Genomic DNA, 576,716 nt, shown 5'->3' on the forward strand with positions numbered 1-576,716 from the left:
TAGTCCCCCACCTTGCCATGGAGGCAGCTGAGTTTGTCAAGGCTTAGAGCTAAGTCGGCCTCACCCAGGGATACTCTGTTACCCCTGAGCCTATCCTAATCCACCCAGTCAGGACACGTTGCCTCTACTGGGCCATCCAACCCAGCTCTGCCCTTCCCAGCCTGGTTACTCCCTCATCCCCGTACCCCTAGGGAGAGGACGGCATGTACACAGCACGGGGGAATTGCACGGACTTTAGGTCAGGCCGATTCTAGTATAAATCACGGCTCAGTCATTTTTGGCTGAAAAACTCAGCAAGTTACTTAACCCCTCTGTGTCTGACACTGTAATAGGAGGATAATAACACCTACCTCACTGGCATTCTATTGGGTTGGCCAAAAAGCTCGTTTGGGGTTTTCCGTAAGATGTTAACTTAAGTGCCCAGAATAGTGCCTGACAAAGTAGGAACTCAATACATGTATGCTGGGTGAATGAATAGGATCTTTGAAAGGACACCAACAAATAACTTATGTAAAGAGTCTGACTGGGGAGTAGATGCTCAGTGAATGGGAGTAGTGATTACTGTCAATTTGATGACGTTGCTGAGTATAATAGAGAGTAAAAGGCCCCGAGCCTGGCTTTTACAAATTCATGGGGTGCTGGGCTTGAACGTTAAGGGCTATTCTCCACCAGGCCCTCAGCTCCCGATGAAAGGTGCTTTTTTCACATCCTCCCATGCAGTTGTTGGAGACTTTGCCCTGCTCTCCTGCTTGGCCTGGCCTGTGCTCTTCCTACCTCTGGCCCAGCTCTGACCCAAGCCTGACCCCAAAGCCTCTGCAGGACAACAGAGCTGCCATCTGGCTGCCACGGGGACAGCTGTCTCATCTTCATGTAAAAGTCAGGACTTTCCTCTCCTTCCCCTCTTCTTGGCTCCTTCATTTGGCACCTGGACCACTATTCATTAGCCAGTCCTACTCAAAGGCCACGGCTCCTTCTTGGAAACTGCACAGATCTGAAAACAAGGGCCCCAAACCTCTCTGCCAACAGGGACATTGCACAATGCCAGCACTGTGTTCCGGGTGAAGGGAACCCAGTTTCAGAGAGGAGGGCAGGTACTCTCCCCTACGCTTGGGGAGACCGCCTGGACGTTTAAGTGCCTCTCGTTCAAAGGGACAGATTTGGTTTTGAAAACCTAAGTGTCCATCAACAGATGAATGGATAAAGAAGATGTGGCACATATATACAATGGGATATTACTCAGACATAGGAAGAAACGAAATTGAGTTACTTGTAGTGAGGTGAATGGACCTAGAGTCTGTCACACAGAGTGAAGTAAGTCAGAAAGAGAAAAACAAATACCATATGCTAACACATATATGTGGAACTTAAAAAAATGGTTCTGAAGAACCTAGGGGCAGGACAGGAATAAAAACTCAGATGTAGAGAATGGACTTAAGGACACAGGGAGGGGGAAGGGTAAGCTGAGACAAAGTGAAAGAGTGGCACGGACATATATACACTACCAAATGTAAAATAGATAGCTAGTGGGAAGCAGCTGCATAGCACAGGGAGATCAACCCAGTGCTTTGTGACCACCTAGAGGGGTGGGATACGGAGGGTGGGAGGGAAACACAACAAACAAGAGGGAAGGGATATGGGGTATAAGTATACATATAGCTGATTCACTTTGTTATACATCAGAAAGTAACACAACAATGTAAAGCAATTATACTCCAATAAAAATGTTAAAAATAAAATAAAATAAAATAAATGAGAGTGTATTCAACATAAAAAAAAAAAAAAAGAATGTCAGACAACCCTGGCTTCAGCCTGGACATGCCTCTCCATGCCCACCGTCACCACACCCAAAAGGACAATCTTTTTTCAGGAGATAATAGGTGGTTGCCATATTTGTATAATATGAACAATGTCAGGAAGGAACCCACCCCAGAAATATGACCTCCCTGGATGCCTGGGATTCCACTATTAGTGATTCACTCCTTTGGGTTGAGCACCACCCACTCTCTGGCTGTGCTGGAAAACACAAATTCTCCTGGGAGGGAGTAACACATTAAGTACCTAACACATGGAGTGAATAACTTCATTCGACATTTTATTTCCTCCTGATAGGAGAGATATGAGGATGCTGGGCCCATTAGCCCATAGGATGCTGAGTCAGGGTGGGTATTATAGGGATCAGAGAGGAGGGAAAGATTTTTCAGTCAAACTTCATTAGCATCACCTAGAGCTAGGCCCACTTGCTCCACCAGAAAGCAGCTGGCTCTGGAGCTTTTGATTTTCATGAGTTACTTGCCAAAGGATTCAAAGAGACAACATACAAAGGATTAACTCCGTAACCCCATATGAAATCGGTATTTGACAAATTATTTCACCCTTCCCGTGAATGGAAAGATATATTTGCTTTGGGGGAGAGGGCTGGTCTGTGCCTGTCCCTCGTCTTCTGGGAAAGACAGGTCAAAGAAATCAGGTTTCTCCTCTACTCCTTATTAGAGCATGGGCCCTCCTCTGCCCAACCAATGCACTGGGCCCATGGGTCCTTCACCACTGCTGTGGATGAGAAAGAGAGGACTGAGTACAGGTGTTTGAGAACTGCTCAATAGGGACCTGCTTTCTTCATCCCGAGGCTGTGAGAGTTTGAAGAGCCTGCTCTGCTTCCCAGCTCTGTAAATCCTCTCTTGTAGACCAGGCCCTGCTCTGGGCCTCAAGAGGCTGACCTCTAGGGACTGCATTACCAGCCTCCTTTGCCCTCTGCCTTCAAGATACACTCATCCAGTGGGAGGTGCTAAGAGGAGACTGGGAAGTAGAAGAGAGAGGCACACGATTTATTTCCCCCACTCCCTCCCTACTGGCCAGGGTTGTGGCAGTAGCTGAATCCCCTGAGCTATGGTCACATCCTGTAAGGCAGCCCCTCTCCCATGGCTCCAGTGCCCACAGGGGTCATCTATCCAGGAGTGGAAAAGACTGCTCATTCTTGCTAGTCCCTGGGTGCACTGCCAACTCTTACTGGACATCATCCCTTTACTTCCCCTCCACCAGCATGCTTGTAAGGACCAAATGGGATTCCAGATGCAGTTTCTTCACCAATACTTGCTGAAAGATGAAATGCCCATGAGAAGAAGCTCCCCTTTGGGAGAAGCCATGTAGATCAGAATCAAAATCAACCTATGCTCAGCCAGTCCATTCCCAAGACACCTGGGCTCACCCTGGATGTCCAGATTCACTTTCTCTATCAGCAGAAACACTTCCTCCTTCTGGAGCAGGTATTTTGAGGACGATTTCTTCTCCTTTGATTTCTTATGGTCATTTTCATCACTTCTTTGATCAGTGGGAATTTCCGCTGTTAGTCCTCATGTTGGCCGAGCCAAGGAGTAGTCAATCAAAGATAGTACACTTTCTCAAAGAAGAACAAAAAAATACACAGAAGCAGGTTTGTCCTCTTTAGCCTCTTTCTTTATTGAAATTATCCAATTCACACTTTAAACCAGAATGTTGTTTGTTCCCCAGTCCTGGAACCTCCACATGACCAAAAAAAAAATGTTTGTAAGAGCTGAGAGGGCCCATAAACTTCAACATGGAGGACAGCAAGTCCCCCATTTCCAAAAGTTGGAAGGGATCTGCCCAAGGTTACATCAGTGACAGAGCCTGGGCCAAAACCCCGAGATTCCTAGCACTCAGGATCAGCAGCCTTCCTGCCAGTCCACGGACTTGGGCAGCCCACCGACCCAATCAGATCTCTTAGACTACTGAATTCACTTAACTGTTTCCCCTACAAGCCTGTGAGCTCTGTGACCCAACTAGAGCCCTCGTCCAACTGAATTTACTTACCTGTTTCCCCTAAAGGACTGAACAAGCTCAATGAGGAAGGATCCAAGCCATGCTCACTATTTTACCCGCAGCCCCTCGTTCCTTGTCCAGAACATTAATTCGTTCTTGAATGAATGAAGATTCTGTGTGCAGATCTCTGTGCTTTCAGGCATCAGACGTTTTCAAACACTTACTTCCCCAAGTCCTCACCAGTGAGCATCGATTAAGGGTTCATTCAAAGTCACAAGCCCTTTATAGAAACCCCTCAAGGTCATCCTTGGGCAGACACCGCGGTGGGGTTCCTCACTCCTGAGATTTGTGTACAGGAGAAATCTGGGTCAAATGAACAGCCAGAGAAGCCTTGGAAATAAATAAAGGGCAGAGATGGCTCCAAAGAGCGTGGTGAGTCTGTTTTCACAGAAGGCAGCCCACTGTTCAGTGATTACTGGTTATTAGTAGCTGCCATTATTGTTTACTACCTACCAGGCCCAATTTGCATCTCCATACATCATCTCAATTGATCCTTATAACTGTCCTACAAGTAAAGTGTTACGTTCCCTGATTTTTAGGTGAGGAAATCTGGCTCAGAGAGGCTAAGCCACTCACCGAAGATCACACCACTTCCACATCTGTGTCCATCCCTCTTGATAATGATGCTTCTTCCAAGAGGACCCTGGATTTTCTTAAAGCATCAGTTCATAACGTCACCTGACTTCCCCTCTCCCTTATTCACCACAATCCAGTTTCAAAGTTGAAATTAGGGTAGAGGTGGGGATGTTGACGAAGTGCAGGGTTCAAGACAATCAGTCTGGTTTGCTCTAACTGAGAAGTGGCTTTGAGCGAATAGAGGAGCTGGGGTTCAGGGGGCAGTTTGCAAGGAATGGAACAAGTCCAGCCCTCAGAATTGTCCTTTTCCTCTTTCTACGCCCTTGTCTGTAGACTACTGTCTGGGCTCATCATAACAGATCATACAAAAGGCTTTCAATTCATTATATCATTTGAGCTGCTCAACAACCCTGAGGTAAGAAAAGATTACTATCACCATTTTAAGATGAGGAAATATCACCTCAGGGAGGTTAAGTTACTTGTCCAAGTTCCCACAGCTAGTAAGAGGAGGAGACAAACTCCCAAGCCTTCTCGTATCAGGATCAGTTCTCCTTCCCCTGCACTGAGCCTTGTGGAGAGAAATGTGAAGGATATGGACTAGATGAAGCCGAAGTAGCCTTGGCATTGACCCAGCCTGCTCCAAGCCACAACCTCAGCCTCCACCACTGAGTTCCGTGGATGACTTAATTACTCTTTGTTAACACCAGCCAAGATGGCTGCCAAGTTCAAGACGGAGCAGGTCGTTTTCTGCTTCTGACCGCACAGGGGCATCCTGGGAGTGGTAGCCAGGCTTTGGTGGTGGGGTCTGGAAGGAGAGTAGAGCTCCCTTCTGACCACAGAAAGCTGTAAGGCACATGGCCTGGCCACAGGATACAGTTGGGACAACACTATGCTAACTCGGGGAGCTTACAGTGTGGTGACCAACACCATAAAATCCCACCCATGCTATGGGTCCAGAGGACACAAAGGGAGAAAAAAAGAGAGGGAAATGGAGGTGACGGGTAAATTCCATTTTACAACTCCTTTAGTACTTAGCCTGGTTAATATAAAGGGTGGTGTTTTGGTTCAAATCCCAGCAGCATCATTTTCCGGCTCTTACCTGAATCTGTTTCCACATCTTCATAGGGTTGTGGGCAGACCTGAGATGTTGTATGTGGACATATCTTTGAGCACTATATTCCAGGTACTTAGTACTATGTATTGATTGCCTCCTTTAATCTTAAGGGCTCTGTGAAGTAGAAGCTGTTCTATCTCTATTTTACGATGAAGACAGTGTCTCAGCGAAGGTAATTTGCCCAAAGCACACAGCCAAAAAGTGCTGGAACTGGGATGATGAATGTCAGCTGATAGTAACAATTCTAATTCTAGCCTGCGAGCCCCTTGAAAGCCGACATCAAAACTTGGGTTTAGGGCTTCCCTGGTGGTGCAGTGGTTGAGAGTCCGCCTGCCGACACATGGGACCCGGGTTTGCGCCCCGGTCCAGGGGGATCCCACATGCCGCGGAGTGGCTGGGCCCGTGAGCCATGGCCCCTGAGCCTGCGCGTCCGGAGCCTGTGCTCCGCAACGGGAGAGGCCCGCGTACTGCAAAAAAAAAAAAAAAAAAAAAAAAAAAAAGAATTGGGTTTAGTTTTTTTAATTATGAAATATTTCAAGCAGAGAAAAGTGTATAATATGACAAATGCTTGGGTAGCAAACACTTAGCCTAAGAAATAAAATGTTAAAATTAAAGTCTCTGCACATCTCCCCAATCCTTTACCTCCTCACCCTCCCCAGAGAGAATGAGTCATTCATTCATTCAACAGTGTTTATTAACTACCCACTCCACCCCATGAGTGGCTTCTAGATGCTGAATTGTTTTAAGCATTTTCCTGGATGGAGAGTTCATCATTTACATCCCTGTTCTATACTTTTACCATATATTCAGATATTCATGAGCAATATTTGATATTTGTTTCATGGTTTGAAACTTTGTATAAACAGTAAAACATTTCTAAATCCTTCTGAAATATCATGTCTTGATAATCTTTTTTCTCTTTGAGAAAAAGAGAGACAGAGAGAGACCATCCATATATTACATTAGTCATAGCAGTAACAATAAATGCATGAAGTTGAAGTGAAAAAACATATTCCTTCTTAAGAAAAGAAAAATTAGGAGCTTCTCACTTTATCCTGAACCATCTCACTTCAAATGAGCTTATCAATAATTTGGTGAAGGTATGGGTGTTATGGGAGCTGATACTGCAACCTGTTCTAACTAAAATCCAAACTAAGATCACATTGGAAAATGACAGTGATAATAACACAGCATCACATTTGTATAGTGTGTTGTCATTTTTAAGGCATTCTCAGAAACATTGCTCTCAGGATCATAATATGTTAGAGGGAAGAGATTGCAGCAATCACCCAGTCCAGAGGGTTTCAGAGTTCATTTTACCAGCAGCATATATTTTTTCCAAACTAAATCTTACCTAGAACATCTCTGCTTTAAATGAGTGGAGAGTCCAGAGGCTTTTCCCCAACTCAGCTTTCTGCTCACGTCCTCTGATCCTTGAGACAACTGTGGAGACCTAAGGCTCCAGAGAAAGTTCTTGTTTACACACTTTATTTTATGAATAGAGAAACCAAGGTGACCAAAAGGGGGAACAGAGCTTGCATCCACTGGTTCTCTACTTTGTGTCCAACATGCATTTCTCATTTAATCCTGCCAGCAGAGGTACAAAAACATAACTAGCCCAAGATCATACAGTTGTATTTTAAAAGTCCACAGGACTGCCAATAAGTACAAGGCAGAGTTAAGATTTAAAATCAATCTTGGGACTCCAAGCCCAGCAGCTCAAAACTTGGAGTCAGACACCCCACTGCAGCTTCACTTGTCTTCACTAGAGTCTAGCTGGACAGATCTTTCTGAGTTTATCTTTCAAAAGTAGGCTCAGTCCAAAGAGACATTTGTGACCTTATTGGATGCAGTTGGGTGACAATGTGGCTGCCCTGGAGAACAAAATAGGTCAGGCCCTTGGCAAAGATGTGATATGGATAATCTGCCTAAAGCCCCCTTCTCCCCTTCCTTGGGCAGCCCCCTCCACTCCCTTCCAGCCTCCTGCCCTACATCCCCAAGACCCTATTGCTGATCTATAGGATCCACGGACACCAGTTTTCCTCTCCTTTCCCCAGTGGGTGGCACCAGTCCAATCCTCCCGCACCTTGATCCCCGCTCACTGAAAGAGCTCCAGTGTAATACGAGATTACTTATTGCCTTAACTTATGTTAAATATGCATATCATTAAAGTAGCACACAAAGAGTAGTATTACTGGTGGAAATTTTAGGTGCCAGATTAGATCAGTGAGAGAGATATTTATGGAGAAGGAAGTATTTTTCTGATTCCCCAATAATGCCACACAGATAACTAGATTATAGTTCCAAATCCTTTCATATGCACTGTGTTCATATTGGCATTTGAGGAGCCCTGGAATCTTTCTTTTAGGGCCTTTCACAGAGGGAAAGGGAGATTGGGAGGCAGGCTCACCCTGACTTCGAAGACAAGTACCTCCTCTTTCTACCATGAGTGATAGCATGCATTCATCAAATATTCCATGTGCTCCCGTATATTTCCCAGTCTGCCTTCCAGCTAGGTTGGGGCCCTGTGACTAGCTCTGGCCACCGACCGTGGGCCTAATTGACATGTGCCACTCCTGAGCTAAAGCAGTTAATGGCTGATATGCCTCTTCCATCTCTCTCTTCCCCTGCCTCAATGTCTTGAAGGTCATTTGTTCTAGATGGTGCATCTATAAGAAAGAGAAGGGCTAACCAGGCTGCACCAGACATTTGATGAGTGAGAAATTAATGTTTATTATATTGTCATTGAAATGTTTGGAATGTTTACTACTGCAGCATAGCAGAGCCTATCCTGATGAATACACCATGTAAAATGACATTTGAACAGTGCTCGTGCTGAATAGGATTGTTGGCTCTAGTTCCCCATTCCCTGTAACTCAGGAACTAGAAAAGAAAAATCAGCATTTCCCAGACACCCTTGAAGGTATGGTTCTAGAAGCAAATTAGTTTTCCCCAATAATGCCCTTGTGTGAAGTAGCAATATGATTGAAACATGAGTGTTTAGAGGCATTTCAGCCACTGGACTCCTTATTCCAGGGTCCAATCGTCAGCTTCATGGATGGCAGAGGCACTTGTGGTGAAAACAGCTGGGGCATCAGCTTTCTAATCTCTGGATCATAGGCTGACTTTGAGATAGTGTAGTGGTACCCACCGGACTTCCACTCCTCCAGATCTTACAACAGTTCTGTAAGCTCTTAATCCCCTGAATTGAATCCATTTCTGCTTAAAATACTCAGTCTGTTTCCTCAAATGAACTCTCACTGAATCCATGTTACTTTAAAAAGTTTGAATCCCTTTGGGAAAAGATAATATAGCAACAATGAAGATGATGCAGAGCATTCCAAAGGCTCAAACTGGGGAAAAGGCAGATTCTTCAAGATCTCAGAAGTTTGGAGAAAAAAATATAGTAAGATGAATTTTCACAAAACCATGAGGTCATTTTAAAAACATACCTTCAAATGATTTAATGCAAATTCTTCACTTTATAATTGAAAATGCAAAGGATGCCCAGAGAAACTAAGTACCTTCTCCAAGGTGGCACAGCCAGTAAAGGCAGAACTGTGGTTCAAATTGAGGTCCCCTGAATGCAGATCCTACTAACCACTTTCCAGACTCCATCAGGAGGCCCATCCACCAGCCTAAATAGCAAAAGCAATCTTAAGAAAGAAAAAGAAAGCTGAAGGCATCACACTTCCTGATTTCAAATTATATTACAAGCTATAGTAATCAAAACAGTATAGTAATCAAAACAGTAATCAAAACAGGTACTGGTATAAAAACAGATACATATACCAGTGGAACACAACACAAAGCCCAAATATACACCCACGCATATATAGTCAACTAATCTTTGATCAGGGCACAAAAAATACACAATGGGGACAGGATGGTCTCTTCAGTACATGGTACTGGGAAAACTGGATACCCACATGCAAAAGAATGAAAATGGTCCCCTGTCATACACCATTCACAAAAATTAACTCAAAATAGATTAAAGTCTTGAACGTAAGACCTGAAATCATAAAACCCTATATGAAGCCATAGGGCAAAACTACTTAACACTGGCATTGACAATGATTTCTTGGATAGGATATCAAATGTTCAGGCAACAAAGGCAAAAATAAACAAGTGGGACTACATCAAACTAAAAAGTTTCTGCACAGTAAAAAAAAAAAATCAACAAAATGAAAAGGCAACATATGGAATTGGAGAAAATATTTGCAAACCATGTATCTAATACAAGTTGATATCCAAAATATATACGAACTCCTACCACTCAATAGGGGAAAAAAAAACAGAACAAAACAACAACGACAACAAATCTCACGCACACCCACAATACTCTGATTTTAAAAATGCACAAAGGATCTGAAGGGACATTTTTCCAAAGAAGACATGGCTAACAGGTACATAACATCACTAATTATCAGGGAAATGCAAATCAAAACCACAATGATCTATCAACTGTTAGAAGGCTTTTATCAAAAAGACAAAAAGTAAGTGTTAGAAAGGACGTGGGGAAAAGGAAACCCTTGTGCACTGTTGGTGAAGATGTTAACTGGTAGAGCCATTATGAAAAAAATTTGGAGGTTCTTCAAAAAATTAAAAATAGAACTACCATATGATCCAGGACTCCCACTTCTGGGGATATATCTAAAGGAAATGAAATCAGTATCTCAAAAAAGTATCTGCACTCCTGTGTTCATTGTAGCTTTACTCACAATAGCCAAGATAAGGAAACAATGTAAGTGTCTGTCAATGGATGCATGGATAAAAAAGATATGTTCTGTATATACAATGCAATATTATTCAGTCATGAGAAAGAAGGAAATCCTGCCATTTGCAACAAAATGGATTTACCTAGAGGACATTATGCAAAGTGAAATTAGCCATATAGAGAAAAATAATGTATGATCTCACTTATATATGGAACCTTAAAAAAATAAGTCAAACTCATAGAAACACACAGTAGAGTGGTGGTTACCAGGGACATGGTAGGGGTGGGCACAGATGGGAAGAGGCTGGTCAAAGGTTACAAGCCTTCAGTTATACAATGAATAAGCTCTGGAGAGCTAATATACAGCATGGTAACTCTAGTTAGTAACACTGTGTTGCGTACTTGAAGTTTGCTAAGAAAGTGGACCTCAAGTGTTCTCACCACAAAAAAATAGTTACTATGTGAGGTAATGGATATGTAAATAAACAGAATTGTGGTAATCATTTCACAAAGTATATATATGTCAAATCATCACGTTGTACACTTTAAACACATACAATTTTATTTGTCAGTTATACCTCATTAAGCTGAAAATTTTTGAGGTCCCCTGAGACTCTGACCACAGTTCCTTCTGTCGTATAAGGCCAGCTTTGAGTCCTTTGCCGTTGGGGACCCACCTGAGTGTTATAGAGGACCAGGTGTGCAATTGACACCTGCCCAGAGCAGAGGAGAGTCTGCCACATGCTCACAGCATTTAAGATTGTGAAAGACATGCTTGAAATGAAATCTAAAGATTGGTATTCGTTCCCATGGCAGGGTTTAAAAATATATACAGTCCTCATAAAGAGTAGCCATTGCAAACCAAAAGCCTGTCAAGTGCCTGGAGATTTTATTTCAGAGCTAACAACCTGAGTTCCTCAGGTGTCTCCAGTAACGACACCCCGCGTGACCTTGGGCCTCTAAGCTTAAACATCTTGTGCCTCATTTTCTCTGTCTGTAAAAGGGAGATAATGACACTAGCTGTTGGATCATATTGGAGATTCCCAGATCAAAGGGGCTTTGCCTGGACCAAACAAGAGCATGACGGTGCTTACCATCACTAGTGTTGTTATTATTATTGTTGTTTGGGGTGGCCGTGTTGCAGCCCAGGAAGTAGGCATGACTCCCAAAGCTGATTCAACTCCAGGCCAGAATGAGGAGGCATTTTAGCGCTGCAGAAGCCATTGACAGAGAGACAGCCCACTTTGTCGGCATCCCATGATAGCATATTCCTAGGCTCCCCACGTGGTGACCCCATGTGGTACCTTGAAGCTGAACCACACCTAGAACATCTCCAAGCGGTAAATACTTGTCTTTGGAGAAGGAAGCCAGTGAGGAAGACCCCATCATTTCTTGTGTTATATTGTCCCCGTCATCACACAGCCAGCTAAAGAGCCCTGGGATCATACCCAGGAGGCTTTAGATTGAGTCCCAGTTCCACCAACTAGAACAGAGTGGCTTTGAACATGAGCCAGAATTTCTCAAGGTATTCATTCCCTGATTATAAAATAAGGATGTTAAACTAAAGTAATCCCTTGGTCTCTTACTTCTGATATTTAGTAACCCTGAAAATCATGACAGAGGAGTCTGCCCATATAAGGCCTTGCCTGGCACATTTCTCCAGAGGTTGTTGGTCCCTTGCCCACACTCATGCAGTCATGGTCTAAGTCTGGGGCAAGGAAATATACTGAACTTGTTCTGAAATTTACCAGCACACTGAGGACTCAAAATAGAAAGCTAAATTCTATGTATTGGTAGACATTTATTGTGATTTTCAAAGTATGTACTACCATGGCCTGCCTTTAAGTGACCTATGTACAAAAGGTGCCCCATTTGGGTGGATGAATTTGAAAAACACCTCCTCAGGGTGAATGCTGCTCTGTGGACACATGGCTTATAACCAGACTATACTTTGTGCAAAGAGAAAGGTATCCCTATCCCCAGGTGGGTACAGTGCTGTGCAAGATCCCAAGTCTTGATGAGTAGAACATGAGCTGGATATCAACTCCCAAGTGCCTTGGCTAACACTTCTGTGCAGTATACACACTACACAACTGTACATGGCAGTCGCAGATCTGTTGACTCCTCAGGGTTCCCTGAGCCCTCTCACGAACCTCAGAGGGTTGATGGGAAACATCTTCCCCATCCCACCAACTGCTTGTACTTGCTTTACATGATATGGGCCATCCTTGAAATTTTTTATCTGAACAAAATGGGACTTTAAAAAGCCTGATAGTCACTATGAATATATAACAAAGAAATAAATGAAAGGAGCTTTTCTTGGAGATATGCAAAGGCTCAAATCTAGAAAAAATATTTTCTTAGGCCATGATGATTTAGAGAAGTTTGTATAGTTGGTAAGAATTTTCAGGCAACATGAACTCAGGACTGCAAAATTCTTTTCTTTTTTTCCCCCTCTTTCTCTAATTGGATGTACTTTCTGCCTGGGATCTCTATTCTGGTCAATGTAGAATTATTAGTCTAGTTACTTTAAAATAAACTAAGTCAAAATCAGTGGTTTTTAACAACCATTTCAGCTCAGTGTGTGTGTGCACGTGTGTGTGTGATAGGAAATCACCCTTTGTACAGTGTAAGAAGGAAGTTACCTCACTGTCTGCATCTGCTTGGTCCCATGCTGGCCTCTGGCTTCAAATGTAACACCTCTCACTTGGTCCTTACTCACGTCCCATGCTGGCAAATTTTCTGAGATGTAACTGTGTCCTCATCAGAGGCCTGAAGCATCACCCACCCTCCATCCTCTGCCAGGGGGTCCACACGCATTCGGGCAAGGACCACTTGTAGGTCTCCCAGCTCTCATTTTTTGTTTTCTCTCTCTTCTTCTCCCCTCCCATTCTTTCTCCTCCCCTTCCCTCCCCTGCCCTCCCTACCCTCCCTCACCCTCTCTCCTTCTTTCTCTTCCCCTTCCATACACCAGCTTGATGCCATTGGGACATTCAGATGCCCAACCCTCAGCACTCTGAGGCTTTGGGAAAATTGGAAGGCTGCCTCTACACCTTTTTTCTCCACACTAGATACTACCATTTCTACTCTATGGCAGTCTTTCTATGATGAACAGAGAACTTACCTTAAGCTTGTAAACTCCCCAGACTGCTCATTGGGAATCTTGACACAGGTCCTCTTGACTTCAAGGCATGTCCTATCATGCCCGCCCTCACCAAGATTCATCTCACAGGGTGGCGAGAGGCACAAGGTAGGGCCACTTACACTCACGTCTAAACCTCTGGCTTCACTTCTACCACTCTTCTTCCCCAAAGATCAGAGGCCAGTAGTGAGGGAAGGAATTGGCTGATTACATCAACTTCCCGAATCTTCCATCTGAACTCAGCACTAGAACTTTAAATATGTGCCACCTTTGTTTGGGAGTTCCACCATGCCTTGAATGGAAAAACGTCCTCAAGATGTGAACAAGTTGAATATGGAGGGTGTCACAACACATGCATTAATGTGTCATATGTTATCCTGCTACAAGATAGCACTAGTGGGGTGGAGGGGTGGCTGAAGCTGGGACACCCTTAGTGCACTACAAATGAGAAAACTCTAGAGCAGAATGAGAGCCAAGCAATGGCAGTTGGATGACAAGCAGGAAGGGAAGGCACTGTAAAGATATTTATCAAAAGTACTTTTTAAAAAAACATGTGTCCCCTACAGCCCAGCAATTGCATCTCTAGGGGGTTAGCTTAAGGTAACTAGACAAGTGCACAATGATTATCTACAAAGATGTTCCATGCAGATTTGTTTACAATGAAAAAATTTGGAAATCATCAGCATGATTAGGAAACTAATCGGCATGATTAGGAAACAGATATGTAAATAACCATGCTCTTGCAAAAGAATATTATGTAACCATTAAAAAGTGATGACCTAAACTCTATTTTTTGGAGTGGAAAGATATTAAAGTATCTGAAAAAGCAGATTACTAAGCAAAATTGACAGTACCATCTCATTTTTAAAATATATATATTCTAGTGTGAGATGCTCTCTGTTTTACTTATATTTTCTAAATTTTCTACAAAGAACAAGTATTACTCTCTTAATAAAAGAAAGTAATGAAAAAAAAATTTTGGTTGTATTCAGAAGATGAGCTGTGTGTTTGGAGGAAACAGGGAAAACCAGTCCCGGGCAAAACAGAAAGTTGCCAATGCTGGAAACTTGTTGACAGGCCCAGTGTGCTCCCTTTGGGGGACAGCTCTTCTGTGGCCCTGCCCTTCTCAAAGAGCACTAATCAGGTTCTTCACTGCAAACAACAGAGCCCACTGGGGCCAGTTTCAGCAGAAAGGGAGTTTATTAAATGATATTGGGACTTCCACTTCTGGGAAGGTAGAGTAGATGTACTTCTTCCTATTCCTCCCACTAAGTACAACTAAAAACCATAGACGTTATATATATATAATAATCATAAGAAAATTCTGAAAGATGGGGAGAGGAAGGCAGACAGGCTGGGGACTTGGGACCCAAAGAGTGACATGGAGGTGAGTTCCCTGGGTTTTCTTTTCGTCTCATATATCCCAGAGTGGGAGCTGAAGAAACCTGTAACCCAGAAATGCAAATAAGCAGAGACATAAATAAGCCCTAATAAAAATCTCTTCTCTCTAGCCAAGAACCAGGAAAGGATAGCAAGACAGAAAACTTTTAGACAATAACTGCTCTACTCCACCCAAACATCACAGAAAAAATCATGCCTACCCGCACCCAGGCCAGCAAAGGCAAAAATGAGGAAGCCACACTTCCACCCTCGCCAGGCTGTAATGAGGATCCCCAACCCTCCTGCCCACGTGGTATCAGAGAAGACCAAGTAATGGGCTGGGGTCTTCATCGCAACAAATGGTATCAAGCACCTGATGAACCGAGTGTCAGTAGAACCCTTGTGGGCAGCCTGAACTTCCACCTCCACCTACAATTATCATGCCACCCTGTCCCCTCCCCACTGGGGTGGTATTTGAGGAGGCCTAAGGAAAAGTCAGGACTTTGTCACTACCCAGATGTAATGAGGCCACCTCCCTTGGCTTCAGTGGAAGACATGTGGTAAGAAGTAACAAGGCACTCCTACCCCTCCCAGCGAGGGTGATATCAGTGAAGGCCTAGTGGGGAACCAGAACTCCCTCTTCCACCATTGTAATGAGGAATCCCTATCCCACTCAGGTGTCAACAGAGGCCACGTGAGGACCTGGATTTCTACTCTCACCTGGCAGGAACAGGGCAGCACCTCTCCCTTCCCCTGCCAGAGCAGTGTCCAAAAACGTCAGCTACAACAGAAGATGTGAATAAAATCCAGAGTACCATGCAAAATAACAAAAATGTCCAGTTTCAGTAAACTATAACTCTTCATACTGAGAACCGAGAAAATTTCAACTTGAATGTACAACCGATAGAGGCCAACACCCAAACGATAGAGACATTAGAATTATCTGACAAGGATTTTCAAGCAGATATCATATGCACAATTCAATGTACAATTATGAACATGCTTGAACAAGTGAAAAAAATGGGAAGTTTCATCAAAGAAATAGAATGTTTCAGCAAATAAATAGAAGATATAAAAAAGAACCAAATGGAATTTTAGAACTGAAAAATATAATAACTGAAATAAAAAAGCTCAGTGGATGAGTTCAACAGTGGAATGGAGGGAACAAAGGAAAGAATCAGTGAACTTGAAGATAGAATGATAGAAATAACCCAGCATGAAAAACAGAGAAATAGACTAGAATGAGAAAATCAATAGAGCTCCGGGTGCCTGTGGAACAAAAGATTTAACATTCATGTCATCAGAGTCCCAGAAGCAGAGGAGAAAAGGGCAGGACTGGAAAAGTATTCAAAGAGATAATGGCTAAAAACGTCCCAAATTTGGCAAAAGACCTAAACCTCAGATTCAATAAGCTGAGGAGCAAGCCCCCACCAGGATAAACCCAAAGAAATCCGTTCCTGGCACATCATACTCCAACTTCTGAAAACAAAAGGCAAATTAAAAAATTTTTAAAACAGCTAAAGAGAAACAACATCCTAGCAATAAAACAAAAAACAATCTACATCACAGTGGCTTTCTCATCAAAAACTGTGGACACAAGAAGGGAGTGGCCCACATTATTCAAGTGTGGAAAGAAAAGAACTGTCCACTCAGAATCCAGCAGAAATATCCTTCAGGATTGAATGAGAAATCAAGACATTCTCAGATGAAGGAAACTAAGAGAATCTGTCACTGACAGACCTGCCCAAAAATAATGACTAAAAGAAGTTCTCTAAACAGAAAGAAAATGACAAAAGAAGGAATCTTGGGACATTAGGAAGAAAGAAAGAACATGGGGAGAGCAAAATTTGGGGTAAATACAACAGCCCTTCTGTTCTTCAGGTTTTTAAATTATGTTTGCTGGTTGAAGCAAAAATTATAACATTATCTTATGTGGTCCTAAATGTGTTTGGTGGAAATATATAAGGTGATTGTATTATAAATTGTGAAGGGTAAAGGGACTTACAGGGAGATAAGTTGCTATCCTTCATTTGAACCAATGAATGTCAATACCAGTAGACTGTGATAAGTTATGTACATATAACATAATATCTAGAGCAACCACTAAAAGAGCTATCAGAGAGACATAGTCGAAAATGTGACAGATAAGTCAAAATGCAATTCTAAAAAATATTCAAGTAACCCACAGGAAGGCAGATAAAATAAAACAGAAAAACAAACAAACATAAAACAGAGAAAAAACAGAAAAGAAGAAACAAATTGGTATACTTAAGGACTGTGATACCAATAACTACATTAAGTATAAATGGTCTAAATAGAGATTAAACAAGAAAAATCATCAGAGTGGATTAAAAACATGGCTATATGCTGTCTCATTTCAAATACCATCATATAGGTAGGTTGAAAGTAAAAAAAGCTGGGAGAGGATGTGTCATGCAAACTTTAATCAAAAGAAAGCAGGTGGCTATATTGAAATCTGATAAGTAAATTTCAGCAAAGAAAATTACCAGAGGCAGAGAAGAACATTACACAATGATTTAAAGAGTGTCAACCCACAAGAAAGACATGGCAATCCTGAAAGGGTATGTACCAATCAATGGAGCTGCAAAACACGTGAAGCAAATTGCCAATAAAACTTGAAAGGATGACTAGACAAATCCAGAGTTATAGTTGGAGACATCAGCAACCCTCTCTCAACATCAATAGAACAAGTGGACAGAATATCAAACATACAGACAAACTCAGCAACACCGTCAACCAACGGAGTCTAGTCAACATTTAGAGAACACTGCACCCAGCAACAGTAGAATGCATATTCAAGCATTCACAGGACAGGGACTTCCCTGGTGGCACAGTGGATGGGAATCCGTCCACCAGTGCAGGGCACGTGGGTTCAATCCCCGGTCTAGGAAGATCCCACATGCCGCAGAGCAACTGAGCCCGTGCACCACAGCTACTGAGCTGGAGCTCTAGAGCTCGGGAGCCACAACTACTGAGCCCGTGTGCTGCCACTAATGAGGCTGCGCTCTACAGCCCACGAGCCACGCTTACTGAAGTCCACAGGTCTAGAGCCAGTGCTCCACAACAAGAGAAGCCACCACAAGGAGAAGCCTGTGTACTGCAACGAAGAGTAGCCCCCGCTCGCCGTGACTAGAGCAAGGCCGTGCACCGCAACGAAGACCCAACGCAGCCAAAAATAAATAAAAATTAAATCTTAAAGAAAAAAAAAAAAAGCATTCACAAGACATATACTAAGATAGACCATGTCCTGGGCCATTAAGCAAACCTTAGCAAATTGAAAGGACATTGAGTAGCTCACAAATCGCCTGGAGGGTCAGAGAGTCAGACAAGCAGCTCTGCTACGAAGAACAACAAGAATACCGCTCCAGGCCCTCCGCGGGCCTGCCTCTGCAGAGATGTCTCCACCACTACCTGTACCGGCTGTAGCGACTCTGCCGAGACCCCAACCTCCGCTGCCCCTGAAAACGGATCTCTTGCAGTGCCACCTTCCTCAAGTGACCACTTTCAAGGTCAAAGTCTACTTTGGGGGTGTCTCACTGACGGCACCTAAGTCACAACTCCCCATTCAGTTGCAAGCGTCAGGGTGGGGGTGGGGAGGGGCTGAGAAGGCGGGCATCTAGCTCCCGCTCTGGGACATTAAGACTCAGAATGCAGAAACAAACCTAAGAAAGGAAGCCAAAAACTAGGAGCCAAACGTGGGAAACACCCACCACAGAACGGAGGGCTGCACCCCGCCCTCCGCTCCTGGCCCAGGATCTGGGCTCCTGGGCTCTCCTGGAGGACTTAGCTGCTTTTTTCAGCCTCCCTGGCACACAACCCCAGATCCGGACTCAATTTCTCACACACGAGAACTCTTGGGTGGAATAAGTCAGCAGTTCAAATGAACTCATTGCAAACTTCACATTATCTCACCTTCCAATCTTGCTTGAGTGAATTCTTCTTATCTTCAGGTCGGGGTTGTTTTTCACTAGAAATGAATCAGATTCAAGCACAGAACCAGCTATCTGTGAGGAGAAGCAGGTAAGGGTGGGACACACGTGTGTACATGCACATTCACACATGACAGAGCTGTTCCTATCAAGCTGGGAGAAACAAGTGACTCACTGACACTCTGCTTACACTCTGCCCCAGACGAATAGCACCAGATCTCCCTGGTCCCAGATTTAAGAAATCACAGGCACACAGTGTGGGCAGGGAGAAAATAGCAATTAGAATCGCTCCCCTTGTCACCCAGATCATCCCAAGTTCTCGCCCATCCTGAAGTGTTCGGGCTGCAGGACAAAGGGAAAGGTGGGTAAGGAGAGAAGTGGGAGGTTACATGGGCAGTGGTTAAGAATTTCAGTGTCAGGGTGACCTGGGCTCAAATCCTAGCTTGGCCACTTCTGACTGTGTGCCTTTGAGTGAATTAATCTCTGCACACTCAGATTGTTCAACCGCAAAAACAGGATAATCAGGGTTTCCTCTCAAAACTGTTAAGAGGATTAAGATGAGATGCTTTTTGTAAAGTGTTCGGCACATAGTATGTGCTCAATAAATCACTGCTGCTGATATTATTGTTAAGGCAGATTTTTTGTTGTTGTCGTTGTGTTTTAGGTAGAGAATACTGTGGGCAGAAAGAATCCTACTCTATTTGCACCTTCTTAAAAGTGGATGGACCTAGAGACTGTCATACTAAGTGAAGTAAGCCAGACAGAGAAAGACAAATCTCATATGATATCACTTATACGTGGACTCTAAAAAAATGATACAAATGAACTTATTTGCAAAACATAAATAGACTCACAGACATAGAAAACAAATTTATGATTACCAACAGGGATAGCAGGAGGTGGTGGGATGGAGATAAATTAGGAGTTTGGGCTTAACATATACACACTACTATGTATAAAATAGATAAAAAACAAAGACCTACTGTATAGCACAGGTAACTATACACAATATTTTGTAATAACCTATAAGGGAAAAGAATCTGAAAAAATATAGACATATATGTATGTATAACTGAATCACTTTGCTGTACAGCTGAAACTAACACATTGTAAATCAACTATTCTTCAATAAAAATTTTAAAAATAAAAACACTTTTTTTGGAAAGTGAAGGGATTGAATTAAAGAAAAATCCAGAGTCTCCCTTCCCTGAAACATAAGCCCCAGGGGCATAGTTGTAGATATGACACAGCATGGAGCCCCGTGCTGGAATGCTGACCCACTGCAGCCAAGCTCCCCAGGGCCAGAGTTGGGCTGGTGGCCTTGGTTGGCCAGAGACACACAAGGGTTCACCAGCCACCCAAAACAGGATCTGGGTCCAGCTCCTGGATCCAGGTCTGGTGACACAGAGGTGGCCTGCAGAGGAGGGTGTGGCTTGAAACAAGATGAAAAAGCACAGGAGGCCCACTTCCTGTAAAGGGAGCTCCCTCCCCCCTCATTAAAGGAGGGCAGGGAAGGGCTTGGTAGACCTGTGAGCCCAGCTGAGTAAGCAGGTCAGGGTAACCAAAATCAAGTCCATGGAAACCTACATGCAGAAAAGAGTAAGAGCTATTTCAAATTCACTCTGAAACTCCACACACCAGGAACAACCGTTTCCTCAAAATGAAGTGAAAAGAGAAATCATTTCCCGGTGAAAGTCCCCCCACGGAACACTTCTTGTGGCGGCTGCCAACGGGAAGCCAGGTCACGAGGCACAACATCTGCTTCCAGCAAGTTCTGCCAAGTGGCATCTGGGTCCGACTGCACGGTTCAAATCCCACCTCCACAGTGACTGGCTATGTGACCTTAGGCAAGTTGCTGAACTGATCCGTGCCAGTTTCCCATCTGCAAAGACAGGGAGTGCAATAAGCCAACCATGTAGGGGTGTTGTGAGGATTAAATGAGATTAAGGTCTGGTGAGTTCTTGCAACAGTGTCCGGAACCTATTAAGCCCTTGGAATACAATGTCAGTTTTAATTATTGTTATTATTATTAATATTAGTATCAGTGCCACTCTCCTCCCAACATGGCTGCCGAGGAAGCAGCCTAGGAAACTCCCCCTTTCTGATTGCTGCAGGACCTAGGAAATAAGGACAAAATCCATAAGTGACAGAATGAACTGAAAACACGCGGGGGACCTCATTTCTCAGAGTCAACAGGACACATTCAGGAAGGCCCAAGCAAAAACAAAGGGGCAGCTGCCTCTCAGGCCAGACAGAACTTGTTTCAAAGTCCAGTTTCAACATTTTCTCTGTGACATTGGGAATGTTGCTTAACTTCTCTGAGCTTCTGAATCCTCATTCCCAAAATAGGGATAAAAATGCATAAGACCTCCCTTGCAAATTGATTCCTGGGGACTAAATAATGCACAAATGTACCCAAGGAGGCACAGTGCCTAGCACATAATTGGTTCCTTTTCCCCTGCTCCCAGAATGAAACTCTGCAGCTTCTGGTTTAAACATCAAAAGCATGGCTATGAATACAACCTCCGAAGTATTAAAAAAAAAAGTCTTCCCTACTCTCCATGCCATCTTTTCTCTCCTCTTGTCTGAATTCTAAGCAACACCTGGTAGAATAGTAATAGCTAACCCACTATTAACCTCTCACTGTGGGAGCCCTGAGTTGAAAATCCAGCTCCTTCAATAGCTGTGTGACATCGGACTCATTTCTTTGCCTCTCTGGGCTTCGGTATCCTCATTTATAAACTAGAGATAACTGATAACTAGGTTGCTGATTTAGTGCTATGTGTTCAATTACATGTTATATATAAAAGGGACTTAACTTAGCACTTGGCACATCTGTGCAGGAGCCCCACATTTTACATCCATTATGTCATTTCATCCTCACAATAATCCCATATCCCCAGGGTTTCAGCCTGAAACTAAGGCTCAGAGAGGTTACGCCACTAACCCAAAGTCACACAGCTACCTTTCCCAGTGTAAATGGTGGTCTTCAGACTCGGGCTTTTGGTCAGGCACATAGAGAAAAGGGCGAGGCTGCCTCTGTGGAGAGCAACTCCAGGAGACCCCAGTGCAGGCTTAGAGCCCTGGCCGCAGCTCTCTCCCTGCCAGCATCAGAGCAGCTCCTGGCTCTCAGGGAGCCCCCCACACAATGAGGGGCCCCGGTTTCTCCAGGCGTCCGTGAACGTGGTTCATGTTCAGAAGCCGGTGCATGCCAGTTTCACAAGGAGATTGCTGGCAGGCCCCATGGCATCTGTTACCAGAGACTGAATTGCCGGTGAAAGAAGCCCATTGTGTGTCCTCTGAATGAAGAATACCCCATTTAGAGAAAGAATTCAACTGGTTTTTCACAGAGAAAGAAGACAGGCCTAGTGAACAGAGAGAACAATGCTGATCATTCAGCAGATTTTTACTCAACATCAAAGCCAGGTGACCAAGCAGGTGAAAGGCCACACGGCACGGAGTGGGCTCAGGCCACCCTGTGCGTGAGGAGAAAGCAGTGGTTAAGGAGAAGGGGCACAGAGGCACCAGGCCCAGCCCCTTCACTGTCCATCATGGCCAGCTTAACTCCTGACCCCTTCTAGATGAATCGGGGCGGGCGGGGGCAGGGAAGTGTGCCAGTCCAAAGTTCTGCCACAGTGGTTCCGTGGTAAGCCTTGAGCACCCTAGATGGTCTACACTCAGCTGGTTCTCCAACACGGCTGCATGGAGAGGTTTTAAAACTACTGATACTTGGTCCCATGGCCAAGGATTCTGATTTCACTGGTACAGGGCACTGCCCGGGCACTGGGGATTTTTCAAAGCTCCCCAGGGTGATTTTAAAGTACAGGCAAGACTGATTGGCTCCCTGATTGAGAACCAGTGAGCCCTAGGGGCAGAAACTGTTTTGTCCGCAGCTGTATCTGGAGCTGAGCACAGGGCCTGCGGGACACTCGGTGCCCAATAAACATCTGTGGGATGAATGGGCGCATGGGCTGCTCCAAGACATTTGAGAGAAGCCATCCAGTCCCAGCTTCATTGATGGCAGCTCTGTGTTTATCACTCTATCATCTATTGGGATTTGGCACAAGGTTCCTTTTCCAAAAAAACCCAGAAACACTGGACCATAAAATCTCTGAGACTCTTCACAACTCCAATGCACACCGGTTCCAAGACCATAAATCCCTCTTGCCCTTTGAAAGCAGTAATGTTTTTCAGATAAATGGTCAGGGTGGACGAGTCCTGGGCAGGGTCCCTCTGAAGGCTGGTCTGCATCCCATCTGCTGAAGCCGAGGACTTGGTTTTACCTTGGCAGCCCCTCGTGTCTCTCCTGCTGACCCCTTCCTCAGGTCTGTGCTCCCCAACATTCCACTCTTATTCTTCTATCACTTTATGCTCCTTCCCTGCGTGAGCTCAGCCACTCCCAAAGCTTTAACTCTCATTTGTAAGTTGGTGACTCCAGATCAGTATCTCGAGCCCTGCCCCGTCATTCTGAGCTCTGCGCTCAGCCACGCAAGTGGCTACTGAGCATCTCCACCTTGATTCCTTGAGGCACTTCAAATGTAACCCGTCCCAGAAACGAACTCATTACCTTCCCCACCCAAACCTGCTCCTCCTCCTGTCTCTCCTGTCTCGATGAACAGCATCACCTCCACCCGGTTGCCCAAACCAAGAGACTGGACTCTCCCCCTCTCTGTTGCCAGGATCACACGCCACCTCGGGAGCTGTATCTCTAAAACAGCCATTGACTTCACCCTTCTCTTCGCCTTCTAATTGCTTCATCTTCCACAGCGCTTCCAGAGTATCTTTCTAAAACCCAGATCCAAACATGTCACTAGGAACAAAGGTCTGGCTTGTTAGCAAGGTGGACAAGCTAGGAAGTGCACACCACGGTGCCAAGCCACATCCCACCTTCCCCCGCTCCCGTCGCCTCCCTCCCAGCTTTACATCCTGACCACCCTGTCTGACCTGAGACACTACTTACAATAACACATTTTCCACTTGCTGTGCCTCTCCTGTGCGTTAGGTCCAGACCAGGGGCCTGAACGTAGGATCTCTCACCCTCGTCGCCTTGCTCCTTGAATAAGTCATGGCAAACACTGTCTTATTCTTGAAGGCTCAGATAGAACTGGCTTTCAAAGCTTTGCCTCCTCCCTTGCAAGGCACGCCTGATCAAGGAGCTTCTTAAATAGAAGACAACAAACACTTGGGTAGATATGTTATATGCTAAGCAGTTTTCTAAGCACCTTACACATTTTAAACTAATTTAATTCTCATGACAGCCCAGTGAGACAGGGACTATAATTATCCCCATTTGGCCAATGAGTAAACTGAGGTACGGAGAGGTGAAGCCCAGGATCTGGGACTTGAACTCGCTCAGAGGATGCTCTTAATCACTGCCTCTTAAGAATGTCTATCTGAATACCATTTTACTTGACATAAGAAAGCCCTCACATTTTTTAGCTGATGACTCTTTTCTTCAAACAAAATCTTACACTGACACCCAACCTGTTGCACAGAAAATAGGGGGCTGAAGATGGTCAGTGGAGAGCATGTAACTCTCACGCTCCCCCATCCTAGCATCAATATTTGAGAGAATGCCGAGGAACCCCCAGGGCTCCAAAGAGAAGAGTTTGAAAAGCAATATCCCAAGACATCTTTTTTTTTTTTTTTTTCCACCGCGCCGCCCAGCATGTGGGATCTAGTTCCCCGACCAGGGATCGAAACCATGCCCGCTGCAGTGGAAGCACGGAGTCTTAACCACTGGACCGCCAGAGAAGTCCCCAAGACATCTTTTATTTACCATTCTGTTGTTTATTGGCAAGATGCCCTTCATATCCAAAAGCAGTTATGAAATTGTGGGACTGTCTCCAGACCAGCAATGAAATTTCTGTGTTAGAACATCCAAGTAGCATCTTAATGAAGAGTCCGAGGCCGTTTCCAGGTGGCTGAAGCTTATTCCATTAAAAATCCAGTTAAGGGCTTCCCTGGTGGTGCAGTGGTTGAGAGTCCGCCTGCCGATGCAGGGGACGCGGGTTTTGCCCTGGACCGGGAGGATCCCACAGGCCGCGGGGCGGCTGAGCCCGTGAGTCATGGCCGCTGAGCCTGCGCGTCGGAAGCCTGTGCTCCGCAGTGGGAGAGGCCGCGGCGGTGGGAGCCCCCCCGCCCCGCAAAAAAAAAAAAAACCCAGTTAACAGGTTTCAAAGCTTTGTTTTCTTAAGTAGAGTACGCAAAGTAAAATTTAATCTTTCAGTAACTCAGGGCATTCCTTTTGAATGTCAGGTGTTGGGCAGTGTAAATATCCTGTGTGACGTAAAGCTGCTTCCCCACACTCCACACAAGTGCATCTATGAGCACCCAGTTGTGTGTTTTGTACTTTTTCTGTTTCCATCACCATCAGAGGATCAGGTGTCATTTCTGCTTTCACATTCTTATCTCTAGCAGTTTCTTCTCCACTGCTCCTAATCCGTTGTTTCCAATAGCTATGGATTTTCTAAAAATCGAACTTGTTATAATCATGTCCATGGTAGGAACATATATCTGGAAAGAAATAGGAACTGAGAGTTTTCCTCTTAGTAAAATGAATGATCTTTAGTACAATGACTTTGCTACTTTTCTAGTGAATTCTTATGAGATCTTTTTTCATCCTCTTTATTCATTTAACATTTACTAAGCCTGTGTTATGTACCAGAAAACTGGGCTGGATGCTGAGGACAAAAAGATGGTTGAAGCATAGTCCCTGGCTTCAGGACTTGCCAGTTTAGAAAAAGAGACAAGTAAACAGAAATAATGATAACACCATGATATAAGCCCTGCAACAATGGTATCTACAAAGCTCAGAAAAGCACTTCACTCTGCGTTGGGGCGTGGCAGCAGTCAGGGAAGTCTTCCCAGAGGAGGTGGCACGTGAGCCAATTCCTGAAGCACCTATCATCAAGAGGTTGACCTATCTCACCAGCACCAAAGACAAAGAAAATAGACTGGGGAGAGGGCTTTCTGACCAAATGCAAAGGCAAGGAAGGATGAGAAAACCCAATGAGTCTTGGAGTTCCGAAGAATTCAGTCAGGCTGAAGCATGAAGGAATAAGAATGGCAGCTTAAGTAAAAAAAAAAAAGAAAAAAAGAAACATTGGTGAGTAAATTGCTCATATATTTTAAATGCTCGAAGGAAAGATAATGTAAATTTTTCAAGGCAGATTAATAATTGACTTTATCACACCCATATGTATTCAATGAGCCAAGTCAATTTGCTGCAGGGGAAAAAAAAAATACTAACATTGAGCAATTCCCATTTGCCAGACACTGCTGTAGTATTTCACATGTATAATCATTGAATTGCCCCAGCAGCCCTAGGAGGTGGGAACGAATATTACATTTACAAATGAGGAAACAAGCCAAGGAGAGATTAAGTGACTTCCCAGGGACGCAAAGTAAGAAAGCAGTAGTCTGACTGAACCCATGGAAGCCTTAGCATTTTGGTTTCCTTGGAGTTGAAGCAGGTGAGCTAATAAGGTGCAGGGCTGAGTCTGAAGAAGAGAAGGAGATGGGAGAAGGAGAGAGAGAAAGAGCTAGAGCATGACTGAGGGAGAGAGGGAGGGAGAGGAGTACAGGGGTGGAAGTGGAAGAAGAAAGGAGTTATGGCTGTCGTTCCCTGTGGGAGACCTTCTGAGCTAAGGTCTAGGACTGGAGGCCCCACTGCTCAGAAGACTCTTTGGCCCAAGCTACAGCAGCGTGGATGGATCCCAGGATTCCCATGGGTGGGGCCTGTGGGCACCAGCCATGCAGGTGAGGGAGGAGGTGGCCAGGAGCCCCAGCAGTGCGCATGGGACAAGGCTTCTACCTCCATACCCAGAAACAGTCAGAACAGATTGGACCAAAGGACCCTGGGCTGGGAGAGCCCTGGAGAGCAGCCAATGCAGACCCCTCATTTTATAGTTGATGAAACTGAGGGATGCTAAGTGATATTCCCACAGGTACCCAATGCTAGTGTGTGTGCCTTTTCTCTCTTTGCCTGCAATTACCCACCTGGTAGGGGCAGAGGTGGGACTAAAATCTGGGTCTCCTGATCTCCTAGAATTTAAACGTCCATCACTATCCCTTCCTTCCTACGGGGTCAACTGCTCAGCCAAGTTCTGAAAACTAGAGTCTCGGGGACTCACCCGAAGAAAGGGCTCCAAGGGCAGGAGCAAAGGGGGTTAGAAGACATTGTTAGCATAATAAACCTTGGCCAGCTTCCTGAGAAACAGGCATCTGTCTCTGAGTTACGTCCATGCAATACAAGGTGAATCCCAGTATTCTTTCTCATTCTTTTCTTGAAAAATATGGACTTCCTTGAGCAAAAGGAAGAGAGGCTTCTGGAAAAAAATAAGTGGGGAAAGCCTGGAAGCCAGAGAAGAACGTTTTGTAAAGAAATTTCACGATATTTGGTCAATGAATGAATAGCTACCAGGGAGTCCTGAAAAACGTTCTTGGTACTGCGCTCTACACAATAGCCACACTGATGATATTTGAAAGCATATTCTAGTATTGCCTTCCTAGCTGTTAAAATTTGTTTGACAAAGAGACACTGTCCCCTACTCTCCCTGCCTCCCTGACTCGTATTCCTGGGAGCCCCTGGACTGCCCCACGAGCCAGCAACTAAAGTTGCTCTTCCAGCAAGGGGACCACCAGACTCCCCAGGTTAAGTTCTGATTGGCCAGCACTTGTGCAAGTACTCTTTGTTAAATAACTGAATATGCCCCTTAGTTATAAAAAAAAACCTCTACAGTTCAGTTTGACTGAATTACACAAAATGAATGCTGTACTATGTAGTCTTTCCATCAACCAGGTGCATATACCTCCTGAGAATCCACTAAGGGTTAAACCCTGTCCTAAGCACCAAAAAACAACAGAGGCTAAAACCTGGCATGGATCTGTGCAGTTTTCGTGGAGCTTTTAGTCTAGGAGGAACTCAACTTCACACCATCATCAAATAAGACAGCCTACATGCTCCATTATCCAATGGTTTTCAACAGGAGATGGTACAGCCCGCCTAAGGGGATTTTGGAAAGGAGGGGAAGTATTTTCTGTTTTTGTAATAACTGGAAGTTGTAACCAGCTTTTAGCGGGAATGCAATGGACAGTCCTGCAAAAAGAATGGTTGTTCTTCCCCAAAAGCACTGAGATTTGAAAGAAAAAATTGTAAGCAATCGACCTTGAACCACTGTCAGACAGAATGGTCTGCATGTTGAACCACAGCCTGCCAGAGTTTTATATGATGCTTATCATTGAATAATTGGGCATAATATAGGGGTCAAAAAGAGTTCAAGGAGGCAAGTTCTGGTTAGAGAATCCTACTCTGTGGTGAGACAGTGTTGCATATAACCAATGATCCTCCACCCAGAGTCAGCCACTGAGTTCTGTATTTTGAACACAGTACCTGCAGGAGCAAAAAAAAAAAGAAGAAGAAAAGAAAGTGTTTACTGAAAACTATACTACCAAAGACTGTGTTTTAAATACTGAACTTCAGCCCAGTACATAAAGAGTTAAGTCCCTTGCTTGTTCCTTTTTAAAAAAAAAATGAGTAACGTACCTTCTAATCCTTGTAGTGTCATTCCTTTCCAGCCAGAAAGCACTGTCTGAACCCACACACTACTCTCTAAAGCTTTCTTTACAGCCCCTCTGTTGCAGAAACTGAAGTATTATTTTCACCCTCGGCATTCTCCTAAAGTAAAGCAAAGATCTCTTGTCCTTGACCACAGGGCTGAGGGCTGGCACAATAAATTCTAGTGGAGAAATCAGTGGTCTAGAATGCTGATCCGTTATTCAGCCAAAACTGCAGAATCTTTTCCTGGTCTTACCCCTGAGCCCCACAATGCGACTATGGGAGTGGTAGCTTATAGACAGTAGACACATAGTAGATGGGTGGGGAATATCTGCTGAGTGAATGAATAAAATGATTAAAAAAAAACATGCAGTGGGTCACAGCAAGATCTCGACACTGCTTAAAGTCACCAAGAAGTCAATTCCATTTGAGGCTCAGAGGCTGGCATCTAAAACTCTGGCCTGTCTCCTATTAGATATTCAATATATTTTTATTGATTAATAATAGTAATAACAGCTCACTTATGTACCAAGCACTGTACTAAATGCCGTCCCTGGATCATTTTATTTAATCGTCACATAAACGCTGAAAAGTAGGACTCATCGTTCTCTCCGCTGTCCAAATAAGGAGCGTAAGATAATGAGAAGTGCAACTACATGCCCAAGGTCACTCAGCTAGAAAGGGATGGAGCAGGTTACCAATCCTGGTCTCGTGTCTCAGGAGTTTAGCCGCCCGGCTCTCTGGAGGGTAAGAGGATGAGTTACTGACTTCCCGTTCGTTGGAGCCCATAGGATTCCAATATGGCCCACTGGGCAATTTTTAGAGGCTATCTCAGAGAAATAGGAGTCGAAGAAGCTGCTTCTGAAACCTGGAGCATCACCACCAAATACTTAAAGAGCACTGTGCCAGGCATTTTGCTGAAAACTCATGAACTAAAGGTGTGTATAAAGAGTTCCAGAAGCTGTAAGGCTGTAGAAACCAGACAGGCCTCAGCGAGGAAGTCGGGTCAGAGATGGATTCACGAATAAGCTGGCATTCGACAGCCTGGGAAGGAGATAGGGATTTGGAGACAGAGGAGAGACACGTAGGGAAGAACACGTCATCACTTCCCAAGAAAAGAAAGAAGAGTGATCTGCCTTGAAGGAAGAATTTGATCCTTCTGGCAACTCATTCCTGCTTTTCAGACCCAGGAGCCGGGTCTAAACACACTAAAAGTAATCATCGGCACAGCCCAGAACCAGATCTCGTGAGGAATTCTTAAGAAGGCACTTCCAGGGTGATAGGAAAAAGCCTGTGTCTGGCTGCCGTGATGAGAGGAGTTTTGCTTGTGCTAAGAACCCAAGGGGCAAGAGTGGGTGTGCACAGGGCTCGGATCAAAGGAGGCTACTCCTCGGCCCCTTTGAGTTTAGAGGATTATACAACAGAAGCCCATACATCTCTGCAGAGGTTCAGTTTTCACGGGATCCTTTAATCGTTTCAAACCGGCACCGAGTCCCATCTTATTTATTCATGTGTATACTAGAGTTTCTCACACAGTAACTCCCCTGAAGTCCCCAGGCAAACCTGGGGCTCTGCTCAAGATGAGTCACTCAGGAGCTCCAAGTGGGTTCCCTGGGTTAGGTCCGTCCTGCCCTCAGCAAGAGATGCTGGGAACAGGGGTAGGGGGTTTATCCTTGAGCTGGGACAGCCTGGGAAACTTCAGGGGTCATGGAGGGAGGAGGGAGGAAATACCCGATGAGGGTGCCTAGATCATCAAAGGGCTGGCATTTGGGGTGTGTTCATTAATAGCAACTGATGGATAAAACTTCTTAAGGACATTCTTAGGGAAGTAGGATTAGCAATATCCTTGGTTTTTTATAGCAGTGAAGAATTTTCAAAGACTAGTCTCGTAGACTGTGTGCTGCCGGGGATATTGTCCATTATATCAGTTATGACTTTTCTGATGCATGTGACAGAAACCCAACATGGACTAACTTAAAAAATAAGAAGGGGAGATTATTGGTTTACCTAACTGAAAACTCTAAAGGGAGTTCAGGCATGGCTGGATCAAGGGCTCAAACAATCATCAGGATTTGGTTTCTCTCTGTGTCAGCTCTGCTTCCTTAAGTGAGTTTCTCACTCTTGAACAGTCTCATACCACATGATGGACCCTCAGAAGCTCCAGGCTTCCACCTTCCCAGCTTCAAATCCAGGAGAAAGAAATTCTTTTCAATAGCTTCAAGAAAGATCCTGAGATTAAGTCTCTTCTCAGCCTGTTGGCTGATTTCCAAAAGCAAACATTTCAAAAAGTCACATGGTATCACTTCCACTATAGTCATGGTCCCACCTAGATTCAGCGGGAGAGAAATAGACCCCATGTCTCTATGGGAGAAATGTCAAAGTTACATTATAAAAAGTGTATGTGTGCTGAGATATCGTGTTGAGCCATCTCTAGAAAATACAGTCTGCAGGGAACCGGTAAGCACATTGAAATTTGAGAAGCCCAGCACAACACCAATTTTAGGCTCATTACTTATTTGATACTTTGCTTTCCAAAGTTCCTAGTGTATTCCTCAACCAAAGAATCAATACATTTGTATCAAAATCAAGCATTTGTATCATATACATAATAAGAAAACATAGAATATTTTCTAAGTAATGTCCTATTTTCACTCATCTGGTCACCAGTAAATAGTCATAGAGTCTCTATTATAGTCAAGGCATGGTCATAGGTGCCAGGCATAGAGTGGTAGATAGGATGACATGGGCCCTGGTTTTGTGAGGCATCCCCTTTTTCTTAAGGTGTCAAGCATCTAGAGCCTCTTCATGGCCATCCTGGAGGTCTCCCAACACAGATCCTTGGAATTCTCCAATGAATCTGAGGAGGGCTCCACTTTTCTGAAACCTCCGAAATACTTTGCAGGACTAGCCTTAGTACCTGCAGAGGATTTTGGTCAAAAAGGGACCCAAATATCTGTCAACACATGATGAAGACATCTGAGGGAAAGTCACAGGCAGAAGCAAATCCTGATGTGAGGTTGCGATGGTATCTTTCCTGTCCTCTGAGAGGACAGAGGCTGTGACAGACACCACATCCCCATCACGAGCCACCCTCTTAAATGTTCTCACCCAGGAGGTGCTTGCCCTTGGGGAAAGGCAGGCACCTGAAGACAGTGAGTAAGGCAGGACTCATCCAGATGCATATGATCAACCCCAATGCAAAATGTATAAGAAAGAAAATGTATTGGTTTTCATAACCTAAAGGTCCAAGGGCACCTAGGTTCAGGAATGCTGGATCCTGGAGCTCAAACACTGTCTCACTACCTTCAGATCGCTCTCTGTCTCTCTCTATCCATCCAGCTCCATCACTTTCCAACTCTCAGATATATTCCTGTTTGCACCTTAGCCTTTTTCCCTACCCCTAACCTGGCTTCCTCCATGTGGTCAGGAAAAATGGCGCTAAGAAGCACAGAGTTCATTGTCTTTACTGTTCCTCATCCCAAAGGAACGGAGACCCTGCCTCTCTCAGGATGCATACCTGTGCCTTGTGAGAACTCTGATTGGCCCTGATTGGGGCATATGCCCCCTCCTGGACCTGTCTCAAGGCCCAGGAAGCTGGAAACCTCCAACTGGTCAGCCTGGGGAAGGGCAGAGCCATGATTGGAGCAGGCGAGGGGCGACTTTACCAAAAGAAAACTGAGTGGCTGTTATTGAAAGAAGAGACAAGGAATGCTGGTCAGGCAAAAATAACCAGAATCCCCATATGACCCCCTGGGCCAAAGGCAAGAACCTAAGGGCTAAGTGTATGTCCTCCTGGGACCAAGATTTCATTGCAAATGGCAGTTTCATGAACCCCTCCTCCTATATCTCATCCCAATGCCCACATCCTACCCAGCTTGCCTGCCTTAATCCAAACGCCACCACCTCTGCAAGGCCTCACCTCATTTCCCCAGATCAAGAGTGGTCACCCCATCCACAATTATCAAGCACTTACGAAGTACTGTGCTAAGCACTTAGCTTATTTTATCTCACCTAACCTTCACATCTCCACGAGATAGGCACTATTATTGCCTCCATACTAGTTTGCTAGGGCTGCCATAGTAAAGTACCCCAAACTGGGTGGCTTAAACAACAGAAATGTATCGTCTCACAGTTCTGGAGGCTAGAAGTCTAAAATCAAGATGTCAGATTGGTTTCTTCTGAGGGCTGAGAGGGAGAATCTGCTCCATGCCTCTCCCCTAGCCACCGGTAGCCCCAGTATTCCTTGGCTGGTAGATGGCATTCTCCTTGTATCTCCACATTGTCTTCTCCCTGCATGTGTCTTTTTCTGTGCCCCAATTTCTCCTTTTTATAAGGATACCAGTCATACTGGATTAGGGCCCGCTGTAATAACTTCATCTTAACTTGATCATCAGCAAAGACTTTTGTTTTAAATAAGGTCACGGGCTTCCCTTGTGGTGCAGTGGTTAAGAATCCGCCTGCCAATGCAGGGGACATGGGTTCGAGCCCTGGTCCAGGATGATCCCACATGCCGCAGAGCAGCTGGGCCCGCGCGTCACGGCTGCTGGGCCTGCGCTCTGGAGCCGGCGAGGCATAACTACTGAAGCCCAAGCACCTCGAGCCCGTGCTCCGCAACGGGAGAAACCACCGCAATGAGAGGCCAGCGCACCACAACGAGGAGGGGCCCCTGCTCACCACAACTGGAGAGGGGCTGCGTGCATCAGCGAAGACCCAATAAATAATAAATTAAAAAAAAAATTATTAAATAAGGTCACATTCACAAGTACTGGGGGCTAGGACTTCAACATCTTTGGGGACCCAATTCAACCCATAAAATATACCCTTTTTTTTTTCATATGAGGAAACTGAGTCTTAGAGGATTACGTGCCAGAGTTACATACCTCTGAAGGCAACCTATATGCTAACGTCTGGGATCTGAACAACTTCACTCTGTCTCTCTACTCATCCTTCTCCAGAAATCTCATCCCTCTTTAGGACACTCAACACTGTTTACTTTGTAACCACTATTCCAGGGATTTGTGTGTAATTTTGCACCACCCTTCTAGACTCTAAGCTCCTTAAAAACAGGAGTTTAGGGCTTCCCTGGTGGTGCGGTGGTTAAGAGTCCGCCTGCCGATGCAGGGGACACGGGTTCGTGCCCCGGTCCGGGAAGATCCCACAAGCCGCGGAGCGGCTGGGCCCGTGAGCCATGGCCGCTGAGCCTGCGCGTCCGGAGCCTGTGCTCCGCAATGGGAGAGGCCACAACAGTGAGAGGCCCACGTACTGCAAAAAAAACAAAAAACATCCCAGGAGTTTATCATATTTATTTCTGTTTGCCCAGCCCACATAGCAAGGACTTAATCAATATCACGCAGAGGAATAGAGATGGACACCGAGTTCAGGGGTAAAAGTTGACCACTGTTCTTCATAGATGATTTCATTTATGAACAAGCTAAGTCCTACATAGAAGAGTTCATTGTTTAAAAACACCTTTTCATTGGTCCCTTTGGCTTCCTTCATTAACTCTTTCAACAAATTTTTAATAAGCCCCTCCTATGAGTCAGGCACAGTGATAGGCACTGAGAAAACAGATAAATCAGACAGAATCCACAGCCTCTTAGAGCTTAGAACCTGGTGGACAAGACAGATAAGTCACTAAATCACTGTAATACAACGTCTCGAAGTACAGGCTGTCTTGATGTCAGGAGTTCTCAGAAAAGTAATGAAGGGAGGCAAGATAGGACTTGCACAACTTCTAAGAAGTTGGAGAAGAGACACTGCAAGCCAGAGATCATCTTAAAATACTAAATTTTAATATAAGAGAACACAGTAAATAATCTCCCCATTCCTGCTGCTGCAGAGAGCCAGACTGAACGAACAATGTATTAGAAACTCTGCCCTAAAGCTAGCTTTGGTCTCAACCAATAAGCCGGAGAAAAACCTCACATGGGTTCCAAATCCAGGCAGACCTGGGTTTTGGTTTATTGTTTTGTTTTGTTTTTAACATCTTTATTGGAGTATAATTGCTTTACAATGGTGTGTTAGTTTCTGCTTTATAACAAAGTGAATCAGTTACACATATACATATGTTCCCATATCTCTTCCCTCTTGCGTCTCCCTCCCTCCGACCCTCCCTATCCCACCCCTCTAGGTGGTCACAAAGCACCGAGCTGAGCTCCCTGTGCTATGCGGCTGCTTCCCACTAGCTATCTATTTTACGTTTGGTAGTGTATATATGTCCATGCCACTCTCTCACTTCGCCCCAGCTTACCCTTCCCCCTCCCCGTGTCCTCAAGTCCATTCTCTACATCTGCGTCTTTATTCCTACTTCATTGTTTGTACTGACATGCCTTCTGCTCAGCGGAAAAGCATCCCATTGGATAGTGGGCTCTTGCTTTCATCCTTAGCTAAATTCAGCTTCTCTAAAATGTGTAAGAGAGCTGAGATCCAAGAGGATGGTGGTCCACATCTCCAGGCCCATGGCATTGAATGCCAGTTGAAAATCAAGATCTCTTAATTTCTGGAAATGGAGTGGTGGGGTCTAGTCCCAGGGTAAGGACTAGTTTAGGGAATGAGGTCAGGGGCCTGTCTAGCTCAGTTTCTAGCTCCTACCTTCTTTTAAAGCCATCACTGTCTTGAGCGCTAGCGTGTTACCAAGTCACTTGTCAATGTCAGAGGAGCCATGCAAAGAACCTTCGGCTCGTCGTTAACCTCATCCCAGCATGTAATTAGCCTAAAAGTCCTCCTCGCTGCCTCCCTTTAGTGTTACATGATAGAGAATAAGATATTTTCAGGACACCATGAAGACTTTAAGAGTTAATTATGGCTCACTGAAGTCCATCCCCAGGACCCCAAGATTCAAGAATTAAACCGTTTCTTTTCCAGTGTCAGACTTCCAGACGGAGTTCATGGCCACTTCCTCCAAGAAACTTGAGATTGACATTGGTTTGAAAGTAGAACCAACAGAGTGTGCAGTGACAGGTTGGAGAAGGTAGTTTGATTCGGCCCCTCCTCCTACTCTGGGCCATGTGTTTTTAGAGATACCATCTGTACAGTGTCGGAGAGAAAAGAGAACCAAGGAGAGCTGGAATTCTACTTACCCTCCTAGTTCCATGGGGCGAATCCAGCTAAAGCCATTTGTAATCTCTGAGCTGGAGAGACCAACAGTGTGTCCAGAGTTCAAAGGGAGTTCAGCCCTAATCTGGACATTACAATCTGAGCCAATCTAACCATGCAGGCTCTGAGGACATTATTATCAGTCAAGTGTAATTATAGATAAAATAGTTTTATTAATCACCTTCCTAAGGAGACTGTGTTTATCTGATGGCTGTGCATGGCATGGGGGGATCTGTGCTGTGTGTGGTGGGTCTCTGGAGAGAACAGGGTGTCTGGGGGAGAGCACGGCAGATATAGCAGCGAGTGTGTCTGGGAGCTGTGTCTAAGGGTTATGCAGGCTCTGTACACGAGGGATGGTAGAATTCTGCCTATTCTCCCCTATACCTTGGATCTGTCATAATTCTTTTCCCCCAAAAAATAGACTTTTCTATATTTGTACGTAGCTAGGGTCTATGGAGCTCCCAACTGCCAATTCCACCTGCAGGTGCCCTCTTTTTATTTAATTTTTTTAATGGGAGTATAGTTGCTTTACCATGTTTGTTAGTTTCTGTTGTAGTGAGTGAGTGAGTCAGCTATATGTATACATTTATCCCCTCCCTCTAGGACCTCCTTCCCTCCCCCCCATCCCACCCATCTATGTCATCACAGAGCACCAAGCTGAGCTCCCTGTGCTATGCCGCAGGTTCCCACTAGCTATCTAATTTACACATGCTAGTGTATATATGTCAGTCCTAATCTACCAGTTTATCCCACCCTCCCCTTCCCCCACCATGTCCACATGTCTTTTCTACGTCTGTGTCTCTATTCCTGCCCAGCAAATAGGTTCATATGTACCATTTTTCTAGATTCCACATATATGCATTAATATACGATACTTGTTTTTCTCTGTCTGACTTACTTCACTCAGTATGACAGACTCTAGGTCCATCCACATCTCTACAAAGGACCCTATTTCGTTCCTTTTTATGGCTGAGTAATATTCCACTGTATATATGTACCACATCTTTAGCTATTCATCTGCTGATGGACATTTAGGTTGGTTCCATGTCCTGGCTATTGTAAATAGTGCTGCAGTGAACATTGGGGTACACGTGTCTTTTTGTATTATGGTTTTCTCAGAGTATATGCCCAGTTCTATTTTTAGTTTTTTAATGAACATCCATACTGTTCTTGCAGATGCCCTCTTTAGCCACTAATTGTCTGCCACGTTTTCAAATCTTACCTCCAGATCTATCTTGGCTTGTCTTAAACGTCCATCACCTTAAACTAGTTTGTCAGTTGCAAGGGATCCTGATGAAGTAGTTCTCCTTCTGTTCTGAATATTGGTTGGCCTGACCAGAAGTCAACTCCACTCACCTCTGGTCAGGATAAATGAAACTCCTTTTCATTTCATGAAAAGATCCTCCAGAAAGTCTCCAGTTCTGATTTAAACTTGGTTAAACATCAGTGGTCAGGTGGGTGTCAGGTAACACTCCAAGGCTAGGTTCCCCCTACAGTGAGGGCTAAGCAACTTCCCAGAGACTGTGGGCCAGGCACGTAGCCAGCCTGGTCATCTCCGCCCTTCCCCCCAGTCTACTGGCAGCGTTAGCTATTTGGACAGCCACTCTCGGCACAGCCATGGTCTGTTGGCCAATTGTGCAACTCACCACTTGCTTTGGCTGGAATACTTGACCCAGTTGATTATTTCCTCCCTCGGAAGGCCTTGTGCAAAATCTGTCTTCTGCCTTAATGCAGAGGTGCCACCTGAACTTTGTCCCAAGTGACAGCTGCAGCCTGGGGTGGATATAACCCCCAAATCAAAAAGACCCAGCGCCTGTTTCCCTCCCATAGAGGCAGGTGGCATTCACATTCTCCTCTGGGTACTGCAGAAGGGGCGAACTTACCAAAGTCCACCCATAGGGTTTGTGCAGAAATATGTTAAACTGGGCCAGCTGGGATCTTTATGGCCAAGTGGCAGACCTGTTGGCCACTCTTCAGGGTGAGTTGCTGGGATTCCTAGGGCCTCTTTGCTCCCAGAAGGGCACACTGGAGCTCAGGGGAAAAAAAAGTTTGGTTGAGGAAATGAACATCTTATAAAAGTATTGCTCCATTTAAGATAATTAATAACTGTTGGCCAAATATGGTGGCCTTCTTCTAACTCCCAAGGTTGATCCCCTTTTGATAGATACCAGATAAGAGACTGAAAATGAACCAATGGATGGATGAATATCTACTAGGTGCCAGATGCACACACCTGTATTATTTCAATTAACCTAGTGAATAGCTAATATTACTCTCATTTTGTTGATTAGGAAATTGAGGGTTGGATAAGTTTAATAACAACAACAGCAGCAGCAATAATAATAATAATAGTAATAATATAGTAAGTAGTATAGCCATGATTTATTGAGTATTTAATAAACGCCAGGCGTTGAGCTAAGTACTTCTTGTTTCATATTATCCATTTAATCCTCACCAGAACTCTATGAAGTAACAGTGTGTTTATCCAAGCTTTTAGATGAGGAAACTGTGTCTTCAGAAGATAATTATCACTGGCTACTAAGTGATAGCACTAAGCTTTGAACCCACATATAACAGATTCAAAACCCAGTACTCTTTCTTGCACTTGTTTTTCCTTTGCTACCTTCTCATCTGGCTTTTGCTCTTAATAATACCACAGTTGTCTGTTTAGTTATTGTATCACTTGAAAATGTTCAGCCAATTTGCACAGCAAAGGAAACCAAAAACAAAATGAAAAGACCACCCACAGAATGGGAGAAAATATTTGTAAATGATGCAGCCAACAAGGGATTCATCTCCAAAATATACAAACAGCTCATGCAGCTCAATATCAAAAAACCAAAAAACCCAATCAAAAAAAGGGGTAGAAGACCTAAACAGACATTTCTCCAAAGAAGACATATAGATGGCCAAGAGGCACATGAAAAGATGTTCAACGTCACTAATTATTAGAGAAATGTAAATCAAAACTAAAATGAGGTATCACCTCACACCAGTCAGAATGGCCATCATCAAAAAGTCCACAAACAATAAATGCTGGAGAAGGTGGGGAGAAAAGGAAACACTCTTGCACTGTTGGTGGGAATGTAAATTGGTACAGCCACTATGGAGAACAGTATGGAGGTTCCTTTAAAAACTAAAAATAGAATTACCATATGATCCAGCAATCCCACTACTGGGCATATACTCAGAGAAAACCATAATTTGAAAAGATACATGTACCCCCCATGTTCATTGTCGCACTATTTACAATAGCCAAGACATGGAAGCAGCCTAAATGTCCACTGACAGAGGAATGAATAAAGAAGATGTGGTACATATATACAATGGAACATTACTCAGCCATAAAGAAGAATGGAATAATGTCATTTGCAGCAACATGGATGGACCTAGAGATTATCATACTAAGTGAAGTCAGACAGAGAAAGACAAATATCAGATGATATCACTTATATGTGAAATCTAAAAACACGATGCAAATGGACTTATTTACAAAACAGAAACAGACTCACAGACTTAAAAAATAAACCTATGGTTACCAGAGGGGAAAGGTGGAGGGGGGAGGGATAAATTAGGAGTTTGGGATTAACATATACACACTACTGTGTATAAAATAGATAACCAACAAGAACCTACAATATAGCACAGGGAACTCTACTCAACATTCTGCAATAACCTAAAGGGAAAAAGAATTTGGGGGAAAAAAATACATATATATATATATACATATATATATATAAAAAACTGTATCACTGTGCTGTACACCCGAAACTAACACAACATTGTAAATCAACTATACTCCAATATAAAATAAAAATCAAAAAAACAGAAAAGAAAATGTTCAGCCACGTCCCATATCTCACTGGTTCTTTGGAACCAGAGGGATAACTGTTGACTCAGAATGAAACTGAATCCTACTGATCTGCTTTTGTACTTTGAGAGGAATTAAAACATCATTTCATGAAAAGAGATGAGGGCAAGTGATGTCCAGGACCAAAGAAGACACCTCTTTTCTCTTTAACTCCAACAGCTCAGTGATAACTTCCCCAAATGCGGACCCCTAGACAAACACCTTGGGGGTGGCAAGTTCCACATTGGAACTTCCCTGGGTTTGCAAGTTCAAGGCACAGACAAGTCAGTGTTCATGTGGACTTCTCGATGATGCTGGGCAGCTTCCCAAATTTGAGGGCTCTCCCCTCAGATTTATAAGCGCTCATAAGTACCAGGAATTGTTGGATTTCAGTTAGGATATGATGACAAACTCTGGAATAAAACGATAAATCAGAAAAGTTCATAATAGTGAAAGACTGAATTTTTTTTAAAAAGCACAATGCCTGAGTTCTTACACTGTTCTGTGTTTATAGCCAAGACTGTTTCTCTAAATGAGTTTCCAACAAAACCAAACTCAGCAAAATCCAGTGTGTAATTTAGACCTTTGTACTTTTTAATGGCAAATTAAGTTGTGGGAGATAGTAGATTACAAGGAAACAACCAAAGAAAACAGTGTTAGTTCAAAATGAGTGGAAGAAGAAAACCCCGTAACAACCTCTGTAAGAAAGAACAGTGCAATCCTGGAAAAATACATGGGTGAAGAGTAAGAGAAAAATCAAATTTGTTGACCAAGTATCCTTGCTGACCTGCACAAATTTGCCCCTGAAGAGCAGACAAGATCTGAGGCCTCCTCAAATTTAAAGTCCTCGTCAACTAGGATCCCCCTTGTTCATAGGGGTGGGTGCGCCAGACAGCATGATTCAGACCTCCAGGGCCGCCACATGGTGGCATGTGTTAGACTCAAGCCAACCTTCCACAAGCTCCTGGTCTATCACATACACATTCTCTCCACACACCTGCAGGTTGCCTCTTCTTTGAAAGAGCCTGTCCTTCTGCTCATCCCAGACATTACAGAGCACCGTGGGCCATGTCCTAAGCTTTAAATTATGCAATCCTAGGATTGAACTCTGGCTCTGCTACTTGTTAGCTGTAGACCTTGGACAAATGACTGAAGCTCTTTGAGACTCAGTTTCCCCTTCTGTAAAATGGGGATAATAACAACCCCAGCTCCTACAGGTGTTATACTTGGCACATGATAAGCAACCATTTTTAGCAAGTCCTTCCAATTTTTCATGGCCCAGCTCAAATGCCACATCCCACAAGAAGCTTTTTCTGACTGTTCCAGCCCTTATTGTCCTCCCGCTTCCTCAGGTCCTACAGTCCCTAACTCAAAATTTGGACTTATATACTCCCTCTAAATGTTTCCTCTTGAATTTTTGCTAAAGTGTCTATTACTTGAAGGCTACAACTGGGCCTCACGTTTTTCTGTTCCTGAAAATACTGGCCTATTATATATATTTTAATTGCTATATTTACCGAGTCCACATTTTAACTTTTCTGAAATCAGGATAAGCTGTATAATCTATCTGCACGTTTAACATAATGTTTTCTCCCCACAGTGACCTAAATCAGTGTTGTATATTATAATCAACAGCATCTCAGAAATGAGATTTGGTTGACTAATGAGAGTAGATCTACGTGGACCTGCTACAAATTTCCCCCAGCATTCCTCCTCACCCTTCACCCTCCATCCTCACGGCCACCCCCGCCCACAGTCCCTTGATCAAAGACATGCTTTTGGATGACAACTGGCAGAAGTGAGGAGTTTAGTGTGGAGACATGGATATCCGTGTGGAAACACACTTTATGAAACTACATGTGTGATCACTCCCACTGACAGGCCTCAGGAAACTGAGGTTCAGATAAGTTTACCCAGTAAGTCCAATGTCAGCTCACCTACAGGAGGATTAGGTCTTCAACGACTGACTGATTGATTATCTAATGATAGCCTGTTATTAACGGGGTTCCTGAATTAACCAAGCACAGGAGCCATGGCTGCAGGGACTGGTCCATTCAATACCACACTACACCATACTCCAACCAACGCCATGGACTGGCCACAGGAGTCAGTGGTGGCATCCATTCCTCAAACTGTCACCCCCAACAATTCTCTCAGGAAGCAAGCTCTCATGCCTGCCAGGGGACTGATGTTTGGTAGGAAAGCAACTAAAGAAAATACTGTCTTGAAGAATTCTTCCTTTGAGAAGGCTTCTCTTAGCTGGGCCTCTCAGATCCATGCCTTTGTATAGCCATTATTTCTTCAGATTCATTTGCGCTAACCCAAAACAGAAAATCTGATTAGGTTGGCTTCCAGTATCTTTACAGGAAGAAGGGAGACTAAAAATACAATTGTGTCTACTGTTCCATAAACATTATCATAATTCAACCTTATAGTGACAAACTCAGTATTCTTATCTTCATTTCCATTATGCTTCTGTCAGCCATTGACTTTGCTATTGTTTAACCTCCACGACGCCTTCTGTGCTGGAAATCACAGAAAGATCCATTACTTCCATGAGGCTCATAGCCAAGGAGGGATTATCAGGGGAGCTACCTCACGGCTGCTGTCTGCTGAACTGGGGCTCCTGGCTAGGAAAATGGACGGCATGTACAGCTAAAGGATGAGTTGAATATAGGAAACTGGGGAAAGACACCCAAAGAGGAAATAAAGCAAATACAAAATCAGCCAACAAGAATTGCTGTAGCACTTATTTGTGCTTAAGTCCATGTTAGATGTTTTAGGGGACAATAGGTTTATAACCCTTGTCCTTGCTTTCGAGGATCCTGCCAGCGACCTGGGAGGCCTAAGAAAATGGATATCCCCTCAACTTAGATCCTGCCTCCTAGAGGTACCAAATGATAGCATAATGGGGAAGCTTGTGGACTCTGGTGCCATCTTCCTAGGCTCAAATCTTACCTGCAGTTCTACCAGCTGTGTGATATTGAGTAAGTTACCTGAACTTTCTATGCCTGTTTCCTCATTAGTAAATTTTAGATAATAATAATAGTACCTACCTCAGAGGAATGATGCAAAGGTTAAATGCTTTAATACACGTAGCATGCCTAGACAGTTCCTGGCACCTAGTAAATGCCAGATAAATGGTAGCCACTGTGACTATTCATTGCAGGAGGGCAATATTATCCTACTTGGTATGGTAAACTTCAAAATCCGGCGATCTCAATCAACCTCTGCGTTTCTCTCCGTAGACCATAGTCACCACTCGGTGAGAACTTACTGTGCACTGGGAATCACAGGAATACTTCCAGATGAGAAACTGAGGCCCTGAAAAGTTGTTGCTTCATCTAATGGCTCCCAGGTGGCAGGTGCCAGGAGTTGGTTATCATATACACCTACTGAAAGAAAACTTTTCATTCTTAAATATTTAAACCAGTAGAGCATAGAAAATGTAATTTCTCCAACAGACTATTTTCTAAAAAATAGTTTTAGGATAATAGAGACAGGGATACTAATCCAAAGCTCATACACTTCACCATCACCCTGAAAACCTGTCCTGCTAACGGCATCGTCTGTGAATTTACCTAAGTGTATTTTTTAACTCACTTTTGTTTTCAGCCTGTGCTGCCCCTTGGGGTGGTGGTGAGGGTAGCAGATTGGGGGAGAGAAAAATGACTAAAGAAATGTTGGCCCAGGTTAAATGGGGGTAGGATCTAGGAAAAGCGCGGAACCCATTACATCTCGTAAAAGGAATTGGGTAGGAACCTCCAGCCTTACGTCAGGTGACTTGTCTTTTAATTCACTTCTATGATACATGCACATATATTGAGCATCTTCTTTGTCCCAAGAACCATACCAGACAACAGGGAATCAATGAGGTGTCAGAATTTCTCCTCTACACTGAGAGGTAGACTATGCCAGCAACAGCCATGAGACTCAGGGATCTTGAACCAACAGAGGGGGAAGGACCCCCTCTGAGGCCAGTGCTGAAGCCAGAGCAAATGGAGAGACGCCAACTTGAGCTTCTGTGTCTATATTGTGGTTTTAACACTGGGCAGCCCTGAGTTCAACCCAGGCTTGATCACTTCCCAGCTGGGTGACACCCAGCAAGCCTGGCACCTCTGGTTCTTCATCCTAAAAAGAAGGTAGTGATAGCTACTTCCCAGGATTACTGTGAAAAATAACCAAGGTACAGCAGGTGAGCAATTTTAGCACAATGCTTGGCATATGGTAAATTCTCTACGTGTGATTCCCTCTTCCCTGTCCCCATGCAGCCACCCCAGGAGCACCTAGAGCCTGGTTAGCATGGTAGTTAAGAGAATGGGCTCTGGAGGCAGAAAATACTGCTCTGCCGCTTACTAGCTGTGTGACCATGGGCAAGTTATTTCACCTCTCTGTGTCTCAGTTCCTTTACCTGTAAAATGGGGATAATAAGTAGTACCCTCATCAGAGAGTTGTGAGAATTTAAGGCAGTGATGCACTAAAAGGTAAAAGGAAGCATATGAAATTTTTCAAGCATTCATTCGAGCAAACTTCGATTCCAGTCAGGCATTGCCAAACTGGAAGTGGTTAGGTGTTTAAGAGCGCTCCACCCACAAGAGCCACGGGAATGGTTTTTATAGTACAGACGTGGAAGCAAAGCAAGGAAATTATCTGATTGGCTATAGCTTAAGCAGCTGCTTTATTTGGGAAATCCCAGTCTGCTGCCCGTGATTGGTGGTTTTTAATTTCATTTTTTTCGGATACGAGCACATTTACAATCAACTCCGGCTTAGGTTTCGGTTTGCTTGCTTGGGTTACCCAGGCATTAAAGCCACCACAGTCAAACGGCCTCCTTGTTTAACTACTTTAACAAATGTCACGGCAGCCCATAGATAACAGAGCACACACTAGGGCTCTCACCACTTCCCAGCTTTGAACTCATTTACTTCACCCAGCACCCTATAAGGGATGCATTCTTTTCCCCTCAGTTTACAGATGAGGGAACTGGGATGTTAAGGGTAATAAATAAGCTTCCCAGACTTACCCAGCCAGAAAATGGAAAGCCAGGATTCAAACCTATGAAGTCTCCCTCCAGAATCCAGGCTTAGTCACTCTGTGGCTCTTGCAAGCCTAATTCGTGCTACCTGTTATTGCTACGTGGTTGAGACAGCAGAAGGAGGATGGGCTGGAAAGTCTAAAATACTTCATTCCTTCTTCTGCCCCCTTCTGACACTCAAATACAGGTTTTATGAGCTTAGTGTTTGATACCATCCAAGATCTCCACTCCAATCAAATTTAGGTTCAATGTAATAGTTAGACTCCATTAGAGTCAAATTCCTCTTTTATTTTGGTTTTATCTTAATCACCCCTTTTATCCACTAGTCCAGAAGCCAGTAATTCCCCACAAAGGCACCCAGATATGCAGTATTACACATTCAGGACCAACACAGTTTGTTGTCATCACATTCATTGCCAGAAACTTGAAATAGTTGCACCAAGACAGCATAGAAACAAATATAATTTCTCCAAAAGATTCTTTTCTAAAAACGATAGCAGAACAAGGTGTTTTCCATGAAAACCTCTCTGCTGAGAAGAACATATGTGTGTGGATACAAACACAAGAAGACTTTCCAAAACTACTGACAAGATGGGAAAGTACCCAATGGTGAGAAACATGGTGTGTACGACCATCCCAGTCCCCTAGATGCTGAAGAGGAAGAAGCAAATCACAGAATTTTAGAGCTCAAAGGAATCTCAATGACCACCTAATCCAGTTCTTTGCAAACTCTTTTTAAGTGCGAATTCTTTTGTTCAAGAGAAATCTTATCCTGAAGATTTGTATAAAAGCTGAGATGCTCTTACTGAATCAGGGAGGAACAGCCCAGAACCTAACCCACTCTGCTTTCATCCTCTCACCCCCAGCAGTTCTTATGAGGGCTCCAGGGAACCCTTGGGGTTCTTCAGAACACAGTTTGAAAATCACTATTCTAACCCAACCTCTTCCTTTTACCATCAGGGGAAATGAAGCCCAGAGAAGCTCCCTGACTTGCCTGAGGTTACACAGCAAGTCAGCAGCCTAGGCAATCCCCTTATCTTCCTTCAACACTTTTTCCATGATGACACCTGAGTCCTCTAATGAACTACCTTTTGTTTCTCCAGACTGTATATGTGTTTTTGTATGTTTGCACCCGTCCCCAGTGTTCCCAAGAAAACCTAACAAACCAGTCCCTGCTTTCACTCTAAAGTTTGGAGTCTGCAATTTGGACATAAGCTCTTGGCTGCCCAGGAGAGCTGGAAGCACAGGGCAGAAAGGCAGAGGGTTGGCAATGCTGTCCTGAGGCAACCAGGAGACACTCTATTTTCAGCCTGAGTTGGGTTGAGTTTCTGCTCTTACAGGGAAGCAGGTAGTTCTCAGCAAGTCACCTGAGAGCTGACATCCAAGTCAGACCCCAGCCTAGAAGCTGTGGACACCTGACTGAACCGCTAAACCTCTTCATTTCTCCATCCGTAAGGAGGAGAGGAAGGGAGAAAGCCACCACATGGCGTGTTATGTCCAAAGAGGTTAGAAGTTGAATAGCTCATGTGTCCGATGGCCGGTTATGCTTTGTGTGAAAAAGTGGAAGCAAGACCCAACATTGGTTCTACAAGCTGGCTGTTCCCTTCATCTGCTCGGAAGGCATGAGGTCGGAGGAAGTGGTGGAGAGGGGCTTTCTGATGAACGCGCTCCGTCAAAGAAAACGCTATGATCACAGCGAAACAAAGGGCTCATTCAGTACTTCACTTGCAGGACCTCATATGACCCCCAGCGCACCCAGTGGGTAGGCCCTGCTATTTGCATTAGAGCTAGTTACCTTATTAACTAGCTAGTTGAGTGGTTCAAGGTGACACGACTAGAAAATGATGCACCTAGAATTTGAATTCAAAGTCATCTAGCTGCAAAAAAAGTCATCTAGCTGCAAAAAAAAAAAAAAAAAAAGTCATCTAGCTGCAAAGTCTGTGTTCTTAACCACTGCCCCATCCTACCCTTCCACCTTGCCAAGCTGCGCGGGTGCGGGGCGGGGGGAGGATGACGGGATATCCAAATTCGCAGGACTCTGTCAGCCCAGGAGGGGGGCGGCAGACATGGGCACCACAGCTGGATTCCCAGGGTTTCCCCTCCAGCTTGCCCTAAAGAGAGTTCCCAGCAAACACAGGATCCCAGAAAGCTCCCAGAGGCAAGAATTCTCGGCTTGTTTACTGATTCCCCCGGGTTGCAGGGGGAGGGGGCGGGGTGTGTGTGAGCTGGGCACAAAGGCAGGATAAAGGTAAACTTTCTGCGTGTGAGAACCATTCCCCCCTCCAAGGAGCCGTGTCACACTGTATGTCACCGTCATCAAAGGGGCTGTGCATAAACCTGAAAAACCAAACGGACCTGTCTGTAGGTGTTACTTATATCACAAGGCTACAGGTGCCTTTATTTCCACTGTACGCCGGTGCTGGGAGCGCCCGCCTTCTCTTGCCTTGAAAACCTCCTCTTTGGACCCAGCACCGCTGTCCTCAAGTAAGCACCTTTTCTTTGCTCTTTTGGATGAATTGTAAGGGGTGTCAGGGCTTAGAGCCTCCGGCTGGGGCCTGGGTCTGTGGGTCTGTCCCCAGCTCCAGACTGCCCGCCCTCCTGCCATGTCCATCAGTCACAGTGCCTCCCGGGAGCTGTTTGAGTGGGATTTAACTGCTTACCTGAGAGAGACATTTTTGCATCCTCAGGCTGTGTAGCCAGCCACCCACCACCGCCATGGTAGCCCCCAGTGCCTCTGGATCACTTGATTAAACCAAGGGGAACTAACTAAGAGAGAATGCATACAGGCACTCTATTCTCTACCCTTCCTAAAGCTAACCTTAGGAAGGGAAGCTGGATTTTACAGCAAGAAATATTCAGCTTCAAGGAAAGCCCACCTTCTCCTGCCTAAACGCCTCCTTTTCCCATCGGCCTGCTCATGGACACCCTGCCCCCGAAACAGAGAAGATAGCTGCCTTATTACAGATTAGGGCGTTTTTCAGGAGATTGTCTTACGTAATAGCTTAAAGGAAACCCGTTCTGCCCTCTCACACCACCTCCATATAGAATGCTTCCAGAAAAGCAATGGTTAGGGTTTTTCCACTGTATTTATTCTCAGACCTCTGCAAAGACTCTGCAGTATGTGGTGTTCTTGTGCATTCGCCCCCTGCTGGCAGCCACCAGTAGCACATGCTCCCTTCTCCAGCTGGAGCTGGGGACCCACGTTCATTTGGATGTGCTAAGAATTTTACAAACTGGAAAGGTTATCAGACATCATTAGGGACAACCTCTTCGCTTTACAGATGAGGAAACTGAGGCCTAGAAAGGTAAAGTGATTGAGGGAGACAGCTTCATGTTTTAGTCTAAAGACGCAGGGAGAGGGGTTGTTTGTCCCTCTGAGTGAAAGCTTAAATCTTTTGTCCCCATGTTCTCTGTGAGAATGTTTTTCATGATTCAAGGTGCTGTTGACAAGAGTTTTCACAGATTGGTTTTCTTCTTTTCAAAGAAGTCACCTGAGTAGCAACCTTTTAGATATATTGACAATGATTGATTTTCTTTCCCCCCCGCTGGGACAGGAATGGACATACGTATTATGCCTACTCATCTACATGTATTATCTAATTTGGTTAAATCCTTGGGATATCCTGAGTATTGTGTTTCAAATCCCCATTTTAGAGATGAGGCATTTTAAAGATGAGCTCAGAGAGGGTCATGGATTTTTACATAACACACTTTGTATGAAACAAAAATAAAGAATAAAAAATACAATTTCTGCAGGCTGAGTAGTAAGAAACGTGTCCCACGTCCCTTGCCTTGTGGGTGGCAGAGGTGGGATTTAAACCCCAGTGGATTTAATCCAAACCAAAGCTGATGAACTTTGTACTGGAGCCCACAGTAAACTATACGGCGTACCTCCTATGAGTCTTTGCTGAATCTTCAGAAAAACAATGAAAAACAAACTAACTAGCAAACTCCCTACACAAGCCAAAGAAAGATGAGGAATCACTTGGCAAGACGTCAGCGAGGCAGCTCTCACAGCTGCTGTGGTTTCTCCCAGAGCAAACACTCAAGCAGCCAACCCACAATCCTTTAGTAGCAAGTATTGAAGTAGTCCAGTGGGTTTTCCTCCATGTGTCCCTTCTTAGGGAGGTCCAAAAGGTGGGAAGTGGACCCTGACCTGCCCACAGGGCTTGGGACCTGATGGACACTGGGATATCGCTGAGGCTTTAGAGGACAAAAAGCTTTATTTTTCTCAGTGAGATTGCCCAGGTGGTGGGATCAGGGAAGGCCCTCCCCGGCCCCCTTCTCCATGGTTTACACCCTCACAGCCTTGTTCTGCCCAGTGATGTATTAGCGCATAAACAGCCAATGTGTAGGTGCTTCACTGGGTGGATTTTTGGTCACATGCCCGAAGTGAAGTTGATGATCTCTGCCAGGGTCAGGAAGGAATTTTCCTCCTCTGGCTAACTGGCCAAGGCTGGGTGGTTTTCTGCTTCTGCTCTCTCTGGAAGGCTGAGCAGAGGTGCCACGGACACCACACCTGTGACTGCTGCCTCTGACTCGTGTGAGGGCAGGAAGCCCCCAGCCCTGTCTCTCTGACTGTGTGGACCCTCCCCGTGCACCTTGGTGAGTGAGCCGACTCTCAGAAGGGATAGGAAGCCTCTGCAGGCACTGGGGACCTGAGCGTCCACGCCATTCCCAAAGGTCCAGCCAGCCTTTCTCGTGCATGGAAGAGAACCCACTTGATTCCTCCCCCTTGTGTGGAATGTGCTTGACCCTTTCCTACTTATTAGGCAGCTAGAATGTGGACTACACTTTGGGGAAACTGATTCCAACTGCCGTGGGTCTGTGGATGGGCCGTGAGTGAGGGTCCAGAGTACTTAAGGTGCCTGGCTAGCCCAGGCAAAGAATGTCCAGAGTCCACAGTGGGCATAGGAGGAAAGGGAGAAGAGAAAATCGGGGGAATTTTTAGAGCTAAAAGTTGCATCTCTGTAGTGATTGAATTGTACTCCAGTTTGCACCATCCAACTATACCACCGTATATATACATGTGCGTACGCGTGCACACGTGTGGATGTGTCGTCCCACTCCAGTGGGTTCCTGCAGAAAGTCACGCAGCTGGGGCAGGTCTTGGAGTCCACCTCATCGGTGTGTCCATTTAGCAGATGAAGAACTGAGGCTCGGCGAGGAGCAAGTATATGACTCCCGGGCCAGTGCTCTTTCTGTGATGACAAACCAGCCAGCCCCTCAAAAACCAAAAATGTGTGGTTAGAACAGCGGGCCTAGGACCCTCCCTAGACATCCCTTCTTGTCCTGCTGCTGATTCGAGTTCTAACACAGTGCTTCTCAACCTTTTTTTTCATTATCACACCCTCTAAGGAGCCTTTTTAGATCACTGTTTCTTAATCGTATCCCTTCCATGAAATGCTAATATCACAGATTTACTGTTTATCATTTACGCACTATGGCCTTTTGGAGGGTCATAAAGGATTATAATGGCTAAGATTTTTCTGACCCTCAAGAACCAATTTTTTCCCTCTAGGGTCACTGTCCCCCCCACTGGGAATACATATTCTAACTTCAGGCCTGGCCTTACACATTACTGGGCACCAACGTCTTCACTGAGAAGAGGGTCCTCAAATAGCTGTTCTCTCCCACCACCCTGTTCCACCTACATTAAAGGAATCTTAAGGGCTAAAATGTTCAATTATTAAAAGGACCATAGAGAGCCTAAGAAGCTGGGCTGCGGAACACAAAGCAGCCATTATTCCCAAACTTTCACACCTAGAGCCCACTGGCTAAGTGCCCAAGGTCTTTTGTGGAGAATCCAGAGTTAATAACACCCCGTCCTCCCACTGCAATAGCAAAAAAAAAAAAAAAGCTGCTGCCTTTTATAAAACACATCTTCCACAAAGCAAAAGCTAATTACAGAAGAAAAATGCATGTTGTACACCTGAAGACAGCCCTTTAAGAAAACTTGATGGATATACTTTGCCATAGAAGAACCAGCAAAGGGAATCAGATACAGATGGTGCTGTGTACAGCCCTGGAGAGATTACAGAGCAAGCCAGTGGGCTGGTGCAAAAAGAAGAAAAAAAAGAAGTCTTTAAAGGAGGTAAATATCGTACTGGTCAAAAATATTCCTAATTTTTATATGATCAAATTCAATTTACCAAATGACTTTTGAGAGCTTTGCTAGGCAGAGATGAGGAAGAATGCACTCCTACTGTCACGTTATGTATCTGGAGGATCCCTAATTGACATCGAAGACCTGGGAACTGTTTTCTATTTTCCTCCGCTTGGAGGCCACCTCTCCTTTCTCCAAGCCCAGCAGTGAAGGTCATGTCAGAGGCCTGCCATTCTCTTCCTCCATTTTCTGAACCTCCAGCCCAGAAGGGCAGGGGGCATTTTTACCTTGAGCCCTCACTTAAGAGAACTTTTCTGGGGTCATGTCCAGAAAGAAGAAGGGGCTTTGGGCTCCAGGGGCCCTTCCCTCCTTCATAATCTCCCACCCCCATCCCTCTTCATCCAGCCACCTGCTCTGGATATAAAACCAATCAATCCGTGGGAAAATCAGAGTCCAAACCCAGGCAGCCTTGACTTCTGTTTGATATGGCTCGCAGCGGGAGATCTAAGAAGGTGATAATCTGCTGGGCGCGTTAACCCTCTCCGGGCGCCAGGAAGGAGGCTTCCTAGTGCGGTCTGGGGAACATTTGGTGACGCCCAGAGAGGGTGCCTACGTGTGAGAATTCAAACTCAGCTATTTACCTACGTCTGGAGCACAGTTCTCATGCACATCTGATAGTGATGATGATAGACAGATAGATTTGCAAACATCCCCAGAGAACTGATCTCTGGCTTTCAACCACACAATCCCTGCCCCTCTCGGTACTGAGGTCCTATTTGACGTGTAAGTGAACCTGGGATGCGTCTTTGAACAGATGAGGCTGTGAGTGTTTTTAGAAAGGGAAGCAGATGGGTTGGAAAAAAACTTAAGAATTCTGTATACCATAACGCTGTGTGACTTTGACAAAGTTACACAAATTTCCTGGGCCTTAACTTTCTCAGCTGTAAAATGGGTGCAGGGAAAGATTAGACCAACTCAGTACTTTGCAACATGCGGTACTCCGACCACTCATGTTACGTGAGATAAATCTGGTCAGGTGTAGAAAACTTTTTCTTAAAGCACTAGATAGTAAATATTTTAGGATTTGCAGGCCTAAAGGCAAAAATCAAGTACATTATGTGTGTACTTATATAACCATTTAATATGTAACCATTTAAAAATGTAAAATAATTTTTAGCTGTGGGCCATTCAAAAATAGGTAGTGGGCTAGATTGTGCCGGTAGGTTGGAGTTTGTGAACCTCTGATCTAGGCGGTGCACGGATGACTAATTTTTATTTCAATGCTTATGTCTTTATTTTTATGTATGTTAAATGAATACCGACTTTCCATTTATAGTGGTGATGTAAAGTTTTCCTTTTAAATAAATGTGGTTATGTTAAAATAAAAAGGGAAGTGATTTTTTTTAATATATTAAGGAAGTTATCATGGTGGCAGGCGAATGACTAAAGCTTGGGAAACACTGGACGAGATGATTAATAAGCTCCTGACCATCTAAAATTCCATGCACTTAATAACCTGGAATCTAGTCTTTGCTTTGACACTTCCCAGCTGTGTGATTTTTGAGCTGCTGTGTCCCTTTGCAGAAGGGAGTAGAACCACGCTATCTCATCAACATTATTGCGATAATCATAATAGAAGTTGGGTGAACAGATTTTTCTAATTCACCAAACATGAATTCATTTTTTTCTGAATTGTGGGAATATGGGAAACAGCAAAAGGAAACTTGAAAGATGAGACTGGTGGGGCAAGAATGCTTATGAGTAGAAGCCCCAGCCCGTTTTTTTCTATCCCCTTTCCAGCCTCGACCAGTCATCTTCTCCCAAAGCTTCCCACTCGCCAGCATGCGCAATTAGGTTCATGACTTCTTAAACAGACCCACCTGCGTTGTCACCCAAACTCCCAGCACCTGCCACCTGGGTGCTCTGCGGCGTGTTACCTGGAATCTCACAGCGCCCATCCCTCATCTATAAAAACAGAACCCACACCAGAAACTGTCTCAGAGTGGTTGCCCTGGGGACACCATGAATAATGAATGTAAACTGCTCAGCCCAGAGCCCTCAGTGAAGCAAGTGTGTTACAATTATCACAGGTCTTCACTCTCTTATCCAAAACCCTGAGGCGAGATGTGCTGAAGAATTCAGAGTTCTTCAGGTATTAAGAAGGTGACACAGGGTATACTGCAGAGCCCAGAATACCCCTCTCAAGGTACTGGCTGCTAGGACTGCTTAAATGCGTTAATATTTCTGTAGCGTATCATGTGAATATTCATCAAGTGGAATAAAACTGTAGCTATAGATATAAGACTACAGAGCATATCTATAGTTGTATATGTTTAATAGATGTATAGCATTTAGTTTATATACATATATAGAAGTAGAGATATAATATATATTATAATTATATATTAAAATTTTATAACATCAATTCAGGACTGTTTTTGCTGGGAAATAAGTCGGAACCACACATACACACACACACACACACACACACACAAATATACTTTCAGTTTCAGAGCTTTTGGATTTCAGAATTGTGGATTAGTGTTTGTGGGCATGTTCATTTATAATAATTCTCGCCCTGTTTTCAGAAGTATACATATATTTTTTTGGCCACGCACCATGCGGCATGCGGATCTTAGTTCCCCAACCAGGGATCAAACCCCCGCCCTCTGCAGTGGAAGCGTGGAGTCTTAACCACTGGACTGCCTGGGAAGTCCCAGAAGTATATTTTTAGACATTATAATCCAGTTCAGGGCTCAGGTGTGAGAGAATAGGAAAAGTAAAGAAAGAACATTATTATATAATAAAAGCCTTCATCCTCAAATCCCAGCTTTGCCACTTACTGGCCATGTTACCTGGACAATTGTCTCAACCCCTCTGCCTCAGTTTTCTCATCTATAAAATGGGGATATACACACAAACCTCACAGGAGGTGGCAAGGATTAAAAAATGTCACCATGGAAAGCACTTAGATGGGTGCCTGGCTCCTGGGAGACTGTATGTTTGTAAGCGTTTGCCGTCATTACTAAAAACCAAGTGTCGCCCTGCTGGGGGCTCCTACAGTGTGGCTTTCTTCCTTCATCCGCCTCCTCACAGCCTCTCCTGCCATTACAGGGTGATGTTGGACTCAGTGACACACAGCACCTTCCTGCCCAACGCGTCCTTCTGCGACCCCCTGATGTCGTGGACTGACCTGTTCAGCAATGAAGAGTATTATCCTGCCTTTGAGCATCAGACAGGTGTGTACGTCTGGAGAAGCTCATCTGAGCTGGGACAGACTGGGGCAGGAGGTGGTGCTGGCCTCAGGCGGGTGACAGTGCCATGCTGGGGGCCTGAAAACGCCAGCTCTCACCAGTGTTAAGGGCAGAGGGTCACAGGAGACCCAGGCGGGAGGAAGGGCCGCTTCTGCAGAGAGAAAAGCACTGGAATCCTCGCCCCAACCTTTTCCCAGCTCTGTGGGCTTGGGGAACTCCACTAACCTCTCTGAGCCTTATTTTGCTAATCGGTAAAAGGGAGATGATAACACCAATCTCTTGGAGTTATTATATTTAAACAATGTAATAGAAAGAAACCCTTAGCCCGAAGCCTAGTACACTGTGATTGTTTGATCATTGTGGCTTTAGCCAACATTTGCTAACTACTAGCTATGCCCCAGACTCTGTACCCAACACCTGTCTCTTCCTTATTGAAGCCCTAGGAGAAATTACTAATTATTATTCCCATTTTATAAATGAAGAAACTGAGACACAGAGAAGTTACATGACCCGCCCAAGGTCTCACAGTTAGTTAAGTTTCATGCAAGTTGACTTGAGCGTCTGCACTCTTAACTCTCTTACATGGTCATCTTATAAATGACGTAACGCTGTGATTATTGGTATTAATATTGTAGATAGTCTCTGAGCTTCTATTTCCTTATCCCTAAAGCAGGGATGATGAGAATTACTGTGAGGATTAAGGGAGCCAAACTGTGAAATATATAGCCTGACACCAAGCAAGTGCTCAGTAAACAGGAGTGTCCTTGCTGTCCCCCAGGCTGCCCTCCCCACACTTCCTCCTCTCCCAGCCCAGTTTTCTCCTCCTAAGAAGGAAGCACGGGGCCTTGTGCAAGCCCCATGCCAAAGGGAGGCCAGCTGAGCTTTGCCCCAGAAACCCTCTGTGGGCCTCTGTCCCCAGGTGCTTGGGTGACTACACATCACAGCAAGCCTGGCTGACTGCTAGCACGGCAGGTGCACACCCCGCGGAGGGTGATGCAAGCACTGGTGGAGCCCTCAGGCCTCACCACCCAGCCTTGACCCTGTGTGCTCCGGCCCAGCAGGGCCCACACTCAGGGTCAGGAGGCCAGCAGCCTCCGGAAGAGGCCAGGCCTCTGAGGACACTGTGAAATGTCCATCTCAAGGAGCCCCTGCCTCCAGGCCAGAGACCAGTGTCACACAGACAGACCTGAGACACATTCTTACAAATCGAATCCCACACCATCCCCCAACCTCACACACGACACACTTGTACGTATGACATCGCTCACTCTCACCAGTGTCCAGATAATTGCACATGGACCTGAGTCATCCAGCCGCACATTGTAATTCTCCTTCAGGCCTAAGGAGCACCTTGTTTCCAAGAAAGACAATGAGGAATGTACTCGATCTCCCCTACACTCATTATTTGGTCAAGAGGCTAAATTTGAAGGAGGAAAACGAAGGCTTTCGAGTCCCTGTCCCTTCCCTATGTGTCCCACGATGGTGGAGCCCAGCTCCTGTCCCTTCTCTCCATTCACGCATAACACAGAGCTGCCATCCTGGGAGCCTCCTCTTCCTGCCTCTTCTACCACAGGGCATCAGAGCAGGATGGGAGGGGGTGGCCTCAGCCACCTACCTCGTGCAGTGTTCCAGGAGCTTCTGTAGTTGTCAAGAGCTCGGACTTTGGCGCCGCATGCCCTAAATGTGAAGAGCGGCTCTGCGATTTAATAACTGCAACACCTTACCCTCTCGTGCCTCAGTTTTCTCATCTCTAAAGTGGACATAGCAGTAAGGCCTATCTCGCAGACTTGTGAGGGTGAAATGAGTTAATAGGTGTGAAGTGTCTGGGACATGGCAGGCACACAGCAAGCACACACAAGTGTGTAAAAATGAAGGATGAGTTTCAGTTTGGGTTGAAGAAAAAGTTCTGGAGGTGGATATTGGTGGTGTTTGCACAACAATGTGAATATACTTAATGCCACTGAACTGTGCATTTTAAAATCACGGACCCAGCTTTCTCCCGTCTGAGGCCTCTGCATTTCCATCAGTGTAATGAGGCATTGGACCAGGTCCTTGCTAGGATCCCTTCCTGAAGCGTCTCTTCCTGCATCAGGCAACATCACAGAGGTAGACTTCATCCCCCACCACCCACTGGGAGACTAGAAATTCCCACCAAGATGTGAAGACAGAATATCCTCCGCGAGTGGCCCAGCTTCCTGACATTCCCCGAGGGAGGAGCCAGGCTTTGGGCCGGCCCTCTGGCCCTCTGGACTTCAGAAGGAGCCGAGTGTCTCTGAGCTCATAAAGGTCAAGGTTGGGTGTGAAAATTTAGTCTCAAATGAGGACCCAGGCTCCCTGAGTCCCACTGGTGGGAGGAATGCCCTGCAGTGCCTTCTGTCTTTTTGTCACCCCAAGAGGTGACACATGGGTCTGAGTGTCTGCCAAAACCTTCTCTGAGAGGGATGCATCAGGGGACAGCCAGGTTCTCCTCCAGACACTGCTCTGCCATCTGTCCTAATGTCCTTGCCCACCTCCCAGGAAATTCCAGCTTGAATTCAGGGTTGTCCCAATGGCAGCTTCCTGTTTGGGTCTGAGGTCAAGGGCTGCTGCTGGCATCCACCAGCCCCATGACCTTGGGCAGGTTTTCCCGAACATCTCTGAGATATGCTCTCCTCAGCTGAAACGGCATCCACCTCCCAGCGTTGGGAGGATTGACTGAGATTCCACATATAACGTGTTTAGCAAAGCACCTGGCACTTGGCAAGCAGTCACTGTAGCCAGGACACCTCACGACTCCCAGATGGTGGATAAACAGCTTTCTCTCTGCTCGCTTCACTTTTCATATGGAACAAAAGCAGCCCGGGTCTCCATCTCAGCCTTTCCAATTCAGAATGTTGGCAGCTTAGACACTTTGAGACCAAAGGGAGAGAAAGGGAGAAAGAAATGATGTGCCCGCTGGATAAATGATGTCCGTGAGAGTGCAGGGAGGAATACGCAACCTAGCCGGGATAACCAGCTGCCTACTGCCTCTTAACTGGCTTTAGCAGAAGGCAGCTGAATCTGTGTCTGACATGTGTTAAGTGCGCAGCATCTGGCCTGTCTTAGAAGCAGCACAGCCTGCTACACGGCAGGCTGGCGAGTGAGCAGTCACAGACTGCAGAATGTTCTAGAATATCATGAGCTAACCCTGGCCTTCCCTTCAGCTTTTAAAGTAAAGAATTACAGATAGTGGAAAATTTGATCAAAGAGGGACGTAGTGGGGAAGTGCATAAATTTCACAAGCATGTGATATTTTGAAGAGATTATTTCTCCAATCAAGTTCCAGTAGCCAAGCATCTGACAAGCCATGGAATATCCTGATCTCACCCCTACTTTCTGGAACTCCATCCTGACCTTCACACACCCACACACCCCTCCCCTGATTGCCAAGGTGGCCAGGCCAACACTCAGTAGGCCTTGGCTTTCGGATCTCCCTTATACTTTGCGGCAGAGGTTTCTAGGTTGAGGCAGCTCTAGGGGTTCCCAGGAGGTCCTCGGGGACCTGCAGTGACAGCTGAGAAGGACAAGCTTGAGGTCCCCCTCTCCACCTCCCTCCCTCCCTTTGATTCGGAAGATAGTACAGCATAGTGGTTACTAAGGCTTGGCTGCAGGAACTGGAATCTGCCTACATGACCTCCTCCTCGCTCAGCCACTTCCTCGTTGTGTGACCTCAGGAAGGGATTTCACCATTCTTTGCCTTACTTTCACCATTTACTTTGTAAAATAAGCTACGTGATCTAGGACCTCATAGCATCATGTTGAGGATGCCATGAGAAAACTCAAGGAGTGTAGCATGGTAACTGGCACGTACTAAGTGCTCAACAAATATGTTAGCAATGGGAGATTTTATTTGAAGACAGAACTGTTTCTTAAAAAAGAAAACAAGGTGCAAAACCCTGATCTTGGATATTAACAACCAGAGGATCAGGAAGAGAGGCATCTGGGTCTCACAGGGGCTTTTCTTAGGCAAGACTCCGGTTCAGGGTATAGAAGTTTGAGATCAGATATGAGAGAGAGTCTAGGAACTTCTAAATCGAAACCAGATAATGAAATACAAAATCATTGGAAAGCCTAAGGTGAGCTCCATGGCGGTAGTCACACCCTAGGACACCTCCAAGGAGAGACCTCACCATCAGCCACCTCCGGCCTCTCCCACACACATCCAAGCCTTTGGGCAGCTGTGGCCCCAGGACGGCTCAGGGCTTGGTGCTCTCTGCCCCTTTCTAACCACACTCCCATGGCCTCGGCTCTTTGCTAATACCCAGCCAGCCCTTCTCATCTCTTCTCCACCCAGTTTCTTACACTGCTCCAGGCATTTTTTTTTTTTCCATCTCATGGTCTAAATCATTCCACAGGCTTGGAATAAAAGGCTAGACCAGCTCAGGAGGGAAACCTAGAAGCAATATATCATTTCATATCTCTCCTCATAAAGTCCTTCCTTTCAGTGACAAAGCCACAATCGATGGTGCCCGGCACTATCCAGTCCACTCACTGGTCTCTTCAGTGCTGCTCCAGGCAAAAGACTTTCCCAATTCCCAATGCTAATAAATCAAGCTAATCGTGGTCCAGTCCGTCTAACTCAGGCCTCCTCGGACCCAAACTGTCTGCCCCGCTCTCACTGAGTTTTGGGTTGCTTTGTTCTGCTTGTCCCTCAGCTAGAATGAGGCCCCGGTGGAGATGGCCTCATTTCCCTGAGAACAAATGTCATCCCAAAATAATAACTAATTACAAGTGACATATGGAAAGCTTCCTGTCGTTCAGATAACTGGGCTAAGTTCCTTACATACATCATTTCTCTTCCATTTCGTAGCAAACTCCCTAAGAGGTAGGCACTATTATTACTCCTGTTTTATAGATGAAGGAGGCTGCGGTCCAGAGAGGTTAGGAAACTTTGTTAGGATTGCACAGCTAACAAGTTGAGGAAACGCAATTAACATAGTGGTATGAGTAGCCCTGATATTAACAAGTATAAATGGGTGGTATTTAATGGGCACTTACTACCTGCCTGTCCTTTTCCAAGCACTTTCCAGGTATTGATTCACTTAATCTTTTTAACAGCATTATGGGGTACGTCCTAGTATTCCCATTTTGCTGAGGGAGTGAGAACAAGAAACAGATGCCCTTGGAGGGCATACAGATGCCCTTGGAGACCCTCTTAGGGTCCCTAGGAGGCAGGACCACTAAGTGTGAGATCACACACCCTTTCAGCTTTTAGGGGGAATCCAAATATCAAGAGCCCTGGTTTCAAGTTCTAGAACAGTGATGTTCAAGGAGCCTTCTGGGGCTAAGGAGGGGAAGCCATATAGTACCTTCCCCTAACTCCCAGCAAAGCAGCACTGCTTTTTTTCCAGAGAAATTTCAATTTGAAGAAAATACTATTCGACTAAAAATGTTTAAAAGCCTTAGCATGCTGGCTGTAAACAATAGTTCTGAAGGAGACAACCGTCCAGAAGCTTGTGAAGTTCTTCCTCACAAAGTCACTGCCAGGAGTGAGCCAGCCTTGGAAGAGTTTTGACTGGCCCTCGGAGCGGTTTTTAAAAATTAAATAAGTCAGCACTTAAAAATCATGAGATTTCACATAACAATCTGGGCTTGGCAACACAGGGCCCACCTTCCTGCCCGGCAACAGCCAATTGGAGCTGGGCCACCACTGTCCACTCGGCATGAACTTGCCCATTCCCACTGTCCCCATCCGGGGCCACTTTGGACATGGACATACCCTGCTGACCCTGTGGGAATCTGAGTGTGCCAGCCAGCTCCAAAACTCAAGGCCTCCCTCCAAATTTCACTGCAACCCAGGTTATAGCATCAGCTGTGAGCATTTCCCCCCCAGAATCGCTGAAAACTCCCTTTAGCCCCTTAATTCTTCTTCCCAATGCAGCTAGCCCTTAAACCAGTGTCCTGACCTACTTCCGACTTCAAAGGAGCTGGCCAAGGCTGCTGTTTAATCGTGGCCTGCGGACCTTTGGATTAAGTCTACCAGGTACAGGACATCATCCGTACCCAACTGGTAAACATAGGCAGAAGGGCCTCATAGCTCAGCTTCTCCAAAAAGTCTAAATTATTTTGTGAATAGTAGGCACATTGAGGCAAACACCTTACATTTCCAGACAATACAACCTGTTAAAGATAACATATTCTCTGGGTGTATCACCCTGTCTTGTATTTTCCCTGAGTTCGTCTCTTCCGAGTAGTGAAAGGGTCTCCATGTCATTCAAACACTGTCATCATCAGTCTCTCTATCCTTCTTCTGATTTTTCAAACCTAGATTATATACGTACATAATATATATATGTAATATATATAAATAAATACACGTAATATGTAAAATATATAACAATACATACACATACTATATAAATATCTATATAAACTATTGCATATATTTTAATATATTTATATATTTATATATATACATCTTCATCGGAAGTGTTGAGTCAGTCTTCCAGATGTGTGTCCAGTCTGGTCCTTGCCAACCAAGAAGAGTGAGGCAAAGGTGATACAAACATCCCACGTCCAAAGGTGGAAGAGTTGGTGGAGGCCTAACCCCCTTACCGACCAGCCGCGTGGCCTGAGTCACGTAACCTCTCAGAACTTCGGTTTCCTCCCTGTGAAGTGAAGATAATAAGTGGCAGTCCCCTGGCTGGTCATTTCACCTCTGGAACACCCACAGGGGGCTAGGCGGGCTCCGCCCTGCTGACTCAGGGTGAAGAGGCAGAGCTGGCCACGCCCCTGTGGGACAGCAAGCCTTCCTGACAGGGGCAGTGAGCTGGGTCTTGAGGACGAGCAGCAATTACTTAGAGGACAGGTGGGGACCGCACCCTAGGTGACCAGAGGCGCCTGTGCAAAGACCTTGAGCTGGGGGCAATGCTGCGGGAGGGCAGGGGCGGTGGTGAGGGGGGAGGCCTTCCTCACCCCTGTGGGATCAGGACCGTGGAACCACACCACAGCCAAGAGGCTTCCCTCTGTGCTGGCGCTTCGCCCTCCACCTGGCCGAGAACAGCTACTTTGCTCGCGCTCGGGAAGGACACCGCTGGCGAGGAGAGCCTGCCGTGCTCGGCCCTGGCTCTGGCCTCCCCGTGGGGCGGGCCCGAGCTGCACACGAAGCCTGCTCTGCGGGGAAGCTGCCGAGGAGAGCGAGCCGAGGGGACAGAGGCTGCGCCAGCGACACCTTCCCAGGGTCAGTGACACTTCTCCGAATCCCTTACGCCCCCGCTGGCCTCCAGAAACAACATGGCCGTGGCCATCTCCCAGGGCCAAAGAAAATGACTTGGGGGTGGAAGAGAGAGGGGAGGGGCTCGGAGACTTGGCGCACGCTCTCCATGGAAAGAAATGAAGTGTGCCCTGAAAGGGCAGCACCCCGATAGGCATCTCCGGCGGGGCTCAGCTCGGGACCCAGGGAGGAAGAATTTCAAGGCTCATAAACATCTCTCGTGGGAATACCAGGGAAGTGGAGGCCCCGGGTTTACTCCAGCCAGAACTCGGCACGTGAAAGCACAGGCCAGAAGGGGGAAGGGCTGCCAGGTGTTCCCAGGAGACCCTGGCACCCCCAGCGGCTGATGGGGGCCCCTCCTCAAACAGGAGGTAGAGGCCACAACATCAACCTCCACCATCCTGGCCGATATCAACTCTTTGACTCACACACATATAGAATTCTGATTAAAACCCTAAATTTAAACAAACCTGAGATCTGGGACGTGGGACCCTTTGTGGCAGTGCTGGCACCTGGACAAACGAGTCCTCCAACAACAAAATACCAACGAAAGACATTATGAGGGACTAAAAATAACTGCAGGTACGTGCAGTTGGGGCAAATGATGAACAATAAGATACAAAAAGGCCAAAATCCAACTGCCACTTCTGAGGCGCCAAAGCAAAAGCAGGGTCCTGTGCGGGATGCCTGCGCTCAGCTCCACCAAGGGGGTGGGCAGGCCACCAAGCCGCCCCTCCCGCCTGACCCACCAATTCGCCCCACCCTCCCCCCGTTTAAGGGACCGGGTTGACCCTCCTCGGGGATCAAGCAAGGACGTCTGTTTCTTGTGCTGCAGCACGAGTCCCAAGAAAGCCTTGCCTGAATTCCTCATCTGGCCTCTTATCAATTTCTATTGATTAAAGAGTCCAAGGACTCAGTCTACAGCAAACCTAGTGTTCAAGTTTGACCTCAATCCACTTCACGGTGGGAAAAGGGATTTCTGGAAGGCCTCTACGTTTTAGGGGGAGATCGAAAGTAGAGCTGGTGTAGATCAGGGCATATAGCAGCCTGGCCAATACACAGGGGTGCTTAGGGGCAGAGAAGCCATCTCCCGCCTGGGACTAGAAGCGCCACAGTTCCTTTGGGGACAGGGGCAGCCAATGCAGCATTTAAAGGGGGAATCATAACAGCCTCGCTGCCGTGCGCCGTGGGGTGTAACTCGTGAGACACACTTTCTGTCGTCCACACAGCCTGAGCCAGTCACCCCTGCCTGCCTCTGCTCCCTGCCTTTCTCCTCAGCCCTCCTCCTTCTCTCTGGCTCTGTGTCTACCTCCACTGTCTGATCTCTTCTCTGTGCTGACCTCTGAGGACCAGCATGATGGAACGGAAAGAGTAATGGCTTTCAAGTTCAGACTGGGGTTCACATCCCACCTCTACCCCACACTGGCTGTGGGATCTTGGGCAAGACCTCCATGACCTTCAGTCTCCTCATCTGTGACCTCCTGGGGGACAGGGACCAAACCTCCCATTCATCATGAATTCTCAGATGAAAATTTGTTGCTTCACAAATAGAAGGTATTCAGTGGTAATCTTCTAGACTCTGTTCTAAGTACCCTAAATACTTTTACATGTATTAACTCATTTAATCCACAGACCAACCCTATGATGTAGGTGCTATCATTGTCCCCATTTTACTGATGAGGAAACTGAAGCTTTTGAATGAATGAATGAGTACAATGGCAATGGCAAGAATTGTTTATGTCAAAGTACCTGACCAAGGACCTGGTACCTCACATCTTCCATAGCAGATCTGCCACCCTTTTGGTTTCTCCTGGCATTGGGACAGTCTGTTGAGCACCCATCTCTGCCCCTGGGTTAGGCACAGCCTCCTCTCAGCCTCCCAGACAGGATGGCACACACCTCTGTCTGGGACCTTCACTGAAGGAGTGAAGGGAATCTTCCCTCTGGATAGAAATTCCTCAAAACAGCACCAAAAACACAATAACAACAATACAACCAACGCTTCCACCTCCCCCTTCCCCTGGAGGAGCGTGCTCTGGTCATCCAAGGTCTGCCAGATGCTTGGGCAATATTTCAGCAGCCCAAGGCCCTCAGCACAAGATGGCCAGGGGCAGCACACAAATCTATAGCCAGTGCTGGTCAGCTTTTCATAACAGCAGAGGGAATCAGATCAGCCTTGGATGGTGCCTGGCACACACCACAGGCATTTGTTTTGGTTGACCAAAAATTTCGTTGAGGTTTTTCTGTAAGATGGTGTGGAAAAACCCGAATGAACTTTTTGGCCAATCCAATAATAAGTATTGAATTGATTGATAACTTTCTATGCACCATATAGTTTATAGGTGTTAACCACAAACTCCAGAACGGCCCTGTGAGTGGCGCATATTATCCCCATTTTACAGATGAGGAAACTGAGGCTTAAATGTCTATGGATCTTGTCCAAGTTGAAAGCAGCAGAACCAGGATTTGAACCCAGACCTGTCAGGCTCTAAAGGCTATGCTCTTGATGTCCTGTTGTCTGAAACCAAATACCTGAAGGGACTTTTTCTTTGCTTCTCCCCTAGTTTCCCCCTTTCAAGGAGCTCCCTAGCCAGGACTCTCGCCCCGTCATTCCCTCTTCTGCCAGTAAGGCCACTCGTAGGATCCAGTCCTCTCTGGTTTTCACTTCAGGACAGAAGGTGACCAGGACCCCAGCAGAACAACCCAGGGCTGGAGTCCCCTTCAACTCATTGGACAGAGGATGAGGATGTTAGTAAAACTAGAGCCTCCTTTGAGGGACTTCTAATCCTCTCCTGGCTGTCATCCCTCACTTGTCTCTTCCTGGTGCAGCCTGTGACTCCTACTGGCCGTCTGTCCACCCTGAGTACTGGACGAAGCGCCACGTCTGGGAATGGCTCCAGTTCTGCTGCGACCAGTATAAGCTGGATGCCAACTGCATCTCCTTCTGCCACTTCAACGTCAGCGGCCTGCAGCTGTGCAGTATGACACAGGAGGAGTTCATCGAGGCAGCTGGTGTCTGCGGGGAGTACCTGTACTTCATCCTCCAGAGCATGCGCTCACAAGGTCAGTGCCCAGAGGGCTGGGCTTTGAGGACAGGGACCCGGTGTTGGGACCAAATGACCTCGGAGGTCCTTCCCTACCATAGGACTCACACGGCGAAATTTTATTAGCTGCAACTCTCTGTGAAACCAAATCCCCTGCTAACCAGACCTTTCCGTACCCAGAAGCTCTAGCATGCTAGAATCAGAGATTGGAGGTAAAACGGGGTGAGTTACAAGGAAGCAAGCTGAGTACAGTTTTTTAAAAAAAGAAGAAGAAAGAAAGAAAAAGAAAACTAAAACACGTTCAAGGACCGCCCAGGAACCAGGCTGATACAACAAACTATTATGTTCATAAAGATTGTTAACCATAAAGGGTGGACAAAAAGAGGAGGCTTCTGCTTGACATTTTATTAAGCAGAAGGAGAAGAAAATTAACTAGACCCTTTCCCTTCCCTGTTTCCAGAGGAGTCCGACTAATGGCCATTTCCTTTTATCACATTCCTAGTGGTCAGGGATCGAATGGCCGCAAGGTGGCCCCAGTAGCATTATTTAACAGCAACATGCCCTGCAAGAGTAGAATGTTGCTGGACAGGTTTTTTAAAGCCGGAAGCATTTTTTTGAGAACATACAATTCTGTATCCCCGTATCACAGAGAAAGGAGCTGAGGTCCTGAATGGTTAAGTGACTTCTCCAAGGTCAACAGGGCTGATTCATGGAAAGTCAGTACAAAACAAGGACTGTGAGATCAGAAAGACCTTTGCTCCAACCCTGGCTCTCACACTTCGGAGCCGCAGGACCTCTGGCAAATGGCTTAACCTCTCTGAATCTCCACTGTCTCGCCTCTCTGGTGGGGTTATGATACACACCTCCCCGGGCTTCTTGACAGGATTCGGTGAAACATTATCTAGCACAGCAAATACGGACGCAAATACAATGAATCGCAACTGTTTTTGTCATCATGAATATAACCAAGAGGCAGAAATTTTAAAACATAAAGAAACACATCTCAGCTCAATTTTAAGAAAGACCTTTCTAAAAGTTAGCACCTTATTTTAAAAAGGCAGCTTTAGGGGACTTGCCTAGTGGTCCAGTGGTTAAAACTTCACCTTCCAATGCAGGGGGTATGGGTTCGATCCCTGGTCGGGGAGCTAGGATCCCACGTGCCTCGCAGCCAAAAAACTGAAACATAAAACAGAGGCACTATTGTAACAAATTCAATAAAAGCTTTTAAAAAATGGTCCCCATCAAAAAAAATCTTTAATTAATTAATTAATTAAAAGGCGGCTTCAAAAGATACCTAAGGTAGGAAGCTCCCCATCACTGGAGATAAGCAAGCAATCTAATAGGCCCCTGCTTGATGGCGGTGCCATGGCAGGGATTCCTATTTGGGTGGAAACCCACAGAGTACCTTCCAGCTCTATGATTCTTTGCCCTCCCCTTGATCTCCCCCATCATGGGTGCCTGAAAGCAGGAAAGCTAAGGATGGGGGCTCTCAGGCACTGCTTGGTTTCTGCCCTGGGAGCCATAGCTCCCTGGGGTGAGGAAGGGACAAACAGACGTGCTGTCCACTGTTATCCAGTCTCTGCTTGATTATCGCCAGTGACAGTGACCTGCCAGGAGCAGTGGCCTCCACTCAGCAGGCCTTCCCTGAAAGGAGGCAAGTCTGAGCAAATCACAGAGGCTCAGGGAGGAGCTGGGGGCTCCATTCAGAACCATCCCAAGGGGACAGCCTTGCACAAGAACCCCAGGGCCACAGAGATGAGTATTCCATCCTGAGAAAAGATTCAGCTTGGTACCGCCAGCCTCGGCAGAACGTCAAGTCAATCACGTTTGGTCTTCAGGCCCAGCAGTCCCTGTGCTGGGATCTCCCACCTCGGGCACTTCCATTCCTGGCAACTGTTACATCAAAAAATACCTATCCCTGGTCCCATTACCTCAAAGTCTGTGCAGAACAAATAAGCTAAAATCCAACTGTGTTTTTAAGCAGGCCACAAGTTGCCTCTTCTTATTCTAAGGAATCCCTGGAGTCACAAAGCTACCTCCAATGGTGGACTTTCAGGGACTCTATGGGCCAGGGCAGTTATCCTGTTGATCAGTAAGATGATCTACTCCATCAACCTGCTCTGTCCTCAAATTCCTCCTTTAATGTTCCTCAGGCCAGAATGTATACAGTGATTGAAATACATGTATTGTGACCAAAGTTTCCAGTGTCCCAATTTGCCCAGGACACGGTGTCTTCAACCATTATCCTGTCCTTCGTTCTCAAAAGTGTCCCTGTTTGGACAATAAATTGTATGTTAACTAGTTATTACCCAGTTTAGGCCTTATATTACCCCATAGATGAGGGCTCTGGAAGAAAATGACACAGAACAAGTTTTAGCAGGGAGAGGAGTTAAAGGGGGCTCTAGGCCCAGCGTGCTGTCTGGCTCAGCAGGTGTTGCAGTAGGATTGAAGGGCCCTGAAGCATGAAGACCCTGGTCGCTGGAAGGCGAAGTCGGCCGGAGAGGTGCAGGGCAGAGGGCAGACTCTCCCAGCACAGGAGAGGAAGATCCCCCGTCACCCGCTCCTGTTCTCGGGAGGAGGGAAGAGAGTGCGCGGCTGACCAGAACCAATCCTTCTTAGAACCGACGGCCCTAGGAATCAAGTCCCAACTCTGCTCTGTTCCTGTCTTCTCAGTAAATGGAAACTAGTCCTCACATTGGACACCAAGTTAGAAAGCAGATGTCGTTTGGCCTGTGCTGCTACGTGAAAATATGATCTGAAACTCCTGATTCGCCCCACTCTTCAGAGACCACCAAGGCCCCGACCGTCTCCAGACTCCTTTAAATCCTCATGTCGGGTTCTGCATTTCTTGCAGCCTCCCGTGTCCATTTTTCTCTTTGACCCGCATGTAACAGGCATTCAAATCCCCAAGGATTAGAGATCACATCCCAGATCATAGACTCCGAGAGCCAACAGGGAGGGCAAGGGTGTTTCTGTCACATGTTGCCAGTAAGGAACACGAGCCCGGAGACAGGGTGACTGGGCAAGTCTACACGGGGGTCAGTGATTCGGCCCAGCTCAGAACACAGGCCTCCTGATCCCAAGCCAGAACTCACTCCCAGTGCCCACTCAGAAAAGCCTAGAAGCTGCTGGGATGCGTGGCCCAGGGCTCTCTCCAGGTGGCCTTTAAAAACAAGGAGATTGAGGAATTCCTCGGTGGTCCAGTAGTTAGGACCCAGTGCTTTCACTGCCGGGGCCTGGTTCGGTCCCTGATCAGGGAACTAAGATCCCACAAGGCTCGAAGGGCAGCCAAAAATAAAATAAAATAAAATAAGGAGATTACATCTCTCAGGGGTGGCTTCAGGGTGGCCCTATAAAGGCCAGGTGGTCTCCAAGGTTCCTTCTGAAATAAAAGTACCCTGCAAAGGGCACAGTGGCTTCCCTTCTCCCCAGTACCTCCCCTCGTGGCCTGGCTGGGGAAAGCAGGATTGTATGCCATGGTTTGCGGATTTCTTTTTCTTTTCCAGGTTACTCCTTTTTTAATGACCCTGAAGAGACCAAGGCCACCATCAAAGACTGTAAGTAACTGAGGTCAAGCTGCCCGAGGCCGTGTTGAGGCTATTGTTGGGCACATGGGCTTGAATGATGCTCTTGTGGGACCACACTCAACGTCTGATGACCTGAAACAGTAAAGGCTAGAAGATGGCAGGAGAAACACGGTGGACAGAGCAAGTCTGTGGCTTCCTTAACCTCCCCCAGACTCAGTTTCCTTGTCTATAAAGTGGTGAGACACCCGCTGGGTTGTGAGGAGTTCAGGTAACAGTACATACAAAGCGCCTGGCCTGTGCCAGCAGCATAGATGCTCCAAATACTGGTGCCCTTTAGCAATAATAATCATAATTACTACCCATTAGAGGCCTTGGGGTTGATAATGTCTATAAAGAATCTGAGCTCACTAAGCAGGTCACGTTTATAATTATAAGGTAATGGAGGATCTCAAACGGCCTTGTTGATTCTGAAAATTAACACTCACGGTTTCACTTCTGCAGATGGAGAAGGTTTAAGAAAGGGAACTTTGGAGCTTTCATTTTTTAAAGATGATGATGGTGATGATTGCTCTTAGTTACTGAGACCCACGCCAAGGTCCTGGCTCCCGGGCCTGGCCAACTAGGACAAAGTAGCCTCCTGGGGCTTCAAGCAGTGTTCCCATTCATCTTAAATCACTATAAGATTCATAGCTACTGTTAGTCTTTGTGAAGCCCTTACTATGTGCCCAGCGCGGTGCCAGGCCAAGTATTCTACCTACATTAACTTATTTAATCCTCATGATAACTTTGCTAGATCGTAATATTATCCCCATTTGTATCTGAGGAAACTGGAGGTGCTGTAACTCACAAGTTACAAGTTATAAGTCCATGCCGAGCAGAGATTCCAACTCATCTTCTCAAAGTCTATGCTCTTATATGCTGTGTCCTTCACCACGTGCCCACAGGTGCACGCACACATGCACGCACGCTCCCAGACCCTGCTGTTCACTCTGCTGTCCACTCAGTTGAGACCTAAGACTCAGAACTCCTCTGGGTCTGGGCCCAGCTCCACAATGGTTCAGAGAACAGGAGATTTTCAACTTAGTACCTGCTGAAGGGGCCCAGGCCCGACAAGCTAGGAAACCATCAGAACTGGCCCAAGTGAAGTACCCCAGCCCCTCTGCACTTGACCTCTCCTCTCCACACCCTCCCCACCTCCGCCGCAGAAGCACCAGAGGACAAAGCCTACGGGCTGGCTTTGCTGCTGGGCATCTCCGGCTCCTGGCACGGGGTGCAGGCTCTATGGCTGGACTGCTAGCATCGTGGGGACGTGCGTGTGATGAGCTCGACTGAGAAACTGCCACGCCAGCCTCCACCCAGCTTCTGGAGGACAGCAGACCAGGATTTCAATCAACGACTGAGAACATATCCTTTGGCCACATTTTAACAGTCTCCAGTTTCAAGGCATCCAAACCTCTCCAAGTCCCACAGACAGCAGAGAGCCCGGGCCATGTCCCCACTCACCCTGCGGCAGGCACAGCTGCAGGGGCACATTGAAGATGAAGATCGTTGTGAGACAGGGAGCTGCCCCCCCAGAGCACCGTGGAACTCCAGAGAGAAGTTTGGGGCGGGGCTCAGGGTACTGCTGCTGCCACCACCTCAGACTGACCTTGGGGACGTTTGGATCTGGGAAGCTGCCTCAACGTGGCCACACACTGATGGCTTCAGCCCCTGTGCCCCCACTAACACCCTCACCCCACCACCCGCCAAGCAAGGCCTCCAGCCGAGCCGAGCCGTGACTACCCTCAAAGCCACCACTGAGGAGTAGGAACAGATAAAACAGGGTTATTTATCTCTGGCAAGACCCACAAGGGGAAACTCCCACCATCCCCACAGCCCTGCCTCGTGCTGACCCATCCTGTGTTCATCTCATCAAGCCAGATCTCTTCCAGCCAAAGCACGCGGAGAAAGCATCAGAATTAAAAGGGTGACTCTTCCACGTCTTGCCCCTTTGGCATGTCAGAGAAAGCTTGTTGTCTAGTCACCAGTTAATAATTCGCCTGTGTTTGTCTTGATGACTCCATTTGTTGTCTCTCTTCTTAAAAGATTAAATTAAAACAGTGGCCAGGTCTTCTCTGCAGGTGATGCCGCAGAGCGTGACATTGGATCAGATAGGAGGGCAGAACCCTTTCTCGGTCTTGATCAACCGACCGTCAGCTCTGCTCACCTGCATTCACCTCTCTCTACCTGGCGGCAACCCCACTGTCAGCTGATCTCACCTGAGCATTCACTGTGGCTTGGCCCATATGCATGGGCCCGTTTTCCCACATCAATACAATTCCAGGCTGTAATGTAGGAAAGGGTGGAGGAGAGGCCGAAGGGACCCCGAGAGTTGAAGTCACGTATTCGTGTCATTGTTTGTTCCAGAGGATGATGCGCGGCAGTTATTAGGGCTGGGGGCCCTGATGCCGGACTGTTCACATGCGATCTCAGCTCCAGCGTCGGGCAGGCACATGACCTGGATCGTGCTCCCCAGACATCGCCAGGGCTCGCTCCGTTCTGCTCAGGCATCTTCTTGTCCGAGAGCTTTGTCTGTTCACTCTTATGACAATTGCAAGATCACTCAGCCCCTTCACCATGACCTCTATTCTCCCACCCCGCTACATTCCTCTCCATGGCATTTATCACCAACTGAAATAGGCCATGTTTGTTCACTGGACATTCCTTCCCACTTGGGTGCAAGTCCCCTGAGAGGAGAGCCTGGGACCTGTTTCGTGATGTCTGCCCCGTGCCTGCTGCAGAGAGTACACTGTGTCTCAGCACTCGTGAGCCCATGAGTGAAGGACCTCCAGGGAGACACCAGCCACTCGACACCTCTGTTTTCTTATACGTAAAGTAGGAGAGTAAGAAACGTGCATCATAAGTGGGCGAGATTGGGTGTGCACCTGGTAGTAGCAAACACTCAACAAACTTTAATAATTATTCTTTAAGTATCTATTGAACACCTGCCATGAAAGACATGCTGAAGCAGAAATTGTGAACATCTGCTTTGAAACGGAACTGCTCTGGGTTCAAGTCCTGGCTCCACCTCTCTGGATGAAATTCATAAACTCTGTGGGCTTCAGTTGCTCCTCAATAAATGGAAATAGCGATTATACCACACAGGGTCGTGGCAGGTATTAAATGAGATACTGTATGTGAAGCCCTTACAAGCACTTGGCACTTAGTAAACGCTCCTTTAATATCAGCTGTTATTACACATGAACAACGGACGAGATGGACCTCTACGGTAGAGGTAGAAAGGGACCAATGCTGGAACACTGAGGAACACGCAGGTGCTATGGGACAGAGAGGGCTCTAACCCAGAGGGTGAGTTCCGAGAAGACTTCCTGATGAGGTTTTGTGAGAGTGGGTTCAGCTGGGTGGAAGTGGGGAGCGGGAAGCATGTGCAAAGGAAGAAGGAGAAAGTCAAGCCCCATTGGGACCATCTGACCCAAAGGAGGGACGATGTTGGGGAGCAGCAAGGGATAAGCCTGGAGAACTGGGTGGAGGTCCATGTGTGAAGGGCCTGACTAACGTGGCAGCCTCTGTGCGGGAGACCACAGAGTACCACTGCAGGATGTCACGCCAGGGAGTGACAAGACCCACTGGCACTGAGACAGGCCCCTCCCGGGCAGTGGTGTGGTACACAGGACACCATTCCCTCCATGGACAGCATACTTATTCTGTCATTCAGTATTTATAGCATCATGTCCCTACAGCAGGGAAGGTGAGTAGAGTGCAGCATGGTGGCCGCTCCACAATACTTACTGAGCACCTACTATATGCCCAGCACTGTGCTAGGTGCTGGGGGATACAGGTGGGAACACAGATCCCTGCCCTCTAGTGGGAAAAGTCAGCCAGTGAGCAAAATAAATAAATATATAATATGTTCCATGGTGATGAATATGACAGCAAAAAATAAAACTAGCACATGGAGTGTTGAGTAGGGTGAGCGTGTGCAATTCCAGCTCAGGCAGTCAGAGAAGGCCTCGCTGAGAAGGTGACTTTGAGCGAAGATGGAGATGAGGGCGTGAGCCCCTGGACATCCAAGGGAAGAGCACTGAGGGCAAAGGGAGCAAGTGCCCCAAGGGAGGATGTGCCCGTGAGTTTCAGAAGGAGCCGGGAGGCCAGTGTGGCTGGAGCGGGCTGAGCAAGTGATGTGGGGGCAGGGAGGGGTGATCTGGTACCACCTTTTACTTTTTAATCATATACACTTTGCAGCAATGTGAGTGTCTCAGACTTACAGTGTGATTTCTAGTTTAACTCGGCCTTGAGGTCACACCTTGCTTTCTGCTCTTCATAAGCTCTACTCTCTTTGCTTTTACCTGTGTCCCTTCTAGTCTGTTCTCCACACACTAGCCAGAGGGATCTTCTTAAGAAGTAGACCTTGTTAAAGTCCTAAGTCTTCGCTTTACTCTTTGAATAAAATCCCACGTCCTGGGCTTCCCTGGTGGCGCAGCGGTTGAGAGTCCGCCTGCCGATGCAGGGGACACGGGTTCGTGTCCCAGTCCGGGAAGATCCCACTTGCCGCGGAGCAGCTGGGCCCGTGGGCCATGGCCGCTGAGCCTGCGCGTCCAGAGCCTGTGCTCCGCAACGGGAGAGGCCACAGCAGTGAGAGGCCTGCGTACCACCAAAAAAAAAAAAAGAAAAAATCCCACATCCTTACCATGTGCCCATGTACCTGCTGGCAGCCCGGTGCCCCTACCGCCACGCCTGGGCACCCCACGGGCCTGCCTGGTCGCCACCCTTGGCTTTGCACATGCTGCTCTTTCCCTCTGGGACACCCTCCCACCTCCTGACATCAGCGTGAGTGTCTCCCGTCCAGGAGACTCGCCCTGGCCACCCCATCCACAGCAGGTGCTTTCCTCCGCCTCGTTCTCTATCTAAGGCCTCCTTCCTTCATAACACTTAACTCAATGGCGATTTGTGTTTCACTTGTGTTTTCCTTGCCCAATAGTCCTTAACCTCCAGGTGAGCAGGGACCAAGTCTGTGTTGTTCACTTTCTATCTCCAGCTCAGAGCCCGGAACTTGGCACACAGTAGGGCCCCAGTGTTGAATACAAACGCTCCTTAAACCTACTAATTATTCCCAAAGAGCCCAGCACGCTGTCTCCTACCACAAAGGTGTTCAATTAATAGTTGCCCATTTGGTGTGATTTGAGGTCGGAACGCGGCCTCCAGCTTCCTTCCTACAGCTGTAAATCACTCTGTTGCAGACGCTGTTTCCAGTTGCTTGAAAACAAGTGGCATCAAAAGTCAAGACTGTCACAGTCATAGTCGAACAAGTAAGTGTAAGAGATGCCATCTGTCATTGGTAATTTCTTAAAACCATTCATGAGACAAAGTAATCTACTTTAATAAGCTTTGAGACTCAGTGTTTGAGTGAGTCCCGTTATTTCCCAAAGAACATAGCAGAGAAATTGATGATTACCGTTATAAGTGTTATCAAAATCCAGTTTCTTTCTTTTGACTTGGAAATGGTATCAGGAGAATTAAAGTAATGTTCTAACCACGTTAAATTTCTGAATAAGGGTTTGTTTCTCCTGGTCTACTGTGAATCCTTCTCACTGAAATACTCAGAGATGATACTAAAGAAACCCCATGAGCTGGCAATTCTGTTAGCTTTCCCAGAACTAAGATCTACCCAGGACAGGGTCGAGCCTGCTGGGCTTGGTTCTAGCCATTTAACATGTATTAAATCATAATCCTCTAACCTGTGCTATGAGGTAGGTACTCTTATGTTGACTTAAAAAAATGCACAACATGGGAGTTGCGAGTTAAGTTTTTGGGGGGCAAAATGAGGACTGCAGCCCAGGAGACAGCAGTTCAGGTAACTCTGAGAAACTGCCCCAAGGAGGCGAGGGGAGGAGCCAGGAGATACAGGAGTTTTGCAGCGTCAGAAGATTATTGATTTTTCTTTTTTGTTTTTCTAACATCTTCATTGGAGTATAATTGCTTTACAATGGTGTGCTAGTTTCTGCTTTATTACTGGGCATATCCCCTGAGAAAACCAAAAGTCAAAAAGAGTCATGTACCACAATGTTCATTGCAGCTCTATTTACAATAGCCAGGACATGGAAGCAACCTAAGTGTCCATCGACAGATGAGTGGATAAAGAAGATGTGGCACATATATACAATGGAATATTACTCAGCCATAAAGAGAAACGAAATTGAGTTATTTGTAGTGAGGTGAATGGACCTAGAGTCTGTCATAAAGATTATTGTTAATTAAAGACAACCAAATGTCTCAACTTAAAGAATTCAGCGCTTTTCTAGGTATGGGAAGATGCAAGAGTCTGGGCTCAGTGTAATCATTCCTTTGATATGCACCTCAGCTATCTGGGGCCAGTATCCTGTATTTTCACATCCTGAGTTTCCTCAGGGCTCGCCTTATGGAGTGGCTGCAGTCTGATGGCTGCTAGATGGCAGGGATCCTTTTCAGCCCTGAGTCGCCTCAGGGCTCACCGGCTCACGTTGGAGGGTTGCAATCATTGATGACTGTGCCATCCTTTGTGTATTGATATGGCAGGAAATATTCCATTTATAAATATTCCATTTATCACTACTAACCCATTTTAGAGAGAAGATAACTAGAGAGATTTGGTTACAGAGCTAGAAGAGGTGAATTCAGGACCCAAACCCAGCCAGCCAGGCTCCAGAGCAAGTCTTAACTCTGATACAATGGAACAAGAGAAATACCAGTTTTTCATGCAAAACATAATGGCAGGATTAGTCCAGCCAGACAGTTGTAGCTATGGGATCTCAGTACAACCACACTGCTTTTCAGAAAGAAGAATGGAAACGTCATTCGACTGTCATTTCATTAATTCCGTAGAATTAGTTGGTAGTTCCATCGAGCAGGGAAAGTTCGTGAGCCAGTGTTGCTGGTCGATGTAAATAGGATGTCTCTGTGTGTGTGTTGTAATTACTTTAGTAGAAGAAGACATTTCACAGCTAGGTATGGTTCCAAGTAGAACGCTCGGTCATCACTTTGGGAAATAACCATGAAGGAGCATTTCTCATGGGTTCATGAGAAGTTGTACAACTCTTCAATTTTTCTGTTTTAGTTTTTAGCTAACTTTTTTTCCTTCCCTAAAGGCCTCCAGAGCTCTCACCTATGGGAATTTGTGAGAGACCTGCTTCTATCTCCTGAGGAAAACTGTGGCATTCTGGAATGGGAAGATAGGGAACAAGGTATTTTTCGGGTGGTTAAATCAGAAGCCCTGGCAAAGATGTGGGGACAAAGGAAGAGAAATGACAGAATGACGTATGAAAAGTTGAGCAGAGCTCTGAGGTAAGTGAACAGCATGAAATGCCGTGAGCCTTCAGGCAGAGTTATATAAAAAGTGTCATGTGACAACACTTCGGCTCTTAGGTACAGGTGGGATTAGGGTTTGTAAACTGACACGCTGTCCTTTCCATTCTTGGCAGTGTTCCCCGGAGATCACTCTGAAGCCAGGCTATCAGACACACACACACACACACACACACACACACACACACACACACACACACACGTTTTGAACCAGATGTGGTGAGGTTCGCTCTTCAAGATGACTGGGAAAGGTTTAAGTGTAAGTTGATAAGAGGGTGTGAAAATACCAGGGTAACCAAAGACCAGCCTGTCACCTGAGAGGAAAGAGGAACGTGTTTATGCGCTGTTGTTTTCCCAGGGTATGAACCCTCCTCACGTCCCTCTTCTGCTGTCTTTCACAGGTACTACTATAAAACAGGAATTCTGGAACGGGTCGACCGAAGATTAGTATACAAATTTGGAAAAAATGCACACGGGTGGCAGGAAGACAAGCTATGATCTCCTCCATCATCAAGCTCATTTTATGGATTTCTGTCTTTTAAAACAATAGATTGCAATAGACCTTGAAAGTTCACTCTTTTAAAAGCCTGCAAACGTGCTGATAAAATTTCTCCACATCTCAGCTTACATTTGGATTCAGAGTTGTTGTCTACTTGGGGGTGATGACAGCAACCCTTAAGAAATTCCTTTTTTTTTTTTTTTTTACCCGAGGGGAGGAGGGGATGATCTTTTGTGGTACCCGGAACAAACATCACTTCCCTAATGAAGAGTTGCAGAACCACAATGCCCTGTGCCATTGCTGCTGCTCAGAGAAAAAGGATCCAATTCTGCCATTAGAGGCTCATCCGGTGCTCCCATTCCAAAGGCTCAAAAGTTTTCACATAGTTAACTGTGGCAGCTCACAAAGCAAAAAAGAAGTGATTAGTTTGTAGTTAATATAGTAGGACGGGGTGAGATGTGGGTAAGACAAACATATTGTAGATTTTAAATTGTTAAAGTCAAATTCCATAGAAAAGTTTCTTAATTAGTAAAGGAGCTAAGCCGTCGAGCTGGTACATAATTGGACTTAGCACAGGCAAATAGCGAGTTTCTTAACCAGAACATCTTTTTAGCCACTCAGCAAAACTCCCATGGCCATCCTTCCGGAGTAACACAAAATTAGGCACATTCTTAATTCTTGCTGAGTGTATTCCCCCTCTTCTCCTAGGTGGGAGGCATCAGATGTGCAAAGAGTCGACAGACGCTTACATCAATTTCCAAATCACCTCTGTTTTATGATTCAAGTTCTCAACACAATAAAATCGTAATTCATTGATTCTGTCTGTGGGCAAGACGTTACACCTTTATAGAACTGGGAATGTCTTGATGGCTCTGTAATGGCCAATTAAATTATGAGCCTCTCGTTTTGTCTTCCCACCCGATGAGTACGCAAGCTCTAAAATGCATATTGCCTTGACAAAATTAGCGACGTTGGATATACACCAGTGAATGTTCACAAGTTAAAGTATGCACTGACATTTTCTCATCAGTCACTGGTAGGTGAGCCATTAGTGACCTCCAGCTGGGTGGACTGCCCCTAGAACTCCTTCCCCAGAGCAGGAAGCCTCATGTGACGAGGCACTGAACGACAATACAGACTGAGGGCCTCCATCTTAGAGTTTCACGTCAAAAGTAACTTGTTTTTAAAAAATGTGAATGACTGTAAAATAGTCTATTTTTTAGATTCATGTGTTTTCCAGGTGGATACAGTTTGTAAACAATGTGAATAAAATATTTAACATGTTACACTGTCTCCATATTGTCCAATTTAGCAAGGCCAACTCAACAAACATTGACAACCTATAAAACCTTTGATGACCCTTCCACTTCCTAGCATTTAGGAGATGGAGAGTCCCAGAGAGCCCCAAAAGATGCAAGGAATATATGAAGTGATCCTCCACACCACCTTTCTATCCTAAGCCAGAGGTCCCCTCACAAGATGGAAGCCATGGTCCAGTGGGTCGTACAGCTATGTTTTTGTTTTTTTGCTTGTGTTTTGAGGTTTTGTTTTGTTTCTTATTTTGAATTAGTTGCCTTATTTAAAAATCAGGAGATTTACAGACAAATCCAGATTACCAATTTCTTTTTGAAAATCCCATCTGGTACCACTAGTTTCTCAGTGCCTGTCACAGTAATTTCCTGGACCTGTGTGGAAGAGCATTTGGTCACCACTTCATGCTGTCTCACACGCTGAACTTTGTTCTTGCACTGTTGTGGTTGGTTTGAGGGTTTTCTTTGTTGTTTTCTTTTTAATACAATTTTTAAAGGTTACACTCCATTTACAGTTATTACAAACTATTGGCTATATTCCCCATACTGTACAGTACATCCTTGTGGCCTATTTTACACCCAATAGTGTGTGCCTTCCCCTCCCCCATCCCTACCTTGCCCCTCTCCAACCAGCAACCACCAGTTTGTTCTCCACATCTCTGAGTCTGCTTCTTTTTAGTTATATTCACCAGTTGGTTGTGTTTTTTAGATTCCACATATAAGGATATCATACAGTATTTGTTGTTCTCTGACTTATTTCACTAAGGATAATTACCTCCAAGTCCATTCACATGGCGGCTAATGGCAAAATTTCATTCTCTTTTATGGCTGAGCAATATTCCATTGTATATATGTACCACATATTCTTTAACCATTCATCTGTCGATGGACACTTAGGTGGCTTCCATATCTTGGCAATTGTAAATAATGCTTCTTTGAACACTGCAGTGTATGTATCTTTTTTTTAACATTTTTATTGGAGTATAATTGCTTTATGATGTTGTGTTAGTTTCTGCTGTATAACAAAGTGAATCAGCTATATACATACATATATCCCCATATACCCTCCCTCTTGCATCTCCCTCCCACCCTCCTTATCCCACCCCTCTAGGCAGTCACAAAGCACCGAACTGATCTCCCTGTGCTATGCGGCTGCTTCCTACTAGCTATCTATTTTACATTTGGTAGTGTATATATGTCCATGCCACTCTCTCACTTCATCCCAGCTTACCCTTCCCCCTACCCGTGTCCTCAAGTCCATTCTCTACGTCTGCGTTTTTATTCTTGTCCTGCCCCTAGGTTCCTCAGAACCATTTTTTTTTTTAGATTCGATATATATGTGTTAGCATACAGTATTTTTTCTCTTTCTGACTTATTTCACTCGTATGATAGGATCTAAGTCCATCCACCTCACTATAAATAACTCAATTTCGTTTTTTATTTATGGCTGAGTAATATTCCCTTGTATATATGTGCTACAACTTCTTTATCCATTCATCTGTCAATGGATACTTAGGTTGCTTCCATGTCCTGGCTATTGTAAGTAGTGCTGCAATGAACATTGTGGTACATGACTCTTTTTGAATTATGATTTCCTCAGGGTATATGCCCAGTAGTGGGATTGCTGGGTCGTATGGTAGTTCTATTTTTAGTTTTGTAAGGAACCTCCATACTGTTCTCCATAGTAGCTGTATCAATTTACATTCCCACCAACAGTGCAAGAGGGTTCCCTTTTCTCCACACCCTCTCCAGCATTCACTGATTGTAGATTTTTTGATGCTGGCCATTCTGAATGGTGTGAAGTGATACCTCATTGTAGTTTTGATTTGCATTTCTCTAATGATTAGTGATGTTGAGCATCCTTTCATGTGTTTGTTGGCAATCTGTACATCTTCTTTGGAGAAATGTCTATTTAGGTCTTCTGCCCATTTTTGGATTGGCTTGGTTTATTTTTTTGATATTGAGCTGCATGTGCTGGTTGTATAATTTGGAGATTAATCCTTTGTCAGTTGCTTCATTTGCAAATATTTTCTCTCATTCTGAGGGTTGTCTTTTGGTCTTGTTTATGGTTTCCTTTGCTGTGCAAAAGCTTTTAAATTTCATTAGGTGCCATTTGTTTATTTTTGTTTTTATTTCCATTTCTCTAGGAGGTGGGTCAAAAAGGATCTTGCTGTGATTTATGTCATAGAGTGTTCTGCCTATGTTTTCCTCTAAAAGTTTGATAGTGTCTGGCCTTACATTTGGGTCTTTAATCCTTTTTTTTTTTTTTTTTTTTTTTGCGGTACGCGGGCCTCTCACTGTTGTGGTCTCTCCCGTTGCAGAGCACAGGCTCCGGATGCGCAGGCTCAGCGGCCATGGCTCACGGGCCCAGCCACTCCGCAGCATGTAGGATCTTCCAGGACGGGGGCACGAACCCGCGTTCCCTGCATCAGCAGGCGGACCCTCCACCACTGCACCACCAGGGAAGCCCCCTTAATCCATTTTGAGTTTATTTTTGTGTATGGTGTTAGGGAGTGGTCTAATTTCATTCCTTTACGTGTAGCTGTCCAGTTTTCCCAGCACCACTTATTGAAGAGGATGTCTTTTCTCCATTGTATACTCTTGCCTTCTTTATCAAAGATAAGGTGGCCATACGTGCATGGGTTTATCTCTGGGCTTTCTATCTTGTTCCAATGAGTTATATTTCTGTTTTTGTGCCAGTACCATACTGTCTTGATCACTGTAGCTTTGTAGTATAGTCTGAAGTCAGGGTGCCTGATTCCTCCAGCTCCGTTATTCTTTCTCAAGATCACTTTGGCTATTCACAGTGTTTTGTGTTTCCACACAAATTGTGAAATTTTTGTTCTAGTTCTGTGAAAACTGAAATTTGTAGTTTGATAGGGATTGCATTGAATCTGTAGACTGCTTTGGGTAGTATAGTCATTTTTCACAATGTTGATTCTTCCAATCCAAGAATATGGTTTATCTCTCCATCTGTTTGTATCATCTTTAATTTCTTTCATCAGTGTCTTATAGTTTTCTGCATACAGGTTTTTTGTCTCCTTAGGTAAGTCTATTCCTAGGTATTTTATTTTTTTTGTTGCAATGGTAAATGGGAGTGTTTCCTTAATTTCTCTTTCAGATTTTCATCATTAGTGTATAGGAATGCAAGAGATTTCTGTACATTAATTTTGTATCCTGCTACTCTACCAAATTCATTGATTAGCTCTACTAGTTTTCTGGTAGCATCTTTAGGATTGTCTATGTATAGTATCATGTCATCTGCAAACAGTGACAATTTTATTTCTTCTTTTCCGTGTGTATTCCTTTTATTTCTTTTTCTTCTCTGATTGCTGTGGCTAAAAGTTCCAAAACTATGTTGAATAATAGTGGTGAGAGTGGGCAACCTTGTCTTGTTCCTGATCTTAGAGGAAATAGTTTCAGTTTTTCACCATTGAGAATGATGTTTGCTGTGGGTTTGTCATATATGGCTTTTATTATGTTGAGATAGGTTCCCTCTATACCTACTTTCTGGAGAATTTTTATCATAATTGAGTGTTGAATTTTGTTGAAAGCTTTTTCTGCATTTATCGAGATTATCATATGGTTTTTATCCTTCAGTTTGTTAATATGGTGTATCACATTGATTGATTTGCATATATTGAAGAATCCTTGCATTCCTGGGATAAACCCGACTTGATCATGGTGTTTGATCCTTTTAATGTGCTGTTGGATTCTGTTTGTTAGTATTTTGTTGAGGATTTTTGCATCTATGGTCATCAGTAATATTGGCCTGTAGTTTTCTTTTTTTGTGACATCTTTGTCTGGTTTTGGTATCAGGGTGATGGTGGCCTCATAGAATGAGTTTTGGAGTGTTCCTCCCTCTGTTATATTTTGGAAGAGTTTGAGAAGGATCAGTGTTAGCTTTTCTTAAATGTTTGATAGAATTCACCTGTGAAGCTACCTGGTCCTGGGCTTTTGTTTGTTGAAAGATTTTTAATCACAGTTTCAATTTCAGTGCTTGTGTTTGGTCTGTTTATATTTTCTATTTCTTCCTGGTTCAGTCTCGGAAGGTTGTACTTTTCTAAGAATTTGTCCATTTCTTCCAGGTTGTCCATATTATTGACATAGAGTTGCTTGTAATAATCTCTCATGATCCTTAGTATTTCTGCAGTGTCAGTTGTTACTTCTCCTTTTTCATTTCTAATTCTGTTGATTTGAGTCTTCTCCCTTTTTTTCTTGATGAGTCTGGCTAATGATTTATCAATTTTGTTTATCTTCTCAAAGAACCAGCTTTTAGTTTTATTGATCTTTGCTATTGTTTCCTCCATTTCTTTTTCATTTTTTTCTGATCTTATCTTTATGATTTCTTTCCTTCTGCTAACTTTGGGAATTTTTTGTTCTTCTTTCTCTAATTGCTTTAGGTGTAAGGTTAGGTTGTTTATTTGAGATGTTTCTAGTTTCTTGAGACAGGATTATATTGCTATAAATTTCCCTCTTAGAACTGCTTTTGCTGCATCCCATAGGTTTTGTGTCATCGTGTTTTCATTGTCATTTCTTTCTAGGTATTTTTTGATTTCATCTTTAATTTCTTCGGTGATCTCTTTGTTATTTAATATGTGTAGTTTAGCTTCCATGTGTTTGTATTTTTTACAGTTTTTTTTCCTGTAATTGATATCTAGTCTCATAGCGTTGTGGTCGGAAAAGATACTTGATACCATTTCAATTTTCTTAAATTTACCAAGGCTCGATTTGTGACCCAAGATATGGTCTATCCTTGAGAATGTTCCATGTGCACTTGAAAGTGTATTCTGCTGTTTTTGGATGGGATGTCCTATATATATCAATTAAGTCCATCTTGTTTAATGTGTCATCTAAAGCTTGTGTTTCCTTATTTATTTTCATTTTGGATGATTTGTCTATTGGTGAAAGTGGGGTGTTAAAGTCCCCTACTACGATTGTGTTACTGTCGATTTCCCCTTTTATGGCTGTTAGCATTTGCCTTATGTATTGAGGTGCTCCTATGTTGGGTGCATAAATATTTTCAATTGTTATATCTTCTTCTTGGATTGATCCCTTGATCATTATGTAGTGCCCTTCTTTGTCTCTTGTAATAGTCTTTATTTTAAAGTCTATTTTGTCTGATATAAGAATTGCTACTCCAGCTTTTTTTTTTAAACGTCTTTATTGGAGTATAATTGCTTTACAATGGTGTGTTAGTTTCTGCTTTATAACAAAGTGAATCAGTTATACATATACATATATCCCCATGTCTCTTCCCTCTTGCATCTCCCTCCCTATCCCACCCCTCTAGGTGGTCACAACTCCAGCTTTCTTTTGATTTCCATTTGCATAGAATAGCTTTTTCCGTCCCCTCCCTTTCAGTCTGTATGTGTCCCTAGGTCTGAAGTGGGTCTCTTGTAGACAGCATATATACAGGTCTTGTTTTTGTATCCTTTCAGCCAGTCTATGTCTTTTGGTTGGAGCATTTAATCCATTTATATTTAAGGTAATTATCAATATGTATGTAAGAAAATTACCATTTTCTTAATTGTTTTGGGTTTGTTTTTTTAGGTCTTTTCCTTCTCTTGTCTTTCCTGCCTAGAGAAGTTCCTTTAGCATTTGTTGTAAAGCTGGTTTGGTGGTGCTGAATTCTCTTAGCGTTTGCTTGTCTGAAAAGCTTTTGACTTCTCCATCGAATCTGAATGACATCTTTGCTGGGTAGAGTAATCTTGGTTGTAGGTTTTTCCCTTTCATCACTTTAAATATATCCTGCCACTCTCTTCTGGCTTGTAGAATTTCTGCTGAAAGATCAGCTGTTAACCTTATGGTTATTCCCTTGTATGTTATTTGTTCTTTTTCCCTTGCTGCTTTTAATATTTTTTCATTGAATTTAATTTTTGATAATTTGATTAATATGTGTCTTGGCATGTTTCTCCTTAGAATTTATCCTGTATGGGACTCTCTGCGCTTCCTGGACTTGACTATTTCCTTTCCCATATTAGGGAAGTTTTCAACTATAATCTTTTCAAATATTTTCTCAGTCCCTTTCTTTTTCTCTTCTTCTTCTGGGACCCCTATAATTCGAATGTTGGTGCATTTAATGTTGTTCCAGAGGTCTCTGAGACTGTCCTCAATTCTTTTTATTCTTTTTTCTTTATTTTTCTCTGTGGTAGTTATTTCCACTATTTTATCTTCCAGGTCACTTAATCGTTCTTCTGCCTCAGTTATTCTGCTATTGATTCCTTCTAGAGAATTTTAAATTTCATTTATTGTGTTGTTCATCATTGTTTGTCTGCTCTTTAGTTCTTCTAGGTCCTTGTTTCTTGTATTTTCTCCATTCTATTTCCAAGATTTTGGATCATCTTTACTATCATTACTCTGAATTCTTTTTCAGGTAAACTGCCTATTTCCTCTTCATTTGTTTGGTCTGGTGGGTTCTTACCTTGCTCCTTCATCTGCTGTGTGTTTCTCTGTCTTCTCATTTTGCTTAACTTACTGTGTTTGGGGTCTCCTTTTCATAGGCTGCAGGTTTGTAGTTTCTGTTGTTTTTGGTGTCTGCTCCCAGTGGCTAAGATTGTTTCAGTGGGTTATGTAGGCTTCCTGGTGGAGGGGACTAGTGCCTGTGTTCTGGTTTATGACGCTGGATGTTGTCTTTCTGGTATGCAGGACCGCGTCCAGTGGTGTGTTTTGGGCTGCCTGTGACCTTGTTATGATTTTAGGCAACATCCCTGCTAATGCGTGGGGTTGTGTTCCTGTCTTTCTAGTTGTTTGGCATAGGGTGTCCAACACTGTAGCTTGCTGGTCATTGAGTGGAGCTGGGTCTTAGTGTTGAGCTGGAAATCTCTGGGAGAGCTTTTGCTGTTTGATACTATGTGGAGCCAGAAGGTCTCTGGTGGACCAATGTCATGAACTTAGCTCTCCCACCTCAGAGGCACAGGCCTGACACCCTGCCAGAGCACCAAGACCCTGTCAACCACACAGCTCAGAAGAAAAGGGAGAAAAAAAGAAAAAGATAAAGGAAATAATAAAGTTATTAAAGTAAAAGTATTTTTTAAATTATTAAAAATAAAAAAATTAAAAGTAATAAAAAAAGAAAAAACAAAAACAACAAAAAACAGGCAGACAGACCCTAGGGCAAATGGTAAAAGCAAAGCTACACAGACAAAAATCACATGAAGACGCATACACATACCCACTCAGAAAAAGAGAAAAAGGAAACATACATATATATACATATATATATATACATATAAAAATACATATATATACACATATAAAAATACATATATATATATACATATAAAAAGAGGTAGATTGCCTATTTCATCTTCATTTATTGGGTCTTGTAGGTTTTTACCTTGCTCCTTTGCCTGTAACATTTTTTTTTTTGTCGTTTCATTCTTTTTTTTTTTTTTTTTTTTTGATGGGTAGGGCTGTATTCCTGTCTTACTGGTTGTTTGGCCTGAGGCATCCAGCACTGGAGTTTGCAGGCAGTTGGATAAAGCTGGGTCTTGGTGCTGAGATTAGGACCTTCAGGAGGTCTCACTCCAATTAATATTCCCTGGGGTCTGAGGTTCTCTGTTAGTCCAGCGGTTTGGACTTGGAGCTCCCACCACAGGAGTGCAGGCTCGACCTCCAGCCTGGGAACCAAGATCCTGCAATCTGTGTGGTGTGGCACAAAAAAAAAAAAAAGGAAATAAAGAAAGAAAGAAAAAGAGGAGCAGTACAATATCAAAGAAGAAAAAACAAAATAAAATTAGAAAGATAAAAAATATATTAGGAAAAATAAAAATATAATTGAAACAACTGCAACAAGGTAAAATAAAACCACAATAGAGAAAAGAAAAAAAAGGGGGGAGGGGTGCAGAGGGAACAAAAGGAGAGAACAATAACAAAGTATAAAGAATAAAATAAAATTAGAAAAATAAAGATTTATTAGGAAAAATAAAAATATAAATGAATCAACAACAATGTAAAACAGAACCCCAACGTAAAAAAGGGAAAAAAAAGCCTTGCAGGCAGAGTTTAGGTGGAAGGGGAACTTAGGCAGGGGTGGGGTTTAGGGTGGGGCGGGACCTAGGCGAGTGGGGGGTGACGTTTGAGCATGGGGCAGGGCCTCTGCTTAGGACCTGTGCAGAAGGGGAGGGGCAGCACGTGGAAAGGAGGTGCTCTGGAGTGTGGAGTTTGGAGGCGAGGCCCTGAGTGAGCGTGTGTGGTCGGGGTTAGGCCCATTGTGTTGGAGGGGGTCTCAGAGGGGGTCTCCAAGGGTAGAGATTGGGCCCTGGCCGGGGTGTGGGGTGGGGCCTGGGCTCTGCATGGCAGCAGGGAGGCTCCGAGGGCAGAGGATTAGGCCTGGGAGGCCAACTGGCTCCCCGGTGCCTAAGTGGACAGGGAAAGCCCTGGTCCTTTTCCCTTCTGTTCCTTCGTGCCCCTCCCCCACCGTCTCCCCCAGGGTCTCCCCCGTCCCTGCTGGACCCTAACTGTGGGTGGGTCCTGCTGGGTGTAGGAACTCCTCCCCTCCCCCAGCCACCCCTCAGGGATACGGTCCCGTAGGTCCGGCCTTTACTTTTGCTCCCCCTTCCCTCCCTCCCACTCCCTCAGGACCCGCGTGGCTGGAGGGGGCCTACGTGGGCAGAGCATCAGGCCCGGGATCTCAGCAGGTTCCTGGGGACCCAAGTGGGCAGGGGAAACCTGGCCGCACTCCCTTTTGATCCTCTGTCCTCCCAGTGGTCCCCAATCTCCCCCTTTGGGCGTGGAATCCCTTCCCCTCCCCAGCCGCCCTTCAGGGGCTCCATTCTCGTCCCACCTCCACTTCTCCTCCCCCTTCACTCCCCCCACGCCCCACGTCCTACGTGGTCATGGGGGTTCCTCCTGTCCCCTTAGGTGTCCGTGGTCCCCCACCGGTGCCTGGTAGGTGCCCCGCTTGTGAGGAGACGCGAATTCCGTGTCATCCTAGTATGCCACGTTGACTCCACCCTCCACGTGTATCTTTTTGAATTACTGTTTTTGTTTTTTTCATATCTATATGTAGGAGTGGAATTGCTGGGTCACATGGTAGTTCTATTTTTCGTTATTTTGGGAAACTTCCGTACTGTTTTCCACAGTGGCTGCACCAATCTACTTTCTGTTTGGGTTTTTCTGTTCTTGTTTTTCATGCATCCAGAATGCTTCTACATTTTGAAATGGGGACCCCTGTCCCGGCCAGGTGAAGAGGGAAGTACCATGTTGATGGACTGGATCAAAGCTCACAGTCCAGCTGAAAGAAGAGACTGTCCAGGAAACTGGAAATTAGCTAACAGGAGGGGAGCTGGGAGCTTTCAGGCAACGAGCTTGGCAGTGAAGAACCAGAATCAAGAAGTTCCGGGGGATGGCAGGGACTGAGGTAGGGGCAGGGCAGGCAGCGGTGGACGGTAATGAGGAGTCACTCACTACCTAAGCGAAGCTGCCCCCAACCCAGAGAGGGCCATCAGGCGATTCAGAGAACAAAAAAATGAATCCCTCTGCTACTCAAAAAGTTTTCATTTTATAAAACCATTAAACTAGCATCATCTTTCTATGAGTTTCCAGGGCTGCCCAAGTCACCAAATGTGGTGGCTTAAAACAATGGAAATTCATTCTCTCACAATTCTGGAGGCTGAGTCTAAAATCAAGGTATTCCAGGGCCATGCTCCCTCCATAGGCTCTAGGGAAGAATCCTTCCTTGCTTCTTCTAGCTTCTGGAGGCTCCAGGTGTTCCTTAGCTTGTGGCTGTAAAATTCCAATCTCTGCCTCAATCGTCATATGAGCTGCCCCTCCTCCTCCCCTTTGGTCTCTTAGAAGCACACTGATCTTTGATCATCCCAGATGATCTCATCTGGAGACACTTGCAGAAAACTTTTTTCCAAATAAAGTCAACTTCACAGCTTCCTGAGGTTAGGACATGGACATATTCTTTTAGGGACCATCATTCAACCCACTATACTCTTTAAAATGTGAGTTTTACTTAAACATATAGTTTCATAATGCAATTCATTCAAGAGCAGAAAATACAAGGACAATTTAAAATAGCATACTTTAAGCAAACAATAACAAAGCAAAACAAAAATAAAAACAACAATGCAAAATTCACTTAACAGTCAATGAGAGAATAAGTATTTCCTTTGCAAAGAGTGTCATAGTCGAGCTTTCCACATGTGATTGATTAAAATTTTCAAAAACTCAAAAGTAGGGCTTCCCTGGTGGCGCAGTGGTTGAGTCCGCCTGCCGATACGGGGACATGGGTTCGTGCCCCGGTCCGGGAAGATCCCACATGCCGCAGAGCGGCTGGGCCCATGAGCCATGGCCGCTGAGCCTGCGTGTCCGGAGCCTGTGCTCCGCAACGGGAGAGGCCACAACAGTGAGAGGCCCGCGTACCGCAAAAAAAAAAAAAAAAAAAAAGTGTACATAACTTTTTGAGTTCACCTCCACTAACCTTTCACATCTTTAAAACTCTGATAAGGATTTTAAAGCCTTCAATTTGTCTTATCAGATCACTGAAAATAGAATTTGGCCCTTTGCCTTTATCATGAACTAAGAGGCAAAGACATGGCCAAGCAGTTTGCCCATTGTTTTTCTTTCAGAATAGTAAGTGCTAAGAAATTCTTAAAACTCATTTCTGTAGCAGAGATTACAAATTAGAGTGATGCCCCTTTATATGGGAAAGGAAAAATTAATGTTTTTAAACTGAAATTCTACATTGAATTTGAAAGCAACAAGGTAATCTCTCAGTGTTTCTATAAGCCCAGACCAAGCCCTCATTTTAGAAGAATAGTAGATTTTAAAACACCAGGAGTCGATTTTTAGAGAGCGGTGTGCCAGAAGACGTGTGAAAACGCATTTTAAGAAGGTGAGGATGTGAGAAATGAAAAGACATGTCCACACAAAAACACGTACACAAATATTCATAGCAGCATTATTCACAATAGCCAAAAAAGTAGAAACAACCCAAACATCTACCAACTGATGAATGGGATCAATAAAAAAGCTTATTCATACAGTGGAATATTATTTGTCAATAAAAGGAAATGGAGTACTGATCCATGATACAACATGTAAGAATCTTGATAACATTATACTAAGTGAAAGAAGCCAGTCACAAAAGATCACATGTTGTATGATTTCATTTAAATAAAATGTGTAACGTAGGCAAATCTATAGACAGATTCGTGATGGCCGAGGTTTGCAGGGCAAGATTAAGTTGGGGGAACGATGAGTGCTGCTAATGGGTACAAGGTTTTTTGGGGGGTGACAGAGATGTTCTAAAATTTATTGTGGTGTTGATTGCACAACTCTGTGCCTATACTAAAAACCACTGAATTATACACTTTAAATGGGTGTATTTTATGGTATGTGAATTCTATCTCAAAAAAAAGCTGGGTTGTTTTTTTTTAAAAAAAGGTGCCAATGATCAAGTGTTTTAAACACTGCTAAGAGGCCAAGCAAGGTGAGTATGAGAATGGACCACTGGGCTTTGTGTGTGTGTGTGTGTGTGTGTGTGTGTGTGTGTGTGTGTGTGTGTGTGTGTGATGTGTGGTAAATTATACATAAAATTCACCACTTTAACCGTGTTTAAGTGTACAGTTCAGTGGCAAATACATTCATGCTGTTGTGCAACCATCACCACCATCCATCTCCATAATTTTTCATCTTCCCAAACTGAAACTCTGCACCCATTATATAGGAATTCCTCATTTCTCCCTCCTCCTACCCCTGGCCACCACCATTCTACCTTCTGTATTTGTGTATTTGACTATTCTAGGTACCTCATAGAAGTAGAATCATACCATAGTTGTCCTTCTGTGTCAGACTCATTTCACTTAGCATAATGTCTTCAAGGTTCATCCATGTTGTAGTGTGTGTCAAAATTTCCTTCCTTTTTAAGGCTTAATCATATTCCACTGTCTGGATATACATTTTGTTTATCCATTCATCCACCAATGGACCCTTAAGTTGTTTTCACCTTTTGGCCCTCGTGAATAATGCTACACAATGTACACATATCTCTTCAAGTGTCTGCTTCCACTCCTTTTGGGGATATACCCAGAAGTGGGATTGCTGGATGGAACCATTGGATTTTAGTGGCATGGAAGTCATTGGTGACCTTGGCAAGGGCAGTCTGCTTGTAGGTTCAAGAAAGGACAGAAGAGAGTGAAGATAGCAAGTAAAGGTAATTCTTATAAGATATTGGGGAGAAGAATAAAGGGGGCAAAGAACAAGAGAGGCCTATGAGATCAAGAGAGGATTCAGGGAGACTTACAAGAGCAAGTCATTCTGAGAAGAATGATACAGAATTCCAGAGCAGGCAGAAGGGCATGGACCAGCGCACGTATAGGGGGCTAACTTTCAATATGAACTGAACTCATCTGTGTCAACGGGAAGGAAAAAAGAGCATGTGGATGTCAGTGCTGGCAAGATGGAGGACTTCGGTGGAGGAAAAGATAAGGAAGTTATCCTATCCTTGATGAACTAGGAGCAGAGGGAGTAGGAGAGTTTACTGAGGAAGGAAAGTCAGATTTCCAGGCCTGCTGAGGGCCCACTTGAGATCATGGTCAAATTTGTAAAAGCCCACTTCGTAGGGCTGTGTTTTGCTCCTGCCACAGTCATTTCCAGTGTAAGAAATGAATAAGTGAGAGGCCTAGTTTACCAAGGCTGGGTTCTGGAGTAATTACAAAATCTAAACAGGGGAAGTAAGGACAAGAAGAGGGTGATGACCAAGGGAAGTTGCTAGCAGTGTTGAAGAACTGATGGGAGGGGAGGCCTATGGGAAATTAGGTTAATGTCCAGATATGTTCACACACACACACACACACACAATTGGCTCTGTGGGTACAGTACACTGCCTCACCCTTTGACTTGGGCTTAACCATGTGACTTGCTTTGGCCAATGAAATGTTAGTGGGCATGATATGAACAAAGGCTTGAAAACGCACTTGTGCAATTTGAATTGCAATCCCGATTTCCTGAGAAAGGAAAAACAGGTTTCCTTTTCTTGCATTCTTGCACTTTTGCCATTATTATGAGCTAGCCATCACCATGGGTCCTGTGTATCTTAATGTCACTTAAAAGTAATATCATTAGATAGTAACTCCCAGGAAGTAAAACCCAAAAGGAATAGTTAACTTCATCAGTATTTATATTTGAAAATTACAAAATAGGTCTCCAGAGTAGAACTGGGGACACTTCCATGCAGATTTTTACATATGGAAACATGTTAGATACATGTAATTTAACTACCAGCTTATTTTTAGACTACAGAATAGAACAAGCAGAAAATCAGCTCAAAAACACTGTGTTTATAATCAATATTTAAATAAATAACCTCCTTCTCATCATCAAAGTATATTAATTTTTATGACTTTATCTTATATATTTAATAAAGAGATGTAACTATATAGTAAAGTTACTATATTGAAAGTATTCACCATTGGGTACAAATGGATAAATCTGTTTTCCATGTCTACAAATATAACAGTTTCCAGGCACATTCAAACACAGGAGGGATTTAAGCAGGAGAGTTTTGACAGGAGACTAAAGGAGTTTGAGCTAAAAGATTGAGAATTTGTATCTACTAGTGTCTAATGGTTTCCTGACGCTCAAGATCTGATTCCTAAGAGTAAGCACAAACTGGTTTTGAAGATCTGAGATGAAGGGAATAAGAATTTTCAAGGAAAACAAGTTTTCAATTAGCATTCAGAACTCATTTTTAAAGTGTTCCCCTTGAGTTTCAAGCACGATAGGCAAATACGGGTTAAAAACAAATGAAAAAACGAGGTTCTGAGCCCTATTTTAAAAATTCATAATCATAAGACTACAATGAATTCAGTAAAATTGCAGGATACAAAATTAATGTTCAGAAATCTGTCGCATTTCTATGCACTAACAACAAACTGTCAGAAAGAGAAATTAAGAAAACTATCCCATTTACAGCTGTATCAAAAAGAATAAAATACCTAGGAATAAATCTAACTAAGGAGACAAAAAGCCTGTGCTTAGAAAACTATAAGACACTGATGAAAGAAACTGAAGATAACACAAACAGGTGAAAAGATATACCATATTCATGAACTGGAAGAATTAATATTGTTAAAATGACCATACTACCCAAGGCAATCTATAAATTCAATGGAATCCCTATAAAATACCAATGGCGTTCTTCACAGAACTAGGACAGATAATTCTAAAATTTGTGTGGAAACACTAAAGACCCAAAATAGCCAAAACAATCTTGAGAAAGAACAAAGCTGGAAGCACCATGCTCCCTGATTTCAAACTATACTAAGAAGCTACAGTAATCAAAACAGTATATCACAAAAACAGACATATAGATCAATGGAACAGAACAGAAGCCCAGAAATGAACCCACACCTATCCAGGTAGTTAATATACAACAAAGGAGGTAAGAACATACAATGGGGAAAACACAGCCTCTTCAATAAATGGTGTTGGGAAAATTGGACAGCTACATGTCAAAGAATCAAACTGGACTACTCTCTCACACCATGCATAAAAATAAATTCAAAATGGATTAAAGAGTTAAATGTAAGACCTGAAAGCATAAAACTTCTAGAAGAAAACAGGCAGTAAGCTCTTTGGTATTGGTTTCAGTAATATTTTTTTCGATCTGTCTCCTCAGGCAAGGGAAACAAAAACAATAATAAATAAAATGAGACTACATCAAACTAAAAAGTTTTTGCACAGCTAAGGAAACTATCAACAAAACAAAAAGGCCCTACTCAATGGGAGAAGATATTTGTAAATGATCTATCTGATAAGCAGTTAATATCCAAAATATACAAAGAACTTACATAGCTCAATGTCAAAAAAACAAACAATTTGATTTAAAAATGAGCAGAGGACCTGAATAGACATTTTTCCAAAGAAGACATACAGATGGCAATCAGGCACATGAAAAAATGCTCAACATCACTAATTATCAGGGAAATTCAAATCCAAACCACAATGAGATACACTTGTCAGCATGGCTAATGTCAAAAAGACAACAAATAACAAGTGTTGGCAAGGATGTGGAGAAAAGGGAACCTTCGTGCAGTTGATGGGAATGCAAATTGGTGCAGCCACTATGGAAAACGGTATGGAGATTCCTCAAAATTTTTTAAAAAGATTACCATATGATCCAGCAATTCCCCTCGTGTGTATTTATCTGAAGAAAATAAAAACACTAATTCAAAAAGCTATATACACCCCTATGTTAACTGCAGCATTATTTACAATAGCCAAGATATGGAAACAACCTAAATGCCCATCAACAGATGAATGGATAAAAAGATGTGATATATAATGGAATATTACTCAATCATAAAAAAGAATAACATCTTGCCATCTGCAACAGCACAGATGGACCTAGAGGGTATTATGCTAAGTGAAATAAGTCAGACAGAGAAAGACAAATTCTGCACGATTTCATTTACATGTGGCATCTAAAAACCAAAACGAACAATCATAACAAATTTCCCAGAGGAGAGGGTGGTAGGGGGAGGAAAGAAACAGGTGAGGGAGATTAAGAGGTACAAACTTCCAGTTGCAAAATAAATGAGTCATAGGTATGAAATGTACAGTGTGGGGAATATAGTCAATAACTATGTAATATTGTTGTATGGTATTATACATATCATAATCAGACTTATAGTGGTGATCATTTTTAAATGTACAGAAATACTGAATCACTATGTTGTATAACAGGAACTAAAGTCGTGTTGTAGGTTATTTATACTTCATCAACAAACTCAGAAAAAGAGATCAGGAACTTCCCTGGTGGCACAGTGGTTAAGAATCCACCTGCCAATGCAGGGGATCTGGAAAGATCCCACATGCTGCAGAGCACCTAAGCCCGTGCGCCACAGCTACTGAGCCTTCGCTCTAGAGCCCGCGAGCCACAACTGCTGAGCCCGTGTGCCACAACTACTGAAGCCCACGCGCCTAGAGCCCACGCTCCACGACAAGAGAAGCCACGGCAATGAGGAGCCCGCACACAGCAACGAAGAGTAGTCCCCACTCGCCGCAACTAGAGAAAGCCCGCATGCAGCAACAAAGACCCAACGCAGCCAAAATTAATTAATTTTTTTAAAAAAAGAAAAAGAGATCAGATTTGTGGTTACTATCAGGTGGGGGAAGGGGAGAGGGGAACTGGAAAAATGCAGTCAAAAGGTACAAATTTCGGGCTTCCCTGGTGGCGCAGTGGTTGAGAGTCCGCCTGCCGATGCAGGGGATACAGGTTCGTGCCCCGGTCCGGGAGGATCCCACATGCCGCGGAGCGGCTGGGCCCATGAGCCATGGCTGCTGAGCCTGCGCGTCCGGAGTCTGTGCTCCGCAACGGGAGAGGCCACGACAGTGAGAGGCCTGCGTACCGCAAAAAAAAAAAAAAGGTACAAATTTCTAGTTATAAGATAAATAAGTACTAGAGATGTCATGTACAATAAATATCATTAATGCTACTGTGTGTTACATATGAAAATTGTTAAGAGAGTAAATCCTAAGCGTTCTCATAACATGAAAAAAAAATTTTTTCCAGTTCTTTAATGTCGTACAGTATCTATATGAGATGATTAATGTTAACTAAACTTATTTTTTTTGTTTGGCCGCAACATGCAGCTTGCGGAATCTTAGCTCCCCAACCAGCGATCGAACCTGGGCCTCTGGCAGTGAGGGGACTGGGTCCTAAACACTGGACCACCAGGGCATTCCCATTAACTAAACTTATTGTGATAATCATTTCATGATGTATGTGAGTCAAATTTATACAGTGCTATATGCCAATTATATATCAATAAAACTGGGAAGAAAAAAAGGAAAATTTTTTTTTAATTAAAACTCATAATTAGATAAAGAAGTGAGCTAATGAACAAGAGATCTAAGCAATTTTCAAAGCTGGGAAATTTGCTGTTTTCCCAATAGAATAAAGTTCTGGTCCCCTGTATCTCAGAGGCTATGTCTAAAGGCTACTGGTTTAAACAAATAACATACTACCCTCGTGAGGTTGATATTTTCAATTATACGGGTAAGTATCTGATAACAGATGACACTCAGATTCAGAGTCTTGAGACATTCCAAGTTATATATGGAGCCTAAAGAAACCAAATACCAGTCTTCTATTTTTATTTACAGATTATTTTATTGTAAAAAGATAAGTAATTACACATCAGCCTGTTGCAAAATCAATACTATATTAGCATAAATGTAATTCCAAGTTTTAAAAACTCTGATCAGTTCCAAGCAGGAATAAACATTAAGCCATGATGGTACTGAAGTTATTTTCAAAAGACACCAAATTGTGCTTCCTATAAGGAACTTAGAAAAATTTAAATTTCTGAGTGGATTATCTTTATCTTTTCTTCTTATATAATTACAGCTATATTTTTATATAACAGGCCATGAGATGATATGTAAACATATTAATTTCACCAAGATTTTTTCTTATCAAATAAAATCGTATTTCTGTTAGAAACTTTCATTCTAGTCATTTTAAGTAAATAATCAGCTGTCAAAAGCAAATACACGTTTCTTTCAAATGATTGTTAAGCGCTAACGTTCATTTACCCCTAGGAAGATAGCATTAAAAGCCATTATTACGTTATTTGCTATAGAAACCTGGGATTATCATTTTACAGACATAAACTTGCATCTGTATGTCTGGCGCAGGAGAATCTTCCATCCAGCGATGAGTGGGCATGTGTGTCAGCATTATGCTTTGCTTCATAGGGAACGGACGACCCTCACAGATTAGCTTTCTCCCTTGCAGCCAAGTGAGACCCAGGATTTACATAGGTGTGAATCGCGCTCTGTTTCGAAAGACCAAGACCAGCAGGTTACTTAACTCACTTGGGCAGCAACTCAGTATTTATCTTAGCTTTAATCTGTGCTCATATGAAAATAAGCATTCAGAATTTGTTCACCTTCGACTGTCTTATACGGCCCAGGGCTAAAACAAGGAGCATGTGCTTTCCAGGTGAGTTCTTTATATCTCAAATGAGATTCTGAACAGCTGCTTAAGAAACGGAATAGCTGTCCCTGAGGAGAATCATCATAAAAGGAAACCCAACTACGCCCATCCACGACACACCCCCTCTGCCACAGCCAGGATGCTCTGGGCTCACCTTAGGTTTCTCAACGTTGTATTTATCCAAAAGAGCCTGGATGCGGGCCCCATAGTCAGGATGGACATCGCTGAAGTTCTTAACCTGTAACCAGGTGAAAATAATGTAAACATTAGCCTAGCCCTCACTACACCAGTCCCCAGAGTCCGCCTCACAGGGTCGACTCCAGAGGGGAGGACGGACGCTTCCACGGGAGGCAGAACCACACAGCGTTTACCAACACGGAGGAAGGCTTGCGTCCTGGACATATACTGGCTGAGCAACCTTGCCTGAGTCACTCATCTGAGCTTCAGTACCCACTCCTCATGAAATCAGTGAGATAACTAAAGCTACCTCATACAGTTCATATCCGCTCCCCAGAAAAATAAGTGGGATGATTAAATCTACCTCGTAGAGTACCGTGAGGAAAACGCGCTATGAGGCGAGCTCCATTTACAGCAGGTAAAGAGCTGACCTCGGAGGAACGCAAAAAGTTACAGCGATTTGCATTAAGCAACAGGCCCAGACACTGCCTGAATTTAAAGTGAGATGTACAAACACTGGCCCCTGCTGGGCACCTAAGCATACTTCAAGCAGGAATTCCTGACCGCGGGCTGATCCTGAGGTGGGGCATCAAGAACCCACAAGGGGCCTTGCAGCTTCAGCATACGTGAGAGGAGAAGGCCAAGGGGTCAAGCCCAGTTCTCTACTTACAAACGGTCTTATTCATTCTTATCAGTGAGATGAGAAAATACCCACCCCACCTATCTCACAGAGCGACTGTCAGGCTCTCTGCCCCAGACAGCAAGAACTATTAGCGCCCAGGGACTTAAAGGGTTATCTTTCATACACGCCCTGGTGAAACACAGTTATAGAACCTTGCCTGCAGATAGAGCACCCAGCCTGCTGGTACATATCTCCGGGCCTTAGAACACATCCCAGACAGCTGCCCCCGTGAACAGAGAAGCGGCAACCAAGAGACAAAGAAATAGCCGGGGTTCCTAAATCTGCAAGAGGCTAACTCCCCTGCGGCAGGCCGGGAGACCACAGCAGAGCACACGACACAACGAGCGACCGTCAGGAATACCCTGGTGGCTCAGCTCAAAAGTTCAGCCTGAGTCTTTGGAAGCAGCTCAGTTCTGACCCCAGAAAACGTGCAAGTTTCTAGTTTCTTCCGAAGGAGGGTCAGGCATCATAACATCAAGTAGTCAGGCTGACTTCAAATCACAAAAATGTAATCTGTATTTCTTATCACCTGAAGTCTAAGCAAAATTGTGACAGGACCCACATTTTGACATTGGACATTACTCTCTTACACAGAACTTGGCTGCAGTCAGACTGAACAGCATAGGAGACCACCCTAAACTCAACTAAATTATTATACACTGGACAAAGAGCTAAGGATCAATGGATATGGCATATATACTGGAGGTAAAACACAGAGAGAAAAGAATCAGAGGTTGATTGGGGATTCATACTAGTTTTTTTAAGTGTGCTTAGCTCAAGTGAAATAGAAATGACACTTCCATGGAAGGGTTTTCTCACACAGCTGCACTCTCTTCTCCTGCCAGCAGGTGTCACTCTTCGGCTTACAAAGTATCACTCACCGCTTTCTTCTGGATAAAAAGTTGTGCATCTTTCAGATGGCCCGCTATGTTCTCACACAGGCGTTTCCTCTGCTCCTCATTCAGTACGTTCAAATAGAAAGCCCGCACCTGCTCATTGAAAATAGAGTGCAGGGAATCAAATAACCACTTTAGCACCAACAAAACTCACCCAAACACCACTTTTGAAATGAAGATGCAAGATTTCTCATTGGTATAAGAATGAAAAAAGGTTTTAGAATTTAAGAATAATTTAAAATTATAGTTGAAACTGTCACGTGTTGAGTTCCTCACTTTTTATTTTATTTTAAGCAAAACAGGAAGATAATAGCTCATAACTTCTTTTTAATAATGTCCTTTGCAGTCACTGCTTATAAATCTCTTATAAATAGAAGGCAGTGTTGCCTACAATTAAAAATGCCACCACACCTTAATACTGACAAGTGCAGAATGTGCAAACCGTCATTAAATGTAAGCTTAACGCAATACAACCTTTGTTCAATTCACCCAGAACCAAAGGGGAGGAAAACACCCTAATTTATTAATTAGGTCTTTAGTTATTCAGAAGCCAAGATTTCTTGGAGAAAACAGATGTTAATAGTGATATTTTGCTTAGATTATTGGGTTTAACCTCTAAAATGACTATCAAGAAGTTAAAATGAAAAGTAAGAGCTTAGTATTAAGTATATGAGTCCTAACAGCCTCTGCTCATTTCTGAAATTAACCATTTCTAAGTTATGGCTATGATTCTATTCTACATTTCTTTCATGCACTCATTGAGCAAATACTTATTTCTCATGTACCTATAACGCACCAGGCACTACTCTATGTACTGTTCTACTAATGTTTATAAAGTCCAAAAATATCCAGTTATCCAAAGTAGCAAATTCATAAAATATCAAATATTCATAATTTTTCTGTTATCAAATATCAGAATATAATAATATTTCTTAAAATCTGAGCAAAGTCTAAATATAAGGGACTTCCCTGGTGGCGCAGTGGTCAAGAATCCACCTGCCAAGGCAGGGGACACGAGTTCAAGCCCTGGTCTGGGAAGATCCCACATGCCGCAGAGCAACTAAGCCCGTGTGCCAAAACTACTGAGCCTGCGCTCTAGAGCCCAAAAGCCACAACTACTGAAGCCCGCGAGCCACAACTACTGAAGCCCATGCACCTAAAGCCCGTGCTCTGCAACAAGAGAAGCCACCGCAATAAGAAGTCTGCACACCACAGCGAAGTGTGGCCCCCGCTCGCTGCAACTAGAGAAATGAGACGGGGTCTTCTCATTGTGGTGGCTTCTCTCATTACAGAGCATAGGTTCTAGGTGCTTTACCCACTCCAACACTTTTACCACAGACCTTTAAGAGCAGGACCAAATTCCTCTGAAAGGAAAAGTGACATTTTTACTAGTCTATACGAAGTTAGAGAATGATTTTTTTCTTTTTAGGTGTAACATGCCTACAGTAAAGGGTACTAAACATAAGTGTGAAGTTCAATGATTTTTCAGTGGACACAAATGTGTCACAACCACCCAGATCAAGACAGAACATCGCTCACACCCCAGAAATCCCCCTACCATACTCCCCCACCCAGTCATTATCCCCTTTCTCCAACTGCCTCCCCAAGGGTGAATTTTTTTGACTTCTAATATTATAAACGTTTTTTACTTCTCTTTCAAATGTACACAAATGGAATCATACAGTCTATATTCTTGTTCTTTTGCTCAATGTCATGTTTGTAAGGTTCATCTATGGTAATGTTTGTTGGAATACTTCTTTAATTTTCATTGCTGTACACTGTGGGAATATACTACGGTTTATTTATCCAAGCTTTTGATGAACATTGATGAACATTGGGTAATATGCATAAACAGTGCTGTACATGTCTTCTGCTGCTCATATGTACACACTTCTATTAAGAATCTATGTAAGAAAAAAAAAAAGAATCTATGTAAGAGTGCACTTACTAGGTCAAAAGACACGTACATGTTTAGCTTCAGTGGATATTGACAAACAGTTCTCCAGAACACCTGAACCAATCTACACTCAGGTAAGAGTTAGAGTTGTTTCTCATTCTCACAATACCTGGTACACAGTCTTTTTCAGTCTAGTCATTCTGGTGTGTATGTAGTGGTATCTCCTTTTAGTTTTATTTTGCATATCCCCGATGACTAGTGAGATAAACTACTCTGTGTGTTTTTCAGTCATTTGGATATTTTCTTTTGTGAAGTGCCTGTTCAAGTCTTTTGCCCATTTTTCTATTCATTTGTCTGTCGTTTTCTTATTGCTCTGCAGGAGTTCTTTACATGTACTGTATATGAGTTGTTTGTTAGTTAGAGGAACCGCAAATATATTTTCCCACTCTGTGGTTTGCCTTCTCAATCTCTAATTGGTTTCTCATAACAAAGAGACGTTCTTTTGCTCTCTCTTCATGACTGAGTCTTGATAACACCTACTGCTCTATCCGCCAATTCAGTAATCTTCTCTTCGGCCATATTTAATCTCCTTTTAAGCTCATTTACTAAATGCTTAACTTTAGTTGTTGCATTTTCCAGTTCAGTATGTCCATTCAATTCTTTTCCATTTTAATTTAATTTAATTTTATTTTATTGGCCGCATTGCACAGCATGCAGGATCTTAGTTCTCCAACTAGGGATGGAACCTGTGCCCCCTGAGTGGAAGCACAAAGTCTTAACCACTGGACCGCCAGGGAAGTCCCCTCCATTCTTTTTTGACAGATTCAAGTTCTCTTATTAAATTCTCCATGTTGTCAACTGTTTTCTGTTTTCCTGAACATATTATTTGCAGTTATTTTAAAACCTATATCTGACAATTCCACTATCTGGATCTTCAGTAGGTTTGTTTCTATTGCCAGTTGTGTTTTTTTTATCCCCCTCTTGCTTTTCAGATATAAGGTCTTATGTGTTGGGTATGCCTGATAATTTATTACTGAATGCTGGGCATTTGCATATGAAAAAATACAGAGATAATTTGAGGCTCTATTTTCCTCCAAAGCCTTATGTTTGCTTCTGGAAGAGAGGATAGAGGGAGATCATCTTAATCCAGTCTGAGATTGGACTGGTATAAAACTGAGTCTCATTTTTTGTAAAAGCAAGTTGATTTCAGGTTTGCCCTTATTTCTAGGATGGCCCTTCAGGGATCCAACTGAGTGCCTGGGATGTTAACTAGAGGCCCTCTTCCTTAGCAGGTCCTGAACTCCAATTTTTATTCCCTCCAGACCCATGAAAACGCTGTAAACTCTGCTCAGCATGTTGGCCAATACTTACAAAGTAATAAATGCCTCATGAGAAAAGAAGAACAAATATCAAACTCATATCTCTGCACTTCTTTTCTGTTCAAAATCTTGGCCCCTCAAATTCTTGCTGCTTTTATAGCTCTCCACAGCCTTTTTGTAGCTTATCTAGCTTTCCAATGTTCTCCATGAGAGGATAGGTCTGACACAAGCTTGTCTGTCATAAGCCAGAAGCATGAGTCCAAGTGAATCATTTTTAAGAGTATAAACCTGGATCTTCCTATTTATATTCCATGTGACTCTTACAGTTACAGGATTATGCTATGAAGCTATAAACAGAATCTTGAGTTCTATATAGTGATAAGAAAATCTCTCAAAATAAGAATGATCATATAGTAAATTTTAATGTGTGAGCAACAGCCTCATTATCTAAATTAATTTTTACAGAGGTTGTATTAGCTAGCTTAACACTGGAATAGACTTCAGGTAGGTAAAATTTTATGAGAAGCAGGAATTGTATTGTAATATATTGATACTTGGTAACCTACATCACCAAGAATAAGGCAGTTACTATAAAAGGCTTTTAGGAGACATTTAATTTCATCTAAAAATGGTTTATAAGGTACAATAAAGTAATTTCTTTTTTATATACATGTATACACGTAAGTGCCTTTCAAATAACGGTATCTTCATAGTGAATTAATTTATGTATTTAAGTATATTTTACTGGGAACACACATTTACAAATTGAAAAGCTAGAATAGGTCCCATTCTAATTTAAATATTGTTTAACACCAACTACCCAAGCAGAGATCTAAGACAACTATACTTTTTAACTTTATCCTTTTCTTACGTGTGGTATAAGTTGCACTGGGCACATTAATGAGGTGGCTGCTCTTCAGAGTCAAAGGGCCTCTTCCATGGCATCTACTAAAAGAACAGCCCCCAGGCAGCCATAGGTGATTAGAAAGAGGGTGGGCACTTGACCCTGGGCAGTTAACTAGAGGCTGGCCAAAGGCCAATGATGCAACCCACAGTGAAAACATTAGTCCATTCAATCCAATTTCCTCTCTCCAGAATCTGACTGTAGAAGTATTGAGAGAAGGAGTAAAAAAGGACCAAAAAAAAAAAAAAAGTAATACATGGAGAAAGAAGCCATAAAGAAGAAGAGTTAGGCCATGGTCATAGCAAAACCACAGCAATGTTAAAACACAAGCTATGAGGCAAAGAGGAGAAAAATAGGGAAGGACATGGTAAGAATGAGTAATTGGTATTGGAGAGCAACAGCAGACAGATGGAGAGTAGCTGAGTCACATGAATGGAGTGCCGTGCAGTGGAAACACCCACACCTTTGCTACTGGGCCTCCTAGTGCTATTTTGAATCCAGTTCTAGTCCCTTAAATCTGGACTGCCCTTCTCAGATTCTTAGATTCAGCTGTACTTAAGCTTTACTTGCCCATTTCTTAGATTTCCACGAGATCACTGCTTCCCCAACGGCTCCCACTTACATCCCGTCAATAAAATTTGGAGGAATTGAAATGAGTCTCCATACCTTGGACTAAAAGGGCATAGTAACACAACTCTTCAACTCCATTTAATACAGGCACTGACTTATGAATAGAGATGCTGCCCCTGAATTCAAGTTAAGGCATATTAGACACTCTAGACAGGGGAATATATGCAGACATTGACAAGAAGAATAACCAAGCAACTCGCACCGCAGACAAAGGAGCCATTACCTGAGTGACATTATCATCGCTGGCACTGTTGAAGCGCTGCACATCCCCAGAACAGTGGGTCCTGTGTTCCAGGGCAGAGAGCTGCTGCTCCGGAGCACCAAAGCTGTTGGGGTAATAATTTGGAGCTCCACCTTTAACAGAAAACCACACAGACTCACTTGGGGAGATGAAACATGAAGGAAGTCTACAAACAGCCAACAAAATAAGAAATAAATTCAAGTGACAATTATATTTATACATACGTGTATACACACACATACACATGCCATGCACATATCATTTTTAACACCCCATACTTAGCTACAGGCAGTACTTGGATTCTTAGAGAATATGCCATCTGCCAAACGCTTGCGGTGGCTGTCTCACTCTGCATCTTAATGAAGAGATCTCAAATTCCCTTTGAACACTTCAGACGGCCTCATCTCTACAATCTCCTGATGCTTTCCGGTACGAATATATTTATATGAGCTTGGTTTGGTCCCCATAGAAGAAGAGACTCAAAGACATATTTCAGGTTGGAGGGTTTCATTGGGGCTTGGGCTCAGTTCAAAAACAGAATCACAGGGCTTCCCTGGTGGCGCAGTGGTTGAGAGTACGCCTGCCGATGCAGGGGATGCGGGTTCATGCTCCGGTCCGGGAAGATCCCACATGCCACGGCGTGGCTAGGCCCGTGAGCCATGGCCGCTGAGCCTGCGTGTCCAGAGCCTGTGCTCCGCAATGAGAGAGGTCACAACAGTGAGAGGCCCGTGTAACGCAAAAAAAAAAAAAAAAAAAAAAAAAAAACAGAATCACAGAATTCTTGGGAGCAACTCAAAGTTCTAGCTCTGCTCCAGCTCTGCTCCTTCAATCGCCAGACAAATGAACGGAGCCCTGAGATGTTCACTGAGCGCTGCAGGGTGATGTGGTGGTCAGTGGTGGATCCGGGATCTGGGATTTTTGTCCTCTCCATTCCAGCACGTACTACACTCCTATCACAGGATTCTACTTCACTATTTATTTCTTAATGGTGTTTTAAGATTCTCGGGATATCTATCCTTCCTATTGACCAAGACTTTATTCAGTTCTAGTTTCACTTTCACTTCTCTCTACAGATAAATTTTTAAAAATTTTTTCTAAAATTTGGTATTTCTAGTATGTCAGCACTCATTCATCTGGAATTAGGAAAAATAATGACAATGCGATCAAAACATTTATTAAGATTTCTGGAATAAGTTTTGAGGCTCTTTTTTCCTTTTGGCATGTTCATTTTCCCAACTATACCCTGCTTCGGCTGATGTTAGCAGAAGCTTGCATTACCTGAGTACGTGCTGCCTAAACAGAAAGGATGGCCTGGAAGCCCAGTAAGTGGTTTGAACAAACCAGTCAGGAGTAGAATTTTACCCAGCTCACTGCCAGAATAGATTATTCTGGGTGGATAAGCAGGAGATGCCTGTACATCACATTGACGAAGGAGCCAAATGCATGTAGGAAGAGAGGGGGCACCCGACTACCATGGAGCCCAGTTATCCACCTAAGAAATTCATTCCAGCTCAGCCACGTCCATGCGAAAAGCAGAGTGCTCCAATAACGAGCCATCACAGTGGTTTTCTGCACTAAGAATTAGCTCTTTGAAATGTGCCAATTGAGTAATTTTAAAATTTGATTTCCAAATTATCTCTCCCTTTACTCAAAGTCGCAGCTGTCTTCAAGTCATTGATTACTGGGAACAATTAAGCTCTTTCATCAAACTGCAAGGGCACAGCCCAAATGGTCTACTTTTAAAATTAGGCAAAAGGTGTGTCAAAGTAGTGTTTTTCATACATATGCCACTATAACAGTAAACGAGAATGGTAAACACAAAGCATTTACTTATTAATGACGTTCCAAAATATACATGAACTGCTCTGATACAGCCAGTCTCAATAATGAAAGGACCGAGGGAGATTAATGAAAAAAAATCACTTTAGAATAAAAACGCAGAAGACAGACACAGAAGTATCCGTTACTTTGGGCAATAACACGCTCCATACCTTTGTAAACCTCAAAGAGCAGAAATATGGCAACAACACAATACAATCATTCAGTGAGCATGTAAACTTGCTAAATACTTGGAAAAGGCTTAATGATAATGGTAACAAAATGCAAGGCACAAAGCTATATATACAAACTAATCTTAAATGTGTAACAAGTATTCACAGAAAAGACTGGAAAGAAATACAGCAAAATGCAACAGTTCTGGCCTTTGGATACTGTGACTATATATGGGTTTTTCTTCTTTCTTCTCTTCTTTCCCTTATATTTTCCGAATTTCCTTTAAGGTACATGTATTATTTTTAGCATAGAAAAATAAACTTTGTTTGAATATAGACATCTATGGCTATAAATATAAATCATCAGTAAAATTTCTGAAGGGATCATGTGTCCTTCAGACACATGTAATATGGCATGTGTATGGCAACTCTTGGCTTTTGCACTTCCAAGAGGCTAAGTCCTGGTGACTTAAGAGTGATTTCAGGAATCGTCCACTTTGTGAAGAGTCTTTAAAACCCGCTCCCTAAGTTGGATGATACCCTACAACAGCCAGTGTGGAAAAACCTTTCTCCCTGCCTTTCATAGTCAGATGCACAGCAAGCAAAATCTGAGGAGGGAACTCTCCATAAAACATATAAAATAGATGGAAGTATGGAGAGTCCTCAGGCAGTTTAAACCTTCATTGATGGGCAACAAATAGGAGGTTGGCAGGAGCGGCTGCGGGGCCTCCACAGAGCAGCAGATGCCTGGGGCAGCCTGACGACCCCTGGGCTGGCGGGGCCTCCCGTGCCCTGCCCAGCAGTGCCCTCCACACCCGCGGGGTGAGCCACGGTCCCAGGCCTACCCTGATTGTCCAGCACGCACATGGGGCCGTCACGTTGGTAGCTGGCCACTCGAGCTCGGAAGGGACAGTTCACAGGTATCTGAAGGTAGTTGGGTCCCAGGCGGTGGCGGTGAGTGTCGGGATAGGCAAAAAGGCGGCCCTGCAGTTACAAATGAAACAGACTTTGATGGTGTGCAGTAACATACGAAAGAGGAGTGGCCCGTGAACATCACTGTAAAGTTTCAGGCACAAAGCATCACAAAGCCCTGCCTGTCCTCCCAGTAAAGAGCAAAGTCTCTTCTCTCTCATGAAATGAGTTCTCCCTAACTGAACGGTCCTTACTCTTCCACCCCTTGGGGCCAAACAGCCACATATCTTCACATCTGTTCTAGGTCATAACTCCTTTTTTCCTCAAGTAACAAGTTAGTGCCCAGGCTTGAATGATTTCCTACTCCCAAGGACACATTACATTGTGAAATAAGTTTGCTGGAACCCAACTAACTGGAATCATGAACTAATTCCACTCCTCCCTACTCTCTCACTCTAGGGGAGGGGTCAACCATTTGCTCTTAACAAAAAGAAGATTTCTACAAAACCAACCGTACGGGAAATCATTCCGAAAAAGCACCTCCCATGTTGCATTCTGGTGTATGTCAGATACACTTTGAGCTCTGAGACTTCCTAGATTTAAACAAAATACTACACAAAGAAAGCCACAGTGCAAAACGATGGCCCTACATTGCCACAAGGTCCTGAGTCAAAGATTAAATTACATATTTACCAAGGCAGGAGGTTTTGCCTCACACATATTTACCAAGGTAGGAGGTTTTGTAATTTCTTTCAGTTAGTGTTGAAACAAAAAGCTTTATGATTAACTCCCCATCAATCTTAGTATCCAATTATTTAAATATTCCCATTATTCAAAGCTCTATTACATAAGCAGAGAGAGTAGGAGTAGTTTTCTTTCATTACCTTCATTACTGGCCTTGAATCTGAATGAGTATTCTTATGTCCCTAATTCTATGGGCCAAAATACAAACCAAGTTGAACAGGACAACTGATGTGATTATTTTGTACCAAATCACGGAGGCCAACGTCCTCAATCCCGTCTCGCCATTCTGTCGATAATTTGCTCTGGGCTGAGCGACCCTGCCTCCCATAATCATTTCAGATAGCCCCTAAGGTAACGTTCAGATGACTGGTCATGCAGCCGTGCCCAAGACCACCTACACTATGGAAGCTGGTTGCCTCCTTTTACCCAAAACAGACTAACTTGTGCTCTAACTTTACCAACAGGACAGAAGATACAGCTGAGCCAAGAGCAGCTCCTGGATATAGCCTCATCATGTAATTCTGGTCTTGTGTCACCTTAGGTTTATAAGGCATCACTACCCCACCTGTAGGTGGAGACCTTCAAAGCTAAGGCTGCGAAATGGGCACAGCAAGGCCATACCCTGACCCCAACTTGAATGCAGGCCTTACCCAAGGCCCTGTGCCCAAGCTCCTTGCTGGGCCGGGGTGAGAAAGCAGAGCAAAGCTCTCTCACTCAATCAGTCAGGCCAACTTCTCCTCTCCCAGTAAACTGCAGAGTGTGGGAGTGAAGAACAGCTGCACCTGCAACACCAGGTACTCAGGGGACAGTCTCTGTGACTTGCTATTATACTACTGCCTGCTTTTCACCATGGTCTGGCTTACACTTTGGATCCCAAAGTTTTAAAAGTTAATAATCTGACCTGGTTGAAAGGCAACTGAGAACACTGTTCGTTACTGTACAACCACTACCACCTGAACATGCATTAGTTCTCATCAGGGTAATTTCCAAGCCCTCCGAACAGGCTCTCCACTTCCAATCCCTCCTCCAACGACATCCTACATATTCCTGCCGAAAGACTCCTCCTAAGGTCCCATGCGGATTCTATTACATACCTACTCAAAAAAGCTTGGACAATTCCTCACTGGTCACCAAATGGCTAAGTAAGTACAACAGTCCTTCCCTATTGTATGGCCTCCTATTTTAGCAGCCAGGACAGTCTATCAATAGATAGGTATTCAATTTATAGTAAACTAAAAACTAACATAAACTTACTTTCTATAAAAGGTTCAAATGTTCCCAATGTCAAAGCAAAAAGTTATTAGTTAAAAAACAAAGGAAACAGCTTGCCTCCATAGAGAGTGACACCTGAACTGGAATCAGACACTTACATAAGAAAACAGCTGTCAGTCACTGTGGTCTTTAAACTTTGTATCATGGTCAGTCCAAGAACATGAAAGATTGATTTACTCAATAATTATTAAGCCAGTTATTTTCCTATTAATTTCTGATCCAAATAAGAGTTTTTCTCTCTTTGTACTCCTGAAAAAGCATACTGGTGAGTGGTGAAAAAATACTGAATGCCTAGGAACATTACCAAAACAAAGGGTTACATTAACTCACTGGCTTTAATCAATGGAAACATAAATTGAGTTTGTAAAAATCATCTCTGGGGGGCTTCCCTGGTGGCGCAGTGGTTGAGACTCCGCCTGCCAATGCAGGGGACACGGGTTCGTGCCCCGGTCCGGGAAGATCCCACATGCCGTGGAGCAGCTGGGCCCGTGAGCCATGGCCGCTGAGCCTGCGCGTCCGGAGCCTGTGCTCCGCAACAGGAGAGGCCACAGCAGTGAGAGGTCCGCGTACCGCAAAAAAAAAAAAAAAAAAAAATCATCTCTGGGTCTCTTTCTACATGTGGCAAAATTCAAGCATCACCATAGAAGAGGAAATGAATAAAGTTATGCTGACCAAGTGTTACAATCAATTAGTGACAGTCCTCCATCCCACTGATTACAAATTGAAAAAGAATATTTTACCCCACAAATACCTAAGGTATTTCTACTATAACTTCTTCTAAATTAAGAGCCTAAATGTCAAAGTCTTACCATATTGAGGGACCTACAATGAAATTTGTTTTACACTGTAATGCTCATTTAAGGATGTTTCAGTCAGTCCCACAGGAACTAAGGACCCAGACAAAAGTTTAAGTGATGTTCTAGTTAATTCTTCATATAAAGGTCATGCCAAATTACACTCTGCGCGCGCACATGTGCATGCGCGCACACACTCCCGCCTCAGAACCTCTCAATCGACCAGGTTTACCTGAAGCATTTTGTCAGGGCTGGGCTCAATGCCAGGCGGCATGTTGCTTGGGTCAAAAGCCAACTGTTCAACCTCAGCAAAGTAATTAACTGGATTCCGGTTTAAGACCAGTTTACCAACTGGGATAAGAGGGTAGTCATTGTGAGGCCAAACCTAAAAATAATGCCATATTCACAATTACCAGACAACCAACAGAAGGAAATTAAAGTACCCATAAAAATATCAGCTTTCAAATACAATGAAGCCAATGATGATAAGTGAAAATAACATTTTTGAATCCAACAAAATGAGAAGAACTTAAGGTGAGTGCATTGGTTAAAACTTTCACAACAGTAAACAGTAAACATTGAGTCTTTCCCTGGGCAAAAGTACATCAGTTCATCAAAATTTGTTCCCTGCTAATAACAATATATCAGGCCACCCAGATGAACTTAGTAAACTCATCAAACAGGAACTGGAAGGGAAATGCTGGTGAGCCCTCATGCACAGGCTAGGAAACTCTTAAGTGGTACCACTGTGTTTTGTATACAACTTACGAATGCTTGACCACAATTTTTTTTAATTAGTTGCAAAGACACTTAAAAAAGAAAACAGTTTAGTTGTTAACTGACTCACCTTGGTAATATCAAATGGATTAAATGGGAAAGTTTCTGCCTGTTTAAATGTCATGACCTGGATGTAAAAAGTCCAGGAGGGGTAGTTGCCTGTGGCAATGGCATTAAAAAGATCCCGGAGGCCATAGTCAGGATCTTCCTGGGCAAGTCTTGCTGCATCTTCAACAGAAAGGTTTTTGATGCCTTGGTCAGTCTACAGAATGAAAGAAAAGAAGCTCAAACTGAAACTTATTAGCAAAGTTATCAAACTTTAATCAATAATTCATTGAAGGATTATGAGTAACACCAACCAAAGACTGGATTTTCCTCGTAACAGTAATCCTACTGTTCAAATCTGATACAAGTATGAATTTATCACTAAGAAATTCTACTTGACTATCCTGATTCTTCTCAATGTCCAGGGAATCTGTCTACACATTTTATATTTAAAATTAGTCTTTCTTTCCCTTTATGTATTCTATATTATTTGAATTTTTTAAATTGTTGACACAGTTTATTTTCAATTTTCCACTCATAGAGAATGCTACATTACTGTCTTCAGACAAGCTAAAACAATTTTTGCTATAAAATATACATAACAAAATTTATCTTTTAACCATTTTAAAGAGTCCAATTCAGTGGATTTCTTTGAGGACATATCTTAAAATGGAACTGTTGGGTCATATGGTAATTCTATGTTTAAATTCTTGAGGAATTTCAAAACTGTTTTCCAGAGCGGCTATTATTTGAATTTTTATACTCATGCTATTTTCAGATCAGAAAAAAAAATTAAAATATAATTTTTTTTTTTTTTGTCTGTGTTGGGTCTTCGTTCCTGCACGCAGGCTTTCTCTAGTTGCGTCGAGCAGGGGCTACTCTTTGTTGCGGTGCGCAGGCTTCTCGTTGCGGTGGCTTTTCTTGTTGCGGAGCATAGGCTTTAGGTGCCCAGGCTTCAGTAGTTGCAGCATGCGGGCTCAGTAGTTGTGGCTCACAGGCTCTAGGGCACGCGGGCTTCAGTAGCTGTGGCACATGGGCTCAGTAGTTGTGGCGCACAGGCTCTAGAGCACAGGCTCAGTAGTTGTGGCGCAGGGGCTTAGTTGCTCTGCGGCATGTGGGATCTTCCCAGACCAGGGATCGAACCTGTGTCCCCTGCACTGGCAGGCAGATTCTTAACCACTGCGCCACCAGGGAAGTCCAAAATATATCTTAAAAATAAGCAAATGATTAATGAAATTAAAGGACTTTCCCTTTTTTTTTGCATGAAGTAATTTTTTAAATTCCCTGTTTTATAATAGCTCAAGTCAGTTACTGAGATTGTGCTGAGCTAGTATCCCTCCACCCCAACTGTCTTCCTTTTTTCTTTTTTTTAAGAAATCACAGAGTCACAGTTTGTAGAGCTGAAAAGAACTTCAGTACAGCCACTCTAAAGCAGTTCTCTGAGTATGAGCAACCAACATCAGTTTTCTGACCTTCTAAACAAGCCATTAAGATCCAAAGAAGTTAAGTCACTTTCACAAGCGCTCCTATTATCATCCCATCCTGCTCTTCAACAGTTCCCACCGGTGTCTTATTCTGAAAGATCCCCAACAAGTCAGGCACCATGGAAATATTTCTTTAGCAAGTCAACTCTGGAAGGCTGGTCTATTTCTACCACAGAAATCCCAACTCTTTCTAGCCAGTGGGAAGGTTTAAACTCTTCTTACTATTAGATCTTCAGGATTAGAAAATGGAAGTCACCATCTGCAGATCACCCAGCTAATATGGTAAACTGTGCAATAATATTTCAATACCTTTCTGATTTTAACTGAATCCCCTGGGTTTAGAAAAGAATAATCTTAGGTCAGAATAATCCAGATTGATGAATCTATGTAGATCTCATGCTACCTCAGAGTCCTCTGCTGAACAGACCCATAAGGAATCCAATCTTTCCAGGACCACTGACAGCTGGGACTATTACCCAACTTTACTGTGGCAGAACTGGAGCTCAGAGAACTTTTTTTTTTTAAATAAATTTATTTATTTATTTTTGGCTGTGTTGGGTCTTCGTTTCTGTGCGAGGGCTTTCTCTAGTTGCGGCGAGCAGGGGCCACTCTTCATCGCGGTGCGCGGGCCTCTCACTATCGTGGCCTCTCTTGTTGCGGAGCACAGGCGCCAGACGCGCAGGCTCAGTAGTTGCGGCTCACGGGCCCAGTTGCTCTGCGGCATGTGAGATCCTCCCAGGCCAGGGCTCGAACCCATGTCCCCTGCATCGGCAGGCAGACTCTCAACCACTGCGCCACCGGGGAAGCCCCCCAGAGAACTTTTAATAACATACCAAGTCACAGTTATCTATAAGAGGGAAGATTTGAGTTCAGATTGTTTTAACTACAAAGCCACAACATGCTAGCTGTCTGAGATACAATCATTTAGTTCTGCTCTAAGTGACACTGTGCTGCTCCTTTTGGCAATTACAAGCCAATGGGTCAACTGTTTCCTGCAACCGTTCCTTGCCAAAGATTATAGATCCGAGTCATAAGTATAAAGACAGGTGACAGTTTTCCTGTTTGATATACTCACATAAGTTGTTCAGATAACAATTAAAACAGGACAGAAGAAAATAGGTCTTTGGGATATCATTAAGGGGGAGCCTATATTTGTCATGCGTCCACTTCTGTCTCTGCTTATTTTAGCAGTAGTATTTGGAAACAAGTTCTTAGGCAACCAGAGGATTTTTAATAACCTTCTAGAGTTCTCTGGCAATATTACTTATTCTAACCAATGCCAAGATCATACTAGGAGAACCCTTTAAAACACCTCAGTTAATTAAAAGATTCTCAAAACCTTCCCCAAAAGTAACTGATCTGATCTGATTGTATGAAAGCACATGAAAAAAACAAATTTGGGGCGGGAGGAAAGCAGCAGCCAGGCAGGCCAGCACACCCCTCCAACCCCCCACTGCTGCCATGATGCCCAAGAGGAAGGTCAGCTCTGCAGAGGGGTCAGGGAATGAGGAGCCCAAGAGGAGATCTGCAAGGCTGTCAGCTAAACCCGCTCCTGCAAAAGTGGATATGAAGCCCAAAAAGCCAGCAGGAAAGGATAAATCTTCAGACAAAAAGTGCAAACAAAAGGCAAAAGGGGGGTTTCCCTGGTGGCGCAGTGGTTGAGAGTCCGTCTGCCGATGCAGGGGACATGGGTTCGTGCCCTGGTCGGGAAGATCCCACATGCCGCGGAGCGGCTGGGCCCGTGAGCCATGGCCGCTGAGCCTGCGCGTCTGGAGCCTGTGCTCCGCAACGGGAGAGGCCACAACAGTGAGAGGGCCGCGTACCACAAAAAAATTAAAAATAAAAAATAAATTAAAAAAATAGAAAAGGCAAAAGGGAAGCAAAGGGAAAACAGGCCAAAGTGGCTAACCAAGAGACTAAAGATGATTTACCTGCAGGAGACGGAGAAACTAAAAACGAGGAGAGCCCAGCCTCTGATGAAGCAGGAGAGAAAGAAGCCAAGACTGATTAATATCACACACCCGGTCCTATCAGTGGTCCCTGTCTCCCTTCTTGTGCAATCCAGAGGAATATTTTTATCAACTATTTTGTAAATCCAAGTTTTTTAGTAGCTTTAGAAACAGTTTTAAGAAGGAGGAAATCCCACCTCATCCCATTTTTTTAGTGTAAATGCTTTTTTTAAGAGGTGAAATCATTTGCTGGTTGTTTATTTTTTGGTACAACCAGAAAATAGTGGGATATTGAATATGGGAGTCATTGATTGTCTCAGGTGTCAGCTTAACATTCCATAAATGGGGATAGCTTTTATATCCTATAATACAAAGCATACCAAATGGCAATTTGGAGTCAGTTGTGCATTTAAACGTCTTGAACACTTTAAATTACGTCTCTTCCCATGTTGTTTTTGGTAGAATTGTTTCCTAAAGCAAACCACTCCTTGATCTTGGCTCTCCTGGTCAGAATTTTATGCACTCTGCTACATCTTTGGTCGTGGTAGTCCAGTTTTCCTAGTAACTTCATTAACATGCTATAAACAATTGAAAATTCGAGTACATAGTGTATATATGATATTAAATCGTGAATTAGTGGGACTTATGATGTAACAGCACATCAACGTTGGAAGATATTGGTACTTGATATTCCGTTAAGGAAAATTTGCCTCCAAATTTTAAGCTGGAAAGTCACTGAAATAAGTGACTCTGTGTAGTTGTGATTTTGTTTAGAAAAGAATCACAACTACATGATTTTTGTAGATTTTTTTGTACATATGTTAAAAACTGTGTACAAATTGAAATGTCTGTGTACTGATCCTCAAAACAACCAATAAAATCTCAATTATGAAAGAAAAAACAGAATTTTTGTTTTCTGACATTTGTAACTGATTTTTCTATGTGCCTTGTTCATGATATATCCTCAATAAATCCTTAAAAATGGATGGATGGGACTTCCCCTGGTGGTGCAGTGGTTAAGAATCTGCCTGCCAATGCAGGGGACATGGGTTAGATCCCTGGTCCGGGAAGATCCCACGTGCCACAGAGCAACTAAGTTGTGTGCCACAACTACTGAGCCTGCGCTCTAGAGCCTGCAAGCCACAACTACTGAAGCCTGTGTGCCTAGAGCCCATGCTCCGCAACAAGAGAAGCCACCGCAATGAGAAGCCCACGCACCGCAAGGAAGAGTAGCCCCTGCTCGCCGCAACTAGAGAAAGCATGCGCAGCAATGAAGACCCAACACGGCCAAAAGTAAAATAAATTAGAAAAAGAATTATATAAAAAAATAAAGTTCTATTTAAAAAAATGGATGGATGAATTAAAAAGTTAGGAGAAATGTTTTTGGAAAGATAGCATCAGATGTTGAAAATGAGAGTGAGATTGGTATTACAGATAGAAATGCCCCAATTCTGTCTTAATCCCCTCCTGAACCCCAAAACCATATATGCTCAGAACAATGTACTCAGGGCTAGGAAAGGCAAAGCAATATAACACTTTAGTGTTTGCTAACACTTGACTCTAAACTCCAACAAAGAATTCTAGGCTAAACCAGGTAGGAATTTCCTTTTACCTAGCTTGGAGACCTGTATTATCTCTCTTTTTTTTTTTAAATAAATTTATTTATTTTTGGCTGCATTGGGTCTTCATTGCTGTGAGCGGGCTTTCTCTAGTTGCGGTGAGCGGGGGCTACTCTTCGTCGGGGCGCGCGGGCTTCTCATTGTCGTGGCTTCTCTTGTTGCGGAGCACGGGCTCTAGGCGCGCAGGCTTCAGTAGTTGTGGCACGTAGGCTCAGTAGTTGTGGCGCACGGGCTTAGTTGCTCCGCAGCATGTAGGATCTTCCCGGGCCAGGGCTCGAACCCGTGTCCCCTGCATTGGCAGGCGGATTCTTAACCACTGCGCCACCAGGGAAGCCCTATCTCTTTACCTTTGATCTAAAACCTTAGATCTTCCTTCTCCAGAGAGAAAATAATACCAACGTTCACCTGCCGGCACCAGAGAGAAAATAATATCAACGTGCACCTGCCGGCACCAAAAATATTAAACCAGAGAGCAAGCACAAAATGAGCACTTTCCCAAATATTTATGGCAGAGCTCCCAGGGTCCAGAAGAAGAAAGCTTGACTGCTGATAGTAGCTGTGTGCTATTATCCTCCAGCCACATGAAGAGACCAAAGAGAGACTACACACAGTTCTTCTAATTGGGCAGTATGAGTCTATTCACTCAATCTGTGGTCAACACAACATTCATGGTCCTACTCAACCAGATCAATACTTGTCATCCTTGAGGGTAGAGGTATGGCTAACGTGGGGGAGGCCTTGATTCTTGCCCAATCCTCAGAAGAAGTAAGGATACGTGCGTGGTGGGAGCCTTCCACCACCCTGCCCAAAGGCAACATGTACCTTATAATGGAATTTGCAGTAAACAGCCTTCCCATTCGCATCAACCAGTTTGAAAGTGTGCGACCCATAACCATTCATGTGCCTGTGTCCGTCTGGGATCCCTCGGTCGCTGAACAGGAAGGAAACCTAAGGAACAGAAAAGTAAAGTGTAAAATTTTTCAGTTTAAATCAAAACATCTTGTATTTTTAAGACATTCCTAAGCTTCCATAAGAATCTCCTAATGACATGGAACATACTAGCCAAGTGCCCACAGGAAAGGTTACCATTTGTAAAAGATGACAAACAGAAGAATTTTAAAGCAGAATGATACATAAATCATTAACCTCATGGCTCAAAATTCTATAAAGAAACGTTCAAACAAATCTGAAAACCAGCCTAGCTTGCTATTCAAATTTTAATTTAATAGAAAATTTGTTTGGCACTACTTTCCCCTCATTTCCCTAATACAAAGAACTTTACTCCCTACTAGAAACTTTAATCCTTAATATTGCTAAATATCAATTGATAATGATTCTAGAATCATGTAAGGTCTAGGAATGGGGAAAGATTAAGAAAATCAATCATTATAAAACTCTTCAAGGATCAAGAAATCTGAGGAAGCCTCCCAAAAAGAAAGTCAAAAACCAATTCCGATAAAATAGCCAAAACTGGAGAAAAACGTATGAGGCATAATTAAGAGTTCCATATCAGGTGATATAACATAGTGAAAAAAGAGGTGTTCCCACCTGATGCAGAGACTCAGGACGCAGGCTCCAAAAGTCCCAGACCATGTCAGGATCCTTTAGGTGCGTTTGAGGGTTTCTCTTTTGGCTGTGGATGAAGGATGGAAACTAAATGGAAAAAGAGAGAAAAAAAATCCAAAAATTAAGTTTACAGGAATTATGGTGTCTTATACATTGCTTAACGCTAGGTTTACAGATTATAATTTTGAACAATGTAATCCTAGAATTTTAAGCTGCAAAACCCTAAAATGAAATTTGCCCTCTACATGTTTCTAGGGCAAACTGCCTCTTTTTATTCATCTTCCAAGCTCTGCAAGGAAAACTGGACTATTCCCATAACATCAGTGAATCCCGAAATGCCAAACTAAGACCAATGATAACTGTTGTTATTTGACCTTATAAAAAGACATTAAATACAGAAAAAATTTTTAAAAAGGCAATCTAGCCAAACCAAATTCTCTTCTTTCTGCTTTTCCCAGGGCTCTTCCTCAAATGCCAATCTATACAGAGTATTTGAAATCAATTTAAATCAACAAATATCTGCGGAGTGCAAAATACTTCATCACCTACCAATATGGCATCCCTGATGAAGAAAATGGGGGTGTTATTTCCAACAAGATCCCAATTTCCATCCTCCGTGTAAAATTTCACTGCAAACCCTCGAGGGTCACGAACTGTGTCAGCTGAGCCCGATTCTCCAGCTAGAAGATTCAAACGAGAAAAAGGAAGCCTCCACGAGAGTACTTTGCATCCAAGAAGCCTAAAGTCATAAAGAAACACTGGGATCTATCCTTTCCAATTCATTTTCTAGAAGTAAATTAGGTATTTAAGTGCCTGGGTTATTATTTCTACTACCCACCAGCTAACTCAGACTAAAAAGTAAACAAAAGAGTTAACTGAGAGAAATGAGAGAGTGTATGTAACAACAGCTGAAAAGATTATCTACTTAACATAAAAAGATAGCTTTGTTCAAACATTTAAATTAAGGGAAGAGAATAATTATGAAGATTAAGGTAGTGAACAAAGAGAATAAGTGAGTGTCAAAATTATGAGGTTAATACTAAGAAAATGAGTCAAAACATAAATTCTTATTCTTACTTTCATTTACTTTTGCATTCCACAGTATTTTAAAAATGCACAAATTCATGCAGAAACAGAATTAATCAGGCATTGTGGTGTGTTGAGATGCAGTTTGATAGCTCTAACTCTTACTAGCTCTGTAACATGAGGAAAATCACTTACTCTCTCTGAAATAGAAAGAACCCCACCTTGCAAAGGACATCTACAGACTATAAACAATGTCAGTAAAGCACCAACCATGGACGGCATAGAGTTAATTCTCAATAAAGGGCAACTGTTATCATGGCTACTGAGTAAGATTCCCACTTCATGCAACCACTTGTAGGAAAAATTCTTTCCAAATGTCACAGAATTGCAGAGGCCGCCTCTGCATAAGTATGATTTCCTAAGACCTCAACAAACAGAATTATAAGTAACTTTCTACATGTCTTAAAATATTTTTTCTACTGTAAAACCTTGCTATCATTTGAAGAAGTGCTTGTTTTCTATTGTCTGGTAAGTTTTTTCTTGAAATTAAGTTATAAATGCCCCACATAAGATACACGGTTGAGTTAAGCAACACCAGCAATGCAAACAGACCAACTTACCAACAGTGGAGAAGCGAACTGCAATGGGCGTCCTCTTTCCAATGTGCTCAAACACCTTCGCCTTGGAGTATCTGGTAATGTCATGCGTGACCTCAAAGTAGCCAAAAGCCCCTAAGGAAAAAGACACAGAAATCCTCATCACAAGACCGTCACTCAGGCCATCAGGCCCTCAATAGGCATCTGCATGAGAGAGAAACTGGTGGTTTAGCACTGGCCTTCTGGGAGCTTCCAAGATGATGGGAGAAGGGGATATAACCAAACACAAAATGATGAGAGCAAAATGCAAAGTCCTAGGTCACTTAGTGCTAAGCTGAGTGCTACACAGCTGGAGCCAAAGAGGAGGAGGAGATGGGTGGGATCAGAAGGAACGAGCCAAGGTTGCCACAAGGACACAGGGCCTGAGAGGCCCCTGAAGTAGAGGCAGGACCTAGGAGAGAAAGAACAGGGTGGAGAGGAGGAGAAAACACAGGGAGAGAAGGATTGAGCACGTACAAAGGTTGCCACAGAGCCAAACAACAAAATGAACAGCATATCAAAATCATGAGGGAAAAGACACGCAAAAAAAGCTGGAGAAGATGGAAGAGCAAATAAAGAAATTGGGAAATCCTAACTGGGAGTCCAAGTAAGCAGCTAAAACAAAACAACTTCTTCCTTTCTATCAAGCTTTGTTTTTCCTATTGAGTTTTTAGCTTTCTTTTAAACACCACCCCCATCTTTTGTTTCTCTAATAAAAGCAAGATAAAAGCTTTACAAAAGTTTTCAACAAAAAGGAAAAATCACCACAAACCCACCACACTAACACAACCGTCATCGATTTTGCCCAGTTTATTCCAGTGTTTATCCAGTTAAGTGCACCATCTAAATCTAATTATAATTACAGTATGTCTGTGTCGGTATTTCCACATTTTTACTTCTTCACTAAACTGCAAGATGGACTAAAAGGAAGATTACTTTTATTTTCAGTAAAAAATATTTTATATATAATGTGAAATCCAGGGAAATAACCATCATTTAATTATTGACTCCTCTATTGACAGACATTTTTTCCCTTCCCCCTGGAATGGAGATTTGGCACTTCTATTAAAGGAGCTCTGATCCTTTGAGAAGTAATTTTTAACCCAGGTGTTATGAAACAGTCCTTTTACAACAAATGAACACAGTTCTCACCTGCTCCTTTGGCGTGCACGACTCTCTCAGGAATTCTCTCCCGGTCAAAGTGAGCCATTTCATCAGTGAAAACCACATCCTGAACAAGAAGGGGCCCACGGGGCCCTGCTGTAAGAATATTGAGTTTGTCTCCTATCGGATTACCCGCTCCGGTGGTCAAGACATCAGGTTTCTAAGTGAACATGAGAGGAGAAGAGTGCAAGAGAGTCAATACAATCACACACTTAATTTCTGCTATCACAGGGCACATCGTTTTGCATTTTTTATACCTTCTACCCAAACTCTTTACATTTCCTGTGTCAAAAGTACTGAAATACTTTTGAAATACAATTGCCTGAAATTTATAGTCAGGTCACAGAAATCCTAAGAAATCTGCTCTGAGCAGCAGGAAGATGGCTAAATAACTCGCCAGCTTGCTCCACCCCTGCTCCAGCTACAGCCGCTGGGCTCCACACAGGAAACCCCAGATACGGATCCTCCCAAACAGATCATATGTGCTGAACATGGAACGTCCAAACTAATAGTGAGACGATGGTCCCCACAGAAGCTATGCCTGTAAATGCTTTCCTCAATCTTATAAACTCTTCCTGACTGCTGCAGAGGTCAAGGCGGGTCAGCCTGCACAATGCATTCATTTCTCTCAAGCAGTGTGTACCAGCTATTTGCAACATCTCTTTTCAATTCCAAAAAAAAAAAAAAGTCAGTGGCTTTTGTTGTCACTGATGATAAACAATTATTGGTAAGATGGATTATAGTACTCATTTTCTTTTAAACTTCTTTTATTAATTTATTTTATTTATTTATTTTTGGCTGCATTGGGTCTTCGTTGCTGTGCGCAGGCTTTCTCTAGTTGCGGCGAGCAGGGGCTACTCTTCCTTGTGGTGTGCAGACCTCTCATTGCGGTGGCGTCTCTTGCTGCGGAGCACGGGCTCTAGGCGCACAGGCTTCACTAGTTGTGGCGCATGGGCTCAGTAGTTGTGGCTCACGGGCTCTAGAGCGCAGGCTCAGTAGTTGTGGTGCACGGGCTTAGTTGCTCCGCAGCAAGTGGGATCTTCCCGGACCAGGGCTCGAACCCGTGTACCCTGCACTGGCAGGCGGATCCTTAACCACTGCGCCACCAGGGAAGTCTCTATAGTATTAATTTTCTGAAGATGCCAAATGTCTCTGAGATGAGATAGGCTGTTTTACGGTAATAAAGAATTAGTTTTCATCCACCCAATTCTCCCATTTCCGTTACATCAGAAGCCTCCCAGCTGTCCCTTCTCTAGAGTGAGGACAGCACTTTTAAGCCTCACATGATCCTGGGCAGCTCCCAGCTGTGGTCACACTCTGCTTTTGACTACAGCCAACTGCCTCTCCCATGACCTCCCCTGGTCACTAGGAAATCAGGGGAGATGCAGAGCTAAGCCACCTCCAACTGGGTGGGTCCAACTCCCAGCCCTGCCAATTACCAGATGTGTGGCTACTAGCAAGTTACTTAGTATTTCTGAGGTTATTTTTCATCTGAAAAATGGACAAAAAATAACTACTTCCCAGGGTTAACACACGGATTAAGAGAACTGAATGTACACAAGATAAGGCCACACACCAGGCAAATACATGTTACTGCTGTACTGGCCATGAGAAAGTGACCTGATACCAGAAACAAAGCATTTCTGGCTTTATTTTTCTAGAAACCATGACAGATGTGTAGGTATCCATCTAGACTCTCTCGCCCTATCCCCTACCCATCCGGCAACAAACCCTTCCAAACTATATGAAAGTTTACGTGTCCAGTCTGTGGTTACCACCCAATCACACCACCCTCTTTTGAAGACACACATGCGCTAATAAGTGTGACACTGTATACTTGTTTAAAATCTAAACTAGAAAATGAATCAGAAAAAGAAAGAGTGAAATTGCACAACTTCACCTTTAGTTTAAACCTAAAATCTTGATTTTTCAACCTTGGCTGTCACTGGAATCACCTGGGAACTTTAAGTTTTTTTTTTTTAATTTATTTTATTTTATTTATTTTTGGCTGTGTTGGGTCTTCGTTGCTATGTGCAGGCCTTCCCTAGTTGGGGCGAGCGGGGGCTACTCTTCGTTGCGGTGCACGGGCTTCTCACTGCAGTGGCTTCTCTTGCTGCGGAGCACGGGCTCTAGGCACGCAGGCTTCAGTAGTTGTGGCACGTGGGCTCAGTAGTTGTGGCACACGGTCTTAGTTGCTCCGCAGCATGTGGGATCTTCCCAGACAAGGGCTCGAACCTGTGTCCTCTGCATTGGCAGGCAGATTCTTAACCACTGTGCCACCAGGGAAGCCCACCTGGAACTTTTTAAAGCACTCGGATGCCTGGCCATGCCCCCTAGAAATTACTGATATAATTAGTCTAGGTGAGGCCCGGGCATCACTGCTATTTTTTCGAGCTCTCCAGGTGATTCCTAAGTGAGGCCAGGATTAACCACCACTAACCTAAAGCTTTTGGATGGTCTACAATTAAAATTGTAAAAAGTCTGAGTAAACTAAGTCTGTCCACCCTTTACATGTTCTTTTCATCATATAATCAAGGAACTAAAGGAAACCTAAAAATGGCAGAGGGGGGTGGAGGGGAGGAACGTCCCATAAAGGAGAAGAGTATGAGGGAAAATACCAAGCTTGGTAAAAGGAAATGTAAACAGGTCAGAGTGTCATTTACTTTTCTGCATCCCTAATACAGGAAGGAGTTGCTGCTGAGAAACCAATGAGACCACACCACAAGACCCTTCCTCATGACCAGGTCAGTGTGATAAAGTCAAGAATAAAAACCATGCCCAAAGGAGGCAGATGCAGAGTAAGCCGGATGAGCGAATGAACGAGTGAAGAACTAAAGAATGAGATGGTTTCGCCTGGTGACACTGAATCATGGAATCTTCGCTTGGCAATGCTGGAACGTTGCCACCACTGAGCCTCCCTCCCCCCAACGCAGGAATCTCCTCCACAACACCCAGCCCCTGGAGAAATGAAAGCTGGGTTTGTAAGTTACAAATGCAGCATTTGTCATCTCTTCTTATTCCCTGGTCTAATAGATCAATTGTTCTCACTTTTAACACCTTTCCTCACACATGCTAATGGATATGTAATTTGCCTTTAAAACAAGTGTGGCAGGGAAAGCTTCAACATGGTCAGCAAGACAGAAGGGAGGCCATTGGGCAAAGACTAGGGAGGAAAAGATCCCCGACTTCAGGGGATGTTTAGGGCAACATCAGATAAGAAAAACTGACTTCAAGCACAGATAAGAGTATTTACTAGAGGAGAAGAAGGACTCAGTATGTTCGCTGAGATGGAGAGAGTTTAACGCAATGACGCTTTACTGGAAGTGAGGGTGGAGCTGGGAAACGGACCTCGAAAGCAAATTTTTAAAACTCATTTCTGAAAAAAAGCTAGCTCCATGCAGCGAGCACTGTGATCAGCCCCAGTGTAGACACAATTTGTTTTTATTTTCGTTTGAGCCAAACTTCCAGGAGTCTCAAGCATTTAGAATAATTCTGAACTTGAAGCAGAAAGCGGTGAAAATCAGCCCTCCAGGGCTGCAAGCAACGACAAAAATGTCCTGGAATGGCAAAACTTGGAAGATGATACCTGCTTATACGAGTACAGTCCGATGAAGCCACTCCCTGCACAAGCTGAGAAGGGCAGAGGTGACGGGGCGGGGGGGGGGGGGTGGATAAGGGAGAGAAGAAGAGAAAAAATGAAAAGTCTACAAACAGCAAAGGGAGCAACCATCTGGCAGCGACGATAAGAGCAACAGCGAGGCAGATTTCAGCCAGAGGCTGGGAGAGAAAGGGCTGGAGGGAAAAATAACTCAGAGCTTGTCTGCAGGTCAAGGACACAAAAAGCAGCCACAGCATACCTGGGTCACATTAGAAGTTCAACAGTCCCAAGGTGGACCCCTCTGCAGGCTGGATGGTGAGGGGGGCAGCGGCAGGGGAGCGGGGCATGTGGATTTAGAGCAAGGGCCCCTCAGGCGACTCATCTCAACACTCACTCATTCACCAGCCAGGGTCCCTGTCCTCCCCGTCGCCACAGACCACAGAGGCTGGCAAGAAGCATCTCTGTGTCCTGCACACACAATGCTATGGGTCTGCAGTCTTGGAGGAGGGTGGACAGAGGGCTCCTGAGGGCAGTGAGTGCCAGGAAAACCATAATACAACCATGTCCTGTAGCCTGCGCCCCTGTTTTTCACACGCATCAAACAAAAGAAACAATATCCCATGACGCAAGCTCTGGGCTTTCTCTAGGAATATGATGGAGTGTGGTTACTGCTGGTCCAAAGCTAATTAGAAAGGACAAACACAGAATCAATGCAGTTGACAGAACTGCATATGTTCTGTATATATTCCTCATTTCCCTCTGTAACTACCATTTCTCAAGCACCTGCCATACACAAGGCCTTATCCTAGCTACCTTCATTCAAGCCTCCCAAGAACCCAGTGAGATAAATGTCATTACTCCCATTTAATGGGTGATGCCACATGCTCAGAGAATTTAAGTAACTTTACACAGATTTCAACGTGGCAGCGCACGTTTACCTGCAACATATAACAAGTATGGAAGGGCAAAGATGTACCTGCCTACTTGCTGATTATTGGGGGTTTTTTGTTTGTTTGTTTTTTAACTCAGTGCAAGGTCACTTTACAACTAGAATTTTTTTAAGACAGAAGAGCTTTTCTGTTGCTGGACAATTCTAAGAGCTCCCTCTCTAGAAAAGCAGCATCAGTACCTGTTAATGTGTTTACATCTTTCTGGCTGCCAATTCCTCATGACATTCATACATGCTTCTCCTGGACCGCTCTTCCTGCCCCGCCCATGCCACCCCATGAGCTGGGCCAAGGGCAACTTCTTGTGCCCCACAGAATAAATATTATAATTGTCTGTGTACTTCACAGTTTTTCCTCTCTAGACAGCACACTCCTTTTGCATCTATAGCCCTGACACCTGCCACAGTGCTCGGTTAGCAACAAGTGCACAACCAATGCTGTGGATCCAACATGGGAATGAATTAAACTATGGACCAATATGAAATGGCCAAGAAGGATTATTTCTAAAAAGGAGGAGGATACAACAATAGTCTATGCCTCTCCCTGCACCTCCCCTCCAAAAACTAAAAGAGAAATATTTGAACTTATAACTTCATATTCTGATCAATCACCTTCAGACAAACTTCTTATAAAAACTGCTGCAGAAATTGGCAAAGAAGTACTTTGGCCTGGCTAAAAACTGGCACCATGATTAGAAAGAAGGACTCAAAGTTAAAGTAAGGGCTTCCCTGGTGGCGCAGTGGTTGAGAGTCCGCCTGCCGATTTAGGGGACACGGGTTCGTGCCCTGGTCCAGGAAGATGCTACATGCCGTCGTGTGGCTAGGCCCGTGCGCCATGGCCGCTGAGCCTGCGCAAAGTTAAAGTAAAATTCCACTTTGGCTTTGTTGTTTGTATTTTTTGGCTCAAACTAAGACACGGATGAAGAAATTTTCCTGGGAGGAGTCAGGTTGGCTTTCTCTGATGACATATTTTATCAACCTAGCTTCCATTGATTAGTGCCCACTGCTGACATAAGTTCCAAGAACTTGCTACCCATCTTAGTTTTCCTTTTTTAAATTGAAAAACAGTGGTCATGCAAACCATCCCCAACTTTCAATCCCAACAGAGTCATAACGACAGCTTCATTTTCCCAGAGATCAATACAGAATATACCTAGTATTTCGAGCAAATCACTGTCTATGACACACCCGTGTACAGAAAACCAAAGACAGTCCTGGTCCTCAGATTTCTTGGTGCTCCAGGCCTCTGTCCTGATCCAAACAAGAGGGGAGACTTCCCCTGATGGGGCAGTTTGCGAAAGGGACCCAGGCCTACACAGGGCTCCACTCTCTCCCCTTTGGAAACCAATGGCTGCAGGCAGCAGCCACTCCTCTGGTCATCTTCAGAGCTGCCTAAACACAAGGGGTAAATAAATTCAGCTCAGGAGAGCCATCTCAGCAGGCCCCCTTGGCCAAAACTCCTAAGCCACGTTCTCCAGTCAAGCCTCTACCGATAATAAAGGTGATTCTGGATTCCTCTCATGCCACCGACTCCCTGCTTCTCTGTCAGCTTAGGTGTGCAACGTGTACGTGAGAGGCCTAACCTACTAGACGCGCTCAAGCCTCAAAACAACAAACAGCAGCTTGCTCTGCGGGCGCTGTTCTAAACTCTTTACTCGGTGATCACATTTAATCCATCTCTCCGAGGTAAGGACTATAATAATCTCCATTACACAGAAGAGGAAACTGAGGCACCAAGAAGTTACACAACTTGCTCAAGGCCACCCACCTAGAATGGGACAGAAGCAGAATCTGAACCCAAGCAGGCTGGCTCGAGGACCCAAATCTTACCCACACGCTATAGCACCTCTCAAAACAACATAGCTAACGTCTCCTGCACATATTCTTCAGGCTGGGTAATTGACATGTATTCATCTACACGCACGTTTTAGATAAATGAATTCTCACAGCAATACTGCAAAGTAAGGAGAATTATTCTTCCATTTTCAATATGGGAAACCAGAGAGGAGGGAGGTGAGGTAACCTGGCCGGTGGTCAAGCCTCAATCTGAACCCTGTCTGACTATAAAGCCTGACCCCTCACCTGACCCCCTTAAAGTTTAAGCCACATAAACTTCGTTTACAACCACCCTAGGGAGGAGAAAGACGGACTTAAGAGACATAACCAATGTAGTGTGTGAACGTTATTTGCATCTGACTTTGAACAAAGTGTTAAAAAAAGAGAGACGGACAGTGTCAGGGGTCCCCAAGACCACCCCGGGTTCAGTGATTCCCTAGGACTCACAGAACTTAGCATCTAGGCATACTCAGGCCGTTATTTATTACAGCATTTAAGTACAAAGCAAAATAAGCAAGGAGAAAAGGCACAATGAAGTCCAGAGGAAACCAGCACAAGCTTCCAAGAATCCTCTCCCAGAGTCATGCAAGACATGCCTAATTTCCCCAGCAAGCTGTGGCAACTCCTGTGAAACGCTGTCTCACAGGGAAGCTCCTTAGAGACTTGGCACCCAGGGTTTGTACTGGGGGCTGATCATAGAGACACCCTCTGACTCCCGGAAGGAAAGCAGGTGTTCAGCATAAATCACACTGTTTGCACAAATGGCTTAGGCACTGGGAGCCACTCTTACCAGTTAGGGTGGTGGGAACCCTCCAGAAAGGCAAGGTCCAGATGCCAGCTAACCTTGCCAAGAGGCCTTTCTAAGGGCAGCAGTCTCAGGCCTGCTTGGAAACTCTTTTCTGCACAGAGACAATCTGGGAAACTGATCATGCTACTTGGAAATGTGAGGATGTGAGGTATTACTGTTCATTTTGTAGATGTGACCACAGTATTATTAAAAAAAAAGTCTTATCTTTTGGAGATATATCCTAAAATATTCACAGATAAAATGATACAGTGCCTGCTATTTGCTTCAAAAATGGGGTGGGGGGGAGTTGGTGGGATAGAAATTCATTATTGAAGCTGAGAGACAAGGCACTTGGAGGTTCGCTAAACTATCCTCCCTATTCAGTCCTGGTTTGAAATTTTCCACAATATAAAGTTTTGGGTTTGTTTGTTTGTTTTTCCATGAAGAATCAAAGAGAAATGTCTAAGAAGAGAAATGAGGGAGAAGTTGAAGCAAGGGAGAGGAATAGGGGACCGCATCATACATGAGCGGTAGCCCTGAGCAGGCAGACTCAGCACTGCACTCAAAATATACAACAGACCAGGTGATGAACGCTGGCTCCTGCCCAGACAGGGCTTACTGTCACTAGAAAAAGTGGAAAACCCTAACTTCCATGTAGGCCACTTACTCCTCAACTCTGGATTAAGTCTGATGTGCTTTTCATTTTCAGCATCAGAGAGTGACTCACCTCAATACCACATCACACTGAGGGGGTTTTCTAGCACACAATCAGTGAACTGACAACACTAGGAAATTTTTCTGACTGCCTGAAAGGCTGAAAGCTACGCTTTCTGGGCTCTAAGTGGACACTTCATCACTGGGATATACTTCATTTTGTAAGTTGACTTCATCATGGTTAAGCCACTAAGGGTCTCAGTATAAGTCAAGAACAGTTGGTCATTCTAAGCTCAAGAGGCGAGAAGGAGTTTTCATTCTACTTTACTAATTGCCTAAGTTATTCTATACCATCTGCCTGGAGAACTGCCATTCAGTAAAATACTAAGTAATACATAATGGAAAAAGTGAAATCCAATAAATGTAAGAAAAGACCAAACTGTGTTTTTCATCAAGAACCAAATGGGTCCTGTTGGTACTAAACAAAGTATACTAAAGTACCACTGAAGTGACAACAGGCCATCTCAGCAGTGTGCTAACTGGTATGGGATGCGGCCTTAGGCTGACAACAATACACTCACTGCTCAAGGAACAATAGGATCTCACAGGCGTCAGTGGCGCTGGGAAAACCGGACAGCTGCATGTAAAAGAAAGAAATTAGAACACTCCCTAACACCATACACAAAAATAAACTCAAAATGGATTAAAGTCCTAAATGTAAGACCGGACACTATAAAACTCTTAGAGGAAAACACAGAAAGAACACTCTTTGACATAAATCACAGCAAGATCTTTTTTGACTTGCCTCCTAGAGTAATGGAAATAAAAACAAAAATAAACAAATAGGACCTAATGAAACTTAAAAGCTTTTGCACAACAAAGGAAACCATAAACAAGATGAAAAGACAACCCACAGAATGGGAGAAAATATTTGCAAAAGAATGAACGGGCAAAGGATTAATCTCCAAAATATATAAACAGCTCATGAAGCTCAATATTAAAAAAAACAACCCAATCAAAAAATGGGCAGAAGATCTAAATAGACATTTCTCCAAAGAAGACATACAGATGGCCAAGAGGCACATGAAAAGATGCTCAACATCACTAATTATTAGAGGAATGCAAATCAAAATGCACTGATGCAATGAGGTATCACCTCACACCAGTTAGAATGGGCATCATCAGAAAATCTAGAAACAACAAATGCTGGAGAGGGTGTGGAGAAAAGGGAACCCTCTTGCACTGTTGGTGGGAATGTAAATTGATACAGCCACTATGGAGAACAGTATGGAGGTTCCTTAAAAAACTAAAAATAGAATTATCATATGACCCAGCAATCCCACTACTGGGCATCTATCCAGAGAAAACCATAATTCAAAAAGACACATGCACCCCAGTGTTCATTGCACCACTATTTACAATAGCCAGGTCATGGAAGCAACCTAAATGCCCATTGACAGACGAATGGATAAAGAAGATGTGGTACATATATACAGTGGAATACTCCTCAGCCACAGAAAGGAATGAAACTGGGTCATTTGTAGAGACGTGGATGGACCTAGAGACCATCATACAGAGTGAAGTAAGTCAGAAAGAGAAAAACAAATATCGTACATTAACACATATATGTGGAATCTAGAATACTCGTACAGATGAACCAGTTTGCAAGGTAGAAACAGAGACACAGATGTAGAGAACAAACGTATGAACACCAAGGGGGGAAAGTGGAGGGGGTGTGGTGAGATGAATTGGGAGATTGGGATTGACATATATACACCCATATGTATAAAATAGATAACTAATAAGAACCTGCTCTATAAAAAAATAAATAAAATTAAATAAAATAAAAAAGATCTCACAGGCAAGCAAAGAACTGCCTGTCCTTGAACTGCATGGGGGAAAGAGGAGCAAATGCCTGAAGAAAATAAAAAATTATTCCAAGGATTCCAGGGAAGAAAACTAGTGGGTAGTGTTTTTTCTTGTTTAATTAATTTATTTATTTATTTATGGTTCGTTGGGTCTTCCTTGCTGCGCACGGGCTTTCTCTAGTTGTGGCAAGCGGGGGCTACTCTTCGTTGCAGTGCACGGGCTTCTCGTTGTGGTGGCTTCTCTTGTTGTGGAGCACTGGCTCTAGGCGTGCGGGCTTCAGTAGTTGTGGTTTGCGGGCTCTGGAGCGCAGGCTCAGTAGCAGTGGCACACGGGTTTAGTTGTTCCGTGACATGTGGGATCTTCCCAGACCAGGGCTTGAACCTGTATTCCCTGCACTGGCAGGCAGATTCTTAACACTGCGCCACCAGGGAAGTCCCTAGTGGGTAGTTTATTTTGTTCTTTTCTTTTATCGGTAGATATTAATCCAATGTTATCAGTAATCACTTTTTTTAAAGTAGGTCTGGATGGACTCCATTGACTGTGGTTTTTAAAAAAAATTTTATTGAAATATAGTTGATTTATAATATTGTGTTAGTTTCAGGTATACAGCGAAGTGATTCATATATATATATATATATATATATATATATATATACAGCACCTGGCCCATACATGACTGTACTTAAAATATGGGCTATGAATTAAGGATAATAAGACAAACAATCCAATGTTTTAAAGGACAAAAGATTTGAACAGATACATCAAAGAAATATATACCAATGGTCAAATAAGCATATGAAAAGATGCTCAGCATCACTGGTCATCAGAGCAATGCAAATACCACTTCCTACCCACCAGAACGGCTTAAATTAAAAGAATGACAATACCAAAAGATGGCAGGATGTGGAGCAACTGGAACTCTCAAACTCAGTTGATGGAACTGTAAAATGGTACAACTGCATTGGAAAAAGGCTTACGAGTTTCTCACACGACATTCAATTACCTTATTCACTTACCCAGCAATTCTACTCATAGGTATGTTTTAAAAGAAATAAAAGCATATGTGTACAAAAAGATTTATATAAGATTCTTTATAGAACCTTTATTCATAACAGCCACACACTGGGAATAGCCCAGGTGCCCAGCAACCGGATAAACATGTGGTGGTCTAATCATACAATGGAATACTACTCGGCAATAAAAGAACCATGGATACATGCCATGACGTGAATGAATTCTAAAACATTTTTTTAAATCTTAAAACATATTTGCTGAAGGAAAGCAGCATTACACAAAAAGTACATAAATTGATGGTTAAAAAAGAAAATCAACATGGTTGCCTGAGGCAAGACTGCAGGGGTTGCAGGAAAAGACTGGAAACAGCATGAGGGAACATTCCAGGGTAATGAGAATCTTCTGTACCTTAATAAAGGAACCAGATGCACAGGTGTTTATATTTATCAAAAAGCAGAGAATGGTGCACTTAATATTTGTGTATTTCCTTGTATATAAATTTTGCCTTAAAAACATAAATAAGCATTGAATTCTGTTAATTTGCATGCTTACTGTTTAGGGGTCAAGTCTGCTGATGTCTACAACTTATTCTGAAATGCACCTCCAAAAAACAGGTTAAAAGATGTATGAAGGGACAGACAGATGGAATAACATGTAATAAAAAAATATACAGCAAAAAAAAATGTGGTGGATATATGGGCATACACTACACAGTTCTTCCCACTTTTCTGAATGTTTGAAAATTTTCAAAAGAAAGCACTGAAAAATTACAAAGGCCATGTGACATATGCAAAATTCCATTCAGTGGGGGGAGTCACCTCAAAGAAATAAGCAGTTTTCACTCAGAGCAGCTCAAGTAAGAAACAACAAGACATCAATGTGACTGCCAATCAGGACAATGTAAACAGTGCACTGAGATGCATGGGCAGAGGAGACAGCAGTATTTCAACTAAAAGTACCCAAATTATAGATGTGCTTTGCAAGCCAGCTGTTTCTCACATGGGTGACCAGGTAGGGTAAATCACCAGCGAGGTCATAATGACTTAAAAACAGTTAATGATTCTCCCAAACAGTGAAGAGGCAAGCTAGTCTCAGGGGAGTCCTTTAAAGAGAATAAATTTTGTTTTATGAAAAACTCACTACATTGTCCATATTTTTTTCAGTTCACCAAGTATTCATGAAAACCTCCATGTGAACAAGGATGCAGCAGCCACTGGGTATGGAGAGAGTCTTGGCTCCAAGAAGCTGAGTTCTAACCTTGACCCTGCCACTAACTAGCCACCTGTCCTTGATTAATAAGATGCTAAGTCTCTCTGGGTCACTTTGACTAAGAACTCATGAAAAACTAAATACCCTAGTAGCATATAAGGAGCAAAATGATAAATTTTCCAGGCTCTTAGAAGAGAATGGCAGCCTTCTCACAAACAGGGAACTATAAGGCAATCCATGGGAACTCAGCATTAATACTAGTTCATTAACACTAACCTGGTTTTAAGAAAGAGCGCTAGACATGACTCTAGTCCTCTCTCTGCCATTAACCAGCCACCATGGGAACTGGGCAAGTCCCTCAGACTCTCTGGGCCAATTTGACAAAAGAAGACTCAAAACAGAAGTGCAGAAACTAACACAGTATTGTGAAGCAATTATACTCCAATAAAGATCTATTAAAAAAAATAATAAATGCTCTCATCCCATCCAACCTTCTCAGAGATGCCCTCCAAGGCTCTGCACCCCAGGGCACAGGCCAGGAATGCCTGGCCCACCACCACTGGGCTGAAATCCTACTCATCTTTAAAGCACTTGTTCAGATGTCACCTGCTTTGGGAAGCCTGCCAGCCCAGTTGGTCACTCCCTGTACACTCCGCAATTAACCTATATTAGCGCCCTCACCACGTTGGATGGTAATCATTTGTTTATCTGTCTTGTCTCCCAGACTGGACTTGGAGCTTCTGTGTGGTGCAATTCTGGCCTCATTGGAATTTGTACCACTCACCCAGCACTGTTCCTAGCACATTCTGGCACTCAAAGCATATGTGTAAATAAGCGCATTAATTTATCACTAAGGTCACTTCTAGCTCTAAAATGCTAGACTTGATGTTTTTAAGTGCAAAAGAAATCATGGGTGTAAAAATCTTTTTATTTAGTTGTTTAATGCTGTGTGTACGGTGCTGCGGACGTCGACATGATAAAACACGGTTCCTGTCCCCCTGGCACCCCACAAATATGAAAGCTGGTAGTCACTGAGCAAGGGCAAAGCTAGAGCCTGTTCCGACTTCCCCCCTCACTTCCTTTCCTGCAGCTGCAGCTCTCTGTCTCTTTCCACATGAGCCTTCACTCCTGCCTCAAGCTGCGACCTCTGTCCCAGCTGGCAAAAGCGCAAAATTATAAGCCAACCACCCGCGACCTGCGGCCCACGACAAATCCTGCACACACACACACACACACACACACACACACACACACACACACACACACACACACACACACACACACACACACACACACACACACACACACGCCCGTTATCTTGGTACAGCCCTACCGAACCGCCGCGCTGGAGAAGCAGGGGCGGTTACTCGCGGACACCTAGCTTTCTGCGCGGACCGTAAGGCCGTCTCAGAGAGCGCAGGGTGTACCTGCACGGCTCGCTGCTCCTTCCAGAGCTTCATCTGGTCGCTAGCTGGATCCCGGCTGTCCGCCATTATGTCTGGCGCTGCAAAACGCTGCAGGGTACCTCTACTCTCGCGTCTCCAGCCCCGCGGCTAAAATTGGCTACTTCAGACTCCGCCCCTCAGCTCCAGCCCTTGGCCCGCCCCCCTTGGAGGGACCGCCTCCTGATTGGCCGCTCGAGCGCCAGGCGGGATGGGATTGGAAACCAAATAGGGGCGGGGCTGGAACTCGGAGGGGAGAAGTTGAGGAGAGGTTGGGGAGGGTTTGGTAAAGGTGGAGAGACCCGCGGCTCAGACCCCCTAACCTCGGGATTAAGGAACCTAGGGCCGGGGCCCCGAGTACCGGGACGTGACTCTCTCCTCGGTTTATCAGCATCCTTCAGGTTGCCCTGGGACGCAGCGGTTGGTGGACTGCCAGTTTTGTTGAGGGAAAGCTTAGGTCCTAATGGGTGCGGCTTTGAACTCTGTAAATATGCTCTCAGCTCTTAAAAAAAAAAGAAATTCTGGGTTGAGTTCATCTGTGCAAAATGAAGTTTTGTCATGTTCTAATGTTAATATTGTTTACAACTGAAGGATTGATGGAATTTGGAATAAATGCATACACTGATTCTGCATTTAAGTATGACCAGTAGTCACACTCTCAAATGTTGCATTATTTCTTCTTTGTTACAGATTATGCACAGAAAGACGTGCCTTTTTAAAAAAACACAGAAAAGCAAAATATTGGCAAGTTCTAAATGATCTTAATAGTCTAAAATACATAGGAAGAAAATTCAACCTTTTAGACTCCCTTTTTGGTTCAGAAGCTCCCCATTTTTGAGTGTCTACTATGTGCTAGCCACTGCTGATGGTTGCCAGACTCTATCACTTAATCTTCACAACAAAAAGACATTAAAGATCAATGAAGTCTCCCCACCATGACAGTATAAACAAGCATCAAGAGGTTGGCCTGCTCCTGATGTAGAATAATTAACTAAGTTAACTAAGATGCTCAAACCCACTATTTATTAGTAGAAATGCTGGCATAGAGTTTAGAAAATCTCTTCAGTAAGTTAATGGGGCTGATTTTTGAGGTGTTCGAGCAGTGCATTTTAATAAGTGAAATAGCAGAATATATTTTGTGATATTCCAGAAGAATGTTGCTCAAGAGTTCAAAGATGCAAACAAGTTCTATGACTTATTCTATGAAAATATCTTCAGTTGGTGTTTTACTCATGTCAAGATGCTTAATTAGATGAAGTGTGAAAGGAGGACTTGCTTGTCCCCAGCTAGAGAGATTGTCTACAAAGTTGGAGACAATTGTCTTGGCATAATAAAGCTAGGGAAAAAATGGGACTCCTAGACCTCAACAGAGATCTGTACTCCTACAACTTCTCATCCTGAGGCCACATCATAGATTTTTCTTCCACTCTGTGAACCTCCCACTCATAGGGCATCACACTTATTCTTCAGATCTTCCCTTCCCTCAGTTGTTTCCCATCCTCGTGTGGTCAGGGATTGCCTTATTCCAGACAGGCTGTCACTCTTTTCTTTTACTTGTGGGTTCATTTCACTTTTTATGCTTGAGCTTGTCTTTGAAATGTTAGCATACTGTTAGGACTCTAGTTCAGTCACATTTGTATGAAAAGGATTTTTGTGAATAGAACTGGAAATCTAACCACTGTTTATAACATTATTTGCATGAGAATAAGTCTTTCAAGTTTAAACTAAGTGAAAGGAGCTAGAGAGGGCTACCAAAACTTTTTACCAAGTCACATTACGATTACCAGACCTATTAGAAAACCCTAAAGTAAGAAATAAAAACACAGGGCCCGTAGACAACTTCCAAGTATTCAATAATGTACATAATTTCTCCAGTGGTTCTGTGTAAATCTCATCTCCTGTACCCACTGATGCATATGTCTCCTTATTTTAAAGGCCCTTTGTTTCCTGAGCCTCAGCTACTCAGCGGTAGGACTTTTGATTCTTTCCAGTTTTCACCATGAGTTGAATCAAATGCAATTCCCTCTCCAGATCATCGCTTAACTTATCTGCTTCTCTTGAAAAGTAGGCATTTTTTTGTTTGCCCCTCCAGATCCACTCTCCACCCTTCTCAATCCTCATCTGTACTCCAGGAATCTTGATTTTTATCATCCACTTGTCCCCATGATACCTTGCCTTCCTGTTGAGTTCAGCCAATGGTGGGCCGGCACGAGATGGGAACTTAGGAGGAGAGAGGGGCCAAAGTATTCATTACATCAGCTCCAAAGTGGGATTTACCACAAAGTTAATGAAGCTTAAATTTTAGAGTTCCTCACCTACACACGTTCCTTCCAAACTTCTGAGAGGTGTCCTCACAATGTGCTTACGTGCAATGTGTTTTCGTAAAATTAGAGTGAGATATTTAACCATGATTGAATATGACCTCAGTCTCTTCTGATTCTGAATTCCCCTCCATCACACTACCTCTCTTATCAGGTGTCATTGGAGTGACTAGTTATTTTTGGCATTCTGTTAAGGAGACATTGAGCTGGAGATTCATTTAGTTGGGTTTAGTGGAATACAATTAAGTGACTTGCAGTCTCTTCCGTGTATAGTTAGTTATTATTCATAAAGTTTCACAGGCTAGAGAGTGGCAGAGTTATGTCTGACTCTGATACCAAGTATCTGTGTGGCCTTTTCTCTGTCTGGTGAGCCTCACTGAGCCTTTGATTCCTCTGTCTAAAGGCACAGTAGTCCATCCTCAGCCTCTTGCCAACGTTTGACACTTTTCTCACCTCCAGCACACTTTGTTGTCTTGTCACTTTGTCTTTATCTCCCACCACTGCCCTATCTGTACTCCACACTCCACTAAGCTAAGATTCTTGACTTTGTTGAACCTTGCACTGCTCATGCTCTTCCCTTGGCCAGAAATGGTCTTCCCTAATCACACTTGCTTAGGTTCCTATTAATTTCTTGCTGGTTTGACATTAAAAAAATGATGGGTTTTCCCTGGTGGCGCAGTGGTTGGGTGTCCGCCTGCCGATGCAGGGGACACGGGTTCGTGCCCTGGTCCGGGAAGATCGCACATGCCGCGGAGCAGCTAGGCCCATGAGCCATGGTCGCTGAGCCTGCGCGTCCGGAGCCTGTGCTCCGCAACGGGAGGGGCCACAACAGTGAGAGGCCCGCGTATCAAAAAAAAAAAAAAAAATTTGAGAGATGTGTCAGACTGTTAATGAAATATTATGCTATTTTGGGGGGATTCTGTGATGTGTATGGTACTTATCAGATTATTCAAGTTTCTAAGTTGTGATTTCTTTTACCATTGTAAATAAAGGTTGATTTTTGTGCCTAAGTATATGTTCTTTTCCTTAAAGAAGCAGTGCAAATTATATAAGCTTTGAATCCCACAGGATCGGGATCCATTCCTACCAAGCTCACTGCCGGCCTACCCTGCCATGATTCCTTGATTTCTTGGAAGCAGCCATTTCCTACAGCTACAGGTATAATTGGTTCCAGAAACCACTCTTTTTCTTTGCCTCTTCAGACCCAAGAATTGCACAGCCTACCTGACAGTCACAGGTGCTTCACCCTTTTTGTACAGTCTCTTCATGAAAATTTCCACAATTTCCCCTTCAGAGTGTGCTATTTTTTGCAGGAATTCTGACTGATACAAATCATAAAAAGCAAAATAATGTGATGCATCTTATTTATTTATTTTTTATTGAAGTACAGTTGATTTACAATGCTGTATTAGTTTCAGGTGTATGGCAAAGTGATTCAGTTATATATATATATGTGTTATTACAAAATATTGAGTATTGTTCCATGTGCTATATAATAGGTCCTTGTTGGTTATCTATTTTTTATACAGTAGTGTATATATGTTAATCCCAAACTCCTAATCTATCACTCCCCCCCTTTCCCCTTTGGTAACCATAAGTTTGTTTTCTATGTCTGTGAGTCTACTTCTCATCTGTAAATAAATTCATTGGTATCATTTTTTTTTAGATTCCACATGTTAGCGGTATCATATATTTGTCTTTCTCTGTCTGGCTTACTTCAACGTGATGCATTTTAAAGGACACATTCTGTAGATATTACAGCACTGTGTTGGACAATACTTGTCCAACCAGCATGGTACAGGGCAGTAGTTCTCAAACTTTTGACCTTAGAACCCATTTACACTCTTAAAAATTATTGAGGACTCCCAAGAGCTTTCTTTTGTTAATGTTAGAAATTATTGAAGCATCCAAACAGAAGAACTAAGAATATTACTAATATTAAAATTCTTTAATTTGTAATTTGTTTATGAAATAAATAATAGCTGTCTTTGAGTCACTTTGGAAGTTAGCTAATGAGATGTCAGTATGGTCCACGTGAATGTTAATAGAAGCCAAGTTCCATGGTGTTGAACCTCACTTCTGAAGGCACATATCAGAAAAATAAAGAAGGAAAAAAATGACAATATATCTAACTATGACTTATTTATTGAGAAATTAATATGCATATTGGAACTCTCAATCTCAACATTGCCAAGATAGAAGGTGATTATGATGAGGCAAGCTTCCTTGGAAAATTGCAGTGGTTTCCAACTTTCCATTGGCTAGGAAATGAAAGAATTGCAAACCTCAAAGAGACTTGACATGAATATTTTGAGCTCTAAAACAGAAAATTGTGAACAAAAAAATATTATTAAATACTGAGGGCCGAAGTCCTCGTATTTTTGAGAACTGAATTTAGAAAAAACAATCCCTCTGCTGCTTACTGGCTGACCTGAACTAAGGGCAGGGATGGCTTTTGTAACTCTCCCCACCCTTTCTGGAACATGACCAGCCCATTGGGCAGTCTTATTATAGAACGCACAGTTAAACTGGCTCCCTGGGGGTGGAGCTGAGGCTGCACTTTGCCAGTCTGAGAGTAGTGTGCACCAACAACACAATCCCTGCCTTTCATTAGTTTTTCCTGGGGCTTGATCTTCTATCTGAACCCACAGAAAACTGCCACTGGCATGGGAGTGGTGATGGTGGTAGGTGCCATGGGGAAGGGGGAAGAAAAAGCGTCAGGATCCACTGGAGAAGCCAGTTATTTTTAAGTGGGACAACATTAATACAATAGACATCTGTTCCATTGAGAAAAGACCTTTGTTTAACGTATGGAGCTTTCAGTATAAATCACAAAATGATCTAACCTGTAGATGGTAGGCTGGAGTATTGGAATCCTCATGCCTTACATCAATGGGAGCTGTCATTGCAGAATTTAGTTCCCTTTGTGGTTCCCCCAAATGTGCACTAATTATTAACTTTTAGACTTATAGCTTAAGAGCTGTAAGTAGAGCTAGCTCTGAATTGAAAATCGAATGCAGCCAGCTAGTAAGCCCTCAGTTGTTCAACATTCAAAAGGTTTTTATTTGGTATCAACCTGGGCAGCCTCTAGAGTTCAACAATTCATAAATTGTTATGATCCCTGCCCTTTGGACCCTATCATCTAGTCTTTCTCAAGCTAACAAGATCACAGTTTCAGGAATTAGTCAATCAACTGTTCCCGAAGGACAATCGACTAAGCTGGAAGGAACCAACCAACCCCTACAAATTAGCAATTTAAAAATAAGGCGTTAAAATCTAAAATGCATAAGGAACGCCTACCACTCAATAGCAAACAAACAAACAACAAAAACAAACAAACAAAAGCAAATAAGCCAATTAAAAAATGGGCAAAGACCCAAATAGACATATTTTCCAAAGAAGACCTACAAATAGCCAACAGGTATAGAAAGAGCTGTTCCACATCACTAATCATCAGGGATGTGAACATCAAAACCACAATGAGGTATCACTTTATACCTTTTAGGATGGCTATTATCAAAAAGAGAAGCAATAATAAGTGTTGGAGAGGATCTGGAGAAAAGGGAACCCCTGTACACTATTGGTGGGAATGTAAATTGGTATAGCCATTATGGAAAGCAGTATGGAGGTTCCTCAAAAATTTAAAAAGAGAACTCTCATATTATCCAGCAATCCCACTTCTAGGTATATATCCAAAGGAAATGAAATTAGTATCTCCAAGAGATGTCTGCAACCCCATGTTCATTGTAGCATTATTTACAATAGCCAAGATATGGAAATAACCTAAATATCTGTTGACAGATGAGTAGATAAAGAAAATGTGGTGTATATATATACACACACACACAGTGGAATATTATCAGCTCTATGTAAACACACACACACACACACACACACAAAGGGAAATCCTGCCATTTCCAACAACATGGATGAACCTGGAGGACATTATGCTAAGTGAAACAAGTCAGACACAGAAAGACAAATACTGTCGGATCTCACTGACATGTGGAACCTAAAAAGGTCAAACTCATAGAACCACGGCATAGAATGGGGTTGCCAGGGGCTGAGGGGTGGAGGAGATGAGGAGATGTTGGCCAAAGGGTACAAACTTTCAGTTATAAGATGATTAAATTCTGGAGATCTAATGAGCATCATGGTGACTATAGTTAATAATACTGTATTATATACTCGAAGTTTGCTAAAAGAGTAGATCTTAAGTATTCTCATCATGCACGAAAAATGGCAACTATGTGAGGTGATGGATGTGTTAATTAACTTGATTGTGGTCATCATTTCACAACATACACATATATTAAATCATCTCTGTTTACACCCTAAGTATATACAATCTTTATTTGCCAATTATACCTCAATACGGCTGGAAAAAAAATAAATAACTGAGGTCCTCATAGATTATTATATCCATGCATCTGTAGTTCAAAACTAGTTAGAAACCAGGACTAGAACCCAGCTCTGCGGACTCCCAGACTTTTCCTCTTTGGCGATGTTTACTTTCCTTCCCACTTCCCCACACACAAAAAAGCCTAGTTTCACATTTTAGAATCCTTATACCAGTAAATATCTGAAGACACACACAGGAAATCAATGGCCATTGACTCCTGGCCATATTGCAAAAACAATATGTTGTTTGTCTTGTATATTTGCCAACTGCTAGAGTACAGTTGTGACATAAATTTGTTTTTCATGAAACATTCTCTATTTTTAAAACCAAAGTTCAACAGAAAGCTGATCACATGAGAAGTACGTCACATATAACTTTGGTTGATAGATGGACTTAAATGATAAATATTAAATAATGGCATTAATCTCTGCTTCAGTAAAGTCCCATCAAAGCTTACCTTTCATAAACATGTACTATTCCTTTAAGTTGGCTTTTCAGATTTCCAAAAGGATTTAGCGTAACCTTTGTCATAGTGATTTTTTTTTCTTTAAGATATATTTTTAATTAAGCAAGTAATTCATGAGTACTTTATTGTGTTAAAACAATCAAACTATACAGAGGTAACTAGTTAATGAAGTCACTTACAAGTCAGTATGTAATAGTGATTTTTTTATGTAATATTGATTTTTAAAATATGCTAGACTGAGGAAAAGTTGTGAAATATATTTAGGAGTGGAAAGGCAGAATAAAGTTCCCTGTTTCTTTCTTCTTCTTTCAGGCACCCAGTGGGTTCAATGTCCTTTACCTTAGTGTACCACGTAGAGTAGTTAACAACTGTTCATAAGAAAATTGTCAAGTAGTTAATGTTCTAGTTATCACCCCAAACAATTCATTTAAAAAAGAAGACCCAGGAAAAACACTATCAATACAAAGTACTGAATGCTTATAAGGAATTTAGGCAACACCCAGAAAGTGTATTTTGCAGGGGTAGAGGGGTTGGAGGGAGGAAAGAGAGAGAAGTGGGGAGATGGGAAAGAAGTATAGAATAAAGGGATCTACCATATGCACAGCACTGGAGTTACTTCTACAGGTTGTCAATCCAGTTGGGGAGGATACTGATAACATTCCTCAGTCATGGACAAGGAGACAAAGTTTGCATTTGTCACTTGCCCAATGTCAGATGACCAGAAGTACAAAGCCTGATCTGGTTTATATTCTCTTTATTATAAATCCCATGTGTTTTCCACTACCCTGGCATTGCTCTATCATTGTGCCAGGCGTGGCATATACAATGCTATGTTTAATTCTCACAACAACCCCATGAGATAGATATTGTTCCCAATTTCAAAATTAAGAAATTGCCTCAGAGAGGTTAAGTCATTTTGCCCAAGGGCCCACAGTAAAAGAGAGAGCATTTAGTAGATAGGTGAGTGCAAAGGTATGCCCTAGTATTTCAGTGTTTCTCAAACAGACCATGAGAGTCTGTGAACCTGTTTTCAGAGGCCTGAAGAGCCTTTTCAAGAACTTTTAAATTTTGTATTTTTGGTCTTCCCTGGTGGCACCGTGGTTAAGAATTCGCCGCCAACGCAGGGGACACAGGTTCAAGGCCTGGTCCGGGAGGATCCCACATGCCGCAGAGCAACTAAGCCCGTGCGCCACAACTACTAAGCCTGCACTCTAGACCCCTCGAGCCACAACTACTGAAGCCTGCGTACCTAGAGCCTGAGCTCCGCAACAAGAGAAGCCACTGCAATGAGAAGCCCGCGCACTGCAACGAAGAGTAGTCCCTGCTCACCGCAACTAGGGAAAGCCCGCACGCAGCAACAAAGACCCAACGCAGCCAAAAATAAATAAATAATATTTTTAATTGTATTTTTATTTTTAAGATAACATTTAAAATTTAATAGAAACATATTTTGTATAGCCAATGCAGGGGAGGAAAACTTTTCCCTTCTTCCTTCTATGTTCTTTGGCTGGCCTAATAATTAAATTGACATAAAACAGATTAACAGGAGAAAAACAAATTTAATTTCACAAGTACAGGAACCCCCCCCAAATATGTGGCTCCCCAGTAGTCTGGCAATTAAGGCTTATACGCCATCCTGAGCTAAGGAGAAGTGGGTAGGGGCCTGGCACTTGAAAGGGGAAGAATGCAATTCACAGAAAGATGGGAAGAGCAAATGTTTGGTAGCTGATGAAAAAGGTTATCTCTGCTAATAGCTCTTTCTCTGGTACAAGCCTCTTATCTAAGAGATAAAAAGAGATAAGAGATAAAAATCTCTCCTTGAGTCTCTTGAGCCTTGATCGTCTTCAGTTTGAAATCATCCACATGCCAAAGTGACAGTTTTGGGTAGCCTGCCCTGAGCCCCATCACCAAGTAATGCAATGACGTTTCAGTGCAGGCATTTATATTCATATTTATAATCATCATAACCTTTAAAGTCTTGGTAAACATGTTGAGTTGCCACTGGATTGGTGTGTCCTCATGTCCAAATGGCAACTCTCTTTCATTGGTACATAGAGTTCATTTTTTTGCAGTTATAAGACCATATTTCTTTTCTGCAGTGATAATTCATAACTGAAAAATTATTAAAACATTATCTGATATATCAAGACTGTTGCAGCTCTGCAGTTTCTATGTAGGAGAGACTTTAATGGCTCTAGTGGGTTGGAATTAGCAGCAACAAGAGTTGTCTTGAAGCTTCATTGACAAGGGAGTGATTTTCTTTTCTTTTCTATTTTTTTTAATAAATCTTTATAGGAGTATAGTTGCTTCACAATACTGTGTTAGTTTTTGTTGTACAACAGAGCACATCAGCCATATGCATACACGTGTTCCCATATCCCCTCCCTCTTAAGTCTCCCTCCCATCCTCTCTATCCCATCCCTCTAGGTCATCGCAAAGCACCGAGCTGATCTCCCTGTGCTATGGTGCTGCTTCCCACTAGCTATCTATTTTACATTCGATAGTGTATATATATTGATGCTACTCTCACTTCGTTCCAGCTTTGTCCTCCCACCCCATGTCCTCAAGTCCATTTTCTATGTCTACCTCTTTATTCCTGCCCTGCAACTAGGTTCATCAGTACCTTTTTTTTTTTTTTTTTTTAGATTCCATATATATGCGTTACATATGGTATTTCTTTTTCTCTTTCTGACTTACTTCACTCTGTATGACAGACCCTAGGTCCATCCACCTCATTACAAATAACTCGCTTTTGTTTCTTTCTATGGCTGAGTAATATTCCATTGTATATATGTGCCACATCTTCTTTATCCATTCATCTGTCAATGGACATTTAGGTTGGTTCCATGTTCTGGCTATTGTAAATAGTGCTGCAGTGAACATTGTGGTACATGTCTCTTTTTGAATTATGGCTTTCTCGGGGTATATGCCCAGTAGTGGGATTGCTAGGTCATATGGTAGTTCTATTTTTAGTTTTTTAAGGAACCTCCATACTGTTTTCTCTAGTGGTTGTATCAATTTACATTCCCACCAACAGTACAGGAGGGTTCCATTTTCACTACACCCTTTCCAGCATTTATTGTTTCTAGATTTTTTGATAATGTCATGCCGGCCATTCTGACCGGCATGACATGATACCTCATTGTTGTTTTGATTTGCATTTCTTTAATAATTAGTGATATTGAGCATATTTTCATGTGCCTCTTGGCCATCTGTATGTCTTCCTTGTTGAAATGTCTATTTAGGTCTTCTGCCTATTTTTTAACTGGATTGTTTGTTTTTTTGATGTTGAGCTCCATGAGCTGTTTGTATATTTTGGAGATTAATCCCTTATCTGTTGTTTCATTTGCAAATATTTTCTCCCATTCTTGGGGTTGTCTTTTTGTCTTGTTTGTGATTTCCTTTGAGATGCAAAAGCTTTTAAGTTTAACTGTCTCATTTTTTTATTTTGCTTTTTTTCCCATTACTCTAGGCGGTGGGTCAAAAAAATCTTGCTGTGGTTTATGTCAAAGAATGTTTTTCCTATGTTTTCCTTTAAAAGTTTTATAGTGTCTCGTCTTACATTTAAGTCTTTAATTCATTTGCAGTTTATTTTTGTTTATGGTGTTAGGTAGTGTTCTAGTTTCATTCTTTTACATGTAGCTGTCCAGTTTTCCCAGCACCACTTATTGAAGAGGCTGTCTCTTCTGCACTGTGTACTCTTGCCTCCTTTGTGGTAAATTAGGTGACCATATGTGCGTAGGTTTATCTCTGGGCATTCTATCCTGTACCATTGATCTATATTGCTGTTTTTGTGGCAGTACCATACTGTCTTGATTACTGTAGCTTTGTGGTATAGTTTAAGTCAGGGAGCTGGATTCCTCCAACTCTGTTTTTCTTTCTCAAGATTGCTTTGGCTATTCAGGGTCTTTTATGTTTCCATATGAATTGTAAAATTTTTTGCTCTAATTCTGTGAAAAAAGCTATTGGTAGTTTGATAGGGATTGCATTGAATCTATAGATTGCTTTGGGTAGTATAGTCATTTTCACAACATAGATTCTTCCAATCCGGAGCATGGTGTATTTCTCCAACAGTTTATGTCATTTTTGGTTTCTTTCCTCAGTGCTTTATAGTTTTCTGAGTACAAATTTTTCGCCTTCTTAGGCAGGTTTATTCCTATGTATTTTATTTTTTTTGTTGCAGTGGTAAATGGGAGTGTTTCCTTAATTTCTCTTTCAGATTTTTCCTCATTAGTGTATAGGAATTCAAGACATTTCTGTGCATTAATTTTGTATCTTGCAACCTTGCCAAATCCACTGATTAGTTCTAGTAGTTTTCTGGTGGCATCTTTAGGATTTTCTATATATAGTATCATGTCATTGGCAAACAGTGACAGTTTTACTTCTTCTTTTCAAATTTGTATTCCTTTTATTTCTTTTCCTTCTCTGATTGCTGTGGCCAGGACTTCCAAAACTATGTTGAATAAGAGTGATGGGAGTGGACATCCTTGCCTTGTTCCTGATCTTAGTGGAAGTGCTTTCAGTTTTTCACCATTGAGTATGATGCTTGCTATGGGTTTGTCATATATGGCCTTTAGTATGTTGAGGTAGGTTCTCTCTATGCCCATTTTCTGGAGAGTTTTTATCATAAATGGGTGTTGAATTTTGTCAAAAGCTTTTTCTGATTCTATTGAGATGATCATATGGTTTTTATCCCTTAGTTTGTTATTGTGGTGTATCACATTGATTGATTTGCATATATTGAAGAATCCTTGCATCCCTGGGATAAATCCCACTTGATCATGGTGTATGATCCTTTTAGTATGCTGTTGGATTCTGTTTGCTAGTATTTTGTTGAGGATTTTTGCATCTGTGTTCATCAGTGATATTGGTCTATAATTTTCTTTTTTTGTGATATCTTTTTCTGGTTTTGGTATCAGGGAGATGGTGGCTTTGTAGAATGAATTTGAGAGTGTTTCTCCCTCTGCAATTTTTTGGAAGAGTTTGAGAAGGATCGGTGTTAGCTCTTCTCTAAATGTTTGATAGAATTCGCCTATGAAGCCATCTGGTCCTGGACTTATGTTTTTTGGAAGATTTTTAATTGCAGCTTCAATTTCATTACTTATGATAGGTCTGTCTATATTTTCTAATTCTTCCTGGTTCAGTCTTGGAAAATTGAACTTTTCCAAGAATTTGTCCATTTCTTCATGGTTGTCCATTTTATTGGCATATAGTTGTGTGTAGTAGTCTCTTATAATCCTTTGTATTTCTGCAGTGTTAGTTGTAATTTCTCCTTTTTCATTTCTAATTTTATTGATTTGCATCCTCTCCCTTTTTTTCTTGATGAGTCTGGCTAAGGGTTTATCAATTTTGTTTATCTTCTCAAAGAACCAGCTTTTAGTTTTATTGATATTTGCAATTGCTTTCTTCTTTTCTATTTCATTTATTTCTGCTCTGATCTTTATGATTTCTTTCCTTCTACTGATTTTGGGTTTTCTTTGTTCTTCTTTCCCTAGTTGTTTTTTGGGTTTTTTTTAATAAGAAGATGTTAGGGGTAGGAGTTTATTAATTTATTTTATTTATTTTTGCTGTGTTGGGTCTTCGTTTCTGTGCGAGGGCTTTCTCTAGTTGTGGCAAGCGGGGGCCACTCTTCATTGTGGTGCACAGGCCTCTCACTACTGCGGCCTCTCTTGTTGCGGAGCACAGGCTCCAGACGCGCAGGCTCAGTAGTTGTGGCTCACGGGCCTAGTTGCTCCACGGCATGTGGGATCCTCCCAGACCAGGGCTCAAACCCATGTCCCCTGCATTAGCAGGCAGATTCTCAACCACTGCACCACCAGGGAAGCCCTCTCTAGTTGTTTTAAGTGTAGGGTTAGATTGTTTATTTGAGATTTTTCTTGTTTCTTGAGGTGAGATTGTATTGCTATAAACTTCCCTCTTAGAACTGCTTTTGCTGCATCCCAAAGGTTTTGGATCATCATGTTTTCGTTGTCATTTGTTTCTACGTATTTTTTTATTTCTCCTTTGATTTCTTCAGTGATCTCTTGGTTGTTTAGTAGCACACTGTTTAGCTTCCATGTTTTTGTGTTTTTTACAGTTTTTTTCCTGTAACTGATTTCCAATTTCACAGCGTTGTGGTCAGAAAAGATGATTGATACGATTTAAATTTTCTGAGGCTTGATGTGTGACCCAAGATTTGATCTATCCTGGAGAATGTTCCATGTGCACTTGAGAAGAAAGTGTATTCTGCCACTTTTGGGTGGAATGTTCTATAAATATCAATTAGATTTATCTGATCCATTGTGTCATTTAAAGCTTGTGTTTCCTTATTTATTTTCATTTTGAATGATCTGTCCATTGGTGTCAGTGGGGTGTTAATGTTCCCTAGTATTATTGTGTTACTGTCCATTTCTCCTTTCATGGCTATTAGCATTTGCCTTATGTATTGAGGTGCTCCTATGTTGGGTGCATAAACATTTATAATTGTTATATCTTCTTCTTGGATTGATCCTTTGATCATTATGTAGTGTCCCTCCTTATCTCTTGTAACAGTCTTTATTTGAAAGTCTATTTTATCTGATACAAGTATTTCTACTCCAGCTTTCTTTGGATTTCCATTTGCATGGAATATCTTTTTCTATCCCCTCACTTTCAGTCTGTATGTGTCCCTAGGTCTGAAGTTGGTCTCTCATAGACAGCATATATATTGGTCTTGTTTTTGTATCCATTCAGCCAGTCTGTGTCTTTTGATTGGGGCATTTAATCCATTTACATTCAAGGTTATTATCAATATGTATGTTCCTATTGCCATTTTCTTAATTGTTTTTGAGTTTGTTATTGTAGGTCTTTTCCTTCTCTTGTGTTTCCTGCCTAGAGACGTTCCTTTAGCATTTGTTGTAAAGCTGGTTTTGTGGTGCTGAATTCTCTTAGCTTTTGCTTGTCTGAAAAGCTTTTGACTTCTCCATTGAATCTGAATGAGATCCTTGCTGGGTAGAGTAATCTTGGTTGTAGGTTTTTCCCTTTCATCACTTTAAGTATATCCTGCCACTCCCTTCTGGCCTGCAGAGTTTCCACTGATAACCTTATGGGGATTCCTTTGTATGTTATTTTTTTGTTTTTCCATTGCTGCTTTTAATACTTTTTCTTTGAATTTAATTTTTGTTACTTTGATTAATATGTGTCTTGGTGTGTTTTTCCTAGGGTTTATCCTGTATAGGACTGTCTGTGCTTCCTGGATTTGATTGACTATTTCCTTTCCCATGTTAGGGAAGTTTTGAACTATAATTTCTTCAAATATTTTCTCAGACCCTTTCTTTTTCTGTTCTTCTTCTGCGACCCCTATAATTCGAATGTTGGTGCGTTTAATGTTGTCCCAGAGGTCTCTGAGATTGTCTTCAATTCTCTTCATTCTTTGTTTTTTATTCTGCTCTCAGCAGTTATTTTGTCTTGCAGCTCACTTATCCATTCTTTTGCCTCAGTTATTCTGTTATTGATGCCTTCTAGCCTATTTTTAATTTCAGTTATTGTGTTGTTCATCTCTGTTTGTTTGTTCTTTAGTTCTTCTAGATCTTTTAAAAATATTTCTTGTATTTTCTCAATCCACGCCTCCATTCTGTTTCTGAGATTCTAGATCATCTTTACTCTCATTACTCTGAATTCTTTTTCAGGTAGATTGCCTACTTCCTCTTCATTTATTTGGTCTTGTAGGTTTTCACCTTGCTCCTTAATCTGCGATATATTTTTTTGCCATCTCATTTTTTTTTTAATGAGTGGGATTGTGTTCCTGTCTTACTGGTTGTTTGGCCTGAGGCTTCCAACACTGGAGTTTGCAAGCTATTGGGTAGAGCTGGGTCTTGATGCTGAGATGAGGAACTCCATGAAACCTCACTCCAGTGAATATTTCCTGGGGTCTAAGGTTCTCTGTTAGTTCAGTGATTCAGACTCGGAGCTCCCACGGCCCGCCCCCGTGTTTGTGAACCAAGATCCCACAAGCCACCTAGGGAGGCAAAATAAATAAATAGCAAAATAAAAAATAAAATTAGACTAGGAAACTAACAGATATGTTAGGAAAAATGTAAAAATAAAAATATAGATGAATCAACAACTGGAAGGTACATTAGTACCACAATAGTAAAAAAGAGGAGGGAAAAGAAAAACAACCAAAAAAAGGGCAGGGGGGCGGTCCTTGGCTGTGGAGGGTGGAGCCTAAGCAAGGGTGAGGTTTGGGCAGTGAGTGGGGCCAATGCTCAGAATCCACAGGGCTGTGGGGGGGTGGGGGGTGGGGCTTAGGCTTAAGGAACAGAAGGGGCCCAGGTGTGCCCCCCACCCCTGGTCTCAGAGGGCAAGGGACCTCACCTGGGAGCTCAGCAGGCTTCCTGGGCTCAAGTGGGCGGAGCAAACACCCTCCTCTCCTCTCCTGCTCCTCTGGCCTGGGACGCCCCCTCCCGCCTGCCTCTCCTGATCTCCCCGGCCTCCCTCCGATGCCTCCAAGGACCCACGCGTCCTGGATGGGGCTTTGGATAGAGGGGAAGCGGCTTGGGAGCTCAGCAGGCTCCCCTGCCCGAGTGGGCCAGTGGATTGCCCTCTGCGCCTCTCCCACACTTCCCGGAGAGTCCCTCCCACCTGCGTCTCCTGATCTCCCTGGCCTCAGGGGTGCCGATCCTGTCTGGCCTCCACTTCTCCTCCCCCCTCAGTCCGCCTACGTCCTACCGGTTCACTTTGGGGTTCCTCCTTGGGCATCAAAGTCCCCCACCAGCGGCCAGCAGGCGCCCTAGTTTCGGGGTGACACTAACTCTACTCTTCCTACACTGCCATCTTGACTCCGCTTTGGGAGTGATTTTCTACAAATAAATTGAGCCCTCTACAGAGCATAGTTCTCTCCAAGAAACTCTTCTAACATTTTCATAAAATGATCATTATTCAATTACTACATGTTTTTCACTCTTGCACTTGTTTAAAATGAAGTGCCTTTCCTCCAGAGCCTTATGTAATTCCTTTGCTAGTAACTTTGTACCTTTCCTGATTGCTTAATTTAAATGTAAGAAACTCTAAAAATTCTTAACCATGGGACATGGATATAGCGCTGATCAGAGCTTTGCTCTCAGTAGTTAAATCAGCATTGAGTCTGGACTGCCAAATGGATTAGGAATAGTACAGATTTTAATGGCTAGTCACAGTTAGCTATGTAGACCTTTTGATTTCAGCACTTTAACACACAAGTTCCTCTTGTTATCCAAATTCACTCTCCAAACTCTCTGAACACAGGAACTGAATTCATTTGGATCACAAGGAATAATTTTATAATGAATAAAACATGCCCCCCAAAGTTCTTTGTCCTTATATGTCTCACCCAAGGAACCAAGAAACAATACTGACTGATGTTATTCATTCCATAAGAAAACAGAGATCAACATTTCCTCCACAGGATCTTTTTGTGCCTCTTTAACATGTCTTGAAAACAAAGAATCATTTGGCTCTGAAGTGAGAAAAGAAGACATCTATACCAATGGCATTTAAAAATAGTGTATCTAGAAATGCAATTAAAATTAAGGACTATAGCACAAAACCATGTACATATATGAGATTCAAAAGTTGAGCATATCACCAGTACAAAGAGGAGGTTTTAGCAATTAGATATATGTTTAGTGATGAATGATTGTAAGAAAAAAATATTGCAAGCTATGAAGACATCGTTAATTTGAAGAAGTCTCTACTCAGCCTTACCTAGTGGAGGGGAAAACAATTAGTATTCAAAACCTTAACTAACTGTCCTCTCTTTTGTCTGCTAAGATTGTTGTGGGGAGGCACAATCTATATCCATGAATTATAATATGAATGATTCTATCTCTATACCACACCCATGCACTTCGGACAGTAACAGGAAGGGAAACAGGAAGAGAAAACCCAGCCTAGGGTTTAGGAAAGACATCATTGAGTCCTTAGCTAAGTATTAGCATCCTGCAGCTGAGTTTGGGGCCAGTGGAGTGAGCTGCATAGTAAAGCAAAAGGGATTTTAAGTTGTTGAGGTACAGTGGTATGGGGGTCAGAAGGGAGGAGTCCTAGAAATCGCCAAGGGAATTTTGAAGAACAAGAGAATCTGATTTCGTTTTGTTATGGGCTGGATAGAACTGCAGCATAATCCTCCTTGCCCCTTTCTCCAAAACTTTATACGTCTGATTCTACAAATGACTTTTTTTTTCTTGTGGAGGATAATAGGAATCAAGAAAAACATGATTGAGTCACATGTCGAGGTCATTATTGAGGCAGAAAAGTAACAGCAAACGGCAGTATTCCCCCTAAACTTGGGCCAGATGGACCCGGCCCCAGACTCCAAGCCCCAGTCTAAAGCAGTGCTATTCACACTGCAGTGGGAATGGAGTCCCCAGTGGGGCTTGTTAGGTGTTCGGGGAGGGCTGAGATTCTACAGTTCCAACAAGCTTCTAGGTAATATTGATGCTGCTGGTCTGAGGACCACGCCACCCCCTTCCCAGACCATGCTCTGATACCCTGCCCAAAGGACCCCAGCCCATGTACAGGACTTGCACCAGCTTTATCCCTGGATCCATCCTCCTAATGACAGCCCATGTTGCTGGTGTGCCTGCCACTAGGACTAAGGTTTGCCCCAAGGAGTGGCTATTTGAGGGCAAGTGGACAGAACTTAGACATGCTGGGATGTCCACGGCTGCACATGAGACCTCTCGTGGTGTGAGATGGTGGAGGAGGGGGCACGGAAGAAAATAGGAGGGTGGAATGGGAGTGGAGGGGGTTGTTGATTGGCAGGGTCCAGTTCTCCCCACACTGCCAATTTCCAGGGGTAGACCAGAAGTCCAAGAATTCTAAATTTCAACCTGGTCTTCTACGTTGCTGAAGGCATATTTATCAAGGTAGGAGGACAGTACAAAACTTTATTTTTAATAAATTTATTTATTTTATTTATTTATTTTTGGCTGTATTGGATCTTCGTTGCTGCGCGCCAGGTTTCTCTAGTTGCAGTGAGCAGGGGCTACTCTTCGTTGTGGTGCACGGGCTTCTCATTGCAGTGGCTTCTCTTGTTGCGGAGCACGGGCTCTAGGCATGCAGGCTTCAGTATTCGTGGCTCATGGGCTCTAGAATGCAGGCTCAGTAGTTGTGGCTCACGGGCTTAGCTGCTCCGCAGCATGTGGGATCTTCCGGACCAGGGCTCGAACCCGTGTCCCCTGCATGGGCAGGCGATTCTCAACCACTGCACCACCAGGGAAGCCCCAGAGGACAGAACAAATTTTATTTAATAGTTTGTTAAATATCTAGACAACTGTTAGGTGAGCTTCCCTTCTTATTTCTGCCCTGCCCTGGGCTTTGTAAATATTAGGGGCAGGTCCCTACAAAGGTACATGCCTCAAGCCAGAACAAGAGTTGTGTGGGAGCTGGATCCAGCCAGAGTGAAACTTCACCAGAAATGTGCAGAAATCCTGCAAGGATGTGCCTTGGGAGGCTTGAGCTAACATCTGGGTTACATTTAAGTGTTTGGAAGTTATCAAAATATGATAAGGCTATCCTCGATAAAAAGTTGGCCTCATCCCCAGAAAACTTACAATAACCTTCGAGAACTTGTAAACAAAGGCAAGTAATACATTAGCCAGTTTATTTCACATGTTGAAGCATGAGAGGAGACAGTGAACAATCAAGCAAATTAATCTCTAAAACATTGAAGGTATTGTATCTTTTTTAGTTTTCCAGCTAATAGAGAAATGGCAAAAGCTAGAGAGAATTACCAAATATATTTCAGTGGTTCCATACATGAACTTTCAATGTGAAGGGTTACAATAAGATTATAAAACAACACTCACACTTCTGTGTACACAGAAGACCAGAGTGCTAATATTCTTTTCTTCACGAGGCCATAGGAAGTCCTGACCAGTCAATTCAGAAAACTTGCTTTTTTTTTTTAACTAACTTTTTAAAAAAAAATTTTTAATTTTATATTGGAGTGTAGTTGATTCACAATGTTGTGTAAGTTTCAGGTGTACAACAAAGTTATTTAGTTATACATTTTCATACATATTCATATATAGAACGCACTTGCTTTTAATACCCTTCAGATTTTCTTTCTCATTGCCTAAATTCTGTGGCTATTAGAGACCAAGATCGGCCAGGTTGGTTAGGGGCAGCATGAAGTGTAAAGAGTGTTGGCCCAGGAATCACAGATCCCTGGATTTTAGTCTCAACTCTAGCCTCTAACAAGCTGTGTGACCTGGGGAAGCCGTTAGACCTCTCTGTGACTCGTCTTTAACATAACTACGAGGGCTTCAGCACACACATTCTAGGGTATTGATGGATATAGTATCTATTTTCCCTCTTAAAGTACTGCTGTTGATGGTATTCTTTTCTACCACTGGAAGAACCAACATATCACAAAGAACGAAAGAGGAGACATACATCAAATCTCATTTTTACTGGTGAGAATACTGAGGCTAAAGTTCAAAAAGAATCTGTATCAGTTAAGGGTCACTTAAGCAGAAACAGGGAATTTCCTGACTTGCAATTATGAAGTCTGTGGCTAGGCAAGGTTTTCAGGTGGACATCTTCCCAGGTTCAAATTCAATGAAAGGAAATTGGAGGACTACTCAGTCACTCAATCTGCATTCTAGGATCTTGTTTTAATTTCCCAAGAATCCCTTGAGGTAAGTATTATTATTTTCCTTATTAAATGAAAGTATCTATTTCATGGAGCTGTGAATTTAAAAGAAAACCATGCATAAAAAAAGTCCTCTGCACAATCCCTGGCACAGAGTAAGAACAAGAAATGCCAGCGATTTCATATATATTTACTTATTTCGTATTTTACTATACATAATGGATTACATATATTTTATTATCTACACTAGAGGGTTTTAAATTGTGCTCTAAGGAAATAAAAAATTTCACTAACAATGAAATATTTGGTACCAATAATGAGAATTACTAAGTGAGGAGCTCATTTCTTGATTTTTTAAAACGTATTTTATATATTTGTATGTTCCATGTCAGACTTTGCTTGAAAAATGTGTTTCACTGCTAAAAATAGATTCAAAAACCTCTGACGTATTCCAAGCCATTAATTTTACTGATGATAAAACTGAAGCACAGAGAGCTGAAATTCTTAAATTCTCATCTTTGAACATCTTAATACATCTGTTAGGATGTACCCGGTTGCAAATATGTAACAGAAAATCCATGTTAAGCAGTCTAAGTAATAAGGGGAAACAATCAGTCACATAACTAACAGGAAGGCCCATCAAATAAGTAGGGCCTATTTCAGGGTTGATTTGATTCCACAGCTCAAGTGGTATCACCACTGTCTGCTTGTCTTACTTGCTTTTGCTTGTTGGCTTTATCTTGCACCTGGCTTCCCTCATGGACGCAAAATGGCTTCAACTGTTCCACATGTGAAGACCACCCAGGCCATTCAGAAACAGAAAGAATGTTTGCATTCCAAGTGGGAACTCTGATCTTTCACACTCATTGGACTAGTTGGGGTCATGTGACTACCTCTGACCCAATCACTATGTCCTGGGGGATTGAACATACCATTCAAGGTGCACTCTTGAAGTTGACTGGAATGCTGTTCACCTTTCTCCAAAGATGGGGCTCTCCAAAGATGGGGTATATGCTCAAACAAAAAGCTGGATACCAAGACTTCCCTGGTGGTGCAGTGGTTAAGAATCTGCCTGCCAATGCAGGGGACACAGGTTCGATCCCTGGTCCGGGAAGATCCCACATGCTGCAGAGCAGCTAAGCCTGTGCACCACAGCTGCTGAGCTCGTGTGTCACAACTACTGAAGCCTGTGCACCTAGAGCCCATGCTCTGAAACAAGAGAAGTCACCGTAATGAGAAGCCCATGCACCACAACAAAGAGTAGCTCTCTCTCACTGCAACTAGAGAAAGCCCGTGCGCAGCAACAAAGACCCAGTGCAGCCAAAAATAAATAAATTTTTTTAAAAAGAAAAATAAATGGTTTGACCAAAAAAAAAAAAAAAGACATGGATACCATTAGGAAGAGAGGAATAGGAAACAGGTGCTCAATGAGCAAGCAACAAAGTGCCTTTAACTGTGTGACTCTAAGTTACTTCCCTTCTCTCTCTCTTTTTTTTTTTTTTTTTTTCCTTTTTTGGGCCATGCTGCGAGAATTGTGGAATCTTAGTTTCCCGATCAGGGATGGAACCCGAGCTCTCTGCAGTGAAAGCTCGGAGTCCTAACCACTGTACCGCCAGGGAACTACCCCCTTTCTCTTATAAAATAAGGTGTTGGATTTGATCAGTGATCTCAAATGTTAATATGCATAAAAATAGCCCAAGTTACTCATGAAAAACTGTTAATTCAAAAATCCCATGCTAGGCAGTTCACAATTTTTAATAAGCACTGTAGATGACTGATGTGGGTGGTCCCCAGACCTCACATAGAGAGACACCAGATGAAATCAAGGCTACTCAAAGTGAGGGCCAAGGACGTGTGCCAGTTCATGAGCTATGACTGCTCTGGGATGAGATAAGAAGATTGTCCCAGAAGACAAATCAACTGAACTCAGCTGTGACACTCAGCACTCTAATTCAGCTATATTCTTTTTTTTTTTTTTGAGTACCTATTATGTGCCATAACAATTCCTGGTACTTATGGTGCATCAGTAAAAAAATAAAAATAAAAAAAGTAAAAGAAACAAACACCCCACAACAAAAACAAAAAACTATGCTCTTGCAAAGTTTGTTCTAGTAAACCTAAACTAACCCAGTTTCCCAGCATTATAGGTACAGAGAATAACAAACAATGAGTTGGAGGCAGGAAATATAGCAGAATGATGTGGAGTCTATTTTAGTTGGAGTACAGCTTTTTTTTTTTTTTTAATGTTAAGACTTTCTTGAGGAAAGAAGCAGTTCACTGATAACTGGACAGCAGTAGAATTTCATTCTCCAATTATAATGGATATCAAAGCATCTCTATAGAAGCTGACAACCAGGGAATAGAGAAGGTGTATCACACTGGGACATATAGGGATCCAATCCATGGGTGTCCACAAGGTATTAGATGCTGCGAAGTATAGCACTTCAAGAAGCAGCAGGGAAAGCATGAGTGCAGGAACATTTTACATGGCCTCAGGGACCTTTCATCCTCATTATGCCACTGTTACCAAACAGACAATGTTTCAGCTTCCTTAATGTGAAGCTCTGGGATTAAGCAGCTGATTCACAAGGAACCTAAATTCAGAAGTGGCCCCATGATATGCAACAGGTCAAGGTCGTACTAATCCTTGTTTTATTTAGCTTTCTTGTTGGCACACATCCTATGTGACAAATTGTGTATCCTTCCACTTGTATATTCCTCTGGGGCACGTTAAATTACAAAACATTATTCAGGGGTAATATTTCAAAAGTTCTGTTGAAATGAGGTAAAGGGTCTTACATCTAGAAAATTAGATTCACCAATTTCAATATCCTTATATTTTAGATTAAACATACATATTCTTTATATTAGAGAAGCAGTATAAGGAATATAAAAATCCCAGACCCTTCAGATAAATATATTTGAGTTCCAGTCCCAGCCCTGTCCCTTCAACTTTTTTTTTTTTTTATAAATGTGAGTAATATTTGTACCCACTTCCTAGGGTTATTGTGAGAACTATAGGAGTAATTCATCTAAAGCACTTAGCACAATGCCTAGCACTTAATAAATTAAATTAAATTACATAAACCAAATAAAATCAGCAAATTAAGATGTAGCAGGGTACTGGTAGCAGTAAAGATCGAGGTTAGTGTAGGAGACATACTTTTATGCTAATTCTGGTAACCGTATTCCAGTTTTTCTCAGAGGAATCACCTACATCCTGCCCTTCCCCCCATACATGCTGTAGGATGAGTTGAAGCCATCCCCAGCTCCAGGATGACACAAGACTAAAGCCTAAGCAATCAGGTCATTGTATTCCACTGGCATAGTGATGGCTTTAGGGATGGGAACATGACCCAGTCATAGCCAATGCGACACAATGACAGTTTTGCTGGGAAAGTTGAAAGAAAGAAGCCTAACCTTATTCTGTTGCACTTGAAGCTTGAAGAAGGTGCCCTATAGCTTCTGGCCATCATCTTGCCCCAGATGTGGGGGTGAGGTGGGGGTGGGGGGGTGGATAGGGGTTAGGGGGCAGGGAAGCCAACACAGAGGAAAGCAGACACAGTGATGGCAAGAAACAGTCTTTTTTTTTTTAAGAAACAGAGTCTTGATGACATAATTGGATGCCTAATTCACCTGTGCTAAAATTATGATTAAATGAGACAATAAGTTCCCTTATTGGCTTACATTATTTTTGCAGTCAAAAGAGCCTAAACTCAAATACCCAGAAATGCATATTTTAAGATATTTGTGTTGGGAAATAGACAGACAACTCATTTTCTGAGGCTAGCATATAAATAAATTAGAAAGGGGAAAAGCATAGGATCATTTCAATGGATGCAAAAAAAGGGACTTGATAAAATTCAATATCCATTAATGATTTTTTAAAAAATAATAAAGAACTCTTAAAAAACTAGGAATAGAAGAAATCTTCCTTATTCTGATAAAAGGTAGCAGGGGGGAAAAAGGCAAATAATCAACTGAGTGAATCAGTGACATCTTTCCCCTGGAGGTCGGAAACAAGACAAAGACAGTTCCTATCATAACCTCCACTTAACATTGTTGGGTATGCTGGAGGCCCTAGATGGTGCAATAAAGGAAGAAAAGAAATACAAGATACAGCAATTGAAAAAAAAGAAAGAAAATGTCATTTTCAGATTATACAATAATGGGAAAACAATCCAAAATAATCTACTTATACATTATTAGGACAGTAAGAGATTTTAGCAAGGTTGCTAGGATACAAAGTACATACAGAAAAATCAACAGCATTTCTATACCCCTCAAAAAATTAGAAAATGAAATTTGAAAAGTGATGCTATAGACAATAGCATCAATAATATTGAGTACCTAGAAATAAGTTGTTTTTAAAAAGTGTAAGACTTCTACAGGAAAAATGATAAAGTTATACTGAGGTACATTGAAGAAGACCTGATGAAATGGGAAGTTATACCATATTCATTGACTGAAACTTTCAAGAGAATTTGGGCGGTTTGTGTTGTTTTGTTTTTAGAACTTGACAAGCTAATTTTTTAAAAAATTTATTTATTTATTTTTGTCTGCGTTGGGTCTTTGTTGCTACGTGCAGGCTTCCTCTAGTTGTGGCGAGCGGGGGCTACTTTTCACTGCGGTGCATGGGCTTGTCATTGCGGTGGCTTCTCCTGTTGCAGAGCATGGGCTCTAGGCATGCAAGCTTCAGTAGCTGTGGCTCGCGGGCTCTAGAGCTCAGGCTCAGTAGTTGTGGCACATGGGCTTAGTTGCTCCATGGCATGTGGTATCTTCCGGGACCAGGGCTGGAACCCATGTCCCCTACATTGGCAGGTGGATTCTTAACCACTGCGCCACCAGGGAAGCCTTGACAAGCTAATTTTAAAACATATGTGGTGATGCAAAGGGCCAAAAATCTCCAAGACAATCTTAAATCTTAAAAATGACAGGGGATTTGCTTCAACAGATACCAAGATATTTTGATATCAAAGCTATGATAATTAAAACAGTGTGGAATTGATACAGTAATAGACAAAGAAACCAATAGATAAGAAAAGGATATCCTAAAAAATGGACCCACATATACGTGGACCTTGATTTAGACAGAAGTGGCAGTACAGGGCATGGAAAAAGGACAGTATGTTTAATAATGATGCTGAGACACCTACCTATATATGTGGGGAAAAATGAAATTGACCTGAAAGATGCTGACCTCACTGGTATGCAGAAAAATGCAATTTAAAAATCACAAGGAGGGCTTCCCTGGTGGTGCAGTGGTTGGGAGTCTTCCTGCCAGTTCCGGGGACATGGGTTCGAGCCCTGGTCCAGGAGGATCCCACATGCTGGGGAGCAACTGGGCCCATGCACCACAACTACTGAGCCTGAACTCTGGAGCCCTCGAGCCACAACTAGTGAAGCCCACACACCGCAACTACTGGAGCCCACGCACCTAGAGCCCATGCTCTGCAACGGGAGAGGCCACAGCATTGAGACATCTGTGCGCCATGACAAGGGGTGGACCCCACTTATCGCAACTAAAAACAAAACCCACAAGCAGCAACGAAGACCCAACACAGCCAAAGATAAATAAATAAATTTTAAAAAATCACAAGGAGATACTACTACCTACTCATCAGAATGTCTGACATGTAAACATCTATTATAAATACCAAGTGCTTGTAAGGGGGTGAAGTAACAGGTATTTTCCTGCACTTTGATGGGAGTGTGAATTGGTTTAATTACATTGCAAAACAGACTAGCATGATCCATTAAAGGGCAAGAAATGCACACCCTATGACCAAACCGTTCAATTCCACTCCAGGAATGTGTCTATGTTCACAAGCATCCAGCAACAGTAGAATAGATTGGGTTTTTTTAAAGTGCGACATATTCCTATAATGGAATATGATGTATCAATGACAATGAACAAACATTACCTACCTACCACACGAGTGGTGTTCGAAACAGTCAAGAAGCAAGACAACAAAAATGCATGCTGTAAAATTAGATTTTAAAGTTGAAAAGAGGCAAAACAAAACATATTGTTTAGCAGGTTTACAAAGGTGGTAAAATTATAAAGAAAAGCAAGGAAGGGATTACTATAAAAGTCAGAAGAAGCATGATGGAGAAAGTGGGGTCTGGGGATTGTCAATATTCTATTGGTTCTGTCTAGCAAGACTTCCTGGGTTGAGGGTGATTCTCTATATCTCAGCTGTCCAATACCCTAGCTATTAGTCACGTGTTGCTATTCAGCATTTGAAATGTGGCTAGTGTGACCAAGAGCTGAATTTTAATTTTATTTCATTTTAGAATTTAAATTTATTTCATTTAAAATTTAAATAGACACAAGCAGCCAGTAGTTACTCTTTTGGACAGTGAGGTATCACGTTTGCATCAAAGTTCCAATGGGAAACAGAGGGCTTACTCAAAACAAGGTAATTTGAGGAGGGCTCATTTAAAAGACAATAATTACAAAGGTGCAGGTGTAGGCGAAGCACAGGAGATCGTTTTGCAACCCAGAGCTAGTGGCATCCAGGCTGTTACCACCCCTGAGCCTGAAGGGACAAGGGGAGGGCGTGGTCTCTGGAATTGGAAGGACAGAAAATCAAGTAGATTCTGCCAAGTTAAGAGGAGTGGAAAGACCCAGCCAGCCTGAGATGACCTCACATTAGGAGTAAAACCAGAGCCATGAAATGCAACTGTGGTTTGTTTTTAAAGATGTGTGGATCAGTTAGGAATGCTTTGGCTGACGGTGAGAGACAACTGGTTAACAGTGGTTTAACAAACAGAGATTGTATTTCACACATTTAGACAAAAATCTGGACATAAGCAGCTGCTGGTGATGGTTCAGTGGCTCAGTAATTTCTGGACTGGCATCTCTGCAGTTCTTCTGGCCTTTTTCTTCCCGTCACAAATGACTGAAACAGCTCCAGGTATCATGTTGAAGGCAGTTGGTGAGGGGAAAGAGGAGGTGTTGGAGGGCACAAGCATTAACCTTTTGCTTTTATCAGAAAGGCAAAAGCTTTCTTTCCAAACCCCCAACAGACTACCACCTACATCTTATTGGCTAACGCTGTGCCACTTGGCCACCCCTGGATGGAAGGAGGCTGGGAACAGGAGTATTTAGCTTTTGCAACCTTTATAGGGAAGTTGACAGGGGATAAGGGAATTGGAAACAGCTGTTAGCTCAGCCAGCTGAGCTCTTAATACCTGAAATATGTCCCCTGCAATGTCCAAAATGCCTACCACGAGAATGAGACTTCTTTGGCTGTAGGAATAATTTCTAGATGACTTCTATTTGTACGTACACATTGCCTGGAAGGGTGACATATCATCAACATACTTGTGCCCTTTATCCTATTAGCATTACTTTGTTTCTGAAGATTTGCTAGGAGTTGCTGAGTATGCCACCAAGTGGTAAGACGCAGAAAAGTGGTCTTTAACATAGGAGAAATCTATTGGGAAAACTCTAGACACTGAGAATGGACTGTTAGTGTCAATAATCAGGTGAAGGCAGTAAATCTAGCAAGTGGGGCAAGTAGGGCAGGAGGCACTGAGAGAGAAAATTCACCCGCTGCTCTTTGCCCAGGGTCACTCTCAAAGACAACTCCCGCAGAGCAAGGCAGATTCCTCTCTAGTATGTGCCATTAAAGCTGACCCACTGCTCCCTGCAGGCTGCTGCGAATCAATGAGTCATGAAAAATGGACATCATGAATATGTGTTGACAGGGAGACACAGACCTAGATTTGTTTCTTAATGGTAGGGTGTGCATGAGGAGGGCAGACTGTAGAGCTGGGCTCCCAGGGACCAAATCTGGCTCTATTAGCTCTGTGACTTAATCATAGGGTGGGACTTCCCTGGTGGCACAGTGGTTAAGAATCCACCTGCCAATGCAGGGGACACAGGTTCGAGCCCTGGTCCGGGAAGATCCCACATGCCACAGAGCAACTAAACCTGTGCGCCACAACTACTGAGCCTGTGCTCTAGAGCCCGTGAGCCACAACTACTGAGCCTGCATGCTGCAACTACTGAAGCCCGTGTGCCTAGAGTCCATGCTCCACAAAAAGAGAAGCCACCACAGTAAGAAGCTGTGCACCGCAACGAAGAGTAGCCCCCACTTGCTGCAACTAGAGAAAGCCCGCATGCAGCAGTAAGGACCCAATACAGTCAAAAATAAATAAACTAAATAAATTTTAAAAAATCATAGGGTGGCCATGAGGATTAAACAGTTAATACATGCAACTTACTTGAAATCATACATGGTGTACAGTAAGTGCTGTATATGAGCTGGCTTCAAAAAAAATAAAGCCTTTCTCCTCTGATCCTATTGGTATGATGCTTTAATATGTGCATGTTTTTTCTAAAGTCTTTTTTCTTATTATAAGAGCAACATAGGTTTACTCCAGAGAACTCAGAAAAGACAGACAAAAAAAAGGAACTTTTGAAATCGATAATTTCCTTCCTCCAGAGAAACCACTACTAATTATATTTGATCCATCTGTATATTTTCACTTACAAAAATTAGGTCTACTTTGCATACTGCTCTGTAATGTGACTTTTTAAAAAAATGTAATGATATATTAGGAACATTTTTCCATACCTAGAAATATATTTGTACAGTATCCAGCATCTTTTTAGTTGTCATGAGATATTCTGTTAAATGGGTATTCCCTTATTATTATCCTTAACAAACCTCTGCTGTTGGGCATCGATATTGTTTATTTGGTTGATTTTTGCTATTACAGACAGCACTGTGTTGAACATCCTTAGAGCTACTTTCTTGAGCACATCCACAATAATTTCTTTTGGATAAATCCTCAGAAGTGAAATTGCTAGGTCAAAAGTTATGTTTATTTCTAAGGCTTTTGATGAGTATGCTTCAATTATCTCCAGAAAAAAATGCATTCAAGTATATATTCATTTCCTTACCCTTTTTTCTGGCTGCACTGCAAGGGGATCGAACCAGTGCCCCCTGCAGTGGAAGCATGGAGTCTTAAACACTGGACCTCCAGGGAAGTCCCTCACTTCCTTACCCTTGGAAGTACTATTATTACTGTTTGTTTGGTTTGCAGTTTTCCTGCAGTACTTTCTAAGATCCCCAAACTTGATGCTCTTTGATGTAGCACTCTTTGATGTGATTTCTATGAATTTTTTACCTTTAGCCTTTGTCCCCTCACCTTTTATCTTAACTTTGCGTCAAGGACTTCTGTGGTGAATTTGATTTTTGCCATGATATATTTACAGTTCTTTATGTCAAATTCTGATTTGGTTATTTGGGAGTAGAACTCCCAGATATTTTTGATCAGCATCTAGGTGTGAGAACCACTGCTTTTTTTCTAATCAAAGTTTGTTTTAATGTAAATAAATTCATTGACTACATTCCTAGGTTAGAGCAAGACAGATGGTGTGATTGTCATCAACATACCTTGAAACTAAAATTGAAATCTTTCAGCACTCTTCAGTGTGCTGTTTACTCAATTATTCAACATTTACTCATCACCTATCAGATTCCTGACCTACGTGCTAGGTGTATAATGATAAATAATAATAATCCCAGCTCTAAAGGAGCTTGGGCTGAAGGAGAGGCAGACAGGAAAACAGGTAAATCACAATGTAATGTGAAATATGCTGTTGAAATATTTTTGTTACATGTCAGGAGAGCACAAATTGCTATGTGGGGAAAACTGAACATTATATGATCTTTAGTTCATCTATTTACTTCCATCATACTTCCTAGAGCCAGGCCCTGACTGTACTTTTATTTTCCAAATGTATTGTTTTTATTGTAACAAAGTAATACATACTAATTTCAGAAAGATCAAAGAATATAGACGAGGCCCCCCCTCCCCAAAAAGATACTTTTAAACTGTAATTTCATCTACCTTTTTTTTTTTTTTTTTTTTTTTGCGGCACCCCGCAGCTTGCAGGATCTTAGCTCCCCGACCAGGGATGGAACCCAGGCCCCAGCAGGGAAAGTGCCAAGTCCTAACCACTGTACTGCCAGGGAATTCCCATTGCTTTAGTATTCTAAGTTGTTTTCTATTCTTTTTTAACAAAAGTAGGATCATGTTTTATAATCTATTTTTTTCTTTTAATATATGGTGAACATATTGCAAGGTAAAAGATATATTTCTACATTATTTTAAATGGTTCCATATTATTCTACTATATAGATATTCTATTATTTTAGCAATCTGCTACAGACATTTATAGTGTTTCTATCTTTTTACAATCACTAACAATACCACAATGAATTATTTTGTTGCTAAATATCTATGCTCATTCCTATTTCCTTACCACAAAATTTAAGAAGTGAAATCATGTAACATTTGAAATGCTTCACTTGTAATCAGATTTAGAGACAAATGACTACATTAGATATCTCTCAGCTCAGTTGCTTTTTGCCCTCTTGAGTTTCAGTCCTAGTTGCTGTAGATTAAACGTGATCAAAGGGGCATGTACCATGGACCAGGGTTCAGTGGCTTTTACCCCTGCAGCAGGCTGGAGGCTATCACCTTCCTATAAAACATAGGATGATGATTAGTTCTGAATGTAATGTTTTCTTGAAGCCTGATTGGCAGGTTGCCTAGGATAACTTGCAGACTACTTCCCAGATTGTTTGGTTTTTGTTTTGTTTTTTTTCCCAAGATATTTTTTTCTGATATCCATGTTTGTATCTCAAACTATCTAAATGCACTCTTGGCAAGGTTCTGCTTGGGCCACGTGTGGCTGTGGCTTGCCAAAATCATGGGTATATTTCCTGCTGCAAACTTGTACATGATCTTGGTCCACTCCAAGCTGACTGTCAGCATGTTAACTCTGCTCAAATAAAGAGCAGCTTGTTGGCAATCTGTATATCTTCTTTGGAGAAATGTCTATTTAGGTCTTCTGCCCATTTTTGGATTGGGTTGTTTGTTTTTTTGTTATTGAGCTGCATGAGCTGCTTGTAAATTTTGGAGATTAACTACCACATGACCCAACAATCCCACTACTGGGCATATACCCTGAGAAAACCATAATTCAAAAAGAGTCATGTACCAAAATGTTCATTGCAGCTCTATTTACAATAGCCAGGGGATGGAAGCAACCTAAGTGTCCATCATCAGATGAATGGATAAAGAAGATGTGGCACATATATACAAGGGAATATTACTCAGCCATAAAAAGAAACGAAATTGAGTTATTTGTAGTGAGGTGGATGGACTTAGAGTCTGTCATACAGAGTGAACTAAGTCAGAGAAAAACAAATACCGTATGCTAACATATATATACGGAATCTAAAAAAAAAAAAACCATGTCATAAAGAACCTAGGGGTAAGACGGGAATAAAGACACAGACCTACTAGAGAATGGACTTGAGGATATGGGGAAGGGGAAGGGTAAACTGTGACAAAGTAAGAGAGTGGCAAGGACATATATACACTACCAAACGTAAAATAGGTAGCTAGTGGGAAGCAACCGCATAGCACAGGGAGATCAGCTCGGTGCTTTGTGATCACCTAGAGGGGTGGGATAGGGAGGGTGGGAGGGAGGGAGACGCAAGAGGGAAGAGATATGGGAACATATGTATATGTATAACTGATTCACTTTGTTATAAAGCAGAAACTAACACACCATTGTAAAGCAATTATACTCCAATAAAGATGTAAAAAAAATTATATATATATATATATATATATATATATATATAAAAAGAGCAGCTTGCTCTCTGGGGCTTATATTTTTATTCAAAAAAAAGTGAGAAGCAGGATAATGAGGTGGGAGATTCCTTCATTGAGAAGCAATGAGCCAGGGACTCTGTGGCAGGTGCTATGTGGGCATAAGGGTACAATGATTCCACACAGCTTGCTGGCTCTTCTGGTTTCCAGGGTGCCTGGGGCATTACTAGATGGAACACAAGATCCCAGTTATGAACTATTAGAAGCAACCGAGGAGTCAGATTACAGAGAACAAAAGACACAGTCCCCAAGATTATACCCCAAGAGTTCCACTGGGTCCCCTTAGGCCACCAGTTTCCAGACTAAGTCTGAACAAGATCCAGTTTTATTCCATCTTCAACACTCTGAAAAGGCAGATGAATTTCAACTGCACAGCATTCTGGAAAAGGCAAACCTATGGAGACGATAAAAAGATCAGTGGTTGCCAGGGGCTCAGGGAGGGGGATAAAGAATGAATAGGTGGAGAACAGAGAATTTTCAGGGCAGTGAAACTATTCTGTATGATACTGTAATGGTGGATACCTGGCATTATACATTTGTCTAAACCTATAGAATGTACAACACCAAGAGTGAACTTTAATGTTAACTATGGACTCTGGGTGATGATGATGTGTCAGTGTAAGTCCATCAATTGTAGCAAATGTACCACTGTGGTGAGAGACATTGATAATGGGGGAGGCTATGTATACAGAGGGGCAGAGAGTCTACAGGAAGTCTCTGTACCTTCCTCTCAGTTTTGCTGTGAACCTAAAACAGCTCTAAAAAAAATGTCTAAAAAGAAAAAAAAAGGAGATGACAGCAAAAACAGAGTCCCTAATCAGCATTATTACATCAATCGTTCCTGAAGAATTTCAGACAGGTTGTAACAGACTCCTCTATGAGTGAATGAGTCAAATGACGTTGATTCTTGCTATTAAAATGGATGTTAAGACAGTCACAATCTGAGTCATTGCTTTGCACAATTTTCACTTTAACAATAAGCTAGAATAAAGAATATTGATTCTATTTCATCTGCTCCCTATATGTACAAATTTTGTGTGAGGTTGTAAGGTAATTGGAAGAGCTACTTCACTAAATTATTTTTCAATTGTTGACTAAGTGTTTGGGGTAACTCTTCCCAGTCACTGGCCTAAATGACATTTCTTGCTGCAAATCCTCGTTTCTTTCTAGCTAATCTATCTGATCTTAAATCTGCTTGAGAGAGAAAGCGTGTTCTAAATGTCCTACATCAGTGGTCCCCAACCTTTCTCGGCAACAGGGACCGGTTTCATGGAAGACAATTTTTCCACGGACCAGGGCGGAGATGGTTTCGGGATGATTCAAGCTCACCCCTTTTTTTTTTTTTTTGCGGTACACGGGCCTCTCACTGTTGTGGCCTCTCCCGTTGCGGAGCACAGGCTCCAGACGCGCAGGCGCAGGGCCATGGCTCACAGGCCCAGCTGCTCCGTGGCAAGTAGGATCCTCCTGGACCGAGGCATGAACCTGTGTCCCTTGCATCGGCAGGCGGACTCTCAACCACTGCGCCACCAGGGAAGCCCGCGTGCATCACATTTATTGTGCACTTTATTTCTATTATTATTACACTGTAGTATACAATGAAATAATTATACAACTCACCATAATGCAGAATCAGTGGGAGCCCTGAGCTCGTTTTCACTTCCGCTCACTTGATAGGGCTTTAATATGAGTCTGCAAGCCATTGATTTATTATGGCCTCTGTGCAGTCAAGCCTCTCTGCTAATGATAATCTGTATTTGCAGCTGCTCCCCAGCGCTGGCATCACTGCCTCGGCTCCTCCCCAGATCATCAGGCATTAGATTCTCATAAGGAGCGCACAACCTAGACCCCTCACGTGTGCAGTTCACACTAGGGTTCGCACTCCTATGAGAGTCTAATGCCACTGCTGATCTGACAGGAGGCGGAGCTCAGGTGGTAATGCGAGCCATGGGGAGTGGCTGTAAATACAGATGAAGCCTCGCTCACTCTCCTGCCACTCACCACCTGCTGTGCAGCCCAGTTCCTAACAGGCCACGGACCAGTACTCATCTATGGCCTGGGTGTTGGGGACCCCTGTCCTACATTGAAGTATTTTATGAATATTTACAAATCCTTTGGCATACCATCTTAACAAGCAAAATGTGTTAAAAGCAGATAGAACTTTCTGGTTTTGAGCAATGTGTGTTGCATAATTCAGAGTAACTCAACTGAGTTTAATGCAACAAATATTTATTGAGTGCCTATTCTGCGTTTAAACTGTGCTCTGGGGTGTGGGGGGAAGGGTATGGAGAAAGATATAAATCAGAGTTCTTATCTTCAAGAAACAGGCAATGTAGTTGGAAAGAAAAGACACACACTCAGACTTCCCTGGTGGTGCAGTGGTTGAGAATCCGTCTGCCAATGCAAGGGATATGGGTTCGATTCCTGGTCCGGGAAGATCCGACATGCCACGGAGCAACTAAGCCTGTGTGCCACAACTACTGAAGCCTATGTGACTAGAGCCCGTGCTCTGCAACAAGAGAAGCCACTGCAATGAGAAGCCCGCGCTGCAACGAAGAGTAGCCCCCGCTCACTGCAACTAGAGAAAGCGTGCACGCAGCAACGAAGACCCAAAGCAGCCAAAAATAAATACATAAATAAATTTATTTTTAACAAAAAGACACCCATGAAACAATTCAATCACATTATTGGACATACATGATAAATGTCACTCATTCATCTGTTCAGCAAAAATGTTGAATGTTTTCCATGTGCTAAGTACGAACTGGGGATACACAGTTAAACAAAATAATCTCTGCCTTCAAGGTGCTGACAGTAAAATGGAAAAACCAGACAAGTAAACAAGAGTTACACTGCTATGATGAGGGATGATTACAGCAGAAATGGGATCAAGGCATGGGTGGGGTCTGGAAGGTTATGGAAAGCTTCATGGAGGAGATGGTTCAAGAGGCCCCACTAAAAGGAACTGGAGATCTCTGGAGAAATGGCCGAGCCAGGTCTGCAGCAGGGAAAGTACGAGGTGAGCTTGGGGGTGAGGACCTAAAGTTTGTTCATTAGATATCTCTAACAAAGTACATTGTTTTAAGAACAGCCATGTATGAAACAGATAAGAGCACTAAGTGGTAAAATGGGCTAGACTACTAGGGACAGTTTCATGGAGAAGCTGGGAGTAGGAACTCTGGTCAGCCTTGGAAGATAGCTAGGAATTGAGAAAGTAGCATGTAAACTGGTATAACATTTGGGGGAAATTTTAGTGATAAATGTTTTTTTTTTTAAAAAGTAAAAGCATATCCCATGACCTGTAATCCAAGTTCTAGGAAATTTATCATATGGAAATAATTGAATAGCTAGAAAGATCTAGGTACAAGAAAGTTCATCACAGCATTGTTTGTATAGCAAGAGAAGAAATACAGAGAGACAGAAACACAGAAAAGAAGGAAAGAAAGAAAGACGGAAGGAAGGATGGGAAGAAAGAAAGACAGGAGGGGGGGAGGGAAGAAAGAAAGACAGAAAGAAAGGAGGGGAAGGAATGGAGGAAGGAAGAGAAAGGAAGAAAGAACAAGTTCTTCAATAAAGGCTAGCTGAAGAAAGTAAGGTACACCATGCAATGGAAAAATATATTACTAATTTGGAAAGTAACACCACACCCATTTATGATAAAAACCCTGCAGAAAGTAGGCATAGAGGGAACTTTCCTCAACATAATAAAGGCCATATATGACAAGCCCACAGCAAACATCATCCTCAATGGTGAAAAACTGAAAGCATTTCCACTAAGATCAGGAACAAGACAAGGTTGCCCACTCTCACCACTCTTATTCAACATAGTTTTGGAAGTTTTAGCCACAGCAATCAGAGAAGAAAAGGAAATAAAAGGAATCCAAATCGGAAAAGAAGAAGTAAAGCTGTCACTGTTTGCAGATGACATGATACTATACATAGAGAATCCTAAAGATGCTACCAGAAAACTACTAGAGCTAATCAATGAATTTGGTAAAGTAGCAGGATAAAAAATTAATGCACAGAATTCTCTGGCATTCCTATATACTAATGATGAAAAATCTGAAAGTGAAATCAAGAAAACACTCCCATTTACCATTGCAACAAAAAGAATAAAATATCTAGGAATAAACCTACCTAAGGAGACAAAAGACCTGTATGCAGAAAATTATAAGACACTGATGAAAGAAATTAAAGATGATACAAATAGATGGAGAGATATACCATGTTCTTGGATTGGAAGAATAAACATTGTGAAAATGACTCTACTACCCAAAGCAATCTATAGATTCAATGTAATCCCTATCAAACTACCACTGGCATTTTTCACACAACTAGAACAAAAAATTTCACAATTTGTATGGAAACACAAAAGACCCCAAATAGCCAAAGCAATCTTGAGAATGAAAAAAGGAGCTGGAGGAATCAGGCTCCCTGACTTCAGACTATACTACAAAGCTACAGTAATCAAGACAGTATGGTACTGGCACAAAAACAGAAAGATAGATCAATGGAACAGGATAGAAAGCCCAGAGATAAACCCATGCACATATGGACACCTTATCTTTGATAAAGGTGGCAGGAATCTACAGTGGAGAAAGGACAGCCTCTTCAATAAGTGGTGCTGGGAAAACTGGGCAGGTACATGTAAAAGTATGAGATTAGATCACTCCCTAACACCATACATAAAAATAAGCTCAAAATGGATTAAAGACCTAAATGTAAGGCCAGAAACTATCAAACTCTTAGAGGAAAACATAGGCAGAACACTCTATGACATAAATCACAGCAAGATCCTTTCTGACCCACCTCCTAGAGTAATGGAAATAAAAACAAAAATAAACAAATAGGACCTAATGAAACGTCAAAGCTTTTGCACAGCAAAGGAAACCATAAACAAGACAAAAAGACAACCCTCAGAATGGGAGAAAATATTTGCAAATGAAGCAACTGACAAAGGATTAATCTCCAAAATTTACAAGCAGCTCATGCAGCTCAATAACAAAAAAACAAACAACCCAATCCAAAAATGGGCAGAAGACCTAAATAGACATTTCTCCAAAGAAGATATACTGACTGCCAACAAACACATGAAAGAATGCTCAACATCATTAATCATTAGAGAAATACAAATCAAAACTACAATGAGATATCATCTCACACCAGTCAGAATGGCCATCATCAAAAAATCTAGAAACAATAAATGCTGGAGAGGGTGTGGAGAAAAGGGAACACTCTTGCACTGCTGGTGGGAATGTGAATTGGTTCAGCCACTATGGAGAACAGTATGGAGGTTCCTTAAAAAACTACAAATAGAACTACCATATGACCCAGAAATCCCACTACTGGGCATATACCCTGAGAAAACCAAAAGTCAAAAAGAGTCATGTACCAAAATGTTCATTGCAGTTCTATTTACAATAGCCTGGAGATGGAAACAACCTAAGTGCCCATCATCGGATGAATGGATAAAGAAGATGTGGCACATATATACAATGGCATATTACTCAGCCATAAAAAGAAACGAAATTGAGCTATTTGTAATGAGGTGGATAGACCTAGAGTCTGTCATACAGAGTGAAGTAAGTCAGAAAGAAAAAGACAAATACCGTATGCTAACACATATATGTGGAATTTAAGAAAAGAAAGAGTGTCATGAAGAGCCTAGGGGTAGGACAGGAATGGAGACGCAGACCTACTGGAGAACGGACTTGAGGTTATGGGGAGGGGGAGGGGTGAGCTGTGGCAGGGTGAGAGAGAGTCATGGACATATACACACTAACAAACGTAGTAAGGTGGATAGCTAGTGGGAAGCAGCTGCATGGCACAGGGATATTGGCTCGGTGCTTTGTGACAGCCTGGAGGGGTGGGATGGGGAGGGTGGGAGGGAGGGAGATGCAAGAGGGAAGACATATGGGAACATATGTATATGTATAACTGATTCACTTTGTTATAAAGCAGAAACGAACACACCATTGTAAAGCAATTGTACCCCAATGAAGATGTTAAAAATATATATATCTCTAACTCTTAAAAAAAAAAAAAAAGACTGCAGTAAAATATAGTACTAATTTGGAAAGATGTCCATGATATCTTTCCACATGATATCTTATAGACCTTACATATTACATAAACCCATTTCTCTGAAAAGAAAAAAAGTAGTGTGTGTGTGTGTGTGTGCGCACGCGCACGCATGCATGTGTGTAGAAAGAGATGTTTGTCTGTTAAGCTTAAGGAAAAATTCAGAACACCCAACAGTTAAGAGGCATGAGCTTGAAGGAATAAACAAAGGACTTTCATTTCCTACTTTGTATACTTTAAGTGGTGGTTTTATGGTTGTTACTTATTTTCATTTTATTTTTCCAAATACAAATTTTAAATATAGAAAATATGTTAATATTAAAAAGTTGCTATTCTAGATTCCTAATATAAACTTTTTAAAAAATATATTTATTGATTGATTTGGTTGCACTGGGTCTTAGTTGTGGCAGGTGGGCTCCTTAGTTGTGGCTCCGGGGCTTCTTAATTGTGGCTCGCCAACTCCTTAATTGCAGCACTTGGGCTCCTTAGTTGTGGCAGGCGGGGTCCTCAGTTGTGTCATGCAGGTGGGATCTAGTTCCGTGACCAGGGGTCAAACCTGGACCCCCTGCACTGGGAGAGTGGAGTCTTATCCACTGCTCAACCAGGGAAGTCCCTTAAAAGCATCTTTCTTCTAGCTTTTCTTGGGGATGGTGATGATTTAAAAACCAAAACCAATACACAGGAAAAATAATTATTAGTTACTACCTTCAATATCCTATAGACAGCCCCTTGATAAAAGTTTGGGTGTACTGGCTCCAATTCAGAAATTAAGAAAACAGAGTAACAGTAATTGTTCATACCTATACCATGGTGATTTTCAAATCAGAGGGGAAACTAATACCTAGTGAAGTGTAACCTGAACCCCATAACTTAAGTAGAGCCCACATTTACAAGTGTCTTCTTGGTATCAGGGGCTGTATTTTGTGACCCTGAGGGATATTTCTTTAAAAAAAATTATTTATTCATTTATTTTTGGCTGCATTGGGTCTTCGTTGCTGTGTGCGGGCTTTCTCTAGTTGCGGCGAGCAGGGGTTACTCTTTGTTGCGGTGCATGAGCTTCTCATTGCGGTGGCTTCTCTTGTTGCAGAGCATGGGCTCTAGGTACACGGGCTTCAGTAGGTGTGGTTTGCAGGCTCTAGAGCGCAGGCTCAGTAGTTGTGGCGCACGGGCTTTGTTGCTCCGCGGCATGTGAGATCTTCCCGGACCAGGGATCGAATCCATGTCCCCTGCATTGGCAGGCGGATTCTTAACCCACCGCGCCACCAGGGAAGTCCCTGGGGGATATTTCTTAATGTGAAACTAGCAGGACTCTTAAGATGGTCCCGTTAGCCCTGTCCAAAACCACTGAGTCAGCCCAGCAAAGACTTAGATGAGCATTACTCAGTGTCATAATATTTGAGATTTGCTTTAAAAATACTGGAGATGGGGAAGTAGGTGAGAGTGTAAACAAGGTTGACCACAAATTGATAATTATTAAAGTTGGGTAATGGGTACATGGGGGTTCATTATAAAATTCTGTCTCTTTTTTGGAATGTATTTGGAATTTTCAATAATAAAAAAGGTTTTTAAAAGTGTTTAAATAAGATCGTTCAACTAGAAGTCACAAATCTTGGTTATTAATCTTGATTATTCATCCCGTGTTTGATCCTGGTTTGCCGACCAAATTGAGGCAAGAAAACTTTATGTGCTCCAGTGTTTATCTGTAATACAGGGGTCATCCCTAACACCCAGTAATCTCTTCAATTCCAAGTTGATGTCTTACTTTGATTTGGAGTGCTTTTAAAAAGGCCTAAAATAGGGAATTCCCTGGCTGTGGTTAAGACTCAGTGCTTTCACTGCTGTGCCCTGGGTTCAGTCCCTGGTTGGGGAGCTAAGATCCTGCAAGCTGAGAAGTGCAGCTGCTCAGCTTTATTTATTAAACAAAATTTATTTTATTTAATAAAATAAAATTTAATAAATAAATTTTATTTATTAAAAAATAAATAAAATAGACTAAAATAGGGTTCAATTTTTAACTCTTTGGTATTAAATTAACACATATTCCTATCATATTTGTAGCCTTAATTGTCTTCAAATGAATTCAGTATTAAAAAGTCTAAGGAGGGCTTCCCTGGTGGCGCAGTGGTTGAGAGTCCGCCTGCCGATGCAGGGGACGCGGGTTCGTGCCCCGGTTCGGGAGGATCCCACATACCGCAGAGCGGCTGGGCCCGTGAGCCATGGCCGCTGAGCCTGCGCGTCCGGAGCCTGTGCTCTACAACGGGAGAGGCCACAACAGTGAGAGCTCTGCCCGCGTACCGCAAAAAAAAAGAAAAAAAAAAAAGTCTAAGGAGACCACAGTCTGAACTCTGAAAACTACTTACACCAGTCTCACCTGCAAATCAGCCATCCCTATGCTTGGGGGTGTCTACAATCATTCCTAATATTGAACATCCTTTTTTCAGGGCAGACAGAGACATCTTCAAACTTTGGAAGGAATTCATCAGTAGAAATAGCTGTTTGGTCCCAGATCGATCCACTAGGGAGATTTAAAACTTAAAAAAATAAATAAATAAAAATCCAGCTCATGATTTTTTTTTTTTTTTTTTTTTGGCTGTGCCGGGTCTTAGTTGCAGCATGTGGGATCTTTAGTTGTGCATGCATGCAGGATCTAGTTCCCTGACCAGGATCAAACCTGGGCCCCCTGCATTGGGAGAGTGGAGGGTTACCCACTGGACAACCAGGGAAGTCCCCCAGCTCATGATTAAAGAATTAGACTTCTTAGGTGCAAGTTTTTAGCAAAATGAACAAGAGCGCCACCTGCTGGGAACATGTGAACTTCTGAGCGTGAATACTGAAGAGCTGGTTTCCTCAGCCTCACCCATTTGAATCACCTGAGAGCCACTGGTTAAAATGGAAGGTTTATAGGCTCTAGGCCTGCTGTATTAGAATCCATGCAGGTGGGGCTCAAAGATTTATATTTTATACAAGTCTTCATGAACTTTGAAGTTTAAGAGACAAATGCCTTAGTTCCCAAAATTGCCTGATAAGAATCATCTGGGAATGCTTGTTTAAAATCCTTTTACCTGGATCACACTCCAGGCTTATGGAATCAGGACATCCACGAAAGGTCTTGATAAGAATCATCTGGGGTGGGGGGGAATGAACGCAATAGGTGAGGGAGATTAAGAGGTACAAACATCCAATTAAAAATAAATGAGTCGGGGGCTTCCCTGGTGGCACAGTGGTTGAGAGTCCACCTGCCGATGCAGGGGACACAGGTTCGTGCCCCAGTCCGGGAAGATCCCACATGCCGCGGAGCAACAAAGCCCGTGCGCCACAACTACTGAGCCTGCGCTCTAGAGCCCACGAGCCAAAACTACTGAGCGCACGTGCTTAGAGCCTGTGTTCCGCAACAAGAAAAGCCACCAGAATGGGAAGACCGCACACTGCAGTGAAGAGTGGTCCCTGCTCACTGCAACTAGAGAAAGCCCACATGCAGTGGCAAAGACCCAATGCAGCCAAACCTGAATAAATAAAATAAATACATTTTAAAAAATAAATAAATAAAAATAAATGAGTCACAGGGACGAAATATACAGCATGGGGAATATAGTCAATATTGTAATATCTTTGTATGGTAACAGATGGCAACTAGACTTATCGTGGTGATCATTTTGTAATGTATAGAAATATTGAATCACTAGGTTGTGCACTCAGGACTAATGTTGTGTTGTTGTAGGTCAATTATACTTCAATTCAAATACATGCATACATACATACATACCTACATAACGGGGAGTGGGAATCATCTGGGAATACTTGTTAAAAATACTTTTACCTGAATCACATTCCAGGCTTACTGAATCAGGACCTCCAGGAAAGGGGACTGGGACTTTAAATTTGTAATAAGAATGCCAGATGAATCTTAAAAGTTGAATGTTTAGTAAATACTGCAGAGTTAAATGTCATATTTAACTCTAGGTATTTTCCATGCCAAGATAGAAGAGCACAATTGCAGTTAATTGATAACCGGTGTATAGGACATCCAGATGTGGGGATTTGGCAATAGTCCCTGGGTTTTCTGTCTTGTAGTTTTAATTCAGCTCTGCAGCTTTAAGTTCCAGCCCATATCCCTTAAAATTCCAACCCCAGGCTCTTGAAGGCTTCATCTCTAATAATAGCTATCAAATCTATGACACCAACTGCCTAACAGGCAGAACTCCCTCTTGGAGAGACTCCTTCCTCCCCATCTTGTTTGCTTTGTGAAACTTTTTACTCGTGCCTGCACCCCTATGCACTCCACCTCCTTTTCTCCTGTGGACAAATGCCCTAGGTTTATGTTTACCTTTGGAATCATATTTGTGTCCAACAGAATCACCAAAATCCAGCTTTGGGCAGGGGTCAGATGGTGAACCTTGCCCTGTTCTGGGATTTATCTGAATTCCTTCCAAGGGTCCTGCCCTACCACCGCTGCCTGAGGAGACACATAAACAATAGAGTTGTCTTTTCTGCTTCAGGTTAAATTAAAAATCCCAGTCACTTTACAATAGGTCTGCCGGGGATGGGGAGAGTTCTCTGCCCAGTTAAGTCTGAGCTATACTAGGTCAAAAAAATACAAACAGAGTCTTAAATAAAAATATTGCATCATGAATATAGTAGAGGAAGAAACAGTGCAAAATTTCCCAAATTTAACTATTGAATCCTTTATTTTTTATTTAATTTAATTTTTTACAAGTGGAACTTTTTATTTGGAAAGTTTTGGCACTATCATGTACAGGAATGCAAAAATTTTTTAATTGAAGTATCATTGACTTACAGTGTTCTGTTAGTTTCGGGTGTACAGCAAAGTAATTCAGATATATATATATATATAGGTATATAGATAGACAGATAGATGTACTCTTTTTCAGATTCCTTTCCTTTATAGTTTATTACAAAATACTGAGTATAGTTCCCTGTGCTATACAGTAGGTCTTTGTTGGTTACCTATTTTATATATAGTAGTGTGTATATGCTAATTCCAAATGCCTAATTTATCCCTCCCCCACTTTCTCCTTTGGTAATCATAAGTTTGTTTTCTATGTCTGTGGGTCTATTTCTGTTTTGTCTGTATGTCTCTTTAGTTTTGAGGTCCAGAAAACAATACCTGTGTCAGGAATGGGCTACCTTAGGTCACGTGGAACAGAAGGATTACCTCACAGTTTCCACACCATTGGTGCTTTTTCAATAGCTGAGTGTTCTGCTTGAAATTCAGCTACAAAGCTGTTCTGCTAACCACGGCACACTCGTCTCTCTACCAGCACCTTTGTCAGCTCTCCTGGCATTCCACACAGCATTCCCTTCCTTGCAATTGTACCATTCCTCCTCTAGATGCATCAATCTGTGTGGTGAGTCAATGACCTGGCAATGGCCCTTGGTCAGTGGTTTTTGAAAAGCTCCACAAAGCATGTTTTGCAGAAGAGTTAGTCTCATATGCCCATTTCTACACATTGGCCATGCTTTTATTTATGGCAGGGAACTTGTCTAATGCACCTCTACTGTACCTAGCCCAGTTCTAGACCCAGTAGGTGTTCAATAAATGTTGCTGAAAGGATGTACCAAACATGATCCATAAACTAAATTGAAACTTGGTCACTCTCCAAAGTCAAGGTCATAATCTACCTTTCTCATAAGAGAGTTCTGTCTGTACTTAAATAGTTGGGATTATTAACCCCTTCTCTTTCAAGATAAATTCTACAGTATTTTCTTCTCTAACCTTCACATTGTTTTTGATTTTGTAAAAAACTGTATAACAAATATGAGACCTTGCCCAAGATAAAGTTTTTACCTTTTATTTCAAGCTCCTGCCTTACATAACTTTTGCATAGGCAATTCCAGATCTGGTTTTTAATTTCTCACTCCACTGGGAATTCTCCCAATATTTGCTATGGTTTCATCATGTTCTTATTAACTTGTCCAGCCACATGACAGTTGTTTTTCTTCAAAGATTACGTTTGGGCCAGGCCTGAGTTGAGAAAGTGGGTCTGCTTTCTCTTCTTCTAATCTAATTTGCATTCCTAAGGTTAAACACATTACTACCAGATTGCCTTAATTAACCACATACGTATACGTAAGAAGCCATGTCAGGACTTCCCTGGTTGCACAGTGGTTGGGAATCTGCCTGCCAATGCAGGGGACACGGGTTCCAGCCCTGGTCTGGGAAGATCCCACATGCTGCGGAGCAACTAAGCCCGTGTGCCACAACTACTGAGCCTGCTCTCTAGAGCCCGCAAGCCACAGCTACTGAGCCCCCGTACCACAACTACTGAAGCCCACATGCCTAGAGCCTGTGCTCTGCAACAAGAGAAGCCACCACAGTGAGAAGCCTGCGCATCACAACGAAGAGTAGCCCCCACTTGCCGCAACTAGAGAAAGCCCACACGCAGGAAAAAAACCCAACGCGGCCAAAAATAAATAAATAAATTCATTAAAAAAGAAACAGAAGAAGCCATGTCCATTCTTTCCTTGATCCAAAGTTTTGTACTTCATCCGGCTTGTCAAGTTCCCAAAAGATTAACTGAAATCAGTTGGTTCATGTTTAAAACGGTTCAGTGTATCTTGTCCTCTATCACTCTCTCTCTTCCTCTCTTTCTTTCTCCCCCATCACACAAAACACAAACACAAGCACACTCTGGGTTTATTTTGTACCTCCAGTCCTCAAGCAGACTATAGAACTCTTTGGGGAATATATCAAAGGCAAGAGATCTACAGTCTTAATTGTCTTTCATAACTTTCTAGCCCCTTTACCAGATGTTTCCATAAAGATTTTTCTTTCTTTTTTTCTTTTGGTACACGGGCCTCTCACTGTTGTGGCCTCTCCCATTGTAGAGCAGAGGCTCCGGACGCGCAGGCTCAGCAGCCATGGCTCACGGGCCCAGCCGCTCCGTGGCAGGGATCTTCCCGGACGGGGGCACGAACCCGTGTCCCCTGCATCAGCAAGCGGACTCTCACCACTGCGCCACCAGGGAAGCCCTTTCTTTCTTTTTTTTAATGGTGAAAATTAAAAAACACATTTCAGTATGTCTCTAAAAGATAAGAACATTTAATAAACATAACCACACTACCATTACCACATCAAAAAACTAACAATGATTTCATAATAGCAAATATTCCAATAGTTTCATAAGGTCAAATATTTATTGATTAAAAAAAAAAACCCTACAAATTCCAAATAAATTCCACACATTGTGATTGGCTGATATGTCTTCTAAGTCTTTTTCAGTGTATAGGTTTCCTCTCCATCTCTTTCTTTCCATGTAATTTACTAACGGAACTCAGTTGTTTGTGCAGTAGTGTTTCCAGCCGCTGAATTTTGCTGAACAAATCCTTTTGGTGCAATTTAACATTCACAGCATTCTGAAATTTGGCTGTAGGCATGTTTGATTATTTTTACACTTCAAGTCATCAAGTAACTTGAATATGTTAAGATAAATCCCATCTGCTCTTTTCCCCCAAGAAATATTCTAGATAGTTTCCTAGATAACCTTTCCATTCAGTAAGTCCCCTGTCCTAAATTTCCAGTTGTCATTTTCGTTACTTTTTAAGGATGCACACAACAAAATGAAAAGAAAAAGAAAAGAAACCCAAACAAAAAAACTTTGCCGATTTTTTTTCCTGTAAACATCCATTAGAGGGCGACATTTGCCTTAGTATTATATTTCCCCTAATAAATATTAAATTGCATCCGATTTTCGCATTTTCGACAAGTTGAACCTCCTTACCTACTTCGACTTCTCATCTCTTGTTCTATAAGATGTAATCACACCTTGTGTCCTCTCTTGATTTGGTCCCTGCGGACTTGTGTCGTTCGTATGAGTACGTCCGTCCTTGACGCCGTTCCCAGCCCTCACCATGAGGCGGCGGTATTGCATAAATAAAGATGCGCAGGAAGGCAAAATTAAGCCAAACTGCCAAAGAAAAAGGAGTTTCACAGGGAAAGGGCCATTAATTTAAGAAGGAAAGAGACAAACCAGACATTTCTAGTTCGTATCCAACTCACGGCTCAAGGTCAGCACCGTGTGAGATACAGCACAAAGGAGCTATTCAAGAGCGCGGGAGGAGGCTGACTTGGGGGAAACGCGTACACAATCTCCTCCTTGATTTTGAGGTTCCACTGGAGGAGGCATATGCACATTCGTGCACGTGTGTGTGAATAGTTACAGGACAGCAGCGGGACGGAGTGGGACCGCTCATGGATCTGCTGGAACCAATCGAACTTTGACCACCTCTGAACACGCGCCTGAGACAGGTTTACAAGAGTGCTGCTTGGAGGTCAGCTCTCATTTTACCCGGGAAGGAAAGCGAGTCCTGAGGGGGGCACATAACTCGCCCAAGGGCACACCGTTAGGAAGAGGTGCATTCAGCCAGGTGTTCCGAGAGCAGGCCAGTGCTAGGGACGTTTCTCACCTTCGCACACCCATTACACACGTGTGTAACAACCCCCCACCCCCCCGTACACATACACACAGTCGGACACTGGCTCCTCGGACAGGAAGGATCCAACACAGCAAGAGGTATTGTACAGTTGTAACAGCGAAGACACGGACACTTGAGAATCTGATCAGTTAGAGCCCTCTCCCCGAGTAATACTCAGACTACTGCATGTGTAATATTGCAAGTGGCGGGGTGGGGGGGACGGGGGCGGAATCGCAGGCCTCCTGGAGCCCGTCCATTTATCAGATGCCAGATTAGGGAGAGATTGTTCTGATTGGAGCTTAGAGAGCACCGTAAAGAAAACCAGACGGATCGGGGAAGAGAAGCAAACAGGGGCGTCCCTCCTCCCTCCCCAACTTCACTGGAGTTTCGCCTGGAAGAAGGGAGGGCCTTGGCAGAAAGTCTTAGTAGAGAGGTGGAGCGACTGGCTTGGGTCCCCTCCCCCATGCCGCTGTGCCCTCCCCCAGCCCCACCTCCCTTGCTCCCTACCCACACTCGACTCGCTGGCGTCGGTGTTCGGTAGCAGAGGGCTCGAAAAGGAGCTGCGAACGCCCAAAGCCTGGACGACGGGAAGGGGCAACGCACAGTGGCTTTTCCTTCACATTTTTCTTTAAGTCGTCAGCTCCCGAGCCTAACGTTTCGATCCCTCCTTTCCCAGTCTCTGCTCCCCACCTCCCAGCTCACTCACTCGCCTTCTCTTCCCCCTCCTCCGCCGTCCTCCCGTCAGCTCTACCAGACCCTCGGCCTCCAGCCCCGCCTCCGCCGCCTAGGGGTTTACCCGCGGCGGAGTGAAATCTGCATAGTGACCGCCTCTGTGGGAGATCATTGGTGCAGCCCCTGCCCATCGCGGCCGATGATTGGTGGGCTGCCCCGCGTTATTTGCATGGCGGTGGCGGCAGAGTACCTAGCCGGTGCGGGTGGCAGGCGCCGCGCAGAAGTTTGCCGAGTGCTTCCTCGCTGGTCGGTTCTGTACTCGCACAGCTCTCGGAGCCGCCTCCTTCTGCTGCCGCCGCCCTGTTCTCTCGGGATTCCTTCTCTGCGGAAGATAGACGCTTTGCTTGAGGGAAGTTGAAGTGGGCTTGGGGGAGTGCCGAGGAGGAGCGGCGGGGGGCCTTTCCAGTGACGGCTTCGAGTCCAGACGCCGGGAGCGTGGGGCTCCGGCCGCCGCGAAACTCGCCCACCTTCCCGCGGCCGCCGGGCGGGCGGGCGGGCAATGCGGCCGCCGAGGCCCGCGGCGCCGAGAGGAGAGAGGGCGCCCCGGAGAGCCTAGAGCTTGTTTCTGCCCACTGGGGGAAGGACGCATGGAGTTGTGAGCACCTCTCGCTCGGCGAGGCCGCCCCGGGCAGGCTCCCCATGGCCGGGACGTACAGCTCCACCTTGAAGACTCTGGAGGACTTGACCTTGGACTCCGGGTATGGGGCCGGGGACTCGTGCCGCTCGCTCAGCCTCTCGTCCTCCAAGTCCAACTCGCAGGCGATCAACTCTTCGGCGCAGCAACACCGCGGGGCGGCCTGGTGGTGCTACTCCGGCTCCATAAACAGCCGCCACAACAGCTGGGACACGGTGAACACGGTGCTGCCCGAGGACCCCGAAGTGGCCGACCTCTTCTCGCGCTGCCCGCGCCTCCCCGAGCTGGAGGAGTTCCCCTGGACCGAGGGAGACGTGGCCCGGGTGCTTCGCAAAGGTGCTGGCGGCCGGCGGCAGCCCCTGTTCTCCGCCGAGGCGGTTAGGCGCCTGGCGGGGCTGCTCCGCCGAGCGCTCATCCGTGTGGCCCGCGAGGCGCAGCGCCTGAGCGTGCTGCACTCCAAGTGCACCCGCTTCGAGGTGCAGAGCGCCGTGCGCCTTGTGCACAGCTGGGCGCTGGCCGAGAGCTGCTCACTGGCCGCCGTCAAGGCGCTGTCCCTGTACAGCATGAGCGCGGGCGACGGGCTGCGCCAGGGCAAGTCGGCGCGCTGCGGCCTCACCTTTTCGGTTGGCCGCTTTTTCCGCTGGATGGTGGACACCCGCATCTCCGTGCGCATCCACGAGTATGCGGCCATCTCGCTCACCGCCTGCATGGAGAATCTGGTGGAGGAGATCCGGGCCAGGGTGCTGGCCAGCCAGAGCCCCGACGGCGGAGGGGCCGGAGGCGGGGAGGTGTCCGCTGAGGCCCTGGAGATGGTCATCAACAATGACGCCGAGCTCTGGGGCGTCCTGCAGCCCTATGAGCATCTCATCTGCGGCAAGAACGCCAATGGTAAGCACGCGGGCCCCCGACCCATGGACGGGGTGGGGGAGAAGTCGGACATGGGTTACCCAGTGGGTGAATTTCCTAGGACGAAGGAAATTCAAGACCTGAGAGAAAGCTTTCGGTCTACGGGTGGAGGAGTTCATTAAAGGGTCTTTCCCGAGATTGTTCTTTCAGCGACTGACTTTTGGAGGGCAAAGTCGTGGTTGATCTTCTACTTTCTGCTCTGCGTCGTGTTGTCGCTACTGGGGGCTGTTCACTGATTGAATCTCTTGACCAAGCCATCCCTGAACCTCTCTTGGCGCGAAGCTTACTGCCCCGTCGCTCTCTGCCTTGCTTGACGGATCTATAGTTGGCATCTCTCCCCAGAGCTGGGCAGATCGACTGTGGTTCTGTCCCGGTTCTCTCCAGTCCAGTAGCAGTAGCCAGAGGGCCCAAACTCTTAAGACTTGAGCCTTGGGTAAGTGGGATGGGAGGAAGGGAGCAGGAAGCCCAGGACCTTGGTGCTGCCACCTTGGGCTTTGCTGGATTGAAGCATGCCTTTCAGGCCCTCTCCTGGAAGGTGGAGTGGTACTGGTGGGTTCTTAACTCTGTGTGCCCAGAGCGATGGAACCTGGTGACTCCTAATCCCATTCCCGGAAAGGGAACCACATCCTAGCTCCCGGGGCCTGACTTTCAAAGCTGTCACCAACCAAGTGAGCAGTTGATTAAAACCCCTGTGTTGTATTATATTAAATGCACAACCTTATGGACTTTCCCGAACGAAACCAAGACCCAGTCAGTAAACCACACTATTGGGAAGAGGAGTGGGGGGATGGGCAATGGCATGGTGTCAAGTCCGGGAAAGAAACCATTAGGTAGTTGCATTTCTCTGAAGGATGACATAGCTTCAGTGCAGAAGGTGGTGGGGAAGCGCTTGACCTTTTCCCTTGAAAGGTTACGGTGTGACATACATTCAGCAGTAAACTGCCTACCAGACTCCAACTTCAGGAGTCAGCAAACCATCAGTTATTTGGAATGGTACTTTGGCTAGACATCCTTGCAATCTGATTGGAAGGCCATTTTGGGGGCAACATTCAGTGGCAAGTAAGTTGTCAGTGGAAGAGGCCGTGTGGGTGTTGGAATGCCATAAAGGGAGTCATATTTAAATGTGGTTTAACATAATCATAATAGCTAAAATTTTAAATTAGCACTTAATAATGTGTCAGTCACTGTTCTTAGCACTTTATATGTTAACTTGAGTAATCTGTAGGTACCTATAGTATTATCCCCATTATACAGATGGGGAAACCGAGGTACCCGTCAGTTAAATAATTAACCCAAGATTACACAGATATTAAGTGACAAGGTGGAATTTGAACCCAGGCAGGCTCCAGAGTTCAAGCTTTTAGCCACTAGAGGAGAAGAAGCAGCTTTGTTTTCACTGGTCCAATTTTCAAGGAGAGTACCTGACATCCTAAGGCCTCATTTTGAAGACAGTCTGTATCTACCAGTGTGGCTGACTTTGACTTTCAAGGGTTTTGTTTTTAATTCTAGCACTGACAAAAGGAGAGGCCTGGAATGGAAGGAAGAGCATACGCCTTTTAATTTTCCTCCTCTTAGGTCAGAGTTGAGGTCAGTCCAGGATCTCAGCTGATAATGTCACAGCTGATAATTGTGTTTACCCTCCAGGTTTGTGGCATCAGCATGAGGCACACAGCCCCAGGAGAGGAAGTGGAGGGCAGGGGGATTTCCATGTGGCTGTCATAGCCCAGGGGGGAAGCGTTCTGAACTTTTGGCTGAGGGGAGGCCCAGACTGAACTCAGAGAAGTGAAGACTCCTGAGGGAAAAAACAAAGGCCTATGACCCTACAAACCAGACTAGAATGAAGGAGGATAATGGGTGACAGAGAAACAAAGCAAAACCAAAACATGCCCTTCATGCAGAACTGGTGCCCCTCAGGTGGAGGAATTTCTCAGTTTTTCTAACTGTAAACTGAGGCAATTAAGAGCAGCTGCCTCTCCAGGGTCCTCTGAAAATGTAGAGTCATGAGAAATTGCTAGAACACAGGTGTCTTCCACTAAAGGGCTATCCCAAAGGGCCCTAGATTTCTTATCTAAGGTCATCACTCCTTGGGATTTTCTTCACCGGATGGGGTTTTGACCCTATAATTTTACCTCTTCCCTCCCATCCTCCACCCCAAACAATTCTTCTTAAGCCATGCAAGACAGCAGGACTCTTTGTGACAGGCAGCACATCTCCGGGATGTTCCGAGCAAGCGTGTCCCTCCATACATTCCTTGGTCTCCAGGGAGCTCTCCCGCAAGACAGGTGACCATTCGCTTCCCCTGAGTTACACGGATGCTCATTTTTTATACATGAGAACCTGAGGGTGGCCCCAGTAAACAATAACCGGGCTGATTTATTCTCTTTAGACAAAGTGGAATGAATGTTTAGTAGAGGCACAATGAATTACTTATGCCTCAAAGCTGACTTCAGGAGGAAGCATAAACTGCTTAGGAAAGAAATGGAGAGATCCTAAACCTTCGTTGTACTAAAATAAGCCAAGGCCAGCAAGGCTACCATCTATACAGCTGAAGTCTAAGTGGGAAATGGCTACGCACGGGAGGGAGTGTGCTGGTTCGAAGTCTTGTCCTGCTGGTCTTCCCTTTATACTATATATTTATTGTTGTTATGCCTGCTAATTATACAGCATGGGCACATGCATTTGAGTCAGCTATATAGGGCTCTTAAACTTTTAATGTCTTCCAACCAGGAATTTAAGACCCCTAATCCCATCCATTACTCAGAGTGCTGGGCAAATATGGTTTCGCTCAGCCCAAGATGGATGATAAAATTTCTATGGTGTTTATAAAACATGATCTCAGCTTCGTAGAGCAGCAGGAGTTATATATTGCTTGCTCATTTGGTATCTGTGTCCCTGTTTCCAGGGTAATGTCATTAAGTGATGATATCTTCCTTGTGGGAGGTAGAGAAACCACTTTAATAGGGCAATATTTATAAACATGGATTTGGTACAAAATAGAAACTTTTCTCATCTACTTTCTCTCTCTCTCTCTCTGTTTCTCATCGTTGTACATCAGTTTGATACTGAGCATCACTTCGGGGTTTCTTCTTGGCCATTTTTCTTACTAAGCTTTCATGAATGTCCATGGCATTAGAGAAAATCCCCTTCCATTTGGAGACTCTAGGTTAAATGATAGGATTTTGGTGAGAATATTCCTGCTCCAAAGCAGTAACCAGGATGTACATGAAGGTAGCTCTATAATAATGGTAAGGAGCAAAAACTTTGGAATCACAGTGAGGATTTGAAGCGCACCTCTGCTGTTTATATGAGTGACCTGGGGCATATTTCTTTTTTTTTTTAATTAATTTATTTTGGCTGCATTGGGTCTTCGTTGCTGCGTGCGGGCCCTCTCCAGTTGCGGCGAGTGGGGGCTACTCTTCGTTGGGGTGTGCATGCTTCTCATTGTGGTGGCTTCTCTTGTGGCTGAGCACCAGCTCTAGGCATGTGGACTCGGTAGTTGTGGCTCACGGGCCCTAGAGCACAGGCTCAGTAGTTCTGGCACACGGGCTTAGTTGCTCCGCAGCATGTGGGATCTTCCCGGACCGGGGCTCAAACCCATGTCCCCTGTATTAGCAGGTGGACTCCCAACCACTGTGCCACCAGGGAAGTCCTGTGGGGCATATTTCTTAACCATTCTAAGCCTCAATTTTGTTATCTGTAAAATGGGGGTTAATAACAGCACCTAATTCTTAAGGTTGATGAGGATTAGGTGAAAGCATAGATTTAAAGATTGTAGCACATAGTAAATGCTTAATAAATAGTTGCAGTTCATTCAACAAATATTTATTGAGCACTGACCCTGCCTGCACCACAGTTAAAAGTGCTGTGGATGAAGTTGGGGGAGGGAGAGGTTCCTCCTCTCATGAAGTTTACAAGCAAATGGAGGAGACAAGGAGAAAATGAACAAATAGGGATTTACTTTTAGCAGTAAATGTTACTAACAACAACAGAAAACAGTAATAGGATAGTGTGACTGGGGCTAATTTAAGTGACAGCCAAGGGGGGCCTCTCTGAAATTTCATAAGTAGTAGGTAATATATCAATACTGCTGATGTCTAAGGATCACTCAGCAAAGAAAAAAAAAAGTGACTGAGGACCTTTCTGAATTATTCAGTTATTTATCAGCTGAGGCAGAGTCCCAACAATCTCATTTGCAGCCGAGAAATGAAAGGGCTGCATCTACAGCAGGGCTGAAAACTCTTCTAGTTGTAGGATTCATTTAACAGGGAGATTATAGGATGGATTTCCATTGAGATAATCAACTCCAGGAGCAAGGGTTAATTGAGCCGCTAGTTGCTGTTTAATCAGTTTCCACACCTGGGTAGTCTGGGCTGAGGTGGCAGCTTCCCTCCTCTTTGACTGTTTTATTGAAGCCCAGAGAGCTGGTAAAAGTGAAACAAAGCAAGCTTTGGAAATGCAAACTTTTTTTTTTCCTTGAATGCCTGAGAAATGCAAGCCAGCCTTAAGTAGTTAGAAGAACAAGGCGGGGATGTTCTGTTTCCTCCAGGAGGTTTTACCTGCCTCCGTGCGGGCTGAAGGGCCACCTCTCTGTGAATTTCCACAGCACTCAGGGCAGATTCTTGAACTGTTTCCTGTTTGTGTCTCTCCCATCACACTGTGGACTCACAGGCATCACTGTGCCTCGCATGGGGTCTGGCACACAGTAGGGGCTCCATGAATGGCAGTCAGGCAAATGATTGATCCCACAATACAAAATGTTCAATTCCAGAAACTTCATTCGAAATCCTTCAACCCCCTCAGAAGAACCTTCCCCTGTTTCTACCATGGCAGAGAATTTCAAGTTCTTGATGAATAGAGGCAGCATTTTGGAGTGTACCCAAACCACAGGGACATCATTCAAACTTTTGATCCCCTAATTTTGAGCAGGGTTCCCAAGGTCACCTGTGATAAGTAAAGGTAAATGGGAGGGATTTCAGGTTGGCGGGGGCTTCCTTCAGTGTGCAGTGCCCATAGTGGGTGTTTCACAGCAGAAGTCTGATGGGCAACAGATAGATCCACAGGAAGATTGAGTTGAAAGACAGAGGCACTCAGTTCCCCTAAGAATAGCAATACCAATCCCGCCTTGCCTGCAGAGCTGCCCTAGAGGACAATTTGTTGATGACTATTGCTCAGAAGAGGGTGCATCTGTGTTGCACCCCATCTGCCTCCAATCTGAGGAAGGCACTAAGGCAATCAACTACCGAGACATTCCTGGGTCGCACGGACAACACCTAAGGTTCTAAAGTAAGCCAGATTGTAAAGCAATTGTACTCCAATAAAGATAAAATAATAAAATAAGCCAGAGACCCCGGGCTGCGAATCCTCAGGTTGGTCCTTATCCCATTTCCCCATCACTACCTGTCCTTCCCCAAGTAGTGTAGTGGGTGAATGCTTTGGCATCTGTTTCCACACTTCTACAGCTGTAATAATAGGCGTAACCTTTGCACAGGTCCTTAAACCTTTTTATCTGGGATCTCGCCCGGTGCCCATAAAAATCCATCCATGGGATGCTCTTTCACAGAAGGGTCTCTGGGAGCCCAGGATTCACAGCTTGGTAATGGCCGGGCCGGGGCCAAGCCCCATATCGCTCAAGCCCTAGGCCTGTGCTTTTTCTGTGAAGAATCAGGGAAACAAAGGTAATGAGGACCAGGGCAGTATTTTTCCCCTGCCAGTGGAGGCAAGGGTCAGACTCACAGCAGCACCTGCTGTAGATCTTGCTTGTTAATGTCTGCTGCATCCGGGCTCTTTACATCCATTAGGCCAGAGAATCTTCACAACCAAGCTGAAGACCAGGCGTCAAGGCCCAGGTGTGGGTCTTCCTCCGAAGGATGCTGTGATAGGCTGTTTAAATGCTGCTTGCTGACGGTCCCAGAGTGTGTCCTGCAGGTGCCATCGATTTTAAGGAGCCTTTATTGCTGCTCCTGAGGGGCGGGGAACTCTGCCGCCCAGGGAGGGCCTTACAAGTGTCAGCTGCTGGGTGATCAATAAGCTCAGCTGAACGGCAAAGCTGCCACCTGCACTGTGATTGTCTTCTAACGGCGGGGAGAGCTGGCCCGGAGAAGTAGGACACGCAGGAGGAAAGAACCCAAAGGGAGCCCGTGTTTAGGCCACTGGCCTCAGGGCACTCAACTCACTTGCTCTGGAGTTGGCGGAATAGCCTTTATGAAGGGGCCTTTGATTTCCTCAGAGTCCACTACGGTTTCGGCTGAAATCTCAGTGCCAGGAGCACAGGGAGAGAAGGAATCCGCATAGCGAGCACTGAGATGCCCTGGCTTTGAAGTCTGAGTCGGGCCCCAAGTTGCCTTGCTTCTTACAAAGGCCTGGAGCAAGTTGCTTCAAGTCTCCAACTATAAAGTGAGGGGCCGGCTCTTATACACGGGTGGTTGTGCCTGCAGGCATACTCATTGCTCCCAGGATGTCAGAGCTGCCTCTGGGTTGAGCGCTGAGAACATAGCACAGGGTAGGGCTGCCCGGGTGTCATTCCTGGCGCCCTCCCTTTTGAGTTGTGTGATCCTGGGCAAGGTCAGTGCTGTGCCTTAGCTTCTTCCTCTCTAACAGGATTTCCCAGCCTGTCACTGTGGCACTTTGGACTGGATAACTTTTGTTGCAGGGCCGTCCTATGCCCTGTAGGACGCTTAGCAGCATCCCAGCCTCCACTCGCTAAATGCCAGTAACACCCTCCCTCCCCCACCTCCAGCTGCCAGTGGTGACCATCAAAAATGTCTCCAGACATTGACAGATGTCCCTTGAGGGGCAAAATCACCCCTGGTTGAGAAACACTGCTCTGTAACAGAACTGAAAAGAGTACCCAACTCGTAGGATGTTTGTGGGATTTACTAAAAGTCTCTGTAAGGCACTTTGCACTGAGCCTGGCACATAAAATATTAATTCTAATCACTGCTGTATTTTTGCAAACTTGTGTTGGTTTGCGGCCAGTCGTGTTCACTTTTGCCGAAGTGGGCATTTCTAGTGTAGGGGAGGATCGGGACCCAAATCCCAGAGTGATGAGTGTTAGTCACAAGGCTTTCCTTGGTGACTAATAGGTAGGAGGAAGTTACGGGATCTGGAAAAAGCACCTTTGCACCTTGCTCAGTTATGGCTCTGTTGCCCTCAAGATGAAGCAGGCTAGCATTGGGCATTGACATATGACCCTCCCTCCAAGCTCAAGGCTGACCCTGCCAGGATGACAGTGGTGGTGCAAACTCAACGCTCCAGGCCCTGCAAAGTCATTCTGCTATGGGACCCTGCCCATTGCCGCTGCCAAGTTCTGAGCCACAGGACAGCAGGTGTTTTGTGTTTTGCCGGCCTGTCATGTAAACATACTTTGTGATCTTCTTGCTTGTTTAAAAAAAGGCCTAAATGGTTTTGCAGCTTTGGCAGTAGGCTTGGAGCAGCTTGCGGAATTGGGAGGAGAAGCTTCAGAAACACAGCCCGAGTAAGCCTGAGGAATGCCATGCCGGCCTCGTTAATCGACTGCTTGCCGAGCGCCAGCTACATCCAGGGCCGTGGAGGAGGACGGGAATTATCTTGCCTGTCAAGAAGTTTAGAATCTAGTAGGGAAAGCAAAGCATGTCCGTGGATTCTTCCAAGGAAGTGTGGGGTCCCTGCATTCAAATGAGAGGGGTGATGCTGAAGCCTCATCTTTCTCACGGCCCACTTAGGGGTGCTTTTCATGAGCGATTTCACTTAATCCTCCCAAGGCCCTCTGTAAGGCAGATATACTGTCTACCCCTTAGATGGGGACCTTGAAGTTCTGGTGACTGGAGAGCTCAAAGGGGAGAGGTGAGCCCTGGCTGGGTGTGAGGGAGGGAGTTGGGGCTGCTTTGTGGAGGGTGTGGCATGTGAGCCAGGGGCATTTGGGCAGGTGGAGCTGGGACAGAGAAGGGAAGGTGGTGCAGAGAGCACGCAGGCTTTCAGGCAGAGGGAGTGGTGTGAGCAAAGACATGGAAGCCAGAGTGTGTGTGTTGGAAAATGGCAAGTGACCCTGTTTGGCTGGAAAGGTTCAGCTGCATGATGAGGAGAAGGGCAGATAACACAGTAAAGAAGAAAACTTTCCCACATCTTTTATCCAGATGTTAAGAAGCCTGCCAGAGTGCAGGAAGAGAGTTTTCCAAAACTCATTTTTATAATTCAGAAATGGAGTGTGTCTGCTCCCCAGTGCATCTTAACCACAGCCCCAGACCTCCCATTACCCCTCTTGTTGATTGAAAGATTGACCTCAAAAATGCCCCTGGCCTCTGTCCTAGCAGTACAAGTAATGAAAGAAGACTTTACCCGAGCAAACCTGGGCCGAGAGGGCCTGAAGAGCAAGACTGCCATCACCCCTGCTTCTCCCATGCAATTTGGCTCCTGACTCGGTGTTTCTTGCAGGGCTCCGCACGTAGCATTTCAGGCCAAAGCAATCCCAGTATGGAATGAAGGTCGAGGCTGGTACACCCGTTAAATGAGGCTGTTGGACTGACTCTTGCCAAGGCAGGATTCTCAAACACAGAGGCAGAGAGGGACAGAAAACAGGATAAGAGGGTCCCAGAACTTTGGTTATGAGTCTGGCTTGATATCTTCAGTTTACAGTTCATCATTTTGGAAAATAACAGCTCAATTCTCAAAGAGGTTTAGTCACCTTCTAATTCTTGCTAAAGTTGTTTCCAGAGCATTGATAATAAAGATTTCAATCACCACGTTAAATGTTTGATATCGTGGAACCACCTTATAGCTCAGTGCCATCTGGAATGGACTCCCTAGGGTCCAGCTGAATTCCGCTGACAGTAATAAAATGTGATAGGTCATCAATGGCTTAGCCGATAACTCAGGTATTAGACCTTTTCCTGACCCCAGTGTTATAAAGGAATTTGTCACTTGGAAAAGAGAAATCTCATGAACATTTTACAAAAGTACATATATAGTTATTTATGGTTAATGGTTTGGGACCCATCATTCGCTTTCTAAAAGTGAGCTGGGTGGGGGTTTGGGAGGGGGGTGGTCAGGCCCATGATGGAAAAATCACACAGGAAAGCTGAACTTGGAAGTACCAGAGATAAAAGGTTAGGGGTGGGGAGAGATTAAAGGGGACCACAAAGAGGGTGAAACAGGTCTTTCAGTGCATGAAAATCATCCCTAAAATTGAGGCCAAGTTTTGTTGAAATTTTAAAACTTTTTAGTCTGTACCTTTTAAGATATGAAAAGCAATATTTGCTGTGAGGAGAGCTGTTCATAAACACAAGCCGAGGTTCACGGACCAAGCAAGTCTATGTGCACAAGTGCCTGGGACAGTCCAGTCCAGAGAGTGAAGGATGTGGATCCAGAAGATGCTGGGCTGGAGCTTAGCCTCTCCGTGACCTGGACTGAATCACTCCCTCTTCTTGGCTGTTTGTTACTTTATCTGTGGTGTGAAGAGGTTGGACTAGATTCTCCAATGGCCCTTCTGTCTCCGATAATGTTTCCAGACCCCACATGGACACTGTGAAATCACTTTCCTAAGGTCGAGCCCTGTAATTATTATCCTTGGGAAAGAAGCAGCCCAGGATGGAGCTGGCCGCGCTCTTGGAAGATGGTCCAGGTAGTGGGACTAAATGCCATCCTTTTTATATTGGGATTCACTATGATTACTCTACTTAGAGTTTTCTCTTCCCCCACTTGCCTCATAAGGATGAGTTCTGTCTACTCTTGGCCAGCCCACCCCACCAGCACTCAGCAGCCGTGTCCAGGTCCTGGCAGGCCTGCTTGGTGGTGAGATTGGCCCCGAGGTGACTTCATGCAGCCGGTGTTTGCAGCCTGCCTATCTGACCTCGGATATTTATAGCAGGGAGCAGCTAGAAAAAAAAAAAATTAAATATGCTACACCCTTCTTTATACTGTGTGGGACAGACAGACATTGTGAGGAATTTAGAAGGCAGGGCAGTATAATCCAGCAAGATATTTTTAAATGCTCTTTGTTGCAGTTGGCAGGGCCGATTCTTCAAAGGCAGGGAAAGTGAGAGTAAGTGAAAATGACAGGCTGCCAGGAATTGCAAGGCTGAGACGGGGAGCTCAGCGCCCCGAGGGGTACGGGTTCTGAACCCCGATTTATTTCAGTCACAGAGTCTGAGCAGGGCTTGGGGCGGTCCCCGCCAGAGCTGGGTGAGTGGGGCAGCTTGTCCCTCTTCCCCACCAGCCCGTCCACTCTACAAACCCCCAAGTTGAAGATTATAAAATGTTCAGGAGAAAGCAGAACACGTGGCCAAAAAAGAGTGGCTTCTGTGGAAACCAGAGGCCTGGTGCTGCTTCTTTAACTCATCTCAGCAGCTGGGTAAATCACGTTGTATGTGGGGACACCATTTGGAAGCCAGTTGCTTGCAGCTGTTCTTCTGGATGTAATCTTTCCAGGAGGAGCGGGGCAGGCCAGGACTACGCTGAGACCCAATTCAGTAGCAGGTGAGAGGGCCTCTGGGGTAGAGCTGCCTCTGCAAAGGCATTACAGGGACCCCCACCTGTCCAGCGGATGCTTGTATAGTATCCTGGGTTTTCTACCATGTTGGTCTTGGAGGAGACAGACGGTGGTTACGGTGGGAGGGTCTGGGATTAGGATCCAGGGAGAGGCTAAAAGTTTTGGCTACCTCTGCTTTTTTATTCAGCATATATTTGTCGAGGACTTACTGTGCATGGTGATAGAATAGATGAATATGAGAGACACAAAGGAGGGGAGGGTGTAGGCCCAGTGGATCATGAGGAAGGGTAAGACCTGCTGGAGGAGTCACAGTGAGGCCAGCCAGGCTGGGGAAGACAACTCCGGACAGAGGGAGCAAGTGCACATTGGGCCCAAGGAGGCTGGCGGGGCAAGTGAGGGGGAGCAGGGCGCGTAGTAGGAGATGCAATTGGAGAGGGAAGGGAGGGGTGGGTAGTCAAGTAGGGCCTTGTAGGCCACTGTGTGGCACCTCGGCTTTCAATTCTGAGTCTGCTGGGAGTCATTGGAGGGGCCTAGGCCCAGGAATGATGTGATCGGATTTGCATTTTAACAAGATCACCCTCTCTGCCCTGTTGGAAATGAACAGTAGTCTCAAGCATGGAAGGAAGCAGCACGACTGCTCGGGATGCCTTTGCAGTAATCCAGGTGAGAGAGGATGGTGGCTTGGGTGTCAGCTGAAGAGGTTATGGATGTATTTTGAAGTTCAAGCCAACGGGACTTGCCAGCAGCTTAGATGTGAGAGATGATAGAGGAATCCATGTGACAACGAGGTTTATGGTCTGCGCAACTGAAAGGAGGGATTGGCCATTGATTGAAAGGGGAACAGCTATGTATGGAAGAAGAAGGAGGGCTGAGCCAGCGATCTGAGTGTGGTTTTGGTTGCTTGTCTCAAACTTTATTAGAGAGAGATTGAGCAGGAGGGTGGCCTCCAGATCTTCGTAACCGGGAGGAAAGGCCCCCCTCCTTAATCACATGATGGATTGAAACATTGCCCTCCTTTGCCTTTCCCAATGGTAGGTGCCGCACAGCAGGGCTGGATAGGGCCTCAGGCAGTGGGGATTTAATTTTCAGTCTTATAATTCTTTGGTTGATGGCCTTAAGAGCCCCCCTAAATTTTGCCTTCTAGCTTCTTCATAGACAACCAGCAGCCTTTAATGAAGATCATCAAATCCACAGTTTCCCGTCATTAGCGTGGGGTCTGTTTAATTAGTTCCAGTTGTTCTGTGGATTGCTGTGACTTCGTGCATGTGTCCTTCAGGTCTGGGAAAGCGAGTCTCCATTTCCGGGCAGCTTTGGATTCCTGGAAGTCAAGTCTGGGTCAGAAATTTAGCCAGAAAGAGAACCGTCTTGGGTGCTTTGAGAGGGCACAGAGGCCTGGAGGAGTCACAGAAAGGCATTGGGAGGCTCCAAGTGCCTGTGAAATAGTTTGACCTCTGCTCCTCAGGTAGCACAGGTGGCTAAGAGATGGAATTTGAGAGTCGGCCCTCCTGACTGAGGTCTCTGAACCTCAGTTTTCCTCTTCTGTTTAATGGGTATACCATGGTTCCGAACTTAGAGTTGTTTCAGGGGCTCTGAACCCTGGATTCACATTAGAATCACCTGGAGAGCTTAAAAAAATTAAAAAAAAAAAGTGTGTGTGTGTCTTAAGTCCCCACCTCCAGGAATTCTGATATAAATTATCTGGAGTAGGGCGCAGACCATGTGGGTAGAGTTCTTGGGAGAGTCTGGTGCTCACTGAGCACTGAGACATTAGCTGTTATTCGTGGTAAAAGAATCATTGCTCTGGAGCATTCATGTCTGCCCCACCCAGGATGGCGACTTTCCTTCACTTCATAGCCATGCTTGCTCCTCTGGTGGGATTACCAAAGAACAACCAAGAGAAGCTTGAACTGTTAGATTTGCATGAAAAGAGCAAAGTTAGATCTAGAATGGCAGTGGCACCATGTAATAATGTTACTTATCCCGCTGCTAAATGAGGGATATTAACTGCATCTTAAAGAGGAGGAAACCAAGGCTCAGAGAGGTTCAGTCACTTGCTCAAGGTCATACAGCTAATGAGAGGTGGAGATTATAATTAAACCCAGGCAGCCTTACTCTGGATTCTCCACTCAACCACATCCTGTTCCCTTCCTACCCAGAGAAGCCAGCTGTGATCCCCAGTACATACCTGCCATGTGTTGAGCCTTTACAAAGTTCCAGCCCTATGCTATGTGCTTCATGTGTATAATATCGAGTAATCTCTATAATTACCCAATGAGGTATGTATTCCTCTTAATCTCATTTGACAACTGAAGAGACTGAGGCTCAGAGAGGTCAAGGTAGCCTAGCTGGTAAATGACACAGCTGATTCAAACCACGGTCTGTTGGGCACCATTCCTCACTTGCCATGCTGCCTCTGTCCTCCCCTACTTCTGTCCTCAGCAGTCGCCTGGGTGGGGATGAAACACATGCAGTGATTTCCTGAGCAAAGAAATGAATGGGTTGGTCCAAGAGGGTGAGAGGAAAAGCATCCCTCGCAGCTTCTGAACAACCGAGCCATTTAGGTGCCTTAAAATAGTAACATTTCTCAGAGGGGTGGCCAACCTGACAGGCCTGAGGGCTGTGGTGTAGGTATTTGTTTCTTTGCGAGTTTAAAGCTATACACTGCGAAGCACGTTGCTTCTCTTCTATTGCTGTGAATGAAATAACCTCTGAGAGATTGTGTGGGTTGCTTAAAATAGTTTCAGAGAAAGAGCGTTTGGAAGCTGTTAGCTTCGTGAGTCTATTCCCTCCTGATTTATGACACCTTAGAGAATGCCGGGCTTCTTCTTGTTTACCTTCTGGTTTTTTCTTTCCACCATATTTTAGCCCTTGTGTCATCATAAGCCGAAGGAATTTGTCACCTGAAAAAGTGACAGCCTTTCCTAAGTAATTTAATCAAGGACTTTCTACGCATTTCATTTTCTTTCTTTTAAAAGGAAAAAAAAATGAGGCGAGGCCATTTGTTTTGGAATCTGTCATTTCTCTCTTCCAGCTGCAGAGGTTCCAAAATCATAGCGATGGTGTTTGCTCTGGGGCAGGAATAATTTATTTTATTCCTTCACACTGAGGCCTGCCCTGGGAAGCAGCGTTTTCTTACAGCCTTCCTGGAGTGGGAGCCCAAGACACGTGACATACTGTGAGTGAGAGAAACTGCTCTATTCAACACGCAGACACTAGCCTTGTGAGGCTATTGAAATTTAATAAAAATTCAATAAGGTTAAAACATCAGTTCCTGGTTGCACATGTGACGTTTCTAGTGCTCACTCATCATGGGAGGCTGGTGGCTACCAGATTGGACAAGGCAGATATGGACCATCTCCATCATTGCAGACAGTTCCATGGGACACTTGGCCACTAGAGCAAGTCATCGGTTGGTCACTTGGGGCCAGCTTTCTGGGTTTTCAGAGGTCTCAAAATTTTAACCATTCTCTAGCCTCTCTGAAGCCCTCTCTGCAGAAACGAGAAGATTCATGGATGTGGAGATTAAGGCCATTGATTTGTGTGGCTCTAACCTCTGGACCCTTGACACGAGGTCAGGTTTTATGATTTCCAAGCTGCATGGCCTGGAGCAAATCAGCCTCTGAAGTTGTCCCTTATCAGTGAGATGGTGATCTAAAATCCCTCACAGGGATTTTGTGAGGGTTAAACAAAATGTCAAAATATGTATAAAACACTTAGCAGGGCTCCCCTGGTGGCGCAGTGGTTGAGAGTCCGCCTGCCGATGCAGGGGACGTGGATTCGTGCCCCGGTCTGGGAAGATCCCACAAGCCGCGGAGCGGCTGGGCCGGTGAGCCATGGCCACTGAGCCTGCATGTGTGCTCCACAACGGGAGAGGCCACAACAGTGAGAGGCCCGCGTACTGCAAAACAAACAAACAAACAAACAAAACACTTAGCAGAATGCTTGACACATAGTAACAACTTACATGTGTTACAGAGTTTTTCATGGGTTTTCTCATCTGAGCCAGGCAGTAATCCTCCGGAGGTAGATATTGTTGCCATTTTCAAGACAATGAAACAGGCTTGGGGAAAAGCTATTGCTACTGTCTCTGCTACTGCTCCTACTAAGGGTAGTAGGACTTGAACTTGAGTTCTGCTTTTTTCCACCAAGGCTCTTCTTTCCTCCTGGGCTGGTTGGATGACCCCTTGTCATAAAGTCAGAGGATGTTTGTTTGAACTAGAAGCTCTTCTGAGCTCACTTTCATTCAGGAACTGCCTATTCCTCCCACCATTTGAGGGGAACTCTTTTCAGAGGTGTTTTGCCTAAAGCCAGGCTGCCACGTCCACTTGGAGAGCGGCCACCAGGAGAGCTCCTGCCAGAATCTGTGGCTCCTTGGAACTTGAAATTTACCCAAGAGATTAAGGTTTTTAGTGCTTCACATGCCCTGTGGTCCTTTTGCATCCTTTGCTGTGAGGACTGAGCCTAAGAGAACTCTCAGTGGAATCCTGGCAGAGGATGGCTTTAAAAGGAGTATCCCTTGCGAAGAGTAGGATCAAAGAGGCCTCGCTGATGTGATGGGTAGAGGGGCCTGAGAGGATGTTTGCTTACACCTGGGGCTTGGGTTCAAACCCTGACTCCACTACTCACTTGCCCAGATCATACAGCTAGTTATTTAACCTTTCTGTGTCTCAATTTTCCCATCTGTAAAATGGGGACAATATGAGAGCTTACCGGGTGTGGTGGTTGTGAGGATTAAGTGCAAAATAAAGCCCCTAGCCTAGTGCCTGGCACATGGCAACCACCAGGAGCATGCCAGTTGCTTCCAGGCAATGGCATTTGGTGCACTTTCACTTTTAGGTGCTGTTTGCATTTTCTACTTGAGGATGTACAATGTTAGCTGTCTAGTCAGAAGTGGTCTTTAAGTGAATGTTAACTCTTTAAATGAATGTCTAAGTTACATTTGTATATCGTGGGCCTCCACTTGGTCTTATTTTTCTTCTTTCCTTTCCTTCCTTCCTTCTTTCTCTCTTGACGATGGTGGGGGTGAAAAGCATGACTGTGCAGTTGTTATTTCAGTACCTCACCTGGTAACCACCAGCCTGCTTCCCTCCTGCTGGCTTGGGCTGTGCAACCAGCACCACCAGTCAAACAGTATAATCAGACAGAGCCGGATTATTTCTACAGGATTAATTTGTGGTATGAAATGCCCAGGTAGTTATGCAATTGCCACTCATTTGCCCACATCTAGAATGTGCTAAATCTGCCACTTGTAATGAAATCCAAATGGCTTGGAAGCACGTGTAGGGAATTTTGAGTAATTTTCATCACAGTTGTTACAAGAGATGGGTTTAAATCCGGGGAGTCCAAATGCTACTTAGCAATGGTGATGTCCCTGCTTTCCTTCTGTTCATGGTTCTACTGAAGGATGCACGACCCTCAATGAGATGCTTCCAAGAAAAGAAGGACAAGGGCCAGGATATTACATCATCGTGTTGACATTTGTGTAGCGTGGGCCCCGCCATGGGCCCTCCCAGGCTGACCAAGCGCCTGTCCCTTGTGAGGCTTCCCTGGCACTGACAGATCACCCGTGGTTAAAGGGTAACTTGGACTCCTCTGGGCAAATAGTTGCCTTGTTAGTTACTGTGCTGTGGTCTCTTCCATTAGCACTGGGGCCCCTCAAACCTCTAAAGAGGTTTATGTGTGTGTGTGTGTGTGTGTGCGTGCGTGTGTGTGCGTGCATGTGTGTACGTGTAGCACGAGTCCACACGTCTCCCCCTCCTTCCTAAAATACAGGAACCCCTTAAATCAGTCATTTCCAGGCCTGGCTCATTGCCGAAACACTTTAAAAAATCATACTCCGGGATCTACCTTGGATGTATTAAGTAAACACCTCTAAAAGGGGGGCCAGAATGTCTGTTTTTAAAGTGCTCCTCAGGTGATTCACATTTGTGAATCCCATCCTCTATCACTTGGATTTGGGTTTTGCCTTCGGGGCTCCTTTGAGGGTGTGCACTGGGCAAAGGTCCCCTTAGAGGTGGCATGTGAGGCTGGTCTGTGAAGTTCTCCTCTGTGAGCGGTGGGACTGCCTAGGGTCACTGCAGGAGGAGGTGAGGATGAGTGTTGCCTTGGAGAAGATAAAGGTAGCCAGCCTCTGCTGGATACTATCTTCTTTAATCCTCTCAACCAAACTGTGAGGTGGTGGAGATGAGAACACAGGCTGATACTTATTGAGTGCAGACTACGAGATAGGACAAGATTCTAAGTGATTTGCATGGATTATCTTACGGCATCCCCACAACAGCCTAGGAGGTGTATGTACTATTATTTATTCCCACTTTACAGATAAGGAAACTGAGGCCTGGAGACAGTTTAAATGACTTGTCCAAGGTCACACACAGCATGGGACAGAACTGGGATTTGAGGTTAGTGTGATCAGACTTCAAAGCCTATGACTTACTTACATTTCTGGAAGCTGGCTAGAGTTTTAATCACAATCCTTAGGTTATTGCGAGTGCACCAAATAAGAATCTTGTAAGTAGAATGTCAGAGTTTTTCCAGAAGGATCCTCTGTGCCCTTTCTTTAAGACACTGTCCTTTGGCATTTCCAGCCGTGGTTTTCAGAGCCTGGTCATTTCCCCACAAGGCCCAGGCCCCTGACCGAGACCAGCAGCCAGCCAGTTTTGCTGCTCTTCGTTGAGGATGGCTGTATTTTCTTTTTCTTTTTCTTTTTTTTTTTGCCGTACGCGGGCCTCTCACTGCTGTGGCGTCTCCCGTTGTGGAGCACAGGCTCCGGACACGCAGGCTCAGCGGCCATGGCTCACGGGCCCAGCTGCTCCGCGGCATGTGGGATCTTCCCAGACCGGGGCATGAACCCGTGTCCCCTGCATCGGCAGGCAGACTCCCAACCGCTGCGCCACCAGGGAAGCCCAAGGACGGCTGTATTTTCCTCTGCTGTTCCTCCTTCTCACTCGCTTCCTTCTTCTCTACTCAGCCCTTGCACGTAGCTCTTCTGGGACAGAGGGCTCGGGTCAGGGCCTTCCTCAATAAATAAATAGATCAGGTTGTGGGAGTGCCATACTCACCACCCAGATGCAAACTCAGCACAGGCCTCCTCTGAGCCAGCACCCGTCCTAGTCACTCGTACTCAGATGGTTGTCCTCCTCTGGAGACTGAGAGGCGTACAGCTTTGTGATTGAGGGTTTGGATGTGCAGCCGGACTGTCTGGATTCAAATCCTGGAGCCACTGCTCCCTTGACAAATTGCTTCACATCTCCGTGCCTCAGTTTACTTGTCTGTAAAATGGAAATAATACCACCTACCTCATGTGGTAGTTGTAGCGATTAAAGGAATTTACCTTCTAAAATGCCTGAAAAATGCCATATAAGTGTTCACTATGTTAGCCATTATGATGATGATGATGACTATTTGGGGTGGGAGGTCTTTGGTGACCCTTCCCATAGTGTGATGGGGGAGCCCACTCGTACGTGAACACGTCTTGAGTGTTATAGTGGAAAGATTAAGGGCTTTGGAGACAAACCTAGGTTTAATCCCAGATAAGCTGATTTTTTTTTTTTTTTAATGTGAAGCCCCTCTCCCTGTTTGTTCTATTTTTTTTTAACGTATAAAGTAGGGACGACAGTAGCTGCCTTGTGCTGTTGTAAAGGTGAAATGCAAAAATGTAAACGAAACTTCAGCTGGCAGTGAATGGATAGGAGGAAAAATAGGAGCTGAATGAACCTTAGCAACATAATACGCGAAAATAAAAATCAGTCTCAGAAGATTAGATACAACATGGTACAATTTTTACAAAGTTAAAATTTTAAAATGTACTGAAACACTTCATCACAGCCACAGTAAATACCGTGTAAAGGCGAAAGTGAAGGTTGGTAAACGCGGGTGGATGGGATGATGGTCACGTTGTGTCGGAAGAAGGAAAGGGATGAACTGCGGTGTGCGGGGCGGAGATGGTTTGCGAGGCTCTAGCTTTTGTTTTGGAGGTGAGTTCACATTATTATACCTAACCAAAAATGGTCATGAACCAAGGATTATGATACACTCAATTTGTGTGCCTGAGGCTACAAAATTAGTGGATTCTCAATAGGGGGCCATAGGCCACCATTAATACCTCCTGAGATTGCCTGTCATCTGTCAAAATACCCTGAAAACCACGCTTTTCCACCTCCAGCCACAGCGGCTTCCACATGAGAACACAGAACAGTGGGGATATTTAAGCTGCCTTATTTCTTAGGTTTGATGCAGGTCTTGGGCATGAGCTCCTGTGTGTGTCTAGAGTAGCTGGACAAAGACAGGGTTGTTTCTGCCCTTGCTGTGCTAGATATAGAGGCTTTCACTGGAATCACTTGAGCACTCACGTTAGCCAGGAGTTTTGCTTTCCGAGGGGAGGAGATGTTTGGGCTGGACCTGATGGTATTTGCCTTGGTATGATCTGAGACCTCTCTGCTTCCATTGCCACCACCAAGCATCATGACCTTTGCTGGTGGCTTTTCTGTACCTGATGCTCCTACCCTTAAGGGAAAGGGGAAGGAAGGGGGGGGCGGCTCATGAGACACCCCAGAGGTGTGCTTGTAGGTCCCTGGCCTCTGGGCATAAATGATCCTCATGTCTTACCCCTCTCCTCTGAATCTGAGAAAGTAGAGGAGATAAGAGCATAGGTTTTGGAGTTAAGGAGACCTGGTTTCAATTTTGGGATCTTCACTGTGTGATTTGAGGTAGAAGCATTATTTGTTTTCCTAATTTTAAATTAAGGTGCGTGAAGGGCAGAATCTGAAGTGTACAACTTGATGAAATCTTCGCCAGGCATATACCTGTGTGACCCATCCAGGTCGAGACCAAGATTTAAAACACTCCCGCCCCAGGGGATGCCTCATGGCCCTTCCCTGTCAGTTTCCATTCCCTTCCCCAAGTAACCATTATTCTGACTTTTGTCACCATCCATGAGTTTTACCTGTTGTTGAACTTCTGGGGGGTGGGTACCTTATCAAACCTTTCTGAGCCCCAGCTCAGTTTCTTTATTTTTAAAAGTGAAATTGTAGTTCTTGTGTTATAGCTTTGAATTGAGAGAATCAAATGAAGCAACACGTGTAGAGCCAATAGTAGAACATTTGTAAAACAGTCAGTAGTCAGGTGGAGGGACTTCCCTGGTAGTCCAGTGGCTAAGACTCCACACTCCTGACACAGGCGGCCTGGGTTCAATCCCTGGTCAGGGAACTAGATCCCACGTGCCGCAACTAAGAGTTCTCATGCCTCAACTAAAGATTCCGCATGCTGCAACTAAGACCAAACGCAGCCAAATAAATATTAAAAAAAAAAAGTCAGGTAGAGCTGGTAATTGTTGGTTATTGCGTGGTTGACTTAAGTGTTCATCTGTTCCTTACCCGGGACGCAGGCCCTTCCCTCGGTGCTCACTGCAATTCCCATGCTTCTGGTGCCCTCTGCACCCATCCACGCCCTGGGACTTCCCGAACACACTTCTGAGATTGTGCCCTCTGTGGCTTTCAGGGTTTCATACTGAAACCAGTTCTTCCCGCTTAATAAGGCAGAGGAAATGGGCAGGAAAGCGGAGTTCTGCTGCTTCTGCCTCTTTCAAAGAGGGTCTGTTTGCTCTATTAGCAAAATCAACAGAGGCGTTGCTGGTGAGGGCTGAGCTGGACGGACTTCCCTGGGTCCCCGGATGCTGGCTTGCCCAAGTGCCCAGAGTCCGTCATCGGTGAGGTTTCAGGAACAAGAGGGGGAGCTACCTCTTCCCCCTCGTCCTTAAAAAAAGAAAAACAAAAAACCCCAAACAGTCTACCCCTGTGATTGCCTGAAATTCTACAAGTAAAATTTAATTCCTTAGGTCAAGGCTGGGGGGCATGGAGGGAAGCACAGGTGTCCTGGTCTGGGGGGTGGGGGGCATGCTTTAACGAGGTATGATTCCATTTGATCTTAACCTGAATGGTTTTATTGTGTCATTTCCTGGGGGGAGGTCTTTATGAAGGAGGAGGGTTAAAACTGTGCCATCGGTGGTGGTCAGTGACGACACAAGAGGCAAAGAGAGGTTACAAAGGCTAATTCCCTGTATTTGTGGCGTGGTCTAGGTCAGTCTGCCCACAGGACCCTCTACACACATTTACAGAACACCTAAGCCACGTCAAGCGTTGTGTCAGAAGACGGGTGAAAAGTTACAGTCCCTGCCCTTCAGGGAGCAGCTTCTAGTTGGGGAGCAAAAATTAAAGAGGCATTTGTAACGCAGTCTGTTATGTGCTGTACTTGGAAGACCCCAGCCCCTAAACCAGACTGGGGGCACAGGGTTGCTGCAGTGCTAGAGATGGTGTCATTTGGGTTGAGATCTGAACGATAAATAGAAGTCAGCCCTCAGACATCTAAAACTCGTGACCCACATCAGTGTATCCTTGGGACTCTCAGGAAATACATTTTCAAGGATAACTTCTGCCCACCTGATAAATTTGATTTTATTTTTACTAAACTGTTTGGCTCTTTTGCTAGTAGCAAGACTGTTGATTTTTTTTCCCCCCAGCAACCTTGTAGCCCCTCTGTCCTGTGCAATGGAATTTTGAATCCATGGGTCTTCTGATTCTGCAAAAGATTTTCATTTTCCTGCGAGGTGGGTGAGAGAGGCTGGGTGGGGAGATCCATTTATAAACTGAAGACTTTATTAGTAAGATTTTATGAGTAAGAGAGTAACCCTGCCACAGAACCAGAAGAGAGATATGTTTGTTATGGAAGAAGATACCCACTTGGCATCCCTCAAGTGGCCAGTCCTTGCAGATGGGGCCAGCACGCCAAATTTCTCCAGTTACCATGGGACCCAGACTTAGACAGGAAATCATGGCAGGATGGGAAAGAGTCCAAAATACACACGGCGGGTATACAGGCTGCAGTTAGAAAAGAGAGCCAGGGAACAATCAATCTATTTTCCTGAACGAGTACTGCAAAATCAAATGGGGCTGTTTTTCCAAGACTCCTTACGTTTTATGGACCTGATTTTCAAGCTTTAATTTTTTCCACATTAAGCAATACTTGGGTTCTTTGAAGTGACCCTTCTGTCTGCTCGTGGTGAGCACTTCTTAGGCTTGTTTTGTGTGGTTTTTAAAGCTCCCAAACTGAAAAAGAACCAGTGTCCTTTTGGTCTGGGGGTGGGGGGGCTTCTTCTCCAACACCTGGAAGGAATATCTTTTTGGTTTTACTACAGCTGTCTCTTTTCTGCGAGCAGCCCACTGGAAACCCAGCCCTCACTCATTTTATGGGATGTGCCAGTGGAAAATAGGAGGGGTCCGCCGTGAGGCAGCACTCCCCGCGGCTGGGCTTCTTGGCAATCAGTGCTGCCAAGTCCAGCAACTGAAGTTTCTCATTCATAAAGAAGCACATTTTCATCCTGCCCATGAAGTCGTTCAAAGCAATTGAAAAATCAGGAAGGGGATCTTGTACTTTTGCAGATGTAGCTCTGGAAAAGTTCAGAATGGGCCAGAGTGTTCGTAGCTTGGGCACAGTTCCAGCCTCCAGAGGAACAATTAACAGGTCGCTATTGATCGCATTTTCCGTGAACTGCCCCGATGTATTTCTTGGGGAGTGTGCTACACTGTTGACAAAATGACAGTTATAGTATGGAGTTTGCAGCCTCATGCCGCGCTGACAACTCTCTCTCTCCCTCTCTCCCCCTCTTTGCCGGGTCGCGTATAATTTATCAGTTGAGTTCAGTTCATGGAGTTTATCGCCTTTATCCCACACTGTGACATTATAACCCACGAGCAGTTTAGGAGGGAGGAGAGGTGATGATGATAATTCCTAATATGGTTTTTATGGTTTTTACAAAGTACTTTCACGTTCTTTCACATTTGGTCTCACTGCTATTAACATTTATTGAGTCTTTACTATATACCAGGTATATTGCTAAACACTTCACAAACTTTATCTTATTTAATCCTTAGAATGACCCTATGTGATAATACTATTTCCCTTTTACAGATAAGGAAGCATCTTACCTGAGATCACCTAGTTAGTTGAGGGTGGACTAGGGATTTGAACCCCAGTCTTCCTGACTCAAAGCCCATGTTGTTAAGTACCGTGGTGCACTGGCTCCCGTTCTCCTGGTGTTAGAGGCAGGTGGCTTCATTCTCCTATGGAAAAGGCTAAGGGTTTGTTTGAGGTCACAGAGCCAAAAGCAACACAGCAAGGACCAGAAGTGAGGTTTCCCGAGGGACCAGTGCTTTGTCATTACCCAAGACCTGTTACCCTGAACAGTGTTACCCAAGTGAGGTCGTCAGCATGTCCAAGTCAGCTCCCACTCGGTCAGAAACCGCCAGTCCTGTGATCATTCTTCAGGGCAGGCAGATGGGAAGGAATTCTGAGATAATCCAGTGCATTAATAATAATAATATAATATTAATATTAATAATTCTGGGGTAATCCAGTGCATGATTCTCACATTCGAAGTAATTTAACCGATGCTAGGAAGCCATAAATTTGCTACTTATAAGTACGCTTCCATCTAAATTTCTACGTCAGGACTCTGCATGTTGCAGACACGTTTCAAACCAATTAAAGCAAAAGGACATTTATTGGCTTTTCTTTTAAGTAAATTTATTTATTTTTTATTTTTATTTTTGGCTGCGTTGGGTCTTTGTTGCTGTGCGCGGGCTTTCTCTGGTTGTGGCGAGCAGGGCTACTCCTCGTTGAGGTGAGTGGGCTTCTCATTGCGGTGGCTTCTCTTGTTGCGGAGCACAGGCTCTAGGCGTGCGGGCTTCAGTAGTTGTGGCTCGTAGGCTCTAGAGCGCAGGCTCAGTAGTTGTGGCACGTGAGCTCTAGAGCACAGGCTCAGTAGTTGTGGTGCACGGGCTTAGTTGCTCCATGGCATGTGGGATCTTCCTGGACCAGGGCTCGAACCTGTGTCCCCTGCATTGGCAGCCGGATTCTTAACCACTGTGCCACCAACGAAGCCCCTATTGGCTTTTTTAAAAGTCCTAGTGGTAAGGTTGACTACAGGGGTGTGTTGATGCAGGGGTTCAGTGGTGTCTTTGGGACCCTGTCTCCTCTTGCTTGCTGGCTCCTCTGGATTCTGCCCCTGGGTTGGCTCCATTATCCAGCAGCTTTTCTCTTGTGATTATAAACTGCCTGCAGCAGCTTCAGCTTTAAGGCCTAATAGCAAAGGGGACTAGGCAGCTTCCCTGACCGCTCAAACAAAACTCCTGCATGAGTCTCATTGGCTCTAATTGGCCTGACTTAGGTCATGTGCCCACCGTTGAACCAATCACTGTAGTCCTGTGGCCATATGCTGCTCCCATGCTGGGAGCCCTCCTGGTCTGAGAACCATAAGTGGGCGATAGAGGAGGGAAGAGTGGATGTTGTGGAAATGAGACACTGGGAGACCTGGGGGTGAAGTAGCGGGGAGATGGGCTGGGAGATCCGGAGGGAAAAGTAGAATGGAAAAACCAGTCTTGTAGAGAAAGACATCTGCCACATTAGGCTGGGAAGGGTAAATTTTTTATTTGAAGTGAGTTTCAACAGACCATTAATGAGAACAGGAAGCTCACAAGTATCTTTTTGTTGCAGATATTAGAGAAATTATTATTTATTATATCCACTGACTTCAGTGTATATTTGTTCTAGTGTAACCTTTCCTCTCTGGAAGAAAAGCACTTCTTTTGTTTTTCCTCTTTTTTTTTTTTTTTTTTTTTTGCGGTACGCGGGCCTTTCACCATTGTGGCCTCTCCCATTGCGGAGCACGGGCTCCGGACGCGCAGGCTCAGCGGCCATGGCTCACGAGCCCAGCCACTCCGCGACATGTGGGATCCTCCCGGGCCGGGGCACGAACCCGCGTCCCCTGCATCAGCAGGCGGACTCTCAACCACTGCGCCACCAGGGGAGCCCCCGAAAAGCACTTCTTAAATATTCAGATTATAGGTTTGAGGGAGAGAGCCATTTAAGTCTTGAATAGCTGGTGGCCGGGCTTCCTTCTGTCTTAACGCTATCTTAAGTCATGCCAGACGAATTGGAGTGCCACTTCTCTTCTTCAGTCTGTCTCCAATTCGATGCCACCTTGATGTGCTTCAAGTTTTAGTGAGAACGTTTGGTCTGAGCTGCATGTTGTCAAGTATTATAGACAATTTCATCTCACAGATCCTTGTTTTTAATTGGCTGCAGATGCAAATGGAAGGTGTGATAATATTAGAGACCACATGTTTTCAGAATCCTGGGTGGCTTGGTGGCTAATTTGCTTTCCATTTCAGAACTAAACCAGACAAGGAGGGGGTGTTATTAAATATTCCTTTTGAAGTACCTGCAGCTAACTAGGTCCAGATAGTGGGAATGTTTAGCCAACGAGGGTTCCTTGAATGCCTGCCCTGTGGCCGGCATCTTGTAGGCATCATGAAGGACACAGAAGGAGTGGTTTCTGTCCTGGAGGAATGAATGATCCTATTGCAGTTATAACAGGAACTGTGTATTCAGCAGTTACTCTGGGCAGGCACAGCGCTAAGGATTTTGCATACGTCATTTCTTTCAATCCTCACAACACCAATAGGAGGGCAGATGCTAAGTCCTTGGTTTGCAGAGGAAGCAACATAGGCTTGGAGAGGTTAAGCAACCAGCCCCAAGTCACACAGCAAGTGAGCGGCAAAGCCAGGCTCACACCCAGCTCTCTCCAGCTGCAAAACTCAAGTCCCTCACCCCAGTGCTGTGGATGGAGACTGTCATTGCAGGATTTCTCACAGTCAAAAGAATGAGTTCTCCCTTGATAGCAGGTTTCATCACTCGTGAGACTGCAGGCCTGGGAAGAAAGAAGATTGCCTCACGGCTGAGACCAGTGCCTTTCCAGAAAGAGGAGACTGGGTGGGCGGAGACTGGGCGGGCCTTCTGCCAGCCTGTCTGACCCACGTGATTCTTCCATCTGTCTGACTTCTGACTCTGAGCTGCTGGTCCAGCCTGTCTGCATCCTGGACAGTAGGACCAGTCTGAGCGTGAACCAAATCTTTTTTTCTGGAATTGGGCGGAATCAGAGCTGTCCAGAGCTTTGGAGTTCCCCGTAATCTCTCTGTTTTCACACATTGGACTGGATGACACATTTGAGATCGCAGGCAGCATGGGGATTGGAGGTGTTAAACAGGCTGCGAGGAGTCGGGTCTGGCAGGCCAGACGGCAGACCGAACGCATCCTATCCATGCCACACGCCGCCGGGGGCTTGTTTAAACCAACCCTGCCAAGGTCATGGAGGCAGAAAACGTAATCCAGAAACCCTTTCTCCTGGGCAGGATAAGTTGGATTTTGAAGGATTCCCCCCCCCCCCATCAAATTTCTCTTGGGAGAAATATATCTGGGAGGGGGCAGGAGTAGAAGCAAGGGAGTTTTTTTGCCCCCGATGGTTATCCATACGGATGTAGAGACCCCTGAATAGTGTGGTGCTTCAGAGTTGAGAATTTACTGCTAGGAATGAGGGTATAATCCTCGGGATGGGATGGCTTTTTCAACAAGGTCACTGACTCCTGTCACTTTGGGGGTTGCTTTCCCTCTAAAGCTAATTGAGGTTGGAAGGGAATTGGGGGTGAGTGAAGATAAGCAAATGTGCCTGAAGCCCGGGAGGGAGAGCCAATGTCTTTTCTGCTCCTGGGCCCTCAGGGAGCTGGGAGTGGACAGGAGAGTAGAGTCTCCGATGGGGAGAAGAGGGCCTTCTGCAGGGCTCCCATCTCATTCTACTAGAAACTTCATCTTCTCTGATGCTTTATATAAAAGCTAGTGTTGGTAATGTCCCTCTTTGTCTCTAATAATTGTCTTTGCTCTGTAGTCAACTTCATCTGATACTAATTATAGCTACTCCGGTTTTCTCTTGATACATGTTCACCTAATGTATTTTTCCATACACTTAATTTTACTGGTTTATGTAGTACACCAAGTGAGTTTGTGGTAAACAGCACAGAGCTGCATTTTGGTTTTTTATCTACTCTCAATCTCTTTCTTAATTGGTGCACTTAGACTCTGTATTTAATGTAACTATTGATATATTTGGATCTAGTTTCTACCATTTTTTGTTCTGTTTTTCCTCTTTTGACTATATCTTACTGTGTAGGTTTTTTTTTAAGTAGGTGCTCTTAGGTTTAACACGTATGTTTTCACAATCAACTTGGAATTAATATTTTCCTACTTCAAGTGCAATGTGGAATGCTCATCACCATATGGGTCGTTCCATATAAAATCTAGTTTTGGAGGAAACCCATCCTAACCCAGTGTAGAGAGAGGAGGCAGACCTGGAAGAAATGAAGTTTGTTTTTATCTCCATTCATTCATTCACTTAGTAACATTTATCCAGCTGGCAGTAGAATCTTCTCCCTTCTGGGTTAGGTAACCTAGTGTCTAGCTGGCCTAGTATTTAGTATTAATAATAGCATTGATGAAAAAATTACTCAGTCGATCTAAGAAAGAAATGGAAATTTGTTTTTTTGTAATTTATTTATTTAATTTATTTATTTTTGGCTGTGCTGGGTCTTCGTTGCTGTGTGCGGGCTTTTTCTAGTTGCGGTGAGAGGGGGCTACTCTTCGTTGCAGTGCGTGGGCTTCTCACTGCGGTGGCTGCTCTCGTTGTGGAACAAGAGCTCTAGGAGTGTGGGCTTCAGTAGTTGCGGCATGCGGGCTCAGTAGTTGTGGCTCACGGGCTCTAGAGCACAGGCTCAGTAGTTGTGGTGCACAGGCACGGAGTAGTTGCTCCGCGGCATGTGGGATCTTCCTGGACCAGGGCTCGAACCCGTGTCCCCTGGATTGGCAGGCAGATTCTCAACCACTGCGCCACCAGGGAAGCCCAGAAATGGAAAATTTTATTCGAGCCAAAATGAGGATTATAACCCTGGAGCAGCCTTTCAGAAAGCTCCGAGAACTGTTCTGCCCATTAGAGGTCAAAGCAGTTATATAAGTTTTTGAGACAGGGGACTGTACATTAAATGACATATTATTGACAGTTTACACAGTCCAGATCTACACTACAAAGAGTAGTGGGTCATGGCCCCTTACAAAATTAAGCAGGAAGTTTATCTCCTAAGGAGTGGTGATCCTGGATGAGATTAAGAGGGAAGGTTATCTTCTGAGGAGGTCTGGTTAATGCAGACGTACAATACACGCTAAAGGAGACGATGGAGGCCCAAATGGGCAGAGAAAAATTTTAAGTTTTTCTTGTCTTGCCATAAAATACGAATTTTATTTCATCAATAGTAATAGCTAGCTTTGAGCACTTACTGTGAGTCACCCACTGTTCTAAATAAGTTCTTTACAGGCATTACGTCACTGTCCTAACAACCGTATACTGTAGGTACTATAATTATTTGCATCTTATAAACGAGGGAGCTAGGGCATCGAGAGTTGCCCAGTTCCGGCAGACTACCCAGTAAACAGCAGACTTTGGACCATTGATTTTATCCTGTTATCAGAAGGCCTCGATGGGGGAAGAACACACTGGAAGGTATACAAGCGCCTGGTCTTTCCTGAGGATCTTATACTCCCCACCATCTTCAGATCTTCTGCTAGAGCCCACTGATGGTCCACCTCAGAGGCTCCTTTGTTTCCAAACTGATTCTCTTCCCCGTCTTTCTGTAAACTATGCCAGGGGTTATGCACATAATACCAAAGCTCTGGGAATGGACCTTGAATCTGAGGTTAGAACTGAAAGGGACTCTAAATGTGGCCTAACCAGTGCACTTTTCAGATAAGGGATCCGAGGTGGTGAAGCAGGCTGCCCGCGGGCGCGCCAGTAGAGGCAGAGCCTGGGCTGGACGTGGGCCTCCTGACTCCTGCTTTTGGTTTTTATGCCTCCGTGTACTTTCTTGGCAGGAGGGTGTGGGAAGCTGAAGAGCAGCAGAGCTGGAAATTCTGATGTGTAACTGACAGGGACAGCCAGCGGTCCCCACGGGGAGCCCTTACTTGTATGCCAAGCCTCAGAAGACTTTGGCAGCCGGGCTGTGCTATTTAATAACCTTCTGGAGGCTGATCCGGTGGTGTGGCAGTATTGCTCACCAAGGCCAAGGTTTATTTGGAGGCTTAGGTTTTGCATTTCCTGAAGAGGCAGCAATGGACCCCAGAAAGAACTACTGGAGGGGCAACTCTGTCACACTGTCACCTGCTTTTTAATAGCAAGACCTAGTGTGCGAGTGGCAAGTAGATGTCACATCATGGACCAAACCTAATCAAACGATGAACACTGCCTGGAGCCCTGTGATGAATACAGGCTCGGTGGAAAGAATCTGGGGATCTATTGGTGATGCCTGTCATGGGCCCAGGAACGGGCTGGAAGCACGTCTGTCAGGTGTGTGTCACCTTGGGTGTAGGGCTTACATAAGCCTTGGATTTTGATTGTAGCACAATATTACCTGCCCTTATAGGATTATTGTGAGGATTAAATAAGAGTATATATAAATTGCTCATTAAATGGTAATCATTCTGCTTAGCATTGGGAAGGGCTTAAAAGAAAATTCAGTTTATTCTTTCAAATATTTGAGTACCTTCTGTATGCCTGGTGCTGATTTGGCACCGGGGAAAGATTATACAAGATATATTAGGTCACTCTTCTCATGAAGATTGTTCTACATGGAAGAAATAGACAATAACTGATAAATAGACCAGTGGGGTAACTTCAAGTAGTGGTAAGAGTGTTGAACCACCACAACAACAAAATCAGACTAAGGTAGAGAAGGACTGCAGGACAGGTGAAGTCAGAAGGTGGCATGTGGACAGAGGCCTGAATGTGAGAAGGAGCCAGTACAGTCACCCCATTGATACCAGAATCCGAGATGCTCAAGTCCTTTATATATAGTGGTGCAGTATTTGCATATAACCTATGCACATCTTCCAGTGTACGTTAAATCTTCTCTAAGTGACTGTAATACCTAATACAGTGTAAATGCTGTGTAAATAGTTGTGAATACAATGTAAATGCTATGTAAATAGTTGCCAGTGTGGCAAATTCAAGTTTTGCTTTGGGAACTTTCTGGAGTTTTAATTTTTTTTTTTTTTTAAATATTTTTGATCCATGGATACTGAGGGCTGACTAATGCAAAGATCTGGGCAAACATTCCAGGAAGATGGAAGAAAAGGTGGAAAGGGTCTTGACGTGGAAGAGCTTGAAGGCTTGGTAAGCTTTCAGCAGGCGAGGTCATTACTTTTGAAATACTTTTTTTTTTTTTTTTTTTTTTGCTGTACGCGAGCCTCTCACTGTTGTGGCCTCTCCCGTTGCGGAGCACAGGCTCCGGACGTGCAGGCTCAGCGGCCATGGCTCACGGGCCCAGCTGCTTCGCGGCATGTGGGATCTTCCCAGACCGGGGCACGAACCCGTATCCCCTGCATCGGCAGGTGGACTCTCAACCACTGCGCCATCAGGGAAGCCCTGAAATACTTTAAAAATTTTTATTATGAATAATTTTCGAACATTAAAAAGAGTAGAGACTTGGGTAATGAACAACTGTATACCCATCCCTCAGAGTCAACAGTTATCACCATTTTGATGCTTTCTTCATTGATGCTTCTCTTTATTTGTCTGAAATAGGTTAAAGCAAATCCCAGACATCGTGATATTTTATCCCTAAATACTTCAGTATGCATCCTTTAAAAAATCAAGATTTGTTTATATGCTAATGTAATTTCTCATATTTAATTGTCACAGTGCCATTGTCTTAATAATAGTAATTCTTTCATATAACCTAGAACCTAATTCATATTTACCTGCTTGCCTCAGAAATATCTTTTATGAGTTAGTTAGTTTGAATCAGATTCCGAAGACGGTCTACACGTTGTAAATTGTTGTTAACCCAGATGTGTTTTCATCATGAGCACTGGGAGAAAGGTATTTAACATCAGACCTGCACTAGTGGAATGGTTTTTGCATGTCTTACTGGCTCAATATGTGGTTTAAATTGTAAGGAGCCCCAGAGGACAGTGAACTACTGTAGATGTTGTTGGATTATCTCCCAAACTGACATCAGAACCCCGTGCTCCATCCTCTGTTCTTGCTAACAGAGCTGTGGCTCTGCTTAGGCATCAGAAGACATGTGTGTTATGAGTCTGGGCTTTTCCTCTGGTCCAGATGTGAGTCCTGAATTTTTTCTTCTTTTTCTTTTTTTGGCTGCGTTGGGTCTTCGTTGCTGCAGGCAGGCTTCCTCTAGTGCGGTGAGCCGGGGGCTGCTCTTTGTTGCGGTGCGCGGGCTTCTCATTGCAGTGGCTTCTCTTGTTGCGGAGCACGGGCTCTAGGTGCGCGGGCTTCAGTAGTTGCAATGCATGGGCTCAGTAGTTGCGGCTCGCGGGCTCTAGGGTGCGCGGGCTTCAGTAGTTGTGGTGCACAGGCTTAGTTGCTCTGCGGCATGTGGGATCTTCCTGGACCAGGGATCGAACCCATGTTCCCTGCATTGGAAGCCAGACTCTTAACCAGTTTGCCACCAGGGAAGTCCGGTCCTGACTATTTTGACAGATGTGGTTCTGGTACCCTTGACAGTGACTGATTGAGGAATGGGCCTGTGTCCCAGCTCAGGCCATCGAGGGAAGTTTGCTTGGTGGGGATTCTGGGAGGGCTTTCCTCTCTTACAGGGATGACCCAAATTTGGGGTCATCTTTTCAGACCTTTGGATGTTGCATGGGGGTGTCTGGAGCTGTGGCAGCAGCCATCTAATGACTGTGCAGGGAACATTGGGTAGAACCCACCATCCTGATGCAGACCGAGGGTAAAAAGGAAATAGCATGAGTCCTTGATGACAAGGTTGAGTCACAGAACTAACTGTCCTGAAGCCACTCGACCAGAGATGTCTTTTTATGAGATAAAAATGCCACTTTTTGAGATCAGAAGCATCCCATTCACAGGCGTCTTTCTAGAAAAAGAAATATCATCCCTAATAAGTTTGAATTTTCTTTGGATCAGAATAGGGGAACTGACCTTCACACTCTATCCTTATCCTCCTGCTTAAACCTCTTTATTTTTGTGTTTTTTTTCCAAATTGGTTAGTGTTTCTCCTTTTCCTTTCAACTCCTGGCACACTGCCCTCTCTGATTTGTCCAGAAACATTTATGAAGGTTTGACTTCTGTGGGATGGGAAGTATGTACCTTCTCTCCTTGCAAAGACTTAACCCAAGGTAAAACATCTTTAAACAGTGCAAAGTAAAACTTTATGGAAGGTTTTAGCACACATGGCTGCAAGAAAGATAAAAACTGTGTTGGAGGGCTTCCCTGGTGGCGCAGTGGTTGAGAGTCTGCCTGCCGATACAGGGCACATGGGTTCGTGCCCTGGTCTGGGAAGATCCCACATGCCGCGAAGCGGCTGGGCCCGTGAGCCATGGCCGCTGAGCCTGCGCGTCTGGAGCCTGTGCTCCGCAATGGGAGAGGCCACAGCAGTGAGAGGCCCACGTACCACAAAAAAACAAAAACAAAAAACAAAACTGTGCTGGAGATTGGTTAAGCTTGCGTGTGCTGCTTGCTGATGGAGTGAGGTATCCTCAGGAGAGGGCAGGCAGTGAGCAGGGCTTGCCCAGAGGAACTAAAGTTAGAATTTGGCAACCCTCTAATGTGGACACATGGTGCTTGTGGAATAAGTACTTGGTGAAGGTAAGGTGTGTGAATGGGAAAGGCTGTCAACTCAGTCTACCAAAAATGACCCCTTGGGTTTTTAAGTTGTACTCTGCTTTGGAGAAAAGATTCTGCTGTAATGAGACATGTCCATTCAGGTGACCTGTTGTCCTAACTCTCTACACCCATGGGGAGTTGAAATGGCCCATGGCCTTTCCAGTTGGGGAATCATCAAGGGATAGTTTCTCATCATCTGCTAGAACTGCTTCAGTTACTGAGTACATTTCTAGGACCCTGTCTTCTGACACAGCTTGTCCAGGAAATGTAAAATATCTAAATGTTAGCCCAAGTTTAACATCCTTAAGAAAGAAAATCTGGGCTTCCCTGGTGACGCAGTGGTTAAGAATCCACCTGCCAACGCAGGGGACACAGGTTCAGGCCTTGGTCTGGGAAGATCCCACATGCCGTGGAGCAGCTAAGCCTGTGTGCCACAACTGCTGAGCCTGCGCTCTAGAGCCGACGAGCCGCAGCGACTGAGCCCACGTGCCTAGAGCCCATGCTCCACAATGAGAGAAGCCACCGCAATGAAAAGTCCATGCACCGCAACGAAGAGTAGCCCCCGCTCACCACAACTAAACAAAGCCCGCACGCAGCAACGAAGACCCAACGCAGCCAAAAATAAATAAATAAATTTGTTGAAAGGAAGGAAGGAAGGAAGGAAAGAAAAAAGAAAGAAAGAAGGAAAGGAAGGAAGGAAAGAAAGAAAAAGGAAGGAAGAAAGGAAGAAAATCTGCTCCTTCAAGTGAAACCATCAGTGCCTTCCAAAGCTAGAGCTAATTCCTGTTTGGGTCACCTATGCACATACATAGGGGAGATTGACATAGAATCAGGTCCAGCTCTGCTGGTAAAGATCTCAGGGGATAAGCTGTGTGTTAAGGATAAAAATAAAATCAAGTAACGTGTTAAAGGATTACTATGTTCCAAGTACTGGGCTAAATGCGTTATACCTATTAACTCATTGTAATGTACTTGCTCTCTAAGAAGGGATGGTGTCTCATTTTCCAGATGACAGAACTGAGGCTCAGAGAGGTTAAATAACGTATCACAAGGTGATGAGTGATGGTGAGGGTGTTCACGCCCAGGTCTGGCTAACTCCAGAGCCCACCTTGTTAACCACTTCCCAAAGATGGCAGCATGGCAATTCCTTGGTGTGAGTTGGCTGTTCCTTTCTTGCCCACAGCTCATCTTTGGCTTGGAGCTGTCTCGAATTTAGGTTTTCCCTGCCCCGCCTCCTAGACACTGACCAGCCCAGGCATCAGCTGGTCCTCATTGGACCTGCTCCTCGATAACAAAGTGGGAAGAAATCTCAAATGAGCCTTGCTGAGGACTCTGTGACCTTCTCCACTTGGCTGTGGAATGAGAACCTGAAGTCAGCGGGACTGTGGGAAAGAAGGCTCGAACCAAGGCTTCACTGCACTGCCTTTTCCCCTGCCATGTGCTCCTGGAGTTTGGGGTGGTCTCTACTCCAGTGCTGATCTGTTATTCTGCAAGGCTGACAAGATGTCCCCAGCTGCAGGAGCCTTTGCTGTCACTCTTGCTAAGGCACTGCTGATGTCTGGCTCTGGAACGTGAGCCTGGGAAAGAGGTGCCTTTGCCAGTAGAGCTGACGCAGGCTAGTAACTGGGGCAGTTCTTTGAGACACGTGCCAGCTTCTTTCCTTAGCCATGAGATGATACTTCTTGGTATTCCTTCATCAGAGCATCTTGTTTCTCTAAACAGTGGGTTTTATGGATTACTTGGGAAGACCTGAGAGCAACATGTTGTATCCTTATCACATTATGGGTCACCTCTCAACTCAGAACACTGAGTTCTGAATCCTCGGCTGGCACCAAATGGAAAATAGCCCCCTGGGCTCTTAGACCCTGTATTTACTTGGTGACTCACAATCTGGTAAAACCACCTCCCTTCAGACTGCCCAGAGATCTCAGTTAGGTTTTGATGACTGCTCTGTTGTGTTGTTACTGGCTGAGACTCAGCATCACGTCCTGGCTCTGCCACCAGCTGGCTGAGTGACCTCCGCCAGTCTTTTGACCCCTCAGAGCCTGTGTTTCCTTCTCGGAGACGTGTTAGGGTTTGACCTCTCTAGGTGGTCTCTGGTTGCCTTTAAAATCAGTGATGCTTTTTTTTTTTTTTTTTGTGGTACGCAGGCCTCTCACTGTTGTGGCCTCTCCTGTTGCGGAGCACAGGCTCCGGACGCGCAGGCTCAGCGGCCACGGCTCACGGGTCCAGCCGCTCCGTGGCATGTGGGATCTTCCCGGACCAGGGCACGAACCCGCGTCCCCTGCATCGGCAGGCGGACTCTCAACCACTGCGCCACCAGGGAAGCCCCAGTGATTCTATTTTAAATCTTGTCGATGAGCAGTTCTTCTTACTGTTCCTGGCTGCATTTGTTCTCCCAGTCAACCCCTCCTCATCAAGCCGCCTGTGGGCCATGTGCTGTCCTGGGAAGTAAGAACACAGTAGGCAGGAGAGGACACACGTCCCAGCTCCCTTGCCCACGGGAAGATTGTAGTCTCCAGGGTAGATGGACCTGTAAGCAACGCACTAGTGACTGTGATGACCAAGGGCAGCAGAAACAGAGGGTCGCCAAAGCTAGGGTGCGTCAAGCCGATCTAGAGTAGGAACAAAGCTCATGGGTGACATGTTTAACCTGCCCAAGAAAGGTTGTGCTTTCGTGAAACACCTGAAAATCCACTCTGCAGTACCGAGGGTTCTTCCATACATTTCTGATTGGAATTGCTCTAGCTCGGTTGATTCTGCAATTGCCTGCTAGTGGCGGAGAATCAAACAGCTCTTTACGCCTCTCCTGCCCTAAGCACCTTCTTCACAGGAATTCTGGAGTTAATGCTGTTCGGGCCCAAGTATTCTGCCCAGATCTTTCTATCCCTTGTGTCTTTCTGGGCTTCCTCCAAGGAGGTCATTAGTGTGTAGAGAGTGGGAACTGTGTCACAAACTGCTCACCTATTGCTGGGCCCACTGCTGCCGTAGGTACGCAGAGGTCCTTAGTGTACCTGTCATGCAGTCAAGTAGGCAAGCCCAGCACACCTCTATTCTTGGAAACTTTTTGTGTATGGTTTTTATTGTTATAGTTTTGTCACATTCGAGTACACACTGTATTTAAAAACTATATATATATGTATCTGTATCTATACAGAATATCTATATTCTGAAGCTCACAGATTATCTGTAAAGTTGGGTTTTAGCAGCACCAGTAGAAATAGGAACTTGGCCTTGCTATTTTCACCCCTTGACCTGGTGTGTTTGTAGTTGGTGAAATATTTGTGGCAAACACACGTTTGCCCTTGGTCACTGACTTAAGCCTGTGGGTTTTAGGGGAGCAAATGAGCAGACTGTAGGAGTTAATCCAAAGAGTCTCTTTGCTTCCCAAAAAGGATAAAAGGGAGCAGTTTGCAGCTTTTCCAATACCCAAGTGCCAAGTTGCTCCTGTGATGGGCAGAGTCTGGGCCTGACCACAGAACACAGCCTCGTGTTCGATGCCCTTGGCTGAGAGCTGACTTCACGCCCTGCCCCAGGGAACATCCTTCGTTTCCATTCTGCCGGGTCGGTAAAGCAGAGTGGCATCAACATCTGTAGCCCTGTTCTAACAAATATGGCTGCTTGGTCCCAAAGTTGGTTCTGGTCACTTCAAGTGTAGGACAAAGTAAGATTTTTTTTTCTTCCCTTTAAACTTGAATTCCACATGTTTAATTAGCAGCTGGATGTTGGTTAGAAATTACTGTGTAAGCTGGTCTGGGACAAATTATCCTATGCCACTGCAGGTCCCTTCTCTGTAAAGAGACTGACCCGCATGGGTGCCTGGGATTCTGTCTGTGTGTCAGAAGCACTGAGATCCTGCCATGAAAGATGGCCTGAACCATGAAGGATAGCTGCTCTTGTCGTTTCTAATTTGAAAAGGGAAATTGAATTTGAGGACACCTGTGCCCTTAAGAACTGAATTCATGGTGAAAAAAAGCCTCAGGGCCACGGCCAGCTAGGGAGCCCTCGCCTCTGCTGCATCTGCAGAGGCTGTGGGAGAGCTGTCTATAGGGAAAGGGAGGAGGACAGAGCAGAGGGGGCTGGATGGGGGAGAAAGGGGTGAATGGGAACCCAGAACTCATCTCTGGAATCAACCTAATTGTTTCCATTCCTCCTCGTGAATAAACTGGAGCTGTATTCCCCAAAGCGTTTTGGAGTTTATTTCAGAATTTCCTCCCGGAGATGGGTTTTTGAACCTCAGTGAGCCAAATCCCAGACCTCTTGGAGCCTGGGGTCAGGAAGGCCCTGGACACAGGTGATTTTAGATGCTCGCTTCTCTCCATCAGCAGACACCAGTCAGCCTGAGCTGGGTGTGTTTATTCAGCGAAATCCAGGAACCTCAGGCCACTGGTTTTAATCAAGACGCTCGCTCTGTGGTAGCTGGGGCTCCTCAACCAAGGATCTGGTCCCAGTTAGGTTTCTAAATGCCAGGGAAGCTTGTTTCTACAGATAGAGTGTCTGCCACTCACGTGGCCTCCTGCAAACGCAGACTGTCCAAGTGCAGGCCTCCTTTTAATGTGGAATTTTGAAGCCTTCTGGCAGGGAATTTTCCAGTCTTTGCTTTTTGAAAGGAGGGTAAGATAATACGTGGCGGCCTTTCTGGAGAAGTAGTTTGGAGAGATGGGCTGGAACTTGGCAGAATGAACTTTGGGACCATTACAGGGCTGCTTAGGCCTTGTAAACTCGGTGTTGCCCTCAGCTTCTCAGCGCCAGCCCCGAGAGGCAGGGCCAGCCATAGGGGCATACAGCCTTTGGGGTCTCATGCGGCCTGCATTCCGAGGGGCCCCATGCTTAGCTCAGTGACCTGTCGTTGCTGTCTGAATTCATAATAATTTTTGAATGAGGTTCACACATTGAGAGTGAATATCTGGGCTGAAGGCTGGGCTCTGCCACTCACCAGCCAGGAGTCTTGGGGCGAAGGAGACACTGACCTCTTGGCCTCAGTGCCCTCCTTTCAAATGAGAAACACCTGGCATCTCTCCCCTAGAGCTGCTGGGCAGAGAAGAAAAGATTATGCCCTGCAGCACTTAGCAGGGTGTGTGGCACTTAGTAGGTCCTTGAAAACACATATCTGGCTTACCTTTCTAGTAATTCCATTCTTCATGCAACAAATACTATTGAATATACATGCTGTGGCCTAAATGGTGAGCCTCTCAACCCCAATTCATATGTCGAAGCCCTAACCCTCTATGTGACTGTATCTGGAGATACGGTCTTGAGGAGGTCATTAAGGTTAAAATGAGGTCCTGAAATTAGGGCCCTCATCCAATAGGATTGGTGGCCTTATAAGAGGGAGAGAGAGAGAATATGAGAGACAGAGAGAGAGAGAGATAATGAGAGACAGATACAGAGAGAGAATGAGACAGAGGATGAGAGATCTGCCATGTAAGGACACAGCAAGAAGGCAGTTATCTGCAAGCCAGGAAGAGAGCCCTCGTCAGAAACCAAACCCTGTTGGACTTTCCAGCCTCCAGAACTGAGAGGAAATAAGTTTCTGTTGTTTAAGCCACTTGGTCTGTGGTATTCTGTTATAGCAACCCCAGCTAACTAATACAACACACTGTGTGCCAGGTATACTGGATCAGAATTGGGAGTATAGATGCTTCATTAAAGAAAACATACATGGTCCCTGCCTTCATCGAGGTTGAAGTATAAGCTCATACCCACATCTCCTTCCCTGAACAGATTGCATAAGTCTCTGTTCTGTCTCAATTTATCCAAGAACAGCTTTGGAGTCTGGTGGGACCAGCTGGTCCATGGGACCTCAGGGCATGTGGAACAGCTGTTAATCCAGCCTTCACTGGCCCTCTAGGGTGCCCTTGCTGCCTTTGGGATGCTAGATATCAAAGAATTAAGCAAAGCCACATGCATGGGAATATCCCAGGCAGTATTTTCCGTCATCAGTCTGTCACTGCATCAGCCCCTCCCCTTTGCTGTTGTAAATTTGGGGTCCTGTCTCTGTTTCCAAGTGTGTTTAGTCATTCCCCACACTGCAGGCCGTGCCCCTTACCCCATCACTGTGTCGCAACTGGTCATGCCCCCCTGATCCACCCCCAGCTTGGAGGAGAACTTCCGTAGGTGGTGCTGGGGGAAGCCCCTCTCCAAAGGCGGCAGGGGTCGAGGTTTCTACATCGTGAATCTATGAATTCTTGCTGCTTGTCCCCGGGGTAGTAATAGTAGTAATGATAGCTAGCAGTACTTAATGAATGTTAAAAAAGCACAGGCACTGTTCTGAGGGCTTTTACACGTATTAACTCATTTTGCCGTAGCGTTGCGAAGTCCTACTGTTAACCCTATTTCACAGAGGAAGAAACTGAGGCAGGTGAGTCCTCACACTGGCATCACTCCCACTTATATGGGATGGCTGATATCATCGTGTGTGTGTGTGTGCGTGTGTGTGTGCGTGTGCACGTGTGTGTGTGTGGGGGGGGTACCAGCTCCTCCTATCTCTCTGGGTGTTTGAGAGGACTTCCCCACACATCCACAAGTCAGATGCTTCTGGTTACATTGACAAGCTTGTTTAAGGCGGATGGAAGGGCCTTGACTTAACCAGGAAGCGCTGGCCCCATTGGGGCAGGAGATGAGTCTGACAGTGACGCAGGCTGCCGCTCAGGTGCTGGCTTGCCTTCTGAGCCAGGTGGCTTGCAAGGAGCTACCAGACACTTGAAAGAATGTGGTCAGACCACATCCTACCCAGGAGACAGCTGGAGTGCACAGGAGCCATCCAGTAGGATAGTCTGTCTTTGAGCCAGACCTCCGCCAGAGTGCCTGTGAAGAGCAAGTGTCCGGTCATCTTCTCACTCCCCTTCCCTGCCAGCCGCTTGCTGTCCAGATGCTGACCTCACTCCACAGAAGGCTTCAGAACCTCCTGAGCAAGAAATTGCCCATGGGCTCCTGTATACATTGCCCCAGTGACAAGGAGCTAATATTAATGCTTTCAGTCCCTGGCCCATTTCCAAATCAAGGATATAGATTTAATTTTAATGTGTGTATCTCACTAAGAAAGATTTGTTTTTTTAAGAACATGGGCTTTGGGAGTCCCTGGTAGCGCAGTGGTTAAGAATCTGCCTGCCAATACTGGGGACACGGGTTCGAGCCCTGGTCCGGGAAGGTCCCACATGCCGCAGAGTAACTAAGCCTGTGTGCCACAACTACTGAGCCTGCGCTCTAGAGCCCACGAGCCACAACTACTGAGCCCGCATGCCACAACTACTGAAGCCCATGCGCCTAGAGACTGTGCTCCGCAACAAGAGAAGCCACCGCAATGAGAAGTCCGTGTGCCACGACGAAGAGTAGCCCCTGCTCGCCGCAACTAGGGAAAGCCCACGCACCTCAACAAAGACCCAACACAGCCAAAAATAAATAAATAAATTTATAAAATAAAGAACATGGGCTTTATATTTTTTTTAATTTTTTAAATTTAGTTTTTGGCTGCGTTGGGTCTTCGTTGCGGTGTGTGGGCTTCTCATTACGGTGGCTTCTCTTGTTGCAAAGCAGGGGCTCTAAGAGCGTAGGCTTCAGTGGTTGCAGCACGTGGGCTTCAATAGTTGCAGTGCACAGGCTCTAGGGTACACGGGCTTAGTTGCTCCGCGGCATGTGGGCTCTTCCTGGACCAGGGATCGAACCCGTGTCCCCTGCACTGGCAGGCGGATTCTTAACCACTGCACCACCAGGAAAGTCCCAAGAACGTGGGTTTAGAATCACTTAGGCTTGTGTTTGAAGCTGAACTCTGCCCCTTACTAGCTCTGTAATCTAACACAACTTCTCTCTCTGAGGCTGTTTCCTCCCATAAACTGGAAATAATAGAAGCTATGAGACAGGACTGTTGAGGGGACTGAGTGTTATAATGCATGAAACACACCTCCATAGTACATGGCGATTGGTAAGTGCTCAGTGAACATTAGTTGCTGCTGCTGCAAAGCATGGTCTGAGATGAAGGGGAATATTCTTGAGGCTTATTTTTCTAGATCAGTTGAGAGAGAAAATTTTAAAAACTGAGAACTCCGAGGACTGCGTACCATCTGGGAACAGGGAACGTCTTAGAGTGGTCTTTTTTTTTTTTTCTTGCGGTACACGGGCCTCTCACTGCTGTGGCCTCTCCCGTTGCAGAGCACAGGCTCCGGACGCGCAGGCTCAGCGACCATGGCTCACGGGCCCAGCCGCTCTGCGGCATGTGGGATCTTCCCGGACCGGGGCACAAACCCACGTCCCCTGCATCGGCAGGCGGACTCTCAACCACTGCGCCACCAGGGAAGCCTAGAGTGGTCTTTTTGATCTAGAAATAATAAAGTACTGAACACTCTACTGGGAACAAAAGCCAGAGACTAGGTTCTGATGCAGCAGATGTTTGCCCAGCCCTGTACAGTGTCTGTAGCTCACAGCCTGTCTTCCTCAAGGCAAACCGCTAAGGGTAGTTACCACCCCCAGTTAGAGTTGAGAACGCTTTACCCCATTTTGCAGATTTGACCCAGAAGCTTCTGACCCCAGGGCTAGTGTTTCTCACCTCAGAGACCCTCTGGTAATGGGTGGACAGTATGGGTTCTCCTGGGATTCCAGTGTTGAACCAAATGGGTGCGTTTGGGGCCCATCTGGATGTGTTCAGTCCATTTGAAGATGCCTTTGCAGGCAGAACCACCTTTGGAGTCACTTTCTCTGAATGAACTGACAGAAATCCTGCCTCAGCAGAAGGTAGGAGTTGATTCCTCCCTTCTTTACGCTTCCTCTCAAATGGGAAATGGCATAATTACCCTGAGGCAGAACGCTAGTAACTAGGGTTATGTTTAAATAATTGCCTCTCATTGAAAATGGACACCTTATTTAAAAAAAAAATTTTTTTTTAAAAAATTTTAAAAATAGTCCTGGAGAGCAACCTCAGCTACTGTCCCTGAGAAAAATGTTCTCTTGCTTTCTCAATTAAAATATCAGTAGCAGCTCCAGAATTTCTACTTAGGTGATGTTCTCAGCCTTAATTTGGTTTTAGGGCGTGATTGCGGGATTGGTGTGAAGTTTGGGTGCATGGGGGTCTAAGGTTTTCTTTTACGGTAAATCAGTTTGGGTTGGTTTGGAGCTAAGGGGAACCATGAGGACTGAGGCCTTGTCCAGACCACTCTGGGACTTGCATGATTAACATCACCTTTGGTAATTTTAGACCTCCTGGCGGCAGATAAATTTAGAAGCACTTGCAGTGTGCCTGTCTGGGTCTGTAGCCTGGAAGTGCTGTGTTCCTGTCTAGCCTCACCTCACCGGTCGCAGCTCTCAGAGGCCCGAGGCAGCCCTTCCGGGGCCTGACAAACCAGGGTGTGCGTGAGGCCTGCCAGGATCCCCTGGAATGAGGTCCAGTGCAAGCTGGACAGGCAGAGACATAGGAAGCAGTACTTCTCACAAGACAGAGGGGAGAGATTGGGGTTGAGGGTGGCACACAGGACCAGCTTTGGGACATGCCCAGAATGGGGTATCTGTGAGATATCCAAATCTAGTTGTAAATAACAAGTTGGATCTGAAGATAAAGCCTTGAAAGTCATCAGCATTTAGATGAGCCACATTTAAAGGTACTAATTCTGGAGTGCGTCCTGGCTCTCAGCCCTCTCTGTGCCTTATCTCATTTCAGTGACAAGCATGGGACACACACTGTGCTTATCCCTCTTTTAGGAAGGAGAGTTGAGGCACAGTGCAGTGGAGGGAGGTGCCTCTCAAACCACATGGTTAATTAGTCTCAGGGTCAGACTCACACTCTTCCACGGTCAGGGGCAGTTCAGATTTTGTGAGATCTAAAGTGTATCCAGTTAAGAAAAAAAATCCAAACTTACAAAAGCAAAGGGAGGCATAAAAGGAAATATTTATTTAGAATGAGAAAAAGAGTCCAACACATTTTCAAAAGCTGATGCATGTCACAAAATCCAGAAAAATCATTTTATTAACTGTCTGGCGTACCTCGACAATACTTTTTCCCCGCATTTTTTAGCTTTGTTCACCTTTTCCGATGACAATGATTCTATACTATTTTCTGTGGAAATAATTCAGTCTTTTCATTAGAAGAGATAATCAAAAGTTTTTGTTTTTCTTTTATCACTGAGAGTTGAGAAAACTTTATTTTGACCTTGTAACTCATTATTGGTGATGTCCAGTATTTCATAGGGTTGTTGTCAGATTTGGGGACATGGCAATCACATTTCTGTCGTTTAAAGAGCAGTGAGATTTGGAAGGGTTTTTTATGGGCTAGCTTGGTTCCCTGCCTTCTGAGCTAAATTTCTTCCATTCCCCATGCACCTCTGGTGCAAGCACTGTAGCACACATTCATGTCTTGATATGACCTGTACCCTCGTGTCAGGACACGTTTGACAGTAGGAGCACTTCTGGGTGTCATGGGTGCACTGGGATGGTTAGTGATATAGTAACTGTACTCAGGAATGACTGCTTACAGTCAGCTGGGGTTAGTGGTTGTTATCTCCAACTCAGCTTCCCTTCAACCGACTCCCAGAAGTGCCCTCCTGATGCCTGGGGACATGTAAAGGAGTGTCCGTTGGAGTGGGGAGAGACAGCAGTCCTAACTGATGTGGTTAATCTTATGTTGGTCAAATTTTATGAAAACTCATGTTCACCTGAACACATGGTTGGACCCCCCCCCCCCAAGGTTCTGGAAGGGACCTCTACTAGTGGGGGCTGCCAGAAGGTGAAGCTTCCTTAGCTTTGTGATAACTCTGCCTCAGCTTGAAATCTCCACCCATCAGACCATAGGGGCGCAAGTCATCCAGGATAGCTGCACATTCGTGTCCTGTAGGTGCCCACGCTTTGTCATTACAGTAAAATTTCTTAACTGTTTAGGGCTGGAGTATTGTTTTAAGGCTCATTTTATTTTATTTTATTTTTTAATTTTTTGCCTGCGCTGCATGTGGGATCCTAGTTCCCTGACTAAGGATTGAACCCACACCCCCTGCATTGGAAGCGTAGTCTTAACCACTGGACCACCAGGGAAGTCCCAGTGCTGGAGTATTTTTGAAGCATATCACGTAGTTTTATTTTCTTAAACAGTGAGCAGAGCAGATGTGAATGTGTTCTTGATGACTCAAGGTTGTCGTATGAGTATTTGTACAGCACTGTGCTTGCTGTAAGGGAGTGATTCACCAGGAACCCCAAGATGTGACCGGGAGTTGATCCCAATACTGAATAGCCCCACACTTGGTCTTGTTTTACATTTTTACACCTGCTTTCTCTTTTTGTACATTTTTCAGCCCTTCTAAAGCTGTTAGCTATCATTTCTTGCTGCTTTGAACAAGCTGTGGTCTGAGAAACAAAACCAGCCAGCTTCCTTTCAATTAATAGACTCTTCTGAGTATCTGTTATGTGTCGGGTGGTGAGGGTCTGGGAAGTGTACATTACTAATAATGGTTAGTATAACGAGCATTCGTTGAGTGCCTGCTCTACGTCAGGTGTTCTAATCTCATCACACGTGTCCACTCAGGTAATCCTCACAATCATCTATGAGGTAGGTGCTGTCCTTATCCCCATCTTGCAGGAGAGGAGGCTGAGGCACAGAGAAGTAAAGCAGTTGCGGTCCAAGGTTACAGAGCAAGAGGTGAAGGGCTCGGATTCAGTCCCCGGTAGTCTGGCTCCAGAGCCACAGTCTTAACCACTGTGCCCCAGGGCTTCTCAGTGTGTAACCTCTTGTCTCACAACACCCTCAAAGTATATGTTTTAGACTGTATTTTAAGCATAAGGAAATCAAAACCCAGAGAAGTAAAGTAACTTGCCCAAAGACACCGATTCCACAACACCCACCTTTTTTATTCCACCACGTCGTAACTCTTAGAGATTTGTCGACTATGGGACCAGACTCATAACCATTGATAATGTAAAAATCAGACCCAGAGAGCATGATCTGTGTCCCCAAGGAAATTGCACTCTCCAACGTACGGGAAAGGAAAGAATTGTGGCGTGAGTCTGAAGAGCTTTCCTGTGAGAGCCATGAATGGGGTTCATGGCATTTCTGTTGATGGCATAGCCTCTTACATCATTTCCTGATCATACCTGAGTGCCGGATGGTGGAGATTGCTGAAGGGCTAGGTTTTGGGCACATGGGGTGTTGAGTTATCCAAGAGTTTCGGGATGTAGTGGTGATGCAGGTTATGCACACAAGGAGACCAGGGGAGACCTAAGGGTTAGTCATTTCTTGGTCCTGACCTCATGAGTGTTTTAGAGAAGTGACCTAGTTGTTCTGGACTTCTCCTGTTGGTGACCCAGTGGCAGTTACACTTTTGAAGCCCGGGCAAGCATTGGATGCTGTTGAGCAATTCTGGCAGCACCAGGAGGAAGTCTGGATGATTCGGGATGTCACTGTAAGGGTTCTTGGGGTACCAAGCTCTGAGTAAGTGAATCATTCAGGGGCGCCTGCAGGAAAGTCAGCCTCGAGTCTTGCTTGAAGTTTTGTTCTGCTTTTTCCTTTTTTAGGTCCCTTCTCATCCTCTCATGCTGTTAGCTTGTTCGCTGTCCTTCCTTGCTGTGGCTGGAAATCTAAGCAAGCAAGCTTTCATTCAGCCATCAGGCACTTCTGAGTGCTTCCTATGTGTTGAGCTCATCCAAATTCTCATGTAGCAGAAGTTTCTAAATATTATAAAGTAATATTTGTTTATAAAAAGGAAAAGACGACAACTAAAGAAAACAGCTCACCTTCCGGTCTTTCTTTCCCCCAAGCAGAAGTACTTTTTAGCTGCATGGCAAAAGGCATGAACACAAGCAAATAATGGAATGTCTTTTTAAAAACAACCTCCCACATGTGTAATGGGATCCAGGCACTTTGAGCTTATCCCCCTGTGGGGTCTACAGTGTTGAATAATGAGAAAATTAGTTTAGAATCATGCAAATATTTAATCATCGTATGAAAGTTATTTTACTCACGGCATTGTTGTACTTAGTGAGCTCTGGTACATTTTAGAGTTATTTTTCCCTCTAACAATTTAATTGAATCCAAGTTGTGTCATTTTATTTAAATGAGGTTTTACTGACTCTTAGAAGTCAATGTAATTATATAGTTATATTCCAAGTACATATATTTACCTTATAACATTAATATATTATTAATTATAATTGTATCAGAAGTAAATATAATGTAAAAATAAATATTAGATAACATTATTGTGTCAATATGCATTTTCTTGAGAATGGCAGTCTTAGATAGAAGAATGTCTCTCATCTTAGGTGATACATGCTGAATTATCAATAGAGGAAGCTGCAGTATCTGCACCTTTCAAATGTTTCAGCAAAAAAGAAAAAATAAATGTGGCAACATGTTAGCAACTGGTGAATCTAGGTGAAGGGTATGTGCTTTTCATTGTACTATCCTTTCCATTTCTTTGTAAGTTTGAACATTTTCAAAGTGAAAAGTTGGAAGGGGAAAAAAGTACAATTCCAGTCCTCTGGTCCTGTCCTTTAACTGTCTCTGAAGTCAGAAATCGTCATGAATGCAATGTACTGAGATAGCAGGTCTTTATTATAAACCTCCTATTCCTTTACTTCACTTATTTCCAGTCAAGCCTCAAAGCCACCAGTAGAATATTCATTTATATGACGTGCAAGATTATTTTTGGCCAGGAAGGCAAAAAAAAAAAAAAATCTCAGCTGCTCTGGTCACTCAGTTTTTCAGGTTGCAGGAAAAGAGGTGCATGCGGTGTTATTGCCTTCGTGGTGATGCCTTCGTGAGTATCAAATGTTTCAAACTGCAAGGTTTTATTTTTTAGAGAGAAAACAGCCATGTGTGAGAGAGAACGTGTGCACGAGTCAGCAGCTTGTCCAGTAAGGGCTTCCCCACTCACAAATCTCGGGAAAACGCCGCCAAAAATTAACGGATGGGCCCCAGAGGCCTCGAGGCTGTGTCGCTGAGTTTAGTGTGGAGGTTCAGCTTAACATTTTGATTTTCAACCTGCAGATGCAGGACCTCTCCCAGATCACCTGCACCTGTGTGGGGTCTTCATTTAGAGTGCACGTTTTCTTGAGCCTGAGATGTGTGCTCTGACGTGGCTGCTCTGCACTTATGTGTCATCCCAGACTCTGCTCCGAGGAGTCCTAACCTTACTCAGGGGTGAGCCTCTGATGTCGGTGCACACAGCAGAAACTGCACGTGGCCAACATTTCTGCCGAAAATCTCTTTAATGGCCCGTAATGTACACCATGAGAGGCACCCGGGAACTGAGCCAGCAGGGAGCACAGGTTCACGGTCCTGTCCACGTTCACTCTGGGGCCTTCACCCTTTGAGGGGAGGGCAGCGCAAACGCCAGTTGGCAGGGGCGCTGCGGCCATGTGGTTGGTTAAGAACCCTCTGCAGTTGGATTGCCTGGGTTCGAATCCTGGCCCTACCATATCCTAGCTGTGTGTCCATGGACAAGTTACTTGACCTCTATGTCTGTTTTTTTAAATCTGTGAAATGGGAATCATGCCTACCTCATAGGTTATTAGGAAGATTAACTGAATTCATTTATAAGAAGTGCTCGCAACAGTGCTGGCACATAAGTAGTTTCATGCAACTATTTATTACTAGTGTTTTTTCTTTCACGTGTGTATATTTGCGTTGTTCATGTATGTTAAATGCATGTAAAGTACAACTCCACTGTCAAGATAGAGTGTGCATTAGTGTTGGCAGTTTAAGAAGAAAACTTTTTTTCTTTTTTTTTAAGAAGAAAACATTTGATCTCTTCCTCCTCTAGACAGGAAGCTTCCACGCTGTGCCACCCGTGTCTTCCTTGCAGCTGATTCTGATGGCCTTAGATGTGAGGAGGCTGTTTCTGATCCTCTTATCATGGTGTAAAGTAACACGTGCTTGACTGGTTGATAAAAATGGTAGATGGAGTTAGAAAGGAAACCTTTGTAAGCAATTAGCGGTTGATGGTTGGCTGACTGTGGTTGGATGCCACTCCGAGGAAGTGCTCAGCACAGGAAGTGACCTCTGCACCTCTTCCTGTGGCTCTCGCTCTTGACCAGTGAAGTGAGTTGACCGCTGTCATCTTCCTAAATACCACACATCCAAGAGGATTGTGGGGAGGGGGTGATGCTAACTATGTGGTCTCTCTATCTGGGTCCCACCTGAGAAAGTATCCTGAGGCCTCTGTCTTAAATCAAGGGACGGGAATGTTGGGAATGAAACCCATCAGGAATAAATCCGCCAGAGGCAGGAAATTGAATTGGAGGTGTCTTATCAGGTGCCGATCTTAACCCTCCCGGAGAAGCACCAACCCAAGATACAGATCTACAGATAAAGTTCCTTTTACAACTGGAGACTTGACAGCTCCAGACCACTGGGTAGCTTAGAACCCCCTGGTGAATCTATAACGCCTCTGGGTAATAAACCAAACTGCCAGGAATATCCCAGCTCTCCTTCTGATGGGGGCTTTGGGTACCAGAGTTCAAGAGGTCCTGTTTCTGAGGGCTGGAGGCTCCTTAGCATTAGCTGGTCACAGAGAGCATCTTGCTTTGCTTGCTGCCCCCAGGTTTTCACAAGGACACAAACACCGGCACAAGTTGGTGACAGAGATAGCGGGCAGACCAATAGTTGATTTCAGGCCTTGGTAACACTTCTGGCTGTTGCTTGAGCCCCTCTGGGGCCTGGGGAACAAGCAGACCTTCTCTTGCCAGAGACTTTTATGCAGGAATGCCTGCTGTCAAGTTTCCCCAGTAGAATGTCCCTTGATAGGTTTGAATCTATCTGGTCATGGGTTTCAGATAGGAAGGTAAGAGTTTAATTTTAGTAAAGAAGCCAGGGAGAGATTAAAATCCTATCTATCATCTGAGAATGGTTAAATTAATCATAGCACTTGGATATGGTAAAATTTATCCAGCCATCAAAGAATACTTTTTTTTTAAACAAAATTGCATGTGTTTATTTATATAACTTGGAATGCACAGGCATCACACAAGAAACACTGCTTTTTTTGTATTTTGGTTATTGTGGTAAAATGTACATAACATAAAATTTACCATTCTAAACTTTTTCGGGTGTGCAGTTTGGTGGCATTAGTACACTCACAATGATGTATAGCCATTACCACCCTCCATTAAAGAATACATTTTTGGTGAATTCCCTGGCGGTCCAGTGGTTAGGACTCTGTGCTTTCACTGCTGGGGCCCGGTTTCGATCCCTGGTTGGGGAACTAAGATCCTGCAAGCCTCGAGGTGCTGGGAGGGAGAGAAAACGAATACATTTTTGAAGGAAATGTAATGGCATAGAAAAATGCTCCTCAAATGTCCAGGCATGGGTGGCAAGAGGACAGAGACAGGACACTATATATATGCCATGGTCCAGTTCTAGAATAACATACATAAATGTCATACGTGTGAAAATAGGCCAGAGTCTTACTAGTGATTATCTCAGGGCGGTGGAAACACACATGATTTTCATTTCTTCCCTATACTTTCTACTTTTTGCCAAATTTTATGCCCTGAGCATAAAAACATGTTGAAATGTTTTCCAATGTTAAGTGTTCTATAGTGAGGAGAAACGGAAGAGTTCTGAATCCTCAGAAGTGGCTCCCTCTTTGGATTGTTAGAAGAGGGTGATGCTGAAACAGATGCGTTTAACACATAGCAAAGCTCACAGGCCTTTCTTGCTTCTCTCCCTTTCAGCTTTGAGGCTAGGCCTTCATGCTCTGCTGGTGGTTGTGATGTACCAATTTACTCAAGCTTGTTGTTTATGCTAGGTTTTTTTGGGGGGTGGGGGGGGTTTGGATTTTTTTGAAGGGTAGTTGATGCACAATATTATATAAGTTACAGGTGTACAACGTAATGATTCACAATTTTTATATTTTATACTCCATTTATAGTTATTATAAAATATCGGTTATATTCCCTGCATTGTAAAATATATCCTCATAGCTTATTTTATTCTAGCTTTTTGATGAGCAGGAAAAGTACACATTCATTGACTTAGATTTAAAAAAATAATTGATGTGGTCAAGATGATCGTTGGAAGATTCAGTTCCGATCCACAGACCCTTTATTTGTAATCCCATTATCTGAAGAACTCTGAAAACACAATTTTTGTCTTCAGTTTATTTGATGGCATGATGGGGTAGGGTTGGGGATGTCCTTTGAACAGCAGTAACCACGGGAAAGGAGGTGTGTTTAGGAGCATGTGGGCAGCTCCCTCTAACTCTGATGTTCTTTTTGCCCACAAGTGACCCAGGTGAGCCAAGATGCTGTGAGAGGCCTTCAAGTCTGTGAGTTGCTTTTCTGTAATAGCTCTGGGGGCTGGAAGGCTAACCAGCTATAGAAATACACTGCAATTGGACACAAAGACATGAGACCACAGAGATGTAGATAAAGTTTCTTCACCCTCTCTCCTTCCCTCCTACCCCCTCATTATTGACAAAGACTGGACACAATCATCTCTACCGCTGGGATAGAATGGATTCTCCCCTCCTCCCTTCCCAACTGGGATGGCTGGATGTTTAAGTAAAGTTAACCCAACTGGAAAAGAGTTTATGATTCACATTCATTTCATGAGAAAGGAACACACAGAAAGGCAGAGCAAAGGAAGGGAAACAGAAGGGTAGAAGCACTTACAGTCCTTAAGCTGGTTTGTTGCAACTTAAAACCTCTTCTCGTTGCTTACCTTTGTTGAGTACCCAGAGTTTGAGCCCATCCCCACCCCCAATCATCTTTTGAAAGAAAGGATGAAAACGCTATGAGGAGATGTATGAGCTCTGATTATGCCCAATTACATTTGGCAAGCCCAAGACAAAAATTAATGGGACCAGATCATTCTTCTGCGTGAGATGCCGTATTGCCCAGCCTAACGATTTTAGCTCTTGCCCTGCCGTAGATCGTCAAACAAATTAATAGCATGCTAATGGGTGCCTTTCAGCCTTCTCGTTTATATTAATGAGTTCCACTGCATCCGATAACCAGTGATTTATAGCACTGGAACTTGGAGCGTGGCTATAAAGATCGTCTTTTGTCACTCTTTCTGGGGTGGGGCAGTCAGCCTAACAAGCTAAATGGTAGGGTTTTGTAATTGAATTCTAAAATGTGAAACGCCTGATGTGAGAACATTTCATTCTGATCATGGCTTGGGAAATTGAAAGGCCTTCAGTGTGTCTCCCACCACCCAAAGCTGAATGCCGTCTGATTTGGGTTTCCGCGACTTGAGAAACAAGAGTGTGACATGATTCTTAATGTAGGGGTATTCATGCTGAGCTAGCATGGCAGTTAGATTCAGCGGGCTCTATAATAGCTCCTCTAAAAGAAAACAATATATGTTTGAGAGCCATACAGGAAGCCCCTTCCTTACCTTGGAGGTGCTTGCATCCCTCACCTTCAACCTCCGCCCCTCCCTGCCCGCCCCTTGTGACTAAGAGGCAGAGAGCGCTGACTGGGTGCCAGACACTGTACCACCTACTCTGTCCTTGTCTCATTTAATCTTCCCAGTGGTTCTATGAAGTAGGTAGTAATATTATTCCCATTTTACAGAGACAGAGCTGGAACACGGAGGAGTTAATTAGCTGACCCCAGCTCTTAGAGCTGGTCAGTGGTGGAGCCGGGATGCCAACCTTGGCCACACTCTGCTGCCCCAGCCAGATGGCCCGCTTCTCTCTTCCTCTGCATGTAAGAGCAATGCAGAGTGGGAGCCCCAGATGAGCAGTCTCTCGGCATGAGGGCCCAAAGTAGCTGCTGTCAGTTTGAGCCTGGAAAAAATGCCGGTTGCACATGGAACGGCCCACCTTCCTCGGGCTCAGGCAGGGTTCCTTTGCTGGCCGAAAACTCCCATCAGGAGTGGCGGGCTGGCAGGGCCCTGGTGGAGCCGAAGCCTCGTTGGGCTTTGCCGACAACCGCCTTCATTGTTTTCCGCGAGGACTACGCTGTCACGACTTCCCAAACAAACACGCAATCCTTCTCAACCAGGGAGCCCAATACCCTCAGAGGTTTTGGTTTAAACATCACAGGACCGTCTTGCTTAAATTTTTTTTTTTTTAACATCAGTTTGGGTTCATTTTCTCTGGTCCACGGCCACCGTGTATAGCCATGTCCTAGAAACAATCCGAAGACAACTTCTTTTTCATAAGCAATAGTCTGGAAAGTTAATTGATGTGCCGTTCCTGCCTCCCAGTCCAAACCCTTGCCCAAGCCATTTTCCTTACCTGCTTTGATTTAGATTCTTCTAATTCTTCCTATTTTACAATCACCAGCCATTCCAGAGAAACATCTGCTAAAAAGATCCATCCCCTGTCGTGGGAATTAAGTACATATTTTAACTTCAGACAATTTTACTTAATGTTTTTTACATTGCATGGAGCAGAGGATTAATGCAAATGTCCCTGAGAAGCTCCTATGAAACCTTAAGCTGCGTCTTCAATCACTCAGACCATTCAAGGACCAGAATTTGAAAGAGGGTGAAGAAGCACCAAGAATATAATTAGAACAGGGATCTTTATTAACTTAAACATTTATGCAGGCCCAGCTGTATGTAAGAAACTCTAAACTCTTTTGCTTTGTTGTACCCAAGCCGAATGCTGTTTTTTATGGGAAGACGAGAAAGTAAAATGGCTTTTTAAAGTAATTGGTTTGAAAGAGAAAAGAAATGAGATTTTCCTCCCAAGTTTTTTTTTTGTTGTTGTTGTTATTTTTTTTTTTCCCCCTGTAATCTTCTGTATTTTAAAGGTAGAAATTAAGACGTGAGTTTTATGCCAAGGGTATGCCATGAGTGATTGAGTCTGGTCAATCATGTTGCAGTGAAATGTGGGCATATGTTTTGTGATGTATGTCGGAGTGGTTGGTAGCCAAGAGTCCTGGGTTCTGGTTCCGTTTTTTACACACCATGTGTGATCTTGGGTAAGTCACTTAGCCTCTCTGAGGCTGAGTGAGATAATAAAAATAGGATAAATTGTCTGTTTACACTCAGCTTGAAAATTCTCCAGTGTGCTTTTGTTTTTTCATATTAAGATCTTCTACTCTACAGCACATTAGAAAAAGTTAACCAGAATTTGGCTGGCATTTCTTGCACTACTTAAAAAATATGTAGTTGAAAAGACTGGAGAGAATGGCTTCCCTGGTGGTGCAGTGGTTGAGAGTCTGCCTGCCGATGCAGGGGACACAGGTTCGTGCCCCGGTCCAGGAAGATCCCACATGCCTCGGAGCGGCTGGGCCCGTGAGCCATGACCGCTGAGCCTGCGCGTCCGGAGCCTGTGCTCCGCAATGGGAGAGACCACAACAGTGAGAGGTCCGCGTACCATAAAAACAAACACAAAAACAAACAAACAAACAAAAGACTGGAGAGAGAGAATAAACACAAGACTCAAAGGCCTCAGAGAGGCAGGGACCTTTAAGGAAAAGCAAATTCATTCCTAAATTCACAGAGCATCTACTGTGTGCGAGGTACTAGGCTAACAAGTGAGGATATAAAATGAACATGTACATAAACGGCCAAAGCTAAATCTATCTTCCTTAGTGAAATACTTTTAAAAGGTGGGTTTTTTGTTTTGTCTTTTTGGCATGGTAAGCTGTATACACATAGCTAAATTGTATATATGAATAAAAACCTAACACTGAAAGTCTTCTTCACTCATTATGAATGGTAAATTTTTCAAGGTCTTTGAGCAAGTTATCCAGAAGTCCAGGGCTTTTTTTTTTTTTTCCTTTTCCCCCAACATTTCCTTCTCCATCTTGCTATAATTGAAATCTGCCTGAATCTGGAGGACATTATCGTCCCTACAGCCTTCTGAAGCCATGGCTGTTTACTTCTCCCACACCCTATGTACACAGGATTTTGATACAGGTCCGAACTCTCCCTTCCTCCTTACTGTCATTTGCAGACCATTTCCCCCTATTTTCTTCTAGAAAAGAAAAAAAAATACCCAGTTCCTTTGAAGCATACAGAATTTCAGGTTGTGTCGCCTGCTGTCCCTCCCTATTGCAGTCCTCTGCACATCTTCAGAGCCCCATCCGCACCTGCTTCCTGGGTGGTGTTGGCCCCTGCCTCACCGCCCCTCTCTCCCGCATAACCCCTGTCTCATTCTGGGCAGCATCAACATCCGCAGAGGACACTGGTCTCACTTCCAATGGTCTTGTCCTTTATCTAACTTCAGCCACCTCCTCCCAGGGTCAGACTCTGGGCCTTGTTATGACTAATAATAACTGCATCATCTCTGAAATCATCTTTTTAAGCTTCCTTCTCTCTGACCACCGCCTCCTGTCTTTCCAGCTTAATTCTCTTGGTCCTAACACTCAAGTGGTTCCTTCATTCCAGGGGGACCTCCAACCCATTGACTCCACTGTCCCTGAATACCCTTCATCCTTTTCTTCCCTCCTTACTCACCTTAGATTTCATGGCCCATCATTGTAATCACTGCCTTGCCTTTCACTCTATCTTACACTCTCTGGAAAATTCTGACCTTGGTTGAACCCAAGTCTGCCTTCTCCGTGCCATCACCCAAGCGGCTCAGTGTGGCTGAGAAGGACATGCTCACAACCACGCTGATTGGATTCACATTAAATTTATGGCCACATACCTGAACTGAGCCTTCTGCTTCGCGTGGCACACCTTCTACATTCCATAGTCAGTTCACTCTTTTCTTCCCCACACCTCTTCTCTCTGAAACCTTAAACACCTACTCTCTCCTTCACATTCAACTGCTGACTTTGTTATATACATCACTGAGAAAATAGAGGCCATCAGAAGGGAACCTCCTTATATCTCCTTGGCCAAATTGAATGATCTCCCTGCATCTGAATTCCCACACTCTGCCACCCCTCCAGTGGTTGACCTGTCTCTCCTCCTGTCTAGGGCCAACCTTCTTCTTGTGCATAGGCATGCCACCCCCTCTAGCCTACAGAAGAGCTTTGCTTCTGTAGTTCTCCCATCTCTGCTGGATCATTCTATCAGCAGAAAAATATACCATCTTAGAGAAGTACCGTCTTAAATTTTTTTTCACTGATCCCGAGCTCAGTGTCCCCTCCCATTTCTGTGTTCCAGTGTATAGTGAAACCTCCAGAAAGCATTGTCTATAGTTAGTGTTGTCAGTTTCTCACTTCTCGACCCATCAGCGATCAAGGTTTCATCTGTAGCACCCCAATGCAGTTGCTCTTATTAAGGTACAGCAACTTCTGCCTTGTCAGACACTGGTCCATTCTTGGTCCTCATCTTACTGGATCTCTCAGAAACATCATTTTTTTTCTTTTAACTTTTTTTTTTTTTTAAAGCTTCTAATTTTTTTTCTTCGTTTGTTTGTTTCTTTGTTTTGACTGTGCCACGCAGCTTGTGGGATCTTAGTTCCCCACCCAGGTCCCCTGCAGTGGAAGCGCCACTGGACCGCCAGGGAATTCCCTCTTTTAGCTTTTATTTTGACAAAACTTCACATGTAGAGAAAGTTGCAAGAATAGAACAAAAATATCCCCATATATCCTTCATCGAGATCTCCAACTGTTAATTAACGTTTTACCACGTTGCCGTATCCTTACTTCCACCCATCCCTCGCTGTGCGTGTGTTTGCACGCACACGCGCAGATTCCTTCCCCCACCTTTTGAGGGGGTCTCAGCAGCATTTGACACAGCTGGTCGCTCGTTCCTTCCTGGAACAGTTCCTTCACTTGGCCTCTGGGGCCCAGTGCTCCTGCCTCGCAGTCCCTTTTGTGAGTTCTTCCTCCTCCTGAGGGCTGAGGGAGCTTCCTGGCGCCCAGCCCTGAGGCCTCTTCATCTGTGCTAATCCTCTGGGTAGTCTCATTTGGTTCTGAGACCTCACTTTATACCTCCAGCCTGGACTAGCCCCCCGCCCACCCACACTCCTCGTGCTTCTCAGTCTGCATCAAACGCCCCATGCCCGAAACTGGGGTCCTGATTCACCTTCCCAGACTCTGCTTCTTGCCCAGGGCCTCCCAGCATCAGCAAATGGCACAGTCTGGTCGCGCTGCCAAAAACCCAGCAGCCATCCCCCATTCTTCTCTCTCACATCCCACACCCAGTCCATTAGCCAGCCTGTTGGCTCTGCCTTCAAAGCATCCTCTCTTTCCACTGATCTCTCTCTAATTTAAGCCATGTCTTCTCCCTCCTCCCCTGCATCCTCCTAACCTGTCTCCCTGCCCCCGCTCCTGCTCCCTGAAAACCAGGGCGTACTACGGCCCTCCCCTGCCCAAAGGCCGCTCATCACACTTGGAATAAAATCCAAAGTCCTCCAGCGGCCTACATGCCCTTTGTGGTCTGGCCCTTGCCTTCCTGGGTGACCCCTTTGTTACCACACCTCAGGGCTTGGTACATGCTCTTACCTTCGCCCAGGTGGCCCCGTCCCAGGCTCCCTCACTTGGTGCAAGTCTTGGCTCCCCTGCCACCTCCTCCAGGAGGCCTTCCCTGACCTCCCTCGGAGAGAGCTCCACTCTCCCACCCCTCTCCATTCTTTCTTTGCTTAATTTTTCTTCATATCGGCAACTGCTGTCTGTCGTTTATATTTGCTTATTGTCTATCGGACCCTTGAGGCAGGACTTGGGTCTGCTTACTAGCAGATGCCCTGGCACATAGGAAGTATTCCATACAGGATTCCATATTCCAGCAGGGCAAAGGCAAAATGACTGGCTGGTCTCTGAGAAGAGTAGAGACCAGCGACTGTGGTTGGGCTGCCATCTTCACAGACCATGACTAAAAGAATCCTCAAGGAAACTGGCTGGTTTCAGGTCAAGGCCAACGTTTTACCAATTTGCAAAGTAGGAAAGATCATCTTTGTGCCACAAGGCATGTAGCTTCTTGCAGCTGTTTTAAAAGTTTCCAAGTAAGTCTTTGCTAAATTGTTCCCAGTCCTCTCTTAGAACACTGTGGCTTTTCCTTCCTTCATTACTGGGAAGGGAGCGGGGTTATTGGATGAACAGAAGGAATTCAGCCTTGGTGCTGATCCAGTGGACTTCAGACCAGGCTTCACGCAAAATGAAATATTGGTTTGCTTTAAGGTCTACTTAGATGTGCCTCCCGCCTTCCCCGGTTCATTAGAATATGGGCTGGGTTTGGGACTCAGCAAATTAGTATTTATGGCCTGTGTTTTAGACGTGTAAATCAGTCGAGCTCAGATTCCTAGTGCATTCATTTCAATGTACCTTTGTATTATTTGTGTAAGCCACTCAAAACCTTTCAAAAGAAAAAAAAAAACCCAGACTCAAATTAGTTACTAGTGGGGATGGTTCTGTGCAGATCATTTTGCCCAACTAAAAGCCCATTTGCATTGCATAATAATATTAAAAACAAATTTTCAAAGCAAATGTAATCAAGATCAGCTACAGGCACAGTTTTCTTTCCTGTGTGCCACCCCTAGAGAGCGTGGAGCCGTCTCTGTCCCAGCCTGCGCTCTGGCTGAGCAGACCCGCCAGGCAGCTGACAAAGGGGTCTCCAGCTCTTGCACCTTCCAGGCTGGGAATGTGCTTACAGACCCCTCACCCGCGTGGGAGAGGCTGGTGGGGAAGCCGCAACTGGTCCACTTGGGATAAAGACATCAAAGAGGATTCTGATCCAATTAGAAAAAGATACTATTGTCCTCTGAATTCCCAAAGTTAGCCGGCTGTTATGAACACTTAACCAGTTTCCTTGGGGATCGCTGTGGCATTGACTTAGATCTGAAGCTCATTGATATGCACATATCTTGACAGACCCCAGTCTCTCCTACGTGCAGGGAGCCTGGGAAACTCGGGCACCACTTGCTGCCTTTCCACTCAGCAGATGAAGGTTTTCAGGGTGTGTACAGTGGCTGTAACATGCTGTTTTTCCTCAGTTGGTCTTAAGTGAGTGATAGTCTCTTGTGTCTTAGAAAGAAGAATATGAACACTTTATTGGGAAAAAAAATTATAACTGTTTCCATTTATAGCACTTCAGAGAATGAACATGGGAAATAGTTTAAGCTGGTAATTTTAGCCATTAGTCCTAACTGTGGAATTCCCGGAGACACTTACCCATCTGTGTTCAAGTCGCAATTATTCTGTCCTCTCTGGCACACACTTTTCTTTTGTTCCACTTTTATTTCCCCCTCTGAAGCTTTTCTGAAGGCCACCTGTCCATGATGATGTATAGATGATTTTCATATCTGCCATATGTGGCTAATGAGCTGCTTAAAATATCTTTCTTTGACTGCTGCCACTATTACAGAGAAGAACCACACTTGTAAAGTTTAGAAATTGTTTTCCTGGGGTCACTTGTGTTGGCATGGACTGCTGAGGTCAGGGAGGAATTGGATATAATCTTGACAAGAGAAAGTTGGGCCTTCTCTGCTCCCAGTCTGCAGTGTAACCCCTAACTCCAGCTGCCATCTTGAAAACACAGATTTCTGACCTCAAGTGTGACTGAGCAAGGGAGGGTAGCTACTTCCACCCAAATCCAATTCCACTCTGCAGAGACACGTGCCCTCGTCCAGTTGTTCCTATACTTTAATCCGCTAATGATTTGAAAATCATTTCATGATTTTGTCCATTGATTTGACTACATTGTACTCAATATTTCTCTTGAAATCAGTTTTTTAAAATTCAGCCTTGTTCTGAGTAATACTATCCACAACACTGAGTTTTGGATGGGCTTATTGTTTTTTTCCTAACACATTATACACGTTACTATTAAATATTTTGAAATGTTTATCCAAGTACCAATAAGTTTCCCAGCACAGCACTTAGAGTAATATTTCTTTAGTATAAGTGCTGCTTATCTGAAATAATGATTTAGATATTATTTTGGGGAAATCAGAAGGTCTGTATTTAGAGTATACATAGATGATAAGCCCCATTCTGATTTCACAGATGCAAAAACTCAAGACAAGGAGCTATGCATAAACACATTATGGTTCTATGCAAAAGTCAGGAATTTGCAGGGCCCTCTCTGAGTATAAAAAACAGCCTTTAGAAGCATGGTTCAGGACAGAACCAAAATAAAGATTAGAATAGAATCATTAGGGTCCCCACACCATTTAAGATGTTTAATTGAAAACAGAAAAGAAAGAAAAAAGAGGCTAAGAAAATGCTTCATTCAGTCCAACAATCTGTCATGTGCCCTGGCTACTTACATGTATGCACGTGTATATGAGTGTTTTTGGATCTCTCTTGCTCTCCCTCTGTTTCAAATAAGCATAACTTCAGTGGCCAGCACTCTGGCCCAGATGTCTCAGATGGAGCCTCTTTTGCCAGCTACCCTAAACAGAGTAGTACCTCACCCTGGTAATCCTTATTAATGTAGAATCCCGTATCCTATCCTTAGAACCCTGTTAAACGTGACATTTTTTTTTTTTTGAAAAGCGGTATCTCTACTTATTTTTGTCTGATAACATCCAATCGTAAAAAAACATAAAGCATCCCAGAGGGTGCAGATGGATTCCATGATCCTATCCCCAGAGATACACCCAAACATTAGCAGTATTCATCCTTATATCTTCCACATTTTTTTTCATTTTTTAATATCTTTTTGAACTGTGGTAAAAAAAAAAAAAACCTCACAAAATTTACCTTCTTAACCATTTTTTAGTGTGCAGTTCAGTAGTGTTAAATATATTCACGTTGTCGTAAAACAGATCTCCAAAAATTTTCATCTTGCAAATCTGAAACTCTCTACCCATTAAACACCCCCCAACCCCTTCCTCCCTCCCTCCGTCCCTCCAGCCCCTGGTAGTCACTCTACTTTCTGTTTCTATGAATTTTACTACTTTAGATAGCTCATATAAGTAGAGTCATACAGTATTTGTCTTTTTGTGACTGGTTTATTTCACTTAGCATGATGTCCTCAAGGTTTGTCCATGTTGTGGCTTGTGACAGGATCTCCTTCCTTTTTAAGGCTGAGTAATATTCCATTGTATGTATGGACCAGAGCTTATTTATCCATTCATCCATCAATGGACATTTGGGTTGCATCGTCTCTTGGCTGTTGAGAATAATGCTGCTAAGAGTATGGATATGCAAATAGTCTCTTCCAGACACTGCTTTCAATTCTTTTGGTTACATACCCAGAAGAGGGATTGCTAGATCACATGGTAGTTCTGTTTTTAATATTTTGAGGCACCTTCATACTGTTTTTCACCGTGGTTGTATCATTATACAACCACATCAACAGTGTACAAGGGTTGCGGTTTCCCTATATCCTCTCCAACACTTGTTATTTTCTGATTTTTGGATCATAGCCATCTTAACGGGTATGAGGTGGTATGTCATTGTGTATCCTTCCTGTCTTTATGTGTCTGTGGAGACACACCTTTAAAACATAAGTGTGATCATATTATATGTGCTTTCTTTGTGGAAAATGGCCTCTCTCTCCTGCTATGTTTGTGTAAAAAGCTATTAACTTCCATAAATATTTTAACTCTTAGTGCCAAGGGAATAAAACGAGCTAAAGCAGAAGACTGGGTTGGGTTTTGTTTTGTTGTGTTAGACCAGGTATTTTTTTAATGACTGTTACAATGAATCCATTTGGAATCATCTTTTAACTCTGTTTCTGTCTATGAAAATTTTTATAATAAAAAATTTTAATACCGCAGTGTTATTAATTCACATTCTTTGTCTGACTTTAGGAGAACAAAAATTGGAGTGAGCTAATATCTGCTTGTTTGCTGACTCTTACTGGTTTACTTAGAGAAGTGTTAGCTTGTGAGCAAACATGGAAATTGGTGTTCTGAGAAAATCCAGGGCAGGGGCTTTGGGGCATGTAAAATCCAAGGCAGTAGGAGGAGCATTTAGGGGCCTGCATCAGACTTCCATGGTAGGGTCAATACAACTGATTTGCTGTGATTTAGGAGTTCCATTCAAATGTCTTTAGGGGCTAGGCCATTCATCTTTGTTCATTTGTTTTAATGAAGATGTTGGAGGTGAGGCAGTTGGGAATAGTGGGGACTACAGTAAGCTGCTGGCCCTGCCCGAAGGCTATTCAAACTTAAACTTTAACAAAAGCAAAGCTGTGTGGGCCAAACAACACACATCTGGTTTGAATCGGGCTCAAGGGTGCAATTTGACATCTGCTGTGGAGCTGTGGTTCTTTATGGGATATTCTTTGCCTTGGGGGTTGGTTCACCATCTCTCAGGTTTTAGTGACCTGCCCCCAGATCTCCCTTGTTTAGGCTCTAGATTATTGTGCTCCTGGCTCATGCCCAGGGCCCTGTGCTGGCTCCTGCCAGGAAGGACCATCTCATCAATTGACTTTAATAAACCATTTAGATGGGAATGAAGATTTGGGGTCAGGGGTAACTTTGAGTTATGGCCTGAGCAAAGTTGGTTTGTGGGGTTCTCAAGAATGCCACGTGTGTTCTGGTGGTCCTGGAGTCAGGCTTGGGTAGATTCCAACTCTGCTGCTCACCAGTTGTGTGTTTCTAGGAGGCAAATGGCTTTGCCTGTCTACGCCTCACGTTCTACCTCTGAGAGTGGTAGCATGATAAAGGGTTTTCGTGAGATTGAATAAGACAATATAGGGAAAGTGCCCAGCACATGGTCAGCCCTGCATTAGCATTAACCATGGCTATTGGGGTGTAGAGGCCTTGTGGATGTGCCGTGGTGAATCCCGAAAATTAATTGTAAAATGTTGTGTTGATGGGCACTTTATTTTTCCTGGGGAGAAGATCCATTACCTTTCATCAGATTCTAAGCATCAGCCATGATAAAGAAGGGACCCCGATGTTCAGGGATGCTGAGGAAGTTGTCACAGGACTCAGATGTTGGAGCATTGGCACGCAGGTCTTCTTGGACCTGGAAACACAAGGTCGAGTTTCGTTCACTCTTTCCATCCCCGTCAGAACCTGACTGATCAGAGATTTATTCCATTGACCCACTTTCTCCAAGGACAGAGCCAGTTTTCCAGGCAGTGCCGACATCAGAATTGGAAAAGCAGATTCTCGGTCAGCCAATGTGACCTCAGTAAAAATGGCCGTGTTGCTGGGTTTCCGTGTGAAGGCAGGGGTAGGGGCAAGGGTACATGATGAATAACCCCAGAGGGACTGTGAAGGTCGCTGCTGATGTTATGACCAGTTGCAGGAGTGTCCAGGGAAGGAAGGCTGTGCTTCATATCAGGGCAATAAGGTGGAGTGTTTCCCAGTATATTCTGCTGCGACCCCTCCCTCCACCTTCCTCGTGCAGCCGTGGAGGGATTTCTGCAGCAGCGCGGAAGCCCGGCTTCTAGGGCAGTGGCCTTGGCCACGTGGCTGGGGGTCATCCTTCACTGTCATCCTCCTGTGGACCTGTGAGTCCCGAACCACACCCTCCCATCCCACCCTCATCCCCGGGTGAAAACACGACTCGGAAGACTAATGAGGCAGTGGCAAAATAACTCATCTAGTGCTCTGTCCTTCTGTTTCCTTTTTTCAGGCCTGATTCAGGGAACTCAAAACTTGGAGGGGTGCATGGCCTCTAGGGGACCAGCTATTGGAAATCTTTGATTCTTGCACTTAGGAAAACCCCAAAGAATGTCTTCATCTCTGGTTCGTTGGCTTTGTTTATGCAATGGGCATTTTTAGATGATTGAATAGAAATTGGTGGAGAAAAAGTCAGATGGGTTAAAGCATGGACAGTGGGACAGACAGTTGGATAGATAGGTGATAAACAAGCATAGCAAAATGTTAGTGATAGACTCTAGTCTAGATGGTGGCTGTACAGGTGTTCACTGTAAAATGCTTTCAATTTTGCTGTCTGTCTGAAGATTTTAATAATCAAATGTTGTAGGAAATGAGATGAAGTATCTGAGTATAAAACCTTTGGAAAATGGCAAAAGACAATTCATGGATTTGGGATCCCACCTCTCCCCCCACCCCCTGCAATTGTTTCCCCATTTTTTTTTCAAGCTCTGTCTTCATGGCCTATTCACTCCGTTTGGGGCACTTGGGGGCTTGTTCTAGGTGATGTGGATACAGTAGTGAGCAAGGTGGTCCCCTGATTGCAGAACACACACCCTTTCATTCTTTTGGGGGGAGGTCAGACAAGCAATAGTGGAAAGTTCTATAAAAAGAAAAAATTTTTAAAAAACAACCATGGAAACACATAGTGAGGAGGGAGCTGAGCTGCTGTATGTTGAGGGCCTAGGGAAGGCCTCTCCAGGAAGGAACCATCTGAGCCGAGACCTGAGTGATCAGAAGGCACTAGCCATGCAAGGATGAAGGGAGGAGCAATACAGGTGGAGAAGCTGCTGCAGAGGCCTGGCGATGGACACATACTTGGTGGATTGGAGGAAAGGAAAGAAATCCAGTGCGTGTGATCAGGGAGTGGCTGAGAGACAGGTGGGCTGGGGGGTGGGGGGTGGGGTAGGCAAAGGCGTACATGGTAGGCCTAGAATGTTCCTCTGATTGAAGGAAGCAGTCAAGGTTGGAGGGAGAGCATCCTGTGGGGCAGACCTCTGGGTATCGAACTGTCCATTGCATGTGATGAACTGGGGTCCCCGAAGTCAAGTCACGCGTGTAGAGGCCCTGGCTTGGGCAGAGAGGCTCTGTGTGTTGTGTAAAAGCTGTCTTCACAAATTGAAAGAGTTTTGAAGAAGTGGAACTATTTGGTGACTAGGATCAGTTGACTATTCATAATTGCAGAATTTTCCCACCCCCAACCCAGGAGCTCAGTTCTGTTGGTATATATATATATATATATATATACACACACACACACCAAATATATATATTTGTAATTATCGTAGGGTAAAATCGGCTTTGGGGGATGTTGACGCAGTTCTCTTGTATACACTTGGGTAACCACTGCCACAATCAAGATACAGAACAGTTCCACTACCCCAAAAAGCTCCCCCCTGCTATACTTGAGTCACAGCATCCCCAGTGCCCCACCCCCTGACAACCACCGATCTGTTCTCTATCAGTATAGTTCTGTCTTTTGAGGGCATCGTACACATGGAATCTTGCAGTACATAACTTTTTGAGACGGGCTTCTTTCATGTAGCATAATGCCCATGAATATGTTTTTAAGCTTCCAAGGGGACATGTTGAGAATAATAATCAAGTGGCTTTTGTTTTTCTGGGAGTGAGGGAAGGGAGAAGAAGCAGCACAAAAATGGCAATGGATGGCGAGAACCAAAAACAGGAGTGGGGGACACAGAGGCGGGCACTGGGCAAGGATGGTTGGGGAATGAACCTGGTCTGTAAAGGGAGATCGTATCAAGCTGTCTTCTGTAAATGTGCGGTGTAAATCTCCTTTGATTTTTTTCCCCAATAAACCTTCAGTACTGGAGGTTGGGTTATGGAGTTGAATTTATTTAGGGCCTTTTGGCTGCCTCCTGCCGGGTACACATGAGCCGAGGACAGAGGCTGCCCATCTGGTTCCAGTCCATCCAAAATACAAGCTGCAGGGGGGCAACTTTTGGCTTAAACAGGAAACAGTGGAATAAAAGGATAGGGGAGTGGGTGCCTCACTGTGCCCTGGGTCCACGTTCCTGCAAAGCGGTGAGAGGCTGGCTGCCCGGATGCTTTAGTCTCAGGCTGGGAGAGGGGCTGGTGCACTCTGGCCGGTTCTCGACAAAGCCAGAATCCCTGAGTAAACTGAGCAGTTTGTGCACATGTGTGGCAGAGTGAATGTAACAAGACCGAAGGGCGGGGTGGAGAGCCCCTGCCTTCTCAGCTGTGCTGCTCAAGCGTCTACCCTCCTCTGGCCTCTCTGAGATCACATGTGTAGAAGGACTTTGTATACCACAAACCGATTGCGGTCTTTTCATTGTTACTGTCCATTTCTGCACCTTCATGGTTAAGAGGCCTGCCAGATAATTAAAGTAGGGGAATGGAAAAAAGGCCAACCTGTTTTTCCATTAGCAAGGGTGCATTGCTGTGTTTCTCTGGTTACCGCCAGAGCAAAGCGCACCGGGTCCTGCTGCGTGATGACGAGTCCCCAGACACCCCCGATAGTGATCGATGGTGCCCGCCTAGCTCCGGGGCTCACATAATGAGCTGTGCAGCCCCACCAGAGTCACCAGCCAGCATCGGGGAAACCTCCCCTCCCCCACTGTCCACTTCTACAACAAATGTCCCTCTCCACCCGCCTCCGTGGTCGGGTTTCCCTTTGATTGGCAGAGACCCTGTTATTTCCGCCTGGGCTGCCTGACAGCCTCTCTGCCTGGTCTAATTATGCCGAGTCTATTCTCGGGCCACAGCGACCCCAGGAAGGCTTTATCAGATTGTCCAACTGACCGTGACCAGATCTCCAGCACCTGCCTCCCTTGCTGATTGAGGATGGAAGGTGTTTATACACAGCCGAGCTGGGGGCTGATAGACTGGCCAGGGTCCTGTGCTGAGGACCGCCCGTCTGAGTGTCAGTGATGAAAAATGGAGTCGGCCTCGCCACCCAGCCTCATTAACGCCCCTCGGGGTCCAGACAGCATCAAGCGGGGCGTGTGCAAGCACAGCACCTGCTGCCATTGTTCAGGGCCCACGGAGACAGGTATCCAGCTGCAGCAGTGTTACTTGGGTCCATCTTTTACCGCTTTTTTTGTCCTCTGCTTTCTCCACTTTTCCTGTTCCAGTCACCCATTCTCCGCTCCTGTTCATCCTTCTCTAATCCATCCTAACTGTGGCCTCTCACCTTTGTCTTCCACCCTCATACCTTGCTTCCAGTGTCAGCTTTCAGAGCAGCCAGTCGGAATTCCTGTTTGGGGGTTGATTTATTGGGGTCGTAATGTTCTGTTCCTGAATGGAATCCTTGGTGTTGCCAATCTTTTCCAGGCACCCAAGGGTGTTTCTGGTTATACACAGAGTTCCTGGAAGGCACCCCAGGCATCGGGGCTGCTCCCTCTGGTAACTGTGGTTAAATGGCCCATTTTGATAGGAACATTAAATCATCAAGGTCCTTCAGGGTTCTGTTTGCTAATGGATCACTGGTAGCCTGAGAAGGTAAGAGTGTAACAAAAGCCAGGACGTTTCTGCCCTCTTGGGTGGTGGGGTTCGGCCCATTGTCTCATTTAACCTCGGCATCCCTGGGCTGAGCCAGGCTCTCCTATCTGAGAATCATGGGGAGGGCTTTACTGCTCCAAGTGTGGTCTCTGGACCAGCTGCAGCATCACCTGGGAGCTTGTTAGAAATGCAGAATCTCAGGCCCCACCCCAGACCTCCTGAATCAGAGTCTGCGTTGTGATAAGATCCCAGAGATCATGTGTACAGTGCAGTTTGAGAAGCTCTGTGCCAGGACCTAAATCTGGTAGGGAAACCCTCCTTTGGATTTGCCAAGAAGTAAGAGAACTCAGCAACTTCCATCAAATGGGCTGGTGAAGAGTTCTCCCTTCTGGCCCAGGGAGGACCTTGTTAAGGAGACAAGAAAACCGGTTGGAAGCATGTTTGCTGAGGCTAAGGAACCCAGTGTGGGTCTTAGGCCCCTGGGACTAAGTTTCTTAGCAGCAGCTTCTCCTTATTCTGGAGGAAATGTTTTGGTGTTGCAAGACCACCTAAAAAACAGTGTCCTCTAGGGCCACCTTGGATGGTACCCTCTAGGTTGACTGGTACTTAGTGATGATTTTTCTGTCTTGATCCATGCCCTAAATTACTGCTACCTGTCTTTTGTTAAATTTGAAAATTTGAAGCTTGGATTTATAGGACGGTATTTTTTTTCTCAGCATATATTTTTACAGTTGCTAAATGGACATACACTGCTTGCTTCTTGAATCAAAAGAAAACTTTTTTATAACTTTTATTGTACAACTAATATGTTTAATGTAGACACAAGTTTAAAATGTGTGTCATCAAAAAAGGAGCTAAAATCATCTATAATCTCACTGTTTGGAGATTATATCTTCAAGTTGTTGATTCATATATAGAGATTTTGGTTTCGTTTCACATACAGAGATTTTTGTTACTTTCCACACTGTTTCATAACCTCCTTTCCATTCAATATACTATCAATATCTTTCCAAGTCAGTAAATAGAGCTCTTCTACATATTCATTTTTAATGCCTTACAAAGCATTGCATTATTTGAGCTGTTCTATATAACGAATTTATGTAATTTGTCACCTGTTTTGGGGCATTTTGGTTTACAGTGCTTTCTGTTATATTGGCATGGCCATGAACTTAATCTGTAGCAACACTTTTGCACATGGTCTTAATGATTTATTTAGAATAACTTTTCAAATACATATAAAAAGACAACCTTCCAAAAACAAGAAGGTTGACTCTGAGTTTTAACTCTGTCCTGGGATGTAGCTTTGTGTCTGCTAATGGCAACTTCAGGTGATAAGCCATCAATATGCTGGAACGAGGTGATGCAGCTTCATTGTGGCAAATGGCTCTTAGGAATCATCTGGGCTTTCTGAAGAAAACAAATTATTTGGGTTCTGCAGCTCAGTGGCCCGCCTGGTAGGCAGCCACAGAAGGCTGTGCTAGAATTCCAAAGCCTGGTTGGCAAAGCTTCGGTGATAGTTACAGGATCATCTCTACAGAAGGGCCCAGGGGAGGTACAGAGACTCTTGTGAGTGGGAAGCATGACGCTGTGTGTATGTATAGGGGCCACACCCTGGATTTCGGCAGGAGTCAGAAGAGATCCGAGGCTTGAGTGTGGGCAGCTGTGCTAAAAGGGGAACTAGAGGTGGTTTCTAGCCAGGGCGGAGCTGGGAGCCAGCATCCAAGAGGGGAGTGGCCTCAACAGCAAGGGGCAGGTAAGGATTTGCGAGGCAGCCAGGGCAGAGCCAGGATCAGCTGTCTCGGGGAGCAGGTATTGGAGAGCTCCTGCCAGATGTACACGGAAAGGATGTCGGAAGCTTGGTGCATACTCCTGGTCTGGGAGAGAGTCTGCTGGGTGTCACGCTGTTGCCGCGACTGTGGTTTTGGGTGGAGGTTCTCATTCCTGGGGAACGTAGCTGCTCAGCCCAGTATGTTCCCCCATGAAAGGCAGCTACAGCCACTTAAATGCCACCACCTCCTCCTGGCTAGGAACAACCTCTCCAGTGTTGCTTTATCTGTGTCCCAGCTAGGGCCTTTCCCATTTTCTTTGTTATGCTATAGTTAGTTATATGTGTGTCTCAGGAAAAGCAGTACGGTGTGGGGAGAGCACCCAGGAATTACGAGTCCACCAAGCTCTTCAGTTAGCATTCTGCCTCCTCCAATTACTGGGTCACCCTTGGGTAAGTTACTTAACTTCTCTGAGCCTAAGGGTCCTCATTTATAAAATAGGGCGGTTGTAAGGATTAGAAGTAATGACATAGAAAGTGTTCCCTTAGTAGCCGGCTGGATAGTAAGTGCTTAAATCGCCCATTTTTATTGAGGGCTTAGTGTAGTCCTTAAGGGTTTGTGGATCATTGTCTGTGGGCAGATCCCACTAGACATGACTGTTAGGTTAGTAATAGGGGCCCTGAGGTCAGAAGGCTTGGGACAGCCATCCCGCCTCCCAGACCTCAGCTAGGAAAACATTCACTGCCAACAGATTATTGAGCTGTGCCTTTCTGACCAGGCGGGGAGAGAGAGACAGACCGACAGACAGACAGACCGACCGACTGACCCACCGACCCTGGGGCAGCTGTTGGAGCTAGGAAGGCGCCGGCTTGCTGAAGGCTTGAGGAGGGCGTTCTGACCTGGCACAGGGAGGGCCCTGTGATGGTCTTCTCTCTGACCTGGATGCCACAGCCCAGCAGGCAGGCAGCAGAGCCACTACCCAGGAGCTTGGCCTGGCCTCACCGTCTCAGCTCCAGGCTCACCCATGGCCTTCCTTTGCCATGCTGAGTAGTACAGTGATCAAGCCTCCATGTGCCAGGGTCCCATCCCGGCTCCATCCTTTCTGTTTGTGTGACCTTGGGCAGGTTCTTAACCATTTTGTGACTCAGTGTTCTCATCTGTACAATGGGGATAATAGTACCTACCCCATAGGTTCTTCATGAGGGTCAAATGAGTTTATTTATAAAAAAGCATTTGGAATAGTGACTGGATATAGAAGGCATTTTCTTTATCAGTGTTTGCCAGTGCCTTCTGTCTGCCTCAGGCCTTTCATCTTAACCTCTTGTTTCTTCTTGAGAGCAGAATCCCTGTCTGATCCATTTAACCTCCACTTAGTAAGGATTCCTAAATATTGGTTGGATGGATGGATGGGGAGGCTCAGCCTATGATACCAGATAGAACTGGGTTCAAATTCTGACTTTGCCCCTGTCTGTGGACCCTTGACTTCGCTGGCCTCATTACCTCTTTGTAAAATGGAGTAGAATAGACTCCTCCTAGGGTTGTAGCAAGGATTAAATTAAAGAACCCATGCGAAGCCCATGACAGTAGTGAGCTTTCAGGAAATGGCGGTGCTGATGCTGGTGAGTGAAATATTGCCTCAGTAAATAAATATGGCCTCATTCTACCACATTAAGTAGGTGATTCCTGCATTTTTTCAGGTTTCATTTTGAAGTATGAGGATGAGTTCTGGTTTCTGTTTAGTTTTCGCCGGTGACTGTCAGAACACAGGAAGGAAAACAGGACACCTATGCACAAGCCATCCTTTCCCACTTCCCACAGCTGTACCCTTAAGAACTGCTCTTCTGTAAGTACTTTTCACACACAAGCCAGTGTCAGACATTAGACCGCCCCAGAGGTTCACTGTGACCTTTGGAGTCCACTGTGTGTCCGTAGCGGCCAAGATCATTGGGCATCTTCCCAACCTCACTGTGGTGGTGGTCTGGCTTGGAGCACATCGCTTGTCTCCAAGTTGGTGCTGACTCTCCTGCTTGGAAATGCCAACACACACCTTTGTGTGTACAGTGATTTAGTTTTCTCATGAAGGCGCCCGGGCCACCAGGGTGTCAGACATTTGGGAGACCTAGCAGGCAGTAAGCTGTGTTCCTGACAAGCTCAGACTCTACAGGGTGCTGTGGGGAGTCAGAGAGAGGATATGATTTTGTCCATCACGTGCCCACAGGGGCTGGTGACACTCAGCCATTCCCTCAATACATGAAAACGGAAGCCAGCACACTGGACAGCTTTAGTTTCCTTATCTGTGAGTGTGGGGTGATGATTACTGAGTAGAGGACTTACCCCAGTATCAACTAATCCCCAGAGTAATTCTCAGAACACTGCTCATGTGAATGCACCACGGGAAAAGGTTCCATGGCCAAGTATGTTTGGAAAATGCATTACTCTGTCTTTCCTTCTTGGCATTTTATAATACACATTTGCATATTCAAGGCTCTGAGAAGTCCTGCAGCAAAGAAACAAACTTTACATTGTTTAACCCAGAAGTGCCCAAATCAAATTTACCATGAACAGGAACACTTTTTTTTTCAGCCCTAGAGGCTAAATAAAAACACTGAAGATATCTAATTATCCTAAAAGAGTTTATAACAAGTGATTATGTGAACATTAAGAAAGGAGAATCTGTTCATTTTTAATAAGACATTTAGAAAATGGTAGAATTAAAAGTACTTGGCAAAAAAGTATTTTGTTTTGGTGGCCAGTCACTTTTAGATTTGATCTTAAAATACTCAATGTCTTACCAACCCATGGCCCTCTTGAAATACCAGAGTCATGATATGCTAGGAGATGCTCCCAATGGGGGTAAGGCTTGAACTTGAGTAATAAAGGTATTTATTTAAAGAGCATTTCAAAGATGCTCTTTATGAGACACTGGATTAACTAGGGCTGTTCATTCAAGTCGTTTCATTTGGACCTTTAAACACACATTCTCAGCCAAGTGAGCACCTCCTGAGCCTGCCCCGATCTAGCTGTTCCAGCCCCATCAAGCAGTATGAAACTGGAGCAGAATGAAAGATCCAGAGTCATCGATTTATCCTGAAGAATACTTTTCATATATCTTGTGTCCTCAAAATGCTGGACCGTGGAAATCGGGACGGATGACCAGACCCCACTCCCCCACCCGCCTCCCCGAGCCTCATTGCTCACTTGCTCAGACTGTTCTGGTAAGGAATGGAAGTGTGGATCTGCGGGTCATCATTATCCTGGATCTGAGAGTTCATTAGGTCACCTCCAAAACCTCTGCGCCAGCTCAACAAGAGAGAAAGGGCCGCTGCGAGCTCTTGTTTATTTATTACAGTCCTCTAATTGTACATCCCTCTCACCCCCCAGCTCCTGTGGCTGGTCAAGCTAATTTGATCTGACGTCCTGGCATTCGAGATTTGTCAAGTATTGTAACCCTAAGCGGTACTAATATTGAAAACTGTACTTGAAATTTATGTGATCCAGATGTGCATGGCAATAAAGCAGAGAGATGAAATGGCAGGCTTGGGCTGGGGGACGGGGGGAGGGATGAGGGAGTGTGTGTGTGGAAGAATCCTGTTGCCCTATATTTTTTCCACATGGTATATAGCCAAGAAGGATTTTACGTGTTAATATTTTCCCTTAAGAATAATAACTGGATTATGAAGTATAGCTTTAAGTAAGTACCAGCATCGGTTTTATTTGCAGCCAAGAATAACTGATTAAGTTTTGGGGAGCAGAAAGGCGATCCATTTTAAGTTCTTTTTAAAACTCTTAAATCGGTCAGGTCCCTTCAGCAGTGTGGTCTTGAGAATTATTAGTCACACTGAGTCAGGATGTTTGACGTGGTTCTCTTTAGTGTCGAACGTTTTCTATTTCGACATGTCGTTTTTCTCGCTGGAGGGCCTTTGGTGTCATTCGGAGGCCCCCGCTTAAAAAGAAGGGTTTGACCCCTGAGTTGTCAGTTCCGAGCCCCCCACATTGGTAATGCCCAAGCGCCCTTTCTATTTTCCAGAAGCTCATTGAGTAGCTGAATTAACTGTGGAAAGGTCTCCGTTCAGGTATCCGATGGTGGCCTTCCTTGGAGCGCTTGTCTGGCATCTCCCTTCTCCACCCCCAAGCAGTGGCCCCCTGTACCGACTCCAGCAGGACAGCCCCCTTCTCTGCTCATGGCCTTGCCCACCTGTGAAGATGACCACGGGATTTTATCCAGCTGACCTGACAGGAATAGTTCGCGTAGCTCACCTGACAGGGAGTTCTGGGTCGGAAGTTTTGGTGTCCTTGACCTGAAAGGGTGGCAGAAAGTATTGTTAGTCCTAAGCTTGTTGTGCGTAATTAGCATCTACCCTTAACTAGACCTGGAAGCCCAGGGAAAACTGGTCATGCCAGCTAGTAAAAGCAGGTGACGATGATACAGAAAAGGAAGCAGAGAGCTGGGATCCACATGAGTGGCGGCGACTTTTGGCGGACCTGGCTGTTAGCGAAACCCATGGCTGCAGTTGGTGCTTATTTCTAAGCAAGAGATCCAAGATCAGGTTGATATTTTAGCCCCGTCTGCGGGTAGAATAAAGGGAAAATGATGTCCAGGATTCAGGGGGAGCCTGTGGCATGCTGGCATTCCCGCTTAACTAAACGGCTCTGGAGAAAGTCCAGGGTGTGCTGTTTCCACGGCAGGGGTGGAACGTTCTGCACTGGGTGTACCAGCTTTTCTTTTGTCATAACTTATAGCCCTAATTCCAAGAGGGTGAGGAGGTCGATGCCTGCATCTCAGGCTCCCCTGAACAGAGCCTCAGTCTGTGGGCTACAGCCCTGTTTCGACTCAGATCTTGAGTAAGGAATGCTGTCATGGCTCCAAGCCAAATAGATTCCAAATGATGGAATCTGATTTTTCCTGTTGGGTTTTGAGGTAAGGGAGTCAGTATGTGATATGATGTGATCAGGCCTCCGTGGGGCTCTGGATGGGGCGGGGCCGGCACAGAGCGCAGGTGAGTCATCACCGTCTATTCTGCAAGGCTCGGCAGCCTGGGTCCAGACAGAAGGCAGATGGTCAAGGCTGCTGGTCCAGTTCTCTCTGCTGACGTCGTCACCTCATGTAGTGTAGAAGGATGGAGGACGAGAGCAGGCTGGGAGTGGGGAAGCAGGAACTTTCCGGGACAGGAATGTTTCAAGGCAGGTTTTAAGGCACATTTGTGCGGTATTGAGCCACGCTGAGCTGGTGTGGACTGACCCGTGTGTCTAACAGGATCCCAAGACTGAAATGGGGTTCTGCAAAGCCACTGGTCTGACTTTGTACCTCCCAACTAGCACAGAGTGAGACCTGCTTGGCCAGAAAAGGAAATGACCTTTTTTCTTTTCTTTTCTTAATGCTTTTATTTTGTTTGTTTTAATTTTTAAATTTTTTTCTTTTTCTTTTTTGGCCATACCACACAGCATGCAGGATCTTAATTCCTCAATCGGGGATCGAACCCATGCCCCCTGCAGTGGAAACAGAGAGTCCTAGGCACTGGACCACCAGGGAAATCCCTTCCTTTCTCCCCTCCCCTCCCCTCCCCCCCCTTTCCCTTCCCTTCCCTTCCCTTCCTGGTTATCCAACAGAGGTGTGCATTGCTTTGTGGTTGTGTGTTTGTTTTAAATACGTAGTATAACCATTGCAATGTATTAGTTAATACAAGGACGGATGCATGAGATCACACTAGAAGGGCTATAACCAGAACTGAACCATAGCATTAATAAAGGGCAAAATGAGAGCCCAGCCAAGAGGAGCTGTGGTTGTGAGGGGCGGAGTGTAGCCTGGTGGCTAAGAGCTGTAACCTGGGAGTCTGTGAGCCTGGATTTGGATCCTGGCCCTGTGGCCTATTAGCTGTGACCTTGGCCTCTCCAGCCTTCTGTCCTCTTATTATAAGATGGGGAGGTGGTGAGGGGCAATATAGAGGTAGGGGTAAGTAAGAGGTACAGACCATTAGGCAGAAAAATAAGCTACAAGGATGTATTGTACAGCATGTGGAGTATAGCCAATATTTTGTAATAACTATAAATGGAGTATAACCTTTAAAAATTGTGAATTCACTATATTGTACATCTATAACTTTTGTAACATTGTATTGCAACTATACTTCCATTGAAAAAAAATTTTTTTTAGTAAAAAAAAGATGGGGAGATGGTACCATGCCATAAATTGGCCTGAGAACTGAGTGCACCTAACAGGAAACAAGTGCTTTTACTAAACGGGAGCTGTTAGCGTAATGGTTGCCCTCCTTTTTCCCATAGCAACAGCCTGTTTTGGGATGATGCCCTCTATGCAGCTCAGTGTGTCTGATTTCCTTCCTCTTTTCTACCTCATTGCTCCAATACGAGCACATAAGGGGATGTAAGTTCTTAGGAACTTCAACCTTGAAACCTGACCTTCTGGCCAGCATCAGTTCTTCTCCTATGGACCCATTGTCAGGATTGGGTCCTGTTTCATCCTTCTCTTCCGAGGTCTGAGTATTGCTCAGCCATGAAGTCCATCTAGTGGACCACCATTCAGATGGATGGAGGAGTCTTTCAGAGAAAGCGTGAGCATTCTGGGGTGGTGGTATCTGGGGTCAAGTGCTGGTCTTTGCCAGCTCTGCCCCTCCCACGTCCCCTGCCAGCTTACTCTCCAAAGCAGTGAACCTGGAGCCAGCTGAGGCTCCCCAACAGAGACCTCAGGCCTTCCAAAGGCAGGCTCCTCGGGCCTAGACTGCCTGAGTTTTCTCTTCGAGTTGCAACATGGGTTTCTTCCAAAGCAAAACAACAAAAGCAGACCCCTGGTGTTTCTTTGACTCACTTCTGTAAAGCATCGTGACCATTAACCAAAGGAAAAAAAGATCTGAGCCTTGTGACACACAGAAGTTAGACCAAAATTATTCTTCCCTCTCCCTTCCTGGTCCCAGGAATGGTGAAAATAGTAAACATAATAGTAGCTAAAAAATCATGGAGTTTTACTTAAGTGCCTGCCTGCCTAGTGTTTAAGCACGTTACATATATTATTATGTAATTCTCCTAATAACGCTGTCAGAGAAGTGCTATTATTGTTGTTCCCGTCTTACAGATAAGGGGACCAGGGCACAGAGCAGTGAAGTAACTTGCTGAAGGTCACACAACTAGTAAAGGCCAAATCAGTTTTGGAACCCAGCCTGGAATTAGATGCTGCACACGTAACCACATCCCTGTACTGCCTCTCATGATACTTATCAATTATAAAAGTTATAATTATAAAAATAAACCATATACACATGTGATAAACTAGCATAGAATTATACACAATTTTCCAATGTCAGTTTCCTAGTTTCGCTATTGTACTGTAAGACTTAACCATCTAGGAAAATGCACCGTCTAGGTGAGGGTACACAGGACCTTTCTATACGATTTTTGCAGCTTCCCTTGAATCTATAATTATTGCAAAATAAGAGGTTCCAACAAACAAACCATGGCCAACACTGTATTGAATTATGATTTTATGGCAAGCACTTTACACTCATTATTTTATTTAATCCTCCCAGCAGCCCAGTGAGGTATGGGTGCTTTATTATCTTCAGGTACAGATAAGGAAGCTGAAGGTCGGCAAGGTTAAATAAGTTGTATAAATTCAGTAGAAAGTGGTGAGTCCCCTGGGTCTTTCTGACTTCAGAGCATAAACTCATAATGCTTTTTTGGATGTAAGAATACTTAGAAGGTGTGTGATGTTGGGACCTAGCTCTGTGTCAGGCTCAGCTGAGAGTGGGTCAAGCTCCCCAGGTGACAGCAGCCCTAGGACCTTGTTTGGTCTGTGGCAGACCTGAAAGGAATCAAACCCGTCAGTTGCCATCATCTTTTCTCTTTCCGCATCATCCCTTCCTTTCCATGAAGGATGTGCTTGCCGTACAAGCTCAGAGACCCTAGAGGTATGTTTTGGCGGCTGAATCACAAGTGTTCCTCACATCTCAGTGAAAGAGCAGACTTTAGGCTCAGACCTAGGTTCAAATTCTAGCTTGACTTCTCACTAGTTTTTTTTACCTTGAGAAAGTTACTTAAACTCCTAGAACTTTTTTTTTAACCTGTAAAACAGGAATAATAGCAGTACCTACCTCCTTGTTTTATTACAGAGATAAAGCACTTGGTGCATGGATGTTCCATAGTGTTTATTTCCACATGTTTGCTCAGCAAACATTGAGCCCTGCCAGGTGCTGCGCACAGTATTGCATGAGCCAGTCACAGCCTCTGCTGAGGTTTGGCACAGAGGATGCCAGGGATACAAGGACAACTACGATGTGTTTCTACCATCCAGGAGCATGTAATGGGTCATGGTGCAAAACACAAGTTATAAGTATTGACAGAGTGTGAGCTGGGAAAAGGATACCCACCCAGCCTAAGGCACCTTCCTCTGGATCCAGACAGAGTCTGGGTCTTGGACCCAAGCCAGGCACCTTCCTGGGATTCAAGGACATTGCTACAGTTTGGAAGAGGGAGCATTATCAATCACCATGTTGGATGGCATCAGTGATTATCATCTTCATTTCCATGAAAGGTGTCTTGTGACAGGGTAGCGTCCAGTTCAATTTAGTCTGAATCAGGACACAGCAAGGATATATTTTCTATTTCTGCCCTGGGCTGAACCTGTCTTGAATAATTCAGTGTCTATCTACTTCCAAAGACCAAGCTTCCACGCCCCCTAGCTCCCGTACTGCTTTATTCAGGGTCCCATGGTTGCTTGTTTCTCCAAAAACACACATACCCACCTCTGGCTGCCAGTAATGAGTGTTGTCAGGAAGGAGAATCAACTTCTTATATGTACTACAAGGTGGTATCGGCTGCCCAAAGTCGAGAGACAGGCCTCAGAGCAGAGGCTGCACACGGTGGCCTCTGGATATCTTTTGACCTAATACTCTTAAAAAAATTCTTATGCTATCATTATAAAATTAGGAGATTTCCAGATCTAGCAACAGTTGGCTAAAGCTGAGTGACATCTGCCCCCTTTAGATGGAGCAAGTGTTCTCCAATTTGCTGTAAGCCTCCATCCCCCAAGGTCACTCATTTACCTTGCATGCCTGGCGTTCACAAGCATCTAGTTGTCAACTCCTGACCTAGATGAAGAAGGAACTCTGTCTCCCAAGGTGCAGCCTGTTAATGCTTCGGGAGCGAATTGGTCCACAGTGGATCCTGAGACTGTGTGTGTATATGCAGCAGAAGTAGCGGGCAGCTGCTCATTCTTCATCCTTCCATTAGGTCAGTGTTATGCCTGGCCATCTTATGTAGGAAGCTGAGATCCTCAAGGGGAATTCTCAGCTCTGTAGCAACACCCCAGTTGTGGCAGAATTCCTGGAAAATGGATCTGGAGAATGACACATGCTGACTTGGGGAGTCACGGTTATGTGCGTCCATCTGTGGGGAAGTAGTTGACTTGGAGCATAGTTACGTGATGTGAAATATTCACTGGGGTATCAAACAAGGAGTCGGAAGACATAAGTTTCAGTCTAGCTTTACCACTTGCTAAATGAGCACTTGACTTCTTGGAGTCTGTTTTCTCATTGGTAAAATGGGGATAATGTAAAGTGTGCCTCCCGACAGGGTAGATAAGAGGATCCGGTTACATGATCCAATGAAAATGTTATGAAGTGTAAAGCTGTATTGAAAAGTCGGGTGATATGACAGAATGTCGTGCTGTGGATGAACACATAACACACAACCTCTGTGTTATTTGTAGATCAGGGATCAGCAAGCTGTGGCCCACAGGACATATCCTGCCCTCTTTCACATTTTGGAAAGGTTGAAAAACAATCAAAAGACAAATAGCGATTCATGGCGCGTAGAGTTTCTATGCAGTTCCAACTTCTGTGTCCATATAAAGTTTCATTGGAACACAGCCATGCCCATGGGTTCAGGTGTTGTCTGTGGTTGCTTTCTGGATGCAGTGGCAGAGTTGGGAAGTTGTGACACATACCAGATGGCCCTAAAAGCATAAAATATTTACCCTCTGACCCTTTACAGAAAAAGTCGTCCAACCTCTAGGGTAGGGCGTGGGGTGCCGGTGACTCAGCCCCTCCACCTCGTTCCCTCACTACTTCTACCATCCAGACTCAGGTGCTGTTGCAAATAGGCAGCCCAAGAAATAGTTTCAGATGTAAAATCAAGAATTTCTCTCAATTTAACTCTCACGGAGCAACGCTTCCTTCCTCTGGCTTCAGCCAGGGGCACTTCATCCAGTGCTGTGATGAAAACCACAGCATTTTTCTTAAACCAATCCACCTCTTAGCAACAACCGCAAAAGGAGACGAGGCGGTTCCTGTCACAGTGGGCATTTCTCCAGCATGTCACCCATCCAGCGGGCCTGGTCAGCAGAGCTTCCCTCAGCCTCGGACTGACAAGACACACACAGGGCGGCCACGGCTGTGATAAGCTTATGAGGGCAGTGTTAGGGCCGAATTGTGTCCCCCAGAAGACAGGTTGAAATCCTAACCCCTGACACCTCAGAATGTGACCTTATTTAGAAATAGGGTAGTGACAGAAGTGATTAAGTAAGACAAGGTCCTGCTAAAGTAGGGAGGGCTCTGGATCCAACATGACCGGCATCTTGTTGAGGGAAGAGGGAAATTTGAACACGGAATCAGAGACGCACAGGGAGGAAGGCTGAGTAACAGTGAAGGCAGAGACCGGAGGGACGCATCTGTATGCCCAGGAATGCCAGGGTGGCTTCTGGCCACCACCAGAAGCTAGGAAGAAAGAAAGGATTCTCCCCAGAGTCTCAGAGGAAGCATGGCCCAGCTGACAGCGTGACCTCCAACTTCTAGTCTCCAAAAGTGTAAGAGAATACCATTCTATTGTTTAAAGCCACCCAGTGTGTGGTAGTTTGTTACAGCAGCCCTAGGAAACTCACCCACCCTCGGTGCCACCTTCTAATGCCGTTCAAAGCACTTGGCGCTATCCCCATTCTACAGACGAGGCCGTAGAGGTGCTGCAAGTTTCAATGACCTGCCGGAGGTTTTGGCTAGTGGCAGAGCAGGATACAAACCCAGGCCTTCTGATTCCACGCTTCTGGGAACGGCCTTCCTCTGGCTGGCCCATCGCACCCTAGTGGAGGGAAGGGCGGGTCGTCTGAGTGACGGCGCCTCCTGCCTTGCATTTCTCATTCCTGGAGCTCTGCAGAGAGTATTTCTTTACTGTGGTCATCTGAGCTTGCTCACTTGGGCTCTCAAATGGGTAGGAGGAAAAATTAGTCACTAACTTTAAGAAAAACAGTGGAGGTGGGGATATGTTTTGCATACATCTGTGTGCTTTTCACAGTTGTAAAATTGGAAGAGGAGTGAACTGTCATTTTCTGAGCCAGGTTACAGTGCATCTTAAGAGATCTTTGGGGAGATACCCCACATAAAACTCCAACGTGGAAGACGATTTAATAAGGGGAGTCTCCAGTGGCTTCCTGGAAAGCATAAGAACACTGATACTTCCTTCTTAGGTAGCCTCTGGTTGGCTAAGCTCATTTGTGTGGCAAACAAATGAAATCAGCCCTCAGAGCTCCTGAGATGCTGTACTTCTCTCCACAATGGCAATTCCTTGAAAACTCCCAGCTCACACACTGGTGAAGAAACTCAGCTTGCAAAGAAATCTTACCATTAAAAGTCCAGGGTTTTGTTTAAGATGGTCTTTGTCTCTATTATGACTGTTTCCAAATATACAGACAAGTGTAAAGAGTTGTATGGAGAAGTCCCACGTTCCTACTGCCCAGAATTCCCACTTCACCTGTTTTTGCCCCACTTCACCTATTGCTTTGTCCTTGTTGTTGCTGAAGTGTTTGAAAGTATGTCCCTTATTCATGTCATCTTACGCCCTACTACTGGAGTGTGCGTCTCTTAAAAAAAAAGTCATCGTTTTTATAACCACAATGTCATTATCGTGCCTAAGCACGTTAACAGGGACTCTTTGGTGCCACTGCTACCCAGTTCATGTTCAGAGTTCAGGTCTATAGTTTTTAAACTACATGGATGAAAATGTGGACTGAGGGGCAGGGAGCGATGCCAGTGCGGGATGGGCAAGAGGCTGAGGTTGGGGTCCAGGAAAAGAGAATTTGAGCAAGTCCTCTCAGAACGCGAGGCACTTTCAGAAAGTCAGCGAGGCTGAGGCCAGGCGGGGCGTTCCTGGCCACTGGGTGTTTCCCCCTCTGCCGTGGTGACCCAGGTTTCTCCATGGAATTCTGCCAGCACTGGAGGGCTCCCCTGAGGGCCACTGCGTCTCGGACACCTGAGAGTTAGATGCCAGCTTCATCTATGGAGGACTTATAGCATTCAAGACCTGTTGCTGGCCGCGACCCCAGCGTTTAAGACCTGTGTCTGGCCGCAACCCCTGTACACTTCTGGTGGCTGCCCAGAAAGAGAATTGTTTCTTTCTCTGAACGGGGTTTTTTACATCAAGAGAACTTCCTTCTCCTACCTTCACCACCAACCCCCCACCAAAAAAAAGCGGGGGCGAAAGCTTTTTTGGAATCTGTTTGTAGTGGGCTCACTCAAAAGGAGCTTTCTGTTTATTTTTTGAGTGGCTCTCTGGACTGTTGTGTCCATTTATCATGCCTTACGCCCAGCCCTCCCCCGTCCGTCCCTCCTTTACTGTGCAAACCTAAACTTCATCAAACTGTTCCTAACGACTACCACATGTCCACTGAGGGTGCAGGGGGCGGGAATGGGGAGCTGGGAAATGAAGGAATCCTCCAAGGAGCACAGTAGCATATTAAAATTCAATGGCTTAGTCATCAGAGTTTTCAGCCCAAGCACCGAAGAAAAATAAATGTTCTGTAACAGTCTTGTGGATCTCAGAGGAAGGGGGTGGCCGTGGGGAGGGAGGAAGGGGAGAGGTTGTGGTTTTTAGATAGAGGAGCTCATGCTATAGAGAACAATTAGGGCCTTTGCTCAGAACCAACAAGACACACTACTGTTTTCCTGCTCCACAGGAGGAGCGCGCAGTGTCAGTGAGAAGGGATTGTTCCGATCAAGTAGCTCGGCTCCCAGATGGGGAAACTGAGGCCTGAGCAGGGGATGTGACTTCTGCACAGTCCTAGGTTGAATTAGCGGCAGAGGTGGGAGTGGGACTAGATCCCAGGTCTGGGCACCTCGTGGTCAGTGTGCCCCACCCCAATTCAAAAAGGGTATTTTCCTAACAAATGCTGGAGAGGGTGTGGAGAAAAGGGAACCCTCCTACACTGTTTGTAGGATTGTAAATTGGTGCAGCCACTATGGAGAACAGTATGGAGGTTCCTCAAAAAACTAAAAATAGAGTTGCCGTATGACCCAACAATCCCACTCCTGGGCCTATATCCTGACAAAACTGTAGTTCAAAAAGATACATGCACCCCAATGTTCATAGCAGCACTATTTACAATAGCCAAGACATGGAAGCAGCCTAAATGTCCATTGACAGAGGAATGGATAAAGAAGATGTGGCACATATGTACAATATACACAATGGAATATTAGCCATAAAAAAAGAATGAAATAATGCCATTTGCAGCAACATGGATGGACCTAGAGATTATCATACTAAGTGAAGTAAGTCAGAGAAAGACAAGTATCATATGATATCACTTATGTGTGGAATCTTAGAAAAATGATACAAATGAACTTATTAACAAAACAGAAATAGAGTTAAAGACATAGAGAACACATCTGTGGTTGCTGAGGGGAAGGTGGGGATGGAGGAGGGATGGATTGGGAGTTTGGGGTTAGTAGGTGCAAATTATTACGTATAGAATGGATGGACAACAAGGTCCTACTGTATAGCACAGGGAACTATATTCAGCGTCCTGGGATAAACCACAATGGAAAAGAATATATATATATATATATATATATATATATATATGTATGTATGTATAACTGAGTCAGCAGCTTTGGGGGGTAAAACTGAAAAAAAAGAAATAGAGCAACCAGCCAACTCAGATAAATGTTGGTGGCAGAAAGTCAAACAAAATCAGGTTTTCTGAACCAGTCTGAAAGATCTTGGAGTAGCCGGGCAAATTCCCATAGATTCGGGCCACTAAGCATAATTTCCAAGGGCGCCAGCCTGCTCTTGCTTCCCCTGCATATTGTAGAAATGATCGTGCCTCTTCCTGTCCACAGTTCCAGGGAAGGAGCCATGTCCATGTGTCACCGTGTGCTCTTGATGGGCTGCTGTTTACTTGTACGGGCAGCAGAAATTGAAGCTTTCATTTCACAGAGGGAGAAATCAGGACTGGGAGAGCTGGGCAGAGTGGTACCAAGGGAGAGTCGAGATTAGAATCCCAGCCTTGGGCTCCCCACCTTGGGCCCTGCCCACTGGGCTCCCCATCCACTGCTCCCCTCCAAGGAGCTGCTGTTCAAAGATCAGTTGGGCTTGGAGACCCACCTGATGGAGCTGGGACTACCTCCCTGTTTGTCCTGCTGGAGAAGCCAGGGGAGGCCTGGGTCACTTCCCTCAGAGAAGATGCTGGGACACTTTCTCTAACAGACCATTGATCTCACAGAGCAAAGCCAATCTACCACCAGTCTCCATAAAGACATCAGTGTGGAAAGGAGAGCTGCCTGGACCTGCACCACTCCCCTGCACCAGCCTTACTGGCAGGCGGTTTTGAGGTCTCCCTCCCAGGCCCCCAGATCACAGCTTCCCTCACAGATGTCCCCAGGAGGGCTGGGGTGGAGCAGGGTGGTGGCCCTGTTGTGCACGTCAGATGCGCCTCTAATTTCCGAGCGTGGGCTTGCCCTTTGGACTTGGAGAAGTGGGCTCCTGGGGTCAGATGTGGGCTCACGTGTCTTTGTTTCCCCTCTGGGCCTGGAGTTGAACTCTGTCCACTGCGGGTGCTCATGACCTACTGAGGAACGAGTGGGAGCGCGTTGGTCCCGTGCACGTGTGTGCCGCCCCTGCCTGCATTTCCAGCCGCTCAGAGAACATGCCAACCCTACCTATGAGACCCTCAGGGAGGAGCCAAGCTCTTCTGACCCAGATAAACTTTGGTTACCTGGGTCTGTCCCAGCTGACAGTAAAAGTAACGCCTGAGGAGACTTTATGTTTGTATGCATTGGCGGGGGGGAGGGGAGTACTCTGGCCCCAGAGGTGTACTAATTAAAAGCTGAGAACCTGCAAAGGAACTTTCATTTAAACCCCACCCCCTCTCCACATTCACTCTGCCTCATCCTGCTGCTTGCTTTTGTGGCCGTAAAAGCCTCTTATTTTCCCCACCAAACCTTTATTAATGAATTTCTAGCCCGAACCCCAGGGATGAGCCTGGCTTTCATGCACACGCATGCACACGGGGACTGCCACGCATGAGTCCCATTGCACAGTGGCTCCCCTCTGTGTCCTCTCCATCATCACAGGCAGCGTTTCTCACGAGATGAACCCTTAACTTTTCACAGCTGCCGCAGGCCCAAGTGCATAATGAAAACCAGAGCCCCCCCTGCCCCGAGCATTTCTGACGCTCACCCCATCCCAGAGCTCTGTCCCAGAGCTCTTTAGCTCTAGGCCTGGGGCTGCAAGCGAGCTCAGTTCAAAACAAACCTGGGGCCCATTATCTCCTTGGCCTGGTTTTGTCCCCCGTGGCTGCCTCGTCCGTCCTCTGCTAGGCCTCGGATGCGTTGCGCTGGGCCCTTCTCCCCTGTTCAGGGCCCTGGAGAAGCAGAAAAGGTGGATTTCAGGCAACACAACATGGAGGGCGGAGCTGGGTACCAAGGCCCCTGGCGGCTGAGGGTTCACAGGTGAGAACCGCCAGCGAGAGGCAGCGGGGAGCAGCCTGGCATTGGTCTGGCAGGCCTTCGCAGAGGCCCTTGAGAAAACAGTATTGCTTTATTGTCACTATTAATAATGGCCTTTTATTTGAGCCTTGCTAGGACAATGCCCCAAACAAAGCTGAGAGGAAGAAGCAGTCCCTGTCGTGGGGCCTTGTAATTTATCAAGGCTGGTGGAGGAAGGCAAGTCCACTGGGGGAGCTTGTGGAGAGAGTCTATAGCTGCTGGGGGGATAATCGGAAGGTGCCCCCAGCCTCACTATGCATCCGCGGTCACTTTGTCACAAGAGTGTCTCCAGCTCCTCCTTTGTGTTTCTTTGACCAGATCTGAGCCCCTCCAAGGCTCTGAACAGAGAGAGGATAAGGTCGGGCCGACCCGGGTCTAAATCTTGCCTCTGACACAGCACTGTGACCTTGGGCAGGTTCCTTTATGTCTGAGTCTGATTCCCCACCTGCTGGGGAGCATCCAGATCCGAGATCATGGGAGGATAAGCCCCTCGCGTTGCTCAGGGAGTGATAGCTGCCCAAACTGGGGGGCAAGAGTGTGACGAGAAAGGACTTGCTGGAAGTGCCTTGCACCCCTCAGAGGGAGGATCCAGGTGCAATGCTGGGTGCTAACTAACACCACCGTTTATTGAGAGCCGTGTGCCAAGCACCGAGCCTGTTGGCATTTCTGGACCTCGTTTACCTCTCTGTGAATGATGGCCTTCACGCTGTTCACACGAGGCTGTGAGGCTGTGTTGTTTTCTTGTGGGGTGCCGGGCTCACCGTACCAGGGGTGTGGTGACACTTCGGGGCTGGACGGGCTCTGTGAAAACCAGCAGCCCGCCCTGCCAAGTCGGAAGTCCCGCTGTCCTCCAGAGACGCTGGCAGCCGGTCGCTGCAGCTGTGTGGCAACAAGTCTGATTTAATTTGGGGGGTGGTACAGACAGCACTGTGCGGTGTTTGTTAAAAACCAGAAGAATGCAGCTTATTCACCAGTCTATGAAAATGGCTGTGCCTTGGGTTGGAGGAAGCCAGACGAGAATGGGTGATAGCATTTTAAAAGAGTGAAAATGCTGATAATTATAAATGTATCATAATGCCCATTATGCCTGAGGTCTTTGTGGACTAACTCATTACAGCTAAGCAGGCAACAGCTTTCCCTGGGGCCTCTCTCTTCCGAGGTTTATAATTCTCTTCTGACTTCTCTGTTAATCTGGAAGATGGGAATCTAATCACTGTTGTCACTAATCCTCCTCCTCCTTAGTCCTTTTATCACCACCTTGGTTTCTCAGAAATAAAAATCAGGAAGGAGAAAAAAGTACATTTTCCGTATAATACAATTGGTATAAACCCAAAAATGTTGGAGGGGGGCGGGTTTTGTAAGTTAAATCCTCTTTCAAATATATGAGAAAAACAGGCCACTTGTTAGAATCCTGTGGTCAATAGTTTTGTCAAGCAAAAAAGCATATGTGTGTTTATCTTTTAGGTAAATCTGCATTTTTCACATCCACAGTTACTACAGTGTGTACTCAAGCGGACAGGTCATCCATTCCAGCAGTATTTCTTTTTTCTTTTTCTTTGCGGTACGTGGGCCTCTCACTGTTGTGGCCTCTCCCGTTGCGGAGCACAGGCTCCGGACGCGCAGTCTCAGCGGCCATGGCTTACGGGCCCAGCTGCTCCGCGGCATGTGGGATCTTCCCGGACCGGGGCACGAACCCGTGTCCCCTGCATCGGCAGGCGGACTCTCAACCACTGCGCCACCAGGGAAGCCCCCCAGCAGTATTTCTGTTTTCATATCAACTTACATCTTTTCTCTAAAAAAGTCTTTCGGGTTATTAAACCTAGGTGAGGGTAACTGAGACAGAAGGTATGAATGTGCCTTTTGAATTATCATTTAACTGTAAGGATGCTGTGAACCCAGACAGGACAGAAAAGGGCATTTGGAGGAAGTGTGGCTGTGAAGCAGGGTGGTAGGAAGCCTGGAGTAGAAATTGTGAGCCTTGGTGTCCCGTCAACTCTGCCCTTACCTTTGGTATGACCTTGGGCAGAACTCTTGGGCTCCATGGGCATCAGCTTTTATATACGTAATATGAGGGATTTGAATATTTAAGAAAACCCATGAAATAAGTAACTATTATGGAATTCTTCCAAAGAGGCAATGCTGGGCCAAATGTCCCTTTAGAAAAAGTGTTACTCCCTGGTTATCAGTACAGGTTTCTCCCTGGTAGGATACAGGCATGTTTCTGGACAGAGGTCTGGGGAGAAACTTGATCTGGGAATTCTGCCTTCTCAAGGCCCCAGAACCTCAGTGCGCACTGATGTGTCCTCTCCGGAGACCCCTCATTGAATTACACTGCGATCCGCAGTGGGGACCTTGCGCATGTATTATTCAGGAGACAGCACACCATCCTTCGAGGGCAGGTACTTTATCGGTTGGGATCAGATGGGTTATTGAGTCCAGAAAATCCTCATTTTGTATTCGGCTTGCTTCTCCCTGTCCACTGGACCAGGTCCCCCTTCTCACCTCCCAGGGTCTCTGGGGAAGCTTCAGAGGCTGTCTACAACCAGGTGTCTAAACATATAGTTATGTTCCCCCCACACATACACACACTCTACACCCTTCTCACCAAGAGCAAACGCTTCTGTAGAGCTTTCCCTGTGCTGGGCGCAGTGCCGAGCATGGTATATACTCTACCTCACAACGACCCTGAGGGGCAGGCACCGTTGTTCCTCCCATTTTACAGATGACCCTGAAGCACTTGCCCAGAGCAACCCAAGTTGCTCAGTCTTTTGCCGGGTCATTAACTCCACCTCTGTGAACCCTTGACAAGTGTGTTTAAAACAGGTGTGATCTTACCTCCCTCTGCCTCTCTCTCGTTGTCAGGATTAAATAGGGAAAAAAATAATAAAGTGAGCCAAATGTGTAAGTTATCCCTTATTCAAATGAGCTGTGGAGAAAGCATGTGAGGGGTATACTGTAATGTGAGGGGTATCCTCTGGAATGAGTGGCATGGAGCTTACAGGCCAATGTGACAATCCGTAAGGTAGGCCATGGGTCTTCATCTTTAAACTTGAGATTTTTATAGGACAAAACAGGTTGGGGGTTCTGAGGGACAGTGGAGTTTCTGGTGTCATTAGAGCACTCTGCCTGCAGGCCCCAAAAGGGAGCCTGGGTGCTACCTCTGTTCCCTCCTTGTCTCCCAGGGACTCTGGGGCAGGGGGTCGGGGAAGAGCAAGGCACCATGGCCCATGGTTGGGATATGCTTTGGAGAGATTTGCTGGCGTCAAGTGATTGAATACAACCCTCAGGTGGAGAAGGTCTCCTCCAGGACTGGAAGATGTGACTTCGACTGAGAGGACCTGAAGGCCCGGGGCTAAAAAGGAAAGAAAAAGAGTAACTGTCAGATAGCTTTGCTGGAGGCTGTTCTTGGGCTTTTCTTTCTTCTATTTTTATTTTTTTTATAAATTTATTTATTTATTTTTGGCCGCGCTGGGTCTTTGTTGCTGCGCGCGGGCTTTCTCTAGTTGTGGCGAGTGGGGGCTACTCTTCGTTGCGGCGCGCGGGCTTCTCACCGCGGTGGCTTCTCTTGCTGCGGAGCACGGGCTCTAGGTGCGTGGGCTTCAGTAGTTGTGGCCTGCGGGCTTCAGTAGCTGTGGGTTGCCGGCTTTAGAGCACAGGCTCAGTAGTTGTGGCGCATGGGCTTAGCTGCTCTGCAGCATGTGCGATCTTTCCGGACCAGGGCCCAAACCCATGCCCCCTGCATTGGCAGGCGGATTCTTAACCACTGAGCCACCATGGAAGTCCTGGGCTTTTCCATAAATAGAGCTTTGCCATTTGATCTTATTGTACTGCTCAAAGTGGTAGCCAATCAACTAGTGTGACTATTTAAATTTGTATTTTAATTAATAGGAAATAAAATTAATATTTCAATTCTTCAGTCATATGAGTCATATTTCAAGTGCCCGTAACCAAATGTGACTAGTGACCACTGTGTAGGGCAGCACAGATGTAGAACATTTTCATCATTATAGAAAGTTCTAGCGGTTACCTGATCCTTCTGGGTATATGATAGCAAGTTTGCTCTTTCTTAGGCTGAGTTCTGTGGCCCCTTCTAGACTAAAAACTCTTCTTCATATCTTATGGTCCCAGAGGTCTCCTGGAGACTTAGTTGCTCTGAGTTGCTTTTGACCAGTTCTAAATGTTTCCGTCATGTGTTTTCTTCTTTGACACCATAGAACCAGGTCTTCCTGAGCCACACATGGCTCTTGGGTTCTTTTTCTTTTAATTTCTCCCTCCCATGTTCAAGGCATATCTGTTTATTCTGGAACAGTTCTCCATGTGTGCTCGGAACAGACTTATTCAAGTCCGAATGGACAAGTCAGAACTCAGAGGTCAGTGTCAAGACCCATCTTCATGAAAACCCAACTTACAGGACCAGGACTTGCCGCCCTTCATACTAACTCTTGGGGATCATTTCATGTGTGAGGAATAATGGAGTTTTATTGTATAATTAGAATTTTTAAACAAGTTTGTGTTTAAGCAGCGAATAAGCTCCAGAGAAGGTATTTGAGTCCTATGAGTGCCCTGTATCTGGGTGAACCACGGTGTGCTAGTGATTCAGAGCAACCCAAGAAACGCTGGGCTGCGGAAAGGGCAAATTCTGTCTCATTCTTGCAGCTGCATAGCTAGTACAGTCCACAAAATGGAGAACTTACCAGCTAGATTTTTCAGGAGGTAATTTTCCTTTGGGGTAGCCTGGGGCTCCCCCAGACCATCCCCTCTCCAGTGAGTGAGTGTGAGAGTGTGTGTGTGTGTGTGTGTGTGTGTGTGTGTGTGTGTGTGTGTGTGTTTTGTGGCCAGAGACTGGGAAAAGAGACTTCTTGAAACATTTTTCACTTGGGAAAGAAAAAAAAAGAAGCGTTGGCGATTCTGCCTTGAGTGTTTGGAACCTGACACCAGCCTCCTTTTCCTCCACTGAGCCTTCAAATGTCACACTGTGCAGGTTGCCGACACCGTTTCTCATTACCAACTTGATTCTCCCTGCACCCGGCCTCCTTTCCCCAAACAAACCCCTTACATCTCGAAGGTCAGAACCCCGGACAGCTTTTTATGCAGCCACCAGATGGTGTTTGCTTTAGCATAGATCCACGAATGATGTGTTATTATAGTAGAGGTGCCGAAAATTATATGACAAAACCGGGTTTGTTTCTCTGCTAGAAACCCAAGGCTGAAATACTGCAGTATTCCTTCAAGCCTGACTCAGAAGTCGAAAGGGAGCCTTTCCCAGAATTAGGGGGCATTCAGCAGGGACCAGAGGGAGAAAAATAACATTGTGCTGGTCACTAGCAGCTGGGCTGGTGGTTTATTTTCTGTCTGTGTCATATTAAATTTGCATTTTCCATTTGACTTTTCCTTGTATGATTTATTTCTGCCTCTAGATGTCCGCGAGCCCATCCCCCCACCCAGGAGATTATAAACTGACAGTAGTGTGGGCATCACAGTTAGCTGAGACTCATCAGTTGGATTTCACGAAGGAACAGGAATGGGAATGAGTGTTGGGTTAGTGCCAGGGTGTTTGGTAAGGACCGAATGCCCACCCGGTGCATTATACCTTTTTTTTTTTTTTTTTTTTTTTTTTTTTGCGGTACGCGGGCCTCTCACTGTTGTGGCCTCTCCCATTGCGGAGCACAGGCTCCGGACGCGCAGGCTCAGCGGCCATGGCTCATGGGCCTAGCCGCTCTGCGGCATGTGGGATCTTCCCGGACCTGGGCACAAACCTGTGTCCCCTGCATTGGCAGGCAGACTCTCAACCACTGCACCACCAAGGGAGCCCACCATTTTTTAAAAATTAATTAATTAATTAATTTGGTTGCGCCAGGTCTTAGTTGCGGCAGCCGGGCTCCTTCGTTGCGGCTCGCCTGCTCCTTAGCTGTGGCACGTGTGCTCCTTGGTTGCGGCTGGTGGGCTACTTAGCTGTGGCTCACCGGCTTCTTAGTTGTGGCATGCGCACTCTTAGTTGCAGCATGCGTGTGGGATCTAGTTCCCTGACCAGGGATGGAACCCGGGCCCCCTGCATTGGGAGTGTGGAGTCTTAACTACTGCACCACCAGGGAAGTCCCACATTATACCATTTTTGATGGAATGGCAATATGCTGAGGATTGGATTGATCCTAAAGGAAATGATCAGGAATTCAGTTTCATTTAAGGAGGCATTGGAATGTCCTTGAGGCCAGCCTGGGATCACACTATTTTTAACCCCCTTTAATTATGTCTCCTGGGACAAGACTGGTGGAGGAGGGAAAGAATTTATCTCATTTCTCCCTCCCTCTCCTCATTTTTAGAAAATTGTCTTGAAACCACACAGCAGCTTAGAAGGATCTTGAATCCTGACCACCTAGTCACTCTGGTCTGAGGAGACCATGCCCCAGGCTCTCTGGAACCCTCCACCATGTTCCTTCTCAGTTTAGAGTAGGGAAAGGTGAGAAAGTGACGTGTCCCGTTAATGGTAGAGCCAGAATGGGCTCCATCAGGGCCATCTCCCCTGGCCCTCAGGTCAGAAGTCAAGTTTGGGTATAAAAGTCATGTAATGGAAATGGTTTGGGAGCTTTGAGTATTCAGCCCAATTCAGCTTGAGCAAATCTCTGAGCTTCAGGTTTGTTATCTGTAAATGGGGTAAATATTGCTTGTTCTGCTCACCTGAAAATTGAATGTTATGGTATATATGGAAGTACTTTGTACAAGATATGATTTTTTACCTGTGTTGTCTAGTGTGGTAGCCACTAGCCACATGTGGCTATTAAAATTTATTTAAAATTAAAGTAAAAATGTGGTTCCTGATACTCACTGGCCCTATTTGGTAGCCTAGTGGCTACCACATTCACTAGCACCATCGTACAAGAATATAAGGAAGTGGGTGGTAGTAGAAGCATCCCTTCATTCTGGGGTCAGAGTCCCCGCTCCCCCCAACAGGTCCCTCCCCCAGGGGGCTCGCAGCCCAGCTGGGGAAGAGGAGACTTTCCTGAGAAAAGCACACTGATGGTCAGTCTCAGATGGCGGTTCCGAGTTCAGGCTCCAGGGTTCAGCAAGGGAGGTAAGCCACCTGACACAGCCTGGTCCTGCACCGGAGCCCCACGATGCCACACCTGGGAGGATGATGACTAGGGCCACAGTGAGAGGCCAGGCACACAGGCCCTGTCCTGAATCTTCACGTTTCCCTACTTCTTTTTGGTCTGTTCCCTGAAGTGGCCACATCTGAGCCCTTGCTGGGCTGACTCCCCTTAGGAGTAGCATCTTTAGGGCTGTGTGGGCAGCTCACAGTGACCACTGCTTAACTGGTCCTCCTCAGTCACAAGGGGAAGGCGCCATCTGGAGAGCAGGAACCCAGCCCCACTGGACTGCAGGGGGGCCACTGGCCCCTTCCCGGAGAATATGGAATGGGGACCTAGAGAGAGTGACTGAGTTCCTAAGAGCCAATCCCCAGTGTGCTCTTGTTTACAAAGAAGCTCTGGAAGAGAGGAGAGCAGAAAGGGGGAGGGGGGACAGAGGGGGTGTGCGTCATCCTCCCAGTGCTCGGTCCCAGTACTGTCCCGAGGCTCAGCTCTCCTGCCTTTGGGCTCCACCTGCTTTTTTTTTTTAATTTCCTCCTTATGCTCCAATATGTCTTTTATAAATTGTGACCACAAGAGTCCTCCCTAATCTAGTGCCAGGGCCAGTGAAACTACCAGCTGGGCCAGAGGAGGTTGGGTGGTCTCCAGGGAGCCCTAAGGTGACTGGACCTGGACATCTGGCCGTCTCCTGCCTTGCCCCAGGTGGCCGTCACCTGGCCCTGGCACAGCTCAGGGCCTGACTCCATCCCTCCTTCCACAGGAGGAAGAGCCACTTCCATAGCTGCCGTGAGTGGAAATACCTCCTATCAGTGCTGACCCTGAGCACTGCACCCCCCCAACCCCAGCTAATCCCCATGTCCATCCTGGGGAAGACCCAACTCCATTAGCTCCACAGCATTCTTCCCAGATGACAGCAGGGCTTGCCCGCTGCTAAGTCAGAACGCCCTGGCCCCTTCCAGGCTGGGAGCATCACTGCCACTGTCTCCCCTCTCAGCACCTGCACCCAGGTCACTTGTGTACCTGGAGGCCTCACCTGGGCCATGAGACACAGATGCCTGGGATTCTTCACTTCCTTCCTTCAGAAAGACTGGGGACACCGCTCATGACACAACCCTCCCCTCGCACCACCCCCTCCTGCGGCTGCCACCACTCACTCTGCGAGAGCCACAGAGGAAGCCAAACGCCCTGGTTATCTCAGGTTCTTCCTGTCTGGGAACAGGGCCCTCCTCCCTCCTCCACCACTGGAAGGGAGTTCAATGCCTTCTTCTATGCCCGAAGGATGGGCTCCTTCTCTGGTTCAGGGCACTTGAGACAAAACTGCCTTGTCTGGCCGTCACCCGCTTGGGCTTAAAACTACCACGCCCCCTCCTTCGCTCTCCCGTGCTGAAGTCTGCCGTCCTCCCCAGGGCAAGGTATAAGGGCGGTGACCGCGCCGACTCATATTTTCCCATATGTTATAGTAGCAGAGTGATAGCAGCACCGACAGCATAACAAGTCACGATTTAAGTGACTTAAGAAATCATCTGAGCGCTTATGAAATGCCAGGTACTGAGCTGACTGCTGGGCAGACACGGTTTCATTAAACCCTCACAAGCACCTTGGGAGGAAGGGACTATTATGTTTTCCGTGTTACTGATGAGGAAGCTGAGGCTCAGAAAAGCGAGGTAACCGCCCACGGCCTATGGCTGGTGACTGACAGAGCCTGGAATCAAACCCCCAGTAAGAGGGGAAGGAGGCGGACAGTGTCCTCCACAAAGCCAGTCACCCCAACATCCCCTTGGTGCTTGGGGGAGGGGGTGTGTTTTGGAGGGTTGCTGTATTTCTCAGCATATCTACCTCCTTTGACAAAGAGCCCCGCCTCACCCTGCAGCCCTCACACTCGCAGAGCAGAAATAGTGTCGGGTTGTCTGAACAGTACCTCGCCCTTCACAGGGCCTGATTCACTGGGAGTGATGCGCTCCCACGCCCCCCGGCAGCCTCACCCTGTCTATTTTGGTGTAGTTGTCATAGAAGAAGGGGAGAGCCACCCTCCTTGCCTCTGAGAGGCCCCTCCTACCTTCCCACAGCCAGGCTGGCCTCTGTTCCTACGCCGGGGGGAATGTTCACCTCTTAGCTTCCAGCTTCTCTTTACCAGTGCACAGGCATCTGCCCTCCTTCCCTTCCTCCGCGGTGTAATGTCAGAGATTCAGGAGGGGTGACTATAGAGATTGAGGATATGTACTTTGATGTCAGAGCAATACGAGCCCTGTTCTGCCCCAGTCAGCTGTGTGACCTTATGAGTTACTTAATCTCTCTGAACCTCAGTTTTCTCATCTGTAAAATGGGGGTGATGATTTCTACCTCTCCGCATCATTCTGAGTATTGAACGAGCAGGGGGTGATTTGCACAGTGCCTGACACTGATCGCAATAACAGTAGCTGCAGTTTTATTAAGGGAGGCACCTGATCTGCGTGCTGCAGATAGAAGCTGGGGGTTGGAGCCATTCCTCTTGAGGGGGAATCTCAGTCAAGGCTACTGGGGTTTGGGAGGAGCTGGTGTGGAGACTGGAAGGAGGAAGTGTCTTTGTGCCACGACTGTTCACTTTCCACATCCATTCCTCCTCTCCCAGAACTGAGTCTCATCTTCATGTAGCAGGGAGCTGCCCCTAGGGGTCATTTGAAGAATTGTTTCAGTTGCCCAGAACCTTGTCATTTGGTGTCTATAAAGCCCCCTTTTTCCCTCCTTGTGCCAGGAGGGAAGGGATTCTGGATTCGCATTTATCATTACTTTATTCAGCAAGTATTTACTGTATGTGCGCCACGTGCCAGGCATTTTTGTGGGTGCTGGGACTGAATCCCCCGCCCCTATGGAACTCACATCTGGTAGTGCCGAAAGCCTGGAAAGGCCCACTCGGGAGATCTGCAGAGGCTTCTCTTGCACTGGAACCTTCATTGTCTCCCTGTTGCCTGTGGGTGAGATACAGGCTCCTTGCCGCCTGGGTACCCTCCGCCTCCACTTCCCTTGTACGCATTTCCTGCTTGCCTCTCGCTTGAGCGTTCTGCTCCCCTGAGACCCCCCTTCTTTCTGTTCCAGGGCAGCTGACACTTTTCTGCCTTTACTCGTCTGTCTGCCTGAGCTCCCCAGCTCCTCTTCCAGGGCCAGCTCGAGTCGTCACTAAGTCCCCCCGAGAAGCCGTCCCAGCCGCTGAGCGCCACTGAGGTTATTCTGCTGGGGCCACCCACATGCTTTGACACTGACAAGGTCTTACCGGCCACACCGCTGGCTTTGTGAGAACAGACCTGTGAGTTGGGCCTCTTCAGCTCTGCTGATGGTGTGCAGAGACGGTGCTGAAGAACTAGTTCCCTGACCGGGACAAAGCTCTGAGTTAGGTGTTCAGGTGGGGTCAGGCTCAAACGGCCTTGCCTTTCTCAGAAGGTCTTGGAGTGACCTACCCAGGTGGCCTGCCCTCTCGCCAATGTTCTGAGCCTCAGCGGTAAGGCCCTGTCGTCTTAGAGGACATTCCCAAAGTGCTTCTAACTCCCTGAGATGCCTCAGGGGTTATTTTGGTCAAGGACAGTTTAAGCTGGTTGCTTTTATAGAATCTGATTTAAATTTCCACCCAACTCTGGCTAGTTCGGTGTAAAACTAGTATTCCACCACCTCTTTGCAACGTTTTCAGGTGCTCACTGATACCTATGCGATACTACAACTGCTGTAGCTCAGGGGCCAGACTCAGACTCGTCCCTAAAGGCACAGTCCGCACAGGCGCCAGGCATGGACGGCTGAGCTACCATCACTGAGTCGGCACTGGTCTGTGGGTCCCAACTCCAGCCCACGGCCAACATCTGCTTACGTGCAAGTCACGGCCACCTTTGCAGTGAATTCGTGTTGCAAGCATCTTGTATCTCCGTGATACATCAGAGTTTTTAGGGTTTTAAGTAAACATCGTATCATGACTCCATCAGTGACTTTTGCAGTTAAAATACCCCCCAAACTCAACATGTCTGTCTTTTTAGAAGTTGTACATTTGTGTTCATTTATGAAAACCACACTTGTGAATTAATTCACTTGTTTTACATTCTTACGTGACCTGAGGGGAGGGTGTTGTGATCACATCAGGGGCCTGAGTGGTCCTTCAGGTTCTTCTCTGAAGGTAGAGCCACCTCTGAAGTGGACTGGGCTGCAATTCCGCTTCACATTCTGCTTTTTAATCATTCCTGCTTTGGGTCACCGTGTCCTGGAGTGGAAAGTGGAATGAAAATGGAGTTGTAATTGAAGGTAGTGAGGAAGTCTCTTTTTTAGAGGAAACTTGCAGTTAACCCTTTGAAAGAATGAACCATTACTCCTTGGCATTCCCTTTGTATAAATGTGGGTTTTTCCACAGCGGGTTCCTAGCTGTGCAGGACCCCAGCCCCGGGTGTGGCTCTTTTCCGCCCGTGCTTGGGTATGCAATCAGCACATACGTGCCTTTGGCCCAGCGTGAAGCACTGAGATGCTCCAATTTAAGTTTCTTTCTCCCCTACACCTCTGAACCTACTTCTTCATGTACAGAATAGTACCAAAAATAGCCTTTCTCACAGAGTCGTTAGGAGGTTAAATGAAATGACGCCTGTGAAGTGCTTAGCAGGGCATCTGGTTTGCAGTAATGCACAGTCGCTGCCAGCCTTTGCTGACATCGGTGGTGAGAGTCGCTGCTTTGCTAAGATTTCTGCTGCTCTGCGGCCCCGGGTGGGCCTTAGCTCCTCAGTGGATGGATCTGTAGCGCTTCTCTTCGGAGCTGTTGAGGGCAGCAGAGGCAGTGGTGGTGGGAGAAGCCCCCTCGGAAGCTTGTGATGTCAGCGGCCACAGCACCAACTGGTCAACGGGCCAAGGCAGATTTACACAGGAGACACTGGCCCAACTTTTTAAGAAACCGAACTTCTGGCAAAAAAGTGATCTGTTGAGCCTTCCGCGTGTGAATACAAAGAAATATCATTTGTGTAATATCAATAGGAGCTTTATAAAAAAAAAAAAAAAAAACAACCTAAAGAAATAAGTGGGGTTTTCTGTTGTAAGAGGGTACAAAGCAAGTTGGGATGGCTCACTATGCAAATACTGAGAAGAAGGTGGAGGGAGACCAGATTCTTCTTCCAAAAAACAAACCAAAGGCCCCTTTGTCGCAGATTGGACAAGAGGTTGCCTAACCTCGGCCACTCTTGTTGAACTTGTTTAAGAAGCCCACCTGATGCCCTGACTGGTTTCTTCCTTTTTTTTGTTTGGCTGAAGGGTCTTCATTTGGACAGAATCCTCTCCTTTTAGGAAGGGAGATAAGGATGGAGAACCAGGTGGTGGCTCCTGTGCTTGGGCCCTCGAAGTCCCGACTGGTCCAGCACACCCTGCCCACACCCCTCAAGTCCTCCCCGGGGCTTGTGCCAGTCCTGCTTGGGGTACTGGGCCGTGAGTAAGGCTTCCATGCTTCTGGCTTCCAGTGTGTCGGTGAGGAGTCTGCCACACCAAGGCTGATCCCGAGGGTGTGGGTATGACCGAGGCAGCAGCCTTAGGTAGGAGGTAGTGAGGGCATCCGACTCAGCGTGCTGGGGCTGGGGGAGCCAGAAGCCTGGGCTCCCAGCCGGCCCCTCAGCCCCTCCACTGCCATTTGTATGCGGTGGGGGGTGGCTGGCTGCTGGTGGACACACATTGCCGGGAACCGACAGCAAAGACCAATCCATAAGTGACTGACATTTGTGGTCCCAGGATGAGGAAGACCTCTCTCCTCTCCTGGGGTTTGTGTGTTTCTGTGTCTGCAGCATCGAGGGCTAGGGTTCTCCCCCAGACACTTGGTGGGGACAGTCTTGGGAGGAGCTGGTGGGTCCTGGGCTTTTCAGCCATACCTGGCCGCTGGATCTTTTAGCCACCTTTCTACAAATAAGGCCAAGCACAACTGAATTTTCAGAAAGAACTCTGCTCGGAGGAGCCTCTCTGTCCCTTAAGAAGAAGTGTTTTGTGAGGAGCCTGATTTCTGGGAAAGGTGTAATATAGGGTAGAGAAAATCAGCCCTGAGCCCAGGTGGCGTGCGTTTGCATCCTGCTTGGTCTCTGGTTAGTGGGGGAAGATGGTCCAAGTTCTGTCACCTCTTTGTGCCTCAGTTTTCTCACCTGTAAGTTGAGGATGGTGACGTAGTAGCAAACAAGTAAAGAGCCCTCTGTGTGTGTTCTGTGTACCTCATACCGTTAATTCCTGCCTCCCTCACAACCCACCCTATGAGGTGGGTCCTGTTAGTACCTACCTATCACCATACTGGAGGTGCACAATTCATCAGTAATTAAGCAGGTTAACAATTTATAATAGTGCCAGGGTCACAATGTGCTCTCAATAAATGTCACTTATTTTTATTTTCTGTTGCATGCTTCCATTCTGCCCTTCTACCTCACAGCCAGGGTTAGACTTGGTTTATTCCTCGACTTGAGAAACCTCAGTGGGGATTTGGGTGATAAGAGCTTTTAGAGATCCAGGCTTCAGAGAGCAGCTCTCTCCGATGGAATCTTCAGGCTCTGAGGCGGAGATGCCCAAGGCAGCCAGAAGTACCTTGGATGGCCAGTGTCGGGCCTGGGTGTTGTCCCCCTGCAGGTGGAATTATCTCTCTGGGGAAGGGTCAGCAGCAATGCATTCACCCTCCCTCAGGTAGGACTGGCCGTCAGGAAGCCTCCCCGTGCCTCTCTTTTCCCCTTCCCCTGTACCCCGTGAGGCTCTGGGGGGTGGGGGGGGGGAAGGCTTTCCCTGACCGGCAGATGGAATTAGTTCTTCTGCTATGAGTGCTCACAGCACCCTCTGTTTCCCCGCTCATGGTACTCATTTGTTCATTCACTCACTCACTCATTCATTTATTCACTTATTCAACAAATATTTACCCCTCTAGGTCATGGCAAAGCACAGAGCTGATTTCCCTGTGGTATGAAACTAGCACAGTATTGTAAAGCAATTATACTCCAATGAAGATCTATTAAAAAAACAAAACAAAACAAAACAAATATTTACCAAGTGCCTGTGACGTACCAGACACTGTTTTGTGTGCTCAGGACATGTCAGGAAATAAAACACATACAGATGTCTTTCCTTTGCATCCTAGTGGGGCTGGGGGGAGAGGGGAAGATGGTCCACAGTAAACACAGGAAGTATACACCAGAAGGTGGAAAGGGGGAATGAACAAGGTAAGGTGGATTGGAGGCACAGGGGCGTGGGGAGTGAAGCTGGAGTTTGAAATAGGATAATCAGGGTGGGTCTTATGGCTGTTAAACGCAGGCTGGAGGGAGGGGAGAGATTTTGCCCTGTGGAAAAATGGGAGAAGAATATTCCAGGCAGAGGGGACAGCCTGCATGGCAGCCCTCAGGCCTGACGAGTTCCAGTGAGGACACACGGCAGGTAGATCTGAGGAGTTTTGGGGCAGCCTTGTAGGGGCTGAGAGGACATCTTCAGGTCTCGCCTTGGACTCTGAGAGAGATTGGGGGATGTGATCTGAGGTATTTATTGGAAGGATAATTCTGAGTGCTGTGTTGAGTCTAGACGTGGGATGACCTCGGTGGCATTTCTTGATCCGTATCTCTTTCCTCTTAGATCGTAGACCCCCTGTGGGCACGGGCTGTGGTCTCGTTCTGCTGCTCTAACGCCGGCAGCCCGTCATTTGTTTTCCATGAACGACTCACGGAAACCTGTGCTGGGGCCTGTGGTCCCAGGTGTGACAGGAACAGAGGGAGGCGTGGGCAGCTTTCACCCTTAAGGGTGAGGCTCTGGGTTCCACCTGTGGCAGACAAGCTGGGGCCCAGGGCTCCGGGTAGAGGAAGCAGCCCACCGCAAAGTTCCCGTTTGTCTTCATGATGAGACCGTGCGTCGGAAGGGAGCCCCGCGTGTGTAGAGGTGCACGAGAAGCCACAGGGAGGGGACGGCCTGTGGCCAGAAGACGGCCTCCGTGTGAGTAACCCGGATGTCAGCCCCTGCGCATCCTGCCCTCCCCCAGGCCCCTTTGGATCAGAGGAGGAAACAGACAGAAACCAGGACAGCTGGAGACAAATTGCTCTGAGACACCGCTGGTTCCTCAGGTGTCTCGGCACCTCACGGGCCTCGGGTCTGCCCTGCACGCATTTCCAGTGGTTGGCTTGCAGTCTGCTTCCACAGAAAGACCCCCAGGTGGGTTCCCACTGCGGAGGTGATTTCCTAATGGCAAGACCCAAAGAATCAGCAGGCCTCTGGCTTGGAGGCAGGCTTCGTGGGGAGGTGGTGTGGTGAGCTGGGCACGAGCATCAGTACCGAGAGGGAACTGCACAAGTGTGGGTTGGTTCTGACCTTGGGAGGTTTCAGGTGTATCAAGCGTAAAATAAAGAGATGACACACAGCCAGGCACGGGGCTGTCTGCGATCAGCGTAACAACAGCAAAAGCTACCACTTGTTGAGGACTGTGTCCCAGATCCTAAGTTAAGTTCTTCCTGTGGATTTACTTACTTAATGTTTAAAACAATCTTATAAGGTGGGTTCTAGTATCCCAGTGTTACGGACAGGGAAATTGAGGCCTGGAGAGGTTAAACAAGGTGCCCAAGGTCACCCAGCCAGGAGGGAAGGGGTGAGAGGGTGAGTGGGAGTGAATATTGAGAGTAACCCAGGCAGACGGACTCCAAAGCCAGCTCTTGGCCACTGCGGTGAGGAATCGATGAAATTAAATGAGGTGATCTGCATGAAAGGCTTAATAATACAGGCGCCAAGCGAGCCTCCCTCAGTGCTAACGAAGGCCCTGGCTGCCCCTGCTCCCTGCATGCTTTATTACCCTGCATTTTGTGCTGGGGGCCCAGCTGTGGATTATTCTAGTCACATCCTAAAAATGTGCAGGGTTTTCAGTCTCTTTGTTGCCGGTGAAACTGGTGGCTATCTGCTTTTCCCACAGCCAGTCGGCCGAGGCCTGCTGGCATTTTCACTTTGAGCTTTGAAAGATCACGGGAGTCCTGATAGAGTGTCTTATCTCCTAAGTGTTTTAGAGCTGTTTATTCATTTAACGACTGGAAGTGATTTTTAAAAAGAGAGAAAGCACCTCTTTTGGCCAACAGTGACATCTCCAGAGGTCAGCATCTGGGTCCCCAAGGCAGGCCTGATGTGGCCTGCCGGCACCTGGGCTGGCTGCCCAGAGGGTAGCCAATCTGGTTTCTCTTTGTATCTCCAGGGCTAGTGCAAGGCCTGGCATGGGACAGGCGTGGAAAGAAACAGAGGTAGTTTGTGAATTATGGCCCCATATAGCAGCGTTAGACTCAGGATCCAAAGCTTCCAATTCCCTCCGTTTCTCCAGACACGTCCACTCCACTCCTAGGGTGCAGAAGGGTCTCAGCCGCAGGCAGGTGGGGTTTTCCGGACAGTTCATATAAGCCAGTGGAATGCCCTCTGCTGAGTCACTGTACCTGGGGATGGGGCGGGTCCTTGAAGAAAGAGCCTTGCTTTGGACACCTCAGGGCCCCATTCCCGTCCAACCTGATGCTTGACCTTAGGGCTGTCCCTGGGCTTCAAGTTTTCCCCTTTTAAACACTGAATCTGTGCTAAGCACATTCCATGCAAGATCTTGCCTTCATAGATGCCTCCTAAGAGAGTCAATGTTGTTCTCATTTTTACAAATAACAACAACCTGTGAAATAGGTTTAAGGCTAGGACCTATCTCCTGGGATTATTTTTGAGGATTAAATGAGATACTGAATGGGAAGTATTTAGCAAGTGTTCTAGAATGGACTAAGTGCTCGTCGAAGTTAGTGATTTCTGCTTTTGGAGGCAGAGGGAGAGGGCGGCGGTTGTGGATGAGGCAAGTGGGGTTTGGAAGGGTTAAGTGATTGGTCCTTAGCAGAGGCAGGATCTGACAGGGGCTGCCTCTCACACCTCTCTTCCCCCTTCAGTAGGGTGATAACAGCCTCCCCGCCTATAGCTGCAGAGCATCCTTGAGAGGCCGAGGTTATGTTGGGTGTGATAGAAAAGGTGGAAAGTTCCACCAGCTGGCACATCTCCTCCTTAGGCCTCTGCTTCCTCATCAGCCTCCCTGACAAAGGTCACCTGTGAACTGGGTGGGGCAGGGGGAGATGAGGAGAGGTGGGAAGAGGCCTTGGTTCACCTGGGCCCACGCCCCGAGGTAAAGTTCTCGGTAAGCACCTGGAGTCCTCCACATAGGGGCTGTGAAATGGGAAGGTTGTTTGACCTCTAAGCTCCAGTTCTCTCCTCTGGAAAGTGGAGACACAGTGGTACCCTTCCTGTGGAGACTTCGAGGAGATGATGCAATGTGAACGGCTCAGCTCAGTGCAGAAGTGCTCAGAAGGCTGCAGTGATTAGCTAGCTCCGTCACACGCCTGAGGACAGAAGACCCCAGCTGGTCATTTTTTCCCACGAGTCCACACCTCTCCTCCCCCAGGACACCAGTCCCTCTCCTTCCTCAGAGTTAATACAGGTACACCTGCAAGAGAGCCCTCTTACAGCATCCCTACCCCTCCTGCCGCCTCTACCCCCGGAAAGGAACCCCACAGTCCAGCAGTAGCTCTCACTCACTGAGCACCGTGTGCAGAGGTGTTTGCACCATGCAGGTGTCTGTCTCACCACCATCACCACCGTGTGTCAGATACTGTGTACCAAGAACCTGATAGTCATTGTCTCATTTAAAGACCAGACCACACAATTCCAAGAGTCATAAGCCCGGGAGTTCCTACCGATGGGAAATGGTGTCCTCTTGGCCCCCTTGGTTCAGTAATCACGCCTTAGACCAGGAGGGTGTGGCAAGGTCTGACTCATGAGTGACTCGGAGGCATGTCACAGATGTGCAGTCCTAACAAGAAGGCAGCATCACAAGCCCAAATGGATCCTGGTTTCATTTAGAAAAGGCAAAGTCCACTCTTTCCGTGCAGAGTCGTGGTGCAGTCTTGGAAGTTGGGTAGGGAGGGGGGTGGCAGGGGGCCCCAGGAGCACGGTTAAGGTGAATAGCGACTCTGCAGAGAGATTTCAGATGCCAGCCCGGGGAAGTACACTCCGATTTTTAATTCTCTCACTTATTCAAGAGAATGAAGGGCCTGGAGGTAAGATCAACCTGTGGAACCTTCACCAGACCCCTCAGAAGGGTTTAGCTCCCACAGCAGCCTTCTGGGGACCATGGCCTGTTTTGTATTGAAATTCAGCCCTGGATCCTAAAAGCTTGCCATCTTTCAGTGGTTCTTTTCCCGTCTGAATCCTAGACTCCCAGAGACACGCCTCTGTGGTTCATGGTGTCCTTCCAGTACCTTCCACCCTCCCGTTTCTTCACCCCTTCCATGGTTCTTGGGCAGCAGGGATGTCATCTGGCTGGAAATCCAGAGGATGAGGTAGGCACCCTCAAACTGTCCCTGGGTGAACACTGCCTCCTCTCTCCACCCTCCTACCTTATCCCAGAAATGCTTAATTACATTCTCTGTTCTACCTGTTAGGCTTTAGAAGCAGAAGTATTAACTCACTCAGTCCTCATAACGCCCGATGAAGGAGGTTACTAACAGTTGTCCCCACTGTACAGATGAGGAAACTGAGACATAGAGGGATTAAGTAATTTGCCCAAAGTCACACAGTAACTGGTAGAGCTGAGACTGGAGCTCTAACCAGCTGGCTCTCAAATCCTTTTAACCACCATGCCATAATGCGCCTCTTCTAGAAAAAAGGCAACTCTGACTGAAAAGCCTCCAATTCCCTCTCTCTCTTGCCCCCAAAACCTTGAGAACTTGGCCTCTCTGAAGATTTCAGCCCAGGCAGTTAAGGGCAGGCTCCTCCGACGGGACTGGGCATGGGAGATGCGTGACTAGAACGTCTGTGGGTGCATTCTTGGTTCATTATGAGAAAATCTCCCCTGTCTCTGATTATCCAGTGCTGATGGGGGGACCCTCTTTGGGGGGCGGTTGGCAATGAAGGAAGCAAAGCCCTGTTCTCGTGACCCATCTCAGTGGTGAAGTCATCCCTTATTCTTCGGCCAGGTTGGATCATCAGAGAGTCCCTAGAATCGTGGCCTCCAGCTTTGAGCCGTTGCTGTCAGCAGCTTGGCTTTACTGCCAGCTAATGGAGTCAATTCATCAAATGGAAAAGTTTTGGAAACTGTGGGAAGGAGGACATTCTTTAAGAGCTCTCTTGGCTTTAAGATTGGGGGATAGGGGTCACACACACAACCTTTTTCATTTGTTCTCAGAAGCCCCACCACCAAAAAAAAAAGGTCTGTAATGAGTAGCAGTTGAGGTTATGTTGATTTTCATACGAATTGTCAAATCTTCTGTGTCCATTAACCATCTTTTGTGGTGAGGAAATTGTGTAACTGGAATAAGAAACTCCTCCTGACTATTAAGTGATAGCTCGGTCCCCCAGCTCTTTATCGAGTACTGGGGGTGTGGGGTGTCCATAGAGGGAGACAGCTTGCTTCTCTGAGAAAATGGTCAATTCACAGTAGAATGTCTTCCTGCCCTTTGCATGGCTGTGGGTCTCTGGTGCATCCTTGCCAGGGGAGGGGAGCCAGGACCAGAGGAGAGTGACAGCTGCAGTTAGCCTCCCAAAGGTCAGTTCTCCCCCTAGACTCTTGTCAAAGAGACTTACCTTGTACTACTGCAAAGTCAGTTACAGCCTGTCTTACAGTCTGTTTGGGTAGTTCTTTGCTGGCAGAAAGCCCGGGATTGGGGTGGGTGGGATAGGAAAGAGGTAGAGGCCTGAGAGTGAATTCTAGGCTTGGCCTAGCCCCAGGGTAAACTGCTTTACACGCTTCTGAAAAACTCTGTAGGTGGGAAGGCAAACCCGGGAGCTGGCTAAAGGGCCAGGCAAGGAATCCTCCCACTCCTTATCAGATGGATTTCATTTCACCTGAGCACCTCCCGGGTACAGGGCACTATCCTAAGCACCAGGGACATAGTGATGAACAGGCCAAAGGTAGCCCTGCCCTTCGCGGAGTTTGGAATCCAGCAGGGAAAATCAAGGCCTATGTTCACAATAGGACGTGACTAATGAGATCAGGCACAATGGCAGAGAGCAGCCCAGCTCAGGCACATCACTTAGCTTCCACGTCTCAGTTTCATCATTTATGAAGTAGGGGGTCAGATCTCCCCTCACGGGCTGTGGCAAGGCTTACTGGGATTGTAGATGTTAAGTAGTTGGTGTGTGGTAGGTACTGGATTAATATTTATACAAATGCATGGATGAATATGAATATGGTTATAGCAAGTCTCCATTCAACAAATACTTATAAGCTCCTACTATATCCCAGGCATTGTTCTAGACATTAAGAATATGAATTAAACAAACAAAAGCCCTGCCTCTTGGAGATTATACCATATTTGGGGAAGACAGATAATATAATAATTAAGTAGAAAGCATAGTATATTTGGTGAGTGTTATCATGGAGACAGATAATGCAGGGAATGTGAATAAGGAGAGATGGAGGTGGGCAGATAAAGGTCAGGGAAGACCTCACTGAAAAGGCAACATTTGTGAAAAGCCCTGAAAGAGGTGAGGGAGATAACCAGTGCAGATACCTGGGAAGCATTTCAGGAAAAGGAACAGCAAGTTCAAATACCCTGTGACCACAGCATGCCTGGTATGTCTGAGAACAGCAAGGACGCCAGTGTGGTGTGGCTAGAGAGGTGGAGGTGTGGGGGGATGACGAAGGGCTTTGAGGCCAACTTAAAGACTTAGAGTGCTCTGCTGGGTGAAGGGTGGGCATGCAGGGGGTGGGGCACAGTAGGGCTTTGGAAAGAAGAGTGCCATGATGAGACTTGGCTTCTTGGTTTGAACAGGATCCCTCTCTTTGTTCTGTTGGAAATGGAGGACAAAGAGAGAAGCAGGGAGATCAGCTAGGCTGTTACAGGAAGCCAGGTGAGCAAGGATGGTCTCCTGGACAAGGTGGTATCAGGGAAAGTTGGAAGATGGAAATTGACCTCATGGGGGAGGAGAGTACATTTCTGGGTAGAAGTGGTCTGCCCTGTCCCATCTTGACCTTCCTTCTCAGATGCCAGAGGAAGTTGATGGTAACCACAGCGCCCTGACCCTGGGGTGACCTGGCTCCCTGCCAGTTCGCCTTGAGGAAGCCAGAGTAGCTCAGAAAGTCAAGACCAGACATTTTCTCCCCAAATAAGAAAAGAGCTACAGAAATACAGGTGGGTTGGACCTGATCTGGCCTCGGAAAGTGGGTGTTTCCAGGATTTCATTCCTTTGACTGGGGCTTTGTTTTCTCTTGGGCTTCTTTGAGCCTTCACAGTTGTTTATGCCTGCGGTCACATCCTTTCCCCACAAGTAGCTGTAATTTAGGGAAGGAGATGGCAGATCCTGAATTACCTCTGAGAGGACCCCTGGCTTCTTTCCTGTGTGGCCTCAGGCTCTTCTTGAGTTGGGTCCCCATTTCAGCCAGCCATGACTAGGCAAGTTCACATTTACACAAATGATAGTTCAGAAGGTGAGAGTATCCTTTACAAAGAGCATATTCTGATCAAAATAACAATTATAAATAATCTGGCAGAAGGATTTTAGAGATAACAGGAAAACAATTTGAAATCAGAACGTGCAGAAATACCAGCAGGGCATGTCTGGGATAAGTGATATAAAAACGGCCAACACTGAGTGTTTACTCTGTATCCATTAGCACATTTAATCGTCATAACAACCCTATAGAGGTGGTGTTGTGGACTCTGTTTTACAGATGGGGAAAACCACACAGACACACACACAGACACACATACAGACACACACACACACACACACACACACGCACACACACACACAGGGATTCAGTAACTTGCCCAGAATAATTCTGAGGTAGATGATCTGTCCCCAAAGTCCCTGCTCTTGGCCACAACTCCTTAAGATACGTCTAAACAGCTTGATTCCTTCTTACAATTTAAATGGTTTTATTTTGTCTTCATGTTTACATTCAACTTTCTCATAAACTTGAGGATCTCAGATCGTAACTGTCAAAACATTTCCAGGGAACCCAGAGTCTGGATCCCTGAGGGTTCCCAGATGGCTCCGGCAGGCCCAAGATGCAGAGGCTGTCCAGAGCGATTAGGGCAGAGGAAGGGGCTAATCCAACAAGGAGAAGCGCTCTGCTACTGATGAGAATTCGTTTATCCCCCCTCCTCCTCTTTGTCTCTTTGTCCTTCCTCCCCACTCCCGGCCCTGCACAGAGGCCTGGCCTTGGGCCCTGAGGCCTCCCAGAGTAAATCAGTAAATTGTGGGGAGGGGTGCAGAGAAGGGATCAAAAGAGAATGGGGTCCTCTCTGCTTCCGGCTACCTATCATCTGCCGCTTACCCTGAAGATGGGGGAAAAGGATCTCCCCTTCCCCACTTGCAAGGAGCTGCCCTCAGGGAAATCTGGAGGAAGAAGGTCCTTCTTCAGCCCTAGAAATAAGGTCTCTGAAACCCATCAGATGAACCAGCCCAAATCAGGAAGAATTTTATTCTTAAAAAGCATATTCAACTGAATCCTGTGTTTTCCGCCCTTCACACAAGGCCAGAGGTGAAAGGCAAGTGTGAATTCTCTAGACTTCAACTGCAAGAGTAAAGGAAGGAGACAATTTCTGTATTTTCTCAGCTATTTCAAAATGATTTCTAGTTGCGGCGAGCGGGGTCTACTCTCCATTGCGGCGTGCGGGTTTCTCATTGCGGTGGCTTCTCTTGTTGCGGAGCACAGGCTCTAGGCACGCAGGCTTCAGTAGTTGTGGCACACAGGCTCAGTAGTTGTGGCTTGCGGGCTCTAGAGTGCAGGCTCAGTAGTTGTGGTGCACGGGCTTAGCCGCTCCGCGGCATGTGGGATCTTCCTGGACCAGGGATCAAACCCTTATCCCCTGCATTGGCAGGCAGATTCTTAACCACTGCGCCACCAGGGAAGTCCCCTCAAAATGCATTTTTTAAGAATTTAGGTGAAGAGACTGTTCCAAAGGACCTCTTCTTTGAAGGGAAATAAGTTGCTCTATTTTGATTATTTTTCCTCCTCCTTTTTCTCCAGCCTCTCTTTTTCCATTTTTAATCTCTCTCTCCCGGCAAGAGTCTCCAGGGATTTACCACCGGAACCTCTTCTCTCCACAGCAGAGCTGTCCCCACGAGCCCTCACCTCTCCTGGCAGCTCTTCTTTCCCCTCCTGGAGATGGACCTACTCTGGGCCTGGGCAGTGGAGAAGCCAGGTGCTGCTCCTGCCTCCACCAAACAGCTCTCTCTCTCCATTTAGGGCTTTGCTACCTGGAAAGTTCGTATCAAGGGGAGACGGGTTCCACTCTGCCTTCCTGGCTTTGTCTGTTACCTGGGATGCAAAGACTGTTCCCTTAGCTAACAGCTGGCCTCCTGCAGCTAATTACTGCCTCTAGCTGGCCTGAGCAGCCTGGATCAGGACAAGCTTTGCAAAACAACAATTAGTGATGGATTGCTTGTTGCTGCTTCCTGGGAGTCTGTCAGCAGGACCCGTGGCTTGTGGCTTACCAGCCAAACTGCGGGATCCCCCCTCAGACAGTGTCCTGGATGACCTGGGAAATCCATTTAGGAAGGTGGGATCATAGGCACCAGGTCCTTTTGATCTTCCCCTCTGCCATCCCCTTCCTGTGGGGCTGGTCGAACAAAGGCCAATTCATTAACTACTGGAAATGTGGCCATTAACTGAAGGGGCTCAGATTCCTCCCTCACCTCTGATGGTGATAACAAAGAGAGCCCATTTATTCATTTATTGGTGAACTCTTGCCATGTGTCAGGCATTAGGGCTTCGTGTGCATTTGCCCTTTTTAATTCTCACCGTAACCACTAGAGAGAAGAAACGACATTCATTTTACAGATGAAGAAACTGAGATCTAGAGGTCAAGTAACTTACCCAGGGTTATGGTCAAACAGCTAGTTGATGGCAGTCATTTTTGTTCCCCAAAAGGTATTTATTGAACATCTACTATGTGCCTGACATTGTTCAGGCAACCTCTGCCAGAACGAGTTTGCATTTTGGAGGGGAATGCCAGACTCTGAACGGCTAAGCAAATAAACAGACACAGCGATATCTGTATAAATGCTTCAGGGTCTCTAAAAGGGCTCTCTCTTCCATGGCAGAGCCAGGATTCCCAGAGCTCTGAGGCTGGCAAGAGCAGGCAGCATCACCTTGGAACCTGGGGGCCTCAGCAGGCAGAGTCAGTGCTTAGCACTGCCTGGTAGCCGTGTGTTTGCGTTAGGAAACCATTATGTGCCGTGTCTTATGAGAGGCAGAGCCAGAGCTGGCATTGAAAGTGTCCCCACGATGCTGGCACTCTGAACTGCATCTCTCCTCTGCGAAGCGGGACCAGCCCCAGCCCCACCGTTGCCCAGCCTCACCCTGGATGTAGGTAGTCATCTTGTGATCAGTGAAAGTAACCCAGGAATCCCCCAGATGGGGAAGCCCTGGGGAATTTACTGCGGTTCCGATGCTCTGATTACAGCCTCTGCTCTAGGAAGTCCAGGGAGGGGAGAACCCAACAGTCCTCATTCTCAGCCGATACTGTTCCCTCCTGAGATGGGAGCCCCCTCCCTTTGCTCCTACCTCACTGAGTAACCACTCAGCTGGCCTGCTGGGTGTCCGCACGTAGCTCCCCAGTGTGATTTCACTAAGGAAGCTCATCTGCCTGACTCCTGGCCTGCTTTGGGCATCTCTTTGGGGAGTGGCTCCTGCCTCTGCTCCCACCCCCACAGGGGAAGAGCCAGGAAATGGGGAAAATCCCTCACTGAGGCACCTGCCATGGAAAATACCTGCAGTCCCAGCTTGGCTCTGCTTAAGGTGCCCTGGAGCTGGCAGCTTCGCTAGATACCTGAGAGACGGGGGCCAGCTGTGGGCACAATTCAAATTTGGGGAGGCAGTTACAGCAGAAAACTGTGCAGATCTTAAAATGTAGTGATCTGAAAAATGTCCCCAAAATATAGGATTCAGTGTTAGGTGAAAAATAATGTCATTAGAATCCTATCTGTGAGGGAAAAAATACTGATAAGGTTAATTTATGCACAAAAAAGGCTATTTGAAGAAATAATATATACTGTACTAGTATATATATATATATATATATAAAACAGTAGTTATCTTTGGAATGTAAGAGTACAGGAAGCTTTCTTTTTCTTTGTCATTTGCCTTTCTGATTTTTAAATAATAATCACATTTACCATTATAATCAGAAAAAAAAAGATTTGGAGGAAAAAAATCCTAATAGTTTGCATAGTGTTTAAAAATGATTAAAGAAGACAATTTAGGTGATACAAACACACTTTATTTAACACTTCATGAAGCAGACAGTCTCCTTTTGGAGAAGTGCAAAATAGGATGGAAGGCAGGAAGCTTTTATGGAATAAAGAATAAAGAACAAGGAGGAGAATAATAGAAAATATCTGATTGGTCAGGGCCACACGGTCAGCCCTGTTTGGGGTGAAAAGGCCCATAGTTGGCTTGGTGTTTGGGAATCGGCTGATTGGATACATTGCTTTTCTGGTGAAGCAGAGCATTTACAGGGACACAAAAGTTATCAAAGTTTCAGTGTGCTGACGTGGCACCCCAGGCTGGAGTGGCTCAATCTGGAGCTTAGAAAGTTATTTCAGCAATAGATATAATGCTTTCAAGTAGTATAAGTGCTGTCTGAGATATGTGTCTTCAGGTTTTGGTGGGGGCCTTAAGGGAAAGATCCCCTCACTAGGAATTAGGGAAGGGAAGTCCATATGATGCTCTTTCTGGGACATTCTTTTTTTTATTTTTTATTTTAGGATATACTTTTTTATTAACATTCAGTAAATTTTTGAGAATAATTTTAGATTTAGAGAAAAGTTGCAGGAATATTACAATAAGTCCCCAGATGCCTGAAACCTAGTTTCCCCTACATTTTACATTTGTCACAACGAATCACTTACTTTGATACAATGGGTGTTTTTGTTTTTGTTTGTTTGTTTTGGCCGTGTTGGGTCTTTGTTGCTCTGCGCAGGCTTTCTCTAGTTGTGGTGGGCTGGGGCTACTCTTTGTTGCAGAGCGCGGCCTTCTCGTTGCAGTGGCTTCTCTTGCTGAGGAACACGGGCTCTAGGGTGTGCGGGCTTCAGTAGTTGTGGCACGCAGGCTCAGTAGTTGTGGCTCGTGGGCTCTAGAGCGCAGGCTCCGTAGTTGTGGTTCACGGGCTTAGTTGCTCCGCAGCATGTGGGATCTTCCAGGACCTGGGATCGAACCCGTGTCCCCTGCATCGGTAGGCGGATTCTTAACCACTGCGCCACCAGGGAAGTCCCAACACAATGTTATTAACTAAAGTACATACTTCATTAGGATTTCCATTTTTATCTAATGCCCTTTTTCTGTCCCAGGATCCCATGTTACTACATTTAGTCATCCAGACATCTTAGATTCCTGTCAGCTGTAACAGTTTCTCATCTAAGCCTTTCCTTGCTGTTGGTAAGCTTGACAGTTGATCAGAAGACTTGTTAGGTGTTTTGTAGAATGTCCTTCAATTTGGGTTTGTCTGAGGTTTTTCTCATGATTAGGTTGGGATTGTGGGTTATGGGGGAGGAAGACCACAGAGGTAAAGTGCTCTTCTCATCACATCGTGTCAAGGGGTACATGCTATCAACATGACTTACCATGATGAGGTTCATCTTGACCCCCTGGGATGTTTGTCAGGTTTCTCTACTATGAGGGTACCTCCCCCACTCCCCCTCCCTTCTGGACCTTTCCATATTGTACTCCTTAGAATGAAGTCACTACGTGCATTCCACACTTAAGGGAAAGGAAGTTATGCTCCAGCACCTTGAAGGGGATGAATCTACATACATTACTTGGAATTATTTTGTGTGAAAGATTTGTCTGTTTTCTCCTCAATTATTTATTCAATCAATTGTTCAAACATTCCATCATTGTTAATCATACGGATACAGGGATATTTAGTTTACACTTTGGATTCTAATTCTTTATTGCTCACATTGCTCCATCCTGGGTCATTGAGAGCTCTTTGGTTTGGCCCCTTCATCCCTTTCACATGCCCCATCATTTTGGTTTTTTGGACACTATCTTACTTTCTGGCATTACAAGATGCTCCAAGCTCATCTTGTGTATTTCCTGCCCCATTCCTAGAATCTGCCATTTCTCCAGGAAGCTCTGGGTCTTTTCACTGGAGAACGGTATTAGAAACCAGAATCTGCCTGTGGGATGTGCTGGTTGCTACTGGGGAGCTTGGGATGTTTTGTTTTTTTTTTTTTTTTGCGGTACGTGGGCCTCTCACTGTTGTGGCCTCTCCCGTTGCGGAGCACAGGCTCCGGACGCACAGGCTCAGTGGCCATGGCTCACGGGCGCAGCCGCTCCGCAGCATGTGGGATCTTCCCGGACTGGGGCACGAACCCGCGTCCCCTGCATCGGCAGGCGGACTCTCAACCACTGCGCCACCAGGGAAGCTCGGGGACATTCATTTTTGAAGAAGGTTTTCAGACTGGGGAAATAAGAGCCAAAGCTGTACAAAAGATTTGTGATGAAAATAAGAGGGAAGAGGACATCCCCGTTGGCACAGTGGTTAAGAATCCGCCTGCCAGTGCAGGGGACACGGGTTCGATCCCTGGTCTGGGAAGATCCCACATGCCACGGAGCAACTAAGCCCATGAGCCACAACTAATGAGCCCGCATGCCACAACTACTGAAGCCTGTGCACCTAGAGCCTGTGCTCCACAACAAAGGGTAGCCCCTGCTCACCACAACTAGAGAAAGCCTGTGCACAGCAACAAAGACCCAATGCAGCCATTAATTAATTAATTAATTATAAAAATAAGAGGGAAGGGGCTGGAAGAGGTGGTCCCTAATAAGCCTTTTGCCAAATCAACAGCTTTAGGTGGATACCATTCAGCCCCATTTTACTGCTGAAAGACTGAGGACTTGCCCAGCGTCCCTGGGTAAGTGACAAACCTGGCAGCCAAACCTCCGTGTGGCCCTCAGGTTCTCCTTCACTGAGCTGTACTGTCCGTTAGTGTAGTTTGTGAACTATTAGCTTCAAAGGCAGGAGTGGACTGTGGTGTCCCCAAGTCCATGGGTCCACACTCTCTGCTTTCTCTGATCAGAATGGTTATCACAGGGAAATGGGAAGGCTGTGTGTGTGTGTAGGCGTGCACAGGTGTGTATCTGTCCATCCCAAGGGCTCTCCAGGGGCTTCACATATTCCCACCCCTTCCCTGGCAGGTAGGTGTACCCAGCCAGAGGCTCTGCTTCATGAACTGAATGATGGGGAGTTTTAGAAGAAAGGAAAGTGGACACAGGTAGAAGAGCAAAGGCCAGGGAATTCCCTGGCGGTCCAGTGGTTAGGACTCGGTGCTTTCACTGCCGGGGGCCCGGGTTCAATCCCTGGTCGGGGAACTAAGATCCTGCAAACCACGCGGTGTAGCCAAAAAAAAAAAAGCAAATGTCAAGCAAGCTAGTAGAACCTGAAGCAGTTGGCAATGACTACATAGACATCTAAAGACATATTAAATATGTTTCAAAGATATTTAATATCATAAGAAAATGGTGTGTAATAAGTAAAATGATACAACACTGTATATTTAAAAAGTATATCAGTACCTCTCTCTAAGTGATGGGATTATGGGTGATTTTTATTTTCTACCTTGGACTTGACTATATTTTCTATGCCCTGCAGTGAACATGCATTAATTGTTCTGGCAATGATAAAAGTAATTTAAAGTGAAGCCAGTGAGGGAGTTTCATTCTTAGGGTCATCCTAGTCTCCTGTGACTGGTTTGTTGTTAGCTGTGTTATCTTATTTTTCTGTGTGCTTCTTTCGTGTATTCTGTGATGGCACTCCTAAGGAAACCCGTTCTAGCATAGAATCGTTGCCAAAGAATAAATAAATTTTTAAAAGATTATCACATAATGAGATACTGCTTTACACACACTAGGATGGTTTTAACCAAACAGACAATAACAGTTGTTGGCCAGGATGTACAGAAATCGAAACCTCCGTGTACTGTTTGTTGGTGGAAACGTAATGATGCAGGCACTGTGAAAAATATTCTGGTAGTTCCTCAGAAAGTCAAACATAGAATTACCACATGACTCAGCAATTCCACTGCTAGGTGTATGCCTAAGAGAAATGAAACTGTATGTGCTCATGAAACTGGTATGTAAATATTCACAGTAGCATTATCTGTAATAGCCAAAAAGTGGAAAGAATCCAAATGTCCATCAGCTGATGAAGAGATAAAGAAACTGTGGTGCAAGATCATTCAGCCACAAAAAGGAGTAAAGTATTCATACAGTACAACATGGATGACCCTTAAAAATATTGTGCTGCATATGTAAAAGAAGCCAGACACAAAAGACTGTACTGTACATTGTACGATTCCATTCATATAAAATGTCCAGAGTAGGCAAATCATAGAGACAGAAGGTAAATTACTGGTTGCCGGGCCTGGGCAGCGGTGGGGAAGTCAGAGAATGGGGGTTTCTTTGGGGGCTGTTGAAACTGTTCTGGAATTAAATAGCGGTTATGGTTTTACAATTCCGTGAATGTACTAAAAACCACCGAATTTACATCTTAAAAACGTAGATTTGGGCTTCCCTGGTGGCACTGTGGTTGAGAGTCCGCCTGCCGGTGCAGGGGACGCGGGTTCGTGCCCAGGTCCGGGAGGATCCCGCATGCCGCGGAGCGGCTGGGCCGGTGAGCCATGGCCGCTGAGCCTGCGCGTCCGGAGCCTGTGCTCCGCAACGGGAGGGGCCACAGCGGTGAGAGGCCCACGTACCGCAAAAAAAAAAAAAAAAGCGTAGATTTAATGACATGTGAATTATATCTCAATTTTTTTTAAGTCTCCAGTTTGATTTATAAGTGCTGGGCCCAGACTCCCTACAGTGGAACAGTGTAGAGCATGGACTCTGCTGCTTCCTGGCTGCGTGATCTTGGGCAAGTTGCTTAACCTCTTACAGTGTCGGTTTTCTTAGGGTAAAACGGAGACGCCATTACATCACCAAGGGTCCCTGGGCATTTGTTCAGACCCCACACCCCTCCTCCAGGTCATCCTCTCGTCTGCCCCTGTTAGCTGCTCCCTGAAGAGGGGGGGTTGTCACTCATGTAAGGGGATCTTGCTTTTTGCTTTCCATTCCCACGGGAGAGCCCCTGCATTAAAACCACCCCTTCCAAGAGACCGGGCTTCTGCGTTGGGGGGCAGAGTGATGGCTCGTCCTGCCAAGGCATTTCCAGTGTTTGTTTGAAGAAGTAACAGTCAACTAGGCAGTGGCTTCTTCTGAAACATGTCGTTAATGCAAGCGTCATGGGGCTTCCGAGCTCAAAGCACTCCTGAGGCACCTGTTTATTTTTCAGACACGCTTTCTTCCCTCTCTTCCCTCCTTTTCTCTCTCCTTCTCTTTCTCTTTAAGGGAAGGGAGTGGGAGAGCTAGGGGCTGAGGGTGGGCTCTGCAGTCTGCACACAGAGCGTAGAGTCAGAGCTGCTGTTCAGAGCTGCAACGTCCCCATGACCAGGCAGGGCCTTGCAGCCCGGACCTCTGTGCTCCGCTCAAGCCCATCTGTGAACCAGAACCAGGGCTGGGAGGGCTGAGGGTGGAGGCCAGACTGACGTGCCTGCCCTCCTTCCATTCTGCTGGAGTGCCTGGGCCCAAGCAGTCAGCGCCCGGCAGGCCCCTTCCCTCTGACATCTGCCCCCGACGGCTGTCTCCTAACAGGCCAGATGATTGGAGGAGACGCTGTCACAGAGACAGTTTTCTTCTTTAACTTGTCACACCATCTGAAGCCAAAGCCATTCTCGTGGTTTGCTTTACTATTGAGAGTGTCCAGTGTTTTTACTAAGGCTTAAAGCTAAAGTAAATTCGTGTTCTCTGAACATGGGTTTTCCATGCTTATTAAGCATCTACCATGTTTTTGGAACTGCAGAGATGGCAGAGAGAGGGAAGGAGTAAGGTGAAAAGCATAGCCCCTGCCCTTCATAAGCTTCTAGTAAAAGGGTTATTGATATCACAGGTAACTCCTACCTGGAGCCTGAGAACCCTGGGAGAGGGCCAAGTGCAGTGGTGATTAGATCTCCACCTGATGGGGGTGATGGCACAAAGACACGGTCCCTCTATCGTGTGCCTGCTCTGTGCCCGACACTGTGCCTTCCTGTCACCTCAGTTGACCCTCACTCTTGCTCTCTGAGAGTAGGTGTTATCCCCATTCTACAGATGGGGAAACTGAGGCTTAGAGAAGGTATCACATGTCCAAGGCCACATGGCGAGTAAGTGGTAGAGTCAAGATTTGAGGCCGGCTCTGCCTAACTTGTGAGCTTGTGCTCGCAACCAAGGCGAGGCTCTGGGAAGAAGGTGGTGGCCAGTCACTGGGCAGAAAGAGGATGGACAAGGATGGGGGACGCCACCAATGCAGAGGCTGCAATCATAAGCATTTCAGAATCTGGGAAGAGGGGTGTGGACCATCCTCCTCTCTTCTGAACCAGTCAGGATAGACACACACGCACAACACAGCTCGGGAATGCGCATGAGTCCTGAGATCCCCAGATTTCAGTGGTGTGGAGCCACGACACGTGAGGACGTGTGATGTATATATAGGGGCCCCACCATGGGAAGGGAGCTAGGTTTACTGATGTGGACACAGGACCAGGGCTGGAAGCTGCAACAAGACAGATTGGATTAAATAAGAATTTTCTAGCAGTTGGAGCTGCACATGAGCTCACTTAGGGAGAGTGAGTTCCTGACCACTGGGACTGAGCCCTCAGGCAGCTACTCAGGGTATTGTGCAGGAGTGTCAAACATCAGGGACTGATCAGACAGTGCTGATATATGTACTGGGGGGGTGTGGTGAACATTGACAGCACAGTGGCAGCGTATTAAATAAAGATGGGTCCTGGGGAAATGCAAAAAGGGTTTGAGTCTGTGTGGTTTCTGTAGTCCTTTCCAGCCTTGGTTGTATAAATACAAGTCATGCTCTTCTGGATTTGGAAGGAGGAGATGCTGTTTGTATGTGTTTTAGTAAAGCCCTGGGACACAGAAGTGATCTCCTGAAACTTAGTCTAGGAGGTTAAAAGATTCTGATGCTTTCTTGCCTTCACCATCTGGCTGGTAGCCTCAGGGTGGACGGTAAGATCTCCGAGGTGGCGTTGCTTCAGCCTTGGAGTAATCTGGGGCGTGCTGACTGGTCAGTGACTCGAATAAATGAGGTTGATGCTGGGGGGCAGGAGACCACTTTTCTCTGCACTCCACTCACCCCGGCCTCCCACCTGCAAGGCACGACCCTTCACACATGCATGAGCTGCAAACAGAACTGACAGAGCTAAACTTGGGGCCGCCGGGAGCCCCCCAGGCAGGAGAAACACCCCACAGAAAGATAAGGTTAATCTGCAGAAGGCAGGAGTGAGAATGTCGGGGTTGTGTTGTGGGCAGCAGCCCCTGCCTGCAAGGATGATGATGGGGGATGCGCACAGAGCAGGGGTGCTGCAAACGAAGTGGGGAAAAGCTGAGAGCAGCAGAGGGTGTCAGAGTGTCAGAGAGGCAGTTCATTCCCCCTGTTAGTCATGCCGCTCACATCCAACAGGGATCCAGCCCAGCTGGCTTGAGAGGACGTCCACGGTCTGCCCCTTTTCTGGCCTGTGGCTGACACAGCCTTAATCGAGGGGGGGCTGGAGGGAGGGGGTCCTGCCCAAACAGGCTGATTCACTATTTCCACCGGGTCCGCGCCATCTTGGTGGGCAGATCACACGCCAGCCTCGTAAACTCACTCTCCACTTGTCTATGTGACGTTTATAGTCCCGCGGGGAGCTGGCTTTTTAATGAGCCTAATTTGAGGCTCTAAGTAGGAGTCTGTAAAACAAACAGGGAGGGACTCCGGCCAAAGCCCAAAGTCGCCGTTGAAACACACAGGGTCACATCCAGCTCTGCAGACGGGCCAGGACTCTGCGTGCCCAGGGCAGCGGGAGAAGCTGCTCCCCAATGACAGGCCTCTCTTCCCAGGCAGGTGCTGCAGAAACCCCTGGAGCCTTGGCAAGAGCCCTTCCCATTTTGGTTCTGCGTGGAAAGCACAGGAGGGTCCTGGCTTTCCTGGTTGGAGGAAAGGAGCGGGCCTGTGTGCGAATCCAGGGCTGGTTGTCAGGGGATCAGACGGCCTGGGTGCTCCCTCGCTGGATGACAGCCCCACAGCCAGCCCTCTGAGGCCTCCGGGCGCGAGCATCTGTAACCCGAAGACACCTGTGAGGAAATGCCCCATCTTCCTGTGGCTTTAGTTCATTTTTTTGAGACCTGGTTTTCAAAATCAGAATGAGACAGAGGTGCTGGCATCTGTCATGAGGCCCTGTTAGGGTCAACTCTCTAGCAGGTCCTGGTTGGGAGAGGAGGGGCCTCACCTCCTCAGGGCTCACTTACAGAGCTAGGACAACAAGCAGGGGTCCCTTCGGTGCTAGAGCGCTGGGGTTTGATGTGACTCAGAGGCCACTGCCCACTGTGAAGTCATATTGGGGGACGCTCCTGAGTCACCCAAAATAACAGTGCTAGGTACTGTGAGCCTTTAGAATGGAGTGTGCTGCAACCATTGAAAGTGAGGATGAGAAACAATATTTGGGACCATGGAAAGCTATCTGTGAAATATTAAGTGAAAAAGGTCATTAAAGTATTAATTTCTTAAAATTAAAAGTATGCATGTGAGAAAAAAGAAAGTACACATGCACGCTCCAAAGCAGAGGTGCATATTCAAAAGTCTGAAAGGATATTAAACTGTAATGTCAATGATGATTATCTCAGGGCAGTAAAATTACTGTTTTTATTCTCTTCTTTTCGCCTTTCTGCATTTTCTTTTTTTTTTTTTTTTTTTTTGCGGTACGTGGGCCTCTCACTGTTGTGGCCTCTCCCGTTGCGGAGCACAGGCTCCAGACTCACAGGCTCAGCGGCCATGGCTCACGGGCCCAGCCGCTCTGCGGCATGTGGGATCCTCCCGGACCGGGGCACGAACCCGTGTCCCCAGCATGGGCAGGCGGACTCTCAACCACTGCACCACCAGGGAAGCCCCTATCTGCATTTTGTAAATGCACATAAACTGTGAGTGGCGTTCTGCAGACACTCACCCAGCAGAAGCCCAATGGTCTGCCCGGAAGATTTCCCCCATGAAGGGAGCTTCCAGCCTTATGTTGAGCAAAGTGAGGGCTGGAGTTGCTGCAGCCACCCCAGGCCCTTGGGGAACTTGGCCTTGTGGGCCAGAACCGCCCCGTTCTCAGCAGAGTCTGAGTCCAGCATGTCCACAGCCAGCGCCACACAGAGGAGCCTGTGAGCATGCATTTTTAGCATCCACAGAGACGCAGGGCCCCAGGAGCGGGGAGATGGCTTTATCATCAGAGTCTCCACATGATTTCATTTGAACAAAGCTTTCCATGGTTTAAAAGTTTTTTTGCAAACTAATGATTTACAGAAACCATCTTGTATTAGAGAAATCACTCCATCTGCAAGTCAAAAAAACCTGCCTGTGGTGGTCTGAACTGTGACCCTCCAAAATTCATAGGTTGAAGTCCTAACCCCCAGCACATCAGAATGTGACTGTATTTGGAAATAGAGTCTTTTAAGAGGTAACTAAGGTAAAATGAAGTCCCACGAGTGGGCCCGAATCCAATCTGACTGGTGTTCTTGTAAGAAGAAGTGATCAGGACACAGACACATAAGGGAAGACCATGTGAAGACCCAGGGAGAAGACAGCTGTCTACAAGCCTAGGAGAGAGGCCTCAGAAGAAGAAAGCAACCCAGCCCACACCTTGATCTCAGACTTCTAGCCTCCAGAATTGCGAGAAAACAAATTTATGTTGTTTAAGCTGCCCTCCCTGTGATATTTTTTCTATAACAAGAAGTTCGGGGATTGGCAGTTCCTGGTGGTGGGTAGCTGCTCGGCGAGACGGTCAGAGACCCAGGCTCTTGCTACTTTCTGCCATCCTCAGCATGTTGGCTCTGATCTTGCCCTCGTCCCCTCCTGCAGCGCCTCCCCCCGCACGGCAGCCCCAGGGTGCTGCTCCAGCTTTGGCAGCAGGCGGCCTGGCTCCTGCTGGCATAATGGCTGCTGCTGTACCTCTTCAGACAGTGTGTCACATTTGAGGCAGGAAGAAGCTCAAAGGCCCTGCCAGCTGGACAGCCTGTCCCTTTAGATCAGGAAAAGCAACGTTTTCCAAAACCCCTGAAGTCTTGAATTTACGTCTCATGTCCAAAACCATGTTGTACAGCTGTAAGGGAGTCTGGGAAGGGGCCCCCCAGGGCTCGTACTGCAAGTCATTCCAGGCAGAAGCAGGGCTCTGTTAGCCAGGGAGGAGAAGGACGGCACTGGATAGGTCGCTGGGAACAGCGGCACAGTTTCAAGCATCCAGCGGCTGGATGTTTTCATACACCTTTGCAGGGAAAGATCATGGTGTCCTGGAAGTGACACAGTGAGGTTTGAGATGTCCCCCTCCTGAGAATGAACGTTCTACAGGGACCTCCTTCTATGAATGAGCTTCTTTCGCTGCACCTTCTCAACCTACTCCCATGTTGCGTGACGTTGCTCAGCCGTGAGATGACCGGGGAGTGTTTGCTACTCATAAGGTCTGTACTGTCCCTTTGGGGTTCTTGGGGTGAGGAGGGGTGGCTTTGTGAAACATCCTGTTTTTTTCCTCCCTTGCTGGATGACAGCACATAGCAAAAGCCCTCTCTTCAGACTCCTTCCAAGCTTCTAGTACCTACTGCAGACCCCTCCTCTAGCATTTATTACGGTACCTTTTTTTTTTTAGATGTTGCGGGTAGGAGTTTATTAATTAATTTATTTTTGCTGTGTTGGGTCTTCGTTTCTGTGCGAGGGCTTTCTCTAGTTGTGGCAGGCAGGGGCCACTCTTCATTGCGGTGCACGGGCCTCTCACTATCGCGGCCTCTCTTGTTGCGGAGCACAGGCTCCAGACGCGCAGACTCAGTAATTGTGGCTCACGGGCCTAGTTGCTCCGCGGCATGTGGTATCCTCCCAGACCAGGGCTCGAACCCCTGTCCCCTGCATTAGCAGGCAGGCTCTCCACCACTGCGCCACCAGGGGAGCCCATATTATGGTACCTTTTAATTATCTGTCTACATATTTTTCCTGTCCTCTAGAGCCAGGAAACTGGATCTTACCTCTGTATTCCTAGCACCAAGCTCAGTGTGATTAATAAGTCTGTGATGAATATTTGAGTAAGTGAATGAGTGACAAGAATAACACAGTGCTAAAATTCCCCGAGCCTACTTGGATACTTCTTCCATATTGGAAGCCATCAGTCAACCTTGGGACAGAAGGTCCCATGGCCTTAGAGAATGTGTTCTCTGTCCATAGAATTTAACTGTCTGCAAACAACCCTTTCTGTGCAGGGGAATGGGGACGGGGTGGTACATGGATATGTCCATATTTGCCGTATATGATTTATGAAGGGAGTGACTTAAACTCTGGGCTCTGGTGTCCCCAACATACTTAGCATTGGGGGGATTTTTTCAGCCCAGATTTCAAGGCACATGTTGAATTCTCCCATTCTCTGTGAATTGCCTTTTGGAGCCATAAAGATTGAGATTGAAATTTGCTGGAGCCATGAAGATTGAGATTGAAATTTGCTAACTGCTTTAAGTTGATCCGGGAATATCACCAATTTTAAAAGTAGTCAAACATGGTTTTCATTTATTTGGTCTTAAAAATGATCCCTTAATGAATTTTAGTTCCGAAAAATGTAATCTGCTACCTCCGACTTTGACGTTTAAGTGCTTAATGCAAAAGCTAAAAGGAATGAGCAGCTTTATTGAAATAAGAGCCCAAGCAGTGGCCCAGGTGGGTTTTTAGACTATGAATTCCTTGGCAAAGAAGATGTCTTCAGCCAGCAGTGGGGCTCTCTAATCTCTAATCTCCTCTCCCATCCCTTTCCCATACAGCTACCGGATTTATCTGTCTGAATGTGCGTATGACCCTGTCATTCAATTGCTTAAACCCCTTCAATGAGTCCTCACTGCTCTCAGGACAGAGTCTCAGCCCCTTAGACTCCTGTGACTCGTGCCATCCACCCTGGTCTGTCCCGCGGAGGCCTGTCACACTCACCCATCACTCCGAGCTACCCCTCTCCATCCCTCTGAGGGGCTCTGGATTAGTACAGGGGTCAGCAAGCATGGCCCTGGGGCCAAATCCCACCTGACACCTGTTTTCGTATGGCCTACAAGCTAAAAATTAGTTTTACATTTTTAAATGGTTGAAAAAGTACTAAAAGAAGACTAGTTTGTGACATGTGAAGGTGATATAAAATACAAATCTGTGCCCATTTGTTTATGTATATGCACATTACGCCGGCAGAGTTGAGTAGTTGTGACAGACCCGCAAAGCCAAAAATATTTACTCTGACCCTTTGCGGAAAAAGTTCACCGATCCCGGCTTCGTAGTGGCTCCAAGGGTGGGTGGAGAGAGGGCAGTGATCTCCATTAGCCACCTCCCAGGCTGCCCCAAATAAACACATAGTCTAAGTATGAATAATGTGCTGGCTCTACAAACACAGCTTCATGACAAGTCTCAGGGGGCCCCTCCCCACCTATCGCTGCCCCAGAACCTCCCTATACAGGCCCTCCCTCTGCTTGGAAGACCCATCCAACCCCTTCACTAGACTGATATCTACTCTATGTCTCTTCCTTCAGGAAGCCTTCCTTGACTACTAGGCCTACGTAGTCTGCTTAGAGACCCTCCTCTGGGCTCTTTGATCCGACTCCATGTAGCCCTTTTCATTATGGACTTGGCTGGTATACTGTCTGCCCTCCTTCACTAGACGGCAAACATCAAGAGGGTAGAGACTGTGGCCTGTTCACTTTTCTACCCCCAGAGCATAGCCACTTTTAGCAGATTATTAGGTCATCAGTAAACAGTTGTTGAAGAAATTAGTGGAGGAATGCAGAAGAAATGATCCATCCGTGGTGAATATAAGCATGATTCTGTATCAGCAGAGGCCTTTAGGAAAATAATGGGATTGGTTGGCCTAGGGTCCTCACTTCTGTCGAATAGAAATACTTTTATATGGTATCTGATGGCTTTATCCCAAAGCTATTGGCCCTGGGAATCCGTGAGGCCATTTGTAAGATATTACCGTTTATTACATGCTTACTGTGTGTCAGGCATTTTACTAAATGCTTACTTACTTAACTTCTTTTAATTCTCAAATAATCAGTGAATTCGGAGCTATTATTAGGCATATTAGACAGACGAACAAATTGAGGCTCAGAGAGGTTAATTAACTAGTCCAAAGTCACATAGCTAATAAGATTCATAGCTGAGTTTTGAACCTTCTTCCCTCTGATTCATGCTCTTAAATCATCTGGAGGGTCTAATAGCGTCATTTGGAATGGGAACCAAAGCCGACTGAAGCAGGTTATATTTGTTAGAGGGACTCTAGCACAGTACATTTCTGACTAATGATGCATTCATGTTCTATTAATAAATATCTTGGCCATCTGCCCTAGACCTTGTGACATTTGCCTCTTTTTTTTTTAACCCCTAAGGAATGACTTGTGTGTATTACAGGTGCTCGGGCTCATTTATCCCTCTCCTTCCTCTGAGTTGACACTTGGAGGCTTCTCCCACTCCCCTCTTTTACTTGCAGGCAGCACTGCTCTCACTGGAGAAGTAGCTCCGGGATCACTCCCGGGACGTGCTTTGCCTTCTCTCCCATTCCCGGGCCCGCCGGTACCTCCCACCCCACCCCCAGCAGCACTGGTAGTGGCAAGCCTCTCTTTTCACACTTGGTACAGCATGAGGATGTCCCCCAGCTCTCCCTGTCCTCAGTCCCAGCAAGTGGCAGCCCGTACCGACAGAGAGTACTGGCGGTCCAGACTGCCACGTGGCTGCATCATGATCACACAGGCTCAGCCCAGTGGGTACATGGCTGGACCAGAGGAAGTGCCCCTGAGTGGCCTCTGAGTGGCCCAGAGTCTCTACCATCTGGCCAGGTGAAGGGGCTGGCTCTCAGGCCGATTCTTGGAATGAGAGTTGCAGACAAAATCTCACCTCCTGCTTAGGAATATAGAACAGTTTCTGTCTGAGTTTCTTTCCCTTACCTTTTTTTTTTAAATTTTTATATAAAACAACCAAGTTTTCCTTCTATTTACTTTTTTTCCTCCATGAGCTCACAACAGTTGTAACAATGGTTTTGTTTTTATTAAAATATATATGTTCATTAGTTAATCAGTAGAAAAAAAGCATGAAGAATAATGGAGAAAAAAATCATCTAAAGTTCTCCCGTGCAGAAATAACTATCTTTTATGTTAGATGACCTCCATTCTGGGCTCTTTATAGGTAATTAGATCATAGTAATTTTTTTAAACGTTCTCTTGTTTTCCTATATAAAAATTTAATTTCAGTTAACTAACTTTCTAACATATTTGAAATTATGGCTATTCCTATGCTCAGAAGAAACATTCTATCACCTTCTTCTCTCTCTGAGTACATCTCCCCCACCACGTCCCCTGTTTCTCTTATAACAATCACTTTTTACACCACCAATAAATCATATTTGTAAAAAGTTTAAAAAGCATAGTAGTTCAAAACATTCTTATAGCCCTAGCACAGAGAGAACCACTCTCAACCACTTGGTGGTTGTGTGCATGGGTTGGGGGAAGGGCTGATGTTTTAGGGTGATGACTGTGTATGTTTATGTTTTAAATGTGTTGTTGCCTTTGTACAAAAGTGGCTGGATGTTGTCCTTGGCTCACAGGAATTGGCATGCTCAGCCACCATGGGTCAAGGACAGCATTTGACAAAGGACCATGGTCATGGGATGGATTTTTTTTTTTTTAAGAGGTGGCAGTTCCAAGACTCATGCTTCCTGGGTCGCTCAAGTTCTTGATGTGTTACATCAATACTTTGGAGCGAGGCCACCCAGAATCTCTTAAAAAGTATTCCAAACACAACAGAGATCTTTTTCCACAGGAAAAATCTCAGTGGTCCGCGTGTGAGTTCTCCGCTCCATACCCCCCGATGTTGTGACGGTTGCTGGGTTTTCCAGAGTTCACCTTTAGGTTTAATTTCCTGAAATTGATCTACTTAGTTACTGTGGCTTTATTTCATTCTCTTGCAAGGTGGGGAAATGGCAATGAACAGGCTGCATTTCGCTAGGGCTTTTCTCACTTCAAAAGAATTAAGCAGCAGTCCATGATCTCTACTAGTTCTTTTATGGGCATATTCATCCTGTGGGTCTCTGATATGAACCTTAATTAAACATGATATGAACCTTAATTAAACAAATCACCAAAATGCCAGTGAGCCAACATTCCTAGCAGACTTTCTGGGCTCACCCGCACTGCTTTGTTGGGCTATTATTTTATGGTGGCCCCTCTCCCCATCTAAACCCTCACCCTGCTTAGAGCCCCTCTGAGAACTGACTGAGCCAGCCCTGAGGTCAGAGGTGCTGCTACCAACTGGAGGGAAAAGAGGCAGCCCAAGGCCAGCTCCCCAAGCAGGATCCCCCCACCCTGCTGCCAGAAGGCCCAAGACTGTCAAGGACTCCAGAGAGAGATGAATGCAGCCCAGTGTTGACCTTATATTTTTACCGTATATTTTTTTTAAGAGAATTGGGGACGCTGGCAACAGGCGTGTTGTACTCCAACAGCCTTTGATCTCGCTAGCCCTGGGTTCTCTGGCCCCTGGCTCCCTGGGCAGTCATAAATGTGCATTTTTATTTCACAGTTTAATGGTAAGCTCCTGGCCCTCTGGGTCTCTCTTAACGGGAAGACCACCCTCAGCCCGTAGAGTTCTGATAACTTAGAGTGAGGTGTCAACCAGAGCATGATTATGCCTGCTTTTAATTTCCTGACCTTGAAGAAGAAGGGGAACGGGCAGTGCTAATTGGACTGGTGAGTGGTGGCGGAAGGCTTCTGTCCCTGGGCTTGAATGGGCAGAGCCCCATGTGAGAGGCAGTGTGGACTCCCGGGATGGACGGGCTGGGTCTGAATCCCACCTCGGCCATTTTCTAGCTCTGTGACCTTCACCAAGTGACCCAGCCCATTTAAACCTCAGTGTCCCTCATTGGTAAATGGGGTTAGTAACAGTACTAGCTAATTGTAATGAGACCACTGGTGGGGTCTTCATGTGGGTTCAAATACTGGTTCATCCCACTCATGGCATAGAGTACTACTCGGTATGGGGTCGCCCATCTCCGTTCATTACTAACCCGTGGTTAAAACCTGCTTCCCAAACTCAGTTTAGACCCCAACTCTTCTCTCTTCCTGTCTCCCAACCTTTGCCCCTCACTTGAATTCTTGGGCCTCACAGTATGGCGGTCTCATCTTTAGGTGGGTTCTGGCTGAGAATTACATGAGCTTTCAATTACTCTTGATGAATCATTTTTACAGGGATGATTGATGATTCATCAAGTCAAGCAGATTTCATTCCACTTCTAGGTTTTCCTCCTTATTTCCTTCATCTTCCCCTTGCTTCAACACCCATCCCCCAATGTCGTTGGACTTCGAATATCAGGAGAAATACCATTCAGTGAAGTGGGTTTTTTTAAGAACCAACTGTCCTTATACTCCATTTGGGTCTCTCTGGAAAATATTCCAGCTTTAACTCTTCAGCACTTTGTTTCAGTATGACTAATACGCAACAACCGAGCATGAAACGTACTATATATAAAATTACAGATCAGAGAATGGAAACACTTTAAAAAAAATAAAAAGGATTGGATTATGTGGGCTCTTTGGAAACTGTTCAGTGGGGCAATATAATTTTTATTTTCAGAAGCTTATGGATTGAACCCCACCCAAGCTTCCAGCTCCTAAGAAAAGTGGCAGAAGCCGCCCTGCCAAGTTTCCTCTCAAGGGCAGTAAAAGAGTAATCCTCTGCATGCCGGGTTTCATTTTAAAGAAACAGGCGACAGGCAGTGGCCTTTGCTGTCTTCACAAATGAGCTTCCCTGAGCTGGGGGGCTAGTGAGTCTGGTGGGGCGTGTCGGGGGGCAGGGGCGGGAGAAGATGCTAGGCACGTAGCATTGCACAGGTCGCTGGGCCCACTGTAGTCACAGCGCCCTGAAAAGAACATTTGCAAATCTGTGGAGAGCCCTGGGAATGGGAATGGGTTGTCAGGTTGGGGGTACAGTTACGTTACAGTCTTGATGGCCTTTCGATGACTGGTTAGAAAAACTGAACTGTAAATCTACCCAGTTTTCACAAAAAAAGGACATCTTTACGTTTACAATTTTGTGTGTATTGTGTCTGTTGGGGGGCTGTTGTTATAACTTGGGGGAAATTAAATCACAGGAAATAATGCTAACAGGGCCTATTTGTTTCCACAATTCAGAAATTAAATAGTGGAATGAAAGTGGGGGGAAAGGTTTTAAGGGGTGCACTTTAATGCTAGATCCACAGAAGGGCCAGTTGGAGTGCAAGATCCCAGTGCTGGAGCAGACTTGAGCGGCCACCCAGTTGACCCCTGTGTCTTACAGAGAAGAGAATGAAATCCCCATCGACTTGGCCTTTGGGCTGAGCCCTGCTTCTGAAAAACCTTAGCACTGAAAATCTGGTTTGTCAACCCAGTGTGCAGTCCATTGGCTTCTGGCTTGTTACTTGCTTGCTTGGAGGAGCCGGCAACCTCTGCCAGCTGAAACCCAGGTCGAATTCCTGCTTGGCAGCCAGCAAGAAGGCAGGACTCCCAGTCTTCTGTGCACTGGGTTTCCCAGCTGACTCAATGGCGCCCTCTCTGGGCACTGGTGGAGAATCACCTGGGAAGGAGCCCGGGGCTGGAGCAGAGCCAAGTGACCAAACTCGGAAAACAGCCCGCAGAAACCAGGATCAGGTGTGCATAGGCTTCTTTTTTTGTTTTGTTTTGTTTTGTTTCCTATTTATTTATTTTTTTAAAAAAAACATCTTTATTGCAGTATAAGTGCTTTATTACATTGTTGTGTTAGTTTCTGCTGTATAACAAAGTGGATCAGCTATATATATACATATATCCCCATATTCCCTCCCACCCTCCCTATCCCACCCCTCTAGGTGGTCACAAAGCACCGAGCTGATCTCCCTGTGCCATGCAGCTGCTTCCCACTAGCTATCTATTTTACATTTGGTAGTGTATATATGTCCATGCCACTCTCTCACTTACTCCCAGCTTACCCTTCCCCCTCCCCGTGTCCTTAAGTCCACTCTCTATGTCTGCATCTTTATTCCTGTCCTGCCCCTAGGTTCCTTAGAACCTTTTTTTTTTTTTAGATGCCGTATATATGTGTTAGCATACGGCATTTGTTTTTCTCTTTCTGACTTCACTCTGTATGACAGATTCTAGGTCCATCCACCTCACTACAAATAACTCAATTTCGTTTCTTTTTATGGCTGAGTAATATTCCATTATATATAGGTGCCACATCTTCTTTATCCATTCATCTGTTGATGGACACTTAGGTTGCTTCTATGTCCTGGCTATTGTAAATAGTGCTGCAATGAACATTGTGGTACATGACTTTTTTTGAAATATGGTTTTCTCAGGGCATATGCCCAGTAGTGGGATTGCTGGGTCATATGGTAGTTCTGTTTTCAGTTTTTAAGGAACCTCCATACTGTTTTCCATAGTGGCTGTATCAATTTATACTCCCACCAACAGTGCAGGAGTGTTCCCTTTTCTTCAGTGTGTAGGCTTCTTAACTGCTGATTTCTTGAGAGGTGCTGGGAATTTCCCTATTTACTGGCAGAATTATTTTCATCTCTAAGTATCATAGAAAGAAAGAAGAATATTATCTATTCTTATCTGTAGAAAGGTGTTTGAACCTCTTTGTGAGGGCAGTGGGCAGTCATTGAAGAGTTTAAAGCCAGAGTAAATAAGAGTGCGTGACCAGAGCAAGGGATTGTCAGGGATGGGGTGAGACGGAGGGAGGAGACGGGGAGGGGCTATTGCAGTATCCAGTGAGGGAAGATGGTAGCCTGAACCGGCAGTGACTGGACTTTTGAGATAGGAAGGTGATGAGAGCAGCAAGGTTTGGTGGTTGATTGGATGTGTGGGGGGAGGAGGAAGAGAGTTGATAAGGATGACTCACCGGATGTGTTCTTGGGCAACTGGGTGGACGTGGTGCTGTGCTCAGAGAAGGGACCGGAAGCTTTGGGGAATGAGGTAATGAGTTCCGAGATTCAAGGTTGGGCAACCTGCTTGAAAACAATTGAGCGACCGAAGATTGTGGTTCTGTGTTCAGACTGAGAAATGTGGAGGCTTCACCTACAGTCAGAGCACACTGGGGCGGAACCTTGTGTCCACAGAAATGCTGATTTTGTAGACAAGGGAGACACAGGGTACCTGGGTCATGCCTACTGCTTCCCTGCCTCACACTCGGGAGTTCATTTCACAGCAACGATCTGAGTGACGCACGTGGGTTTTCTTTGTAACTTTTACAGAGTTCAGCAGGGATCGATTTGAGGTGTCCTTATTAATTAATAAAGGGTTACAGGTTTCATTCCAGCATGCTTTTTTTTCCGTCATGACTGAAATAAACAGATTTTTTTCCTAAGGATTTTAGTAAACAGAGGGCGGGGGGGGGGGGGGTTGCTTTTCTTTTGTTTTTTGTTTTTTTTTGGAAGTCCCTTTTTCCGAATGACCTTGCCCTGGGCCCATCCCCTAAAGCCAGGAATTTCTGTGGGGCAAAGAAGGCACTAAAGTGTTGAGAGAACTTAAGGCAAGTGTTTTCCATCTCCAGTGAGAATGGCTGAGGAGCAGGCTTATGTGGGAGAGAGAAGAATTTCACACTGACATTTTAAAAAGGCTTTCTTTTTTTAAAAAAAATAAATTTATTTATTTATTTTTAGCTACGTTGGGTCTCCGTTGCAGTGTGCGGGCTTCTCATTGCAGTGGCTTCTCTTGTTCTGGAGCACAGGCTCTAGGCGCGTGGGCTTCGGTAGTTGTGGTGCACGGGCTCAGTAGTTGTGGCTCGCGGGCTCTAGAGCGCAGGCTCAGCAGTTGTGGCGCACGGGCTTAGTTGCTTCGCGGCCTGTGGGATCTTCCCGGACCAGGGCTCAAACCCATGTCCCCTGCATTGGCTGGTGGATTCTTAACCACTGCGCCACCAGGGAAGTCCAAAAAAGGCTTTCTTTTTTTTTTTTTTGTGCTGTACGCGGGCCTCTCACTGTTGTGGCCTCTCCCATTGCGGAGCACAGGCTCCGGACGCGCAGGCTCAGCGGCCATGGCTCACGGGCCCAGCCGCTCTGCGGCATGTGGGATCTTCCCGGACCGGGGCACGAACCTGTGTCCCCTGCATCGGCAGGCGGACTTCCAACCACTGCACCACCAGGGAGGCCCCAAAAAAGGCTTTCTTAAGGGGGCAGATTCAGAAGGCAGCCTGTGGAACTGCATTCTGGAAATATCAGAGGGAATAAGACAGATGGCCTTCAGTCTGCAAGAGCTTTACGTGAGGCCTCCAGGGTTCCTTAGCAGGCAGTGCCTGCAGGCACATTAAAAGAAAGTTGTATTTCTGGGTCTTTCTTTATATTTCCTCCTATCAGACCCCAGGCGCAAACAGAACAGAACCCCTTTTCTCTCAAATATCCTTGTGCTCTTTAACTAAAGACAAGGGGGGCAAAGTTAGGACGTCATTTCATTTCAACAGCTTGAGAATCAAGAGGTTGAGATTCTAGCCCCAGTTCAGTTTCAGACCCTCAGTAACCTTGGGCAAGTCACTTAACTTTGGGGGCGGGGCCCTTGGTTTTCTCATCTATAAGATGGGTGCAAACAGTACTTCATGAAGCCTTGGGAATTGCACGTGACCATGCATATAAAGTTATCACAGTCTTGACACATAGTGAGCACTCTTTAAAAGTCAGCAGTGGGGCTTCCCTGGTGGCGCAGTGGTTGGGAGTCCGCCTGCCGATGCAGGGGACACGGGTTCGTGCCCCGATCCGGGAAGATCCCACATGCCGCAGAGCGGCTGTGCCCGTGAGCCATGGCCGCTGAGCCTGCGCGTCCGGAGCCTGTGCTCCGCAACGGGAGAGGCCACAACAGTGAGAGGCCCGCGTACCGCAAAAGAAAAAGAAAAAAAATGTCATCAGTGGCTATTACTGATAATGACCTCCCTACCTCCCTTGCTGGAAGAATAAATTATGTACTCCTCGGTGTTCGAAGTCCCTTAAAAGCAAAAGATACTATGCAAAAGCTGTGATGCTATCAATTACTATTAGTAATAATAGGCTCAGAATTACTTTTGCCACGGTATTAAATGAAAACCCCTTTGGGTGGGCGATGACTGGGAAAATGGGGACTATTATTAATGGAGCTGCAAGCTCTTGTTACTAGATCCATTGACATAATATTTCTCTCTGGGAATCCTTTGACAAATCAGCTGAATTTCCTATTCCCTTGCCCTAAGCTCTGTAAATTTGGTCCACACGTCCCCAGCGTTGTTCCTGTGGATTAATAATGAAGAGAAGAGGCAGAGCAGGGCCTGGGTTAGACCCGTGGATGCGTAGAAGCCCCTCCCAAACATTTGGGCTGCCCGTGGGTTTGAGCTTGTAGTTCCGGGTGGGGATGGGAGGGTGGTCTTTTGTTTCACTACTTGTTTTAATGCTCAGAGCCAAATCTTCCTCATGCGTTTGGGTCCTCAGCTGTCAGGGAGAGGTTCTGCTTTGGGGACAGGGCTGGGGGCAGGGGGAACCTAGTCATGCCCTCCTCCTTCCACTGGAAACAGAGCTTTGAGGAAGTGCTTTGATGCCCTGCTTTGCCGAACCAGCGCCCAGATCGGGAGTCCGTTGCCGCTGCCATCCTGGAGGAGTCGGAGGGAGATTCAGAGCGGCAGGTCCCAGCCACGCAGCAGGGCAGTGAGGCAGTGCTGGGGAGGGCAGGGAGGCTGGGCCAGGGGAGGGGCAGGCTAGGAGGGCAGGGCTGACCGGCAGCCGAACATAGAGCGTGGCCAAAGAACGCTGCCGGGATCTGGGCAGGAGGAAGGCTGCCATGTGCGTTTGCCCCATAAAAGAGCACACGAGGCCCAGCACTGGGGCTTCCATGGGTGAACCAAGCAGGAATAACACTGAATCGGGACAGCCGTAGGTGAGCTTGGTGGTGTGTTCATTGAATCTGGGCTTACAGAGAGGGGAAGCGTGTACATTCTAGAGCCAGTCAGATCTGGATTTGAATCCTAGCTCTGCCACTTGGTAGAGCAAGTTATTCAAACTCTCTGCACATTATCTAAAATGGAGACAGCAGTGCCCACCTTGTTGAAAGAATAAATGAGACAGTGTGCCTAAAGCCTGCGTTCCCAGCACATAGGAAAAATAATAGCAAGAGCACTTACTCTGAGCCACACAGCAGTCCACACGTGGACATCTGGCAACTCACGGCCACACCGTGAGCTAGGTAACTTTTGTTACCTCTAGTTAACACATGAGGAGTCTGAGGCACAGAGAAGTGAAGTAACTTGCCCAAGGTAACACCGCTGGTTTAAGTGACAGAGCTAGAATCATGAGCCCAAATGTTCCGGCTCCAAGGCCCTGTGTTAACCTCTCTGCTGCAGGACCTATGGCTGTTGTCATCCTTGTGACGTTTCTGGGTACAGGATAGGGAAGTCTAGGCTGGATTTGGCCACATCCCAGGGGCTCTTCTGTTATCTCAAGGAATTTTAAGAGATTTTCCCAAAAGTGACTAAAATAAATTCCTGTGGGTATTTTGCTTTCAAAAAAAAAAAAGTTCAAGGGGGTTGGACAAAGAAGCCTTGATCGAAGAAGAGGCAGTTACCAAAAATTGGGAATCTTTGTGGCCACATGCTCTTAAGAACCAACATGTAATTTTAAGCCAGTCTGATTTTGCTTTTCTGGTGCTTTCTAAGAAGCCACACAGTGAGTTGGAGAAATTTACAGGCTGTCACCCCCTGGGATTGATTCTGACAGCTCTGCTCCTCTATTGTTGAAGTGCTAATGAAAAACGCTAATTGGCCTTGGCCAGTGGCTGGATGAGTCCCCTTCCTGGAGTGGGGAAAGCAGCATCCTTTTCTCTGTGATTTCTCCTGGTCCTATTCTTGGCTTGAAGAAGGAAGGGGGGGCAGCATGAAGAAGTGGGAGGACTCCAAGGGCGATGCCGCCCTTTGGGTGGGCAGGGTGAACAGTTTACATCTGACGCCCCATCCACTGAGCTCCGTGAAGACAAAGCCAGGTCTCTTTGTCACCCCGGAATCCTAAAGGCAGCAGAATCCCTGGGCCGAGTGAGGCACTTTGGATATTCAGCAAGTGAAGCAGGGAAGGAATGAATGAATGCGTATATGGCCCACCAGCCTCTGGAGGCCAGTTCCTCGTGCAGCTCCAAGAAAGGATGGTCTCCGCTTGCTTTAAACCACGTCTACAGGTGGGCCGCCCTCATCCTGGTTCTTGCAGCACCGTCCACAGTGAAAAGTCAGCTGTCCTAAGTGGAGCCTTGCAATTTGCCCACCACCCGCACTCGACCAGACAGGGAGCAGAGCTGTGGCCTTTGAGCTTTGCTTCCATCCTCAGGTGACTTGTTGATAAAAGACATTTTCACATATTGACATATAGGGAAGTCATTCTGGCTTATACATGAGTTAACTTGAGTTTTATGCTAACTAAAATAGCCTGTTTGTGGCCTATCAAACATACATTGTACGTCGGCTTTAATTATTAAAGAAAAGGGCACATTGACCAGAAGTAAATAACGTCTAGGTTAAAAATAAAGATTAAATGCCCCTCTTCCTGGGATGCCAATGCTGGTCCTCTTTGGATGATAAGACTCCCTTCCCACACTTTGTTGTAAAGCAGAAACTAACACACCATTGTAAAGCAATTATACTCCAATAAAGATGTTAAAAAAAAATAAAAGACTCCCTTCCCAGGTGCTAAGGCATACCGACTTGCTATGTACGTGCTGGTCTGTTCTTTTTTTTTTTTTCTAACCTTGAAGAAATGTAACCCAGACTTGTTTAATATTCTTTGTTCTGACAAGATATAAAACTGTGCTGAAAACGCTGCTTCTCCAGAGAGGCTTCTCGGAGTAACCTAGACAGTGGGCTTCTGGGCTAGTCCTCAGTTTGGCTCAAATGAAACTCTTTGCTATTCTTACTATTGATTGTTTATTGATTATTTTCATTGACACTGTCCACCATGTTTCCCCACAGGTGTCCTCTCCCTCCCTGCGTACTTCAGTCCCTACAACGGCGGGTCCCTGGGCCACGACGAGCGCGCCGATGCCTACGCGCAGCTGGAGCTCCGGACCCTGGAGCAGTCCCTCCTGGCCACCTGTGTGGGGAGCATCTCGGAGCTGAGTAAGTGGGGCACCCACGGTCTGCTGGCTCCAAGGGAGAGGCGGGGAAGAGCCCACCTCCTGGGTCCTGGCTTCCTCCTTCTCCTTCACGCTTCTTGCCTTCTCTGAAAGCCAGAGGTTGTAAACTGGTGGCCCACAGACATGTGCGCTTTAGTTGGCAGGTGCATTTAATCACATCCAAATTTGGATCTCTCGTTTCTCTAGAGAAATCAGACGATCTGGCACTGCTGGGCCCCATTCCTGCATGGCAGCGATCAGGGGGAGCTGAGTGGCAGCTAAGGCGACAGAAGGCATTCCCTACATTGCCACGTGCCTCGGTCTCTCGTAGCTGGCCTGTCTCATTTATTTATTTTACCTGCCTGGCCCCAAGGGCTCTGAATTTACAACCAGTATTTGAAAGAAAGCACCTCCCGAAACCTGGTCACAGAAAAAGAAAGAAAAAAGCTGAGCTTCTCTGGCTGGAGGAGGAGCTGACCAGTGGTCTCAGCCCTGCGGTGCCCTGGGCATCCCCCAGGACCTCAGGGCTCTCTGGGACACAGCGGGAAACCCCTGGGTCTAGGTCATTACAGTCGGCAGCTCTTTCAGAAGATCGTGTTAGGAGGCACGAGATCCCCATGTCTCCCGATCTCTCCCTCTCATTATCCCAACTATTTGAGAAATCAAACTGCATGCTCCTCCCGGGGTCATGAGACCACCCAGCGGAGGGCGGGGACACATGCCAAGGGTCCTATAGCACACAGTGTGGAAACAGATGGAGTTTCACTCTGCTCCAGCCTTTTCCACTTGTGATTTCTTTGAGGTTTCTGGCCCCTGAATAGTGAATGGCAGGCCGTTCTGTTTCTTTAGGACACAGCTTCCTCCCTTCCCCGCCCCCAACCCCTTTCCTTCCCTTCCCAGGACAGGAAGTGAAGGTGCCTGATTCAAGGTCACAGAGCAGATTGGTAATAAGGCTGGGACAGAAAGCAGGACTTTGAGCTCTCTGTCTCCTCGGGGCATTCCAGCATGGCCACCTGGGTCCCCTGCCTCTTGAGGACCCTGCAGGAAGTGGGCTTGGGTGTATGGCTTGATCCCCACCCCTGAGGAATGTCTCCTGGACGGTGGGCTGTCTTTGGGGCTATGCGCAGTCTGTTTGGTGAACTCTCTTGGCCTGAGAACAGTGAGGGACACACTTAGGCCTCAGTCCACTGGAGAAGACCTTGATTTTGTTTTGCATTTTGAACATTAAGTGAGCACTTACTATGTGCAAGACACTGTATGAAGTGCCTTCATCACATGATCTCATTTACTGTGCAGAACGACTCAGCAAGGTAGTCCTGATGAGGGAACAAAGCTTAGAGAAGAAAAGTCATTTTCCCCCAGTCAGGTTGCAAATAAGAATCAGAAAGGGGGCTTGACTCCTGCTGTGTCTGACTTTAGCAAAGCTCTAAATTACTTAGGGCTATGGGCTTCGTAGACGTGCCTAGCAGCCCAGCCACCAGCATCTCAGGGCAGCTGAGGTCAAGATCGGAATCTGGGGACTTCACTGCTGACACAGTGGTTAAGAATCCGCCTACCAGGGGCTTCCCTGGTGGTGCAGTGGTTGAGAATCTGCCTGCCAATGCAGGGGACACGGGTTCGAGCCCTGGTCTGGGAAGATCCCACATGCTGCGGAGCAGCTGGGCACATGAGCCACAACTACTGAGCCTGCGCATCTGGAGCTTGTGCTCTGCAACAAGAGAGGCCGTAACAGAGGCCCGCGCACCGCGATGAAGAGTGGCCCCCGCTCGCCGCAACTAGAGAAAGCCTTCGCAGAGAAATGAAGACCCAACACAGCCAAAAATAAAAAAATAAGTAAGTAAAATTTAAAAAAAAAAAGAATCCGCTTACCAATACAGGGTACACGGGTTCGAGCCCTGGTCCAGGAAGATCCCACATGCCGCAGAGCAACTAAGCCCATGTGCCACAACTACTGAGCATGTGCTCTAGAGCCCGCGAGCCACAACTATTGAGCCCGTGCACCACAACTACTGAAGCCCGTGCGCCTAGAGCCTGTGCTCCGCAACAAGAGAAGCCACCACAATGAGAAGCCCGCGCACTGCAACGAAGAGTAGCCCTCGCTCGCTGCAGCTAGAGAAAGCCCGTGTGCAGCAACGAAGACCCATTGTAGCCATACATACATACATACATAAGATCAGAATCTGATCTTGACTTTTATCATAGAGCCTTTTGTTGTAGTGGTCTCTGTGCCCATTACAATCCACAGTCAGGCACAAGGCGAGCATTCAGAAACTTCCCTCAGGGGAAGGGCTTGTCCTTACCATTCAGCCCAGGGACCAAGTCCAATCAGTTCTACCTTCTAAAACTATCCCAAGTTTAAGTTTGCCCCTGTCACCACTTCCAGGGCTACCAACTTGGGCCAAACCAGGGATATTTAAAACCCAAATTGTATTATGTCACTCATCTGTTCAATATCCTCTCAGTTACCCCCACGGCTTCCCAGCACACTCAGTGAAGTCCAGGGTTGGACATATGATCTGCCTTCCTCGTCTTCTGTTCTTCTCTTGTTGACTGTGCTCCAGCCATCCTGGCCTCCTGGCCTCCTGGCTTCCTGGCTAAGATCCTCCCACCCCAGGGCCTTTGAACTAGCTGTTCCTCTGCCTATGACCTTTTCCTCCAGTTATCCAAATATGGCACGTTCTTAATCTCTGCCCAATAACACTTACTAGACAGGCCTTCCCTGAGCACCCCGCAGAGGTTAAGGTCCCACCCTCGTTCTCTGTCTCCCATCTTATGGCTTTGGTTTATTCAAGGCACTAATGGACACTTGGCATTGATTATATATTTACTTGTGAATAGTTGGTCATCTTTCTCATGTGATTAGAACTTCCGCTTCATGAGAATGGAGACTTTCTCTGTTGTATCCCCTGGTGTACGTATCGCTAGTGATGAGAACAGAACCTGAGCTGTGTATTGGTGTGTGTGTGTGTGTGTGTGTGTGAGAGAGAATAAGTTCTCTATCGTCCAGTTTTTGCCTCCTAAAACCCACCTAGGATTGGTCCCCATCCTGGCTCAGCCACTCCTCAGACCAAAGGGAAGAAGGATCCCCAGAGCATCTTTCACCGACAACCAAGCAGGCTGTGTCATGCGCCGAGATGCCCGAGCTCCCTCGCTCTGAAACCAGGGTTTCTGCTAATCGTTGTGAAGGAGGGAGGAGGTGAAGTGGAAGCAGATACTGCAGTTTTTCTCTTCAAGACTAAAGAGCTTAATGAAGCTAGTGATACTTGGCGCTGAGCACCTCGTACCTTAGAGTTTAGCCCGGCTTTAACATCCGCTCTCTCCCTGCACCTGGCCAGGACCAGCCTGCCAGGTAGGTCAGGAAGTCTCATTCTTGTATCAGGTCCATCTGCATAGGGAGCTCGGGCACTTGTATTTTCCTGTGTCCCTCTCTACCTGTGAGAAGGTAAATGGAAGGGAATAAGAAATAAACAAAACACTTCTTTTCAAAGGGAGCCAGATGGTATGGGCCTCATTTTGGAGACAGTGCTGAATCCCAGGTCCTCCCACTCTCTTTTTATTCGATGGCTCCTGATGCAGGTTGGACAGACCAGAGGGAAGCCGTAGCACCTCTGCTCAGGGCTGTCATGATTAACAAGCAGGGAGGGCTTGTTTCTCCTTACTTGTGGGTGTTTCTGGACTTCAGACTGAGGTCTCATCAAGCTTAGGGTCAATTGATTCTCAGGTACAAGGATGTCTCAGAAGCAGCTCTGAGGAGTGCCCAGCTGTACCAAACCAAGAGCACAGCCCCGTTGGGCCACAGCTTCTGAAACTCACTGTGGTAGCAGGTCAGGGATGGTATCCCCCCAGCTTTGTTGCAAACTGAAACTTATAAAATACAATAAAAAGGAACGTTTAGAAATATGAAATAAAGCACAGGTAAGATGCAAGCCATTTTATTTTATTAATTCGATTAAGTAGGCATAAAATCACTCTGTCGGATTGCTCTGGAAGTTTTTTTGAGCTCACTCTCAGTTTCTGAAATGAACTTCCGAACCAGCAACCAGTTTGCACACCTGTCCCAGTTCACAGACCTGTCGCAGTTTGCAGACCACACTTCAAGCAGCAGTGTCGCAATGGTCGAGAACATGCGTTTGGGACACAGGGACCCCAGTTCAAGTCCTGCTTGCGCCACTGGACAAATCACTTAACTTGTGTAGCCTGTGTCCTCATCTGTAAAATGGAAATGCCTCCCTTATGGGGTGGCTGTAAAGAGATTTTTTTTAGAGATTTTGTCTTATCTTTTCATGTCTATCTTGAAGCCTAGAAAATAGAAGGAGGCAGGGAGGAAAATCCCTCTGGGAGAACATCCAAAACAAGTGGCTGTCTTTGCCCGTAACCTGGACTTGCAGCGCAGCTTAAGTTTTTTAGACGCCCGATCAGAGTTGTCTGCAGGCATCTGTCTCTTTGGTCTTTGAGAGACACCAAAGCCCGAAGCTGGGCCTGGAGCAAAGTGTCCGGGGACTCCATCTCCAGTCACCATTCTGCTGCCTTCATGGCTTCCCGAACCTTCGGAAGGCCTCTCTGTTCCTGGCTTCCCTTTTCGGGAGCTGTTAGGAGGTATTCCTATTCCTTCCTCGATTTTTTTGCCTGCATCCTGGCTGGAAATGTGCTGCCAAGGGTTCTACACCAGGAACAACGAAACCATCTTAAACGTAATTAATGGTAATGACTTCTACCTTGTCGAGTCTTTGAAATGATATTTCAACAAGATTTCTTCGATGCTATCGGGGACTCTTTGAACTCTCCTCCTTGTGGTCCTGTGGTCATGCCAACAGTTATGACATTTAGACCTGGAGAAACGGGAGCCAGATTTCAACTTATTGCAGCCAACTTAGCTCTACAACTAGCTGCTGGGAGACGGCTTGGCCTGGGCTTGTTGATGCCAGTTTCTACTACCCAGGAGCCCGAGGGCAGGGCTGGACTCCTCCTGTCCTGGGAAATGCGGGGCAGTGCTTGACTGCAGGCAGAGGTCCCGGAAGGAAGAGTACCACGAGGTGGCCTGTAGGATAGAGGATTAATAACAAAAGACAGTAACAACAATGGTGATATATTTACCTTTACCAGGCACTTACTCTGTGCCAAGCATGATGTTAAGTGCTTTATGTTTGTTATTTATTTGAATCCTCAGGATTTTTAGGTTAGAAACGATTATTTCCATTTTACAGATAAGGAAACCAAGGCTTTGTTAAGTAACTTACTACGTAAAGCACACAGGATAGAAATAGCAGAGCCCTGATTGGAAGCCAGGCAAGTCTTAATCCAGAATCTATGTGCTCATCCACTTACCTGGTGATTCTCAAACCTGACTGGAGGTCAGATTCACTGAGGGAACTGTTACAAAATACAGACGCCTGGGTCCTGCCCCAGACCAATTAAATTAGAGTTTGGGGGATGGGAACCAGGCATCAGGAACTCAGTGCCCTCAGCCCTCCTGGCCCCGGGGTCTGGCAGCAGGCACCCAGGCAGCTGAGCTACAACTGCGGGATGAGCAGAGTCCGCTTTGTAGAGAGGAGTGAGGACCTGGGGGTGGCATGGAGGGCTCTTTCCCAGTGGAGATCTCCAATTCCAGGGCTGTCATTGTCCCTGCTTGGAAACAAGCGTTGCCGCTGTGGCTGTCATGGGAGAACCTGGCAGCTAACGAGCTCAAGTCAGGCCCCACCAGAAGTTGTATCTTAAATGAAATGAATGTGTAAGGCTACTTTTTCATCCTCCAAGTGTTTGCCGAGCACACGTTGTGCCGTAGAAGCTGTGCAGGGCTCCGGGGACACATGGTATAGAGTCCCAGACCCAGAGGCTCTGTAGGGGAGCTTCACGGAATAAGTGAAAGAATTGGTCCTGTCGAACGTTGAACAACACTTCACCTGCCATATGTTTCTCCCTCCTTGAGCTCAGCCTCATTCAGAGGCTTTCTCTCCAAGGGGTTATCTGTAAGGGGCAAGCTGACCCACAGGGGACGCCCCCCTGAGTTCTCAGGCCTGAGAAGAATGGAAGGCGCCACTTTTCCTAGCAAGAGGGGCCCGCAGGTGCCTGGGGCCATTTCACCCATCCTTTCTCAGCATTGTGGCCTCACACAATGATGGGACATTTCCTGTCCTGGGCTGGTGGGGAATTGAAATGACTCAACTGGGGAAGAAACACAGCACAGGATATGGTGACCTGAGGACCCTGCAGACTTCATCAGCGCAGGCCACGGCCTGGGTCCCAGTTCAGTTCATGGACTTTGGAGTCACACAGGCCTGGATTCAGATCTAGACTCTACCGTTTACTGGGCACCGCGGCATCCCGGTGACCAGGGAAATGCATGGTGTCAGTAAATGTTTGCTTACTGGATAAGCCTCAGTTTCTTCGTCTGCAAAATGGGGATCCTACTCGGGCCCCAGCCTTGTAAGGATCAGATTAAATTCTATTTCTAGAAAATTGAACACTCAGCACATAATAAGCATAATGGATGGTGGTGGGGGTTTTCCTTGAGGCCGTGGAGAGGGAGGTCCCTTTTCTGCAGAAGTACCTGGACTTTGCACCAGACAGCACGGGGGAGAATCACCACGCAGCCTAGCACAGGAATTGGAGGTTGGGAAAAGAAGCCCAGGGAGATTCCTGTGGTGAGAGCTGGGGGAAGGGCCATCGGGTGATGGAGGGAGTGGGGCTGTTGGAAAAGAAACCATATTAGCGTAAGTTCTGGTGGGGCCGGGCCCCTACCAAGCGTTTCGTTCAACTGTTAAGGCAGGACTGGAATTGAAAGGGAATCTAAATTGCTATCATGTGTCTGGGTGACAGTTTCCACCTCCACCTGCCGCTTCTGGGTAAATAGTAATTAGGCATGCCGGCTTAGCTGCTCCTCTAGCTAGCAGGATCCTTGGGAGAATGTGGGCTGTGAACTCAGACTTTTCCTTTTTCTCTCCCTCTCGCCTGCCCTCGTCACCAGGCGACCTGGTCTCCCGCGCCATGCACCACATGCAGGGGCGCCGCCCGCTGGGTCCTGGCTCCAGCCCCGCCCGCCAGGCCCGTCAGCCACCCCAGCCCATCACCTGGTCCCCTGACGCCCTCCACACGCTCTACTACTTCCTGCGGTGTCCACAGATGGAGTCCATGGAGAACCCCAACCTGGACCCCCCGAGGATGGCCCTGAACAACGAACGGTAGGGATCTGCCTTGGGCTGCACACCTGGTGGACCGTGCGACCCAATGTGTGTTGACTGACCGAGTGACCGATGAGGTGGAAAAAGAGCCCTGGCCCCGGCCTGTGTGCCTGTGAGGAGGCGGCCTGACACGGGCGACGGCTGCGAATTCAGACGGATGAAGGCCTGTCCCTGGGGTGCAGCAGGATTTGTTCACCCCGGGCTGTTGTAGGGTGGGGTCGTTGAGTCTCAGAAGGTGGGCCTTGGCCTCTGTCTCACAGCTCTAGCATTTGCTACCTGGGCTCTTGGAAATTCAGTTGCCTCTTTTATAAAATGAGGTATTCGCACCTACCTAGAAAGGTGGCAGTAAGAATCGAGCGAGCTAGTGCTCTCAGAAAAAGCACTTAGGACAATGTCTGGGTGGTAACTGGCCCTCCATCAGTGGTGGCTGTCACCTCTTTTGATGATGATGATATCACCGTTATCATCATTCTTAGGCACATTTTGCCCTGTTCTCTCGTTTTATAGATGGGAACGTCATGGCTCTGGCAGGTTATTTGATCTCCAGCAGGTTAGTGGATAAATAGCCCCAGGGTCCAGGCCTGCTGGCCCCCAGTCTAGTGCCGTCCACGGGGTCCCAGCCCTTTCCCAACTGGGGAAAGGGCCTGCTAAGGACAGGTATACAGGTTGTACACTGCACGAGGGGACGCAGTGAGGGGCATGAGTGGGGGACACACATGGAGCCATGTCAGCCTGAGGACAGGGTGCCCATTCTAATTGGTCTACTCAGAGGGCCACCTTTTCTTCAATTTTCTGCCCAGAGGAGATGCTTTTTTATAATTTGTCTAATATATGCTAACAGGAGCTTCACCTGGAGGCCACCACATGTCCGCCCAAGGCAGGGTCTGTCCACGAGCTCGACTCATGGACAGGGGTCAAGCGTTGTGTAATTGAAGGTCCAGGGAGTGGGAGAGACTCGCCTTCAGTTTAGGCAGCCCTGGGTGCATACATTCCACCTCACAGCAGGGCCCAGGAGAGGGGGAGAGCAGCCCAGGGTCTCTGTGCCCCATCACAGAGGAGGGAGATCTGAGACCTTGATCCAGAGAGTGCCACTGCTTTCCCAGCCCCCCCGCTGCCCATTGTCTTCGGGAGGCATTGGGTCTCAGTGGTGTGGTCCTCACAGCCAGGCCCACCTCTCCAGGCCCTCCACAGTCACAAAAGATCAAGATGCGAGGGTAGATCCCCACACCAGCTCATTTAAAAACAGCCGTAGTGAAAACACTGGCAATCCTGTGGACATACGGCAAATGCTGGGAGCAGAGGATGCAGAGGCTCAGGAGTCAGGTGGCCTGGGCACGCACAGCTCAGGAGTCAGGTGGCCTGGGTCTCTGACATTCATGAACCTTGAGACCTTTGTGCAAGGTTCCAAATCTCCCTGAGCCTCAGCTTCCTCAACTATAAACAGGGGGCAGTAATGAAGTAGTTTTAAGTATTCGATGATGATCAGCGATGTTTATAGGGCCTTTGCCACGTGCCAGGCACCGTGCTGAGCACTTTACATGTGGGCACACACTTCCAGGAAATAGGGGCTCTTCACAGCCCCATTTTACAGATGGGTAAGTGGACGCACAGAGAGATTCAGTAACTTGCCAAGGCCACATAGACTCTGCTCATAACCTCTGTACCATACCGTCTGTCATTACGAGAGACATGAAGCAATAGTGGCCCAGTCCACACACACAGTAGGTTCCCCGTAAATGCTACCACTGCTGTTATTATCACCGGTGTCATTATTAGACCATCGTTGTCTCATTTCTTGGGGAGCTGGACAGTGAATGCAGGTGGGGCCTGACACGGAGCAAGAAGGCAGCAGGTGGAGGCCCCGGGTTTCCTGAAGGAAGCATCCAGCAGGGAGATGGGGCCAGAGCACAGGCTCTACGCCCCAGCTGTTTCTGCTTTGTGGAGAAATTGTTGTGGTTGCCAGAGCTGGCTGGGAGGGAGAGAGGGCCAAGAAAACATCTGGAGGGGGTGGGGATGGGGAGGGGAGGTTTGCTCGTTAGTGGTGAGGTCCCCAAGGGTGCTAGACTGAGCCTGAGTCTGGGTCACCCAAGCAAAGGTGGCTGGGAAAGGAGGACAAGGAACCTTCCTGGGACCTGCTGCCCCAGGCTGGGCTGCTTGGCCCTCCGGCTGCGACCGTGGCTACTGGCTGTGGTGCTGGCCAGGGAGCTGCTCTTCTGTGGACGCTGTGCCCAGAACCCCTTGGATGTCTTTGTGGCCACCCTCTGGCTTTCCTCCTGGGGGGAATTCCCAGCCCCTGACGCTCTAAAACATGACATCAGGGTTTCTGTGCTACACGAGCTGCTTGTCTGTGTGTGATTGCGATGGCTGAGCTTGAGTGACAACATACACATGAGGACGTGTTTAGGTGTCTCCTTCTTTACAAACCACACAGTCTGTGGCACGAAGAAGTCGGTTGCAAAAGCATTTTTCCGTGAATCGTTTCAAGTGAGTGTCAGACATGTGGAAAATTGGAACCACCATCAGGAAAAAAGAATCCCAAAAATTCAGATTTGGGCACTAAAAGGACACCTTAAAAATACCCAGGGGGACAGACAGCCCGGCAGCTCTCTGGTGACCCGGTTCCTGGCTGCAGGGTGGGTCCTGCCGTGCTTGGATGCACTCTGACAGGGCAGGCCCTGCAGGACTTCGAGAGCCTGGCTGGCCTTTCCTTTGCAAGCTGGGATGCATGTCCCCACGAGGCACTGCCACTCCAATACCCTCAGCAGAGCCCTTCTCTCCTGTGCACCAAGGAGCCGGCGTTTGCTAGGGCTCCAGGGTGACAAAGCTTTGCTTTTGTGAGTCTGGGGATGTCTGTTTGTCTCTTTCTCTCCCCTCCCCCACTTCATTCCCTTGAAGTTCCTCCCTCTGTCCCATGTCTGGGACATGGGGGTCAGGTCCCCCAAGCAGAATTGGACAGAACCTCTGATTTCAGGTATGATGGTGGGTTTGTAGCCTGGAGGCTTTCCGCTTGGGGATTCGATGGTTCGGGGATGTCTGGGCCCGTGGAGATTAAGGGACCTCTTCCACCGCCTCGCCTACCTGGGCTCCGGAGCTCAGTTTGGCGGCTTGGGTTTGGCCCGTGGCACCACTGACGGTGCCTCTCCAGTCTGTGCTTATAGATTTCCGCTTTGAAGAAAGTACCCTTCTTCCCTCCCACGGGGGTTGTGTGTGACCACAAGTGTGCTGACAGAGGGCAGGCGGGACATGCCTTCAACCCTCTGTGTGAAGCTCATCCTGCTACGCCGTGAGCTGCGTCTGCGCTGGTCAGTGGGGCCTCAGTATCTCTCCGTGAGGACTGTTCTCCCCAGGGCCTCCTGCTCTGGGTTTGGAGGGAGAAGGGAGTTGTAGAAGCAGCGGGGAGCTTTGCGAGGCACGAGAAGGCAGTCGAACGTGCTTCTGCAGCGAGCCGGGCAGCAGCACAGCTTCGAGCAGGGACCTGGGCTCCGATCCAGCCTCCCGCACAGGCCCCTCCACGCCTCAGGCTCCTCATATGCTAAACAGGGCTGAGTGACCCATCAGGGAGGGCGAGTGAGATGCCACATGTGAAAAGACCCAGCTTTTCCTTTTAAAGGGCAGCTCTCCCGACTTGTTTCTTTTGTGCTCCACAGCGAATCAGCAAGGTGCGTGTTAGCATTACCTGCCTTTTACAGACGAGGGCGCGGGGCCGGGGGGTACCTAGCTGCTGAGTATCTGGGCAAGGATTCGAATCAGGTCTCTCTGGCCTGAAAGCCCTCGCCCTTCACCATGCCAGGCTACAGCTTCCCCACCCAGCTGCTGAGGCCAGTCCTAAAGCGCTGAGATAATCTGGGTGGGTGATGCCCTTGGGGCCACTTTCTCTGGGGCCATTCCAGCCCCACCTGCCTCTCCTCTGTCCTGGGAGAGCCCCGCAGCTGGAGCCTCCCTGCACCCTCCCAGGATCCCTTTCTTGCTGGCAGCTTTGCATCACAGGCACCAGCAGGATCTCAAACACAGGATTAGTCACAGCTGCCCCCCTGCAGGGCATGTCATCACCCAGGACTGAGCTCAGAAAGTGAAAGAACTTGCTGTCAGAGATCCAGGGTTACCCAGGGAGATGGGGGGAGCCTCTTCCCCCATGGTCTGGAGGAGAATGGACAGCCACATCTGGCTAAATGTGGTCCTTGCTCGTCATGCCTGGAGGCAGAGGGATGGGTAGCTGAAATAGCATCTGGGCAGAGGACATTGTCCTCCTGGGAATGAGGGGTTTGGGGAAGTGGGGAGGAAGGCCGTGTAGACATGCCGGAGCAGAGGGAGGTCTGCCGGCTTGCCAGCAAATTGCTGGAGGAGAACATCATCCCGCAGAGCACACGGAGGGAGACAGATGCAGCTAGAGATGCAGAGGGGGCTGAGATAGAGGGTGATCTGATTTTCTGCCTCAGAACCTCGGGAGCTGGGGTGCTCAGACTCACCGAACGGTGCTGCCAGCAGCAGCAGAGAAGCCAGATCCTTGAGGAATATCTGGGAATACTGGAAACGAAGGTGGGCTCCTTTTCCACAAACCAGCCCAGCTGCTTAACTTCAAGCCCGGGCCCCCTTGCTTCCCTCTCCCCAGCCCTGCACAGCGCCCCGTCATGGAGGGAAGCTCGGTCCGAGGGCTGGGGGCCTGCTGGTGTTCAGAACACTAAGCCAGGAAGAGCGTCTGACTTGGGATGGAACCTGGAAACATCTGGTGTTCTGTTTCTCAGCCAGCAGAGCACGATCTGAGGGGAAAACTGCGATTCAAGGACGCGCATTTGAGATCAGACTTATCACTCTCTTATTTTAGATCCTTCAAGCTGTCACTTGGTCTCTCCAGAGCCCAGGTTCTCTGGACAACTAACATTTAGTCTTCACAACCACCCGTAAGGCGAGCGCTGATGAGTTAACGCAGGTAGCACTTTTAGAATGGTACCTGGGCACAGTAAGTGCTCAGTATTAGCTACTGCGATGATTAGTATCAGGCAAAAGGAATAGCATATGCCGAGACCACGTGGCAAGAGAGAGTGTGGGACCTGGGGGAGAGAGAAAGGAGCAGTGTGAGAATAAGGAAACACGGTCCAGAACGATGCCCGGGGGAGCTGGGGCCTCCAGGGCCAAGACAGGGGGAGGGCTGAGCTTGCGGCCTAGGACAGGGGTCCCCAACCCCCAGGCTTCGGACTGGTACCGCTCCGCGGCCTGTTAGGAACCTGGCCGCACAGCAGGAGGTGAGTGGCGGGCAAGTGAGCAAAGCTTCATCTGCCGTTCCCTGTCGCTTCCCATCGCTCGCATTACCGCCTGAACCATCCCCCGCCCCGCGCCCCCCACCTCCATCTGTGGAAAAATTGTCTTCCACGAAACCGGTCCCTGATGCCAAACAGGTTGGGGACCGCTGGCCTGCTCAGTGTTTCTCTGACTGGCTGATTTTCACTTGCCCTTTCCCCATACATCCCCTCTCAGCACCTGGACCACTCTGAGAATGAAGGCGCTAGGAAGCCCTTCCCGTGCTGCTGCGAGGAGAGGCACTTCTACCAGGATCCACCCTGGAGCAGTCTGGTACGTGGTCCTGCACCCTGGGCAGGTTCAGGAGAGACGAGTGGCCCAGAGTGCTGCTTTGATACCTATCAGTCCCCAGTTCCCATGGAGCTGTTTTTGCTCTGAGATCAAAGCCCTTTTCCAGGTGAGGGCCCGGAAGAAGGTGCTGGGTGTCTAGCCCATCTCTTGGCTGCCCTGATCCATGTCATGCTGGCCGAGAGGGTTCCTGCAAGGACGTGGACAGAACTCAGAAAAACTGGAGCTGGCAAAGGTCCCAGCCCGTAGGGGTCCTACCCACTCCACCTGAAGTCCATACCACGACCTCAGGTACTGCCCAAGGGTCAGAGGTTTCCAGCAGCCTCTTGGGTCATCCCGGAGGTGCCCTCTCTGCTACCTTCTAGCAGTGGGACACATCAGCCCATCTTTCTAGCCTCAGTTTCCTCAGTGGTAAAACAGTGAAGATAATAAGATGCTACTCGGGTTAAATGAGATAATGCGGTAAAACACTCAGTGCCTGGCACCTAAAAGTACTCATAAATGGTGACTGTCATGCCCCAGCCCCGCCCCCTGCTCCCTCCATTACTAAAATGGTCATAAACATGCTTAGGTGACGGTTGGCGCCGAGAATAGTCTTTCTTCATTGACGTAGGCTGATGTTTCTTTTTTTTTTTTCACATCTTTATTGGAGTATAATTGCTTTACAATGGTGTGTTAGTTTCTGCTTTATAACAAAGTGAGTCAGTTATACATATACATATGTTCCCATATCTCTTCCCTCTTGTGTCTCCCTCCCTCCCACCCTCCCTATCCCACCCCTCTAGGTGGTCACAAAGCACCGAGCTGATCTCCCTGTGCTATGCGGCTGCTTCCCACTAGCTATCTATTTTATGTTTGGTAGTGTGTATATGTCCATGCCACTCTCTTGCTTTGTCACAGCTTACCCTTCCCCCTCCCCATATCCTCAAGTCCATTCTCTAGTAGGTCTGTGTCTTTATTCCTGTCTTACCCCTAGGTTCTTCATGACATTTTTTTTCTTAAATTCCATATATATGTGTTAGCATACGGTATTTGTCTTTCTCTTTCTGACTTACTTCACTCTGTTTGACAGACTCTAGGTCCATCCACCTCATTACAAATAGCTCAATTTCGTTTCTTTTTATGGCTGAGTAATATTCCATTGTATATATGTGCCACATCTTCTTTATCCATTCATCCGATGATGGACACTTAGGTTGTTTCCATCTCCTGGCTATTGTAAATAGAGCTGCAATGAACATTTTGGTACATGACTCTTTTTGAATTATGGTTTTCTCAGGGTATATGCCCAGTAGTGGGATTGCTGGGTCATATGGTAATTCTATTTGTAGTTTTTTAAGGAACCTCCATACTGTTCTCCAGATAGTGGCTGTACCAATTCACATTCCCACCAGCAGTGCAAGAGTGTTCCCTTTTCTCCACACCCTCTCCAGCATTTTTTTTTTTTTTTTGCGGTACGCGGGCCTCTCACTGTTGTGGCCTCTCCCGTTGCGGAGCACAGGCTCCGGACGCGCAGGCTCAGCGGCCATGGCTCACAGGCCCAGCCGCTCTGTGGCATGTGGGATCTTCCCGGACCAGGGCACGAACCCGCGTCGCCTGCATCGGCAGGCGGACTCTCAACCACTGCGCCACCAGGGAAGCCCTCCAGCATTTATTGTTTCTAGATTTTTTGATGATGGCCATTCTGACTGGGTTCTCAGGCAGCATCTGGGTTAGTAATACGACTACAGCTAATACAATTACCACTACTACTATTGATATTACCAGTGTAACCAGTGCCACTACCAATAATAATGGTTAATAATGCAACTCCTAATATTATTCCTACTTACAAACACTCCTGCTAATTATAGCTAGCACTATAGAGCACATATTAAGTGACAGATACCATCTTAAGTGCTTCACTAATTACCTCACGTTTCTCACTGTACTTCTGTTGATCAGCAGGGAAGGGATATAAGGAATTATGGAGGCCTTATGTGATTGAACCTCCTGCCTAATAAGAGAGGCAAAAACAAGACAGGGAGAAAATGAGCACAAACCACCAGACAATGTAAGAAGCAGCTTGGTTGTATGATATGCATTACGTCAGCCCTCAGGCCCTGACACCGGCCGGGATCCAATCCCAGCTCTGCCATGTACAAGCTGGTGGCCTCGTTCGTTTAGCCTCTATGCCTCAGTTTCTTCTTAACACAGGACTAACAGTGCCAACCTCGTAGGGGTGTCATGGGGATTGAGTTAATATATGCAAAGCACAGTGCCTGGCACACAGTGTGTGTCAGTCCTCATCTTCTTCATCCTCATCGCCCAGAGGATCTTGGAGAAGACTGGAGTCTTTGGGGAGGTGGTGTCAGAACAGACGGGGGTTTTAACTGGGCCTTAAAGAACAGCCACAGGATACTGGGACAGGTGGGGTGACATTGGCAGCAGAAGTCGCAGAGGGATTTTGTTGCTTCAAAGGGCATATTTCATGACATGTTACATGAAATCTACATTTCATGTACATTTTTAAAACACAGAATAGGTTGTGTTGTTTTTTTTTAAATCATCAGTGGTTGTTGTTTATCTAGGCAAATGCTCCTAGGTGGCGCTTGAGTGGTTTTCCCGTGGAGACCTGCATCCTTAGAGGCGCCCATGCGTGAGGGTCAAACCAGCGCCGCCTCCTCCACCTGTGTGATCCGAACAGGTCTCCTTACTTTCCAAGCCACAGTTTCCTCCTGTGTAGAGGGAAGATCTAAGCAGCGCCTACTTCCTGGGGGCCCCCCAAGTTCTGGGGCAGGGCCCCCAACACACATGAAGTACACAGCAAAGAGAGGCCTCTCTTTGTTCCAGTCCAGATGCAGGAGGGGGATGTTTCCCCTCAGATGAGCACTTCACATAAGTGGGAGGCGCCCGCAGATAGGCTGCGCGTTCAGTCTGAAGAAGTGGGCTCGTTAATCTTCTGCTCGGCTTGCGAAAGTGTTTTCTTATCAAATAATAGAGATGATGGCACTGGTGGCTTTATGCTCCTGACTTGTGGTTCCCTTAAATACCATTTCAAGAAGATTTGCAATGTTAAGCTCTTTTCTCTCTTTCCACTCCCCCCTTTTGTGCATTGAATTTCCATCTGCTTACCCAAAATGGAAGCAAAAGAAGTAAAAATAGCTATCGGGTGAATTAAGTACTTGTTTGCATGTGTTTCCCAGGCTGGTGCATCCAGTGACCTCTGAAGTGACCCGTCTGTGGTCTGCAGTTCACACAGAGAGCTGTCCCTCCCACCCGCAGTCGTTCTCCATCCTCTTGTCTGCTTTTTATTTTCTTCCGAACACCATCCTCTGTCTGAAGTTACCTTGTCTGTGAATTTGTTTACTTCCTTTTCTGCCCCCTCCTCACCCCTCTAGAAGGTAGGCACTGTGGGTCCGGTGTTACCACTGTGACTCCAGCACATAGAACATTCCCTGGCACAGAGTAGGCAGTTAAATATTTCGTTTGGTTAGTGAAATAGGCTATAGAGCCTAAAGGTTGGACTTTTGGAGTCAGAAAGACCATCTGTGGGGTCTCTGCTCTCTCATTTACTAGCTGTGTAACTATGGGCAAGTTAATTTCTCAGGCCTCAGTTTCCCCAGCTTATAAGGGAAAATGGCTTGATCTGCTTACATAGGTTTTTGTAGGGATCAAATGAGATAATCCATTGAAAGGACTTAGCACAGAGTAAGCTCTTCGTATGTGATGGCTGCGATTATCAGTATAATTACTGTTTTCATAAACCTGTGGAGGGACTCAAATAACTAAATCATGTTTAATGCATAAATAACCCAAAACAATGGTGAATTTAAAAATCACATCTACTCAAAGTGCATGTTTTCTTTCCCTCTCATATATACCTCCTTCAGTCGCTGCCCTTAATTCCCTCGTAACCCACCCCTGACTGTAGCCAGAGAACCAGGCAAATGACAGAGAAGATGAGGTAGACCAGATGGTCCTAAGGTTTAATTCAGTGAAGACAGTTTTGAACGGAGATATGTACAGACTTTGGATTTATCGCAACCCACCACCCGAGAATCTCGAAGAACTCTAAAAACTGGATTTCATCCACCCATTGGTTCAAAGACTGAGCAGCAAGTGAAGCACTCTAAAGTTAGTGGTGTAGTCGTGCCCCTGGCCCCTCACTTGCTGGTTTGCCCACAGTGCCTGCACAAGACGGGCTGCCATCGCTGAGTGTTCAGCGTGGGAGTGATATGACCTGATTTATATTTACATGGGTTAGAAGCATCTGGACAAGTCTTTACAGTTTATAAGTCTCTAGCACAACTCTCTAGCAGATCTTCACAAGCTCTCAGAGGAAGCCGTTTCCACTCCCATTTACAGAAGAGCAGACTGAGGGCTTGAGAGGGTAAGAGGGGCACCCAAGATCACAGCTAGGAAGAGACAAATCTGAGCTCAGGCAGGGAGGTCCAAGGATAAGAACGCAGTGAATTCACAGTGTCAGACAGGCGGGTGAGACCTCCCTCCCGCCCCCCCCCCCCACCCCGGGGGAGAGAGAAAGACCCTGGGAACCGGTCTCCATCAAGCACCTCCTGCCCAGCGTGACTTGGGCTGCTCGCTCTCAACCACTCAGGGCCTCTTCCCCCACAGGCTTGAGTTAGCTGGCTCTGGGTGGTCAGAGAGGGTGGGCATCTGTCCAGCATCCAAGAAGGAGTGAGCCAGGGATGGGGGACAGACGAAGTGGCAGTGCCAGATAACAGGGGCTGGAGAAAGAACAGGATCCCGACCCAGCTGTTGACAAATGCCCCCGGGGCTGCCTGTTGCGTGTGATTTCCTGTCCCATTGTTGCGCCCACGGGTCCCCACAGAAAAGAAGAAGACTGGGAACTGCCAGCCCCAGGGGTGTTTTTGTCGCGGGGCCGCCACAATGCCCTTTGTCTCCCAGAGGGCGCCTGGGTGCTGGGAAGTCCCAACTGAAGGGAATGGAGTTTGCTTTCTTACAGAAGGCGCCTTCTTAGGCTGAGCTGTGGACTTTGCAGACGCCGAGGATGGGCCAGGATAGGAGCTCGGGCGATGTCTGGAGTCCAGCTGGGCTGGTTTCTGGCCTGCTCCTACTTGCCTGCCAGCCGGCTCCCCAGGTTTCCCTCCTCCCTCAAGACCAACTGCCTCTGACAGCCGCTTCCTTTGCTGCTTTAATATTTGAGATTTGGGGGAAGAAAGCTCTTAAGGGGTCCAGAGTGTCCCTTTGGGGCCCAGCCCAGCACCCCGTTCCCTGCTGCCTTCAGGACTGTTGAGGCTATGGGCGCGGAGGCTGGAGTTGGGCAGAGTGGGGCAGTGGGCGCACTGGGGCGACTCTTTTCTCCTTCACGCTCTGCCTCCCAGTTCTCCACCAGCCAGCAGGCTCAGAGCACTTGGCGTATAGCAGTTTGGTCTCGGGAAGGACCTCGGAATCTCTCTTTTTAGAGCCAGACAGATCGCCGTTGGCTAGCTATGTGACCTCAGACGTGTGTCCAAACCTCTCAAAGCCTTGGTTTCCACATTTGTAAAACACCCTTGCAGGGTGGCTGTGTTAGAGGGTGACGTTTTCAGAATGGCCTCTTACCTGGCACGTAGTAGGCCCTCAGCAAGTCTTAGCAATGTGGTTTTGCTGCTCAGAAGCCAGTGCCAGCGTCTCCCCTGAGGCTGCAGTTGGGCCGTGGGTGCAGAAAGCAGGGTCAAGTGCTGGGAGCCTTTTCCTCTGGCTGGGTCAGAGTGTACCGCCGTCTCCAGCTCAGGTCAAAGCCACTAGCTGCCAGTCGGGAATCTCCCGCCAGGCCTCAAGAGCCCCATGCCTCTACCTCCTCCTGGAAGTTTCTGGAAACTCTTTACCTGACAGTGTGAATGGGTCACCTTTCTGCCTTAGACTGTGGGGGGGTGGGGAAGGCGGGTGCTGTGTGACAATACTCAGCTGAATCCGGACAGGAACACCTATTCAGAGACTGTAAATAAATGACCCCACCCCTGGCCCACTGCCCAGCAGCTGCCTGTTGGGTCAATGGAGCAGGAGAGCTAAGCCGTTGGGCCCTCCCAAGCTGACTTGCTGGCAGAGGCCAATCGCTGGTGGCAGTGCCCTCACCATGATTCTGAAAGTGTGTGTTCAAAAGAAGGGGTGTGTGTTTGAACAGGTTGGAGGCCCTTGACTGTCTGGCTTCCACAGGGTGAAAGAGCTGTGGTCTCTTGTCAGCCATCACAGACGCCGAGCCTGGGTGATTCTGAGTCTCTTGCATCTTCGTGCAGCAGTGAGCCCCGAAGGTAAGGTGCAGCCGCGAGGCCAAGGGAGCCACACCCCAGCCATGCGGAGAGAGGGAGGCCTGCTTTCACTGGGCTCCATTCCACTTGTGTGGGTAGCAGCGATGCTCTGGCCTGCTTTGCCAGCCGCCTGCCAGCTAGGCCGCCTCCCGGCCAGGCCGCCACACAGGGGAGCCTTGGCCTGAGAAATGGGCCAGATAGATGCCCTGGCCCTTGCAGCACTCAGAGCCCTCCCTGCTGTAGGGGGGAGGGTGGAGGGGCGGTGCCCGCATGCAGCCTCCAGTGAAATCTGTACCATCCCACCCACGTAAGAGGCCACCCTGGAGTCAGGCCCAGTTACCAAAGACAGATGGCCGTGTCCCCTCCATCGCGGCTCAAGGCCACATGGACGTCTGCCGAACCACACCTGCCGTCCCCTCCCTGAGACGGCTCCACGTGCCATCCTAGCTGCCCTCCCAGAAACCACCTTAGCCCCCGTCAGCCGAGCTCCCCCAGGAAGCTGTTCCTGGGTAGAAGATTCTCCTGCGGCACGCTTATCTTTTTATCAGGGAAATATTTTCTTTTTTTCTGAAGAGAACCATTTGTTAATACCCAAGCCAGCCCAAGCCTCCAAGAATGGAAGACGAAGCACTTCCCCATTTCAGGAGCTCACCTGCCTGACTTAGAGCTCGGGAGCCCTGCAGAGAGTCCTGGAGTAAGAGCGGACCCCTGAGAACATGTTAGCAGCCAGAAGGCTTTGCCTCTAGGAGTGAGAAACGTTCTATGCATTTCTGTTCTTTCTTTTGGCCACACCGCGCGGCTTGTAGGATCCTAGTTCCCCAGCCAGGGATTGAACCCGGGCCCTCGGCAGTGAGAGCGCAGAGCCCTAACCACTGGGCCGCCAGGGAATTCCCTGGGCTATGCATTTCTGAATTCAAAGGTTGAGTTTCTAACATGGGCTTCTGTGCTGGGGGATGGGCAGCATCAGTAAGTAAAACAGTCTCTGCCTTCAGAGAAATTATAGCCCGAGGGGAAAGCAGACACAAAGAATGCGAACAAACAAAATGATACCAAATGGGCAAAGTGCTGTGAGGGTGTGGTGCTGAGGGCAGAATGGGGACCAGGCTCAGGGCGGGTGGGCAGAGAGGGAGGGCCTCCCACTGCCTGGAGGAGACCCATGAGCCAGGCAAGGTGCCTTACCCCAGTGCCTAATGCCAGGGTGACCAGGTGTTTGTGTTTGCCTGAGACACTTCTCATGTATGCCTGCTGTCCCAGTGTTGTTGGCAGTAGCACTCCTTTTCCCTCTCAGAAGTGGTCTAGTCCCCAGGATGTCCAGGTCCAGAAAAATGGAAAGCCAGGGCCAGCTTACTAAGCTAAGTGGCAGTGGAGTACACTATTTGGGAGCTTGGACATGGGGGGTACCCCGCCTGGGACCGCATCCCAGCTCTGCCACTTACTAGGTGCGTGACCTGGAGCACGTTACTTTACCTCTCCAGCCCTCAGTTTCTGCATGCGTACAATGGGGATAATAATAGTACCTGTTTCATAAAGTAGATACAAGGATGAAATAAGTCAATAGATATAAAGGGCTTAAAACAATGCCACGTGTTTAGCAAATGCTCTGTACACGTTAGTTGTTTGTGTTTCCCAGTTATTCCTGGATGCCTCAGAGCCAGGCCAGGATGCCCCGATTGTTACCCAATTGGCCTCCCATCCCACAGCTCACGTTTCGGTTCCCTGACGGGCAGCCAATGGGAAGAGGCAGGGAAATCGTTCACAGCTAATCATGACTTGGTTGTAATCTAAATTTATATCCATATGCATATCTGAGCAACTGGAGGTTTTTCTAGTGCCTCTAATCTGTACCAGATGGGTTTTAATAAGAAAAGTGTATTTCCCAGAAGAAAGTCCTAAGCCCTGCCTCTAACAGAAGTCACCTGACCCCACGTGGAGATTCTGCCAGGGGTCAGCTGCAGGGTCTGAGGCAGCGGGGCTGCCAGAGGAGATAGGCCCCGGGGTCAGAAGAGAGATGCCTGCCCGGCTCTGACTCCAAGCTGAGCCAAACCATTCTGGTTTACCAAGCAATTCTAGAAAAAGAATTAGTCCAAGATGTGAACCAGACTAGAATCGCTTCCTTTGTACTGGGAGTGGAATCTGACTTCATTTGGGACAATGTTGGTTTCATTCTCCATGGATGTTTTGGCTTGGTGTTCGACCACCGTGGCCCTCCAGAAGTCTTGGGGGACCTGTGGTGAGGGCCTCAGAGCTGGCAGAGCAGAGCCGACCTTGACCTTCCTAGAGCAGTCTCTGCTTGAAGAGCTGTCGCTTGATTGGGAAAAGCTTGGCATCTTCTCAGGTTCCTGACAGTGCCACTTGCCAGCTCCCAGCCCAGGCGGCACAGCAGGGTAGGGCGTGGAAGCGGCGTGCTTCCCAGCAAGGTCCCTGAGAACGATGGATTCGGGGGGGAAGGTCACCCCATTCAACGCCAGTGCTCAGCAGTGATTCCCACTGAAGGTGGGGCAGAGTCGGTGCAAGAATTGAGGGCTGAGGGTGGGAGACATTCTGGCCACCCCCTCCCTTGACCATCACCTGCAGCTGTGTAGCTGGTCCCTGTGAGAATCCTCTCCTAGACTAAGGATGCTAACAGGCAGGGTGGACTCTAAGGCAACATGGGCCTCCCCAGACCCTCCCAGCCAGTCCCGCGCCCCAGAGTCCTGTGTCCTCCCAGCCAACAGTGGAAGTTAAGAAACCACTGCCCGGTTTCCCAGGGCTGAGCTCAGGCCAGGTCTCGAGGCCCTGCCCAGCCAGTGGGCACCTCCCAGATCTGCCTGCCTGAGTATTTGAACCCAGTCCTCGTGGGTGGGCGCAGAGAGGACATACCTGCTGGCCCCAGACTTGTCCTGCCAGTTGGGGACAGAGGCACAAGGCCTTCTCACGCCTGGGCCTCCAGTTCCAGGCTTGTGCCCCATCTACCAACCTGACTCTCTCCCTAAGGCCCTGCCCACCTCAAGGAAGAACAGAGCCTGCTTTGAGCTGGAAATTGGAGGCGTTTCCTGTTTCATGTTGTTAAGACACTGCTTATAGGACTGTAATCCCAATCAATCATATGCATGCTGAGTGGGGCAGAGGTTTTTGTTTTTCCCCAGGCTGTAGGGACCTCTTAAAACCAAGACCTTAAGAAGTTTATTCTCTTTCACTTTTTTAACAGGCAAAAATGGCTTTTGCAGGCCTGGTCCTATTGAAGGACCTTGTGAGCCCATTGGCTTGATATTCTCAGGCTCATCTGTATGATTAATTTAAAGAGAGAGGAAGAGAAACTGAGTCATGACACATGGGGCTGGGCCCCCTGTTGCTGCTAAAGGGCTCTGTGACCTTGGGTGAGATGCTCGGCCTCCCCGGGTCTCTATTTCCTCCTCTTCACCCCGCTTCCTGTTAAAGACCCGTTTTCTTTGGTGTATTTTACACCTCCCCCCACGTGACATTAGTTGCTATTTTATGCACACAAAGACAAATGCTCCAGTCGGTGACCCTTTTAAGTGGCTTTGTTTGTCACGGTAGCAGCCTGACCGGATGCGGATGTGCTTGCGTGCATGCGTGCGTGCGTGCGTGCGTGCGTGCGTGCGTGTGTGTGTGTGTGTGTGTGTGTGTGGTGTTTCTGAGGTTGGTTAGGCCGCCAACGGCATTTAGGGGCGGCAGGTCCCTCACAGTCATCCCGTGCGCACCCGGTCACCACCTTGCATGTTTCTGACCCCATGGCCCCTGGGTCTGTGTTGTCGTTGTCCCTTCCCCTCTTCAAGGTTCTTGACAGCCGAGGCCGAGTGTCTGCACGGCCAGAAACGGTCTCCAGAGCACACTCCACTTAGCGGTTGTGTTTGTTGCTCTGTTTTATGAGTGGGTGGTGGGCAGCTCGCTGGCAGGCTTTTGCAAGCTTTACATGTTTATACTTGCTGGAGGGTTGGGGTGTGTGGAGAGGGAATTGGCTGGACTTGAAGAAGGCTGGAGCTGAGGCATTTAATAGGACCAGATTCCTATAGCCTTTTCTGCTATTATGTATTTTCTCTATCAACAGACACTAAAATGGTAGTAATAGTTAACCTTTACCAAGAACTTACCATGTGCCAGATGCTGTGCTAAGCCCTTTATGTACATAACTTCTGACCGTCTTGTGAGGTGGTCCTGTTATTTATACCCATTTTGCTGATGGGGCAGCTGAGGCTAAGGGAGATAAAATAACTTGCACAGGATCACAGTTTAATTCGTTGGGAGTGCAATGGATTGCAGCCTAGGGCTGTCTCCCACCAGAGCCTATGCTCTTGACCTCGGTATAGTAGGTACAGCTGTTGTCATGTGGAGGCTGTGAAATGACAGCAAAAGGGTTTCTCATGATGGAAAATGTCTAGAAACCACTGACTTAACGCCATCTTTAAAAGAAAAACAGGCCCAAAGAAGGTAGTGATCTGCCCAAGGTTACAGAGCCAGTTTGGCTGCTTCCTAAAACTAGGGCTGTCTCCCAGTGAGGATTCAGTGTGGGATCCTCAGGTCCTTAGGCCGGGAGCACGCACATAAAACACACACCATTCTAGAACTGGCTGGACTGGGACAGAATCCCAGCCCCACGCCTGAGAGCAGCCTTGCCTCAGGGATCGACTACATTTGTCTAAGGCAGTGGTTCTCAATGAGACTTCTCAGAGTCCACAGGGTCAAAATTATATTCACAATAATAAGGTGTTATTTGCCTTCTCACTCATTTTCTCACAAGTTTCCAGGGAGTCTTCCAGAAGCTGTGTGACAGGTGAGCATAGTGTCACTCTGATGGCTGACGGGATATGAGTTTGTGTATTCAGATGTCTGAAGTCTCTGTTTTAATTTCTGATACAATAATTAGCGCTAGAACAATACACATAAATAAAAGCTCTTTGGGGGCCTCAGTAATTTGTAAGAGTACAAAGGGCATCCTGAGGCCAAAGTGCTTGAGAACCGCTGTTCCGTGGTGCCAGACCCAGCAAAGGGGGAGGTCAGTGGCTTGCAGCCAAACTCAGCCTAGGGAAAGGGCAAGAAGAGGGAAACAGGCTTTTTTCTCTGCGAGGGAACCAAGCAGAGAGACCCTGGGGATGACGCATACTCAGTCATTCCCAGCTTTGCTCCCCTAGAGCCTTTTCACTCCACAGTCAGGATGCAGCCATGGCCGGTACAGATGGGAGTTTTTATAGGGATTTTCCAGAATGTCCAGTAATGCAGGCCAGTTTCTCAGCATACCCAGTGGGCTAGATGAAATTACCAGAAAGGAAATAGTAGCCTGGAACCCACAGGCCAAGGGAAGGATGTTACTGAGAAAGTCCATGAATTGCTTATCATTTTACCTTCCCATGGGCCGCAGGTCAGGGAGGTGGGTAGACCAAGGAGAAAGGCCTGAAGGGGTCATTTGGGGGGCTGCAATGGCCTTGTTTGTGGACAGGTGGGCACCAGCCACCACCCCAGAGGCAGAGTGGCAATGTTAACCCTGAAGGATTTTTGTATGTTGAAGAATATTAATCAGTGTGCAATTCAGGAAACAGAAAACACATCAGGTGTTTTAAACAGGAAGGGATTTAATGCAGGGAATTTTGTGCCAAAAGAATCATTGGAAGGACTCAAGGAGTAGGTTCAAGGCTGAACCTCCAGGAATGACTCCAAGGACAATACAGAACTTGCTATCAGGGTGGCTACTCCCTCGGAGATAACCCTGGGAACTGCAATTCAGGATTGAAGCTGGAGCCAAGAAGCTTCTGCCATTGCCTTCAGTAGCAGTACTGCTGCCTCTGGAGCACTCAGGAAGCTGGGAAATGGACACCGGAATGCTCTGTAGGGGGTAAAAAATCCCTCCTGTTTTATGAGTTGGCTTGCTAGCAGAAACAAGCAAAGGGGACACAAAGGCGGCCTCCGCCTCACATCCATTTACCAGATCTCGTGCAGCTTCGTCTTAATGGTGAAGCCTAATTTGCAAAGAAGTCTGGGAAATGTAGTTTTCAGTTTTCCACGTCTTCAGCTAAGATGGTAGAATGGAGGCTGAATGAACCCATCCCCAGTATCTGCCCACCTGTTATCAACACTGCGTCTTTTCTTGTGCCGAGTTATAAGAGGCACAAGGCGGGAGAATGAATCATGACACCATCTGATTAGACTTCATGGTTTCCTGAGTTCCCTCTTGGATTTCCCGTAGTGCAGCTGGGAGATGCTGCTTAGAGCGTTCGCGGCCACACGCGGCTCTTTGTCTTGGCCGTTGGCCACAATAGGGAAGAATGGCTGGCAAATCCACGAACCGTCTTTTTGTTCACCCTTCAGTCTCCAGTGCTGGTGGTTTAGATAAAACCTTCCCCTTGGGTCGGAAGGACTGACATGTAGAAGTATGTCTCTGAGCTTGCCTTGTAGCATTGGAGTGTAAGAATTATAAAATTCCAAACTAACATTTGGGGGGAATTCAAATGGGCATTCACAATTAAAGAAGATCTTGGAAACGGGAGTAATTCACAAAGGGATTGTTGTTCCTTCCTGGATTCTACAAGCTCCCCCCCCTCATAGGGTCCTGGCTTCCCACTCTAACGGGTCCACGTTGTGACTCTGTAAAGTATATGCCATTCTCTTCTGGGCAGAAACAGGACTCGGTCCAGAACTGATAACTTGGATGCATTATGCCACATTCCTGATGCTTGGCCATCCTTGCAGTCATTCGGTTTATTGAGGATCTGTTGTGTCTAGGACCTGCGCTGGGTACATTTTAGAGAACCAGAGATGAGGAAGGCATCGTTCTTGTCCTGAAGAGGAATAATCTAGTCAGGAAGATGAGACGCATTCATTCTGGAATAGAATTGTAAGGGATCTTGGAGAAGGAAGAGATTATTTTCTTTGGAAAAGGGATGTGGGGAGGCTTCTAGAAAGAAGTGGCATTGGAACTAAGCCTTGAGGATCAATAGGATCTGGATGGGCAGAGGTGAGAGCTGGTTCGTTCTTGTGGTGGTGGGAACGGGCAGGGTGGGCTTGAGAACCACGAATGCCTGACGGTCAGGTGTGTCCTGATGAAAGGTGTGAGCCAGGCTTGGAAAGTAAGTTGAGTGAGGTTCTGGGCATCCTTGAAGGCCAAGGCTACAAGGCTTTCCCAGCCTGTGGCCGCCTTGTCACCATAGCGATTGGTACACTCAGTGCACCAGTGAAATGAGTCTAACCTAGAAATATTTTCAGAAATGACAGAACCAGGACATCAAAATAATTTCCAAATGAACCACGTTCAAGAATCCCATCCGATTCTCTTTATAAATAAATAAAGAAAGAAGTGAAAGCATCCTTTGCCCTCAAGAAGAGAAGCTTTGCAAAGTTTGAAGTGACCTAAGCTTTTGAGATCTGAGATCAGCCATGTGAGGGCATCTTGAGGTGACTCCCCGCAGTTGATTTACTCAGGAGCTGAGGGGAGAGGGTGGAGGTCGTCTTCCTGGACAGAGTACCTCTTTGCGTGTCTAGGGGAAAGATGGCAACAGCACAAGGCCTAACGCACAAGGATCCCAGGGTATCAGATGAAGTGGGGTGTGGAGGGGGCATGGGGGGCGGTAGGCATGAAGCCAAGACGGGCAGTCGGGGCCCCTCCACAGCATGGGGTCTGCTGGGCTGTGGAGTGGTCTTCCGAGGTCTTCACCGTGGGGGATGGGCCGGAATGGGCGGAGGACCAGAGTCAAGCTTGGTGGGGTAGGGACGGCAGGGCCTGGGGCGGGGAGGGACCGGCCTGAGCGGCAGGACCATGGTATTGCTCAGCACCAGGGGGCACTAGTCGCTGTCCTGTGAATGGTGCCCCCTGCTGGCACCCAGAACGCCTGTGACTGGTACCCCCTGAGTTTGTAGCTCAGAGGCCTTGCTGGACCAACCGCCTCTCCCTGCCTCCTCCTAGCTGCCCCACACCGTGGCCATGGGTTCTGGGTGTGACATAGGTCCTGGGACAGGTCCTCCCTGGAGGACCTCGGGCGCCAGCCTGGGGCCACCCTGCCTGCCACAGGAAGCGACATAGGCCCACCTCAGCCCGGGGCTCAGTTGAGGAGGGAGTGGCTGTCAACCGCACACAGGTAGTGTGCCATGTGTCGTCTCACGTGGCCTCACGATGATCCTGAGAAGTGGGGACTGCCCCATCTCACAAGTGAAGAAGAAAACAGCCTCGGGGTGTGGTCTGTGGTGATGAAGGGCACAGCTGGGTTTGGAGCCTGGGTCTGTTCGACTCTTTCCTGTGCACCCCAGCACCCAGAAGGCAGGCATCCTCTCCCCTCTGCAGAGAGGGAGACCCCGTCTGAATTCTGTGGAGGGGACAGGAGTCCCCAGTTCCACATGCTGGCAAGCCCCTTCCTTGATGGGCCACCTAAGGCCCTCAGGCTCTGCTCGTGGCCCACGACAGGGGTTCCTTCCGAGTCCTGACTGAGTTCCTGTAGAATGGGGCAGATCGCGTTCTCCGTGAGAAGAGTCAGGCCCCCTCCACCTCCCACAGCCGGAAGGCTGCAGGGGACCCAGCCTCCGTGGCTGTCCTGAGAGTGGGTGCCGAAGGGGGTCCCCTTCTGTGCTTCAGGGAGCAGACCGCCCAGGCCTGACCCCCTCTCTCTGCTGCCTCCCAGGCCCTTCATGCTGCTGCCGCCGCTGATGGAGTGGATGCGCGTGGCCATCACCTACGCGGAGCACCGCCGCAGCCTCACCGTGGACAGCGGCGACATCCGGCAGGCGGCGCGGCTGCTGCTGCCCGGCCTGGACTGTGAGCCCCGGCAGCTCAAGTACGGAACCAGGGAGGCGGGGGGTGCGGGGGGGCGTCTCCATGCCCAGCCCCCGGTCAGCCCTCTGCTCCCTCCTCCTCCTGGGTCGGGAGCGGGCAGCAGGTAGGGGCTGCAGGTGGTCCGCTCGAGCTGCGCTAAGGTGCTCTCTGCACAAGCGCACCTGTCGGAACTGATGTGTTCTGGACCTTGGCTGCTCTCGGGTGCATCCTCTGCAGCCACGGGTCAGGCCCGCAGGGCAGACTCCCATTTGGATTTGGGTGGGAGAGCTTTCGCAGTCTGACTCTTCGGGCCATTTGGGGGTATGCAGCAGAAGTGGGCCTCCTTCCTGCGGTTACCACCATTTTCTGGAGCAGTTTCTAGGTGCAGACCGGCTCTGAGCCCTTCCTTTTTACGTGCACTTTCTCAGTCCTCGTGACAACCTCAGAGAAGAAGGGGCTTTAATGCTCATGTTTCAGATGGAGAAGCTGATGGTCAGGAGGAACAGTAACTTGCCCAGAGATACTCAGCTAGCAACGTGGCCATGCCCGAATTTGAACCCAGGCCCGTATGGCCCCAAGCCTGGGCTCTTAGTTACCTTCCCAATGTGCCTCTCTTGTATTGGACTGGCCTCCTGAAGTTGTTTCAGAGAAGCGTTCCCCTGGCCATGCTTGACCTGGAAGAGCCTTGCTTTTTTTTTTTTTTTTTGTCTTCTGTCTCCATTGCAAATGCCAGGACCTCGTTCTGTGGCATGTACTTTTTACTCTTTGGCATAATCACGACTCCAGGCTGAAGCCACCTGTTGGAAGCCTGTGGGCCCTCTGCAGACGCAGGTTTTATCTGTGACTCTCCTTGGTAGGATGGCTTGCCTGCAATGGGAGTCTGGGCCACTCTCTGCTGTCTCTTTGTTGCTTCGGGGCCTCACCAGGAAGCACTGAGGGGAGAGGATGGAGAGGCAAGAACTGGAGCTTGGCCTCGATGACTGAGAGAGTGAGAGTGCGCCCTTCTCTGTGCAGAAACTATACAGCCAAGAGCTGTGGCCCAAGGCCCAAAAGCTGGAGCTTCTTCCTCCTCAGAGCAGTCCCCTGAGAGATTATGTTAGATGGGAACCTTGTCTCTGACAACTGACAGCTCCCAAGAGCTCAGAGCATGTCTTTAACGTGTTTGTAGAACAGCCGACTTATGTGCTCTTCCTGTCACCGAGCGTGACAAGGCCAGTCACTGCCGATTAGATAGTAATTCCCAGTCCTCCCCCCCCCAACCTCATCCTCACACCACACATCAGCCCAGAACAGTTGTGTCACCTCTCATAGGGAGGCCATGTCCTAGCAGGAAGAGCCATGCTCACACACCCCGGTCTCTTCTGCGCAGACCCGAATGCTGTTTCAGTTCCTTCCGGAGGCTGGATGCCCCAGCGGCTACTGAAAAATTCAACCAGGACCTGGGTTTCCGCATGCTCAACTGCGGGAGGACAGACCTCATCAGCCAGGCGATCGAGGCCCTGGGTCCCGACGGGGTGAACACCATGGATGACCAGGTGCGTTCTGAGCGCTCCGCCAGCCAGGCTCAGGACCAGAGTCCACAGGGGTTCGTGACCTCTGGAGCCGGTGGCACAGTCCCTTCTGTCCCAAACCTGAGACCCGCCCACTCAGCTCTGTGCTCTAAGAGGTGGGCTGCTTCCTGAATCGTGCCCTGCCATCCAGGTACAATGTCAACTCAGAGACTTCCCTAACACCCCTTGGAAATCCTTTGTAACAGGGATTCTGCTTCCCCTCACTGGAAGGCTGGAGGTTGCCCCGTAGGGTGCAGGGCTGGGAAAGAGTCCAGAGGAGTCAGCTTGATAGCGAGCTCTAGATCGTAATCACTGAGACTTGTATTGGGAGCATCCTGTGTGCCTGCCACGTTCCAGGCCTGTAGAAATCCTTGCCTTCATGAGTTAACATTAGAGGAGACAGATACTGAGAAACACACACACACACACACACACACACACACACACGAGTATGTTAGTGAAAAGTGCTAAGGCGTTAAATGAAGCCAGAAAAGGGGAGAGGAAGTGTTGGAGGCAATTAACAACTTTAGGTAGAATTTAACTTGACTTTTTTGGCTTGCTTTATTTTTGTTTTTGCTGTGAATAGCTAACATTTATATAGCACTCACTGTGTTCCAGGCATTGTTCTAAGCACTTTGCACAGAGGAGCTCATTTAATCTTGACCACAGCCCTACGATGTAGGTATCATCCCCATTTTATAGATAAGGAAACTGAGGTACAGAGGTCACACAACTAGTAAGGAGCAGAGCTGGGATTAGAAGAACCCAAGTGGTCCAACCCCAGGCTCTTCACCACTGTGGAAGATGCAGTTTGTGTATTCGATGTAGTTTTGTGAGCTCTGCAATATATAGGTAATGGATTTCCTATATGGGTTTAGAAACCCACACAGAAGCATGAGGGAAGTTAAATGACAGCTGAAGGGTCACATAGCCCTCTCGGATGAGATGACAGCATGGTGGAGAGCATGATGAGGTGCCTGGCGAACCCAAGCCAGAGTGGACTTTGACAGGTCGGGCTTGAGCAGCCAGGGAAGGCTTTCTCCTGGGGGGCCAAGCTGGAGTGAGGGGTGGTGGGATGCAATGGAGAGGAGTGGGGAAGGCATTCCAGGGAAAGGAGATGCTGGGGGCAGGAGCGTCGGGGCGGGACAGTCGGGCGCGTGCTAGGACAGGTATGCTGCAGCCGAGCTCAGGGAGGCGACAGGCTGGGTCCTGGCATCTCCCCGAGGTGCCTCTGTCAATGCAGGCTATGGGGCTTTCATCCTGGGGGGTCATCATCTTCCTCCAGCAGTGCAGTGGGGAAGACCATGGACACTAGCCTCAGACGGACCTGGAGTTTAGCCCTCCTGTCATAGCTGTGGCAGCTTGGACAAGCACCCCTCTGAGCCTGTCCCCTCACCTCTAAGATGTGGGAAGAAAGTACCCGCCCCATAGGGTTATCGTGAGGCTTTCACATCAGGCACATAGTAGATGCTCAATAAAGGTCCGTCCAGTTTTGTGTTGTTGATACGGTGATGATCATCCCTGAAATCTGTTAATCAGCCTCTTTTGATTTGGCCTCTTTAGGTGCCTGCAGTGGGGAGGGGCCAGCACAAAAAAAGCAGTTTCTCCTTAGAAGGCTTGTAGCCTGGTTTACACTCCGAATCATGTTCAGATGTGTGGAGAAAAAAGAAGTCAAGCATGTGCCAAGGGGAATAAAACAAAGCCAGATTCTCACTCGGTGGCAGCGGGCTTTTCTCTAAATGTTCGGTCCTGTTTGTTCCCTCAGCCTCAGTGTCTGCAGAACGATCTGTGGGTAAAAAGGCCTCTCACCCGTGATTAATCTCGGGCCATTTCTTTATCTCTGGGCACTAGGCAAGGATTTATGAGGTAAGGAGATCTTGTCTACACACAGATAACCTAATAAGTAACATCGTGGGGCTCCAGACAAACGCTTGCCAGCATCCAGCTGTGGAATAACACTTTCCACCGTTGCCTTTGCTATTACTGGCCACCGAGGAGATTCCCCGCCAGGGAGGCAGCTCCGTTAATCGCCCACCTAAACTCAGGGAGGGATTGGGCCTCAGCTTTCAGAAAAGCTCAGAACTGCTCACAGCACGAGATGTTAAAGTCAACCTCTCCACCCTCCGTGAGATGCCTCAGGGGAGAGCTTCGCAGCTGAGGCAGACCTGGGTTCCAGCTGAGTTCATCCTCTTACTTACCGTGTGACTGTTGGGCAAGTTAATCCCCTTCTCTGCTTCTTGTCTGTGAAGTGGGGACAATAACAGAACCTCCCTAATAAGGATGGTATGGTCATTAAATGAGAAGATGCATGTAAGTCACTTCACACGGTGATTTACCAGCACAGGGCCTGGGGTGGGTTTGGATGTGGCAGTGTAACATAATAGCAGTGGTAGTGTTGTGTTATGTTAATTAGTTAGCTTATCCTTAGTTAGCTGTACTAAGCACTTTATACATAGTAACTCATACTCTTTACAACAACCTAATGAGGTAGGTACTGTTGTTATTCCCATTTTAAAGATAAAGAAACTGAGGCACAGAGGAGTACAAGTAAGTTGTACGAAGTTTACAGCAGAAGTAGCCTTTGCACCAGAGTCTGGCCATGGGGCCTGTGCCCTTTGCCCTTCTGGCGACCTGTAGTGCTCATGGAAATGTCCCCTCCTCATCCTTCAGGTGTCATACGTCCAGTGGGCCTAGGAGGGGCAGGTTGTCTTGTTCAGCACAAGACACAGGATTGTTCAGGATGAGCAGCTGGTCAAGCAGGAAGACCTGGATCTGGTTTCTGGGGCAGACACCTATGGAACACGTGTCCTCATGTTCTGTTTGCAGACAGTTTAGCATCTGCCTTTGGTTCATGTAGGGTATGACGCCGCTGATGTATGCCTGTGCTGCTGGGGATGAAGCGATGGTCCAGATGTTAATTGATGCTGGAGCAAACTTGGACATCCAGGTGAGAAAGCCCCCAAGGGCTGCACCGGGCTCCTAACCCAGCAAGAGAACACCCCAAGGTCTTCGTCATCCATGCTGGCTGTGATGCTATGGACAACTAGACGTGTCTCAGAGGACTTAAGATGCAAGATGCACAGAGATCACAGTTAGCAAAGAGGGTTCTTCCTCAAGATTTGAACTTTCTGTCAGAGAGGAAGTGAGCTCAGAGGGGAGTCGAGCAGAGAGAATGGCCATAATTCTGTTACTGTAGCACCTTTCCCATTTTATCAACCTAATCCCCAGCCATCCCCACCATCCCCAGATACTTCTGGCTCTACCTCCCTCTGAGGCATAAAGTGTTCCCTCTCTGCTGTCTCTCTGCCCAGGGCAGACATCACTAATTGAACATCCTTTTGAGCCTTTTCCACAGGGTACTCCAGGCAGACATTGCCAATCGAATGTAGAAAGCTCTTGAGTTGACTCCTAGTCACCATCCCTGCAGGGCTCCCCTTAGCTCAGGTGGCTGTGTCACCTGCCCAGGAATGTCACTGACCTAGGAAACACTGATCATTTGTGCTATTTTTCCAGGTTCCAAGCAACTCTCCCAGGCACCCCTCCATCCACCCTGACAGCCGGCACTGGACCTCACTGACATTTGCTGTCCTACATGGACACATCTCTGTGGTCCAGGTGAGCTCCTGCCAGGTATGCAGCATGCCCTCATCTTGCTGGGTGGGTTGAGCCCCAGGCGTATCCCCAGCCTTACCTGTGTGAGCAGCAGCCTGGAGTCAGACACCAGAGGCGCTAGTTAACGCTAGCTCACTTGGTCAGCAAAGACCCACCTGGTCTGCCTCCAGGAGCAGGCTTCAGTGTGAGGATACATGTGAGAATTTTAGGGAGCAAGACACAGGCCCAAGTAGTACCAGGCCTGCCTGGCGTCTCTGCATCTGTGGGTGAGTCCTGGGGCGTGCTGGAATCTGGAATCTGTGCAGGTGTGCTCCGTTTCTCTCCTCCAGTAATCTTTCCAACCCTTAGCTGTTTTTACTGCCTCATGAGTTCTGCCGGCTCTATACAGCATGCTGTCCTTCCGGTTCTGCCCCTCCCTGGTAGCAGGCGTAGTCTCTCAGCTCCCCAGTTCCTGAAAGAGGACTCAGATTGGCACAGCTCGCCTGTCAAGCCAAGCCACACTGTGCCCACCTTGGTCCCAGTAGCTGTGGCTGGCGTGAGGAGGGGGTTCAGGCCTAGAAGTGGAAGCCGTGGATGGGGCATGGTGACACTGCCACTCGGCTCCCAGACTCCTTCACTCCTCAGGCCACAGGCCCACAGGATTCCAGACTCCTTCCTGGGAGTTCGTATTCCACCCTTGCTGTCTGCTAGATTGTGGGGCCTTTGAGAGCAGGAGTCGTGTCCGGCCTATTCATCGCTGTGCACCCAGGCCTGGCCTATAGGAGGGATGCAGTAAATGGTGGTCAGTGGGCTGACTGCCACATTCTGCCTGCTTTTTGGTGCGCGTCCTCCTAAGGCCCTGAGTAGAGTTCCACGCTAGCCCAGACTGGCCTGCAGGGCTGTGCCCTGGACTCACCTGGACTGGTGCCCATTTTCACCCTGACGGGCAGGCCTCTTCCTCTTCCACCTTGGCACACTGGCTCAGGCAGCGATGCCCTTTCTGCCTGACGGGGCCTCCTACCGACAGCCGCCCCCATGCTCCACGCTGTGGGGAGGCTGAGAGGTCAGCCTGGGCCCCTCGGACCTGGTCTCCAGGTGGCGGGGCCGTGGTGTTGCCTTAGCTGGCCAAGCACGGGCTCTGAGGGGGCTTTGGTCTCCGGAAACCTGGGAGGGCTGGAAGGCGGCTCCCTCCAGAGCAGCCGGTCAGGAAAGGTGAGATGGAGCTGAAGTCACCTCTCGGTGAAGCAGACCCACCCCTGCCCCAAGGCAAAGCCGGCCGGCTCAGCTGGAGCTGCTTGGTATCTGTTAGCCCTGCCCCATCTGTCCCCTGCAAGACTGGCCCTTGCTAGAATGGGGAGAGGCCACCTGGTGTCCCAGACAGTGAGGTTCTGCCCCAGCCCCACACTTCCCAGCCTTGGGTAGCTCACCGAACCTCTCTGATGAGAACCCTAAAAGCCACTAGTTATTGAGCCCCTATGGAGAGGTGAGCACCGTTTCACTTCATCCCCAGCAAGGCTGCAAGGCGGGCCTCTTTTGCATTTTCCCGATGAGGAAGACTGAGGTTTGGGGAGTTGAGGTACCTGCCCCAGGTCACCCACTGGTCTGTGGCTAGCACTGGCACTCAGCTCTAACACCTCTGCCGTTCCCACCACCTCTGCTGCCTCCAGAGCCCCAGTTTCCCCCGGTTGATTGGGGGGTGGTGCCTTCTTTTCTGCTCATCTGTGTGAGTTCTTACAAAGATCACTGCAGCCAGTTTGTAGGAAACTGTTTGAAAGGGAGAAATAGCTCAGAGGTCCCTATAGCTTAGGGGCTTGGTCCAAGGCCACAGGAGTGGAGGTGAAGATTCTAGACACTTAGAGCCCTGAAGGTAACCAGGAGTTCTAAAATTCTGGTTGCCTGGACGCCCGGGTGAGCCGGTCCTTGGTCACGTGCCACAGGAGGGAACTACAGGCCCCTCCCCAAAGCCTCCCTGCACGTGCCCCAGACACTCCCTACCACGTGCCACAGGAGGGAACTACAGGCCCCTCCCCAAAGCTTCCCTGCACGTGCCCAGACACTCCCTACCATGTGCCACAGGAGGGAACTACAGGCCCCTCCCCAAAGCCTCCCTGCACGTGCCCCAGACACTCCCTACCATGTGCCACAGGAGGGAACTACAGGCCCCTCCCCAAAGCCTCCCTGCACGTGCCCCAGACACTCCCTACCACCTGAAGTGTCTTCCCTGTGCCCTGGCAGTTGCTGCTGGATGCTGGTGCCCACGTGGAGGGCTCGGCAGTGACCGGTGGCGAGGACAGCTATGCAGAGACACCCCTGCAGCTGGCTTCTGCAGCCGGTAGGTACACCGCTGCCCTGCCCAGTGAGGGTCCCCTACTGCCCCACGGGTCCACCTGCTCCTCCCCACGGTGTCACCCAGCCTGGCTGAGCTGCACACGCAGATCACTGTGGCGAGCCTTGAAGCCCCTCCTTCTGGGTCCCAGGGGCTCCCCTTCACCCCATCGTCAGTGTTTCTGCCACACTCGCTGCCCAGGCAGGCCCAGCAGAGGGGCAGTGGCACGGGCGGTGGAAGCATCCTCGGTCCACCTTGTCTTCCAGGGAACTACGAACTGGTCAGCTTGCTGCTCAGCCGGGGCGCCGACCCCCTCCTTAGCATGCTCGAGACCAACGGCATGGCCTCCTCCCTCCACGAGGATATGAACTGCTTCAGCCACTCAGCCGCCCACGGCCACAGGTACCCGCCCGGGCTTCCTGCCCCGTGTGCTGGGGGGCGTGAAGCAGGCTCTCAGCAGAAGAACTAGACCTGGAGGGCCTTCCAGAGGTGGGGGCTGGGGTGGCTGCACGCACACCAGCCGGAAAGACGGGGCTTCAGGCAGCTCGGGGGCCCCAGATGTTGGAGGCCCGGAGACGCTGGGCTGCTTAGAGGTCCTACAGCCAGTTCCCGGCAGACGTGGGACTGGAGCAGGCCCTCCCATTCCCCCGTGAGGCTCTCCACCCTGCAGCCACCCAGGACCCCATCCCTTCCCATGCCTGGGGTGCTTCTGCGGTGCCTGCAGTGGCCTGGGGCGCTAGAGGCTTCCACACAGCAGGCAGCTCCACCACGAAGATGCCACTGGTGGCTCTGCAGGAGATCGCGTCTCGCTCCGGGAGCGGATGGTGGACCTTGCTTTGCGGGGGCCGGGGCTGCGAGAGGGCAGGGCTGAGAGCAGAGCCGTTAGGCAGCTGAGGGGGCAGAGGGAGACAGGGAAGAGGTGAGTAGAAGGTAGAGAGGGCAGGCGGGACACCTGCTTCCCGTCCTCAAGCCCAGACTGTGCCCTTGCTGTGGCCCACTCCCTAGCGTGCTTCTCCCCCCCGCCCCCCGCCTTCTGCGCCCAGCCCCCGCTCTCACCCATCTCCACCAGCCCTGCCCTCAGGTACCACCTCGCAGGGCACGGCCTCCAGGCCTCTCTACCCCGCCCAGTGCCTGCGTTTCCCACCCCTCCCCACCGCTGTGGCCTCTTCACCCCGCGTGGAGTTGCCCCCTGCTCATCGGCTTCCCACTCTCTCTCTGGAACACGGGCTCCCTTGGGTGGGTGTGGTGGGCGCTCACCGTCATGTGCCAGCTCACGCCAGACCGGGTGCTCTGTTAAATTGCTGAACTGGCAGAGCTACAGCAGGATGACCCAGGTCCCTCGAGGGGGTCCCTGCCGGGCCTCCATCACACAGTAGGGGAAGGGGTGGGGGAGGGGTGGCCAGGGCCGCTGGGAGGAGGCTCAGCCCCAGGTGACCTGTGGGCCTGGCCCTGCTGCAGCCTGCCCAGCGCCCCAGCCTACAGGCTGTGACAGAACGAGCCTGGGGCTTGAAGCTCTGGGTCTGAGTCTTCATCCTGCTCAGAGTGACCGTGAGCAAGACGTGGTCATCGCCCACAAATGGCGAGGTTCATGGGATTGCTCAGGTTAAATGCAGCGGTACACGGGAATATGCTCCATCGAGCATCCCGTGTTCCACACGTCTGTGTATGTTAATGAATTCAGTATAAAATGCGGCTCCACTGCATTCTTACTAATGGAGGGAAAGTGAGTACAAGCATGTCCTATGTTTCGGACACGTTTACATGTGTCAAGTTGGCTGCTCTTAGGAGGACTGCTAGGTATCAGGCTCTGCATCTGAGGTCATCACATTGGCCTCACGTTAACTGGGACAGCATGATGCTGACGCCCTGTCCTACAGATGACAAAGCCGTCAGGGCTCAGAGAGGTAGAACAACCTATCCGAGATCACACAGGATGGCAGAACCTGCTTGGTCTCAAAGCCCACGACTTCTCGTCACTACATGGATGGCAGAAGGGAGAGGTCTCCTGCACCTTCCCCTTACTCCCCAGGTGGCCAGGGATGGGGGTCGCTGGGAGCCCTGGCCCAGCCTGCCTGGGAGGGGAAGACCGTGAGCCTTTGTGCCCACAGATGCCCCGTAGCTGCCCATCTGGACCACGGGCCGCCAGAAGGCAGCTCAGCAGGCGCCGTCCGTGGCGGGAGCCTCAGGCATCACCCTTCGTCCCTTTACCCACAGGAACGTCCTGAGGAAGCTCCTGACGCAGCCGCAGCAGGCCAAAGCAGACGTGCTGTCCCTGGAGGAGATCCTGGCTGAGGGCGTGGAGGAAAGCGATGCGTCGAGCCAGGGCAGTGGCAGCGAGGGGACCGTGAGGCTGAGCCGGACGCGCACCAAGGCCCTCCAGGAGGCCATGTACTACAGCGCGGAGCACGGCTACGTGGACATCACCATGGAGCTGCGGGCACTAGGTGAGACCTTGCAGCGTGTGTACCGGTACACACGCACATGCACGCACACACACACTCACTCACACACAGGCTCTGCTGCTCCTCAGGCCAGGAGAGGGCCAGGTAGCTGAGTGTAGGGCGGGGCTCAATTCCCCCAGACCTGGTGACTGACAGCCAGGACAGGGGCTGCCCTGAGCCTCAGACAGTCCTCTGTGGGGGTGTGTCTCAGAGCCTCACCCCAGCCCTGTGCCCTCAGGTCCCCCAACCTCCCTGGTCAAGTCCTGGGATGTGTAGCTCTGGGAGCATCTGTAGCACTAGGGGTCTACATTTCTGGTCAACTAGATGCTCTCCAGTCCCTCAGCCAACCTCCCCACCTCCTTGGGTCTGCAAGCCTGCCGACCTCTCCTTCCCTCCCGGGAGGCTGGTCAGACAGACAGACTTGGGTGAGAGCCTAGCCCTGCCACGTTCGCTGGTGCTGATGACTCTCCTCTGTGAATGTGGTGTCGTCACGTGCAGCCCAGAGCCCAGTGCCAGCTCACCATCAGCACTCAGTGCACGATGACTCTCCCGGGGGCCATGACACACGAACGCCCGGCGCTGGGCCAAGGCAGCGGGAGGCCACGTGGCCCTGCTGTGGCAAGCCAGCCTCAGTGTTCTTCTCTGTGAAATGGGCTCCTACATACAGTCGGTCAACCAGGGATGCTAACGTTACGCACGTCGTCGTGGGGGGTAGGGAATGCCATCGGTCCTTTTTTAACCCATGGTGAGGTGGGGGAGTAAGAAGCAATCCCTCTAATTATCAGAAACATCACTAGTTACTGTCGTGATGTTTACAAAGTAGTTGTAAGTTGCCCTGCGGCCCCGCCGGCACACTCCAGGGAGCTGGCAAACTAATGACGTGGCACTGGATGTGCATAAACAGACCAGGGAGCTGGGCGATAGGACGGGGTTGATTTCAGGCTTCTAGACAGGCAGGGAGCCCCTGCGTCCCCAAGCACCCTGCATATCCTCCGGGTATCCGAGTCTCCCGGGCTACCCCTCGTAATTATAATGGGTCCTCCTCCATAAGTCAGTCCAGGGCCCAACAAGGCGTCGGGCCAGTGTGGGTGCTGGGATTGCGCTTGAAGGTCCCCAGGCTGAGCTGTGGATTTTCAGAGCTCGGGCTCCCTGCACTTGGTCCGGAGGCATTCCTCCACCTCATCTGACACGAACCCGGGTGCCCTCTGATCTCTCAGGGAGGCCCGTCAGTGTGAACGGAAGCTTTGCTTACTGGCTACACCGAGGGGGCTGGGGGCTGCCCCCTGCTCTGCAGACACTGGGCGCATCGCAAGAGAGCCTGCCAGGAAGGGGTTCATTGGGAGGCGGGCTTGGTGGCCCCCGCAGGGAGCGCTCTGCCCAGGGGTGACTGCTGCCCTTCCCCTGCCCGGGCCCAGGCGTCCCCTGGAAGCTGCACGTCTGGATCGAGTCTCTGAGGACGTCCTTCTCCCAGTCTCGGTACTCGGTGGTGCAGAGCCTCCTGCGGGATTTCGGCTCCATCAAGGAGGAGGAATACAACGAGGAGCTGGTGACCGAGGGCTTGCAGCTCATGTTCGACATCCTCAAGACCAGCAAGGTGAGTGTCTCCGGGCAGGTCCCTGCCCCAAGCTCAGAGAACCCAGGCTCCAGAGCCCACGGCCCCAGCAGACCATGGGACGGACACAGAGACGGACGCATAGGAAGACAGACACAGGGACAACCCCTCCCACGGACAGATGGACACAGGGACCTTCACGCACGCGGGTGGTTGCCCACCCCACGTGCAAACGCGCACCGCCTGGCTGCAGAGGCCGTGGAGCTGTCTGGGCTGGAGCCCGGCCAGAAGAGCGATTTGGGGAATCAGTGTTGAAGGGACAGGCCTCCCTCACCAGGCCACCTCCAGGAGGAGCAAAAGGCAGCGGCTGCTCTGATCCTGGCCTGGACTTCTGAAGTTGGCCCGATGTAGCAGGAGCTATAAACAGACGGCCACGGGATGGGGGATTGAGCTCATGGCCCCTCCCTGCCTCTCCCCCCACAGAACGACTCTGTCATCCAGCAGCTGGCTGCCATCTTCATGCACTGCTACGGCAGCAGCCCTATTCCCAGCATCCCTGAGCTGCGCAAGACCCTGCCGGCCAGGCTAGGTGAGGCCTTCCCCACCGGCCACCCGCGCTTGCCAGGCCTCCCTCCCCTCCCCTGCCCTCCCCTGCCCTCCCTCCCTCCCCTCCCCTGCCCCCTCCCCTCCCTCCCCTCCCCTCCCTCCCCTTTTCCTCTCCCCTCCCCCCTCCCCTTCTCCTCTCCCCTTTTCCTCTCCCTCTCCCTCTCCCTCTCCTCTTTGGCCTGGCCTCAGTTTCTCTGCTCTCCACATTCCCCACCCCATCTGCCCCCGGCACACATGTAAGAAACCCCTGGGGGCAGGCTCCTCAGTCACCCCCTCTCCTTCCCTACTGGCAGATCCTCACTTTTTGAACAACAAGGAGATGTCGGATGTGACCTTCCTTGTGGAAGGAAAGCTGTTTTATGCACATAAAGTCCTGCTGGTGACAGCTTCTAACAGGTAGGCAACCCAGATAATGAAGTCTCAGCTGCCGGGAGGCTGGGCAGCTTCATGTGGATACAAGGTGATGGACAGGATGGAGAAGAGCCTCTGCCCCCCACAGGGAGGTCACAGAGCACGGAGGCCCCATCCGCCCCACGGCGGGCATGGGACAAGTTGACAGAGGGACAGTCGAGATGGGACCCAGAGTTCTCCAGGAGGAGCTCTGAGGCTGTATTCTTTCTGGCCAACTTGCTGCCTTTGATTATTAGAAAACATAAATGTTCTGGCACGAAAGTCAGTTTTCCAGCCACAGGCGTCACAGTCACTCATCTAGGGGGCAGCAGGGACAGAAGGGGCCCAGCCCAGCCGTCTGGACGATGTAAAACGTCACTCGCCAAGAATTATTTTGAGAGCACGGCAGTAATTTCTAAAATGCTCCTGTGCCCTGGTGGCCAGTCAGGTGGTGGACGGTGCCGTTGCCACATGGCCATGGAGTGAAAGTCACGTTCAAGCCCCGTCCTGTCTCATCTCCTTGGCTCCAGGTTCAAGACACTGATGACCAATAAATCAGAGCAAGATGGCGACAGCAGCAAAACCATTGAGATCGGTGACATGAAGTACCACATTTTTCAGGTATGTGGACCTCAGTGCTGCACGCTTCTCAAGGGATGCCCCCTCCCCCCAGGAGCCCCACCCTGGCTTGTCCGTCTTGGCGGGAGCAGCCGTGAGTCAGTAATAATCTTCCCCTCCGTCCCCAGTGCCTTCTGTGTTTTGCTGAATCTCAGTGGTCAGGTTGGAGCATCTAGGTTTTTCCCAGGCAAAGGTAGCCGTTCCATTGTGACTTTGTAGCTTCAGAGCCTGTCTCGTGGGCCCTGAGCTCTAACCACCGGGTGAGGGGTCTGGGCAGACTGACGGACGTGTAAGGACAGGCGCACAGCACACGTGCAGCATGTGAGTCCTTGCTCCCCGGAGTGAGCTCCTAGAGTATAGGCGTTGCCTGCGTGCTTGTTGGGAATGCAGAACCTCAGGCCCCACCCCAGACACCCCACATTTTAACAAGACCCCGGTGGGTGGAGGGTGACGTGCGCGTGCGCTGGTGTAGGTCAGTCACTCCTCCCGAGCATCAGACCCCAGCCATGCCGGCCAAGCAGAAATGGCTATGGTGAGCCCATCCTGGGTGTGGAAGATCAAGGTCAGGGCTTTCGATCTCTAAGCTGCCGAGAACCTCAGAGGCTGCATAATGGAAACTCCACAGGCTGGCCACCAGCAGGCGGGGTCTGCAGGAGGAGGCTGGCTGGGGTCTACGCTGAGCCCTGGTGGGGAGCTCCTTTCTCCAGTGATCTCCAGGCTGCAGGCATGACCCTCAGGGGCTGAGACTGAGGCCAAGAGGCAGCTGGTGGGTGGGTCCAGGACCTGGCCTTGCACAGGACAGGCTTGTGACTTAACGGGAGAGATCACAGCCTCACAGAAGCATTAGGAGCCACCATCCACAAGGGTTTGGTCCCCCTCATGTTCCCTGTAGTCATTCATTTAGCATTTAGTCACTTACAGGCACCGTGGAGACAGTGGTAAACGGGACAGGGACCCTGCCCTCCACGAGACAGGGTTATGAATTAATGGTATAGGTGTGGTGGGGAAGGCACTGGGAGAGCAGGACGGGGCATCTAACCCAAAGCTGCGGAGGAGGAAGTTTCTTGGAGGACGAGGGCAGCCAGCCAGGTATCGGGAGCTCCAGGTAGAGGAAGAAGTGCACGCAGGGTCTGAAAGCCAGAGACCACGACCTGTTCAGGAAATGCCCTCTGGCCTAGTCCCGGCAGCGATTCAGAAGAACATCCACAATGAGGCTGAAGCTGCCCCCAAGAGCCACAGCATGAAGGGCCTGAGCTTTAACCCAAGGACAGATGGACGCTACTAGGAGGCCACCGTCATCACAGACACTTAGCCAGGCGTGGTTCCAAGTGCTTTGCCCCTGTTCTTCAGTTAAGCTTCCCAGCACAGTCCTAGGAGGTACAGGTGTGTTATCCCCTCTTGGTAGATGAGGGGTCACAGGCACAGAGAAGTTTGGTAACTTGTCTAAGGTCACAGAGCTGAGAAGTGACAGAGCCAGGATTCAATCTTAAGATGTGTGGAATGGTCCAGTTTGCATTACCTCACTCACTCTGAAGGGGAGGAAGGGACCGGAGGGGGCGTGACTGCAGCCAGGGGACCAGATAGGAGGCTGTTCAGAAATCCAGCTAAGTGATGATGGTGACCAGGTAGTGGCAGCAGGATGGAGGGAAGTGGGCGAGGGGAGAGTGGATGGAACTCGGTGACTCATCGGGGTGGAAGACCCAGGGTCTGGCATGGGGTGTCTCCCCTCCCCCCTTTTCCCGTCCCTTGAGCCAAATTCACTGGGGAGAGGAGCAGCTCTAGAAACTTACTTGGCTAAGAAGCCCAAAGTCCAGGTGAGTTGGAGCATGAGGTGGGGTCAGGCTCTGACACAGGAGGTGGGTCTGAGAAGGGCAGAAGGGATTGGGCGGGAGTCGCGGGGGGGGGGGGGGGGCAAGGGCACACGTGTGGCTCGGGTGACCGCTGCCATCAAGGCTGCATTCACTCAGCAGGGGAGGGTGCCTGTTCCGGGACAGGCTGGGCAGCCCTTGATGACTTCTCGGGGTTGTCACGAGGGTAGACGGGGACAACAGGTCTAACGTCGGGGCACACGTGAGCCTGGGCATATTAGCCTCTGGCCTCGCCCCATGGGTCCTCTGGGGACAGAGCTCTGCCATCACTGGTGGGGAGCCCGAAGCCATCAATCCAGGGCCGGTGCTCCCTAAAAAAGCCTAAAAGTTTCAGAGCAGCCCCCAAACACCTCATTGGCTCTCACAGCACAAAGAGAAATGGCGGTCATTATTTGTTTTCTAGAACAGGAAACAGAGGCCCAAGGAGAGCTAAGCAGTGCTATCATCCAATAGAAAGATAATGCAGGCCACACAGGTAATTTAAAATCGCTTAGTAGCCACAGAAACAAAAAGGAACAGGTGAAATGAATTTTAATATTATTTAACTTAATATAGCCAAAATAGTGTCATTTCAACATATAAAAAATTAATGAAATGTTTTACATTCTTTTTTTCACACTAAGTGTTCAAAATCCAGCTCTGACACAACACGTGTTAACTCAGAGCAGCCACGTTTCAAATGCTCAAAAGCCACACATGGCCAGTGGCTATTGCATTAGCACCGGTCTAGACACTTGCCAAGGTCACTGCCGACTAAACCCAGTCCTTTGGGGGAGAGCCCTGCCATTGAGACATGGCTCTTGACCCCAGGCCTGTCCCTGCAGCATCAGTGGCCTCCCTGTGGTCACATTCCTGGTGGCCCACTCTGGGCAGGAGGAAGCCTGGCAGCCCCTGCAGCCGGTCCTGACAGCTGCTCACAGGGCGGCCAGTCCAGCCCCACAGGCTGCCCGCCAGCAGCCCAGCTCCCTCAGCCAGCCTCCAAAAGGGCAGTTCTGCTCTGACTCCTGTGGACTCGTGTGCATTCAGGTGACCTCAGGGAGATGCCTGGGCCTGGCCAAAACCAGCTACCAAATGCAGCAGGAGGCTGCCTTCCAGGCCAGGAAGGGGAGCTGCAGGCTGTCACCTGTCTCCGAGCCTCTATCCCTGGGCCCCTTCTCACCTAGGGGCTGCCCTGAGGCCATCCCTTAGCAAAGAATCCCTGCAAATGTGACCTACCCCACTCTCAGCCCTGGGCGTTCAGGGCTGTCCTGCTGGTGCTGTGGTCAGCACCCACGCAGCTGCATGGGGATGGCAGAGGAAGCCAGGTGTGGGCCCGGTATCACCTGGAGCCGTGGGACACATGGACACATACGTGTAACTGTAGGATCGCCACGTGAGCTCCAGCAGGGGCTGGGGAAGGCCTTCGGGGGCCCCCGCTCCTCTGAGGCGGAGAGACTGATGTCTCCTGGACAGGCCTTGGGCCTGGATGAGGCTGGTGGGCCCTCCCCACTCCCCACCTCCCCCAGGTTGGGCTCCTTCCCTCTGGTGCCGCTTCCAGCCTGGGGGCCAGTCCTAACAGAGCCTGACTGTGCTGGCTGGAGCCATGTTTACTTACACACTTGCCAGCTCCTTGCTGGGGCCGTTTCTTCAGCCAACCAGGGAGAATCATTTTTCTTTTTCCAACTGGGAAACTCCCCAGTGTCCAGCATGATGGCAGAGCTTGTAACTCAGACCTCAGTGGAACTAAAATATAGCCTCCCTCCCCACAGGCCACCTCATGTGGCGTCCCAGGGCCCTCTGCACCCAAGAATCCTGAAGGTCCTGGGCTGGTCAGCAAGGTGACCTCTGGACCAGATCCCTGTCCCAGCTCTGCAACTTACTTTCCAGGAGGGAGTCGGGATCTGGCTGTCACCGCCACATGGAGGCCTAGCGCCGACAGGGAGATCAGGAGTTGGGATCCTGAGGGTGGCCCGTCAGACAGTCACCCCCTCAGAGCCCCACCTCCCCCTCTCCCAGCCCCAGACTTAGAATTTCGGTAAAAGGAGAAATGAGCGGCCTGGTGCCTGGTGGTGAGCTGGAAGGGTTCTGGGGAGGGGGGTCAGCCCCCCTCCCTGGCCTCAGTTTCCCCAGCTGTGAGTAGTATCTGCCCTCCTGGGCTCACAGGTCTGTCGTGAGGATTGAAGTGAAACCACTCTGTGGAAGGAAGCTTGCCACACGCATTCCAGGGAAAACACAAAAATGTCTGACGAGAGTCGGGGGAGGTGCAGATGTCAGCACACAGAGGTCAGGGGGCACCAGGAGGCCGGCAGCGGCTGGAGTGGCACTCCAGGGGTGCCGGGTGAGGACTTCGGTGCTGTGGGTCCATCTGGCGCTCACACCGGGCCTCTCCTCCCTACAGATGATGATGCAGTATCTGTACTACGGGGGAACAGAATCCATGGACATCCCCACCGGCGATATCCTGGAGGTGAGGACCTGGCCGGTCTGCCCGGCCCCAGGGGGAGGAGCAGGGAGGCCATGAGCCTGGCCCCCAGTCCCGCCATGCCTGTGTCCCCGGCCTGCGACATCTTCCAGGTCTCAACCCCGCTCTCAGAAACACAGCACTTGGAGAGATGAGGAGGGAAGGAAGGTGGCCTCTGTAAGGACCTCCTGGTTCCCTGCTGGTCCTTGCTCTTCTGGCGACGGGAAGCACCATCCCAAGAGAGTGGGAAATTGTGCACCCACGGAGCCCGGCCTCCCGGGCCACACCTCGGGGTTAGAGAGGGCCACCCCTGAGGACGGAAGGCCCAGGAGGATCAGAAGGCAGCGAGGCCTTCCCCTCACCAGGTCACTGCTCGGAGAACGGACCCACTGCTGGCCGTGCACCTGGCTAGAAGTAGATGAGCAGGCAGCTTGTAGCTGAAGGCCTCCTGACGTCAGAAATCCCAAGCAGCGTCTGTCACCCATCCGGTGCCACCCGAGGTGTCCCAGCCAGTACGTAGAGAGCCTAGAGTAGAAATAAATCTAGGCCGCCAGACTTGACTGGCAGCGGGGGAGGGCCCTGGAGGTCGGGAGGAAGCGGAGCACACAGCACAAAGCAGCGGTCTGTTCCGTGATGCCTGGGCCGCAGACCTGGCCATGCATACCCACGGCCTCCTTTGCCTCCTGCCAGCTGCTGTCAGCTGCCAGCTTGTTCCAGCTGGACGCCCTGCAGCGGCACTGCGAGATCCTGTGCTCCCAGACCCTGAGCGTGGAGAGCGCCGTGAACACCTACAAGTATGCCAAGGTGAGGAGCCCTGATGCCCGCCAGCTGCCTCCCAACACACACTCTGCTCCACTGTTGCCTGGCTAGAAAATGCAGGTGGCCAGGCAGCTTTGAAGGGCACTGTAAGTCCCTCTGTGGCCTGGCATCACTGCTGCCCAGTGGGGCAGCATCGCAGCCTGGGAGCTGAGCTGTGAGCCGGGTGGATCTCAGTTCCCATCCCAGCCGTGCTGCGCCAGGCTGTGAGACCTGGGCCAAGGAGCTGAGCCTCTCTGAGTCAAATCAGCTCCCCAGGCACTACTTGATTTTCTTCCCGGCACGGCCCTCCTTATTCTTCCTCCTCTCAGCAAACACCATGGTCATCTGCCACATCTAGAAACGCTCCTGAAACACATCAGCAGTCCCTCCCCTTCCCTCCATCTCCATTGTCCCCTCTCGTGGACAACTGCTGGCCTGGCCTCCACACTTCCTGGCTTTCACCCTGCAATCCACAAGACTCTTGGAAAAGTGTAAAGACCGTGTCACTCCCCTACGTAAACCCTCCAAAGGTTTTCCACTGCAAACTAAATAATCCAGCCCTTATCTGTCGCCCATTACGTGGGCCCCAGGACCCTGTCCACATCTCCCCTTCTGATGCCGCCCCTCTGCCTTCACCCAGCCACGCGGCCCACGTCTCTCAATTCATTCCCACCGCAGAACTCCTGCGATCACTGTCCCCTCCCCTCCGGTAAAGCTCTTCCCAAGCCCTGTTGATTTCCCCAGGCCTCCCCCAAGTCACACACCTCTCTGCCCCTTCACCCACTCTCACGTCCTCACAGCACTGACCACAGTCTGTGGTTTCCTGGCCTGGTTGGTTCCTTGGCTTCCCTGTCTTCCTGAACTGGAACATCAGCTCTGAGACAGCATCGCAGACCTGGGCCTCGAGGCCTGTGCCCAGCACCTGGCCCAGAGCGGGCACTCCATATTTGTTGACCTGAAATAGTTACTGAGCGTTTACCAGGTGAACACTCGTGTGCTGGGCCTTGTGCTGGACATACCACAGTGGGCAGTCCCTGCCCAATAGGGATGACTGGCATTCAACAAGCCATCACCAGTGGGACCTAGGCCAAGAACAAGATTTCAGGGATGTTCCTGGTGGCACGGCTGGGATTTGAACCCCGATCAGTCTAACCCCAAGGAGAGGCTTATGGAAGGAATTCAGATAAGGGGCCAGTCACCCCAAGAGATAGGACATGCCTCCCCCAGGTTGAGGCTTGAAGCTGGGCCTTAGCCCATGGGTACTATTTGGAGGTGAGGGTAGGGGGAGGTTTCAGGCAGGGCTGTGCTGACATAGTGGGTCTCACCCCCTCCCTCTCCCTGCCCCACAGATCCACAGCGCCCCCGAACTGGCCCTGTTCTGTGAGGGCTTCTTCCTCAAGCACATGAAGGCCCTGCTCGAGCAGGACTCCTTCCGGCAGCTCATCTATGGCCGCAGCAGCAAAGTGCAGGGCCTGGACCCCCTGCAGGACCTGCAGAGCACCCTGGCGGAGCGCGTGCACTCTCTCTACGTCACCTCACGTGTGTGAGGTTGGGGGATGGCTGGCTCTGGGCCAGGCTCTGTCGCCAGGCATCCTAGCGGGTGGGAAGGGCCGGGAGCAAGTGCTTCCCGGGGTGCCTGGGCCAGCACGTAGCCGGGGCCTGTGGACACGCTGGGGCGCTGCTGGGTGGAGGCTGGTTACAGGCCCTCTTGGAGCCAGACCTGGGCAGGCCCAGAACTAACCACTGGCTCAACCAGTGATGGGCCAAGGGCAGGTGTGGCCAAAAGGTGGCTCTTCCCCCAACCCCTCCCCGACACCTACGGCTCGCACCTTGAGGGCCGCCATGCACTCACCCTCATGTGATCCTGATTCAGCTCTGCTCGACACAGCTTCAGATCGTGCCCTCCCCCTGGGGCCTCAGGCAGCTCAGACTGTCCAAACTGGGGCTCTTCGGGGGTGTGGGCATCCTTATGAGTGTACAGAACGTATGTTCTGTCTGGGCCCCGGGCCATTTCAGTCAAAACTTCGTATTTTCCCTCAATGTCACGTCCGAAAGGCTGCCCAAACCCTGAACTTACTTATTCAGGGCTGTGCCTTTGAAAGACGACGTGGGCCTCCAGGGGGCCGGGGATCGTGCACAGAGGGTCACTTGGAGTCCGTTCTCCTGGTGTCTGGCCTCCTTTGGAGTCGGGGTCGGGCCAGTGCGGGGGGAGTCGCCGTCCTGCTCAGAGAGTGGTTGGCAGAAGGCAGTTCGTTCCCCTGAACGCCTTTAACGCTTTTGGTCTGAGCCAAGAGTGGCGTGGGGTACAGTGGAGGAGCCTGGTGGCCTCAGCTTTTGTTGCTGCTGTTTTCAGGGTCGATGCTGAAATCCCAAGCCTAGAATTAGGCTGCCTCTGTGGGCTCCGGAGGCAGAGCCCCAAACGGCCCCCCGGTCCAGTTTCTCCAGTGAAAAAGTCCTTTAATTTGGATTGGAGAGCAGGGCCCACACTTCCCACTGGGAACTGCGGGTCTTAGGGATTTAAAGGACGGGGCAGGGGTGGAAGGGAAGGACTGGGAGAGGAGGCCCTTCTACTTCTTCCCCGCTACCTGCCCCTGACATTCTGCAGGCTCCAGGCTCCCCTGGGGTGGAGACACATCGTTGGGCCTAGACCCTTGTCATATTTATGGGCCAGACACTGGGGGCACCTTCTGGACAGCTTGTGCTGGATGTCGCCTTCAGCTGTCTGGCCGTACCTTAGAAACTATTTATTCACCAGAAGCCCCAGGCACTTTAGGAGGTGTCACTTCGGTCACCTTGAAAAACCCCTGGGGGCTTGCAACCGTGGAAAATATTTTCAACTAGCTGCTTGAGCTGGATGTACAAAGGAATAGGCGTTATTTTATTGCTGTAATATTGTACGATACTGTAACTATATATTAATGTTGTCACTTATTGTAAATGTACTATGGTTTTATTAACAATAAACACTTGTTAACAATGACCTTGGCCTCATGGCTCCTGACAGAGGGTTACCCAAAGTTCAGAGCTGGGGAGGAGCCCATTTAGGACCAGGAAGAGAACCCAGAGCTGATTCCCTGGTTACTTGGGGCACTCATGTCTCAGAGGGAAAGAACCCCTGCTGGAAGCTGTGCTGTGGCCACCTGCCAACCCCTGTCCTACCCTATTTAGTACCCGAGCCTGGGTCCAGCCCTCACTGGGCCTTAGTTTTCCTGTTCTGTCAAATGGGGTAGGTGTGTTCCCATTCGTTAAGCACTTAAGTGCCACTGAGCTGGACTGGAAGGACGGGAACACAATGCCAGGAATAAGACAGCTGTCAGATTTTTCACAGAACTGGAACAAATAATCCTAAAATTTATATGGAACCACAAAAGACCGAGAATAGCCAAAGCAATCCTGAGGAAAAAGAAAGCAGGAGGCCTAACCCTCCCAGACTTCAGACAATACTACAAAGCTACAGTAATTAAAACAACATGGTGTTGGCACAGAAACAGACATATGGATCAGTGGAACAGAACAGACAGCCCAGAAATAAACCCACTCACCTATGGTCAATTAATCTTCAACAAAGGAGGCAAGAATATACAGTGGAAAAAAGACAATCTCTTCAGCAAGTGGTGTTGGGAAAGCTGGACAGCTGCATGCGAATCAATGAAGTTAGAACATACCCTCACACCATACCCAAAAATAAACTCAAAATGGCTTAAAGACTTACTTAAATATAAGACATGACACCATACAACTCCTAAAAGAGAACATGGGCAAAACATTCTCTGACATAAATTATACCAATGTTTTCTTAGGTCAGTCTCCCAAGGCAACAGAAATAAAAGCAAAAATAAACAAATGGGACCTAATCAAACTTAATAAGCTTTTGCAAAGCAAAGGAAACCATCGATGAAACAAACAACCTACAGACTGGGAGAAAATATTCACAGATGATGTGACCAACAAGGGCTTAATTTCCAAAATATACAAACAGCTCATACAGCTCAATATCAAAAAACAAAGAACCCAATCGAAAAATGGGCACAAGACATAAAGAGACATTTCTCCAAAGACATACAAATGGCCAGTAGGCACATGAAAAGATGCTAATTATTAGAGAAATGCAAATCAAAACTACAATGAGGTACCACCTCACCCCGTCAGGATGGCCATCATCAAAAAGTCTACAAACAATAAATGCTGCAGAGGGTGTGGAGAAAAGGGAACCCTCCTACACTGTTGGTGGGAATGTAAATTGGTACAGTCACTATGGAGAACAGTATGGAGGTTCCTCAAAAACTAAACACAGAGTTGCCATATGACCCAGCAATCCCATTCCCGGGTATATATCCAAAAAAATCTATAATTCAAAAAGATACATGCACCCCTATGTTCACAGCAGCACTATTTACAATAGCCAAGACATGGAAACAACCTAAACGTCCATGGACAGATGGATAAAGAACATGTGGAACATACATACAATGGAATATTACTCAGCCATGAAAAAGAACTCAGCAACACAGATGGACCTAGAGATTATCGTACTAAGTGAAGTCAGACACAGAAGGACAAATACCATATGATATCACTTATATGTGGAATCTAAAATACGACACAAATGAGCGTATCTATGAAATGGACTCAGAGCACAGACCTGTGGTTGCCACGGGGGAGGGCTGTGGGGGAGGGGTAAACTGGGAGTTTGGGATTAGCAGACGCAAAGCATTATATACAGAAGACATCAACAACTAGGTCCTACTGAACAGCACAGGAACTAGATTCAATATCCTATGATAAACCATAATGGAAAATACAAAAAAGGATATATATATATATATATATATATATATATATATATATATAACTGAATCACTTTGCTGTAGAGCAGAAATTAACATTGTAAATCAACTATACTTAAAACTGTTTAGAAAGACAGCTGCCAGAGGGCTTTGCTGATCTGCCCCGAGGCCAGGTTCCCCACACCCCTGATGCAGGGGGCTGCTGGGATAGTTGTTTGCAAACCCTCCCTCACACAGTCAAAATCTGTGTGGCTCAGCACAGGAAGAGGGGGGCCTGAGGAGGGACCCTGCTGAGCCCAAGCTGGCTGTGTTACCTGTTAATGCAGGGAGGACCGGAAGCCAGTGACTCAAGCCCAAGGGTTTTCTGGGGTCGGCTGTAGTTTGTCTTAGGTGTGAAGTCCAGGCAGAAACAAAGGCTTTGAAAAATGTTTCCTGCCTGCAGCAGGCAGAGAAATTCCTAAGGCCGCTGGGAACACTGACTGGAGTGGCTGTGGTTCGGTGACCGACAGGCCAGGACTCAGGAGCTGGGGGACAACGTGAAGACCGCACGGGGTCAGTCCCGGGAAAGGCCTGCTGTGGGCTTTGCTTGGTGGAGCCCAGGCAGGGCAGCCTGGGGCCCTGGCCTCTGTGGGGAGAGGGCTCAGCACGGACCATGGCGCCCTCTGGGGGCCTTGGGGAGGAGACGCGCCCCTCAGCACCATCCTCCTGGTCCGAGGCCCCTGAGGGAGCTTGCGGGGTGGTCCCTCCCCAGCACTCGCCACCTGCAGGGGATCCCCCGCAGAGGTCCGTGTCCACCCTCCCCACAAGTCCCCCAGCCCTGCAGGACGTGCCTCAGTCAAGCACGCAGCCTAAGAGGCAAGATCTAGTCAGCACCTGGCTCCAGACGGGAGCTCAGCCATATTTTCTCTCTTTGGGGGGCAGACGGTTGAAGGGAAGGTGAGATAAGGGAGGGGTGGGACCCTTTTGAGCCTGCGTGTAGCAGAAACACGCTCTAAAGCAGGCACTTAAATAAATAGAAAAACATCAGACATTCTCCAAGGGGCCAGGAGGACAAGAACAGAAATGGGGGTGTGTCTGGTCACCTCACTTGCCCCGGCGGCCGGGCCTCCTCGTCGGGCCGCTGCTCCGGAGCATGGGGCGCCTCTCGTCCGCTGCCTGCTCCAGGCTGTCGGCAGCCAAAGAAGACAGTGAACTTCTCCTTAGCAGGAGTCCCTGAAAAGCAAGGGGGACTTGGCTCTACTCTAGCTGCCCCGCAGGCAGTGAAAGCTGGGCTAACTCAGCCGGAATCTCCACAGGAAAGCCATCCGGAGCAGAGGGAGCCCGAGTCCAGCCACCAAGGCCCACACCGAGCCTGCCCTCCTCAGCAGCGTCCGGCCCCCTGCTCTCCTCCTCCCCATACTTCCCTTTCCTTTCTGCTCCTGCCGGTTGGTTGCCCGATAGCATCCAGATGCCGGATTATCACAGCTTTCTCCTCAGCCGAAGCGACACAAGAAAAGCTTCAGCATCCCCCTTTCCTGCTGCCCCACCCTTCTGCAGAATCCACACCACCTTTCAACTTTCACCAGTTGTTTACAGAGTGGAGGGCAGCCGTCTGGAGTCTGAACTGCCTATTCAGGCCCTGGGGATGCCAACCCCGCCCCCTCCAGGCCTTCGGACCGGCTGGTGTAATGGCCTCTGATAATGAGTCTACATTTGTCCAAGGTGACGGTCACTGATTTCCTCCCCTCCCCCAGCCTCACAGCCCCCTTTGTGTCATCTCCTGGTCACCCCGGAGTCCTCCGGGACTGTGGGGGACAGATGAGCACTGGAAGCGCTGAAGCCGGCCAGTACTGGCCCCCTCCCAGCTGGGGGGGGGGGCGGGGTGGGGGGGTGGAGACCATTGAGGACTCTTCTTTGTTCAGGCTTCTTCAGCCCCTTCCCCAGGCTGGTGACAGCATTCATAGGCAGCCTATCTGAATTCATTTTGCAAGTGAGATTTCCTGAGACAGCGAGCTTTACAGATGTCACTCTGTCTGGAGGCCAGATGGTGAGGTCTGGGGGAGGCGTGCCTTTTCAGGTTTGGAGGAGAACCCAAGATCACAACCACCAAGTGCAGAGACCTGTTTAGGAACACACGCTTTGCAAATAAAAAGGCCAAGACTGTACATAGTAGGTGAAATGCTCACTTCCTTTTCATGCGCAGAGGGAAAGGCTGTCAGTCAAGAGGCTTGTCAGAGAACAGAGCTGGCCTGGTCTGACTACAAAGCGCATGCTCCTAGCTGCGCCGGTGGGCCTCTTCTAGCACAGGCTGTGGTTTAGAACAAAGCCAGACAGGCCTCATTCAGCCCATCTTAGCGCTCGTGGGTAACGGAGCAGCTGCCCGGGTTATACTGGCACATGCCACAGAACCCAGAGAGGCTTGGTGAGTGCCTGCTGCAGGCCAGGCACCGTTCTCAGCTCCTCAGGCCGGCCGCGTGAGGGAGGTGCTGTCATTACCACCTGCGGTTTACAAAGATGTGGACCTGGGTTACGAGGTGTACCCCAGGTCACAGCAAGGGCCAGGCAGAGCCAGTGTCAAGGCCAGGAAGGCTCCCTGGAGCAGATCAGAGGGACGGGCTTTGGGGCTAGAGGGGCCGAGCAAGGGCCCGGCCGATCTGGGTCCTGCAGCTGTGGGACGATGCGGCTGGAGAGCTTTAAGATGCCACTCGGCTCAGACCATTTGGGGCTGTGACTTTGCTTTTCAGCCACTCTCCTTAAGAAAACCCTCTTTGAAAGGCAGGCTCAGGCACTCACCTGAGAAAAACGGATCAAATTTTTTTTTTCATCTCTAAACTTTCCTTCAGACTTAATAGGGGGTCTGCAGCTCCAGGAGACAAAAGGCCCTACGCCTACGGGGACAAGGCACGGTGGTCCCAGGTACGCAGTCAGAATCTGCTTGTCTCCCCATGGCCATCTGTCCTGGGAGTTGCACGTTTAATCCTCTTTGGTCCAGAAGCGCCCTTTCCTTCCCCGTCCACACGCTAGACTTCTAGGAACCAGATTACCTATCAGGGCTGAGGAAAGGACCTATTTGGACTCACAGAGGACCAGTCCTTTTAAAGTCTATGAAAAACCAAGGAAGATCAGTAACCAAGGCCACCACATGATTTTTTTTTAAATAAGGAAAAATACAGAAGCTGAAATCCGACACGGTCAGCGAGCTCCGAAGGATCGCCATTAACCCACATGCGGAAGCGGGGAGAAAGGCGGATCAGAACCAGAACGCAACGGAACTGACTTCCACTCTGAGCTTTCCTTGCACCTGGTGACGTGGATGAGGAACAATCCTACAGGACCAGCAGAGAGGAAATTCCCTGGCCGTCCAGTGGCTAGGACTCTACGCTTCCACTGCAGGGGGCCCTGGTTCGATCCCTGGTTGGGGATGCAGGGTCAAGGTTTCAATAACAATGGTATCAGATTCAGGACTGGAAAGTAGACACCATCAAACATTCCAAAATACACCACATAATTGCCGTGGAGAGGACCAAACGACCTGACAGGAGCTAGGCAGGAGAGGCCAGCTAGCTGGCTTCCAGGTGCCGTCCCAAGTCCCTCGGAACCACCACAGTGAGCATCGGTCAGCACGGCCACTTCTCCCATGGGCTCCTGGGTCTGTAAGCCCTGGCCACGCTGCCCACCCTCGGCCTTGATGCCAGCACCGTCCCAAGTGTACCGCAGCCAAGATCCACCGAAAGAAATGAGCAACGTGCAACTTCCGCCTACGTTCAGTTGACGAGCACACAGCCAGCTGATCTTTCTAGGATATAATTTATTAAAAATAGAGTCTCTAACCCCCTCAATCCGTGCTAGCAAAAGGGTCTTTCCCAACATTTTTTCCCAAATGGATGAAATACCAGGTATTGGGGACTCAGATGTCATATCCTCCCTAAGAACTCAGGCTTTTCTGGGCCACTGCCAGGGCCGGGAGAGGAACAGCACACGGCAGTGTGGGTCCCAGGACGCCAGTCCTGGCTGGACTAGAGCCTCTGCAGCTCCAGGCCCCAGGGAGTTTGGACGAGTTCATAACAAGAGGCCCCGGTGCTCCCCCAGCAGCCTCCTGAACATCCCCAGAAGACTGTGTACTTGACGCCCGAGAAGGAACAAGAGCCAGCGTGGCTTCTACGCGTGCGAGAAGGAACCGAAAAACCTGGGCCCAAAGCAAGCTATGAACGAATGGGGAGACAGGCCTGGACTGGGGGGAGGAAAGACGGTGCCGGAGGATCGCCAAGCATCGAGTTCTAAGCCGACCCACTCAGAAGTGACTGCTTTTAATAGTCTAGTCAGCTGCCACTCAGTGCAGCCAGAGACAGTTCAGAAAGTCAGGGTATCCCTTACGAGTCAGCCACCACCACCCAAGTTACTCTCCACTATTTCTTCCACTTCAGTTTTGTGTCTTTTTTGTTCTTCACATCTCTGTTTTTCTTCAACTTTTTGTTCTGTTTGGGTTCTTGTTTGGCTTCCAACTTCCTTTTCTTGTCACTGGAGAAGAAAAAACAGTAGTAGAGAGAGAAAGAATGAAGCATGCCTGGATCTGTAACCTTTCAGACTGCTTTGCTTTAAGCTTGCTTTGCTTTGTCTGAAAAAGGGTTTCCGCCATCTGAAACGTGATGTAAGAACGTGCAGTCACACAGCAATGTCCTCTGCAGGCCTACAGGGCATTGTGCTGGGGTCTGGGGGTACACACCAACCCAGCTCCTGCCCTGACCAAGCTCTCAGTCTGTGGAGGAACAAATTACGCCTTAACTCCTGAAATCTGTACGTTCCCCCCTCCCATGACTTTAAGAAAAACCTATGGCATTACAAGGAAAATTCCTTCCCACCACTTACCACTAAGGATTACCCTGGAAACCAGACATATTATCCCAATGACTGAGGATAGTCCATAATACACAGCATGAAAACTCCCAGGAAAACCATACAATACTTTTTGATGTGTTATTTTATTTTTCCTAAATGAGAAGAAAACCCAAAGGAATAGTAACTCGGGTACACATTTCAGCTGGCCAGTAGGTTCCTCACAGATAGATTAACGTGAGAATAGCTCGGCAAATGGCCACCTTCCTTTCCCCTTATAGGTTAAAGATTCTCTCCAGTGTCATTTTGCCCTGGAAACAAACACCTCCCTATAAGGGGAGGGTGTACAATTCTGTCCTGAGACCTAACATCACCTGAATGAAGTGACTGCTCAGAAAACAGAAGGCCTCAAAGAATTCGGAATGACAGTTATCAGTATTTTTACTTCCAAAGGCGCAAGCTTTCATGTTTCCCCAGACCCCTCAAGTGCATGAATGGCCACACAGACTGGGTAATGCAGATGGCTCCTCAGGGGCAGCGACAGCCAAACCAACAGTGGGAGGGACTGAGCTCTGCGGAGCACACAACCAGGCCGTCTCCACACCAGGCCCAGAGCCGGCCATATTCAAAGCCACTGCACTCAATACGCAGCCATCACGCGCCCTGGGCCGCATCTGCCATATTGTCCAAACCAGAAATTAGGACACACTGACAGCGGGCTTTTGTGCCACATCAGAGACCATCAGGAAAATGAGGCTAGCACCGATGCTGGAATCTTCCAGGTAGCACAGTGATTTATGGAGACAGAAGAGAACATCTGATTTCTGGGAACTATGGTTCATAGAGTCACAAGATTTCCTCTTTCCAAATAAACTCTTCAGGGGACCCTGTTTATGGCAATGCCAAGAACTCACCCTCCCACAAACCCCCAAACCAGCTGTGGAAGCCTCATCTCCAGAGGCCCAGGGCAGGGGAGGCCTCACTGTCTTCCCAAGGGAAACTCCAGTGAAAGTGCCGCCCCACGGAACCACCATCATCTACACACACACCACTCTGCAGAGAAGCAGCTGAGGGTGAAGGTTTTTGAAGAGTAGTCCAGGGAGTCCTGGAGTCCCCCAAGACCCCTCCTGGTGGGCCCCAAAGTCAAAACTATTTTCATAATAATTCTAATACATTATTTGCCTCTTCCACTTTCATTCTCTCCCAACTGGTTTGTTTTCCAGAGGCTACAAGATGTGTGATAGCACAACAGACTGAATGCAGAAGCAGACAGGAGAATTCAGCTGCTTTCTAGTATGCCAGCTATTAAAAAGATTCACAAAAATGTAAATGTAAAACAATGCCACTCTTCTCACTAAAATTTTTATGAAAAAGGTATTTTTAAAAACAAAAAACCCATAATGAGTCCATGACTGTTAATTCTAAATGAATAAACATTTTTTTTTTTTTTTTTTTTTTTTTTTTTTTGCGATATGCGGGCCTCTCACTGCTATGGCCTCTCCCGTTGCGGAGCACAGGCTCCAGACGCACAGGCTCAGCGGCCATGGCTCACGGGCCCAGCCGCTCTGCGGCACGTGAGATCCCCTCAGACCAGGGCACGAACCCGTGTCCCCTGCATCGGCAGGCGGACTCCCAACCACTGCACCACCAGGGAAGCCCAACATTTTTTTTTAATTTCTCAGTTTTTCATTTATAAAATGGGAAATTTTTTTAATTTAATTTTTTTTCTTATACAGCAGGTTCTTATTAGTTATCTATTTCATACATATTAGTGTATACATGTCAGTCCCGATCTCCCAGTTCATCCCACCACCACCACCACCTCACCCCCATCCCCGCTTTCCCCCCTTGGTGTCCATACGTTTGTTCTCTACATCTGTGCCTCTAAAAAGTGGGACATAGTGATAGATAAAACCCACACGCACAAAAGCCCTTTGGGGTCCTCAATAATTTTTATGATATAAAGGAACTCTGAGATCCAAAACTTTGAGAACCATTGGCTTAGAGGAAGGAGAGTATAACAGGTAAAACTCTGGGCTTTGCAGTGGACAAACCTGGTCCTGATTCTGGCTCTGCCTCTTACTAGCTATATGCTTCTTGGGAAGTCACTTAACACCTGAGAGCCTCGGTTACTTCATCTTTAAAGTAGTGATATACCCATAAAACTCCTAGAAGATAACATAGGCAAAACATTCTCTGACATAAATCATACCAATGTTTTCTTAGGTCAGGCTCCCAAGCCAATAGAAAGAAATAAAAATAACAAATGGGACCTAATCAAACTTACAAGCTTTTGCACAGCAAAGGAAACCATAAACAAAATGAAAAGACAACCTACAGAATGGGAGAAAACATCTGCAAATGATGCGATGGACAAGGGCTTAATTTCCAAAATATACGAACAGCTCATACAATTTAAAAACAAAAAAAACAACCCAATCGAAAAATGGGTAGAAAACCTGAAGAGACATTTCTCCAAAGACATACAGATGGCCAATAGGCACATGAAAAGATGCTCATCATTGCTAATTATCAGAGAAATGCAAATCAAAACTACAATGAGGTACCATCTCACGCTGGTCAGAATGGCCATCATTAAAAAGTCTACAAATAACAAATGCTGGAGAGGGTGTGGAGAAAAGGGAACCTTCCTACACTGCTGGTGGGAATGTAAAGTTGGTGCAGCCACTGTGAAAAACAGTATGGAGGTTCCTCAGAAAACTAAAAATAGAATTACCATATGATCCAGCAATCCCACTCCTGGGCATATATCCGGACAAAGCTATAATTCAAAAAGATACATGCACCCCTATGTTCACAGCAGCACTATTCACAATAGCCAAAACATGGAAACAACCTAAATGTCCATCAACAGAGGAATAATGGATAAAGAAGATGTAGTACAGATATACAATCGGATACTACTCAGCTGTAAAAAAGAATGAAATAATGCCATTTGCAGCAACATGGATGCAACTAGAGTTTATCATACTAAGTGAAATAAGTCAGAAAGACAAATACTGTATGATACCACTTATGTGTGGAATCTAAAAATGACACAAATTGAACCTATCTATGAAACAGAAACAGGGACTTCCCCGGTGGTCCAGTGGGTAAGGCTCCACACTCCCAATGTAGGGGGCCCGGGTTCGATCCCTGGTCGGGGAACTAGATCCAGCGTGCGTGCCGCACTAAGAGTCCTGCCACAACTAAGAGGTCCGCATGCCACAACTAAAAGATCCTGCATGCTGCAAGGAAGATCCCGCACGCCACAAATAAGACCCAGCACAGCCTAAATAAATAAATATTAAGGGGGAAAAAAAAGAGATCAATAGAGCAAATCTGGGGAAAAGACAGGGCCACAGCAATTTAAAAAAGCACAAATAACGAAGAAGCTGTGTTTTATCAAGTAAAGTTTCAAAAAAGACATACACAAATTGAACTATATATGTGTATAACACACATAAAACCCTATTAAAAAAGCAAAATAATAACCAGGTTTGAGGGGGTAGAGTGAAAGGGTGAGTTTAGAGAGGTCAAGCTTAATAAGCCTGAAAAAAACCCAAAACAACAGAAACAGAATCTCAGAGACAGAGAACAGACTGTGGGTTGCCAAGGGGGAGGGGGGTGAGAAAGGGATGGATTGGGAGTTTGCGATCAGCAGATGCAAACCGGTATATACAGAATGGATAAACAACAAGATCCTGTGATAAACCATAATAGGAAAGAATATGAAAAAGAATGTATACATATGTATAACTGAGTCACTTTGCTGTACAGCAGTAATTAACACATTATAAATCAATCATACTTCAATAAAAATAAATAAATAAAGCAGTGATGTAAGAAAAAAGCCACCTCTGTTTAGAGCATGAAGGGGATGCTGCATTAAAGCTCCCAGGAAGTGCTCAGGTAGCGGCAACTCCAAGGCTGTTGTTCTCAAGCCTGTCTCCCTGGCATGTCTGAGAATACGGGGGATGCAGAGATCCAGGCCTAAGCAATGGCCCTGCCTGATCAGTGGGAGCTATGATACAAAAATAGCATCCCTCAAAGGAAAGAATAGTGACTTTCCTCAAGGCTTTTGCTCCAACCTCCTACTTCCTAGAGAAAGTTACCAGCGAAGCAGAGAGGCCAGAATGCCTCCCCTGCCTGATGTATGCCAGCCCCTCACCTTTTCAGGCTGACAACCGAGGCATTCTGCCCGGCTTTGTTCAAAACTTCATTCCATTCTTCATCGTCCCCACGGATTATGTATCTAAAAAATAAAGGGAAATATCAAAGCCTGCTCAAAAGAAGAGAAGGCCGCTTAAAAGAAAGTAAGAGAGTGACAACGTTTTCATCACACACATCCCACCACGAAAGCCAGGCCGAGCTGCACCAGCATTTGAACAGCAGAGAGCACAGGACAGGCGTGCAGCTGAGCTCCAGGGGACAGGAACTTCACCGGAACAAGCACGGTCAGGCCTGCTAGCAGGGGTCGATCCGCACAGAAGGCAGCTGCCCGACTTCTGCCATCTGACTCTCAGCAACCGCCCACCCGCCCACCAGAGGAGCCTCCTGTCACCCCCAGCATCTCCTTGCTCACCACCACCTCCACAGCCCACACGCCCTTGGACTGGGCCATGTCTGCCCCACCTCGCCCCACCTCTCTGGGATCTGGCAGTCCTGACAAGTCAAGGCTTTGATGCAGCAAAGCTGTGTGCAGAGCTCAATACTTTGCCCACGGACCTCCTGGCCACCTCCATCTCACATCCAACAACCACCATCACTAATGACCCGGCAACGGGACTACAGGTCAAAGAGGCTCAGAGGCCACCAAGTCTGGAGCGGTTATTCACATCAATCTACCGGGCGGGTACCACCATTATAGCTGCAGCTCAAAGAGGACTGCAATCTCCAGGGCATGGAGGGTTCCAGAACAAGGGGTTTTGTTGGTTCATTGGCAGTAGGATCTTTTCTTCAAACAAATTCACATCAAAAGCCAAATATTAAAAAGTGGCCACTGACAGTGGATGCTCATGGATCAGCATCCCCCTTCCCTAAGGAGCCCGGGGCACGACACGGGACCCAAGGGATCTCAGGAACACGACCTGCAAGTCATGACTTACAAAGTGGCAGAGCTGATCTGGGGAAAACAAATCCTTCAAAATTATGCAATTAGTCAATTAGGAGGTTTTTAGCTGCTAGTGCTTCTAAAAATGATCCCATGAAACACAGCTTCCAGGGCACCCAGGAAGCAAATTAGAAGCAACCAGCAGAGGTTCCGTGCTTCCCACGAGGGGCCTTACTGAGCGAGGTCCAGGTTCTTCAGCTTCCCCACTTCTTTCTTGTGTTTCTCCTGGAACTCCTTTGCTGCTTCGTCCTGTGGTCGAAGTCCCATACAGAGAGTAGGTCAGAGTCAGGCAGGGGACAAATGGCAGGGAAAGGCCAGGGGACAGAACGTGACCGCGACGACCAGCAGGCCTATCCTTCTGCACATTTCCCTCCCACAGCATTAAAGGCAGCTCTTACTCAGTGTGTATGAACATAAAACGCGCCTTCTGAAAACCTAAACGATCAAACAAGTAGTTCACAACAGCAGCTGCTGGACTGCCAGCTCGCACACGCGCTCAGTGGGGGGCCTCGTCAAGGGCCGGGTGGGCACGGGAGGGGCAGGGAGACTCGGGGAGCACGCCCCTCACACCCCCAGAACACTAGCGCCAGGGACTCTCCTACAGGGGAGAGACGGACGTTCGGTGTTCGTACCAGGTCGTCACTCAGCGTCTTCACCGTGGGCTCCATAACCACGGCCTTCACTGCCACCATTTGCTCCTCGATGGCCTTCTCCTGCACTTCATTAAACAGCTACAAAAGACCAAGGCCAAGAAGCAGAAGATGAAGGAGCAGCAGAGGCCCAGTCACTCGTTAGCAAGTCATTCAGCACACGCCCTGCACGGTTTAGGAGTACACACGCTCACGGGAGGAGCAGGAGATCCCCGACTGGAGATGTCACACTCCCATCAGGGGTGCCTCTGGGAGACAACGCGGAACGTTACAGATCCAGCTGAAGTTCCCCATATCTGTTTGTGTGTGTGTGTGTGTGTGTGTGTGAAAATCTGCAGCAAACACAGCCAAATGTTAACCTTTCTGCATCCTGGGGCAGGGAGTGGGCTTGACACATTTTTCAACACAGGCCAAAGCCCTGCCCTCAGCTGAGGTTACCTTCACAACCTTGCGGATGATCCGGTTGAAAAGTCCCATCAACTGGCCTGAGGGCAGCTCGATCTCCTTTTCCAGCTGGTCCACAGACTTGTGCTGCAGGCCAATCCCCAAGAGAAGAGCCTGGGGGACGGAGAATCTGTTGGAGTGGCTGCCAGGGCAGGCTTTTGCCCATTAAAACCACACCAAGAACCAGAGTTACACTCTCTTGACCAAAACACTGACTGACACTATTGTGGAATCTTCCCATTCATCCTGTTACTGAAACCACTAGGAAAACTCCCTCCTCCTGAAATCTCCAAACTAACTTCTTATCCCGGCAAATAGCTGCTTTACGGCTACATTACAAGCACAAGGTGCTCCTGGACTCTGATGAAGCAGAGTAGGAATCAAGGCAACGTGGTGGGGTGGAGGAACGTGGGTCCAGACTGCAGCACTTCTACTTACTTACTGTACTACTGGGCACACAGCTCAACTGCAAAGCCCAAGAGTCCCCACGTGTAAAAGGTGAGACCACTACCCCCCCCATCAGCACAAAGTTATGTCAAAGCATCCGACCAACACCCAGCATATAAACTGCTCCACAAAACCAGCACACGAGCAGCAGGTGACCTACCGACTGGGCAGCAGACAGGGCCAGGTCCCCCAGCTGGTTCAGGAAATACAGCCGGGAGATGGCCGGGATCATGTCCATGATGAGGTGATAGTCAACCATGTTCCGTGAATACATCTCCAGCCTCTTCAGGTCATAGGGGAGGAAGAGTGCTTCCAGCTCCTCCCGGCACAGGGCTGGACATGCGACAGAGCCAGACGAGTCAGGTGAGCCCAACGCCCTTGCAGGGTCTGACGAGATTCCCAGATGGCGCTCACAACAACAGTCCCCAGGTGGCACCCAACAGCTGCTCCTCCACGGGGCCTTCAGCAGGAGCCGGGCAGGAGCCACCTAAAAGTGCCTGCCCACCCTGGGCCGCCCTGACCCTCCTCCTGCAAAGGGGAGGCAGCTTGGTCCACGCAGGGAGGGGGACGGATGGTGTGTGACCCTTGCTCAGAGTTCCACGCCAACACATCAGACCAAGAAAGGCTCCCATGCCCTGGGGTTAGAGGAATGCAACACTTTCCCCACTTCGTCACTTCTCCTCAGGACGCAGCTTAACAGAAAACAGGCATGCTCCACCCAGCTCGACAAACAGATTTTTACACCAAAATATAATTGGCCCAAAAAAAGGGTATACGTACACGTAACTAGCAAGAGGGAAAAAATACCCCACGGCTGTTAACACTAACGATCCCGTACACCCTTTTTTGTGTTTTAAATATTCAAACAGAATCTACATGCCCAAAGCACTTCTACGTGTTGCCCACAGAAGGTTGACAGCATATTCTTATTACAATTTCATGAATGAGGAAACGGAGCCTCAGAATTGAGCTAGTTACCCTAGCTCACAGGATTTAGATCAGGTTCCACAACTGACCAGCTGCAGGCCTTACTTACACCTCTAAAGCCAAGTCCTTCCCCCCAAGTCCTGTCATGAGGGCACAGTGTGTGATAGCGGCCCTGAGGCGGCACAGGGCCTGCTGAGCAGAGGCGGGTGGGGGAGACGCAGGCCTGGAACCAGTCCCTCCATTCCTAGTCCAGCCCTCTTCCTGGACCACATGCCCACCGCCTGTTCCACACAACCAAGCCCCACCAGCCCTCCGGCCGCCCCACCAGCTCACCCAGCTGCACGGGTTTCCCAATGTTCCTGTTCTGAAGGATGTTCAGGGCCAGGGAAGGAGAGAAGGTGCTGAACTGGTAGGACAGCAGGGCTAGGAATCGCCTTCGGAAATCTGCGGGGTTCAACCACACAGTGTCAGAGGTCTGTAGGCCCCTGTGCCTGCACCTGGCCACCCACCACCTCCACTCCCACTCACCTTTCCAAAAGGCAGAGAGCCAGGCACCCTGGTCGGCCTCATCCTCGTCCATCAACGTCTTTAGCATGATGCACGAGTGTTCTCCGGTCAGGTCATTCTGGGAAACACAAATCCCTAACTGGCACCAAGACCCAGTTGGGTCTTTTTTTTATGAAGGACCTGTCACTGCTGAAGGGCAAGCACGCTTACGCGGGCCCTTGCTTCCTCCCCAGCAGGAGAGGCGGCCTCGCCTTCATTCTCGCAGGGCCCACTGCCTACACGACAGCTTCCAGAGACCACTTTGTCCTGCAACTTCCGAGCAGGTGCCCCAGCGATGGCGCAAAGCTACTCAGACCTTCGGAGCATGTCTTCTGCTGTGAACCCCTTGCTCACATCAGGTCAGATTCTGAACCGGGAGGCATTACAGCTTAAACTCCACATGATCCAATCAACGTGTTTTGGGCGCTCGCAGCAAAAACTTCATGGCCAAAAACAAGCACGGCAAGAGTTCCCCTGCTGGCAACAGGTTTGCAAGTGCAGGCTCCTTTAGGTACTAAAGCAGCGACCACAGGTTTTTTAATTTCTACTACACAACAACCACAAAGCCCAAAACCATAAAAATACCTAATGGATTTCAACTGAAGAGGATTCAAGTAACAAAAGGCCACCACCACGTCACAAACAAGCACTGCACAGCACAAGACCACAGGGACGTACCATGGTCCACGCTGAACTCACTGGTTGTGTGGTCCTTGCAGTCGACCACCAAACTTACACTCCAGCCTCGACCAGGGTCACTGACAAGGACCCAGCCCCTCTACAGCTGCTCCTGCCCACGTGGAAGCAGCCACACACCCAGTGGTCCTCATCAGTCCAGCTTTGAACTCTCAGATGGGTGCCACCCTTGGATATTGACCTGGAGAACTTCTTCATCCTCCCAGCACCAACTCCACCAGCTGACCAATACCTTCTGTGCCCACTCTTTGCTTCCCTCCTGCTGTGAGGGATGCGGTGGCCACCTCTCCCCCTGCACTCCAGGTCCTACCCTCCTGCCTCTTCCAGGCCTGTAGTCCTGCAATCAGCCCCCCTCACCTGCATCTGCATGATCTCTACAGGATCATACCCTGCAGCAAACAAACATGTTCTGGAATCTCCCGGCTGACAAACCCACCCTGACTCCAATCTCCCCCCAGCTACCTTATTCCTCTGCTGCCTTTGCCTCGTGTAGGAATCGTGTATTCAGTCTGTTTCCTCACCTCCCATTCTCTCTGGTCAGGTTGATCCCGCCACTCCACTGAAGCTGCCTTTATTCCGATCACCAACACCAACAAATCCAATGGTCAACTGTCCTAACCTTACTTGTTCTGACAGCAATGACTCCCCTTCCTGAAACACTCGTTATTCTTGGATTCTGACACCACAGCCCCTGCCCTTCTCCTACAGATCATGGCTACTCCTCAGCCTCCCTTGCTGTGTTTCCTGACTCATTCCTCTAAATGCTGCAGAGTGTAAGGACTCACCCTCTTTATTCTCAGCCCCTTCTTCCAACAGCTTTAAATACTTATTCACTGAACAAAAGTATTTACTGAACATGTACTATACATAGCAGATGCTATTAGGTGCTGGGGTTACAGCTGCGAAGAAAACAGGCCACCCCACCCTGCACCAAAAAAATCCTTGACCCCGAGAGTATATTCTATTAAGAGTATGCTGATGACTCTCAAATCTCTGTCTCCAGCCCCGACCTCTTCCTTGATCTCCAGACTCCTGTAGTCAACTGCCTATTCCATACTTCCACACTTGGCTGTCTAATAGGCATCACACACTTACTATGCCAAAAACAATTCCCACTTCCACCTCCAAATCTGGTCCTACCCCATTCAGTTTCTTTTTTAATGTATTTATTATTTTATTTATTTTTTTGGCTGCTTTGGGTCTTCGTTGCTGCGCGCAGGCTTTCTCTAGTTGCGGTGAGCGGGGGACACTCTGTTGTGGTGCGCGGGCTTCTCATTGCGGTGGCGTCTCTTGCTGCGGAGCACGGGCTCTAGGCGCGCGGGCTTCAGTAGTTGTGGCTCGTGGGCTCTAGAGCGCAGGCTCAGTAGTTGTGGCTTGTGGGCTCTAGAGCGCAGGCTCAGCCGTTGTGGCGCACGGGCTTAGCTGTACCACGGCATGTGGGATCTTCCTGGACCAGGGCTTGAACTCATGTCCCCTGCACTGGCAGCTGGGTTCTTAACCGCTGCGCCACCAAGGAAGCCTCCCATTGAGTCTTATCTCAGGAAACAGCACCTCCAACACCCAGTTTCTCAGCCAGTCTCTCCAGCCAAAAACCAAAGAACTACCCTTGATACTTCTGTTCACTTACCTTCCACACCCCCATCCTTCAACACTTCTCAGTTCACCTCCCAAACACCCCTGGCATCTGGCCCTTCTCTCCTCTCACCATGTCCTCCCCAGCCAAGCTGCTCATCTCCCCGCCTCTACTCACGGGCCACCGTCCATCGTCTACACGGCAGCCCCAGCACCTTCCCTCTAACCCCTCCCTCCACCTGAACGGGGAGGGAGCGCAGAGTCCCTGCCCAGACCCACCTGCCCCGCTGTGAATCACCACCCTTTCCTTTCAAGGTCCTTCCAGCCACACTGGCCCTTTGTTTCCTTCAAATCACCAACTTCCTTCCTGCCTCAGGTCCTCACATTTGCTGTGCCCCTGCTTGAATACGCTCACTTTTCTGCAGGCAGGACTGTCACGTGGCTGGTCCACCCTGATCATTCAGGTTGCAATTTGAAAGGTCACCCCTCAGAAGCCTGACCACTCATTACACTGTCACTATCTGAATACTTCTCGTCTGCTCACTTTTTTGCTGCCTATTTCTCCTCATTAGAAAATAAGCTTCACGGCTTGTCTTGCTCACTGCTTGATTCAGTGCATGCACTAAATAATTTTTTTTTTTAATGAACTGACAGCCACTAACTCTCTCATCTTCCATTTTATCCTCTATGGCTCTGTTGTCCACACAAGCGCATCCCTCCTTCAGATACCAGCTTATAGTATGCACTCCTCCCCTAAAACCACTTTTCTTCCTGTTTTTAAAAAATACAAATTCGAGGAGGCCCCCAGTGACAGGATTCCAGAACGTGGTGAACAAGCCCACGTGCACTTCCGCCATCTCAGCGTGGAGCACAAAGCCGCTAGAGTGTGCAGTGGGGAGAGTGACCGTGTGGCCCTCAGTAAGGGCGGCTGCTCCGGAGGCATTCAGAGAAGCCTCCTGGCAGCACAGGCACACCGCTCAGGGCACAGCGGGAGGCACCAGGGCTCTGCAAGGACACACCTGTCACCACCCTCCCCTGCCAGACGCCTCACTCACCGGGGTCTGTCTCAGATAAACAGGGACAAAGCCAGCTCGTTTCCAGAACCTGCAAAGGATACAGAGAGCAGGTCACCACGTGTGCCTTCTGGGAGCGGCTGACACACAGAGCTGGGAAGGGCGGGGGGTGAGGGCAGCGGGGCGGGGGCGTCAGGACAGCTGACACCACTGCAAAGGCAGACACGCAGCCCACAGGACTCTCATTCTCAGGACACCGAGGCCAAAGGGATGCTGCGGGAGGAAGGGCAGGCGAACGCTTACCTGAGGAGCCTGGGGGTCAAGCCGTAGCACACCCCCAGGTAGTCCAGGTGCTCGGCAGGCCTCTCGTTCAGTTTGAGAAGTAAGGGAGGCAGGTCCTTCCGGGGAGTGACGACCTCTTCCAGCAAGCTGACCGCCTGGAGGATGCCCGAGGGAAGAGCACATCCACCCAGCGGAGAGAGAGGAAGGTTAGTGACATTCCCAAGCACCCCTGGCCACACCAAGCTCTGGACGAGCACAGCAAAAACCGGGACAGGTGTCCTGGTTCTTAAAATGTAAAATCACCACTAAGTCCAGTCATCATTCCTGAGGACACCAAAGCCCTAGACGAGCACGGACCCACACTGCTCAAAACCCAGAATGTGGGAAACAGCCACACGGTTTAGAAACGCCAAACGCATTTACAAAGAGACAGAGGTAAGGTGCTGAAGACGCAGGTCTGTCACCGGATGGCTCTGTGTCTTGGGAACTGACAAACCTCTGAGCCCGACCTTAAGTATAAGCCCCTTCCCACCTCCCGAGCAGGCACACCGTGAAACATCAAATGAACCCGTGTGAAAAGCTGTCCCAGCTCCTAGCATTGAGCACTCTTACCCAGAAAGACAGAGCTCCCTGAGTCTGAGGTCAGTACTGAGAGGAGGAGACTGCACTGCACAGCTGTGGCTTTAAGCCGGCATGTGGATCAGCGTCACCTGGGAGCTTCAGGCAGATTACTGGGCCCCACCCAGAGCCTCGGATTCAGGAGGTCCAGGGCAGGGGTCAAGAGCTGACACTCTTAACGAGTCTCCAGGTGAGGCGGATGATGGTGACCCGAGGGCCTCAGTCTCGGTGTCAGTTGGGGAAAGAGAAGCTTCTCCAAAGCCAGAGAGGAACTCTGCCGCTACTGCTCAGAGCCCAGACCACAGGACAGCTCTTGATGATACTCCTGAAGACCCAGAGGATGGCCCTCCCCGAAACCAGGAGCTCGGCCAGAAGACGCCTACCTCACTGCTGACGGTGTGCATTTCCTGCGAGGGCGCCAGGACCTTTTCCTCGAGACAAGGGAATCTGCCCTCATAGTACATCTGCAGCAGCTGCAGGGCTCGGCTGCCATAGCCCATCTGTGAGCAGACACGGAGGGAAACAGGCAAAGGCAAGAGAGATGTCCTCAGTGTCTACGCCACTCGTACGCCCCTGTACTGCTTCTAGAAAGCCTTCACTCCAGGTCAAAGTGCACTTCTCAAAGGGAACCAATGAAACCCCTCAACAAGGTCAAAGCAGAGACCCTTAAGACCTAGCGTGGCACGACCCTCACTCTCGCACTGTCCAGCCCGTCAAGAACGTGAGGATGGCTGAGCATGCTTTCTGGTCCACAGATCAGCGAGCTCGGAACTGATGACTCTACGGCTAACTCCTCGGTGAGGACTTCTAAGACAGGAGGTAACTACAGGAAGCAGATCTGGTTCACGAGTCCCCTGTCCTCACAAAGAGTGAGCACATACAATCATCCTGCCCACCCACCCCCAGCCTCCGGCAAACCGTCCACAGCAGAGGGGGACCTGGATCTGCTACTCCTTGACCAGCTTCCTATTTAAACAACCGCATACACCTGCCCTAACGAGAGGCCAGCAACATGGCAGCAGCTAATTACAGCACACCAGGTTTAAATAACAGCACACACGAGGACACGTTACCGCTTGATAATCCGGGTGAACAGCAATGCGAACCACTCTTCCACCCGAAAGGCCGCCAAAGTCTGGGTCTTGGAACTGTGGGGGAGACACAAGCCGGTGACTAAGCAACAAAAGACAGCCTCCAGCACTGCCAGCTTCACTCGCTCAGACACACCAGGGAAAGCACATCACCTGTTCCGACACTGTCCATGGAATCAGGTCCCCCGAAGCCTTCTTGCCTCGAGACAGGCTGTTCAAGATGGACTGGCGAGAAATCTCCCCCTCGAGGCACACCTGTTGGGGAAGCAGGACACTGCAGACAGAAAGGCCGGCTCCAGGTTCAGAGCCCACCCCCAGAACCTCACCAGCACTCCGCCCTTGCTCTGACTAGGCCGGCTGTTTCCACTCCAGCGCATGCTTAACCCTGTAACCAACTCATCCGTTTCCAAGAGAAGTTTCATTACTGTGTCCCCTGGGCATCCTGACACCGTCACTAAGAAGGCAGAATACTGACCCAGAGAGCAAAACCACACTAGAAGAGGGTCTCCACACATGGTGTACATGTGAGCTCATCAATTAAGGCTCAGGACGCTCACGTGGCTCTCTACAGAACTGGGCAACGTCAGTGACTCCAGGGTCTAACAGGAAGATGGTTAAACATAGTACCGTACGTGCATGTCATGAAATACAATGCAGCCTTAAAAATTATGCAGATTATGAATATCTGACACATTGAAAAACAAAACCCAGATTACCAAATACTATGATCGTATGTTTATGAACAGGAAAAATGATAAAGAAATGCATAAATACAGGCTAAGCATTAAAAACATCTTCCCAATCTGTGTCTTCTAATTTTACAAGTAGCATGTATTGCTTTAGTAATAAAGGAGGAAAACAAAGTTCTGTTTTAGGAGCTGCAAGTCAAAATACGAGTGGCCAGTTCTGATTTTCACCCATCCATGAACAGTGGGGCTTTGGGTCTCTGTCTGGGTGGTAGTTTCCTTTGAGGCACCCTAATCGCCTGCCTGGATACGTCCAGTCACTAGGCTTGAGACCAAGAATCAGCAGCTTCCCCTTCTGCGCTGCGGTTACCGAGCCACTAATCCTTGATGCCTAAGTGGGTCCCAAAATCAATGCCACAAGGACACCTCAGCTTCTGTACCTGGATGACAGCAAGCACTTCAGGAAGGGCATTCTGGGTGGGGGGCACGGGAGGCAGGAGGCAGAAGAGATGGTGAGCAGGCGCATCAGAAAGCATCTGGAGATCGCTAGGAGAGTTCTGTGGGGCACAAACAGGTCAGTGAGAAGCACTCCTCATCCTGTCCTCACTCGAGAGGCTACTCCACAGTCATGACTGGAGAACTGCCTTCCCCAGAGCCAGGTGATGTGCTGAAACCCGTCAAAGCGCCTTTCCAGCATCATAGCCGGCCAGCCTGAGACCCTCTGTAAGGGCTTAAGCGGGACTTAAGCCTCCAACGTTTGCTGTCACCTCACCACGAGTGCTGAGGCTGCAGAGCCGGAGCAGAGACCTGCTTAGTTAGTGCTATATACTTCACAGCTGGGAAGCGAACTTCTTCCTGATAAGAGGCTGCTATTTCAAGACAACCTCTCACCACTTCTAACATCAACCCTTCGGCTTTCCGTTTAAAGGGTGTTCATAAAAAAGCTACCTAGACACTCAAAAAGTGTCCTTTCCAATGTGCCTTTTTAAGACTTTCAAATATTCCAAATTCTCATTCACTGCTCCTTAAAAACAGCCCAGGGGTATAAGGCTGGTCTCAGGTCAAACAGCAGCCCCCGGATTACAACTGCTATGTCATCTCAGCCCATCCATTTAGCCAACAGGCAAGAAATATAAGTACCCCTTTTAAAATGGGCAAAACTTTCCACCCTCTCCAGCTACCACACATGGAGCTCCGTGCAGAAATCTCACACTCTGTATGCAAAGCTGGAGCCCACGACAAGCCTGAACAACAATGGGAAATGCAACCCCTCCAGCAGGATCCCTGGACCTTGCCAACATCAGGACGTTCAAGTCCCAGTGGAATGGTCACCTGAGCCACTGGGTAACAAAACATGCAAAAAGCCGAGTCAAAAGGCACTGCCCAGTGCTGGAATTCACGGCTAAAGTTCACCCGAGGGCTAGCTGCAGTTACCTTGTAATGAGAAGCCACGTAGAGGGCCATAAGCCGTTGGAGGAAAATCTCAGAGGCTTTGTGGTAGCAAAAGAGGGTATCTCTATTAACATAGTAGCTGGATCTGGAGTTAGGCAACCAAAGCAAATCGAAGAGAACCCAGAACAGGACACACTACTTCCAAGGGTCACCTGGATATGTGGGTTTCCCTCAACCTGGGAAGAGGAGCCCCTGGTTCTGAGCAGAAACATATTAGGGAGGAAAAGAAGGGAAATCAACAACATTCAACTTTCCCCTCTCCCTAGAGCAGCAGCCTATGAAGCAAAGGGCCAAAACTCTTTGTTCAACTCTTCCATTGCCCCCTCTCCCTTTCACAGGACAAATGGAACCCAGGAGGATACAGCTCACAGGCTTCAGGCAAGGGGCAGCCAGAGATGATCCGAGTGATGTTGAGGCAATCCAGGCACAGCAGGTCGTTCAGCCACTTCTCTACTGCATCCCCAGGGGCGTATCGGATCGACTCGTGCAGGGAAACCTCATGCAGTGTTCGCACTGTTCCCCACAACACACACACACACAGTGAGGAACAACTAGTAAATACTGTTTTCCACAAGAGCAAGGCAAATGTTCTACTTTATCTCTGTCACATGGCGCTCACAAAATATGGCTCAAGAATTTAAAGCGAGTGGTTTTAAATTGTTCTGGTGGATGTTCAACTTGCCTCGACACCAATCCCAAGGGGATCTCTCTAAGTCAATGCAACCAATGCCCTGAGATGGTGACAAACAGGAATCTAGCCACCTGAAGGCCCAGGTCAGCCACCCATCTGGTCACTGGTTTGCTGTTCCTCAGAGAAAAGCAACTTCACCTCTTGGGGACTCAACCTCTCTGCCTGATGGTCAGACGGTCTGCTACCACCCATGCGGTCATGAGGGGAAGGATCCCGCAGGAGAGTGTGAAGTGACTTGCTGTGCACTGCAGGCACATTCAGAGCTCCAGGGGTACCTGATGCCAGTCTGGCGGTCGTCGTGGTCTTGTTCTCAGCGGTGGTGCTGACCTGGCTCTGGGCACTCTGTTGACGGAGCTGCTGAATTAGCTTGAGGGACAGAGACCGGCCAGTGCCCTCGTAGCTAGGAGCAAAAGCAAAGGCAATCAGGCATGAGGTCCCAAATCAACTCTCTAGGAGGGGACAGAGAACTACTTTCCTTGTCCTAATGAAACATCAGACTTCTGTTCGCCGAGGACAACCCTGTCACCTCTGAACTTCCATGCCCAAAGGAGGCAGGGCTGCATGGTGGCTCACCTCGGAGCCATCTGGGCCTGGGCTCAAGTCCTGGCATGTCCATTTAGTACCTCTGGACAAAGAACTCAACCCCTTTTAACTTCCTCCTCAAAAGGGGACTATTCCACACATCTCACCGGACTGTACTGTGAACTAAAAAATAAGGACTGAGGGCTTCCCTGGTGGCACAGTGGTTAAGAGTCCGCCTGCCGATGCAGGGGACGCGGGTTTGTGTCCCGGTCCGGGAAGATCCCACATGCCGTGGAGCGGCTGGGCCCGTGAGCCATGGCCGCTGAGCCTGCACGTCCGGAGCCTGTGCTCCGCAACGGGAGAGGCCACGGCAGTGAGAGGCCCGCGTACCGCAAAAAAAAAATAATAATAAATAAGGACTGAGAAGATGACGTGAATAAAGCATTTAGCATAATGGAACTGGAACACAGGTAAATGGCCAATTAATAAGAGCTGCTATTAGAAGTTCTATGCTTGAAAAAATGAACAGAGAGCATTTCCAGTTTGAAAAAATTAAGATTAAACAAATCCACCACCCAAGTAACTTTTCTCATTACTACTTTCATTTAAAAGATGACGTAAAGAAGTAATAAAAAATTTGGGGAAAAGAAATCATCTATAATCTGATCACTGAACCAGCTCTTTTCAATTGTTATTTCCTCCTTGTCTTTGGTCACAAGCACACGTGACCACAGGGTGCAGACTGCTCAGTGGGTTTTTTTAATTTTTAGTTTTACACTGTTTCATAGTATTCATTATCATAAATGAGGATACTGCATAAATACTTCCTCTAACTCAAATACTACTTTTAAAGAATGATCAAAAAATTAAATTTTGAAGTGCTTTTATTACTCCTGCCTGCCCCATATAACAAAGCATTCTCAAAGGAATTCCATTTACTTATTTAAAAAAAACAAAAACAAAGAGTAAGCACAAGCAGCAAAGCTAAAAAAATTGTGTGTTTCAAAGAACATTAACAAGAAAGTGGAATTTCTTGAGTGGGAGAAAATTTCTGTAAATCACGTATATGAGACTTGTATCTAGACCATATAAGGCACCCTTCCATACAACTCAATAATAAGTAAGACAACTCAATTAGAAAAATGAGCAGAGGATCTGAATAGATACTTCTCCAAAGAAGATAAATAATGGCCAATAAGCATGTGAGATGCCCCACATCATCAGCCATCAGGGAAATGCAAATGAAGACCACATGAGATACCATTTCATACTCATTAGGATGGCTACAATCAAAAAGACATATAAATGCTAGCAAGGACATGGAAAAACTGGAACCCTCAGACACTGCGAGAGGAATGTAAAATGGTTCAGCTGCTTAGGAAAGCAATCTGGCAGTTCGCTAACAGTTAAACAGAAAGTTATCATTTGACCCACTAATTCCACTTCTAGGTATACACCCAACAGAACAGAAAACATGTCTGCACAAAAACCTGTACATGAATGTTGACAGCAGCATTACTGCTACTAGCCAAAAGAGAGAAACAACCCAAATGACCATCAAAAAGATGAATGGAAAAACAAAATGTGCATAAACATACAATGGAATAGTATTCAGCCATAAAAAGGAATGAAGTACTGATATAAGCTACACGGATGAACCTTGAAAACATTATGGTTAGTGAAAGAAGCCAGTCACAAAAGACCACATATTCTAAGATTCCACTTATATAAAGTGTCCAGAATAGGCAAATCCATAGATACAGAAAGTTGATTAGTGGTTGCCTAGAACTGGGGGGCAGGAAGGAACTGGAGGATGATAATGAAAGGATATGGGGTTTCTTTCTGGGGTAATGAAAATGTTTTAAAATTGACTGTGGTGATGGTTTCACAACTCTATGAATATACTAAAAATCACTGAATTATACACTTTAAATATATCTCAATAAAGCAGTTATCAAAAAAGAGTAAAACCCATTTTACTTAACTGTTTTCAGTATAAGCAAAGCAGTCAAATAATAAATCTATAATATAGAATTATCTCTTCAAGATGTGACTTCCATATAGAAACCTTTTCTATATTGAAGATATGTATACACTGAACAGGAAAGATTTCCCAGTATATTCTTTTTTTTTTTTTTTTTTTGGCCATGCTGCACAGCTTGTGGGATCTTAGTTCCCCAACCAAGGATCAAACCCAGGCCCCCAGAAGTGGAAGCTCGGAGTCCTAACCCCTGGACCACCAGGGAATTCCCAGTATATTCTTTATATAAAAAAACAAATTCAAAACACTATGAAAACTATGTTTATGTTCTTATTCAAAATGAAAAAGTTGTCTCTATATGGTCAGATCACCAGTGATTTTTCTTTTTGCTTACCTTACCTTTCTAGCTTTTCTAAAGCAAACAAGAACTAAATATTTCAAAATTTTAAAAAAGCTCTTGAGCCTGCTTTCTTATGATAACTATACAGTTACTTTAATACTATATTTTCACATAAGCCTCAGAGATAAGACACTGGTATTGCCATCCATGTGCCCTTTAGAACTTCATCAGGCCTACAGACAGAAGGAGACACTCATCAGCTGGGTTATGAAGTTCTTCAGTCTGGTGCTGCCTGTTCTGGTGGGCCGTAGCTCGGACCAGAAGTGAGCTGTAGTTTACTATGAAGGGGCCAGCTGCCAAGGAGAAGGCTGAGGAGAGAGTGCAGCAGAGCCCCAAAGACTCAAACTTCAGGAATCAGCCCTACCCACCCAGGCCCAGGTCACATTCGTTAAATGCTATGTAACTGGCAACAACCTACAATGGGAGCAACGGCTCCTGCCCGAGGTGCCTCACCCGTTGATGGTGGATGCCATGAACACAAGGTAGGGCCCCAGAAGGCTCTTCACCAGGGGGAGGGGGATGGCAGCAGCTTCATCGATCACAACAAGTTCAGCCTGGCCCAGTTTCACAGCATCTGCAGGATGTATATACTGCCAGAAAGAAAAATTTGTATTATTAGCTTGGCCACCTGATACCATGGCTGTGATCTCTGGTGAGTCACCATAAAGGCCTCTCTTTACTCTCTCTTCCCAGTCCCATTTCTTCTTCTCTCATTCCTCCTCCTCGCTTTTCCCTGGCAGGGCAAAGCTGGGATGGGCTTAGAGTCAGATGCCTGGGTCCAAACAGGTCGACCACTGGCTGTGTGGCCCTGGGCAGGTCACTTCATCTCAGCACCTCAGATTCCTCTCCAGAAAATGGAGGAAATACCTGATGGCTGCTTGAGGAAAAAAATAGGTAAATCTGTAAAAATGCCCTACCTGGGACCTGGCTGAGTGATAGGTGGTGCCTCCCCTTCTCTCCTCTCTCCCTTCTCAGGCTTCTCCCCAGCCTCACTCTGGCCAGTGGGCCAGAGGCAAGCTTGGCCCCAGCAATGGCTAAAGGCGAGGAGTTTCTCAAGCATCTCCTACACTCTGGGTACTGTGTCCTGCTTTGACACCACCAATATAAAGCCCAGGTCCCCCTGCACTGGTGGGGACACTTCTAAGACTTATAACCTTCTTAGTGCTCACACATCCTTATTTATATTATTAGCTGGGCCATCTAATGTCACAAACTTGCCATGAGCTTGGCACCCTTATGCGTATAAACAACCCTTTCAGTTCCTACAGGGGTTCCTGCTCTTTTTAAAGTTTGCAAAAGTCTATGAAGAGGTATTTTTACAGGAGAGGAAACCTGAATAGCCAACTAACATAAACAAAGGTACTCAACCTCACTAGTCATCACAGCAATGCTCAAGACAACAAGGAGACCCCACTTCACACTCAGACGGGCAAAACTTAAATAGCAGTAAAACACCCAGTGTTCGTGAGGACGTGGGGAAACAAAAACTCGAGAGTGCTGCGGTGAATGTCAATATGTACAAACACTTTAAGGAAGAATTTGGCAAAATCCGAGAAAGATGGAAATCTACGTATACCCTAAGACCCAACAATTCCAATTCTAGAAACATATAAATAAACTGTAATGTGCTCATATAGTGCTTAAAAATGAATCAACCAGATCTACAAGCTTCAATCTGGACCAACTTGAAAACAAATGTTGAGTGAAAAAAAGGCAAGCTAAAGAAAGACAAGTATAGTACGTTACCATTTACGGATACATAATTATGTAGTGAAATATAAACAAATGAATTGAAAGGAAACACACCAGGGACTTCCCTAGTGGCGCAGTGGTTAAGAATCCACCTGCCAATGCAGGGGACACGGGTTCGAGCCCTGGTCCGGGAAGATCCCACATGCTGCAGAGCAACTAAGCCTGTGTGCCACAACTACTGAGCCTGCGCCCTAGAGCCCGCGAGCCACAACTACTGAAGCTCGCGAGCCTAGAGTCCGTGCTCCGCCACAAGAGAAGCCACCACAATGAGAAGCTCGTGCACCGCAATAGGAAGCCCACTCACCGCAACCAGAGAAAACCTGCGTGCAGTGATGAAGACCCAGCCCAACCAAAAATAAATAAATAAATTTATTAAAAAAGAGAAGAAAAAGAAAGGAAACACACCAATCTCAGAGCACAGTATGGGGAGTGGCGGAAGGGAATGGATGGGGAAGGGTACAGGAGGGACTTCAACCGTGTCTGTGAGGATTCAGATCTTTAAAACAAAAATATGAGTGGCTTTTTTTTTTTTTTTTTTTTTTTTTGCGGTACGCAGGCCTCTCACTGTTGTGGCCTCTCCCGTTGCGGAGCACAGACTCCGGACGTGCAGGCTCAGCGGCCATGGCTCACGGGCCCAGCCACTCCGCGACATGCGGGATCTTCCCGGACCGGGGCACGAACCCGTGTCCCCTGCATCGACAGGCGGACTCTCAACCACTGCGCCACCAGGGAAGCCCATGAGTGGCTTTTTAAACGTGAAACCAACACAGCAAACAGCAAAACATCAGCATTTCTTAAGCCTGAGTGCTGGGCACCTGAGTGTTATCTTATATTGGTCTCTGTGCTTTCCTGTAGTTTTCAAGTATTCCATTACAGGTGAGATTTTTTAACTGCTTTGCTGGAAGCTGATGGGTCGAGGGGGCAGAGACCCCACTCATTTCCGACAGCAGATACATGTCCTCAGTAAGGCCCCACATCTTGGATCCTTACAGAGAAAAACTAAACAAGCACCTCATAAAAGCAGCAGGAAGCAGGCCCCTGGAGAGGCACCGCCGACTTTAATATTCTGCTGTATCGCAATTTCCAGCAAGAAAGAAGAGGTCTCAAAGGGACACAAATGTAGCCTCATAAAGTCAGGTCGCCTCTTCTGCGCCTCAACTCCAGTCTGGAGACAAAAGGACTCTGGTAATACGAGAAGGTCTCTGACGACAGATCCAAGGCGCGGCGAGGGCTGAGCCAGGCATTTCCCGGAAAGCTTCTCCCTCTTTGGTGTGTGTGTTTCTCTTGAGTTTTAACAGATCTCTGTATTCTCAGGGCCTGCAGCCTGCCCCTCACCCCGCCCTACCCCAACACTGGACTCTCTTCCCCTCAGCTGAGAGAACCAGGCCAAAGTAGGAAGAAACGCACAGAGAGAAGAGAGTCTAGAAAGAGACCCAGCAAGAAAAAAATTAAGGTCCTTGAGGGAAAAAGGCACAAACACTGAACCTCATTTATAACCTGGATCCTTGATAAAAGGTATACCTCCTTGACAGACATATACAAATGCCTCACAGGCATAAAGCTCAAGGGCGTAAAGTGCCAAGTTGGCCTGGCCCACTTCCCACCCCAACCCAACTCCAAAAGTGATCAATAACCTGCTCCACTAGGAGCCCACGGGCCTCCATCCCTTCTGCAAGCCTGTCACGATTTAACAAAATTGTAGCCTTTGGACACGTACAGACCATTCAGGCTTACAGAGCACTGGAGATTCACAGAGCTTTCGGGGAAACACTGTTTCAAAAGGAAAATAGGCCACCGGCTAAACCACAAAGATTCAGAGTACATTTTACAAAGAACTTTTCTTCTTTTAAATGGTGAGGTTATTTATTGTCCTTGCTACAGATGCATCATTTCAAACCCTGCTGTAACTATGCAAAATTAGAAATGTCCGAAAAAATGATTTTATTTCTCTTAGCTGATTAGCATACTTACAATCCTACTCACTCAATTTTCAAGGGACAAAACTACAACTTTCCCATCTGGCTACATACATTTGGTAGTCTGCTCAAATGTTTTTCTTTAGAAGAGGCTGAAAATCTGGAACACGTTTACCGTAAAACAACAACGCTGTCTAAAAGATATGCAATTACACAGCACATAAAACAACTATAAAAGGAGACGTCTTAGAGCGTTTATACACAGCAGGACACTGGCCCCACGTGGTAGGGTTCTAGAACAAGCCTCACCTGAATGGTCTGCCTGTGTTCCCGGAAAATGTTCACTCTGATCACGGCTTTGTTAAATTCAGGATTTAGAGACTGAATGATCTCATAATCCAGATGCTCCTAATAGGGAAAGAGCCAAACCAATGCCAAACGTCAGAAACAGGCTTTAGAAACTAAATATTACGAAAGTTTGCATTCTAAAGACTTCACCTGGATTTATACTCAGCATGGAATCAAAATAAGCTCTTATCCTAATTTCCTACCTGATACTGCAGAGCATCAAATCCTTTAAATACAAATTCAAACAGAGTGTGGAGGTTATCCGGGCTCGGAGAGGTAACAAAGATATTGGAGTAGCTGTTGAACAAAAGGAGGATTTTTTTTTTTTAAGCAATTAGGAAATCTAAGAAATGTTTAGAGAACTTAAAAAAAGAAAACATTTTTGTTTGCCCCTGTTACACAGGGGATAACCAGAGACAGTGGCAGAAAAAAAATCAGGACACACGTTTTGGGGAGGAAAAGTAAAGCAACTCCAGACCTGAGGGTATTCTTCCTCCCAACCTAATGAAAACGCATTACCAGTTTGAAGGTAGCACATCCCAGCAATCAGCTACCAGCATCTGTGAAAGCACCCTGCTGAGGGCACTGTGGGGACTGCTCCCTCAGTGCCAGGGCTGGCACGCGGCTCCCCAGTCCTGCACCCTGGGACGGGAGAGGGCTTCACTCTCATCACTAGCTGTGCTGTGAGGGTTTCAAACCGTGAAGCCAAAGTGCTCAACTGTGCTCAGGCTAAGGCCACAGTTAACCTCTGAGGAATCCTTGTTCAGTGTAAAGGATGCTGATGGTGGCGGGGCTGAGTGGTACTGCCAGAGCAGCGAGAGAAACAAAGGACTAGGAGTCAGGAGCCGAGTTCAGCCCCAGCACTACCAGCACTGACTTGGGGGGGTCTTGGGTGAGTCACTGAAATTCCCTAAGCCTGGGTTTATCCATCTATGAAACGCTAACATTGTTAATTAAGAGCACCAAGGAAGAGAATGCATACGGGACGTGGCAAATTCTAGGTCCGTTATTTATGTCTGGGAAGCTGGAAGTACATGATCTCCTGGCAGTTGCAGAAGTCTTCCGCCCAGGACAAAAGAATGGAAAGGAACATCACACTCAAATGCAGCTCCTCAGGAGCAAACAAGATCTTCTACTGATCAAAATCATTAAAATGTCAAACTTGTACTTTTCTAAGTCAGCAAAGCGGGTCATATTCATGCTCATCTCCTGAGAGTTTTTAAGTTTCTTACCCCCATTTCTTTGCTCTTGTGTGTTTGTTCAACTCTAAATAGTGAGTTGGCCCTGGTGTATGTCTGTGTGTGCATGCACACATATATGTGCACCTTTGGGGGTTTGGGGGAAACAGCATTGCTCTTTCTAGACAGGAACCCAAGACCTAGAGAAATCACACAGGAGCCCGCTCAGACCCAGGAGCAGCTTCCCTGTCCCCTGACCCCCTACTCCTGCACACTGCTCCCTCAGAGCTCAGAGTGCCTAAAGATGGGGACCCCCTTACCCAAAAGCCACCGCCCCAGCAATAGCCAATCCCAGGGCTGCAGATTTTCCCCTTCCTCGGGCAGCTGTGAGCACAACAGTACTCCTCAGGGTCTTTTCCGAGATCCCCTCAATGAATTTCAAGACAGCTTTGGCCTGTGGAAAGAGAAACATATTAGGTGAGCTTTGAGAAAGGCCAAGGTCCAGCCATCTACCACCATCGCTGCGGAGAATTCAGGCTGATGCCTAGGCTAACTCGGGGGCGGAGAGGCTGCAGGGCAGTTCTTACTGGCCAGAAAGCAAGGCCCAACACCTGGACTCTCACTCCCTTAATCGTCCCCTCTGGGTCTCAAGGCTTTAAACACCAACTAGGTGCTGATAACCCCCAAGTTCATACCTCCATCCAGACCTCTTCCCCGCACACCAGACTCTTCTATACACGCAACTGCCCCTGCTCTGCCCTCCACCTGTACATCTAATAGACATCTCACATTGAACACCTAACATCCCCTCCAATCCTCCCCCACCTACGATCTTCCCCAGCTCAGCTAACTGTCCAATTGTTTAGGCCAAAAGTCTTCTCCATTTTCTCCCATACCTGATTCATCAGCAAATCCTGTCCATACTTCCTTCAAAACATAAAAATTCTACATTCCTCACCATCCTCCTCCTCCACCACTCTGGTCAAAGCCACCACCCTGTACCGCCGCCATTATTACAGGAGCCTCCTAATCAGTCCTGCTCCCACCTTCGTTCCCCTACAACCTAGACTCAACACAGCACAAGGCGATCCTGTTAAAATTAAGGCTGGCTTCCAGAAGCATAAGAATTCCTTCAATTGGATAAATAATTTGTGTATTTGTTTAAAAAGAAAAAGCATGATAACGGGGATTAAATAAATAAAGCCAGCCTGGGGATCCCTCTGACAGCTGTGCAGAGACCATAAGCATAAAACTCTCTGCTGGCCCCCATCGCTCCCAGAGTAAATGCCAAGCCCTCCCAGGGGCCTGCATGGCCTGCACGGTCTGACCTCCATCGTTTCCTCCTACCCTCACCCACTCGCTCTGCTTCAGCCCAGTCGGCCTCCTTGTGAGTCCCTGAGCGCACCAGGAGAACCGACCTGAGGCCTGTGTATCTGGTGACCCCTCCGCCGGGAGCACTCTCCCTGCAGAGAGCCACGTGGCTCGTTTTCTCAACTCCTTCAAGCCCACTCAAAGAGCAGCTGCTCACCAGGCCCTCTCTGACCACGAGACAGAGACCCACAGCACCCCTCCCTCCTCCCGGCACTCCCCATCCCTCCTCGCTGCTCTTCATGTTTCCCCACCTACACAGCACCTTCTACTACAATATGTGGTTTGCTTATTTCCTTGATTCCCTGTCTTCCTCATCCCACCAGAATGTAAGCCCCATAAAGCAGGTGCGTCCCTCTTGTTTACTGCTGAGCCCCTGCCTAGAGGAGTGTCAGTGGCACTTAATGAGAAGAGGGACCATAACACTACTCAGGGGCCAGACTCTGCTCCCCACGGGGAATCTGCCCTGGGAACAGGCCACTGAGACTGGGAAGAAGGCCAGATTGTCCAGCCTGGCCTGTCTGGTCCTGAAGAAGCTGCCTTACATGACTGGGCATGGACACTCAGAAGATACCGATAAGACGCAGTCCCAGGCAGAAGGAAGGGAAGGAAGGGGAGGGGCTTCAGGAAGCCAGAGTCTCTCCAGATGGAAACACTCAGAGGGGATCCAGGTCCTACTCGCCTTAACTCGGCCTTGGCCGAACACTGTATTTTATCCTCTTGTTGTTTGCTTTAGAGTAGAAAAGTGAAGAACTCTGATAAAACATAAGTGGCAAAATCTACAAACATAATAAAAGGGTATGAAATCTGGACTAAAAATGCACTCTAAAGTAATATTCTAAAATGAAAAACCAATACAAAAAAGCAGAGTGGTTTATAAAAACAAACAAAATAACCAGTAATTATATGAAAACAGTGCCTGCTTCTCTCATAACTAAAGTAACAACAAATTGAAACAACGATCCTATGTTCCCATATCAGATTCGTAAAGATATACGAGTTTAACAGTACCCAGTGTTGGCAAAACTGCAGAGAAAAAGGCCTTTTCATACATGGTGCGGGTTCCATAACCTGGCATGACACCTGTTTTAATGCACACATACTCTACCCCAGCAATTCTCCTGTTAAATTATCCTAGAGACAGTGCCCACAAATGTATCTGTAAGAATGTCCTAATAGCATTACTTATAATAGCAAAAAAGCTGGAATCAAGCCAAATGTCTAATGGGGACCACCTTCCCTTTGCACACTTTAAAAATACCCATTTATATGCACAGAAAAAGATCCAAAAGGACACACAATAAACCGTTAACAGTAGCTGTCTCTGCAGAGCAGGACAGCCAAGGAGAAACACCACTTTCTATTTTTAATGCACACTTTCCTACTTACTGATTTTTTAAATTTTTTTGCCATGGGTCATTTATTTTCTTATAACAATACTACTGTATTATAGTTTCTCCCTCTTCTGCCCTTTCCCTATCCTCTCTCTCACTCCCTGTCTCTGGTGATAAAGTTACCAGGAAGTGGTTGAAAGCAACCCAGAGCCTGCAGCCGGGGCTGCAGAGAGAGCTGCGTGGTTGGTGATTCTACTTCCAGCATGGAAAGGGAATCCACCCTATTGGGTCTCAGCCCCAAGTGGGCGGCATCATTGCAGCTGTTTTCCATCATGAGGGAAAAGCCCAGCGCTGAGAGAGGCCTGTGCTGCTTGGCTGGCTCAGGCTGGACCAGAACCCTGAACACACCCGACAGCTTGCAGGCCTCTGGGCCACATCCATTCAGCTCCCATCACCGCCCAGGAACCACCGGAGAAGCCAAGTTTACCAGCCCTGGCCACTTCAGGGAGCACAGAAATGCATCCTGGCAGCTCCCACCCAGCCTGCTGTCTGTACCTAGAGATCAGGTACACAGAGGATCCTCACCACACGGCCCTCATCAGCCCTCACACTGGAGCCTCCAGCTCTCCTCACTTAGGAACAAGGCATAAGCGAAAACCTTTACATCATCAAAACTTAATGAAAATGGGGGCTTCCCTGGTGGCGCAGTGGTTAAGAACCCACCTGCCAATGCAGGGGACACGGGTTCGAGTCCTGGTCCGGGAAGACCCCTCATGCCGCGGAGCAATTAAGCCCATGTGCCACAACTCCTGAGCCTGCGCTCTAGAGCCCACGAGCTACAAGTACTGAAGCCCGCGAGCCTAGAGCCCTTGCTCCGCAGCAAGAGAAGCCACCGCAGTGAGAAGCCCACGAACCGCAACGAAGAGTAGCCCCAGTTCGCCGCAACTAGAGAAAGCCCAAGCGCAACAGCGAAGACCCAATGCAGCCAAAAATAAATAAATTTAATAAATTAAAAAAAAATAATGAAAATGAAAGGACACAGGTCTAGCACCCCGTGCCTGTGGCGTTCCTCCATAAATGTAACCCATCTCCCCCCGACCCCCAGCTCCCTGAACTGTTAACGTGGGGAAGGGGGAGCTAATCCTGGACCACTGTTGTGAACACATGCTGCTGCTGCACGCCTGAGTGTGAGCAACAGAAAAGGGACCTCGCCCTTGGAGGAGCCAAGCCTTGTTCTAACTTGGCGTCTGTCACTCTCCGCCTGCTGTCTCTCCCCTCCGTGCCGTGCAGACTGGGCTGGGGACGTTCCGAACGCACGCTCACCTGGTCTAGGGTCTTGCAGCACTCCACCAACACGCCCACAGGCTGGGTGTCCTGCAAGCTCTCCTTCAGCTCCTTCAGCTCCAGACCAGAAGGCCCAAGACTCTCCTCCTACCAGACAGGAGAGGAGGAGAAGCTTTGCCGCCACCCCGGGAGGGCCAGAACAGAAAACGCAGCCTGCCCCACGTTCCCGGCCCCCGGCAGCTCACCGGGGTCTGGGGAGGGAGGGCCTCAACGCTGGCGGCATGGGAGGAGATGGGCAGGATGTTGAGCTGGTCATCGATGGCGAGACACCTCTTACACGAGGCCAGAGAAAGAATAAACCTGAGGAACAAACCGCAGTCGTGAGGTGCTGAGGGCAGTGTCTGCACAACAAGGGAAGGGCTTTTCTCCAGGAAAATCATCTAGCCCCAGGTCTCTAAGAAAGCTGGAGAAAGCCAACACCGTCATCTGGAGGGCAGTGCTGGATGATTCCCAGCCTCCTTTACGAGGCCCGAACATGCTTTATAGAGCAAACAAGCAAACGGGGAACTCCCTTAAGCGACTGATTACAAGGGCCCCTACTGTGCAGAAGCCCGCTGCTCCAGGGTGCCCCGGCCCTTCCCCCATCCTGCCAGGTTCACCCTTTAGCACTACGTGTCTCCTTGAATGGGGAACGCCAAAGCCACCCCACATGTGCTCACCAGCCACACAGGGAAACAAACGCATACACAAATGGACTGACCTTCTGCCACAAGGAGGAGAAAATAAAGGAAAGGGTGGAGGGGAAAGCTCCCTCTAGCACTATAATACAAACATTTTTGCGTGTAGCAAAACATGTGTTTGGCTATAAAATCCAAGCTTCTCCCACAACTGCAAGAAAAGGGCCTCCCGCACTACTTTCACAGGCTTCCCTTCCAGCCAGTAGCGCTGGGCGACCTCCAGGCCCACTCCTACTGAGCAGCTTCAGAGGCGATTGAAATTAGGTCTCACAGTTCACCCAGGCCAGGATTCCTAAACCTCAGCACTACTGAGATTCTGGACCAGATAATTCTTTGTTGGAGGGGCTTTTCGGTGCCTTTTAAGCTGTTCAGCGGCACCCTTGGCCTCTACCGCCACCAGCCTCCCGCCCTCACCGCAGGTCACGACCATCAAAGCGTCTCCAGACACTGCCAAGTCTCCCCAGGGGCAAAACTGCTCCAGTTGAGATCCACTGACTTAGGACATGGCTTCTTTCTTCTTAAGGTGTTTCACGTGTTGCTAACTGGCGTTCCCTAAAAAGGGGTCTGTGGTCAAATAAATTGGGGTCCCTGGTGCTGTGAGACTTTTCAGAGGCTAAAACAGGCTCACGTGAATCCTCAGAAAGGAAAAACCATATCAGCATTTCCCAGACGTACTGGACCAGAGAACCCCTTTGTCATAAGGTCCCTCTTAAACATCAGTGTTCTGTGAAACACATTTGGGAAAAGAGTGGTCCAGACAAATCACCCCTCTGACAGATGTGTAGGCTAAAAGCCAGAGCGGGAGAGAGACTTGGTAAGGGCCAGAAGCAAGATAGAATCCAGGCCCCAGCCTTCCACTCACTTTTATTGCTTCCAGTTACCTGCACAACTACCGCTGCTATCGGGAATCTCACCATTTGGGGCTCCTGCACTATCTTCCCTGAGACAGAGCACAGCTTTCAGTTGGGTCCAAGGTGAAAATGTTCCTCCCACTGTGGCTCCCCACAGCTGAGGAAGTGAGAAACGTGCTCCAGACCCACCTCTCATTAAATCTTCCCACCACATCCTGATGGGCCTCCGTCCTGTATCTTGAATGCACGTCCTAAAAGAGACAACATCCATTAACAGAGGCACCCAAATCCCACTGAGGTTCAGCGTCCAAGTGTGAAGAAGTTCCAGCAAACAGCCCTGGGATAAAAGAGGCACCAGTGATGCTACTAGAAACAACATCTACTCCTACCTAACCTGCCATGCGAAACTGGCCGGATGCGATCTGCTGCAGCAAGACTCAGACACTAAATGCAATGTTTCTTACCACAACAAATGTCCCCTCACCTCACCTTTGACTGTTCCCACATTTTATCCAGCAGCACAAAACATATTCACTCGTTCAATAAAATGCACATGCCAACGCCAGACAAGCTGGGCACACACCGGTGTTTAGTAAAGCATGAAACCTATTCTCCTGAAGCTTACAGTCAAATGGTTGGACGGAGACAAACAAGTAAATAGACACAAATTTTGGCAAATGCTATGAATGAGAAACAGGGTGCAGGGGCAGCCAATGGGGGGGTGGGGAGGGGGAATACTTATATAGGGTAGAGAGGGAAGGCCCTCTGAGTTGGTAAGCAGGCAGCCAAGTAAGAGAGGGAGGAGGAACAAACAAAGTGACGTCGGCACAGACATTCGCTCACTCACAGATATTTCAGGAGGGCTTACTAAAGGCCAGGCACCCTTCCAGGATCAGGGAATATACCAGGGAGGAAAACAAAGTCCCTGCTCCCATAAAGTTTGGAGACTGGCACGGGAAGCCAGACAATAAACAAATAAATGTCTAACTTTAGGTGGCTGTACCATGCTTTGAAGCAAAATAAAACAGGTTGAGGAGTGACAGGCCAACCACATATGCTACACAGGGTGTGAGAGAGGCCGCACCGAGGAAGTGGTATCTTGGCAGGGACTGGAACGCAGCGAGGAAGTGAGCCAGCAGACACTCCGTGGAAACGGCGTGAAGGCCCTCAGGTGAGAGTCTGCTGAGGGGAGAGGGCGCACCTGAAGACCTCCGAGGAGGCCGGAGGGGCTGGGGCCGATGGGGCGACAGGAAGCAGGCACTGAGATCTGAAGGAAGTCCACTTCACCGGGCGGATGCAGCTCATGAAACCCTGAGGCCAAGCCTAACAGTTCCTGAGCAGCTGGCAATGTACATTGACTCCAAACCTGCGGCTCAACGCACCCATGTGGCAGAACCAGCTCTCATCCAGGGAAACCCTTCCAGCCACTCCCTCAGCTGGGGCAAAAAAAAATACCCCCCCACCCCCTGGAGTCAAAGTTCCGGCCAGTCCGGGAGCGGGACAGCAATTCTCCTCCACTACCCATTAGGGTGAGGGCAGGTGAGGACCTCTGTGCGTGGTCCCCTTTTTGTAGTACACAAATGTAAGCACTGGCGTGGCTCTCTGTGGGATACTGTTTTAGAAACTGAACTACACAACAGCTGCATCATGTCTGAATCTCACTGGTGTAGAATCTGCAAATGCCTGAGAGCAAAAGCAAAATTCACAGATTCCTAAGCACACCCAGGGCCACGGAGGCTTCTCTGCAGAAAATTCCGCATTAGCTCCAAAGAGCTCCCAGCCTAGAAATTATACTGACCGCTCACTGGAGTTGCTCAGTAGGAGTTCTTAAAAGAAAGCAGCAAAAACACAGATTGATTTGAACCACCACAATCAAGTTAAAGAAAAAAACAGACACTTACCATGGTCATCGTGTACAACTGCTTGAGTGAGTTCATGGTCCGTAGGAGGATAACCACCAGCCCACCACCTTCCACTGTCTCTACAGTCCTGGCCAGCAAGTTTGGAGTCAAAGCTTCAAAATCCTGGAAAAAGGAAACCTTAGAACTGGCTGCAAAGAGCACCCACTGGGAAGCTTAACGAGGGGCCAGGCGATAAGGTACAAGGAGGCCTTCAGAGTACAAACTCAACACCATACCCCGTACCTGACTCACCAGGACACACACACACACACACACACAGTCCCTTACTCAGGGGACCACAGAAGAGAGCCCAGCCCTGGAGAAGAAGTATACCCGGTTTTACATGTCAAAGTGTTTCCCGTAATCCCTCATAAAATCTTATTTGGAAAGAAGTCCTCCAATCCACACTGATTCACACTTGAATTTCAGAAATACCTCACACTCATTTTCTGCTCTGTTCATAGATGGAAACTGTCTGACAAAACTCAACTGCACCACATGGGGGAGCCGCTGCCACCATCACTTCACCTGGTAACTAGTGAGCAGAAGCAGCTCCCTACCAGTCAGCGATGGGGTGAGAACAGGCAAAACGCTCTTTTCAGCCTCCAAGGTGGGTTGTAAGCCAGCAGTGTATGGACAGCCCACTGGAATGCGGAAAGGAAAAACTAGAACTCCTATTCAAAATTTCCCACCTCATTTCTTAATTTATATTTTAAAACGTATGTTTTACGATGCACGTAATCATAGTAGTGCATGCATATAATAAATACATATCAAACTGTGGGAACCTGTGCTTAAATGTGAGGATTTGTGCTTAAATGTTTTCTTTGGTGGGTGGGGCTGGGGCAGGGGGAGGGGGCGGGCGGCGGATGGAGTCACAGGTGCCAAAGAATCAAAGAACAAAACAAAGACCACCAGAGCTCAAAACAAAGAAAAATGTGAAACTTAATCTATCAACTTGCCAGGCAAGAGAAAATATATACCAGTGAAGAAACTCACCAGCTGCTTCTCTGAGGGGAGAAAGCGAGTAGACTTTAAGGACGAGAAGGGCAATGATGGGGTGGTTATTCGGTCAAGCACTCTGGATAGGACGTCCGAGTACTCGGGTCCGTCCCTAGTTAGCTAAAACAAGTCCCACTGCTCTCTGGTCACAAAAGTCTTCAGTTAGTTCTAATAGGGATCTGGGGTGCTAGGGTCACTCAAAGTTCAGTGCTTTACCAAGCTGGTTAGACCCAGTTGTGATGGAGCGTCACTGCCAGTTTGGGTATCCCTAGACAAGTGCTGCTTTTGGTAGAAAATGCTCTTTTAATGTTGGTGAGTTATCCAGTTCCTGTGGAAAGTGGCCAAGTCCTCCACAGATGAAGCTTTGGGGCAGGGAGTACACGTGACTCCTCTCCGCTCTGTACACCTGTCCTTGTGGGTGACCAAGCAGCCCAGGCACTCCCTAGCACTCTGACTCCAGTCACGGGCTGGGGCAAGTCACCTACCTGGAGAACACACATGCCAAACGTATTGCCCAGGATCTTGTGGGTCTCATTGTAGTAGCAGTAGCGAATGTTTGTGGCAGCTACGAAGAGTTCAAAGGGGTCATCTTGCTTTATGTTCAGCGTCCCGCTCTTTATTTTTTTCTGCAGCTGTCGCATTCTTTTCTTCCGATGACTGCAATCACCCCCCATCCCATGAAAGCCAGTTAACCAGAGAGGCTAGAGTTGGGAGCAGGGGATAGGCTCAACGATCACCCACTTAGACCTTCAGAGCTAGAAGGGAACTTGGAAATCATAATGCTCATCCCCTCACTCTAAAGCTGAAGGAAATGAAAGAGGCATTAGAGCAGATGGGCTTCGGAGGGAGACAGTGTAAGTCTGTGTGAGAACCCTGCCATTTTGATACTTCACTTTACAAAAAGGGTAATGGGAGTCCCTAAACCTCACATTCAGCCAAAGCTTGACAGCAAACCTTAGTGGCCTCATTACCTCAGTCTCAAGCCAATGCTTCAACCACACAGCACTGCTTCCCAGAGAACCTGGGAGGGGCACTGTGATGGCGGGTTACTTTATTCATTTTTCCTAAATGAATTCATCCACTTCCTTCCCAGATGGTGGGATCAAGTCCTCAAGGGCAGCTCTAATCTAAGACAATACTGATAGAGGATATAAGGGTTGGAACGGAATCTGGACGTCTCCCAGAAATCCCTGAACTTTTGTCTTAAAAAACTCTGAATACCTAACTGTCAATTAACTGTTTCTTTTAGAGAAAAGAGAGAACGAGAAAACTCTAGAATCAAGGGTTACAGCAAACCAAAATTTTATCATAGTTCTCTAACTGAACAGTAGAGCCAAGGCCTTCCCCCTGGGGCTCCACTTCCTCAGCCCATGACTTAGCATCAGCCTTAATCTAATGCTCAAGACAGGGGCAGGAGAGCTATAAGAGGCACAGAAGAGATTTTTAAAAGTGAAAGCAGGTGGGTTAAGTTTGAAAGGCAAATCTGCCCAAAACACTGTAAACTGCCCAATTTCGCAGGGGGTTTCCCCACAGCAGAGTCCGCCCCAGAGACACATATACTGGGGGATAAAGGAGGGAGAAGAGGCCCAAGGACAGAACCACACAGGTGAGCTGGATTTAGGGAAGGAGATGAGCTCGGGGAGAGAGAAGAGCTCAGGAAGGTAGTCTGAGTGTCACAGAAGCAAAGAAAGGAGAGCATTTCCGAGGTGACTTTATAATGGTTTATCTGCCAAGAACAGCACCCCCCACACCCCAAACTCCTCCACACACACAGTCATAGGCAGAACTGCCAGGTTTCTAGTAGGTGACCCACCCCACCTCCTCTGGCCCAGGGCTGGATGTCTTTCCAAAAGAATTTGGGAGAAAGACTGATTTCTGTGTCGTTGGACCCAAACCACGTAAAACTCAAGTGGTGTTTCTGCGATGGGCACCATAGAAGGCAGAAAGCTGCCCTGAAGTGGGAAAAGAACAGAGCAGACACGCAGAGATGAGAGACTGAGCAAGGACCAGAGCGTCAGCACTGCGGCTCTACACCACCCCCGCGGAAGAGCTGAAATCTCATCCCCGTAGGCTTCAGGAGCTAGCCCGTATACTGCCGACCCTTGAGAAACCTGGGGGTTAACTTGCATCTAACTTAAGAGTCGGCCCCTCCGCAACCGCAGCTCCTCCACATCACAGGATTCAACCAACCACGGACCACGCGGTACTGTAGTATTTACTACTGAAAAACATCCGTGTGTAAGTGGAGCCCTGCAGTTCTAATCCACATTGTTCAAGGGTCAACTGTACTTCAACAAATTCCCCTTGTGCCTAAGTGTGTTTGTGTTGGAGGTCTGCTCTTTACTATATAAGAAGTCTTAAGTCCACAACTTCAAAAAATAAGAACAGCAAATTGTCAAAAACAGCAGTGAACTACTAGAGGAAGAGCTCTGAAAAAAAGGAGAAAGGGGGAAACGTTGTTGCATTAGGCATCAGGTCGTTGGTAACTTCCAAGAGCAACTGAAGGAACCTGCATTATTAGAGGGGCTTGATCAGCTGCGAAAACTAAGAAGAAAACTCGTGTGCAGAAAGCAAGGAATTGGGCTGGGGACTGAAAAGAGCATGAAAAGGATCTGAAATTTATTGTCAGGAATGAAGAAAGGGCATCAGCTCTATTATTTTTCTCTACTAGAAGTGTCCTGAGAGATAGCACCTTCATTAAGAATCCCTGAAAAACCACGTCAAAGAATCATTTCCTAGCATTTAACTAATAAGCAGGGATGGGAAGTGGGATGGGACGCTCAGAGGGCACGGCTTACCTGCTAAACCCCAGCTCTTTCTTATAACACCACAGCACAGAAGGCCGAGCCTTCACAGTTGCTCTGGACAACATGTGATGGAGTATGACCACCTGCCAAAGAAAAAAGCCATAGCATCTCAGGACCAAAAGAGACCTCCGGGACAGCCAGGCCCGAGACCACAAGGCAAGCAGTGCCCAGGTGGGGACTAGAAGCCAGCGCACATACACTTACCCTTGCACTCAGTCCACCACACCACAAATCAAAAGCTGTTAACCTGTCTGTTAATAATTCTAAATACTGAGTATTTATCACTTCCAATAAGTAAAAGAATGTTCCCACTAGGCATTTCACTTAAAGAAAACCAGTCATTATGTGTGAAACCCCAGAGTATCTGTAACATGCTGACTCTTTGGGACAGGATACAAAGTAAGTCAGGGAGCATTTACCAGGTCTTACCTGATCCTTTCCTCGATCTCCGACCACAACAAAGAGAGACCTCTGCCGCTCAGCTATCCCATTCTCAATGAGAATCCGGATTCGGTTATCCACTTTCTTCCGATGCATGGTGAAAAACTATCACTAAAACAGAAGGAAAAGACACAACTGGACATGAACATCCAGGTTCTGCGTGAGGAACATTAGCTGGCCGCCTCCTGTGGGGCTGGGAGGCTGAGCTAAGGCACATTTATAAGTATCATCTTATTGAACCCTCAAACAGCTCCCTAGGGAAGACATCGGCCTCATTTTTTAAATTACGAAACTTAGGCTTGAAAGGTGAAGAAAATGTTCCCTTGGCATGGGAAGTCAACAGGGAAGCTTTAATTCACCCCCCTATGGAGGAGTTTTTCAAAAATCGGAAACAATGTTCAAAAAAAGAATGATTAAAATGTATGATATATCTATGGGAAAATAAAGTGGTTTTCAAAAAAATTTGTTCAAAATCATTTTCATATGTTATCTAAGGATATGGATACAGATACTTATTAGAGGATAACATGGCAGGATATGCGTGTACATAATATATATATAGAAAAAAAGACTGGAAGAAAACACCAAAATGTAAAGTAGTTATTTATGGATGGTGAGATAACAGATGATTCTTATTTTGTTCTTTTGTTTTTTTGGAGTTTTGTGGGGTTTTTTTTAATTCACATATATTACTAACAAAGTCAGGAAAAGAAATCAATTGACTATTACTATGATGGAACGTGGCCATCTGTTTCCTCAAAGGAGGGAAAACTATACTGAAGCCTGTACAGAGAGATTTCAAAAGTTATTGTGATTACGTATGATAGAACATTGCATCATTATAATAAATACACCAAAGAAACATCAAAAATATCAATTATGCTTCTACAATGTAAAAGTAAAAATAACATGTTACTTAGAAACTCCAGTGCTTGCTGCATTCTAATTCTACACCTAAAGCTCATTAACTGAAACTTAACCCTGCCTTAATTGTCTTTCTAACCTCTCAATCCAAACATAGATTTTAGCAGTTCGATCTTACTGTAAAACACTACGTCATAATCAATAGCTCCTATTTTATAAAGAAAAGACCAAGTATAAATACTCAAGTACCCCAAGGAAGAAAAGTGACGGAGACAGGATTCACATGCAGGCCTCCCCTGATTCCAAAGCCTGAACCCTTTCCAGTTCACCAACCTGACCAGCTTGTCAGCTGAGTTGCGGGCCACACAAAGACCCCACAACCAATCAACAACTAATTATTGCTTTTTGTTCTAGTTACTGTGGGAGCCCCAGAAGTAGTACCAGATAAAGCCTTGACTTCGAGGAGCTTTCATTTTCCTTAAAGAAAATATTTAAGAGAAAGAAATGAGGGATAATCTGTCTAAAGACAGACAAATTAGATGTAAAACTAATTGCTACAGTGGTCTGATGAAAGTCTGAGATTACTGTGGGCTGGAGTTGCCATGGAAGGCTTAATGGATGAGGAGGGCCTTGAAAGAAGAGAAAGAGGATTATTTTTCATTCATCTATTAGTCTAAGAAATATACATAGCATCTATGTGCCAGGCACCACTCCAGGTGCACTGGCAAACAAAACAAAGTCCTGAATGTGCCTGCAGAATACGGAGTATAAACGAATGAGCAGAGTGAAGTAGCTAAGAGCGTGGGAGGATCTAGATGAAATCAGACTGCCTCAGTTCAGTGCCAGGTGCTGCAATCAGGAACTGTGGGCAAGCTCCGCAGAAAGCAAACGTGTTGTCACCCACCCACTCACCCCACCCCACCCCCAGAGCCCCTAGAGGATGGAGATCAAGCCACGCAACCCGCCAGAGCTCTCGAGAAGCACTCCCGAGAGTGGCCGCCTACTGGGGAAGAGGGTCCTGTTATCTAGGAGCGCCCGGGTGGGGCGGCAGTCGGCATGGGCCGGGCATCACCACGGATGCAGAGCCTTCGTCCTGGAGCCAGTCTCCTCCGGGCCCAAGAAGGACACGGACACCGACCTCGGCACCCATCCCCAGCCATCCCGTGATGGGTACCTGCGCCCAGAGCCGGGCGGACTCCAGCCAGGAGCGAAGAGGAAGCACGTGGGGGGGTCACCGAACTTCTGCGGGAGAAGCGGGCGCAACGGGCTGCCCCTAGCGGATGCCTGGTCGCCGACTCTCACAGTTTGCCTCCCTCGGCAACGCGCGTCCAGCTCAGGCGCCCGTAGGCGGTGCGTGCGCTGGCGAACTAACGGAGCGGAGACGGCCAGCGAGAGGGGACCTTTTCCACCCCTGTCCCTGCGTGATGACGTCATGGACCCGGGAGGCGGGGCTGCAGCAACTGCGGCTGCGCGGTTTAGTCTCTGCCCGCCGTAGCTGTGGTGCGCGTTGTTAAGTTGCCTCTTCGTATCAAAATTAAGAGACCGTGACTACGGAGGGCAGAGTAAGCAGATGCCCGCACCCGCAGGGCCTGTCAGTGCGCTGGGGCCAGCTCGGGTGCCCAGACAGGTCCGGGGCAGCACACGGTAAGTGGTCTGGGGTTTTCAGTGTTAGCCTGGTTATGCGAGATGACTGGCTCCGGGGATCTGTGCGTAATTTTGACAGTCCTCTTACTTTAACTATTTTAATGTGATAAGATGGGGAAACTCGATCAGCAGAGCTGTCATTCAGCTCACTTGACCCTCCCCATCCTCAGTAATGACCTTGTAGACCTCTCTGGCATTCCGTAGATTTTCTACCCACCATTGCTGCTCCTGTACTTTGGCAGGCTGCCTTTAGGCCTGTATCTGGCTGTCAAATGCTGTTGTTCTGAAAACCAGCTCTGAGGCTCTGCTTTCGTTACTTCCCCTCCCCCCCCACCCACTCTCGGACGAACTCGGTCAAGCGGTTGACTTGAAGGGCCACCTATGTAGTTATGGTTTTTTTGGCCAGATCGTTGAATTTAACAAATCCAACTGCTTGCTCAACATTTCTCGATGCCTCAGTCAGAAAGTTGAAGCCGAATTCATTTGCCTTTCTTCCTTAAACTCCTTCCTCAAAGCAGAATGTAATTCTCTACCTCCAAATCTAATGTAATCAGCAGCACCGCCCATCGTATTTTTTTGTAATTCCCTCAACAAAATGTCAATATGCTAGACACAAGAGATAGTGACCAAAACACTCCTATCTCCTGTGAAACTTACAGTCTAGGTAAGAAAAAAGTGTTAAGAAAAAAGTATCCAGTGAGTAAAAAATAAGGCACTGCTTTAGAGGTGGACTTGGAAGGACTCTGGTGACTTGGAGTAAGACCTGAATTTAGAAAGAATGAGCCTTAAGAACAATGGAGTGAAAAGCTTTCCCATGCATTAAGTGTAACACATGAAGACTCCAAGATGGAAAAAGTCTCAGCAAAGCAGCCAGTGTGACCAGAGTACAGTGAGCAAAGGGAAAAATGGTAGGAAACTAGACCAGATAATTGAAGGGCACATGGACCACAGATTTGAATTCTACGTGTGATGGGAAACCACTGGGGTCTGAGTAACAGGGAAGTGACAAAATCTGATTTGCCCTTTTAAAAGGCTCAATCTGGCTGCTATGCAAAAAACTATACTACAGGAGAGCAAGAGTAGAAACACAGAGAACCGTTATAAGCTACTGTAGCTACCTGTTCTGATGTGCTGGTCACAAAGTGCTAGTAGACTCAGGATATATTTTCAAGGTAGAACCACATGTAGATTTGCTTAAGGACTATAGATACAAGGTATGAAAGGTAATCAAAGATACGAGCAACTGGATGTAGGTTCATCAAGAAATCAATTTCGAATACTCGACATTCAAAGCAAGATATTAAAGTAGGAGTTTGTTTTGGGGAGTTTGGGACCTAGAACTACTTGGGTGACTAAAATGCTGATTGTAGTCAAAGTCCTGGGATTGGATAAGATCAGCTAGGGAAGAATGTTAGCTAGGGATGAAGTCTGCAACCAAGGCCTGGAGAACTCAGCAAAGGATACTGAGCAGTGGCCAGTTAGATAGGAAATATGTAGAATCCCATTTACTACCACCCTCCACTTTATGTTGTTACCGTTTCTTACATGGGCTACTCCAATAGCCATCTCTTGCACCATATTATTTTGTTCTCAACACTGCACTGTTTTGGGGGGGGGGGGTTGGTTTTGTTGTTGCGTTGTTTTTGCTGCTCCACGAGGCTTGCAAGATCTTAGTTCCCCAACCAGGGACTGAACCCGGGCCCGCAGCAGTGAAAGCACAGAGTCCTAACCACTGGACCACAGTGGAATTCCATGCACTGAATGTTCTTAAATGGCAATTTTATTAGGTGACCCACCATCCTCTCCCCCCCAACCCCACCCCCTATACACACAGCTTAGAAATCTTGTTTCCAACTGTTAGAGACAAAACTTAACATGGAATAGAACTTACAAAGCTATTCTTAGTAGCCCTTACTGTTGCTTCAGCTTCCTTCTAGCTCTACTAAATCTGTACTCTTTTCACTTGAGTGAGAGCCTTTCTCAGTCACTGGAGACTGGACTTGGGACATGTGGTTCTCTCCCCTTCTTTACTAGTTTACTACTCCTCATCCTTCAAGTCTTAATTACTCCTCTCAAAAAAGTCTTTCCTGATCATTTTAACTGGGTCCTATCCTATCATGGCCTTAATATCTATCATCAACCATATTGCTCCATAATGGCTTTTGCCATACCTCAGTGTCATCACGTCAATATCTTTGATCAAACTGTTCAATGAAAGCAGGAACCACAGTGATTCTGTCACCACTGAATGCTTAGTGCTTGGAATGGTGGCCTGGCAAAGAGTACCCATATTTACTGAATGAAGCGTTAGTTTACTGACTTAATACAGTGGCTCCCTAATAAACACACCGTACTTAAAGAAAACCAATATTAGAAGTTAAGAACACAACACTAAAAATTGTCTTTACTAAATCAGGTGGCCTTTCACTACTTACAAACTTAAGGAGCCAGTCTTCTGCATGGGACTGGATTAGGCTTCAGAACAGCTGTTAAAGTAAGGTACTGAAATCCCAATTGAGAAGAATGTAGTAGTCTAACAAGTAAGGAAGGCAAGGCTACCAGAGATTTAAATTTTTTCCTCTCCTCTCACAAGTAGCACTTCTTCACTTAGAGCTTTGCTTGATGGTATAAACAACTAAAGCAAACTTCACTCAAGGACAATAAGGTATCAGGTTTTAATATAATTTAATCTAATGTAATTTAAAACATTCACTAGTCTTTACCAGTAGTTTTGTAGAATTCAAAATGGGAAAGGGTATAGAGATGAGGCTTAACAAATTACTTTAATATTCCTGAGGGGTCTCCCTCCCCATTAACTCTTTTAGAAGGGATAAGCTCAAGGGCAATACTGATTCTTTTGATATAACTTATAGTCAATAAAACTTCAGAGTTCTTAATAAGAACTCAACTGGGATGGGGATTCAGAAGCTTAAAGATGAACTGAAGGGTTTTAACTCTGTGCTTACCTGTATCCCATTTCCCCTAATAAGATATATTACTGAAAATATAATGAACAATACAAATTTCCTAAGACACTTAGGCTGACTACTCAACTACCTTCTACATTTTATGAACTGCTTGTCGACAGAACATCTCAGTGCATGAGCCTTCTGAGAATAAACACACATTCTCATGTCTCTAAGTGAAGTCTCCCACATAACAGAGTCATATACATAGGAGACAAAAAAACTGCAGAAGCTAACTGATTAAAAATATTTAACGGATTTCATTTTAATATCAAGATATGATGATCAGAAAAACTTTCATATTCTTTAGGGATATTAGGATCTGAAAAAAAAAGCCTTAACCAAGGTAATCAATGACACTCTACCTTAAAGCTTTAAAATAGAAGTCTCATTGTCCACATGAGATGACTGATACTGTGCATTTACTTGAAAGTACTTTATATATGGAGTCTTGCTATACCAAGAAGCTACAGGGCCACGTGTGATAATCATTTTCTTTCAACTCTGCTAGAATATGCATTTGCCCAAACAAGGCCTTCTGCAGGTAGGACAAGTATTCACATTTTATACAGAACACCTAGTACCAAGACTCAGATCTTAATGGGACTTTTTAAAAAGTTATCTGCCCCATAATGAGGCACTGCTTTAAAAAATATAGTCTGAATTGAGGCATAAAATTGAGGCATAAAAGCTTTAGATTTAGACTACAATGGTAGAATGCCAAAAAAAAAAAAAAGCATAGTATCTCAAAAGGAACAAACGATTCTTTTAAAAACATACATAGAAGTAATCAAACTACTAACACCTTTACATATTCACAGCATCTGCACTAATGCATAGAAGTCTGAAACCTAGAAAGCATTTCTTCTCCATCCCATCTCTGAACTGATTCATAGAGATCACTGTATAAATAACTTGCTTCAATTTTGATTTTAAATCTCATGAAATTTTCTACACAGATAGCAAATTTAGTTTTATATATAGGATTGTAAGCATACATCATCTATAGGGATTACCCAGTAAATCACGAATATTTCATCTATCCCCCTAAAATACAGCAAACATATGGTTGTGGTACATCCCAGGCAGATGTCATTTAAAGCACACAAGGGGAGGTGCTAGCAGAAGAAATACTTATTTGCAAAAGTAAACAGATAACCCTTCCAATATGATGTACCACAACCACACATGAGAAAAGAACTTCTTTTATTTTAAAATAAACATTGAAGATTCCCCCCCCTTCCCCACCACCCTACAAAACTTCTGAATGTGGAATGTTCAACAGCCTAACCATTTTAGTAGGTTACAAAACCAGCAAATACTCCAGTTGTCTAACGATGAACGTTTGAGAATGGTTTTGTGGGGTTTTTTGTTTTTCTTTTTTTAAAGTAGCTGAGCACCTACTGGAAAAATTCCTTAGCTAAAGGCTGAAGACTAAATTCAATTTCTGCACAGAAAATACCATTAACTTAGTAGCCTTTGCTTAATAGGTGGGATTAATTCTCCATGAAGTCCAAGTGGGATACAACAAGCAGCATTAAGTTCATAGGCACACAAAACTAGTGCTCCAACTGCTAGCACAAATTTCAACATAGTACATAAATTACTAAACTGTCCTCTTCATCAAACTTGGGACTCTCCCTATACATCTATGGGAAGGAATCACCACTATGAATATAAATACCTCCATGAGAAATGGATAATTCAATTAGGGTTAGACAAAAGATAAGTGCAAGTACTATAGAAATAGCTGCTGGCGATAACCATAAAATTTGGAACACTAACTGCATGGGGTGAACCACATAAGCTGCTAGCTGTTGAACACCAGTGTTTCAAGATACAACTTTTATAAACATGTTTTATTTGTTTGCTTATACCATCAGAACTGAAACTACTGACTGTCGTTTCCCTAAAATAGGGAAATCAATCTAAAACACATACTGGTGCTTTTCAAAAGATAGCAATTTAAAAGGGTGGTAGCAGCAGGCATTTGATATCTTTTTCTTTTAAAAACTTTCAGGCTTCAGGAAAAACATGTGACCAAGGTTGTTACGATTATCCATTAGAGATTTTCATCAGTACCTGTACCAATTTAGGTGACAATACAGCAAGATCCAAGGATTAGTGACAGACAATGTACATCATAAGGAATGATATATAGTACCAATCCTTACAAAAGTCATTGTCAAAGAAACTGTTAAGTGTCCAAAAAGGTATCTAAATATTTCACATTAAGTACAGAAGCGGCCATCCAGATTAGATCCCTTATTTGTTGCATATTTTTCAAAAAGTGCCAATCAAAGCCTAATTTTGCATTTTGGCTTTGTCTTATACAGTATCAGCTGTTAAAAAGCAATTTGCATGTGTTTTCAACCACAGTCGTCTGGCCAGAGAATGAACAGTGCTGTGTCAAACCCTAAGGCTGGTAGCCAGCCTTGTATGTGTGATTAAGGACCCATGCATAATTTGGTATGCATCTAAATGTTCAGTGCTCCAATTTAACTGGAAAAGCTGTGAAATGCAGTTGTTATGCCAAACCACACTCCATTCCTTCCATCTTCCTTTCAAGGGAAATAGTTTTGTCAATTACCACTGAATAATAGGGCTGATTTGTAGATTTTATCCAAAGTCAAGTCAATCTTGCTTTTTCCAAGCCACTTAAAATAACTATGGAGATACCACCCCGTTAAAGTATATGATGTTTTACTCCTAAGCAAGGGTGAGGAATCTGAGTATCATGTGCAAGACTCAAGATGACGTTTAGGACAGAACATGCAGAGTAAAAATAGTTTCCTTCCATATCCAGGTAATATAAAGCTGACAACTGTAGTCCTGTCTTTATGGGATGAAAACAGTCCCTTTACAATAAGTTTCCTGAAAGGGAGAACAAATAGATAATAACTCTTCTGGTAACATATTATGGTACACTGGCCAGTGTGTTTTTGGCGATTAAACATAATCCTGTGAATCAGATTAATTCACTTGCTGAGTGTTCATTTGCGGCATCCCTCTGTTGGGTCTTGGGGGCCCTCCACGACCTAGAAGACAAAAATGGCATTTGGTTTTTCTTTCAAATATTATTTATTTTGCCTTCAAGCAGATTTTCATCTGAAGTCAAGAAGCATGTGGGCAGCTTGTCACCACATTATTAGGTTTAAGAGGTCAATTCTTCAGTGTTCAAGTTTCACCTGTCCTGGAAGTTGTCATGCGCAAATTTGCTCATGTTCTCTAGCTAAAAGAAGAGTAGAGCTAATGGAGTATTCCACCAGTACTCATTCATTCATTCATTCAACAAGTATTTATTGAGTGCCTACTATGTGCCAGGCACTGTCATCAGGTGTTGGAAATAGATACAGCAGTGAAGACAGACAAGGTACCTGCTCTCATGGAGCTTACATTCTAGTGTACACTCTAGCTTACATTTCAGTAAGTAAGTAACATCATACTATCAAAATTAATAAAAGCACCAGAATGAAAAACAGACCTTATTACCTAAACTGTTAAAAAGAAACTACATAACATTCAAAATTGTATAATGACTTGTAACAGATAAAGTAACTTTTTACATGCTGTTGAAACAGATTTTTAGCTACCAGTCAACTCAACTTTCATAGAATATGCTACAAGGTGAGAAAGAACATAACCCACATTCACATGCAAATATCCTTTGATACTTCAAGTCAGTAATTCTCAAGTGATCCATAAATTTTTTTAAAAATGCACCCTTTTTGCTGGCCAGTTTCTACTAGCATTGAAATCAAAGTACTTTGTAATTCCTCCTTAACATACATTTTATACATGTTATGGCCAATATCTAGAGGAAATCTATTCAATTTTACTTCCCTCCAATCAGAGAACCATTTAGAACTTCAGACCATATGAAACGATACCTCTAATTGTTACACAGATTGACTTCCTACCCAAATAGTAAGTAGTTTTCCTATGGTAATAGACAAAAGCCAAAAACTCTTAAAACCTATAATTTTTAAGTATAGTTCTGTAAGTTAGTTAGGAATTTGGAGGTTTTGTTTCAAAGTCAGAAATAATTTGACATTTATATCACTAATAATGGTCCAAAAGGCATTGAAATTTCAATTAGTTCTATTACTTCTAAATGGTTCTCTTAATGTAACTATGGCTTATCCGGCCATTAAAGGGTTTCTGGCCCTAAAATATAATATGCATGTTTGAAAAATGAAAGAGGAATAATAAATTTATATAAATGTTTAATCTCATTCCAAAAATGTCTTACAAAAATGTTTTGGTAAGTACTTCCTAAAAACATTTAGCAGGTTTTAGGACCTGAAAAATAATTTGCAGTTGGAAAAACACTTTTTCTGAGGAGGAGAGATGTTCTAGTTTTCAAGACAGTTTATATAGTAACAGGGAAAGTCATTCAAAAAATTAAATTTGGGTTCAAGATAAGTTTTAGAAACAAAGCATTTCATTTAATCCCTAGCAACAAGTCTGGAAATGATAAATGTATTCCTAACATGTAACCTACATGCAGACTATGAACAGCTCTTCCAAGGCCAGAACAGAAGCTCCACTTAGGAGCTAGGATCACCACCACAAAATATTACCTCGTGGGGCTCCCCGTGGTCCACTCTGCCCAGAGCCTCGCTTGAAATTCTGCTGATATCCATCCTAAAAGACAAGCTAGTTAGTACTGAAGAAAAGGCAATTTTTTAATGCTTACCCATCTATCTCTATTCTTACAGTCTAACACTTATAGAATACAGAATTCTTTATTCTTTTAGACATTTAAATATAGCATTACTACAAGTTATTCTTTAATCGTACTTCTGTTCTCAAGATCAATGAGATATATTTCTCAGCTCTTAAAAATCACTGTTTTTACCAGCCTCTATTAAATGAATACCTATATTGAGTGCTAAGAAAAGCAAAAATCATTCTCCATAAGGAAGTATCTTGTACAAGGTACAAAATTAGCCCCAAATTACTTAGTTGCTCAAGTGCATCAAGCAACTACATTAGTCCCTTTCATTTGGGGTATTTAGGTCAGGTTTATATTTTATAACAATTTTACCTACCCGCTGATAGCCAGAGTAGTCCCGGGGAGCACTGAACTGAGACTGTGTATATCCACTGTTTGGAGTGTTAGAGAATGAAGAGCGGTAACCATCATATCCTCCTAAAATTTAGGACAAGAAAAAAAAAACTTTCTTATCTTCAAAGGGAATTTTTACTTTCTCATTACTGACCAAGGGAAAAACTGAAAAACTGTAAGCTATGCTAGTTATTCAAACTAATCTACTATCCTGATCCAATCTGTTTATACATTAACTGCCTTACAGGATAAAATTTTCACCCATCCATGCACATACACAAAAAAAAATAACAGAAAATCTCCATAAGGTCTGACAATTTATAGAAAGCAATATCCCCTACAGGACAGTGGTAGACATGGGTTTAATACATACAAAAAAACTCAGTTCCAATTTTGCCAATTTAAATGACGGTATCAACACATACTAAAAATGTTTATGTTGTACATAAGAAGCTAATGCAGAGAGATACATATTTTTCCTAAAAATCATATGACATATTTCTATATATTGTGCAAGTCAGAAAAGAACATGAACTTGCTTTCTGGGGTTTTTCTGTTTTTGTTTTTACCTCTGAATCCATTAGCAGGTCCCCTGTATCCATTCATCAAGCCTCTAGCACCACGGGAGCCTCCACGAGACACACCACGACTGTTGTAATAGGGCTGACTGCTACGTGGAAATCCAGTGTTCTGCTGGGGAGGCTGCTGGTGGTTACCAGTCACTTGATGGGTCTGGTCCTGGGAACCATGGTAAGTGCCAACCACTATGAAAGAAAAAAATACATACTTACATACATATGTATATACACACACACACACAGCTCATTATAATTTGTCTGATTTCCTACATGCTTTCTGGTTTAAGAAATGTCTTACACAGTTTCCTCAAAGTTTAATTCTGTCTTTAAATTTTCATATTAACAATAGGGAAAACTACACATTAATGAAGTCCCTTTCTCCTATATTAAGCTAAAGGGAATAAAATTCTGCAACAAATTCCAAACCTTTGAAAGCGCACATTGTGTGAGAGCACACAATTCTATCCTTCCAAATGACTTGAAAGGCTATATTATTAAACATCTTCTGAGAGGCATCTGCTTATAGCACAAGAGACCCGCAACAGTCAAAAGATCTTACATACTGAAACACCTACCATCTTGTACCATTTAATTATTTCATTATAAAGCTCCTACTGGTAGTTTCCTTATTCTTTTAAATTTTCCTTGATACTTATTAAAACATACAAAAACATACTCTCCCTTAGCTAAGCAGCTATATGCTAGAATACTCAATTACAAAGATAAATCAGCAGAGAGAGGCCTTCAACTTACACCCCACCCTAATACTTGAGTACATTTCAAGTACTTTTAAAGCGCAGTCAATTTAGAAGAGTTAAATGGTACTCACACGGGCACTCAACCCCCTGGAGTGAAGGGAAGGTTCTAGAAGGTCCACACTATCTTATACCCCCTCCTCCTTCCACAATGGGGAGAAGTCTAAAATCTAGAAACCTTCAAAAATGAAATACCAAGGTACATTTCAGGTATTACCCCAATGTTCATAATTTACAGGGGAGAAAAAACAGTGCTAACAGTATCTTCGGGAGGTGAGGAAGGCATAGACCAAAGGAAGGCCCACACCCCAGGAACAAAAACAGTCAGCAGCCTTTAGTCAGCCCAATTCTCCCGTGTTTGGGCAGAGAGAACAGGTGAGTCTTGAAAATATTTAGCTGAGCTATTTTATAACCTCAAGAAACCCACATTTATTAGTTCTTCAAATGATATTTTGCAATGAAAAAGCTAGAGAATGCCTAGGAACAGAAGGGGTCATGGCTCCTTTTTGAACTATGTAATGGACCAGATACACTATTCACAGTGTGCTCTTTCTACATAAATTACCTTTTACTACATTCCCAAAATTTTAACTTATAAGCAAATATCACAAGTACCAGTAACATTTTCTATCTAAAAAGATTCATTCAGGGAATTCCCTGGTGGTCCAGTGGTTAGGACTCCGCACTTTCACTGCAGGGGGCATGGATTCAATCCCTGGTGGGGGAACTAAGATCCCACATGCCATGCGCCATGGCCAAAACATAATAAAAATTTTTTAAAAATAAAAAGATTCATTCATATGCAAGTAAAAAGTAGAAGAACTGAATTTTCGACTCACTTTTTATCAATAAGAATTCTATTATGCCTTTTGGTCAAATCTCACTGCAAGAAACTCAAAGTAGAACAATTAAAGGGTGATCTTTATTTAAAAATACCAGAATTCCTATTTGAGTGCATGTAAAGCATAAACACTAGTCCATAAAAAATAGCCAAAGATCCTTGCCAGATCCTTTTTTTATGTTGTTCCTGACTAGATACTAATTCAGATTAAAACAAAACTTCTGGAATGATGGGATACACTGCCTTGTTCAACAAATATCAGAATGCCCTCAACCTGCCAGGCCTGGTCCTAGACACAAGGGATGAGTTAGCTGCCAACACATAATCTTTGCCCATAAGGAAGTTTTAATAATGGGAAATAATAAGTAAATAAAATATACATACAAGTAAAAACATCTATACTGTATCAGGTAATAAGTGATTAAGGAAAACACCAAGTAGAATAAATGAGTGACCAAGTGAGCACATTACATTTGGACAAGGCTATGAAGGAAGGTCTCTGTGAGGTGATATCTGAGCATAGACCTAAAAGTCAAGAAGCAAGCCATGGAAACATCAGTGGAAGAAAGTTTCAGGCAAAAAGAAAAGGAAGTGTAAAGGCCGTGAGAAAGGAAAGAATTTGTGTTTGTGGCTGGTATGGGCACATAAGGAAGAAAATAGGATATACAACCAGAATCAAGGCAGGGGCCAGATCATGGATCTTGTAAACCAAGGTAAAGACTTTGGATTTCTTTTCTAAATGTAATTGGCAGTCACTAGGAGGTTCTGAACAGGAGAGAGGCATCTGATTTACATTTTAAAATAATCACTCTGGCTACTGTGTGGAGAACAGACTGGACTAAAATAAGAGTCAAGGGAGACAACTGCAATATTCCAGATAAGAGCTGATGGCTGCCTAGATCAGAGTGGTAGGGTGGAGGTGTCTGAGCAAAGCAGATGGGCCGATTTGATTTTTTACTGAAAATATCTGTAAATGTTATGAAGTTAAGTTTCATAAATAATGTGTATTTTGAAATGGTAACAAAAGTTATCTAGTCCAGTGCTTCACAGTCAATTAGTAATGTCAAGTAGAATATAAGAACAAGATAGCTTGAAATCAACTGGCACAAAGGGCCAAACTAACCAAATCAAATGATATACAGTAATTTTTAATTTCATTACACCATCTGAAAAAAAGGTAAAACAGCAAGCATGTTAGCATAATGTCTAAAGGCACCAAATATATCCGCTCTACAACCAACTTATGAACACAAGCATGCCTCATTTTATTGTGTTTCTCTTTATTGCTCTTCACAGATACTGCATTTTGTTTTGTTTTGTTTTTACAAATTGAAGGTTTGTGGCAACCTTGTGTAGATCAAGTCTATTAGTACCATTTTTCCAACAGCACTTGCTCATTTCATATCTCTGGGTCACATTTTGGTATTTCTTGCAATATTTCAAACTGTTTCATTATTATATTTGTTATGGTGATCTGTAATCAGCGATCTTTGATGTTACTACTATGACTCAGTGAGGTCTCAGAGGATGGTTAGCATTTTTTGACAATTAAGTATTTTTAAATTAAGTCATGTACACTGTTTTTTCAGACATAATGCTATTATTGCACACTTAATACGCTATAGTATAGTGTGAACAGAATTTTTATATGCACTAGGAAACCAAAAATTTCACATGACTCACTTTGAGATATTTGCTTTATTGCAGTGGTCTGGAACCGAACCTGCAATATCCTCAAGGTACGCCTGTACATGGCAATGAATAATTAAAGGAGCCTGAGAACAAGAAGTCCAGTTTTATCATTCAAAAACACAGATAGCATAACTGCCAAATTTCTGTCAGACTGTGGTTGATTCAACCTCCCTGATTAGTGATGCTGAATACTACAGTGATATGTAAGAAAAATCAATGTTGACCCAGGTCTGTCAAGAAATTAGACAATCAGAGATAGTTACTCACATCAGTCAGTCCAGTTACTCACATCAGTCAGTCCAGTAAAATTAAAGTATTAACGCCTATGGTTCTTAATAGGGTTTGCTAGCTTGTTGTGGGATTCCAATTAAATCTCTTAAGAATTAAATAACCAAAGACCTAAAAAAGCTATTTATGTCTTACAAATGTAAGAAATCTAAAATATCTATATCCACATTATTATTGTGATAGGTATGACAACTGGCCAAATTATGACCTTACTTGCCAACAAGGACCTTGTTTCAACCTAGTCCACCAAATGCAGCCACACCAACTCCTTTACTGCTTAATTTTGTATAACCAACTTGCTGCCAGGTATCATGCCAGCAGGCTTCAAATAATTAGCAATTAAGAGCAAAGTTGATCACAATTTGAATAACAAGTTTAATTCCTCTAAAATCACATAATGAAATAAGATAGGATATTATGAAAACTCACTAACCAAGGGAAAATGGGCATAAAGCCTCCAAAAACTGCAATAATTCACATAGAGCAAATATGGGCTTGATTTTACTCAGGATCAGCAATGAAAAATTCATATGGTCTACTACCAAAACAAAAACTCCTGGACACTGCCACTCAAAAGTCCAAACTCTCCTAACCTGTCAATAACTGCACTGCAAAGCAAGTAGTCAAGGAGGTGACACTGGTTTTCCTACCTGTTTGAAGCTGTTCTTGCTGAAGCTCTGTTTGTTCTACTTGGTGAGGCTGACTGGAAAAGCTCTGGTTATAACTGGTTTGGTACTGATTTTGCTGTTTTAAAGTTTCTGGTTCATTAACAGGAGGAACTGGGGCATTCATATTGAACACCTATAAGTAAATAAAGTAAATGATTAGTTCTTCCCTTTATGCTAATCATTTCCCTACTTTTAACATGGCCATGGCAGATCTCAATTCTGGTTTTACCTGAAACGTAAGAAAGACCATTACAGAAGTCTCAGACATCTCTCTCTCTCTCTCTCTCATACACACACATACATACACAAACACACACACACACATACACACACCTCAGTTCATGCACTTCAATGTCGAAAATACATATATACCATATAGCACTTAAAGCAGAGTATAAATGGGGATTAAAAATCTAAAAAGACATATAATCAGAAGCCTTGGAAATGCTATTATAAATGAGACATCTTTTTAAAAGATGCAAACCCCTGACAAAATATCACTTACAGAAATTAAAAATCTAAGAACTTTAATTTAAATAGTTATTTTATTTTTATTGATACTTTCATCAAAAATTAAGCATTTAACTCTGAATTTTCCTGTGAGCACTGTTTTGGCTGTATCCCATCAATCACAGTATTTTCATTATCATTATTTTCTAGAAATTCTGCAATTTAGAGATGCTTACTGAAGAACCAGGGTGAAGTATCAAAATGTCCATTATTTTACTTTGAGATATACTTCAGTAAAATAAAAGATTAAGCAAATATGGCAAAGCGTAAACAGTTGTTAAATCTCGGTAATGATCTATATATATAATAGATGTTATACTAGTCTACTTTTTTCATGTTTACAGTTTTGTTAATCAAATCAAAACGGTGAAACTACAAAACAAGAAGACATGGGCACATAACTCCTAAGACTCAAATTTATCTCTGGGAACAGAAAAAAATGAGAGTCTGTCTTCAATTAAATATACCCTACAGTTAGGGTAGATGCAGACTCAAGCGCAAAGTTAAATAAAGACTTTCTGTTGAGACTCCAGCATGAAGGTAGTACACACCAGGCACTTAATGTTAGTCGGATTAATTTGCTTACCGTTTGCATGGATTGGAATGGAGCTGCATTTACATTGATTCCACTGCTATGTAAAGGTTTGCTTGTCCCAGCCTGGAACACCTGAGGCTGAGAAGCAGCAGGAAGGGATGATGATGCTGTAGTCTGGTCTGTATTTAAAGAGATTGTTGCCTAAACACAAAGTGAATAATCACACTTTAGTGGTAAACTAAGCCAAGTCTACTACCCATACGTATGTTAACTAGCTCAACTATTTTATGAAACAAAAATACTACAGTGCATGCATTGGGTCCAAAACGAAGAGACACTGTATTAACAGTTATTTACCTCCACCCAATTCATGTATAATTGCCTCATCAAGTTTACATGACCTGGTAACAGAACTTGCCTGAATCTGGTCAATTGGTTCCTTTTGTGGTCGTTGCTCGGTAGCATGAGAAGGCTGGTACAAGGGTTGAGATGCTGTATATCCCTCACTTGTAGATGAAACCAAAGGAACCTACAAAGAAGTAAAGCAATCAAAGCTTCATTCTGTTATAAACCACCTTTAATACATACAGGGTTAAGAAACAGATATGATAAAGAGACTATAAAACCTAACAACTGCAAGAATATATATATTATTAAAGCTCAAAGTTAAATAAACCCTAGTCCAGTTATGAAGCTCCCCACAAATGTAGATAACATCTACACTAAGTTTTAAAATTATGAAATCTAAAATCTCAGTTCAAAATTAAAAACCTTCTTCCTTCATTATAATTATAAAACACAAGGATTAACAAAAAAATTTTTTTAGTTCATCAAAAGAAAAATAAATGTAAAGATGGAAATAAAGGCCGATAGCTAGCTACCCATGCCAGACTTGGACACTTATCAAATTCCTACCTGGTTTTCATAAACTAACTAAGAAAGAGACCCAAGAAGTGATTAAAAACAAAAAGCTGTAAAAATATTTATATCACTCTTACCTGTGTAGCTTCTGGTTGTACAGAAACTTGATTAGGTTGAGCAAGTCTAGATTCAGAATGAACTGCAAAATTGATCAAACGATACTATCATACAAAATCAAATTTCTTCAGAAATGTCTAAATACATTTACTTGCTCTTTAAAGTCAATTTTCTATAGCCAAATCCTATATAAACTTTTCAACAATCATGAAAATAAATGGGGACGTATAGGCAGGATTTTAGCTTTCAAGTGAGCATTTTCAATTAATTGATAGTCACTGTAAGTCAACTGTCACAATGGCCTCCACTTTGTTTTGCAAAGTGTTAGTGAGACAGTACTAATGAAGAGGTGTAGAGCAGAATGGTAAGAATCAATGCTAATGTTACCCACAAAGAGCCTTTTAAAGCAGTAACCATAAAGCAGCATTACTCTTACTCAAAACTTTTAGATAATATTCAGTAACATTTTAACATTATCAACTTTCAATACAATTTCAAATGTTGCCACTGGAAAAAATAAAAACATACCTTTAAAAAGCCTATATTCAACTCAATGTGCATATTATTGCCAACTCTCACCATCCTTCCACTACACTCCCAAATCACCGTTAGATAATAAAAAATACAGTATCTTTCGTTAGCCATTTAGAAATCATCCGTTTTCACTGGAGAGTCTAGTGAACTCAGCCTTACCTGAACATCTAAACAGCTTTACAGGTTACATCAGTGCTGCATGTGTTGACTAGCGCAGCTAAGAAAACTATGTATTTTCTTCCTCTGGTAGAGCTCAAAAAATGAACACTGATCTGTTTTCTACTCTTGGTAAAGAGATATGAGCTCCCTTTACTTTAGAGAAATCCTAACTACCTTAACCATATTAACTGTGTTCATTAAACATGCTATTACCAGCAACTCCTTTTATGACACTTAAGATTAACAACATTAGGGCTTCCATGGTGGCGCAGTGGTTGAGAGTCCGCCTGCCGATGTAGAGGACACGGGTTCGTGCCCCGGTCCGGGAAGATCCCACATGCCGCGGAGCGGCTGGGCCCGTGAGCCATGGCCACTGGGCCTGCGCGTCGGAGCCTGTGCTCCGCAACGGGAGAGGCCACAACAGTGAGAGGCCCGCGTACCGCAAAAAAAAAAAAAAAAAGATTAACAACATTAAATGTGTTACTTTACATGGTTCCACTTTTATGCCCTTAATGCTGACATGCTGTAGGAAAAAAACAAGACTCAAAATTACTTAAGCTTAAGCACTTAAGCTGATACAAAGGCACCAACCATATTTAGTATGCTGCTGTTTCAAATAATGGTGTAAGACTAGTAAGAGTTTGAAACTTACTATCTCTTCCACTTTCCTCTTGAGCATTCCCTTACCCACTCCACTATTTTTTACCGACTCCATCTCATTTTTTATTTAAGTAATAAAATGTTCAGAAATTCTCCTAAAAAGCTGCAATCATCCTTCAGAGAAAGATACCTGTTAATACTAGATTTATTCTTAGATTAATTTTGAAATTTAAATAGCCAAGCAAAATTTCATTTATACACAAAAACAAGCAAAACAGGTCTACAGTTTTACAAGTTAGGAAGTGGTTACTAATGGGGCAAGGAGAGAGGTATCTACTGACTAAAAGGGAACACAAGTAGCCTTCTGGGGTACTGGTAAAGTTCCACTTTTGGGTGCTAGCGTGTTCAAGTTTGTGAAAACTCACTGTGCTATAAATTTGCTTGTACTTTTCTGTATGTCTGTATGCCAATAAAGTTACAAAAAAAAAAATCCACCACCACCACCAATGATGGAACTACAGATATTATTCATATTACAGGAAAAAACAGTAACATTTCTCATCGAATTAAAAGATACAGAGACTTCCCTGGTGCTCCAGTGGGTAGGACTCCACGCTCCCAATGCAGGGGGCCCAGGTTCGGTCCCTGGTCGGGGAGCTGGATCCCGCACACATGCCGCAACTGGGAGTCCGCATGCCGCAACTAAGAAGCCCGCATGCCACAACTAAAAAAAAAAAAAGGATCCCGCATGCCACAGCGAAGATCCCGCGTGCCACAACTAAGACCCGGCGCAGCCAAAGTAAACAAACAAACAAATAAATAAATAAAATAAATAAATAAAAATAAAAGATACAAGATCTAAAAGTTAAGCATTAAAAAGAAAAAAATTAATTTTCATAAACTTTACAAAACCTGAAAGCATTGGCTCTATACTTTCTTTCTCACATAAACATGTATCATTACTAACCTGGAGGGCAAACCAGCTGGGGTATGTCCATGTTCTGTGCTGGATTCATAGGCTGCGCAGATACAATGGCAGGATCAAGGGTCTGGTTTTCAAAATCCAGCATTGAATCCTACAAGTTTAGGTAGAATGTAATGGAATTAAGTTAAATAATGTAAACACTTAACCCTTCTGTCATAGTGTTTGACTAAATAGCACCTACCTGTATGAAATTATAGGGCCCCTGCATTTGCGCCATAAGGTCCTGTACTCGCTGTCTTCTCACGAGGGGATCTGCCTGAGCCACTGGGGTCAAAGAGTGGGGCTCTGGTACTGAAGGAGATGCAGCCTGAGGTTGCTGCTGGAGTGAATTTACCACCTAAAATGGGAGAGAAGGAGAGGGGACTGGGTTGGTAGAATGACAGAGCTCCACTCATTATCATCATGACTGGTCCCCAAATTACATACACCACCTACACTGTAAACAGAATAGCAGACTGGAATGTATTCAACCTGACCAAATTATGCCAAATTTAACACTCTGATCAATGCTATCACTTCTATAGTGTTCCCAATTCCACAGGGTCACCATGTTGCATTTCAGATTTACCTTGTAAACTGCTTTCAAGAAAGACTACCTGTTATAACTTCCTAAAATTATGTGTTTTGCTTAAACTGTTAAGCCTTCTATATTAAGCAAACCTATATATCTATACCAAATATATATCTATCTCAGTACATGATATATAATGAGCATTCAAGAAATGTTAGCTATTATTATCATCAAGCTTTGAGTTCCCATCATTTCATTCTCTCTGGCAATACCATAGGATCAAGCTCTATCACCTCATCAAAACTGTTACAAAAGCCAAAGCTCACTCTGTCATTTTTCTAGCTCTAATAATTTCTGATTATTGTTTTTAGTAATTCCCTGCTACTGAAAAATATCACTAATTTTTATTACATCAAATTTATATTCCTCTGTCTGGCTTTTAAGTCTGGGCAAGTCATATCTGTTAAGCCTGGGCAAGTCACAACCTTATTTCCTTTGTAAGCAATACTGAGCTAACAGAGCCTGGTAACCAAACAGCACTAGGGTGAAGGAGAAGTCTAAGATGACACTCCAACGTACCCCTGTAAGGTAGTCTTTCTGAAGGCTATCCATGTGGGAGCCCAGATTTTTATAGAGCAACCTGATAACAGACAAATCATGTACTTTAAAAGACAGATTAACCCCATAAATTATAAATGGATATTTGTATATTTTTTTGTAATTGTATCAGCAAAGCAGTGATTATATTAAATATCCTCAACGACAAACAAATCACCTTTTAAACAGAACAGTCTTACATGATGAGTTTGTTATTCTAATAAATGTACTAAGAATGCAAAAGACTTAACAATCTAAAATTGTTCTTAGGAGAGATAAGAATTACTAACTAAAGACAAAAGACATCAACCTTGTAACAGAGAGCTCTTACCTCAACTGTTTCAACTGTCCACTCATCTACCTGCTCCTTTTCACCACTGCTGAACTGTGTTTCTGCCATAAATTGTCTATTTACATACTGCAAAGCAAAGTAAATGTTTGAGACCTCTGTTTGAAAGGCAGAAAGGGAAAGCTAGCATTAAATAAAAATCATACCTCTGTTGATTCAACTTCACTTTGTTCAGTGTATTCTTCTGCAGGCTCAGGTTCTAAGAGGTTAAAAAACGATACAAAAGAGTGTAAGAAAACTTTTTTTAAGTTAACAATTCATTTAAATCCAAATAAGTAAACAGTTCACCATCACATAGTCTGAATTTATTTACAAAGTTATAGTTAACAGTACGTTTCTGTACTTTATTATTCTTACAATATACTCAGAAAGTGTTTTCTTTACCATTTATTCCACAATTATTTTAGTTTCTATAGTAATTATTCTGGATCAAGTATAATGCCAATAAAGCAGCATCCTAGTCTCTATTTTACTTGGTAAAAGTGGTAAGGGGGGAAAAAAATGTCTTGGGAATTCCCTGGCAGTCCAGTGATTAGGACTCGGCACTTTCACTGCCTGGGCCTGGGTTCCATCCCTAGTTGGGGAACTTAGATCCCACAAGCCTCACAGCACAGCCAAAAAAAAAAAAAAAAAAAAAAGACTGCCTTACTGCCTTATATTGATCTGCAACCATAAATTCCATTGATGTGCAATGTTCCCTTCTAGTTTCAACCTAATGCTTACCATGTGCCAGGCACTGTATACATACTTTACAAATTACTTCCTAAATGAAGAACCTGAGGTACAGAGAAGTTCAGTAGGTTGCCCAAAGTTACACAGCTAATACGTGTTGTAGCCAAGATTCTATCCAGGCAGTCTGATTCTGGAATCCATGCTTTTACCCATTATAAAGTTTATGCTCCAACAACACTCCCTACAGTACTCAAAATTTTATTCATCATCTTACATTATCATAAAAGTCCTCACAGTAAGTGCTTACCTACCTATTAGTGATGTGCTAGGTGCCAGAATAGATCTCTGGTGACTGAGGAATTTATAGTTCAAGATCATGGAGTTATAATCACTCCATCATAAAAAAAACCAGAAAACCTCATACCATTCACCTCATATACTGGCATTGCAAGCAGCAATAAATCTGTGTACATCAGCCAAAAACCTATTTGAAAAACCTTACAACAGTTGCTCCCTCATCCATACTCCAGCCTAGCAATACTGCAGCAAGAGAAATACCAGTCTGTAACAATGATCAACATAAACAAGATAGGGGCTTCCCTGGTGGCACACTGGTTAAGAATCCACCTGCTGATGCAAGGGACATAGGTTCGAGCCCTGGTCCAGGAAGATCACACATGCTGTGGAGCAACTAAGCCTGTGCGCCACAACTACTGAGCCTGTGCTCCAGAGCCTGCGAGCCACAACTACTGAGCCCACGTGCCAGAACTACTGAAGCCCACACGCCTAGAGCCCGTGCTCCGCAACAAGAGAAGCCACCACAATGAGAATCCAGCACACCGCAACAAAGAGTAGCCCCCGCTCGCCGCAACTAGAGAAGAGCCCGCGCGCAGCAACAAAGACCCAACACAGCCAAAAATAAAATAATTTTAAAAATAAAACTAAAAAAAAGATAAACAACTGATATTTAATGCCTCTGGGAATTACTCTTAACATGCTTTGTCTTAATATTTGGTCATGCTTAAAGTTTCTTTAAAGATCTAAGTGTACAAATATAACTAAATAAATGTATAGCTTGAACTTGTGGCAAAGGAAAGTAAAACCAGGACCCTAAACTAAAGCTCATATCCACCTGAGTACTCACCAGCTTCAGCTACCTGGTCTTCAACTGCAGGTGCTGAGGCTGCCTCTTCTTCCTCACACAGCCCATTCTGGTGGTTGTGAGTGCTGTCAAAGTAGTTTGACTGGAAAACACGCTCAACAATTTCCTTTAGAGCTTTATCTAAAAACAGAATATTAATTATAGTCTTGGACTATCTGAGGATGCCTGACTTAAAAGATTCAACATTCTACAAAATATAGTGGTAAGAAAAAAAAACCCATCAACCGTTACTTAAAAACATAAAACCATTAAATTCCAACAGAAATTTATTACAGAATAGGGAACAAGAAATTATTTGTATTAAATTTTTAAGTATTTTAAATAAGTTAGTCCAAAAAAACCCTGACAATTATCATTTATTCATTCAATAAACATTTACTTAGCACCTAACTGTATGTTAAGCAATGAACTAGGCACTGGGGCTACAGAGAGGTATGTAAAGATACAGTATCTGCCCTCACTAAGTGAACAGTCCAATAAAGAAGAGTTATCAAATACTCACAAAAACAGTAAAATTACATCTGTGAAAAGTACTACACAGAAGTACAATGGACTGGACCTAATCAGGGAGAGACCATGAGAGGCTTTTCTGGTATAAGGGCTGCAAGAGCTGGGATCTGAAAGGTGAGTAGTAGAGAGGAAACAAGTGTTTCAAGGCAGAGGCAACAGCATCTACAAAGCCCTGTACACAGGGTGCCAAATACAAGAAAATTAAAGTATGCATTGTGGCGGGAGCATAGGGAGTGAGAAAACGCATAAGGAAAGATGAGTCTGGAGAGACTGGTAAGAGCCAGAATATGCAAGGTCTTACAAACTAAGGGCAAATGTATATAAAATGTGATTAAAATAAAACCATTAAAAGATTTTAAAGAGGAATGGATGGTGAATTCAGTTAAGAGACTGCATTAGACAACAGAAAGGCAGAAAAGTAGAGAAAAAGAAGTAGATTCAAAAGATATTTAAAAGGAAAATAAAATTGTCAGAATTTGGTACGTAAAGGGGACAGGGCGGTGGGGGAAGGTTTGTGTCAGGAGTTAATCTCCATTTCCTGGCCTTGTATAGTAGATGTAGAGCAAGACTATTAAATAGGTCACTATACAGAAAAATGAAACTTCAGGGACATTATATCAAAGTATTATAAAATTAATGCTATTAAAAGTAAAACTATAGGGGGACTTCCCAAGTGTTACAGTGGTTAAGACTCCACGCTCCCAGTGCAGGGGTCCCAGATTCGATCCCTGGTCCGGGAACTAGATCCCACACGCATGCCGCAACTAAGAGTTCACAAGCCACAACTAAGGAGCCCGAGAGCTGCAACTAAGACCCGATGCAACCAAATAAATAAATAAATATTTTTTTTTTAAAAAGTAAAGCTATTGGGAATTCCCTGGCAGTCCAGTAGTTAGGACTGCGCTCTCACTGCTGAGGGCCCGGTTCAAGCCCTGGTCAGGGAACTAAAACCCCGCAAGCCACACAGCACAGCCAAATAAATAACTAAATAAATATTAACTTTTTATATATATATATATATACACACACACACACACACACACATATATATATATTCACACACACACACACACATATAATATATATGTTTATTTATTTGGCTGTGTCGGGTCTTAGTTGCAGCACACAGGATCTTCGTTGCGGCATGCGGGATCTTTCACTCTTCTCTAGTTGTGGCACGTGGGATCAGTTGCCCAGCAGCATGTGGGATCTCAGTTCCCCGACCAGGGACCAAACCTGTGTCCCCTGCATTGGAAGGCGGATTCTTAACCACTGGACCACCAGGGAAGTCCCAATAACTATTAACTTTTGAATGCTGAACACTTCACATGTTTTCCTTCCCCTGCTTCAGAATCTCCTGCCTCAGAACTATTTTAAAAAAACTTATGAAAACTGAATGCACATAAAAACACTAATATGAGTAAATTATATCTTTCCATTAACTATAAAGATGTTACATTCCTCAGATGCAGGAATGAGGCTAGGTAGAAAATAACACCAAAACAAGCTACGGCTTAGACTTTAACCCTTGTTACTCCTCAACAGTGCTCATGAAAATTTTATCAGGTTGACCTAAAGCTACTTTTTGAAGCTAACAAGTTTATACACGTCAACTGCTTTCTAATCAAACTTCAAGTGGGGAATTCAGTACATATTTGTAGCAGAACTAAAATCAAGAAGCCAAAAAGTTTTTTTTTTTAAACGAAGAAATACAGACAACACAAGTTAACAAACCAAGAAAATGATTTCTTACGTGAAAAGACACAAAAGCATTGGTTCCTCATATTTGATTTATCCATCTCCTTAAAGCAAATACACTCCAAATTACATCATACAATTTTGCCATAAAAAGTATAAGCTCTTTTCAACCAAATAGCTAAAAACAGGGTATAAACAGATATTTTTGCCTTAATATGTTCAAAAATCTACTTCCCTAAATCGCCATTAAAAATAGCTAAGAATCTACTCCCTGACTAAGGGGTTAAAATCTAAAATTCCTAATTTACTGAGGTAGTGTAACTTAAAAATATCCTTTAAAAACAAAAAAAAATCAACAGGGCTTCCCTGGTGGCGCACTGGTGAGAGTCCACCTGCCAATGCAGGGGACACGGATTCGTGCCCCGGTCTGGGAGGATCCCACATGCCGCGGAGCGGCTGGGCCCATGAGCCATGGCCGCTGGGCCTGCGCGTCCGAAGCCTGTGCTCCGCAACGGGAGAGGCCACAGCAGTGAGAGGCCCGCGTACCGAAAAAAAAAAAAAAAATCATACAACTGCATATTTACAGTTAAGGAGTTCACATATAGAATACTGGCCTAGATATTAGCTTTTTAAAAAACATAGGAAAAAATGAATGTCCCAAATTGGCAGAAGTTTAAGAAAAACTAAAGATAGACTAAGGCTATGACCATGAGTAGAATGTACAGGGTGCAGTAAATGTTTTTCACAAAATTTCATCTGTAAGGAAAAACCAGTCCCCATCTAGTACCAAAAACAATGAAAGTCAATTTGGTATTAATCTGTCCACCTCAAGCAAAATAAGTTATGAACAAAACCATGTTAATTTAGGACTCCCATCTTTATAGATTTTTGATTGGTTGATGCTGGTGTTTTGACTTACACACAAAAAAATTGCAAAAAATAAATAAATAAAAAGATACAAAAAGAAAATAAACCAAAAAGTAAACAGTGGATTAACGTTATTTACACAGTTCTAAAATTTCTTTAATATTTATTTTTATTTTATTTTATTGTGGAAAGAACCCTTAGCATGAGATCTACCTTTTAACAAATTTTTTTTTCAACAAAATTTAAGTGTATCATATATTATTGTTGACTACAGGTGCAATGTTGTACAGCAGACCTCTAGAATTTATTCATCTTGCTTGAATGAAACTTTATGCCCAGTGATTAGTAAGTCCCCATTCCCCCTCCCCCCAGCCCCTGGAAAATAGCATTTCCTTCTTTGATTCTATGAATTTGACTTTTTTTTTTTTTAAACATCTTTATTGGAGTATAATTGCTTTACAATGTTGTGTTAGTTTCTGCTGTATAACGAAGTGTATCAGCTATATATCCCCATATCCCCTCCCTCTTGCCTCTTTCTCCCACCCTCCCTTATCCCACCCCTCTAGGTGGTCACAAAGCATGGAGCTGATCTCCCTGTGCTATGCAGCTGCTTCCCACTAGGTATCTATCTTACATTAAATTTTAAAGATTCTTAGTCACAAAATCAAAAGTTGTCAGTGATACTCACAGGTTGTTCCACATACAGGTTTTTCCTTCCCTTCCAGCAAGTCCCACAGGTGAATGGAGGCATGTTCATACTGCTCATTCAACCTTGTAATAATAATAAAACAGCTAGTTAATTACCTTTCGGTTGTCTACTCAACACAACATTTAGAAATTTCTATTATCAAATACCACTATACCTCAAGCTCATGTCCCGTTCAGGGTCTGCTAACTTGTAGAACTCATCCAGCAACGACAGTTCCTCTTCTGACAATATTGGCACTCCATTCAAACCTTGCTTGAGGTCAGTTCTCACTTCGTCATCTCCCAATTTGTCCAAAACATACTGCAGCTCAAGCACAGTTTTTAAACGTTTCTGTTCAGCTTCTTCTCTCATAAGCTGCTCCCGACGTGCTGTCTTCTTTATTGTTTTCTGAATCTGCATAAGAATATAAACATAGACGTAGAAATAAGTTTTACGAAACTCCTTTACATCAATTTCAGGTCCAATGTAAATAAGACATATTTCATTCGCTGAGTTAAATGAGACCCTGATATACAAAAGAATGACTCCCAACTTAAAAACAATTTAATAAGTAATCTGTTTTAAGTAGCTGCTGGAAATTCAAAATACATCTTTTCCTAGAAGGTATTACACTATGGAAATGGTATCAATGAAACAATATATTGGGGATTTGCTTCAAAATAATCTAGCAGGCAGGGAGCAAGGGAGTAGGTGTATAGATGAAATATAATTGCCCATGAAATCATGGTAACTGTAAAAGCTAGGTATAGGTAAATGTGAGCTCATTATAGTCTTTTCTTTAGTTTTTAAATTTTCCATAATAAAAAGTATAAAAACTAAAAATTTTAATTAAGGTTCTGAGACAATTAAAAAAGAAACCCAACCAACAGCCACAATAAAAAAAAATCTTATCTATGTCTATCTCTATGAAAAAATGGTTCAAAATACTAATTTCAATTGCCTACTATTGACTCACAAGAAGATGTCAAACCCACTACTCATCCCAACAATCCACCACTTCCATTCTAGGAAGAAAGGCAGGAATGAGAAAATAAGTCAAGAAAGCAAAAGTAAGATAATAAAGAAAGCCACTCTGGATGAAATGAGGAGTTCAAGTAGGGAAGACTATGAAGACTTGAAAAGGTAGGCTGGAACTAGGTTAAAGAAGCTCTTGAACCAAAACAAAAAAAGCGTTTAATAACTCTGGAAAGTGCAACAAAGGATCAGAGTTAAATAAAAGGACTGCCAATGAAGTTAAAGGCCCAGTGAAAAGTTCCTGAAAACACCAGTGTTAAAAAAAGAAGCAAAGGAGGATACAAGTATTTTCATTTACATAGTGACAGTAGCTTCAAAAATAGATTCTATATTAAATTGTATATAGCAATTCTACTTCTGTGACCCATATTTTTTTTTTTAAATCAGAAACAAGAAATTGGACAGGGTTCATCAAGCCTGAGGCTCTGATCTAAGCCAAGTGGAACAAATCCCTACTTGGGAGTAAATTAAATTTCCCTTACTCTGTTTTGAGGGGTATCAATATTTTCCACCTTTAATCAAATTTAATAAGTAACAATAATATTAAGTGCATGAAATAGTTATACATCAAATACTGTTATAAGCATAACCCTATAATGAGGTAGGCACTATTACTGCCATTTTTACTGTTATAAGCACAACCCTATAATGAGGCACTATTACTGCCTCTCCCCTCTCCCTTTTTCTCCCATCCTTTCCTTTCTATCCTACTGGCTCTGTTTCTCTGGAAAACCCTGACTTATACAGCTATAGACTCTTTCAAAGTCATATAGCTATTAAGTGAAAGTGGCAGAATCAGGATTCAAATCAGGCAGTTTGGTTCCAATCAGAACTCTTCATCTCTGTACTGCATTGTCTCTCATCACATAATAAACTGTTTTGTTTATTCATTTCACCAAATCAGAGACAACTTTAAATTTCAACGTTGTTATAAGCCTTTCTCCAAATAAGCTAACACTAATTCACAAGGATATCAATTTTCTGGTCTCAACTTTCAACAACTTATTTGACTTTGTTCATATTTAATTTTATCCTGTTCCCAAAGGCTTCTGTCACATCAAAAGATGTTTGGGGAAAAACACACCACTTTGTTGGATCAAGAGTTGATACAAGTGCAATATATTAGTCGGCCGCATCCCTTAAGATCTCTATGGAGAAAGTAGTTACCTATTATATCAACAGGTTTCTTTATTTTCTGATAGTTAACGGGATTGTAACATAGTCATGAGGCATAAGGAATACATGGAAGATAAATGTCTATCACGTTTATACAGTTATCTCTCCGTAGCCAAGGGGAATCGATTCCAGGACCACCCCCCACCCCACCCCCCGTGGATACCAAAATCCATGGATGTTCCAAGTCCCTTACAGTCCACACTCTGTATCTGCAGATTCAACCAACCTAGGATTTCGATCCTTGGATGAAGATCCCGTATATACAGAAGGCTGTTATATCTGCATAAATAATTTTTTAAACCAACGATACATGTCTGTCATATATGAAACTCAGTCCTTTTAAAAGGCATCTTTCAGGAGTTACACTAAACTTTACAGAATTGGAAAGCATCTTAGATATAACTGGATCCAATCCTCTCCCCCTTGCAGAAAGCTTATCAACAGTAATGCAAGAATTAAAACTCGAAGAGACAAAATTTTCTGCCCTCCTCATTTTTAATATTTCATAAACATATGCTATTTTTTACTTACATCTTGGCTTAATGCCATGAAACTCCTCTGTAGTTCTTTTGCAAACTCCAAGTTATTTGTGACTTCCTGGTACTTAGATACAGCATCCTAAAATAACAAAGAAAGAACCCGACTTTACTGGAAACACAAAGAAACACAAAATTAATTTTCCTATTAAAATTAATGAGCATAAAATCTTAATAAAAATATAACATCTTTACCAGCTGATCTTGATTAAGCCTTTCCCCTTTGTTCATTCGTTCCTGATAATCATCAAGCTTGCCCTATATTAAAAGAATAAAAAATTATATTCCATACTGAAAGTATATACCAGCTTAACCATGCTAAAATAACAAACCCACATAATTCTCTAAGTTTGTCTCAAATCTTGCTATAAATATACTTTTTAGATATACTACAGTTTAAGTTAGTATATAAAATAGCTTTAATTGTGAGTTAAAAAATGAATTTAAATACCCCAGCCATGCTGAATGATACCAAATACTGTTATTATAAGCCAATGAAAAAAACGCTGCTTATTTTTTAGGTTTCTCAAAAAAGATATGCATCAGATGGCCCAGGCATATAATACTCATCCACATAAGTGAGGGCCACAATTTGGTGAAAATCCCAGTTACACCCAAGTGAGCATATCAGACATTTTATTAAGTGTTAAATTTTTGTCCCTCCCTCCCCCTGCCAAAGAATTCATGTAAGTGACATAAAAGAGTTTATTTTTCCTGAATAAACACACATGCATATTGTCTTTGATATGCCTCATTCATTTCCCTTGAACTGAAATAATTTCAAGCTATCATATCACCTACAGGCACAGTACACTAGTCAACAGCTTTTCTTTTATTATTTTCTCACAGATGTCATTAACGTGCGGGGGGGTGGGGGGGGGAAGAAGTTAAGCCTCTGGTTCAAGGTCATCTCCCTCCCCGCCACCCCTAAGTTGAAAACTTTGGAGGTTTCCTAGGCTACTACTATTAGATAGGCACCCCCTGCCCACCCCCCGCGGAGATACTCAGGTACTGAAGCACAGTTAAAAATTCAGATATTGTTTTAATAAGTTGAAATCTAAATTGAGGGGCGGGGGGGGGGGCGCGGGCGGAATTCCCTGGTGGTCCAGTGGTTAAGACTCCATGCTCCCAATGCAGGGGCCCGGGGTGCCATCCTTGGTAAGGGACCTAGATCCTGCACACAACAACAAAGATCTCACATGCCACAACTAAGAGCCAGCGCAGCCAAATAAATATTTTTTAAAAAAATAAAATAAAATAAAATTTTAAATAATCACAATAAATTACAAACATATATAATACTTTACCCTTAGCAATAATAAAATAATGAAGAAACCAAATACAAAGTAAGGGTCTGATAAAATTCAGAGGCACAGAAACAAGTTTAAAAGCAACACTAGAAAGGTGTTTTAGGTCAAATGATCCATTTTCTTTATGGCAGAAAAGACAGTAGTCAACTTTCATAGCCATTCTACCCTAAATGAAACAGCCTATCACAATTCCTTAGTTATACGGAAGGTAAATAAAATCAATACAATCATTAAAACATTAAAGGATGATGAAACTATCCAATTTTATTTAGGTGAACTATTTACACAATCAACAAGCTTCCAACTAAACACATATAAAATTCAAGTCTACCAGATGAAAATCAAGATTTTTACACTGATATGACAGGCCTAACCTCATGTGCAAAAGATAAGCTCAACTGCCTCAAACACTCTGAGGATGGAACAAAGACAGTTCATTCATTTTTTTAAAAGGGTAGGCTTATTTTTCTTTAAGAAATAAAAAACAAGTTAAGATTTGCTTTTAATTATGATTTAGGATGTAATAACAGCGTTATAATCTGCATTTCACTATTTAGAAATATACAAATAGAAGATATGCAGACAGAAGGGGGGCCTGAAATTTAGTGTCAGTACACAGTTAAAATTCTAGCAACCAGGCAAAAGAAAAACTACTATTAGCTTATACCTTGCATTTATTATCTTCCCTTTTTATGGTATTATACATTTTTCAAGGAAACTGTTGCTAGATCAGGACATTAATACACAGTGAATGTCCTACATATCCCACAAGGGATAGTTTTTTGTTTTTGGTTTTTTTGGGTTTTTTTTTTTTTTTGCAGTACGCGGGCCTCTCACTGTTGTGGTCTCTCCCGTTGCGGAGCACAGGCTCGGGACACACAGGCTCAGCGGCCATGGCTCACGGGCCCCGCCGCTCCGCCGGGGCACGAACCCGCATCCCCTGCATCGGCAGGCGGACTCTCAACCACTGTGCCACCAGAGAAGCCCAAGGGATAGTTTTATATACCTAGATTTTTTTTAAAAAAAATAAATTTGGGCTTCCCTGGTGGCGCAGTGGTTGGGAGTCCGCCTGCCGATGCAGGGGACGCGGGTTCGTGCCCCGGTCCGGGAGGATCCCACGTGAGCCACTGCCGTGGGGCCTGCGCGTCCGGAGCCTGTGCTCCGCAACGGGAGGGGCCACAGCAGTGAGAGGCCCGCGTACCGCAAAAAAACAAAACAAACAAACAAAATATTTATTTATTTATTTTTGGCTGCGTTGGGTCTTCTTCATTGCCGCACGCAGGCTTTCTCTAGCTGTGGCAAGCGGGGGCTACTTTTCGTTGAGGTGCACGGGCTTCTCATTGTGGTGGCTTCTCTTGTTGCAGAGCACGGGCTCTAGGCGCACGGGCTTCAGCAGCTGTGGCTCGCCGGCTCTAGAGCGCAGGCTCAGTAGTTGTGGTGCCCAGGCTTAGTTACTCTGTGGCATGCGGGATCTTTCCGGACCAGGGCTCAAACCCATGTCCCTCCCCTGCATTGGCAGGAGGATTCTTAACCACTGCGCCACCAGGGAAGCCCTATACCTAGCTTTAACTTTGTCATTTAATGTCTCGAGAACTTAAAACTCCTGAAAAATGCCTATATATATATATATATATATATATATATACACACACACACACACATATACGTATGAAAAACAAAGATTTTTTTAAATGTTAAGAATGGTACCTGAGTGGTACAATTATAGGTGGAATCTTTTTCCTTTTTTTGTACACTTAGATATTCTGCAATAGACATATAATAAAAAATTAAAACCTTGTGCTATATAAAAGATGTTAAGATTGTTAGATTTCAGGATATTGTCAGGACCTTCACCTATAATAATCCTTGAGTATGAATCTATATTATCCTAGGACAAGATATCCTATAGCAGAAAAGCTCCAATTTTCTACACAATAGGAAATTTACTATTCATCTAACCCAGAGATCTATGGCAGATTACATTTTCTAAAGATGGCTCCCACGTACTGTTCTACAATGTGACCTTGGCACTTCCCCATTAAGAACTAATCCAATTCCTCTGCCATTTTATTGAGTGGATGCCAACCAACAGTGTACAGTGGAAGTAATCCCGTATGACTTCCAGGGTTGAGTCATTAACAGCACTGCATCTCTGCCCTGTTTGCTGGTCACTAAAACCAATCATGTTTGGAATCCTGAGCTAACATATAAGAAGTTCAATAACCCCGAGGCTGCCATGCTATGAGGAAGCTAAGCCATGAAGACAGGTCTCATGTAAGAATTCTGGTCAGCAATCCTAGTGTTAAGTCATCCTAGCCCAGGCATCAGACATGTGAGTAAACAAGGCTGAGTCTTCCCAGCTGAGGCCCCAGGCATCATAGAGCAGGTCAACCCTGCTGCATGCCCTGTCTGAATCCCTGACAGGCATCTTCTGTGCTCATGATGCGATGAGGTAAGTGTTGGAGTAATCTGTCACACAGCAATAACTGGAAGGTTAAGAGGTAAATAAACAGAGAAAGCAGCTACTCTGTGAAACTCAGCTTCATAGTACACATCTTCATGGAATACTGTCATCAAAAAAGGATGCAAAAAGACCTCTGTGCAGCCAAAATAAAGATCTATGCATTAAATACAAGTAGAAAAATTGTTCATTTGGGGTTAAAATTGGTAGTATGAACTTAGTCACTACATAAATAAGGACTTGGTTGTCAAACTGACAGATCCAGCATTAACCACAACAAAAACAGAGAGGCAAAGACAGGAGTGAAGGACTCCAGACAAACACAGCTTTTTTTCTTCCCTAAGCTAGAACATGGTTCCTAACTTATAAAGTGGTAAAGACAAATTTGTGGTTCCTAACTTATAAAGTGGTAAAGACAAATTCTTTCTCTACTCATATCATCCACATAAAATGAATATTAAGGTTTTTTTTTTCCAGGAGAATGTAGTCGTTTTTCTAGCATCAGATATCTTAATCAGAAAGCCTACCACAATATTGATATAACTGAAACCTGCCCTCTTAGATTCTATCTTGAAATATCTATACTGAAAATTCAATTTAGGGTTCCTTTTTCAACTACTGAGCAGCCTGAATGTATTAAAAATTCATTTATAGCACCACATATGAGCAAGATAAAAAATCAGGCCATTTTCCAGACTACTCAGAGTCTCTAAAGCAGAACCATGGGATAGCAGTGGGACAGACATTACCCAGTAAATGTCAAAAGACTATATAGTCACGTAGTACTAAGAAATAATTGTCCCAACAAGTGCTGTCCAGTCCTACTCTCCTGTTTCTTTGTTGCCTATAATAGTTGACAGTGTTTGTTATGTGACAGACCACATTCAAATTTAAAGTATCAGGGAGGCACTATTATCAATCATATTTCATCTAAATGGAAACTGAAAGAATGGGCAATTAAATAACTTGCCTAAGGTCATATATCCCAGAAAAATTGTGTGCCTCAACACTTGCACACTCTGTATTCCAGCCACCGCTACATTTCATTTCTGCCCTCCTGCTGCTGTTTTCCTCCTTTTCCTTCTCCAGAATCACAGTACACCCAGATCCTCCATTCTTCCCAAAGATTTTTTCATCACCACCAAAGTTACTTTATTGAAATGTTTTTTAAAAATTCACTATAGGGCTTCCCTGGTGGCGCAGCGGTTGAGAGTCCGCCTGCCGACGCTGGGGACACGGGTTCGTGCCCCGGTCCGGGAAGATCCCACATGCCGCGGAGCGGCTGGGCCTGTGAGCCACGGCCGCCGAGCCTGGGCATCCGGAGCCTGTGCTCTGCAACGGGAGAGGCCACAACAGTAAGAGGCCCGCGTACCGGAAAAAAAAAAAAAAAAAAATTCACTACAGTGCCATGAGGGTGCCATAAGATAAATATCCAAAATAGCTGTTCTCCAGAGACTTCCTGCCTGTGATAACCAAGAAATTACACAGATGGATAATTTTTAAAATATTTTTAAATTGAACAGTTCAAAAGAAATGGCAAAAGAGATGACAGACTCCAAAAAACCAAAAATTCTTCAACTAGACAACTGTAAACAGTCACAACAAGGAAGATTAGGAGAGACAACATCTTTAGCTCCACTACCTGGGAAACTATGTAACTTTTGTTCTCAATTAAGGGGATCTCCAAACTGAGGCAGAATACTTAAAAATGAAGTCTAAAATAACAAAAGTGGTAAGAACGCCTAGCTATATCTTAAATTATTTTACGTCTCCAGGCCAAATAAATCACTTCTGTAGTATTGAAAGGACCTGTAGAATGACGAATGGAAACACAGAAAGAGAAAGATTTCTCTTCCTCTCATCTTCCCATAATCTTCAGTGGCCCTTCTACACATTATTTCAACTCCCCAATCCCTGCATTCCTGTTCTTCACCTAGAAACATCAGTTCTGACTTTGCCCACACAGTGGTAGGCAGCTGACCCTGCCTCCAATTCACCTTCCACCAATTCAACTGAGACTTAGTTGTTAGTAAAATTCATAGAAGACAGGAAAGGTAGTAAGAATCAAGTTTCTTCAATTTTTAAAGGGAGGTAGAGAGAACATACAGTACAATCCATTGATGATTCATAACAGCTCTCTTCAAATGCTGGAAACCTTCACATGCAGAAGTCTGAGTTGTTACAGAAAACAAAGTAAGTATTAAACAGTGGTGGCAGGGACGTAACTCTAACATCATGAACTTAAAGAGTTGTCCAAAAATGAAATACTTTCACTGACAAATGAGCATTCTACCAGGCCCTAGAAGAATGATTAATGCAGAAGCTCAATGAATACCTGTCAAGACTGCAGGATTCCTGAACACTGAAGAACAGAAAAAGGATGCTAAACTAGATATTATCTAAGGTCCCACTGTAAGATAATTTTTCAGGCAGATAACTAACCAGGAGTTTAATTTGACAAGATTTTTGTCCAACTGAGAAGAGAAAAAAAAAAAGTTTCTGTAAAAACCTTCATTCCTTGTCCATGGCAGTAAATATGTAGTTAAATCTGAATGAATGGAAGCACCCTAGCAGGAAAATGAAAAAGTTTAAAGAGTTTCAGCATCACCTACTTTGAATTATATTCTTATAAAGTCTAAATAAAGCTTGTGCATTTGAAAAACAAATGATCAAAAAAAAAAGGAAGAGAAAAACAAATGATCATAGATAATCTTAACAAGTGTCTTTTGAATTATTAGTTGCTTTAACCAAACTACGCATTAGGATGAGTTGGTACAACTGGTTTATATACTCTGGTGGGAGTATATAAATGTAGAAAGATGTGAACTGTAATTCATTTAAAATGGAGACCAAAGATTTTTTTCCCAATGATTAAAGTATATTTCAGCTATTTCTATGTGTGGATAAGAGTATTAAGGGGAATGCAATGAAATTTCTAATAATTTACAATGGTTCAAATACCAACCTATTTGCCTACTCATCAACTTTACTCACTTAAAAAAATCCTTCAGGAAAAATCCCATTTCAATAAAAAACAGTGCAAGTAAACAGTACAAAATGTACAAAAAGCATTTTCCCCCTCATGGATTAATCCATTTTAACACGGTTTTACTGATGAAGCTACAAATACTTCTATGTAATGATTTACCCAAACTAGCAAATACTGATTTAGCATATGCCCTATGCAAGGCACGGTGTGATGTTAGTAATAGTCTCTGCCCTCCAGGAGCTTACCACCTATTTAGAAAAATACATAAGGTAAGAACATAAGGCAATATAAAAATGTAAAGGAAGTGTACAGACAATGGGTAGCCCAGAAGTTAAAGGAAGCAGACTGCATGGTCAAGAAGCATACCTTCCCCTTTCCCCAGGAAATACCAATTCTGAACTCTGCTCAATAAGGTCTCTTTCATCTATGTTTTTACACTCATGCTCTATCCAACAAAAGCACTGGTATATAGCTAGTGGGAGAAATAAAAAGATGAGAAGTCAAGCACCTTATAATTCCAACTTTGGCTGACATTCTCTTCTGCTACTCCTCTCATTCGTCTCTACTGCATACATACTATTCATTTCCTCCCCCAAAAGAAACCAATTATTAAAAAATATCCAGAAGCTTGCAAGACAAGAATTAAGATGTAAAGGTTGACACACCTCTGATTTCTCTACTGGTGACGCTATCCCCAAATCTTCTGGTCTATAACATACCAAATTTGAGGAGACTGGCAAATGTGCATTTGGGGCTTACCTAAGCACAAAGAGAAACTTCAGAGTTTAAACTTTAAGAGTTCATTTCATTACAACAATAGGGATGTCTCAGTGATACCTGGTACAATGGGACTTCAGCTGTACTGCTAGTTGCTGGAGCCCATTACCTAGACAGCCTACAAACACAAATTTAACAATGAGACGTTAATAAAGGTCTATCAAAGAAAAAATTGAAAGGTTTTTTCTTTTGCTTTCAGCGTTTTTAAACAGAGGAACTCTTAACATTAAAGTATTTGAAGTAAAAGGCTTTACTTGGTTCTACAGGATCAGCTTAAACATGAAAAATTACACTTACGTTGCAGAGCATTACAAATTCTAATTATCCCTCTAAAACATCACAAGAGACCTTGGAATTCACCCATTTCAACCTGGGTCATTTTACATGAGCATCTCAATTTCCTCTTCTGTAAAATAAATTGGAATAAATTCTCAGATGGCTTTAAGCTCTTAAAATATCTTAGATTCTGTAATAGTATGAAAATAAAATTAAGGCCATATTGTTTAAGTTTAAACTTTTGTAAGTATTTATTAATTTTTTTAAAGATGAAGTAGTACTAGGCTAATCCTCATCTAGTTCTAAATGTAAACTAAGAAATTAATTACGTAAAATTATGACAAATTGTATGCTTAATCTCTAAGTCACACAAAATGTATTCTGATAGAAATATCTGCCACATGGGAATGATCCTAGAGTAAAGTAATATGGCCAGGTTAAGACAATACATTCTCATTATCATGCTTAGGACTCTACTCTCATTCTAGGAAAAGGTAGTGATGTTATCACATGATGGAATTCACACCTTTTCCTTTCCAAATCCAAATTTTAAACACTTCTCTATGTCACACACTCACAGAGCACACCCAGACAGGCAGAGAGAAACAAATTAAGCATTATACTTTTTTTCTCTGTGACAAGGTGAAGGCAAAACATAGTAATCTTGCCCTCTGCATTGCAGAGGAATAGTTCATGCAACCAATGGAGAAACCAACACATCAGAGATTTTAACTGTCAACAAAAACTTCAGATGTTATCCCCAAGAAAAGATTTTGCTTATAAAACAATTATGAATGCTTTTGTTCAAAATACTTAAAAGAATTCTGTACAACAGCTGCACTGCACTGCACTTCTAAATAGAGGCATACTGCATTGCTCTGGAAAGAAATGTTATCCTTTCTAACACTGATAGCATCCTTTTTCAGAATAATGTTAACTGCAAAGATATAAAGAGCAAAAAGACGTTAGGAAGTATGAAAAACAGTATACTTTGGCTATCACTTCTGGTCACCTATTGGTTACAAAACTGCCAGGCCATTGTGTTAGACAACACTGATTAATCTTTCACCTCCCAAAGTCACCACTGTCTGAACTTAATGTATCTGAAAAGAGTACAACAATTTTAAATGTCATCTATTAAAACGTCCTCTATTCTACATCAAAACTGATTACATCTTACCATATAAATGAGCTCTCTCTTGAGTTAAAATTAAGACCTGGTTTCAAAATATCATCTTGCATAGCCTAGGGCCCAGTTCTATGCCAAGAAACTGATGAAGAAAACTAGGCAATCACTCAATTCATTATTACTTGTCCTTTAATCAGGTGAAAGATTGGTGAATGGAGTTTTACACTTGACTTTTTATTACAGCTGCATTTCTTCTCTATGCTAAACACTCATGAAGTCTTTATAAGCCCAAATTTCAAAAAACCACCAGGCCATTTAGTTGCATTACATAATAGGATCATATTTCATCAAAGCTAAGCATGCATTCTCACTGGACAGATGCTTAGCTTTCCTCTAATGGCTCAACTTACTAAAAAATTAACAAATAACTTTGTTTTTTCAATGAAGTGCAATAAAATTATTCCAACTCTCTATGTCTCGTTGTGATGTTACTTATCAAGCAATAATTTTTATCAGAATACTTGATTTTAGAATCCCTGGAAAAAGGCATTTTGTCCAGAAGGCTCCTATGAAAAGGTCAAAACTAAAATACTACTCAAATATAACTTGCTTAAGGAACTGAAGTAAAAAGGAATCCAGTTATAAATAGTCTCTTCCTTTACTCCACAAGCATTTCTAAAAAGGTTCAAAACTACTTTGTAAAGTAAATCCTACTTTAGGTGTGTTAGAAATGCTCACTGTTAAAAAATGAAGCACAGTTAAATCCTTTCATACAGTAACTCATCTAGATATAGAAAAAATTCCATTTAAACTAGGAACTAGATGTGCTGAGAGGAAAACCCAAATGCCTTGAGTTTCTCAAAAAGTAAAACCTATAGTTTTAATAGTAATTAAGTCACAACATCAGTACTGTCAACTCAACTAGTTAACATGTGGCTCAGTCTATTATCAAAACGCCTCACTTAACTGTCATTTGACATTTCCGCTATCTAGCAACCAAACACTGAGAAGACAGAAGATATGAAATTCATTTCTTACTTTGTGTAGTACGTTAAATCTCCATCACTACAAGGGAATTTTTCAGTATTTACTAGCCTAGTCTATAATCTCTGCAATAATAATTACATTACTTTCTCCTCTATAATTGGGGGGAGGGGGTAGGCAATATACAGTAATACAAACCTATACATGTGAATGACCAGTCATGGTTCAGGGCCTCACAGGGCTTATGAAACTAGATTTCTAATTTTTTCAGATGCATACTAGAATCTAACAGCCACCTCACAACTAAGGTACCTGCTAATCAGTGCTTGATTTTTATTATAAACACCTTACAAGAATCGTTTTTCAGCCATTAAAATATAAATATCTATATTAAGATGTCCACACTTAAAATATTACATCATTAATATTTATCTTCTGATTCCCACCCTAGAAGAAAACAGATTTCTTAGGAATTCTGAAAACAAAAACCATTCAAGCAACAACCAGATTGAGAGGATTATTTGCTGCATTAAGATATTTTTAAAAGGTACCTAAGTCTCAATTTCAAATACAGATTACAAAAACTAAATCAGATGGCAGACTCAGAAGACACTGGTCTTGGGCGTGCTTTTCCTATTACACATTTGAATGCAGCTCCTTAACAATTAAAATGCTTTTGTTGCTTTGTTAATACTGATAAATCTACTATTTAAATCATTTATAATAAACCACACAAAAGACAGAATTTTAAAACTCTAAAAATGTTTTAAAACTCCCCCCAAAATGTAAAATGAATCATTAAACACGCAATTAAAATAATTAAGGCCTAAATATCACCAGTGTTCTTCAAGTTATTTCCCAGAGCCCAAATTTTAGCCAAGTAGTTACGATCTCAACATCTTAAGTAACACTATTAGGTGTCTGGCTAATTAAACATTTTAAAATGACTTCTTCAAAATTCAAGATGCTGTAATAAATGTTTTACTAGAGGCAGACAAGCAGAACCTATTAAATGAAAGTTATTTTCTTAAGGTAAAATGCAAAAGTTTGCCTAATAGTCACAGATGTAATTACCCCATTTTTGTACTACTGATTCGTTTTCCCTTTCCACCTCCAACCTTACTGAAGGACGGACACACACACACACACACACACACACACACACACACACACGTCCCTCTAAACTGAGCTGGCACAGTCCTGCGCTGAAAGCATAAAACAAAAGGCCAACTTGAAGACAAACCTCACTGTGTGACCTAGACTGGCTGAACACTGAATCCAAAAAATTGTGGGTGTGGCTCGATTTTTCTTTTTGGTGGGGGATTGAGGGAGGCCAGTTGGGGCCGCTGCCTGGTCTCTGCCCTCCCCCTCTGCTTTCGCTTTGTGCTCACAATGCAGCTCCTGTAAAGCTCTTCCCTCTCCCCGCAGCCGCCGCCATGTTAGACGCGCTCTCCATGTGCCCAGAGACCCAGCGAGCCCCTCCGTCTAACCCGGACCCACCCCCCCTCCCCCGAGTCCCGATCGGTACAGCCTCCCTCCCATCCCTCTTTATAGTGTCCCAGAGGGACAAAAAGCCGCTGCAAAAAATCTTCCCGGGATCGAGTGGAGCGTGAGGCTCGCGGGGGCACCCAGACAATTGAAACAAAGAAGGCAACGTTAAGGGCGCCCGTCAGATGGGGGCGGGAGTAGCAAATCGAAGACGACCTCTAGAAGGGCCCGATGGAGAAGCCATCCTCCGTCCACTTTCCTCCCAACGGATAAGAGGGGCCACGGCGCAGGCCTCAAGTACCTGGTAACGGAGCGGACAAGCCCCAAGGATACAGGACGCAGGCCACCCCAACTCCACGAGGCGGTCGGGTGGACCCTGAACGCCCCCCACCCCGGGACCTCTTCATTTTCCCCCGCTGACCCCTCGAAGAAATGGGGCCTCGGCCACGGAGAGAGGGGCATCCATCGCACAGTTGCGCCCGGCGACGGCACAGGCCCCCACCCTCACACAACCCAGTCCCAAAGACCAAGGGCCCGGCCCCCAGCACGAGGAGAGTCATAAAGAGACCTGGGGGCCAGCGCCGCGTCCGGGTCAGGGTCAGGTGACAAGCACCTCCCCGCGGAGCCCGCTCTCTGCGCACGAAGCTCCGGTTTACTGGGGAGGCCGGGCTTGGGGGCTGGGGGCCGGGTGGAGGGGAAGCGTCCGAGACGGGGAGAGTGAAGGCTGCGGTAGTCGGGGTCGGAGCATCAAACCCCCCCTTCCCCGCCAACTCGTGGCACCTTTTTCTTCTCCAGGTTCCGAAGTTTCTTGTCGATCACCCCGAGAATCTGCTTCATGGCCTCGGTCTGGACAGCGCCGGTGCCGGTCGTGGGGTGTTGAGAAGCCGGCGCGGCGGCCCCGGCCCCCGCCTCACTCCCGGTGGAACCCGAAGGAGGTGGCGGTCCGGACGACTTGCTGCCGCTTCCGCTGTGGCTGGTGGCCGAGGGCATCTTGAGACCGTAAGGAGAGAGAAGAAAAAACGGGAGGAAGGACAAGAGCGGCGAGTCAGGCGGCGGACGGGGCGAGACGCGGGACAAAACGCGTAGCGGGCGGGAGCTTGCGCGAGCGGGTGGGGGCGGGGACGGGGATGGGGCCGGGGCCGGCGCGCGCCGCCGGGGCAGGAAGGGGCCGCGGGCGCGCGCGCGACCCGCCAGCGGGGCGCCCGGACGGGCCTCGCCCCGCCCCCCGCCCCTCCCCCGCGCGGGCTGCCGGCTCGGCCTACCCGCCCCGGGGCACCGAGGCTCGCGCCGGGGGCGGGGCCTCGCAGGGCCAGCCGCCAACGGCCAAAGCAACGGTCCCCACCGGGGAGGGCCGGGTCTCGCCGCCCTGCGAAGAAGGGAGGGAAGAGAGAGGTCGGGGCGGAGAAGGGTGAAGAAGGGCACTGGAAATGACCGGGGGGTGGGGGAGGGGGAGACTTGAGGAGCGAGCCCCTCGCGAAGATCCAGCCGATCCGGAGGTAAAGGACACTCCGGGCAGCGGCCCGCTTCCCCTTCAGCGCCTTGGTCCGGGGTGGCGCTCACCGTGCACGCGCGGAGGCCGCTGGAGATCCCGAGTGGGCGGCTGAGGGGGCAAAGGTGGCGGTGCGTTCCGAGCAGTGTCGTGCGCTCCTTGGGCACAGGCCGCTGCGCCCGGTCCCCGCTGCACCGAGAGCCGCTGCTAGTGAGGCGGAGAACCGGGAGCGGGAGGGACTTAGGCAGCCAGCCCTCTGGGGCGGAGGGGGCGGGAGAAGCGGCGGGCGGGGGCCTTCGCGGCCGCTCGGGCTGCCCGGCGCGAACGCCTGCGGGGAAGGGCCCGCCCGGCCTCCCGCCCGGCCTGCCCAAGCCCCTGGCCTGGGGCGCGGCCGCCCGGTGCAGCTCGGCACGGCCCCCGGGAGGCTGCCAGAGCGGTGCCTGCAGTTTTGGGCGAAATCGAAGCTAGGGTCCTTCAGGCGAAGTCGCTTGACGTCCAAACGGGGACAATAGGTGTCAAGCCGCTGGATCTGGAGCTGGCGACTTCCCTGCGAAGAGCCCTTATTGGGTGGGGGTTGGAGGGGTCGGGGCGGCGGGGGGGGCAAAGGTTTCCGCCAAGTGAGGGGTGCGTGAGGGTGGGTGGTGCAGTCCCACCTTCTAGAATTCCTTCTGTATGCAGAGCATGCAAACTCCCACACCCCGAAAGGTCTGAAGACAAGTTGCCACTTCCCCCACAAAACAATCACCTGGTAACCTAGGAGGTCTCTGTAGAACGCGTTTGAAATGAGCAAGATGGATTTTTTTTTTTAAGTCTTAAAACTCTGGACTCATGTGAAAAATAATATTCAGCTCCCTTAAGATGACATGTACTCAACAGGCCTGAGTATTACGAATCAGACTTTTTTCCTTTTGTTTTAGATTTACCTAAAACTTAAGAGAATGTTAAATGAAACCGAGACATCTTTTTTTATTTTTCTCCAAGAGAATTATTACAGCCTTGTAATAAGGCTGTGAACGGTGAACAAAAAAGAGGCCAAGTGCTGGAAGAAAATGTATTAAAAGGAATATAATCAGTGGGAAAGTCAGCAACATAATGTTGTATGACAACAGTAAATGACCAATTTATAATTTAAATTTCCTGAAAAGGGGATTTAGAAAAGGATTCTACCAAACCACTGTTCCCTGGGAATAAAATGAGTAATACTGGTTAGCACAGTGTATCCTGAGGGAGCCTAGAGAAATAGCAGCAGCCTGCAGCCTCAAGATATTCCAGTTAACTGCAGTCTGTTATCTATTCATTCAAATATTCATAGAGTACCTATGTCTTAGGAACTCTGTAATGCTAGGGACTGTGAACAAAACAAAAAATTCTATATTCATGGAGCTTACATTGTGAGTGGAGAGAAAAGTAAATAGTGGAGAGGTAGAGAAAAAAAATAGGGTGGTCAGGAAGAGCCTTACTGAGTGACATTTGAGCCAACACTGAAGGAAGTGAGGAAGAAGGTCACGCACTTATCTTGGAGGAAGAATTTTCCAGGTAGAGGGAAAACCAAGTGCCCAGGATCTGAGATGGGAGTGTGCTTGGTGGGTTCAAGGGACAGCAAGGAGGCCACAGTGGCTAGAGCAGAGTAGGAGATGAGGTCAAAGACAAAAGAGGGCCAGTCAGGTAAAACCTGATAGGCCATTGTAAGGACTTTGGCTTTTACTGAGTGAAATGGGGAGTCACTGCGTGCATAGTCTTAAGCAGAGGAGTAACATGATCAACCTGTGTCTTAAACCCTCTTGCTGCTATATAAAGAATTTACAGTAAGTGTGTATTAGAAGTGAGAGGGAGGGTGGAGCAAGCGCAGAAGCTGGGAGCCCAATTAGGAGGCTGGTGAAATAATCCAGCCCAGAGATGGTGGTGGACAAGGTCAAAGTGTTACAGTAAAGGTGGTGACAAGTGGTTGGATGCTTTATAGTTATGATAGTAGAACCAAAAGGATTTGCTAACCAGTTAGGTGTGAGTGAAGTCAAAGTGGACCTGAGGTTATTCAAGACTTAAGCACATGAACTGTGCTTGGCACTAAGCTAAACACTATGCTAAGCCTAGGGCTAAAAAGGGAGATTAGAATCCTTCAGCTCAGAGCAGCAATTAGTGTACTCAGCCTGACCACTAATCACTATCAAAATCTCAGGCCTCGGGGCTTACCCGGTGGGGTGGCGCAGTGGTTAAGAATCCGCCTGCCAATGCAGGGAACACGGGTTTGATCCCTGGTCCGGGAAGATCCCACATGCCGCGGAACAACAAGGCTCACGTGCCACAACTACTGAGCCTGCGCTCTAGAGCCCGCGAACCACAACTACTGAGCCTACGTGCCACAACTACTGAAGCCCGTGCGCGCCTAGAGGCCGTGCTCTGCAACAAGAGAAGCCACCGCAATGAGAAGCTCACGCACCACAACCAAGGGTAGCCCCTGCTGCCGCAACTAGAAAAAGCCTGAGGACAGCGATGAAGACCCAAGTAGCCAAAAATAAATAATTAATTAATTAAATTTAAAAAAATCTCAGGCCCCACCTCAAATCTACTGAGGTAAATCTGCATTTTAACAAGCTCCTCAGCCAATTTGTATGCCTGGTGAAGTTTGGGGGAAAAAAAGTTACTGCTTTTTTAGAACTTGATCACTGTCTTTAAGATCAGACACGAACTACACTACCAGACAAATTCTTCCCAAACCTACAGAATCAAAAATTCTGAGGGTAAAACCCAGCAATCTGTGCTCTCTGGGTGATTCTGATGCCTGCTAACATATGAGAACCAATGACTTGCCGACCTTTGGTGATTCAGGTTTGAGCTGAAGAGGCCTTGTGATTAGGTGTTAAGAAGGAAAGGCCTTTTCTGCCTTTCTTTCGCACATTATGAAATAGTAGTTACTGAAACAAAGATTCTGGCCAGTTAAATTAGGCTTGAAGAAAAGAGAAAGTGCATTGTTGAGAGGGAGCAGGATAGATGACAACACAGATGATGAAGACTCATTTGGGGGTTCATGTCACAGCTGACAGTATATCAAGATAGGCTAGGTTATGCTGCAGTAACAATCCTGAAACCTCTGTGACTTAAAATAGGGATCTGCAAAATATAGTCCCTGGGCCAAGTGGCCCTTTGTCTGCTTTTGTAAATAGTTTGGGGATGGGGGAGATACAGCTACATCCATTCAGGTACATATTTTTTCATGGCCGATTTCATGCCACAGGACAGCAAAGTTGAGTAGTAGTGATAGAGACATTATGATGGGCAAAACCTAAAATACTATCTCACCCTTTACAGAAGAAGTTTGCCAATCCCTGGCTTAAAACAAGTGATACACATCCATCATGTTTCAGCAGAGGGCTCTGCTCACAGCACTCACTCAGATTCGGGCTGATGGAAAAACCATATCTCAAGTGTTGCTGATTACTATGCCACGAGAAAAAAGAACTCGAGGGTTTCTCAAGTAGTCAATTAACTACTCCAGACAGGTAGACTTGTGTCTTGTGTGCTCGCACCTTATTAGCCAGGAAGAGTCACATGACCCCATCCAACCAAGAGATACTATCCTATCAGATGCCTGGAAGGGAACCAGGTGAACCAGAAATACTTGGTGGACATACATAGCTGTTGTGCTCTCACTTCCTACAATATGTTATCCCAATCCCATGTCCTTGGTTTTCTGACATTCTTGTAGTTGTTTATTCAGGTCAACAGGTCCAGGAAAACAACAAATTTAAGGCAAAGCAGTGTCTTTAACTTCTGCCCAGCCCTATGCCATGGTCCCAGCAAACCAAATTTGTCTATTTCCCATCTGACAAAAAGGCGACTAAAGCTATGTTTATGTGAATTTTTAATACTTTCTCTTTTGGCCTTTTTTTCCCACTACAAAGCCATGTGGTACTTGGGGTCACTGTATCACTGAAGAAATAGGAAAATTAAAGGGTTTTCCCAGCAAACCAGTGGGAGAGCAGAATATGTAAGTGGAAAACACTTTCTCCAAAAACCTTGGTATTAAAGTTATACCCAATATATTGATATTTTAATAACACCAATCTCCCAAGTTGACATTCACTTGTTTGGAGGTATTTATAAATTGTCACAACTTGAGGGGGAGGTGCTACTGACATCTAGTGGGTGGAGGCCAAGGATGCTTCTAAACATCCTGCAATGCACAGGACAACACAGAATTATTAAGGCCAAAATGCCAATAATGCTGAGGTTGGGCAACTCTGTTTTATGAGACCAAAAATATAGTCATTTGTTCCAGCACTTCACAAGTAAAAATACTGAGATGACACTGGCAGAAAAAATAATCCTTAGAAAGTGACAGGACGTAACACTGAACTGGGAACAGATAATCATCTTGCATCCTAGCAACTGATGCATAGTCATGGTCTCTTTCAGGCAATGTATAGTATATATATTCATTTCATCCACTAATACGTACAGTCCACTTCAAACAATAATCGAAAAAGAATTTCCTTCAAAGTGACAACTGCCTCACAAACTTTAGAAGGAATAAAACTTTATATATCTCAAAGTTACATACTAGGAGAATATAAGTATATTATAAAGGTACTTTCTTCAGGACTGTTTCTACAATTAGTCTATGTATCGTTCAAGAATAACTTTCACATCTAAAAGAACAACTCCCCCTGCATTAATGGTTTACCCTTCAGGTGTTAATAACATTTTTTTTTTTAATCTTGAGAGTCTAAGAACTTGATTTAAAGATTTCCTAAGCACTAAGCCACTAAATTAAAGACATGAAAAATGTTCCAGAAAGGTGTAGATCCCGCGTTACTTTTTTTTTTTTTTTAATTGTGTAGATTTTCCAGCGAGTGTCGACTTTGCAAAGGGGAGAGGTCTGCAAGCCCCACCCTAATTCTCTGGCTTTGTGCAGTGTTTCTCGAAGGAAGCAAGCCCCCACTTTCAGAATCACCTGGGGCACTTGTGAGAATGAGCATGACCAGACTCCACTCCAGATATCGCATCTACAAACCAGAATCTGAGACCTAGGAATATGTGTTTTAAAAATCAAATTCCTCTTTGCACATTCAAGTTTGTGAATAGAAATGGGGCATTTATTTTCACAAAAATAAGTGTCATAAATGTTTAAATAAAAGTAGCTCTTTTCATGATGTCCTCTTATCTTTCTTCCCAGGAAGTGCTGTGAGGATCTCTTACAAGGGTATTGTTGGCAATCGCCAGACACATTGAAAAGGGCCACACACTTGAGTTGCTATTCAGAAAGGAGCAATCGGATTCCAAGATGGGAGAGAAAATGTTGAGGCTACAGGCTGGGGAAAGAATCCAGAGTGGTGAATGGACGGTTAGGGTTAAGGGAAAGGAAGGTGACTCAGCAAATCTGTAGCGCCTACTACTGTATATTATACTGAAAAGCTGCTGGCTAAGAAAAAGCACTATTTAGCGATGCTAAAACGGAGGCTGTGCCTCAGAATCACCTGGAGGGCTTGTTAACGCCCTGCTCGCGGGTCGCCACTCCCAGAGTGTCAGACGCCTCGTGCAGATGCGGGACGGGACGATATTTTACATTTCCAGCAAGTCCTCAAGTGATGTTGATGCTGCTGGTCTGGAAACCACGTTTTGAGAAGCACAGGATTAGAGGGATTTATTTATTTTTAACGATTGGAGCAAGGAAAAAAACTAAGGGGAGAAGAAACGTTTAAAAGTAATGATGACAGTAGTATACTAGAATATCATGGTTTATGCTGCTACTTGTTGTTTTGTATTTTCCTCTTCAAGAGGCCAGAAGAGAAAAAACAGATAAGGATATTGGAGAGGCTAGTCAAACTTCATTAAGAGGTTGTTCCAGATGACAGTGAGGGAAGGAACCAGCCACCTTTCCTCTAGGCTCTTCTTATATAAACCAAATGCCCCTCAAAACCCTGTCCTACTGCAAGATCATATTCCTTGGCATTCTTCTGGTTAGAGCTGGTTACGCTTCCCTTCATGAACGCTGGGCTAACATTCACCTAAAGAAGAAAGACACCAGTTCTTTAGGACACCAGGCTGGGTTGATGAGAAAAAGAAGAGGTGTTAATGTGACAAGAAATATGTTTTTGCAACATCTTCACAAGGAAAAAAAAATACAAATCATAAACGTAGTTTTAAAAACTTTGGTTTTGGGCTTCCCTGGTGACGCAGTGATTAAAAATCTGCCTGCCAATGCAGGGGACACGGGTTCGAGCCCTTGTCCGGGAAGATCCCACATGCCGCGGAGCAACTAAGCTCGTGGGCTACAACTACTGAGCCTGCGCTCTAGAGCCCACAAGCCACAAGTACTGAAGCCCGCGCGCCTAGAGCCTGTGCTCCGCAACAAGAGAAGCCACCACAATGAGAAGCCCGTGCCGTGCAACGAAGACCCAACGCAGTCAAAAATAAACAAATTTATTTAAAAAAAAATAAAAACTTTGTTTTTTGGGGACTTCCATGGTGGTCCAGTGGTTAAGACTTCACTTTTCCACTGGAGGGGGTGCCTGTTCAATCCCTGGTCAGGGGAACTAAGATCCCACATGCCACATGGCTAAAAAAAAAAAATTCAGTTTTTTTTGAAATTGCAGGAGTAATATATGCTTACTGCAAATAATTCAAATAAGAAGTATGCAAAAAAGTAAAATTTAACACTTTAAAGTGTTGTATAACAGTTTTACTGAGATAATTTACATACCATAAAATTCACACTTTAAAAGTGTATAGTTCAGTGGTTTTTAGAGTAGTCACAGAGTAATGCAATCATCGCCATTATCTAATTTTAGGTTTTCTTTTGTTTTTGTTTTTGTTTTTTTTTCAGTACGCGGGCCTCTCACTGTGTGGCCTCTCCCGTTGTGGAGCACAGGCTCCGGACGCGCAGGCTCAGCGGCCATGGCTCATGGGCCCAGCCGCTCCACGGCGTGTGGGATCCTCCCGGATCGGGGCACGAACCCGTGTCCCCCGCATCGGCAGGCGGACTCCCAACCACTGCGCCACCAGGGAAGCCCCTTAGTATATTTTTATCATCCCAAAGATAACATGCACCCATCATCCATCACTCCCCATTTATCCCTTCTTCCAGCCCCTGACTGCTACTAATCTAATTTCTGTTTCTATGGATTTGTCTATTCTGGACATTCTATATAGATGGAATGTGTCTCACTTTGTGTCTGTCTCACTTATTTCACTTAGCATAATATTTTCAAGATTCACCCATGTTGTAGCACTCCTTTTTATGGCTGAATAATATTCCATTGTATGTATATATATAACAGTTTATCCACTCATCAGCTGATGGACATTTGGCTTATTTCTACTTTTTGGTTATCATGAACAATGCTGCTGTGAACATTCATGTACAAGTTTTTAGGTGAACAAATTTTCAATTCTCTAGGTATATACCTAGAGTAGAATTTCTGGGTCTTTTGGTAACTCTACCTTATTTTTTAAAAATTTTATCTTTCGCTGCACTGGATCTTTGTTGCTGTGCTTGGGCTTTTCTCTAGTTGTGCAAGTCGGGGCTACTCTTCATTGTGGTGCATGGGCTTCTCATGGCACTGGCTTCTCGTTGCGGTGCACGGGCTCCAGTCACGTGGACTTCAGTAGTTGTGGCATGCGGGCTCAGTAGTTGTGGCATGCGGGCTCTAGAGCACAGGCTCAGTAGTTGTGTTGCACGGGCCTAGTTGCTTCACGGCATGTGGGATCTTCCCGGACCAGGGCTCGAACCCGTGTCCCCTGAACTGGCAGGCGGATTCTTAACCACTGCGCCACCAGGGAAGCCCCAGTAACGCAACCTTTAACTTTTTGAGCAACTGCCAAGCTGATTTCCGAAGCAGCTACACTATTTTATATTCCTACCAGCAATATACGAAATTTCCATTTTCTCCACATCCTCACCAACACTTGTTTTTATCCATCTTTTTGATTATAGCCATCCTAGTAAATGTTTCTCAGTGAGAAATGGTATCTCATTGTGGGTTTGATTTGTATCACTGGGTATCTTTAAATAAGGGTTAGCTTCTTCCCTGCTTTGGATGGCTTAGATTTTGTCAGAAAGCAGGAGGTATACAACTGTATTTCAAGCTCTCTTTTAACTCTGTGGTCAGAACAGTCACAGCTCTGGTGTATACATTCCTGGTCAATGCTATGAAGTATCTAGCTAGTGAGTCCTTGAGAAAATACCAGAAGAATAATACTGGCAGTAGGTGGACACTCAAACATGTCTGATGATTAGGACTTAAACTTAGGCAATATAGATGGTCACTTACCTAAAAAGCTTGATTTGGGCATTAGGAAGACTTCTTAGCCCCTTATTACTTCTCCAACAGTGTGTTCACTGAGAAAACATTTCCTTAGCACCCTGTGTGTGCCAGGTACTGTCCATGTTGACACACGATGCTGAATGAGACATAGTCTCGTGGCCTCAAGGAAAGCAGTATTGAGAAGAGTAGACAGAAATAAAATCCGGTGTAATATACCTCAGGGAGGTACTACTACACTGTCACCAAAGTAGCTAAAATTTGGAAACCGAAATGGGTGAGTAATGGTGAAAATATAGAGCAACTGGAACTCTCATACACTATTAATGGGAGTATAAAGTGACCCAACTGCTTTAGAACAGTATTTGGCAGCGTCTCCTAACATGTGAATATTCACATACCCTATAATGGAGAAATTTCACTTTGGGACATATAATACCTCATAGAAGTGCATATACATGGTAACTGAAAGACACAACCAAGAATGTTCAAAATAACTTTGTTCTTAGTAACTAAAAATGGAAACCATTCAAATGTCTATCAGTAGTGAAAAAGGATACATAAGTCGTGTATTCATACAAAGGAATACTCTACAGCCCTACAAATCAACAAACCACCATTACTAGAAACAACATGGACGAGTCTAACACCCAGAATGTTGAATCAAAGAAGCTAGATACAAGACTATGAGACTTTTTTAAATGGGCAAACTAATTTATGATAAAAGAAATCAGAACAGTGGTTACATTTGGGGTTATGTAATGACTGGGATGAAGCACAAGAGAGGCTTTTGGGGTCCTGGCAATGTTCTATTTCTTGATCATAGGGGTAGTTACACAGGTATAATTCACTTTGTAAAAATCATTGAGCTGCTGCACGTTTATGGTTTTCCCGCTTCTGCAGGTATGTTATACTTCAATAAAAATGTCTCCTTAAAATATTTCAGTTTTTTATGAGCAAAAATACGAGCAAACCAGAAGCCTATTTAAGAAAAAGAGGTGGCTCATAAATGGGATTGGTTAACTCTTTATGGGAGGGAACCAGGGAAGGCTCTCTGGAGATGTTGCCAGAGCTGGATTTTGAAAGATAAATTTTACAAGCAGACAAAAGTGGGTAAAGGAAAGAGGAAAGGCATTGCAAAGGGAGCAACATGCTCAAAAGCACGTGGAGGCATACAATTATATGGCGTATTTTAGGAATCATAAGCAGTTCTGTATTGTTGGAGTGTTAATTGGGGAGGGATGGCAGGGAGAGAGATGCAGACGATAAGACTGGCCAGATAAGCAGTAGCCAGGTCGTGAAAAATCCCTTTCATCCCAGATAAACTACTTGAGCTCAAACTATAGATCTCAGCTTTTCTATGGAAATATATTCCGCTGAAGTTCTGAATAAAATGGGCCATCTCATTGGAAAAATGCACATATAAAATCTGCATGTAATCCACAATTCCTCTGATGCCTGTCAATTTGGACTCCTGCTTCATGCATCTCAGAACAGAGGCAGGATCAGATTTATATTTTAGAAAGCTCAGTGAATGCAACATGGAGGTTGGATTGGAAGTTGAGCCAGGGTGACCTGTAGGAACTGCTTAGAACAGCAAGAGAACAGATAGGGCTTGAACTAAAACAGTGCCAGAGCTGAATTCTAAGGATATTCATAGGTAGGGTCATCAAGGATTGCTGGCTGATTAGATATGAGGGTTGAGGGAGTGGTAGCTTCTGGAATTCTCCTGTGTTTCCAGCTTGAGTTAGTCATTAGACAGCCTACCAAAGACAGGAGCTAGAGGGTGTCAGGAAGATTTTGGTTAAAAATGAATTTCTTGGTGATCATTTTGAAAGGTATAGAAATATTGAATCACTATGTTGTGTACAGGAATTAATATGGTGTTGTAGCTCAATTACACTTCAAAAACAAACTTGTAGAAAGAGTCATCAAATTTATGGTTACCAGAGGCAGAGGGTTGGGGGGAGGGGGAATTAGATGAAGGCAGTCAAAAGGTATAAACTTCCAGTTATAAGTACTAGGGATGTAAGGTACAACATGATAAACGTAACACCGCTGTATGTTACACATGAAAGCTAAGAGAGGAAATCCTGAGTCCTCATCACAAGGAAAAAAAAATTTTTTTCTATTTCTTTAATTTTGTATCTACATGAGATGATATTCACTAAAATTATTGTGGTAATCATCTCATGATGTATGTAAGCCAAATCATTAAGCTGTACACTTTAAACTTATACAGTGCTGTACGTCAGTTATATCTCAATAAAACTGGAAGGAAAAAAAATGAACTTTCTCAGAAAGAAGTAGACCATTAACTAACTCCTTAGGCTTCAAGTGCATCCTGATTAGTGTTGGGCCCCATGCTGCTGGCCTCTGGTGACACCCCTTGCATTTGAGGCTTAAATGCTGCAGGAACAAACCTGGACAGGAACAAATCAATTTGCCTACACTAATTCACAAAGACATTAAGCCTTTGCCTTGGGAAATGTAAGCAGATTCTGACACCAGCACTCCTTATCCATGTGAGTGAACTAAATGTGCCGTGTAAGGGAAGAGCTTGAACATTTGTGTCACAGGCTCACCATGGCATTGAGCCATCATAGATGAATATAACCCTTGGAAAGAAAGATTTTTCCCCCTACTTCCAGAACTGAAGTACTGTGGAGCCTAGATCATCGAAACACTTTCCTTCCCTGAATAAGGATTACCCAGGGCTATTTGGTGGACATTTGTGCCTGGTCACTGCAGATCATACAGCAATGGTTAGGGACTACCCAAGGACAGAGGACCAGTGAAGTCTGGTGTTTTACTGACAGTCACAGCAGTCAAAAAGAATATGAGCAGGTTTTCCAGTTCCATTTATTAAGACAATCTGAACCTTTGGAATGTGAAGTTATCACACAAGGGAGACAAGTTGAAGGCTCCAAGTCACCTGATTTGAACATTTAAGAGGAATGTGACCTGATTTTGAACCCCAGGGGAGTGAAACAAGATATATTGGTTTAATCAGATTTGCATTTTTAAAAGATCACTCTGGCTGTTTTATAGAAAATGGATTGGAGGGAGGCAAATATGGATGCAGGAATACAAGAGGACATTTTAATCAGTGAGGCGACAGGTGATCGTGGCTTGAACCAGAGACTGTCAGGGGGATATGGAGGGAATGGATTTAATATATATTCCATGTATGTCAGAGGGAGGATAAGTAGAATGTGGTAATTGATTCAATATGAGGGGGTGGCACACCGGCTTAGTTGCTCCACGGCATGTGGGATCTTCCCAGGCCAGGGATTGAACCTGTGTCCCCTGCATTGGCAGGTGGATTCTCAACCACTGTACCACCAGGGAAGTTCCCAAGATGTTTGGCTTTGGGATAGACAGACTGATGGCTGGAGGTGGAAGTGGGGATAATTATTTACTTTTAACATGTTGGCAGAGATGAGCCTGCATGAATGCCATTCACAGATAGAAGAAAAGGCTACAGTTAGAAGGAGGGATACATATTTAGTATGGATAGACTGGAAGGAAATAATTTTATAGATATGGTAGCCCAAAACTGAAGGAATTCTTGCATGATGGATTCTTTTTTTTTTTTTTCCCCATGAAGCAGAAAGTGAGGGTTATTTCCTGAGAATGAGGGGAGATGTAAGGGATCAGAAGTTTAATAAACGTAGGTAGATGAGTGGCAGGGGGGCGGGCGGGGGCCTGTGGGAATTTGCATTAGAAGTTTCTAGGGGATATGGATGATGCTGATTCAGGGACTGCACTTTCAGAGAAAAGTACAGAGAAAGCATATGGTTACTCCCCAGTTGAACATCTTCAACTCCCAGTTGGACCACAGTGGCATTTCCATCACTATGTTCCAGCTCCAGCTGTGCCTCCCCCATGGTATATTTTCTACATAGTATTGTTTTCAAAGGAAAGTCAAACTATTTCAATCAGCTGCTCAAAACTCTTCAATGGCTTCTTTGGACAAACCAAGTCCCAAGTCCTCATCTGGGTCGATAACGCCTTCATGATGTGGCCTCTGGATATCTTTCCAGCCTCATCTTCTACCATTCTCTGCATTCCAGGCACGCTGTCAGCTTGCTCTTCTTCGGACAGGCAAAGCACACTCCCACTCCAAGGTCTTTGCGTCTGCTCTTCTTGGGAATGTCCTCCCATGCCATGGTTCTTACCTCATTTCAGATCTCTGCTCAGAAGCCACCTCTTTGGTGATTCTTTTCCAGACTATTGCATCTAAAATAGCACTGCCCTCCCACCCTTGTTACTTTCTGTCCCCTTTCCCAGCACTTATTTTTCCTCAAAGCACTTATCCTGAGCTAACACGTATTAAATCTCTATATGTCTATTTTCTGCCACCACGAGCACCCCCTCCCGCCCCTGCAGGATATAAACTCCACAAGGTCAGGGCCATGATCTGTCTTGTTCATTTTGTATCTTCAGTACCTATAAAGGCACCCGTCACAATGTTGATGCTTATTCAATACGTGAGTTATTGATGGCTGATGTCAGCCATGTTGGGTTTGGCCAGAGTAGTGACAAAAGACCAGAACGACAAAGTAAATGAAGATATTTGCAAAAGACTGATTGAAATGACTGACCATCCAATCAAAATTGGGTAAGAAACCAAGGAGGTGACAATGTAAAGAGAGTTAAGGGGTAACTTTTGGGTCTAGGTATCCCAAAGAGGTTGGAGAATGATCATAATGGAAACAGCTGACCAAGCAAACTGTAATGCAAGAATCTGTGGTTGGGGAAAGGGAGGCTTATATTTGTGATATGGGAGGAAAAGCAATTTCAAAAGGCAAAGTAGAGGACAAAGGAGAAGGTCGGTGGAGATAAGATGGTCAAGAAATTGAGAGGCTTGGTTGTTAGCCATCACTCTGGACTTTGAAGTGACCCAGGATGAGCCTGGTACAAAAGACTTGAATGATGAGATGCGGGAATGGTGGTATAACTACAGGGCATGAGCCTCAAAGGAAGAGGAGTTTTTACAAGAGGGTGGGGTAGAAGTAATGGTCTAGAAATAGTGATGGATGAGGGCCTGTCCCGCAGTAAATAGATGTGAGTACAGATCCACCATCCCAGAGGGCTGCTGTCGAAGGGAGTGGGTTTCAATTAATGCAAGGAGATATGGAGAACATTCCTGGAAGGTGTAGTAGATACAGGGGAATTTGCTGGTCACAGAGCAAGTGCTCCAGAGGGCACACTAGAGAGCTGGGGTGGGGAGGTGTGTATCAGAACAGTGGGGAACCAAAACAGGAAGAGGAAATAGGGAGGATTATGGGGGTGATGGTATAGTGCAGTCATTCTCAAACTTTCCAATGCATAAGAATCATGGGGAGGGCTTGTTAAAATACAGATCGCTAGGCCCCACTCCCAGGGCTTCTGATTGAGTAGATTCTGGGGTGGGCCTGAGAATTTGCACTACAAGTTCCCAAGTGATGTGGACTCACTGGTCCAAGGACCACATTTTCAGACCATGGATATAATGGAAGACCAGTGATTAACGTGGCAATGAAAACAGGGATGAGAGTGCAGAGTAGATTAGTCCCAACCGTTTCCTGGAGGATGTCAGTTTCTGAGCTAATGGACAGAGGGCTTGGTGCCATTCACTCTAGACAGTATCGTTTTGACACCAGTGGGCTTAGCACATTCAGCATGGGGGTGGTGACTCTTTATTATGAAATCTTTAGTAGGGAGCATTCCCCTCAGGAGTTTAGCACAGAGCAGTGCTACCTAACAAACTGAAGGAGATTTATACTAAATCCATTACAATTAGAGGCTGGCCTAAAGCTGCATCCCAGTGCAACTGTTGGGGCTGGTATCCTGAAGTCTCAGCAGTGATCTAATCAGGCGTCTGGCTCCACTGAGAAACAGTGATTGTGCCCGAAGCAACCAAGTACTGCCAGCAACCAGGGACTGCTGATAACTCAGGTCTCAGACTTCACAAGCTGGATTATGTAAATGGAGTCACGATTACACCAATAACCCTAATCTTGATGCTCCCAGGCCTTACCTAATTGACTAGCAGGGATTCAAATAGTTTCTAAGGCTTTTCCTGAAAATATCTGGGGGGGACTGGAGAACTGAAATTTGGGATATTCATATAAGAGTAACCTCATTGACACTTGGCTTGAGTTCTGGCAACATTTCTGAACGTAAACTCCAGAATCTCAAAGCTCCAAACCCTGACTTAGTTGATATGAAGGTGGTAATGGTATCTCTCAGATTTCCCTCCCTCCTAACGTTTGTGAAGTTCCCAGGGAAAATTACACATGTCCATGAATCACTCCTGGCCATCATTTGCTCCTAGCCTGCTGGTAGAGGGAGAAGTCATGTGAGTTCTTTCAAGCAGAAACACTAGAATGTGAGTCAAAATAATGCTGGAAGTTTAGTCTGAACACAATGCAGGAAGTATAGTAGAGAAAGGAGTGGCATTTTGAGTCAGAGCCCAGCTGACTCTCTGGGGATTGCAGATAGAATTCCCCCCCTCAGGCACCAGTGCCCTAGAGGGGTACAAAGAACTCTATAGGGTCTTTAGAGAAGGCTGATGACCCAAAGTTACACTAACTTAGCCTGTTAGTCCCCATGAAAAGAGAAAAACTAACCCCACTTCTGTAACTTCTCAAGATGAGACTGGATTTTTTTGTTTTCTTTATGTTCCTTATTTATTATTTTGGCTGCACCTCACGGCATGTGGGATCCTAGTTCCCCGACCAGGGATCGAACCCGAGCCCCCTGCAGTGGAAGCACGGAGTCGTAATCACTGGACCACCAGGGAAGTTCCGAGACTGGATTCATAATGGGCCCTTCCCTTTAACTGACTGTGGGAAAGAAGGGAGCCACTCCTAAGTACCTTTGTGTACTCTGGCTCTGGGCAAGGGCAGGGCAAACACTTACAGAGCCAGGAACCTACCAGGAAGTGAAATATCTGTCTGGTAAGTCTTTAAAAGTTCTGAACTGCTGTGCCATGTACCCTCTGGGCAAGCTAAAGGTAACTGGAAACGAGGGCAAGTAAGCACAACTTGGCAACAGAATGTGAATATGCTCCCAGAGGTTCTCCACTGTGGAGTTTAGGGGACTGGAAATCCATTCGTTCAAATTAATATTTATGAGTACACATCAGAATAACCAGGGGTACTTTTTTTCCCAAAATACACACGTCTTTATGAGTTTGCTTTGCATAGTCCTTTAGAGGCTACTTCTTGCTTTTTATACCCTAAACCTGAAATTTAGGTAACATAAAAAAGATGAGTGATGGTACCTGTATAGGATTACATGTCAAATTGGATTGTTTTTCCCAAGTCCCAGGTAACCTTCTCTAATCAAACATTCTTAATAACTTTATTTTTTGTTTTATAAATTCATTTTTTTTTAATTTATTTTATTTTTGGCTGCTTTGGGTCTTCGTTGCTGCACACGGGCTTTCTCTGGTTGTGGCAATCAGGCTTTCTCTAGTTGCGGCGAGCGAGGGCTATTCTTTGTTGCGGTGCGCGTGCTTCTCATTGCGGCGGCTTCTCTTGTTGTGGAGCACGGGCTCTAGGTACGCGGGCTTCAGTAGTTGTGGCACGAGAGCTCGGTAGTTGTGGCTCACAGGCTCTAGAGCACAGGCTTAGTAGTTGTGGCTTACGTGCTCCACAGCATGTGGGATCTTCCCGGACCAGGGATTGAACCCATGTCCCCGGCATTGGCAGGTGGATTCTTAACCAGCGCGCCACCAGGGAAGTCCACATTTTTTTAGAAATCATTAATGAAACAATTACTAATTTTAAGAAAATAATTAAAAAATAAGTCCTAAGTAAAGTACTTTCTCAGACTTAAAAAAAAAATCTAGTATGAAGTATCGCTAGTCTAATTCTAATTGAAAGGTCTAAGTAGAAATAATCATGGCTACCGTTTCCTGGCCACTTATTATGTGCCAAGCACTTCATATGTGTTCTCACTTAATCTGCACAATAATCCAGTGAGGTGGGTGTGCTTCTACCAACAGGAGAGAATGGAGAATCAGAGAGTTTAAATGATTTAGCTAAGATCGAGAGCTATAATTTAAGTCAGAGTAACTGAGGCTTTGTCTGATGTTGGGCCTAACATTTAGAGGGCAAGAAAACAGTTCTTTAAAAAGACTGTCTATTTTAAAGTACCTCTTTCTTTAGGAAACATTCTCTGCCTTTATCTCTGTACTTCTGGCTTTGGTGGCAAGCTCTCCTGTAGGCTGGGACATTACCCTTTGGCAACCTACCAAGATTTGTCTATGTGAGAACCCTCACTCCCATTCCACTTCCGCTTTAAGGGTGAATGTCCTGACATTTGCCATGGTGCTAGATTTGAATCCCAACTTCATGTTGGTCTTAAAGACCAGGCAACCAGTCTTTTTCATCCTTCTCCTTCTCTTCTTCCTCTTTTCTCCTCCCCTCTTCCTTTTCAAAATCAATCTTCTGCTGCTTCTCTAGAAAAAAAAAATGTCATCTGACACTAAAACTCTACTCAGAGCCAAAAACCTTCAAGACGTGGGGCATTAGCATAGCTTGGCTTCCGAAGCTTCGGAGCTGAAAGTCAGACTGACCTGCTTGAGCCTGAAGTTTTCTACGTTTGCTCCTGGATGCTGTCTGCTCACGCAGTTGAAATTGAAACCAAATAGGATCCTGTGGGGCTCCTGGGCACAGAGGCAATTCTATCCCCCATTTCTTGTTTGTAGGGAACAGACCCCGGCCTCCATGACCTTCCCTGTGTTCCAAAGGGCAGATTCGAACAGTTGCTAGTCAGGGAAGGGAGGGGATGTGAAGACAAGGGACGAGCAGCTAAGAAACCACCTGAGGCCAAATTAAAGGAACCAGAGAAGCTCCTCAAGTTTAGGAGACCACCTGGGACAAGATTAAAGGTGTGCAGGCCCTGCACACACCCTCATCTTATCAGCAACCCTACCCTTGAACCGTTACTATAAAACTGCTCATCAAATACTCCCGGGTTGGGACACATCGTTTTTGAGGGGTACAAGCCTGCTGTGTCCTGCTTTGCCTGGCAAAGCAATAAAGCTATGCTTTTCTACTTCACCCCAAACTCTGTTTCTGAGATTTGATTCAGCACCAATGCACAGAGGCCGAGATTTCAGCATCAAAACCCATGCTGTGTGTAGAGAAGTTTCTGCTCAATACTGTCGCCACGGGGTTAGGTCTCACTGCTCTCTGAAACCTTGGCAGGTCAGAGTCAGGGCTAGGGCTGCTGGTCTTTACTCCCAAGGTGCTCTAAGCCGAGATCACCCCGAATTCCCTGTGCCACAGCAACTCAGCGTCATCCATACCATTGTTCTCTTAAAGTCTGCCTTTTTAGGAGGTTGAGTCAGGGCCTTCTCATAGACTCAGGACTTTCATTTTCCTCTGCATGACGCAGAAGTGAGCCCACTGATCCAGGCTCTTTCTTTCCTCATGGGGAGTTTTATCACAGTGACTTTGTGTGTGTGTGTGTGTGTGTGTGTGTGTGTGTGTTTCCTATCACAAGAACCCAAAGATCACCTAAATCCACCCTGGTAGATTTGAGTGACTTCAAATTTCAGGGTCAAAGGATTGAGGACTTGACCTTTTCCAGAAGATTGCAATTCAGGAAGGTATATTGAGATGAGGTAAGCCCAATGGTGCTGCCGAATTATCAACAACCAGCTCTCTGGTGGGAAAGTGTGTACCTGCGTGTGCATACATGTGTGTATGTTATATACATACATATATATATATATTTTATTGCTATAAAAGACTAGAAGACAACATACAAATAAGATATATAATACTTATTTTAAATCCTATGTAACAATTGTCGTAAAATGCTTTGGTTGATTTTTACCTAAATCTTACATCCATAGCCAACCAATGGTTGCAACTGACAAACAAGTGTAGTTCCAACATAAATGTTGGTAAATATTTTCCTTCACGTTAACTGGTAAGATGAAAATCAAACAACGAAGATGTGTATCAGTACTTCACTTATTTATCAATAACGTGATTGACTTTCTTTACCAAATGAGATAATGGTTTTAAAACACTGGAAGAATATTTCTTCAATTTTTTTTTGTGCTATTTACAGTGTAATCGTTACAGACACCACAAACTTTTAAGTTTAAACTGTGTTACTAATATTAGTTCCATCATTATCTTAAGTCTAGATAATTGACAAAATAATAAATCAAACCCTGATTTACAGTGTTTCTTGATTTCTGTGGTGTATATGCTCCCAACATGGCCAATTGTAATCTAACAATGAGATGTTACTGAATGCAGAGTTGGAAAGGGATGCACCATAAAATACCATTATAAATGATTTCTACCATTACAAGTACAGTAGATGTAAATAACCTCAAGAAAATAGATAATATTAAAATGTGTAAAATAATTAGAAAATAATGCTTTTTTTTTTTTTTTTTTGCTGTACGCGGGCCTCTCACTGTTGTGGCCTCTCCTGTTGCGGAGCACAGGCTCCGGCCGCGCAGGCTCAGCGGCCATGGCTCACGGGCCCAGCCGCTCCGCGGCATGTGGGATCTTCCCGGACCAGGGCATGAACCCGTGTCCCCTGCATTGGCAGGCGGACTCTCAACCACTGTGCCACCAGGGAAGCCCTGAAAATAATGCATTTTGAGTATTTATTACTTGTTTTAAATATAATTTATTTAATGGTAAGTTTATATAATTTAATTTTTAATAATGATTGTTTAACTACTGGTTTGCACATTTCCTACAAATTTAACAATCAGCGCTAATAAGTGGGTACAAGCTGTCTTCTCCAACAGACTAGTCAAACCAATAACAGCAAGTTAAGTTTAGTATTATGGCTTTTAGTCATTGGGATCACATGTACATTTCCTATTTAGAGCATCTTTGATGACCATTGGTGCTATTCTTATGAAGTATTTCCAGCTCTTCACTTTATGAGCAGAAAAATATGGTGAAGATTGTACTTTCTTGCCTCCTTGGAGTTAGGGGTGGCCAAGTAACTTGTTTATCCAAGCAAATGTGAGCAGACATAACACGTGTCACTTTGGCGCGAATGTTTTAAGAAGTAGTACAAGATTTGCCACTTCTTCTCTTTCTTTCTGCCACCAGCAACATTCCATTTAGTGCCTTCTCCATCAGCCTGTGTCCCAGAGTGACTAGGGCCTGGACCAGACTCTCAGTTAACACAAAGTGAACATGTAGTATGAGTGAGAAATCAAATTGTTGTTTTAAGCCACTAAGATTTTTAGAATTGTTACTGTGGAATAACCTACAGGATATCCTGACTGATACAGTGCCTAATATTTGAGAGAATCTGGCGAATCAGATAAACAGACAGCTTATTTTATCTGAAATATATAATTTATTTTAGACTTATAATTTTAACCTGAAGGATATAAGATAATTACTAACAGAATTAGACTCTCTGCAAGAGCAACTGATTTACTACATTAATGCATTTGATTTATTACATTTGTAAGAAATGCTTAAGTGCTTAAAAAGATTTTGCAAATAAGGTTATCTTTCCTATAAATTATTTGAAGTGCTTGGGAGGTATTATGCAAATTCTGTTTAAAATCTTTAAATGTATTTATTACATTTGTAAATTTGAGACTAGTTATTTGGGAGAATTTAACCTGTTAAACCTTAAGTAATTGAATGTCAAAAAACATTACTAGATTTGTAACTAAATCAACACTTATAAGGTAAACTTTAAAAACCTAAGAAAACATGTTTTAAATATACAATTTTTAAAAAAAATTTATTTATTCTTTTTGGCTGTGTTGGGTCTTCGTTGCTACACATGGGCTTTCTCTAGTTGCAGCGAGCAGGGGCTACTCTTTGTTGGGGTGTGTGGCCTTCTCATTGCAGTGGCTTCTCTTGTTGAGGAGCACAGGCTCTAGGCGCACAGGATTCTGTAGTTGCAGCACGCGGGATCAGTAGTTGCAGTGCACAGCCTCTAAGGCATGTGGGCTTCAGTAGTTGTGGCACGCAGGCTCAGTAGTAAATATACAATTTTAATAAACTGAATATTAATTTAAAGCCCAAGTAACTGTGAACTGTCCTTTTCAAGCAAAGCTACCCTCCTTGATCATTAAAAAAACTCACACTTGGGGCTTCCCTGGTGGCGCAGTGGTTGGGAGTCTGCCTGCTGATGCAGAGGACACGGGTTCGTGCCCCAGTCTGGGAGGATTCCACGTGCCGCTGAGCGGCTGGGCCCGTGAGCCATGGCCACTGAGCCTGCACGTCTGGAGCCTGTGCTCCGCAGAGGGAGAGGCCACAACGGTGAGAGGCCCGCGTACCGCAAAAAAAAACAACAACAAAAAAAACACCTCACACTTAATGTGAGCTAATGACCATTCTTCACACTTCAGGATTTATTAGAAAGAATACTCAACTAAAACTTGAGACCAGAATTCTATTTCTGGCCTAGCCAACAAATAATTAGTGTCCTCGAAGAGGCTTTTATCTATCTATCTGTCTATCCATCTATCTATCAACCTACTTATTTTTTCCTTCAAGACACGTTTTTTTCCATTTCATTTTTTTTTCCAGCCTTATTGAGATATAATCAACGTACAGCACTGTATAGGTTTAAGGTGTCCAGCATAATGATTTGACATAGCTGGTAAGTTCTACTGGTGCAGCACCACAGCACCTCCTGTGCCAGCCAGGGAGCCATGGCCATGCCCTCTCCAGCACAGTCTGGATCTCAACTTTAGTGGCCCTGGGGGCTCGGCCTTCAGTGTTCTAACTCAATCCTAGGGGTGAGGGCTATTAGATATTACACAATAGACCTGCTGTTAAATATTATATCTGCTATCTTTATATTCCTTAGAGTTCCCCTTAATCCTTACTATCCAATCCTCATCACTCCAAACCCTTGTTATAGATAACAATTCTTTATATTAAACTTTCCCTGCTACAATTACTCTAAGGTTTATCTCCCCTGATTACACCCAGACTGATATACCTTGGTACAAATCATAACTTATACCCTGCTATCTTACCTCTCAACCAACTCAAAAAGTATAAACACATACATTGCATTTTTTTAAATTAATTTTTATGGAGTATGGTTGCTTTACAATGTTGTGTTAGCCTCCACTGCACAGCAAAATTAATCAGCCATACCCTGCCTTTTGGACCTCCCTCCCATTTAGGTTACCATAGTGCGTTAGGTAGAGTACCCTGTGCTATACGGTATGTTCCCATCAGTTGTCTATTTTATATATAGTATCAATAATGTATATGTATCAATCCCAGTCTCCCAATTCCTCCCAACCCACCCCTTTCCCCCTTGGTATCCATACATTTGTCCTCCAGGTCTGTGTCTCTATTTCTGCTTTGCAAATAAGATCATCTATACCATTTTTCTAGATTCCACATATATGAGTTATTATACGATATTTGCTTTTCTCTTTCTAACATACTTCACTCTGTATGACACTCTCTAGGTCCACCCACATCTCTACAAATGACCCAATTTCATTCCTTTGTGAGGCTGAGTAATATTCCATTGTATGTATGTGATATCTTCTTTATCCAATCATCTGTCGATGGACATTTAGGTTCCTTCCGTGTCCTGGCTATTGTAAATAGTCCTGCTATGAACATTGGGGTGCATGTGTTTTTTTGAATTATGGTTTTCTCTGGGTATATGCCCAGTAGTGGGATTATTGGGTCATATGGTAGTTCTATTTTTAGTTTTTTAAGGAACCTCCATACTGTTTTCCTTAGTGGCTGTATCAATTTACATTCCCACCAACAGTGTATGAGGGTTCCCTTTTCTCCACGCCCTCTTCAGCATTTATTGTTTGTAGATTTTTTTTTTTTTTTTTTTGCGGTACGCGGGCCTCTCACTGCTGTGGCCTCTCCCCTTGCGGAGCACAGGCTCCGGACGCGCAGGCTCAGCGGCCATGGCTCACGGGCCTAGCCGCTCCGCGGCATGTGAGATCTTCCTGGACTGGGGCACGAACCCGTGTCCCCTGCATCGGCAGGCGGACTCTCAACCACTGCGCCACCAGGGAAGCCCATTTGTAGATTTTTTTGACGACGGCCATTCTGACTGGTGTGAGGTGTACTTTAATACCTGTTTGACAACTGAATTGTCCTAGAGTTTTACTTCCTCCATACTACCCCTCCCCCACCAAATCCTTCTTGATATAACCTATACTCTAGTCTCACAAATTATGATGCTGATCTATAGACAGACTGTGTTCTTTCACACTCTTGCAGACCCCAATTCCTCTCTGCCTAGAATCTTTCCTTCCTGTAATGTCCTTGAAGAATTCCTACTTTTTCTTTAAGACCCAGCTGTAATATTATCTTTTTGAAGCTTCTTTGGTAGTTATTCAAATACCTCTATTGTAGCTTTTAGCACGTAGTATTTTATTTTCTCCAATATTTATTATCTTCAATAGACTATAAACTTGAAGACAGGGGCTGAGTCTTGTTAATCTTTATAACCCCAGCTCCCAGGACAGTGCCCAGCTCATAGTAGGACATCAGTACATGTTTGTCGAATGAATCAATATGTCAGCATATGATGCAAGAGATGGAAAATTTCAAAGCACTATCATCAATGACAATGGGCTATGATACAGCTCAGCAATTCCTTTTTGATCAAATTATAAAAGTTATGTCTACTCAGAGAATCAATTCTGCTTTTGCAATTATCAGGACCTCCAGAGTCTGACTTCCTCTAATTAGCTGGAAACCAGAACATGGTCTCAAGCTTTTATCCCTAGACCAATAGTCAAGATGCTCTTCCCAGGCCCAAGGCCTTTCCTCAGTTCCTTACCAAGGAAGGCTACGTCAAGGACCAGGTGTCTGTAGCTAGACAGATGGGGCATCTCGGTGAGTTAACTGAGTTAACTTGGTGAGTTAAATGGCTTTCTAAATTTCACTTTCCTCATCTACACCTACCTCATAGATGAGGATTAAATGAGATAGTGTAAGTAAAGCCTGCAAGGCGCCGGACACCAAATGATCACTCAAATGTTAGGTGTTATTAACATTTCTTTGTGCCCAGGTTTAGCCACATTCAAACAACAGCTCCTCCATGTTCTTCTTCCTGGACTGGACATTTGGACATCGATCCCAGCCTGGACATTCCAATAGTGCACTCCTATTGGAGTGCATTCCTACTTGCAGATCTGGATACCAGTCTTCCCAGTCTCTGCTGTAGAATCTAACCATTTTAGAATTTGGGGCATCCCCAGTTCATCTCCTAAGAGCCCAACTCATGCAACATCTCAGATTCACCCTTGTCCTCGGGCAATTGTCTAAGTCACTACCTTGCTCGAAATCCACAACCTTGGCAAGTCATTCAGGACCCTTCAAGTTTCTCTTCAGTCTCCCTTTCTAGCTCTTGTCCTGCCCCACTCCCTTCCTCTTTACCCCACAGCTGACTACAAATCTAGCATATACACTGACTGTACAAAAGTAGCAAAGGCAGAAGACATTTCAGTTCTTTTCCTCCTCAAAGTAGAGCTTGTTGGGAAACTTCTGATCAGAAATAAATGATCCTGGGGTTTCATATAATTGATGCAGAAGTATGTGTGCCGCTAACCAATGTTTGTTTTTCTGCTTTTGTTGCCTGGAGAGGAGGAAACATTGGCTAGAGCTTTTCTATGCCTCAGAGGCTTTGGACCAGCCTCTTTGGCTTCTTCCACTGGTAACTAACATTATTATGGGGAGCCTTTACCCTTCAACGTGGCCTTGAAAGAGTTCAAGTCCTGGGCTTGTCACTTGCTTCCTGTGTAAGCATGGGCAAGTTTCTTAACCCCTCCAAACCTCAGTTTTTCCATCTATAAAATAGGTATGATAATAAGAATAATAGCTACTAAAAGAAAATTAGATGATACACATAAATTACTCAGCACAGTACTTGTACAGAACAAGCACCCAACTGAGAGCTAGTTCTAGGTTTGTTGTTGTTGTTTTACTAGGGCCCAGATGGTCTGGAAATGATAAAAGAATAACAGCTGTACCACTATGGAGAACAGTATGGAGGTTCCTCAAAAAACTAAAAATAGAGTTACCATATGATTCTGCAGTCCCATTCCTGGGCATCTATCTGGAGAAAACTGTAATTTGAAAAGATACATGCACCTCAATGTTCATAGCAGTATTATTTACAATAGTCAAGACATGGAAACAACCTAAATGTCCATTGAAAGAGGAATGGATAAAGAAGATGTGAGATATATATATATATATATATGATGGAATATTACTCAGCCATAAAAAAGAATGAAATAATGCCATTTGCAGCAACATGGATGGACTTAGAGATTATCATATTAAGTAAGCCAGAGAAAGACAAATATCATATAATATCACTTATATGTGGAATCTAAAAAAATGATACAAATGAACTTATTTACAAAACAGAAATAGACTCACAGACATAGAAAACAAACTTATGGTTACCAAAGGGGATAGTGGGGAGGGAGAGAGATAAATTAGGAGTTTGGGATTAAAATATACACATTACTATATATGAAATAGATAAACAACAATGACCTACTGTATAGCACAGGGAACTATATTCAATACAGTATCTTGTAATAACCTATAATGGAAAAGAATCTGAAAAAATATATATATGTATAACAATCACTTTGCTGTATATTTGAAACTAACACAACATTGTAAATTAACTATACTTCAATTTTAAAAAATGGTTAAAAAAAAGCTGCTACCATCGAGGGGATGCCTACACAGACCTGCAGAAAAAAAAAAAAAAGCCTTCATAGAGGACTTTGGCAAAGGTAAATTTTGAACAACTGGGTGACCTTTCCAGGGATTTTAGGGATACTCAGAAGCTCTAGACTCATACGTTTGGGCATTTTTTTCCAGATGTTGCAGCATTTAAAAAATTATGATAAAATATACATAACATACAATTTACCAGTTTAACCATTTTAATCTTAGGCATATTTTAGGGCTATCCACAAACCATGCAAAATGATCAGTGATTAGTTAGGACTCTTTATACTTCAAGTCATAGAAAATTCATTTAAGTAATAAAGGGAATTTATTGGTTTATTTAACTGAAAGTACAGTGGTATCTGATTTTGGGCATATATAAATATATATATATATATATATATATATTAAATTTTCTTTTTTGGCCATGCTATGCAGCTTGCAGGATCTTTGTTATCAGACCAGGAATCGGGCCCTCAGCAGTGAAAGCACGGAGTCCTAACCACTGGACTGCCAGGGAATTCCCTGATTTGAGGTATATTTTGATCCAGTAGCTCAAGTGACTTCAACTAAGGACTTGTTTCACTCCACGCTTTTCCTCTGCCCTCTGCTAGGCTGGCTTTATCCTCCACAAAGTGGATTCCTAGCAACTTTGGGCCCCCAACGCTCAGTAACATTTTGTTATTGATTACCAAGAAGGCCAGGCCTCTAGTTTTTATAATCACTCTTCATGGAAAGAGAGTTCCCAATGATGAAAGGGAAACTCCCCTCCCCTCCATCCCCTACTTCCCCCCTTTGCCCTCCCCCCATCACAAGGTCTCCTTGCATCTAGTCTAAGATTGCATTGTGTGAGCCTACAGGCTCTTTGGTGGGACTAACAGCAGACTCTGGGAGGGCTCACATCAAGGAATATTTCTCAGAACTTCTACTGCCTGTGTCCTTGCCTCCGCAGTGAGCCACAGCCGCCCCTGCCTCCACAGGAGACCCTCCTAAACTAGCAGATACAATTCAAGACTGAGTGAAAGATCAAGCGGCAACAAAATCTGAACTTGAGGGCAGACAGCAGAAGCAAGAAGAACTACAATCCTGCAGCCTGTGGAACAAAACCCACATTCACAGAAAGATAGACAAGATGAAAAGGCAGAGGGCTATGTACCAGATGAAGGAACAAGATAAAACCCCAGAAAAACAACTAAATGAAGTGGAGATAGGCAACCTTCCAGAAAAAGAATTCAGAATAATGATAGTGAAGATGATCCAGGACCTCGGAAAAAGAATGGAGGCAAAGATCGAGAAGATGCAAGAAATGTTTAAGAAAGACCTAGAAGAATTAAAGAACAAACAGAGATGAACAATACAATAACTGAAATGAAAACTACACTAGAAGGAATCAATAGCAGAATAACTGAGGCAGAAGAACAGATAAGTGACCTGGAAGACAGAATGGTGGAATTCACTGCTGCAGAACAGAATAAAGAAAAAAGAATGAAAAGAAATGAAGACAGCCTAAGAGACCTCTGGGACAACATTAAACGCAACAACATTCACATTATAGCGGTCCCAGAAGGAGAAGAGACAGAGAAAGGACCCGAGAAAATATTTGAAGAGATTATAGTTGAAAACTTCCCTAACATGGGAAAGGAAATAGCCACCCAAGTCCAGGAAGTGCAGAGAGTCCCATACAAGATAAACCCAAGGAGAAGCATGCCGAGACACATAGTAATCAAATTGGCAAAAATTAAAGACAATGAAAAATTACTGAAAGCAGCAAGGGAAAAACAACAAATAATATACAAGGGAACTCCCATAAGGTTAACAGCTGATTTATCATCAGAAACTCTACAAGCCAGAAGGGAGAGGCATGATATACTTAAAGTGATGAAAGGGAAGAACCTACAACCAAGATTACTCTACCCGGCAAGGATCTCCTTCAGATTCGATGGAGAAATCAAAAGCTTTACAGACAAGCAAAAGCTAAGAGAATTCAGCACCACCAAACCAGCTGTACAACAAATGCTAAAGGAACTTCTCTAAGTGGGAAACACAAGAGAAGAAAAGGACCTACAAAAACAAACCCAAAACAATTAAGAAAATGGTAATAGGAACTTACATATCAATAATTACCTTAAACATGAATGGATTAAATGTTCCAACCAAAAGACACTGGCTTGCTGAATGCATGCAAAAACAAGACCCTTATATATGCTGTCTACAAGAGACCCACTTCAGACCTAGGTACACATACAGACTGAAAGTGAGGGGATGGAAAAAGATATTCCATGCAAATGGAAATCAAAAGAAGGCTGGAGTACCAAGTCTCATATCAGATACAATAGACTTTAAAATAAAGAATGTTACAAGAGACAAGGAAGGACACTACATAATGATCAAGGGATCAATCCAAGAAGAAGATATAACAATTATACAAATATATGCACCCAACATAGGAGCACCTCAATACATAAGGCAACTGCTAACAGGTATAAAAGAGGATTTCGACAATAATACACAATAATAGTGGGGGACTTTAACACCTCACTTACACCAATGGACAGATCATCCAAAATGAAAATAAATAAGGAAACAGAAGCTTTAAATGACACAATAGACCAGATAGATTTAACTGATATTTATAGGACATTCCATCCAAAAACAGCAGATTACACTTTCTTCTCAAGTGCGCATAGAACTTTCTCCAGGATAGATCACATCTTGGTTCACAAATCAAGCCTCAGTAAATTTAAGAAAATTGAAATCATATCAAGCATCTTTTCTGACCATAATGCTATGAGATTAGAAATCAGTTACAGGGAAAAAGACATAAAAACACACACACACATGGAGGCTAAATAATACGTTACTAAATAACCAAGAGATCACTGAAGAAATCAAAGAGGAAATCAAAAAATATCTAGAGACAAATGACAATGAAAACACGACGATCCAAAACCTATGGGATGCAGCAAAAGCAGTTCTAAGAGGGAAGTTTATAGCTATACAAGCTTACCTCAAGAAACAAGAAAAATCTCAAATAAACAATCTAACCTTACATCTAAAGGAACTAGAGAAAGAAGAACAAGCAAAACCCAAATTAGGCAGAAGGAAAGAAATCATAAAGATCAGAACAGAAATAAATGAAATAGAGACAAAGAAAACAATAGCAAAGATCAATAAAACTAAAAGCTGGTTCTTGGAGAAGATAAACAAAATTGATAAACCATTAGCCAGACTCATTAAGAAAAAGAAGGAGAGGACTCAAATCAATAAAATTAGAAATGAAAAAGGAGAAGTTACAACAGACACTGAAGAAATACAAAGCATCCTAAGAGACTACTACAAGCAACTCTATGCCAATAAAATGGACAACCTGGAAGAAATGGACAAATTCTTAGAAAGTTATAACCTTCCAAGACTGAACCAGGAAGAAACAGAAAATATGAACAGACCAATCACAAGTAATGAAAGTGAAACTGTGATTCAAAATCTTCCAACAAACAAAAGTCCAGGACCAGATGGCTTCACAGGTGAATTCTATCAAACATTTAGAGAAGAGCTAACACCCATCATTCTCAAACTCTTCCAAAAAATTGCAGAGGAAGGAACACTCCCAAACTCATTCTATGAAGCCACCATCAACCTGATACCAAAACCAGACAAAGATACCACAAAAAAAGAAAATTATAGACCAATATCACTGATGAACATAGATGCAAAAATCCTCAACAAAATACTAGCAAACAGAATCCAACAACACATTAAAAGGATCATACACCATGATCAAGTGGGATTTATCCCAGGGATGCAAGGATTCTTTAATATATACAAATCAATCAATGTGATACACCATATTAACAAGTTGAAGAATAAAAACTATATGATCATTTCAATAGATGCAGAAAAAGCTTTTGACAAAATTCAACACTGATTTATGATAAAATCTCTCCAGAAAGTGGGCATAGAGGGAACCTACCTCAACATAATAAAGGCCATATACGACAAACCCACAGCAAACATCATTCTCAATGGTGAAAAGCTGAAAGCATTTCCTCTAAGATCAGGAACAAGACAAGGATGTCCACTCGCACCACTATTATTCAACATAGTTTTGGAAGTCCTAGCTATGGCAATCAGAGAAGAAAAAGAAATACAAATTGGAAAAGAAGAAGTAAAACTGTCACTGTTTGCAGATGACATGATACTATACATAGAGAATCCTAAAGATGCCACCAGAAAACTACTAGAGATAATCAATGAATTTGGTAAAGTTGCAGGACACAAAATTAATGCACAGAAATCTCTTACATTCTTATATACTAATGATGAAAAATCTGAAAGAGAAATTAAGGAAACACTCCCATTTACCACTGCAACAAAAAGAATAAAATACCTAGGAATAAACCTACCTAGGGAGACAAAAGACCTGTATGCAGAAAACTATAAGACACTGATGAAAGAAATTAAAGATGATACCAACAGATGGAGAGATATACCATGTTCCTGGACTGGAAGAATCAATATTATGAAAATGACTATACTACCCAAAGCAATCTACAGGTTCAATGCAATCCCTATCAAATTACCAATGGCATTTTCTATGGAACTAGAACAAAAAATCTTAAAATTTGTATGGAGACACAAAAGGCCCCAAATAGCCAAAACAGTCTTGAGGGAAAAAAGCAGAGCTGGAGAAATCAGACTCCCTGACTTTAGAATATACTACAAAGCTACAGTAATCAAGACAACATGGTACTGGCACAAAAACAGAAACATAGATCAATGGAACAAGATAGAAAGTCCAGAAATATAGATCAATGGAACAAGATAGAAAGCCCAGAGATAAACCCACACACCTATGGTCAACTAATCTATGACAAAGGAGGCAAAGATATACAATGGAGAAAAGACAGTCTCTTCAATAAGTGGTGCTGGGAAAACTGGACAGCTACATGTAAAAGAATGAAATTAGAACACTCCCTAATACCATACACAAAAATAAACTCAAAATGGATTAGAGACCTAAATGTAGGACCGGATACTATAAAACTCTTAGAGGAAAACATAGGAAGAACACTCTTTGAAATAAACCACAGCAAGATCTTTTTTGATCCACCTCCTAGAGTAATGGAAATAAAAACAAAAATAAACAAATGGCACTTAATGATACTTCAAAGCTTTTGCACAGCAAAGGAAACCATAAACAAGACCAAAAGACACCCCTCAGAATGGGAGAAAATATTTGCAAACGAATCAACGGACAAAGGATTAATCTCCAAAATATATAAACAGCTCATGCAGCTCAATATTAAAAAAACAAACAACCCAATCCAAAAATGGTCAGAAAACTTAAATAGACATTTCTCCAAAGAAGACATACAGATGGCCAATAAGCACATGAAAAGCTGCTCAACATCACTAATTATTAGAGAAATGCAAATCAAAACTGCAATGAGGCATCACCTCACACCAGTTAGAATGGGCATAATCAGAAAATCTACAAACAACAAATGCCGTAGAGGGTGTGGAGAAAAGGGAACCCTCTTGAACTGTTGGTGGGAATGTAAATTGATACAGCCACTATGGAGAACAGTATGGAGATTCCTTTAAAAAGTAAAAATAGAATTACCATATGACCCAGCAATCCCACTACTGGGCATATATCCAGAGAAAACCATAATTCAAAATGACACATGCAAAAAAAAAAAAAAAAAAAAAAAGAAAAGACACAGCACTATTTACAATAGCCAGGTCATGGAGCAACCTAAATGCCCATCAACAGGTGAATGGCTAAAGAAGATGTGGTAAATATATACAATGGAATATTACTCAGCCATACAAAGGAACGAAATTGGGTCATCTGTTGAGACATGAATGGATCTAGAGACTGTCATACAGAGTGAAGTAAGTCAGAAAGAGAAAAACAAATATCGTATATTAACGCATATATGTGGAACCTAGAAAAATGGTACAGATGAACCAGCTTGCAGGGCAGAAATTGAGACACAGATGTAGAGAACAAACGTATGGATATCAAGGGGGGAAAGCGGCGGGGGGGGTGGTGATGGTGGTGTGATGAATTGTGTGACTGGGATTGACGTGTATACACTGATGTGTATAAAATTGATGACTAATAAGAACCTGTTGTATATATAAAAAAAAAAACTACTGGAACTAACAATAAGCATGTTTATCAAGGTCACAGGATATAAGTTCAATCAGAAAAATCAATTATATTCCTATGTATTAGCATGAACAATTAAAAGCTGACATTTTTAAATTAAAGAAAAAAAGATTGCATTGTGTGCCTATTTTGGAAAGACCATGGTGACCAAGGCACATAGGGTGGCTTAAGCCAATTAGAATCCATCCTAGAATTGGAGCTGGGGTCAGTCCCACCCAAACCACACAACTGATAATGGGGGAGGGGTACTTCCCTACAAGTAAAACCTGAGGGCTATTACCAGCAGAGGAAATGGCCACTAAACACTTTGTCCTAGCCTCCCAAGAGTTCCCGCCCACTTCCCAAATAGGGTAACTTCATATGTTTTTTCTCTCTCATCCATATTCCAGCAAACTCTTCTCCCTCACTGGTAGTCTGGCCTCATTCTCCATTGCTGTTCATCTAACGACAGGATGATGAGATATGGATAGTCCTGACCTTGCCAAGTTTTAAGTTATCAACTACTCCAGAAGGAAGGTTTCCTTCAATGAATCGAAATATAGCTGGAATTGTCGACCCAACCCAACAAAAATTGAGTTACCATGTGCCCTGAAACTCAGCTTTGAAAATCTCACTGCCTATAAAAGAAGAAAACTTTAGAATCTAAAATCAACTTTAGACTCCAGACCTGCAAAGTCTAATGGATATGGCCTTAATCTTGTTGCACACTAGCTTAGCACCCTGAAAACACAAAGCAGGAGAGGAATAAAGATGCAGATGTAGAGAATGGACTTGAGGACACGGGGAGGGGGAAGGGTAAGTTGGGATGAAGTGAGAGAGTGGCATGGACATATATACACTACCAAATGTAAAACAGATAGCTAGTGGGAAGCAGCCGCATAGCACAGGGAGATCAGCTCGGTGCTTTGTGACCACCTAGAGGGGTGGGATAGGGAGGGTGGGAGGGAGACGCAAGAGGGAGGGGATATGGTGATATATGTATATGTATAGCTGATTCACTTTGTTATACAGCAGAAACTAACACACCATTGTAAAGCAATTATACTCCAATAAAGATGTTAAAAAAAAGCATTTTGAATTTTTTACTAAGAATGTGTATGCTATTACATGAATTGAGCTGGTCTTCTGCTAATCTTTTCAAATCCACACATTTCTTCAGAACAAGGGACTTTTGTTTTTCGTGACTCTGACACACTTTTCTCATGCTCTCTCTGTGAGTTGCAGTACTTGCTTCTTAAAAGATTTTCTTTCCAAAGAAGAGGACCAAAAGTCGTAACAATTAGGAATTTGCAAGAAAATAATCAAATTATACTTCAATATTGATTTCTAAAATTGCTTTTAAAGTTAAAACAAATGAACATGACCAATATTGATAAATGTCATTTTGGGTTTTTTGGTTTTTTTTTTTTGCGGTACGCGGGCCTCTCACTGTTGTGGCCTCTCCCGTTGCGGAGCACAGGCTCCAGATGCGCAGGCTCAGCGGCCATGGCTCACGGGCCCAGCCGCTCCACGGCATGTGGGATCCTCCCAGACCGGGGCACGAACCCGTGTGCCCTGCATCGGCAGGGGGCTCTCAACCACTTCGCCACCAGGGAAGCCCAATAAATGTCATTTTAAAGAGTTTTCATTTAGTCTTTTAGAGGTGAGTGCTCGTTTCTGCTGCTCTCTCTCAGTTACCCACCTCTGAGGTGGAAGACCTGCCATTTACACCTGGTGACTATACCTGATACATAACTGCTCACTGGTGAAAACCTACTATAGTTGCAGGCAAAGCATCCAAAAGGAAGTGAACATCATCTCAGTACTGATTAAGCATAACCTAAGCAAATGGCAACATGATTATTTAAATCCTTGACGTTTAAGTATCTCGGACCATATATACTTCAGAAATGCATGGCATCTTATGATTTAATATTTTATTACTTTGTGGGATGACCACTTTCTAGTCAAGTCTAGCTAATCTGATTTCAGTGTTGCGACCCATTAAAGGGTGAGAACTTATCTGGAATCCATGTAATCATACACATTATGTATTGTGTATATATATTGTATTATATTCATATACTCTCTTTTACTGTTTTCTTTTTTCTCCTCATATATAATAGTTGAGTTAAAATTTTCATTTCAGCACATATTTCTTACTGAAGTTGACAAATGAGGGAATAATATAAAGTTTCTTTTGCTTTGTAAAGTGTAATCTTTTTAAAAAACAGACATACTGAAGTATAAATGACATACAATGAGCTGCACATATTTGAAGCATACAATTTCCTAAGTTAACATATACATACGCTCATGAAACCATCACCAATAATCAAGATAGTGAACACATCTACCACCGCCAGAAGTTTCCTCAAGCCTTTTTTGTAATCCCCTCTGTGAACCCCCCTCCCAAGCAACCACTGATCTGCTTTATGTCATTATGGACAGAAAGTTTAATACAAATGGAATCAGACAGTACATACTCTTTTGTGTTTGGCTTCCTTCACTCAATAATTATTTTGAGATTCATCCATGTTGTTCTATGTATCAACACTTTGCTGCATTTTATTGCTGAGTAGTAAGGAATATAGAGGTTTTTTTTTTTTTAAGTTTTATTTATTTATTTATGGCTGTGTTGGGTCTTCGTTTCTGTGCGAGGGTTTTCTCTAGTTGCAGCAAGTGCAGGCCACTCCTCATTGTGGTGCGCGGGCTGCTCATTATTGCAGCCTCTCTTGTTGCGGAGCACAGGCTCCAGACGTGCAGGCTCAGTAGTTGTGGCGCACGGACCTAGTTGCTCCACGGCATGTGGGATCCTCCCAGACCAGGGCTCGAACCCCTGTCCCCTGCATTGGCAGGCAGATTCTCAACCACTGCGCCACCAGGGAAGCCCCAGGAATATAGAGTTTTAACATCTGACCTTGAAGTTCATAAAATAGAAGCTCGTTAATTCTGTTTAATCTTTTACTTGAATATAATAACAGAGGATGTTTTTATCAAGGTATTAATAGTATGTCTGAAATGTATTAAGTATGAGGCCTTATAACTCCTTTTCATGGGATAGCAGGTTTAGTCTGTGACTTTGATTAGGTTGTCTTAATATTACAAACTGTATGCATTAGGAGAAGGTTTGACATTGATTTAAATGGTAGAATCATGGAATTTCATGATTTAGAGGGAGCTTTGGAGATTATACCAACTGCCTCTTCATTTTATACATGAGGAGCTGGATGCCCAGAGTGGTTAAGGGGTCTGTCCAAGGTCATACTGAACAAACTTCTTTCAACATTATTGGAGGGAGGTGAGGGGGGTTGTAGTGGAGGATACAGTCAGTCCTCCTCTTTGCTATCGTGGCCTCCTCTCATCATTCCTGGCTGCAGACCCATGAGCTTCTGTCTCAGCCTCCATTTGGCCCCCAGTCAGTGGTCCACCCCCTCTGGTGTCCCACCAGCTTCTGGGATGGGGGGAATGGCCTTGCTCCAGCAGAGCAGGCTTACCACAGCCCCTTGATGCTTGAGAGCAACTCAGAAAACCTATACTTCAAGACTGCCTCTGTCTGACCCAGCTGAGCTACCAAATGTAGTGGATGTGATGTGACCACTCTCCTAGTTGCTTTAGAACAGCTGTCAAGGTGCCTCCTTCCCAGAGACCCAAACGGACAGCAGGGCGAAACACTCTTGCTGAAGCCCAGAGAGGGAAAACTGGACCCCATGTTTAAACACTTGGTTTGCTTCCTATTCTTTATCCTCCCTCTAATAACACTTCTGGGGCCAAGAAAGGGCAGGCTTTCCCTTCTTCGTCTTCCTTGGAACTCAACAAGCCGAGACCTTGATAAATAAAATGGAGGTAAAGGAAGATGTGCAATCCTCTCTTAATAGCCTGACTTGCAAAGCTAGAGTAGTGCAGAAAAATCCTTTTTTCGAGTGTCAGAGCTGGTTTTCGTCTCTGCATTCCTCTGTAACACTTTTAATCTCCCCAGGCAGAAGGATGCCTCAGGAAGACTAAGGTGAAGATCATGTACTCTGACAAACTAAATATAAAAGCACATTAATAATTTTCAAACTACCAGTATTACCTACATTCCACTTGCCACCAAAGTGTCCTAATTAATACCCACTTACTCAGACTTACAATAAAATTACACCTGCCTAAGATCCAGAGACCCTCTCCCTCCCACAATCTATCTTCTCTTCACTACAATGGTGATAATAGCTAACACTTAGGAAAATGTACTATGAGCTATGCAGATTATCTCATTTAATTCTCCCAACAGCCCTATGTGGCCAATACTATCTTTTTAAAAATTTTATTAAAGTATAGTTGATTTACAATGTTGTGTTAATTTCTTCTGTACACCAAAATGACTCAGTTATACATATATATATGCTTTTTCATATTCTTTTCCATTATGGTTTATCACAGGATATTGAATATAGTTCCCTGTGCTATACAGTAGGACCTTGTTGTTTATCCATCTTATGTATAATAGTTTGCATCTGCTAATCCCAAACTTCCAATCCTCCCACCCCTACCCCTGGCAACCACAAGTCTGTTCTCTATGTCTGTGAGTCTGTTTCTGTTTCATAGATAGGTTCATTTGTGTTGTATTTTAGATTCCACATATAAATGATATCATATGGTATTTGTCTTTCTCTTTCTGACTTTTAGCTTGTTTCCATGACTTGGCTATTGTAAATAGTGCTGCTGTGAACATAGGGATGTGTGTATCTTTTCTTTTTGTTTTGTTTTTTTAAATAAATTTATTTATTTATGGCTGCGTTGGGTCTTCATTGCTGTGCGCGGGTTTTCTCTAGTTGCGGCGAGCAGGGGTTGCTCTTCGTTGCAGCGCACGGGCTTCTCACTACGGTGGCTTCTCTTGTTGCAGAGCACAGGTTCTAGGCACGCAGTCTTCAGTAGTTGTAGCATGTAGGCTCAGTAGTTGTGGCTCGCGGGCTCTAGAGCACAGGCTCAGGAGTTGTGACGCATGGGCTTAGTTGGTCTGTGGCATGTGGGATCTTCCCGGACCAGGGATCGAACCCGTGTCCCCTGCACTGGCAGGCAGATTCTTAACTACTGCACCACAAGGGATGTCCTGTATCTTTTTGAATTAGAGTTTTGTCTGGGTATATGACCAGGAGTGGGATTGCTGGATCATATGGCAAGTCGATTTTTAGCTTTTTGAGGAATCTCCATGCTGTTTTCCATAGTGGCTGTACCAATTTACATTTCTACCAACGGTGTAGGTGGGTTCCCTTTTCTCCACACCCTCTCCAGCATTTATTATTTGTAGACTTTTTAATGATGGCCATTCTGACCTGTATGAGGTATTATCTCATTGTAGTTTTGAAATGCATTTCTCTAATAATTAGTGATGATGAGCATTTTTACATGTGTTGCCAGTATTATTATTCACCCATTTTACTGATAAGGAAACTGAGGCTAAGATGACCTGCTCAAGGTCATATATCTAGTAAGTGATAGAGTCATGAGCCTGAAGTTTGTTTTTTAGCTACTAGCCGCTTTCCAGTTTTTACCTGCTGGTCTCCACTGCTTCCCACCTGATCACCATTTACACAGTAGTTACATTCCTAGACTGAACTGGCCAACTTAACTTAATTGGAGGAGGTGCGTTTTCCAGGACCTTTCTTACCAAATGACATGTAGAGTGAAATCTGAGTGAACTTATTTATGGCAAAACTACAGGTGACAGTTAACAGATTTTATTGCTTCTAGAAATCTTGGCAGTGATAGATTAATTACCTTAAGTGAAGATACCAGCTTTAAAAAGCCAAGGTATGCTGCAATTAAGTTATAGTTTAATAAATCATTGATCTGACCTTTATTCTCACTTTGCCCTAATTTTCTCATCTATATTTTATCCTTTTATATTTGATGATTTTTTAAAGCGTCTGCACATCCCCTTGGGAATGAGGTGGGAAGAGTTAGCAAATGTAATCAATGAATTAGTGAATCACTGTATTTAAAAGGTAAAATAGTAAAAAAAAAAAAACTTGTATACCACTTTGTAGTTTTGTACACATTCTTTACCATTAACTTTGAGCTTTTCAGAAATCAGTTCTCTATTCGTCTTTGTGTCACTAGGATCTGTCACCATTTATTCATTCAATAAATAATTTTGGAACTTTAGAAAATGTGATAGTACAAAGAGCTTGTTCTCAACGAGCTGACAATGTAATGGGTACTGTCAAGTCTATTGGAAGAGCTCAGTAAATGTTGTGGAATAACTCTCACTTCAGATCCACAAAGGAACCTTGTATGCAAAATTAAGATTTTTTTTCTAGTTTTTAGAAAGACACAGAGAGGCAATATGTCTTATTCATGGTGACTCATTGGAAAGAGAGAGAGCCAAGTATTCAAATCCAGATATTTGGACCCCAAAGTCCTTGCTCTTTCTGAAGATTACATTAATATAAACCCACACACACAAAGCAGGTGGACATAGTTTTTTTTTTTCTCATCTGCCTAGTATTTCTATGGGCAGCCACTGAGGTTTCAAGGGACGATGGAGGAAAAGCACATCTTTCCAATCAGAGGCCTATGTGCTCCTGGACATGTGATGTTACCCACGCCAAGCCAATCACTGCATAATCATTCATCCCCAAACCTGGCAACTTTAAACAACACGACTTATTATTTCTCATGATTCTGTGGGTTGACGGGGCGTTCTTCTGCCACATGTGATGTTGGCTGGATTGACTCACGCAGCTGGTTTAGCTGGCAGCTGGGCTGAGCTGGAAGGTCCAGGCCACGGTGATTGATGACTTCAGCTGTGGGGCCTTGATTTTCCTCCACTGGCCTCCTTCCACACATATCTCATCCTGCAGGGCTGCCCCATGTGGCCTTTCTCCAGTACTGTAGCCTGGGCTTCTTTATGGCATGAGTATGAAAACAGAGGCTGCTGGTCTTTTAAAGGCCTGGACTCTGAAGTTCCTGAATGTCCCTTTCATCGCATTGTATTGGTAGAGGAAAACCATCTCAGATTCAAGAGGAAAGGAAACAGACTCCACATCTTAATGGAGGAGTGGTCTGCTCACGGAGGAAAGGGGAGAATTGCTGGGGTGAGCATTTTCAGGGAACTTACCACAGAGCCCTCTCCAGGACGATGATCACACTTAGTCTCCTTCGGGAAAGCCCAGATGCCAAGAATCATGCAAACCCAGAGCTGCTGGGGCCATCTTTGCTGCCATGTAGAAAAAGCCCGTTTTTTCAAAGAGTGAATATATGCATATTGTAACTGAATCACTTTGCTGTACACCTGAAACTAGTGCAACATTGTAAATCTACTATACTCCAATAAAATTAAGAAAAAAGAAAAAACTCACTTGAGGACAAAGTGAGCCCAGAGGAAAGCAGAGCAAGAGGTGGAGAAAAAACTGGTGAAATTCAGTTCTCCACTGAGGTGGAGCAGAGAGGTTGTAGAGCTAAGTGGTTAAATGGCTCAGTACTTGGAGTCATACTGCCCTGAGTTCTAATCTAGCTCTGCCACCTATTAGCCACGTAAATTTGGGAAAGTGAATATCTATAAGCATCCGATTCGTCATCTATAAAACGTGGACGATAATAGTCTCTGCCTTCATAGGAATGTTGTGACAATTAACCGTGATGACATTTGTGATGAGTTTAGCAAAGTGCTGGGCCCAGCATAAGCCCTCAGTGATGGCTGCTGTGTACACTGAGATGCACTTGGAACCTCTCTGCCACAGAGATGCTACCTCCTATGCTGGGACCGTGAAGGTCGAAAGTGAGGTTCCAACCTTCACATGAGTTGGAAACCCTTTCACATATAGCAAAAGATCCTTTATGGCAGAAGACTTCTAAGCAACACATTCTTATTTCCTCTTTAAGCATATGAAGCCAAAAATAACAAATGCCTGACTTTAATTTTGGGAAAAGAAAGAACAGTCTGTAAGTTTTATGTCAGTCTTAGGAAATGTAAGTCCTATGACAGACAACTTAGAGAGATGCAGAACCATACTACCATCACCACACCAAGAGAGGGGCACCAGTGGAACCTGTCACGTTGCGTTTATTCCCATAAAGCTGAATTCAAATCGTATGCAGTTGCTTCTTAGAGGCTGGACTGATCTGGCTTTCAGTTCACCTTGACAAGCTAAAGGTCACTTGTATGACACCGAATACTTTTATCTGTTATGCACAATATATTTACTCCCTTCCTTCCTTCCTTCCTTCCTTCCTTCTTTCCTTCCATCTTCATTGCTGCTCATGGGCTTTCTCTAGTTGCGGCGAGCGGGGGCTACTCTCCATTGTGGTGCATGGGCTCCTCATTGCGGTGGCTTCCTTTGTTGCGGAGCACAGGCTCCAGGTGCGTGGGCTTTAGTAGTTGTGGCACGCAGGCTCAGTAGTTGTGGCTCGTGGGCTCTAGAGCACAGGCTCAGGAGTTGTGGCACATGGGCCTAGTTGCTCCGTGGCATGTGGGATCTTCCCAGACCAGGGATCGAACCCGTTTCCCCTGCATTGGCAGGCAGATTCTTAACCACTGCATCACCAGGGAAGTCCAATATATTTACATCTTTTATGCATCCCCGTCAATTCATAAAGTGACTTCTTGTCTCCTCTGGTCGTTACTGGAATTGTAGTCTAATTTTGCATCTGATGAATTAGCCTGTGGATCTCAGAAGTTACCCTTGCATCTCTCTCTCTTTTGTGATAAAATACACATAACATAAATTTGTCATCAGTGACATTTAGTACATTCATAATGTTGTGCAACCGTCCTATCTAGTTCCGGAATACATTTTCTGTTAATTCCCTGTCTCTCTCTTAACCAAATATTAGAACAAGCTTCTTTGGTTACCTCAGTTTACAGACTTGGCCAAAACAGGAACTAAAGGAATTACTAGAAGCCATGTGTCCTGATCAGACTGGTTTAACAAGGCTGAGGAATTTGCAGTGACTGTCAGCCGAGGACATAGGCACTGCTGCCTGGAAACCTTGTGTGCTGTTTGCAAAGGGACTGGTCCCAGAAAGGATCAACTGCCTTTTGTTAATTGTGTAATTAGTATTGTCTCTCCTGACAGTTTCCTGGAATAAGACAAAGGTCTACACTTGGTGAAATATATTGTTTTTAGATGTCTGACGGTATTCATGGAACATTATTATTATTTACAGAAAATGGTCAACCTCATGAAGTGTTTCATGTGCCAGGCATCATGCTACTAATGGATTCCTTAATGTCCCTGTGGAGGTGGCCCCTTTATTAGCCCCATCTTACAGATGTGAAAATGAAGCCTCAGAGAAATCAAACAACTCTTCCAAGAGCACACATCGAGTAAATTGTAGATTCAACTCTAGTCTCTTTGACCCTAGAGCCCACGCACTTAGCTCACGGTGAATACAACCATTTCACTCCACAGTAGGAGGCCAGCATATGAGAAACGCAGCCTGAGTTTCAAGAGCAAGAAGCATCACCATATCAGCAGCCTGAACAAGGAGAACCAACTCCACAGAACTGCAAGGTACCGCATCTAACAGAAGTAATAACAGCTCTACCCGCTGTCTGTTCCATTCTTCACCAAGAGCTAACTTACGAAGCCACTTGAAGACCTGCTGTGGACCTCAGCCCTCATCTGCAGAATTTGTTCACCCCATTTCCATTTCGGCCTGGTGAGATCCCTGGGCCCTGGTTTTCATCCTCGTAGAACACTTCCCCTCCTTTTGGTTGCCTTTCTTAGCTCCCAATTCTGGTTCTCCACACTTCTGACTCTACCCATTTCCACATGCCACTTGAGCTGGAGCCAGCATGCCTCTCGGATCTGATCTTAACATTGACCTGGTAGGAACAGGTGAGAGAGGCTCAGCTTGCCCCGCCCCCCCTCCGCCGCAGGCTCTGCCATGCAGGAAATGAGACATCCACCATCAGAACAGTGGAAGAGGACACCCGTTCACCTCCGTGTAGAGCTTTGTGGTTCACAGAACATTTGAAAAGTATCCTTTAATGTTTATAAAAGAAGACAGAGCTGGTACTGTTTTCTCTATTTTTTAAAATGTCACAAACATTTCAAGTGTACAAAAGAAATACACCAAATACCAGGGACATCCATAAACACTGCCCAGATTTGACACATTTAATTTTTCCTTAAAGGAATAACACATTGCAGATATGATTAAGTACTTTTCCATCCCGTTTCCCTCCCTTCTTCCCCAAAGAACCCACTGTCTTTAAATTGATTTGAATTGTCACAACTAGGTTTTAAAATTATATGTGTCTATTATCTAGCTGAATCCATAATGGATATTATTACTTTGTGTTCTTAAAACTTTTACATAATATCATACTATATGTATCCTTTTGCCACTTGCCTTTTCAAAGTTTTGTTTTTAAGATTTATCTTTATTGAAACATGTATCTAAGTTCATTCATTTCACCTAATAGGTAGTGTCTCCCTCGCTTTCAATATGCAAGTACATAACATACATTACTTATCTAACCTCCCACTGATAGAAATTTATATAACTTTCTGTTTTGCACTATTTCAAAAGATACTGCAATGACCAGTGTTGTACATCTGTTCCTGTAGACACGTGCCAGACTTTTTCTAGAGCAAATTCCTGGAAGTAAAATTCCTGGGGTGGGGGTGGGGGTCATAGGGTATGTGCAGATCTACAATTTTAGAAGACACTGCCACTGGCTTTCCCAAGTGGTTATACCAATTTACATTCCCATCACCTGTGTTTAAGAATTCACATTTCTCTTCATCCTTGACAATTCTTGGCATTATCAGATGTTTTGATTTTTATCAATCTGTTCACTAAAAACAATTTTTCATTGTTTTATCATGGATAGATTTTGAATTAATGATTCAAATTCTTTATTATAGAGCCCACTGAAGTTTTCTGTTTCTTCGTAACTCAATCTTAATGATTTATAGCTGTCAAAAAACCCGGCTCATTTCATCTACATTTTAAATATCTTGGCATAAAGTTGATTATGATATTTTCTTATTATTTTAAAATTTACTGTAATTATGTACCTATTTTCATTTCTGGTATAGTTTATGTCTCCTCTCTCCTTTTAATAGATCTCACTAGAGGGTTGTCTAGTATATTAATCTTTTCAAAAAACAAGCTTTTGGTGTTGTTGATATTCTTTCTTATTTCCTTATTTTCTATTCATTAATTTCTGTGCCTATCTTTAGTTCCCCCCACCTTTCTTTGGTATACACTCTGTGGCTCTTTTCTAATTGCTTTCATTGCATGATAAATTATTTATCTTTCTTTTTCTCTAATACATACATTTAAGGTTATAAATTTCCTTTCAAAAACTGCTTCAGCTGTTTGATATATAGTTCTTTGGTTGTTATTTTGTAGTAAATATCTAATAATTTTTATAATAATTTCTTAATTGATCAATGTATTTTTTAGAAAAGTATTTTTCTAACTATGTACAGTATGATGGGGTGATTGGTTATGTTTTTTCTAAAGTATTTTTAATTTCATTGTATTTTAGACAGATAATGTAATTTAAATGATATAAATTATTCTGTGTTTGTAGAGACGCCTCTGTGACCCAGTTTGGGGTCAGTTTTTTTTTTTTTTTTGCGGTACGCGGTCCTCTCACTGCTGTGGCCTCTCCCTGTTGCGGAGCACAGGCTCCGGACGCGCAGGCTCAGCGGCCATGGCTCACGGGCCCAGCCGCTCCGCGGCATGTGGGATCATCCCGGACCGGGGCACAAACCTGTGTCCCCTGCATCGGCAGGCGGACTCCCAACCGCTGCGCCACCAGGGAAGCCCCTGGGGTCAGTTTTTATAAATGTTCCATGTGTGCTTGAAAAGCATGTATCAATATAATGTTGAATTATTGAGCACAGAGTTCTATATGTCATTTGATTAAATTTGTTCACATTTCTTTTTTAAAAAATTTTTATTGGAGTATACCAAAAAAGGGGATATATGTATATGTATAGCTGATTCACTTTGCTGTACAGTATAAACTAACACAATATTGTAAAGCAACTATGTTCACATTTATTTTCTTTTGCCTACTTTTCCTTTATCTGCTTTATCTATCTATTCTGAAAGTGGTATATTAAAATTTTGCAACTATGATTGGGAACTGTTAATTTCTTTTTGTAATTCTGTCCATTTTTGCTGTAAATATTTTAAGGACACGTTAGTAGGTACACACAAGTCGAGAGATGTTTTTGACTGTCTGGAAATTACTCTTTTCATCATTCTATAATGACCCTCTCTCTTTCTAGTGATGCTTTTATTTTTTCCCCTTAAGTCTGTTTTGTGTGATAATAACGTAGCTATATCATATTTCTTTTAGTTAGCTTTTGTCTGAGAGTTAGGTAATTTTAGTTTATTTAGTTAGATGGTTTTCATCCTTCTAAAATGGTATCTCTTGTAAACAGCAAAGAGTATTTTCTTCTTTAAAATCTATCTGAGATTCTCTACTTTCCAACTGGTGAATTCAATCCCTTTCCATTTATTTTTATTGATGCATATTGGGTTATTTCTACCATCTTATTCTGACTTTTCCTACCATACTTTGCTTATTTCTTTTAACTCAGTTCCACTTAATTGACCGAGTTTTCTGGATTCTCCCACTTTTCTCTTCTACTCATTTGAAAGTTATATATTCTATTTTCATTCTTAAATTGATTACTCAATAAAAGGTGTGACTATTTTAACAAAGTTTAAAGTTAGTCAATAGCTTTACCTCCCTTCAATACACTGTAAGGAACTTAAAACATTTTAACTGCAATCACTTGTCAATCTTCCAAGTATTTGTTGTTTAGCATTATAGTTCTACCTTTTTTGTAAGCTACTAGCTCTTTTTAATTATTATTATTTTTCCTAATCTATAGACAAGAAAACAGGTTCAGGAAGATCAGGTAATTACCAAAGGCCATACATCTAACGAGTGGCAAAATCCATCTAGAACCCACCTTCATTTGGGAATGAAACATCTACAGACTTGAATTCTTTGGGATATGCTGGTCATTTCAGTTGGTGAGCAAAGAGTAATTTTTCTGTGGCCAGCTTTAAGGCACAACGAGTGCTATTGGCTATCTCCAAATATCTCTCATTAGTAAACCAGATAAAATGGGTGTTTTGCCCTTGGTTTTACCTTAAATTGAAAACGGACTCCTTATGTCTTTTCCTTTGTGTTTACAGAATCTCATTATTATTATAAAGGAGTGACAAATGACAGGTGATGTGCTGAGAGTGGATTAATGATACAACATAGAGGAGACCACTCCCTCCTTCCCTGTGGGAGCTGGTTATCATACAAAGAGAGCCATCCTAGAGACTCCTTACTTGAAATTTCAGTCTATACGTCCACCCATCCATCCTTTGATACGGGACAGTTTTATGGCTAAGGTTGGAATTGTAATTGCACAAATTTCCAGCCTCCTGCTTCAGGCCTCCGATCATGTTTCTTACTAACAAGTCTGAGATCCCAATGAAACACGTTTGTGGATAGCTCACCACCACCTATTGTTATTGTAAGAAAACAAACAAAGCCCATTGAAGGTAAAGAGTGCCATGGTGTCATCTCTGTTCATGAAAGACAGCCCAATTTTCAGTTGGTGAACAAAGAGTATATTTGAGGGTGAAAGGCTGGTGAAATAGCTTCGCTGAGTAAATGCTCCTGCAGCAACGATTATTGCCTCATCACTCAAAGGTGAAAGGACAGGAAAATAAAATGGCACAGATTGCATCCCCCAGGTAACAGATGAGAGACAGAAGAAGAATATAGTTCAAAAGCTGGCAAGCACCCACGCGGTCCTCTGCAGAACCTGAAAGAGGCCGTCTGGACCAATTTTGGATTGTGCAGTCGTATTGAGCACTCACGCCCCATTTAAAAAACAAATCTTGATAAGATTTGGGGCAGTTTCGATGGATTCAGAAAGAAAGATTTGAGAAACACATTGCTCACTGGCACTGAAAAGTATGGAATTAGTATGAAATGTCTACCTGTGTCAGGCCCTGTGCTAAACACTTTACATACATTATTTTAAATTTTCCCTATTAGTCCTTTGAGGAAGGTTTTAATATCCTTCACTGACAGAATCTAATGAAGGTCAGAGATCTGAAGTGACTTCTCTAAATTCACAGAGCTAATAAGTGGGATTGGAAAGCAGGCCTGCTTGGCTATCACTCCATATTGCTTTTCAGAGTGCGATGATGTCTGTAATTTAGCAGTTTAAAAGGGTAAAAGTGTGATTATAAGGTATCCGTTCTGCATTGATTCCTTTCCCATCTCCCTGAGCCAACGAAGAATTCTGCACAGACGTTTTTTTTCTCTGTCTAAACTACGCAGTCCTGCAAGCCACGCCCCTACAGTCAGACTTCACCATTTAAAAATAGGCCTTGAGCCCCCTCTCACCAAGTCTCAGCCTTGAACCTCTAGCCCTGACCCTCTAGGGCTGCACACTGATCTGAATGTCAGCTTCTCCCTCCCCGTTCCATCTGTCCACCTCTATTTCTAGCCCCATTGCTTTTCTGCAATTTCTTTCCTCCCTTCCCCGCCTGGAACAGCCTGCACGCCAGGCACAGCTCTCCTGGCTGAGGACATGATTTCTGTCCTCTGAGGCCGCTCTGGCTCAACTCCATTCCCGGGACGACCTGCCTGCCACCCCCTCTCACGCCAATTCAGTGCAGTCTCCTCCCTTCCTCCTTTAAGTTTCTGACACTCATGAATGGAAATGCCCTGAGCAGCTCCTTTGTACCAGGCACCAAACCAAACACAGGGGGTGCAGATATGCCCAAGGAGATCATGGGGTTGGGACAGAGACAAACAAGTAAACAGAGTTCTGAAGCAATGCAACGAGTGTGTAAAACAGGTGTGCACAGGATGCCCACGCTGGGTAACAGCAAGGTTGTCTCCTCCGAGGCTGCAGGAGGATGCAAAGAGCCTTCACAGACAAGGCGAAGACTTACCTGAATCTAGAGAATGAGTAGGAGTTTCCATACTTTCCCACCAGCTGGGTTGCTATGGTTATAGCTGTAACAGGCGGTGGAAACTGGAGGAGTAAGGGTAGAAGGAAAGGTGAGAGAGGTGAGGAGGGAACTTCAGGACTTTCCATATCCTCTACTCAATCCTTTAAGGTTGAGGGGAAATTATATTCCCAACTAGAGTTTCATTCTTCTGCTCGTAGAGAGAAATTCCTTCTCTTCTTTCCATTTTGTAAAAACAAAATGGTGGTGGTGGTGGGGATTATGTGAGTAATTACTTTTCCTATAATAATAACTATCATTTTTTTCCACAGGTAGTTACTGTGTGTTAGAGACTGTACTACATTCTAGAGCGTTCCCTCTTGCTGGGTACAATATTCTCGGTCACTTCCCAGATTACATTATTTGAGGCTCCACCTGCTGGTAAGAGCTGGAAGTTCAGAAGTCTCGTCAACCTGTCCCCAGGGTTCCATCCCCCTTGCCTTTAGGCATCTGGAACCCAGGAGCCATGACATGTGTCTTGTGGCAAGAAGTTCACACAGGTTTGATCCCGTTTCAGTGGATGGACTGCAGTGAAGGGTACTGAGTGTGGTGGAAGCTGGTCATGGTGGGCGGTGGATTAAGCTGGTCAGGGATTAAGCCCCAGTTCTCTGCTCCTGCTATAACCCCAGTTGCTAGAGCGGAATGTCTTATGGGGGGAAAGGGGGAATTCTTTGAGGATGAACTGTATGTCCCCCAAGGCTACACTCCCTGAGGGGGCTCACAGCCAAATCATCCACAGCTCTCTTTTATTCCCCAGTGGGTAGCCACATCCACTGGAAGCCAAACTACTCCAGGAGGGTGGGGATGGGGCCCAGCTTCTCGATAACTTTGCAAGATGGCAGCAGCAGAGCTGATGTGCAGCCCAATCCTTGCTTGAGATGCTGCAGAGGTGGGACCTCAGCTCACCAACCCCGTTCTTCACTAGCAGTTTTTCAAGGGAAGAAGATGCCTCTAGATTATGCTCATTGGAGAGACTCCTTGTCATTCCTAATAGAGCTGAGCCTCTGGGGTTATTGTTCTTAAAACACACTGGCCTCGAGGGATAGGCAGAACTAATGACAGCATCAAGCACTTAAAGGACCCAGAATCCACATCTTGCACTCTCTTTTCTGGATTTATTGCCAAGCCTGGCCACAAGTCCCGCATCTCTGGACTCAGTTTGTAATAGGGAAGAACAAATTTGACTCCATATTATCTGTTTCTTTTACTTTAACCTTTGTATTCTAATACTTTTGCTACAAGTTAATCACTAAAGTGATGTTGTTTATAGCTTAAAGTATACATAAAGGCCCATCTCCAAGAACCCTGCCTCCTATGCCTGAGTGTTCAGCTAAAATACTTTTGTTTAGCTCACAGGAAACCTCCTGACCAGGCCCACCTGTGAATGCCTCCAGGAGAGAAGGAATTAACACATCCCCTCTAGAGTGTGGCTGGAACCAGGAAATATCTGTAACAACTTATCGCCTTTTTTACTTTATCTCCTCGCCTCCCCCTCTTTGATCCATAAATGAAACTAGCATCCAAACCGGGCAAGATGGTTCTTTGGGACAGTAGTCCACCAGCTTCTCGGTCTGCTGGCTTCCCAATCAAGTTGTTATTTCTTGCCCCAACAACTTGTCTCTGGATTTATTGGCCTGGCGCGCGGCGAGCAGTATGAACATGGGCTCAGTAACAAGTTGGACCTGTTGCTTTTCCTGCTTCTAAATCCTTTTCCGAGTTGCCCACAAGCACCCCATGTATCTCCCTAACTTCAACTTTCAGGGAGAAGGTTTGGGAATAGAGAAAGGAGCAAGAATTTTCCCTCCCAGAAGATCCCTGGGTTCCCTCTGCAAACTGGCTCCTCCCCATCCCTGAAGCCCTACATGCAAGGAGGCACCCCTTCACTCAGTTAAACATCAGTCCCACTAGAACTTTCCTTAGGTAAGGACGACTCGAAAGACCTCTTCAAGGGTAATCTGTACCAAACTGTTGGCAGTTCCTTTCGTACAACAGGAAAGAAGAGATCTGAGGTTACCTCATTTGATCTTCACGATAGTCCTGTGAGGCAGGCGTTATTGTTATCCTCCTTTCACAGGAAAAACGCTAAGGCCCGGCGACGTGAAGGAACTTGACCAAGTTCTCCATGGTCAGTAACAGAGGAGAGATTCAGAAGTCCTTGCACACACTGCCTGCCAGCCGTGGAAGAACTCCTCGTCCTCAGTGAATAATATTCACCTGAGAATAAAGGATGTGTTGCAGTGAATGCTGAAATCAAAAATGGGCTGCATGTGGACCCACTGACACATGTTATTTCTGTTTGGCTTTGTCCTCTGTATCTGTTATGGGCTGAACTGTGTTCCCCCACCCCCCAGATTCATATGTTGAAGTCCTAAGCTCAGAATGTGACTGTATTTGGAGGTAGAGCCTTTAAAGAGGTGATTAAGGTAAAAGGATGTCCTATGGGTGGTCATAATCCAATATGACTGGTGTCCTTCTAAGAAGATGAAGTATTAGAAACTGTGGAAGACTGGGTCTTGCCACTCAAAGTGTGGTCTTAGACCAATAGCAAGCATTATCTGACGGTTTCTTAGAACTGCAGAACCCCAGATACACTGAACTAGGATCTGCATCTTAACAAAATCCTCAAGCAGGACGAGCTGGATCATTTGTAGGGTCCAGTGCAAATTGAAAATGCAAAGACCTAGTTAAAAAATCGGTAAGAATTTCAAGACCTTAGCAGCAGGGCATTAAGCCAAGTGTATGTATTGCTAGTACTAACAGGTCTCACATCTGTGTGGGCCCTGCCCGCAGGTGATAGGCATGCACTCCAACGCTGGAGAAACATCGCCCTGGGGGATTCAGTGATGCAGCCTTTACCAGAGGGATGGTTTTAGTGTGATTTTATCTTTTTTGTATTTTTATCCTAAACATACAAAATTTTTGCATTATACTCCTTAATGCATCTATTCATCTTCCTATAAAATGATATTCCCGCCCCCAAAAAACCTGGAAGGAAACTTGACACTCCTGGGTGATGCATCTTGTTTTTGTAGTGTTGACAGCCTGTGGCATCACGCCCATTCCAGGAAGTACGTGCTTTGTGGGAAAAGCCCGGGGCTAGCCCATCCTAGGTGTGGACTGCAGAGCGCTTGATTAAATGTTTTCAACAGAATCACCCCACACAAGTTCATGTCCCCCGCTTGCAAGAAGCTGAGCATTCAGGAGCTACCCCTCTGAACCAGTTATTTAAGTTCTCTGAACCTCAGTCTTCTATAGAGTGGGGGAGAAGAATAGTGCCTACTTCAGAGGGTTGTTGTGAGGTTGAAATGGGACAATACATAAAAATGAAACACAGATGGTTTCCTGTGGGGTTCTGTGTGTGTATGTGTTGTTGTTGCCCCGTGGTGCAGCTTGCAGGACCTCAGTTCCCCGACCAGGGATTGAACCTGGGCCCTTGGCGGGGAAAGTGCCACATCCTAACCACCGGGGTGCCAGGGAAGTCCCCTCCTCTGTGTGTGTGTTAAGTGCTCAGTAAATGTTAACTTACTATTTCATCTTGGAGACTAGGTTCTTGTTTAACTCTGAGTAGGCAGGCAATGAGCGAGAGAAACAGAGAGGGTGTCACAAGGGGAATTTGCCCAGCTCCCAGACATGGAATGGCACTTATTCTAATGAGTTCATCTTGACCTGGGGTCTGGTCTTCATTCTACTGATGCAGAAACCTGATTTTTTTTTAACTTTTTATTTTATATTGGAGTATAGGTGACTAACAATGTTGTGTTAGTTTCAGGCGTACAACAAAGTGAACCAGTTATACATATACATGTATCTATTCTTTTCCAAATTCTTTTCCCTTTTAAGTTTTTACATAACATTGAGCAGAGTTCTCTGTGTTATAAAATAGGTCCTTGTTGTTATCTATTTTATTTATTTATTATTTTATTTATTTATTTTTGGCTGCGTTGGGTCTTAGTTGCTGCATTTGGGCTTTCCTCTAGTTGCAGCGAGAGGGGGCTACTATTTGTTGCCGTGTGCAGGCGTCTCATTGTGGTGGCCTCTCTTGTTGCAGAGCACGGGCTCTAGGCGCGTTGGCTTCAGTAGTTGCCGCACGCGGGCTCAGTAGTTGTGGCACACGGACTTAGTTGCTCTGTGGCGTGTGGGATCTTCCCAGACCAGGGCTCGAACCCATGTCCCCTGCATTGGCAGGTGGGTTCTTAACCACTGTGCCACCAGGGAAACCCTGGTTATCTACTTTAAATATAGCAGTGTGTATAGGTCAATCCATAACTCCCTAACTATCCCTCCCCCCAACCCTTCCCCCCTGGTAACAATACGTTCGTTCTCCACGTCTGTGAGTCTGAGAGACCTGATTTTGTAAGCACCCGAGAATGTGGGTATAATTGGGGGTGGCGTACTTACACTATTGGACACTGGTGGTGGTGGTGAGGGGGGTGTGTGCGTGTGTTTGTGTGCATGTGCGCAGGCTCTAGAAGTTACTAAATAGAGCAAATAAAAGTTTAGAGTCTGGTGAGGATGACCTTTCAGTGAGAGAAACTATTTCTACAAAGAGTTTGAAGGTTGCTGGGGGGAACACCACCACCAGCAGTGACAAGACAGTGTCAAGGGGCTGATAGGTTTCAGCTCTGACACCAAGTCACCTTTGCGGCGTGCATCTTATGAACCAACCAACCCCGGGTAGCACCGTGGAGTCCTTGAGCCTCAAGGGGGCGCTCTAAGCTTCAGCTCTAGGAATCAGGCAGGAGTCCAGCCAGGGGTTGTCTTTTGGATATAAGCAAATGCAGGGGATTTTTGGAGACAACAAGGTGGGTAGGTGTGTGGGCTGTCCTTAGAAGAGATTGGATTAGTCTGGGCACGTGGGAGCTTGAGAGGTGCGTTTGGGGACATTGCTTGGGAAATGTTTTTTATCTTTCAAATTCTACAATAGAATATGATAATTAATGTGTGTATACATAAATATATATATTTATATATATTTATGATTATAAAGGCTAAAAATGTCTATTGTAAAAATTTCAAATATTAGAGAAAGTATAGCTTTGAAAGCAAAAACCTTTGCTATTCCCTTCCACACCCCACCGCCAAGAAATAAAGCACTATTAAGAGTTTGGTATGTTTGCTATGCCCATATTCATTAAATAGCTAGCTAGCTAACTAACTAACTAACTAACTAACTAACTATATATATATATATATATATACACACACACACACACACACACACACACAGGAACACATGCATATGTATTTCTACATAAATATGAATGCTGACAATTAAATTCACAATGAAAATCTGAGCTGTAAAGCTGACTGAAAAGCTTGTGTCATGTTACCCACTGCATTCTCTTCCCATTAGCAAGTAGCACAGAAAAACAAATTAAAGAAATTTATGAACTGAGTGTGGAAACAAAACAAGGGGAGTGAGTTAATCTTCTGAAATGTCTCTCAGCTAGGAGCTCTCCCTTTCCCCCCACCAACACATCAGGGAACTAGTATCTCACAGAGCACATTTTGGAAAATGTTGACCTCTCTGCCTATGTCATTTCAATGTCTCCTTAAAGCAACAAATTATGGCTGGGTCATACTGTTCCTTTGTAAATTCTTTGCATTTGGGAGAAAATTAATAATTTTCTTTAACCTACCTATGGGTCCTTTGAAAAAATATATTTAATGATTTATTTATGATGATTAAAGCCATTATATTAGTTTGTTTTTTTAACTTTATGTCCTGAATCTTCCAGAGATTGGATTTTTTAAAATATTTATTTATTTGGCTGCGTCGGGTCTTAGTTGCGGCTCACAGGATCTTTGTTGCAGCACGCGGGCTCTCTAGTGCCATCATATTAATATTAAACTCATGTTTCAAAATAGAGTGGGAAAAAATTAAAGTTCCAGTAGCAGTTATTTAAAATAAACTGAGGCCAAAACCCTATTAATATTAATAAACCTTAAACTCTGTCATTAGGAATGACTGTAAGTCCGTAAAATATTTCTTTAAAAATAATCATTAATCCTATATCCTTCATGTAAACCTAAAAGTGTGAATTGTGATTACTTTTAGGCATGTAATACATAAAAAGATGACCAAGCTGTTCTCCAGCTCATCCACTAGAGAGCACCTGAGAGTCGTTCAACAAAAGCACTCAGGAAACTAAAGTTAAAAATCTGAACTAGAAACGCAGACCTAAAGTGCTATATATATTTTAACACTTCTGGCACATTATTAAATAAAGTCAGTTTGCTAAAAGATAGCTATACGTTTTCTTAATTATAGGATTTTGACACTTCTATCTGTAGACCAACACTCACTTTTGAAAGAATTTTTGGATCTTGCCTAGATAAGAGGGTACTGTGTATTTTGCAATATATTAGACACTTTGCTTCTCTAGTGAAAATTGTGATATTTAAGTTTGCTATAAAAGGCTGGTAATTTTATTATCATAACCCCAGAATTGTTTCTCTGTTTTACGTAATTAGTGTATTCCTTAATTGGATTCACCCTGAATGGTCTCATGAAAGATGCAGAATGTTATTTTTCCTTTATTAGATTCATCTTCTGCTTCTCAGTCCCATTCCATGTTTCAGTAAGAGCAAATTACTGTACTGCACATTAAACCTAAAAATTGGAAATAGTTCAAATGGCCAATAGTAGGGAATAGGAAAGCCAACAGTGGTATGTTATGGCAATGACTATCTATATTAATCTATTAATTACAGTGTATATAAATTATAAGACCAATTCAGTAGCATTAGAAATGCATTTACAAAAATGTGCTGACCATCCAGTAAGGATTAGTCCCTGTGCTATGTGGATGATGAACAAGAAATAAGTCCTAGCTCTGGAGGAGTCCATAATTTGGTGTGGGAGGTGTGTGTGTGTGTAGGTGTGAAGGGACCCATAATTGAATGCTTAGAGGGTAGGGATTGGGAACATGAGCTTTGGAGTCAGAAATTCAGGCTCTCCCACTTGTTTGTTATATGACCTCGAGCAAATAATTTTATCTGTCTCTGAGGCTTGATTTTCTCATCACTTATATGGGGATAGTCACCTACCTTAATTTCATTGTGAAAATTAAGTGAGATCATGAACATAAAGTACCTGGCACCTAGTATTAACTAAGGAGTCCAGTAAATGATACTAGTAGTTGTGGTTTTTTATCACTGTTGCTTTCTGCTGGTAGCAGTGCATCATTGTGTGATACCGTGTGTAATGGACTTTCTCAGCTGGCCACCCCCAGCATGAGATGGAAGCACTGGTCCAGGGCCAGACAATTGCTCTTGTCAGGGAAGCTTCAGTCACATCTTAACAGTCCAAATTTCTGGATAGCCCCATGGTTTTGGCTGTCTGGCATGGAGAAATTCACTAAGAAGGGATCTCACCTCCCTTGGAGTAGTCTGCATTTCTGTTTTGCTTTAGCTGCTTCAAGGTCCAGTGGCCAAAGTGGGCTTCTTCAGGTGAAGCCTTCCTGCAGTCCCAAGAGCCTGTGTAGACTGCTGCCCCCACATGGGCTAGGAGGTGGGCTTCACTGGGAGATGGGCTTGGGGTGCAGGATGGCAGAGGATGTTTTGAATATTTCTCAAGCAAAGCTGTGAGCGATGCTGAAATCCAAGGAATCTGCTGAACCAAGAGTCAAATGAGGTCAAAAGAGTCATATGAGCTGAGGGCAGAAAGCCAGACAACGAGATCCAAAAGGGTGGCCAAAGGCAGATGGAAGCTGTGCTGAAATCCAGGGTGTAGACCAGGAATCGGAAACGAGGGTGAGTGAGTGCAGAGGACAGCGAGTACATACTCTTCTCTAACTACCGTTCCTGATACTGGGAACTTATATTCCAATAAGCCAAGTTCCCATGCTGGTAAGGGCTATAAAGAGAGAGAGTTCCTGGGGTGTTGGTCTTAGCTAAGGTGGTATTCTGGCAGGAGGAAGAGCGAGGGCCAGTCTCTGAGGCAGGAATGACAGAAGAGGGCCATTGTAGCTGGAGTGTAGTGAATGAAGGGAGAGGGGGAAGGAAATGAGTTTAGAGGGGGAGGCAGGGGCAATACCATGCGGCGGCTTGTGAGCCATAATACAGAGTTTGGATTGTATCAGTGCAATGGGAAGCTATTTGAAGTTTTAAACAGGGCAGGCGAGTTGGCACAATCTAATTTACACTTCAGAAAGACCACTCTGGCTACTGTATGATGGATAAATTATAGTAAGACAAGAGTCTTACACAGGAGAATTCTCCGGTCCCCAGTAGGAACTGCTGGGTCAGATCAGACAAATACGCCCATGAGCTAGTCCAGTGGAAAATCTGTGTCAAATATCTATGTTTCCTCTCCTACCCTGAGGTTGTCCTTGTACTTACACCAGGCTGGTAGGTGGGCCTCACCTCTTAATTTCTTTGCCAGGAGCGCCTTGGTCCTGGGATTTGTTTATTCAGATTTCCAAACCTGTGCAGATCAATCTAAAATTTTGAGAAACATAGCTTGAAGGGGCTAAAATGGGGCTTCTGCTACACACCTCATTCTGTTTTAATATGAATGAGGAGAAACTAAAGTTTATAGTTTTTTAAAAAGTAAGAGGGTATGTAGAGAAGTGGTCCATTTAAGTAGCATTTCAAATAGAGAGACTGGGTTATTTAAAAATAATAACTTAAAAGCATATCAAAAAGGACTATAATAGTTGCAACTTACTGAGTGCCTACCATGGCTAAAGGCTTCACAAATGAAACAAAACAATAATTATTGACATAGGAGTCTTCTCCCTCCTGCTGTGCCTTTGAAGAGGATTCTGGTTCTGGGACTGATCCATGTGGGTCTTCAGATGCTATTGGTTATAAAAGTATTTCTTTATTTACTTCCTGGCAAGCTAGACATTAGCATCCCCACGTTTTGCAGGTGAGGTGACTAAGATTTATAGAGGTTGTATACCTGGTCCAATTGAGTAATAAAGGCAGAATTTGAATCCAGGGCCATCCAACTCCAGGACTCACGTTGGAGCCACACTACGTGAATCACACAGGTATGTTGCAGTGATTGAGCGTGTGAATCATGGTGTCAAGGGATCTTGGATGTGAATTCTGCTCCATCATTTGCTAGCTGTATCATCTTGGTCTGGTTATTTAACATCTAGGAGCCTGTGTTTCGTCGTTTGTAAATTGGGGGTAACGATAGCCCCTCCTTCAAAGCTTGCTCTAAAGATCATGTGAGACGTGTTGCATGGACCTGGCAAATAGAAGGGGCCCGATAAATTGTTCGTTTTTTAAAAAATTATTTAATTTATTTATTTTTGGCTGTGTTGGGTCTTTGTTGCTGCATGCAGGCTTTCTCTAGTTGTGGAGAGCGGGGGCTACTCTTTGTTGCGGTGCACGGGCTTCTTTTTGCCATGGCTTCTCTGGCTGCAGAGCACGGGCTCTAGGCACGCGGGCTTCAGTAGTTGCAGCACGCGGGCTCAGTAGTTGTGGCTTACGGACTTAGTTGCTCCGTGGCAAGTGGGATCTTACCAGACCAGGGCTCGAACCTGTGTCCCCTGCATTGGCAGGTGGATTCTCAACCACTGCGCCACCAGAGAAGCCCAAATGTTAGTTTTGATTATCATATACCATGCTGGCCTCTGAGAGGTGTTCTTTGGCATCTGTCTGAGCCAGTTTCACTGCCAGCATCAGAAACATATACCCAACCTTGGAAACATCCCACATAATAGATTGTGTCTGCTTAAGTCACTTTGCACTCTGCTTTGAACACCAGACATCTAAGAAGTGCTTTGGATGATGGTATTACCCAACTGCACGAGTGGGTTTGACAGCTTTTCCAAAGGGTTGGTTTTTCAGTTGTGCAACTGTAACTGCTTCATGGCAATAGAAAAGATTTATTTTTTGGACCCCAATCAACCCTCAGCCCCATTTCTTAAACTCCAGCTCTATCATAAGATGTCGAAATTGTGCGGTATTAATGTTTGGTCAAAGGTAATAGCAGCATTTCACAGATGGAATGAAGAGCCCATATTGTCCAAAATTGCTTTGTGATGCCTTCTGCCCTGAGCCCTGTTTGCCGTTTAAGGCCCAGTTGGTGGGAAAATTCAGCTACAAGCTCAGCTGGAAGGCAGTGGAAGGACAAAAAACTGATTTGCTTCCCTTTGCAGGAGCCTGGGACCTCAGCGTGGGGTAGAATATGCCCCCTGGTAAGGAAAAGGGTCTCCCCCCAGGTCCAAGGAGGGCAAAGGAGAAGATCTCCCATAATTAAAAAAAAATAAACATAATGCAGTCATTTTTGAATGGGGATGGTTGCCCATCTCCTAGAGAGATGCTGGAGTAGCGGGGGGAGCAGAGAAAAAGGAGGGATTTTTCTCTCAGAGGACTACCATTGTCAGTGAGGTAAGCTGCTAAATCAATTATTTCTAACTGGTTTTGGGGGCCAGATTTCTCAGCCTGAAGGGGAAGAATTGTGTGCTTTCTTCAGTCGGGGTCTCTTCTAACCAGTCTGTTCTCACTTACATTGAAAAAACGGAGGCAGCCTGACAGGGTATAAGAGCCCCACCTTGAGGCGAGTGTCTGTGTCTTGCATCCCCAAGTGTCCCCGCTCTCCTTTAAATCTTGGTTGGAGTTGGACAGGCCTGGGTCAAAGAGTGGTGCAGCCACGTACCTGCTTTGGTGCCTCGGGCAAGTCGCCTGACCTTAGTCTCCTCATCTGTAAAATGGAATTAACAAAAGAACTTACTTCAGTAATACATATGTAATAGAAAATAAAAATAGCATTGTAAACCCAAACTGACCATAAACACTTCTCCTTTTTAAGGGAGGTAGGCATGCTTTATATCAGTGAGGAAATATGTTTTTCCTCAGAAAGGGAGAGAGAGAGAGAGAGAGGGAGGGAGGGAGGGGGAGAGAGAGAGAGAAAGAGAGAGAGAGAACTAGTATGTGATTGGGTAGTAGGTCTGCTGTTTCACAGAGCACGTTAATGGTGTTTGGATAATCACAGTAAAACTGGAGCTGAATTTGGCCATAGAAACTGAAGAGGGCTGAGTTGTTCTACCCAATAGTTTTGGGGGGGTTAATAGTTTTTGGGGTTTCCAGTGGCCAGTGAGAGAGAAATGGCCCAAACAATACCACAGAAAGCAGATCTTTTTCTTTTTTATTAAAAATTAAAAAAAATTTTTTTTTGGCTGCGTTGGGTCTTCGTTGCTGCACGCGGGCTTTCTCTAGTTGCAGCGAGCGGGGCTACTCTTCGTTGCAGTGAGCGGTCTTCTCATTGCGGTGGCTTCTCTTGTTGCGGAGCACGGGCTCTAGGAGCATGGGCTTCAGTAGTTGCGGCACGCAGGCCCTAGAGAATGTGGGCTTTAGTAGTTGCGGAGCATGGGCTCAATAGTTGTGGAGCATGGGCTTAGTTGCTCCGTGGCACGTGGGATCTTCCCAGACCAGGGATCAAACCCATGTACCTTGCATTGGCAGGCAGATTCTTAACCACTGCGCCACCAGGGAAATCCCCAGAAGGCACATCTTAAAGGGCTAGTAGAGCCCAGCTGTTGTTCAGTTTAGATGTTTATATATGCCAAAGTATGTCAAATAATTCTTGGCACCAGTGAGCATTTGATAAATGGCAGCCAGGAGCCATGTAGCAAAGCTATCTCATTGTTGCCCTCTAACAGTCTCTCTCTCCAGAGGAATAGCATCTTCTCCCTCTTTTATGGTGTATGTGGTGTGTGTGTGTGTGTGTCTCAGGGAAAGTGGGGTAGACAGCAAATGAGGGATGTAATGCATTCAAATTCTGATTCCACAGGGTTTATTTCTTTAATATTCCATCTTTAAATTGGGACAAAAAAATGGTACCTCACTACAAATAATAAATGCTGGTGAGGGTGTGGTGAAAAAGGAACCCTCCTACACTGTTGGTGAGAATGTAAACTGGTATAACTACTATGGAAAACAGTATGGAGCTTCCTTAAGAAACTAAAAATAGAGCTACCATAAGATCCAGCAAGCCCACTCCTGGGCATATATCTGGCAGAAACCATAGTTCGAAAAGATACATGCACCCCAGTGTTCATAGCAGCACTATTTACAATAGCCAAGACATGGAATCAACCTAAATGTCCATTGACAGATGAATGGATAAAGAAGATGCAATATATATATATATATTCATTATATATAATATATATAATGGAATATTACTCAGCCATTAAAAAGAATGAAATAATGTCATTTGCAGCAACATGGGTAGATTTAGAGATTCTCATACTAAGTCAGACAGAGAAAGTCAAATATCATATGTGGACTGTAAAAAAAATGATACAAATGAACTTATTTACAAATCAGACTCACAGACATAGAAAACAAACTTATGGTTACCAAAGGGGAAAGGAGCGGGGGAGGGATAAATTAGGAGTTTGGGATTAACCTATACACACTACTATATATAACATAGATAACCAACAAGGACCCACTGTATAACACAGGGAACTATACTCAATATTTTGTAATAACCTATAAGGGAAAAGAATCTGAAAAAATATATATATATATGAAACTGAATCACTGTTCTGTATACCTGAAACTGACACAACACTGTAAATCAACTATACTCCAATAGAAAAAATATATAAGGGACTTCCCTGGTACTCCAGTGGTTAAGAATCCGCCTTCCAATGCAGGGGATGTGGGTTTGATCCCTGGTTAGGAAACTAAGATCCCACGTGCCGCAGGGCAACCAAGCCTGTGCGCCGTAACTACTGAGCCTGCGTGCTCTGGAGCCTGCGTGCCACAACTAAAGAGAAGCCCGTGCGCCACAATGAAGAGCCTGTGTGCCACAACCAAATAAAATAAAATAAATAAATAAATTACAACAGATATATACAAAAAAATAAATAAAACCTAAAAACAGTTACCTCATCTCATATGATTTATATGTAAAGTTTAAATGAGATAATCTAGATAATCCAGGAGCCAGGCCCTTAGCCTTCAGTAAATGTTAGCTCTTATTAGTATTCTACAATTATAGTCTTATGACGATGGTATACCATTTTAGAACGTGTGCTTCGCGGTTTTTATTTTTTAATTGATATTTATATTCAACGCAGAAAACTTGAAAAATATATAAAGAACACAGAAAAACAACAATCTCGCCAACAAAAAATCACCAGTGTTAACATTTTGGTTTATGTCTTTCTGTTTTTTTTTTCCTCCCATGTGTATGTACATCTTTGTTCTATCTTTTCAAAATGGGATACTGTTCTATAGTCTGCTTTTTTTTTTTTTTTAACCTAGCAATAGACTGTGAACTCTTCCCCATGGATGAGTTGTTTCTTAAAATAGATATTTCAGTGGAAGCAGTCATACTCTGGGACAGCAGTTTCATTGCTATTCTTTTTTAAGAATAGAGTGGGGATGCCTCATGGCCATCCAAATCTGGGAGACCCTGCCCCTTATATTTACTTCTTGGAAAATTAATAGTGCATATTAGCATGTTAAAGGCTCTGAGAAGCCCTTCCATAGAGAACCTGCTTGACTTTGATTACTGTTTCCTAAACTAATTTAACGCTGTGGAGTCATTTATTCTCATAAGTCCTATTAATGTCTCAGGAATTACTGGAGGAAACACGGCTGCAGGTTCAAGATTCCTTCAGAACAGGGAGCAGGTCTTGTTCATCTTCGTTGTTTCCGCACGCTTGGATTGATGAATCTGCTTTCTAACCGACAGGCGCAAGCGTGTGAACTGGGGGCCAAGGTTAGAGGCTGAGGCTGTGCTCTGAAGTGTCTCTCGGTGTAAAGCTAATTGGCCCCTTTGGGGATGAACCTGTGAACTTGGCCTCGTTAGCGCCAGCACGAAAAACAGCTGAGTTAGTTTATCTGGCGCCATGAAATTGTTTTCTTACGCAGATTCTCATTCTGTCCTCCAGATGGCGATGCTGGTTTGTCAACTTTCTAAGAGCCTGAAGCTTGGGCCAAGAAAAGCTTGAAATTGAGGGGAGGAAGATGCGTGAGGAACGGAGTTGCGAGTGGAGGGATTATTGAAAACCAGAAGACACACCGTCAGGTTTGCTGTTGGCATGAAGCTGAGGGGCAGCCTTATACATTGGGTGTCAGACACAAGGTTTAGAAAAGTCTTGATGAACCAGTGAACCAAGAATAAATATCGTTAGCATTAATGGAGCACCAACTATGGGGCTGGCAATATGCCAGATAATTTCATTCACTATTCCTTTCCTTTCAATACCCTGAACAGCCCTAGGAGGTAGCTAGAGGAAGAAGAACTGGAAATTCAACCCTGGTTCCTAGGCCTGGTGCTGTATTGCTAGACTGAAACAAGAAATTTATTTACCGAGGATTAATAAATATAATATGTTTTCTGTATCTATCTACTATCTCTCTACCTATCCATCCATCTATCTGTTTTTTTCATTTGCACAGGATGGGCCTAATAGCACTTAGTGAAATTAATACCAGAGTTCATTATTATTTTTTTTTTAAGTTAGCCAACTGCTAATAAATTAATCACAGTTCTGGGCTACATTCTTGGAATTACCACATTTAGATCAGAGTGGTAGAAGTATTCTTTTTAGAATTCTTCTACTGTTTTTAGTTCTGGTGGTCATTATGCAAGAGGAGCATGACCAAACTGAATGCTCTAGGGTGGACAGTTTAAAATTCCATTGTCAGACTGAATGGTCCTTGTGTCCCACCATACCCCTGTTACAGCACTTGGCACCTAGGGCAGATTGCAATTGTTTCTTTAACTGCCTCCCTCCCCCAGTGGATCCTGTACTTCTTCAAGGGGGGAACTATGCCTTCATCTCTGTATTCCTAGGGCCTAGCGAAGTACTTAGTACACAGTGAGTAAAGTTTAAATAAATGAATGAGCAAATGAATGAAGGGCCTCTCCTGCGGAAATGATATCAGAACCTGAAAAAAGGAAGGAACTCAGGGAGCTTAGTCTAGATGAGCAGAAGGAGGACCTGGGGGAGATGTGAGAACTATCTTTACACGTGTGACAGGCTGTCATGCAGGTGAGATCGTAGAACAAGATTGTGCCTCTTCAGGTGGAAGGCTCAGGAGGCCAGTTTCTTCAGCAAAAAAGAATCTCAGAGCTGTCTAAACATAGAAGGAGCTACTTCTGAGGACAACCACCCTCCCATTTCCTCAGCCAGAGGCAGGATGGCCATCCAGTGCAAATGTAGGAGAAGGGGTTCCTTCATTAGTTTGAGGCAGCATGAGGGGGTTACTGAGGTATGCGGCTGTGTGGCAGGCACATAGAAGGGACTTAATATTTGCTGAACAAATGAATAACAGTCTTCTAATTGAAGACTCATTTGTATATATTTATTAAATTCTATGTGTTAGGTCTGTACTCAGTTGAAGAGGATGCATCAGTGAAAAGGATGATTCAGCCCCCATCATCAAGGGGGAGTGTACCGTACAGGTTGGGAGCACAGGACGGAGCCACACTCCCTGGGTTCAAAACCCAGCTCTGCCAGTTACTTTATTTCTGTGTGCCTCAGTTTCCTCAGCTGTAAATGGGAGTAAAATAGCAAGCACCATAAAGGATTATTTTGACAATAAAGTGGATTAATACTTGGCACATATTAACGATTCAAATATTACTGATTATTACAGTACATATCTTCCAGCAAGGGCTATAGAGAAGTTACTGTTATGTGAATGATGCTCTGATGGGTATGTCTGGACTGAAATACGTGAGCACGTGGACAGGCTAATAATTAGACGTTCATCAAGTCAGTGTGCTCTAAATCTTTATTCAGCTTTCATTAGAGGAGAGGCTGAGCACTTTGTGAGGTGGGATTACAGCTCACCCATCAGGGTCTTTGTGATGGCATCTCCCTACTCCCCTTGGAGTTGTCCAGTGCAACTAGAAAGGTATATTGGGACCCAGTCAGGAAGGAAGTGCAGAGAAAGGAGGCTTGCTGGTGCCAACACTGATCCTTACACACAAAGTCCTGAGCAATTCCATTCTGCCCCAAACCTGCAGTCCCCACGAAACCAAACAAACACTTCAAAGTTAGACAAGTTCCCCTTTAAAAGCTCATCTAGCATTTCTCAAGCATGTCCCATTGGGGGTGTTACCCCTGCCCCAAGGGGTATCCTTTCCAGCCACATAGCATACTATCTGAGGAAATTGTAGGAGAGAGAAATTTTCTTATTTCATTACATTTCCTATGATTTTTATTCCCCCATGTAGATTGCTGCCTCAGGTGATTGATCAGCGGACCACCCCTTAATCCCACTCTGCTGATGGGGGCTGTGCAGAGTGCCACGAGGACACCTCCAAGGGAACCTATCCCTGACTTGGAGGGTGAGGGAGGACTGCAGAATGTGTAGGAGTTAGTTATGCAAAAAGTGGCAGGGTCAGCTGTTCTGGACAGAGGGAACAGAGCATGCAAAGACCAGAGGTCAGCGAGAACATGGTGCATTTAGGGGACTGAAAACGGTTTAGTGTGGCTGGCTCACAGGGTACAGGGTGTGTGATGTGGGGAGGGAGAGTGAGGAAGAGGCTAGAGAGGTATGAAGGGTAGTGATTGTGAAGGGCCCTGTAAGTTGTGTTCAAGAGCTTACGCTGGATCCTGAGCACGACTGAAAATCTTTGAAGGGTTTGAAGGAAGGTGGTGCAATGAACAGGTTTGCGTTTTAGAAAGAGCACCCTAGCTGTGGAAAAGGGATTAGAAGGGACGGGTGTGTGTGCATGTGTGTGCACTCTCCAACACGAATTGCTGGGGCAGGGATGGCGTGGTAGGTGGCACCAGAAGCAGGGAGAAGAGCCAGGAAGGTGTTGCAAAACCTCCTGCAAGAGACAGGGGGCAATGGACTAAGGAAACTCCAGCATTGTGACTGGAGAGAGTGGTGAGCAAATTGGAGGGGAATTAACGGCCTCTTGCTACTGACTGGGAGCTGAGAGTGATACTTATTTGGCTTCTCTGGTTCTTCGTGACAGCGCACACAAGGTATTAAGCCAAAATCAGGTGGCAAAAATGCTCCACACAGGGTGCCTGACCCTACCGTCTTTACCTTTCTACTCGTATTGCCCCCATAATTTCTCTCTTCCTCTTTTTTTCCTCTTTTAAAAATCTCTCTTCATATAGTACACAGTAGAAAGCATGGGTGTCAGAGTCAGGCTGACGTTAAACACAGAACAAATTAGGGATTTTATTTATTTAAGGTATTTATTTGAACTTCTTTGAGCCTCATTCATTTAATTATAAATGGGGATAATCGTACCTACCTCATAGGGTTGGGATCACGATCCCGTGCAGATTTTCCCCGTTTGGACATGAACTCAGTTCTCTGCTGGAGGATGTGAATGGCACCACCCTACAACCCATTCACCCCCAAACTGAAACCCATGGTTCCCCCTTTCCTTAGCACTGCCTCTCCCCACTCCGCCCCCGTGTGCATCACTGTCTGCCTGTTGCCCTGACGACTGCAGTTGCTTCTTAGTTGATCACCTGCTTCCACTTCCTTCCTTCAAGGATCCTTTCTCTTGTTTTCTCTGTAGAGCAGCCAGGGTGATCTCTTTGTTGTTGTTGGTTTTTTGTTTTTCATAACAACTTTATTGAGATATGAGTCACATACCATAAGATTCACTCATTTAAAGTGGGTTTCACCCTGCAGAAAGTAGGCATAGAGGGAGGGAACTTTCCTCAACATAATAAAGGCCATATATGACAAACCCACAACCAACATCATCCTCAATGGTGAAAAACTGAAAGCATTTCCACTAAGATCAGGAACAAGACAAGGTTGCCCACTCTCACCACTCTTATTCAACATAGTTTTGGAAGTTTTAGCCACAGCAATCAGAGAAGAAAAGGAAATAAAAGGAATCCAAATCGGAAAAGAAGAAGTAAAGCTGTCACTGTTTGCAGATGACATGATACTATACATAGAGAATCCTAAATATGCTACCAGAACACTACTAGAGCTAATCAATGAATTTGGTAAAGTAGCAGGATACAAAATTAATGCACAGAAATCTCTGGCATTCCTATATACTAATGATGAAAAATCTGAAAGTGAAATCAAGAAAACACTCCCATTTACCATTGCAACATAAAGAATAAAATATCTTGGGGCTTCCCTGGTGGTGCAGTGGTTGAGAGTCTGCCTGCCGATGCAGGGGACGCGGGTTCGTGCCCCGGTCCGGGAAGATCCCACATGCCGTGGAGCAGCTGGGCCTGTGAGCCATGGCCGCTGAGCCTGTGCGTCTGAAGCCTGTGCTCCGCAACGGGAGAGGCCACAACAGTGAGAGGCCCGTGTACCGAAAAAAAAAAAAAAAAAATTTAAGAATAAAATATCTTGAAATAAACCTACCTAAGGAGACAAAAGACCTGTATGCAGAAAATTATAAGACACTGATGAAAGAAATTAAAGATGATACAAATAGATGGAGAGATATACCATGTTCTTGGATTGGAAGAATAAACATTGTGAAAATGACTCTACTACCCAAAGCAATCTACAGATTCAATGCAATCCCTAACAAACTACCACTGGCATTTTTCACACAACTAGAACAAAAAATTTTGCAATTTGTATGGAAACACAAAAGACCCCGAATAGCCAAAGCAATCTTGAGAACGAAAAAAGGAGCTGGAGGAATCAGGCTCCCTGACTTCAGACTATACTACAAAGCTACAGTAATCAAGACGTATGGTACTGGCACAAAAACAGAAATATAGATCAATGGAACAGGATAGAAAGCCCAGAGATAAACCCACGCACATATGGTCACCTTATCTTTGATAAAGGAGGCAGGAATGTACAGTGGAGAAAGGACAGCCTCTTCAATAAGTGGTGCTGGGAAAACTGGACAGGTACATGTAAAAGTATGAGATTAGATCACTCCCTAACACCATACACAAAAATAAGCTCAAAATGGATTAAAGACCTAAATGTAAGACCAGAAACTATAAAACTCTTAGAGGAAAACATAGGCAGAACACTCTATGACATAAATCACAGCAGGATCCTTTTTGACCCACCTCCTAGAGAAATGGAAATAAAAACAAAAATAAACAAATGGGACCTAATGAAACTTAAAAGCTTTTGCACAGCAAAGGAAACCATAAACAAGACCAAGAGACAACCCTCAGAATGGGAGAAAATATTTGCAAATGAAGCAACTGACAAAGGATTAATTTCCAAAATTTACAAGCAGCTCATGCAGCTCAATAACAAAAAGCAAACAACCCAATCCAAAAATGGGCAGAAGACCTAAATTGACATTTCTCCAAAGAAGATATACAGATTACCAACAAACACATAAAAGGATGCTCAACATCACTAATCATTAGAGAAATGCAAATCAAAAGTACAATGAGGTATCACCTCACACTGGTCAGAATGGCCAGCATCAAAAAATCTACAAACAATAAATACTGGAGAGGGAATTGAGAAAAGGGAACCCTCTTGCACTGTTGGTGGGAATGTAAACTGATACAGCCACTATGGAGAACCGTATGGAGGTTCCTTAGAAAACTACAAATAGAACTACCATATGACCCAGCAATCCCACTACTGGACATATACCCTGAGAAAACCATAATTCAAAAAGAGTCATGTACCAAAATGTTCCTTGCAGCTCTATTTACAATAGCCAGGAGATGGAAACAACCTAAGTGCCCATCATTGGATGAATGGATAAAGAAGGTGTGGCACATATATATACAATGGAATATTACTCAGCCATAAAAAGAAACGAAATTGAGCTATTTGTAATGAGGTGGATAGACCTAGAGTCTGTCATACAGAGTGAAGTAAGTCAGAAAGAAAAAGACAAATACCATATGCTAACACATATATATGGAATTTAAGAAAAAAAAATGTCATGAAGAACCTAGGGGTAAGACAGGAATAAAGACACAGACCTACTAGAGAATGGACTTGAGGATATGGAGAGGGGGAAGGGTAAGCTGTGACAAAGCGAGAGAGAGGCATGGACATATATACACTACCAAACGTAAGGTAGATAGCTAGTGGGAAGCAGCCGCATAGCACAGGGAGATCAGCTCCGTGCTTTGTGACCACCTGGAGGGGTGGGATAGGGAGGGTGGGAGGGAGGGAGACGCAAGAGGGAAGAGATATGGGAACATATGTATAACTGATTCACTTTGTTATAAAGCAGAAACTAACACACCATTGTAAAGCAATTATATCCCAATAAAGATGTTAAAAAAAAAAAAGAAAAAAGAAAGTGGGTTTCAGTATATTCACAGAGTTGTGCAGCCATCACCACTCTCTAATTTTAGAGCATTTTAATCACCCCCAAAAGAAACCCCATAACCATTAGCAGGCATTCCCTATTTCCTCCTCCCCCAGCCCCTGGCAATCACTAATCTAATTTTTGTCTCTATGGATTTGTCTATTCTGGATATTTTGTATTAATGGAAGCAAATAACATGTGATTTTTGCTTCTGGCCTCTTTCACTTAGCATAGTTTTCAAGGTTTACCCACATTGCAGCATATATCAGTATTATATTCCTTTACATGGCAGAATCTTACATCGTATGGATATACCACCTTTTGTCTATCCATTCATCAGCTGATAGACATTTGAGTTCTTTCTACTTTTTGGCTGTCATGAATAATGCTGCTGCTATGAACATTTGCGTACAAGCTTTTGCACGGACATATGTTTTCACTTCTCTTGGGTGTACACCTAGGACTGGAATTGCTGGGTCATAAGTCTTACGTTCAACATTTTTGAGGGGCTGCCAGACTGTTTTCCAAAGTGGCTGCCCCGTTTTATAATCCCACTGGCAATGTATGAGAGTGCCAATTTCTCCATGTCATTGCAACACTTGTCATTGTCTGTTTTTTTGAATATAGTCATCCTGGTGGGTAGGAACTGGTATCTCATTGTGGCTTTGGTTTGCATTTCCCTAAGCACCAGTGATGTTGAACATCTTTTTATGTATTTTTTGGCCATTTGTATATCTCTTTGGAAAAATGTCTATTCAAATACTTTGCTCTCCCACCTCCTGCCCCCCTCCCACCTTTTAAAAACTTTTCTTTATTGTGGTAAACTATACATAACATAAAAGTTACCATTTTAACTATTACAGTTTAGCGGCATCAAGTACATTCACATTATTGTGCAATCATCACCACTGTCCATCACCAGAAATTTTTTATCATCCCAAACTGAGACTCTATCCTCATTACCTCCTCCTCCCCGGCCCTAGTAACAACTATTCTCCTTTCTGTTTTTTAATTTTTAATTTTAATTCTTTCTGTTTCTAACTCTAGCCATCCTAATGGATGTGAAGTGGTATGTAGTTGTGGTTTTGATTTGCATTTCACCAATGCTTAGTGATGTAGAGCACTTTTCATGTGCCTATTGGCCATCTGTATGTCTTCTCTGGAGAAATGTCTATTCATGTTCTTCGCCCATTTTAAAACTGGATTATTTGCCTTTATATTATTGAGTTGTGTTCTTTATGTATTTTAGGTACAAGTTCCTTATCAAATATACGATTTGCAATTATTATCTCCCATTCTGTGGGTTGTAGTTTTACTTTCTTGTGACGTACTTTGAAACACAAAAGTTTGTAATTTGAGAACTCCAATTTATCTATTTCTTCTTTTGTTGCTTATACTTTGGTGTCACCGTTAAGAAACCACCACCAAATCCAAAGTTAGAAAGATTTAGTCCTATGTTTTCTTCTAAGTGTTTTGTAGATTTTAGCTCTTACATTTAGGCGTCTGATCTGTTTTGAGTTCCTTACTGTGTATGGTATGAGGTAGAGCCAGGGTGATCTTTTAAAAGCACAAACCAGACTGTGACTCCCCCTGCTTAAAATTCAGCGCTGGCTTCCCACTGCTCTTAGGACATATTCCACGTTCCTCTCCACAAGGTCTTCATTGTCCTCTCATTTCCCCCACCTCCCACCAGCCCCTCTAGTTTGCTGCGGCCATAGCCACCTTCTAATAGTTCTTTTTTAAAAAATTATTTTATTTATTTATCTTTGGCTTCATTGGGTCTTCATTGCTGCACGCGGGCTTTCTCTAGTTGCAGCGAGCAAGGGCTACTCTTCATTGTGGTGCGCAGGCTTCTCCTTGAGGTGGTTTTTCTTGTTGCGGAGCATGGGCTCTATGTGCTCGGGCCTCAGTAGTTGAGGCACGTGGGCTCAGTAGTTGTGGTGCATGAGCTCAGTAGTTGTGGCACACAGGCTTAGCTGCTCCACGGCATGTGGGATCTTCCTGGACCAGGGCTCGAACCCATGTCCCCTGCATTGGCAGATGCATTCTTAACCACTGCACCAACAGGGAAGTCCCCTAACAGTTCTTATATGCTTCCTGCCTCAGTGTTTCTGCACTGTTGTTCCCTACACTTAAATGCAGAATATCTGGTGGCTTCTCACTTGTTCCTCAGGTCTCAGCTTGAAAGTGCCTTCTTCAGGAAAATCTTTGCTGACCACTCTGTGTAAAAAGTAGGTTCCCCACACCGCTCTTTATTCCTTAGTTTCCTTCACAGTGATGTTAAAAACCTGAGCAAAATTTAAAATCTTACTGGCTTTATTCAACCCTTCATGAATCAGGCAGCATCCAATCTCAGACAGAAAGGAGCTCCAAGAAGCTGTACAAAATGGAAGACTTTTATCGGCAGAAGGGAGTGGAAATGAGGAAGTTGTACTGGGCAAAAAGCATGGTGGTTATTGCAAGTGACTTTCCTTTAGGGGATGACAGGAGTTTATGAGGCAGATTTCCTAGCTAGTGATGATGAAGAGATTCCTGACTGACTGGTTTAAGATTCCATTTCTGGGAGAGCTGAAAGTGTACTTAGTTAAGGCTCTTGTTTTGGTGATGTGTGACTTTCAGCATAAGTGACACCCTATTGGGCCTGTAGTCTTGTTTTTGACAGTAATTAACAAAGTAATTAAGTAAAATTTGCTTACTTATTTATTGCTCCTCCCCTTATTTAAGCCCCATGAGGGCCAGGACCACCTGTGTCTGATTCACGTTTACCCAGCACCTAGTACAATGCTTGGCACATAACAGGTGCTCCATAAATACTTGTTTTAGGAAAGAAAGAGAAAGAATGAGTATTGTTAATGTTTCCTCCATTCCCAGCATCCTTTCCCACTTTTGCCAATTCTACTACTTTTATCTTTCATCACCTTTTGCCTGCATTTTCTTCTATTTCCTGTTTTCATGGAATATATTATGGAGTAGAACACCCATTTTTGCTTTTTGGGTTTTTTTTGTTTTGTTTTGTTTTTCTCTTCTTACCGCTTTTAGCATATAAACACATGTTGGAATTCAGCTTTCTAGTCCACAACAAATTTTTTTTTTCTTTTCTGAAACTTTCTCAATAGAAACTCAGCATTGAGCTCACTGGGTCTTTTCTTCTGTTTTCATATGAATAAGACTTTTCCCCTCAGTGAAAATGAAGGCTAAGAAGAGAATTTTTTTTTTTTTTTTTCTTAACTCAGAGAGTGGTTGGCTGAGTTCTGGGCAAGCAAGTCTCAATAAACACTAGGGCATTGATCAGCAGTACTTTAAAAAAAAAAAAAAAATCGGGTGTACTGTGCTCAAAATGTGAAAAAAAAATCCAAATCAGTGGATTCTGAAACTGTTACCACCTGACAGCATACAAAATTTAATTAACCAAGCACCTTTCATGTAGAAATTCTATTAGAAGTAATCACATAATAATAATAATATGTATCGTCAAAAATCCTGCAGAATAATTTCTTACAGACAACTCCCTGTTGAAATGGGGGAACTGGGGTCCTTTGTTTGTGACATATCTCTGCACACACTTCTGCTTCGTATCAATTCAGCAGGACTATACTTGTAAAAAAGGAACACATCTTCATCTTAATGTTAACCTCTGCTCCCCCCACTGATAAAAATTCTTTTGATGAAGACTGCAGCCAGAAACATGGTTAAAGACCATTTCACCTGAAAGCCTCACATTCCAGATTTCTTTTTGAGTTTGCCATCTTGCTTATCATTTACAGATATCCAAATACCTAAGAAGTGAGCCCAAAAGATGATTGAAACTTTTGATCCAAGAAATAACTCACACATTTGTTTTGCTTTGCTCTCATCTTCAGAGCTGTGTATCATGCTGACAAGTCTCAGACTTTTAAAAAAACAGATTTTCCTTTGGGTTTTCCCCCTCCTTTCATGGTGGTAATATTTTCTCCTATCTTCCGTCTTCTAAAAAAGAGTAGGTGTAACAGTCTAACCAGCCTTTACCAACTTTTCTGCAAGAACAAGGCAGAAAATATGAAGATATAAATCAAGAATTGTTATTATCGTTTATGTAGTAGTGATATATGATTCCACTGGGCTCTGTGTTTTACATGGCCACTTTGAAAACCCAGAATGCTGCTCAGGCACAAGCGATTTGTTTCTGAGCCCTGTGCTTGGATATTTCTAATAAATATTATTCTTCCTCCAATTTTATGTTATCAACAAGATACTCATGCAATAAAATATGTTCAGATTCCTGGTATTAAGTCTACATTGTCAAACAAAGATAATGTTCCTAAACTTCAAGAACCGTAGGTAGAGAAAACATTAGGCATATAACAACTAAATATTTGTAAATCATCATAATAACAATGATAGCTTTATGCATGGGACAATGTCTAGAAGGATATATATCAACTTATTAAGCCATGTTATTTCTGGGTAGAGAAATCAGAGGTGACTTTAATTTTCTTTTTCTCTTTTTTTGGCTTATCTATATTAATTTTTTTCTGTGAATGTATATTACTTTTGAAATAAAAGAGATTCTTTTCAAGGAATAGTACATAGGAAGAGTTGATAAAACGAAGTATAAAAATAGAATGAGTATCATTCTTTCATGGAAAATAGGGAGAGTAGCTTCTGAGAAAGTGACAATCTGATTTATCTTCTATTAATTTCTGAGTTCCTATTGTGCACACTTTCTTTAGCTTTGATGAAAACACTGGTTACCTGCCGCCCAGCCCCACCCTTGTATCGAAGCCAGGTCACTATGCCTACATGCCCCATGCCAGGAAAAAGCAAGCAGCAGACCCTCCTATTTCTCAGTAGGAAAATAGGCTTCTTGTTTGATTCCCAACTGGCTCCCTCTCCAATCTTCTTTCCATCTGGCTCCGGATTCCTGGCTTTTTCTTCTTTCTAAAGCCATGTGATTCCCTCAGGACACCTTAAAGACTTGGTCTGAACTCAACTTTCCAGCTCTGGAGAATGGTCTCTTCCATTCAGCCCACAAACCCATGTACTAGCTGCCATGCCCTCACATCCCACCTCACCTCCTTTTTCCACTACCTTGTCTCAAGATGGTCAAGGAAGACAAGATTGAAAGCCCTCTCTTTACTATAATAACCTCATCATCTCACCTCTCAGTGCCTCATCTTGCAGTCTTATTTGGGAACAGAAGGACTTCTGTGAAATGGCAGAGAAGGCTGGACCAAAAGATGCAATGTTGTGTTTAGAGTAATGTGCAACATCTTGGAGATATTCAGCTGTATGAACCAGAATGGCCACGTCCATACATTGTTTATGGCTCATGTCTGTCCTGACTGGTAAGTAACTATGTCTTATCAGTTGTTAAATATTTCAATGTTATTTTCAAAGTAAAGTTTTCAAGTTACTGTTATAAGTTGACAGTACTTACAGGAGACCGGAGTTGAGTATGACTAAGGGCTGGCAATTTACCCTCTGTAAGCCTTGGCTTACACATTGGGAGAATGGGGATGCTAAGACTGCCCTGTCCACTTCACAGAGCTACTGTGATGATCAAACTGTCAGAGTGGATGCAGAAGTTCTCTGCCAATTGTGAGAGACTGTGCACAGGCAAGGAATGATGACAAAAAATGACCAGTAATGACCATAACAGTGGTGGTGGTGAAGGTCAAGGTGATGGTGATAATAACGAATAGGAAGAAGACAAAATTTGGAACACCGTAGACTATCCTTTTCTAGTTCAATGTGCTACATTGTTCCCTGGCTCACAATTCACCATACATAAGAGTTAGAAGCATATAAACCGGCCACATCCACCTCCTCTGGTTTATGCCATTGTAGCTCCCTGGTTGTTCACTGGCCAGTGCTGAGAGGCACTTCCCTTTGTCTGTGGGCATTCGATCATGGTTTATTTCATATCCTGGCTGGGAAACCCTTCTATCTTGTAATGCCCAACACCAGGGACAGCTCTTAATGCATTTAGTGATCTGCTAGGACCTGGAGCCAGCAAGATGGAAATGTGGAGTTACCCCAGTGGGGTCCTGCACCCTCAACACAGCATGGTCTGGGCTGGATTCTCATGTGCTTCCTTCTGATGCACATCCTGTGATCCCCAAACCCACTCTGCAAGTGTCTTGGATGAGCTGTTGGTTGTGACCAGGTAGAGTTAGTAATTGGCTCCCTCCGTCCTTCCCTCCTTCCTTTCCTCTCCTTGCCCCTCCCCCGCACACACTTAGGAAGTTTCTGGGTCTGTGCTGAATCCTATAAGATGCTTCTGGCTGACCTTGACAAGAGCCTCCACCTTGCCCTTGGAGAAAGGTGCAGAAGAGCTCCACGGAGTCTATTCCAACAGAGCCAGCACATGCTGGCAGAATAATTGGCTCCTATAATTCATTCAGAGCAATAGCTGGGGGACAGAGAGGTTTAAACCCTGTGGCCTTGAGGGAAAGACATACTTTAGAAAGGTTTCCCTTTGCCTTTGTTAATTGTGAAATAAAACACTTCCTGCAGAGGAGCCCCCCCCCCCCCCCCGCTTGGTGAGGGCTTTGCCGTCCCTTCACAGAGTGATGGCTTCTGGGAGCCTCTCTTCCTCTTTTCCTCATGCTCTGGGATCATATACTTAAAAGTTACACAGCCTGTAAGGTAGGGGGGAGGAGGTCTAAGTGGCCAGGCCTGAACACTCCTGAAGGCCTCTCGATTACAGAGAGAGAGCCGAGCTTCAGGGTGGGGTAAAGTGGGAGTGGGTGGCTTTGCAATGGTCAAATTGCATCTCTGAGTGAGATTTAGTATATAGTCACAAAAATGCACTGACAAGGTCCAGCCAATTAGAACATCGTAATTTGTCTGACCCAGTTTGGGCATTTCTTAATATGTAAGGAGCCTCTCCTGACCTCAGAGAGACCCAGGGTATGACAATGCAGCAACCAGACTGATTGTCAGGAAGAGCTACTTTGGGCTTCCATTTACTGGAGGGATTTTTCTACCTGGTTGTTATATTTGACCATCATGACAGCCCTGTGAAGTCAGTACTGTTGTCATTTCATAAATGGGGAAACTGAGGCCTTGTTCAAGGTCACGCAGGTAGAAAGCAGTGGAGCTGGGCTTGTCTAACATCGAAGCATCTTTCCATACTTCCATGATTCATGATAACACAGCCCATCATTTAGAGCTGACTCTGGACTTACTCAGCAGCCATGGGCACCTGGGATCATCTTTTGTGTAATGGGGCCGTTCCTTCTCTGGACCCCTCCCAAAGATGGTCCTACAGGAGCTGTCAGGTGGGGCTTAGGTTTATGCCTTGGTTAAAATCCTCTGAAATTCCCTTCTGAGAGAATCCTAGGCCTCTGATGCCTTGATCGCCCTGGGTGACATCATGTTTAAGTTAGTCTGACCTCCCTGAGCTCATTTCATTGTCCCGGTCACCTCTGCTTCCATCAAAAATAACAGGTTGCTGATAAGCTGGCTCTCAGCTCCCTGGCTCAGATGGTGGACTCTGAATCCATGCTCAGAGCAGTCCTCCCAAGTTCAAAAAAGCCCTTGCGCTCTATGTTTTGACAGGTTGAGAAATCCAATCCATTTATTTTGAAAACCCATTAAGCCCAGCCAATATGGGATATTTAGAAAGGCCAGAATTTTGCTTCTGGTCAGAAGGTCAGTGCTGTCATAAAATAACAGCTAAAGGAAGTGAAACAAAACATATTTTATGGTAGGGCTATAATTCCCAAGCCTTCTTTAAAAATGTACTTTCAGTTAAAGTAAGACAAAACAAAAATACGGTGCATTGAATTGCTGGAAATTGCCACCACTATAAACTTTCTTTGTTCAGAGTACTTATTCAATTTTGCAGGCCCAGTTCCCATATCAGTGACAGGCGCGTAGTAAGTGCTCAATACGTGTTCAATGAATGAGTCTCCAAATGGTTTACTTTGCTACTTAACCTTTTTTCTAGGTATTAGTTTTATCTTGTTCCCAATGGCTGTTAAATCATCCTCAAGAAAAAAAACATCTGATTTTTAGTCCTCTAGGGTTTTGGAAAGTAAGTTTCAGAATAATTAAGTTTGACTTTTTTGGGCATCTTGAATTACATTATTGATGATACAGATAACAGGGTCTTATGGTCAGATTCTCCAAAGATAACTCATCTGACCCTTTCAACCTTGTGAAGGAGGCATGAGAGATGTTACTAGTTTCGTGTTACCCCTAGGAAGGGTGTGTTAAGTACAGACCATTACCTGAAAGAAAATAACTTTGCCATTAGGTGATCCTGAAGAGGAATGATGTTCAGAAGATGGTGAAAAACATGCTTGTATTTCCTCACTGACTCACTTTCTGGTCCATACAGTGCCCTCCTCTGATGGGTTTCCAGTGACCCATCTTTTTGTTTTGTTTTTTCTTTGTTTCTTTTTTTAATATTTACTTGTTTATTTAGGCCGCTCTTGGTCTTAGTTGCGGCACGCAGGATCTTTTTTAGTTGTGGCACACAAACTCTTAGTTGCAGCATGCATGCAGGATCTAGTTTCCTGACCAGGGATCAAACCTGGGCTCCCTGCATTGGGAATGCAGAGTCTTACTCACTGGACCACCAGGGAAGTCCCCAGTGACCCTCTTTTTGGATCTCCCTTCCCTCTTCTCATACCTTCCATAATCCCCTCAATCTTCCCCACCCCATCTCTCTAAGCTCCACCCTGGAGAATCACCAGAAGACCTCAAGCTTCTAAGCATGGCCCCTGCCTTCACCCTCGTGGGATATAACAGTCCCTAATTCTACATCCAAAGATTTGGTTTGTTGTTAGAGGGAGCAAACGTATGACCTGGGAGCAGAGATGACTCTTGGAGTCTTGAGGTAGACCCAATAATTAGGGCTTCTTTTTCTGCTTGAACTATGAACCCACTGAGAAGTAAGACCAAAGAGTAAGCTGATGGAAGTAGTGTATCAGCTTAATGAGAAAGTGGATGTTGGAGAATATGGCTTATAGTGGTAGGCAAATAGGGTTCCTACTACAGAATCCCAGATTCTGGACTGGGGTAGGCTGGCTTTCATCAGGGCAGAACCCGTGGGTGGGTGGGTGGGTAGTTCCCAAGGGAGGGGAAGGCACTGGGTTATGAATGCCCTGTTCCTTCTTATAACCTAGTGCCTTCTTCCAAACCCCTCAACCAGGTAAGTTATTTTGCCCCACCTGGGGAGGAACGAGTGAAGAGTGCGGGAGGGGCCACTCCCCCACTTCATATTCTTTTCCATTATTGTTTATTCCAGGATATTGAATATAGTTCCTTGTGCTTTACAGTAAGACCCTGTTGTTTACCTAGTTTATATTTAGTCGTGTGTATCTGTTAATCCCAAACTCCTAATTTATCCCTCGCCCCACATCCCCTTTGGTAACCATAAGTTTGTTTTTTATAGATGTCTCCTCATGAGGAATCATCAAGAAGGGAATTGTTTCCCTTTAACACAGCATGTTCTATTGACCCACACTGTTTTCAAAAAGTTGACATAGTAGGTAATGTTTAAAATAAGGAGATTTTGCACTAAAAATCAGAATTTCTGGCTTTCTTTGAAAAGTGGAATGATTTATCAGCAATGAACCTGTGTTTCCACGTGGCAACAACGGCTCAGAGCTGAGTTGTGCCTCCCCCTTTAGGCAGGTCTATGTGTTTTAGCTCATCAAGAACCCCCATTCCCTATGGTGTAGATACTGCTCTCTCCAATTTACCCATTTGTATTTCCCGCCTGGTCCTTCGGGGCATTTTAGTTTGTTGCCTCTGCTTTACCTGCCTAAGTCTAGAGTGGAGTATAAACAGGACCAACAGACCTGGCTCTTGCCAATGTTGCCCAGCTCTACTGATCAGTTTCATTTTGATTTTGTTATTAGCTTAACAAAGTCTCAATCCTTCTATTCTGTCTTACTAAAGACCTCTTTCGTACCAGAGGCTTTGCATTGGAGAAGATAAAAGAGGTGAGGAAAAAGGAAAATTCTGCCCTATTAAACAAGGGAAGAGACAAGGCCAGGAGGTTAAGGAACTTGTCAAGGTGTGTGGCAGAAGGAAGACACCCATGTGGTCCTTTGACACCTACTCCACTGTACTACAGCTACGGTCATTTCTGCTTTGCTGCTCCAGTGGGCACCACTGATCCAGATGAGCAACAAATTGCACATCTGAGTGTGCGTTTCTGAAATATGTTTTGCCTCCCTAGGATGACCAGTTAGGCAGAAGCTCCAGCCCAACTGGATTCACAGCTGCTTTTCCAGGGCCAGCAATGGGTGAAGAGGAGAGAAGGTAGTCAAGAGTCTGTTTTCATAGCCTTCCTGAAACTCTTCTGTCTCATCTTGAGGTGCAAAGGGGTTAATTCAGGGAAGAGCAGGGCAGTATGAAGCAAGCCAGGCCTCATTCACACATTCCCCCTCTTACCCCGCCCACCTATGCTTTCTTAAGAACTTAGCATAAACCAGAGGGAAAGATGGTTGCTATGACAGATGGATGGATGGATGGATGGATGGATGGATGGATGGATGGATGGATGGGTGGACCAATGGATCGATGATTCCTTTCAGGGAGTTTTTGTTAGGCTCTTCTGTGTGTTTGCATCAGAAAACATTTTGATTTCACACCTAAGGGTCAAATATCAAGGCTGAAAAAGCAAAGATACTCTGTCTTCCAAAAGAAGGAAGTACAGTGGAGATTAAGAGCAAGGGTGTTGGAGTCATTCACTCCTTATTAACATCTCTGAGCCTTAGTTTCCTCACGTATAAGATGATAATAACAGTACCATTCTCAAAGGTGGTTGCTTTTAGAATTAAACAATTTTTGGAAAATACCAATAACTCATTGCCTGGCAGATGGGAAGCACTTGGGATATGATGACCCTAATTCAACTGAGAGAATTCTGTTTTATTATATTTTTATTATTATTATTATTTGTGGTACGCGGGCCTCTCACTGCTGTGGCCTCTCCCGCTGCGGAGCACAGGCTCCGGACGCGCAGGCTCAGCGGCCATGGCTCACGGGCCCAGCCGCTCCGTGGCATGTGGGATCTTCCCTGACTGGGGCACGAACCCGTGTCCCCTGCATCGGCAGGTGGACTCTCAACAGCTGCGCCAGCAGGGAAGCCCGAGAATTCTGTTTTATATTGAGCACTTATTACATGTTTAGCTCTATCACAGGAATTAGGTGTACATTTGTGGGCGCTAACAAAACTTGGGGTTACAACTGCAGAGTATGGTTATAAGATAAAGTACAAGGACATACTGATATAACTGTAATTGAACATCCTCATATACATTCTGATGGGCGGTTGGAAGGAGAGAACGCTCCTGTTGACAAGGGGATGAGTAGGTGGAAGGAAAAAGGAGTTGGGGAGGAATTCCCAGTAAGGGAAGTCCCACTCAAAAAGGCCATAGTAAGAAAGGAGATGGATAGAACGGTAGCTGCCGGTCAATTTCCTTTTAACCCAGATCCAGGGAACTTCTCCTAAGAAGCAGATTCTGCACTAAGTACAGTTGTCCCTTGGTATCCATGGGGAATTGGTTCCAGGACCCCCCTCAGATACCAAAATCCAAGGATGCTCAAGTCTCTTACAAAAAATGGCATAGTAAAAAAAAAAAAAAAAAAAAATGGCATAGTATTTGTATATAAACTACGCACATCCTCCCTTACATTTTAAATCATCTCTAAGTTACACATAATACCTAATACATTATAAATGCTATGTAAATAGTTGTAAATACAAGTAAATACTGTGTAAATAGTTGCTGGCATGAGGCAAATTCAACTTTTGCTTTTTGGAACTTTCTAGAATTCTTTTTCTGACTACTTTCAATCCGGGGTTGGTTGACTCTGCAGATGCAGAACCAGTGGCTACAGAGGACTGACTATACTTTCAACTGAGTCCTGTCACTTGCTGGTTATTTTTCCTGGCCTTAGCCACACCATTCTGAGCCTCAGCTTTTCATCTATAAGACAGGAAGCATTCTGTGAATCCTATTTGGTATTTTGATGCTTTTGAAATTGCCAATAAGGAAGGTCTTTGTAAATGCAAAAGCATTGTACAAATGTAGGGGCTGATTGTTGATGGCTTTTTCACCTGGCAGCCACAGTGGACCATTTAAAACACTAAGCAAATCATTCCCTTGCTGAAAATTCCTTCAATGCTTCCTTATTGTACTTAAAATCCAAGTCTCTTACCATGGTTCACAGGACTTTATACTGCCTGGCCCTGGGCATCCACTCTCCTTTGCTTCTCCAAAGGCTAAGCCATTCCTACCGTAGTGCCTTTGTACTTTCTGTTATGTCTGCTGGAAACTCATGGCTGGCTCCCTATTTTTATTCAGGTCTTGTCTCAGAAGCCATCTTTGCAGAGGCCACCCAAGACCACCCAGTTTAAGGTATTGTCTGCCCACCCCCACTCTCCAGCCACTCTCTCTCACCTTGTTTCACTTCCCCAGTGTTATTTATCACGATCCAAATGTACCTTGATCATTTATTCTTTACTTGTTTGTTGGCTGTTCCTCTCCCCCATATAAGTTCCTCCCTAGGGAATTTGGTATGTCTTTTCACAGGTCTACCAGAGCCTCAAAGAATGCCTGATATTGAGAGGTGCTCAATAAAAAATTATCAGTCACATTTAACTATGGTCCCACAAACCCCTAACACTTTTCAACAAAAGCCAAAGGAGTTCCATTCATGGGAAAAATATTTATAGTTCACCCAGACTTCTAAACTAGGAGTGTTCTGAATCGTGTTGTGTTCACTGAACACCTGCCGACTCCACGATTTAAGAGTCATGAATACTGAGTCAGAATAGTATAACACCAAGAAGGAAAAACAACAAGTTTGGTCTGTTCCCTGCAACACCAGTCAAGGCAAAATACATTAAGCTCACAGCTGTGTGGTCAGACAAAGACAGGGGCAATGGCATTTAAGAAGAAACTGGTGGGCGGCAAGTGGACTCTTAGAGCGGCAAAGCCAGGGGGTGCCAAGAAGGCCTTTGCCGGAATTGGCAGGCGGTGGCTGGTTAGTGAGGTAATTTGTGCCTGGTTGGCCCTGGCCCTGCCCACGGAGATGTGTGTCCGAGGGAGGTGTTGGCAGATCCGTGATGCCCCATGGTGTTCTGCAAACTGCTGTTGCTGCTTAATGAGCCAGTCAGCCATTAAGTGCCTCCTACACAAAGGCAGCATTTGCAAATGAGCAGCTGAAGGAACATACTGGAAAGCAGAGGAGTTGAGTCTTGACCAAGTCTTCCATATCCTGTCCTCTCCACCCCATCTCTTTGATCTTAACTTCTAAATGCTCTCCTTGTTCACTTTGCTGCAGCTGCACTGGCCTCCTTGCCTTTCCTCCAACCCACCCAACCCACGCCTACCTCAGGGCCTTTGCACTGGCTGGTCCCTCTGCCTGGAGCTCTCCTTCCATGCACTGGCTGACTCCCTGATATAGTTTATGTCTCTGCTTTAATGTAGCCTCGTCAGAGAGACCTTCTCTAGCCACTCTATCTAAAAAGAGCACCTGCCCTCCAGCCGCACTCAAGTTCCTCACCCTCACTTATTTTTCTTCAAATAAAGCCAACAGTTTATTATTATCTATTTGTTTATCTGCTTACTTGCTGTCTCCAATCCACAGGTTACCCTCCTATCCCTACCAGTCTAGTTTAAATTTCTGGAGAGGGACCATGTTTGTCTTGCTTAGAGCTGTATCCCCCTTAGAACCATGCCTAACTTAGTATATCAATGATAACAGTTGATTCAACTGAATAAACATGATTCAATTGAATTTGTTGAATGAGTGAATGAATGAATGGGTGGATGAATGGATGAATGAAATAAGTTTCAGGTTCAGGATGGACTGGGTTATGAAGGGCACTGTATACTAGAGGTGGGTACAAAAGGGCAGGGCGTCCAGGGTAGTGAGAGTGATGACTGTATGTAATGAAGCAGGAAAGTCTGTAGATGAAGAGATACATGTTAAGGGCTTTATCTGGTCCAGGCACATTCATCCCACACTAAACATATATATATATATTTTTTTACTGTAGAAGAAGCAAACAGGATTTTGATAATTATCACTTCTGAAATTATTTGGTGACAAATATCGATACACTCATTAAATTAATTAAACAAGGAGGCCATTTGACTAGGGTGGTTCTAACACCTTAGCAGCCATCATAAGCAAACCAAAACCTAAGCCTGCAAATGTCTCACGGTTAAGAAATCAAAACCGAAGGACCACCGATCATAAATAGCCAACTAGGATTTCCCAAATAAGGCAATTGCTTAAGCTAGAGCCAATCAAATAATTTCCTTCCTTTGTTCCATGTCCTCTCTATAGAAGTCTTGCCCTTAGCAAGGGGAGCACTCTTAACCACTTTATATGTATACAAATAAAAGAGCTTTACTACAAGGACTTCCTTGGTGGCGCAGTGGTTAAGAATCTGCCTGCCAATGCAGGAGACACGGGTTCGAGCCCTGGTCCGGGAAGATCCCACATTCCGCGGAGCAACTAAGCCTGTGCGCCACAACTACTGAGCCTACGCTCTAGAACCCGCATGCCACAACTACTGAAGCCCGAGCACCTAAAGCCTGTGCTCCGCAACAAGAGAAGCCACTGCCATGAGAAGCACGTGCATCGCAACGAAGAGTAGCCCCTGCTCGCCACAACTAGAGAAAGCCTGCATGCAGCAACAAAAACCCAATGCAGCCAAAAATAAGTAAACAAATAAATAAATAAAAACTAATTGTATATATATATATAAAAGAGCTTTATTACAGGGTCACCTGAATTGGGTCACTTGCATACAGAGGCTGACAAGTCCCAAGATCTGCATTCAGCCAGCTGGAGACTCAGGTGAGCTGAAGGTGTGGTTCCAATCCAAAGGCTGGAAAAACCAATGTCCCAGCTTGAAGGCGTTCAGGCAGAAGGAGCTCCCCGCTACCCGAGGGTGTGTCAGCCTTCTTGTTCTATTCAAGCTTTTGACTGCTTGGATGATTGCCCAGGACAATCTGCTTTCCTCAGTCTACTGATCCAAGTGTCAGTCTCATCCAAAACACTGTCACAGACACACCAGAATAATGTTTGACCAAGTATCTGGGCACCCCATGGCCTAGTCGAGTTGACATGTAAAATTAACCATCACGGGGGTTGGGTGTAGAGGAGTAATACTACTCATCACTTGGGGTTGTGGGAATTAAATACAAGTATTAAGCACAGAGACTGGCACATAATGAGGGCTCAATAATTGGTAGCTGTGGTTATTAATTTTGTCAAAACAGACATTTCTGGAAGGTGATTCCTCTTACTAAGATAGGAAAGCCTATGTACACCGGGGCAATGCCTTTAATTAGGAAACTCTCTCTATATTTTTTGGAGTATATTTTCTTTACAATGTTGTGTTAGTTTCTGCTGTAGGACAAAGTGAATCAGCTATATGTATACATATAGCCCCTCCCTCTTGAGCCTCCTTCCCCCCTCCCCCCATCCCACCCCTCACAGGTCATCACAGAGCACGGAGCTGAGCTCCCTGTGCTATACCACAGGTTCCCACTAGCTATCTATTTGACACATGGTAGGAAACACTATTTGTTGAACTGTTGAGCTCAGGGAGAATTTTGCCAAGAGTTGAAGACCCTCCATCTCTCTGCCTGGGAAGCTGACATCGGTCCAAAATTGATTCATGTGGACCGCAAGCGAGCCCTGTTCTCACAAGGTCCTAAGGAAGCCCCAAATAATCATCTCTTTGGAATCCTCCAGTGTGAACCTTTATTCAGGAGTGCACCAAGCCTAGGGAAAAACATTGCAGAAATGTACTCCATGTTTGATGCCAGGCTTCTCATAGCTGATAAGAGGCAGAGTTTAGCCCAGGACTGTAGGACTCAAGAGCATACTAACCCACCATACATCCTCCCTATGATGTCAGTTCTCTCACCCATCAAACATGGAGAATAATACCCATCTTTTCCACTGCTCAAGGGTGTTTGGGGAACAAAAAGTTATGCATGTGAAAGCATTATATAGACTTTAGAGAACGACACAGGTATGAAAGGGCAACATGGTCAGCTCATCTATACATTCCTGCATCACAAATATTTATTAAGCACCTACTCTGTGCTGAGGACTGTGCTAGGCCCCTGGGAAGCATGGGTGGCGTAAACCAGACACACTCTGTCTCCTAAGGGATTTTCTCAGCAAGGCCTTCTCTGATTTCAGATTGAGATCCCTGGTGAATGAATGGCTTCTATAGAACTTTGCTTCTTTTCTTTATAATATTTCAATTTTTTGTTCTGTGTGCATTTGAATAATTATTAATATCTGTCTCTGCTACTTAGATCTTAAGCTCTGTCAGGGAGGAGTCTGGTTTTGCTCATCATTATAGCCCCAGGCCTACCACAGTGCCTGGCACAAAACTGGAACTCAGAAACTAGTTGTTGGATGGATGGATGCCTTCTAAGTGTCCAGGATGTGTGTGAAATAATAGAAAATATATATTGGTGTCTGCCTCTGGTTTCTGACACAGAGCTCCTAAAACCCTTGTAATTTCCTCAGTAATAAGAGCACTAGGAGAATGTTTTGTTATAGCATTTGTCCTTTCATTCTGGTTCCTGACAAAGAGCTCCTAAATCCCTAGGAGTTTCTGGGGTGATAGGAGTATCTTTTGTTTTAATAAGGGAACTCTTGATGGTTTCCTAGATGGGGGCTGGTCACCAGAAAGGCCAAGTCATGATTAGAAGCTCGAAATTTTCAGCCCTATCTCCCGTCCTCCAGGAAGTGGGGGAAGGGCTGGAGACTGAGCTAATTATCCACCATGCCTCTTTGATGAAGCCTCCATAAAAATCCCCAAAGTTCAGGGTCCGAAGAGCTTTCAGGGTGGTGAACACATTCTGTGCAGGGAGGGTGGAGCACCCCAACTCCACAGGGACAGAAGTTCCAATGCTTGGGACCCTTCCAGACCTTACCCTATGTAGTTCTTCATCTGGCTGTTCATCTGTATCTTCTATTGTATTCTTTACTATATAGTAAGCTGGTAAACATAAGTGTTTCCCTGAGTTCTGTGAACTGTTCTAGCAAATTATCGAACCTGAGAAATGGGTTATGGGGACCCCATTTTATAGCAAGGCGGTCAGAAGTACCAGAGACAAACTGGAACTTGCAGTTGGTGTCTGAAGTGGGGCCAGTCTGTGGGACTGAACCCTTAACTTATGGGATTTGATGCTAACTCCAGGTAGATAGTGTCAGAACTGAATTGAATTGTTGGACATCCAGCTGGTCAGATAATTGGTTGGTGTGGGAATAAACTCACACATCTCGTGTCAGAAGTGTTGAGTGTGGCATTAGTGTGAGAGTAAAGGAAATCAGTGTTTTTCCTAGCCAATGCAAAACACTGGGCAAAGCACTATCACCACTTCTATTCAACATAGTACTGGAAGTCCTAGCCACAGCAATCAGACAAGAAAAAGAAATAAAAGGTATCCAAATTAGAAGGGAAGAGATAAAACGGTCATTATATGCAGATGACATGGTACTCTATATAGAAAACCCTGAAGACTCCACACAAAAACTGTTAGAACTGATAAACAAATTCAGCAAGGTAGCAGAATACAAGATTGATATACAGAAATATGTTGCATTTCTTTACACTAATAATGAAACATCAGAAAGAGAAAGTAAAACAAACAAAAAACCCAATCCCTTTTAAAATCACGTTAAAAAAAAACCCCAAAACTAAAAATAAACCTGATCAAGGAGGTGAAAGACTTATGGTCTGAGAACTATAAAACATTAATAAAGGAACCTGAAGATGATTCAAAGAAATGGAAAGATATCCCATGCTCTTGGATTGGAAGAATTAATATTGTTAAAATGGCCATACTGGGGAGATGTTCAAGATAGCGGAGGAGCAAGACATGGAGATCACCTTCCTCGCCACAAATACATCAGAACAAGAAACTCTCCACATATCTGGGTAGGGCAAAAGAAAAAAAAAAAAAAACAGAGACAAAAGAATAGGGACAGGACCTGCACCTCTTGGAGGGAGCTGTGAAGGAGGAAAGGTTTCCACACACTAGGAAGCCCCTTCACTGGTGGGGACAGGGGTTGGCGGGGCAGGGGGGTAAGCTTCGGAGCCACGGAGGAGAGCGCAGCAACAGGGGTGCAGAGGGCAAAGTGGAGAGATTCCCGCACAGAGGATCAGTGCCGACCAGCCCTCACCAGCCTGAGAGGCTTGTCTGCTCACCCGCCAGAGCAGGTGGGGGCTGGGAGCTGAGGCTCAGACTTAGGAGGTCAGATCCCAGGGAGAGGACTGGGGTTGGCTGCATGAACACAGCCTGAAGGGAGCTAGTGCACCACAGCTAGCCGGGAGGGAGTCCAGGAAAAAGTATGGAACTGCCTAAGAGGCAAGAGACCATTGTTTTGGGGTGCACAAGGAGAGGGGATTCAGAGCACTGCCTAAACGAGCTCCAGAGACGGGCATGAGCTGTGGCTATTAGTGTGGACACCAGAGATGGGCATGAGACTCTGAGGCTGCTGCTGCAGCCAACAAGAAGCCTGTGTGCAAGCACAGGTCACTACCCACACCTCCCCTCCTGGGAACCTGTGCAGCCCACCACTGTCAGGGTCCCGTAATCCAGGGACAACTTCCCTAGGAGAACACATGGCATGCCTCATGCTAGTGCAACGTCATGCTGGCCTCTGCCGCCACAGGCTCGCCCTGCACTCTGTACCCCTCCCTCCCCCCAGCCTGAGTGAGCCAGAGCCCCCTTATCAGCTCCTCCTTTAACCCTGTCCTGTCTGGGGAGTAACAGATGCCCTCAGGTGACCTACACACAGAGGCGGGACCAAATCAAAACTGAACCCCAGGAGTTGTGTGAACAAAGAAAAGGGAAATCTCTACCAGCAGCCTCAGGAGCAGCGGATTAAATTTCCACATTCAACTTGATGTACCCTGCATCTCTGGAATACCTGCATAGACAACAAATCATCCCCAGATTGAAGCTTTGGACTTCAGGAGCAACTGTAAACTTGGGGTTTGCTGTATGCAACTGACTGGTTTCTGGTTTTATGTTTATCTTAGTTTAGCATTTAGAGTTTATTATCATTGGTAGATTTGTTTATTGATTTGGTTGCTCTCTTCCTTTTTTAAATATATATATTTTTTCCTTTTTCTCTTTTTCTGTGTATGTCCTTTTTTTTTTTTTAGTATAGTTTTTAGTGCTTGTTATCATTGGTGGGTTTGTGTTTTGGTCTGGTTGCTCTCTTCTTTCTTTCTTTTTTTTACATTACTTTTAATTTTTAATAATTTCTTAATTTTAATAACTTTATTTCTCTTTCTTTCTTTCTTTCCTTTCTTTCTTTCCTTCTTTCTTTCCTTCCTTCCTTCTTTCTTTCTTTCCTTCCTTCTTTCTTTCCTTCCTTCTTTCTTTCTTGATTTCTTTTTTTCTCCCTTTTCTTCTGAGCTGTGTGGCTGACAGGGTCTTGGTGCTCCAGCCAGGTGTCAGGCCTGTGCCTCTGAGGTGGGAGAGCCGAGTTCAGGGCATTGGCCCATCAGAGATCTCCTGGCTCCACATAATATCAAACAGCAAAAGCTCTTGCAGAGATCTCCATCTCAACGCTAAGACCCAGCTCCATTCAACAACCAGCAAGCTACAGTGCTGGACACCCTATGCCAAACAACTAGCAAGACAGGAACACAACCTCACCCATTAACAGAGAGGCTGCCTAAAATCATAAGGTCACAGACACCCCAAAACATACCACCGGACATGGTCCTGCCCACCAGAAAAACAAGATCCAGCCTTATCCACAAAAACACAGGCACTAGAGTCCCCTACACCAGGAAGGCTACACAACCCACTGAACCAAATTTAGCCACTGGGGGCAGACACCAAAAACAATGGGAACTATGAACCTGCAGACTGCGAAACCCCAAACACAGTAGGTTAAGCAAAATGAGAAGACAGAGAGACACACAGCAGATGAAGGAGCAAGGTAAAAACCCACCAGACCAAACAAATGAAGAGGAAATAGGCAGTCTACCTGAAAAAGAATTCAGAGTAATGATACTAAAGATGATCTAAAATCTTGGGAATAGAATGGAGAAAATACAAGAAACGTTCAACAAGGACCTAGAAGAACAAAAGAGCAAATAAACAATGGTGAACAACACAATAACTGAAATTAAAAATTCTCTAGAAGGAATCAATAGCACAATAACTAACGCAGAAGAATGGATAAGTGACCTGGAAGATAAAATACTGGAAATAACTACCGCAGAGCAGAAGAAAAAAGAATGAAAAGAATTGAGAACAGTCTCAGAGACCCCTGGGACAACATTAAACACACCAACATTCAAATTATAAGGGTCCCAGAAGAAGAAGAGAAAAAGAAAGGGACTGAGAAAATATTTGAGGAGATTATGGTTGAAAAATTCCCTAATATGGGAAAGGAAATAGTCAAGTCCAGGAAGCTCAGAGAGTCCCATACAGGGTAAATCCAAGGAGAAACACACCAAGACACATATAAATCAAACTGTCAAAAATTAAATACAAAGAAAAAATATTAAAATCAGCAAGGGAAAAACAACAAATACCATACAAGGGAATTCCTGTAAGGTTAACAGCTGTTCTTAACAGCAGAAACACTGCAAGCCAGAGGGAGTGGCAAGACATATTTAAAGTGATGAAAGGGAAAAACCTACAGCCAAGACTACTCTACCCAGCAAGGATCTCATTCAGATTCAATGGAGAAATTAAAACTTTTACAGACAAGCAAATGCTAAGAGAATTCAGCACCACCAAACCAGCTTCACAACAAATGCTAAAGGAACTTCTCTAGGCAGGAAACACAAGAGAAGGAAAAGACCTAAAATAGCAAACCCAAAACAATTAAGAAAATGGTAATAGGAACATACATATCGATAATTACCTTAAATGTAAATGGATTAAATGTTCCCACCAAAATACATAGACTGGCTGAATGTATACAAAAATAAGACCTGTATATATGCTGTCTACAAGAGACCCACTTCAGACCTAGGGACACATACAGACTGAAAGTGTGGGATGGGAAAACGATATTCCATGCAAACGGAAATTGAAAGAAAGCTGGGGTGCCAATTCTCATATCAGACAAAATAGACTTTAAAATAAAGACTATTAAAACAGACAAAGAAGGACACTACATAATGATCAAGGGATCAATCCAAGAAGATATAACAATTGCAATTATTTATGCACCCAACATAGGAGCACCTCAACACATAAGGCAAATGTTAACAGTCATAAAAGGGGAAATCAACAGTAACAAAAACATAGTAGGGGACTTTAACACCCCACTTTCACCAATGGACAGATCATCCAAAATGAAAATAAATAAGGAAACACAAGCTTTAAATGATATATTGAACAAGACGGACTTAATTGATATTTATAGGACATTCCATCCAAAAACAACAGAATACACTTTCTTCTCAAGTGCTCATGGAACATTCTCCAGGATAGACCATATCTTGGGTCACAAATCAAGCCTTGGTAAATTTAAGAAAGTTGAAATTGTATCAAGTATCTTTTCATCCACAGTGCTATGAGACTAGATATCAATTATAGGAAAAAATCTGTAAAAAATACAAACACATGGAGGCTAAACAATACACTACTTAATAACCAAGAGATCACTGAAGAAATCAAAGAGGAAATCAAAAACTACCTAGAAACAAATGACAATGAAAGCACTACAACCCAAAACCTATGGGATGCAGAAAAAGCAGTTCTAAGAGGAAAGTTTAGAGCAGTACAATCCTACCTCAAGAAACAAGAAACATCTCAAATAAAAAACCTAACCTTACACCTAAAGCAATTAGAGAAAGAAGAACAAAAAATCCCCAAAGTTAGCAGAAGAAGGCATAAAGATCAGATCAGAAAGAAATGAAAAAGAAATGGAGGAAACGATAGCAAAGATCAATAAAAGTAAAAGCTGGTTCTTTGAGAAGATAAACAAAATTGATAAACCATTAGCCAGACTCATCAAGAAAAAAAGGGAGAGGACACAAATCAATAGAATTAGAAATGAAAAAGGAGAAGTAACAACTGACACTGCAGAAATACAGAGGATCATGAGAGATTACTACAAGCAACTATATGCCAATAAAATGGACAATGTGGAAGAAATGGACAAATTCTTAGAAAAGCACAACCTTCCAAGACTGAACCCGGAAGAAATAGAAAATATAAACAGACCAATCACAAGCACTGAAATTGAGACTGTGATTTAAAATCTTCCAACACACAAAAGCCCAGGACCAGATGGCTTCACAGGTGAATTCTATCAAACATTTAGAGAAGAGCTAACACCTACCCTTCTCAAACTCTTCCAAAATATAGCAGAGGGAGGAACACTCCCAAACTCATTCAACGACGCCACCATCACCCTGATACCAAAACCAGACAAAGATGTCACAAAGAAAGAAAAGTACCGGCCAATATCACTGATGAACATAGATGAAAACATCCTCAACAAAATACTAGAAAACAGAATCCAACAGCACATTAAAAGGATCATACATCATGATCAAGTGGGGTTTGTCCCAGGAATGCAAGCATTCTTTAATATTAGCAAATCAATCAATGTGATACACCATATTAACAAATTGAAGGAGAAAAACCATATGATCATCTCAACAGATGCAGAAAAAGCTTTTGACAAAATTCAACACCAATTTATGATAAAAACCCTCCAGAAAGTAGGCATAGAGGGAATTTACCTCAACATAATAAAGGCCATATATGACAAACCCACAGCAAACATCGTCCTCAATGGTGAAAAACTGAAAGCATTTCCACTAAGATCAGGAACAAGACAAGGTTGTCCATTCTCACCACTATTATTCAACATAGTTTTGGAAGTTTTAGTCACAGCAATCAGAGAAGAAAAAGAAATAAAAGGAATCCAAATTGGAAAAGAAGAAGTAAAGCTGTCACTGTTTGCAGATGACATGATACTATACATAGAGAATCCTAAAGATGCCACCAGAAAACTACTAGAGCTAATCAATGAATTTGGTAAAGTAGCAGTATACAAAATTAATGCACAGGAATCTCTTGCATTCCTATACACCAATGATGAAAAATCTGAAACAGAAATTAAGGAAACATTCCCATTTATCACTGCAACAAAAAGAATAAAATACCTAGGCATAAACCTACCTAAGGAGACAAAAGACCTGTATGCAGAACACTGTAAGACACTGATGAAAGAAATTAAAGACGATACAAACAGACGGAGAGATATACCATGTTCTTGGATTGGAAGAGTCAACACTGTGAAAATGGCTATACTACCCAAAGCAATCTACAGATTCAGTGCAATCCCTATCAAGCTACCACTGGCATTTTTTACAGAATTAGAACAAAAAATTTCACAATTTGTATGGAAACACAAAAGACCCCGAATAGCCAAAGCAATCTTGAGGAAGAAAAACGGAGCTGGAGGTATCAGGCTCCCTGACTTCAGACTATACTACAAAGCTACGGTAATCAAGACAGTATGGTACTGGCACAAAAATAGAAATATAAATCAATGGAACAGGATTGAAAACCCAGAGATAAACCCATGCACATATGGTCACCTTATTTTTGATAAAGGAGGCAAGAATATACAATGGAGAAAAGACAGCTTCTTCAAAAAGTGGTGCTGGGAAAACTGGATAGCTACATGTAAAGAATGAAATTAGAACACTCCCTAACACAATACACACAAAAAAAACTCAAAATGGGTCAAGGACTTAAATGTAAGGCCAGACACTATAAAACTCTTAGAGGAAAACATAGGCAGAACACTCTATAACATAAATCACAGCAAGATCCTTTTGACCCATCTCCTAGAGAAATGGAAATAAAAACAAAAATAAACAAATGGGACCTAATGAAACTTAAAATCTTTTGCACAGCAAAGGAAACCATAAAACAAGACCAAAAGACAACTCTCAGAATGGGAGAAAATATTTGCAAATGAAGCAACTGACAAAGGATTAATTTCCAAAATTTACAAGCAGCTCATGCAGCTCAATATCAAAAAAACAAACAACCCAATCCAAAAATGGGCAGAAGACCTAAATAGACATTTCTCCAAAGAAGATATACAGATTACCAACAAACACATAAAAAGATGCTCAACATCATTAATCATTAGAGAAATGCAAATCAAAAGTACAATGAGGTATCACCTCACACTGGTCAGAATGGCCAGCATCAAAAAATCTACAAACAATAAATACTGGAGAGGGAATTGAGAAAAGGGAACCCTCTTGCACTGTTGGTGGGAATGTAAATTGATACAGCCACTATGGAGAACAGTATGGAGGTTGCTTAAAAAACTACAAATAGAACTACCATATGACCCAGCAATCCCACTACTGGGCATATACCCTGAGGAAACCATAATTCAAAAAGAGTCATGTACCAAAATGTTCATTGCAGCTCTATTTACAATAGCCAGGACATGGCAGCAACCTTAGTGTCATTGACAGATGAATGGATAAAGAAGGTGCGGCACATATATACAATGGAATATTACTCAGCCCTGAAAAGAAACGAAACTGAGTTATTTGTAGTGAGGTAGATGGACCTAGAGACTGTCATACAGAGTGAAGTAAGTCAGAAAGAGAAAAATAAATACTGTATGCTAACACATATATATGGAATCTAAAAAAAAAAAAGTGGTTCTGAAGAACCTAGGGGCAGGACAGGAATAAAGATGCAGATGTAGAGAATGGACTTGACACAGGGATGGGGAAAGGTAAGCTGGGACAAAGTGAGAGAGTGGCATCGACTTATATATACTACCAAATGTAAAACAGATAGTGGGAAGCAGCCGCATAGCACAGGGTGATCAACTCAGTGCTTTGTGACTACCTAGAGCAGTGGGATATGGAGGGTGAGAGGGAGACACAAGAGGGAGGAGATAAGGGGATATATGTATATGTATAGCTAATTCACTTCGTTATAAAGCAGAAACTAACACACCATTGTAAAGCAATTATACTCCAATAAAGATGTTTAAAAAAACCCAAAAAGGCCATACTACCCAAAGCAATCTACTGATTTAATGTGGTCCCTATCAAATTACCCATGATGTTTTTCACAGAACTAGAACAAATAATCCTAAAATTTATATGGAACCACAAAAGACCCAGAATTGCCAAAGCAATCCTGAGGGAAAAGAACAAATCTGGAGACATAACCCTCCCAGACTTCGGACAATACTGCAAAGCTACAGTAATCAAAACAGCATGGTATTGGCACAAAAATAGACATATGGATCAGTGGAACAGAAAAAAGAATCCAGAAGTAAACCCACACGCTTCTGGTCAATTAATCTTTGACAAAGGAGGTAAGAATACATGATAGAGAAAAGACAGTCTCTTCAGCAAGTGGTGCTGGGAAAGCTGGACAGCCACAGGTAAATCAGTGAAGTTAGAATACACCCTCACACCATACACAATAATAAATTCAAAATGGCTTAAAGACTTAAAATATAAGACATGACACCATAAAATTCCTAGAAGAGAACATAGGCAAAACATTCTCTGACATAAATTGTAGCAATGTTTTCTTAGTTAAGTCTCCCAAGTCAAAAGAAATAAAAGCAAAAACAAACAAATGGTACTTAATGAAACTTATAAGCTTTTGCACAGCAAAGGAAACCATCAACAAAATGAAAAGACAACCTGCGGACTGGGAGAAAATATTTGCAAATGATGTGGCCGACAAAGGCTTACTTTCCAAAATACACAAACAGTTCATACAACTCAATATCAAAACCCCCCCAAACAACCCAATCGAAAAATGGGCAGAAGACCTAAATAGATATTTCACCAAAGACATACAGATGGCAAACAGGCACATGAAAAAAATGCTCAACATTGCTAATTTTTAGAGAAAGGCAAATCAAAAGTACAAGGAGGTATCAGCTCACACTGGTCAGAATGGCCATCATCAAAAAGTCTACAAATAGGGACTTCCCTGGTGACACAGTGGTTAAGAATCCGCCTGCCAATGCAGGGAACATGGGTTCAATCCCTGGTCCAGGAAGATCCCACATGCCATGGAGCAACTAAGCCTGTGCACCACAACTACTGAGCCTGCGCTCTAGAGTCCGTGAGCCACAACTACTGAGCCCGTGTGCCACAACTACTGAAGCACCTGGAGCCCATGCTCTGCAAGAAGAGAAGCCACTGCAATGAGAATCACATGCACCACAATGAAGAGTAGCCCCTGCTTGCCGCAACTAGAGAAAACGCACACGCAGCAACAAAGACCCAACGCAGCCAAAAATAAATAAATAAAATAAATTTATATTAAAAAAAAGTCTACAAATAATACATGGCGGAGAGGGTGTAGAGAAAAGGGAACCCTTTTACACTGTTGGTGGGAATGTAGTGGTACAGCCACTATGGAGAACAGTATGGAGGTTCCTTAAAAATCTAAGAATAGAGTTACCATATGATCCAGCAATCCCACTACTGAGCATATATCTGGAAAAGAGGAAAACTTTAGTTTGAAAAGATACATGAACGTCAATGTTCATTACAGCACTATTTACAGTAGCCAAGACATGGAAGCAACCTAAATGTCCATCAACAGATGAATGGATAAATAATATGTGGTACATGTACACAATGGAATATTACTCAGCCCTAAAAAAGAAATATTGCCATTTGCAGCCACATGGATGGACCTAGAGATTATCATACTAAGTGAAGTCAGACAGAGGAAGACAAATATCATATCACTTATTTGTGAAATCTAAAAAAATGATACAAATGAACTTATTTACAAAACAGAAATAGATTCACAGACATAGAAAACAATCTTATGGTTATCAAAGGGGAAAGAAGGGAGGAGGGATAAATTAGGAGTTTGGGATTAACATACACACACTACTATATATAAAATAGATAAACAACAAGGGCTGACTGTATAGCACAGGGAACTATATTCAGTATATTGTAATAACCTAAATGAAAAAGAACCTGAAAAAGAACATATATGTATACATTCTTATACATATATACATACATTCTTTTTCGGATCATATTTTACATATATGTATAACTGAATCACTTTGCTGTACACCTGAAAGTAACACAATATTGTAAAGCAACTATATTTCAATTAAAAAATTTTAAAAAGACAACGGGCAAAGCAACTTATGGCTCAAATGTGTGTGATATTAATGATTTTTCAACATGACATTGGACCAAAGGATTTGGACTGAAATCCTTATTATGGAGCAACTAAGAGTTAAACTGAGCCAATCCCTTTGAAGTAGAGACTGAGTGTTATCTTCCAAGAAGGGCTCCTGGGCCCAAATCAAGTACACCAAAGACTGTAGTGTCCCTTCCCCAGATCCTGAATGCACACAATATGGCCTGAGAGATTATTGCTGTCCTTGCTGTGGCTCCCAGAAGCCCCAGTACAGTTGTTATCTAGCCCAACCTGCTGCCTCGCCTTGGGGAGGCCGAGCCACAGGCCTACTTCAGAGGGCCCTCCTACCATTCCAGTTAAGCTACCTCCAATCCTTCTGGTGAAGAAAATGCTCCACCAGCCACAGGACATTGGAGTATACTTGGTACCCAGAACCAATCCCATCAATCAGCCACCTCCAACTATCCTGGGGCCATAGACGTGGAGATTCACTTCCATAACAAAAGATGTGAAACTTGCAGTGTATTTCCTGCCAAGTGAAGGAGTCTTCTGGGTTGTTTTTGTTTTTTTTGATCTTGCCCTCTCACTGGAGGGAAAGTGATGAGTGGGAAACAGTTTCCAAAAAGAGTGGCCACCCTCATAAAGGACTCTTAAGCCTTTTGGATGGAAATATCTCAAAAGGGGTATGCCAACTGTCTCCAAATATATGAACTTTCCACATAGAACAAAGATCAGATTTAAATTTCCTGTGATCCTGGAGAGCACAGCAAGAACCAAGCTATGACCTCAGAGCGACAGCCTTTGATTCAATGAAAGGAAGAAATGTCCATCAGCCAGACCTTTCTGAAAATGAAATGGGCCACCTAGTCAGGTAGTGAGTCCTCTGTCCCTGGAGGTGTTCAAGACTGGCCAAGGTATGGGTCCTATATTCCATTCTACCGCATGTGTAACAAGGGATGTTTCATAGGCTTGCTGTTCTTGAGAAAGGTCTGGATGCTGGAGTAGGGGAACAGGGACAATCTAATATGACAACACAATTAAAAGCCATTAGTAGCTCAATATGTGGGTATTGAGTACCTACATCCACCACACTGTGCTAACTATTTTGTACGCATGATGTCATTTAGTCCTCACAGCAATCTTAGGTATGGAATCCTTTAATTACCACCCTATTAGAGACAAGAAGACAGACAGAGATGTGAAGTAACTTGCCCAAGTCTGCACAGCTAGAGTGAAGATCTGGAACTCAAATCCTAAACTATTACCCATTCTGCTATGGTCCCGTCGTCACCTCTGTCGCCCTCCCCCCGCTACCTCCCCAATCCCTCCAACTAGAGCATAATACCTATAAGAGCATAATAAGGAGATGTCCCCCAAGAAAGTTCATCGGAATGGGCCCCAACCCAGAACAGCAATGCTAACAACACAAAACGCCCAAATCGGGGGAAATTACTACACTTGAGTACACTTTGCAAATCACCGAGAGAGAGAGAGAGAGAGAGAGTCTTCCTACAAAGTGAGAGCCAATTTTAAAACACCCACATCCTCTGGCCTCACTCACTCTCTCCTCCCCAAAGGTTCTTCTGGCCTGGCTGGGGGAAAAAAATCCCTTTGCCTTCATTTGCATCGTTCTCGGGAGGAGGAAAGTGAGCAAGCTGTGAAGTCACTCCCCACAGAAGAGTCAGAATCACACCTTCAACTTGACCAGCCATTCCTGACTTCTCAGGAATCTGATTTAAAGGTCCCAAACAAGTCAAACTAATTAATCACTGTTTCCCCATTAATCACTGTTTCCCCCAAAGACTGTTAACACTTGATCCTTAGCAAGAACATGAGTGCACCCCAGATGCTTACAAGAAAGGAGGGCGCAGAGCACCAAAAAGAAAATAGAAATCCTGGAAGAATGGTGTTTTTTTCCTTTTCTTTTTTTTTTTTAAATTGAGGAATAATTGACATGCAACATTAGTTTCAGGTATACAACATAATGATTTGATATTTGTATGTATGGTGAAGAGATCATCACAATAAGTCCATCACCACACATAGTTACATTTTTTTTTCTTGTGATAAGAACTTTTAAGATTCACTCTCTTAGCAACTTTCAAATATACAACCTGGTATTGTTAACTATAGTCACCATGTTGTACTGTACACCATCCCTAGGACCTAAATTTATTTTTTAACTGGAAGTTTGTACCTTTTGACTCCTTTCACCCATTTTGCCCACTCCACACCACCCCAACCCCCCGCTAACCTCTGGCAAGCACCACCAATCTGCTCTCTGTATCTCTGAGTTTGGGGGTTTTTGGGGGTTTTTTGCTTTTTTTTTTTTTTTTAAAGATTGCACATGTAAGTGAGATCGTACAGAATTTGTCTTTCTCTCTCTGACTTATTTCACTTAGCATAATGCCCTCTAGGTCCATCCATGCTGTTGCAAATGGCAAGATGTCCTTCTTTTTTATGGCTGAGTAATATTCCATTGTATGTATATGTGTGTGTATATATATATATACCACATCTTTATCCATTCCTCTGTCGATGGACATTTAGGTTGCTTCCATGCCCTGGCTATTGTAAATAGTGCTGCTATGAATATTGGGGTACATGTATCTTTTCAAATTAGTGGGTTTTTGGGGGGGAGATATATACCCAAGAGTGGGATTGCTGGATCATATGGTAGTTTCCTTTTTAATTTTTTGAGAAACCTCCATATCTTTCCACTGTGGCTGCACGATTTACATTCCCGGGATTTTAATGTGCTCCCTCCCCATTGGACCGCAGTTCTGGGCTGCAAAGTCAGGTGGGGCCTCTAAGCTGCCATCACCTATCAAATCACGTTTACCCCAAGATTCAGGGAGGCCCTGGGGCTGTGACATGTCACCTCCCAGCCGCATCTGGAGAACCACAAAGAATTTATGTGGGGCTAGGTCGTTTTCTAAAGCGTTTCTCTATGTCCTACCAGGCAGTTTATTACAAGGATCTGAGGCTCTTAAAACCCCAGGGCCCTTGTGTGATCTAGAGGTCATGCCGTATTAAATTTTTCTAACTTCTTCTTCCCTCGCACCGCCTCATTAAGTGCCTGTTTATCGGCGGGTCCCAGATCTAGGCTGCCTGGGTCCTGTCCAATCCCAAATCATCCCATTCTCCACCAGCGCCCTGGGGTGGCCTGGATTGTCTTTTGTTGAGCAGGAGAATAAAAATAATTTTAATCTCCATGAAATGCCGAAACCAAGCAGAGTGTGTGTGACTCTTTCCGGCCTCCCAGGGACCCCAGGCCGCTACAGCCCCATGCTGCCTGGGAGGAGAGAAAATGACTTAGCAGCACGAGGGCGATTCGTCATTAGAGCAACAAGGCCAGCGCGCTGCCCGGCCTTATCGGGGCGGGAGGCCTCACTGGATTCTATTAATTGCTGAATGCTGTTGGGTTTGGCAGATACAGGAAGCAGTTTACATGGCTACACAGTGCCCTGGCTCACAGTCTCTCTGAAATGGTATTATTGTAGCGGGATAATTGTGATTAGGGACAGTTCCCGGAGGAAGACCAGGCCTTTGATGATTGAGTCACTTCCTCCCCACTCCCTCCAGTGCGATAGGGTAGCTCGCCCCACAGACACACACCCTTTGCTGGCCGGCAGGTCCCACGCCCCACGACAAGGTTCCCAAGCAGGGCACCCGGGAGGCTCATCAGAGCCAGGATTGTGGGAGAAATGGGAGCAGGCTGGAGACCAACCCTCCCCCCAGTTCTTTTTAGGTAATGCTGACAGGCAACCTCGTTAGTGATATCAATTGTGTGTCCCCGACTCCTGAGACAGCACGGACTTTGGAACTGGGGAGACCAGGTTCTACGCTTACTGGCTGTGTGACCTGGGGAAGGCCTCTCTTTGAGCCTCAGTTTCCCCATCTGCAAAGTGGTGGTGATAAGAGAATCTACCCCAACTGATGTTGTGAGGATTAAACGGATTACTTTAATGTTTTATAAATTGCAGGTGTTATTATTATTGTTGTTGCTGTTAAGAATGCCTCCCCTCCCTCCCCCCACATCCACTCTCCCTTCTCCCAAAGTCTACTGAAGGCAGATCCAGTCGCCTTCACTCGAGAGAAATGCAGCCACCTCCGAGGTGAAGGCTGGAGAAGGATGTGGCTGTCTAGATGTGAAGGCCTGGAGTGGGGTAGATCTGAGTCTCAGCTTCCGCAGGGGCCATTTCTGGGCCCAGAGCTCCCCCAGAAACACAGCCCATCGCTTTCACCCTGCACTTGGTTTGTGGTCTTCTCTACCACCGGGTGCTGCCCTGGTCCACTCACTCACTCACTCTGGCTTATACCCAGAACAGCTTCTCATGAGCTGTCCTGAATCCTGCTTATCTCAGACTTCATCGGGCTCCCAGGAGAAAAGCACCCTTCTGTGCACATGGGTGGGAACAGCATTTGCCCAAAAAAGGGAGTCCGCCCTATTACTAGAACCCAGAGTGGGCCCTGCAACTGCCCTCAGATATGCATGGGGGTTGTGTGCTCTTAGGAAAGTCACTTTTCCTCTCAGAGCCTCAGTTTCTTCATCTGGTAAATGTGGATAAAAATACCACTCTCAGAGTGCTGTGGTCAGGATGAAATTAGGTACGTATGCAAAACACTTAGTATAGTACCAAAAACAGAGAATACTTACTATATGGTAGCCAAAGAGGTGAACCAGATGGGCCAAGGAGAGCACTAAACACCTCCGACAGGCTCCGGGATCCAGAAAGGGCAGAGCTCCCGCTGCCCCAGAGATGCTTCTGGGACCCAATGTGCCAGCCAGACCCAGAGTCCCCAGACAGTGGCAATATCCAGCAAGCTTTCAGTGGCAGACACTACGTTTGTTTTGTTCACCACTGTACCCTCAGTACCAGTGTTTTTGGTTTTTTTTTTTTCGGTACGTGGGCCTCTCACTGTTGTGACCTCTCCCGTTGCGGAGCACAGGCTCCGGACGCGCAGGCTCAGTGGCCATGGCTCACGAGCCCAGCCGCTCCACGGCATGTGGGATCTTCCCGGACTGGGGCACGAACCCATGTCCCCTGCATCGGCAGACGGACTCTCAGCCACTGCGCCACCAGGGAAGCCCATTACCAGTGTATTTGTTTCCCATGGCTGCTGTAGCAAATTACCACAAACTTAATGGCTTAAAACACCACCAATTTATTATCTTACCATTCTGGAGGTCAGCAGCCTGCCATCGGTCTCATGGGGTGAAAATCAAGGTGTTAGAGGGCTGCATTCCTTCTGGAGCCTCTGGGAGGGGGGTCTAGAGGCTGTCTGAATCCCTGGGGTTGAGTCATGGCCCCTTCCTCCGTCTTCAAAACCAGCAGCCTAGCATCTTCAAACTCAAGTCTGATTCCCATTTATAAGGACTTGTGATTACATTGGGCTCACCTGGATAATCCAGGCTAGTCTCCCCAGCTCAAGGGCAGCTGATGAATTCCATGTGTGAACTTAATCCTCCCTTTGTTATATATCAATAACATATCCACAGGTTCTAAGGATTAGAATATGCACACTTTGAGGGAGCCATTACTTTGCCTACCACACCTAGTATGAAGGAAAATGAACAAAAGTCAGATAGTAACACTCACTGGCCTTCTATTTTGGGCTGAGCTTCCCAAGGACAGAGGATCTTACAGTCCACCCCAGGACACAAGATGTTCACTTGTGAGAACAGTCATGAGCACATTACAAGTGATTACAACCTAGAGGGAGGTAACAGGGTACAAAAGCCCTTAGGAAATGAAGAGCCTCTGGCCGGTGCTCAATGAATCATAGTATTTATTCAGCAAATATTTTGAGTGTCAATTAGGTTCTAAGTGCCAAGCAGGTTATGATGAATAAGATTACTATTCCTGCCCTTCAGGAACCTAAGAGCTCAGGAAAATCTTCTGGAAGAGGTAAGGGTGAAGCCAGGGTTAGAGACGAGAAAACCAAGAATTTGGGGAGAGGGTGATGGTTTGCAGAGGTAGTTTGCATAGGTTACAAGCACAGAATCTGTAGCCAGGACTACCTGGCCTCAGAGTCTGGCCCTGCCATGTACCAGCTGTGTGACCTTTAGAAAGTTTCTTGGGAGTTCCCTGGTGGTTCAGTGGTTAGGACTCCAGGCTTTCACTGCTGAGGGCCCCGGGTTCAATCCCTGATCAGGGAACTAAGATCCTGCAAGCCGAGTGGCAAGGCCAGAAAAAAAAAAAAAAAAAGAAAGTTTCTTAACTCCCTACAGATAACTGTGCCTCAGTTATCTCATTTAAAAATGGGAGTAATAATCGTACGTATGTCATAGAGGTCATTGGGAGAACGACATGACTAAGTATATGTAAAGTGCTTAGCATAGTATCTGGCACACTGCAAGTGCTATGTAAGTGTTAACTAATATTATTGTCCACTTCTTATCCTTCTGGCAGTCTTGAAATAGCAAGCAAGGAGTGAGGGAGAGTCCAGCAGATACTGGAAAGGAGACAGTTAACACAACAAACGGTCTCTGGTAGGAATGCTCCTTTAGGGGTGGAATTTCCAGTTTTTAAATTCTCCCAAGGTGGAAAACAATGCAGTTTTTACTGATGGCTATTGGGTGAAAATTTGTCTTCATGCAGCTTTCCTTGTGACCCCTTAATATAAACAGACCAAAGGGCATGGGGTTTGACCGGAGTAGTCTGGACTTGCCCCGAATGGACCAAACCTTGGCCTTGGTCTTTTCAGGCCCTGGCCCTAGATGCTGAAAGAGTGGGGAGCAGGAAAGTCAGAAGCTCCAGGCCCAGGCTGGTGGAGGGGGGGCCAGATTCTCTGGGGAAAGATCTTCTTTGGCCACTGGAATCTTTGACCAAACAGATCTGGAAACATCATTCTGGTTTACTGAACGTCCTAAGTGCCCACCCTCCCTTAAACTCAGAGCCAATGTTTGATTAGTGAGCAAATGTCTCCGTTATCATGGAGGGCTAAAAGTGGATTTATTTAAAGCGTTTTCTCTTTGGAGGTGCAGTAATTGCTCTCTGATCAGGCAGGAAGTCCTATTGCTTGAAAGGAGCCAGTGTTATCAAGAGAAAACACATCAGCGCCTGTCCTCTTGGGAAGGGAATTGTGAGTAATCAACAAGGCTCCTCTCCAGCTGGCCATGGGGCTTTTGTTCAGATGGCGGACAGGTCAGGGAAAGTTTGAGCAGACAGTGCTTTGAAGGGGCGGGTGCAATTCCAATCCTTTCTCTTCAAACTTTCCTCTCCAGGGGACAGGCTTTCCCCAGGGGACAGGCTTTCCCCAGGGAACGGAGCTAATCTGGATAAATTGTTCTGAAGTCATCAGACAAATCTGATTACATCACTCTCCTACTTGAAACCCATCAAGGGCACCCGTGTTACCCTCAAGATCAAGTCCAATTCCTTGATATGGTTTACAAGGCCCTTCATCACCTGGCCTTCATGGCCCATCTCTTCCGCCTGCTTTATCTGTCATCACTCCCAATTAGTACTCTTTTTTTCTAGTTTTCTTAGTACATGGAAAGTACACTCATCATGCCAGGAGCACCATCTCGACACACTATGTTGTGTTGGGTCTAAGATATTGCCTGTGAGCTCAGGAGACTGAATATACAGACATAAGAGGGAAGTCCAGTAAAAATCACGAAATGAATGAGACAGCCCTGACTGTGACAAAATTTCCCAAGCAAGCCCCACAGCCTAGCAGTTTTCTGTGTGTTTTTGTACTAGTCTGTATGCTTCTTGAGAACAGGAGAAATTTCCGAGACCTTAGTTCTTCTAACCAGAAGACACTATGGAAGGCAAGAATGATGATACTGATAGTAGGTGTTTAGTAACCTACTATCACTAAGTATCATTTACTGAGCACATACTACGCTCCAAGCTGTGCTAAAGACTCTGTGTGCCTTGTCTTATTAAATTCTCACAATGACTGTAAGAGGTAAGTATTATTAGCCCACTTTTATAGATGAGAATGTCAAGGTTCACCAAGACAGTCATTTACCCAGGGTTATACATCCAGGAAGTAGTAGAACAGAAACTCAAATCTAGGTTTTCCTGAGCCAACCATCCAGAATTCAAAGGCATACAGCTTCCTAATGTGTGGACATGTGGGCTTGTGCACGGAGCGTCCAGGGCTTGGGGAGGGGGGCCCAGGGAAGGCAGGACAGACGTAATCAGGGTAGGGCCTCTTTTGTTTGGCTTCACTTCAAACAAAGACGACAGCAGGGAAACTGAAGCCCCTACTTCCCTTCTCTGAAGACCAAAGCATGGCAAAAATAGGAGCGACAGGAAGCATTTGATCCCAACGTGTTAAATGAGCACAGACATCCTGCCAGCTTTGCCATCAGGGAGTGCCCAAGAGCAGCTGCTACATGCAGGCCAGTCAGGAGGCCAGCCTGTGGGGCAGTGACCAGCCAGACGCCCTCAGATTGACGTGGATCTGGGTCTGCTGGCATTTCTCCAGGGTTCTTAGAACATTGGACATAAGAGCGCCCAGGGTGCTTAGAGATTATTATGGCCCGAAGAACGCACCTCGCAGACCTCCGAGCTCAGGAGGCCCTAGCTGCTTGCTCTGAATGAGCTCCCTGGAGTGTTTGCTCCGAGGCCACACTTCCCAGATGACAGAGAACAGCACAGATGCTGAGGCAGACCCATTCCTGGGAGACACCAGACTCCTCTGACAGCTGTCTTTGGTTTGAGGACTCCTTGATGGTCTTGTTAAACTTGCCTCAGATTTAGAACCACCTAAGATGCTTCCACTTATTCCTTCCTCCTGTCTCCTTGACGCAACATCAGACTTGCATCGTGGTCTGAGGGCTCTCCCAGCTTTTCTCAGCTTCCTCCTCATTTTTCTCTCATGGGAATTTCTTTCCTAATGTCCTTGCGTGTTCACCCTCCTCTTGGCATCTGCTTCTCAGAGGACCTGAACTAACTCAGAGATCATCTAGTAATCGCCTCATTTTATAGTTGAGAAATTCGAAGCTCAGAGAGGCAAAGGGATTTTTCTGAGGTCACACAGTAAACTCTTGCAGAGCACGAAATGGTTCTCCCAGCTCACAGGTCATATCTGTTTACTTTGCCTCATGTGTGTTTGGAGTGGGAGGGAAGTGATGAGACTTGTGTGAGAGTTTCTTCAAAATAAGGCCCCTCACACACTCACTAGTATCTCTCTCTAGCTTGAGACCCAGAGGGAAAAACAGTGTCTGTCTTATTCACCCATTTGTCCCAAATACTCCAGTCTCCAAAGCTTGAGCCCTTAACAACACTGCCTGCCTGATGTAATAAATGTGAGTGCACCATTCAGATAAGAGAGGTCATTATTGCTTTTGCAAATGGAGCCAGAAAAGTGCATAGACGTCCACCAGCAAATGTGTGTGGAGAGAGCAGATGGGAAGAGAACTGGAAGATCTGGGGACCTTCCCAACCAGAGAAAAGAGAGCATCAGCATTTGCTCAGGGGCCTCTCTCTGTTGGGGCCTAAGCTGACCTGTCAGTTAAGAGGCTTCCTGCTAATTTCTTCCGCACCTGCACAGGAGCTGGGGCTGCTTCATGGCTTCCATCATACTGATTGCCACTGTCTCCCCAGTGACACTGAGCTCAGTTCCTGATAAGGTGCTTCCTTAATAGTCTCCCATTTCCCTGCTGACACTAGAAAATAGGCCTGACTTGGCGATGTCTTACTGCACTGAGTGAGGCAGAGCTGTCACCCCCAGCCTCACAGCCTGAACCATTAGTGGACCTAGAATCAATATCGTTCAGGCAACCCTTGTTTCCCTGAAAGCGTGCATTTGGAACGTTTGCTGTTTGTCAGGCAGTCCTTTTCTCTAACGTCCCACGGTCCACGGCCCTAGTGCCTGAGTCTCTCCTCCTTCTATACAGTACGGAGCAGAGTTTGCAAGTTCCAGGCATTATCAGCTTGCTCTCTTCGGAACAAAAGAATTACAACTTTCATTGTAATTGGCGAACGACTGTCTTGGTTACAGTTCTTTGGCTGCAAGCAACAGAAATCTACTGTGGTGACTGTAAGCAAAGTAGGGCCTGATGGGAAGTTACTTCAGAACACAGCAGTGAGGCTAGATCAGCACCAGCCAAGCTTCTTCAAATCCAAGTTCACGGGAGAGAGTGTCATTTTGGTGTAGTCTGGGCCACTTGCATACCCTTTGGTCAAAGGAGGGTGGGTCAACTAGATGGTCTGAATCTAACAAAGGTGAGTGATGATACCAGAAGAGGAGAGAATGGATGTGGGTCAGGCAAATAATGGAACTCCACTAGGTGGACAGACATCTGGGGATGTAGGACCAAAGGAGGTTCTAATGACCGGGTGTACGGTAATTCAGACCCCTCCCCCACACCGGCCTAGATATCTCCACTAGGCCTGTGAAAAGTGCCTGGCACTGGACATGTGTTCAATAAGTGACAGCTGATGCCATTAGTGCTTGAATTCTTGCCTTTGTAGCATAATTTTAAACATTAGGCAAAGTGAAAGCACCTGGTGGAATGCTGCAGGCACGGCCTAATTATCATGCTGTGTATTTATTTATTTGGCCCAGCTGCACGGCTTGGGGGATCTTAGTTCTCTGACCAGGGATTCAACCCGTGCCCCCTGCAGTGGAAGCACGGAGTCCTAACCATTGGACCGCCAGGAAAGTCCCCTAATTATCATTTTGATTTACATGAAGAATCCTGCCAAGTGCTGTGACCAGCTCCTTTCGGGAGGGAGGTCCAAGAGGGAGGGGATACATGGACATGTATAGCTGATTCACTTCCTTGTACAGCAGAAACTAACACAACATTGTAAAACAACTATACTCCAATTAAAAAATAATTCAAAGAAAAAAAGATTGTTGCTAAGTTTAACAGGTAATGGAAACAATCTGAGATATTTGAAGGCCTGGGTGAACTGTAAAAAAAGAAACTTGCAGTCTCTGGGAAGGGCTGTGGAAGAGCATTGTGGACCCTGCTTCATAACATGTATTGTTAAACAGCAGAATTTCATCCACATGGGATACCTTACCAGCACCATCAGACAGAATTTGCACTGTAACTGCTTATTTGCTTGCCTGAATCCCTTTCTGGATTGCCACCTCCTTGAAGAAGGAGGGCAGGGGCTGGGATCAGTTCACTGCTGTATCCCTGGGGTCCAACACAGGACATGGCACACAGTATATACTCAGAAAATATTTGTCGACTGAATGAATGCGTGAATGGCAGGGTGTTGATGACCTTTCAAGGTCACTGGTTGGCTAACTGCAAGGTGTTACAGCCGCTGTACCACATCTGCTTGTAGCATCAGAATAAAGTCTCCAGGAGCCATTTGGGTGGCTGCAGAGCTGATCTCATAAAGTGTTCTTATCTGAAACCTTGTAATGCTTATTGAATGAAGGGGAGAGAGAGGGTGGGAGGACCAGCAGGGAAATTCATGATTCAGAGGTGAGGCTGGGAGGAGAGGAAATGGAACGCAGAGGGGCGGGGGAGGGGATTGACAGGAAATTCCTGTGGGGACCCAGGGGGGGCTCCATTGTCAGGAACTTCATTTACTTCTGACCTGGACACTGCTGACCAGAGGTCCCCTCCTGACCCAAATGCCCATGGGCTGGAGGGCGGGAGGCCAAGGCTATACTGTACGTGCTCCCCCAAAAGAGAAGTGTTCAGTAGCAATACAGGACATGTCAAAGGCAGTTCTTGACTGAAGGCCACGTATGGGTTTTGAGAATAAATGCTATAGGAGTGCAGACGTGTAGGAGACCATCATGGGCAGAGGTGGTCCAAGGTGTCTTCGTGGGTAAGAGGGGTTCGGTTGGCCTCATACGATGGGAGAGATTTGGTTACGTGGAGAAAAAGGGGCACAGGCAGGGGACAGAGTCTGAACAAAACACAAATGTAGAATAGCAGAGTGTCTTTCTGAGGCAAGAAGGTCCTGGCAAGCTCAGGACAATGACAAGTCAGAGAAAAGGTGAGACAAGGAGGCTGGGGTCAAATCAAGGAGAGCTCTTCATATCAAGCTATAAAAAAAATTTTTTTTAAATCAAGCTAAAGTAATTTTGATTCATAGATATATATTTTTTATAAGTACTATCCACATGTGAATGAATGAATGTGAAAATGCACAGGACATAAACAGGAGGGAAGGAGCTGGCTCTTCTGCTGTTGAAACACCTCTGCCCAATCCAGTGATGACAAAAGGCTTTAAACAGTCAGCCTTACAGGTGAGCGTGCTCACCTCCACGCCTCAGGGCCGGGAAGCTACCATCCCCCTCCTTCACCTAACGGTTACGGCTTCACACAGTATTGGCAACTAAAGTGTTTCAGTTCATAATAAAGAATATTTAATAAGTGAAACAGCCTGGATTCTATGTAGTTTCCATTCCCCCAGATGTTTCTGTGTCCCCAGTTACTTTTGAGCTCGTAAAGAGGCGACTCCGGGTCTCCTTTGCTTCTGCAGCCCTCACCCCCTCCACCACCCATTTCACAGTGAGAGCTCAGGCTGACGTCCAGGACTTAATTACTATACGACAGGGCCTTGGTGTGGGCTGGCAGAAGAGATGGGCAGGCTAAGATAAACTGTGCTGGAGTTCTGGGGCAATGCCTACAGCGGAGTGAGCGTCCCCAAAGGTCTCCTCTCTCCCGCCAGGCAATAGAGGGGTTCAGCAAAGCGGGTTAACCTGGTAAGTAAACTAGGATATTTCACTTGGATGAAATTTAAGGGATGCTGAGAAGGCGCCCTGCCTCCCAACTGCCCACCCGATCCCTTAATTCAGCGGGATGCTGCCTAAAATTCCATAATCAAAGCTTGACCTCTTAGCTAGAAGCTGTGATCGCTAACTTCTAAAGCTGTTATCAGTCCATTATACCTCACTGTGAAGGTAGGATCTGAAAGCACATTTTGACAGGGAGGCTGGAGAGGAAAAGGAAGATGTAACCTGAGTACTTGAGGTGGAAGATGAGAGACATAGTGCTAGAGAGAGTGCAGGGAGGAGCTGGCGTTGTGACTGACTTTGCCCAGCACAATTTTGCTGAGTTCTAGCAACTAATCCTAACAGCAGCCAGACCGTCCAATTATGAACAAAAACGTTTCCTACACTCTGTCTGACTACGGCACCAGCCGGATCATGTAAATGGCTGCATTAGGCAGCTAAATCCGTAGTCGCTGGCTGCTGACACAGAGGGGAGCTTGGCTAATCTTAACATTAGCAGGTTGCAGCGCCCCATCCACAGCTGCTTGCTACACAGGGTGAGTGATGCTGTTCTCAAGATCCCAAGGAGGCCCAGGGAGTTCAGGAAGATGGAAGTGCTCATTCTTATTATAAAATCCCCTGAGAACAGCAGGCTGATCAAAGGATCAGTGTGGGGGGCATTTTTCTTCTGAGGAACTTTGCCTTATAGTCTCACGCTGCATACTTCCTGGTCATAATAATTTGGAGAAAAATATTGCTAAAAGGCTGCATAAACAATTTTAATTGGCCTGGCCTCCCAAAATGTGCTATTTTTGTTCTGCTGCCAGCCTTGCTTTTTTACCAGCTAATTATGCCCAGCATTTAACTTGCGGCAAAAAAACAGGAAATAGGACATTCATTACTCGAGTGACAACTTTTCAACAAGCCCACATTTCAACATCCATTGTGTAATTTCCTCTCCCTAGCTTACAGTTAGCTGTTCCATCGGGCCTTTGGAAACAAGCAGCTCCTTCAGCAGGGCCCAGGAGGGGCTTTGTTCTCTTTAAATGCTTGCCTATCTCCAAAGCTGGCAATGTCTGCCTATCCCTGCCCAGGGGGTGGGGCTTCCAGCTCGTTTTGGCTCCTTGCAGACTTTCCTCACTGTGGTTTCTGCTAGTTTAAGTTTGCTGCTAGATTGTGCTCTCCTATCAGGGGCTGGGCAGTGTCTCTTTATGCATCACCCCAAGGCACCTGTGAGAGGGCCACTCTCAGAGGGATGCCCTCTTATCCCTTGAGGAATCACAAAAGATAGGCAACCTCGGTCTGCTAGGCAGTAACTCCTAGAAAGTGCTATAAGGCCATGTTTTGTTGTATGGGCCATTTTAAATGTATTTTATTTCAAAAAAATTATTGCAAAGTATGGCATGCATGCATAAAAAGTACAAAAATTGTTAAATATATAGGTCGGTGAGTTATCATAAAGCAAATACCATGTGAATAGATTATTACCAGCACCCCAGAAGCCCCCCTCATGCTCTCTCCCAACCACTGCTCCCTGCGTCCTCCTCAAGGGTAACCACTATCCTGACTTCTAAGATAACAGTTTAGTTTTAGGTATTTAAACTTTATATAACTGGAACTATGTGTGTTTGTGTATATGAGTGGGGCCATGTGTGTATGTTTTTATATCTGGCTTCTTTTGTTCTACCTGGTTTTATTCCTTGTAGCTGTGCCTCATTTGTTTTCATTACTATAGAGTATTCCACTGTATGAATATATCACAAGTTGTCATTTTACTATAAGTGGAGATTCAGGTGTTTCTGATCTGTGGCTACTGTGAAAAATGCCACTGTGAACCCTCCTATGTGTGTCTTTTAGTGCATATGCACAATGTTTCTGTTGAGCGTCAACTAGGAGTGCGCTGCTGGGTCATACATATAGTTGGTGTGCATGTTTTTTTTGGCTTCATGAAAACTGTTTTCAAAATAGTGTATGTAAGTTGCCACTGCACCACTTCCTCATCAACACTTGGAATTGTCAGTCTTTTCATTTTAGCCACTTAGGCAGATGTGTAGTGGTATCTCAGTGTAGTTTTTTTTGCAGTACGTGGGCCTCTCACTGCTGTGTCCTCTCCCGTTGCGGAGCACAGGCTCCAGACGCGCAGGATCAGTGGCCATGGCTCATGGGCCCAGCCGCTCCGTGGCATGTGGGATCCTCCTGGACCGGGGCACGAACCCATGTCCCCTGCATCGGCAGGTGGACTCTCAACCACTGCGCCACCAGGGAAGCCCCTCAGTGTATTTTTGATTTGCTAGTCCTTCACTATTAATGAGTTTGAGCACTTTTTCATATGTTTATTCATGTTTGGATTTAGAATAAGCTAGAGGTTGAAGAACCAGATGGCCAAAATCTGGAAAATGATACTTTAATGGGAGAGGAGGCTGATAAAACCTCTACCTCTTGAAGTTCTGATATTGGTCAACAAGGACTTATTGAGCCCCCATCGTGGACCTACAGCTGTACTAGGTAATGTGGGAGAATCAAAGAAAGCTCATCACCCTATACCCACCATTAGTGCCTTGCTTTTCTCTGTAAACAATATATAATCAGCATCTTTCTGTGTCACTAAATATCCTACAAGATCATTTTAAGTGGCTATGTTGTATTTCCTTATTTAAAGGTATCATAATTTATATAGTCAATTTCTGTGGCTTTTGATTTTTACTATCATTGGCAATAATGCACTGAAAATCCTTGTGACTAAACTTTTGGGCACGTCTGAGTTTATTTACTAATGCCAGCATACTTCAAAACTTCAGTATTTGGGAGGCAAATTAGATAGCACATAGGGATGTGTAATGAATGAATTAATATGAGCACCGATTCTTCATATTTCTTTTTTCATTTTATGTGTCTGCCATCTGCCTTTACCAAAACTCAGGGTCTTCCTGAGGGTGAGCTAAATGGAGTGAAAGGGACAATGGTGCCAAGTGGATCCAGGCGCTCCATCTCCTGTGTTGGCTCCTTATTATTATTATTAATTGAGCACTTATTATATGGCAAACACTGTGTTAGGTCCTTTATAATAGGAGTTACTATTTAAAACTTTATGATATGGATGCTATTATTGTGCCCATTTTTGAGGTGAGGAAATTGAGGCTCAGAAAGGTTAAGAACCTTGTCAAAGGTCATGTAGTAAGTGGTAGAATAGGACTTAGAATCCAGCTGTCTGACCCATAATCCCAATTCTTAACCGTTGTGCCAGTAATTCTCAACCTGTATACTTTGACCTTCCGGTCTACTGCAATCCTTTCCTAGACATGTTGCTAAATTTTATGTATAAAATGTATTTGCTGCTGAGTGGCAAATGCTATGTGGTAAATTTATTTCAGAAATGGCTCTAATTCTTCACCTTTCCCTGTATCCATCTCTTTTGTAATTTACCTTTGCAGCCCCTCCCATTGAAAAGTGAAGACTATTTCCCCACCCCTTGGGCATGAGCTGATCTTGTGACCCGCCTTGGCCAATAGAATGTGTTGGAAGTGATGATGGGCTAGTTGCAAGCCTAGGCCTCAAGAGACCTTGCTTGCTTTGCTCTACCTCCTGCTCCTCTGCCCTTCCTCACAGGAAAAAAGCCTAGTCCTGCTTGATGGGGGATGAGCCAGATCAAGGCCCTAGATATATGGGAAAGCCCAGCCCATCCAAGATCAGCCAAGCCTCCTAAGCCAACCTACAGTTGAGTGTAGATGCATGAATGATTCCTACTAAGCCCAGTGAGACCAACTAATTGACTGACAGACTCAAAAGCAGAGTATTAATTGCTGTATGTCACTGAAGTTGTATGTGATTTGTTTTGTAGCATGATTGTGGTGATAGATAATACATACTATGGTGGCTGTCTAACAGATGGAATACTAGCTAGTGGGTCATGAAATGCTGGATAGACTCAGGTACAACTTGGCCTCAGCACGGCCAAATGTCAAGCTGCCACCTGAGAAAGGTGTATATTTACTGAAGCATGTGAGAACATGTTCCAGGAGCACATGAGAAGATGGGATAGCTCACAATTTCATTCCAACAGCAGCCTTGCACCACTGGACCACTCAGGGATAGTGTGATGCCTCTACTGAATAAAGTTTAAAGGGACTGAGAGAAGTCAAGTTGCATTTTGATCACAAGCTACATGTCATATTCTTCATGTGCTGGTTACATTAGTTGAGTTGAATTTCTGTCCCTGGCAACCCAAAAAGTCCAGGTTCCGGCAATGGGAACATTTGAAAGACTGCAGTTCCTCCCCTCCCATCTGATGCTCATGGTCCTTCTGCAATTGACATGTGGCTGAGAAAGCAAGCTGTAACCTCCAAAGCACATTCAAAGGTTGTTCCCTATGTCAGCCTCTTTGTCATACAGAGAGGGCCTCCTTCCAGGGCTAAGCAGGTATAAGCCAAAGTAGGCAATGCTTGCCTGCAACAAACTTCCTTTGCCAACACCTGTCCCTGCCCTAAGGCTCCCAGCGTCTGGTATCTTCAGACTGATACTGCCATTCCATGGTCCCCCCTCTGTATACACCAGCTAAACAACGCTCCATACTCTTGGCCTTTTTCTTAGATAACTTCTCTTTCAGTTACATACTGTCATGCAACAAACTATCCCAAACTTAATGACATAAAACAGCTACCATTTTTTTTTCCTTTTCATGTGTTCTGCAGATCATGAATTTACAGAAGGTGTGGTGGGATGGCTTGTCATTGCTCCTGGATGTCTGGGCTTCAACTAGGAAGACTTGAATTGCAGGGGCTGGAGTCATCTGGAAGCTTCTTGGTTCACATATGCCTGTTGCCTGGGCTGGCTTTGGTTCAGCTGGAACTGTTGACACCAACATGTAACCTGTCCACAGTATGATGGCTTCATGGTAGTCAGACTTTTAATAGGGTGGCGCAGTGCTCCAAGCAAGAAGTGAAATCTCCATGGCCTTTATGACTTATTCTTGAAACTTGTACATCCCTTCACATCTCTCATACTCTATTGGTTAAGACAGTCACAAGCCTGCCCAGATTCAAGGGAAGGGGACATAAACCTCATTTCTCGATGAGACAATCATCCTGTACAAAGAATTTGCAACCATGTTTTAAAACTATCATACCTTAAATTTATTTATCCATTTTGCCAATTGCGAAGATCCTTTATTTAATGTAAGAATCTTTTGGTTGCAAGGAACAAAAATTATCCAAGCTGGCGATAGTTAATTTATTATAAGGAGGCAATATTATCTCACAGAACACCCCCAAGGATGTCACTATTGTCCTATTGTATGCTCAGTGCCTGTAGGTGCTAAGGGGTTAATGAGGCAAACATCCCCACTGATGTGTCTCCACACCTGGGCATGGATGCCTTATACCTGAAGGCGCTCAGGGAGTGCCAGTGGAAGGAGAGTGGAGCACTGTGGCAGATTCATCACACACAACAAAGAGGAAGCCAAAGTATGGAGACGGTTGTGTCTCCCAAGGTGGGAGCTGGAACACTGAGGATCTGGGTGGAGGAGACGCTTGGAGCAGTCTCTTCTATCCCTAAACACACAGGTATATATTCTTGAGGGTCAGCTTTTTAGATCTTTCTCCCCCTCTCGATCCCTCAGGCTGACTCAGGCTATCGCTAGCCCAGCAGATTCGGTCAACCATTAATTCCACAAATATTTACTGATTCTCTTGGATATGCCTGGCCTTGTGGCAGTGAACACGACATTCAGAAGCCTGATAAGATGGAAGCCGCTCTGACCTGGGACCCAGGAGCCCTGATTCTGCCAGTTACTCTCTAAGTGACTTTGGACAGGTACTCAGTCCTCCCTGGGCCTCAGTTTCCCCATCAGTCATATCAAGGCCTTGACCTTGAAGATTGCTAAAACCCCTTCAGAACTCCCAAAAGAAAGATGATTCTGGCACACCAGGCACTCCTAAAGTTTCAATCCTCAACCTCAAGTTTATTTTCTGTCTTTTGCCTTTACTGCCGGCTGGCTTACTCTTGCTGTAATTTATTTAACTGAGATGTGCCGAGCAGTTTGGAACTGAGTTTGCATGAATCACTGTCCATAAAATCAAGTTAAGTGGATTTCATTCCACAGAGCGCACCTGTGTATATACTCGGGGAGAAGAAGCTGGATTTTCTTGGCTCTTCCGGACCACTGTTGGAATTGCTTCTTTACAGATATAGCATTCATCCTGTATTTATAGTCCGTTGTTATAACAGCCTCCTTCAGAGACCTGAAAGTAAAGTGTTGGATGCAATTTTTCCTTCAGATCATTTTATATAGCTGTCCTGTTTCCCTCTCTAGCTGGAAAAGCTGACATTGATTTCTTCTATTTTATCAGAGCTGGCAAATAGCAGATTCAACTTCATTCAACAACTGTTTACTGAGTGCTTTGTGAAGTCCTACTGAGCTAGGTATAGGGGTGGGTGTCAAGCAGTGTCATGCTGCTCAAAGACTCTACAAACTATGAAGTGTTAAGTAACAACAATGCAAGAAAATGTTTCCAGGCAGAAAATGGGAAATTTGCTGTGTTGGGTGGAAGATGAAACTAGCAAAGGTGAGTGATCTGGGGAGGATTATGGAGAGTTTGGGGAGGATCCTGAGCTTGTGAGGGAGATTTCTGTTTGGACCACTGCCCACATTTCCCTCCTCCTCAGCCCCATCTGACAAAACCTGCACCAAAATCCTTTCAGTTTACCATTTTGTAAAAGGATGTGATTAGAAAAGAAAAAGGTTTTGAGTGGAGATGAGCATTTTTATAGGAAGAAATAATGCCTGGAGTGTCTGCTCTGGTGCTTGTGGAAATACTTTTTTGGAGCCAGTGTGAAGGATTATAAAGGGATTTATTTCATTTTGTAACACAGCCAAAAGCACAGGCAGACTGTGACTAAAACGGTGGTGCGAGGGACTAGCTATTTGTTCTTATTTTCTACCTTGATAGGAAATATGTCATTTTTACTCTGCCACAGAAGAAACATTTCACGATTTTCTTGGCCGATTTCAAGTGATGTTGGAAATTCTATTCCATTGACCCCTGGGACTCTGGGAGACATGCTGGGATGCTGGGGAAGGGCAGGGTGTGGCCTCCCACCTCCACTGACACTATGCTTATGGCCATCCAGTATTTTTGAGAAGATGGGTTCACTTTAAAAGACTTTAAGCTTTGGATGCACCTGCATTTCTATCCAGGCTGCAAGCTAAATTTGCTTTGCTTAATGGATTCTGTTTGTCATACTGTCTTGGAATAAGACACACCCACATTTCCAGGCAACTATTTAGGAAGCTTGTGTTTCCAGAAGATGCCTTAGCCTGGGTTGTGTCTGCCCTGGAAAGAGACCCTGGATAGCGCCACTTCTGCGCTGGGGGAGTAACACAATGGACCACAGAGCAGTGCTGTCCAAGGGAAATACAATGAGAGCCATGTATGTAATTTAAAATTTTCTAGTAGCCACACAAAAAAAAAACCCTATAAAAAGAAATAGGTGAGTTTAATTTTAGTAATATAGTTATTTAATCCAATATATCTAAAATATTACGATTTCAACACAATAATCAATATGAAAATGATTAATGAGATATTTTACATTCTTTTTTTTCATACTAAGTCTTCAAAGCTTGGTGTGTGTTTTATACTTCAGCACATCTCAATCCAGACCAGCCACATTTCAAGTGCTCAATAGCTGCATGTGGCTAGTGACTACTATATTGGACAGCACTGGTCCAGAGTTCTTTCACAGACTCCTTGAAGCCCTGGAGGGTCTTTTATTTTAACCTTTGTAGGCAATAAAGAGCCCAACCTTTTTTTGCCTTGACTAGGAATAGCTCACTACTTGGCCCTCCAACTGTATAATTGTCTCCGTTGCTCCCAGAGATGGAGTCTGGTAAATTTCAGGGGCCTTCCATTATGGTACCCATCACTGCCACCGCTATTTGTGCTACATTCATACCTTGTCTGTGTTTCATGCTCTGGCACTTTTCATACTTCCTTTATCCTTTCAAAACCTACCTTTCCTGGGTCCCTTTTCCTTCAGGGTCCTACTCAGGGTTTGGAGGATAATGATAATAAGGGCTAATGGTCAAAATAGACTGTGGTATAATACTTCCTGGGTATCAGCCTGCACCAACACACTTCAAAATTACAATCCTCCTGCAGATGGTGAGTGGCAATGGGACAGGATGGCAGAGCATTGGAAGTGGAAAGAATTTAGAGAGCTTCTAGTCCAGTATTTTATTTTTAAATTGAGGTAAAATTTGTGTAATATAAAACTAATCATTGAAAGCGTATGATTCAGATAAACAACAAGGTCCTATAGTATAGCACAGAGAACTGTATCCTGTGTGACAAACCATAATGGAAAAGAATATGAAAAAGAATATATATATGTATAACTGAGTCACTTTACTGCACAGAAGAAATTAACGCAACACTGTTAATCAACTATACTTCAATAAAATTTTAAAAAAGAAAACAAAGTGTATGATTCAGTGCATTTAGTATATTCACTACGTAGCATAACCACCACTTCTATCTAGTTATAAAACATTTCCATCACTTCAAAGGAAACAGCAAAATTGAGCAGAAAATCCAGAGTTCCCATTTACCCCCTGTCCCCACACATACACAACCTTCCCCACTGTGGACAGCCCACACCACAGGGGCACATTGGTGACAATTAGTGAAGCTGCATTGACACATCATTATCACCAAAGTCCAGAGTTTGCATTAGGGTTCACTCTTCATGTTGTACATTCTATGGAATTTCACAAATGTACAATGAGGTGTATCTACCACTGTAGTATCATACAAAATAGTTCTACTGCCCTACAACTCCTCTGTGTTCCACCTCATTGTGGTTTCAATTTGCATTTCCCTAATGACGTTCAGCACTTGTCTAGTGGTTTTTTAAGCAGTGCCGTGAGGAGACCCCTGAAGGGCCACCATGGTGAGGAAGAGAAGGCCAGGCAGGTAGCAACAGTATTCAAGACCCCTCATGCCTTCTTCTACCACGATCACCCCACTTGTGTCTATTTGACACGTTTGACTTTGCGTTGAATGTTTCATCTGAGCAAAGGGTTCTGATGCTTGGGTAAGTTTAGCAGTCACTTACCCAGTCCTACATTTTCCACAACTCCATTTTACATGTGCTGAAATTGAGATCACAAGAAGCAAAAGATACTTGGCTAGTGTCTTGAGACTGGTAACTTCCAAAACCAATAGCGGAGCCCTATTTTTCTGACTCCTGGGCCCATTCTCTTTCATCTATACCACCTGTCACTAATAACAATAATAATGATAATCACCACATAGTAAATGCTTACCACGTGGCAGGCACTGTGGTAAGCACTGTCGTGTGACCCTCTCTTAATAACTCTATGAGGTTCACACTGTCATGAGGCATATGTCACACTTAGAGTAAAAGTCTTCACCATGGCCTGTGAGATCCCTCTCCAACCTCATACCTGCACCTCTTCCCCTCCATAGCTCTGCTCCAGCCACGTTCCTGCTGTTCCATGTGAAGGCCTGTATGTTCTGACCTCAAGGCTTCCTCCATCCTCCTCTTTTGTCCTCTTTAATGATAAACTCTTACATTATATATAGTTTTGTAGACCTTTCAATAACAGATCATTGGGTTTTCTCAAAAACTCCTGTAGTAGGCACTGACACCTCCTTTAAAATTAAGGAAACTAAGTCTGGATTAACTAAAATCAGTTGTTCAAGGTCACACACATTTCCACATTCATATGTTCGTTTACTTAAAAAAAAAATGTTTTAGAAACTCTGTTTTGTGCCAGGCACTGGGAGAGGTATGTTATGGTATTAAAGAGGCAAAAGAGAAAAAAATCCTTGCCCTCATGGAGCTTACAGATTCGTAGGACCGGTGAGATAGAAACACAAACGTCTATAATACAAGGTAAGAATTCGAACTGCTATACATAATAACACCCGCGTGCAAAGATTTCATTAGAAGTAGGTTCATCTGCATACAAAGCCAAATCCCAGAATAACGGTGGCTTAAATAAAACAGGCATTTATTGCTTTGTCACATAAAGGAGGTCTGGGGGTAAGCAGGCCTCTGACTCTGGAGTCGTCAGAGATCCAGGCTCCTCCTATCCTGCCCTACCACCTTTGAGTGTGACTTCCATGTTAATACTGTAAGTTTGAGATGGCGCTGGACCACCCGCCACTCTACCTGAGTTCCAAGCAGTAGAGGAGGAAAAGGAGGAGGGAAAAAATACAGCACTTCCCAGCTGAGTCAATTTCCTCCAAGCAGCCTTCCCGAGGTCCCACTTACCATTTCTATTTATCTCACTAACGCATGCTCTCTTGACCTAAGTTAATTGCCAGGGAAGCTGGGAAGTGACATCTTTTAGTTTACCTTTTTTGTCACACCAAAATAAAATTGAGATGCTATTCTAAAGAATAAGGGGAGAATGGAGTCTACCACAGTTGTTTATTGGAAGCACTTTTTAATAGTAAAAATTTGGGAATAATATAAATATCTAAAAACATGATGGGCTCAATAAATCAACTGATTCATTAATACCATTTGTGCTTACATGTTACATTCTCGAAGAATATTTAATGGCATGGTAAAATTTTATGATACTACACTGAGTGAAAAAACATTACTGTTGTTCTAAGAAAACAATTAAGATAGTATGTAAGAACCATCAAAGAGGAAAAGCTACTTGATGATATAAAAGAATTCTGGCACTGTGCTTGTCTTTTAAAAGAGTCCCTATCATTTAGTGATATATTTATGGATGAAATGATATGATGTCTGGAATTTGCTTTATAGTGGAGGAGATTGAAAGGTTGGTGGGGGAATGTAGATAAAACAAGAATGGCCATATGTTGATAACTGTTGAAGCTGTGAAGAGATAAATGGAGGTTTGTGATCCTATTTTTTTTCTTTTATGCATGTTTGAAATTTTCCATAATACAGTTTTAAGCATAAAGTATAAATCATTTAACCTTTGTCTCATTTCTCAATTGGACTAATAATAATAATAATTAGCTCACAGGGTGGAGTAGAGGTTAAATGAAATGAAAGGATGTAAAAATACTTGGAGATGAATAAAAGCGGTCAGAAATGCCAGTTACTCCCATCAGGATGGGGCTGGCATAAAGCCAAGTTAGAGACAAAAGCCAGGTTCTCAAACTTTTCATCTCTGGTGTCTTTCACCCCTCACTTTGCCTTCCCGCTAAGTGCCGCAGGGGATGGCGGGAGGTGCTGGCACAGCGGGGCTCAGTTCAAGCCAAGGGTGAGGCAGGTTCGATTATAAGGTGCCCCAGGCCCCCAACGCTACCCCTGTAGGTACCCACATTCTTGATCTAAACATGGGGTCAACACAACCACTATCACCCATTTAACTGCCACAGGCTGGGTCACAGTCAAGGTGCTCCACCAACTGGCTTTGTGGCATTGGGTGAATGACTCCCCTCCCAAGGCCTCAGAATCCCCTCAGTCCAAGGAAGGAGTTGAACACACTTGTTTCCAAGGATTCTCTGCCCTTGATGTTTTCAGAAGATAAGTGTTAATAATATAACAACAGCAGCCAGCATTTATTGAGTGCCAAGTATGAACCAGGCATAATGCTAAGCACCTTATAAGCTTTAATTCATGTGATTCTTACAACAATCTTTACAACACAGGGACACAGGGTCTATTTTTTTTTTCTTTTTTGGCTGCGTTGGGTCTTCGTTGCTGCGCATGGGCTTTCTCTAGTTGCGGCGAGTGGGGGCTACTCTTGGTTGAGGTGTGCAGGCTTATTGCGGTGGCTTCTCTTGTTGCGGAGCACGGGCTCTAGGCGCGCAAGCTTCAGTAGTTGTGGCACACAGGCTCAGTAGTTGTGGCTCGCAGGTTCTAGAGCGCAGGCTCAGTAGCTGCAGCGCATGAGCTTAGTTGCTCCACGGCATATGGGATCTTCCCGGACCAGGGCTTGAACCCGTGTCCCCTGCATTGGCAGGCGGATCTTTAACCACTGTGCCACCAGGGAAGTCCCAACACAGGGTCTATTATTAGCTCCTTCTTATAAATGAAAAAGTAGGTTCAGAGAGGGTAAATCACAAGGTCACAGAGCTGGTAAGTAGCAGAGCTGGGTTTTGAACTCAGGCAGCCTGGCCCGGGTTCAATAGGAGGGAGAAAGCAGCAGATTGCATGCCCTGTGCTTTTAGCTCTGTTAAGAAGGCTGCATCCATTGTACACACTAAATTCTGGAGTCCCTGACAAAGCCCTGGGTCTGTGAAACTCAGGAAAGAAGACCCCAGTACTTCTCCCAAGGAATGAGGAGGTGTTCTAGGCCTCAGTTGTGTAGATCAAAAGGAACAGGCTTTCAATGCCCCATTTAGGAGACATCAGACTGATGGTCAGCTGGCACGGACCAGTGTGGCCTTATGGACTCTTTCTAGTTGTGATAGTTTTGATTAGTCTATGCCCGGGGCATACCAGTTGCCAATTATTTACTATCACCCTGGATTAGAGAGAAGAATGTCTTGTTTGCAAGTATTTAGAAGTCAGATGGTCTTCTCTAAGGAGTCTGGAGAGATTCTCAGAAAATGATAGACAGCCCTCTGGCTTGGGTAGATAACCACGCAATGTGCTGGATGGCCCTTCAAAGTCCTGCGAAGGCCCCAGGACCTCATACATACTCATAAGTACTGGTAGATTGGTCGCTCATTTGGAGAAAGTGATAAGTCAAAACCACCAGAAGTGTTTTATAGTAGAAACATGTTTTTGCCAACCCAGTTTTGTCATTCCCTTGTTCAGTTACTCTATCTTGGTTTTCCTTTGGGGAACTAGCTCTCCCTCCCCACTTACTTTCTTGGTGGAACTGTCCATCAGGTTGCCCTATCCTCCCAGGCCAAGGGAGGACCACGTGACCCAGTGAGGCTGCTCAGATGCTCACTTGGAATATGAATCCCGAATCAAGACACAGTGACGGAAAACACAGGTGCGCCGCAAACAGCACCTTCAAGAGAGCCACTCTGGTTGCAAATATTTCTGAGACCCAGCTATTTCGCCTTTTTCTTCAATAGTTTTATTTTCTGAAGTTATCCGGAGTCTGTTTCTGATGCCTGTAACCCAAAAACCCAAACCCCAAACCCCTTACTCACACAGTGTTCAATATCAAACAAAAGTTAGTGTTTTTACTTAGAAGTTTTTTTTTTTTTTTTTTTGCGGTACGCGGGCCTCTCACTGTTGTGGCCTCTCCCATTGCGGAGCACAGGCTCCGGACGCACAGGCTCAGTGGCCATGGCGCACGGACCCCATGTGGGATCTTCCCAGACCAGGGCACGAACCCGTGTCCCCTGAATTGGCAGGTGGACTCTCAACCACTGCGCCACCAGGGAAGCCCGTTACTTAGAAGTTTTTAATCCTGAAGAACAGACCCTTCCTTCTTGGTTCAACCTCCCCTACCCCCAGAACCTAGATCTTTTCTCTTCCATTTCCTTCCAGAGCTTCTCTGGTCAGGGTAGAAAAAGGGCTCCTGTCAATGTGTTACGCTTTACCTTGAGGGATGAGTGAGGACACCCTTTAAATTACCTATAAAACCCTTTGATTCACTTAGCAGAGGTTGCCATGGGCAATTTGCTAAGCTTATTGATTATTTTCTGTTTAAATTAAAGTTTGATGTCCTGGAACAGGCTGTGCAGTATATGGAGTTAATGGAAAAGGTTGAGATCCAGGGGAGAGACACTCGCTGGGGAAATGGAGGGTATTCAAGGGGAAAACAGGGAGTCTATGAAGAGGAGATTGTCAGCACCAAGTTGTAGTAAATATGATGGCGATAAAAAAGATAGAGAATGGAATTCTTTTATGGAGAAGGGTAGCTTCCTTTAAAGCCTCAGGGAGACAGTGGGAGAAGTGTATTCATTCCACAAATATTTGTTGCATTCGTGCCTGTTATATGCCAGGCATTGTGCTGGGCACTAGGGACAAATAGTGTGGAAGGTATGATCCTTGCCTCTGTGCTTAAAATCAGTGTTTCTGAAAGTGTGGTCGCTGGTGGGGCAACATCCCCATTGCCTGAGAATGTGTTAGGCCTGCAAATTCTCAAGTCCCACCTCAAACCTACTGAAATCAGAAACTATGGATGTGGGACCCAGTCCCTTCCAGGTGAATCTGATGCAGGCTAAGGCTTGAGGACCCCTGCTCTAGACCCTTAGGCCTCTGAGGAGTCGGCCTCAGGGTTCTGCCAACCCTGAACTCAGTTTATGTTGGTGTTTTTATTGCCAACATCTGTTGTGTATTTATCATTGCCAGGTTTTGTGCTAAGTATGGCACGGGTTACATTTCATCCTCAAAACAACCTGTTTATTAAAGGATGAAATGGAGACACACTGGAATTAAGTGGGGTCAATAGAATTCAAATGCAAGAATTAACCACCCTGCCTTACTGTTTCCCCAACACCAAACTCCCACAAGCTCTGTGACTCATTCTGCCCTGGTCAAAGCTGATTCCAGATCGAGACAGATCCCTGGTTTCCTCCAGATGAGTTATATTGTAGAGTTGGGTTTTAGATGCTCGAGGAAGTAAAAGAAGGGTAAAAAGTGTGAAATGCACTGGGAGGAGGCGGAGGGCATGATGGGTCCCAAGGAGAAGCCAGCCAGCATTCCCACATGCACAGTTAGGCCCGTCTCATGGGAGGCTAGAATTCAAAATCACCATATACTGATTGAGTGTGGGGAAATCTTGTCAATTCAGTCAAAAAGAGACTTCATGTTTGTTTGTTTAATTTATTTTTGGCTGTGTTGGGTCTTCGTTGCTGCATGTGGGCTTTCTCTAGTTGTAGCAAGCAGGGGCTACTCCTCGTTGCGGTGTGTGGCTTCCTAATTGCGGTGGTTTCTCTTGTTGCAGAGCAGGGGCTCTAGGTGAGAGGGCTTCAATAGTTGTGACACACGGGCTCAGTAGTTGTGGCGCACAGGCTTACTTGCTCCGCGGCATGTGGGATCTTCCCGGACCAGGGCTTGAACCCGTGTCCCCTGCATTGGCAGGTGGATTCTTAACCACTGCACCTCCAGGGAAGTCCCAAAAAGAGACTTTGTGTTATGACGCCTAAATCCAAGCCCTTTAACTCTTCCACTGATAGTGTGTATTGGTTTCCTATTGCTGCTGTAACAAAGTCAGTATTAGTTTCATGTTGCTGCTGTAACAAATTACCACAAATTTAGTGGCTTAAAGACAACACAAATTTATTCTCTCACAGTTCTGGAGATCAGAAGTCTAAAATCAAGGTGTTGGCAGGGCTGTGTTCCTTCCAGAGGCTTCAGGGGTAAATCCATTTCCCTACTTTTCCAGCTTCTGGAGGCTGCTTATATCCCTTGGCTTTTGGCCCCCTCCTCCATCTTCTCTCCTATCTGACCTCTGCTGCCATTCTTACATCTCACTCTGACTTGAGTCTTCTTTGTCCCTCTTGTAAGGACAGTTTGATTATATTAGGCCCACCTGGATAATCCAGGATAATCTTCTCATCTTCATATCCTAACTTAAGCATATCAACAAAGTCCTTTTGCCATGTAAGGTAACATATTCACAGGTTCTAGGAATTAGGATGTGAACATCTTTGCAGAGGCATTATTCTGTTTACCTCACTATGTGACCTTAGGGAAGGCATTTTTCTTTCTGAAAGCCTCCAGTTCTCTCCAAAAATGGGGACTATAATTAATTCTTAGTCCTAATTCTATAGGACTATGATTGTAATGAGTGGGTATGTCATTTCAATCACAGATGTAAATATTATTACTGCCTCAGTTTCCTCATCTGGCAAATGGGAATAAGAATGGTATTTCTTTTTCCTTCAGTTAAAAAATACGTAATGCTTATTTTCTCTGAACCACATGGTGGTCATGTTGCATTGGAAAGGACCTGACACAGCATCTGCCACAGAAAAAAACACTTGGTAAAAAGCAGTTTGCAGTAGTTGTATAAGTTAGTTAGGTTGTAGAGCCTTAAATACGTGTCAGACACAAGTGGAGATGAGGCCAATTCTCCTAGAAACCAACCATCTGATGACTCATATCATGGTGCAATGTTTGGAAGACAAGTAATAAGCCCAGGTCCGAAGATGCTCCAGCAATCATGAACTTAAGAGTCTGTCCACTGAGCTAACTGAGGGTCAAAATGAGCCTCCGCACCCCCATGGTAGGTGACAGGTAAGGGCTGCGTGTGCCCACTGGAGGCTGTTATTGCCAGTTCCTTGGATCTGGGTTTGTTGGGGATCGGGAGAACAGAAAGCAGCAGCCAGGTCCACCAGAAGAGAGACATTAAAGTTGATTAAGTGAGGGGCCAATTAGCGTCTGGCTTCATGCAGCGTGGAGTTAATTAGCCTCTACAAAACAACAACAGCTGCTTTAATGGTGGGGCAGGAGGCCCAGCAGAGGAGCCATGGGAAGAGAAGTGATAGGGGCTGGTGCTTCATAACTTGGCTGCAGTGAGCCCCGCCCCACTAAAAATGTAGAACAAAGCCCTGGGTAAATTCCCTGCCTGCTTCCAGACAGTGCCTGGGCCAGAGAACCAGACCCTTCGAGGGTCCTCCCCGCAGGGAGAGGCCAAACTCAGACCTCAGACTTGAGTTTCTTTCTGAGCCAATTTAGCACCACTTAGTTTGCCTTCTAACTAAAATCGCTACCGCACACATTTTGTCTTGATCCTCAACTTTATAATTCACATTGTTTCCTAACGGTGATATTTTTTTTCTTTATTCCAAAAGTAATACATATTCTGGGGGGAACATTTGGAAAGTATATAAAAGTACAGAGGAAAGAAATAGTCCCTCCACCCTGAAATAGATTCTTTCATTCATTAACCATTTATTGTTCACCTGCTAAATGCCAGTGCTAGTCAAGGTGTTCAGACAAAGTATACATCAGTTTTGTTTTTTCTCCATGCAAATATATTTGCTGTTTTACAAACTGGACTCACTATGCATGATGTTTAATAACCTACTGTTTTTAGCAATATGTCATCAACATTTTCCCCATCTTGTTAAAGTATCTTTTTAAACTACTCAGCCTTTATGGTTCTACTAATTAAGCTACATTTTAGCTGTCCACTTATTTGTGCCTCTGCTACATCTTCTAACAAAGTTCTTGGGGTCAGAGACAATATCTTTTTTTTTTTTTAACCACTACATCCCTAAGGCCTAGATGAGAGCCAGGCATGGGGTAGGTACTCATTAAAAATGTGATGAATGGGCTTCCCTGGTGGCACAGTGGTTGAGAGTCCACCTGCCGATGCAGCAGACACAGGTTCGTGCCCCGGTCCGGGAAGATCCCACATGCCGCGGAGCGGCTGGGCCCATGAGCCATGGTCACCGAGCCTGTGCGTCCGGAGCCTGTGCTCCGCAATGGGAGAGACCACAACAGTGAGTAGGCCCGCGTACCACAAAAAAAAAAAAAAAAAAAGTGATGAATGAGTCAGCAAATGGGTGAACAAATCTAACCATTCCCTTTTTATGGGCCACTGAGGTTGCTGTCACTTCTTTTCCATTATAAAAATGTTATTGTATCAGTTAAGATTGGGTTCAACTACAAGTGACAGAAAATCCCCCAAAGCAGTGACTTAAACAAGATAGAAGTTTACTTCTCTTTTGCAAAAGTGCAGGAAGTGAGTCCAGGGCTGGTCCAGAGCTTTGCTATCCACTGGCATGGACTCCATTTCCAAAGTCACCTCATTGTTCAAGATGGCTTGAACCACGGCCAACCACATTCCAGCCAAAAGCAAGGAAAGGAAGGGAAGAGAAGGACATGTACTCTTTCTTGAAGGACCCTTCCTGGAAGTTCCATATACGGCTTCTGCTTGCATTCTCATTAGTCAGAATTTGATCACATGAGCATGTCTAACTACAAGGGAGTCTGGGAAATGTGGTCTTAATTATGCAGCTAATATTCAGGGCTACTGTTAATGAGAAAGAAGGGGAAGGAAATTGGGGGACCATTAACCGGGATGGCTCTTGGACTGCTGGATTGACCCCAGCCTCTCAGGCTAGCCTTTCCCTAATGTGACCCTTAATGTTTCCAAATGGGGATCTGGATATCGATCAGGTCGCCATGGCTTCTTGGACTCAGGCCTGGGGCCAGTGCACCGGGAGGGTTTTAGAGTTTTCAACCCCCTGCTGCAAACTTCACCTTGCCAGTTGACATAGCCATCGCCAAAGATTGACTCAATAAAGATGCCCCATTTCCCAGAGAATGTTTCTCCAATTAGTGCAAAGAGGAAGTTCCAGCTGTGAGGACAGGAATAGGGTTCTGTCCTGAAATGCAATGATTATTAGTAACAATCAATCAAACGGCCTCTGAGGACAACGGAGAGAATGCCAGCTCTCAAGGATGCTATGTGGGACAAGGATGACGGGCTGCCTGTAACAAGAGGCGGTGTGGCTCAGCCACAAGGCGGCCAAGCCCCTGAGACGGTGAGGGACTTTGTAACAAGGTTTTACTGCCTGCAGTAAAAATCCTGCCAAAACGCATTCAGGAACATGTGGGGAGACGTGTATTCATTATTATGCCCCTAGCAGCTATCACAGGAAACCATCTGGGCTCGGTTGGCCTATAAATTTGCAACTTGCAGTTGGGTGGGCTACGGGGACTTGGCCAAGTGGGAAGGCAAGGTGTGAAGTGGATCTGGCGGGTGGCACACACAGGCCTAGCTCAGAGAGTCACCATTCCTGGAAGCTACTTTTCTTTAAAATTTTTTACTGTGAAATATAGCACACACAGAAAAGTGAATAAAACATAAATGTACACTTTAACAAATTATCATAAAGTGAATACATCTGTAACCACCACCCCAGTCAAGAAATAGGACATTGCCAGCCCCCCAAGACTCCCATGTGCTATTTCCTAAACACAGCGCTCTCTTTCCCCTCAAAGATAATAACCTTGACTTTAATGAGTATACCTTCCTTGCCTCACTTTACTGTTTTGTCACTTAAGTATTCACCCCAAAATGGTATAATTCAGTTTGCCTATTTTTAAAACTTTATTTATTTTATTTATTTATTTTTGGCTGCGTTGGGTCTTCGTTGCTGTGCGCGGGCTTTCTCTAGTTGTGGCGAGCGGGGGCTACTCTTCGTTGTGGTGCGCAGGTTTCTCATTGTGGTGGCTTCTCTCGTTGCAGAGCACGGGCTCTAGTTGCACAGGCTTCAGTAGTTGTGGCATGTGGGCTCAGTAGTTGTGGCTCGCGGGCTCTAGAGCACAGGCTCAGTAGTTGTGGCGCACGGGCTTAGTTGCTCTGCGGCATGTGGGATCTTCCCAGACCAGGGCTCGACCGTGTCCCCTGCATTGGCAGGCGGATTCTTAACCACTGCACCACCAGGGAAGTCCCAGTTTGCCTATTTTTGAAACTTCTGTTGTTGTACAGAATCATAGAGTTCATATTCTTTTGTGTCTGGATTTGTTGTGTGTGTGTATGTGTGTGTGTGTGTGTGTGCGTGTGTGTGTGTGTGTGCGTGCGCTCAACATTATCGTTTTAATGCTAATCCATGTGGCATAAGACTCTGGTTTGTTCATTTTCATTCCTGAATCATCTTCATTCCACTTACCTATTTTATTGCTTTGGAACTTCTTACTGATCCTGGACATTTGGGTGGCTTTTAGTTTGGGGCTATTACAGACAATGCTGCTGTGAACACTCTTGTACATATATCCTTGTGCACATATGTGTGAGTTTCTCCACAGCTGTGATTCTCAAACTTCAGTGTGCATGAAAATAGTCAAAAGCCTGTTAAAATGCAGATTCCTGGTCCTTCTCCCTAAAGATTCTCATTCAGTTAAGTCTAGGGTAGTGCCCATACAATTTCATTTCCAACAAATTGTTAGGTGATAATAGGAGGAAGTTGAAAACAACTTAAATGTCAGGTAAAGGAGGAATGGATAAGTAAATCATGGAATATTGTACAATTATTCAAATAAAGACAGTAGCAACATGAATAAATGAATTGATATGATGAATTAATGAATTAGTATAATGCTAAGTGAAAAAAAAACAGAACACAATGAACTTCTGTTTGTTTAAAAGACACCATGATACAGTGAAAAGACAAGTCCCAGTGAAGAGAAGATATTTCCACACATATCAGTGACAAAGGAGCTGTATTCAGAATAGGTAAAGGACAGATAACGCAATAGAAAAAGGGGCAAAAGATTTGAACAGGGATTTCCTAAAGTAGAAATCCAAATAGCCAATAAATATTTGAAAATGTATTTAACATCTATGGATAATCAGGAAAATGCAAATTAAAACCACAAAGAAGGGCTTCCCTGGTGGCGCAGTGGTTAAGAATCCACCTGCCAATTCAGGGGACACGGGTTCGAGCCCTGGTCCAGGAAGATCCCCCATGCCGCAGAGCAAGTAAGCCAGTGCACCACAACTACTGAGCCCGCGCGCCTAGAGCCCATGATCTGCAACAAGAGAAGCCACCGCAATGAGAAGCCCACGTACTGCAACGAAGAGTAGCCCCCGCTCGCCGTAACTAGAGAAAAACCGGCGCGCAGCTACAAAGACCCAACGCAGCCAAAAATAAAATAAAATAAATAAATTAAACAAAACAAAACGCCACAAAGGAATACCACTGCACACCCAGTAGACGGGTTAACATTTAATTTGGACAAAGTCAAGTGTTGGTGAGAAGGTGGAGCAATAGGAACTTTCAACTGCTGCTGATGGGAATGTAAAAGTGGTACAACCACCTTAGAAACTGACATTATCTGGTAAAGTTGTTACAATTGCAAACCCTAAAACACAGAAATTCCACTCAAAAGCATGAATTCTGGGTCAAGTATCAGCAAACATTTTCTGTCAAAAACCAAACAGTAACTATTTTAGGCTTTCAGGGCCAAATGGTCTCTCACAACTACTCAACTCTGCTAAGCGCTAATGCAGTACATAAAGTACATGGACAGTATATAAAGAAATTAGCACAATTGTGTGCCAATAAAAGTTTATTTATGGACACTGAAATTACAAAGACAAAATAATTATCTCTGTGAGAAAAAAATAGATGCGTTAGAAAAATCCTGGAAGGAATATTACAGTAACGATAATAGCAGTTATGAATATGGGTGTTTTTTTCTATTTTCTAAACCTTTGGTAATATGGTTATATAAATTTATAGTAAAAATATGAGTTAAAGAGCCACTTCCTGTTAGCAACTGACTCCTGTTTTCAGTACCTGCCGTGTGTCCGGCCTGTGTCCAGCAAGATGCTAAATGCCTTACATGTATGATCTCATTTAATTCCCAGAGCCCTTGTGGAATGAGTGTTCTTAGATTATTGTCTCCTCATGAATGAGAAGAGGAGAAGGGGGCTTAGAGGTAGAGGAACTTCCCCCAAGTCACAAAATGAGAGGCAGAGCTGATGCACGGACTCAGATCTGCCACAGTCTGTGGTCTTCACCTCTGCACCAGCCTGCTTCCACCTGCTAGAGAACCACGGCATCTTTCACAGGGAAACGGGTTTAAAGATGGTTAAAATGTAGTTCTGCTCAGAAGAAAGTAGGTCGTTAGCCTTTAGACCTCTCGGGCCCGGTGCCTCTGATTCTCAACCCCATCTCGTGTGAACAAGCCGGGTGATCTTAGATGGTGCCCCAATCCTGCTGTGCCCCAGCTTATTCTTCCGTCAAGTGCAATAAACACAGACCACCTCAGAGGTTGTTGTATTGATTAATGAGATAATATATATCCCATGTCCTCCAAAAGAGAGGCACTTGTTAATTTATTTCCCTCCACCCAAGAACACAGGAAAGTTTAAAAAGCCCCAGCCTTTTCCTGTCACTTGGCCTCTGGTTATTGTCCTGGGTGTAATGGAGTGGAAAACTCTATACATGTCTCCCTCTGACAGTGAATTTCTAATCTTAGAAAACTTAATGGTTTTTGTCAACCTGATTGTCCAGTGAGAGCGGATTAAGAGAATGACTTCCTTGTCACTGGAAAGTTGACTTGCTTCACAGCGTTTTTCCTGGTGCCGGTGGGATGCATGATCGATACAACACAGACCTAAATACTTACCTGTGGTTTCGGGGCTGAGGACAAAGGTTGGGTGTTCCCTTTAAGTGCGTTCCTCCATTTCTACATAGACCCAGGCGGGATGTGCATTAAAGCAGTTAAGGCAGATGACCCGCGACTCTGCAGTCTGCGGGGCAGACCAGAAATTGAACAGTGGCTTTCTCCTGACCAGCGAAGCAGAGGCCCCTCTGGCTGAGGCTGGGTTTGTCTTTTCTGCTCTGTCTTTCCCATCTGGGAAAGGAAGGTCCATTAGTTACTGTCTGTGCTACAGGGGAAGGATGGCCTTGCTTTTTTCTGTACCAGGACTTCCCAGACAATGCACCGGAGCAAAAATGGGTGATGACTGCTGATGAACACTTGGTTCAAAGTCCCTGCCCACTGCCCGCCAAGGGCCAGGAGCATCTCTCACACCAGGCTACCCTCTACAGCAGATGGAACTGAGGCAGCCTCCGCCAGAAGTTAATCACCCAGGGAAACTCCTGCCCTGTGCAGGAAAGCGCTCTCGGTCCTGGAAGGCAAAACAAAGCCCTATTTTATTTGAGGCACTTAAAATGATGTCACTTCCTCAGGGATGTCATCTCTGACCTTTCCGATGAGGCAGGTCCCCTGTACTTTTTCTTCATGATAATTATTCTAACTAGAAATAAATCAATATTTACATCAATTAGAATGTAAGCTTCCTGAAGGCAAAGGTGTCTGCCTGCTTTGTTCACTGCTGAACCGCAGTGCTTGGAAACATTTTTGGCAGGCAGTAGGTACTCAATAAGTATTTATTAAATATATTAACTAATAAATCTATATAATTACTAGCTTATGACCTGTCTCCCCTATTTATGACTAGAGCCCCCATGGAAGAAGGAACCGTGTCTATCTCATTCACCGTGTATTCTGAGGACCTAGAACAGAACCTGGCACATAGGAGGCGCTCAATAAACACTGAAGGAATAATAAAGTACTTAAAAATTTTTACATTGAATTAATGGTAGTAATTTTATTCATGTAATAAAATGGTAATACAGTTATTTTAGAAAAAGAAAGTAAAGTAAAAGACACATCTCCCACCACTCTTAAACAGCTACTTTAATTATTTTGATGTTTTTCCTTTCAGAGTTTTTCACTTGTGTGTTTTATACATAATTTTAATCAGGTAGTTTTAAGTGCACTTGTGTGCACCCACACACACACACCCCCACACACACACTAACAACTGTCCAGGTGGCAGAGATTTTTATGAATTTAAGAGCAGGAACGGAGGCCTGGATGAATAATGTCTTTCTTATTTTTATAATTAATTGTTGGTCCTACATTGAGATTGATAGCATCACGGGAACAGCTAGCGAGAAGCATTGCTCACTAAACGTTTACCCCTGAGGTCAAGGCAAATCTGGCTATGGAAAAAATTTGCAGGTTAGAAATAATCCACAGGAAAATGCTTTATTTTTATGCTTACAAATCAGGGAAACTTGCCATGGCCGTTACTAAACATAAACTGGTTATAAACACCGCAGTGGGCTTAGCAGCTCAGGGCTCATTTCTCAGGCTTTTTTATTTGGATCATTATGTGGAAATCAACCCAGTTTCTATCTTTAAGCCCCTAGTGATACAGTGCCAACAAGTGACTTTGACTGTATTTATAGAAGTGAGGAAACCACTGTATACTTTAAAAAACAAAACAAAACAACACCCTGTTCCGTTATATTCAAAATACCTTTCTAAACTTTTAGAGGGAAAAGGGTCTACTCCCTGTAAGGGGAAGCCTGTAATAGCAGAAAACCTGTTAGTTTACAATGAGAAAAATTCATGTGAATTACTTATTGGTAAATAAGGTAGGCAGGAAGTTGAGTGAACAAATTACTCACCTATTGCTGGGGGACTACTTTGGGGCTTAGATACAGACTCTGTCTTGACTGGGAGGAAAAAGGTTGATCTTAATCTTTATCTTTTGTCTTTTTTACTTGTTCCTTATTTGCAATAGAAAACAGGAGTAAAGGGTGAAGAGAGGTGATTTATTTGAGATTAATAAAACAGCACTCCTTCAGGTGATGGTTTAGTGGAAAGGCAGAGGAACTGGGTGCTGCTTCTAGCTCTGTGGCCACCGTAGTGTGTGAACCCAGTCACCTTTCTGGGGGCTAGGGATGACGAAGACGTCATACCACCTTCACAGAGTTGTCGGGGGGATCAAATAAAACCCTGACTGTAGAAGCCCTTTGAGAACATGTAGTCAAATGTTTTTAAAATGAGCGGTAAGGCTCAACATTGCAGGAGGAAGCCATGCTATTGAAAAGCCTGGGTGAGGAACTTCGACATCTGAGCTGCAGCAGCCGTATAGGAGACAAGCTGAGAACAAGCTGAGAGCTTGGGACTTTTGCGCACTGGAGGCACTGAGAGATGAAGACAGTGTAGTTTTCTCAAGCAGTCAAAGGATTGCCTGAGTACTTGATAACAGTTGAGTTAAGTGGGAAAAAGCATCCGTATCTGTTTCTACTTCTTTAATTTTTTCCTTTCTGTGACACTGATGTATTTGTAAAACAAAGATGGGAAAAGAAGATGAGCATTTATGCAAAAATTCTAAGAAAATTAGATTTCTAGGGTTAAATAGTAAGTTTTATCTCATTTTTCCCAGTGATAAACAGTATATTCCCTTCAAACAGGCTTATTTATTTATTTATTTTTTGATACGCGGGCCTCTCACTGCTGTGGCCTCTCTGGTTGCGGAGCACAGGCTCCGGACGCGCAGGCTCAGCGGCCATGGCTCACAGGCGCAGCCGCTCTGCGGCATGTGGGATCTTCCCGGACCGGGGCATGAACCCGTGTCCCCTGCATCGGCAGGCAGACTCTCAACCACTGCGCCACCAGGGAAGCCCCAAACAGGCTTATTGAATTCACTTATCCATTCAACAAATATGTCTTGCATCCAGCTGAATGTCCACGGGGTAAATAATTAACTTCTCAAGGGCAGGTCGTAAAGCCCCAAATCTACTGGGCATTGCAAAGATCCACAAGATGAAACTAAAAAAGAAATTGCAAGATCAAAGTACCATTCAGAATTCAGAAAAGAAACATCAAGTGTAATAGCAGGGACTGATGGCTACATGTTTTCCTCTCCTTCCTGGACACGCAGATAGACTACATTTCCCAGTGCCCCTTGCCTATGGCTACAGCCACAGGACTGTATTCTAGTCAGTGGAATGAGAAGCTGTGCATCACTTTCAAGCCTGGCCCATAAAATCCTCCCACACGATGCTCTTTCCTTGTCCAGCTGGCTGGAACCCAGAGGACCTCACATGTTGAAGATGGCAGAGCCTCCATCCGTCTGGATCCCTGAACGACTGCACAGAAGAAGCCTGCCCTGTGAGCTGTTCACCAAGCCAGTGCCATTATGAGAACATGAAGTCAATCTCGATTATTTTGGGTCATTAGGCATTTGGGGTCTATTGGTTCAGCAGTTATCCTAATTTAACTAATACATACGGCAACTGAGTCTTCACATTATGGGCCTGTAAGAAGGAAGAAATCAGGAACAGTATCAGAGATTTATCAGCAATGGGTGCTTTTGCTAACTGTCATTAAAAAGTTCAAAGGCTTTGGGGGTCTCAGTCTGATTGTCCCAGGGGCTTGCCTCCTAGTAGAATCATCTACACTTTTCTTTGCCTTGGTACTTCCATGGCAAGAGAGCGTATAGATAGACACATAGATACATAGATAGATATAGTTATATAGATATAAAGATATTTTTGAAGGTAAAGTATAAACATTATGTCCAAAATGGTAGCAATCTATTAAACTCTTTCAAGAGCAAATGGATGGAGATATGAAAGCAGGATATAAGGTATCAGGAAGAACCTGGTTTTCTATATCTCTGATCATTGCTCTGCCAACCCAACCCTGCCAGGGTACCCACAATAATGTCAGGCATCTGTAGCCTGAGACTTACCCAGGCCCTGGTCAGTGGGAGCCTGGCCTCATACTATACCAGGAACCTGCTATCTATCAGTGAGCAAATGGGGTCTGGAAATAGGCTCTCTTCAGTTGCTTCAGCCTTGGGTTAGGATGCTTTGGTTGAAAGTGATAGAACACTCAAACCAAGCTGATTTCTGCTAATAGGGAATTTACTGGTATATGCAACTGAAAGCCCAGGGGCAGGGGCTAGCTCCAGGCATAGCTGGATTCAAGGACT

At 45.2% G+C, this 576,716-nt stretch overlaps 5 protein-coding genes, 2 long non-coding RNA genes and 1 pseudogene across 14 annotated transcripts; 4 read left to right on the top strand and 4 right to left on the bottom strand.

The window, feature by feature from the left end:
- The first annotated feature begins 46,653 nt into the window (after nt 1-46,653).
- ELF5 (E74 like ETS transcription factor 5) lies at nt 46,654-76,537 on the top strand. 2 transcript variants are annotated; one of them, XM_067749456.1, is made up of 7 exons: nt 46,654-46,736; nt 53,473-53,597; nt 63,673-63,906; nt 67,394-67,444; nt 72,652-72,720; nt 74,536-74,731; nt 75,154-76,537. In XM_067749456.1, the coding sequence occupies exons 2-7, from the start codon at nt 53,477-53,479 to the stop codon at nt 75,248-75,250; spliced, it is 768 nt and encodes a 255-aa protein (XP_067605557.1). In that variant the 5' UTR covers nt 46,654-46,736; nt 53,473-53,476; the 3' UTR covers nt 75,251-76,537. The 2 variants fall into 2 exon arrangements, with proteins under 2 accessions (XP_067605557.1, XP_067605558.1); XM_067749457.1 differs by lacking the exon at nt 46,654-46,736 and adding an exon at nt 50,209-50,346.
- Nucleotides 76,538-93,664: 17,127 nt separating this feature from the next.
- CAT (catalase) lies at nt 93,665-130,735 on the bottom strand. The gene is made up of 13 exons (XM_067749458.1): nt 130,582-130,735; nt 117,230-117,401; nt 116,063-116,173; nt 114,966-115,096; nt 114,399-114,503; nt 113,673-113,798; nt 107,824-108,015; nt 107,209-107,361; nt 104,100-104,238; nt 101,246-101,376; nt 96,258-96,365; nt 94,672-94,755; nt 93,665-94,356 (listed from the first exon to the last, which is right to left on the bottom strand). Exons 1-13 carry the CDS (start codon nt 130,645-130,647, stop codon nt 94,291-94,293), a joined length of 1,584 nt encoding a protein of 527 aa, XP_067605559.1. The 5' UTR covers nt 130,648-130,735; the 3' UTR covers nt 93,665-94,290.
- On the top strand, nt 110,747-111,387 carry LOC137230435 (non-histone chromosomal protein HMG-14 pseudogene; annotated as a pseudogene).
- Nucleotides 130,736-175,201: 44,466 nt separating the features above from the next.
- LOC137230301 (uncharacterized) lies at nt 175,202-177,494 on the bottom strand. 4 transcript variants are annotated; one of them, XR_010946083.1, is made up of 3 exons: nt 177,106-177,494; nt 175,901-176,086; nt 175,202-175,546 (listed from the first exon to the last, which is right to left on the bottom strand). It is a non-coding gene; the product is annotated as an uncharacterized lncRNA (long non-coding RNA). The 4 variants fall into 4 exon arrangements; XR_010946084.1 differs by having other exon boundaries at nt 177,285-177,493; XR_010946082.1 differs by having other exon boundaries at nt 177,102-177,493.
- Nucleotides 177,490-359,372, top strand: ABTB2 (ankyrin repeat and BTB domain containing 2). Of its 2 annotated transcripts, none has more exons than XM_067749459.1 (17): nt 177,490-178,848; nt 310,327-310,473; nt 317,434-317,647; nt 338,082-338,234; nt 339,582-339,747; nt 342,620-342,709; nt 343,276-343,392; nt 345,589-345,685; nt 345,946-346,081; nt 347,894-348,123; nt 349,536-349,714; nt 350,156-350,261; nt 350,572-350,674; nt 351,199-351,289; nt 355,532-355,600; nt 356,285-356,398; nt 357,742-359,372. In XM_067749459.1, exons 1-17 carry the CDS (start codon nt 177,966-177,968, stop codon nt 357,937-357,939), a joined length of 3,093 nt encoding a protein of 1,030 aa, XP_067605560.1. In that variant the 5' UTR covers nt 177,490-177,965; the 3' UTR covers nt 357,940-359,372. The 2 variants fall into 2 exon arrangements, with proteins under 2 accessions (XP_067605560.1, XP_067605561.1); XM_067749460.1 differs by having other exon boundaries at nt 343,276-343,377.
- Nucleotides 359,373-365,449: 6,077 nt separating this feature from the next.
- Nucleotides 365,450-404,292, bottom strand: NAT10 (N-acetyltransferase 10). Its single transcript, XM_067749462.1, has 29 exons — nt 404,080-404,292; nt 402,030-402,152; nt 401,592-401,683; nt 399,279-399,450; nt 397,792-397,914; nt 396,080-396,141; nt 394,548-394,662; nt 394,342-394,449; nt 390,637-390,770; nt 389,342-389,435; nt 389,100-389,198; nt 385,576-385,712; nt 382,495-382,619; nt 381,891-382,041; nt 381,511-381,607; nt 380,517-380,633; nt 379,544-379,645; nt 379,373-379,447; nt 378,683-378,799; nt 377,703-377,836; nt 377,442-377,490; nt 374,101-374,197; nt 373,906-374,016; nt 372,806-372,978; nt 372,193-372,312; nt 371,737-371,835; nt 371,280-371,353; nt 370,163-370,246; nt 365,450-365,676 (listed from the first exon to the last, which is right to left on the bottom strand). Exons 2-29 carry the CDS (start codon nt 402,135-402,137, stop codon nt 365,565-365,567), a joined length of 3,081 nt encoding a protein of 1,026 aa, XP_067605563.1. The 5' UTR covers nt 402,138-402,152; nt 404,080-404,292; the 3' UTR covers nt 365,450-365,564.
- Nucleotides 404,293-408,704: 4,412 nt separating this feature from the next.
- CAPRIN1 (cell cycle associated protein 1) lies at nt 408,705-444,660 on the bottom strand. Of its 3 annotated transcripts, XM_067749463.1 has the most exons (19): nt 444,485-444,658; nt 443,705-443,914; nt 431,706-431,768; nt 431,506-431,592; nt 428,939-429,177; nt 428,764-428,846; nt 424,983-425,120; nt 423,313-423,365; nt 423,149-423,235; nt 421,891-422,046; nt 421,692-421,800; nt 419,452-419,513; nt 418,872-418,982; nt 418,505-418,654; nt 417,391-417,541; nt 413,156-413,350; nt 412,570-412,670; nt 412,099-412,162; nt 408,705-410,553 (listed from the first exon to the last, which is right to left on the bottom strand). In XM_067749463.1, the coding sequence occupies exons 2-19, from the start codon at nt 443,912-443,914 to the stop codon at nt 410,489-410,491; spliced, it is 2,124 nt and encodes a 707-aa protein (XP_067605564.1). In that variant the 5' UTR covers nt 444,485-444,658; the 3' UTR covers nt 408,705-410,488. The 3 variants fall into 3 exon arrangements, with proteins under 3 accessions (XP_067605564.1, XP_067605565.1, XP_067605566.1); XM_067749464.1 differs by lacking the exon at nt 423,149-423,235 and having other exon boundaries at nt 444,485-444,660; XM_067749465.1 differs by lacking the exons at nt 443,705-443,914; nt 444,485-444,658 and adding an exon at nt 443,226-443,466.
- A 373-nt stretch (nt 444,661-445,033) lies between these two features.
- On the top strand, nt 445,034-449,560 carry LOC137230302 (uncharacterized). The gene is made up of 2 exons (XR_010946085.1): nt 445,034-448,398; nt 449,252-449,560. It is a non-coding gene; the product is annotated as an uncharacterized lncRNA (long non-coding RNA).
- The last annotated feature ends 127,156 nt before the right edge of the window (nt 449,561-576,716 follow it).

Source organism: Pseudorca crassidens, chromosome 9 (genome assembly GCF_039906515.1).
Source record: "Pseudorca crassidens isolate mPseCra1 chromosome 9, mPseCra1.hap1, whole genome shotgun sequence".
NCBI lineage: Eukaryota > Metazoa > Chordata > Mammalia > Artiodactyla > Delphinidae > Pseudorca > Pseudorca crassidens.

Coding starts and splice junctions, on each gene's coding strand:
- ELF5 (XM_067749456.1), top strand. CDS start 53,477: ATGTTGGACTCAGTGACACACAGCACCTTCCTGCCCAACGCGTCCTTC. Junction 63,907..67,393: donor CCAGAGCATGCGCTCACAAG/GTCAGTGCCCAG, acceptor TTTCTTTTCCAG/GTTACTCCTTTTTTAATGAC. Junction 74,732..75,153: donor AAGTTGAGCAGAGCTCTGAG/GTAAGTGAACAG, acceptor TGTCTTTCACAG/GTACTACTATAAAACAGGAA.
- CAT (XM_067749458.1), bottom strand. CDS start 130,647: ATGGCGGACAGCCGGGATCCAGCTAGCGACCAGATGAAGCTCTGGAAG. Junction 114,504..114,965: donor TCATCAGGGATGCCATATTG/GTAGGTGATGAA, acceptor TTTTCCATTTAG/TTTCCATCCTTCATCCACAG. Junction 108,016..113,672: donor ACTGCAAATTCCATTATAAG/GTACATGTTGCC, acceptor TTCATTCTGTAG/ACTGACCAAGGCATCAAAAA.
- ABTB2 (XM_067749459.1), top strand. CDS start 177,966: ATGGCCGGGACGTACAGCTCCACCTTGAAGACTCTGGAGGACTTGACC. Junction 339,748..342,619: donor TGAACACCATGGATGACCAG/GTGCGTTCTGAG, acceptor TGGTTCATGTAG/GGTATGACGCCGCTGATGTA. Junction 349,715..350,155: donor ACATCCTCAAGACCAGCAAG/GTGAGTGTCTCC, acceptor CTCCCCCCACAG/AACGACTCTGTCATCCAGCA.
- NAT10 (XM_067749462.1), bottom strand. CDS start 402,137: ATGCATCGGAAGAAAGTGGATAACCGAATCCGGATTCTCATTGAGAAT. Junction 394,663..396,079: donor GTGGGAAGATTTAATGAGAG/GTGGGTCTGGAG, acceptor TTTGTTCCTCAG/GTTTATTCTTTCTCTGGCCT. Junction 389,436..390,636: donor GCTGGGGCGGTGGCTTTTGG/GTAAGGGGGTCC, acceptor TTTGTTCAACAG/CTACTCCAATATCTTTGTTA.
- CAPRIN1 (XM_067749463.1), bottom strand. CDS start 443,914: ATGCCCTCGGCCACCAGCCACAGCGGAAGCGGCAGCAAGTCGTCCGGA. Junction 425,121..428,763: donor ACCTGTATGTGGAACAACCT/GTGAGTATCACT, acceptor TTCTGTTTTTAG/ATAAAGCTCTAAAGGAAATT. Junction 422,047..423,148: donor GGACAGTTGAAACAGTTGAG/GTAAGAGCTCTC, acceptor CTCCCATTTTAG/GTGGTAAATTCACTCCAGCA.